Source organism: Pleurodeles waltl, chromosome 6 (genome assembly GCF_031143425.1).
Source record: "Pleurodeles waltl isolate 20211129_DDA chromosome 6, aPleWal1.hap1.20221129, whole genome shotgun sequence".
Classification (NCBI taxonomy): domain Eukaryota; kingdom Metazoa; phylum Chordata; class Amphibia; order Caudata; family Salamandridae; genus Pleurodeles; species Pleurodeles waltl.
Window position 1 is genome coordinate 853,840,911 of NC_090445.1, and position 566,891 is coordinate 854,407,801.

At 44.5% G+C, this 566,891-nt stretch overlaps 1 protein-coding gene across 5 annotated transcripts; it reads right to left on the reverse strand.

The window, feature by feature from the left end:
• Positions 1-211: 211 nt before the first annotated feature.
• On the reverse strand, positions 212-475,317 carry LOC138300336 (prominin-1-A-like). 5 transcript variants are annotated; one of them, XM_069239581.1, is made up of 25 exons: positions 474,980-475,317; positions 403,050-403,400; positions 292,820-292,872; positions 255,222-255,427; positions 201,479-201,599; positions 187,294-187,357; positions 185,741-185,830; positions 180,446-180,639; positions 169,309-169,383; positions 154,284-154,347; positions 142,783-142,942; positions 124,399-124,551; positions 99,468-99,591; positions 88,717-88,808; positions 81,412-81,496; positions 76,287-76,433; positions 58,510-58,575; positions 54,393-54,491; positions 49,647-49,700; positions 42,082-42,162; positions 33,322-33,390; positions 30,677-30,766; positions 11,088-11,200; positions 7,454-7,471; positions 212-2,112 (listed from the first exon to the last, which is right to left on the reverse strand). In XM_069239581.1, exons 2-25 carry the CDS (start codon positions 403,177-403,179, stop codon positions 2,061-2,063), a joined length of 2,400 nt encoding a protein of 799 aa, XP_069095682.1. In that variant the 5' UTR covers positions 403,180-403,400; positions 474,980-475,317; the 3' UTR covers positions 212-2,060. The 5 variants fall into 5 exon arrangements, with proteins under 5 accessions (XP_069095682.1, XP_069095683.1, XP_069095684.1 ...); XM_069239582.1 differs by lacking the exons at positions 403,050-403,400; positions 474,980-475,317 and adding an exon at positions 367,635-367,784; XM_069239583.1 differs by lacking the exons at positions 403,050-403,400; positions 474,980-475,317 and adding an exon at positions 367,665-367,776.
• Between the last annotated feature and the right edge of the window lie 91,574 nt (positions 475,318-566,891).

Below are 566,891 nucleotides of genomic sequence, written 5' to 3' on the forward strand. Positions count from 1 at the left end.
ACCTGTGGTCCATCATCAAATGTGAGATTTACAAGGAGGGAAAACAGTACACCTCTCTGAACAGTGTCTGGGAGGCTGTGGTTGCTGCTGCACGCAATGTTGATGGTGAACAGATCAAAACACTGACAGAATCCATGGAATGCAGGCTTTTGAGTGTCCTTGCAAAGAAAGGTGGCTATATTGGTCACTGATTTGTTTTTGTTTTGTTTTTGAATGTCAGAAATGTATATTTGTGAATGTTGAGATGTTATATTGGTTTCACTGGTAATAATAAATAATTGAAATGGATATATATATATATTTTTGTTAAGTTGCCTAATAATTATGCACAGTAATAGTCACCTGCACACACAGATATCCCCCTAACATAGCTAAAACTAAAAACAAACTAAAAACTACTTCCAAAAATATTCAGCTTTGATATTAATGAGTTTTTTGGGTTCATTGAGAACATGGTTGTTGTTCAATAATAAAATTAATCCTCAAAAATACAACTTGCCTAATAATTCTGCACTCCCTGTATGTAACTTTTTTAATGTTTGTACTGTATTGTTATGATTGCTGGGCTTATGTGTGGATTCATGTTGTATTTTAAATGGTGTTTGTGTATTTTTCTATAACCATTGTTTCATGATGATTGCTGCAGGGAATGAGCTACCAGCAGGCACATATGGGGATTATCAGAGTTTCCCAAAAGACAACGATATTTAAAATGTCACCAATTTTTTACATATTAAGGCATAGAATAAAAGTTTTCAAAATAAATTAAGCAACGTTTCTCTTTGGGTCACTATTCCTTCCCGCTACCTACTGCCAATACAATTCCCTTTTTATACCATAAATGTATGATGGATGGACCCGCCGACCCTCTATAATGAGAGATTCACTCTGCCTGGTGAGGATCTTTATGCGGACACATGAACATTTGGCAGCGCTGAAGGTGGAGTCAGTGCCATGCTTTTTTTCCTGCTTAACATTTATTCATTTTTTTTCTTTTTTTTCTTTCAAAAGCAGGAGTTTGCAGAAAAAAAAAATATTGACTCAGTCATGCAAAGAGATTTCTCCCTCCACTTGGCACTCCTTGTTTCTTTTCACTGCCTGTGACTGCTTTGTCTCACCCTGGCCGACCCACAAAGGAAAAATATGCACCAGGAAGACAGTCCTAAATGTGATGGTCCTCTAGATACTTGAAATGTCGGGACCATGTGGGGGCCTTAAATTCACTGACAGGGGCTCAGCTGGTGGCCAGTCAGAGGTTTACTTACTACAAATGGGACTGGGTGAACTCAATTTGGTGTGATGAATGCACCTCTGACTTACAATAGTTCAGTTCTCCCATACCACCAAATATGTCCCCGCAGAGTAAATTACATTCTAAAATAAACACCTATTGATTTAAAAAGATGCAGATGCAGTGAAGTACCTCACCTGCTTTGCCAAAAGGAAAACTGGGATTGTTTCTTAGCGGCGACAGGAATCTTTAAGAACTGAGCTTACAGGGTTCGTCCATCACATAAAGAGGAAAATACGTCTGACAAAGTATACAAAGCATGACAAGGTATACAAGGCACATTTCTTTACAGTAAAATCATCTGGTTGCATGCTTGGATCTCAGTGAATGCTACCTTATTTACCCAATAGGCAGTTCACAATTTGGAATCCTGATAAGAAGCAGACACATTTGTAGAATAATTGCAAGAACATATTATTTAAGGATAATTAAATGACTTGTCCTGCAGCACAGCTTCTTAAAAATAAGAACAAATCTATAGAATAAAACTCTCATATAAAAATATTTTTTTCTAAATTCCGACATGTCCAACATATCTAAGAGGCTGACAGTTTGTTGAGTCTTTCGGTAAGGCACCGGAACTTGACGGTTCTTAGAGAAATCGCAAGGCAGGTTTTAAAGCAAAGAAGAGTGTTTGTGATGGACTGTACAGCCACTGAAGCACCGGAAATGTATTTGAGGAATTTAAAAGATTAGATGTATTTTATTTGATTTAAATAGATGTATGACTCTTTCTATTGATGCCTGAGTGCAACTGCTTTTCCCATTTTCATGTTTTTGCCGCAGCACGAGGAATGAGAAACTGCTGTGAGTTTGTTGTCCTACAAAAGAAAAATAAATTAAGATATTTAATAATCCGTGGCAAATCAGGCACTGAACATATCGAAAAAGGAAAACATTTTCCGTGCCCCATATTTGATTTCTACCTAAGTATCATGTACAAGCAAACTTGAAAATTTGGCCAAGAGGCAGTTAATTCTGTCACTCAACACCGAAATGACCACACGCACTTATATCCTACTTACGTACTGTGTAGAACATTGAGCATAACCTTGACATGGGACGTCTAAGTCAATATGGGAAAAGTAAATATTGTATACCACAGTAACTTTTAAACTCTAAATATTAATTTATGGCACATGAGAAGATGCTCCATGCTCTGGTTGATTCGGCCACTGAGTTTCACAGATGGAGAATCTTCCACCAGCACATAAGCTGCAAGGTTTTGAGGTAACGTTTAGCTTCTCCCCAGTAGAATAAATGCCTTTGGTCTGATTATAGCATTTTTGCCCAGTCTTTAGTTTATGAGTTGGATTCCTCATCCAAGTAGAGCGGAAAGGATCCCCAGCAAAGAAAGTCATTTTCATTCATTTTATGATCGAGCATATTTTGTTATAGTTATGACAGACCACAATAACATTAGCTGCTGGCGAATGAGCAGACAGGGACTAATTGCCACTGAAAGCCAATGAGCTACTGCTATGTTATCAATTTCTTTTAAATCTTAGCAAAGATATTCATTTGTGCTGGACTCTGTAGAATGGTAGAACATCTTGAATTACTCCTATGAAGACATTTCTGTTGCCTCCTTGCTGTGATTACAGATTTGTTTTACCTCTATATCGCTGGATTGTTGCGTTTGAGGCACAATGAGTTTTCTCTCTCTGCATATATTTTGAGGCAACCAGAATCGTGAATTTGGTGTATTGGACTGCATCACAATCAGCTCAGGGCCTCTTTAAATAGATAGACCAGAGAGTGCCTGCATCCATGCTGATTGCTAACCTCATCTACTGTGATTAGGGTTTCCTATGGAATGACTTCTCATTAGCTAGCTCTGGGGTTGTGAGTTATTCGTCCAATCTAACATTTATGTAATGACAATTTTGTGTTCAACTTTGTGCAGCAGCACCCAGAAAAGAGAATCATTCTATATGTTTGCAGCTTTTAAAATCAAATGGCTGAAACCCAGCCCTATATGTTGCCCATTGAATAGTGGTTTTATTGCCTAGTACATCACTGAACCAAAGGATAAATATCATAAACCGTACATTAATGCAATGAAGAATAAAATCCCCCTCAACAAGCAATTTGAAGCCTTGAAGCATTAGTAGCAAGAACAAGTCTAGCAAGTTTAACTGAAAAGAAATGGGACCATTTGGAGGATGAATCCTCATATCGCTCTTGACAGCAAGGACCAGAAAGATGCCCTTGTGAGCTAGTGCATGGGAATCAAATATGTTTAGGACAAATGAGTTTTCAATTTACATGATGCCTTTGAATTTCACAGGGATCAATGGCCTTAAAAGGTTAAGTGCCTTGCACTGCAAAGACTTCAAAGGGAATGTGATTGGCGTGCTATCCAGAGTTCCTCACATGTTTTTCTCAGGCACATACGCAAGTCTCAGGTGAGTACTGGAATTTGAGGATTCTGGTTGAGCCCCAGGCTCTACCAAAGAACCATGAACTTCTAAACTAGGAGATGAGGCATGGATAACCACAGATCTGTTCTATCCCTGATGAAGCAGCACCCAAGGGGGATCAGTGAGTTCTGAAGTGGAGGCTGATCAACTGCATGTACCAAACTGGAAGTCAAGTACAACAATGTCCTTTTCAGAACAGAGACTTTCTCTGCAGGTGATGCACAGAGATAGAATTTGAAAGTAACAGAGGCATACAACACAGGGATTTACTTACAGAAAAGATTCATAGACTGAATCCCAGCAACAATTGAAGATTGGGAGCACAGTTGTCTTAAAAATTATTCGGATGACCAACAAATGTGCATGTTACAAGTTTAAAGGAGTGACTATTTTTATGTACAGATCCGATGTGAAAAGGTTTTTTGCGTCCCAAGACAAATGCCGGGGAACACATTATTTTTGGCAAGAGAACTATATGGCTTGAAATATGTATGGTTGTGATGCTCCTTTGCTTTTGTCTCACATTAGTAGATGTCTGCAGTGCATCAAACTGGAGTGGGATAGTTATTTTTTGTGTTTGAGTTTATGGATATCTTTGAGATCACAATTTATTTTCCATACCTTTTTATGTACACAGAATAGCCAAAAACCGTATTTTGTACCTGAATAATTCAGATTTTAAATCATGGAGATTACAATGGTGAAACTTTGTATGACTCTGACTGGTGAACATTTTAGGAATGCCATTTAAGGAGACGATATTGCTATTTATCTCTCCAGCACCTGAATCAATGTATTCTACTGGGAACACTCATAAAAAAGTGAAACATCCAAATAGGGGGTTCTGATGACTGTCATCTAGATGTGACCTGTGACCACGGAGGAAATACACACATCAGGTTGTGAAATAATGTTATTGGGTTTTAATGGGCTAAAGCACTGCTCAAAATCATTGGTATCTGATTTACATCTCAGCAAGGAAGACTGGATCAAACCTTCTGACATCACTTTATTCTACCTCAAAGACAAGATATAAAGAGCCAACTCATAAAATCGAACAGGCGATATTGAATTTATAACTGTCACTGATATTTAGAGTTATTGAAAGAATGGATAATAGTTGTGCTCTGTGCCAAGATGGCTCCCCAAGGCATCATGTTGGCTAATTTCATTTGGTAGCCATCGCGAAGCCCAGCAAACTGGAGAAATATCTATTCTAGGCTATTAAGCACTGCCTTAGCCACAATGCTAGGATGGACATGACATTTATGAATCTGATTCTCTGTGACCCCCAAGAATAGCATAATGCAATTGTTTATTTTAGACACAATAATATCAGATTATGGAGGCTCAATGACCTTAATGTATTTATTAACCACAGCTTACACCAGAACAGTGGGGGCAGAAAAGCTCCACAGAAACACACCAGACACTAGAAGAGTCACAGAGAGGGAGAACACTCAGCATATCTAAAATGTTCTGAGTCAAAGCAAAATACATTTCCTCCTGAGAGGAAAACCTGAAGGTAAACTAAGGAAAAAGTTGAACTTGGGACCTGGATGATAGTTGGAAGAAGAAAGTACTGCACTGGTATAGCAGTTCCTATTTATCATTACTCATGTGAAATTGGCTTCAATTCTATACAGAAGTTCTGTTATTACGTCGCTCCGGCTGAGACAATTAAAGCTTGTTGTTAACTGAATGTCCAAAACTATAATGTGGATATATATTTGATCTACGTCTGTTACTGGAAATTTGACCCCAACCTCGGTATCGTTGGCATAGTCATAAACCTGGAAGCCAGGTCTGAGAAGGAATTGCTGGAGTGCTTGAATGAAAATATCGAAAGCACATGGAAAAGACAGGACTTCAGATGCCTCAACTTTCAATCTGTTGCTCGGAATGAACTTGAACCAGTTCAGAGCTGTGGCCGACACATTTACCCCTATGCAGTTAACTCTGGTCACCTTTATGCTGCAGGGTTGTTACACCTTACACACCAAACAAATGTGACACTCAATAGGAGTGTGGCGACGAGGGTAGCACACTTGCTTTAAGTGTGCTACCTGCCTTTCCATCAACGGTAGCATGTATACAAGTCCAGTTTACCACACAATCATTGAACCATATTACTACATAAAAACAAAAGGTGTGTTACTTAGAGCTGTAAAAATAATCTGTATTATTTTTAATGTTATCATAATTCTTACTACTAATAATATAAGAAAACTAGCCATAATAAGATCATGAAGAACATTTATTATTGTTACTCTTACAATTCACAATAACAAAAATAAAACCAAATGCAGTACTCCTCTATACAAATATCACACTTGTAGCAAGTGAACTAAGCTTCAACAAAAACACACACGTCAAGAACAAGAGTCACACTTGCTGCCAGTATTGTACCCTGTTCTGCAAACACATTTTACAATGATTGTAGTTATACTATCTCTTTTCATCCAGAAGATTACACTTCGGGCTCTACACAACCTCTCTTTAAAAAGAAAATGACACCTTTATCAAAAGTGAAATCTCTTTCAAACTTTTTCAGCAGATAAAGCCACGCCTCTTGGCTCTGTCAATTCCTGCTCATAATACAGTTGGGGTATTGTGAGGGATCTAAGTACTGACGTAGTCCCCTCTGATGGAATGGGACCGTGAAATTATTTGGAGTGTAAAGACATCATGCTCATTTCCCCTCACTAGACCAGGTGGTGAAACCGAGCAGCATAATGAACACCCTTCTTAGAAGTCCAAATACCTACATTTAGTCACTTGCATATATAGTCATTTTCTTATTTTGGTCATTAAACAATAATAATGTTGTAATCTGGCATTTTAAACACACTTCTAGTGGTTAGTGCTCAAACTAAGATTTCGAGGTATTACTAACAAACTGAGCTCAGCCCCGGAGTCATCTACAGTCTAGAGAAACTACCCCTAGTGACCAGCGGAGTCAACCCCAAGCAGGTAGGACAGGGTGCAAACACTGCCTGCCCAGATGACTCGGCTACGAGTTTCAAATGTTTAGTCTGTGGGTCTGCATGAATGGCTACAGTCAGCCAGCTGAGAGCAACCTACACCCAGAGGGCACGGGGACCGTGTTTCGTTCTGAAAGGCAATAACCTGCTGCCATTGGAACTAACCTTTATAGTCTTAACTAATGTTATGTGCCCCTAGGCAGTTCGTTACTTTCACCTAGAGTGCTCTTCCAGTGCAGGTGAAGTTTGCAGGGCAGGCAGGCAGTCCACAGGAGCAGCAATGAGTACAGCAAGGGTAGCATTTGCAAGCCCCAGCTGCCTCAAACTGACTGCCATGCAATTGTATGTGAGCAACAGTGGATTCCAGTAAAACAATGTGGGTGATTGGATCCCACTCCACTACACTGAAGCCACTCGTTCACAGTTGAGTAAGTGCATTCGCTCTGCGTGACTTGTGGCCAGGGGTTCAAGAAAAAAGCCTTGTGAGAACAGCATTAAACTCACTGAGCTCAGATCAGCAGGAGACCAGTCTCTGATCCCTCGAGGACCTTCAGAGGTTAGACCAAAGTGAGGTAGATCGTGTTAAGAGCTGGTGGCTAAACAAAGCACCTTTAGGACCACAATGGGAAAAAGACAATTACAACACACAGTGCCAGAGCCATTGCTTGCCTAGAACTGGAGATGATTTAAACCCTGTTTGAATGCCAAGTAGTTGAGTGGTCACAGATCACGAACTGAACGCAGAGAATACTTACATTTCTAAGCCATTGCCCCTGGTAAAAAAGAAAAAGGGTAGAAATTATTACTTTGTGCATTTAAATAAGCTTCACAATTAAACGTATTTAATCCAGATCTAGTAGTCCAGATCCCATGAAAAACGCCCATTGCTATATATGTTTTTTGCTGCAGCGAGCAATAGTAATAGGACAAACAATGAAAGGGGTGAAGCTGTTAATGAGGGAATGTATCTGTAAGTGCAACATAAGCTGGAGCAGTTCTTTCTGCTATAATAAAAAAAAAAGAAGCTAAGTGTAAAAACTGTGAAAGGAATAGATTTGATTTCAAAGCCTTCCAAAATATTTACTGACTGATCAATTAACAAAGGTCTAAGTGGAGTCAGTTCCAGAGCTGGGGGACAAAGCCAGAGGAATCCTCAGCCCTATGGTGGCAACATCTCAAACGGTACACGGAAACCAAAAACAGAGAGCCAGAATGAAGTGCAGTCAGACTAGTGAAGTCCAAACACAGGTCTGACCACCATATTCTGACCTATCGGTAGCTGCTTCATAGGACTGAATGGAAACCTCGAGCAGCAAGCATTAGCACATTCTAGCTTGGTGAGGAGTCCTGGCATGACAAGGAGTATCTTTTTAGGTTGCTTCTATCATGAAAAGTTGACAAGACCATTACATTGACTTGAACTCTGTCAGAACTTCTTTCAGCGGGCCACAGGGAACACAGGGGTCCCTGGGCTCAACCATGAAGGTTGTGTCCTTTTACTCCTGATGTCCCGGGGCCTGACCTACTATGGATTCTGAGTAACTGGGCCAAGTGCCACTTCTGAACTTGACTCTCAGGATAGCGTGGTCCAAACAGTCCCAGGCTCCCTCTGCAGTTAGGGGGGTGAATTTAGAGAAATAGACACAGGCACACAACTCACAATGGCTGCAGCAGAAGCAATAAATCAATGTCCTGTCAAATACTCATTTTTATAGAAAAGGAGAAGTATTTTATTTTACTGCTATCAATACAAAGGAAAGGAATGACATGCACACACAACTACACAGTCTCCTGAGGTAGGTCGAGGCTCTAGTGTTTCTTTAGGCAATTCCCCCAGGTTCCACTCCCTCCTCACTCCTAGTGATAGTGGCTATTCCTCATTCACTACAGTTAACTTCCAAGGTAGGCCTCACTGGTAGTCCAAGTCTCTCGAGTCCACTTTGATTCTAACGTAAAAGTAGCAGTGTTCCAGCACTGCGGCAGTAACTAGCAGAAAGTTTGACAGGGCTAACTGGCCTGAGATCAGTTTTAACTGCACCTGCAGGCATGAAGCATCCGGAGTTCCTGAACATGCCCCATCTGTGGGTGCTTGGAATAGTTCCTGAACGTGCCCTATCTGTGGCTGTTTGGAGTAGAAGCAGCTGAATTCAGGTGAGTTTGCCACAAGTGGCCCACGCAGGCTGTACCCAGAGGGTGCAGAGTTCCTCACACGCTGCTCCCTAAGCAACTGGACGTTCTTTGTGGCTCGTCATGTGGGGTAAGTATCCAATCCATCTCCAGGTAGAGGGTTGCTGCGATGATTCTGACGTGGGTGTCTCACCTTGGTGAAGGTGCGCATGTGCTCCCATGACGATTTTCCTCCTCCGGCGGGGGTTGCAGATCAGGTCGCACTTCTAAATGCTCCAGGTGACCACCTCTGGCATACAGGGTTACCATATCCACATGGTAGAAGTGCGCCAGCACAGTGAAGTCCTTAGCGACTGCCCCTCCTGACATACACTAGTCAGGCCACAACCGCACAAGGCTGCGGCACTTACCGCATGGCAGATTTCTCATGGCAGCCTCTCCTGCTATACGGGGCTGCCAGCTCAGCACTAGGCAGGGCTGCTGCCCTGATGGGAAAGCCCTGCAGATGGCTTAATTCAAAGTGGCCCTCCTCTGGCATACGGGGGCCTCCAACTTAGTCCTGCACGTGGGCAACAACCCAATCGATGCAACAGCCGATTCAATGTGGCACTCCTCTGACTTATGGAGGTCCCCGACTTTGCCCTGCACATGGGCAACAACCCAATTGGTGCAGCCGTCTTGACACACCTCGAAAAAGAAGTCAACTTGACAGGGCTTCCCACTCGACCTCCTTCCTTCTTCTACACAGGGCGTACTGGTTTTGGCAAGCAGGTCGGCGCTGGTGCTCTAGGCTCCCGAACAGGTGGTCTTGGGTTCCCTGGGTGATGTCTCGTCATTCTGCAGGGAGACGAGCAGGCCCTGGACACATGTCCCGGGCATAGGCAGAAGTCTTGTAGAGCTTCTCCTCCTCACACAGCCTGTCCTTCTGCTTGGCAGGTGACAATTTTGGGGGTCTTAAGCGCCCCTTCTTAGAGTCCATTTCCAAACACCAAAGGTGATCTACTATCTGAGTCTGTCAAGTTTATGTTTGGGATCTGCTTCTTTTGAAGTACCCTCTACTCCTCCTCTTGAAAGCAGTCTGTCACAGCAGGAGCGACTCCAAAGCTGATAGCCCTAAATCACAGGCCATGAGAGTGAATAGAGTTCACACCTGGATGTCAATATATACATATTGCAACCCTCTGCAGCAATCCTCCATCGTATTATTATATATACAGATATATATAATATAAATATTTACAGAATAATGTGTATATATATATATATATATATATCATAAGATGGAGGATTATAGCAGAGGGTGGCGACGTGAGACTGGCCTCTGATTGGAACACGAAAAGGGGGAAGAGGCGGGCACTACCTCCTCCCAGACAGGAAGAAGAACTAGGAAAACTTTGCCCTTAGCTGTCCCACCTCTCGTAAGCAGGGAGTCTGAATGGAATGGTCCAACATATCAAAGTCAGTGGAGAGTTCTAACAGGATGAAACTAGTGTGGGCGAGGGGACAGGGGCTGTATAAACGCTCAGTCTTATGTCCTCCAACATAGATACCAAGGCACTTTCCTTTTCCACTCTTTTTGCAATGGTTCCAAGACCTGCATGATCTTTGGGTGGTTCAAGAGTCATCCTGCTAGATATTTTTTCGGCCACCTTGCCAATATATGGTAGCAGAGAAAAGGGCGGTGTTAGGGTTCAACTTATGAATTCAGGGCTGAAAAAAGGTTTAATGATGCGCTCCTTCCAACTTTGCGGTACTACCCTACAGAGAAGGCTGCAGCCATTTTGAGACATCAGATTGGTATTTTGGGATCTCTTTGATTGAAGGAATCCTGTGTGAGTCAAGAAGCTGTGGGAGTGAAGGAAGAAGAGGTAGGGTCAGTGTGTAAGCATCCCTATACACTCTATGTGAAGCATGGAAATATACTATGTAATAAGATTCTGTCTTGACCCATTGCTAACTAATAGATATGTATGGGGTCTTTTACATGCAATTTATTTGTACCTTAGAAAGTTTTGTTTGAATAATCAATGTGTTTCAGGTCAAATGCTATTGGCCCTCTATCCACACTCAAGGTGTCCAAGGCTTGGGTGGGCACGTCTTGGTGATCTGACCTAAGTGAAAGTTTGCAGAGCCACACATGGTTCAATTATATTTTAGTTGGGCCAAAACAACCATTATAAGTAACAACGATAGAGGGAGAACCTAGTGATAAATGATGTCACCCATCAATTCGCCCTTTTCTAAACGAATAAAAATACTTACTCATAAACATCGGCACTCTTCATTCTCCTGTAGTATTTGGCTAACTTTACAGTAAGTATGATGCTAGGAAGTAGGAAAATGGTGCACCAGCCCAGGCTGAACCAAAAGGCATTCTGAAGAGATAAGAAGAACAGAAGAGCATTATATGAAAAGTAGTAAATAGCAGCATTATTTTAGATATCGTATGACAGCAATGATCTTGTGTAACATTGGCACTCACTAAAACTGACTTCGTATTTAAACCTCTCTTTCAGTCTGCTGTTTACATTCAGTAGTATAGTGACAGAACCTGGAATTTTTGGCAATGAAGAAGGAAATCCTGTGTGGATGGAAAACATGTTTAGCTATCCATGGAAGAAGACAACAAAAGTTTTCACCTCATAGACAATATGAGGTCTAACTTACAAGAAAGTTAAGAGGCATAATTGCGAGGTTGTTGTGCTATTCCCAGGCAAAAGGCTTTGTGCTGTCAGTGAAAGGGCTTACTTTCTGGCCATTAGCCCTGAAGAGATGGATAGTCATCTGGGCCCAAAATCAGAATTGAAGTTTTAACCCCCTGTACTTAAGAGAGCATTCAGGCAGGAATTAATTTGTACCGAGATGAAATATTCTCCACACCAGAGTGTTTCAAAAAGCCTTTAAGGAAGATTCAATGCAGTGAATACGATTTCATCTGAGAATATCCTTAGGGTCTCTGACCGATAGGTGTTTTACACCAGAATATTGTTTACAAAAATATCACCTAATGGAAATATTGTGTCCTAAGTATGGTTTACAAAACTAATGCTCTACTGGGTGGAGATTTTCTAATAGTAAATCCAATGGGAGATGTTTTTGTTATTTGATTTTTAGTACACAATATTTCTGTCAGACGATCACTCTGTTATGATATTCTGCCACAATATGCCGCCGAGCTGCAAAGACATGTAGAACGACCATCATTACCAGCAGTGCCAGTCCATGGTGTGCCTGAGAGCACAGGAATGTTTTCTGCACTTCGAGAGGGCATAGGGGATGCTGGTTTCGGTCCTCCCAGAATAACAGAAACACTCCTTTCCCTCAAACCTTTGCCTCAAATAAATCTTCGTGCGCCTTTTAAGCTATCGCATGCAGTTTACTTGGCATATATTACAGTAGAAAGACACTTATTTCTACTTCACATGTTTTCCTGTAGATATGAATTGCCCGTATGTGGGGGTGGGGAGGGATAGGTTAATTGTTTCAGAGAATTAATGAAGTAGCAGAGAAAAGTGATTTCTGGGAGTATGATCCAGTAATGATGTTTTTAAATTAGCAGTCTCAAAGAGACAGGATCCAGAATATATAAAATAAGTTACCCAAGTAAGTGGCTTTACAAGATGACTCCAGAAAAAAACACATTACGTCTTTGGTTCTTCAGCCCCCAAAGGTATAAGACAGTAGCCATTAAGTCACAGAGTACTGAGGAAGGTGGAACACACCCACAGTCAGCCCTCAAAAGACGTCTGTGACCATGCTGCACTAGACCTTCCATCAACTTTGTATCTGATAGTAGGAAGGTAGCTGCCACTACTGAGTGCAGGTGATGCTGCTGTCCCATTTCCTTAAGACTATGGTAGAAGAGAGGAGCATCACTCTCGTAGGGCTCAACTACATACACCAACCATAGCAAAGAGTAGGACAGGGGTGCCAGCAGGCATCATTTCATAAAACCCGTAGAGTTGAACTGAGAAGGTCCTAAGCCAGGCTGTATTCTCCCATGACTGCCAATTTTGACATCTGGGTCTCAGTGTGACTGGATTATGAATTTCCAACTGCTTTCTCAATTTGAAATTCACAATATTAAGGAAATAGGGTTATGGAATGGGGAACAGGGGTGGCTTCTGGGGAGAAGGGCATTCAGTTAGAAGACGATGGTTAGCAAAGGACACAAGGGAGTCAATATACAATACCATGTACTCAAGTTGGCTGACACCATTGGTTTCTGTGGGTAAGGCCAGGAGATGTGAATTTGTAGGGTTACAGGGAACAGTTATCAAATCCCCTCAGCAGTGCAAAATCCACTTATAGGCTGCTCAGTGCTGTGATGCGACTCTCATCCACCAACAAACTTTAGTGCTGATTATGACATCGGCGGTAATTACCGCCTACCACTGCGGTGATGGCCTCCAGGATACCACCACAGCGGCGACCATCAGGCTACCAGATTATGAGCACTGCTTGACTTCTGCCACAAAAAGGGTGGAAATCCGGCAGTGTTCATACTGGCGGACGGTGGTGACCTGGTGCTGCTACCACCAGCACCACTCTGCCAGTAGAATGCCACCAGCCATATTTTGAGCTTAAATACAGCCTGGCGGAGTGCTGCTGGTGTAGCAGTGCCCCTTTCCCTTCCCTGACAGAAGACCTCCTCGCCTAAGGTACGTCGGGTGTCCGACAGCGGAGGGGGGTGGGAGGGTGGGGGCTGTAGTGTGTGTCTGAGTGTGTGAATGGGTGTGTGTGTGTTAATGCGTCTGTGTGTGTAGTGTTGTATACATATGAGTGAATGCGTGTAAGAATGGTGAAGTGAGTGCGTGTCTGCATGTCAGTGTGCCTGTGTGTAAGAATGTGTGAGTGTGTCTGGATGAATGCATGTTTGCCAGAGAATGAATGAATGCATGTATGTGTAGTACGTGTGGGTGTCTGTGTGCCTGTATGTGGGTGGGGGGGTGAGGGGCGGTGTGACTGTAGTGGGGGTGTGATGTGTGTGTGTATGTTGTGAGAGGGTGGGGGCAGCTGTGTGGTGGGTGGGTGGCTGCATGTGTGTGCGTTTAGGGGGGTTAATGGGGGTGTTTGAATGGGGGTTGGGGATGGGTGTTTGGCTGGAGGGGTGTGGTGTGTCAGGTGTGTGTTGGGGGTGGGGGAGCCTGCTACCACCATGGTTTTTGTGGTGTTGCTAACGCCACGGAAACCATGGCGGTAGGCCGGCTCACAATGCTGCCTGCGATACTCTGTGGGCCACAGAGTCGGAGATTGATATCTCTGGCCCTGCGGCTCATACCACCATGGCGATGTGAGTGCAGAAGTGGCACACTCATAATGTGGCAGTATGTACAGCCAGCCTCTTGGCAGTTCTACCGCCACATTAACCCTGGTGGTCAAAAGACAGCGAGGGTCATGATGATCCCCTCTGTGCCCAGATAAGCAACCCAAAAGAGAAAGTGGATGGAAACCTATATGAAATTGGGTTTTTGGTTGAGGTGGGTTATCCCTTCTCAAGCAGCAACCATTCTTTTCTGGGTGAACTACAACAGTTTCTAAATTAAAATGTGCTTAGTCCTCTGGCAGCTTAGCACAAAAGCAGTCAGGCTTAACTTACAGCCACCTTGTTAAATATTTATGCAGCACACTAACAATAATCAAGTGAAAACACAACACAAGAGAAATCCCACACCAAATTTATAAAAATAGAGAACATTTTACTTAATAAAATGGCACAAAAATGAATGAAATCCACTCAATAGAACCTCGAGTTATGAATTATTGATGTTTTTAGTGCAAAATAGCATCTAAAAGATCCAAATACCAACCACAGGCATATAGTAGTGAGAGACTCGGACAAAGACGAAAGTTACATCCGACTGTGATGGAGTGCAGTTCGGATACATGCAGTGTATTGGGCCTGGTCACAGCTTACTTTAAGACTTCAAAGAAATTTGAAGAAAAAAAAATAAAGTTTAGTGACGCAAGGCAGCTGCTGGTGTCCGAGGAGGCATCGCCATCGGGGACCCTCTGAACAAAGTCACAATGAAGATTTCTACATTTCTACATTCCGACTTTCTCATTTTTTTGGAAGTTGAAAATCTCCAGAGAACTAAGCTGCAGGCTGTACCCAACGAGGGCTCCACGAAGCTGGAAACCACTTCCCAAAGGCTGAACAGGATTTTCTTCAGTAGAGAAGAACATAGCGTGAGCTACTGCCAAGTCCGGCTAATGAGCAATGCACTTTGGACGCATCGGCAGGTCCCGGTCTCCTATCGGTTCTCAGGCCACTTTTTGGTGGACATTTTTCTAAATCCCAAGCTCCAGGAATTGGTTGTTTGGGCAGCTTTCACCCCACTTCCAAGGGTCCAGAACTGGGTGAGCACCACTTGAAGGGCAGGACTCACTTCAGGGAGGGTCTAGGTTCAACCTTAAGGTTGTTGGAGCTTGTTATGTCCCTGCAGCTCAGAACAGGAGGCCAATCAACTAGCCCTTGAAGTAATTCTGGTAGTCCTGGATTCAAGCACCAAGGCAGGCCTGAAGCAGCAAGACAGCTCACTGAGGCTGCAAGGTAGGATTCAAACAGCAGGAGGTCCTCTGGTAGTAGCAGAGCAGTCCTCAAGGGTCCAAAACAGGTCTCAAGTAGCAGGGCAGTCCTCGGAAATACAAGGCAGACCTTCTAAGTGTCCTCCACGTGTCCAGGCATGAACTGAGGAGTTGGTCTGAGGGTACAATATTTATACCTGGTGCCAGCCTTTGAAGTGGGAGAAACTTCTAGACTTCCCCCCCACATCTTGTCCTGGAAATTCCCTTCCTGTCCTTGCACAGGCACCAATAGATCTAGGGTGACAAAAGGCTGGTGTTTAGTTCTTTGCGAGTCTTCTGGAGGCAGTCCCTTTGAAAAGTAAGTGGGGTAGGGAATGGCTCTGCCCCTCTCATCTTGGCAAGGATGGCCCATCCTGCCAACATCTAGTCCCCCTTTGTTTCACTGTCTGGGAAGAATACATAAAGGCCAACTGCCACTCTATTCATAGTCATGTGAACCAAGACTCAGATGGCAGGCACCAAATGGTTAGGACACAAACATTTCAAATGGTTTTTTCAGGACTGTGATTTAAAATTCAACTTTACAATTGAAGGTGATTTTAAATTACAATTCTTATGGGACCAAATGTGATATTTCTACCTGTCCCCAATCAAACATTAGCACCTATTCAATTTAATAGGGTAACCCAAAGTTATCCTATGTGAGAGGTAGGCCTCACAGTAGTAAAAATCACATTTTGGAATTTTCCACTTCCAAGACATATAAAACTTAAAAGTACATGTCCAACTTTTTAAATACAATGCACCCTGCCCTATCGGTTGTTTAGGGCCTACTTTAGGCGTCATGTATGTGTTTTAAAAAGGAATGTTTAGGCCTGGTAAGAGGTTTGTCTTGCTAGTATGAATTGGCAGTTTAAAACTGTACACAGACCGCAATGCCAATCCCGAGACATGTTTTAAAGGGTAACATGTGTGGGTGGCACAATAAGTGCTGCAGGCCTACTAATAGCATTTAGTTCAGGCCCTAAGTACATGTTGTACCACTTTACTAAAGACTTACAATGACACTTTTTTTTTATTTATTTTTTTAAATATTTTTTTATTAACATTTTATCATTCAATAAACAGTATTATGTTTACAGCACCATCTTGTTTGCTTCGTGTTAGTGCATAACAGTGTTAATATCACTACTGTCTACATTGTTTGAATGTTCTACTTCATTAATTATTCAATAACCTTTATACTTTAAACGTATGCAAGAATAGAACATCAGTGGCGCTTCTTCTCGTATGGGTTGCCCAATTGGCCTAGTGTAGCAGAGTCATGTTTTTCTAGCTATTATACAACACCTTTAACTCGTTTCAAACATTAATTAACTTAAACTTAAACACAATGGCAAAGTAGGGGGTAGAGGCTGCTAATGCAGGGGGATGCCATTTCTTGGCTTTTCCAGTATGTATGGTGTCATTACTCATAGACTTGTCTGGTTTCAGGTGGGTGGGGCGTCTACCGGGTCCAGCCTGTCTGTTAATCAATGTCATGTGCTCTGTCCCCTGTTGTCCGCCTTTTGTTTAATCTCGGCCTTATCGTGTCTTCCCTTATCATGTCCTAGAGGGCAAGGCAACATTTCCTCCCTTCCTATGTTTATCCAGTCTCCACTCCTGTTGGAGTGTCTGCGTCCGCTGTTCTCAATATATTGTCCCAGCTTGTCATTGCTACTTCCCATTTCTGTGCTATAGGGTGGCGACGCAGTCCCCTCCCCTCCTCGCTCTTCAGGACCTGGAGTTCGGCTCTAGCCCATGTTGTAACGTCTTGTCTCCACCCAACCCGGGGGGGCCGAAACTGTGCCTTCCAGTTCTTTGTGATCTGTCTCCTATATAATACCAGTGCCAGATTCAGAAATCAGGTCTCCACTCTTCCCCGCGGCAACCCATTCCCAAAGCCCATCAAACATCTGTCAGGGGTCGGAGTCAGGTTCATATTAAGGAGTCTCGATAGGTCGGACATCACCTCTTCCCACCCCAGTTGGATCTCTGGACAGGTCCATACCATGTGGTCAAAATTTGCGTCTACATTTTTACATCTGGGGCACACCCTAGGAACTCCCCGATAGATTACTGTTAGCCGATGTGGGGTGAGGTACGTTCTGTGGAGGTAATTATATTGTATATATCTCAGGCGCGTGCTGCGAGCGACGGACCGGGGGTAAGCCAAAGCTCTGTTCCATTCCGCATCTGACGGTTCCCTACCGACTGTCCTCCCCCATCTCTCTCTCAGTGGCCGCAGGGAATCTAGTGCATCCTCAACTTGAACTCGGTATAATTTAGATATCAGATGGGACTCATCTCCTGATGTCAATAGGAGATGCAGCACCCTGTGGGTGGCTGGTTCCGCGTTGACCGTGATCCAGTGCGTTTTCAGCACATGTATCAGTTTATGATACATAAGGAACTGACCCGGGGAGACTCCACTGTCAACAAGATTAGTGAAGGACCTCAACACTCCCTCCTGAAACAGGTCTCCCACCGTTTCTATTCCTGCTCTCCTCCAGGTTCCGAGGCTCATGCCTCCCAGGTTCCTCTCACCAGCCTCGATCGTAAGTACCGCCAGGGGTAGGGCCGGAGAGTACGGGGGGGACAGTGCCATCCCTTTTCACGCACCTCTTCCAACATGCTGACGCCACTTTTGTCATCGGGCTGTGCATGTGGGGATTAAGCTTCCTATTTGTCATTCGAGCAATGAACTGATTTATGTCCTCCACTACTTGGTCGGCGTACCTCTCCAGGTGACCCTTACCTGTGAACCACCCGGCAACCCATTGCAGCTGGGATGCCAGGTAGTAGGCTTCAAAATCTGGTGCTCCTAGACCCCCCTTGTTAGTTGGCCTGCATAGTATCTGGAGCGAGGTGCGTCTACGGCCATCATCCCATATAAGTTCCCTGAGTAGGGTGTTTAGTTCACGAAACCACGCTGTTGGAATCAGAAGGGGCAGGTTAGCGAAGTAGTATAGAAGCCGGGGCAGCATTACCATTTTGGACAATGCTACTCTGGCCATTATCGTCAATTTCAGCGATCGCCAGAACCCCACCGTGGACTTCAGAGATCGTAGAGCTCTGCCCAGGTTACCCTCGCGCAAGTCTGCCCTGTCGTGAAACACCTGTATGCCCAAGTACTTAAAGGTTTGAGGGGCCCAAATCATATCCCCAGGGCATGTTGTCGGGCGTTCGCCGCCCGGAGCCATAGGGAACACGCATGTCTTGCTACGGTTGAGGCAAAGTCCAGATATGTTCCCATAGTTCTCCAGCACTCCCAGCGCCCATGGGAGATCCTTCTCTCCGTCCCTAAGGTAGACAAGTATATCGTCAGCATATAGCGAGATGATATGTTCTTGGTGTCCCCATTCCACTCCTCTACCCACGCCCTCCCGCCGCATCTGGGACGCCAGCGGCTCGATGGCCAGGGCGAATAACAGTGGGGACAATGGGCAACCTTGTCTGGTTCCCCTGTGAATTGGGTAAGTTCCGGATACCGTTTTACCTGTTCTCACTCTTGCCAGCGGTGACGTGTACAACAAGTCCACCCATTTGACCCAATCTTCACCCATTCCCATACGGAGCATCACTGCTCTCAAGTAGTCCCATCTGATCGAGTCAAATGCCTTCTCAAAATCCACCGCGAGCAACACCCCTGCTGCAGGTTTCATGTCGCTAGGCATATTCAGGACCGCAAAGAGACGTCTCAGGTTTAAGGAGGTGCTGCGATTCGGGACGAAACCATTCTGGTCTACATGTACCAGAGTTGGTACAAGAGGGAGTAAACGGTTGGCCAAGATCTTGCTTAGTATTTTAAAATCACTGTTTAGCATTGACAGGGGGCGGAAGTCAGTCACTGAGGGTTGCCTAGATTTTGTCTTAGGGAGTGGGACTACCATTGCCTCTCTCATGGTGCACAGCATTATCCCATTCTGTAGCGATTCTGTATACATCTCTACCAACTGGGGGGTCAGTTGCTTCTCGAATTTTTTATAAAAGTCCATGGGGAGGCCGTCTGTTCCCGGGGTCTTCCCTGAGGCTAATTGAGCTATAGCTTCACTGACCTCCGCCACCGTCACTGGGCCCCCCAGCCTATCCCTGTCTCCGGCCATCAGGCTCGTTATAGGTATATGTTGTAGGTAATTATCAAAGACCTCCGTATTGATTTCAGCCGGTTTTCCATATAAAAAGGTGTAATATTCCTTGAAGAACGAGTTACTTACCTTCGGTAACGACTTTTCTGGTGGATACATTAGCTACCTGTGGATTCCTCACCTGATGAATACTCCCATGGCGCCAGCATTTGACGGAAATCTTCTTACTAGTCTCTGCACGTCGACGAGGACGTCACTCTAGCCCACGCGACGCCGTCTGACGTCATACAGGCAATAAGAAGTCCTCGCCGACGTGCCGATGACAGTACCAACATTTTTTACGTGCATGAGAATAATAATAATAACCCAATGCAATGAAAGAGCAAAGCAACATCTCTTAATATTGTAAATCACACAACATTGCAATAAAATAGCTGTAGATTTAATATAACCTTTTTTTTTTTTTTTTTTTTTTTTTAAACAAATAAATATATTTATACATACGAATCATGTATATACCCAATATATATATAGATTTATATATAAATATACACATATATACAAATATCATACATGCAAAATGTATTGCAACTTTGAAGACCAAAAGGAGCACACTCAAGGATTGCTTGGAGAGACCAAAAAGGCAACGGGGAGGCGGGTGGGACCGTGAGGAATCCACAGGTAGCTAATGTATCCACCAGAAAAGTCGTTACCGAAGGTAAGTAACTCGTTCTTCTGATGGATACAACTACCTGTGGATTCCTCACCTGATGAATAGAGTCCCAAAGCAGTACCACGCCCGGCGGTGGGTGCCTAAATGGTCAAACCAAGAAATCCTGCAGCACTGACCGTGCAAAATGACCGTCCCTTCTGACCTCAGAGTCCAAACAGTAATGTTTCACAAAAGTGTGAAGGGACGACCAAGTTGCGGCCTTGCAGATGTCAACCACAGGAACACCCCTGGCCAAGGCCGAAGAGGCCGACTTAGCTCTGGTGGAGTGAGCTCTAATGCCCTCAGGCGGATCCTTCTTTGCCAAAGAGTAACAGATTTTAATGCAAAGAACAACCCACCTGGAGAGTGTTCTCTTGTGGACTGCCTTTCCTCTCCTCTTGCCCACGTATCCGACAAACAGCTGATCCTCCAGCCTGATATCCTTCATTCTGTCGATATAGAAGCTCAACGCCCTTTTTGGGTCCAGGCGATGTAGTCTTTCTTCCTCCTTTGAAGGATGAGGCGGAGGATAAAACGTGGACAAAGTGATTGTCTGAGCCAAATGGAAGGGTGAAACAACCTTCGGAAGGAAAGCAGCCTTGGTCCTCAACACCACCTTATCCCCATAAAACGTTATATAAGGGGGTTTAACCGATAAGGCCTGCAACTCACTCACTCTCCTTGCAGATGTTATAGCTACCAGGAATACTGTTTTAATAACCAAATACCTTAAGGGGCAAGAATGCATAGGCTCAAAAGGGGACCCCATAAGGAAAGTCAGGACCAAGGACAAATCCCATTGAGGCATAACGAATGGTTTTGGAGGATATTGATTCAGAAGACCTTTCAAGAATCTGAGAACAATAGGGGATTTAAATAACGATGGTTGGTCTGGAAGACAAATGAAGGCTGACAAGGCCGACAAATAACCCTTAATGGTAGCTACTGCACAACCTTTCTGCGCTAGAGACAGTGCAAAAGACAAAACATGTGACAGATGAGCATGTAAGGGATCAATCTGTCTCTCTCCACACCACATAACAAAATTAGACCACCTATTAGCGTAGATAGATTTAGTGGAGTGTCGCCTGGCCGCTAAGATAACATCCACTACATCAGGTGGGAGAGAGAAGGAACTCAGGTTGCCCCGTTCAATCTCCAAGCATGTAGGTGCAGACTCTGGAGGTTGGGGTGTAAAACCTGCCCCTGCGACTGCGAGAGGAGGTCTGCCCTGAGAGGGAGACGGAGCGGAGGGCACAGTGAGAGTTGGAGAAGGTCGGAGTACCATACCCTCCTTGGCCAATCCGGAGCTATTAAGATGACTTGGGCCCGGTCTTGGCGAATTTTCCTCAACACTCGAGGAATCAAGGGTATGGGGGGAAACGCGTAAAGCAACTGGTCGCACCAGGTTATCTGAAACGCGTCCCCCAACGCTCCCTGCATCGGATACTGGAGGCTGCAGAATAACGGGCAATGCGCGTTCTCCCGAGTGGCAAACAGATCTATCCGAGGAAACCCCCACATCTGGAAGATTAAACAGACTTGATCTGGATGGAGACGCCACTCGTGGTCTGCTGAGAATTGGCGACTGAGACTGTCCGCACGTACATTCAAGACCCCGGCCAGATGATTTGCCACCAAGCAAATCTGATGGTCCTTTGCCCAGGACCATAGCCGAAGAGCTTCTCTGCAGAGAAGGTACGACCCTACTCCTCCCTGTTTGTTTATGTACCACATCGTGGTAGTATTGTCCGTCAGGACCTGTACCGACTGACCACGAAGGGATGGGAGGAAGGCCTTGAGAGCCAAACGTACAGCCCGTAACTCCAACAGATTGATATGAAACACCTGTTCCTCTGGAGACCAAAGCCCTTTGATCTCCAGATCCCCCAGATGAGCTCCCCATCCTAGGGTGGAGGCATCCGTTATTACCGTGGCCACTGGTGGCGACTGCGCGAACGGCTTCCCCTGTGAAAGATTGTTGCCCGCAATCCACCACTTCAATTCCACAGCAGCATCTCTGGAGATCTTGACAGTACCTTCTAAATCTCCCTTGTGTTGAGACCACTGCCTTCGGAGGCACCACTGAAGAGCCCTCATGTGCCAGCGAGCATGCGTGACCAACAGAATGCAGGAGGCGAACAGACCGAGCAGACGAAGGACCTTGAGGACTGGAACTACCGCTCCATTTCGAAACATTGGAACCAATTCCTGAATATCTTGAATCCGCTGAGGCGGAGGAAAGGCTCGACTCAATGTTGTATCCAGTACTGCCCCTATGAACAGGAGGCGCTGAGAGGGCTCCAGGTGAGATTTGGGCACGTTCACCGAAAAGCCCAGGTCGAACAACAACTGGGTTGTTGACTGCAGATGATGCGACACAAGCTCCGGGGACTTGGCTTTGATCAACCAGTCGTCCAAGTAAGGGAATACTGCTATCCCCTTCCTTCTGAGCTCCGCCGCAACCACTGACATCACCTTTGTGAAGACTCGAGGTGCTGAAGTAAGACCAAACGGGAGGACCGCAAACTGATAGTGCTGCGACCCTACCACAAACCGGAGATACTTCCTGTGCGACTTGAGTATCGGGATATGAAAGTAAGCATCCTGCAAGTCGACAGACACCATCCAATCTTCCTTGTTCAACGCCAAAAGCACCTGTGCTAGGGTCAGCATCTTGAACTTTTCCTGTTTGAGGAACCAATTCAAGATCCTCAGATCCAGGATTGGTCTCAACTGACCATCCTTTTTGGGAATCAGGAAGTATCTTGAGTAACAACCTCGACCCTTTTCCTGCTCTGGGACCAACTCTACCGCGCCCTTTGAAAGGAGGACTTGAACCTCCTGTTCTAGCAACAGGAGGTGTTCTTCTGAACAATAAGATGGGCGGGGCGGGATGAGGTGCGGGAACTCCCGAAAGGGAAGGGCGTAGCCTTTTCCCACAATGCCGAGAACCCAAGTGTCCGTTGTGATAGACTTCCACTTGTGGAGAAAACGCTGTAATCTGCCCCCTACAGGAGAGGAGTGAGTGGGAAACGGTGGAAGCCTAAGGCTGCTTCCCCTGCTGCACCCCTCCAGAGGACGAGGAAGAGGCAGAGTGCTGTTGAGAGGCTCCTCTGGTACGGACCCCACCCCTCCCCCTCCCTCTAAATGACCTATAGGGGAGGGAAGAGGCGGGTTGCTGGAACCTCCCCCGAAAGGAAGAGGAATAAGAGCCACGCCCAAATCCCCGAAACCTCCTGAAAATTCTAGAAGAGGCAGAGGAAGAAGGAGCTTGCAGTCCTAACGATTTGGCTGTGGCTCTGCTCTCCTTAAATCGTTCCAAGGCTGAATCTGCCTTGGCTCCAAACAGTCTGTCCCCATCAAACGGGAGGTCCAGCAGGGTCGACTGCACATCCGCAGAGAACCCTGAGTTTCGGAGCCAGGCCTGTCTTCTTGCCACCACAGCCGTGCCCATCGCCCTGGCCACCGAGTCGGTCGTGTCCAGCCCAGACTGGATAATCTGGGTCGCGGCAGCCTGGGCGTCCGAGACCACATCCAAAAGACCCTGGGGAAGCTCCGTGAATGAAGACGAAATATCATCCATCAGCGCATGGATGTACCTCCCCAGAATGCACGTGGCGTTGGTGGCCTTCAACGCCAAACTGCATGACGAAAATATTTTCTTGGACTGCGCATCCAGTTTCTTGGAGTCTCTGTCTCCAGGCACCGTCGGGAAGGAACCAGGCGCTGACTTTGAGGAACAGGAGGCTTGCACCACCAAGCTCTCCGGCGTAGGGTGTCTAGAGAGAAAGCCAGGGTCAGATGGTGCAGCTCGATACCTCCTGGCCACAGCCCTATGAACGGCCGAGGAAGACACCGGCTTCTTCCACACCTCCAACACCGGATCCAGCAAAGCCTCATTAAATGGCAAGAGAGGCTCAGCTGCAGCAGAGGCCGGATGCAATACCTCTGTCAGCAAATTCTGCTTTGCCTCTGCCACCGGCAAAGGCAGGTCCAAAAAGCTCGCTGCCTTCCTCACCACAGCATGAAAGGAAGCAGCCTCCTCCGTATATTCCCCTGGAGATGAAAGGTCCCACTCAGGGGAAGTGTCCAGCCCACTGGCTGTATCCAGACCATGCAGTCCGTCTCCAGAGTCCTCAATCTCTCCCTCCTCTAGGACTCGCTGGTACTCTTGCTCTTCTAAAAGACGGAGAGCACGCCTCCTCGAATGAAGTCTCTCCTCGATACGCGGAGTCGACATGGCCTCCGCCGATGTCGAAGAACGGCGCCGATCTCCAGAAGCATCTGACGCCGCGTCCGGCGCCACAGGCAGCTTCGGCGCCGAGGCAGGAGCCGGAGGACGAGGTCTTGGAGCCGATGGACCAACCGGAGTCACAGGCCAAAATCCTGACTTCGACGGAGGGGCAACCTCCGGGGCCGAAACATCCGAAGCCACCGGAGCGGCCACCGACGCCGGCACCGGCGCCGAGCCCACATTCCCAAAAGGGAGAAAGGGCATAAAGGGTGCCGGCCGAAGAGGCGCAGGATCACCCAACGAAAAGGCCAAGGGCCCCGAAGGACCAGCCGGAGCAGCTCCTGGAGCCATCTGCTGAAAGATGGTATACATCGCATTAAGAAACGCGGTACTATCGGCTCCAGGAGTGGGAAAAGCCGGATACTGGGGTGCCTGGATCGAGGGCGACCCCGACGCCGGCCTCGACGTCTGCGACGCCGGAGAAAACACAAGAGGCTGCACCACCTCAATCACTGACGCCTGACCAGGTGAAGTCGGTGACGCCGGAGAGGGCAACGGCGTCGATGGATGCGGCGTGACCGTGGGGCTGACCTCCCAAGTCCTCCGACGCCGAGCCGAAGGTGACCTCGAACGAGACTCCTTGCTGGAGTGACGTCGTGAGTCTCTACGGCGCCGGGAGTCTCGATGACGCCGGTGAGACCTTGGCGAAGAAGACTTCTTATGATGTTTCTCCTTCTTCTTTGACTTTGCCATAAATAACTTGGCCTCGCGCTCTTTGAGGGCCTTCGGATTCATGTGTTGACATGAATCGCAAGTCGAGACGTCGTGGTCGGAGCTCAAACACCATAGACAGTCGGAGTGAGGATCTGTAACTGACATCTTGCCCCCACACTCTCGACAGGGCTTGAAACCCGACTTCCTCTGAGACATTGTTACCGCAGAGAAGACTACGCAGCAAACAATACACTGTAACCACGAAGGTAACAGTAACTCCCTCGAAGATAACCGTTTCGAATGCACGGAAAAAAGGGAACTGTCATCGGCACGTCGGCGAGGACTTCTTATTGCCTGTATGACGTCAGACGGCGTCGCGTGGGCTAGAGTGACGTCCTCGTCGACGTGCAGAGACTAGTAAGAAGATTTCCGTCAAATGCTGGCGCCATGGGAGTATTCATCAGGTGAGGAATCCACAGGTAGTTGTATCCATCAGAATGCATCATTTACAGGGCCTGGTCTACTTCTGCATGACCCTTCCTTATCCAGCACATTTGTGATGGGCTCAGCATCTCCACCCGGCCTCACCAACCAGGCTAACATTTTCCCAGACCTACCCTCTTCAGATTGTAGGGAGGCAAAGTATTTTTGTGTGCTGTGGCATCTAAGTTGTTCTTCGATCTGGGAATGGTCTCTCTTTGCCTGAGTATATTTCTCATTTACTAGTGTGCCAGTCCCCTGAGTAAGTTCTCCCTCATGTATTATCTTCTCTAGCGTAGTCAGCTCCCTTTCAAGTGTGCGTCTCACTCCGGCCGACTGTCCAAGACAAAAACCCCTTGTCACCACCTTGAGGGCCTCCCATTCCGTAGATCTAGAGGTGGTGGATCCACTGTTAAATTGAATATGGTCAGTCAGATGCTGTCTCAGGGCGTCTCTATATGCTGGGTCCTCAAGTGCTGTAGGGGACAATCTCCAGGCCGTAATGGGGGGCCTAATCTCTGCTGCCCTCCATGTTACCAATAGGGGGCTGTGGTCGGACAGTGTACGGCCCAGATATTTTGAGTGAACCATCCCACGTGCAAGGTCTGCCGTACACGCCACCCTGTCGATTCTGGTGTGGAGTCGGTGAAGGCCCGAATAATATGAGTAATCCCTGTCGTGTAAGTGTTGTTCCCGCCATATATCCCCTAGCCCCCAGTAGCTCATCCATTCACTAAGTTTCCCAGCTATCTTACTTGACATTGCACCCTGTAGTGGGGGGGAGGATCTATCCAAGTCTACATCTAATATACTATTGAAGTCCCCTCCAACCAAAAGCTCTCCTCTCCTCTGGCGGGTGAGGTGGCTCGATAATTTCGTCAAAAAGGGGATCTGGTCCTGATTTGGGGCATACATGCAGCACAGGACAATCGGTGTGCCGCATAGCTGTCCCTCCAGGATCACGAACCTCCCCTCATGATCTATGTTGGAAGCTTCTATCTCTAGGGGAACCCCTGCACGGATCCAGATCATTACTCCCCTTGCGTACGCTGAGTACTCTGTTGCGAACACCCGCCCCCTCCACCTACGTCTCAATCTCTCAGGTTCACCACCCGCCAGGTGGGTCTCCTGTAGCATTGCTACCTGTATATTCCTCCTTTTTAAATAAGCCAGTATTTTGTGTCGCTTGGCCGGTGACCCCATCCCTCTAACGTTCCACGTTAAGAAATTGTATTCTGCCATGTAGGTGATTTTTAAATTTACATTGGCTACTCTTTGCTACTTTTACCGTCTGCTGTCCCCTGATCCTTAGTGAAGCACTGTTGTTACGCAACCATTCACCACCCCTTGCCATCCTAACTAGTAACTGCTTATCCCAACTCCCCCTCCCCAGGGCACCTCTCAAACAGTAGGCTGCCCAAAAACAGAAAAAACACCCGTGCAACAGTGCAGCATGTTTCATCTTTTAGTTGCAGTTCTCGCCAGTCCACCTGTACAGGCGAGATTCCAGTAGGGGGGTGGCCCTGCACGGAGGGGCCATTAGTGCACCATTTGCGCCCGCCCCGGGGTATCCGGTAAGCCTCTGGGCCTCAGAGGTCATCTGCAGTTTGTGGGGTCACTACCGGGGCCTGCACCGAGCTGCTCGAGCCCCCCGCCGATGACATCACAGTCTCGTCAGATTCACCGCCAGAGTCCTCCCGGGGGGTCCCCTCTCCGTTCACACGGGCCGCTGCCTCCAGTGCTGCTCTTCTGCCACTTTCTTTTTGGTTCCGGGATGGTGCCAAGCGTGGGCGACTTCGGGTCCGTCTTTCCCTGGGGGGCCGGCGCGGTCCACCCCCGGTCGGGCCCCCCATCCCGAGCCGCTCTGTCTGGGTCCCATGAGTTTCCAGCCATTCCCATGCCTCCTCCGGGGATTGAAGAAATGTTGTTTTACTGTCAAGCATTACTTTCAGCTTAGCCGGGTACAGCAACGAATATTGTATACCTTCGTCCCTTAGGGCCCTTTTGACTGCCATGTATGAGGCACGCTTACTCTGTACCTCTACTGTAAAGTCCGGGAACAGCGTGACTTCGCCATTTGCTACCTTAAATGGGCCCTCTTCTCGCGCCCTTTGTAGCAAGATGTCCCTGTCTCTATAGTGTAGTAATCTTGCGATCACCACTCGGGGGGCCTGCCCGGCGCCAGGGGCCTCGCAGGCACGCGGTGTGCTCTTTCCAGAGTGTAGAATGAAGTCAGCCGGCCCGGTGCCACCACTGTGCTCAACCATTTTTCCAGGAATTCTACCATATTTGATCCTTCTGCCCCCTCCGGGAGGCCCACCACTCGCACGTTATTCCGTCGGCTTCTCCCCTCTGCGTCCTCAGCTCTTCGCTCTAGTCGCATCACTCTATCTCTGAGATGCGACATTTCGGCCTGCAGGTCTTTTTGTTTTGGTGCGATGTCGGCCACTGTGGTTTCTGTCTCTTTGACTCTGTCCGATAATTTGTGATGGTCAGCCCTCAAGAGGCCCAGTTCAACCGCGACCTGATTGATGTCGTGTTGCAGTGTTAACTTAGTGTCTTCTATCGCACCCAATATTTTGTCCAGGGTGTCCTGTACATCGACCTGCAATGGACCCCGCACGTCCCCCCCCCGCGCCCGGGGGTCGCTGTGCCGTCCATGACTTTAGCCCTGTGGCGGTTCTTAGGGGTCATCGATTACGTAGGAGATCGTCCCCCCCCCAGTGGCGAATCCGACCACGGTGCGTTAGCTCAGGGGATCCCCCATCTAGGACTTCCGTCTCAAGCGCAGTTCAAGGCCCGCAGGGGCCGCCAGGTAGAATCCCATCAGCACCAGAGACCCGTGCTTTCTCGCACAGGATCTCCGTGGATTCGGGGCGCGTTGCACCAGGACACGAGGCACCACACCAGTTCGATCACAGTAGTCGCCACTTCAGGGGCCGGACCGGTCCGGTCAGGCAAGGCGCCCACTATCGACCATCCCCCGCGGTGGGCCACCGCGCGGAGTACCTCGTACCGCTCCCATCCCGTTTCGGCAGGCGAGCCCTGCTAGGCAGTTCATCCACTCTTAAGGAGGCGCTGCAAAGCGCCGCTTCGCTGTGCCTTACCCCCGGGCCACCGGCCGTCCGCCGTTACTCAGTTCCTCGATTGGCATGCCCCAGTCGGGGTCACCCCGGGATTCTCATCTCCCCAGATGCAGCCGGGCGATCCTTCATGCTCTGTGGCCCGGGGCCCACCATGCTAGTCCCAAGCTTAGGGGCCAGCGCTCCGTCCGCACAGTAGGCCACCACGGGCACGACCATCCAACAGGGGGCCCCTCTATCCGCCGATCATCTCGCTCGGCCGAGGGTCCGGTACTTTCCTCCCCAAGGGCGGCCCTCCCGGGGCCCGGCCCGTTTCGCAGGAGTGTGCCGGTGCTCATAGTGGGTGTCCGCTACACCAGAGGCCCCCTCCACCAGACACAGCGTGCCGCATGCAAGGTCGGCGCCACAGCAAGGCTCCCGGCAGCCGGGCCCCCCGCCAGGCCCAGGGGCTCCGGTCGTTTCTCCTTACTTGCGAGGGTGGGGCCGGAGGGCCCGCACGCACCCCCGGTCGCCGTCACACCATCCTCCGCGGTCTCGGGAACACAAGGCTTTCCACGAGCAGCCCTGCAGCAACCCCCAGGCAGGAGGGGGGCCGCCCCGTCTCCCCAGCCGCGGTCGGCTGGCTCCCCCTCAAAAGGCGCGCGGTCCCACGCCCAGCCGCGTATCCGCTCACTCGCTCAGTCCGGCTCCCGACATTAACGCGGCGACAGGCCCAAGGCCGAGGGGCTCGCCGGCCGCCTCCGACGGGCTCCGCCAGGCTCGCTCTGGGCTCCACCGGTGCTCGGGTCGCCCACACGGGTCCCCGCACTCGCCCCCATCAATTTGCCCCGGGGGGAGGCCCAGGATAACAGAAGAAGTTTAGGCCCCTCCGGAGCAGACGGATCAAGCGTGCGCCATCTTTGGCTTCGTGGCCACGCCCCCGACTTACAATGACACTTAACGTGCAAACTGATGTAGGCCAGTTCTACCATGTTTTAAGGAGGGAGCACACACACTTTTGCACTGGTTAGCAGTGGTAAAGCGCACAGTGTCCTAAAGCGAACAAAAACGAATTTCAGCAAACAAGTGGGGAGGAGGCAAGAAGTTTGGGCGGAAAGACCACACAAGACTAACTCTTGCCATTATGCTAACCTGAAGCATCAAGTCTTGCTCCACAAACTCCTCCCAAGAGAAGGGGAGCCAGGTCAGGAAATACTGAGAGGCAGTAGCAGACTCCACTCAAAGCAGAAATGAGCCAGTGTGAGCGGACAAGCAGACCAAGTCATCAAGAGTTATACTGTCTGAAAATAATATATGTTTTGAATAGTGCTTCACACTGCCCTTCTGCCTTTTCAATGTGCTGTAAATAACAGTTGCTACTAATAGGTAATTTAATGGCACTCTACCTGCCAATTTAGGGAATAATGGAAAACTGAATAAGACTTGCCAGGATTCGTATGAAATAAAGAGTAATTAAAGAAAGGAAATCCCACAAGTAAAAATAATTCAGACTGCATAATTGCCAGATGGATGGCTTGAAGGCCCAACTCATGGTAACAAGATAGTTTTACTGGCACAACTCAATGCATGCAGTCAGCAGTGATCATTACCACATGCCTTAGGTGAAAAGTTACAAAACCAATCCCCCTGATGGAACATCACCACAGGGAAAAATACACAAATTCCAGGCATTATCTCGCCATGAACCATTAAGGAGCTCGCTTCAATGTGAAAACCCACATGCTGCAGACTGTACTCTGCACTACAAGATCCCCAACAGCACCAAGAGGCCAGATGTTGCATTACAGACATAACACATTACAACATGACACACTATAACTCAACCTAACACAACTTAAAACCATGTTTAGTTAAAGACCAGAACTTTAAAATAAGATTAATAAAAAATATCTATTTTTGGTGCTTTGTTATAGGATTTGCCTTCCCACAATTTACAAATTTTGCAAAACAGCACTCGCACATCTACTCACCAATGTATCCACGATGTAATCGCAAGCCATAACGTATGTTGAATTTGCAGCTTCCCCAACAGGTCCACATCGTGCAGCATTATATCGTAGCTGAGGAGAGATGAGAGTAAAATGTCATACTTGTTAATGAAACAACCTTACATGTGCAAGATAAGAAAGAGGGCTAGGATTACCAAGACCTCGGACAAATAATCTACAGGGTTTCAAGATGCATCACACAGAGCTGTACAAACTCATTCGAGAACGTAAACATACTAATGTGTGTTAAGAGTAACATGATGTGTATTATTTCATATTCTGTAAATCACTACACTAGATCCAGCCTGTCAAAGTCTATCTTTACCTGTGATATGACTGGTGCACAGCTGGAAAGATTTAAAATGTCTTTGTGACTAAGTTGGTATTGTTCTTTCTTAGAACTCTTCCGTTTAGCTCTTGGTCTTGTCTCCTACTGGCTTGCGCAGATTTGCTTCTCTAGTTGAAAAATACATCAACACTCATAACCTTAAATAAATTCTGTCTAAATCTAAACAGTGCTGTCAGATATTCACTCCGAGGTTATAATGTTATGGGAGGGGTGTTAATTGTAAACTTCTCGCTCAAACATGTAGGTCACGCCCACGGATACATGTGTTGGTCAAGCACCCAGTATCCTGTGTTATTCTCCGGTCTTTGAGAGACACTGAAATAACTTACGAACCCAAGACACAGACAATTTCCTGTAATCCCGCTATGAGCTGCTGCACAATCTTATAACTCGACAGAAGGCATTGAGGACTCCTTTTTTGGAGGCCTTCATACAAACTACTGAAGTAATCCAACATAGAATTACAACCATTCACAATTCCTATTTTCCGGCTATCAGCTGGGATACATGGTAGAATTTTCCTTGGATGATGGATACAAAATCTTAATTATATGGGACACTGACATGAATCATCATGGACAGATCAATATCTATTTAAACCTCGAGATTTTCTTTCAGTTCTCTTAAATTGGAAGGTTTTTCTCAAGAATAAAGATGAGATAGAAAAGTGGATGCTGCAATGGGCATATAGCTGGCCCAAGAAGAGAAACTTCTATTTTAAAGGGATTCAGTTGGAATACACTATGTAGCGTGCAGGTTTCCACTGCTCCCCAATAGTCCACTGGCAGTTTATTTTGTGCAAGATCCCCTCACTCTTTAGCAGACCTTGAAAACCATCTGCATAGGATTGTCAGAGCAAATGGTAAAATCAGATGGCGCAAAGAGTGGTATGAGGTGTTAAAAATACCAAAAATGGACAGTCATATGGGGCCCCTCAATTCAGATTCACAGGTGTGGATAAAAGAATCTCCTACTGAGCATCACGAGGAAGAATGTCCGGAAAATAACTTAATTGTTTCACCTCCGACACACTAGAGATCAGTGGCAAGCTAGTGACCATGCTATCTATCGCTCATAATGCCAAAAAGGTGCCAACACTTTAATGCTTTCACAGAACATCGTAGCTTTTATGCTCCTGTTAGTAAAATTATTTATGAGTCGGTAGTAATGCAGAGTCAGTAGTAATGCAGACTTTATTTACAACTGTTTATCGTAACATGAGCTAGTTTTACAGGGGTGTAGCTTGGTCAGTAAGATTGGGGTGGTGGGGATATGTGTGAGCATCAGAGTTCCCGACAATCAGGCTGGCATATAATGTTTAAATACATTATAAGGCAAGCAGGGTGCATGAGATGGGCCTAAGGGCCTTTAGAAAGGGAACAGAATGCGGATTGGTAGGGATACTAAGAGAAAAAACACAATATTTTGTAAAATAAGCAATATGTTTGAGAACTTTCAAAACAGAGAGGGAGAAAATGTGTGTGCGGTTTCGTCTGTATGTAAAAATTCCTGTGGAAATCAGACAGACTTCTCAACATACCTGACTGAAAGCACCTATACCCAATTTATCAGAAAATACACTTATTAATGGGGTTGTAACATCCCAAACATCCCTCACCCCCGCTGAAGCTACGCAGTTCTAGTTTGGTAAAGTTCCAGAAGTGTTTTAAAATATTTTAGAAACACATAACATTATTCATTACTCCATTAGAGATGAACTTCTCTTAATGAACTTTATTTGAACAATGGAACACAAATATGCACATTTTTCTGCACATTATTTTAAATTGTTTAAGCAAAGATTCTGATTACCACAGTGTTTCTAACATCCCTCTAAAGTTCCAAGGCGACCAAGTCCCAGAGACCTTACCTTTACCTTCATGGGCGTCACTGAATAAGCCTAAGTAGACCAATTTTAGTAGTTCATAAAGAAACCATGACTATGCCACTTACTGGAAACAATTATGGAGGAAGCCAGAAAACAATCTCTCCTATTTAGAGCATGTGTGAACAGTGCACTGTGCCAGAAAAATGCTTTTCAAACCTGAAAAACATTATCACTCACTGCTTTTTTTCTTTACCCTTTGTGTTGAACAGCCAAAGAATCTACAACGTTGATGATGAAGCCACTGTGCACTAAAGCAAGATGTTTCCCAAAGAGATGTTTTGGCAGATGAGTTGCTTGAAAAGTATAAGAATAATGAGTACATTGTATGCTCAAATGAAGGTCTGAAATTGCTTCCTAAATTACATGACTTTGGATGATATTATTACTTACTGTAGTGTTGGCCCAATGAATATAAGATTTAAAGTAACCCATGATGGTATCCATGAATTTACGACTCTCCTAAGGGAGAAAAGAAGAAATAGTGTTAGTGGTCGAGCAGGACTGATCTTAACATACATGTTGGCTTATGGTGTGCTTCTATGGCGGGATCCTGAAAAAGCCTATGGAGTGCTTATATGGTGGGATCCTGGAGAAGCACATGGTGTGCTTATATGGTGGGATCCTGGAGAAGCCTACGGTGTGCTTATATGGAGGGATCCTGTAGAAGCCTATGGTGTGTTTACATCGTGGGATCCTAGAGAAGCCTATGGTGTGCTTATATGGGGGACCTGACAAAGCCTATCAATCATTCAATCATTTGTAAAGTGCAATTTATCACTCATGGCATTTCAAGGGTCTGTTGCTGGCGTGCTTCTCACTGGAAAAACCAGGTCGTGAGATCCTTCCTGAACTGCTTCTGCAAGGTTGCCTGTCTGAGGTTGAGAGGAAGCGTGTTCAGTGTCTGAGCTGTGAGATAAGAGAAGGCTCTGCCTCCGGCTGTGCTCTTCCTGATTCTGGCCATGGCGGCAAGGGCATGTTAGGAGGATCGGAGCTGCTTGGTGGGGGTGTAGAAGGTCAGGCAGTGGTTGAGATGGGCTAGTCCTATGTTGTGCCGTGCCTCGTAGGTGTGCGTCAGTAGCTTGTAGGTGATGCGTTTGTCGACTGGGAACCAATGCAGGTCTCTGGGTGGGGGGATATGTGGCTGTGGTGGGGGATGTCCAGGATGAGTCTGGCTGCTGAGTTCTGGATTCTCTGTAGTCTTGTATGGAGCTTGTTTGTGATGCCAGCGTAGAGTGTGTTGCTGTACCCTAGTTTGCTGCCAACAAGCACATGGGTGACGGTCATTCTTGTCTTGGTAGGGAACCAAGACGATAAGACGGTGTTTACTTGGTGGGTCATGGAGAGCATGGAGTCCAGAATAATGCCCAGGTTGCGTGCGTGGTTGGTAGGTTGGGGGAGTTTCCTAGGGCAATTTGCCACTAGAAGTCATCCCAGGTGGAGGGGGTGAGCTGATTACGAGGATCTCTGTCTTGTTCAACAGCCTATGGTGTGCTTACATGGTGGGATCCTGGAGGAGAACTCTGTATCCAAATTCCCTTCATGTGCTAGGTAGGAGAGCTCTCTCCATATCACTCTTCATTCTCCCCTTTTAGCTAACATATTTTTACTAATAAAAGAATTCCCAGTGATTAAGTTATATTAATTGGGCTTAATTTCTGTGAGAAGATTTAACATTAGAAGTTAGAAAATTTAGTATTCATTTTTAATGATAGACCTTTCTTAAAAACACATACATTCACTGGCCGTCCTCGTGGGGCGGCATCTGCAACATGTCTTGCACTTGTTCAAGGCACCTAAATTGTACAAACCAGATCGGCTAAGAAAGAGCGGTGCCCGCATGTAGTTTTTCATTTGTTTTCTTTCACTTCAGATACTTTAGCTGTGCTGCTTATGTTGTTCTAGTAAATATATTTTTAGCATGTCCATTTGTTTATTCATGGAGACTTAGGGCCTGATTTACATCTTGGTGGAATTGGTCGTGCTTTGCTTTTCTGACAGATAATCCGTCCACCAACTAGGCGGTCCACACACTGTATTTAGATTCTGGCAGGCCCTTAGACGAAAGGCCACCTGAGTCCTGCCGACTCCGGCAGAACTTTATACCTGCGTTGACGGTACCATAGGCAAAAGCAGCGGGAACCCAGCCAGTTTTACTGCAGAGAAATGACGACATGCATTCCCGCCAACTGTAGCAGGGAAACCTCCACATCTGAGTTGGCGGACTGGAAGGGTTATGAGGTAGAAACCTACCTTTTTTCCCTTTCACACTTCCATTTTTGCTGTGAACCAAATCGTACAAATCCTGCCTTTCCTGCTGCTACTTGATCACGAAGGAAAACGACCCCGTTATCACCAGGATCGAAGGTGAGCATTCCATATTACTTGTTAATTTTGAATTGTCACTTAATATTTGCTTTGGACCTGTGCATTTATATACATGTCCTATAAAACACAAATTTAAATTACCTATGAAATGCATATGTGTGTAAACTATCAGTGTCCGAAATTAGATGAAACACACCTGCATTAACACCCACTTATAAATACAAACAAATGTTTTTATTTTGGTGTAAGTATTAATTTCCAAAAATAATCTTGCACCAAATAATCAAAGTCCATCACAATTGGAACTAATGACAATGTCTGAACTTTGCAATGGGACATGTCAGTGAAATGTATTTCCAGTTATGAATGTGAGTCAGAACATGTACCTCACTTTTACATCAATTCTATACCATTAACACAATAAACTGTACGGGAATAATCAATGTGGGACAAACTTTGTGAAAGTTAAACTCTAGTAATCATTCATGAAATACTTCTCTCCTGTATATTATTTTTGCAATGTAACATACGTGACAGTGAACAATGTTTGGAATATACTTTTTTTTCTGGCTTTGTTGCCCTTAACTTGTCTCCTGGAGATAGTCCAGGGGCAACCTCCTCAAGAAGGGGCATATATTGAGCACATATCAGGCTCCTCCAGGCTTTTACCTGGAAGGGGTGAGAGTAGGAGTGGTAGGGGTCAAGGTAAATGAAGAATTGGAAAGGAGGAGTAAGGGTAGGAGGGGTGGGAGTGGATTGGCTGGTTGAGGTAGAGTGAGCTGGAGTGGGTGATGAGGTTGTGTATGTATGTTTGGCAATTGCATGTGGGTCTGGTGTTTGCTGTGTATGGTTGTGTGATGTTTTGCTGGTATGAGATATTCAGGTGAGTGTGGTTGTTTTGTTCTGGTTGGTGTTGTCATGTGTAGGTGTGCTTTTGCACGAGTATGTTAGTTTAGATGTTTGTGTTCTTGTGGCGAGTGGTGTGGTTGTGGTGCATGTGGGTGAATTGTCAAAAGTGTGTGTATACAGCAGCAGTTTCTCCCTTAAGGCTGAGGGGCGTCGCCCTGCCTGCTGCAAGCCCAGTTGCAGAAAACTTGATTTTAATAAAATGGTCTGTGGACTGTTTAAATGTCACTGTCTTTCTCGCAACTTTGGGGGGACGTGGCCATTCCTGCTGCTGATTGGCAGCAGGAAGGACTTGCTTTAAGCCTAAAGTGTGCACGATGGATGGGCTGGCTGCTGTCTTTGGATGGCCAGCCCGACATGTGCACTTCAGGCACCACCTATATCAGCTGTGTAAGAGCCGGGCGGACTGCAGGCACAGGTTCCTAGTCTAAAAAGGAGCGCTGTGCTCAGACCAATGATGGTGCTGCTCTTGAGCTGAAAACAACATGAGAGCAGCTCCACTATTGGTTTGTTCGTTTGCACTTCACTTCCTAGACATGCTTGTGGTCAGTGGAGTGCCTTCCTTCTCTGAAGATACACCATCTCCAGGGTCTTCCTTGACGTCGGTAAGTACCTGCAGGAACTAACCTGAATTATTATGCTTTCGTTTGCATATTACTGAATAAACAGGCCCCTACTATTGTCTAGCGTTCCGCTCATTTTACTTACACTGCTTTCAAAAAAGGGTCAAAAGACATCTGGTCTTGTGGCGCCCTCATGTTCTAAGCCATAAAGTAACCAACAAATCATCAAATTGGCATCAGCTATATTAAGAACAGGGGGTCTCCAGTATGCAAACCTGTGAACATTCTTTTAATGCACCAAATAATTTTTCGATTTTCCACACTTACACACCAAAGTATTTTTTTCAGTCCGGAAATACATTTTCTATTTTTACAAAATGAATACTTTTCTCCCCGGCTTTCCAATCTTTAATCTGACATTCAGAAGCAAAATGGCACGTAAAGACCAAGCCTGTTGACAGCCTGTTCAACAGAGTCACTGCTCTCACTGGAAATATAACTATGCTCTCCCTCTGTCAGCACATGTATACAGTAAGGTTGTGTTTAGATGATTAAAAAACATGGCGTTTCTCTTGCCAGTTGCAGACCTCGGCTTGCCATGCAACCTCTTTTCTCTTGTAGAGTGCATACTTGAACTCAGTTATCTTCAGACATTTTAAATGGCCACCTTTGAGAACTCTGGAGCAAAGGCTGAAGGCAGTGCAAATTTCTCACAGTGCCTGCCAGTGGGTCAAAAAGGTGTTCAGAATACCTGGTCATTCAATCCTTGGCCTCTCTGCTGAACAAACACAGCAATGGTGACTTATTCCAGTTATAACTGTGATTCGGTGAAACTGTGTGTTAAAGAACTACACAGTTGCCAAAATACTGATAAGGCAAAAGTAAATTAAAATACAGAGCTTACAGGTGAGTGAGTGGGTTGTGTGTTGGGGGTTGTGAAGTAAAGCAGAAGAGAGGAAGTGCAGTCAGGAGTCACTGAAATAAGGCTGCTGAGGGTAAAATATGCAGATGGACGAGATGTGGAGAGAAAAGGGTGCCCATGTCTTATGTAAAACGAGCATAACATGCATGATAGAGACGCTGAAGACCGCTACCCCTTTATTAAGACTCACTGCATTGTTATCTCAAAGTCTGTTCTGAAGTTCTCAGCTACCTACATCATCATATGAAATCTCTTTATTGATGTCATACTACACTTTCACAATTCCTTTTTAACCTTCTGGCTTTCACAATTTTCCTAGGGGAGATGCCCTGAACCCCACTTATGATGCTCGCATGCCAAGGGCACTGATCCCGAACGTTTACGCCCTACCACTTTCAACTGTCACCAACCACCATTGTGTGTATGTTGTGTGCTTGAATGTATTACTTTGTGTGTTTTCTGCATGAAATTGTTGTGTTTTGGTGGAATGGCAAAGGATCATGGTGTGAATGGAGTGTGTTATGCAGTGTGGTATACAGGTGGACAAATATAGCCAAAGGACATCAGGTGAGGGCTGCTAGAATCCATTCCATAGCCACATGCACAGCACTATGTTAAAAGCCTCTCACAACCAATTCCCTCCATCAGGAAACTGCTACCAGAACAACACCGGTAAAACTGTGATATCTAAATATGGTTGGCGTAACCCGCCAGTCTGACGGCAATTGAGTGATGTTAGCCAACATTACTACGCCGCGTCGTAGTGTTTTCTGCTGCAGAGGTTGGAGGCTCAACTGCAATATATCTAATACAGTGGGTGGTAATCCATCAGCTTGACGGAGTACTTGAAACCGCCGCCACAGAGGGTGATGGAAGTCCCACCAAGAATATTAGCCTGTTAGCAATGAGATTCTGGCATCTGCTTTTGAAAGGCTGTTTCGTTGCTCTCTCACACTGGGCCGTTTAACCCTTGATCGTCTACAAGATAACAGGCAGAAAGTCAAGAACTACATTTTATTTTACTTTTAAGAAGTCTGACAATTGACTCTTTGACATATAATCAGGAACTAGAATTATGCATTTTGGTGTATTTTTGAGGATTTCACCAAAATAGAAATTGTATTCGCAGCTTCAAACCGATCAAAAGTACAGATCAAAAGTTATTAAACTACAATTGCTACACATAATTCTGAGCAGTGGCAGATCCTATGCAATTTTTAACTGGTCACCTAACAGGTGCTGTTTGCTGAATTCACATGGCAATAATGCCTGAACAAAGATTTCACCTCATTAGTGCCAATTTAACAACCAAATACAGACATCAGCAAATTAACGATGACCAGTTAACCTTTCCAAAGGGCCTTCCTCTGCAAACAAACACATCACAATGTTGTTAGCAACTTTTGATCCGTTTAAGCTTGAAACTATTTTTTTGTGGTGAATGCGGCAAATAATAAGAAGGCCAAAAAAGCAGCAGAGGCAGAATTGAATTATTCTGGTGGCCCTGGTTAGAATGTCAGAACTGGCCTAAGATGCTATGCATGACATCTAGCCACTTGTCAGCTGTTTTTGATTTTTATAAGATAATTTTGTCAGTTTCAATATACTGCGTGTTTTACATATTCTAACAAAGGTATACTCTGCTCACATATTTTATAAGGGTTCACTCTTTCGGTCACATCATGCTTTAAAACAAGCATTGGACTCAATGCAAATTGTTTTGTTTCTTTTTGTGAAGTGATACATTTAATAATGAGTTTGACATCACAAAAAAAAGTACAACATACCTATATTAAAATTGTGCCTGGGTAAGCAAAAATATTTGTACATGTTTCTTCTTATTACAAGATTCAAAACAGGAGGGTCAAGCAACTGACTCTACTTTTAAAATTTCATCACCATGTTTACATGCTCAAATCTTTCCTCAGGACTACAGTTCTTGGTATCTCACATGAAATTTTGGGAAACAGTCACTGAATCAAGGGGCATGTTCCGGTAGTACATCAATATATCTTTTTTTAAATAAGATGGGGCAACAGCAGTGGAAACTTCTTCATAGAACAGACACATCTTAGGCAGATACAGTTGAAGCTTCCCTCCACTAGATGACAGGTACAGCTGGAGCAGCATCAGTGCAAGATTCCCCCATCACAGGACACGTACAGGTAGGAGCAGTGCAAGCCCGGTTTCTTCACAGAACAAGTAGAGCATGACCATAGCAAAAAAGTTTCCCTCTATTGCAGAAGGCAGTTAGTGCAATCTTCTATTCCTTGAGAACAGATTCAGGAGGGTACACTGGTAAAATCTGTCATCACTCGCAGAATATGCATAGTTAAAGTACAAGTGACATGTGGATTACAGACAGATCTTTGGTGGGGTGCTTTACTCGTAGAGAGGAATGAGTAGGTGGATGAGTGAGTGAATATGCATGTCCTGACACCATTCACACTTAGGTGATATTCCACACCAGCATCCTGAAGGTCCTTCTGTGATCTATAAGAGACCTGCTGTCACTGCTGTAACTCCTGGCGCCATAATCTGCAGGCTTGCCGTTGATGTTTCCTTTATATACAAATGCTGCAAATGGCATGCACATCTGTCAAAGCCTCGGCCCTAGCTTTGCCCCTTATCAGGAAGTGAAAGAGGGTGTAGGAAGCAACATATACCCAAAATGCCTCTTTTAAAGAAAAAATTACAAACATCACACATCTGTTCTGCTCTTTTGTTCTTCTCCCACCATTGCTCCTTATGCATTTCTCTATTATTCATTTATCTCTCTCTATCCAGCTCATACCTCTATCCATTATTTAATTTCCTACCTTTTTCATCTCTCTGATTCTCTTTCCCTACCTATGTAGAACCTATGTAGCTTACATTTATGTCTCTTCTCATTCGCTTGTTTCACATTCATTTCTCTTTTCTCCAGTTCCTCTTAACTGCAACTCTTTCATTCTCTTTATTCACACCTGCCCCACCTAGGCACAGCTGATGAGGTGTGAAGATGAAGTCCTGTGCAGGATTGTGGACTTAAATCAACATAATGATTATTTCAAAATGACAAATTTATATTTATTTGGGAGATTGGAGAAAAATGAAAGCGTGGGTGCCATTTACAAATTACTGGAGTTTGTTTTGATTCTTTGGCTTTTACTTGTGTGAATTTCTCTGAAAAGGTTTTGATTACGTGCATACCCGGCGCCGTACAATCACACACTCGGTGATGCACCCGTTCAAAATGTTGAGGGCCGTCAGTGCAGAGGTTTCTGTAAAAACGATTACTATTAGGTGGCCTTTAGTAGCCTGAAAAAGACTTACATTACCAATCCAGATTTCACATTTATGTTTTAAGACACAATAAACCCCTTTATCTGATTCCTTTGTCTTGCTTCACTGGCTCAAGAATTGGGTCATAGCACTGAATTTCCAAAAAGTCTTGGGATGTGAACCCCTGATAAATAAATGACCGTCAGTGGAAAGCAGAAGAAAACAAAAACACTTGCTAATAACATAGTTTCTAAGAAGAACTTTGTAGTCTCTGAAATAAAATACTTTCCAAAAATGTTTTTAAAAAACTAACTGGAATAAAAACGACATTAGTCACCCAGGCTCCATTGCAGCCACTGGGTCTGCTAAATGGTATATGTGCTCATTTAAGGATGCACAAGGCATAATCACCAAACTCAACAATATGGGGAATTTTAAAAGATCCAAACCTTTCTACCCAAAGGACTCACACGTCACTACTACGGTCTATAAGAACAAAGGTCCTGGAACTGAACATTGCAGCCCGCTTTTGTGGGAACACAGACTTTGACCATGACAACAACAGGCATAGTGTAGTGTTTGCAACATGAGGGCAGTTCCTGTGAAAACAGGAGTAAACCCGAGTGTTATTCCTTTAAAGACTGCATGAATAACAATCATAAAACTGTGTACAGGGGAGGAATGCGAATTGAATCAGATAATGGTCTTCCTTGCTTCCTCAACAGATGATCTAAGCAGGGGAATCTTTCATATTAATTAGAGGTCAGGGTTAAGACTTGAATACCGTAGAGTGTTTGGGCTCCAAAACTCGCTTTTTGAGTAATGTAAAATGTAATTACAAAACTGTGAACTGGATAATCTGTTCCAGCTAAAAATGGACCTCCTTTGACCAAACGTCATGGCCTGCGAGTGAAGCAGAATAGAGACAGGGGTGTGTGATTGTGAACAGTGTACAATAAAGCCAGAATAGCAGTTTCATATTATTGGTTGTAATGTATCTTCTTGTTGCTCGTGGTTTTACCTGGAATGGTTACATTGCAAAGTAAATATCCCATAGTGAGTTGTCACAAAAACCTCATATGGCGAAAATGTAGCAGTTCGTTTTATCACTAACAATATGCACCAATAAAAAAGTACAGGAACGCGTGGCCTTGCAAGCTCTCTACTTACACGCGAGATGACCTGGGCAGCCTGGGTGTCGAAGAAGATCTGGGCACTATTAACTGTACTGAGGGTACTGGACACAGATCCCTTTGGACAAAGGAGGAAATACAAAGAGGCAATTAATAAAGTTGTAACCTTTACCTTAAAGAGCTTATGGATACTTTACAGGAAACAACACTCATTTGATGAAAGATGTCAAAATGGATACAAAGTTGTGTTTCTCATCATGCCCTATGCTGACTCACGCAGCCAACTGTTTTGTGTTTAGTTCTCTATTTGATGGTATTAGCATGGTACCATGGATGTCAAACTATAAATGTAAGCTTTTGTATATGCATTTCTTACTGTAAATTATATAAGTATGGGTGCTACAAACTTTAAAAGTCATGTTATTTCGCCTCTATGTGACTATGTTGTGGCCTCTTTGAAACTATGGTGCCCTCGGCCCCTATGTTTCATATACTCTTCTTTACCTTTGTACATTTTGTTCTGGCTTAAAATTAGCAAGCAACATGCCTATCTGCCAAAGAAAACGTGAAAAAGGTCAGCTATGGCTGTCTGCTCAGATCAAAAATAACGCGAGTTATGAACAAGGAAATTTGTCTAAAACATTTCAGTTGATAGAGTGTCAGAGTTAGAACCCGCAACAGTGAGGGTATTCCCTCTCTATTAACACCCAGAATACACTTTCACTATTACTGCACACGACGGGAATAAATCTGTGAGTGTATAGAGTCTAGGCAACAGGGGTCTGGGAAGTGATGAGGTATGACCATAAAGTCTGGTGAATTTGGGGAAGTCCACACTTCGCTAAGACCTAAGGAGTGCGAGCTTCCCTGAATTTACATGAGGCTGGTAGCTTCACTTTAACTGCCTGGTTCCTTTCAGCAGGATATTCCTCTTAATGGACAGGGCATCTAGCTGCAGGGAACTGTGTTTTCTGGATGTCACCTGAGTGGCAGTCGTAAAACACAATAACCACCACTTGGTTGTATCATCTGGGCCTTTCCCTGCTACTCGAGTTCCTTCTTTGGGACGTCTGGCAGCAGGAACAGTAGATAGATTGTGGCATCTCTTAAACAAAAGACAGGCGGCCATTTCCACTACCGCACAAAGTCCTCTTCTTTTGGCACCAAATTTGTTTTTGCTTTTTAAAACTTTCCCAACTTTATGAATTTGTGAAGTTGCAAAGTCAGGGATTTAGTGAAGTTGTCCACAACTGATGGTGAATCACGTGCAAAAGTGTGATAGTTACTGATCACCTTTGATATGCACCAGCATGTACAGGCTAACACATTCACAACCCCAACAGCATCTTTGTTCACAAGGAAATTCCAGTACAGAGGTATGAATTCTTTGTGGGTAAATATGTGAGAGAAAAGTTACTCCATTTGTGCATTAATTAACCAGGAATGGGATTTTGCCCTTGTAAATATTTATGTTTTAGTTAGGTGGCACCAGGAGAGTTTATAATTCCAGTCGTACCTCAAGAGTATTTGGATCTGCTATAGTAGGTATATTAAGAAGTATATGCAAGAAAACCAGTAGTAAAAGAAGAGTTTTCGTCCGTAACATCATGCTGTCTACCAGAGTCCACGTGTATTTCAACCCTCTTCACACTCAGCAGCTCCAAACAAAAACTTACCAATTATGGAGCTTCCTTATTCAACCAACAGCTTTAACACCCAATTACCTTAACTGCTATGCCCCTCTTAAGAACACATGCACAGAATCCAGTGTTTTATGTGAGCCGGTGGTTCCAGGTGGGGTACACTGGCACTCATTTTTGAGGACTGATACTGATTTTTCCTCAAACGAGAAAAAGAGAGAAAAACAGAAATGGGGGAAAGAAGGAGGAAGAGAAAGACGGAAAAATAGTGACAAATGGAAAAAAATCAATCAATAACTGTCCTCACTGAGCCAGTCCTTTCATGTGGTGGGAAGAAGAGTTGGTTTGCTTTGGTAGTTAGTATCCACATGTACAGGAGGTAACTACAAATAGTTGAACATTTGGATTCTGCTTCTGTTATCTAGATTTTGCCCACCATAGGACGAATACTTGTAGAAAGCTTTGTATTGTGTGTCGTTGGCAGGTAGGCAAGGCTTTCTACTGACACTTTGATTTTTGCCATTTCAAATCACTCCCTTACAATATGCAACGTTATCAGTGAGAAGAGTGACAGACTCCACACTGCTGAGTGATAGGTTAATGCCAGCATTGAGCTCTAAGGCAGCAGTGATCCTATTAGTACACTCTGCATATCTCCAGCCTATGCTCCCTGTGCCAGCCATTCAATGGCAAACATGAGGCCAATGTGTTAGGAGAATATAAGCTTAGCAAAACAACTTAGCAAAAGAAAGCTCCCCAGCAACACACTCTAGCATGTACAGATGTCAGACACTGAATCGCAAGCATGGACTCGCAAAGTTGTCAGTATGGCAAGTGGCTTCATGTCACTGGGACACATATTTCCAGGTGTTGGTATGTTGGGAGGGAAAAGTCTCTCGCTTGGTGATGGACGTGTACCCCTGTCCCCAGTACCCCAACTGCAACAATGCTTGGATTGCTGGTGTTGTTTTTCTTGTCATGGGCAAACACAGATCATGTGTGTGTGCCAAGACATAGGGCTGTCTCAGCAAGCTCCACACCAGCTCCCACTCGCTGCACCCCAGTCCTGTGCTCAGCTTCCCTGGTGAGCCAGCCCTCTTCTCTGGACTGCCTTTTCCTCTGTGTCCATCTTGGATTCTGCCGTTCTGCACCGATATGCCGACTGTCAGTGACAGTGTGCTGCTTAAGACTCTTCCTGTCTTGTAATTTTTTCTCTCTCAGCTGTTTGGTGCCAGTCTGCTTCAGTTGTGCCAGTGTCTGGTTATGGTCAGTTTTGCCCTCTATTTTTGATTATTTTAGTCTGTGTGTGCCCTCTTCAGCAGGATGCTGCTCACTTGCCATTCCCGCTGTCTGCTTTCCTGCCTTTACTGTGCCCCGCCACCCTTCTTGGACCTACTTAACGGAGGCCACAGAGTGGCCACTCAGTGGACGCGAGCAGCAGGCGAGCTCCTGGCACACCAAAGGCAAGCCTGTCTGTGCCCGTCCATGCCTGGAACGTGCCCAGTGCAAGGATCCCTGGATCTTCCACTTTTCTGGATAGCATGAACATCGGCCTCATTCAGATTGTAACTGACCCCAAGCACATCGCTGGCCACACACTAGACGCCATCTTCACCACCAGCAACAGAGTCAAATACAACCACACCACTGAGCTCACCTGGACAGACCACGCAATAGTCCACTTCACCTAGGCCACAGCCTCCAGCCACACCACCAGACTGATCAACATTCGGGAGCTAGTGGTCCAACGCCCTCAACTCCTCCCCACCACTGACACCCCCTTGAACATCGAACAAGCCATCAAAAACCTTATAACCTGGATCTCCAACAGCACTGACAGAGTTACCCGCAGAAAATACTACAGACCAAACAGACCCTCAGGACAAACCAGTTGGTACACCCCAGAACTGAGAACCACCAAACGCAACTGCAAACAGCTGGAAAGAAGATGGTGCACAACCAAGAAGCCCAATGAACAGTCTACATTCGACTGCACTCACTCAGTACCACAAAAAACTCCTGAAAGACACCAAGAGGGACACCTTAGCCAATCACATCAAAGGCAGTGCTAACCACAGCAGAGAACTTTTCAGCATCATCAGGGAGCTCTCCAACCCTTCAGTGGCTGAAAACATCACCACCCCCTCCCAGGAACTCTGTGACACTCTAGCTGACTCCTCCTATGACAAAATCTCCACCATCTACAGGAATTTCAGACCCCGACCCACCGCTGATGACAATCAGCCTCCTAGACCCTGTGGATGCTGCAGTTGCCAACAGGATCACCAGCTGGAAACAGCTCACCACACAGGACACAGCCAACATCATGCACTATGTCCACTCTGGATCCCCCATGGACCCCAGCCCACACCACATGTTCAACCTCAGCATTAGCACCATCAGCAGCAAGCTCACAGACATCTTCAACTCATTCAACACCTCAGCCACTTTCACTACTGACTCCTTCTGGAAACATGTCGAGATCAAACCCCGCCTCAAGAAACCATCTGCAAACTCCAAAACTATCAACCGATCTCCCTGCTCCCATTCCCTGCCAATGTCCTCGAAAAGGCCATAAACTAGCAACTCACTGAATACCTGGAGAACAATAACCTTCTGGACGCATCTCAATCTGGTGTCTTCTCCAACCACAGCACAGAAACCGCCCTAATCACCACCACGGATGACATCAGAGCTCCCCTGGACAAAGGAGACTCAGCTGTCCTAATCCTCCTTGACCTCTCGGCGGACTTCCACACCGTCTCCCACCATGCCCTTATCAAGAGGCTCTAGCGGATAGGCACCCAAGACAATGTTTTCAAATGGATCGCATCCTTCCTTTCCAGTAGGACTCAGAGTGTTCACCTCCCTCTCTTTACCTCAAAGCCTCAGAACTTCATCTGCTGCGTCCCTCAAGGTTCATCCCTTATCCCCACCCTTTTCAAAACCTATATGACCCACCTGGCCAACAACATAAAAAAACACAGGCTGAACATCATCTCCTATGTGGACGACACCCAGCTCATCTTGTCACTCTCCAAAGACCCCTCCACGCGAAGATAAACTTCCACCTCTGCATGACCAGCGTTGCCAACTGGATGCAGGAGAACTGCGTCAAACTTAACTCAGACAAGAGGGAAATACTACTCTTTGGGAAAACCACCTTGCTGTGGAATGACACTTGTTGGCCCGGTGACCTGGGACCCCCTTCCACCGCTACAGACCAATCCCGGAACCTCAGAATCGTTCCGGACAGCAAACTCACCATGACGACCCAAATCAAGATTTGAAGTCTCCGTTACCTGCTTCAAATCCCTCTGAATGCCCTGCAAGCTCTTCAAGTGGCTCCCTGTATACACCAGACACACCGTCACCTAGGCTCTCATCACCAGCCGCCTGAACTATGACAACGTTCTCTATGCTGGAATCTCCTCACGCCTCCTGAAGAGACTTCAGACCATTCAGATCTCAGCAGCCAGCCTCATCCTCAACCTTGCCAGACAGTCACACATCACCCCCCACCGAATGGAACTCCACTGGCTCCCCAAACACAAGAGATACCAATTCAAGATCCTTACACACGCCAATAAGGCCCTGCACAACCAAGGACCAGCATACACCAACCACCGCCTGAACTTCAACCAACCCTCCAGACACATGCAATCCTACTCACTCTCCCTAGTCCATACTCCCCGCAGTCGCTGCAGCAATGTTAGTGGTCAATTCTTCTTCTACCTCACCACAAAATCCTGGAACAGCCTTCTCATCCACCTGAGGACATCCCCTCCCTTCAGGAATTCAGAAAGAGGCTCAAGAACCGGCTCTTCGATTGAGACCCCGAGTAGACAGAACCCAGCGACTGGATATCCCTCCATGTGATTAGTGCGCTCTACAAATCTGTATGATTCATTGCAGTCTTTTTGGCCCAATTGTGGGAGTGGGGGGTGGGGCAAAGCACTACCCCGATAGTGGTGAAAAGCTACTGCCTTTTCAGAAGTTAAGCAGCATGAGCATGGTAGTGGCAGCAAACCGTGTAGTGATCAGAGAAGTGAGCAGGCCTTTTTACCTGTGCCACTGGAGGGAGGCCTACAGGCTCACACAAGTAAAGTTCTGTGGCTGTGTTCTTAACTCACCCTTGGTCTACATCAATTTAGTATGTAGTAGTCAGTAGTGTGTGCATGCTATATGCATGTGCTGGGTATATGTGAGCCTGCGAATGGTACAATACAGGGAAGATTCTTGGTCCCAGTTTGGTAGACCAAGGGCTGACTGGAGGAAGAAGAGGAATCCCTACAGACACATTTGTAGATTGCTGCATTTCTGTGAGCTGAGTGGGACACTTACTGAAGGATGAAGAGTCAGGCTCTCCAGTACACTTTAAAGAGTACTCTATGATTCAGAGAGGGTTCACTGGAAAGAGGTCTGGGCACATCTCAGAAAGAAGGTGGTGCTGATAAGACAATCATAAAGAGTAGGATCCAGGCCCTGGGGTAACCTTTTGATACACATATGACTGTGAGTGATATCCAGGTGTGAACCTCTAGTCATTCCTATGGCCTGTGTTTGGAGTTGCTCCTGCTGTGACAGACTGTTTAATGGGGGAAAGGCAGTACAGAGGACAGGTCACTTCAAAAGGAAGCAGACTCCAAAGCAAACTTCAAAGACTCATAACATAAGTCACATTTGGTGTCTGGAAATGGACTATAAAAAGGGGAAACTGAGGACCCCAAAATGATCAACTGTCGATCAGCCAAACAGAATGTGTGAGGAGGGGAAGCTCTGCAAGCCTTCTGCCTGGGACCAGGACTGGAGACTATGGCCTGCACTTGTCCCAGCTGGATGAAGGGCATTACTCAGAGACATTCAAGGCCACCTGTCGTTGGAGCCTGAAGCACAGTGTTTGCTGTCATGGCAAGTCCAATAAGCCTGTGAAGAAGAGGAGAGCTGGAGGGACTGATGTTCAGGGATGTCACGGTGAGCAAATCCGAGTAGCAATGTGTGAGGAGACAACTGCTGGACCGATTGGGTGTCTGCATGTGTCCAGGTCGATGGAGGGCCACCATGAAGTGAGCCATGAACATTGAGCTCCAGTACCAGCGAAAGAGACAGTCTCAGAGGCTTTGGTCTGACAATCCCTATTGGTGGCAAGACTGAGCTATGAGCTGGAAGGCCATGGAGTAATTTGTCTGCCAGATAGGTTTAATGGGAACACTTTTGACTTTTCTAACAAGTTGTAGTTAGAAAAGTCAAACAAGTTGTAGTACGACTGTTGATACTCAGCTTCTAAGGAGGGCTAATCAGAATGTCACCTACAGTGAATGGGGAATAATCACTACCACTTGGGACTCAAGGGACTGCCATTTAACACTAGAGCCTGACCCCAGGGGGCCGTGTCTATTGTGTATGCCCTATTTCACATTGGTTTGCAAATAAGTACTACTTTTGTCATATAGGTAAGTATTTGACTGGATAGACATTTATTGCAGATATTGAATATAGTTTGAGCTGTGTGCCTGTGTTTACCCTGTTTCACCCTCTTTGCCCCCCCACCCCCCATGAGAAGCCATGGACTGCTCACCCGCCATACCACTGAGAGTCAAGCGCTGAAGGGGTACTTGGCTCAGTTCCCCAGGATCCATAGTAGGTCGAGCCCCAGGACATAAGGAGTAAAAGGCATCAAACCCCTCAGTTGAGCCCAGCAGCTTGCCCCATGGCCCTCTGAAAGGTGTTCTGGTAGAGCTTTCCTTCAGCAAATCATTATTAACACTCAAGGATCTCAATTTTTTTCAAGGGACCTCATCTAAGGGTACAAGTTTTGTAATATACTGGTTTGTTAAATGAAACCTCAAGACTGAAAATGTGGTGCTCTACTAACACGAAGTTACTGCCCACCTTACAAGTACCTCATTTTGCATACATTGCTGTCAGGTTTTCAAAATAAAATGAGGACATATGTGCTTACTGGTATTTGCTTTGTTGTTGCTTGAAGGTTTGTGATAGCTTTCTTCATGACTGGCTGCAAAATAAGAATGAAAAATAAGAATGAATGTCATGTTGAAAAGCCCATGCAGGTGATTTTTTCTGAAATCAATCAAAGCCTTGTCACTCTTGCATACACTTTCACATAGCCAATCTGCAGCACCGTCATGTTCCATCAAGTTCTCCATTCTTTTGCTTCTTCAGCCTGAGCCTCACTTTCGACTGCCCTCTCCCACACATAGTCTCTGCTTCACACTCTCATCTCTTCCTCTAGATGCAGCTTGCAGCTACTGGGGAGAGGGTGGCTGAGAAGATAAAAAACTTTTAGGGTGACCTGAACTGACTCCTTTTGTCATGCTTCGCCCCAAAGTCCATAAACAAAACAGCTGGGCCTGGTTATATCAGACACAAGTCAATGATAGGAGGTGAATGTTGTATGCCTGGTGCCCAGATTTACACTATTCCTGTTCTAAAGTATATAATAGAATTAATGAGGGATCTCAAAAAAATAATTTCTGGATGCGTCCTTTGGATCTATTTTCTGCTCTTGATCCATACCTTTGTTTTTCCATTGGTCGGACTATAGCTTAACAAGTTGCAAAACAAGTTTCTTCCTGTGTAGTTACTTTTAAGAGTTAACATCTTCTGAACTGCAATCCTATTAGTAAAATCCTGAAACCCTTCAAAAATATAGGAGAAATCAGCGTTGGCCACACTCTCCCTAGCATGTGCTTCTAAGTGACACTGTTAGACCCAGCCTCTCTTCTCTATCAAACAATTACACTAACAGGGATACAAACGATCAGATTTCCCTCCCAAGGAAGAATGTTGATGGCAAGTAATCAATTGAAAGAGCAATTACAGAAGGGGAAGTAGCTTCAGATCTTCTGAATGGAAGTCAGGTGGAGCTCATTGAAAGATGGTGTTGGTCTAAAAGGATCTGTGGGATAGCCATATTAAATTATCTAGGGCACCATTACCCATGAACGCTCATGCTTTGAAATAGTCAGAATGGTTTGATATCTCTTAATTTGACAACTTCTGACCAACATCAGGCCCAGATGTGTCCTAATTTTAGGGATTCACGTGGATTAGGGGGCCCAAGTGTGTTCAGCACCATTGAATGTGTGAGACTCAGGTGCAGGTGATTGTTCAGTCAGTTCATATTGTACAATTATATGGGGATTTTAGGAGGCTATGACTTGTCCTGTCATATCCTGAAGTCCACAGGAGTCTGTGACTAACATGCCCATCGTTGCATCATATGCCGAGGGGACATATAGCAGAGCAAGCGGAGTTTAACTGCATCCAGCATAGCAGCTCAAACTGCAAAACCCCAAAGGAGAGCATGCTCTATTAGAAGAGTGCTCATTTCCAGAAGGGAGTTTGGGACCGGAAGTCAAAGAGACCTGTGTCATTTGAGGTTGGCATGAAGGTGTTAATTCAAGGCCACAATAATGACTCGGACGCAAGTTTTGTTTCAAAGCAATTTGGCCTTTGAAGTCAAGACCTTAAACATGAGTTTTAAGGCACTGCATATGACAGTGGCAGAAAACACACAACACTGTTTGCAAATGTATCATTAACACACTGTGTAGAATTATACAAATACAATGGCACGGACTAAGGCACAGAACTCCTTTGTTAACGAGAATAGTACATTTTCAAATGTATACAGAAATCAGGTGTCTCTAAAGCTGCCAGGGCACATCAATTATTACAGCAGTAATAATTTTTCCATCAGAAGGTGTGCATCATCTGCAACACGATCAGGGTAGTAACATTTCCACAGCTTTGCAGTAGGCACTAGTTTCTTCCCAAGATAAGTGACTTGCCTGTTTGTGAAGGCGCCCCCCTCGGACTAGCTTGCTATCAGTTATGGAAGTCGTCAATCATTCTCACAAGATGTGCATGAGACCAGCTGAAATCTGCTCTCGATGCACCTTAACTTAAAAAGCTTTCTGGTTCAGAAAACTCCATACTGTTAGATTAAGTCATATTCTAAAAATTGGGAAAGCATATTAATTGGTTGAGATCTTCTAATTCCCAAGACTGCCACAAGAGAGGATTCCAAACACATTGACCTACCCAGTTATTACTGTTAGCACCTTGAATAACCCTAGATCCCCTGTTCAGAAGGGGTGTCTAGTGATCAAATGTTTCTGCACAACACACAGGAACACACAATAAATCGATCCCACTGTGGAAGCGATTGCATTCTAGGGAGATAGATTTCTAGGGATTAGACATTCCTGAGCAATTTTCTACTGTGCATATAGGAGAAAAGTAAAGCCCATAGGATTCGACTGGCCCTTCCAGCCCATGTTGATGTAGACAGATTGCTGCTTTGAAGGAATGGTGATGTAAACAGATTGCTGCTTTGAAAGAATAATTCCATTGAGCCACTAACGAACGGGAATGTTGCATGAATATCTCTGCAGAACAGCATATACACCCTATGGCTTACAGCAATTGTAATCAGAAAATTATGCTATAAAATTGATTCTTTGGTTCCATTTTTGAAGAAAAAAACACTTCCAGAAGTAACGATCTGCTTCACTACTCTTCGAAAAGGCTGCTTCTGACACAATCTCCAGCCTTGTCCTGACTCTAGTGACATATTTCTATACCCGGCACAGATACTGAGGAAAGGCAGCACAATTTGGAGTGTATCAAATTCCCTATTACAGCTCATTAGCCACCAGCAGAAACAAATTGCCTGAAAAAAGGTTTGAATGATTCCAAACTGATGTACTATCCAGTGTGACCAGGAGACCGAGGCCCCACTGCTGCAAGCCCAGGACTGGAGCACCCGCCTAATTGGAAAACATTGCCAACTTGGCAAGACCTTTTTGCCAAAATTGCTCCTGCTGCCGCAGTGAGAGCACGTTTGGCAAAATTATAATGTGTGTTGTCTGCTATGGCATGGTGGCTGATCAGCATATTTTTTATATCTGAAACAAACCTAAAGTTGGGATTCCTTTTGGAAAGACAAATATCAAACAATAAATGACCCAGTTTTGCTGGGAGTTTTCTCCATTCCTGTGAATGCGACTGAAGATTTTTCCTGCCTGGATTTAACATCCTTCTCATTGAGGGCCTGAGCAGGGCAAATCTGTGTCAGATGGCCAACTCTTCACAGGGTAGGCCATTTGACATACTGCTGATGGTCTCCACATGGCAGATAGGTCACAAGTCAAAAAATATCCAACGGCAGAGCCAACTGAAGCTCTGCTGTCAGAAACCTGCCAATCCCCAACTTCTAAATGAGGCTAGTAAACTGCAAATATTTGTGGTAGGTAAAACAGATATTTACAGTAGCTCTTCCATTCCACCAAACTCTGAATAATGCACTCAGACTTATGAGGTTAACTAGCATTGAGCACTGAGTCCAAGTATTTCACCAAACCCTCAACCTTTATAGGAATACCAAATACATAGTGGTGGAATACTTCTACAGAGACAATTTGTGGTTGGTAGTGCAGGGCTGTATTGTGGAATCTCACTTTGCATAAAGTTCCAAGAAAACCCAGAGAATGCATCTCTCTGTTTCATTCAGAAATTCTGACATGTTATCATGAGTGTCAGAGTATGAATGAGATACAAAGCCTCACAGATAAGAGCATTGACATTCCAGGAGCCTGTCATCACTGGGGAAGCTGCATCCACACAAATGAGCTGCCAGAGTGAAGTTTGTTGCATGAAATATTTGTGAAGAAAACAGGAAAATGCACAGATATTTACAGGTTCCTCAAACAAGATTGGCAAATCCATCCTGTCATGCACCATAATTCCCCTAACAGTAACAAATGTATCTGGTAGGACTCCTTTAAGGCTTTCCTCAAACTTTAAAAACTAAACTATTGTTCCACCAGTACTAAAGGTTATTCCAATCAAATTGCCCCCTTGTGCAAGTACTGACAGAAATAATTCATAACCACCGTTCCATAGTAAAGGAGAATTGGACCATGGGAAGTCCATGTTTCCTTTACCGTGCTTTTATCAAACTACTGGTTGTATGTCTATGTTGTATATACTTTCATTCTTAGATTATCATCAAAGGACCAGGTTCAATGTTTGAAAGGAATAGCCTCACTTCTGATTCTCAGAGCAGAACCTCATCAACAGGACAACTTATGTCAGTCAAGCATGTATTAAAAAACCATGATGTCAAGCGACTGCTTGGAACTGGTCATTGAACTGGATACGAACCTCTGCACAATGAAAAGAGCCATCCAGTGCATTTTTCGTCATTCATTGAGTTTGTTGGAAGGGAGGAGCTTTAATTATGGTTTGATAGCAGAAGGTAAACATCACACAGTGTAAGCTGCTGCGCTCTGAGCGGACACTATCGTACCCAGTGCCATAAAATAGGGGGTCATGTGTGCACAACCTTCCCTTCCACCACTTCTTGGTACAAAGACATGAGCTGTCAGCTTGATATCTGGTTCAGGGAACCCATATGGAGTGTTTAACTTGTAGGTGCATTTGCCCATTTGCCTAGTGCTCATTCTTTGACGCAGTGAAACACAAAGCTCATTTATCCTGAAGAATTCCAGTCTTAGCATAAACACTGAGGCATATTAAATGGAGGCCCGAAAACGTGCAGATAAAGGGATTAACTTGCTATAGTGAGGCACACTGTTCAAAAGTTAAACCGTGAAAAGAATTAAATAAGAATGGCTGCTTAATTCAATGCACAAACAATAGTAAGAATAAAAAAACTTACAATTTGTGGCTGAAGACTTGATTTGGTTTTATTATCAATCCTGAGAAGCTCATCGGCCTGATTGTTGAGATTTTGTTTCACAGTAAGATCAGAGTTACTCTGTAAAAGAACAACATGGTGACAAGTACAGTGTACGTGATTAGAAGTCTGACCATGATATTAAAAAAAGTTAACTAAAGCGTATTCTCTTTATTTAGACAAGTTACTGACTCACTCAGTTAGATTCAAATGAGTTTGATTTGAAGGTATGGAATACAGAAATCCATTGTCGAGGGGGAATACTGCATCCACGGGGACACAGCCATGCTTGTAATGGGAAACCTTACATTATGGTACAATAATATAATCTAACAGTTCTGATTACTCAATGATAAACCAGGAGGCAATGTGTCTATAAAGAAAAACAGACCACAATTGTACCATAGGCATTAACAAATGAATGAGTTCTGTACATTTTTCATCCATTTTGTAGTAATAACCCCAGAGCCAATCACATTTGTGGTCACTTCACAAGATTTGTGCTGCTATCACTACTCATTGACCCACGAAAGCATGTCCTCAGCCTTGCAAACTGTTCTACACTATTTTACAGCATGAATGTGACATAAACAGTGCTTTACTATATTAAATACATTTTCTTTATCGAAAACGTACCGAAAATTGTGAGCAACAAATAAAACGTGTGCGAACATTAACAACTTTAAAAACCTTTGTGTGGATTAGAGGTTATTCTGATTAGCTGTAGGCAATATTATAATCCCTCCCAACCACAGTTTTGTGAAAGTGACAAACATTGCAACTTCATGAAGTTCAGAAGTTTGACACCCCCGCAAATGTGTCTGAGGGCTAAATTGCCTGCAGACAAAAGTTTTTAAAGGTGATTTCGCAGGGAAATACTCAATTGCATTAAGTTTTTTTTGTAAAAAGTAGGCTTTGTGGGGTTTTGTTTTGCAAATTTTACTTCGGTAAGCTGGTGAACCTATAAAATCACACTCCACAAAACTAGTGAAGTAAAATTAAAAATCTTCACATATCCCCAGTTCTGACCAAAAATCATTAGTTTGACTGCAGTTCTTGTGTTTTTCCTTAAATACGTCGTAATTGTATTTTTCAAGCATTGTTCAACTGTCAATTCTGAATTATGTAGGCCGACTTTAGCTATTGTTATATGCCATTTTTTTGTTTTTCCTGTATGTTTCTAGAATATAGGTATGAGCTTAGATGATCGGCTTGTGAAGCGAATTCAGTGCATAATAGTGTGTCAATTATGGCTATTCAGCTTAGAGCTGAAGTGGCATTCCCTATAGAATCAACCAGAAAGTTTTTTTTCTTCCCTTCTTGAATTTTTCTGTGCTTAACTGTAGGAACCAATTTAGATATTCGAAAATTATTTTAATGCCTAATCTTTCAAAACAATGAAAAGCATATTTTCAAAATGATGGATTATTTGTGCTTTTTCAGTTTAAAATGTTTGAGAAAAAAAGGGGTGAGATTATATTATAAACAGGGCCACTGGAACTATGTGGTACTTGAGGACCAAATTATGTGCCGTGGTAAACTAAATTATGTAGCAACAAAGGGAAAATTATACAGCATGGGAAGGCACAATAAGTGGTAAATTATACAACATGTTCTGTGTCATTGTGTTATTGTGTTCCAACTAATAAAATACATTTGAATAAAAGGGATCTATTGTAATCCGTAATCTCTAGTCTTATGTGCTGCATTTCATCTCTATGAAATGTTACACAGATACATGTTATCAGGTCAACGATCAGTAGAGGACTGCGCACATTACCTGGAGAGTCGACTAAAAGTGTGAACAGACAAGGACTTGTATGAGTACTGTACCCTCAATGCTGCAACAGATAATATGTGCTATAACCTTCTAGCCGTGACTGGATTGCACAAATGCCTCTATGGTGAGTATTCTCCTCAGTGAAGGCACAGCATCCCTTTGCAGGCTGGGGGTTCTCATTGCTGCAGGGGCAGCCTTCTGGCTAACTCTAGTCTATAATAAGCAGGTCAAGGTGAGACTTGGGTGTGCACTATGCTGTGCCTGTTCACTTCCCTGGAGCTGCAGCACAACTATTATCAGACTCTGCCACCCTAACATTCCTTGCTGCAAGCATCATCTTCCCTTCAGTTGCTCCTAGCATTGTCCCCCATGATCATCGCTCCACATCAAGACCCCAATACCCTAATCTCTCAGTGTTCTTCAGGACCTAGACAGGACAGATGGTCGCTGGTCCAGTCAACAGCAAATGCAGGGCTAAGCAGGTCTTGTTGGTAACCAGCCAAAACCCATTGGCCACTTTTGCTGTTTTGCGCCTGGACACCGTAGGCAGTTGCTATTCATCAGGGAATCTTTAGTCTGCCCCCTTCCCTACCACCCACCCACCCACCTCACCCAGTTAAGGCTCTACTATTTGATTGATTGACTGACTGATAGATTTATATATTTGTTTTATAAGGCTGCACATCACCTTTTGATTTCTTGAGAGCAGCGAGGCTTCAGATAAAAACAAAAGATTAATTTAAGGAAATATGAATCTAAAGTCTTGTTGGGTAAACTGGGACCAGAGACTGATGTTCTTAAAATGAAATCCATGTATTGTGCAGGGTTGCCATGAAAGTAAGAGTAAGTAACTGTTTTTTGGTGTTTCCTGAACTGCTTTTACTTAGGATCAGCTGTGTTGGTGTTTGGCCAATCCACAATCAGTGGGGTTGTGCTACTGTGTTTCTTTCTCTTTGTTTTCTGCCTCTATGTTTCATCCTCTTGGAAATGCATTGGTTTATCAAATGAATAGTCAGTGACTGAAACTTCCATGATTTGCCATACTGTGGTGCCAATTGATGCAAGTATTCTGAGTGTGCGTCCTAATAGTCTTTGCAAATATCACAATGGAACTTGATCTTGCTATGTGTGTCAATGGGAAGTCAGTAGAGTGTTTTATGGACGTGTTTGATATGGTTGCCACTGATAAGGTTTAAACACATTATGGCTGCCTACTTCTGCAGCATTTGGAATCTTGCAATGAGTTTCTTGGGGGAGACTAGCTCACATGTTGTTGCCATTCAAAGACTTTTGCCAACTCCACGCTGTATTCAGCTTGGAGAAGTGAAAGAGTAGAAAGAGCTGCAGATTGACACCCTTAACTTGAGGACTGAGCAAGAGTTGGGGGCTGAAGATGATCCCCATCTCTTTTATTGTTGATGAGGTCCACAGAGGAGCCCTGAAGCCTCTGGCCTGTTAGTTAGCAATGAATTGGGCTATATGACTCAATTTATCAGGATCTTGGATCTGGTTCCATTCTTGCTTTGAAAACTCTTCTTTATGGAGTTGTCCATGTAAGAGACAAAGTTCACCGAGATCCTAATAGATTTTCCAGCCAAACTGACTATTACCCTTTGTGGCATGACCCAAGAATATCCTTGAATTTTCTATGGATAATGTCAAAAGTAAGGAAGCTGCAAGTGGTGGCAGATCACAATCAACTTAAGGCAAACAAATCTCACCACTGTGACCTAACAGATCTGATATATTGGTCCTTGGGATTGCCGCATGACTTTTAGGAGGAGGGCAAGGGCTTCTACAGCAGATTTCCTTTAACCTGTTAGAGTAAAAAGTAAGAGTCCTAAAATATGCTCAAGAAAGTGCAGACAGGGCTTATTCATGGTTTCAAGGAAGTTGGTGGAGCAAAAACCTGTACATCTCCAAGTGGACATTTGTAGATAGTTTATCGTCTGCTGGGGATTGCCGATTTAAAAGTGTAAATAAGCCCATTTCATCTCAGGTTTGTGTTAAATGTAAAACCTTCACTGTAAATTTCCCACATCATGAAATAAATGCTCTGATAATATTTATTAAATGTAATTGGTCTGTTTTTACCTAGCTTACAAACTCAAACCTGCACTGTTTCTAAATTCTTTTATCTGTAAGGAAATCTGAGGAGGCCCATGAAGAAATAATTATAAAACTTTATATTTTAATACTACTTTTATCCTAAGCACCTAACATACAATACTTCATAATATATTTAACATATTCCTCATTACATTTCACTGATAACTATTGGCAAACTGAGTGAACCCTTTCCAACAGCCAATTACTCACATCTGCCAGGGCCTTCAATGCTGATGCAAATGCTGCAAAGTTCGTCTTGGTCACATTTTTCTGCATCTGTAAAAGTTACAAGATTTTTTTCAAACACTAAGTAACTAAAGCCACAAAGGAAGTATCGGTGTTAACTCTGCGTATTCTCTTTCAGCAGTCTTGCATCTCGAAATCAATGACAATGAAAAATATTGTGAAAATGTTGTGTAAAATATTGTGGTGCTGCATATTGCAAAATGATTAAATATTTTGGACTCCTATCACAACTATTGTTGCGCCTCCTCCTTCTTGACAGAGCTTGTACTTCCTTCTGATATTAAGTGTTGCAAAATGTAATTTGTCCCGCAAACCCCACCCTGTTTTCTACCTGGGTGACTACAACTTGTTATTTCTGGTGCCTTGAAACTGGAGCAGTGATTGGATTTATTTATTTCATACCTTATTGGTATTTCATTTTGTCAGTTCATTTGCTCACATGGTATCAGCATTACATCAAGGTCCTTCTGCCCACTGAACAAGAAGCTGATGAAGGGATTGATTTTGAGAATTGTACAACACTTCCTACGGATGTGTTGAAGTATACGCACGTTAAATAGACTGATATCGCAAACACTGACTAAGAGTGAAAAGGATACTGGGTCTGGGATCAAGGGGGAATCATGGATTGTGAATTGGAAACATTGAAAAGGAAAGCTTGATTATTTGTTATGATGAGGGTGCTACCTGTATAAATATGACTTTGTCCTGATGATGACTCTTTATTGATTGATTTGTTTTGGGGGGGTCGAAACGTCAACATTAAGGCCCTCATTACAACCCTGGCGGATGGCGGTATTTTGGAGAAAGGTATTGCCAACAGGCTGGCGGTACCTTTCCCCAAATGATGACACTGGCGGTTTGGCTGAAGCCAAACCGCCAATGAACCACTCTGTTTGCCAGGGCGGTAACAGCCGCCGGGCTGGATACTAGAGTTTCCAGCCAGGTGGCTGTCACTGTCTCACCCGCTGGATTATGACCCCGCCTACCGCCATGGTTTTCGTGGCTTTCTGACTGCCACGAAAACTATGGCGGTAGGCACTATCAGTGCCAGGGAATTCCTTCCCTGACACTGATAGGGGTCTCCCCCGCCACCTTCCCCAGAGTCCGACCACCCACGACATACATGCACATTCACGCACCAACATACACACGCATACACACACTCATACCCACATTCACCCATGCACGCATACATACATTCACACACACATCCACACACACATCCACACACACATACAAGCACACACGCATTCACACAACACAACATGCACACACACACACTCACACCCATTCATGCACACAAGCATTCCTCACGCCACACACCCGCATGCACGCACACAGACACATACACCCACACACACAACACCCCTACCCCCTCCCCTGTCGGACCACCCGACTTACCTGTAGTCAGGGGGTCCTCCAGCAGGAGATAGGTTGGGTGCTGCTGCCAGCAGCAGCGTCCGCCAACAGAACAGCGCCAGGCCGTATCATGGGTCATGATACGGTCTGCGGCGGTCTACTGGTGTGATGCTGCTGCTGGCAGCAGTGCCACCTTATGTCGTCCGCCGCCACAACCGCAGCCAGAATTCCGCCATCCTTCTGGGGGAATTCCGGCTACGGTCATAATATGGCAGACGTTAGGTAGCCCCAGCGACGGTGTTTTGGCGGCCGTCACCGCGGCGGTAGGCAGTCATTACCCCCATTGACATAATGAGGGCCTAAATCTTGTGGATTATCTCTGAATAAAACAAGTGACTTCTGGACACCTGGACTGAAGGGGTCCCTTTGAAGTTCACCCCTTCTCTTATATATCTTTAACCATAAATTGTATATATTGTAGATAACACATGGCACTTTATATTTTCACACTAATCACGTTTCACTGCGCTGTTATCTTGGGAGCACCTTAGTATGCTAAATCGTGTCAATAGTTGAATAAAATGATATTTTTATAAGTTCCTTCAACCTTGTGTGTTCATAAGGTTCCTTTGAAAAGAAATTGTTGCCGGGGAATCAAAGGCTACACTACCCCCTTGGGGCCAAAAATGTCTTATTAGATTCATAGATCCGGGACCTAGGATTACCGAGTTTGCCTCATTTTCTTTTTATAGACTTTTATTAATGGCCAAATCTCTAGTAAATTTTAACCTTTATAGGGGCACCAGAAAAGGATGTGCCTTATCCCCATTCCTTTTTCTCCCGGCTATTGAACTTCTACTCTCTGCTATCAGAAACACTATTGAAATTGAAGGGCTTTGTATCAAAGATCTTGCTATTAAAACTTCAGCATATGCTGATGATGTGTTGCTCTATATTAGTAAATCTGAATCTTCCATTCCTCCTCTGTTAAATCTAATTCAACATTACTCTCAGGTTTCAGGCTACACTTGAAACACTAATAAAACAGATTTTTTTCCTCTAAGTGTTTAATGTACCTCAGATATGCTTCCTAAGAAAGATATTATATAGCAAAAAACACAACTTAAATATCTTGGTATTCTATTTTCTCATTCTATTAAACAATTAATTACACTGAATAGTGATGACATTATTTAACATATTAAAGTTACAATTCTTTTGTGGTTCTCTTTACATTTATGTTGGTGGGGGCAAATTGATTCTATAAAAACAGTTGTTGCTCCTAAAGGTCTGGTTATGGACCTCTACTGTTGTAGAAAATGAATTAACCTCCCTCCCAAAGGTAATGCATGCTCCCAGATGGCAGAACTAGGGCTGCTTTCTTAAGAAACTGGCCAGGGAGGAACAGGAAGAGGAGGAGGAAGGCTGATGGGCTGCTCGACGCTGCCTTCCACATCTCTACCCTCTATAGCTTCTATAGAGGGCATTTGATTGCTGACGTTGCTGATATTTTTGTCTTCCTCGAAAGGAAAAGGTCTTTCAGAATCCTTGAAACATCGGAAACAGTCTATAATCCTTGGGATGCGTTTCAGGCCCAAAGATCTTACTGTTCCTTTACTTTGTTTGAACCTCTCCAAAGCTGAGTCAGCTTTAGTGCCAAGCAATTTTGACCAATCAAATAGAAGGTCTAACAAGGTTGTTTGTACATCAGGACAAAAAACAAACTCCCCCTTAACCAAGTGTACCTCCTGGAAGCAACTGAGGTCCCCATTGCTCTTGCCATAGAGTAAGCAGTGTCCAGATCTGACTGAATGATCTGGCATGCAGCAGCTTGACCATTGTTCAGGAGTTCAGCAAAACAGCCTGGGTCATCTTCCGGCAATTTTGGTATTACTGCTTTAGCCGCGTCCATCAGAGCATGTAGGTGATGACCTAACAAACATGTTGCATTGGTTGATTTTAAGGCCGTACTACACGAAGAGAACATCTTCATTGCTGAATGCTCCATTGTTTTTGACTCTCTATTAGCAGGGAAAGTAGGAAATGACCCAGGAGTCAACCTAGAACACAAGGCCTGCAAACCAAACTTTCAGGTGAGGGATGTGAAGACAAAAATAAGGGGTTTCATGGAACTGGCTTGCACTTCCTTGCAATTGGCCGACACAAAGCAGTGGATGTCATGGGCTTCTGCCAATTCTCCAGGATTGGCTCCGCCAATGCATAATTAAAAGGTAACAATGGTTCAGAAGAAGAAGAGGAAGAATGTGATACCTCTGTCAACAAATTTGACTTAAATTCAGTCGAGGGTGAAGGCAGATCGAACATCTCAGATGCCTTATGTATAACGGAGTGATACAACATGACCTCAGGTGGAGGGATACCCTTTGGAGATAACTGTTCCCATTCAGGGGAATTGCCCAGTCTACTTGCTGTGTCCAACCTTCAAAATCAGGGTCAAGCTGAATTATCTCTCCTTCTTCAAGATTGCCTCTTTCCTGTTCCTCTTCTAGAAGTCTAGGAGCCTCTTCTCTGGATTTATGCCTTGACTTCATGATTTGCACTGGTGAAGGCAGTAACAGCACTGGTAAGTTAGATCCTTGGGCTGAAGGAACAGAGGGTGCTAGAGTCGAAAGACGCAACATTGCCATGACTCCAACCAATTCTGGTGCCGACTAAACATGTTTGCCCGGTGAAGTCAACTGCTGCAGCGCTGGATGAGGCCAGGATACCAGAGGCTTAGGAACAAAAGACACAAAGGGACCTTGCTGTTATGGCACCGGGAATCCTCCCAACGAATAGGACAGCAGACCAATGCTATGTGTGACAAAGATGCCACACATAGAATTTAGAAAACTTGAGGGATCAGTCGCTGGAACTGCAGGATAACTCTGTCAGAGGAGTAGGTATCGCAGGAGGCACAGGCTCTGCTTCAGACTCTAGATCAGGATGTCCAGGTGAAGTCGAAGCCAGAGTCGGGATAATATGTGACGTCAAAGTAGGCATCAGAAATGGAGAAGCAGACACCTCACAAATATCTTCTCTCCTTCCCTTGAACAATGGTGTAGAGAGGAGTGATGCCACTTCTTCTTGTGTTTTCTCTTTGATGACTTTGAGGACTGGGGCAATGGTGACTTTGACCGAGGCCCAGACTTCCAGCAACCTCTTTTTTCTTGTTTGGCTTTGACCATGAATAACTTAGTCTCCCGTTCCCTTAATGCCTTTAGGCTCATTTTTTGACACAACGAATAGGTCTCTACACCATGGTCAGAACTCAAAACACCAAAGGCAATCATCACAAGGGTCAGTTATAGACATCTAACCTATGCATTAAAAACAAGCCATAAATCCCGACTTTCTTGGAGGAAACATTCTTTCTTCCAGCAACAAAGTTGCAACTCTGGAGATAAACTATCAAAGGAAATTTAAAGTGGATCTGAGAGCTACCAGAAAACTATTAAGTGTTGAAAGCGTGTAAAAAAGGACCTGATGTCAGCACGCCAATGAAGGTTTCTTATAACTACGATGACATCAGATGGAGTGACATGTGAAGCTGCGGCATTATGACGTTGACGTGGAGAGCTATGGAAAAAAGTTTCAGGCAAAGCAAATGCTGGTGAATTGAGGATATCCACAGATAGTTGTATCCATCAGAAATTTAAAATTTCAGGTAATCTTTCTTATGATATGTCGATCTCACTTTCAACGGAAATGTCTGATCTCAATAACAAACTACTAGACTTTCCTATATCTGCTGCTTTAAAATTAATTACTACTAACTGGAAAAATGCTTCAGCACTATCAATCCATCCATGGTAGTCATGGCTATTTTTTTCTAGACATGGAGCAAATTTAACTCTTTTTGGTGTTATCACTAATTATCATTAATTTTGGAAACCGATTGATAATTGTATAGCATTGTATTTATAAATAGCCTTCATAATCTGTTTTATAACTAGCTCGATTTAAGAGATTCGAAATGGTAACTTCGTAGTGAGGTTTTCTTTTCTATTTATTTATTTATTTATTTATTGTATCCCATAGCAATGGTTATATGTATAGGAACGTCTATCATATTATTAATGGTTTGCAATTTCATTGTGTACCTTATCAGGGCTCTTTTTTTGTATTGTCTCTCAATATCTCACAAACTTCAACAAAATCATCTGAAGTACATGCATAATTCTGCAACAAAAAAAAGAAAAAAAGAAACCTGAGCAGTGAATCAACTGAATTGTAGAGCTCACTTCTTAGGTTATTTTAGCCAGCGTATTGTTGATATTTACGCTGCGCATCATCCGTATCAACCGTCCCTATATAAAGCTCCTGCCAATTTCAAATTGCCTTTTCCCTGTGAAACTACACAGCCAAATAGTTGTGACAGGAGGAGCAGGCAGGGTTGGGAGAAGATGGTGAGAAGACCAATAAGATTTGAATGGGATATTCTAACTCCTCCTACACATCAACACATCACTTAATTAGCTGTGCGTTATTTTCCCATTCCATATTTTCTATCCATCACATGGAAACTAATAACATATTCTCTCTGTATGAAGCAATCCCAAAAACCTCAAAGCCAGGCAATGTCATCCCTAAGCTCAACACACAACCAACTGCTGCCTACTGATGAAGCGAGCATAGCTACCTACCCTAAAGAAAGACACACTCATGCGCACACAGGTGCTACATGTCTTAGTGCTATGTTCCAGTCCTAGAATAATTTCCCTTTCTGCCCACTGGCAAATCCTCTGAATACCTGCATTATTTATTTATCAAAAAAAGCCAGACACTTCAAAAATGGTAATGTCACCAAACATGCTTCAAAGTCACCTCATGCCACAATGACAACTCTCCACATCTCTAGAGATAGTAGTTCTACTGTATATCATAGGACAGACTGAGAAAGTCTGCACTCCAAGAGCCACCCCACTCCCCATGCAATGAAGCCCTAGCAGCATGTATCTGAGTGCTAGCAAGTCCCAATGAACATCTCTTCAACACCACACTTACTACCATCCTTACTAGGACAATGGTCCTCTGGAAACTGTGCCAGCTACCTATGTACATTTCTGGACAGGCTGTGGGTTTTAAGCCTAGAGAATGTGATGATATCCCAATATATCACATCTGAACTCTGATGTCAAGCAGGCACTCAAAGTGCACCTCTTTTTGAAAGAGTAGTTACTGACCTCTCTATCCAGGCTCTGTGGAAACTGATAGTGGTGGTGGCATATTTTAGTTGGGACTTTTTATCCATACTTCTGCCAGGGGACTACCTACCAGTTGGCCCCATGTAAAGTTCTGTTAAGTTCTAAATACATGGGGCCCTTTACCTTCACTGTGTCTGGGCCGTGTATAAAGAGGGGCTGTATTAAATGTGTATATGAGTTACTGTGTACAAATAGATTGGTTGGTTCTATAGTACATTGCACTCTACGTATGTGTGCTGTGCAAGATATTGAAATACATTAATTTATATAAATGGTTACAGGTGGTGAGCACCAACACACTATTTTGGAGGCACGGGGGCTTAATTTTCACATCACATTTTGATTCACAGCAACATAGAGAAAGGCTGAAATGGAGACAGGAGGAAAAGAGACATAGGAAACCTGAACAAAGTGACTTATTTTTTAGCTTCTCACTGGCTCCAGTTTCGGAGGTATCACCTGTTATATTTCAGATCAAAACCCTATGCCAGTGTCCAGTAGACAGCTGGGGCATGTCTCTGTCTAGGTGTCTCTATTTGCAGGTATTTGTCACTAGAAAATCTTGACCACAAGTAGTGGTTTCTGATATACAAGCACCTACCCTTAAATGCATCACCTAAAGGACACTTAAGAGGACAGGCACATTAACCATTTACTGGCCCCAAATGACAGCCCAGTGGCTACTGGATTCTGGACTCTGGTATCTTGATTCTTTCCCACAAGTGTGCACCAATGGCAGGACATTGGGCACTTATGCCCTTGAAGCCCATAAACGATCACTTGCCCCTGTGGGTGGGATTCTGTTTGCTTGGGTGGTCGTGTCTCTTTACCTCAAAAAAGAAGTTTCATTGCTCGCATGTTTGGAAAGAACAGTTATTTGCAAATAACTGCCTTGGACTCAGGTACTCTATAGGATACAAAAGACTGTAAAATTGTATTCTTCTGTCTGGTATTCTTCTGTCTTCTGGTCCAACGACTATCATTGCAGGCCCCACTGCTTCCAGTTGCACTTGGGCCTTTATAAAGATTCCCAAAAAGGTTCAAGAATCTCCTACTACAGCAATTGTGTCATTGACCCATCAGTTCAAATATTTCTCTTATCATCTGGCCACCATTGAGACTACCTGCTTGGCAATGTGCACCCCTTAAACTTGCTACAACTTTTGATAGGATTTCTGAACACCTCTTCAGCAAAACATCTCAAGGTGCCACTGCCAGGACTTGCAGCCCTTTAGAATTCTTGTTAGTCATTCCTTAATCAATGAGGACAGAGTGAAAAGGGGAGTGCTCATCCCTGATTCTCCTCAGGCATGGGGGTCTGGCATCCCTTTATTCTTCAACATAATATGGTCCATTGACTGCACCATGTTCCAAACCTAGGCCTAACATTTTACTTATTTGATGATCTCCAACCAAATCAGCCTGAGTCACTAGCACAAGAAAATTTCACCCACACTCGTATCAGCCTAAATCTTGCGGAAGACATGAAAGGAAGAAGGATGATCAAACTGAATGGTGCTAATACTGAGATCTTTCTAGGTTTGTATCCCATGCATCATTAAAACTGTCTTTTAAATGTAATGAGTCAGGGGGGCGTGGCCGGGCCACGAAAGAAGATGACCGCCTAAGTCCCGAGCTCTGTGCTGTAGCAGTCCCGAGGAGGCGGCGGGGACTCCGCGGAAGCCGAAACAACCATCTTAACCCGCGCCGGAGCTTCTCTATCATCGCCGAGCCTCCGATTGGAGAAGAAACGGCCTGCCGCCGAGACCCTGTCGACTGGCAGCGCGTCTCAGAAGTAATGGCCTGCATGGAGGGCGAAGTTGGGTCACCCCAGCTCCGTGACCGGCCCTCCTGAGACGAGGGGAACCCAGTTTGAGAGACCCCGAGGAACCTCTCGGTGCCCCGGACCTCCGGTCTTGTGGAGAGACCTGCCGCAGAGCACCGGAGGACCTGCGGTGCGCCTCAACGACGGAGGCCCAGCTGAGGGGGAGGAGCCGCATCCTTGAGTTGGGAGTGGAGCGGCCTCCCCACCACTACAGCGGCCGGCGCGGCAGGTACGGCTCCCCGCGCCTCAGCAACAGCGGGGGATACCGTGCCACTCCTCCACCCAGCCCTCCATCTGTTTGACGCGCTCCCCCCCTCCTAAGAGAGAAACAGGGGGGGGGTGACGGGAGGAGGGGGAGAAGGAGAGAACAGGGAAAAGAGAGGAAGGAAAGGGAGAAGAGAAAAGGGAAAGGATTCACTTGACCAAGAGGAGGAAAAAAAAAAAAGGGGCAGCTACTATTTTATGAAGCGCTCCACCATAAGCGGTCAACTTCCATGGCAACAGGGCCTCACGCATCACCACCCCAAATCCAATCCACTGCGATGTCTGACAAGGAACAATCCACAACCATGGAAAGGATACTACATGAGATCACCGCCGTCAGTTGCCGAATAGAGGGAGTGGACGCTTCTATATCCTCACTGACCCTGGAAACCAAATCTATGCGATCAGACATTGCAGGCTTTCAATCTAGAGTGACAGGTTTAGAACATCGCATGGAATCACAAGAAACGCAGATAGCCACCTCCCGAGACAGGGATCAGGACCTCCTCTATCTCAGGAGCAAACTTACAGACCTGGAGGACAGGAGTCGAAGAGACAACATCCGCCTACTTGGGATCCCGGAAAACGAAGAAGGTACAGATATAGAGACCTTTCTGAGCTCCATCCTCCCCAAACTGACTTCCCTAGACTTTGCCCCACCGCTGGAATTCCAACGAGCACACAGAGTAGGCCCGAAACGCTCCGACACATCTTTAAGGCCTAGACCGATTATTGCTTGTCTACTGCGTCACAATCAGACCCGACAAATACTACAAGTAGCGCGCAACCACGGCCCTTTCCGGATAGGCCAATATGACATCCGAATAATGGCTAATTATTCCAAAGAACCAACAAACACAGAAAGGCCTTTCTAGCTCTAAGACCCCGACTTCGTCAACTAGAGATGAAATACGGCCTTTTCAATCCCGCCGGAATGTGGGTCACCAAAAACGGAATATCCAAGGACTTCTATAACCCAGAAGAACTGAGCCTTTTCCTTGACTCTTTTCAACATCAGCCTATGGACTCTGTCAACACAAGCCGTCCACAAGACGTCACAGGGGAAGATAAGTGGGGTGGAATCTTACCCCCAGGCCCGGAGAAAGAAAGCTCGACCCATTATGACACCGACACCTGTCAAAGGGGCAGGGATCCAGAGAGACTAGCCAGATCGCACGACGACAGGGGCCAGGTTCTATATGCTGTGGCAGTCTATACCCAGCTATCGGAAAGAGACAAATCTAGATCACCTCTGAAACCAACGATTGTATCCCCTTGAGACGACGATCCACCACAGTGTACATGTGGGACAATCACGAAACATTGAAGCATGACTGGCGATAACTCCATGGATGGATGAGTACAAATTTGGATTTTGTATATATGTTTATCTAACAACTGCTAATACCATTTTCAACACTAGACGATTATTATGTTTATATCCTCTATTAGACAATATGGGGCTTTACTCTGTAACACTATCACGTGGACTGACCATTGCATGATACAAGGTGTACAGATCAGACCTTACCGATTCCATAGGTTACACATACACCAGGACCCTGCTTTGTAGGGACACAACCAAACATCTAAAGAGAAGATGGCACCCCCCTTACAGTATTACTGTACTACAGAACATCTCACAACACAACATTACACAACAGCAACAAGGCCACACAACTACACCTGACCTTGCATGCAATTCATATCATTGACCTTACCCACCAGACCCTATCATCCCCCATTTCTCCCCCCAGAGGCCAAAATGGAAAATGGAAACAACCTAACTTATACACAATGACACAAATCCTGATGCTTGCCAGAGTGATAGCACGGCATGAACACCTGCCACGGGGGATACCATATAACATATCATAGAGACATACTACTATCCTCTACGGGGATACTACATTACAACGGAAGCACAATAAATAGGATGACATACACACGCACACCTTAAAGCCCCCCCTAAGTGTAATGCAACCCCGTTACACGCACACGACTGCACCTGATCCCACAGATAAGCAGCAGATCAATTACCTGGACATACAACCCACGTCCCCCTCTTTATAACGGCTGACACCCCGTCAGGCGACTAATATACCTCTGCCCTTTATAACGTAATGCAGCAAACTGTAGTATTATAAAATAAATTATCCATAGCTTATACCGAACACACACAACCGTACTCAGATTAGCACCCGCTGTCACACGTTGCCCCTACGCAAAATAGGACCTCGACCGAACAGGATCGTAACATACGATTAATCAGCAAACTAGCAACTCCTTCAGGTACTTTGCAGTATCATGACACAATAATACAATCCAAGGCACATATGGGGTAGCAAGACACCCATGCTATTCACACATAGACCAGAACTCATTAACTTCCATCATCTATCCTGGGATAGGCCCTATGACATGTAATCTAATAGACGACAACACGACCATATGGCAGGGAATTACGTTATGCCATGTTATATTATGTTATACGAATTAACAGGTTGCAGTGATATGTTATATGTTGCAGTGATATTATAGAAGTGTGGAAGTATTTCAATTGTTATGCGCAGATATATCCCAAAATCTTTGCCTGGCCCGGCATTGTGTCGCCTTATACCCTCTCCCTCCTGGCCTCGCCTTCCACCTTTCCTTCCACTTCCTCAGCACTTCCCCCGCCTCTACAAAACACCCCCCCCTTACAAACCCTACAAACCCTGATACCTACTCACTCCCCCTTTACCACTGCGCCACCACAACGCAGAACCCAACACGACGATATACACCAAGTGTGGAGGCCGCTTGCCACCTTCTACTTGGAAGCACGACAACTATCCAAATCATTATATTAGATATCGCTCGCTACCAGATGGATTTCCCCCCACATACCAGCGCAAGCCTCTTCCCCACTACTACTACTACTACGATCATTATCATATTAAACTCGATGTTAAGTCTTCAATAAAATAAGGATATCTTATACATCAAACTCTCTCCACCGCCTACACACCACCCTCCCCCCACTAACATAGCCACTGCCCCTCCTCAGGCCCCCTTCACAACGCACTCGTGGCTCCCCCTCCCACTCCCCCCCCCTGTGGAACTCGGGACCCACATAATCGTCTGTCATAAACCAATATCGGCTGCCCTCTGCCCTACCGCTGCCTCCTCGGCAGAGAGATCGCACCGACAGCACTGGGAGTTCGGATAGGATTCAGACTCGCCGTCTACAGATCGATCCCTAGGGAGCACAGGGTTCATTGCCCCTCCCTATCCCTCCCTCCTTCTCCACTTCCTGATCCTCTCGGTTATTTTACTTCATCCCACCCTACATATCAACGCTAACACCCGCCTCTTTTCTTCTCATATTACATTTCTCCCCTTTCTCACCTAACTTTCCTTGTTTCAACTTTCCTCTCCCTTCTGTTGGGACGTTCAACCCCCACCAGCTGCCCTCATCTCCCCTCCAAATCTCCAAACTACCACATTACAACGAGCACAGCCCCCACCCCACCGGCCGAAGCGTCCCCCCCCCCTTTTTTCACAGCTGCCACCCCCAGGATTGCTGAAATTTTACTCTCCCATTCAGCATGTCAGGGACCGCCCCCTGCACAACGCACCCATTACGAATCCTCTCCTGGAATGTTCATGGCATGATGAACTACATTAAGCGGAAAAATATTTTGTCCTATTTCCAATCTAAAAGAGCAGACATAGCCCTGATCCAAGAGACGCACCTTGACAATACAGAGTCCAGTAAACTTAGACGTGACTGGGTGGGAAGGGTCGCCTTTAGCTGCTTCCCAAGGGACCAGGGAACCAGGGGTGGCACATCTCGCAAATGCGGTGTAGCGATATTAATACGCAAATCTCTCCCGATTACGATTATTAAAACATGGAACGACGCGGAAGGGAGATATATATTCGCTAAATTGGAAATAGGAAATACTTTTCTATGTGTGGGCTCTGTCTATGCACCAACCGGCACAAAGTGCTCCTTCTTTCTACAACTCAATCGCATACTGACTGAAATAGGGACCACTCACTACATTATAGGGGGAGATTGGAATCTTGCTTGAGATGCCATACTGGACAGGACAGGCCCCATTGATGCGGGTAATAATCATGACAGAGCATTACTGACGGATATCACCACGGATGCAGGCCTAGTCGACTGCTGGAGACTAGCACATCCAAAGGACAAGGAATTAACTTTCATATCATCCGTCCATGGCACCCAATCACGCATGGATTATTTTTTTGTATCACACACCATAATCCCCCAAATACAAGACACTAGTATCCTAGACAGCGGACTCTCAGATCATTCCCCGATCCTACTCTCGATCCAAGTGGGCCTAGCCTCTCCTGGTCGTAAACCATGGCGCTTCGCCATACACAGATACCGCTCTCCCCAAGGGAAAGAGCAACTTAAGGCCCATATATCTACTTATATGGCCGAAAACACGGGCACTGTGACTTCCAAGCGGGTCCTGTGGGCAGCGGCAAAAGCTACTTTAAGAGGGAATATGATGCGGGATGCAGCACTAGCTAATAGAGACAGAGAGGCTCGCCAACGTACCTTAGAAAACACGATTCAGCGCCTCACCAAACAATATACTGCCCAGCCACCCCCTGCGTTACGCCGCTCCCTCGAACAAGCCCGAATGGCACACAATAATCTTTATACAACACAGGCAGAATATCCATTGCAAAGATTACGTGGCCTTCACTACGAGCAGGGAGAGAAGGCTGGACGCCTCTTAGCGGCACAGCGCCAGCAGAGAGAAGCTGCCTCAGCTATCTCGGCCATAACGTCCTCTTCAGGAGCAGTATTGACCAGCCCGCAAGACATTGTGAACGAATTTGCTGCATACTACCAGCATCTTTACACTTCTGAAACAATGACTGACCACGCACGGACTGAGGTATTTCTCGCTGCGGCCAAATTACCCTGTCTATCAGAAGCTGGCCAAGCTCTCCTTGAGGGCGATATAAGCAGGGAAGAAATAACGCAAGTTATTACAAAGCTTCCATATCATAAATTCCCGGGAGAGGACGGATTTCCTGCGGAATTTTATAGATGGGCAGGGGAAGAGGCAATCACGGCATTACATGAGGCACTTACGGAGGCATGCCAGGAGGGCTCTCTGGGCGGCCTGTCCAACAGGTCCACGATTGTCATCCTGCCTAAGCCAGGAAGGGATCCTCTACTTTGTGGCAGCTATTGCCCATCTCCCTCTTGAACGGAGATGTCAAACTACTAGCCAGTGTCCTTGCAACACACCTACGTAAAGTGATACCGTCCTTAATCCATAACACCCAGGTGGGATTTGTACCAGGTTGCACCTCTAGAAACCATATGCGTACACTATGTCATACCCTACTTGAATCGTTACACCTACCAGAGGAAGCCCTGGCCCTATCTCTCGACGCGGAGAAAGCATTCAATCGTATTGAATGGCCCTACCTATTTACCACCATGAAACACTTTGGCCTCGGAGACCAATTTATCTCCAAAGTACGACTACTGTACGACCACCCCACGGCACAAGTTAACTGCAGGGGCTTCCTGTCGGACCCATTCGCCATCAGAAGAGGCACCCGACAGGGCTGCCCCCTTTCACTGCTCTTATTTCTGCTAGCAATGGAACCGCTGGCGGCAACTATATGGAACTGCCAACAGATAAAAGTTATCCTCTACTAGGGGGCTCCTCCAAAATGTATCTATATGCAGACGATATCCTGTTAACCTTATCCGACCTAGAAAGATCCTTGCCATCACTGCTCTCTCTCATAGAGGGCTTTGCACCCCTATCCAGATACAGGGTAAACTGGGACAAGAGTGAATTGTTACCCCTATCTCGCGTAACAACGAGAGCCGCAATCCACGGCCTCCCATTCAAATGGACTTCGACCCACCTTAAATATCTAGGAACATATATCAATCGCGGCCTAGAACACATGGTCAGGGACAACCTCAACCCTCTTATATCCCGGATGAAACAGGACTTCCCCAAGTGGTCACTACTTGGCTTATCCATGTGGGGCAGGACACAGGCGGTCAGGATGGTTACCCTTCCACGCTTCACATATGTTTTAGGCATGCTCCCTTTACAGATACCCCTCTCCCTTCTCCGAATGATCGATACCTCAATAAGGTCCTTTGTCTGGGGCCCTACACGTCCAAGACTAAAATCGGTGACAATGTTAGCACGAAGACCCTATGGAGGCCTAGGTCTACCCTCAGTGGAACAATATGCTCTAGCCCTACAATTATCGCAACTAGCCTATACATTACCAGATACCCCGGACCCCCCACAATGGACAGTTACGGAGAAACTTCTACGGGGACAGCATGCAGAGCTAGGAGGGATATACACTGACTAACCCCACCCGTCGAACCCTATACTCGCGGCAACCAACGCAGCGTGGCGCAGAGCCCACCCCCTATTGGGCATATACCCTTCCTTACATGCTCAGGCCCCTATAGCAGGAAATAAATGCATAAAAATAAGAGGAAGTACCCTAAGGTGGCCCCAGTGGAGTAATGCTGGCATCTACAATATATCCCAAATAACGGATGGTGACCGCCTTCGAACCTTTAAAGAGTTCGGCATCCACAAAAATCCTCAAAAATCAAGAATGGAAATATATACAGCTTATGCACTGCATGCGCAAAGCCCTGGGAGTACCCCCGTGGACGATCAAAATCTCACCCGTTGTCAACTACCTGCAGAAATGGGGTCGACATAGAGGTGTTATGGCCGGCTTATACGTAGAGATAATGAACCACCTCTACTCGCAACCTCTTCTAGAGCGACTGCACCTCAAGTGGCAAGAACGTCTAGCGATAGCCTACACTGAAGAAGAATAGCCAGACATAATTGAGGCCCTGGATAGGGGGGTCCGCGTGGCCCGCCTGAAATTTTGTCTATTCAAAATTCTCCAAGATTGGTATTGGACCTCCATAAAACTCTTCAAGGCAGGCCTGATGCCACACGCTAAGTGCTGGCGGTGCGCAGATCTTCACTGCGACCTACTTCATATTCTATGCCACTGCCCGACGATACAACCCTTATGGGAAACTGTGCACTATACACTTGCGGGCTCTATACGGATACCAAACCAGACGCCGCCATCACTCATTATCTTACATGACATGCGCTCGTACTCCTCCCTGTAGCGACCCCACAAACGGCTGCTACATCCGGCAATTGCCACAGCTAAAATCTGCATACTCCTACATTGGAGGTCTACCATTGCCCCAACACCACCAGAATGGATGACAGCCATGTTCCAGACAGCTACCCATGAGCGCGTAATCGACAACCTACAGGACCGAGCAGCTCTATTTACGGAAATCTGGAGCCCCTTCCTGGCAGGATCATGAGGCAGATGGTGGATGGTCAATGGTCAGTGGACAGCAGCTGACACCCAAACACTTTCCCCTTCCCCTCCCTCCCTCTCCCCTCTTTGTCCTTCTATCCCCTTCCTCTATTCCCTAGACTGTTTGTCCTGGGAAACACCCCCCATACCGACCCGTCTAAACATGTACTAGAAGACTCATCCCCTCCCAATTCGTTCGATCAGTGGCTAATTATCCAACGCAAATAGACAAGTTCCGACCCCTTACACACTTAAACCCATGTCCACACAGATACCCCCGATCACTCTCCTCCAGCATTATTCCTCCCACGCACAGGATCTCTTATTCCACCCTAAACGTATCTTGACACATACACTACATGGCACAACCCTGCAAGATAATTCGTATCGGACGGGGAATAACCGGAACACTTATTCAATAGCCCGGAAACACTGTGCCAAAGGATCCCCTCCCTTTCCCGCGCCCTACCTAATCTTCCCGCCCCCCCCTCTTTCCACCTCTCCTCCCTCTCCCCTGCTCCCCTTTCCTATGGTCTATTTTCTCTCCAGCCTCTCGCCCCCTTCCCCGATCCATCCCCAACCTTTCACCCATAACCCTTACTTACTACCCAGAATATCTATCAGACTGCACACATCCAGATATTGATTGTAAAATTATTGGTTGTAATATGGAGCACTGAAGATATGTTCATGTATACTATGTACTGCCCTATATTCTTCTTTAATAAAAAAAAAATAAAAAAAATGTAATGAGTCTGTTGTCTGCTCCATTTCAGTCAAAAATCTAGATTAGTTCCTAGAAATCACTTTCAGCATAAACACAGACAAAAGCACATTGACTATGTTTCTTCCTAAAGTGATAAGTAATAAAATGCACCCCCCCCCCATCCCTCTGATCACCATACAGCTGTGCTGGGCTCACTATACAACAAGAACAGTGACTATGTGAAAACCTTCTTTGCTTGCCTCTGTGACTAACCAGACTCCAAATAAATAAATGCACATGATCTTACTTTGTTGTTACTGAAGCAAAATAGATTCCACTACCACATTATGTTTTGGGTCCCAATCAGAAGCAGAAACAAAACAAAATACTGTGCTTAAACTACAAAAGTGGGAATGGCACTGCCCCTCCCTAACTGGATGAAATTAAAGACTCTGACCTTGGGGCAGTAAGAAATAACTAGGGAACATACCATTCACCGAACACCAAGAGACCCTTTCAACTCTCACACCAAGAACTCACCATTCTATGGTTTCATAATCCCCTTCTCCACCACTGTACAACTATTGCCTGAAATGCCCCAAACAGAAGACTTTCTGCCAGAACTATGTGCTCGGTACTATTACCTTTGTAGTGTTTACTACAAATAAAACATAACTAAATTAAAAGCTTGTGGTGGAAAATTGTATGGTGGCAAATCATGGCATCTGTTTTTGCCTTGAAGGATTGTAATAAATTTTTTCTGACTCTATAGAAACTCGAATATCCAAAGCATTCAATGTGATGGCCAAGAACAAGTGGCAGCACCTCTTAGACTGAGCATCTTCTTCTCTGCTCCTAAGCAGCTTTGGAATACATACTTATGCACCAGCAGTTGCGCTAGCAGGGTTAGCTTTCTCAAAGCCTCATTAAAGGATTCTTCCTCAGATTATTAGTCTGATTATTCAACCAAGGTATTATGGATGCCCACCTGATTTTGGATGTCTGTGAAGTTGAGGGTATCGATGCCAGAGTTGGAAATGTTCTTCAGGACAACCTTCTGCTGGTCCGTGAGGAATGTTATTGGATCCAGGCTGATGTTCAATTTATTGAAGCTCGAGTTTATGTTGTTTTCATACTGTGGTTAAAGGATATTAAATTTAGAAACAAAGATGATTGCAGGTCATGTCATGCTCATTTCATTTGCTTCTATTGTACTTTCACCAGAGATACTTAAAGAAAACAACACAAAGCATGGGAATACCTTTGGGGTACAAGTAACACACAACAAAGTTATCTCATAAACCATTTAATATACAAATTGCTGGAGAAACTAATAGGAATAAGATAGGGCTCCAGCAGAACACTGGCTGGCCATGATTGGGTCTGAATGGCTCATCTAGTGGAGAGAACTCCAGAAATTAGAAGAGGAAGTGGCCTGAGTGAGGATGGAACGATTAACCAGCATCATTCCACTGGCTGATCAAAGAGACTGGAAGAGGATTACAAACTGATCAAATTATAAACGTAGGGAGGTACAGGGTAGATGAACAGAAATTTGGACAGTGGAAGGAAGCCTGAGGAAAACAATAATGATGATATTAATACAAATAACATTATCAGTAGTAGTATTGTACTGGTAGCAGGGTAGAGTCTGTGTAAGATAATGAGAAGAGGGGTGATAAGAAGTGTCTATGGGGACGCAACCCTAAATAAGTTTGGGGTGAGTGTGAGTGTGCCTCACCTCACGCCCCAGAATTTCCATGTAGGCAAAAAGGTGGTCTTTTGACCTGCTATGGCACCTGAAACAAGGTTAGCCAGATGCAATTTTGTAAACATACTATAAAAAGTTTAACTAACAAACTATCTACAATGAACATGCACTTTTTTATGCGCCCCAGTGAAAGAGCAAGTGTGTTTTCATATGTGTAAAGACCAACTAGGAACATATTCATTGTGAGGCCCAATGTTTATTGGGGTACGCACCTACCCAAGTATTTTATAACTGTTGGCACACGCATGAGACTATTTGTGAATGAGATAGCATGCTGAGAGATGAACAGTGTAGGGTTTGAGTTTTCAGCAACAGAATGTCAGGGGGTGGGAATTCTACTCAGAAGTTGCTGGTGATTGTGGTGCAGCCTGGATCCTTGCTCAGTGACAGGTGGTGGCTTGACCACTATGAGGGGGCGATAGAAAGAATGGACAAGCTCACAACCAATTATGTATGAGGAGCGGCTGCAGGCAAGATTCCAGGACCAAGTAACTAAGAGTGGGAGAAGGAAATGAAGCACCCCAGTCTGGAAATATTGCGACCATCCTGATAATGCTTTCATTGAAAGCAGTTGTACAGCTGTCTTTTGGGTCTCTGGATCTCTTCCTGGGAGGACTGAATATTTCCTTGGGAGGGAGATGGGTATGTGAATCCCTGTGGGCTCTCCCTACAAGCAGACAAAAAATAGAAAGTTCATACCATCTTTGAGGAGGTAGAGAATGAGGTCATTCCATGAGGAGGAAGGAGCTAGCATCAGGAATGCGAGGAGCGCGAGCAGTGGAGCGGACTCTGGAAAGAAGCGAGTTCAAGCGGATTGAGTAGGCCGCCTGCTGCTGCTGCGCCGTCCCACTATACTGCCTCTCTTCCTGTGCCTGCGCCCTGTCCCGGGCCTTGCACTTCATGGGGTGCAGCGAGGTGTCAGGGACTCATGGCAACTTACTTGGCCTCAGTGGCCATAGTTGTAGAGTCCGGCTGGAATCATACTAGTGTTTGACTATGACGCGTTTCCACCAGCCACTCCTCAAAGACTGGTTTCACACTCACCCCACACCCATCCATCACAGGCGTCACTGGTCAGGTGACGCTGCAAATAAAAATGTCCAGGTGCACGTGCCCAAGGCCAGTTCCTGTAATGATAATGCAGTGTCGGTGTCATTCACTTAAGTAGAATGAGGGCCTAGGGCAACCCCAACACTACAATAGTATCCTGCATTGTTGCTGATAGCTCTCAAATGGAGGGATGGCATGGCACCAACTTCTCTATCAGCAGACTAGCCTCCTCCCTCACCCTCGCCCTGCCTCAAGCCAAAGACAGTGAGAAACACTGCACCACACCTGATGTGGGCCTCGTGTTATGGAGCAGCTGGAGCAATGGTAGCAGTGGTAAGGGTAAAAGAGGGGCTGGCAGCAGGAGTAGGGGTCACAGGCCTAGGCCCTGTACCAGGTTGAGCCCTAGACATGGAGGAGTGGCCCAACCAGGATCGGTTGAGGCTTGTGGGCTGCGTGAGCTCCATCCCTGCATGTCCCTAGCTTGAGCTACCTGCTCACCATCATTTGCATCGTCTTGTGTTTCCAGTGCCATCTGCGATCTGCTCCCCCGCAGCACTTCCTGGCCTTCCAGCCCCCTCAGGCCCAATAAGGCCCAATAAGCTGAAATTCTCCCTGACGTTAACTAATAAGGTTATTTAAATAGACCTCAACCAGATATCAATCCCCTTCCATCTACCTCTACTTCCAAAATAGTTCTTCATCATCATTATATGCTCATGCCCCCCTCCGGGTGCAAGTCACATGGCACAAGCTGCGAGCCATATATCCCCACAGAAGTGTCACAAGCAACCTGTGTTCTTTGGTGGAATTGCACGCTCATTTGTTTGTAAGCGTGAGGATCTACATCGGAAGCAAGCTAGGCTGCCAGGCACATACATTGCAGCACATATTAGACGCGGGAAACTGTTGAAAGAGGTGCAGTAGTGATCATCTCATTACTATTCTAATAAGGTCACATCCTCCTCAATCATTCTTATTCTTCTGGTCTGGAAACATGAAGCAGGCTGATAGGGGGTGACTGACCACCACCACATGAAAGATGGGCCTCCTCATCCAATGCACACTGTTATGTTAACTAGCAAGATGATATTATCATTGTGTTTAGAGAGCACCTAATGTTGCAAAGGAGTGTTCTAGGCTCCAAACCCAACATGCTAGTGTACAGATGACATGCAAGGCTCTTTACAATATTGATCTGGTTAGATACAGTCTTTGATTTGTGTTCTATAGCATGAATCTTTTACCTACTACACAACTTTATATCACAATATCAAACAGATAATATAGAACTATGTATGTCATTATTAAGTGACACGCAAAATCCATTTACTGACCAGATCATGGGAATTTGCAACCGTTCCTACCCATAACAATTTTTTCATACTTCTGAGCTCCGTGCAATGTTCCGCTAGGAGGTAAGATAGAATTCTGGAGTTTGTACCTAGCGACATCTTATACTGGAGTGAAGAATTAGAGACAAGGAGTATGCTATCCTGTCAGGAATTATGCAAATTAGGCAGCGGATAGCTTGAAAGTGATGATACAAAGTACAGCACAGCAGGATTGATGGTGGGATTTGTTACATATGTGCATAGTTCCTCTAGGTTTAAATCTCTAGTGCTCTAAATATATGACAGAGCATGACATTTGTAGTTAGGTGACAACATGCATTAATTTATGTATAAGAGGCAAGAATTTGGGGTTCAAAACAATTTCATGGATGCACTAAGGGGCTGATTTGGAAAAGGATGATAATATAGAATCTTCCAGAAAGTAGCGGTACAGTATTTCTACAGTCCCTCTAATTTCAACCAGAGTTTTCTCTGCCTGAAATTTATCTGGTGGAAATTACATTTATGGAGACAATTGCATTACTGATTTCTTTCAGAGCATTGCTGCTGGAGAATCCTCTGACAAAAAATTGCCTTTTGGAAATACGTTTTACTAAGTAAATTATGCTAACGCTGCTTTTGAAAGATTACACATCTCCATACCTGTTTAAATTAAGCTCCAGTTCCTTGAGCACTTTTCTCACCTAGCATTTTACCTCTGTTTTATTTTTTTCACTCTTCTGTTTGTGTGTATCCACTCTTCGAACCTCCTAAGATGTTTTGTTTTTATTCCGTATTTGACTATTCATATACCTAAAGTACTCTATTTTCTATTTCTTGAAGAAAATATTAGCATAATTAAAAATGTACTAGTATTTCAGTATTATTACTATTAATATTATTAATATTACATATGTATTTTGATGGAAAATAAGAATAAAGGCAATTGTAATGGCACAACACATAAGCATAGAACCGTAGTAATATAATTTCAGTATATATTAGTAATACGAGGAGGAAGCCTGGGGGTGATGAAGGGATGGAAACAGAAAACAGATATGCAAAGGTAATATGAAACAATCATATAAGGTGACATATACATTGCTCAGGCAGGCAAGCAGGCATAAATTCCACCATTGTCTAGGGCCAGAACACTGCACACAACACATAACCTATTGTGTTATTGCCATTATTATTATTATGATAATTTGTTATTAGTACCTGCGTTAGTCAGTATTATTACTACTATAATCACCAGCACTTCAAGCTCTAGTAATGCTCCGTCTGGATGGAGGAGCTGCAGACCCTTTGGGTCTTCTTAGTCTCCACGCTCTCCCCTGAGGGCTATCCTTCATGCTGTGGCCCATTAAGTCACCGGAGGGACGGAAGCAGACCATATCACCCCATCTTGAGGCCTACACTGGCTCCATCTGAATGTCAGAATTAAAGTTAAAATAGCTTGGATAACCCACAAAGCCCATCGACCCAAATGAGAAACTACACATCACAGGAGGGATGAGGTCAATGAGCATTAATACCTGCTGAAACAACCTTAGCTATGAAGTCGCAAAACGTGAATGACACTTGTTCATGCCTGGCCCCCTTAAGGGTGCAAGATGACACCGGAACATTCAAGGCTGAACCCAGACCTCCCAGCACACTGAAGGGACCAAAGACCTATTTTTCAGACTGTCTCAGACTAAGTATTCATGCTCCTTCCCCTTGTCTACTCTTGATGCATGCATTGCTCCTCAGACCGCACTTGCTGTTAACTATGCCTACATGGTTATAGTCTTATTGAAAAGTGCGCTGCTGTCTGGTGTCCCTGTGACTAGCTCCACACTTTATAAGCTCTGCAAATAGATTCAATAAATACATGGAATGTTAACGTGGGAATGTTAACAGTTCTGAGGAACGAGGCATTCATTGAAGAGGTAGAAGATACCTTTGATAGCTCTCACCTCGCTTATGTTTAGATACTTCTCCAGTGGCACTGTGCCGTCCAGTTGCAGAACACTCCATAGAGGCTGGTTTTTCTGGCATTCACTGAAAGGAAAAAAAGGGAGTGGGCAAGCACAAATAGGGCAATTGGACTGTTAGTGTAGACTCATAAATGGAACATCGGAAAGGTTCATTTGTTGGTCTATAATGTAGTAAAGTAAAGTACAACAATATTTGGACTCATTGGAAGCCAGGAGTCTGGTGCTATAAGGATGAGCCACACAATGTGAAACAATGCACAGTTATCTGATATGTCTGCTTTTAGTCAAAGAAGGTTACAGTCATCGCAGAAGCCTCTTCATTTCAGCAGAAACCTATTAGAAAGTATCTTTACTTAAATTCTTTTGATACGTTGCACATCTAGCCCCTCTGTTAACATGATTGTCAGAAACAGTAATTTTTGTTCTATTCATAAAGTGGCAACGGATCTGCAGTAGGAGAGAACACGTTTGTTGGTATAATTAACAGATGTATGCAATATGAGCACATTCACTGAAAAGTCGGGAGCCGTTGGATTCCCCAAAATGCAGTCACATCTACTTGCAACAGCTGCCTTAGAATTTTAGAGAATATCAGTCATTGGGAGCACTTGGAAAGAGCAGAAGAGGCAATGAGGGATGGATACTGATGAGGGCGAGCTCAACGACAGTCGGTGCTACTTCCTATCTCATTTATGATTCATTGACCTTTAAGTGAGTCAATCACCACTGCCATTGTCCCTTTCTCTAATTAGGCAACAATCACCTGAGGCACAGACCCATAATTCAGACCAGGGTTGTAACTAAACTTTGTAGTGGACCTAGTAATGCTTCAGGTGGTCTTACACAGTCAGGAACCTTACAGAATACAGCCTCCAGGTCATGCCTTCCTCCATGCCATCTCAATTTTTTACTAGTTTTCTTGTTTACTTGGTTTTTCTCTCAGGTTATAGGAGAAATCTCTGTGTCCGGGTGTTTTACACATCAGACAATATCATTTTGCCCTCCTCAGACCTAAATTAACCAATCTTTACTTCTCATTTTCATAGAGTCGTTCAATAGGGCTAAATACTCCTGAATGATCATCCTGACAGTTGTTTAATCTTTTGGTGGAGGATGGCCAAAGACATGCTACCTGCCCACCAGCTGTGAGGAGGTGGGGATTCCACAAGTCAAATGATTTATTTCCCTGCCAAACATACATGTTATAAGATTAGGGAGATGGTATTTTCACCGATTTCAAAATTGGCAGACGTTGGGTCTGACTAAGGTGGCTGAGCCCACCAGCTTTGAGCTGAGCTGGCTATTTCTGCCTCCCAGTCTACAGGTTTGTCCCTTGCCCTTACATGCAACAGGATGAGAGGAAATTATTAGGACTTATTTCATCACAGGGCATTACCTTGTGCACCAGACTAAGCTTGAGATGTTGGCATCTAACGTTAAGTGAGTGAGCGAGCACCATGCCTTTAGCATTGGGGATGTGTTTCATGCTGCATGAAATCCCATTTTGTACTGCTTAAACAGGGAGGCTGGACATCAATTAAGGCTAGCCTAATATTCTGCTTTTCCATACCCCTGGCACTGCCACATATGTCCCAGGGCACAGAGGTCATCAAATCAGCAGCAGGAAAGGTTAATCTGAAAACACTGTAAAACTATGTGCTGCCAAAACAGACAAACAAAATGTCCTGCAAAATTAGAACCTTACATCAATATATGCCTATGGAAACCTTGACCTGTATTTAATTCCTAAATGCAGATCAAAACAGAATTACAGGTCAGCTTCTTTCCTTCAAATGTTGAAGAAACAAAAGTGCCTCAAGTTCTACTCTGGCCCTCTGCAGAGCCTTCCCTCATGCTGTAATAGGATGGGCCTTAGTTGTTCAGGTTTATTTAAAAACCTGGAAGGAAACTTGCCAATTAATAATGAATGAGAAGCTAGCTGCAATCATTGTAGGAATAGAAAGGACCCTTAACTTCAAAATCACAGCTTCTTGACGAATGCCAGGCTCCTGGGGGAGACTAAGATGCATGGAAAATGAATAGCCATCTTTGGCAGTAATGCGTCTCATTTCTCTGGCTGGTGCCAAAGCATTTTATTGAAGAAGATAATCTTGGAGATAAACAATAATGGAACATGGTATAGGTCCAGCCTTGTGAGGAATGGATGATATCCCATGTGCTGGGCCAATGAATACATTGGCAACCTTATTAACATAGTCCGTAGCTGCCCAGAGACCCCCCATAACATCTTACTATATGATGGCATCAGAGTAGCTTAATGTTACCCTTTTTCATCCTCAGGAATTCTAATGATCCATAGATTGGAGCATCAAAACCCGCTCTCCAGGTCCTGGCACTTCCAGCTCAATACTTTTAACTTGTTTTCATTCTTCCTTTGTTTCTCATGAGTGGCAGATTCTAGAGCCACTGTGTGAAACTTAGGGCCTGAATTAAAGTTTACCAATGGGATACTCCATCATGTGACGGATATCTTGGACGCTGTATTACAAGCACATTATGTACTATGGCACTTGTAATACCGCAGGCAGAATATACGTCATTCTTGTGACAGAGTATCCCATCTGCCAAACTCTAACACAGGCCTTTCCAGGAGTCAGCCTGGCTGGGCAAGCAGTCTTCTACCACTTCAGTCTTTCAGGCCAGTGTATCAATTATAGGAGCTTGAGGTTTTTTGATTGCTTTAATCTCCTTTAGGATAATTATTTGGAAGAGGTTGATGATGCTTCTGAAGAGCTGGAGTTGACAATCTCCTTTGATGCCTCCTGCTCATCTATGGCCAAATTAGATAGGTATTTCTGTTTCTTCTATTACAAATATATGTTCTTTCTGGCATTAAGCTCACAGTCACTCAGTACTGTGGACTCAGAGCATAATCCTAGTGCTAAATAGGGATTAACTGTCCCAGTTTCACCTCTAGGTATGCCTTTCTCCTGGCTCAGAGAATAAATTGCATACTATTTCTGTGTCTCTACCACGACCAATGGCTGACTTAGTTGGCTTATGGAAGCACTAGATTGTATACCTTATACTTTGGCCTTAAATAATAACCACTTAGCTCTTGTCAGTCTTGACAAGACGTCCAACATATTATGAATTCCAAAGGATATAATTGGAATCGTAATATGGTGGACAGGATATCCGTCATGTTTGTGACGGAGTAATACCATCTGTCAAACTCTCTCATAACGGCAGCAAAGGAAGACCCCCACCAGGTATCTTGGTCATAGGCCATTCATTGATAGAAGCATGTGAGAGAGCCTGAATTGAAATGATGCCTGGTCCAGTGCAGGTAGTTGATACTTTATCACAAGGAGGTGTCACAATCAATATCAGCTCAGACACCAGTTCTGCACTATAGTCTATATGAGCAGTAGGTGTGCCTCTAATGAAGAGTTCTTAGGATGGCTCTTCTGGAGTTCTAATGATGACTGTTCATCTTGAGCTAGCTCTCTGGCGGCATGGATCTCTGACAAGTACTCGAAATAAAGGAGCAGAGGGACGTATTCATAATAGCTACAAGGATATTTTTTTCTAGACAGCCATGGATATTTAGAGCTTTAGAAACATGCCCCTCCCTTTTCTTCCAGAGTGCTTTTCTGGATGTGTGGCAGCAGACAGGTTTAGGCTTCTAGCTCCTCTGTGGAGCTTTAAGCATGCCCTCCTACTCTGGATGGAATTATCACAGTTGTTACGCCCCTTTAAAAATAAGCAGCAGCACTGCAAGTATATCATTAAATAGCATTACAGGTTAAGCCCCTGGACATTCCACTAGCATTTCAGCTAAATGGATTGTCTAGACCAAGTCTTGCTTGCTGGTTTGTACTGCGATTTTACTTGTAAGAGGGAAGGAAAACCTGCAGTGCCGCATTTTGCACCTGTTCACTGAGAATCAGGTTAGTTCATTTTGTAGTAGAGTCTTTCCAAGAGAGTATTACCAGGCTGCAGTTTTTTTATTCTTCATCCCCCACCCCAGCTTGTAAGTAGTAAAGCAAATTATTACATAATAAAATAAGCAAACATTTAGGAAACATCAAAAGGCATAGGACAACACAATATGTACTTACATATTTTAGATTCCCTCCATACCACGGTGGAGAATTGGAGGTACATTTAGGTAAACCAAAACCGCCAGAATCCCAGGTAAACAGTGCTTAATATGTAAAAACATAAGTGCCAGGGCCCTTGTCAGCAGGCCACTGCAGCTTGCACCACCCATTGCCACTGCCACCACTGCCAATGACAATACCAACACAACTAACTGTAAAACTCCTACTAATGTGACAATTCAGACTTTAAAAATGAATAATACTTGCCGCCCAAGCTATTCTTATAGCTTTGAGTGGCAGGTATTAGTCATTTTAATGTATATTGAATTATTGAACAACTGGAGTTGTGCTCCTCAGTGTTGTGTAGCCATTTTAGTTATAGCTCCATGCACATTAGTTTAATACACTAGGCCGCTGTGCACCTTGACCTAGATATATTTTATTCAGCTTTGCATTGTTATTTTTACAATAACCAGTTTTACGGTCTTGTTTTAATTTCTTCTATCCAACTGTTTTGCTTAGCCCAGCACTATGTTCTCAAACAACACATTCTTGATCACTTTGTGCTTCAGTCATGGCTACAGTTTGGTACAATGCCGGTGAACGTGGTAGAAGTTTAGCCTCCAACATTCGTAGAAAATACACATCCTTACGTAGGGACATTTTCTTAGAATATTAGCTGTGTTATTATAAAAACACTTCCTAGTCCCATTGCACGTTAAGAGGGAGATTCCAGCCAGGGAACCACAACTGAATGCTTCGCTGCAGATGCCAACGCAGATTACAGGCCTTTGCTCAGGTATAAGGGTTTATGTCCTCCCGGGTGAACCTGAAAGGCAGGATTAGAGCTTAACATGCCGTGCTCAAATTATGATTCAGATAGAAAATAGTCCATCGACTTTAGTGGCAATATGATAGCATTATTCTTATGCTTCACTCTCATCGTCACCATTTTAATATTGTTATGTTGTGTCGTTCTGGTTATTGCAGCTCACGCTTTGCTATCTAAAATGCAGTCGTTTTATTAAACAAGTCTTTAAAACTTATACTGCTTTTATTGTAATTTATATATGAGACCGAATTGTGAATGAGAGAACCGGATGCGACCTGAGTGTCCACGACTTCCCTGAGAATATGATATGTCATGCGCTCGGCTGCCCAATCATCTCTACCTTTCGGGAGAGATGAGGCACTGCTAGCTAGCCGGAGCAAAACCCGGATTTGGAGCGACAGGTGTCACCCACCGTGGGTCAGACTCAGTCTCCCACACTGTAGACGATCTTGCTGCTCAAAATCCAGTAGTGTCATTAGAATAATGAGAGCCTACGCACCATCAGAAAATTAGAGAAGTAGCGCCACCATGTGATAGGCTATCATAAGTATTGGTGTTGACAATAAAGTACCAGTGCCTGACATCAGAAACTACTGGCTCAAATCAAACACTGCAGGTAACTCATCTCATTATTGAGAAGGCAATAAGACTGCACTGACTTGGCTCCTCTGAAAATGCAGCAGTGGAAGAGGAGAGAGCCACATCCACCACATGCAGAGTGGTGAAGGGACTGAGAGAGGAGTTCACTGATCAGCTTCAATGCCTAAAAGGCACAGTGAAGGCAGCCATGCCGATCTGGGTGTGCAGTCTGCTGCAAAAATAAGGTCTTAAGGGCAGAATGCTGAGAGCTACAGGTAGAGGGCAAAAGAGCCGAAAGTTGCCCCATACATGTCTGCCTGTCATGCTGCCAGCCGCCATCTTGAAGAATTATTCTTTTGACCTGTGCAGGATCTGTTAGATGTCAGGGAGGTTGACTAAAGAACGATAAAGGTGAAGGGTGAATGTCAGGTATGTGCCATCACATGTGCGACTGACAGTCATATGATTGTAAGCTTCCCAGCACTAGTAACTTTTGTCTGGCATTTAAGTTCCACTTTCCCCAATATCTGTTTGAATCAGTAGACAGAGGTAAACAATATCTTGTGACTTCTGGTTTTAAGTTCTTATTTTAATCTATCAGCTGATGTAAATAGGTAAGGGTGATTCAAAGCCAAATGTTCCTCGGTATGGAAGTTTTTGATTTGAGTAGAGCTATACCGAAAATCGGAGTGACCATTAATTACCAAACACATGCCCAGCATTTAAATGAAGTTCTATTTACAAAACTAATGTACTAATTAACCCATGGACAATTGTGGGCCATAGGTAGAGGTTGTGGCTAGTATGATGAAAGCCAGAGTTCAGTATCAGTCAGCAACAACTCACGTCGTTCATACCTAGCACACATTGTGCACTTAGTGAGGTCACTTAGAGTTGGGCAGTGACAGGACCATAATGGAATGTACAACTTGACTCACCTTTAACTATACCTTTGAGTAAATGGACCAAGAGTGAGCAGAGCCGGTGCTGATGCAACTGATTCTATGAAGGAGTTATTTCACCAACCTACGAAACTTGCAGTTTTATAACTGAATATACCATGTTTAATACAGTTAACAGGCAACAGCATCTAGGTGGTTTGTAAAGCTGAAACAACAAATCGAAGCTGAAAAATAGAAGAAATACAGGCATTGCCAGCAAATGTGCGAAATGCTGATAACTGCCCTCTGAGAATGGAGCTATAATCCTGGGATACAGGGCTAAAGAGTACCAAGATGTCCAATTCTCCAATGAGACTATGTAAAGAAGGTTGGTTTCACCTCTTGAATGGGTTGAACCGAGGATGGTTGTGGAAGACAAGATCATGATGATTTACTTTACGAGCTCAGGTGACAGATAATGTTGCTGGTTGTTTAATGGTTCAAATTTGGTTCGACTAGTTTAGTAGTGACTGAACGTTATCACCATTTGCCAGCCTTCTGATGCCCTATGCAAAAGAAGTACACATGCATTCAGAGCAACATACCCCTGTCAAAATTGGCACTCATTTTACCACTGACAGCCTCACTGACGAGGCCAAGAACATGATGGGTAATGGTATGAACTTTATTTTTCTGTTTTTGGGGCTTTAATCTAGGGCACTAATCTATATTGGTACAAATACCTATTCCCTCTGCAGTGCTCTTATTACCATACATACCATACTATTAATAGGCAATTGCTTCATATGCAAAAATAGTATAGAAAAATATCATATCTTGCTTTTTTTTTGCACATGATTGAGTATCATGCGGCAATCACATGTCCATGCATTGTAATGCAGATCAATTTAAATATAGTACATACTTGTAAAGAGTAGTTACATTGAGAGACGTGTTCTTCAAGCCCAGCATTTCTGATAGATTGAATCCTGGAATCAAGCCTGGAGTGTCAATAACCTAAAAGACAGAAAGCAAGAAAAATGATGGATGGCCCATTAGAAAGTATTTAATGTTAATACTAAGGTATATTGGGATCGTGGTGTCAGAGTATCTCATAGTGATTCCACAGTACACAAACTAATGTTACCGTACACTTTTCCTAGGACGTGTCATGAGCCAAAAGTATTTCCATCACAACACCTGGAAGATGTATGGGTCATATGTGTTTGTGGGGTAAAGAGAATTATGGAAAACGTCATCCCTTACTTACTTGGTATGTTGTTACTTGTTTTCTACCTAATGTATGCGTCTCACTCGTCTCCCCTTTATACTTACTTACAGAAAAGGGACTGCATACATTACCAGGAATTTTAAATTGGCTATAGCTCCACAACCGTGCATTTTCCTGTGAGGCGTGGTGACTAAAACACTGGCCAATAAATATAAGCAGGGACACTTGGATTAGATAATTGTGTGGCTGCAGCATTTTGCACCATTATAGAATTGCCTCATTTGCCAAATAAACCATAATTTGCTGCATAATCTGAAAATTTTGACAAAAAAAGGTTTTAATTCAAACGGTTCAAAAGTTACTTAAAATGCAGCTACTCGTGTTGCAGCGTAGTGGAAGGCCCTATGCAAAGGTTGACTGGTCAACTTGCTGTTGCTTATTGCTCTATTTCTCTGTTAAACTGGTGGGATAAAGAGGTGGCACCAATGCCACAGTGTTAACAAGTATAAAAATGAAAAATAATGAAGTAATACTATCACAAAATGTGGAGCATTACCCTGCATAAGTTGCCTTTTCTTGCCGCATAATTTACTCAACCCTGCTGCATACCCAAAACAGAGTACAGCACTGCATTACTTTTAGCAAACTACATACCTGCAGGTTTTCAGTGTACTGAATGTAAATTACCAAATAAAACGTCGAAATTCATCTACAGCCTAATTGCATAAAATTGCTAGATTACTCTGAGCTAAGTGGTCACTGCTGACATCCGTGTGATCAGTAGGCCATCATTTCGAATGTTTACAGTTCAACTTAGCATTCCATACTCCTAAGGTAAATAACATTGAGCAGCATTTAATTTCGATAGTAATACCTGTTTAATCACACTTAAAAACAGCAACGATTGTTAAATTAAATTAAAATACTAATAATACATATTTTATGCTTATGACGACAAAAAAGATTATTATTAATATGTTCAAAGTTGCTGAAAGTTACTCATTATTAATTGGTAATTATTGTCGTTATTATCTTTGTTATTATCATCATGATTATAGTTATGAAGGCCAGGAATCGTCCTTCAGTTAACACTATACAACAATACATTTTAGGAGTCTTGCTCCCTCTAACAAATATGTCACTACTACTGACATTTGGTATAATGATGTGTGGCTCAAGTAAATTACATTGGTACGTGGGCCATTTTCTACACCTGGAACACTTCATTGACCTAAAAGGTAACCTGCCTGCACCATTATGCTTCCTAAAATGTGACGAAGAAGCAGTGGTTATCTCTCCTTTTGTAATGTGTAAAGCAAATTGCTAAAATGTGGTGAACTGAAATATCTTAGTAAAAGTGCACAATAAATGTTTATATAAGCTATGTTCTAATTTGTTTGCAAGAATATCAATGTTATAGTATTTTAGTTATTCTTTATGATCAATTCATATTCAACAAGTTAGACATTTAATTATATTTGAACTAAAAGTACATTTGTGTTCATTTTAGTTGGTCAGAGTGAAGGTCACATTCTTTTTGTATGTTCAAATCTTCAACGTGAAACCTTGTTTTTCCAAAGCTGCAGGTGCTGAAGTTAACAAGGAGCTTGTTGTGCATGAGAGAGAAGAGGGTCTGAGACAAAGCTACCAGACAAAAGGAGTATCCTGGCACTGGCAGCTACAGCTTTGAGATTCCTGAATGGGAGGGTGTATCAAGGACGGGAGGCTTCGGAAGACTGAATTGCTAATTATAACTTCCTTACAGTTTTGTTTCACAAATAAGAGTTTCTTTCAAGAAGTTATCACACCTGGAGAAACCAAGATTTAACAGTAGTTTAGCTGGTAAGAGATTCAGACTCTCTCTGCCCTTTGCTCAGAGCAAACCTTTCTGAGGTACAGACCTCATACTTTGTATGTTATTTTATGTCACTGCACCTCTCCGCTACTGAAATTCTGTTGGCTAGCCGTTCTCAGATATGCCTATAGAAATAGAATAGTTTAGGAGCTAGATTATAGGATTAGGCAAGAGAACTTAATTTTAGAATCCAGACACTAAGTACTTTTCCTGACTTTTTGCATTGTTGCTATTGAAGTCTTGGTCTTTTATATGTTGCTTCAGTTTAATATTGTGTAACGCCTTTACTCTCCATTGGTGATTTTGTATTTCTATACAATGGTTTTGAGACTCACCTATGTAACTTTGGCTTCGGGTCTGTAATATAGCCTGCCAAAACTTTTAATATGGGCTTTGAGGGTTATTGTGTGACTATTGAGTTGCACTGTAATTGATTTGAATGATTAGGTAAAATTATCTCTTCACCCTTCAGAACAGAGAAGAAAAGATTTCTTGGACTCCAGAAGGGACAATAGGGTCCCAGGCTCCATCACTGTCACTACCTTTAGTACACCCATTCACTTCTTTTTAAATTGGGTTTCGAAACTATAGATTTTATAACCCCTTTCAAACAAGTTATTAAATAAATTTGTACATGCGCTGGGCCTTGGCCAGGACGGAGACCTTCAAGGATGCATTTCTGCTGAGTTACACACTCTGGGCCCCTGTGGAGCCTGCAGTGAGGTCGTTTTCCACCTAGAAAATGAGTCACTAGTTTCAGGAAGCAACCAGGATGGCAGAATAGTAACAACTGGAGCTGAAGCTGCTATCGGGATAGCCGACTGCACAGGATGACAGAATCCAAGGTGGCCGACAGTTGCTGTGGACCCTGGAGGAGTTGAATCCTAAGACCTGGGCCTGGTGGGTGAGGGGAGCCCCTGGAGCAGGGAGATTCGAGAAGGCCGCTGGAGTCATATACAGAACAAACCAAGCTAACAGGGAGCATTGAACCTCAGCACACCTCACAGCATATCATAGCCTGAGTGATGAACTGCTCTTCCCCAACATGCCCGTGCCTACATTAATAAAATACCCTTGATTGTCATACAGGGGTGAAGCGCACAAGTCCAATAAGCCAAGCACACTTTTCAGTCGAAGGTAAGTGCTTTGATATGAAAAATAAGCGAGCACCATGTGAAATGCTGGGCAGTATGGAACCATGGCGCCCAGATACAACGGCTGACTACCTCATTTGGGTAGAGATGGAACGAATGGCACCAACCAAAATTCTCTGCAGCATCACCATCACCTCCATTGATATTGAAACAAAATGGCTACTCTCAATCCTCCAATGAACACTGACATTTTCCAATGAGCTTCTGCCACATGAACCATAGTTACTCTGAGATGTAAGAGGAAAATATGGCCCATAGACCAAATAAGCTCTACTGGTTCTTATGTTGGGCAGAGGCCATCACTTTAACGTGGAGCTAGCCCCATCCCTAACTTATCGACCTGAACATTCCACAATAGCTGATATGATGTTGGCCTGCAGTGACCCGCCAATATTGAGTTTAGTTTTAGTTCTTTTGTTCAACAGTTATAATGCAAGTATCGGGTCATTTTCCATATATAGGACAGGCACCATAGAGTAAGAGAAGTTGGTTGGGGGTTGCATATAGAAATGATAATCAGCTTAACAGGGAATGCCTACAAGATCTCCTCTCGCCAACCCCGGAGAGGCTACTGTTGAGATGCTGGTATGGCAGTTCTCCAGAAGAGACATGACGACTCCTCTGACCATGGTCCCTGGATGTTCAGGGACTCAACTCCCCAGTGAAAAGACAAGCGATCTTTCAGTGGGTCAGATGGAAAGTCATTGTGCAGGAAAGTCATTTAGCTAGTGTGGACATCCAAAGGTTACTATCTTACTGGTTTCTTGTCCAGTTCAATTCCACATACAAAAACAAATCCCGGGGGCAAGCTTCTTTGTAGAGGTGTAGACTTTACCTTTGACAGCAGACGCATAGATAAACAGGGCAGAGTGATAGGAATCAAGTGAATACCAGACCATAACCCCATCTATGGCCCTAACAAGAAGTCATTATTTTCCAACTTCTTCCCAAAAGTCTCTCATTTTACAGTGGGGAGATTAATAATAGGGGGACATTTCAATACAGTCTTACAACCATAGTTAGATAGATTCCAAGATGGACTCTCTCCCTCCCCTTCCGTCTCACAGCACTTATTGGAGCCCTTACAGTCCTGAATCTGGCTGCAATATGGAGGCATCAACACATTAAAAACAAAGACTTCATGTTCTGCTACAACCTCCACAACACAGACTTCCAAATTGATATCTATTGTAGAGCTGGTCCTCTACAGAAATGCACACAAAGGGATGGTGCACTTGATGGGATAAGAAATCAAAAAAGGTTACACACGGTTCCACCTAGTGCTAAAGGGTTTCTTTCAAGGAAATAGTTCAGCGAGTCATTGAAAGGCGAACTTTATCGAAGCAAAAGCCCTCACTCACCATCCGGTGACATGCTTCATCATAGGGCCAGCTCCTCGTCAGGCCGGCACTGCAATGCCTGACGGGCCCCACAGGGGGGCTCTTTGCCGGAGATCTTTTTTAGAAAACTCATTTCTGGCCGGTTGAGAAAAGGAATAAAGTGAAGGATTGGTAAATAGGAAAAAAAAAAATTAAAAATATCTAGAGGTAGAATCTAATAATTTTAATGCTCATGACTCAACCTCTGACAAGATTAAAATCAAATAAAGTTGGGAATTGGTGGAGTAATGACCACAATTACCATGAAAGCCAGGTAGGTATAAACCTCAAAAGACAGAGTACACAGGATCCCCTGTGTCACTCTATATGATTGGTCAACATGTTTCTCGCTTGTTATCAAGGAATTACCTTATGCGATTCGTCAGGACACAATAATATACCTAATCCTTTGAATTGCGAAGTTTATCACATATAAAAGTCAAAAACCTAAGGAAATATAAAAAGCAGAGAACCTCAATTAGCATTAAACACAAAACAATATATATACTGTGCAACCCCAAGATTGAAGTGCAAATTCACTCTAGTGCCAAGTGGTATATGAGTGACTAGGAAAAAATAATAATAAATAAGAGTGCACAAGCCAATTTAGGAATGTAAATATTCACAATAGCTTACCCTCCAAAAATTAATGGTAGGACCACATCGGGGAAGTCCAGGCTAGAAAGGTCAATTCTGATCTATACATATATAAATAGATAAGGGGACATAAGATATCATTAGCGTGACTCTCATAACACTAATTAGAATAATTCAATTGAGAGCCCATGATGTCATAATAGATCATAGAGCCTGCAAAGGAAAAAAACTAATTATGATATGGCCATGAGTTAATAGGTGAATGCGCAGTCAAAGGTATGTCAAGATTCTTGCGAAGAAATGCAACCACGGGACCCAGCACGTGTGTTAAAATTATTGAAAAAGAAGATACGTGTCTAGAGATTACACGTGTATCCCTGTACTGCCGAAATGGCAGGGGCATCCATTTCTTACGTGTCGCTCTAGGAATAGCTATACACTCGGGGTAGAGAGACTAATACGGGTCAGGACAGCAAGGTGCATCAAATCGAAGGCGCGCGTTATTATTGGCAAAGATATGCCGAAATACAGGGAACGCGCATGAACATCAAGTCGTTCTTAAATGTGTAAGCATGCGAGGGCTGAGGAATAGGAATTAATCCCAGAGCCCAGCGTCACGCGTGACTCCGTAGGTAGCTGAATAGATAAAGCGGGCAATAGCAACGCTGAGGCCGCAGTAATGCGTCGAATCAAAAACATACATAGTGGACCTGTTAGTTGCTTACTTTAAAATATGTATGGGCATCGTATAAATGAAAGCGCAAATCACATACGGCAATGATGTGCCGAAATCAATAAAGCGCGCACGGACACCGAGTCAATCCTAAAAGTGTCAGCGTGCGAGAGCCGAGGAAAAGGATTAGCCTCAGAGCTCAGCGTCACGAATAACTACATAAATATGTAAGTTGCTGGGTAAACAAAAAAAGGGCAGTAGCGAAGTTGAGGTCGCGGTGATGCCGTCAAATCAAACACATACCCAGTGAACCTGTAAGACGACACTTACTTTCAGTATGTATGGGCATTGCCAGTAAACCTGCGTCTGGATCTGCAACCCGGGATCACAAAGTTTCTGTAACCATGGAGTTTATAAGCAGACACTGGGAGTAGTGGAAAGTGAAAAGGGACTGGTCTGGAGCTATGGGAAGGAACAATGGCAGCCATTATGGCATCTAAATACATGTAAATCGAGAGCTAAAAGTGTCGGCCATTTTGGAGTATGTCAAGCACCAGGAAAACTGATCTAGGCTCTCCAGTAAGAGTTCAAGAAAATTTGTTTGAAATAAAAAGAAGAAAAGGAAACATGTCAATATATATATATTTTGGAATATGTATATATATAATCGCGGGCAATATCACAGGTAAGCATGGGAAAGAGAAATTCAGTATGATCAAGAAGGGTCTCCCACGTAATTGAGCATATCCTATTCAATTCAAGGTAAGGTTAGGATATAGAAAAGAAGGGTTTTAGTGAATGAAGTTAACCCATTGAATATCATCGTTTAGGCCAACTATGTGTGTCTTAAGTCTGAAGACACTTGATGGGAGCCTGTAAGCTGTCTTGGCTTATGGATGTGTGCATTTTTTTGATTAATTTGTGTTTATTGTATTTGTGGTTCATTTCATTAAACATGACTCCTATTCTAAAAAGAAAAAGCTTTCAATATATTAGGCCAGGCAGAAGAAACATTTCCCTTACTGGTTGTAAGGAAATGGCTCCCTTTTGCAGTTACCCCCCACTTTTTGCCTGATACTGATGCTGACTTGACTGAGAAGTGTGCTGGGACCCTGCTAACCAGGCCCCAGCACCAGTGTTCTTTCACCTAAAATGTACCATTGTCTCCACAATTGGCACAACCCTGGCACCCAGGTAAGTCCCTTGTAACTGGTACCCCTGGTACCAAGGGCCCTGATGCCAGGGAAGGTCTCTAAGGGCTGCAGCATGTCTTATGACACCCTAGGGACCCCTCACTCAGCACAGACACACTGCTTGCCAGCTTGTGTGTGCTGGTGGGGAGAAAAAGACTAAGTCGACATGGCACTCCCCTCAGGGTACCATGCCAACCTCACACTGCCTGTGGCATAGGTAAGTCACCCCTCTAGCAGGCCTTACAGCCCTAAGGCAGGGTGCACTATACCACAGGTGAGGGCATAGGTGCATGAGCACTATGCCCCTACAGTGTCTAAGCAAAACCTTAGACATTGTAAGTGCAGGGTAGCCATAAGAGTATTTGGTCTGGGAGTCTGTCAAAAACGAACTCCACAGCTCCATAATGGCTACACTGAATACTGGGAAGTTTGGTATCAAACTTATCAGAATAATAAACCCACACTGATGCCAGTGTTGGATTTATTACAAAACGCACACAGAGGTCATCTTAGAGATGCCTCCTGTATTTTACCCAATTGTTCAGTGCAGGACTGACTGGTCTGTGCCAGCCTTCTGCTGAGAGAAGAGTTTCTGACCCCATGTGGTGAGAGCCTTTGTGCTCTCTGAGGACAGAAACAAAGCCTGCTCTGGGTGGAGGTGCTTAACACCTCCCCCCTGCAGGAACTGTAACACTTAGCAGTGAGCCTCAAAGGCTCAGGCTTCGTGTTACAATGCCCCAGGGCACTCCAGCTAGTGGAGATGCCCGCCCCCTGGACACAGCCTCCACTTTTGGCAGCAAGTCCAGGAGAGATAATGAGAAAAACAAGGAGTCGTCACTGCCCAGTCAGGGCAGCCCCTAAGGTGCCCTGAGCTGAGGTGACTCTGACTTTTAGAAATCCTCTTGCAGATGGAGGATTCCCCCAATAAGGATAGGAATGTGCCCCCTCCCCTCAGGGAGGAGGCACAAAGAGGGTGTAGCCACCCTCAGGGCTAGTAGCCATTGGCTACTAACCCCCCAGACCTAAACACACCCCTAAATTCAGTATTTAGGGGCTCCCCAGAACACAGCAAGATAGATTCCTGCAACCTAAGAAGAAGAGGACTGCTAAGCTGAAAAACCCTGCAGAGAAGACAGAGACACCAACTGCTTTGGCCCCAGCTCTACCGGCCTGTCTCCCCCCTTCTAAAGACACTGCTCCAGCGACGCTTTCCCCAGGGACCAGCGACCTCTGAATCCTCAGAGGACTGCCCTGCTCTAGAAGGACCAAGAACTCCCGAGGACAGCGGCTCTGTTCACCCAAGACTGCAACTTTGTAACAAAGGAGCAACTTTAAACCAACTTGCGTTTCCCGCCGGAAGCGTGAGACTTGCTACTCTGCACCTGACGCCCCCGGCTAGACTTGTGGAGAACAAACACTTCAGGGAGGCCTCCCCGGCGACTGCGAGACCGTGAGTAGCCAGAGTTGCCCCCCCGAGCCCCCACAGCGATGCCTGCAGAGGGAATCCCGAGGCTCCCCCTGACCGCGACTGCCTGCTCCTCAGATCCCGACGCCTGGTAAAGACTCTGCACCCACAGCCCCCAGGACCTGAAGGATCCGAACTCCAGTGCAGGAGTGACCCCCAGGAGGCCCTCTCCCTTGCCCAGGTGGTGGCTACCCCGAGGAGCCCCCCCTTGCCTGCCTGCATCGCCGAAGAGACCCCTTGGTCTCCCATTGATTTCAATTACAAACTTGACGCGTGTTTGCACACTGCACCCGGCCGCCCCCGTGCTGCTGAGGGTGTACTTTCTGTGCTGACTTGTGCCCCCCCCCGGTGTCCTACAAAACCCCCCTGGTCTGCCCTCCGAAGACGCGGGTACTTACCTGCTGGCAGACTGGAACCGGGGCACCCCCTTCTCCATTGAAGCCTATGCGTTTTGGGCACCACTTTGACCTCTGCACCTGACTGGCCCTGAGCTGCTGGTGTGGTAACTTTGGGGTTGCTCTGAACCCCCAACGGTGGGCTACCTTGGACCCAAACTTGAACCCCGTAGGTGGTTTACTTACCTGCAAAAACTAACAAACTCTTACTCCCCCCAGGAACTGTTGAAAATTGCAGTGTGTCTAGTTTTAAAATTGCTATATGTGATTTATGTGAAAACTGTATATGCTATTTTGCTAATTCAAAGTTCCTAAAGTACCTACCTGCAATACCTTTCATTTGAAGTATTACATGTAAAATTTGAACCTGTGGTTCTTAAAATAAACTAAGAAAATATATTTTTCTATACAAAAACCTATTGGTCTGGAATTGTCTCTGAGTGTGTGTTCCTCATTTATTGCCTGTGTGTGTACAACAAATGCTTAACACTACTCCTTTGATAAGCCTACTGCTCGACCACACTACCACAAAATAGAGCATTAGTATTATCTCTTTTTGCCACTATCTTACCTCTAAGGGGAACCCTTGGACTCTGTTCATACTATTCCTTACTTTTAAAAAGTGCATACAGAGCCAACTTCCTACACTGGTGTTCTGACCAAAGCTTACTAGTTAAAGAAACTCAGAATCCGAACCTCCCGAGGTCATTGAGCTGCTCAAAGCTTAATATGTATGTATTAAATTAAGTCTAAGTATTTTAAGGTTCGCTACTTTTACACTCAGGTGGAATGTTGTGCCTGCTTCGGCAAAATGTCACGCTAGATGTTCAACTTTTGAGGAATCCAGTGACCATTACTACCTTCAAGAACGTTTGGTATGGATATGGTAACTAAACCAAAACCGCTTGGTAAGATAACATTGGTCAGTTTGCATTTCATTGTGGAGGTGTTTTATATAAGGGGATAGGAATTTGATTTGTAATGATAATGAGCTATTTGTAGGTCTGGTATTCAATTGTGTGATGTGGGGGGTTTACTTGCATGATGTTTTGCTTGCAAATTTTGAAGTGATTTCAGGTGTTTATCTTAGTAAGTAAAAAGCTTACATTGCGCACTAATGCCAGGAGGTATCTTGGTGCTGAGGTCTAAAACTGAAAACATCAGAACAGAGCCTATTTCGTGACAGCCAGGGTTTGAGCTGCTTCCTAAATAGAGGCAAATTAGACTGCGCTGTAAATTGAAACGGCAGGGAATTCCAAAATGTACACGCAGAGTAGGAGAAAACTCATATCCCCCAACGAGCCTTTTTGATTCTCAGGTAGTTACCGTAATGGCTGAACTGGACCGAATGGTGCAGTTAGGAAGATACCAGTAAAAAATCTTCTGGAGATAATCAGGGCTACCATTATACAGTGCTTTGTGTCAACGCAAAACAGGTCAAACAACACTTCTTGAATTACATAACTCTACTGGTACAGAGGAATTTCGTTATATGCATAACACTAATAATTCTGTTAGTATATGACGAGTTTAATAAATCTTACGACCTGAAATAATTTTTTTAATTGTTTGAACAGGTTCATTGCTATCCATCATACCATTAAACAAGTGCATAACTATACACATCGAAATTACTTTTTGGCACACATGACCGGCTAAAACAGATTCAGACAAGACAAGTGCTTCCATAAAACAAAGGCATGCAGCAGCATTGTGTGTAGGTAAAGGATTTACCTTAAACAGCTGTTGATTGTTCCATGGTTTGCATATTATCGTGTACGAGTTCCCACCGATTAAGAACAGTAGGAGCGCCACAATCATTAGCAGCCATGAGAAAATAAAGCTGAATCCAGCACCCCTGTGATAAATAAAAAAGCACAGTCAATGTTCAGACCTCCAGGTTAACGGCGGTATGGTAGCCTAATTTATTAAATGCAGATATTCTATGCATTTTGACTAGACACAAATAGGAATGGTCCAATGGACGTTTGCTCTACATTTGATTTTTAGAACTACTTCAAAACTAAAGTGATGAACTTTGGCAAGATACGTGTGTGTGTCTTGTACAGGCAGCGGTCGGCTGTCTTTGAGTTCGGCACACATTTTCCTGCAGAGGCAGCAGCCGGGGGCTGTTTCTTGATGCACCCCTGATGCTGGTGAGTTTCATTGGACCCTACCCACAGGTGCTGGGGTAGGCTTTGGGGGACGGGATGAGGGGGGAGGTGGCAGGGGGTCGGTGGGTGGTGGCTGGACACGGGGTAAGTTGACGCTCCTGGTGCTGGTCCTGAGTCAGAGCTTGGGCCCCCATGTGTCACCGTGGCAACGGCTTATGCTAACCAGCGGTCTCGCTCTTTGCCCTTTTCTGGTGGCTCCATCTGGCATAAGGGGTCACAGTCCTCGCTCTGCGCTGGGGCTACAGCCAGATTGGAAAAGCAGCAATTTTCATGGCAGTGTCAACTGGCATACAGTGTCTCCGACCTTATTCCATACATGGGCTATTGTCTTTTCAGCATGGCACTAATCTTCACGGCAGCCCCACCAGGCATATGAGTCATTACTTTCACTCGACACATGGGCTATGACCTGATTGGTACGACAGCAATCTTTGTGGCACCCCCTCCTGGCATACAGAGTCGCCGACTTCCTTCTGCACATGGACCACTACCCAATTGGTGCAAAAGCCTCTCTTCTCACCCCTTGCACAACCTGACTGGCTGCTTGACAGTTGACCGTTTTGGGGGCCTCGAGCACCCCTTCTTTATAGTCCATTTGGAGAGACCAAGTGTGATTTTGAGTCTGAGTAATTCGAGTTTATGCTGGGGTCTTCTTCCTTTTGAAGTGCCCTCTCCTCTGCTCTGCCCTTCCTCCAGAGATTAGTCTGTCATAGCAAGAGCAACTCCAGTATGATAGCTCCATAACACAGGCCAAGGGAGTGACTAGACGTAAACTCCTGGATATCAGCCACACTGATATATCAAATCAAATCAAAAACATTTATAAAGCGCGCTACTCACCCGTGAGGGTCTCAAGGCGATGGGGGATGGGGGTTACTGCTGCTCGAAGAGCCAGGTTTTGAGCTGCCTCCGGAATGCAGGGTGGTCCTGAGGTTGGCGGGGAGGGAGTTCCATGTCTTGGCCACCAGGTAGGAGAAGGAATTCCCACCTGCCGTAGTGCGGCGGATGCAAGGGACGGCGGCGAGTGCGAGGTTGGCGGAGCGAAGTTGACGGGTGGGCGTGTAGAAACTGAGGCGACGGTTGAGGTATTCGGGTCCCTTGTTGTGGAGGGCTTTGTGTGCGTGGGTGAGGAGCCGGAAGGTGATCCTTTTGTTGACGGGAAGCCAGTGCAGGTGTCTCAGGTGGGCGGAGATGTAGCTGTTGCGGGGTATGTCGAGGACGAGGCAGGCGGAGGCGTTTTGTATTCGCTGAAGACGTTTCTGGAGTTTAGCGGTGGTTCCTGCGTATAGGGTGTTTCCGTAGTCCAGGCGGCTTGTGACAAGGGCGTGGGTCACAGTTTTTCTGGTGTCGGCGGGGATCCAGCGGAAGATCTTTCGGAGCATGCAGAGAGTGAGGAAGCAGGAGGATGATACGGCGTTGACTTGTTTGGTCATGGTGAGAAGTGGGTCCAGGATGAATCCGAGGTTGCATGCGTGGTCTGAAGGGGTTGGTGCGATGCCTAGGGCCGTGGGCCACCAAGAGTCGTCCCAGGCGGACGGGGTGTTTCCAAGGATGAGGACTTCCGTTTTGTCTGAGTTCAGTTTCAGACGGCTGAGTTTCATCCATTCTGCGACGTCTTTCATTCCATCTTGCAGGTTGGTCTTAGCGCTGGTGGGGTCCTTGGTGAAGGAAAGTATCAGCTGAGTGTCGTCGATGTAGGAGGTGATGTTGATGTTGTGTTTGCGTATGATGTCGGCGAGGGGGCTCATGTAGACATTGAAGAGAGTCTGGCTGAGCGAGGCGCCTTGTGGGACGCCGCAGATGATCTCGGTGGGGTCTGAGCGGAACGGAGGGAGGTAGACTCTTTGGGAGCGGTTAGAGAGGAAAGAAGTGATCCAGTCCAGGGCCTGTCCTTGGATACCGGTGGAGCGGAGGCGGGATATTAGGGTTCGGTGGCAGACGGTGTCGAAAGCAGCCGAGAGGTCGAGGAGAATGAGGGCAACAGTTTCTCCGTTGTCCATCAGAGTTCTGATGTCGTCTGTGACTGAGATGAGGGCGGTTTCAGTGCTGTGGTTGGCTCGGAATCCAGACTGGGAGGGTTCGAGTAGGTTGTTGTCTTCAAGGAAATTGGTCAGTTGCTTGTTGACGGTCTTCTCGATGACTTTGGCAGGGAGGGGGAGGAGCAAAATGGGGCGGAAGTTCCTCAGGTCGCTGGGGTCCACCGTAGGTTTCTTCAGGAGGGCGTTGACTTCCGCGTGTTTCCAGCTCTCGGGGAAGGTGGCAGAAGCAAACAAGCTGTTGATGATGGTCTGGAGATGAGGGGCGATGATGTTGTCGGCTTTGTTGAAGATGAAATGTGGGCAGGGGTCCGAGGGGGCACCGGAGTGGATGGTGTTCATGGTAACTTTGGTCTCCTCCGCGCTGATGTGAGTCCAGACGTTGAGGGTGATGGCTGTGGTTGTAGGTTCTGTGGTGGTTGGCTGGGTCTGGTGTCCGAAGCTGTCGTGTAGGTCGGTGATCTTACGATGGAAGAAGATAGCGAGGGAGTTGCAGAGGTCTTGTGAGGGCGTGATGGAGTTGGAGTTGGCGTTAGGATTGGAGAGCTCTTTGACGATGTTGAAGAGTTCTTTGCTGTTGTGAGTGTTCTTGTCCAGTCTGTCTGTGAAGGAAGTTCTTTTGGTGGCGCGGATCAGCTGATGGTGTTCGCGGGTGGTGTTTTTGAGGGCAGACATGTTTTCTACGGTGTCGTCTTTGCGCCAGGCTTTCTCGAGGGTACGGCAGTTTTTTTTTTATTCCTTGAGGGTGTCTGTGAACCATTGAGGTTTCCTGGTGCTGGTCTGTCTTGGGAGGCGTCTGAGGGGTGCAAGGTTGTCCGCGCAGTTGGTGATCCAATGAGTGAGGCTGAGGGCTGCGTTGTTGGGGTCGGTGGAGAAGGAGGGTTGGTTGTCGCTGAGCGTGGAGAGTAGCTGTTCCGTGGGGATTTTGTTCCAATGTCTGCGTGGGATGGGTTGTGTGCGGAGGTGGAGAGTCTTGCGTCTGAAGGTGAAGTGGACACATCTGTGGTCGGTCCAGTGTATTACGGAGGAGTGGCTGAAGGATACATGGTTGCTGGCGGAGAAGATGGGGTCGAGCGTGTGTCCGGCGATGTGGGTGGGGGTGTTCACCAGTTGCTTGAGACCGAGGTTGGCGAGGTTGTCGAGCAGGGTGGTGGTGTTGGGGTCGTTGTTCTGCTCCAGGTGGAAGTTGAGGTCTCCGAGGAGGATGTAGTCCGGCGAGGCTAGGGCGTGCGGGTAGATCAAGTCAGCGATGGATTCGCTGAAGAGGGCGCGTGATCCAGGGGTCCTGTAGATGAGAGTTCCTCTGAGGGTGGTCCTGGGGTCGGTATGTATCAAAAGCTTTATGATTAGCGTAACAGTCCCATCACCTTCCTAAAATCTGTCCAGGCCTCTTCCTGATGACCTTTGTCCCTTCCTCCACTGTGTCCCACCCAGCTCACAGAAATGTGGCAATCCACCAATCTGTCTGGGTGCATTCCTCTACCTCCTCATGCTCCTCCAATGAGCTCTCCCAAAATGGAACCCAAAAGCTTCCATGTATTGTACCATTCACAGACACACCTACACCCAACACATGTATATAACACACATGCACTGCACACCAATCCGGTGTAGGCCAAGGATGAGTTAAGCACACAGCAGCAGAACTTTAAATGAGTGACCCTGTTGGCCTTACTCCAGTGACACAGGTAAATCGGCCTGTCCACTCCTACTGATCACTACATGGTATCCTGCATCCAATGTGCTCATACAGGGAGTGCAGAATTATTAGGCAAATGAGTATTTTGACCACATCATCCTCTTTATGCATGTTGTCTTACTCCAAGCTGTATAGGCTCGAAAGCCTACTACCAATTAAGCATATTAGGTGATGTGCATCTCTGTAATGAGAAGGGGTGTGGTCTACTGACATCAACACCCTATATCAGGTGTGCATAATTATTAGGCAACTTCCTTTCCTTTGGCAAAATGGGTCAAAAGAAGGACTTGACAGGCTCAGAAAAGTCAAAAATAGTGAGATATCTTGCAGAGGGATGCAGCACTCTTAAAATTGCAAAGCTTCTGAAGCGTGATCATCGAACAATCAAGCGTTTCATTCAAAATAGTCAACAGGGTCGCAAGAAGCGTGTGGAAAAACCAAGGCGCAAAATAACTGCCCATGAACTGAGAAAAGTCAAGCGTGCAGCTGCCACGATGCCACTTGCCACCAGTTTGGCCATATTTCAGAGCTGCAACATCACTGGAGTGCCCAAAAGCACAAGGTGTGCAATACTCAGAGACATGGCCAAGGTAAGAAAGGCTGAAAGACGACCACCACTGAACAAGACACACAAGCTGAAACGTCAAGACTGGGCCAAGAAATATCTCAAGACTGATTTTTCTAAGGTTTTATGGACTGATGAAATGAGAGTGAGTCTTGATGGGCCAGATGGATGGGCCCGTGGCTGGATTGGTAAAGGGCAGAGAGCTCCAGTCCGACTCAGACGCCAGCAAGGTGGAGGTGGAGTACTGGTTTGGGCTGGTATCATCAAAGATGAGCTTGTGGGGCCTTTTCGGGTTGAGGATGGAGTCAAGCTCAACTCCCAGTCCTACTGCCAGTTCCTGGAAGACACCTTCTTCAAGCAGTGGTACAGGAAGAAGTCTGCATCCTTCAAGAAAAACATGATTTTCATGCAGGACAATGCTCCATCACACGCGTCCAAGTACTCCACAGCGTGGCTGGCAAAAAAGGGTATAAAAGAAGGAAATCTAATGACATGGCCTCCTTGTTCACCTGATCTGAACCCCATTGAGAACCTGTGGTCCATCATCAAATGTGAGATTTACAAGGAGGGAAAACAGTACACCTCTCTGAACAGTGTCTGGGAGGCTGTGGTTGCTGCTGCACGCAATGTTGATGGTGAACAGATCAAAACACTGACAGAATCCATGGATGGCAGGCTTTTGAGTGTCCTTGCAAAGAAAGGTGGCTATATTGGTCACTGATTTGTTTTTGTTTTGTTTTTGAATGTCAGAAATGTATATTTGTGAATGTTGAGATGTTATATTGGTTTCACTGGTAATAATAAATAATTGAAATGGGTATATATTTTTTTTTGTTAAGTTGCCTAATAATTATGCACAGTAATAGTCACCTGCACACACAGATATCCCCCTAACATAGCTAAAACTAAAAACAAACTAAAAACTACTTCCAAAAATATTCAGCTTTGATATTAATGAGTTTTTTGGGTTCATTGAGAACATGGTTGTTGTTCAATAATAAAATTAATCCTCAAAAATACAACTTGCCTAATAATTCTGCACTCCCTGTAGTGATTACCTCCTGACAAAGACAGTAGGTTTTCACTTCTATGAGGGTAGTGATTCGCATTCTGTGAGACAGACTATGTCACGATGCACATGCATGATCCATGTTCACCCATGACAACAAAAAGCAGCATCAGGGATTTTGATTTATTTATTTATTTAGAGAGTTTACTATAGCGCTGCAAGACCCGAGGGTATCAGAGCGCTTTAAAACAGTACAGGCAATCAAAAGAACATATTCATAATTATACAGGAATGGTTTCACATGGGCATAGAAGATGGAGTGTAGGCAGAGATGGGGGGATGGGGATTAGAGTGAACGGTGGCTCTTTTCTGAGATGTTGGTTGGTTGAGGAGGAATTCTTTTAGTTGCTTCTTGAAGATCTGGAGGGAGGGGTTAGATCTTATGTGAACTGGTACGGAGTTCAAGATTTTGGGGCGTTGCTTGTAAAGGAGCATGCCCGGGTTTTTTCTTTCTGAGTTTTGGGTGGGATGAGGAGAAAGGTGTTTGAGCTTCTTAGTGTTCTTGTCTGTCCTGATTTTATGAGTTTAATGGCGAGGTATTCTGGTTTCCCAGTGTGTAGGGTTTTGTGAGTTAGACAGGCAGTTCTGAAGTTGCAGCAGGCTTCGATTTTAGGGGGTCATTCCGACCCTGGCAGTCATGGACCGCCAGGGCCAACGACCGCGGGAGCACCGCCAACAGGCTGGCGGTGCTCCCATGGGCATTCTGACCGCGGCAGTACAGCCGCGGTCAGAAACGGGAAACCGGCGGTGTCCCGCCGGTTTCCCGCTGCCCAAGGGAATCCTCGATGGCGGCGCTGCAAGCAGCGCCGCCATGGGGATTCCGACCCCCTTACCGCCAGCCTGGCTCTGGCGGTTTTGACCGCCAGAACCTGGCTGGCGGTAACGGGGGTGTCGTGGGGCACCTGGGGGCCCCTGCAGTGCCCATGCCACTGGCATGGGCATTGCAGGGGCCCCCTAACAGGGCCCCACCAAGATTTTCAGTGTCTGCCAAGCAGACACTGAAAATCGCGACGGGTGCAACTGCACCCGTCGCACCCCTTCCACTCCGCCGGCTCCATTCGGAGCCGGCATCCTCATTGAAGGGGGTTCCCCGCTGGGCTGGCGGGCGGCCTTCTGGCGGTCGCCCGCCAGCCCAGCGGGAAACTCAGAATAACCGCGGCGGTCTTTTGACCGCGCAGCGGTATTCTGGCGGTTCCCGCTTGACGGGTGGCTCCCGCCGCCCGCCAAGCTCAGAATGACCCCCTTAGTCTTTTCAGGGCAGGGGAGATGTGGTCATAATTTTTAATTCCTGTCACCATTCTGGCCACTGCATGGAGAGTGGATCTCATGGGAGCCAGCTGGGATTTAGCCGTGCCGGTGAGGATGGAGATCCCGTAGTATAGTTTGGAGAGCACCAGTGCTTGCGTGGCATGTTTTAGGTCATCTGGAGGTATGAACGGTTTGATTTTCTTCAGTAGTTTCAGGCTGTGGAAAGCATTTTTCACGTTATTCCTTATGTGGTCCTGCATAGTCAAGTTGGTGTCCAGAGTGATTCCTACCGACTTGACCGAGTTTGTTGGGGTAAGATTGCATTTGAGAGCGTCTATGGATTGTAGCCATTCTTGCATCTCGGGGAGCTGATTCATTTTTGATATGAGAAGTATTTCAGTCTTATCCTGGTTGAGTTTCAGGTGGTTGTAGGATATCCAAAGTTGTGCTTCTTTTAGGGTGGCATTTAGTCAGTGTACGTCCTCTATAGAGGATATTTCCATGTAAAGTTGGGTGTCGTCAGCGTATATGTAGAAGGGGATGTTAGCTCGGTTGAAAATGGCGGTGAGGGGGTCCATGTAGATGTTGAAGAGTATGGGTGAGAGGACAGATCCTTGGGGAACCCCTCTGGTGATTATAGTTGTGGCAGAGGTCCGGTTATTTATTTTTACTTGGTGCACGCGGTTCAGTAGAAAGGATAAGAACCAGCGTAGGACTGCTCCTTCCATGCCAATTCTTTTTTGGAGGGAGTCCAGTAGCAGTTTGTGGTCAACTGTGTCGAAGGCCGCCGATAGGTCTAGGAGAATCAGCAGGCAGCATCGGTCAGAGTCAAGAGAATTGCAAAGGTTGTCTACTATGTTTAGAATAGCTGTTTCTGTGCTACATCCTTTTCTGAACACAGATTGGAGAGGGTTAAGAAGGTTGTTGTTTATGTGTTGGATTTGCTGAGAGAGAACACATTTCTCTAGAGTTGTGGCAAGGAAGGGTAGATTGGAGACTGTCCTGTAGTTGTTGAAGTCGTTCGGGTCTGCTCCCAATTTCTTTGGCATTGATATGACTTGACCCAGCTTGAGGCAGTCGGGTAGCACACCGGTTTGCAGGGGGCTGTTGATGATCTTGGTCCAGATGGGGATAAGAGTCTGGTTGAGGTTTTTTTGCCAGGGAGGCAGGGAGAGGGTCTGCCAGGTGAGAGGATGTTTTGGAAGTGGCCAGTAGTTTGGAAATATCTGTTTCGAGGAGTGGGTTGAAGGTCTACCAGCTTCGGGGAGTTGTTGTATGTTTTTGGGTAGGATGATACCCATCATTTATTATTGGAGGGATAGGAGCCGGGGAGTTCGTGGAGAGTGAGCGGTGTTTATTGTGGTCTTTACTGGGAGATATAATCTCCGTAGTTGGCAGAGTATCCATTTCTAGGGAGAGCTCAATCTGAGTGATTTTGTCCTTGAAGAAGTCAGCAAAGTTGTTGCAGCGTTCTTTGGTTGTTAGCGGGAGGTTTTGGGGTGGTTTGGAAGTTTGTTGTTTGATGATGTTGAAAAGCTCCTCTAGGCGGTTTTTGGCTCTATCTAGTGCATTGCGGAATAGTGTATTTTTTTCATTTGTTATGTGTTTTTTGTAGTTTCTGAGTTTTCTTCTGAGTTGTTCGAGGTGCGCTGTGGATGGGTCAGATATCCAAAGTCTTTCAGCTGCTCTCAGTTGTCTTCTTTCAGTGTTAAGATCTTTATTAAACCAGGCTCTTGTGTTTCTCACTCTTTTCAGTTTCATAGGGGCTAATTTGTTTAGTATGGAGGAAACTGTTGTGTTGTACTGGGTGGTGAGCTCAGTTGTTGAGAGGCTGTCAGATGGGGACGGTAGAAGTGAGCTGATTCTTTCTTTTAGGGTTGCTACTGGAATTTGATTAATGTCTCTTTTGCATTGGAGAGACTTTTGTCTGTGGTTTGGGTGCTGGGGTGTTTTATTAAGATGGAATAGAATAATGTGATGATCTGACCAGTCGACAGGGAGGATGTCATCAATCATGAGTGTTTCTTTCTGAGCTATTATGGCATCTAGTGTAGCGCCTTTGTTGTGGGTTCGTCCCTTGCAGAGTTGGGGGAGGTCTTTGCTGTGTAGGAGGTCATTTAGGGATTGGATTAGAGTATTGCTTTCATCATTCTATTGGAGGTTGAGGTCTCCTAGGATGATAAAATTGGTGCATGAGAGTGAGCAGTGTGTTATTAGATTGGCTGGGTGTTCCCCAAAAGGGAGGGTGTTGCCAGGAGGATGGTAGAGTAGGTGGCAAGTCACATTGGTGTTGTCATTCATTCTTATAGAAGCGTTAAGATTTTCAAATCTTTTATCTTTACGTTGATGTTGTTCTTGTGAATGATGGCAATGCCTCCGCCGTGGCAGTCTTTCCTATCTTTGTTGGTTATTGAGAACCCTGGCGGTACTAGGGTGTCCATGATCGGTTGGGAGTATTCATTCGGCCAAGTTTCTGTTATGAAGGCAATGTCAATGTTGTGGTTCAGGATTGTATCTGCTAGTTCCATGGCATGTTTGGCTGTGGATCTGCAGTTAATGAGCATGCAGTGAGTCTGACATCTATTCTTGGGGTCTTGAGTGATTGGAGTCAGGGGGACATTGATGAGGTGAGCTGGAGGCCTGGTTGTGGTCAGTGGTGTGTGGTTTCGACCTAGACTCGTGATGTCCTGGATTTTGGATGCAGGGTTAGGTATGGATGGGTTCAGGTTGTACAATTGGGCGAGTTTCACTGCTTCACTATGTGACAATGGAGCACTCGTTCTTTTCGGTCTTTGGGCATTGAGGTTTCGGGGCATGGAGGGCCAGCTAAATAGTTGGGGATTGGCTCTGTCAAAGCATGGTGTGTAGGAGTGATTCAGTGAGGGGTTCAGAAGTGGATTTAGGCTTCTCGCTATCATGTTGATGCCCTGTATTATTGTTTCTTGTTGGGTTCTAGGTTGGTGAGTCGCTCATTTACTTTTAATGTGGGTGTGTGATTATGGGGGGGGAGTGTGGGTGTTGTGCTACATATTGTACGGGGCCTGATGAGCTTGGGTCGGATGGTTTTCAATAGCAATGGGAGGTAGATTTGAGGAAACAGCAGTAGAGCGTTTTGATTTGTTATTGGGGTCTTTGTGATTAACAACACAACATGTGGGGGGATCTTGGGGGTCTCTTAGGTTTGTGGACCTTAATCTATTTGTGGGAAGTGGGAGGGGGGTTGAGAGTGTGAGCCACTCTAGGGGTCTCCTGGTTAATTTTTGGGAGAGGGGCGGTATTGTGCAAGAGAGTTGTAGTGGTGTAGGTTTGAGTGCATCCTGGGTTGTTGGATTTGTCGTTTGCAGGGTTTAGGGTGCTGAGGGTTGTGTCTGGGGTAGAGGTTTGTGGTGGGACTCAAGGGTATTTCCTTGTGGTTGAGGATCTGAGAGGAGGGCTTATGGGGGGGGTTGAGGTTGTGATATGGCTGTTTTTAGCATAGGGAATATGGATTTGAAGGAGCGTAGGTTGGCATCATAAGCTTGTATCATGATGGTTCAATTTCTGAAGATGGTAATGTTGGCATTGCCCTGGAATGAGGGCGAACTGGAGATCGTGAGTTTGCAGCCATCCGGGATGTTGGTGGATTTGGAGGTGTGGAGGTAGTTGGTTAGGAATGTGTTCCACCTAACCGGGCGTTCGGTGAAGAAAATGAGGTCTGTTCTTTCTAGGCCTTTTGAGGTGTTGAAGTAGGTGTCGGCAATTTGCAGCTCGGGGTGTTTCCTGATCAGTTTGTGTTTGAGGTTTTTAGATGCTGTGAGGAAGAGGTTAGTGGGGAGGGATAGGGAGAAGGAGCAGGTTCTGTGGGGGGTCATCATCCTAGGTCCTGCAATTGGGAGTAGAATTGTAAGTTGAGTGCAGGCTGGACGAGTTTTCTGTGTCTTCAGGTGTGGTCTGTTGAGGGTAGGGTTGGGGATCTGTGAAGCATGTGAAGGGATTCAGACATCATTACAATTGGGGCATTCTGGGCAGGGGTACATGTCTATCACCATGCAAGGAACTTTTCCATCCCAACAATTTATTTGGCAGTTGGATGTTGAAACGTAATCTGTCTCTCGGAAATAGGGCAACTGTTGGTATACACAAGTGAAGCCTTATCCACTTCTGACATAAAATAGCATTATCCCCTGCCTCTTCAGGGTGCTACAGGAAATCTTATGATATTTTAGATATTTCAAGTTTATCAGAGGAGTCTACTAAAGGTACTTAATTTGAAACTGATAATATTGCTTTATGAAGGCATGGACTGGGCAGACAGTCCATAGGTAACCTTAGATCATTAAATTAAGTGAACATAAATAAAAACAGATGATCGATCCCAGATCATGGGAGCGGTATTGGGAAAGTGATCATGTTGCTACCTGGAGCTAAGCCCTTCTTTACAGTGTACAGTGAGGACTTTGTTCATGGGCAGACCCAGGATTATTTCTTATGCCCACAGCCTTGTCACACTTTTTTCAATTTGGTCAGATAGCAAATTTAGATGTAGATGGAACATGGAGTTGTGTAAAATATGCTGACTACTGGGCCTAAAGTGAATCTATGGCCCCAATTCACAAACTCCATTTTGTAGTAGTAAAGTAGTACTAAAGTAATACAAATTGCTTCTACAAAAGCCAGCTCAAAAACCTACAAGTGGAAATCTCCACCTACACCTCTATCTTTTATATGGAGAGACGGTCTTCACCATCCAGCCTAGCGGAACATCATAATACAGCAGTCAGGAGGCAGCTTGCTTGACCTCGTTCTCCCGACTGCCGCATTGGTGGTCAGACCACCAAAATCGTAATAGGCCCCTTAGTGTTTCTCTCAGGTTTGGGCAACATAAAATATAGATACCCCATAGACACCAACCATCTTTACCAGCCCAGATTGTTAATAAAATATAGAAATCTCGTTGGGCCAACTGCGAGCTAACATCCCCTATCCTTGTTCTCTTTGGACATTAAAAGATGGTTTAGGAACCAGGGGCAGCTCCTTTGCAATGGTGAAGGAGCGTCGCTACCCTGGCTAAGCCAGGAGCTGAAAAATAAAATTATATATTATTAATGTTTTATTTTTCAGACCTGGCTCAGCCAGCAGCATGTGAAAGGAGGGGAGGGGCTGAGCCATGGGATGGGGAAGAGGGGAGGAGGAGTAGAGTCTGTGCACTTCTAAGTGCACATGTGTGTTTGGCTGGCCCTCTCAGGCTGGCCAAACACACATGCGCACTTAGGTTTCTCCAACCTGGCTGTGCTACACAGTTGGGTTCAAGAAACTGCACAGGCTCCAGACCACTGCTAGGACCAATATAATTTGTTGAGAGGCAATTGATTACCTGAATGGTCAATGGTAGCTCAAGATTCAAACTACGAAGAGAGGCCCCAGAACTGCTGCACCATCAGTGACTTGCTACTTGTTCTTGTTTCCAGTTGACAAACAGTAACCTCCTTTAGTGATTCTGTGATCCCCAGAATGATCTAGGTTGAAGGAAATTTGTTTGGATTTTGAGTTTTGGCCAGGCCAAAATGGGCTTACTTCCTTAAACCCAGACAGAGGCCATCTTCTATTCACCAAGACAGAGGAATGCAGCCAATAATAAAATGAAACAATCCTTCCCTATAGGATAATATTGTCTAATTTTAAGGGGACTGTAGAACCTTCTTATCTTGTGACCACTCCGTTACCCAACTCCTCATCAACAGAATCTAACCTACTCTTCCACTCACATTCCTCTCAGTTACTACTCTTTTCTTCTTTCCCCTCTACCTCTAAATCCAGTAGTTTAAACCAGGGGTCTCCAACCTTTTCTGTAGTGAGAGCTACTTCTGTTCAATGAAAACCATTGTGATCTACTAAAGGCTAGGCAACTCATGCATTTTTCTGAGAGCCGCCCCCCCACACCCAGCTTCATTGACTTTAAGTCTAATTTCTTTGGAACCCATACCGTGGTTTGAACAAAATATTTAAGAGTTCCCTTAAATAAGGCAGAGTTTCTCTTAAAAGTGTTTCATGTGCCCTGGACATGGACCCTCAGGAGGTTACCAAAGGCCAGTAGACCAGATAAAATATACTGAAAACCTGCTTCTGGGACCTATATAGGGCACTCTGCACTGGAATATTAAATATGAAACCTAGTTTATCTTGAGATATCCGTTTGTGCGATCGTCTGCTTGGTGTGTTTGTGTGTGTGTGTGTGTGTGTGCCAGCCATACTTCTTACTTGTGTATTCAAGTTCCTGTCACTGTGGACACTGATGTGTTACTCACACACCACACACCAAGTCACTACTATTACTTTAAAACTGGACAAATTTGCTTACTTTCACTGAACCACCTCACCTATAAAGCTATTAGGCTAGGGCAGGGTCTCAGAACTATGAAGCAAATAATTATCAGGCCAGGCCAGGGCTTACCGATTGATGTGCTGCTCCATGTGCAGGTCAAACATGTGGTGTCAGGGTGGAAAAGGCAGGTGGCGCAGGTCCCGCTAGCAGTTCAATGCTGCTAGCTCTACCTGCAAGATACTAGGCCTTCGGCCACCTGCTGCTCCGCTCTGGCACACCTGCTGCTCTGCACCAGAACACGTTGCGCAGGATCAAGAGAGCGGTGCCAGGCTTCAAAAGGCAATTGGAACAGAGATTAAACATGACTCAGGTATTCAAGCTATAAGATATATGCTCAATAAAAGATCAGTCAGTCTTTTTGATCACACGGCTATGTTGATAGAAATGATGGAACGTATTCTCAATCACAACTATTTTTTATTTAATGGAGAATGGTTTAGACAAAAACAAGGGGTGGCTATGGGGTCAAAGTTATCTCCCTCATACACCAATTTGTTCATGGGCTGGTTCGAGGAAACTTGGCTATGGGGTCATGGAGCAGCAGAATGGCACTCGTATATCCTCTACTAGGGCAGATATATAGATGACTGTTTCATGATCTGGACTGGAACTTTGGAGAAACTTCACATGTTTTGTGATTATTTGAATAATGATCAGGTCAATATGAAATTTACTTACAAATATAGTACTACGAGCATAGAATTTTTGGATGTAGAATTGTATGTAGCTAATAACAGGATTGAAAGTAAACTTTATAGAAAACCTACATCATGTAATTCTATACTGTATGCTACTAGTGCGCAACTGGCCCGCGAAATAGAAGCTATACCTTATGGGGAAATGATCCGTGCAATAAGAAATTGTAGTACGGATAAAGATTTTTTTAGACTGTCTACATGACATGGAAACGTTTTTGGGCAAGAGGTTTTAAAGATGAGATTGTGAAGAAATCTATGAAGAAAGCAATATGTCTACCTCTGGAACACACTTTGAATTATACAACACACAATAAACAAAAAAAGAATGACACATATACAAATTTTACTGGATTATACAGAACATTCTGCTCTATTATTGAAGAGTATGAGGAAATATAGGTATATTCTTGCACAAGATCATATATTAAGTAAATACATAGATTAAAAAAAACATAGCGACTTACCGTAAGGGGCAAACTCAAAGTAATTTTCTGTGTCCCAGTTACCCTAAACAAGTAGACACTAATTGGTTGAATTTACATAATAGAGGTTTCTTTAAACGTGGTAGCTGTGGGATGTGCAAGTGGGCTTGTCAAGCTCAAAAGGATTTCGTACGAATTGATAATAAGAGATACCTGATACAAACATATATTAATTGTAATACCACATATGTGGTTTATATGTTGATTTGTAAGTGTAAAAAGATATATGTTGGTAGTACTATTCGTGCGCTTAGTGTAAGAATCGCTGAACATTGGAGAGCTATCAAACAAAATGATGAAAGATATCCCATTGCAATGCATATGAAAGAATGTAATGCTCAATATTTGTATAAGGAATTTAAATTTTTTGGTTTTGATCAAGTTAGATCTAATGCAAGAGGAGGCAATAGAGAACTTGCCCTAAGAAGGAAAGAGTCCATGTGGATTATGAAATTACAGGCAGTAGAATTTGGTTTTAACTCAGATTATGAATTAGAATACTTTTTGGGAGACCAATGAAGTATTTTCACATATTTAATGTGAATGTGTAACAAACAATGGACACACTTAAGGATTCCTAGGCTTGTATTATTGGACATTTTATGATATTATTATCATTTCCTTATCACTACGGTATACACTGACACTATTCTTTATATTCAACATAATTTTCTAGATAATTCTGGTTAATAAGATATTTATTTATGTGTAAGCTTAACTATGTGTCAATTTTTCCCATTTTTAGAGTAGACCTATAATAGTATCATATTTGTCGTTTCTTGTATTCATATATAGATAGAGAGCCTTACTTTGGCATGTATTTATGGGCTATGTTACTCAAGAATGGATTACAAGCAATTAGAGTTAGTCCATTTTCTTTTTTTTTTTTTTTCTGTACTAGGAGGTGGGAGTTGTTGTCAACCCAGAAGAGACACGTTGCCTTCGTTACGCGTATTTGTGTTCATTACAGTTGTTAGCTACTGCAGGGAGTCCGTCGTTGACTTCTATTATCTAAAAGCAGGGTTTTATTAGCCCGATAGAGACGCTTTGCTTGCTTTACATAGTCACGCGTACTCACGTTACACAAACTAACACACAAGCAAAACGTTGCTCTGACTCTCTGAGGTGAGTGGGCTCAAAAAATGTGAGATAAGTATGTATATTTACAGCAAGCTAGTAATTGGGGCAGCATTCTAATCGAACTTACATCTGTGTTGCAGATATATACAGTTTTTATATAATTGTGCACCAAATTTACTCGTTTTCGGAGAGGTATGCTTTCCTGGCAGTAGGATAAAATTCCTGGAGAGTTAAACACAAAGCATTATACGTATTAATTAGATAATTATTAATTTATTCAGGTACTTCTACTATTCACTTAGTGGGTTTCAAGTGATATAACTTTGGAAGAGAGCACTGTGGATAGCTCACAACAGGTATTTCTCTAAAAATATTTCCAACATTACATCTATAATAAGATATACGCATGGGTAAAAACATTGAACTCCACTTGTGTGTGCATGTTTGTAACACATAAATTATAAAGGATGTCACTGAGGTGTTTGGTATAAGTGGACTATTTATATAATTTTTAGAATATAATTTCCTATTGCTATTGACTATATATAGGGATTTCTATTGAGCCAATAATGGATATTATATATAAGCACGATTGGTGAATTATATGTGTTGAACTTTTTGGTTATTATTGAAGATGTAGATAAAATAAATGGTCACTATTATTCATATTTATGTCATTGGCAGCCATTTAAAGCCCTGATGAAGTCAATGGGGGAGACTCAACCCAGATGAAACACACGTGTTGGCTTGGCTGAATTTTTCTGTGAAGAAATAGGACTTGACTAGATTTGTTTTTGAAGAGATATTAAAGAAGAAATTTACAGGATACCTATTTTGGGACTGTTGATTTGATATTTTGATTCTCGTATACTTATAAATGAACTACAGTGCTATTAGTTTTTGTTCATAAATGAAAAGATACTCACGGGGCTGTGCCTGCAGAGTAGAAGCACACTTGATATGCGGGAGTCCCTGAGGGGGAACAAAGCAGTCAGTGAAACAGTGCGTGCACTTGTTTCATGTGCAACCTGGAAGCCAGGTCCAACAGCAAACTCGTCAAATAGAGAATCGCTAGCAGGAGTCCGAAAAGGCCGTCAGTGTCTTTGTGCGACAGGCAGGGCAACGCTCCTTGTGATCTTTCTTCAGATATTTTAATTTGTGCTACTGATAATGCACTATAAACTGTTGTGGGCTGTTTTTAATAAACATATTTGTTGTCTTTTTCACAATGTTGAAGACATAAGCAAAGAACAACAATAGATAAAGAGGACTGAAGTCAACATAGAGAGCTATATGTATGAACACACGTTCTTCTACATCAAACATGTTCTAAACATGTGTGCTTCTATTAATTGACAAAATCCTCAAATTAAATGTATTTGTTGTTGATCATTGGTGATGTGATTCAGTAAACTTTATAGACGCATAGTGAAGATAAAAGCACTGTATGTAGTCCCTTGCACCAATCAGGTTTTAAAGGAAAATACTTGTTTTTGTTCGTAGAATGCATTAAAGAGCCGCCCAGGTGAGCAGAGCTCTATGCACCCACTTCCGAGATCACTAAGCTGGAGTCTGACTCATGCAAGAAGCTCCTTCTTACTCAACTACGGCTGGGCAGACACTGATGCACCCTACAGACAACAATCATCCATTTCAAGCTGCCCAGATAGCAGTTTGTACATTAGGAAGTACCTTATAAGGTTCTATGACACTATATCAAGGTTGTTAAGTTCGATCTGCAATAATCTTACACCCACCACAGTACTGAACACTATATTGCACCGTAAGAAGATATTTATTGTTCTGAACACCCAAATATACTTACACTGGGAGCTAATTATAAGTGAATTAAAGAACATGGAAGATATTGAAAATGTCACTTACCCAGTGTACATCTGTTCGTGGCATTAGTCGCTGCAGATTCACATGTTTGGCACAGTCCGCTGCCTGGTGTTGGGCTCGGAGTATTACAAGTTGTTTTTCTTCGAAGAAGTCTTTTTGGTCACGGGACCGAAGGACTCCTCCCTCTTTGGCTCCATTGCGCATGGGCGTCGACTCCATCTTAGATTGTTTTCCCCGCAGAGGGTGAGGATGGAGTTGTTTGGTATAAATAGTGCCCATGCAATGGAGTGAATATGTATGTATGATAAGAGTTTCTAAAAATTATTTACAAATGTTCAGATGTTTAAGGTTTATGATCTACTTCTAAACGGCTACAGGCTTCCCGGGGAGGTGGGAGGGTACATGTGAATCTGCAGCGACTAATGCCACGAACAGATGTACACTGGGTAAGTGACATTTTCAGTTCGATGGCATATGTTGCTGCAGATACACATGTTTGGCATAGACTGTAAAGCAGTTACCTCCCCTAAAAGCGGTGGTTTAGCCTGTAGGAGTTGAAGTAGTTTGGAATAATGTTCTTAGTACAGCTTGGCCCACTGTAGCTTGTTGTGCATTTAGTACGTCTACACAGTAGTGTTTAGTAAACGTATGAGGCGTAGACCAGGTTGCAGCCTTACATATTTCGCTCATAGGAATGTTTCCTAGAAAGGCCATTGTAGCACCTTTCTTTCTGGTTGAGTGTGCCTTTGGTGTAATAGGCAATTCTCTTTTGGCTTTAAGATAGCATGTTTGAATGCACCTGACTATCCATCTAGCAATGCCTTGTTTAGAGATTGGATTTCCTATGTGTGGTTTTTGAAAAGCTATGAACAGTTGTTTTGTTTTCCTGATTAGCTTTGTTCTGTCAATGTAATACATTAGTGCTCTTTTGATGTCCAATGTATGTAGTGCCCTTTCAGCCACAGAATTTGGTTGTGGGAAGAACACTGGCAATTCTACTGTTTGATTTAAATGGAATGGTGAGATTACTTTTGGCAGAAATTTAGGATTTGTTCTTAGAACTATTTTATTGTTGTGTATTTGAATAAATGGTTCTTGTATGGTAAATGCCTGTATTTCACTTACTCTTCTGAGGGATGTGATTGCAATGAGAAATGCGACCTTCCAGGTTAGATATTGCATTTCACAGGAATGCATGGGTTCGAAAGGGGGACCCATGAGTCTTGTTAAGACGATGTTAAGGTTCCATGAAGGAACTGGTGGTGTTCTTGGTGGTATAATTCTTTTTAGCCCTTCCATGAATGCTTTAATAACTGGTATTCTAAATAGAGACGATGAATGAGTAGTTTGTAGGTAAGCAGATATAGCTGCGAGGTGTATTTTTATAGATGAAAAAGCGAGATTCGCTTTTTGCAAATGTAGTAAGTATCCTACTATGTCTTTAGTAGAGGCATGTACTGGTTGTATTTGATTGGCATGGCAGTAGTAAACAAATCTTTTCCACTTAGATGCATAGCAGTGTCTAGTGGAAGGTTTTCTAGCTTGTTTTATGACCTCCATGCATTCTTGTGTGAGGTCCAAGTGTCCAAATTCTAGGATTTCAGGAGCCAAATTGCCAGATTCAATGATGCTGGGTTTGGATGTCTGATCTGTTGTTTGTGTTGTGTTAACAGATCTGGCCTGTTGGGTAGTTTGACATGCGGTACTAGTGAAAGGTCTAGTAGAGTTGTATACCAAGGTTGTCTTGCCCATGTGGGTGCTATCAGTATGAGTTTGAGTTGGTTTTGACTCAACTTGTTTACTAGATATGGAAGGAGAGGGAGAGGGGGAAAAGCGTACGCAAATATCCCTGACCAATTCATCCATAGAGCATTGCCTTGTGATTCGCGGTGTGGGTACCTGGATGCGAAGTTTTGGCATTTTGAGTTTTCTCTTGTTGCGAACAAATCTATCTGGGGTGTTCCCCAAATTTGAAAGTACTTGTTCAGAACTTGGGGGTGAATTTCCCATTCGTGGACTTGTTGGTGGTCTCGCGAAAGGTTGTCTGCTAGTTGGTTTTGTATTCCTGGAATAAATTGTGCTATTAGGCGAATGTTGTTGTGAATCGCCCACTGCCAAATTTTTTGTGTTAGGAGGCACAATTGTGTTGAGTGTGTTCCTCCTTGTTTGTTTAGATAATACATTGTTGTCATGTTGTCTGTTTTGACAAGAATGTATTTGTGTGTTATTATGGGTTGGAAGGCTTTTAACGCTAGAAATACTGCCAACAGTTCTAGGTAATTGATATGAAGTTTTGTTTCGTGTATATCCCATTGTCCTTGAATGCTGTGGTGATTGAGGTGTGCTCCCCACCCTGTCATGGAAGCATCTGTTGTTATAACGTATTGAGGCACTGGGTCCTGAAATGTCCGCCCTTTGTTTAAATTTTTGCTGTTCCACCATAGAAGCGAGAGGTATGTTTGGCGGTCTACCAACACCAGATTTTGAAGTTGACCCTGTGCCTGTGACCATTGTGATGCTAGACACTGTTGTAAGGGTCGCATGTGTAGTCTTGCGTTTGGGACAATGGCTATGCATGATGACATCATGCCTAGAAGTTTTAGCACAAGTTTTGCTTGTATCTTTTGGTTTGGAAACATAGCACTTATTAGCTTGTGGAATGCTTGCACTCTTTGTGGACTTGGAGTGGCAATTCCTTTTGATGTGTTGATGGTTGCTCCTAGATATTGTTGTGTTTGACACGGTTCTAGGTGTGATTTTGTGTAGTTGATGGAAAACCCCAGTTTGTGAAGGGTTTGTATGACAAAGGTGGTGTCGTTTGCGCATTTTTTTACTGTGTTGGTTTTGATTAGCCAGTCGTCTAGGTAAGGGAACACATGTATCTGTTGTCTCCTGATGTGTGCTGCTACTACTGCTAGACATTTTGTGAACACTCTTGGTGCAGTTGTTATTCCGAATGGCAACACCTTGAATTGGTAATGTATTCCTTTGAATACGAACCGTAGGTACTTTCTGTGAGAAGGGTGTATTGGTATATGAAAGTACGCATCCTTTAGGTCTAATGTGGTCATGTAATCTTGCTGTTTGAGCAGTGGAATGATGTCTTGTAGTGTGACCATGTGAAAATGGTCCGATATGATGTAGGTATTTAGTGTCCTGAGATCTAATATTGGTCTTAATGTTTCGTCTCTTTTTGGAATTAGAAAGTACAGGGAGTAAACTCCTGTGTTTTTTTGTTGTACTGGTACTAATTCTATTGCATCCTTTTGCAGTAGTGCTTGAACTTCTAGTCCTAAAAGTTCTAAATGATGTTGTGACATTTTGCGTGTTTTGGGGGGGATGTTTGGTGGGAAGTTGTGGAATTCTATGCAATAGCCATGTTGGATTATTGCTAATACCCAATTGTCTGTTGTAATCTGTTGCCAAGCTTGGTAGAATTGGCTTAGTCTTCCCCCCACTGGTGTTGAGTGAAGGGGTTGCGTGACTTGAAAGTCACTGTTTAGGTGGAGGTGTTTTTGGAGTCTGGAATCTTCCCCTACTCCTTGGGAATTGACCCCCCCGATATCCCCTGAAACCACCCCTTTGGAAGGAACCCTGATATGGTGTGGTTCTTGATTGTTGGCTGGTGGTGTCTGTGGGTTGGCCACGAAACCCCCCTCTAAATGGAGTTTTTCTGAAAGAGCCTCTGCTCTGCGGGGAGTAGAGTGCGCCCATGGCTTTGGCCGTGTCTGTGTCCTTTTTAAGTTTTTCAATGGCTGTATCCACTTCCGAGCCAAACAGTTGTTTCTCGTTGAAGGGCATATTAAGGACAGCCTGCTGGATTTCAGGTTTGAAGCCTGAAGTGCGTAGCCAAGCGTGTCTCCTTATGGTGACAGCAGTGTTGACTGTTCTTGCTGCAGTATCGGCTGCGTCTAGTGAAGAGCGGATTTGATTGTTTGAGATCGTTTGTCCCTCTTCCACTATTTGCTGCGCCCTTTTTTGGTATTCCTGGGGAAGATGGTCTACGAGAAGTTGCATCTCGTCCCAGTGTGCGCGGTCATATCTGGCCAGCAGCGCTTGTGAATTTGCGATGCGCCACTGGTTGGCTGCCTGTGACGCCACTCTTTTCCCTGCCGCGTCAAATTTTCTGCTTTCTTTGTCCGGAGGTGGGGCGTCGCCAGATGTATGTGAATTTGCTCTTTTGCGAGCTGCCCCTACTACCACAGAGTCGGGTGGTAACTGTGAAGTAATAAACACTGGGTCTGTGGGTGGTGGTTTGTATTTCTTATCCACCCTTGGGGTGATGGCTCTTGATTTTACGGGCTCCTCAAAAATTTGTTTTGCGTGCCGTAACATCCCTGGTAGCATTGGGAGACATTGATATTGGCTATGTGTAGCCGAGAGGGTGTTAAATAAGAAATCATCCTCTATAGGATCGGAATGCAGTTGGACATTGTGGAAGTCTGCAGCCCTAGCCACCAGTTGCGAGTATGAGGTACTGTCCTCTGGCGGTGACGGCTTTGTGGGGTATGACTCGGGATCATTGTCCGGCACTGGGGTGTCATACAGGTCCCAAGCGTCTTGATCCTGATCGTCATGACTTATGGTAGTTTGCGCTGGTGAGTGCATTTGTGGCGGTGTTTGTGCCGGCGATGCCTGTGGAGGAGAGGGCGGAGGCGTGACTTTTTGAACCACTTTGGCTTGTGGTTGTGTGTCATCCTTTGGAAGTCCGATCTTTCTTTTCCTCATGATTGGGGGAAGGGTTGATATCTTCCCTGTATCTTGCTGGATGCACAGTCTCTTTTGTGTGTAGTCCGATTCTACACTTTGGAGCTCTTGTCCAAATTTGTGCATTTGGCCACTTAGTCCTTGTTCCTCTGAGTAGGATGAAGGTGTGGTATTTTTCGGCGCCGAGAGAGAATGTTTTTTCGGTTTCGGCACCGACAGAATTTTTGTTCCTTTCGGCACGGATTCTCGGTGCCGATGTCTTTCGGTGCCGGTATCTTGTTTTTGTCTCTCGGAGCCGCTTTCTCGGCTCCGAGGTTGCTCCATGGCGGTCCCTCGACCGGAGTCGGGTGTCTTCGCTATGGGCGTGCCCTTTTTCGGCCCCTTCGACGGGTCGCCTGATTTATGGGTCGAGCCATGGCCTGTTGGCAGTGGCGTCCCCTGGGCTTTTGGTTTGTCGATGGGTTTACTTTTCGACGTCTTACTCACAGTTTGTTGCTGTTGTTCGACGTCGGAGTCTCCGGATTCTGATTCCGGAACCGAGAATGTTTCCTCTTCGTCGTCGAAACGTTGTTTTGTCGACGTGGACGCCATTTGGTGACGTTTGGCTCTTCGGTCCCGGAGTGTTTTTCTGGACCGGAAGGCTCGACAGGCTTCACAGGTATCCTCCTTGTGCTCGGGGGACAAGCACAAGTTACAGACCAAGTGCTGATCTGTATAAGGATACTTACTGTGACATTTTGGGCAGAAACGAAACGGGGTCCGTTCCATCGGCTTCGATGTCGCACGCGGTCGGGCCGACCAGGCCCCGATGGGGGATCGAAACTGCCCCAAAGTCTTCCGATGATCGGTGTCGATGTACCTAACTATCCCGATACCGAACGGAACAATACCGACGCTTTCTTCCGAGATTCTGACTAACTTTCCGAACCGAAACACGGAGCGAAAAGGAATACGTCCGAACCCGACAGCGGAAAAAAACAATCTAAGATGGAGTCGACGCCCATGCGCAATGGAGCCAAAGAGGGAGGAGTCCTTCGGTCCCGTGACCAAAAAGACTTCTTCGAAGAAAAACAACTTGTAATACTCCGAGCCCAACACCAGGCAGCGGACTGTGCCAAACATGTGTATCTGCAGCAACATATGCCATCGAACACTTAACTATCAATATAGTAGTAGGCCGATGTAGTGGATACTATATCATTGCATGCCATATATAGCATGTGCTATAGTGATCACCCTAGCCAATGAAGACTGAATCATGTTGTTCCTGATGCCTACATTATGGAAAACGGACCCCTGTCTGCCTGCTAAATTAATGCCTGCTTACCTTTGGACTGTAGAGTGGGTGTGATTACAAATCATCTATTTGCATTATTACATACATGCCATATCCCAAAATGCAATTAACTCCTCTTGGAGTGCCTCAGAGCAATGTTTACATGTAGTGAAACTCATTTGAAAATGTATACAACGGATTTCAATGTGTGCAAGTGGTTAGTGAGCAGGCCTACAGAATTAGAGCTTCGTTCATAAATGATTGACCCCCACCTGTCTCTTTGGTGTGAAAACAGTTAGATTTATGATTGAATCCCAGAATGAGTACATGGAGATTTTTCCAATGATAAGTTTGTGTCAGGGAGAGAAAAAGGGAAAGATGGAAGTCTCATTGACACATAGAAGAAGGTAATGAATGTGCATACAAACTGTTAGAAATGGGGTTACTGATTGACTAGGGTGAGATCCTTGAGCAAACAGCAACCACAATCCTAGTCGGGGTAAAGCACAAGCAAACCCCAAATTAACCTGTGCTCCTTCCCCTAGTAGCTTGGGATGGAGCAGGCAGACTTAACTTAGAGGCAATGGGTAAAGCATTTGTGTGTCACTCGAAAACAGTAAAACAGGGAAAACACCACACAGAAAGATCCCAGAACAGGTTAGAAAACAGAGAAAAATTTATGGCCTGATTTAGAACTTGGCAGACAGGTTACTGCAAGTTAGCACCTAAAAGCATAAAGTGCCAACTGCAGCTATCTGATTGCTTTAAGGAGACAGCACAAGAACTCTAGCACTGGTTAGCAGTGGTCCTCAGGTCAACAAAAATAAATTCAGCAAAAATTGTGGGAGGAAGACAAAAGGTTTGGGGATAACTCTGCAGAAAGGGCCAGGTCCAACACGTACACATTTGGGCATTCACAAAGGTTTTCAATATTATGCTGTCCACAGAGAAAGTGCCAAGCACCACTAGCCATTCATAGGCTGTTAAGTATTCTCCCAGGGTGAGAAATGGGAGAGAGCATCCATATATTTGATTAGGTTGAGGGGATATTTTCTCCACTAGAAAATATATTTTCCACCATGAGGAATGTAGGCAAAATAATAACATGTGCAACTGTACACTTGCACTATGCCAACACATGCTCAATGTCTGCAATACCCGATAGTATGTACTTAGCAGCAGGAGCACTCATGAAAAATCTGTGACTTTCACACATTTCCATAAGTGTTTCATGAACATTTTGCAGATCGCAGGAAAGTTGAAATCTACTCCAAATGTGTGAGCTATGAGAAATAAATGTACAACTAATACGTAACTGTTAGACAATGAGATGTCCCAACTTTATTGAGAATGGAATTCTCCTTCAAGTGTAGGTGGCCAAAGGTAACCCCTCAGTTTTCGAGAACGAAATGTAGAAGGTCTACTTACGCCATGAAGAAATCTCCTCCTGAATTGGATGCACAGCTTCGTTTTGTAGGATCCACATTTGATTTAAGCCCAATTGGTCCAAGGAGAAGACCAAAAACATTGCAAAGGACAATCAGCAACACAATACAGGATAAGGCAACGCCCACACTCCACCTGTACAGAAAAGACAATAGGAGGTTCTGTCATTATTACTTGAACCAGATCCTGTCAGTAGAATCATTAACATATCACCATATAAGTCTTTCCAACCCCTAAATTCCAAAATATCTCTAACACACATGACAAAATGTAAATGTGTCAAGGGATAGCTAAATTATCTTCTGAAACATAAATGGTTCCTTGTAGGGCAGAATATATAGTACTAATGAGCATTATATCATTGATGCATTTGAATAAATATTTGTTACCTATATGTTGTGTAAGATAGCTGCAATGTATAAGAACTGCTGTAAAGATTAACTTTGAGGTGCCTTTAGAATAACATTTTTAGTAATTCTTGACATTGTGAAATAAAATCCTTGAATCAAAATAGCCATAGTGGAATTTTAATGCAAATCATGATGAAGCCTCACAAAGGTTCTTTTCTTTTGGATTCACAAGAGCGGTGATATACACCTTTAAAATAACTCTAGATAGTCATCTGGGCAGTACTGTATATTTAGGTTGGTAGGTATGTAACACACTGTAGAGCAGTGTTCTGGAAGGTGTGCAAGGTCTGCTGATGACAGTATTCTGCTTCATCATTACTATAAATTCCTCCAAAACACAAAGCTGTGCAGGGGGTTATACATAGGCATAAAATATTCTGGATAGCTTAAGCCATCTTGAATATTCCAGGATGAAGTTCAGGCACAGTTGGATAGAACTGACTGAAAACTAAGATCTCTAAGCTACAGCCATGGATGGACGTACATTAGTGAGACGAGTATAGTTAAACTACAGCACCTCATTTCTTATAAGCTCAACCAGCCATTTCTCTCCTTTTTGTTTTTCCAATAAGGCCATTTTTTTTCTTTCCCGTGTTTCTTGGTTCTTGTTCTGGCAGAGCTGATCGTCTGATTTCTGGATTCAATACCAGGAGTTTATCCACATTTCTTTTCTAAGTTGCATCTTGTTGCTTTTTCCTTTATGTCCGGTAAAGGGGTTTAGGTACTTTTGCATTTTAATACTCGGGCCATGTTAATCTCTGTTTCCATTGTCATGATAGTTTTTGGTGTTGAATTTACACATCTATCACTATACGGATACAAATGGAAAGAATGGATTGACGATATTCAAAAGCGACTACTGTAAATTGAAATAGGAAGACTTTGCTCACAACTTGGAATCTGGTTATATTTTGTTAGGAGATGCTATGCAATAATTAAGCAAAGGGTTTCATGGTGATGTACAGTATTGCACAGCCAAAATTAAAACAAAGAGAATAATAATATACCACACAATTCAAATATTCAGTACAGCACAACAGGTTGCAAAGTCATGCTGTTTAAAAAGCCAGAATGTAAGTGTTTTCTGATCATTAATAGATTGGACTCCGCCTGTTAGGATTTTTTATTTTTGTTTTAATCTTTTACTGGTCCAACATTGACTTAGAGATTGGCTGACGAGTCAGTCTACCACAATGGTGACGGATATCCCGTTCGCTGAAATATAAATCGTGTTATATCCTATGGAATTTATATTTAGGAGGACGGGAGATCCGTCATCCGTTGTGACAGAGTAACTCATCCACCAGGATCTAAATCAGACCTTTAGTCACTGGCATTTAGAATGCCCTTTTTCCAAAGGCCATATTGCTTGTTTTGGGTGCCACAAGAACAGGCAGGGCTCTACACATAGTAAATGCTTCTTACATTTAGCTGCACAGAGTTCTGGGGTGCCAACTTAAAGTGCCTTGTGAACCATGGTGTTGGCTACTGCAGATGGGAACCAAGGTAAACTTCTCAACCCATTGGTGATGTCATCCCATGTGCAGAGTCCAAGCACTAAACTTGCTATGGCAATCTGGACCAACTACAAAGGTGAGGTTTTTCATGAAAACAAAAAGGTAAATAGTATTGCTGTAGTCCAAATCATGACTAAACAAGAGCTTTGGAATGTGCTACATGTAGATATGAATCAACGTAGGGGAGCAAGTTTTTCAGGATTTTCAGTTTTAAAAAACTAGTGTTGGAAACTTTGGAAACCTGGTTCTCCAAATAAAGATCACATATCCAAATATGAACGTGAAGTGCCTTAACTGGTAGGGACTGGGGTGTGGCCTGTGGCCAAACCAGTCTCTCCCCGTAGGTATCATTCACAGTAGTGAGGAAAATGTGTTTTTTTGTAGGCTTGAGCAACAAAAAGAGACATTTACCACCATGTCATGTAAAATCACACATACAGAATTAGTGCCTTGACCTCTTCTGACTCAAATGGATGTTTCGACAGGCTGATGATCAGCTCAGTTTCATCGACATACATGTAAAATGCAGGCTTTTTATGATGGCACCTCATGCGCATATTGAAATGAAAAAGGAATAATAAGGACCACTGGGGACATCAACACCCCAGTTGATCTCATTGTTCTGAGAGGAGAATGACAGCATGACAGCAGTCTGAAATCTACCATATAGCTATGATTTCAAATAGTCTAGGACAAAACCTTCAAAACTTGTCTGGGTTAATCTGTCTAAAAGAATGTTGTAGTCAATTGGGTCAAAGGTCCCTAATAAGTCTAACTAAACAAGGGCCACAACATCACCACCATTACCCAGCCAGAGTAGGTCGTCCAGTACAGATAGTGCCATCAGCTCAGTACTTTAGCAGACCTAAATCCCACCTGGAATAAATCCAGTAAATTGTTATCGGCAAAGACAGGCTAAGAACCGTCTAGTGCAGCAATATGCCTTGATATTGCATCAATGATATCAAGTTGCAGTTACTCAGATCATCAGATCTTAGAGTTGACTTCTTTAGTAGAATGTACCATGGCAATTTTCAGGTGTTGAGGACAGTCCTTGTGATCTGAGAACAATCCTATAGCATGAGTAGCTTCAGGGAGATAAAGGGGTGGAAGACTGAGGCCCATATTTATACTTTTTTTAGTGCCGCATGTACGTCATTTTTTTATGCAAAAGCGGTGCAAACTTGCAAAATACAATTATGGCCCATAGTTATACTTTTTTAGCGCCGCATGTGCGTAATTTTTTGATGCAAAAGCGGTGCAAACTTGCAAAATACAATTGTGGCCCATATTTATACTTTTTTAGTGCCACATTTGCGTCGTTTTTTGATGCAAAATCAGCGTAAACTTACAATTGTATTTTGTAAGTTTGTGTCGATTTTGCGTCAAACAATTACACAAATGCGGTGCTAAAAAAGTATCAATATGGGCCTGTATTTTGTAAGTTTGTGTCGTTTTTGCATCAAAAAGCGGCACAAATGCGGCGCTAAAAAAGTATACATCAGGCCCTGAATATTTAGAATTACTAATTTTGATCTCAGTGGTTCAAAGCAGGACAGTGCGCATCTAGGTAATACTGGGATTCATAGAAATTGTTTGACAAAGGAGGGTCAATAATATCCTGCATGATACAAGACAAATTGTTTTTGCAACATAGTAGCAAGAAATGCTTTGTTGTGCCAATGAAACCTATGGGTTGCAGTAGCAGGTGAAGGCTACAGCTACATGCTGAAAAGTACTGGAGGAAAGAAAGACTAGGCATTTCATAATAAACTTAAATATTTTTTCTTTATGTTCTGCTTGGCATTGCAGATTTTATTTCCCATTTTCAAGCACTATTAATACGTTGTTTTAAAATTATCCAGCCTAAATATACTCAGTTTATCAACCTTTGAGGGACAAACGAATGAGTCTGCCCTTCTGCAATGAAATCCCTGACCTCAAAGTTACACACATCTCAAAGCGGTGACCTCTTAACTCACTGAGCAGTGTCACTGATCCAATGATGTTTGTAAAACAAGGTGAGTTCTGAAGAGATGATGTGGTGAAGTTAAGTAGTGAAAACACTTGCATAGTAGAGTACAAGCAAACCTCTAAAAGGGTACAGTATATCCTTGTGCACAGCTAATTAGTTCAATATCTGTGCTCTTTTCTGATCTCTTACATGAAATTAATACGTCTGAATAAACCAGCACTATACATTAATGTTGTTTTTTGTTCACTTAATAAATGGTACAGAGTTTGTTAGGGTTGCACAAGACCAACTCCATCTTTGTACTTGTATGTCCCATCTGAATGATCAACATCGATTCATTACAAATTTCTTTTGACCCCTATGCATTTTGGACTTTACATAGGTCCTTCGTCAGCGGAGGATATTCATCATATTTCACTGTTTGACTCTAGTAACAGATTTGTGTGTGAAGAACGGTCGTGGATGTCAGTATTTAACACACTAAGACTGCTCTCTTTGTGGCGATGTTGAGCGTGGATGGCTTAAAGGAACAACCCTACATTTATGTTCCATAGAGAGCTAGTTTATTTTGACTGCATCATTTCACGAAAGAGACAATGAAATTATGCAGATGCTGCAACTAACAGCTGTGCATAAGGAGACTATACTCTTTATAGGATTAGCTTGTACTCTCCTTACGAGTACATCCTTACGAGATATACGTATGAGTATATCCCTTGACAGTGGAGCTGCATGCGTTTATTGGACAAAAGTTATAAAAAATTCAGGAATATTACACATTCAGGTATACTACAAATTATAGTGTGCAATACAGGTATCATAAACGTCACCACCACAAAATTACTTACATACAGTGTTCATATCATCACTCCTGACAAGGACTCCTTACCAGCTCGGTCTAATGAGGAGCGAGGGAGACCAAGGGAACGTCCACAACCCGCAGAGCACTGACAACCACATCACTGCTGCAGATCTCCCAGAGAGATACTACTCACTCAGTGTGTTTGTGAACTCGTGGCAAAACGTACCTTGACTTATGGCCCGAATTATCTCAGCACTCACAGCTGCCATTTCTTTCTCACGGATCAACTCTCTAAAACGCCTTTCAAACGACTGTCATGGCCATGCTGTACAACTAAGCCTTTATATTTTCCATCAGGATAATGAGGGTAAGAGCACTACTAATAGTTTTGAGGGTTCTTATGTGGCTCAGACATAGGTCTGAAGGGAAAACAAGCCCTTTACATAGAGCGGGGTGAGAGGTTTTGTTTCATGCAACATACCGTAGCTTGGGAGGCCATTTACAAGAACAAAGGGTCTTCAGGTTAGATTATTGTCACAGGTGTGAAGGGTTAAAGGGATCGATCTCACAATTACGACTGTAATGTTTCCTTAGATCACAACACAGTACAGCATTAACACAGTTTATACAATTGACATAAAGTACATACTTTACATTGAGCGTTTCATGGGAAGAAGGTGCTTAAATTGGGAGAGGTAATTTTGGGACCTTTTGTAAAGATGTTAACATTGTGCAATGATGTAATAGTAACATTCTGCAGGAGTAGAAGTTAAGGAAGAGAGGCACTGCCACTTTTTACTACCCCAGGGCAGTAAATGCAAAAACAGGGTGAGGAATGGAATGCTTGAATTAATCTCAGCCACTGCCAATCGCTCAGGGCTGCATCTCAATCCATCGTGTTTTTTGTCCACCACGCCACCACAGTTTGGACCAGACCTCAAATGATTTGCATCTGGCTAGGTCCAGACTGGAGTGACATGGTGGGCAAAAAAACAACAGAGTGGGGTGCATCCTCAAGCGATTGCTAGTGGGTGAGATTAATTAAAGCATTCCATCCATCACTTTGTGGTTTTTGCATTTGCTGCTCTAATTGTGCCAGGTATGCCCAGAAGTTAGTCCTGGGCTCACTGTGCCACTGGATTCAAGCTACCCAGGCTGATGAGGGGTGATATCCCAAAACTGGTCCCAGGATGCTTGTTTCTGGTCCAGGGAGAACCTGGCCTGGCAGTTCAGGCTGGACTACTCCCTTGGGGAGCAGGGTCAAGACTGATTTGCATATGGCTGAGTCCAAACTGGAATGGCATGGCAAGCATAAAAATAATGGATTTAGGCCCAGATTTGTGATTGGGGTGAACGTTTGATTTGTTTAACATTCAGTCCATCATATGTTCTTTTTAATTTTACTACCCCAGCACTGGAAGATGGTCCTTCTGCCACAGGTCTGTTCACACTATCAATGAGATCCAGGGCATAAAACATCTGCCTTTTATATATCAAATGTTTGCTACCTAACTGGAGGCTGGATCTCAGCATGTGCTATCTGGCTGCATGGTCATGCCTGCGCCAAGAATTATGCCTCATAACCCTCGTCCCAGTAGTGGTGCCTCCTAAAGACTCCTCAACATCCAACAGTTGAACTCTCTGTGAGAAGTTAGAACATTCTGTCAATGGCAAGGAATTCTAAAACCCTTTATCCCATGAACATGGACCCTGCATGGCAACCCTTGTAAGGCTGTGAAGCGTGTGTGTGGCAAACCATCTACCATTGACAAAGTGCCTATATGTGACCACTCTGGCTTATGGGTTCTTACCCTGCATTAAAAGTCTTGGGCTTTTGGAAAGGTTAAAAAGAATGTACAGTACCACAGATCCTAACCATGCACAGCAAAACTTTTTATCCAGTGGCAGCTTCCACTGAAGGGGAGGCAGGCGGGGTTAAAAAACACTTACCTGCTCCTTTGGGAGATGTGTTTGTCTCTCCTCCGTCCTCATCCACTTCCCGGCAGCACACAAGCTCCCACACTCCTCTCTGCCAATCACGCTGCTGCCACTAGCATGACAGCAGCGTTGTGATTGGTTTGAGCAGCCTGCTTTGGAGCTCACACAGGGAGTGGGACCCTGGGCACTTTGTCCTCCTGGCTGAGCAATACAGCGGGGTGGAGAAATACAAAGTGTGCATGTCTGTTTGGCAGGCCCAGACATGCACACTACTAGATGCACATACCACTCCTCCTCCAGCCCTCATCCAGCCAGCCCCACCCTAACCTGGCTCCAAATGAAAAATAAAATGGTAATTGTAGGAAGTTGGCTCTGTATGTGCTATTTCAAAGTAAGGAATAGCATGCACAGAGTCCAAGGGTTCCCCTTAGAGGTAAGATAGTGGCAAAAAGAGATAATACTAATGCTCTATTTTGTGGTAGTGTGGTCGAGCAGTAGGCTTATCCAAGGAGTAGTGTTAAGCATTTGTTGTACATACACATAGACAATAAATGAGGTACACACACTCAGAGACAAATCCAGCCAATAGGTTTTTGTATAGAAAAATATCTTTTCTTAGTTTATTTTAAGAACCACAGGTTCAAATTCTACATGTAATAGCTCATTCGAAAGGTATTGCAGGTAAGTACTTTAGGAACTTCAAATCATCAAAATTGCATGTATACTTTTCAAGTTATTCACAAATAGCTGTTTTAAAAGTGGACACTTAGTGCAATTTTCATAGTTCCTAGGGGAGGTAAGTATTTGTTAGTTTTACCAGGTAAGTAAGACACTTACAGGGTTCAGTTCTTGGTCCAAGGTAGCCCACCGTTGGGGGTTCAGAGCAACCCCAAAGTCACCACACCAGCAGCTCAGGGCCGGTCAGGTGCAGAGTTCAAAGTGGTGCCCAAAACACATAGGCTAGAATGGAGAGAAGGGGGTGCCCCGGTTCCGGTCTGCTTGCAGGTAAGTACCCGCGTCTTCGGAGGGCAGACCAGGGGGGTTTTGTAGGGCACCGGGGGGGACACAAGTCCACACAGAAATTTCACCCTCAGCAGCGCGGGGGCGGCCGGGTGCAGTGTAGAAACAAGCGTCGGGTTTGTAATGGAAGTCAATGGGAGATCTAGGGATCTCTTCAGCGCTGCAGGCAGGCAAGGGGGGGGTTCCTCGGGGAAACCTCCACTTGGGCAAGGGAGAGGGACTCCTGGGGGTCACTCCTCCAGTGAAAGTCCGGTCCTTCAGGTCCTGGGGGCTGCGGGTGCAGGGTCTCTCCCAGGTGTCGGGACTTAGGATTCAAAGAGTCGCGGTCAGGGGAAGCCTCGGGATTCCCTCTGCAGGCGGCGCTGTGGGGGCTCAGGGGGGACAGGTTTTTGTACTCACAGTCTTAGAGTAGTCCTGGGGTCCCTCCTGAGGTGTTGGATCGCCACCAGCCGAGTCGGGGTCGCCGGGTGCAGTGTTGCAAGTCTCACGCCTTTTGCGGGGAGCTTGCAGGGTTCTTTAAAGCTGCTGGAAACAAAGTTGCAGCCTTTCTTGGAGCAGGTCCGCTGTCCTCGGGAGTTTCTTGTCTTTTCGAAGCAGGGGCAGTCCTCAGAGGATGTCGAGGTCGCTGGTCCCTTTGGAAGGCGTCGCTGGAGCAGGATCTTTGGAAGGCAGGAGACAGGCCGGTGAGTTTCTGGAGCCAAGGCAGTTGTCGTCTTCTGGTCTTCCTCTGCAGGGGTTTTTCAGCTAGGCAGTCCTTCTTCTTGTAGTTGCAGGAATCTAATTTTCTAGGGTTCAGGGTAGCCCTTAAATACTAAATTTAAGGGCGTGTTTAGGTCTGGGGGGTTAGTAGCCAATGGCTACTAGCCCTGAGGGTGGGTACACCCTCTTTGTGCCTCCTCCCAAGGGGAGGGGGTCACAATCCGAACCCTATTGGGGGAATCCTCCATCTGCAAGATGGAGGATTTCTAAAAGTCAGAGTCACCTCAGCTCAGGACACCTTAGGGGCTGTCCTGACTGGCCAGTGACTCCTCCTTGTTGCTTTCTTTGTTCCCTCCAGCCTTGCCGCCAAAAGTGGGGGCCGTGGCCGGAGGGGGCGGGCAACTCCACTAAGCTGGAGTGCCCTGCTGGGCTGTGACAAAGGGGTGAGCCTTTGAGGCTCACCGCCAGGTGTCACAGCTCCTGCCTGGGGGAGGTGTTAGCATCTCCACCCAGTGCAGGCTTTGTTACTGGCCTCAGAGTGACAAAGGCACTCTCCCCATGGGGCCAGCAACATGTCTCTGGTGTGGCAGGCTGCTGGAACTAGTCAGCCTACACAGACAGTCGGTTAAGTTTCAGGGGGCACCTCTAAGGTGCCCTCTGTGGTGTATTTTACAATAAAATGTACACTGGCATCAGTGTGCATTTATTGTGCTGAGAAGTTTGATACCAAACTTCCCAGTTTTCAGTGTAGCCATTATGGTGCTGTGGAGTTCGTGTTTGACAGACTCCCAGACCATATACTCTTATGGCTACCCTGCACTTACAATGTCTAAGGTTTTGTTTAGACACTGTAGGGGTACCATGCTCATGCACTGGTACCCTCACCTATGGTATAGTGCACCCTGCCTTAGGGCTGTAAGGCCTGCTAGAGGGGTGTCTTACCTATACTGCATAGGCAGTGAGAGGCTGGCATGGCACCCTGAGGGGAGTGCCATGTCGACTTACTCGTTTGGTCCTCACTAGCACACACAAGCTGGCAAGCAGTGTGTCTGTGCTGAGTGAGAGGTCTCCAGGGTGGCATAAGACATGCTGCATCCCTTAGAGACCTTCCTTGGCATCAGGGCCCTTGGTACTAGAAGTACCAGTTACAAGGGACTTATCTGGATGCCAGGGTCTGCCAATTGTGGATACAAAAGTACAGGTTAGGGAAAGAACACTGGTGCTGGGGCCTGGTTAGCAGGCCTCAGCACACTTTCAATTGTAAACATAGCATCAGCAAAGGCAAAAAGTCAGGGGGCAACCATGCCAAGGAGGCATTTCCTTACACAACCCCCCCCCAAACGAAAGAGGATGAGACTAACCTTTCCCAAGAGAGTCTTCATTTTCTAAGTGGAAGAACCTGGAAAGGCCATCTGCATTGGCATGGGCAGTCCCAGGTCTGTGTTCCACTATAAAGTCCATTCCCTGTAGGGAGATGGACCACCTCAACAGTTTAGGATTTTCACCTTTCATTTGCATCAGCCATTTGAGAGGTCTGTGGTCAGTTTGAACTAGGAAGTGAGTCCCAAAGAGGTATGGTCTCAGCTTCTTCAGGGACCAAACCACAGCAAAGGCCTCCCTCTCAATGGCACTCCAACGCTGCTCCCTGGGGAGTAACCTCCTGCTAATGAAAGCAACAGGCTGGTCAAGGCCATCATCATTTGTTTGGGACAAAACTGCCCCTATCCCATGTTCAGAGGCATCAGTCTGCACAATGAACTGCTTAGAATAATCTGGAGCTTTGAGAACTGGTGCTGAGCACATTGCTTGTTTCAGGGTGTCAAAGGCCTGTTGGCAGTCCACAGTCCAGTTCACTTTCTTGGGCATTTTCTTGGAGGTGAGCTCAGTGAGGGCTGTCACAATGGATCCATATCCCTTCACAAACCTCCTGTAGTACCCAGTCAAGCCAAGGAATGCCCTGACTTGAGTCTGGGTTTTTGGAGCTACCCAGTCCAGAATGGTCTGGATCTTGGGTTGGAGTGGCTGAACTTGGCCTCCACCTACAAGGTGGCCCAAGTAAACCACAGTTCCCTGCCCTATCTGGCATTTGGATGCCTTGATAGAGAGGCCTGCAGATTGCAGAGCCTTCAAAACCTTCTTCAGGTGGACCAGGTGATCCTGCCAGGTGGAGCTAAAGACAGCAATATCATCAAGATAAGCTGTGCTAAAGGACTCCAAGCCAGCAAGGACTTGATTCACCAACCTTTGGAAGGTGGCAGGGGCATTCTTTAAACCAAAGGGCATAACAGTAAACTGATAATGCCCATCAGGTGTGGAGAATGCTGTCTTTTCTTTTGCTCCAGGCGCCATTTTTATTTGCCAGTACCCTGCTGTCAAGTCAAAGGTACTTAGAAATTTGGCAGCACCTAACTTATCAATGAGCTCATCAGCTCTTGGAATTGGATGGGCATCTGTCTTGGTGACAGAGTTGAGCCCTCTGTAGTCCACACAAAACCTCATCTCTTTCTTTCCATCTTTGGTGTGAGGTTTGGGGACTAAGACCACTGGGCTAGCCCAGGGGCTGTCAGAGCGCTCAATCACTCCCAATTCCAGCATCTTGTGGACTTCCATCTTGATGCTTTCCTTAACATGGTCAGACTGTCTGAAGATTTTGTTCTTGACAGGCATGCTGTCCCCTGTGTCCACATCATGGGTACACAGGTGTGTCTGACCAGGGGTTAGGGAGAAAAGCTCAGGAAACTGTTGTAGGACTCTCCTACAATCAGCCTGCTGTTGGCCAGAGAGGGTGTCTGAGTAGATCACTCCATCTACTGTGCCATCTTTTGGGTCTGATGACAGAAGATCAGGGAGAGGTTCACTCTCTGCCTCCTGATCCTCATCTGTTACCATTAACAGATTCACATCAGCCCTGTCATGGAAGAGCTTAAGGCGGTTCACATGGATCACCCTCTTGGGGCTCCTGCTTGTGCCCAGGTCCACCAGGTAGGTGACCTGACTCTTCCTCTCTAGCACTGGGTAAGGGCCACTCCATTTGTCCTGGAGTGCCCTGGGAGCCACAGGCTCCAGAACCCAGACTTTCTGCCCTGGTTGGAACTCAACCAGTGCAGCCTTTTGGTCATACCAAAACTTCTGGAGTTGTTGGCTGGCCTCAAGGTTTTTGGTTGCCTTTTCCATGTACTCTGCCATTCTAGAGCGAAGGCCAAGTACATAGTCCACTATGTCCTGTTTAGGCTCATGGAGAGGTCTCTCCCAGCCTTCTTTAACAAGGGCAAGTGGTCCCCTTACAGGATGACCAAACAGAAGTTCAAAGGGTGAGAACCCTACTCCCTTCTGTGGTACCTCCCTGTAAGCGAAAAGCAGACATGGCAGGAGGACATCCCATCTCCTTTTGAGTTTTTCTGGGAGCCCCATGATCATGCCCTTTAATGTCTTGTTGAATCTCTCAACTAAGCCATTAGTTTGTGGATGGTAAGGTGTAGTGAATTTATAAGTCACTCCACACTCATTCCACATGTGCTTTAGGTATGCTGACATGAAGTTGGTACCTCTGTCAGACACCACCTCCTTAGGGAAACCCACTCTGGTAAAGATACCAATGAGGGCCTTGGCTACTGCAGGGGCAGTAGTCGACCTAAGGGGAATAGCTTCAGGATACCTGGTAGCATGATCCACTACTACCAGGATATACATATTTCCTGAGGCTGTGGGAGGTTCCAGTGGACCAACTATGTCCACACCCACTCTTTCAAAGGGCACCCCCACCACAGGAAGTGGAATGAGGGGGGCCTTTGGATGCCCACCTGTCTTACCACTGGCTTGACAGGTGGGGCAGGAGAGGCAAAACTCCTTAACCATGTTGGACATATTGGGCCAGTAGAAGTGGTTGACTAACCTCTCCCACGTCTTGGTTTGTCCCAAATGTCCAGCAAGGGGAATGTCATGGGCCAATGTTAGGATGAACTCTCTGAACAGCTGAGGCACTACCACTCTCCTAGTGGCACCAGGTTTGGGGTCTCTGGCCTCAGTGTACAGGAGCCCATCTTCCCAATAGACCCTATGTGTTCCATTTTTCTTGCCTTTGGACTCTTCAGCAGCTTGCTGCCTAAGGCCTTCAAGAGAGGGACAGGTTTCTTGTCCCTTACACAGCTCCTCCCTTGAGGGTCCCCCTGGGCCTAAGAGCTCAACCTGATAAGGTTCAAGCTCCAAAGGCTCAGTTCCCTCAGAGGGCAGAACTTCTTCCTGAGAAGAGAGGTTCCCTTTCTTTTGCTGTGTTGCAGTTGGTTTCCCAACTGACTTTCCTGTTCTCTTGGTAGGCTGGGCCATTTTTCCAGACTCCAGCTCTACTTTTTCACCCTGTGCCTTGCATTGTGCTCTTGTTTTCACACACACCAGTTCAGGGATACCCAGCATTGCTGCATGGGTTTTTAGCTCTACCTCAGCCCATGCTGAGGACTCCAGGTCATTTCCAAGCAGACAGTCCACTGGGATATTTGAGGAGACCACCACCTGCTTCAGGCCATTGACCCCTCCCCATTCTAAAGTAACCATTGCCATGGGATGTACTTTTCTCTGATTGTCAGCGTTGGTGACTGTGTAAGTTTTTCCAGTCAGGTATTGGCCAGGGGAAACCAGTTTCTCTGTCACCATGGTGACACTGGCACCTGTATCCCTCAGGCCCTCTATTCTAGTCCCATTAATTAAGAGTTGCTGTCTGTATTTTTGCATGTTAGGCGGCCAGACAGCTAGTGTGGCTAAATCCACCCCACCCTCAGAAACTAGAATAGCTTCAGTGTGGACCCTGATTTGCTCTGGGCACACTGTTGATCCCACTTGGAGACTAGCCATACCAGTGTTACCTGGATCGGAGTTTGGAGTGGAACCTTTCTTGGGACAGGCCTTGTCTCCAGTTTGGTGTCCATGCTGTTTACAGCTATGACACCAGGCCTTTTTGGGATCAAAGTTTTTACCCTTGTACCCATTGTTTTGTGAAGAGGCTCTGGGCCCACCCTCCTGTGCAGGTGTTTGGGGGCCTGTAGAAGACTCTTTACTATTTTTAGTTTTGGTTGTCTCATCACTCTTCCCCTGGGGAGTCTTTGTGACCCCTTTCTTTTGGTCACCCCCTGTTGAAGTCTTGGACACCCTTGTCTTGACCCAATGGTCCGCCTTCTTTCCCAATTCTTGGGGAGAAATTGGTCCTAGGTCTACCAGATGCTGATGCAGTTTATCATTGAAACAATTACTTAACAGGTGTTCTTTCACAAATAAATTGTACAGCCCATCATAATTACTTACACCACTGCCTTGAATCCAACCATCTAGTGTTTTCACTGAGTAGTCAACAAAGTCAACCCAGGTCTGGCTCGAGGATTTTTGAGCCCCCCTGAACCTAATCCTGTACTCCTCAGTGGAGAATCCAAAGCCCTCAATCAGGGTACCCTTCATGAGGTCATAAGATTCTGCATCTTTTCCAGAGAGTGTGAGGAGTCTATCCCTACACTTTCCTGTGAACATTTCCCAAAGGAGAGCACCCCAGTGAGATCTGTTCACTTTTCTGGTTACACAAGCCCTCTCAAAAGCTGTGAACCATTTGGTGATGTCATCACCATCTTCATATTTAGTTACAATCCCTTTGGGGATTTTCAACATGTCAGGAGAATCTCTGACCCTATTTATGTTGCTGCCACCATTGATGGGTCCTAGGCCCATCTCTTGTCTTTCCCTCTCTATGGCTAGGATCTGTCTTTCCAAAGCCAATCTTTTGGCCATCCTGGCTAACTGGATGTCCTCTTCACTGGAGTTATCCTCAGTGATTTCAGAGTTGTTGGTCCCTCCTGTGAGGGAACCAGCATCTCTGACTATTATTTGTGGAGTCAGGGCTTGAGAAGCCCTGCTCTCCCTAAGTAGGACTGGGGGGGGGGAATTTCCCTCCAAGTCACTATCTTCATCCTCTGAGTTGCCATCCTCAGAGGGGTTGGCCTTTTCAAACTCTGCCAAAAGCTCCTGGAGCTGTACTTTGGTAGGTTTGGGGCCCATTGCTATTTTCTTTAGTTTACAGAGTGACCTTAGCTCTCTCATCTGTAGATGGAGGTAAGGTGTGGTGTCGAGTTCCACCACATTCACATCTGTGCTAGACATTATGCTTCTAAAAGTTGGAATACTTTTTAAGAAACTAAAACTGGTTCTAGAATCTAATTCAAACTTTTACAAACTTTTAAACTCTAAAAGAAATGCTAAACAGGATCTAACACAAGGCCCTAGCAGGTCTTTTAAGAATTTAGAAAACTTTTCAAATTGCAAAAATCAATTTCTAATGACAATTTTGGAATTTGTCGTGTGATCAGGTATTGGCTGAGTAGTCCAGCAAATGCAAAGTCTTGTACCCCACCGCTGATCCACCAATGTAGGAAGTTGGCTCTGTATGTGCTATTTCAAAGTAAGGAATAGCATGCACAGAGTCCAAGGGTTCCCCTTAGAGGTAAGATAGTGGCAAAAAGAGATAATACTAATGCTCTATTTTGTGGTAGTGTGGTCGAGCAGTAGGCTTATCCAAGGAGTAGTGTTAAGCATTTGTTGTACATACACATAGACAATAAATGAGGTACACACACTCAGAGACAAATCCAGCCAATAGGTTTTTGTATAGAAAAATATCTTTTCTTAGTTTATTTTAAGAACCACAGGTTCAAATTCTACATGTAATAGCTCATTCGAAAGGTATTGCAGGTAAGTACTTTAGGAACTTCAAATCATCAAAATTGCATGTATACTTTTCAAGTTATTCACAAATAGCTGTTTTAAAAGTGGACACTTAGTGCAATTTTCATAGTTCCTAGGGGAGGTAAGTATTTGTTAGTTTTACCAGGTAAGTAAGACACTTACAGGGTTCAGTTCTTGGTCCAAGGTAGCCCACCGTTGGGGGTTCAGAGCAACCCCAAAGTCACCACACCAGCAGCTCAGGGCCGGTCAGGTGCAGAGTTCAAAGTGGTGCCCAAAACACATAGGCTAGAATGGAGAGAAGGGGGTGCCCCGGTTCCGGTCTGCTTGCAGGTAAGTACCCGCGTCTTCGGAGGGCAGACCAGGGGGGTTTTGTAGGGCACCGGGGGGGACACAAGTCCACACAGAAATTTCACCCTCAGCAGCGCGGGGGCGGCCGGGTGCAGTGTAGAAACAAGCGTCGGGTTTGTAATGGAAGTCAATGGGAGATCTAGGGATCTCTTCAGCGCTGCAGGCAGGCAAGGGGGGGGTTCCTCGGGGAAACCTCCACTTGGGCAAGGGAGAGGGACTCCTGGGGGTCACTCCTCCAGTGAAAGTCCGGTCCTTCAGGTCCTGGGGGCTGCGGGTGCAGGGTCTCTCCCAGGTGTCGGGACTTAGGATTCAAAGAGTCGCGGTCAGGGGAAGCCTCGGGATTCCCTCTGCAGGCGGCGCTGTGGGGGCTCAGGGGGGACAGGTTTTTGTACTCACAGTCTTAGAGTAGTCCTGGGGTCCCTCCTGAGGTGTTGGATCGCCACCAGCCGAGTCGGGGTCGCCGGGTGCAGTGTTGCAAGTCTCACGCCTTTTGCGGGGAGCTTGCAGGGTTCTTTAAAGCTGCTGGAAACAAAGTTGCAGCCTTTCTTGGAGCAGGTCCGCTGTCCTCGGGAGTTTCTTGTCTTTTCGAAGCAGGGGCAGTCCTCAGAGGATGTCGAGGTCGCTGGTCCCTTTGGAAGGCGTCGCTGGAGCAGGATCTTTGGAAGGCAGGAGACAGGCCGGTGAGTTTCTGGAGCCAAGGCAGTTGTCGTCTTCTGGTCTTCCTCTGCAGGGGTTTTTCAGCTAGGCAGTCCTTCTTCTTGTAGTTGCAGGAATCTAATTTTCTAGGGTTCAGGGTAGCCCTTAAATACTAAATTTAAGGGCGTGTTTAGGTCTGGGGGGTTAGTAGCCAATGGCTACTAGCCCTGAGGGTGGGTACACCCTCTTTGTGCCTCCTCCCAAGGGGAGGGGGTCACAATCCTAACCCTATTGGGGGAATCCTCCATCTGCAAGATGGAGGATTTCTAAAAGTCAGAGTCACCTCAGCTCAGGACACCTTAGGGGCTGTCCTGACTGGCCAGTGACTCCTCCTTGTTGCTTTCTTTGTTCCCTCCAGCCTTGCCGCCAAAAGTGGGGGCCGTGGCCGGAGGGGGCGGGCAACTCCACTAAGCTGGAGTGCCCTGCTGGGCTGTGACAAAGGGGTGAGCCTTTGAGGCTCACCGCCAGGTGTCACAGCTCCTGCCTGGGGGAGGTGTTAGCATCTCCACCCAGTGCAGGCTTTGTTACTGGCCTCAGAGTGACAAAGGCACTCTCCCCATGGGGCCAGCAACATGTCTCTGGTGTGGCAGGCTGCTGGAACTAGTCAGCCTACACAGACAGTCGGTTAAGTTTCAGGGGGCACCTCTAAGGTGCCCTCTGTGGTGTATTTTACAATAAAATGTACACTGGCATCAGTGTGCATTTATTGTGCTGAGAAGTTTGATACCAAACTTCCCAGTTTTCAGTGTAGCCATTATGGTGCTGTGGAGTTCGTGTTTGACAGACTCCCAGACCATATACTCTTATGGCTACCCTGCACTTACAATGTCTAAGGTTTTGTTTAGACACTGTAGGGGTACCATGCTCATGCACTGGTACCCTCACCTATGGTATAGTGCACCCTGCCTTAGGGCTGTAAGGCCTGCTAGAGGGGTGTCTTACCTATACTGCATAGGCAGTGAGAGGCTGGCATGGCACCCTGAGGGGAGTGCCATGTCGACTTACTCGTTTGGTCCTCACTAGCACACACAAGCTGGCAAGCAGTGTGTCTGTGCTGAGTGAGAGGTCTCCAGGGTGGCATAAGACATGCTGCATCCCTTAGAGACCTTCCTTGGCATCAGGGCCCTTGGTACTAGAAGTACCAGTTACAAGGGACTTATCTGGATGCCAGGGTCTGCCAATTGTGGATACAAAAGTACAGGTTAGGGAAAGAACACTGGTGCTGGGGCCTGGTTAGCAGGCCTCAGCACACTTTCAATTGTAAACATAGCATCAGCAAAGGCAAAAAGTCAGGGGGCAACCATGCCAAGGAGGCATTTCCTTACAGTAATCATGTTGCGTTATTATAATTTCATTTTTCCTTTTACTGAATGCTGTGGTGCAATGCTCCTCTGCCTTGGCACAGGAGCCACCGCTGTATGTTTCTATGGCAAAGACCCCTGAAGGAAACTCTGAGTGATGGCCAGGGCCGGCTTTAGGGCCAGGGTACTGACCTCAGAGGCAGTTGTGCAATAAAATGTGATGGGGCCCCCTGCAAGATATGCTAAAGGACCCCCCACACTCACATCAGTAGGAGCTGAGGGTGCGCCCTCCAGTATGGGTAAACTTGGTGTTACGATTAATTATTAAAAAGCACCTGCCACAGAGTCCCTTGTGTCCAGCTTTCAGGCAGCAATAAAATGTAAGTATAACTCTTGTGATTTCTGTTCCTGCTAGAAAGAGAGAGAGATCGGAGTTTTGTCTAGTGGCAGATATGACTCACCATAGAGTAGTGCAGAGGGATTAGTATGCCTGCTGAACACAACAGATCTGTATTTTATGTGGATAGCTGAGTGTATGAGTAAAGGCAGCCTTTAACAGTGCTTTAAAACAAATGAAATGTATGTGACAGAGGGGCACTTTTGAAGGGTGGTGGCAAGGGAATCCGGGGAGGTGGCCATGGACGGTGGGGCCGGGGTGCAAAAAAAAAAAAAAAAGACTGCCACACCTGGCGCCACCAGCACTAAAGTCGGCCCTGGTGATGATCATTGATCCTGATTGGAAAGGATGTCTTGCTATCAATGCAGATAAAAGAACGACTGTCATATGTCATGATCTGTAGGGAGCTTTTACAGAAGGTGCCCATTTTTTATGACTATATAAAGAAGCTCAATATATATGTAGGGTATGTCCCACTCTGTGTATCTACACAAATGCATACATGCCAGACACATTTCTGGAAAAGGGACAAGGATTTCCCCTTACCTTATGTAGTCATATTCTTCTACTTTTGATTTATTCTCAAAGAGAATTGTAGCCACTTTCGTCAACGTGCTGGTGAAGTTTGTAATAGAGTCAGTGAAGGACAAGTCTTTATCTATGTTCTGTAGTTCTTTCTTTATATCTTGCAGCTGCCTATGCACATCTGAGAAGGAGAAAAACATACAGGTGATAACTGTGTGAACATTCTTTTAAGCCTGAGTGCAAAAAGTTGACAATTTTATTTGTAGTCACTTATAATTGTGAGACACAAGTAAGACCTCTGCAATAGAATTGTCCCAGACGGTGAGAAATCGCAGACCAGGGTAGTAGGACACTGTCAACTACTATCAAGGCCAGTTATCAAGGTACCAGTGAACATAAACTGAAGGGAACAGAGTGGCCGGTTAGAGGTTAACAATTCAAGGTTAACTGTCCAGGAGAGCTGAAATGTGGACTGCTGGAATGGAACGGCTTTACAAAAAAGTGCCACTGCTTGCTTGGCAATTCTTATGAGGCGACTATTGGGATTCTGTTTTTGGAAAGCCAGGCAGCATGCACTGAAGTACTATTGCCCTTAAGAGTATATAGTAGAAATATGACATATGACTTCAGTAATGTTTAGACCTAGGGAAAGCAGAGTAGGTATTTACTGTCAAAGAGACATTTTCAGTCTGGAGTGGTTCCGAATATTTTTTTATTTTTTCTTCAAACTATAATAGGTATATATCCTGATAAAAGTACTTCAAAGAGGAGCCTGTATGTTACAGTGCAGTGTACCACACAGCTGGAAGTCAGTCATAATTGTTACTAAACGGTGGTAGTTGTGGGGACAATATTTTGAGATCAAACCTCAGTAATTATCTGAACCCCAATATTTTTAACATCCCAAAATCTACCGACAAAATTCTCGTTTTCTAATATATTAGCACTAACCAATTTCTTAAGGTAAGAAAAATCTTCCTTTTTCCCTCTCAGCAGTTGATGAGGAGATGATCAAAACAAAATGAAATGTATCTCTTATATTTGCTCATAGAGTTTACACATCCACACTGAAACTTCTAATGAAAGTCCTTGAAAAGGATACTTTTGGTACCCAGTGGAAGCTTTGTTAACAGTACAGGCTTTCTAACAACGTTGTACATAGTTATCAAATGTATGTCATTCAGTTGGTGTTCTGCAGAGACAGGGGAGAGATGACTTGCAGCTTGGTTCAGGAGGGGGCTCAATAAGACGGATCAGTATCTCAACTTCTCCCTTCTGCAGGGCAAAAACACCATTGCCAAAAAGGGCTACCTATTCCTGGGTTTTTTGACCATAGCAAACTGTGGCAGATTATGGAAGAACACGGCGTGGACAGAGCCACCAATAATTCCATAGGAAAAATGTACTGTGATTCCAGTGCTTCAGGTAGGTTCAGCTGGGTTGAGGTGGGGATTCTCTGCGTCCTTTGCTGTTTGCAGGGTAGTTAGACAAGGTTGTTTCCTTGCTCCCTTCCTCTTCACCCTTTACTTCAATCAGTTGGAGAAGGAATTGTTAGCATGTAGGGACATGCATCAGATTGATCAGCATCTCATACCAGCTTTGCTGTATACGGACAACACTGTCCTTATGGGTCAAACCCCAGGGCATTAAAGCTCCTATTAGATCGGTTTTCAATCTTTATGGAAGGGTTAGACCTGAAAATTAACATAAGCAAACCTTTGTCATGTCCTGAAGCCCCTAACGCATTGATAAACCTAACTTATATTTGTATTCCCATCTCAATGAACCAATTAATTTTAGTTATCTTGGTGTGACTTTTAATAACAAAGGATTTTGGTTCCCACAGCAGGTGATCAAAAATAGTCAGTTCTCTAGGAGGATTAACTCCTTCTTCTGTTTTGTCAGAAAACTGGGCAAAAGATCTGTTCACCACATGTTAACAATTTATCAGGCCATATGTCAAAGTGGTGTGACCTATGTGGCTGGGATTTGGTGAATCAGCAATGCAACTGTGCTACAGGTCAACAAAAATAGGTTTGGCCATATTTTACTTTCACTCCCTCAATGACCTGCTACTTTTATCTGTCTCAACAAGCTAGGGATATTACTGCCGGAGGATAAAATTCAGACTCCACCGTTTATGCTGTGACATCAAGTTTGGACTAATGATGCACCGGCCCCAAATAAAGTGATTTGATGATTGCCTGTCCCAGGACAGCAGCCTAGTTTTCCTTTGCCTGAAGGCAGTCAGAGACATGGCATTGGCCCAGTCCAGACCTGCGTTGTGGGAAAATCCCAAAACTGTATTCTTCATGAGCAAAAAGTCATTGAAGGACAGGTGTTACTCACTGAATGGAGCTGAAAGGTGGGACTAAGCCAAACCTTTGCCATCCGTTATTTGTTATATCTCACTGGCCCCAGCCAATGGTCCTAAATCATTTCTGTTCCTAAAACCTCAACCCTATCAGAATTTCGTCTTATTAAGGTTCAGACTAAACCTTTTTATAGGCTAGTTGCCTTTCCCCATTGGGAGCGTATCTTGGCCCCATGCACCTTTGACCGGTTGTCTGCACAAAGCATATTGCACACACTGTTCTTATGTTGATTTATTACAAACATCTTTTGAACAAACATTTTGTCAGACATTGCACATAGGCCCTTTATTTTCTCCAACGCTTAGCAATTGAAGAAATAATACCGATAGTTTACACTTATCTTAAACTTGCATTGAAGACCAGGAGGACCCTTGAGTATAATCATAACTGATTATGTTTGGGCATCTCAAAGACCAATAATGAACGGGAACACTTAGCAGACCCTTTTACAGGAGGCTTGGAGGTCACACATTTCAAATTAGCTGGTAGGCTAATGTGCTCCTGGCTAAGAAGTGACCAGACCCCGAATCTGAACTTGCACTTTTGAAGATTATTGCTTCCTGTCCTACCTGCCCTTTCTGTCCTACCAAATTTGAATCCTTGAACCAATAAAGTTTTTATTAATTCCACAAATTTTGACTATATTCCCGCAATTCCTTCTGCTATCTACTGCACAGTACAATCAGCACTTTAGCCACCTGCTCCCGAACCATTCTACCTCAAAGGCTATTTGCCCTCTATTAAGTGGCAGCATTTAGGTTTGTGCTTGGGCTCCAACCAAAGATGCTGATATAGGTTCTTGCCCAGATGGAATCCTGGTCATGTACTATCAATAAGCCCTGTGATACTTTATTGCACAGAATTCTACATATACATTGTTCTCCCCACCGTTTAAGCCCAATGGCGTAATGCTTGTTATTGTCAATCCCTGTTCCTGATTTGCAACTATGTTGAGGAAGAGTCATGCTTACGACCTTTGCTCTTATGCCAGGTACTGTGTGGACTGAAGATGTAACGATGAGGTGCTCTTTCCGGCACCTTTTTCTTTTTAGAAAGATGTTTGTCCCCCTTCTTTTTCCTCTGGTCGTTAGTCTATCATGTCTTACTATGCAGGTGGGCTTTTAATTTGAATTCGTACTTTTTTAATCTTGCAAATTTGAAATTGTATTTTCTGATTATATAGAATGGTGATTTTTGTGAGTGGTTAAAATTATATTGTTTTTATTTACACTATTTTAACTGTTTGCATTGTTTTACAAGTTTATGATTCGTTGGTATTGTAATGTATACATGTATGGTTCATTATTTGGACAGAATAAATTTTCTTTGATTGATTGTCTTGCAGGGGGCAATGATTGGGAGGGGGAGTAAGCAGGAACAAGTTGAACAGAACATCAGGAACTACATTCACATAAGAAAATAATTACGATAATGGCGTCTTGCATGTAAATGTGGCATAACTGTTTATCTCATTCTCTACTCTGCTAAATGACCTAGTCAATTCGTTTCAAGCTCTACATCATTAATTCATTGTTTAAGCATCATTTATACACTAATTCTAAGAAATAATTTCACATTTTGCATATTTTCTAAACTGCTTTGACAAAATAAATACCTACAAGTTCCAAAAAGAGCCATTGAGATATTCAAGTTCCTTCTTGTAAATTCTGGGCCTGACTTAGACTTTGGCGGATGGCTTACTCCACCACAAACATGACTGTGATTTCCATAGGATATCATTGAATTGTAATACAGCAGACGGGAAATACGTCACGTTTGTGACAGAGTAACACCATCCGCCAAACTCTAATTCAGGCCCTTAGTCATTCTGGAGATATGGCTAGTCTTTTCTTTCAAATATTCCCTAGGTGAGCGTGGGTCTTGCATTGCTCCAAATGACGGTTCGAGTTGCCACTGTGGGTTTCTCATGTAAACTGAAATATGCCCTACGCATGAAAATAAACTGTGTGCAAGAGACCTTCCATTTTGTGTTACCATGAAGAAGAGGCCACAGGGCTGAGGCTGTGATTATAATACAAAAGGGGTTGTGCTGTTTAGGTAAATAAATAGTCCCTTTCAGTAGCAGCGCAGATGGCTTAGGGGTGCATACATGGAAGAGACTGGTTTGGGCTAGTGTTTAGCAGTGAACGAGTGGACACCTTGGACACAGCTCAACAAACTGGACTTTGCAGACGACCTGACCCTACTCTCACATATCAATCAATCAATAAATCAATTAGGATTTATAAAGCGTAGCAAATCACCCATGAGGGTCTCAAGGCACAAGAGTTGCTAGCTGCTTCTCAGTGCTTTCTTCATTCAAACAGCCATGTCTTGAGTCTTTTTCTGAATTCCCAGAAAAATGTGGTGTTTCTGAGGTGCAGGGGAAGGTTGTCACAGGCTTTAGACATCGGGTGAGAGCGACCTCCGCTGTTGGATTGGAAGATCCGGGGAGGGGGGGGTGACTGTGAGGAAAAGGGAGGTAGATCGCAGGTGTCTGGTCTGTTGGTGAAAGGTCATTCATTTGTTGATGTATGCTAGCCATTCATTGTGCAGGGCTTTGTATGCCTAGGTCAGCATCTTGAACTGGCAATTTTTCTGGATCAGGAGCCAGTGTAGCTTCTTGAGGTGTGGGGTGATGTGAGTCCATCTGGGGATGTCAAGGATGAGTCTTGCTGCTGAGTTTTGTACTGTCTGTAGTCTCTTCAGGTGGCATGCAGTGATTCCTCTGTAAAAAGTGTTAACATAGTCTAGCCTGCTTGCGACGAGAGCTTGAGCAATGGTCCTTCTGGTGGGAGCCACCTGAAGATCTTCTGGAGCATGCGAAGGGTGTGGAAGCAGGCGGATGAGACTACGTTGACCTTTTTCTGCATAGATAACTTGCTGTCGCACATCATTGAAAAGGTTGCGAGCGTGGGCTGTCGGGTGGAGGAAGGTCTGAGTTCAGCAGGCCACAAAGTGCTGTTCCATGGCGAGGTTTTGTTCCTAAAGATGAGGACTTCCATTTTGTCCATATTGAGCCTGAGACAGTTGTCCTTCACCCAGTCGGCGATGTTCACCATACATTTGTGGAAGTTGGTTCTGGTGGTGGAGGGGTCTTCTGACAGCGAGAGGTGTCATCAGCATAGCAGATAATAGTGAGTCTATGCGATCTGAATTTGTTAGCCTGGGGGTCATGTAAGTGTTGAAGAGGGTGGGGCTGAGGGACGATCCTTGTGGGAAGCCGCTGTTGATCGCCTTGGGTTCCAAGGTAAATGGCGGGATACAGATTTTCTGGATTCTTCCAGTGAGTTACAAAGTGATCCATTTGAGTGCGTCTTCCTGGATTCCGATTTGGTGGAGCCTGTTAATCAAGAAGTGGTGGGAGATTGGGTCAAAGGCAGCTGGCAGGTCAAGGAGGATGAGGGCTTCGGTTTGCTGTGGTCTAGGAGGGCCCTGATGTCGTCAGTGGTTGTGATCAGGGCTGTCTCCGTGCTGTCGTTGGCTCGGAATCCGGATTGAGAGGGGTCTAGGATGTTGTAGTGTTCCAAGTGTTTGGGGAGTTGCTCCTTGATTGCCATTTTGAGAACCTTTGCCGGAAAGGGGAGAAGGAAGATTGTCAGTAGTTCTTTGGATCTGCTGGATCAGCAGATGATTTCTTCAGGCGGGGTCTCAGTTCAGCATGTTTCCAGTCTTCAGGGAAGGAGGCCATGGTGATGGAGGATTCAGGACTTTCTTGAACTCGTCGCCAATCACCTTGCTATTGAGGTTGAAGGCGTGGTGGGAACAGGGGTCCGAGGGTGCTCCTGAGTGTACGGAGTTCATGATTGGGATTGTGGTTTGGGATATGAGAGGGTCCCATTGGGTGAGCAGGTGTTTAAGGTTTGTCTTTGTGTATGTGAGTAGGCTGATGCTGTCGGCGTGGGAAGTTGGGGTTTGAAGTTCTTGTAAGTGGCTGAGATTTTGTCATGGAAGAAGTCCGGCAGGGTGTCAGAGAGTTCGTGGGAGGAGGGGATGTAATTCTCAGTAGCTGCAGGGTTGCAGAACTCCTTCACAATAGTGAACAGTTCTTTGCTTGGTTTGTGTTTCCTTCTATGTGGTCTGCTAGAGCATTCCTTGTTTCTCTCAGGAGGGGGTGGTACTGGTTGAGTGCTATTTTGTAGGTGGTATGGGCTTCTCTCTTTTCACTAGTATGCCACGACCTTTTTAGTTGGCGGCAGTTGCGTTTGGAGGATTTCAGCACCATGGTGAACAAGCTGGCTCTCCTGGCCGGTGCTTTGGATTTGACTGGCTTGATTGTGTCAGTGCATTCCATGATCCACTGGGAGAAATTATTTTCAGTCTGTTCTGGGTTGGGTGATGTGTCTGGGAAGTGGGAGTTCAGAGCATTGTTCCACTGGTCTTCTTACACCTTTTTCCAGTTTCTGAATGCGTAGCTTTGGGGCCCGGTGCCCGTGTTGGTACATCCGAGATGCTGAAGGGGACGCTGTAGTGGCTGATCCAGGTAAGCTGTGAGATGTGCTTGTACTTGACTCTGTTGCTGGATATAAAAATGGGGTCAAGTGTGTGTCTTGTTATGTGGGTGGGGGACGGTGAGAAATTGTTGGAGGCCAAAGTTGCTCATGCTTTCCAGGAAGTGGTGATGCTGGGATCATCAAGGTGGAAGTTGAGGTCTCCTCAATGGCAATTGGGGCAATGAGGTCAGGGAAGCCAGGGCTTGGTCCCAGCGGTCTGTATTCAAGAATGCCTCTGATGGTGCTTTTCCATCTGTGTTAAATTAAGATGCTTGCATTATTGGGGTTGGTTCGTCTGAGGAGGTTGTGCAGCAGATGGTGTCCTTGTAGATGATGGCAATTTTGCCTCTGTGTTTGTTGATTTAGTTCTGGTGTTTAATCTTATAGCCTTTGTGTATGGTGATTGTAATGTCTTGTGTGGCGGCGGGGTTCAGCCAGGTCTCTGTGACGAAGATCATGTCTTGGGTGATGGATGTGATTGTGTTGCAGATGTCCACATCGTGAGTGCCAAGCTATTGTGCATTGAGTAGAATGCACTGGAGTTGTGCCGGGGCAGTCTTGGTCGATGTGGTGGGCACAGTCATGTTTGTGGTGTCTCCGGCATTGTTGGTTGCTTCAGTGCTGCAGGTAAAGTGGTAGTGCTGGCAGGAAAAAGGTCCTCTGGTGGTGCATAGAGATGTGTGTCAACAGTTGTTGTTGTTGATGCGCCATGGATAAGGGGCTTGAAGAACCGGGGTTCCTGGCTCTGAGCGTGGTCCAGATGTGGACGGGCAAAGACAGGCTTGCCATTGGCACACCAATGGCATGCCTGCTGTGTGTGGCACTGTGCACCCGTGTGGGGCCTTCATTAAGTATGTATTGGGAGGAGGGAGGAGTGCTGGGAGGTGGTGCGTGGAGCTGAGTGAGAGAAGGGAAAATGGGCAACAGGCGGGAGCAGCAAATGAGGAAAAAACAAGCAGAAGCAGTGAAAAACAAGGGAAAAGCAGGAGAAAGCACTCAGAAAACAGGGGGAAAAGGAAGGAGAGATCATTAAAAAAAAAGAGGAGAAAGCACTCGGAGCGGTGGAAACGATGGAGACAGCAGTGAAGAAACAAGGGTAAAGCTGGCAAAAGCTCACCCTAATTACCGCTAGGTGTCTAGTTTTCAGAAATGTACAAGTTAGCTGGGTGCCAGCTGGAACTTGAAAACTTTGCTGTAGATAATGCACCAGAACATGAACTACTTAAAAAAAAAACTCAAAAGGGTAAACAGTGTAGCATAGAAAAAAAGTTTTTACTTCACTTTTGCTGAAAGGCAGTCAGACCCTCCTGGAGAGGCTAGACTGTGGTGGTGGGTGTGGGTGTGATAAATAAAGAGAATTGCAGCCTGGCAGAAAGACTGAGAAGAGCCAGCTGCAAGGAAGAGGGAAGCAAGTCGCATCAAAGTCCAGGGAAAACATTGTAGGCTACTTCAAAAGTAAAAACGCAGAGTATCTGCTAAGCAGGGAAGGAATATATTAAAATTAAAGGAAGACATAACAAAGAGAATAAGGGTTTTGGGGGACTCAGGCTGGTTATTGGTTGTCTTGCTTCAAACAGCTCCTAAAGGGAGCAATGAAAACTAAACAAAAAATGAAGATGCAAAACATAATTAACCTTAATAAAATAAATGCAATACAAAGGGAGAACAAGAACTACATTATTTAATGTAAGACTAAAACAACAAAAAAATTTACAGAACTGTTTAACTGTGAGAAAATATCAAAACCGTTTTACAGTGGAAGTCTCTTACACATACCTTCCAGCTGTGACACCGCAAGAGACTGCCTGATGTACTTTACTACAGTTGAATGGTGAAATCAACTCCTGGACACTTTGTTAAATATGCCCTGGTTACTGCACCATCCTGCTCAGCTGCTTCAGCCTGTGGTGTCATCAATCATCCCCGTTGAACAATTTGAGAAGTGAGGTAAACTTGCATGCACTAACATTATTAACTACCGCGCCTGGCCCACTCTAGCAACCCATAACATACTGACATTACAAATACATGAGCTGTAGGTTATGAACGGGATTGTAGGCCATAGTTTATTTAGCATGTATGATTAGCACTTGCCCTTCGACATGGGACATTGATCATTTACAGGGTTCGGAAGAAATCAATCACTAGTTAATCATAAATCATTACTCTCAACATTATTGACAGGCCACAAATCATGCATGTCACGTCGAGCGATGAATAGAGTTCTCTGTACTTGGTTTTTCCTCTGTCTGTGTAGGGGATAACTTTTCAACTTCTGTTAGGCTCAACTCACTACCTTGTATGGCCATGTGTGTCCAGCCGTCCTGCTAGGTTTGGGCTGTGAGAGCCATGCTCCGTACGCTCCCCCTGTCAGCCGACCTATCCTGCTGTATGACATCCCCAAGTAAGTAGCCTCCATCCGCCACCCCGCTCTGACGTATTGTGACCTTTTACCAGCACTTGCTCCTCATCTTACTGCCTTTCCCAGCTGCATCCTTATGCTCTATGGTGACATTGGGACTGATTTAGATCTTGGCGGTAATGGTCCCACTGCTGGTTTTGTGTTGGGAAACCAGTCCGCCGCTTGGCAGTCTGCCCTACCGATTTAGATCTGTCTGAGTCCCGCCGACTCCATCAGGAACTTCCTGCCGCTGCAACAGCGGTCTTGAGATTTGGGGCAGATGGCAGGACTCTAGCCACCTTTACCACTAGTGGATTTGGATGTGCCTTACCATCAAGCCAACTGTGGCGGTCCGACCTCCAGACCTGAATTGGCAGATTGGGAGGGCAATGAGGTCACAATTATCTTTTTTCCCCATTCCACTTTTGTTTTTGACTGGGCACTTCTGGACAATACCATCCGTCACTACTGCCACTGGACCACACAGAAAACACAACCCCCTCTCCCCCGGAATGACAGGTAGGGAACCCGCACTGACTGTGTACATTGTGTGGGCACCACATATGGGCATGGGCAGTCATGTACATGTCACAGTACTTTTTTTATTACTGTGACATGCATATGTCTGTGGCACATTTGTGTTGGACATGGATGGGAACACACTGGTACATGACATATCGTAAACATACACATCTGTCATTGTGGTGTCAGTATTCATTGCCAAATTAATGCTGGCATCACAGTGACAGTACATTCACACCCATTGACTATGCTGATGTGTGCACATTGCGAGAGGACCAGCGCCTGTGAAGCTGTGCTACGAGTTATGTATATGAGTTAGTATATGTGTGTGTGTGTGTGTGTGTGTAATGCGATTAGCTGGTTGAGGTGGAGGCAGCTGGAGTGGGTGATGTGTTTGTGTCTGTATGTGTGCTGCTTGCAAGTGGGTTTGATGTTGTTCTGTATGTTTGGTTGTGTGCTGTGTTGCTGTGTGTCACATTCAGGTGAGTGTTGTTGTGTGGTTGCTGTCCTGATTTGTGTAGTTGTGCTTGTATGTGTGTGTAGTTGTGTTGGTTGTTGTGGTTCTGTCGTGTGCATGTGCAGTGTCAATAATGTGTGTGTGTTGTGTCATGGATGTAACGCAATGTATGTTTCCAGCATGTTTGTGTTGTGTTGTGGTGAAAAGGCAATGGATAATAATGTGTATGTGTTGTGTATAGTGCAGGGGACACATGATTAGGATACAGTGTGTGTGTGTGTGTGTGTGAGAGAGAGAGAGACTTACCTGTATTCCATAGCAAGTGTCATTGTCCGACATCCATTGGGTGCAGCGGTGGACTCTCTCCATCAGCAATCCACGGCCACTACACTGCCTGCAGAACTGTATAACCTAAAAGGGCTGTGTGGGAACACGCTGGCCTAACTGCTAGGTGGGTAGGTTGGTGCCTTTATTTGCAGAGTGCTGCCCCACTCTTTGACAATGGGCACTCCTTGGACAGCACTGTTTATAATGCCCCTTTCTCACTTTTGTCACCCACTTATAGGGCCATCTGAAGGAGATCCCTAGCCCCTGATTGGGCCATTGGGTTTTGTGCCTTTTTCACCTAATTTGGCGCTCTACTTGGCAATGCCAATTTCCTGTGTGGGGAGGGGTCCTCCCTTCGCTGTAGCCGTTTTTCGCCGCAAAGACAGTTTTTCCAGGGGCCCAGATGTCCATTAAGGCCAGCCCTTCATGCCCTCTTTGAGGGCAGCCTCTGCCATTGCTAACCTAGTCCCTATGTGCGAATGGTTCTGGGTGATGAGTAACAGCCAGGCACCCACACAACCATTGACAGAGACAGCATGCTGAAGATAGGACTTGCTCTTCAACTGAACAAAGATAATAACCAGGCAAGTTTGAGATAATGAAACTTTAAGGCAATTCGACTTTAGGTAGAGTCAGAGCAATGCAATTAAAATTCTAGCTATTTTTTTATCAGCTGGGAAGACAACTTATTTTATTGGTAAATAATTGTGATTACTTTCATCCTAAACAACTCTAGATCCTAAAATAAACTTTTATCCTAAACAATTGCTATCACTTTCATCCTAAACAAACCATTAGTGTGACCCTTAATTACCCAAGTGGCCGCTCACACATCTATGATCAAGGACCAGCCATCAACAAGAGCAATTCTATGTTGAAATCATACACAATATTACGAAACATAAATGTTATGAAAAGCTTGGAAAATGGTAAAATACAAAGTGTACCTGAAACTGTAGTACTGGTCTGGTTTTTGACTTGCTCAGGGATACTTGCAAGGGAGTTTTTTGCCTTAACACCAAAAGAAAAAGTAAACAAAACTGAATACGATTTCAAAGCCTTTGCATGAGACACAATATCAACATGAATTCAAATTTTAAGGCATGCAGGCCATAATGCATCAACGGGTTTCTCCACGGAGACAAAATAGGGCAGATCCAGTTTTAAAACAGAAGCTGCCAGTTGAAGAAGCCTACATTTTCTAATCAATTAAGGATGAGTGCATCCATTGTTGATGGTGTGCTATTGGTAACATAACCTTTCAATTACAATCTGCCTGGTATGGATTAGGTATGAATTTCATCTACCTTCCATTCACGTCTGTCTGGCTATATTTCATTTTCTTTGATCTGTATATATGTGTTATGTGAGTGTATTTAGTTTTTCGTGGGCACCATTTCCTTTACATTACAGGTTTAGTATTGGTACAGTTTCTTTTACCTTGGCAAGTTGGCTACACGTCTTGCTCCCCGCCATTGAATTGTGTGTTGAAATTCCCTTTTCTTACAAACCCACCATTTTGCACACTTTAAGTCCATACAGGTGCCCAAATTGCGGAGTATTTCTCTAATGTGACTTCTGGTGGGTCTGCAGTTTCTTGGTTTTCGTGGATGTCTTTTGTTTATAGGTCTGGTATAGTGACCTTTTAGTAACATGAGTAGAATATTCTTCATTGATTTTACTTGAGTAGGCAAATGACAGGACGTTACAGGATGTTCCACATTTTCTGCTTCTGCAATCAGTGCATCCATTGCTGTGGATCATGATGTAGCTCACATTGCTGTATGCATTACTCACTTGTCCTATTTTATGCAAACCACTGCTTTGCATTTTTGTTAACTCTACAAATATTTCAGAAAAATTACAAAGCATATCGCAATTATTTTCCTCAGCTACACAACAAACTAAATTCCAGTTCCCTCTAAAATATCCAGTTCCCTATTACAACCGAGCATTACCCTTGCACACTGGGGCAATAATAATTGAAAATGGTATAGCAATATCAACTTCACCTGTTCTCTGGTCCTATGGATAAAGAAAATCAGATTATTAGCAGATCCTTGTACTGAGGACATTGAGCCATTCACAGACACATGCAAGCAATCATGTGAAGTGCATACTGATCTGTTTGTAATTCCACACATACACACAAACATGCACACCACACCCCTCAACACCTGGTCATACTAGCTTACACCAAAATGACCAAATATCAGGCGGAAGAAAGCTCCTCAATCTGCACCCAGCGTCACACTCTCTGGATGCTGCCGAAACATTAGATTGAACATCTCCTATACATGATAAAAGCTCCATAAAAGTGCACTGCAAAGACTGACAAGAGAACAAAACACCCAACCACTGGAGTCCAGTACTCCCACTAGTAACATAAATCCACATCAGCACACCAGATCAACGTCCCAAGGAACCACGATATGGAAGTGCCCACATTCTACGGCTATGCCCTCGGAATGCAAAATAACACAACCATTGTATCTTTCCACCTGTACGCAACTGTGCATTACTGCAGTACACAAAATGAGAAACAAACACACACATGCAATACAAGACAAATACCAAAGTACTTTGCCTCCAGTACCATGCACCTGTCAAATTCTCTGGTTTGTACACAAAGATGACAGGCACCAGAGCACATATATGTGAAACAAAACACACCACTGACCAACAATGAACAAGTTAACTTAAAACTGGAATATCACACTTCTTTAATTACCACATACAACCATGAACCAGCTAACAGAAACCAGGTCACTACACTTTCCCAAACCTTCTACCGTGACACAGTACTGCTCCTCCCCACATTTACAACATCGGATACACACAATAATACAAGGTACAGCTGTTCACCACATTTACATCACCATGAGCAACAACAATGAACAAGTGACAACAGACACTTAAAACTAAAATACTACACTTCCTTTAGAAATCAGGGTACTACACTTTCCCAAACTTCGTATTGTGCAAGGTACCGCTCTTCCTTATTCACAAAAGCAGATACACAAAATGTGGCAAAATGCTGCTCTTCTCCACTTTCACATCATCACAAGCACACGTCGCAAAAGGGAACTCAACACACTTTCCACGGATTAGCCCCAAATTCCACACAAACGTATACCACAGGTGAGTCAAAATATATACATACATCCTATACTGCAACACCACAACTTGCAGGAGGGTATTTCAAGGCTTCCCTAATCTCCACAACAACAGAAAACAAGAAAGTAACAAACTTCATAGAAACCGAAAGTTTTCCGAATATTCTCGGACTGATGATTTACACACATCAGATACTGCAACGACTGCCTCACACAGGCACACACAATCACTTACAAAAGGGAAACGTTCTTCCTTCTCCAACCTGACTCTAAAAAATTAACCATGCGTACCTAAATGCATCATACAAGCACCAAAATATGTAAAATCACATGCATAAGCACAGAAAACGTCCCTATGCATGAGAGTTCAGTCGACGCCCGGTGCTAGAGTTCTTTGAATGCAGGAGTATAAAAATTGTGTACAGTCCCCAAGGCAAACAACAGCTACTATGCCTTTTAAAAATAAATAAATAAATACTATACATTTTCAAAAGACCATCATGCTTCACAAAAGGTCAAAAGGCAAACATCTGCTATATCACACTTGCTGCATTCACCTTATTTTTTCCACATCCGCTCTCAGGACTAAATAGAAGAAACAAAACAACCAAACATATTCTTTCCGTAGTATCTATAGTACTTGATGTTTCACAAGAGCATGCAGTCTCAACATGGCAGGAATCACCAGAACTAAAAAAACGATATTTCTTCCGTTCTATAACTGGTCTCTCCCAGTGTCATGTCAAGGTCTTGACCAATTGAGGTAAAGCGGACATCCACAAATATTCTCTTACTGAAAAGACCCAGTCGAAAAGTAAGCGCAAGCCACAGCAGCCGACACTAGGTCCATAGAAGTACCAGCTCACAGGTAGTATGTGCAATAAATGCAGCCTTTTTTTCGGTCCTTCTTCAATATGAGGCCGCATTCACTGCTAAACACCGCTCAGGTTCCTTGTACCTAACTGTGGTTCTCCCATGGGCACACACTCCACGACTTTTTCAATGCAGACCGCCCATTGAACACTAGCCTCTCTTGCTTCTCCTCTCAGGATCTGTATGCTAGAATTTTTCAAACAGCTTGCCAGTGTCCTCTGCCTAACATCCTGCAGACTTCTGCCTTACGCCCAATTACATCACCAGGCTACTCTAGCCCAGCAACCAGTTCTGAAGCAATTTGCTGGCGTATTTGGGGTGGCAGCACCAGACTACTCCTGCCTTGCGTAGGCGTTCTCTCCAGCTCCAGAGATTTCTCCTCCTGTGTCAGGAACAGTTCCTCACTGCTACCTGGGTCCTGCTGCACCTCCGTTCAGGCCATTTTCAAACCTCATCACCAATTTACTGTTGATGCAGAGTATGGTCTTCACACTACAGCTGGAGCAATTTAGAGCAATAAAGGGTGGGTCTTTTATTTCATGTTGGTCTTTAATCAACATTACCACCTCATCAGCTCCTATCAGGGCCCCATCCTCCTCCAACTACAATTACACACAACGGCATACCACGAATCATTACCATCTCTTAGCATCCACACACAACAGTCACAGCTCGCTCCCTCAGTCTATGCATGCATAGACATGAAAATACTCGACAAAGGTCCATAGCACAATGAGGAGCCCTGTCCTATTTAGGTATCAGTTATCACTTCTCAAAGCCGGACACATTCAGTACAGCGCTGGAATATTTGAAACCACCCTTTGGCAGTTGTAGTAAGCACCTTAGTATTAATAGCACCCTTAAATATCTTATCCGAACCATAAACTATTATTGTTAGCACAAAGGATAAATTGAGCAAACCGTTCCACTTCCATGGCTTCCTGTTTATGTCCCTATGAGCATTCTTTCGGAGCAAGCTTCCTATCCCCCATATCTTCTGCTTATCCTTACCCACGAACGCAGCTGGGCCACCATGCCGTTTTTGCCCCATGCTCATATCAGTGTTCTTTCATGCTGCCACTGCCTTTTAGGCTCCCTCGTTTGTCTTGTGTCCTGCGCCAGGTACCTTCCTACCTGTGAATTGTGCATGTACATCAAGACGATACCTGTCCCTTTGCCTTTGTATACCTCCATGACTCTTACCTTTGCACCCTCTGTCTCCTTGCCTGTGTCACAATCCCTCTTTCCATGAGTTGTTCTACATGTTTTTGTATGTGTGTGCCATATGATTCCTTATGCATGTTGTTATATATTATAATAATTTGGATGATTGGTTTTAAGTAGTGACACATATAATCAAGTTAGCAAGCATCCTACAAATGTCCAAAAGAACAAATAATAATACATTTATTTTATGGGCTTTGCAACCTGAAATCAACATGAATTCTAAGTCACCATGCTCACAGCTAGATTTGTATAGAGCACATATAACACATGTATGCAAAGTAGCAATTGTTTTTTATAATTAAGAAAATAATCATAGCAATAGAGAATTGAAATAATTACCAGCATTGCATTATTTGTATGAAACAAACTTGGTAGGTGGGCTCTGGAAAATCACAGTGTTTTTTAAATCTTACTGAAGCAAGCAGACACTTGGCTGTTACAAAAAGCGTGAATACCAAAGTGAAACTTATAAGACAGTAATGGCGAATGTCAATTGATGCTTCTCATAACATACGATGAACATATTTTGTGTGTTGCACATCTGAGTCTATGATCTAAATGTGAGTTGAAACATTAACTCTAGCACAGATCTCCGTTGTTTGTGAAACTGTTAATTGTAAATGAGTCTATATAGTGCTTACGACCATTAACGAGGCACTGAAGCGCATTTCCGTGAGTAGCACAAATTCCATAAAATTGTGTTCGAATTCTGAATAAATATCATGTTCCGGTCTGGTATGGGGCCCACAATTGTTGCCGAGGCATTTTGCACTTCAGATGTCTGAGATTCAAGGTTCCTGTTCCAGTAATTTCTTTCACATTTTTGTGGCAAGTTGTTTTAAATGTTTCCTCTTGGGGGACTGTCTACGGGGATTAATAGTAGTCACAATTGTTCAGAACCATTCATGGGGCAAAACTGCTCTTATTGGTCAACAAGGTCCCCAGTTCAATATTTTAATTGGCCAAAAAGGGACGTTTCACAACTCTTTATCTAGACACATGAGACCACTCTCTGGAGCCTCTGGCCGTAGTCATTGGTCTGGGGGATTTGTCTCTGGTGGCTCTGCTCTTTTGACCTGTGGCTTGTGCTTTATACCTGGGGGCTCAATCTAGGGGCTGGTGGATCTGGCTCCTTACCCAAGCTGGAAAAAAAGCCCAAAACAGGGAACTCTTTTCATCCTTTAGGAAAATATGAACAACAAAAAAAGCGAAATGAAATTTCTGTTGCAATTGCTGTTACATTTGGGAAAGGATTTCCATTTATGCTATAAAGCAACAATGTCTTGTCCTAAAGTGTTAGTAGCAGAAAGAACAAGCAGAAACCCATAGCTGTGTTCATTTGTTTTGTAAAATGTATATACATTAATAGAATACATGTAAATAACTGGAGTGTCTTGGTTGAAAAAACATGTTCATTGTGATCTCAGTTGCCAAATGAACTCAGTGAATGGATACTTTGTTAAAACAAACATCATGCATTTCATTCATGCACGCTTTCCATATACATTTAGACTAGACTTTATATACCCAGTGATCTTGTCTGGACCGTTTTATTGACAAGAGTAGAACTCATGTTTTAGATGTGCAAATCTTAAAGGAATTTATGAGCTACAAGTGGTTTGAATTTTGACTTGGCTTTTTAAATACAGAGTCCTTTTCCGACTTAGAAATGAAAAAAATAACGTATGCAATGCCCTTTTGAATGATTTTTTTTCTAAAACTGTTCACATATCAAGAAACTGCATACATGTGGTTTATTAAAATATGTACACATGTAAAAGCTCAAAGCTGAAATCAGTTAAATCTATTGCAATAGTTTTATTTTGACTTGAAAACCATGATTGGGTTTAATTACGGGCAGAATTTGAGGAGTTGTGCTATGTCAGCTTCTCGATTCATTTCAAAATACATGCTTTTTTTCTCTGTGTTATTTTCTGCGACAAGAAATAAATTAAATAGGAAAACGTATTTGGTATACCTTTTTTAAGTCGAATTTCTTCCCCAGCTAAAGCGTGTGTTTTATGTGCTTTATGTTAGAGAAGTAGAATTTACTGTGGTGTTATTGCCTGAATTAAATATCAGGCGATTTTTAAATAGATGATTGGATGTTGAGCCTTTAAAAATGCCAGGGTAGACAGATCGCTCAATTCCCTAGGGGTGCAGCTGGTTTCCAGCGAAATAATGCAGGAAAAAAACAAAAGACAAGAAGCAGGATATTTTATGTGCCAATATATTTTTGAACCAAAACCACCTTCCTGGTAGGGCAAGCACCCCAAATTCGGGAACAGGCCGTGTGCCTGAACAGAGAAGACCTTGGAATGTGGAGAAAGCCAACAAAGGTTACCCTAAACCCCATCACAATGTGTATTATTAACTCGTGCCCCATGCAACTCCGTGACTGTGTGACTAGTGCACTTTCTTGGCCAGATGCCCCAAGTGAAAGTGAAGCTTGCGCTGCTGCTATCGGTGTGCTATCTCTTTTGGGTGTCTTGTGAAACCCTTTTCACTACGCCAACACTAACGTGAATGACTTCGTCAATGCTCATATGCTCTTGCAGATGTCCCCAGTGCACCTATATTTTCATGCATGTATGGTCATTGTAAAACGAATGTTATGTAACAAGCATTGGTAAGGCCAATAGGTCTTGTCTATGCAAGAGCTATTGGTTTTGCCAATGTGTTTTAGCCATGTTGTTCACCAGCGTGACTGCTGTTCAGCATGGCTAAAATAGTGGCATAAAGGAGAGTGGCATGGAGTGTCGTAGAGTGGAATGGTGAAGAGTGGAGTAGAGTGTTGTAGAGTGGAGTGTCAGAGAGTGTCATATATTGGAGTGTCACAAGGTGGAGGCGCATAGAGTGGCATACAATGGAGTGGCATACAGTAGAGTGGAGCAGTGTAGAGTGCATTGCCTTAGAGTGTTGCAGAGTATAGTGGTGTGGAGTGCAGTGGCATTGAATTCCATGCCTACAATGCAGCGTCGTAGAATGCAGTGGACTAGATTACAGTGGTGCATAGTAGAGTGCAGTGGTTCAAAGTGGAGTGGCGCAGAGTGCAGTGGTGTAGAGTAGAGTGGTGAGGAGTGGACTGGCATAGAGTTGACTGATGCAGAGGGCAGTGGCACAGAGTAGAGCTGAGTGCCATAGGGTGCAGTGGCACAGAGTGATGCAGTGTACAGTGGCATAGAGTGCAGTGGTGTACAGTGGAATAGTGAAGAGTAGAGTGGTGTAGAGTTCAGTGAAAGAGAGTGCAGTGTTGCAGAGTAGAGTATCAGAGCACAGTGGTATAGAGTGGAATAGAGTGGTGTAGGGAGCAGTAGCGTAGACTACAGTGATACAGAGTATAGTTCAGTGGCATAGAGTGCAGTGGCGTAGAGTGTTGCAGAGTATAGTTGTGTAGAGAGCAGTGGCATGGAGTGCAGTGGCATTGAATTCAATGCCTACAATGCAGCGTTGTAGAATGCAGTGGCCTAGAATACAGTGGTGCATAGTAGAGTGCAGTGGTTCAGAGTGGAGTGGTGCAGAGAGCAGGGACATAGAGTGCAGCGGCGTAGAGTAGAGTGGTGAGGAGTGGAGTGGCGTAGAGTTGACTGATGCACAAGGAAGTGGCATAGAGCTGAGTGCCATAGAGTGCAGTGGCACAGAGTGATGTAGAGTACAGTACAGTGACAGAGTGCAGTGGCGTACAGTGGAATAGTGAAGAGTAGAGTGGTGTAGAGTTCAGTGGCAGAGAGTGCAGTGTTGCAGAGTAGAGTGTCAGAGCACAGTGGTATAGAGTGGATAGAGTGGAGTAGAGAGAAATAGCATAGACTACAGTGATGCAGAGTATAGTACAGTGGCATAGAGTGGTGTAGAGTGCAGTGGCATTCATACATTGTTTCAAAGTACACTGAAGTGCTTACAGTGGAATGGTGCAGGGTAGAGTGGCATTAAGTGTAATGGCATAGAGTAAAGTGGTTCAGAGTGCAGTGGCATAGAGTGCAGTGATACAGAGTAGAATAGAGTGGCATATAGGGGATTGCATGGGCCTAGAGTTAGGTGTTATAAAGTAGAGTGTATTGACAGAGTGCAGTCGCGTAGAGTGCAGTGCTGCAGAGAGGCATTCAGTACAGTGGCATACAGTGGAGTAGTGCAGGGTAGGCTGGTGTGGCCTAGCCTGGAGTGGTGTAGAGTGCAGTGACGAAGAGTGCAGTGGTGTAGAGTAGAGCAGCGAATAGTGCATTGGCATAGAGTGGGGAGGTGCAGAGTGCAGTTGCATGGAGCAGTGTAAAGTGGAGTTGTGCAAAGTAGAGTGGAGTGATGTAGAGTGAAGTATTCATGGTGTGGTAAACTGCCAATACGGACAACACATTTTCAATTGAAATGACCATTAAATTTGCACAGATATACAGTTTTACTAATAAAACTATACAGTGCACAGGAAAAAAAGGTGTGGAAATTGCATCACCAAGTTTTATGATTTGTTTTGTTCATATTAAAGTATTTGTTTTCGACACACTTCAGAAAAAACTAAAAATGTGCTTTATCTGCGTGCTCATAATTCTGATATTTTCAGAAATACTTACACAGTTCATTCAAATGTTCTAGTGTGCTAGAAAAAAACTAATTCTTACCCTCAGTATCCAGCAAGATTAATCACATAAGTCCTACCACTTTGAAGTCAGAGAAAGAAAAGTAAACGAGTGCCCTTAGAAGATAGCGCCTGAAATGTGACCTTGGTCTTTGAATGCACAGCAAATGATATGAGATAAGCGAGTTTATGGAAGAATACAGAAAACATGATTAACGCAAGGGGAATGGTAAACTGAACCTGGAGAGCCTAAAGCAAATAAAGCCAGCTGTGATGTTTTCTGCATGGGAGATCTAACCCAGAATCACGTGCATATAAGCAGAATTAAGAATTATACTGTTAGCCCTGGAATATTCCTTGTCAGTTGCCTTTGCCTGGCTATGGATGAGGTGCAGGCCAACAAACTACAGGTTTATACATTGCTGAGTTGGAGTGTAATTTGGATTTCACACTGGTGACTACGAGCCCAGCAAACGTAAAACACCTCAACATGGAGTTCGAGGAATAAGGAAAGAAAATGTTAGAAATTGCTGTTTAGTAGAAACAGATGGCAAAATTCAGTTTCTCAAACCTGGGACAAGCGGTGAGCCAGCGTGTCTGGTGTGTGCAGCGGAACGACTGGCGAACGGCAGTGTAAGGCTTGTTCGCAGGGCTCAGCGAGGTCGTAACTCAATGGCTGAAGCAAGGCCTGAATGTGTCAGAGTTTGCCTGTACAGGTCGGCTGAAACACATTTGCGTTACAGTCATTTCGGAAAAACAAGCTCTGCCTGTTTCTGAAACACGCAATGTCGGTTTGCCACTAAAAGAACAAGACAACCAACTTTAGAAATTGTAGAGCGGGTTTGAAGAGCAAGTGCCACCGCCCGTAAATGACCAGCGCAGTAAAACAAGGGGAACCTCCATGGAAATTGATGCATACAACGAGCGGCCATCTTGGGAGTGTGTGTTTTAAGTTATAAGCACATCGGCTGATCTGAAGGGCATTAAAGAGTTAATGTGACAAAGAGTTTGCCTATTATTGATATTTTGGTGACAGACACATCAGATTAAACAACGTTTTTTCCCGTTGATGTTTCGGTGACAAGCACACCAGATTATTATGTTTTACATTACAATTTTACAATGTCAGCCTGTTTTCAGCAACAGGCACACTAAATTGCGCTGAGTGGATGTTGTTGGTCTTTTTGATCTGGGATAGCCACAAATTTTGGGCAAATAACAATGCATATATTATACTTAGACTATCTTCTGTGATAGGTATACTTCTTTGCAGACACAAGATACGTAGCCTATTTTTCAGTGACACACATACTTCATGGCTTTTCAGTGGAGGAGCTTTGACTTTAACATTAGCCTGTTATCAGTGACAGGCATAATCATTTCCTGTGGAAATCCCTTTACATTTTATATATTACTATTTGCATGTGGTTTTACAGTGTGGGACTACTTATATTAGTTTAAAAATACAGAATGTAACACCACCACCAATTTTTAAGCAGCCCAGGGGAACCACTGGTACGGTGGAGAACATGGAACTAGATGCTCAACTATTATGCAATGGTGTGTGGCCCAATATTACGAGCTGAAAGAAACCATGCATTGTTGATGCATTTTTTTGGGGAGAGGGAAAAGAGATTTTGTAAAATCTACCAGAGTTAAGTATAGAAGAACAAAGAAACTTCAATGAATATAAAAAGTGTTAATTAAAAAATGGATAGGCTCTTATTTCCAACGGTGAGCACGATAATGGAGAGATATTATTTTCGTGAAAGAGAACACGTTAAAGATGAGACATAGAGGAGTACATCACAAGGTGCTGAAAATGGACAGCAACGTGTAAGTTTGGGGCAACATAGGAAAAGAGAATTCATGAACAGTTTGTTGTAAGATGTGGGAGTGACAAAATCAGGGAAGAGTTGTGGTTGAAGGATGAGCCACCATTGGAGGAGGTGATATTAGTGGCTAAAAGAGTAGAACACATGCTTAAGTGTGTCTCAGAACTAAGTTTGACAAAAGATAAAAATGGTACAGTTTCTGGTAAGGTAGAGGCAGTAGTGTGTGAAGTAAAAAAGAAGGATGCAGATAAACAGAAAGATAATTGCACAAAGTTCATGGGTGAATGTTTCAGGTGTGGTAGACGTGGTCACAATGCCAATGCCAATGCCAATGAATGTCCAGTTTTAGGAGTATATTGAAATGGTTGTGGCAAGAAAGGTCATTTCTTTACATGCTGCTGAAATAAAACCAGGAGGAATGTGAAAAAATAATTGAAAGAAGTTTCACAAGAGATTGTATTCCAAGTAGATAAACTAAGTGACAATGAAGAATATCATAGAAAAAAAGTGGTGATAGATGGATTACAAAAATTTTGATGAGATTTGATTCTTGATCACATTTGACAATTATACCTAGAATTACTTATGAAGAATTATTTGAGGAAGGGAACCAATTACATGCTATGGATATGATTCCAAGAGGGTATGGGAGCCAGCCTATTAAAACATTCGGCTATTTTGAGGCATGTTTAGAGTTTGGAGGAAAATATGTGTTGGGGAACCTATATGTATCAAATAAAGGTGACACTGTATTGAGCTGGCCTGATCAAAGACTTTTAGGAGTGGAATTGAATTCCAATGCAAATCCTCAGCTTCAAACACAGGAATTTGAACCAAAGAGCATTGATTTTGTCTCTGAATTCCTAGAAGTGTTTTCTGATACAACAGAGTGTTTGAAAAGATACAAACATTATACTACACTTAAGAAAGGTGTTGTTCCAATTGCTGCAAAGGTGAGGCGCATCCCTTTGGGATTGCAAGATCAGGCCAACACTGAGTTGCAAAATGTTGGAGGCTACAGGTGTCATAGAAGTGGTTGAGGTCACAGAGTGGTTGGTTCCTATTGTCACAGCTAAAAAATCTAATGGTGAGAGAAGGTTATGTGTTGATCTTAGAGCACTTAAATCTGAGGTGATGGGTTGACAGATTTACTCTTACTAATATAGAGGAAATAACTTCAACATTAGGAAGAGTAAAATGTTTCACCACACTAGATTTAGCTTCAGCCTACCATAAGAGCTGGATGATTTGTCACAAGAACTAAAAGCATTTATTATACCTATGGGTGCTTTTAAATTTAGAAGAATGTCGTTTGGGCTTGTGTCAGTCTTGCCTGTTTTCCAACGGATAATGAGCAAAGTGTTGAGGGATATAAAAGGGTTGAAGTGCTAACAAGACAATGTTCTGATATTTGGTAGCACAGCCAAAGGAACATAACACCTGGGTGCAAAAAGTTCTTGGAAGGCTTTAGGATGCAGGTCTGATGCGGAAGAAAAACAAGTGTCAATTTGGTATGCTTGAAGTTGGGTATTTAGGACATTTGATATCAGGTGAATGTGTAAAACCAAAACAAGACCTTGTAGATACCATTAGAAAGTTGAAAGCACCAAAGTCTTAGGTGCAAATAAGTTCCTTTTTAGGGATGGTTGAATATTATGGAAGATATAGTAGAAATTTAGCAGATTAATCTGTCAATCTAACAAGTCTATTAAAGAAAGGGAAAAATGTTGAACAGAATGATTCATGCCAAATGGAATTTGATGCTATAAAAGATTAATTAAAAGAGGTTTCCTGCTTACAGGGGCAGGAAAGACTGATTGTGTGTGCCTCTAAGTCACTGAACGTTTCTGAGAAAAATTACTCAATATTAGAAAGAGAGACTATCTATTTTCTGGGCACTTAGGAAATTTGAGAGTTTCATTTGAGGGTACATAATTGGGGATTTATTTAGACCATAAACCCTTAATAGAAGTTTTCAAAAAGAAAGGGTTGGATTTTATTTCAGCAAGGATAAGAAGATGGACAAGAATGATACAAGGGTTTAATTTTAGAGTAGGGTACTTAGGAGTAAAGAATAATACAGTTGATTGTCTCTCTAGGTAAGTTGATGGAGATAATCAAGTCATTAAACGGAGTGATGTGTGATAAGAGGAGGATGACGTGGGTGCAATTGCGCTTGGTGCAATAACTGAGGAAGAGTGGAGTCTTGACTTGTTGGTGGAAGTGATAAATGCTGTACAAGATGGCAGGTTCAATAATATAGAAAAGAGATGGCCTGTAATAAAATATGAATTATCAGTAAATCGTGATTTTTTGCTTAGAGGGACAAGGTTAATTCCTCCTACAAGTTGGACGAACAAATAAATAAGACAAGTACATGTGGAACATCAGGGAATTGTGAAAACTAAGAAGCGTTTGAGAGGGAATTTTTGGTGGCCGGGTAGCTGCCAGACCATGTGTGGAAAGCTCTTGCAGTGATAACATTTTGAAAACTCATCAGATGTCCGTGGTATGCAGAGATCTACCAAGTCAACCTTAGGAAGAACTGCTGATGGACAATGTGGGTCCGTTGCACGTTGAACACCCGAAACCCTATTTGATAGTTCTGATGGACCTTTATTCTAGGTAGGTTGAGTTCACAATTGTGAGAGATATATCATCCTCTGCCATTATAAAGTTCTTGGAGAGTGTGATTAAAAGGGGGGGGGGTTCCAAAATATATATTGGCAGATAATGGTCCACAATTTTGTTCAAAAGAGAGAAGTAATTATTTTGATTCTTGTGGTATTCATCACAAGAAATGTGCCACTATCACCCTGAAACCAATGGTGCCATTGAATGCTTTAACAAATATGTAAAGGGAAATATCCAGATGGCAAAGGTTAATTTTATAGATTGGAATTTAGAACTTCAAAAAAGAATAACAGCATATTGTATGTCTCCACATACCCCAAGTAGGAAAATCCCATTTAAATTATGTAAAGGAAGAGCTCTAACACCTAATTGTGTCCAGGTTGGATGGATTGGGACAAGGGTATAAAATTTAATAAAATTGGTGAATGGTGGAATCACGTAGAGAGGCTATTACTTCAATGGAAGGAAGAGTTTGATGTGAGAAAGAAAGTCAAAGATTTGAAATCAAAGTAGGTGATTTTGTCAAGATTAGAGCACCTGGGAGGTGTGCTATGTGGTCTAAAGTCACCAATACTCAAAACATCATCAAGTTATTCAGCAATGCAATACAAATGGCCAATGGGAGGATTAGGAGTAAGAAGAGGGTAGTACTCATGAATTCGAAGGAGAAGGAAAGAAGGAATGTGGATGACAAAGTCTGTTTGAAAGATGCAGAAAGTTAAAGAACTGACCAGAGAAAGTTGAAGAAAGAAGTGAATCATCATAGTGAGTCTTGTCAAGACGATCCTAAAAATGGGACTAGAATGAGTTATAGACAAAGAGTGCACTCAAATTATCTGAAATACTTTGTTACTAAATTGTAGTGGGGTTCTTGTGCATTAGTCATGTTATGTAGTAATCATATTTGTTTGGGGTGTGCACACAAGGGTTACGGGTTTATGATGTGTTATTTATAATAGTCTATATGTATATGTAGTTATTAAGGGAGGGACAAGTGTGATGTTCTCTGCATGTGAGTTCTAACCCAGAATAACATGCATATAAGTAGTCTGTAGAATTATAAGAGGTAAAATGTTCTATTCTTGTTAGCCCTGGAAGATTCCTTGTCAGTTTTCTTTAGCTGGCTATGGATGAAGTGTATGCCAATAAACTTCAGGTCTATACACCGCTGTGTTGGAGTGTAATTGGAATTTCACACCAGCAAATGGAAAGCCAGAAAGTGTAAGTTACAAACCGTAAAGTCAATGGCAATCAAAGACCGGAATGCATTTATAGATGAACCTTCTGGAAGCCCCTAAAATGTCTCTAGCAAACCAGACAGCTGTGCTGTCTGGTAGGCTCCGACCTAAAAACAGCAGAAGTGAGCATCTGGCCATGCATGCTGGAAAATGATATAACATTTCTGCTTTAAATAGAACTTTTTACTCCCATACATTGGTTTGATAACCTGTGAACTAGAAACAGATGGTAAAGAAAGAAATATATTGCACTGCTTCACTCCCCAAATAAAGCTGTGTGGTTCTTAAACACTGAATACTTAAATCTAGAAAGGTGCGTCATAAAGCAATGTGCTTTCCTCAGAAGACAAAATGCTATAACTGCTCGATACCCACCCAGCTCGCACAGCAGTGGAGAAAAATACGGACTGCCGGAGGGCAAAGTAATTCAATGTCGCACACATAGCATCCCCTCTAGGAAGGGCGCCATGCACAGTGTTTACCTTTTGGAGGATTGAGGGGATGTCTGTATCATTCAAATCAGCCAGAAGTTTGTACTGACTACTGAAGTCTGGTATCTGTTGAAAGAGCACAAACTACAAGTGAGCAAAATTGCTAAAATTATTCATCATCATCATAATAATGTTAATGTTCGTATACAAGTTCCATAAAACCCAAGTCATAATAAAAGCAGATATACAATTACTACAAAACATAGGCAATAAAAACTCTAGATATGTAAGATCCAATGCCATAGGTCACCCATCTATAAAACAATTACTTACCCATACTTAGGGCCTGATTTAGATTTTGGCAGACGATTTACTCCATCGTAAATATGATGGATATCCCGTCCACCTTATTACAAGTGCATTATGTCCAATGCTACTTGCAATAAGGCAGAAGGGATATCCATCATGTTTGTGATGGAGTAACCCATCCGCCAAAAACTAAATCAGGCCCTTAGGCCTTCATTATGACCCTGGCAGTCGGCGGTAATATGGTGGAAAGTACTGCCAACAGGCTGGCGGTACTTAACACCATATTATGACATTGGCCAAACCTCCAATGTACCACACCGACCTCCACGGCGGTATCAGCCGATCGGCAGGAGATATCAATCTCCAGCCCGGTGGCCGTCACTGTACCGCCTGCGGGATAATGACCCGCCTACCGCCATGGTTTCCGTGGCTTCCTTACCGCCATGAAAACGATGGCAGTAGGCACTATCAGTGATAGGGAACCCCTTCCCTGTCACTGATAGAGGTCTTCCCCACCCCCTTCCTCTCCAAACCTTCCCTACATTCATGCCCCCTTCACACACACACACATGCATACATACACCCATTCCCACATGCATCCACGCATGCATACATACATTTACACACTCATCCGCACACACTTTCATACATACACACAGATACGCATACACTGAACACAACATACACGCACTCACACCTCCATACATGCACACACATTCAATACGAAACACACACCCGCATGCACCAACATCACACACACCCCCCACACATACACAACACCCCCACCACCCTCCCCTGTCACAGCACCCACTTACCTGTGTTCAGGGGGTCCTCCAGCAGGAGACGGGACGGGGCGCTGCTGCCACCAGCTGCGCCCACCAGCAGAACACAGCCAGGCCATAATATGGTTCATAATAAGGCGGCGGCGGTCTACAGGTGTGGCGCTGCTGGTGGCAGCAACACCACCTTATCGCCATCCACTGGAATGGCCACAACTGGATTTCCGCTGGCAGAAATCCGGCTGTGGTCATAATACGGTGGATGCTGGTAGCCATGAGGATGGTCTTTTGGAGGCTGTGGCTGCGGCGGTAGACATTTTTTACCGCCAATATCATAATGAGGGCCTTAGTCTTTTAATCAGAGCTCCCTTTAAAAATCCTGCAATGTACAAACAGATACATTCATAACATCTGAAAATAGATAAGGGCTGACCTTAACTGAATAAAATCCAGACCTTTAAGAAGGGGTATCATACATTTCCGCCGCAATCTGAATACAGCTTACAGAAAATAATATAATAAAAAGTGTCTTGATCAGAAAACATGTCACATCTGCAAGGTTCAAGATCTTTAATCTGAGACCACCCTTGCGGAACTGGCAACATGTGTTGTGCCAAACTAAGCCTGAACCTGGTCAAAAGGTAACAATGCTAATTACTACTGGCAAAAGTCAAGATTGGCTCAGTATACAAAGTAATTTTATGTTTGGCATGAGTACGGACAGTCAAATTTTCTAATTCATTGGACTCCGTGATAGATCTTTTCAAGGCATAATTTTATTTTTTTGTCCTTGACAAATCTGATTTTTTAATAAAGTGCTGTGAACAAATGTTGGCGTCCTAGAGCTGAAGAGCCAGCTCTCACATAATTTAACCAGGTGATCCTACCAACATTTTCAAGAGGTAGGCAATCCTTAAAAAATCACCTAGCTCCAAGTCAGGGTTCATCCATAAGGATAAGCATTTCAGTAGTGGGTCTAAAGTGACCATACCACTAATGTATCTAGGATCTAATTATTCATGGGCAAAATATGATGACGTGCAACCGGGAGAGCAAGTAAGCATCTTAAAACGTGATTCTCAACATTTTTGGAGAGCCACGGAATCCATGTCTTCTCGCAGCTCACTACCATGTATAGCCCTGTAGGATTTGGCCGCATAGATCTTTTACAGAGTTTAAATCGGTTTGCTACCTAGTCTGGCAGCAAAATCAAACTGCCCCCACCAACTTCCTAAATGAATGCTTTTTAGATAACAACAAAGGGTACTAAGAGCATTTATGGTCCAACAGAACCCCCAGAGAATAGAAGGATGATACCCTTGAGATTTCACACCCTTGAATAAGATGTCTTCTGGACATAGTGCTCCTGGGGAACAATAATCACAACATAGAATTTCCCCAGGTTGGTTGATAAATCTAATGAACCCATGAATATCATAGAGCTGAGTAGGCACTAGAGGTCCAGTGCAGTCATTGCTAACAAAACTGCATTGTCCTCATACAGAAGGACTGGGATTAATCCCTTCCCCATTTGTGGTTCATCAGGACCTGCATGTAACAAATGGGCTTCCAGGTGGTTAATATACAAAGTGAATAAGAAAAGGTCCAAAATGCACTCCTGCCTTAAGCTCCGCTTAATCTTGAACTCTTCCCTACAGTCCCCATATGCACTATACCTTAGAGAAGTAGTCCTGTTAGTGTGTAAATCAGCAAAAATACATACTATCTCAGTATCAATCCCCATTGAGATCATCAAGGGCCACAGCTTGTTCCTGTTCACGCTATCAAATGTGGATGAAAGATCCATAAATGAAAAATGGATACTACCAAATCCAGCAACTGTGAATTTATTCACAACTGCATATAAATTCAAACATTGATCTGCAGTGCCCTTACCAAGCCTAAAACCATATTGGAGACCAGACAATGAAAATGTCACTTACCCAGTGTACATCTGTTCGTGGCATTAGTCGCTGCAGATTCACATGTTTGGCACAGTCCGCTGCCTGGTGTTGGGCTCGGAGTATTACAAGTTGTTTTTCTTCGAAGAAGTCTTTTTGGTCACGGGACCGAAGGACTCCTCCCTCTTTGGCTCCATTGCGCATGGGCGTCGACTCCATCTTAGATTGTTTTCCCCGCAGAGGGTGAGGATGGAGTTGTTTGGTATAAATAGTGCCCATGCAATGGAGTGAATATGTATGTATGATAAGAGTTTCTAAAAATTATTTACAAATGTTCAGATGTTTAAGGTTTATGATCTACTTCTAAACGGCTACAGGCTTCCCGGGGAGGTGGGAGGGTACATGTGAATCTGCAGCGACTAATGCCACGAACAGATGTACACTGGGTAAGTGACATTTTCAGTTCGATGGCATATGTTGCTGCAGATACACATGTTTGGCATAGACTGTAAAGCAGTTACCTCCCCTAAAAGCGGTGGTTTAGCCTGTAGGAGTTGAAGTAGTTTGGAATAATGTTCTTAGTACAGCTTGGCCCACTGTAGCTTGTTGTGCATTTAGTACGTCTACACAGTAGTGTTTAGTAAACGTATGAGGCGTAGACCAGGTTGCAGCCTTACATATTTCGCTCATAGGAATGTTTCCTAGAAAGGCCATTGTAGCACCTTTCTTTCTGGTTGAGTGTGCCTTTGGTGTAATAGGCAATTCTCTTTTGGCTTTAAGATAGCATGTTTGAATGCACCTGACTATCCATCTAGCAATGCCTTGTTTAGAGATTGGATTTCCTATGTGTGGTTTTTGAAAAGCTATGAACAGTTGTTTTGTTTTCCTGATTAGCTTTGTTCTGTCAATGTAATACATTAGTGCTCTTTTGATGTCCAATGTATGTAGTGCCCTTTCAGCCACAGAATTTGGTTGTGGGAAGAACACTGGCAATTCTACTGTTTGATTTAAATGGAATGGTGAGATTACTTTTGGCAGAAATTTAGGATTTGTTCTTAGAACTATTTTATTGTTGTGTATTTGAATAAATGGTTCTTGTATGGTAAATGCCTGTATTTCACTTACTCTTCTGAGGGATGTGATTGCAATGAGAAATGCGACCTTCCAGGTTAGATATTGCATTTCACAGGAATGCATGGGTTCGAAAGGGGGACCCATGAGTCTTGTTAAGACGATGTTAAGGTTCCATGAAGGAACTGGTGGTGTTCTTGGTGGTATAATTCTTTTTAGCCCTTCCATGAATGCTTTAATAACTGGTATTCTAAATAGAGACGATGAATGAGTAGTTTGTAGGTAAGCAGATATAGCTGCGAGGTGTATTTTTATAGATGAAAAAGCGAGATTCGCTTTTTGCAAATGTAGTAAGTATCCTACTATGTCTTTAGTAGAGGCATGTACTGGTTGTATTTGATTGGCATGGCAGTAGTAAACAAATCTTTTCCACTTAGATGCATAGCAGTGTCTAGTGGAAGGTTTTCTAGCTTGTTTTATGACCTCCATGCATTCTTGTGTGAGGTCCAAGTGTCCAAATTCTAGGATTTCAGGAGCCAAATTGCCAGATTCAATGATGCTGGGTTTGGATGTCTGATCTGTTGTTTGTGTTGTGTTAACAGATCTGGCCTGTTGGGTAGTTTGACATGCGGTACTAGTGAAAGGTCTAGTAGAGTTGTATACCAAGGTTGTCTTGCCCATGTGGGTGCTATCAGTATGAGTTTGAGTTGGTTTTGACTCAACTTGTTTACTAGATATGGAAGGAGAGGGAGAGGGGGGAAAAGCGTACGCAAATATCCCTGACCAATTCATCCATAGAGCATTGCCTTGTGATTCGCGGTGTGGGTACCTGGATGCGAAGTTTTGGCATTTTGAGTTTTCTCTTGTTGCGAACAAATCTATCTGGGGTGTTCCCCAAATTTGAAAGTACTTGTTCAGAACTTGGGGGTGAATTTCCCATTCGTGGACTTGTTGGTGGTCTCGCGAAAGGTTGTCTGCTAGTTGGTTTTGTATTCCTGGAATAAATTGTGCTATTAGGCGAATGTTGTTGTGAATCGCCCACTGCCAAATTTTTTGTGTTAGGAGGCACAATTGTGTTGAGTGTGTTCCTCCTTGTTTGTTTAGATAATACATTGTTGTCATGTTGTCTGTTTTGACAAGAATGTATTTGTGTGTTATTATGGGTTGGAAGGCTTTTAACGCTAGAAATACTGCCAACAGTTCTAGGTAATTGATATGAAGTTTTGTTTCGTGTATATCCCATTGTCCTTGAATGCTGTGGTGATTGAGGTGTGCTCCCCACCCTGTCATGGAAGCATCTGTTGTTATAACGTATTGAGGCACTGGGTCCTGAAATGTCCGCCCTTTGTTTAAATTTTTGCTGTTCCACCATAGAAGCGAGAGGTATGTTTGGCGGTCTACCAACACCAGATTTTGAAGTTGACCCTGTGCCTGTGACCATTGTGATGCTAGACACTGTTGTAAGGGTCGCATGTGTAGTCTTGCGTTTGGGACAATGGCTATGCATGATGACATCATGCCTAGAAGTTTTAGCACAAGTTTTGCTTGTATCTTTTGGTTTGGAAACATAGCACTTATTAGCTTGTGGAATGCTTGCACTCTTTGTGGACTTGGAGTGGCAATTCCTTTTGATGTGTTGATGGTTGCTCCTAGATATTGTTGTGTTTGACACGGTTCTAGGTGTGATTTTGTGTAGTTGATGGAAAACCCCAGTTTGTGAAGGGTTTGTATGACAAAGGTGGTGTCGTTTGCGCATTTTTTTACTGTGTTGGTTTTGATTAGCCAGTCGTCTAGGTAAGGGAACACATGTATCTGTTGTCTCCTGATGTGTGCTGCTACTACTGCTAGACATTTTGTGAACACTCTTGGTGCAGTTGTTATTCCGAATGGCAACACCTTGAATTGGTAATGTATTCCTTTGAATACGAACCGTAGGTACTTTCTGTGAGAAGGGTGTATTGGTATATGAAAGTACGCATCCTTTAGGTCTAATGTGGTCATGTAATCTTGCTGTTTGAGCAGTGGAATGATGTCTTGTAGTGTGACCATGTGAAAATGGTCCGATATGATGTAGGTATTTAGTGTCCTGAGATCTAATATTGGTCTTAATGTTTCGTCTCTTTTTGGAATTAGAAAGTACAGGGAGTAAACTCCTGTGTTTTTTTGTTGTACTGGTACTAATTCTATTGCATCCTTTTGCAGTAGTGCTTGAACTTCTAGTCCTAAAAGTTCTAAATGATGTTGTGACATTTTGCGTGTTTTGGGGGGGATGTTTGGTGGGAAGTTGTGGAATTCTATGCAATAGCCATGTTGGATTATTGCTAATACCCAATTGTCTGTTGTAATCTGTTGCCAAGCTTGGTAGAATTGGCTTAGTCTTCCCCCCACTGGTGTTGAGTGAAGGGGTTGCGTGACTTGAAAGTCACTGTTTAGGTGGAGGTGTTTTTGGAGTCTGGAATCTTCCCCTACTCCTTGGGAATTGACCCCCCCGATATCCCCTGAAACCACCCCTTTGGAAGGAACCCTGATATGGTGTGGTTCTTGATTGTTGGCTGGTGGTGTCTGTGGGTTGGCCACGAAACCCCCCTCTAAATGGAGTTTTTCTGAAAGAGCCTCTGCTCTGCGGGGAGTAGAGTGCGCCCATGGCTTTGGCCGTGTCTGTGTCCTTTTTAAGTTTTTCAATGGCTGTATCCACTTCCGAGCCAAACAGTTGTTTCTCGTTGAAGGGCATATTAAGGACAGCCTGCTGGATTTCAGGTTTGAAGCCTGAAGTGCGTAGCCAAGCGTGTCTCCTTATGGTGACAGCAGTGTTGACTGTTCTTGCTGCAGTATCGGCTGCGTCTAGTGAAGAGCGGATTTGATTGTTTGAGATCGTTTGTCCCTCTTCCACTATTTGCTGCGCCCTTTTTTGGTATTCCTGGGGAAGATGGTCTACGAGAAGTTGCATCTCGTCCCAGTGTGCGCGGTCATATCTGGCCAGCAGCGCTTGTGAATTTGCGATGCGCCACTGGTTGGCTGCCTGTGACGCCACTCTTTTCCCTGCCGCGTCAAATTTTCTGCTTTCTTTGTCCGGAGGTGGGGCGTCGCCAGATGTATGTGAATTTGCTCTTTTGCGAGCTGCCCCTACTACCACAGAGTCGGGTGGTAACTGTGAAGTAATAAACACTGGGTCTGTGGGTGGTGGTTTGTATTTCTTATCCACCCTTGGGGTGATGGCTCTTGATTTTACGGGCTCCTCAAAAATTTGTTTTGCGTGCCGTAACATCCCTGGTAGCATTGGGAGACATTGATATTGGCTATGTGTAGCCGAGAGGGTGTTAAATAAGAAATCATCCTCTATAGGATCGGAATGCAGTTGGACATTGTGGAAGTCTGCAGCCCTAGCCACCAGTTGCGAGTATGAGGTACTGTCCTCTGGCGGTGACGGCTTTGTGGGGTATGACTCGGGATCATTGTCCGGCACTGGGGTGTCATACAGGTCCCAAGCGTCTTGATCCTGATCGTCATGACTTATGGTAGTTTGCGCTGGTGAGTGCATTTGTGGCGGTGTTTGTGCCGGCGATGCCTGTGGAGGAGAGGGCGGAGGCGTGACTTTTTTAACCACTTTGGCTTGTGGTTGTGTGTCATCCTTTGGAAGTCCGATCTTTCTTTTCCTCATGATTGGGGGAAGGGTTGATATCTTCCCTGTATCTTGCTGGATGCACAGTCTCTTTTGTGTGTAGTCCGATTCTACACTTTGGAGCTCTTGTCCAAATTTGTGCATTTGGCCACTTAGTCCTTGTTCCTCTGAGTAGGATGAAGGTGTGGTATTTTTCGGCGCCGAGAGAGAATGTTTTTTCGGTTTCGGCACCGACAGAATTTTTGTTCCTTTCGGCACGGATTCTCGGTGCCGATGTCTTTCGGTGCCGGTATCTTGTTTTTGTCTCTCGGAGCCGCTTTCTCGGCTCCGAGGTTGCTCCATGGCGGTCCCTCGACCGGAGTCGGGTGTCTTCGCTATGGGCGTGCCCTTTTTCGGCCCCTTCGACGGGTCGCCTGATTTATGGGTCGAGCCATGGCCTGTTGGCAGTGGCGTCCCCTGGGCTTTTGGTTTGTCGATGGGTTTACTTTTCGACGTCTTACTCACAGTTTGTTGCTGTTGTTCGACGTCGGAGTCTCCGGATTCTGATTCCGGAACCGAGAATGTTTCCTCTTCGTCGTCGAAACGTTGTTTTGTCGACGTGGACGCCATTTGGTGACGCCTGGCTCTTCGGTCCCGGAGTGTTTTTCTGGACCGGAAGGCTCGACAGGCTTCACAGGTATCCTCCTTGTGCTCGGGGGACAAGCACAAGTTACAGACCAAGTGCTGATCTGTATAAGGATACTTACTGTGACATTTTGGGCAGAAACGAAACGGGGTCCGTTCCATCGGCTTCGATGTCGCACGCGGTCGGGCCGACCAGGCCCCGATGGGGGATCGAAACTGCCCCAAAGTCTTCCGATGATCGGTGTCGATGTACCTAACTATCCCGATACCGAACGGAACAATACCGACGCTTTCTTCCGAGATTCTGACTAACTTTCCGAACCGAAACACGGAGCGAAAAGGAATACGTCCGAACCCGACAGCGGAAAAAAAACAATCTAAGATGGAGTCGACGCCCATGCGCAATGGAGCCAAAGAGGGAGGAGTCCTTCGGTCCCGTGACCAAAAAGACTTCTTCGAAGAAAAACAACTTGTAATACTCCGAGCCCAACACCAGGCAGCGGACTGTGCCAAACATGTGTATCTGCAGCAACATATGCCATCGAACTATCTGGTTTTGCTCTGCCCAATCTGACAGTCTTGGGAAAATCACTCTCCCTTAAACCTTCACTGTTGTATCTAGTAAAGAAATTGGCCTATAACACCATGGATCTTTCTTATCACCCTTCTAAAAAAATAGGGATAATAATAGAGTGAGATCAAAACGAAGGGATCCCCGATCTAACTGCAGCATTTAAGACCACAGTAAGTAGGGGAGCCCACAAGCTAATATCCAGTTTGAAAAGGTCATTCATATTTTGCATTTAGCCCCAAGACTAACTTCTAAGCAGTCACGGCTCGCACCTAACGGGCGGGGCGTGGTGGCACATGCGCGGGTGGGAGGGCAAGGGGAGGAGAGAAGACAAATTAAATAAAAAAATATATATATATATATTTTTTTAAAACACCTCCTCTGCTGCGTGCCGCTCCATCCGCTCTGCTACACCTCCTCATGGTTGCAGGAACAGGCTCCCAGCCTGCCCTGCAGCCAATCCTGACACTGCTCTGAGCAGTGTCAGGATTGGCTGGGAGTGCCCAGGCAGGGCACTCCCAGGAAGACTGGGAGCCAGTGCATGCCCTCTCCCCCTCAGGGCACGTCAACCGTGTTGTCCGCACCTTTTACCAAAACACGATCATAAACCCAGTTTATGATTGTGTTTTGGGAAAAGGTTTGCAGCTGCCGCTGCTGGCTGGGGGGAGAGGGGGTGACGCTCCTCAGCACCTATGGAGGAGCCGCCCCTGCTTCCAAGTCCTGCTTTAACTCATAAAACTGTGCAAAGGAATCAGTAGGCGACATTGTAATTTAAGTATGTGATTAATGTGTGTACTAGGAGCCTCTGCAAATCAAAAGGACAATTAATTATCGGCTTGAATAAACAATAACCAGACAGCAATGCCTAAATAAAGGTGGGAATTAGGCAGATAAAGGCAATTGTGTTTGACCTTGGGTTGTCCCCACAGGTACAGGACCAGACTGGTAGCCAGATATAGGTACATATGTTCTGGCTACGATAACAGCCAAGTGGTCTGTCTGCTGGACGCTAAAGGTTCAGAATCAGAACGATTGGCTCATGTTGCCTTCATTTAAAAAAGCACAGGAGGGCTGTGTGCCCAGGAGCCCAGGGCTGTGGAGTATCGTAAAGTGATGGAACCCTTTGCAGAATATTAGGAGGGGCCATTAGGTATCCCATATCTCACAATTATTCATTGACCTTGGTCTGGGATGGGGACCCCTTAAGCTTTGAGGGGGGGGCCCATGTGGCACATCAGTGGTTGCACGGACTTGTGTTACGCCACTGACCCATGGTGCATGCGTTATGATGAGGTAAACTTCCATGGAAAGGTCTTGTCAAGCGGTACAAACACAGTATGATGGGGGGGGGGGCATGGAGGTAGGGTCTGAATCCTTTTAAGGGACACAAGAGCAGATGAATCCACTCAGACAAGATGATTTTTTTTATTTTTATCTGGGAGCTTTGAAGGCCACAAGTGCAAAGCACGCTTTGGCCCTCACAAGGGGTAAGAAAGTGCTGTCTTGTATAATAAATAACAATACAGTATCAGATGACGAATGGCTCATGGGGACTGCACACGTAGTTATTTGGGGCTGCTCAATAGTGGAGGCTGACATGACTGCATAATACTGGTTGAAAAGTGCACAATATTACCTGACCAAGTGTAGCCAGGTCTGTGGCCCCAGAGGCTCTTTTTGGGAATCTAATATGATGGGTTTTGATTTCCAGATAGGAAAGCGATGAAAGGTACGTGATTGTCAGCTGCTAAGAAATGTCCATGGCACTTTATGGATAGCTTTCGTGTTGTCCGACTTATTTAAAGAAAAAGGCAGCGAGAGAGAAGGATGTGTTTGGCAGGAGTGACCTTGGTGAGTTTCTCTCACCTATATTTCAATTATTAGGAATGGGACGAGGGATTGATGAGGAGGCAATGGAAACTACTGCAAGGAGCAGAGTGCTCACTGAAGAAAATTAGAAAATATACATTTAAAAAAGCTCAAACAGTGCTAAGGGCTCAATATACTTCAACTTGCAGAAATAGCAGACAACTAGCACATAGGCGCCAGGCAGAAAAAGAGGAGCCTATGCTTACCAGGGAGGAGTCCGCGCTGGAATGGAGGGGAAAGTGTGATACTAAAGGAATCGCTTTAAATTCAAAGCGAAGTCGACTTTTCAAGAGCTGTTGCTCTTGGTCTACTCTGCTGACCATCAGAGGACTCTGCAAGAAGGTTAGGTAGGTCGGCAGGCCATGTCAGCACTACTGTGTACATTTCATTCAAGTGAGGCCTTTGCATGTGTCTTGCATTTACACACTCATATTCCGGCACTTACCGTATTAAAGTTGGCATCGAATGCCAGATCTCCAGCATTTAGAGAGCCACAGCCCGTACAGGAGGGCGAGCTTAGTGTGGCCTGAACCCGAGTTCGCAAGTTGCTCAGATCTGTGCTCAGGCTCTGCTGCGTACCATGTAGATCGTTGAAAGAATTATTCACGGACACTAGTAACACTGCGGAGGCGTACATCACTGCAACGAGAAGCGGGGCAGGGAGAGGCATCAGTTCACGGCTGTGGGTTACTGTTCACTTAACTCACTCTCACAAACCTGCACAGACCAGCACCCCTTCACTTAGCTTTTCACCAATCTGCCATCATAAGCAAACTAAAAACCATCCAAGAACATTTTAATCATCTTTAGTCACCCCAGCGCTAAATACTTAAATCATTTCAGGAATAAAAATAGAAACACAGTCATTACATGGCATTTATTAGTTTTACCTCTCATCTGTAGCCAACGCCCAGCTAAAGCAATAAAAACATACTGCAAACCTGTGCCTGTTGCAACTAAACGTCCAACTGGCAGGTCTGCATAGAGATCTACATCTACCCAGCAAAAAGCTACCCCTTCTGACCTCTCAACTTCCTAAAACACGCCCAGAAGCCATTTGTGGCCTCCTGTTTTGGTCACCCACTGGATGCTAACTGGCAATTGCAGAGACCCCATGAAGGAATCTACACACTCTACCATCATCTACACATTGCAGTGGAGCCTGCAACACTTACTGTATGGTGAAGGAGCAAGAAGATGTGGTCAGATGATTCTGGTGAACGACTCAACCCACTGACTGCTCCCATTTCTGTGGGTACCTAACTATTCAAACTTCAACTTCACAAGCCTTTCAAGCTATAAAGGCCCCTAAAGTTTTGTATCTCAGAATTTGTGTTGTAAGTTCCCGGTCAAATTACAGTGGCCAGTCTGCCAATGAGTAAAGCATATTTTTGACTTTGAAACATGTGCCCCTTCAAAGACTCCTAGGTTGACCGCCTAATTTACATCTTCTTGCACCAGGGGATCTGAGAAACTAGGACAAGGACAAAAGTGACAATCAACTTATAGCATTTCTTCTGCCACAATTTTCATCGAAAACCCCTGAAATAGTAAAAGAACTGAGACCTAACCTTTTCTAGTCTTCTCCCACAGGACAACACTGTTCATGGACACCCATGCTATTTTAGAACTTTGTTCTAGAAAACTGCCTTCAATTCCTTATCTGTACTTTGAGAGCTATATGTTTTAAAATAGATACATCTCTATGGGCCCCATGTCTGTTTTTTATTAAAGTGGAACCTCCACCCATGTCCCAGAGCAAGCTTTGACTGCTTGACCTAGCTGCACTTGGAGAGTAAAGATTACAAAGGGAGTAACTTCACATCCCAACTGAAGTATAATAGTACTGACACTGGGATACAAGAGTTTTGAAATAGAATAAGCCCCCTCTGTTGTTTTGTGAGTGAGCTCTCCTGACCCGAAGTGCTAAATCTCAAGTAGCCACTGTATTTTTGATTTTTAGTACTCAGTGAAAACCAGGCATGTTTGCAGAGGTCTTCTATGTTTAAGGGTACACAGAGCTGAGCTATGTTGTCTGGAGGCCTGCCCCAAGTGACCCATATTTGATTATCTAATACAGTGGTTCCCAACCTTTTGACTTCTGTGGACCCCCATTTTATCAATACTGGAGCCCGGGGACCCCCACTGAATCATTATTGGAATCCGGGGACCCCACTGAGTCATTACTGATAGTTGGAACCTAATATTATTAAATTTTCTAAGCAGTCGCGGACCCCCTGAGGAGGCTTTGCGGACCCCCAGGGGTCCCCGGCCCACAGGTTGGGAACCACTGATCTAATACAAAGCAGGACTTTTTCCTGTCCCTTGGTGGAAGCCAGAAGCCTACAGGCATCACTCTCCAAAGTTCTGCTCAAGTGTCATGGCCGGGTGCTTTGCTAAAATCCAGAGTGTATGGTATGTGTGCAAGGAGTATCATCTGATTGATGTTATGAATCTGTATGAGATGCAAGTGTATGATTATAAGACAAGTGGGATGCATTTTGAAATTCCTAACGTAAAGCACAGTGGGAGATAGAGGCTGGGTAAATGCCTCATAGATGAGAAAAGTGCACTGCTTCCAATACTGAAACTTTTGTGAAGCACCAGACATTATGGTGTGAAAGAATGGATACAGGGATACCCACAGAACTGTAGAGGGCCTTTCATTACTGACCTGTCTGATAGGTTCACTCTTGAGCACTCCCATTAGGGTTGAGGGGGGTGTGAGGAGGTAGGAACCATGGCCTCCTTTGTAAGGAGAGGTAGAATCATTCTCTCAGGACCTGCCTTTTGTCTTGCTTGGAGGTGTTACACCAAAAGGTTGATGGCAGTCGTGCACAAGGACTTCTGTCCTAGTTATGCTCTTATTTTGGGAGCTTTCCATGGTGACACCCTTTGCAGTGCTTAATTTGTAAATTAAAACATTACGGTGCTCAAAGTCCTCCTCCTAAACATGCGGCTGCTGCAATTAAAGGTGCGAGCACGGAATACTGAGGCAGCGTAATCCTGAAGCCATCTTGGGCCTCTTCAATCCATTTACCGCCACTCCCTGCCCCTTCAGGTCACTCTTGCAGTTTTCTGTTTTCTCCCTTTGTGATGCTTTTTTGTTTTTCTCTTCCTCCATCTTTCCCATATGTTTCCTTTGCTCACAGGAAATGCTTGAGGCAGAAAAATAAGCGCTGGCCCTCAAAAACAAGTGCCGGTACTTAGCACCGGAAACAACCAGCACAAATGATGCACTGACCCTTTGCCATAAACCCTTTTCCTGAAGACAAACACTGTCTGCTGTGAAGAGGCGGGATACACAAACTGAGGGAACCACCTAAAACCAGTTACAGGAAACATTCACAGGTGGTTCCAGGATTTCTCACTAACCAAAAAGATGACAATCCACAGAGTGTCAGCGAAAGTGTTGGGATCTAGGGCAAATCTCCAAGAGTGAGTGGATACTGCCTAAAAGTCTGCAATTACTTGCTGTGTGAGAACTGCGAGTCTGCCTTGGAAAGAAGTTGACCTGGCCTGATGAGAGACGATTGGAGGGCACCCTGGTAGGATGAAGTTTGCCAAGAGGAGAAGCTCTGCTGGGATGACCTGGAAGTAGGAACTGCACTGAAGAGATGACTGATCCACACAGTTTCAGCCTGGCCTTCTAGACTAAAGCGTGACTACTGCTTATGGTCATGCCTGAACTTTGTGTTTTGCAGGAGATGACTCATGAGCAGGAGTGGATCTCGTTCCATCATCCTTTGGTCATGCCACACAGCACTGACAAAGATAAGCATGACCACCTCCACTGTCATCGGCACACTGTCTAATCAAGAACTGTGACGTATGCTAACACCACCCATAACTCTTGACTCATCCAGGCTCTGATGGACTCATCAGTGGCCTATGAGTGAGCTTTCATCACAGTTTGGCTAAGGGGTTTGCATTTGGGTGTGAATTGTTTCACCGGAGAGTGCAGCCATACCTACTGAATGCCTGTGGCATCTGCAGCTCCATCTGTAGTATGGAGAGAGGAGGTGGTGGCACATGGCTTAGTGTATCCAGTGAGAACCTCAAACCAGGGGTCTCACATCACTGTAGAAGGTAAACACTAATTGATCACTGTCCCAGAGACAAGATGGACTTTGACCTAAGACTGTGGGCCTACCTTCCAACCGCTACGAAACAGGGCACTGTTTAGAGACTGACTTGAAGGTTATAGGCACTCTAATTTCTTCACGCTTTCCACAATGAGCCTTGACCTGACATTTGCCTCAATAGATAGCTATTTCCTTACTCGTCACACCTTGTTACAATAGGTTTTTCCTTACATAATCTATTTGTGTTTTATTGCACAGCTTGTATAATAATAAAGTACTTTCCGGTTTCCAAAATTCCTGGGCTGGACTGTCATTATCGAGTTCTATTGTGCGATTGATGAGTTCTGAGTCTCTATCCCCTGGGAAGCACAGGACTGCACACCTTGCTACCCTGAGATTTAGGAGCTGAAACACTGTAGTTGGTGCTAGTTTTCAACAACTGAAGGAAGTCAGGTCTCAACTACCTCGGTTGTGGCCCAGTAAACTGTGTGTGCCCTGTGGCTCTCAAATCTGTTGTGAGATAGTAAGAAAAAGTAAAATGTACTACAAATAATGCCCAGTAATCATTCACAGCTGAATGGCAGTGGTAAAGCGCCCAGAGCCCTAAATAAAAAAAAACAAAAACATTTCAGCAAGCAGGAGTGGAGAAGGCAAAAGGTTTGACCCTGCAGAGACAGGCCAAGTCCAACAACTGGCCTTATGGCCTTATAGCAATACGTAGCAAAGTGCATGTTCCTAAACAAGGTGTGACATGAATTTCTGTGCTTGCTGAAAATATGGTTTATACAGTGATGGTCGGAGCCTTGTGAGGCCTTTTGAGGTGGTGTTTAGTGCTGTCTATACACAGATCTTCTATCTACTGCTTTACTTTATTCAAGGTTGGCCAATAACAGATCTGGTTATAGGTACATTGTCTGGATAGTGAACACAATTTGATTTACTTTAGAGAATAACTCCCTTAGGCCCGTATTTATACTTTTTTAGCGCTGCATTTGCGTCGTTTTTTGACGCAAAAACGGCGCAAACGTGCAAAATACCATTGTATTTTGTAGGTTTGCGCCGTTTTGCGTCAAAAAGCGGCGCAAATGCGGCGCTAACAAAAGTATAAATACGGGCCTAGTGTTTGCAAGATATCTGAGGAAATGTTTTCACTCTCAAGGGCACAATCATACACAGCTGTTCGATTTTCATACATAAATATGAAAGAAGATTATGAGAGGCAAGTACACTCATAACTTTATCGCATAATTGCACTAGTCCAAAACTTTCTAAGTAAATATTGCCTGTTTTCTAGGTATTCTTGTTTCAAAGCACCGATGTTTTCGTGAGGAGTTACTCAATATTCACTGACATTGAAGATGCTCACAACATCCAAATCTTTACAACAAATCAGTATTCCTGTGTCTTGTCCGCCTGTAGGCCAGGGTGCCCCACTGTGGGGTTGAAAGGGCCTCCAATTGTCCAGGCCCTGATGGAGGACAAGACTCTTCACAATGTCATCACAATCAATCTTGCAGAATCGATTTCAGCAATGTTCTTCAACCCTACAACTTGGGAACACTTCCTTACCATTGACCATCGAGGTAGCATTGTCTAGGGAACACTTCCTTACCATTGGCCATCGAGGTAACATTGTCTAGGGAACACTTCCTTACCATTGGCCATCGAGGTAACATTGTCTATCGTTGGGTACGCCTTCTTCCCAATTTCAGCAAGTATCTGCCCTCCCAGTAATGGCCCAATGTCTGTGGGGAACATTTCAATACCATCAGAACAAAGACTGTAATGCAAAGAAAATAATATCATATAAAGCATTTTAGAGAACTGCTGTTATTTCCAGTCAGCAAAGCTGAAGAAGGGTGAGTTCAAAGACAAAAAACATACTTACCTGAAAATGAAGTATCATGACTGCAAATAGAACAAGTGCAAGGAGGCACAATGAGGCTCGGGGGAACTCCCCTCACAAAAAAGTTTTAAAAAGAAAACATAGAACAACATGGAAGTGGGTTGTGTCTTCCCAACAGAATTTATCTTCCAAGTCACCCTGCTCCCATTCCATCCTCCCTTCTCGAACCCCTGAAAAGTGTACTAATGAAGTGTGCATCAACAAAAGACAGGAATGTGGGTGGAATGGCAGCAGAAAACAACCTCCTAGATGAGATGAGATGAGGACTGAAGGACAAGGAGTGAGGGATGATTAGTGAGGGAAGAAGAGTGTGGTGTGAGCAGTCAAAGATAAGGTGAAAGGATTGATGACTAAGGAATAAGGGATGTGGAGTGAATGACAAGGAGTCAGAAATGAAGAATGAAGAATAGGGATCTAGGGCTGAGGGGAGGAGTGAAGGGTGAATGAAGAATAAGGGATGAGAAGGGGAAGACTGTGGAATGAGGAGGATGACCGGGGAATAAGGGAGACGACGGAGGGATGCAGCATGCCTGACAAGGAGTGAGGATTAAGGGATGAGGACTGATGAATGAGGAGTGAAAGCTGAGACGTGAGGGGCATGGCATGAGAGAAAGAATTGGTCTCTAATATCTACTGATTTTAGAAATGTATAGAATGTGTATAACATGTATAAACATGTGTATTTCATTGTGCAGTCTGACACCAAATTTCAAATATACTTGTGGGAGTACATCACCAAAGTCCGTTTGACAGGGTGTCTATGGATTGCTAGACTGATTCAGGACCCGAACAATAAAGCTTTTGCTGTGAGTCATGTTTCTCGTGGTGTAAGTCATGCTTACTAAGCTGGTGTTAGCCATGCTCATCCATAAAGCTTTTTTGGAAAATCATAGAAAAATCACACGTACGTCTGTATTGAGATCCAAATACTCACATAAAATACTTTGTCAATCATACCTAGAAATTCAGATGCAATTCACATTCAAGAGAGAAAAATACTCTACTCAAAGAAACATCTTATCTGAGTTGGACTCTGGATGACTATAGCACTTTATGCAACCGCTTAGATTTTGATGAAATGACACTAATTTAGTCACCGTCTGACTTTTGTCTTCCAGATTATTGTAGCATTTAACCTTCTAATGTTTCCAGTTAACATTTTCCTATAAGCTATTCAATAGGCAAGCATTACTGCTTGTCATGGTATAAATGAATTTATATTGATAGGAAAAATTCAGAGCCAGACTTTTAATGAAAAGGGGCTGAACAAAGAAATTAAGTTTAATATTCTGCACCACTTACTGTTGACGCTGTCATTGGCTTTTGTCACTGGGAGGTTGCTAGCATTGATGATGTAGTCAATTTCCTGTCAGTGAAGAAAGAAAGAGAGTGGTTTCATAACAATAGTCCACATATCTACTACTGCCTTGTTTTGAGTGCTTAAAGGTGAGTTCATTGTTGCCGTGAAAAGATGGGTTATCTAGGACTCACATTTTGTTCGAAGGCTAGGCACGCATTCTACAGTAAGCCCACATTACTTTAAATTCAATGGGCCACATTAACCTTCACAAGCAGTGTGTACTCCAACTTACCGTTCCTTATGTGCCAAGAAAACCAATGGTACATTCCTGTGGCTGGATCTTTCAACACTGTTTTCTAACATCTGGTTATTCATTTTATCAAACATATCTATGCAATTGGCATTACTTTTCACCATTAACCATTTATCTGGTTAAGTCCTGATACATTTTAAACCCACTTTTCTCAATGTCTTGTGCAAATGTTAGCCATATGCCTGAAAGCAACCAAATGTGAATGCTGGCAAAATTCAGTATGTTATCTTGGGGTTTCCCTACCGCCATTACAGCAGGTCAAAAATCTTGACATTCAACGTAACTAGGTTTTAATAGCAGGGCCACAGAGTTCAACCATATTCTCCTATATAGTTTGCCCATATTTGTCTGTACTGACTAATCAAATATGATCTATTTAGGTCTTTCAATCGTTTTGTGTAGTATATTCAGTGTATGCAGTCCTGGGATGCAAAGTTCCCCTTCTTGGGCATCTCTGCATTGGAATCTTGGTACTGGCTTAATTCAAGAAAAAAAACACCACCCTTTACAGAATTGCACCACAGTTGCTGATCAAAAAACTCCTTAGTTACCAATCTGCCCCACTGCTGCTCACCTTCACACTTCAAAGCAAACTAAAGGGGACCATGCCACTTTTTTCCAAAGCGGACCATCTGTGGAAAGATCTGACTCCACTGGTCAGGGCAGTTGCAGAGCATCTCATCTTCTATATAGATAACACAATTCTTATTTGCCTTCTAATCATTTTCCAGCTGTTTTCTAAGCCCCAGCTCAATGGCTGGTGGTTAGTAATGATTATTATCATATACGGTATCCCAGCACCAAGAAGCCTGGCAAATAATTATGCTAGTAAGCAAACTCAGCAGAAAAAAATTGACGTGTGATGGGAGTCATTTAATAGCTATTCACTGTACTGGAGATAAAACATTCCATTTTCAGATTTTTGTCCCGTGGGTTAGGTTTTAGCAGTCGTATACATTGACACAGGAAACTATAAACAACAGACCCTTGAAACCAACCCTTGCTTTCCTCAAGCAGTGCTACATTCTGCCGCCTTACTGGTGTCAGTGGTCAGACATTATGATCATATCATCTCTAGTGGCATTTACTAGAGCGTGTTCATGTCCCCTTGTCAGAACCTCAGTATCTGTGTCAATATCCCCATGATAGTCTGTTCTAGGTTGTGCCGCTGCAAATTATCTCTGTCCCCCACATCAGTGCTATCCAAAGCCTGTCATTCCCTCACTGGGTCTACATTCCAGTGCCTATTTCACATTGTAACTATTCCACGGTCAAATTCCTAGTGTCTATGTTCTTACGTCCTTGACTCTGTATTAGGGTCAGGGCCTCTGTTACAGTGCCTGTGCCACCCGGTTAATAAACATGTTCCTGTGTCTTTTCCGGTTTTGGAGTGCTGGTATCTGTGCCTCAGTGTCTGTGTAGTAGTATCACTTTTGCTATCTGTGCCTCTGTCCCTGTATTACTTTTTGTTCCAGTGTCAGAGTATAAGGAGCTCATTTAGACCTCAGGCTATTGGAGGACTTCCCATCAAATTAAGGATGCTCACATGTACACAGAGATAGTTTTTTATAAAACAGCTCTCGTCAAGATGGCAGAAACCCCTTTATCAAAACTTGAATATCAGCTGGCTGCCACCTGAAGCTGGTCAGTCAACATTATTTTATGTTTTGCACAAATAAACCCTCAAGTGACGTGTGATTATTTCTACACAGGTAAAAGATCAACAGCATTGAGATGCAAGTTGTTTTCTTCCTGTGTCTGGGGACCATTGATTATTGGTCATGCCTTTGAAATGCTTGCATCGCATCGCTTAACATTCTCTGCAGGAACAAAAGGAGTTAAAATGCCTTTCCTAAAAAGGGAAGGCCTTGTAACACATAAACTTGGCAGCCTTGTGGCAGATGGGTCTCTAGGCTTAAGGTTTACAGCGGCAGAGAGAGCAGAGGCTCCCCAGTCAGAAACATTTTTGTTCCCCCCTAATTCCAAGTAAGGTCGGAGAGCTGTGGGTTTGGCAGTCAAGGAGGCCTGCAGAGTTATGGTGGCCTCCTTCCCTACAAATCCGTAAATAAGCCCCTATATATCTTAGCCCTAGTGATCCTCTTTCAATGTTCATGTCAGAATCTCCATGTTCAAGTGTCTTCAAATCTATGCCCCTGGCTTAGTTCCTGTGTCAAGTGTCAGTGTCTCAAGACATATGCACCAGCATCTGTGTGCAACTTTTAGTGTCAGTGTCAATAACAGTGTTATTTTTCTACAGTTAAGACCTTATTACGAGTACTGTAGACAATCCTGGCCTCTACTCTCCTGGTGGAGAATTTCTCACTATATTTAGAGATCACCACGAGCTAGGAAGGGATCTCCGGGCCAGTCACTCAAGGTGAATATCTCAGGCCCAATCTCTCTTTGTTGATCTTGATCCAGCAGACCCAGCCACTCTACTAACTGATTTCCAATGTCCTTTACTTAGGAAAACCTCCTGAAAGAAAACAAATTAGTTTCAGACCCTGATACACGGTCTACCACAGGAGACAGCCACATGAGCCCTGCTCATCATATAAGGATGATCTGACAACATCGGTGGACAACAATTGAGTTGCTGCAATACTTCTACTGGGCCTTTCCTCTGCCTTTGATATATGTGACTGACACTCCTTTCTACAGAGGCAAGAGAAACCTACTGTCCAAGGTGCTATCAGATATTTATTCTCTTCAACAGATCTAGAATCATCTCAGTCCCCCCCTTCAAATTACCTGCTTTCAGCACCATCACCAACACACCACAGGGCTCAATCATCACATCACTCCTCTTTAACGGACACCTCAGCATCTTGTTGGACATCAAGTCATTCAACCTGCTATAACTAGGATGAAAACAAACAAACCACCCTAAAACTGAAAAACCTTACCAATCTTGACACCTCAGGACCAGACAACTGCCTAAAAGTGGTTGACCAAGTGGGTGCTGCAAAAAAAGCCTGAATTTTAAGACTTGCAGAGATCATCAACTGCGGCGAGTGGAATGATTAACTACAGACAGCCATCTGGCTCTGGGATCGCAGTCCCTGCTGGTGGCATTGACTAAAATAGAAAATCTGGGAGTGATCATAAACTCCAGCCTACTACTGGTCCCGCAAAACTATCCTGCTGCTTCTTTTATATAGGCTTCCAAAATAATGTAAAGATAACCATCACACGTGTCTTGTCATATCTTGACTACACACACAGACTCTGCCTAGAGGCCCTACTCTTCCTGGTCTAAAGACTGCAAATAATCAAAATTGCAGTTGCAAGACAAATCCTACACCATTGCCGATATGACCGGTCTCACTAGTCGTCCAAGAGCACCATGGGCTACCCATGGCTAAGACTCCCCCCATTTCCCACAGAGCCATCTATGCTATGCACCTACTTTTCATTCAAATAAAACTATGTGATACATTTTTCTAGATTGTGTAGAACATGGTAAATACAATAGACATTTTCAGGCCCCCTGGCACAAAGGACTTAATCAATGAGCCAACCATAGAGACAAAGCCCGTTGGACTGCAACTAACCAGCACCCCACTGTGCCGTATTTGAGTGAGTTATGTTTCAGGGCATGCTCAAACTTGTGAAGGATTACAGGGTTCAATGGAACACAAATCCTTTTTCAGTATAGAAGGGCATACTAAAGCGCACTAGGAAACAAAGGATATATTTTACCGATTTATATTAAAATTAAATTCCCATCTTAGTGTACACAATGAGTTGTAACAATAACAAAAATTAAACAGAATAGTAGCTTTAATGTTTACGAATAACCTGAACAGTAGAAAATATTCAAGCATATTGGCTGTTTAACTTAATATCAATACCACACTCATATATTTGTCATACTAAGCTAAACTCAGCACCAAAATAAATGACTAATCAGAGTTTTAAAGATGGTTCACACTCTCATACCTGCTTTGAGTATTGTTAGAAATGGGGTCTTTGGTTGGCAGTCAAGTTACCCCCTGTCCAAGCAAGGACCCCCACTCTGGTCAGGGTAAAGGAGAATCACACTCAGTTAACCCCCACTCACCCCCTTGGAAGCCTGGCACGAGCACTTAGGCTTAACATTAGAGACCAGGTGTAAAGTATTTGTACCAACACACACAGTAAACCAGTAAAAACACCAAACAATGACTCAACACAGGTTTAGAACAATAGCCAATATTTATCCAAACAAAACAAGACCAAAACAACAAAAATCTGACATACACAAGTCAAATCATGAATTTTTAAAGATTAAACTCTAGCATAGCTCTTAGAAACACAAAATGTTTCGATGAGGTGATAACACGGCATTGTGACGGAGTCGTTCCCAACAATCCTACGCCAATGGCGCCGGGTATGGAGTCACGCAGACCCCCAGGTACAGTACCTTAGCAAAGTGTGAAAACAAGGTGGTTCACGAAGTGGGGGATCGCCGTGTCGCTGAATCCGAGGCGGCGTCGGTTCCGGTGCTGCAGGAAGAAGGAGCAGAGGCTTCACGAGTAGGCGTTTGGTCCTTGCTGGGGAGCAGTGGAGGTGAGGCAGCGTTGGTGCAAAGCATTAAATCCACGCACTTTGGGCAGAGTCGATATACGGCGGTCACAACGTGGTGCAGCGACTTGCATGGAGTTGCGGACTTCGGCGGGGCTGCAGCGGTCGGGCCTGTGAGGGTCATCGCACTCCAGCGAGGACCACGGATTCGGTTGCAGGCGGTGTCACGGAATTCAGCAGCGGCGTCGGTCCGGAGTCGTCCGATGTCGGTTTTCTTGGAATTTTAACCAACTTCTCCTTTCAAGGGCCCAGGGACTGGATAGGGCACCACTTGTCAGGGCAGGAGTCTCAGCAGAGAGTCCAGGTGCTGGTAGGGGACGTCTGTGATGGCCCTGAGACTTCAGAACAGGGGGCTAGCTCAGTCCAAGCCCTTGGAAAGTCTTCTCAAGCAGGACTATACCACAAAGTCCGGTCTTTGTCTCCTTTCCGAGGTAGAAGCAGCAACTGCAGGATAGCTCCACAAAGCACAGACACAGGCAGGGCAGCACTTCTCCTCAGCTCTTCTCCTTGGCAGAGGCTCCTCTTGATTCCAGAAGTGATCTGATTTTCAAGGGTTTTGGGTGCTCTTCTTATACCCCTTTCTGCCATTGAAATAGACCTACTTCAAAGGAAAGTCTCTCTTGTTTGTGAGATCCTGCCTTGGCCAGGCTAGGCCCCAGACACACACCATGAGGTTGGAGACAGCATTGTGTGAGGGCAGGCACAGTCCTTTCAGGTGTGAGTGACCACTCCTTCCCTCCCTCCCTCCCAGCACAGATGGCTCATCAGGATATGCAGGCTACACCCCAGCTCCAGTTTGTCACTGTCTAGAGAGAGGTGCAAACAGCTCAACTGTCAAACTGACCCAGACAGGGAATCCACAAACAGGCAGAGTCACAGAATGATTTAAGAAAGAAAATGCCTACTTTCTAAAAGTGGCATTTTCAAACACACAATCTGAAAACCAACTTTATTAAGAGATGTATTTTTAAATTGTGACCTCAGAGACCCTAAACCTTATATTCCTATCTGCTCCCAAAGGGAACCTGCACTTTAATAGTATTTAATGGCAGCCCCCATGTTAACCTATGAGAGAGTAGGTCTAGCAACAGTGAAAACCGAATTTGGCAGTATGTCACTGTTGGGACATGTAAAACATATAAATACATGTCCCACCTTTTACATACACTGCACCCTGCCTATGGGACTACCTAGGGCCTACCATAGGGGTGCCTTACATGTAAGAAAAGGGAAAGTTTAGGCCTGGCAAGTGGGTACACTTGCTAAGTCGAATTGGCAGTTTAAAACTGCACATACAGACACTGTAGTGGCAGGTCTGAGCCATGTTTACAGGGCTAGTAATGTGGGTGGGACAATCAGTGCTCCAGGCCCACCAGTAGCATTTGATTTATAGGCCCTGGGCACCTCCTGTGCACTTTACTAGGGGCTTACCAGTGAATTAAATATGCCAATCATGGATAAACCAATCAACAATACAATTTACACCGAGAGCATATGCATTTTAGCACTAGTTAGCAGTGGTAAAGTGCCCAGAGTCGTAACGCCAACACAACAGGTCAGAACAAATAGGAGAAAGGAGGCAAAAAGATTGGAGAGGACCTTGCAAATGGGAAAAAGTCCAACAAATATGTATTTATTGTTCAGAATAATGGTAAAGTATGCTGTTCTCATATGCACTGGAAGGTAGGCAGCTAAGCCCTCAGCAAGTGAAAGCTAAATACACCTCCAATTGTCCTTTAGCGAACATTGGTGAATAATTTTGTATAACTTGTCCTGTCTCTGTCTTCTGGCATGAAAGCCCTCTATAGCTCTTTATACTCTGTTCCTACCTTACATGACGTTATCTCACTATTGTTGAATCCTTTAGAATTAACAATTCGCAGAAGCAGCCTGACAACCTTTTACCTAATTTCATTCCATGAATCTGTGCTCCTTGAATTGTAATAATAGACAAGAAATACAATTATCAGTTTTTTTAAACCTTGTTCACAACTCAGCAATAATTATTTTATATCAGAGAAGACAACGAAGGTTAAATATTATTAACTGCGATCAAGAGACATGATTATATTGTTGCAAAGAAAAATGACATTAAACAAACATGCATTTTATATTTGTCATTTATATGTAAACATTTACCAGGTGTAACCTAAGAAAAGGGATACGTAGAAGAGAAAACATATGATAATTATAACAGATCCAGACAGAAGAGAATTCCTCATACCAGAATGATATCTTGGCAGACCGTCCATCCATTCAGGCCGAAAAGACCTGGTGAATTCCCAAAAGATTATTTAGATCATAGCAACCAAGAGTCATAATCATTCAGCATCACACTGAGGGTATAAACAGCACAGCATCCAGGAGCGTACCCAGCTTAGAACTGGAGCCAAATCTCCCATAAGGATGGTTTGCATAACCACAAGACATTTATAAACATAGCGCTCTCACATTCCATTCACAACTGCTGATACAATTTTTTTGCCACATGATAATATCCACTAGTGCCATTCGTGCACAACACACATCCTATTCCTACGAAGGTCATCCAATCAACAAGACACATTGCCTTGTAAGGATAAACGTTATGTCCCAGTTCTTTTAGCTCAACCACATGCTCACACAACAACAAGTAACACAAGGCGAGCACAATCTTGGTCATCGTGCAGAACACCAAAACACGTCTTCATGTACTCCAAACTACCAGATCATAATCTTCTAAAGAAGTACAATTGACTGGAATCCAGAGCCATCCAGAACCTAAACAGGGGTGTGATGTGTCACATAAATTGAACTAAAATGCAATATAATTCATGGCCAGGGTCTGCCCAGTGTCTGTATTCCAGAGCCAATGTCCATGTCTCAATGGCCTTATCAGTTATTCAATGCAAGTGCCCCTAGTGCAAGTGCCACAGTGTGGCTGTCACACTGCCAGCATTCAAGTGTCAGAAACCTAGTGTCTGAGTCCTACTGTCAGATTCCCAAAGTTTGTGCTCTTTTGTGTTTATATTCATATGCCTGAGTCAATATTCCACTGCTTATGTGTGTGAGTGTCTCAATCTGTTTAATCACATCCCTGTGTCTGTGACCAAGTTGTATCTGGATGGACTCCACGTCAGTGAGCCGGTTTCAGTGCTCATGTTCCTGCCCAGCTGTTAATACCCTAGTGCAGGGATTGGGCCAAATATCAGTCTAAATGCTGGGTGTTCAACTGTGCAGAAGCCAACAGTCTTGAAGACAGACCAGATTTTTTCAGGGGAACGGCAAACTTTGTTTATTTTTTCTGTGGATGTGTGGTATTCTGGGCAGTTATGTTCCTGGTAACCATATTATGCATGACTAAGGAAGTCTAATTAGTTTGTTTGGGTGTCATTATAGTCTTGTTCTCTAGACCTCTGTGCACCTAATGATTAAGTAATGTAAAAGTCTTCTAGGAGATTCTTCATAGGCATCCAGTGAAAGGAGCACCGGCTTAGAGATACATGTTTGCTTGGAGGGAGCCAATATACCCTTTATGCAGCTGCAAAGTCCCCAGATGGCCTCTATGTTTTCGACCATGCTGCCACAGTAGGGTACAGATCTTTCAAATAGTCTCCAAAATCCTTGATATTACACCCAGTAGCAATCCTTTATACCACTAAACGGAGGATCCTCTCTGTTTGCAGTATCCTACTTCATCATCATGCATCATGCCAATATAGCTTACACCTAGATGGTGTTCCCTGGATTGGGGTGGACCTGATGAATATAGGGATGTCAGAACAGATTATGGCTGCATAAAGGAGAAAAGCTGAGGGCTCATTTTTAATTTTTGCACCATATCTTCAGTCTGATTGTGTGCGGTGTGCCAAAACTCACCAGTAATGATAGCTTACTAGATAATACTGCTGATTTGAATATTATCTGGCAGGGGGAGCCAGTGGGGTTTTATAAGGGTGGGTGTGATGTGGTCATATTCCTTCAGGCTCTTGATGAGATATGTTGTGGCCTGTATGGCGCCCTTTAGGGGGTCAATGTGCAGCCTCAGAGGCTGTGGAGCAGGTGCTGCCATCATCCAGTTTAAGAATTTGAGGGCTTGGACTGCAGTTCTGAAATCACATTTTAAGAGGAATATTTTCACTTTCTTCAGTGGAAAAAGCTAGTTCCAAGCTGATTTATTTTTTTGCCAATCTGTTCATTGAGTGGGAAGTTGGTGTCCAGACTAATTTTTAGTGACGTTGCATCAGGTAAAAGTTGGGGTCCAAGTCTTGCCATTTTCCTGTTGAGCCAGCTTTGAACTACTTATTGCTGCAGTTCTAGTTGATTAGTAAGAATTCTGAACTGGTTGGGTAGGGCTTCAGATAGGTGCAGGACATCCAGGCTTGGAAGCGATGCAAGCAACGTTTGAGACACTTGGACCCTCATTATGAGTCTGGCGGTCTTGAGACCGCCAGACTCATGGTGGCGGTCAGACAGCTGTGGTAGTGGCGGTCCGACCGCCATACTACAACCTTGGCGGAGCCACCACAGTCAGACCACTGAGACCACACGGTTACTGCCGGCCAGCAGCCTGGCGGTCCCGGTGGTTGTAATCCGCCAGGCTCCGGATTACGAGGTCCCCATACTGCCAGCCTTTTCATGGCAGTTCTACTTCCATGGAAAGGCTGGCAGTATGGGGGTGACAGAGGCCCCCATGCACAGCCCCGTCGTGACCTCCACTGCCTGAATTACAGGCAGTGGAATGCATGACGTGAGCTGCTGCACCCGCCACATCGCCACATTGCCTCCGGCTCGATTACAAGCTGGCTGCAATGTTAAGGCTTTGTTTCCGCAGGGCTGGTAGGCAGAAAAGTTGTTTCCGCCAGCTGGCCCTGCGGTGAACTCCAAATGGGGCCGGCAGTGTTTGGACCGCACAGGCAGTCTTATGTCTAAAGTCGAGAAGACTTTAATGTCAATCTGTATATCTTCAACATATTGGTGAATTTTGATACTGTTATCAGTGAGTACTAAGGGGCTCTATGTACAGATTGAAGATAACAGGGGACAAGAAGGAACCCTGTGGTACTATGTAGGTGATATAGATCTTAAGGGAGCTGGAGGGTGCCCCTGTGAACAAATCCATGACAGATGGATGCCCAAAAGAGCAAGAAAAGGACATTGCCAGTGAATCCCATAAGAGAATGGAGTGTATTGATGAGGGTAGAATACTGATAATCAATGGTGCCGAAGACAGCTGAGTGGTTCAGCAAAATCAGACAGCTGGGGCCATTTTTAAGTGTGTTCAGGGTGGAGTAGTCTATATTTTGTAATGTAGTTGTCTCTGCATGTTCCAGCAATTTTCAACGAAGTAGAATGGCCACCAGGAGGCTGTATTAACTCAAAGAGATTTTAAGTATGTGTAATCAGACAAAATATGCAATTGAGATTCAACTTTTATTGTTTTCCAGAACCATCAAATCCTATCTTCATAAAACAGGCCTATCTGCCCGCCAGTTGCTTACAATGTTTTAGCGTAGTCTAACAGAATTTGGGGGTAAGGCAGATGCAATGTTGGTGAATGTCCTCATGTCTACGAGATGATCATTCTTACTCAGAGAAGTGAGTAAAGTTTTGAGGCAATAGCTAGATCGTTCATTTCTCTGGCAAAGGCAAATATGTATTTTACATCTCAACACTAAGAGGTCTTACATAGGCCACTAAAAATGGTTGTGCGAATGGTTTCAATGCTGAGTTATAATCAGTACTGAAAAGAACATATTTATAGATTTTAGGTTGGTCACTTGTCGAATTCAGTACATGAGTCCAAAAGCATGTTTTCATTTGGCCTGGATGCTTTATAGAGAACATAGGAACTTGAACAAGCCATGAGCACCAAGAGGAACAGTAACTGAGCTCAGATCTAATGACCTCTGCAGGTGTAGATTTTGTGAAAGGAAAGGAATATGCATCTAGTGCATCTGTTGAATGTTTACTATAAGGGATCCATACAGCAGACCCATAAGTAACATTTGAAAGAAATGTAATCTTAAGTGCTTTCATGATGGGCCCAGAGGTACAGCACCTCACTTGTGGCTCACAGGGATTACAGGGGGCGGGGTGATGCATGGGGGAGAAGATTAATGAAACAAAATAAACTTTAAAAACAAAAATTACCACTGTGCTGCCGATCCTTGCAATCTCAGTAGCAGGCAGGCACAGGCTCCCAGCCTGTCTTGTGGCCAATCCGGACACTGCTCAAAGCAGCGTTAGGATTGGCTGGGAGTGCCCGGCCAGGATGCTGCCAGGCAGACTGGGAGCCTGTGCCTGCTCTCCCCAGCTCAGTAACACAGTGCCAGGCTGGAGAGAGCACAGTGTGCATGTGTGTGTGGCCAGCCCGAGATGGCCAGCCAAAAATACATGTGCACTAAGGGGAGTGCACAGTGCACTTTCCTCAGTGCTCGTCATCCCCAGTGTCCCACCCCTTTAACAATGTTAAAGGATTTGCAGTGCTTGCTGCTGGCGGGAGGGCAACGCTGCTCCACCACAGCGGAGGAGCCACCACTGCTTGCTATTGAAGCAACAAACTGCATTTGATATATATTCATAGAATTAGACGTTTTCCCCTAGCTGTCAAAGTGCCAGTTTTTATCTCTACTCCTAGTAACGCAAAGTTGTTGACTGTGAAATTAACCTGGGTTTTACTGAAATTAATAAGCAAAGAGTTATGCTCTGCATGTGCCAGTGCTATGTTAAGGGCATGCTGAAGGCCCATGGGGTTGGGTTATCTATAAGGAGGATCTCATCAGTGTAAGAGATGCACTGCAGGAGTGTCTGCCAAATTCAGTAAAAACGCAGAGCAGAGGAGGCTGGAGCTCAACTCAGGTTTAGGTTGAGAAACAGTTGTGCAACAACACAACCTTGTTTGATATCGCTGTCGCACCTCACTTCGGCAACCAGTGCATTACTGGACAGCCTAATTTCGCCCAAAGTGTCTGAATGTAACTTGCTGAGTATTAGCAGCAATTTCCTGCGGGCTGATAACTTCAACAGTTTTCTCATAGCTGGCCTTGAGTCACAGGACTGAAAGCCATGGAACAGTCCATGAATGACAGTATACAGAAATTGCAATGCAGGGGAGACACCTCGTTGCTAGTGGTCTCAGCTCCACCACACCGTGGAACGTGAACGTACTTCCGCAAAATTTAATTTTATTAAAAGACAAAATTTTAGCATTAGTGGCCCACTCCACTGAACTTTTGAGGAGAATCCCGGCAAGAATCTTGACTAGTAGCTTCAGCACAGCTATTATCCAGCTAATACTCTGAAGCAGCCTATGGCTTTTTTCATAAACAGGGAATAATAATGCCCCCACTTCCTGTCACCGGTATTTGCTGGTCTCCAATATACACTGAAATAGACAGTAGAAGATTTGTGCCCAACTTTGAGGATCAAGTTTCAGCACATTGTTGGTCCAACCATCAGGGCACTTTGAAGATGAATTTTTCCTGGAGTGGTCTCACAGTGATCTGATCCTTTGCTACTCTAACAAAAGAGGGACCTGCTTGAATTCTGGGAAGAATGACTCAGCCTTTCATCTTCCTAAGCTATAAATTGTTACTATAAATTGAGTAATAGTAACATCAATAATTTACTGCTCTTACAAATGGCAGAAGTATGGTATGACGTGCTATATGAAACATTATTATTGTTATTATTATTGTTATTGCTATTATTATTTCCATCAACTATCTCAGCAACAGTTAGTGTGAAAGGAATGATACCTGAGCATAGATTACTTGGGGAAACTACTAAATGGATGGAATACAACAAATCAACAATAGATGCCTACCCCAGTTCACCAATAAGTGGTGGGGGGCCAGAACCTACCATTACCTGCTGCAGTACATTTTAGGTCTTGTCTTCAGAAGATGTAGAACCCGCACATTGCTTAGCCTTTGATTAGCTTTGTCACCCTAATTTGCTTATTTTTTATTTTATGATTTGCCTTCCTCTTATTGTGTTTGTACCTGTCTTGGAGCATAGCCTCTTAATCCTCCTTTTGATTGGCGGACTTGTATCTTTGCTCTGCTCGGATTCAGGGAACTACTTTTTTCTTTTTCATTAAGCACTTTATGAAAGTGCATATGTTATCTTGCTCTCTCATTTGTGCTGCTCCATCTCCCCTCGAACCCATCATCCCAACTTCTTCCCATTCACCCCTCTCCCACCAGCTCTTCTGCTACTCTCCTATCATTCGCAGCATTTAAAGAAATATTTTATTTTCAGTTTTTGAGGGTCCGGCAGCTGCTATTTGCTGCTCGGCCACTTAGCAGTACAAAAAGCTTTTTTTCTGCACCTTCATTTCTCCCTCACCACGGTCTACTCCCCATTCCTTCACCCTACCCACTCTTCCACCACCCACACAGACCATTAAAAATTTAGTTATTTATTATTTTATTTTTTTGGATGGGTCTGCAATTCTCATTTGCTGTTGGACCGCTCCACGGTGCTAAAATCACTTTAGTTCTACGAAAACGTCTTTAAAAAAAAAAAAAATACCAATCAAGAATCGTCTGCCATCCTAGATTGGTAAATAAAACAAATATGGTGCTCGTGTCATTCTGTAGGCGCGCGCTTACAGCGTGGTGCATGCATATGTCGTTACGGATATGCCTGCATATGTTATGCAAGCGTACGCATACATTATCGTGCAAGGGTATACATACACAATGACGCAGTTACCAGAATCAACTGCATCATCGCAGCTTTTCAGTTTTTTATATTTTTTTTGCTGATGCTTTATCTTATCCGCAAAAAATACTAACAAAGCTAATAAGTAAACAAAGACAGACATAATGGCTTAGCCAATGCCTACTTAAGGATTGTCAGAAACGTTTCTCTTTCCTTTTCTCGTTAAAGGCAAGGATCTAATTCCTGTAATGTTCTAAGTATTTACATTTCTTTTCTAATTACATTTTCAAAGTTTAATGTTCTCAAAACCGTGTCCTTTATTGTTTCTTGCTCTCTAGCCACCAAGTTTCAGGGTGCTGAAGTGCAGGCAATATATTGAGAAAATTGACGGCAGATTTATCAAAACAGAAAATTATTTTCAAATGTTTTTAGCCGTTATGCTTAGTTTCATGACCTTAGAGATATATCATAGAACCAGGAAAGAGACTGTTTATTAAATCAACACGTGCAGTAAACAAACTAAATGAATCACCTCCACAATCGATTAATGAGTCAGACTGACGTCATTCATTCTAATTCCAAGGCAGCGACCTGCTTGCAATCTGGTAAACACACGCGTATTGTAAATCCGTTTAGTCCCATAGATACGAGGAACTTACCTTTTGGACTGACGTGAGAAATATGTTCACGTTGTTCACGGTGTCATTGAAAGAATAGTAGGTTTTATTCACAGCATTCCCCATGTTGCCGTTGCTGATAAACATGCAAATATTTCCAGCCCTGTGAAACGAAAGGCAAAGAAAACACACTCAAATACGGGGAACTCATAATAATTTCAACCTTTAAAATATATATATTTTTTTAAACAAAAAACATAACACAATACGTGATATACTGGCATTCTCATTTACAGTGTAGCCGTTTTTAGTATTATATAGACTGATGAAGAATAACCAGAATTGGTGTGGTGATTAATTATTAGGCATACCGTTCTTCCCTGAGCTGCCTATTGTAAATTATATGGCAACCAGACAGTTCTTTAAGTGTGGTAAAAGTATTCGCTCGCTGATCCTGCACGTGATAATTGTGCATAAGAGCAACTTGCATTATGCATATACAAACCAAGATGTGAGGTCTGAAATAGCATACTGGACTGGAAAACAACTGCAGAAAGACGCCCTCACATCGGCGTACACACCACAATAGAACAACATGACTCTGAGGCGCTAGTACAGCCAGGTGCTGCAAAGAAGGGGGTGTACATGTCACCATATGTTGGGAAGGAGTGCTCCTCACACTCAGTCAGTTTACTGGAGGCAAGCAGAGTGCTCAATGTACAGCCTTCGGCTGAGCTGCACTGTCCAAGACTCCTAACATCTAATATATAGCAAAATCTTCTAACCCCAAAAATGAGGCTCTCCTGCTACACCCTGAGCACTTGTGCCGGAAGTGGCATGGAGACATGTAGCAGTCCCCCCAACTCCTCCCCCCCCACCCACCCCCTTGTTTTACTTCTAACGGGCTTCATTTGTGTTTGCTTTTCCATCAGGGACATCTTAAGGATTTTGGGGACCCTTGTTCAGAACGGGGTTGTATTTATGGCTCCATTTCAGCTGTTTCATGGCCACTTTGGTCAGGTCACCGACAGTGCACAGGTCCATATTCTAAATGTGTTTACATCTAATATTCAGGTATAGTGAGGTGTGTTTTCAATATTGTAAAACAGCAGCATCTCACCTCCCATTTCTCATTTGTGAGGCCCTAGAGTGATCTACAAGAAACATTGTTTATAAATGTTACATGAAAAAAATCACAATATTTCTCTGCAGAATGTAATAGACCCTCTCACATGTTCTGATGAGGGGTGTTGAACAGGACAGGGCAATATATAATCGCTGTGGGCTGTGGGAATGGGCCTGGGCAGCATCATATACTGAACCCACAGTTCAACTATCCTTCCCCACGATTTTGCTGGCTTCAGTCCCCTCCTGGCTCTTAACTCTACCCAAATCGAAACCAGGCCATGCCTCCAAAACTGATATGGAGGACCTTATCAGGTCCATGTACTTGAAGAATGATACACTGCATTCTGGGAATTACTACCTCATTATGGTGGCGTAGATTGTAAAAGCTGCTATGCACACATCAGTACTGGTTGGTCCCCAGCCCCCCTTGCCAATTCCCTTCCTCTGTCTTAGAACACTCTTTGCTGTAGGTTTCTTGTGCAACAACTTAAATATATTAAAATTATTACCTTCCTTCTGGGCAACAGGTGGCTGTCCCAGAGCTTTGCTTGTGTAAGGCATTTTCATTGAAGCACTCACCCTCCTAATTTTCCTTTCTGTCCACTCGTCTGCTGCCCAGCTGACCTGCCGCCTTTGCTGTCCCCTTGCCCATAGCCTTGTCACTTCCTTGCATTACAGCACCATCACTCACACAACAATGGGAACAACCGATCCTATACCTTCCAATGTTCTCCACTCTGATCCAACTTATTGTCTGCCTTTATCCGTTGACCCACCTTTCTTCCCTAGAAATTCCTCCCAGCTTGTTACAATTTCTTGTGGACATTTTCCATTTCTGCCTCATGACCTGTGCCTCTACATTCACCCCTCATGCTACAACTACCCCCGCTTCCCCCGCTTCCCTCATCACCCTCCAAAGCTGACCACAAGCCTCCTCCATACTCACTTGCAGAGTCTTGCACCTCTTCCCTAAGGGATACTGTGCACCTTCCCCTTTGCCCGCCAGCGTCCCTTTGGTCATCTCTCAGTCCCATGCACAAGTGCTGTTTTGTAGCTTAGGGTCATTTATGGCAATGCCTGGGGCTGCGGCCCCCTCTTTGCCTTTCCATAAAGCACTTCCAGCATTGACCCTAAACCTGACCAGGCTCTCCACTCCTGGTGTGCACGCTACCAATGCATTGTTTTTCACAATCACGGCTGGCCCTTCTATGCCTTCAATCTTGCTGCCTTTGTCCGATAATGAACCATCAGCTTCTCTTTGCCTTCTTCCTCGCTCACTACACTTTCTGTTCCCATTTACCTCGCTGCCCAGCCCACTATGGCTTCCTACCACTATATCTTATGGGTTTAAGGCACCTGCTGCATAGATCTTTGTGTGCAAACCGAAGCTCAGGAAATAAAAATGATGGTAACATAACTGGAAGTAGACATAATTGCTGAGGGGGGGTGGTGTTTTGTCTAGTTCCAGTTTTAAATCAAAGTGGCAGAGGGTTTATACGTCTGCTGAAAAGCACATCATGTAACAATCAGATGACACGTGTATTTTATGTAAATGGGTAAGTGGGTTAATACTTTTAACACAGACATTCTTTTGTTACTTGCAGTTCATAAATAGTAATCCTTCTACTGTAGCACAATGAGCTATGAAGGGCATTTGGCTCCCACACCTTGTAATCCTCACTGCATAATGTAACATCCTGATTTACACCCATGTGATTTATTGTCAAAGTATAATTGAATTCATCTAGCTCTTACTAACCCTGGTGAGGCGCTGATAAAAGGTGTATGTGTGATGTAAGGTGCTCTGACACCAAACATTGGTATGACTAGTGCTATAGCGCTATAAACGGAATAAAACAAAATAGTGGTATTTAAATTCTTATTTTTTTAGATACTAGGACAGATCAACATATCTGACATTCACAGCACATGAATATGTCTTATATCCAGAAACGGAGAAAAACCAAAAGCATGTCTCTCTTAACTACCTGTGAAAAGATAAGCTGTGCGTATTTGTTTCCCTTCCATTACATTTAGGTGTGAGGCGCACAATAGCTCCTAGCCAGGATACTCCAAGAGGAGGCCTGGTGGCCTCCTAATCTCAGCCTGTTTTATGAGCCCAGCCGGAATCTGATAAGCACCCTCCTCGCATGAGCGTTGGTGCTCCAAACCAGGCGTTACTGAATGTGCCTAGGTGTCTGAAAAGTTTAGTGTATATCCATGGGGCCCAACCTCTTGAGAGGGAACACAGCGTCCACCCTGTGAAAATAGTGAAAATATCCTTGACTTGTGCCATGATCTCTCCCCTCCTGAACCCTTGCCTCCCACATAGTTTGCCGACGTCCTGTCTACTGACAACCTTTCCTTTCATGTAGGTACTCGGGATACTTTTGTGGTGCACTCTCTCCCGGAGGTGCTCACCCGTATTCTACCCTGCTGTCCATCTGCCCCATACCAACGTCACGAATGCTTATGGGGTGCCCCACTCCTTCGCCTGACACGTCACAATTCAGCTCTTTCAGGCTTCCTCTGACCATCAAACACTGTCGCCCTCCTGACTCTTCAAGACCAGATTTCCTCTTCCTGTGGCTTCCTCCTCTCGGAGGTCATGATCCACAAGCGCAGGAGCCCAACCAATACTCATAATTGTCTTGGGCCCCGGACGGTCCCCCTCCTTCTGACACTCCAAGGGGTTGTTATGAAGGCTGATACTGCAGCAGGCACCCCCACTGATGCTGCTCGTTTGGGCCTGTCACCCTGGCCATCTCCGCACATTCAAGGCAGAGAAGAACCTGCACCAACTCAGGAGCACTAATCGCGGCGGTCCAGTCTGCCATTCTTGCATGCAAAGGGAACCTACCTCAGTGACGCTGCAGCCCTATGGCAGGACATGTTATTCTGCACCACGCCTGTCTCCATGACTTTCCCAAACTCCTTAACCCGTACCGGTGGCCGACACCAGGGAGGGGGTAAGATCTTTGGGTGTGTCGCACCCGAGGACGCACCCGAGGATTTTTTTTTCCCCACTACCAAGGAGACACGGAAGCTTTTCCGTGTCTGCCCCCACCTGCCCCTTTGTGACACGCTGACGTCACATTGTTGTTTTCCCCATCGGAGCAGGAAGCGACCGTAAGCTTCCCAAGCGGCCTTCCCCACGTTCGGGAAGGCCACGTATGAAAGGGGAGACTCTCCCCTTTCATACGAGGCCTTTCTGAACGCGCTTCTTGGCCCTCGATCGCAGCACAGCTGCGATCAAGGGCCAGGAAACACCACTAGACACCAGGGATTTCACTTGGGGGGGGGTCAGCAGGTGGCCCCTGGGGGGGCGCGATCAAGCGCATTCGCACTCGATCACGCCCCCCCCCCGGGATTAATTTAAAAAAAAAAAGAAACAAATTAATTTGGCAGGGAGTCGCCGATGGGCAGGGCGACCCTCTGTGGGGGCAATACTTTTTTTTTTTTTTTTTTTTAGAAGTTGTAGGGTTTCTACATGGATTTATCTATAGATAGATCTATATATCTATATATATATATAGATCACTTTTGTCAATGCATGTGTGGTTTACCTGGGGGCTGCGATCGGCCCCAGGAAAACCAGACCCACATATCAAAGTGTTATATATATATATAATAATTTGCCACCAGTTGTCTTGTAGTTGCAGCTTGCGTCTTCAAAGCAATGCACATACTTCATCTGATGCATTTCAACTGTAGCTTTTAGGCAGCAATAAAAAAAGTCAAGTAAGGCTTGTGATTATGTATTTGCTACAAAAGGATCAGACTTTTCTCTAGTGGCAGTTTTAGTGCCATAGAGCAGCGCCGAAGGTTTATATGCCTACTGCAAAGAGCAAATCTGTATTTTATGTAAATAGCTGTGTACATTAGTAAAGTGTGGCATTTCCTACGCTATAATACAAATGAAATCTATGCGCGGGATGGGTGGCGGCTATGGAGAGATGAAAGGTACTTTTGCTGGAGGGTAATGAGTGAATCCGAGGAGGACATGAGAGTGGGAGCCCTAATAATGATTATTGGACTGGGCGCAGGAGGTGCTAAAGACTGTGACGAATGGTATGTGACAAGGTGTTTTTTGAGTGTTTTGAAAGATTGTGCTTATTGAGGGACGAAGCGCAGGTAATGTGGCCCCTACTGTTGGAGGTATCACACACACACCAGCAATTTTGTGACTGTCTACGTAGGCTAGTGTTTTAGAGCAACAGTTTAGCTAATAGCAGAGATGGCATCTTGATGGATGACTGCTGCTGACGCTGTCACTCGGGTTATAGAGGACAGCTCTGACATAGGATCAGAGACTGAGACAGCAGATACTGAGACAGCATCTGAGGGATAGGACAATGGCGCAGACTCTGGGAGTGATTCTTCAGTCGGAGAAGTCCCATTGGATAACTCCTCTTCCATTAAATTATGAGGGAGGTGATGGGGACAGTCCTGCTGTCCCTTCGCAAGCACAGTCTGTGCAACTGGGCAATAGTGGTTTAGCCCAACCCAGCGAGCCGGTAAATGCGGTGGCAAGCTCAGAGAGAGAGTGCTCTCTTGGGAGCTCCCCAATTTAGTTCGGCACCAAATTCCACCGTCCAAATCTTATTATGGAGACATCAGAATTATCTATCACAAAACAAACTGGTTTTGTAAGGCATGCACCTGTGTTTTTAGTCCTGGGTTCGGTGGCCATGTAGGGAAACATACTAAACCCAAACATTTCTGGAAACTAGACATCTGAGGGAGTCCACAGAGGTGTGACTTGTGTGGATTCCCCAAAGTTTTCTTACCCAGAATACCCTGCAAAGCTGAAATGATGAATAAAAACACTATTTTTCTTGCATTTCTGTCACACAAACTACAGGAATATGCTTGGATCCACAAAATTCCTACCACCCAGTGATTCCTCACCTGTCCTGATAAATACACTACCCCACTTGAGTGCCTATACCTAGTGCCTGCGTCAGGAATGGATCACTCCAGGGTCAACAGTTGCATCATGTAAGGACCAACATTGACCGTTGTGTGATCTATTCCTATTGCGGGCACTAGGCCTACCCACGCAAGTGAGGTACCATTTTTATCAGGAGACTTGGGGGAACGCTGGGTGGAAGGAATTTTGTGGCTCCTCTCAGATTCCAGAACTTTCTGTCACCGTAATGCGAAGAAAAAGTGTTTTTTGCCCATATTTTGAGGTTTGCAAAGGATTCTGGGTAACAGAACATGGTGAGAGCCCCACAAGTCAGCCCATCCTGGATTCCCCTGGGTGTCTAGTTTTAAAAAATGCGCAGATTTGGTAGGTTTCCCTAGGTGCCGGCTGAGCTAGAGGCCAAAATCCACAGCTAGGCATTTTGCAAAAAACGGCTCTGGTTTCTTTAAGAAAATGTGATGTGTCCACATTGTGTTTTGTGGCATTTCCTGTCACAGGCGCTAGGCCTACCCACACAAGTGATAAAGCAATGTTATGTTTGTGATCTGAATCTTTACAAAATTCTGATCTTTGCCATTTGACGAGAGATATTAAAACAATTAAATCACTGGTGAAATCACGCATATTATGTTAAAACATTGCAGTGCCTCTAATGTCAAATCCCACAATGAAAGGAATTTGGGTACATAGTGCGCTCCTGGAGAAAGGCATATTTGGCCACATCCTTCATCCGCTTCTCCAGGCCCGGGACCCGGACATTCAAACATGCCCAGTGGCCTCTGGTTACAGAGTGAGGGCTTTGGGCATGTCTTACACCATCCCTAGTTGATACTGATGCAGGGGGTACTGTTAATATGGTATGGACAAAAGCTATACCCTCTATCTATCTCCTGCATGGCTGTAGGTTCCATGGGTACTGAGGTCAAATACTGATAAACAGGGAATCCTGGAAAGCTACATACTGTGCCAAACAATTACTGTCAGGACATGTCTAATTTGTATTGGGGCAAGGTGCCCAGGTGTAGGCATGGCTAAAGGCTATTTGCTGTCCTTAGTTCCTGCTGGTCACTGCTGAATTATATGCCACAAAAGCATTGGGAACTAGAGGCCCGGAGCAGGAAAACTAAACACAGTGACAGCAGTTGCATCCTCACTTCCAAGGAATTCCATATGGGAATGTCGATGGAAAATGTAATTTTTGGAAGATTCAGATTTTTCTAGTCGCTTTACTAAAGTAGACTGCACTTTCTCACATGAAAATATATGTCAACAACCTTGATTTGTCAGAGCTTTGCTCAGGTTTGTTTTACAAAGCCAAAGTTATAAGCAATAAAAAAAATCCCTGAGGCTATGCTCACTGCTTGGATGCAGCTCTACTATTCGAAATAAGTAGACTAAATGCACGTCTGCCTAGTGCAAGCTAGAGCCAGTGCAGAGTACAAGTTAGGGTCAAGGACAGGGGAAGGAGCAGTGACATCGTTAGGGCTACAAACTAGAGCTACATTAACTCCTTTTCCCTGTTTGCTTTAACAACGAAGCTGCACATTGACAAGGAACGATTAGGACCATATAATTAAATACGGCATATTGCCCATAGAAAGGTTATGTTAACGGCGGAGGTAATCCAACCCTCTTTGGTGACAGGGTGTTCACACCCAAGCCCCTCAACATCCCAGTATATATTTTTTATTATTTCACTGACTAAGTGAGGCAGATCAAACATTTCTACTCCATCTCTGACACAAACAGGCTGGTTCATAAATTACAAGAAGGTACATAGGAAAATAAGTGTCTTAGCTGACGCATTAGACTTTAAATTGGAATTCCATATTTTATGAGTTTATTATAACGTGTGACTTTCTATACCAATTTCCACAAAGTTGTGAAGGATGAAAACAAGATGTTTGTGCCAAATGTCTTCATAACAATGCACATTTGCCCCTAAAAAACACACACATTATTGAGCAGTCAAAAAAAATTTAATGTGGACTGATCACCAGTATAAATGATACAAAGCATAACACACACATCGTACATGTATATTGGGCAAGATACAACATAATTTGTATAAAATAATAATACCTATACTTGATGTTGTTACCAAACAAAATTACTTGTTTAATTGAAACACTTCTCTGAAAGTTGTGAAAAAAAAACTAACATTTGTCACAGGGAGAACATTTCTTTATAGTTTTAACAAACAGAGTAAAAGTGCACAAGCGTTTAAATATCACTTATGCCATTGCTTTTCATAGTATACACACCATTCAGTCTGGAAGCCACAGAAGATGCACTTGTTTTGTTACGATGGAAGCGTAACTGCAATACACCACTTGATGTACATAGCCTTATGGCGCTCCTCAACAACCATACCCCCAATGTGGCTGCAGAAAGCGTATAGATCGTGCACCTTGCTATAAAAGGTGCTCTTGCAAAATCAAGGAAGTTTGTACAGCCAATATGGCCGCAGTATAGTTTCATGTTGGGCATACTGATGCGCTGCAGTATTGAATATAAATAATTTAGCAATGGTGTGGGCACAACAAAGGATGCCATTGGTAGGAGACACAGGCCCACATTATATCAATGGCGGTAAAAAACACCTACCGCCGCGGTGACGGCCGCCAAAATACCATCACCACGGCTACCACCCGGCCGCCATATTATGATCACTGCCAGACTTCCACCACAAGAAGGGGTGAAATCGGGCAGTGATCGTACTGGCAGACAGTGGTAAGCTGGCACTGCTACCACCAGCAATGCCATGCCAGTTGAACGCTGCCAGCCATATCATAACCTGTGATACGGCCTGGCGGTGTTCTGCTGGCGGGGTGCTGCCGGTAGTAGCAGCACCCCTTCCCATTGGCTGCCAAAAGACCTCCACGACCAAGGTAAGTCAGGCTTCTGACAGGGGAGTGGGGTGGCAGGGTGGGGGGTGTTGTGTGTGCATGTCTAAGTGTGTGCATGAATGTGTGAGTGTGTGTTTGAATGCATCTGTGTGTGCTGCGTTGTTTGCGTGGTTGTATGTGTGTGAGTGAATGCATGTAGGAATGGTGAAGTGAGTGCGTGTCTGCATGTCAGTGTGATCGTTGTAAGAATGTGTGCAAGCATGTCTGGAAGTATGCGTGTATGAATGCAGGTATGCCAGTGCGAGTCATTGGGTGTATGCGTGGTGCGTGTCTGCGGGTGTGTGCATGTATGGGGGTGTGAGGGGTGAGTGTGAGGATCGGAGGGGGTGAGCACAAGAATCAGAAGGGGTGGGGGTGGGGGTGTGTGTGTGAGGATTGGAGGGGTGGGGGTGAGTATGAGGATCGGAGGGTGTGGGGGTAGTTTGGATGGAGGGAAGGTGGGGGTGTCAGGTGTGTGTTCGGGGGTGGGGGAGCCACCTACCGGAAGGAATTCCCTGTCACCGGTAGGGCCTACCGCCATGGTTTTCGTGGCATTGCTAACGCCACAAAAACCATGGTGGTAGGCAGGCTCATAATGCTGCCAGCGGTACTATGCCGGCCGCCGGACTGGAGATTGACATCTCCGGCCCAGCGGCTGATACCGTCATGACAGTATGAGTGGAGAAGTGGCGGGTTGGGTACAGCCAACCCGCCATTCTCATAATGTGGCTGTATGTACGGCCAGCCTGTTGGCCGTACTACCGCCACATTTCCACTCACCGCCTTGGTCATAATGACCCCCACAATGCGATTGCTTGATTAGGAGATAAGATAAATAAATCCAAAAGGCTTAGACTCATTAAGTTGGCGTTCTGATCCATAATCAATGTTTGTAATAATAAACATATTTTATTTTCCACCCCAGTGTCCACCTTAGATTAAACTAAGCAAGGGGAATCCATAGTGTTCTGCTAGTGAAGTATCTACCCAATGATTTAGTGATTAAAAACAGCTGGTAGGGGTGTGTGGAGCCAATTATATGACAGCCATTATGACTCTGCAGTCTCCATCCTATCGTAGCGATTTGTAATGAATTTGTTTTGTCATAGAAATTAGAGTAGGCAATGTGATTAAGATGATGATGATGCCACTGTCAACCTTATAAAGCAATTATTAGAATGTAAATGCTTTATTCGCTTTTAAGCCGATTATTATGACTACAAAGCAGATTTCTCCCCACCATAAATGTAATTAGGTTTTTTCACAACCTGAGGAGAAATGTCTCAAATTATCAAAGGAGTATGGTTAGCATTGGTTATAGGTATTGTGTACAAACGATGGTGAAAATAAACATATGTGGTCTGTATATTATGTGTTGTAACTACTATAATGGTGAACCAGGGTTCAGCACAAAAGATTATAGAAATGTTATTCCAGTTCTTTTTATCCTCGATAAGAGGACATTTATGCAAAACAGCTGAATGAAACAGCATTATGGATGTTTGTCTATTTATTTATATATATGTATATATTGATGCCATGAGTTTATATCAAATATCATAGTATACATAACCAAACAACAATGAGATTTCAAGTGGACATCAACATCTAAATAAATGGGATCATAGTTCTCAGACAGTGCACAAGCATAAAACTGTGTCAATGGTGACATGTCACTTTTCATGTCTTACGTCCTTAAGAATCTGTCCCTAGAAGGCCACTAAATAAATGATGGGCACAAAGAAGTCAACAAATACTGGCAATATCTGAAGCAAAAAAATAATGCGAGTGCCCTGTCATACAGGATTTGCAGTTAGTGTTTGTGGTTGCAAGACACCAGGCATGAGCTCTTTTGGTTGGCGTGCAATGGTGCTATACTAGTCATGGTACACGGGTAATACGGTGCCAAGGAAGTTAGGCCCTCATTCTGACCCTGGCGGTCTTTGACCGCCAGGGCGGAGGACCGCGGGAGCACCGCCGACAAGCCGGCGGTGCTTCAATGGGGATTCCGACCGCGGCGGTAAAGCCGCGGTCGGACCGGCACCACTGGCGGGGTCCCGCCAGTGTACCGCGGCCCCATTGAATCCTCCGCGGCGGCGCAGCTTGCTGCACCGCCGCGGGGATTCTGACCCCCCCTACCGCCATCCAGATCCCGGCGGTCGGACCGCCGAGATCCGGATGGCGGTAGGGGGGGTCGCGGGGCCCCTGGGGGCCCCTGCAGTGCCCATGCCACTGGCATGGGCATTGCAGGGGCCCCCGTAAGAGGGCCCCTACATGTATTTCACTGTCTGCTGCGCAGACAGTGAAATACGCGACGGGTGCAACTGCACCCGTCGCACAGCTTCCACTCCGCCGGCTCGATTCCGAGCCGGCTTCATCGTGGAAGCGTCTTTCCCGCTGGGCTGGCTGGCGGTCTGAACGAGACCGCCCGCCAGCCCAGCGGGAAAGTCAGAATTACCGCCGCGGTCTTTCGACCGCGGAACGGTAACCTGACGGCGGGACTTTGGCGGGCGGCCTCCGCCGCCCGCCAAGGTCAGAATGAGGGCCTTAGTGTGAACAAACTGAAATGTGTCAAGCATGTTGCGAAAAGTCCGGCTATGCCAGCAAAGTTCCTTTTAAGGCTGCAGAAATTCTGTTTTTTATCTCATCGGATCTGTTGAACTATGCACTAAATTTACTGAGTTCAACTTCCTTTCAATTAGCAGAACATAGGGGGTTATTCCAACTTTGGAGGAGGTGTTAATCCGTCCTAAAAGTGACGGAAAAGTGACGGATTTACCACCAGCCGTATTACGAGTCCATTATATCCTATGGAACTCGTAATACGGCTGGTGGTATATCCGTCACTTTACCGTCACTTTTGGGACGGATTAACACTCCTCCAAAGTTGGAATAACCCCCATAATGTTGGGAAATATGTAACGCTGAATCAGAGGGAGACAAAACACATAACCTTTACTACATTTCCCATTCATTTTGCAAGATCTAACAAGGTTTGTTCTGTCAAAATAAATTATTCAGTAAATTAAAAACGGGTGCATGCAAATCATATTTATCAAAAAAAAAATGTTAAGTAATAAGTCCACAGTAAAAGCTTCCATAAATTTCCTGGAAACAGCACGGTACGCCGACTGGACAATCCGGCATCTCAATCCAGTCTACCCCAGAGTTCCAAACAGAATCCACACAATCAACTGGCAGCGCATGCCCCAGTTAAAAGATAATCCATAGAAATAAAAGGCACAGTACTAGAATGCAACACAAATCCAAATACGAATCATGTTTTTTGGAAGAGAGATCCTATTTCAAAATCTGGTGAGCGCTGCTCTGCAGCACATCACATAACCCGTAGCAACTGGATTCTCAAGTCCATGAATAAAGTACAGATTTATATAATTCTTGGAATGAGTGAACGCTTCCCTGTTCCCTGCTCCACCTGGACCCTGGTAGATAACCCGGATGCACAAAGAGGCTTTATATATCTATTCTGGGGTGCTCTCTTTGAGGTTCTGTCCCATTATGCACCAAGGGCCTTCCGTTACATTGCAGCTCATCGCTAGGGAAGTATGAGCCGCTTTTGTGTTAGTTGCCAGCCGCAATGCCTCGTCTTCCATGCAGATTCTGCTACTGATAGTTTACTAGAGGTGGACAAGCCAAGACAGGCTTCATTATGTCTCTGGCCAAATCATGTGTGGCCCTGGCTCGGCTCGGGAGCCAAATAAAAGATGAGTGAAAGACGAGCCATAGCACTATAATCTCTCCCCTTCCATTACGCAGCTGGCAAAAGAAAACACAAGCACCTCCCTGCAGAAATGAGAGCTACTGTAACGTATAACCATTAATAAACTATGAAATTTGTGTTTTTAGTACACAAAATTTGCAAATTAAATGCAGAAAAGGAAAGTGAAAATATGTCTGGCAGACACAGTGGGTCTTTCAATAGCTCAGCTTGTGTGTGGCTCTTAGGCCAAGCGACACCCATGACTCAGCTCTCCCTGAGACTCTGGGGGCTTGCCAGCCTCTGTAGTCACTTCTTCACATGCAGGATTACTGCTGCACAAAGCAGATGTGTTCTTTCACTGAAACCAGAACAGAAACATAGTGGGCCCAAAGTACAGACTTCGCGCACACAGAACTAGCACTGTACTAGCAGCAGCATGGGCATCGATCAATGGTAGCCTATGTTAGCAGCATTTTAGGGCTGCATGGTACACAATATCTCTGTCCTGGTGTTAAGAGGAACTGATGACCATGGGCATTACTGCAAACATCCATCACACAAAGAGCAAAAGAGTACAGTGGAGGCAGTGCTCATTTTGTAGGTTGAAGCCTATCAGACAACGCGACTGTCTGGTTGTGGAAAGACTATTTGTGGGCATTCTGAAATCTTTCCTCGAAATGCATTCCACCCATTGCTTACCATTGGCTTTGCGGTTTGTAACTCACATTTTCTGGCTTTCTATTTGCTGGCTTTATTTGTTTTAGGGTCTCCAGCATGTTGTTGTTCCTCTCGTGGCGCAAACCTTGTTCACCATCAGTCCTTGTATTCTTCTACAAGCCTGCACCTTCTGTAAAGAGTCCTTTACCTTTTTGACTTTATCTTGTCACATTTGCTGTGCATTCAAAGACAGAGATCAAATTTCAGGCTCTCACTTCCGAGGGAGCTTAGAGTTTACTTTTCCCAACTCAGACTTCGAAGTGAGATGACTTAAAAGACTATCTCATGGGGACTGGGAGAGAAAGGTTATTTGTTTCTAACACACAGCACAATTTAAATGTTTGTAAATGAGCTGTGTAAATATTTCAGAATACATCACAATTTCAAAAGCACAAAGAAGCACTTTTTTTGTAACTCAAAAGTGTGGCTGGAAAAACATATTTTAATATGATCAAAACAAATCAGTACACTAGGTGATGCCATTTCCACACATTGTTTGTGCTCTTTATGGTTTTATCAGTAACACTTTATTTGCAAATGGAATTGTCATTTAAATTAAAAAATGTATTGCCTGTAATGGCAGTGTGCTACCACACCATGCGTACTCCTCACTATGCCACTCCACTCTACCACACTTTACTCAACTCTATGCCCCTCCACTCTAAGCCACTCTAAGCCACTCTACGATACGCTACTCTACAACATGACACTCCACCAAACTCCACTCCATTACACTCTGTGTCACTCTATGCCACTTCACACTAGGCCACTCTACTCCACTCTATGACACTCCACTCCACACCACTCTATGACACTCCATACCACTTTACTCCCCTCTATGCCACTCAACTCTAAGACACTTTGGGGGTGATTCTAACCCTGGCGGGCGGCGGAGGCCGCCCGCCAGAGTTCCCCCCTTCAGAATACCGCACCGCGGTCAGAAGACCGCTGCGGTTATTCTGGGTTTCCCACTGGGCTGGCGGGCGACCGCCAAAAGGCCGCCCGCCAGCCCAGTGGGAAACACCCTTCCCACGAGGAAGCCGGCTCCAAATGGAGCCGGCGGAGTGGGAAGGTGCGATGGGTGCAGTTGCACCCGTCGCGAATTTCAGTGTCTGCAAAGCAGACACTGAAATTCTTTGTGGGGCCCTCTTACGGGGGCCCCTGCAGTGCCCATGCCATTGGCATGGGCACTGCAGGGGCCCCCAGGGGCCCCACGACACCCCATACCGCCATCCTGTTCCTGGCGGGCGAACCGCCAGGAACAGGATGGCGGTATGGGGTGTCTGAATCCCCATGGCGGCGCAGCAAGCTGCGCCGCCATGGAGGATTCATGTGGGCAGCGGAAAACCGGCGGGAGACCGCCGGTTTTCCTCTTCTGACCGCGGCCAAACCGCCGCGGTCAGAATGCCCTGCGGGGCACCGCCAGCTTGTCGGCGGTGCTCCCGCCGACCCTGGCCCGCCGGGGTCAGAATGACCCCCTTTATGCCACTCTATGCTACTCTACTTTAATCCACTCTACTCCACATCCCTCTACTCCATCTGTGCTACTGTACAACACTTTGTTCTAGTCCACACCACTCCATTCTATGCCACTCCACCCTACACCACTCCACTCTACTCTACTCTACTCTACTCCACACCACTCTAGTTCACTCAACACAAAATAGATAGTACTAAATTGAGGTGGAGAAAGGGGTAATACAGGGGCACCAACAGTGATAGAACTAGAAGGGATCATAACAACAATGGATCTTTCAGGTGCCGTGGGCCCCGACGAGATCCCAATGACACTAATTAAAAGGGAGCCTTTGCCCTGGGCAAAACTACTTCAACCAGGCATTGCCCTCCGCTATGCCCATGGCACTATCCTGGAATCATGGACAGGTAGTATAATAATTCCGCTACATAAAAAGGGAGATAGATCAATCCCGTCAAATTACAGACAAATTGCCTTATTAGACGCTACAGGAAAGATATTTGCGAAAAGTATCCTCCTACAATTGACTGACTGGGTGGAGGAAAATGGTATCTTACCAGTGGAACAGGCAGGCTTTAGAAAAGCCCATAATCATAATACCTTAGACAATATCTTGATTATGCAAACCATAATTGATAAGTATAACCAGACTAGGGGAGGTATATTGTATGCAGCATTTATCGATTACTCCGCAGCATTTAACAGAGTGGATAGGGGAATACTGTGGAAAAAACTCCAAGATCTAGGGGTACCATCTGGCCTCCTGCAAGTGGTGATTGCCCTATACTCATCAACCAGGTGTAAAATCTTAATGGGCGGAGAACAGGGACTATCTTCAAAGGTATTTACAAAAAATGGCTTAAAACAAGGTTGCTTACTGGCCCCATTGTTTTTCTCCCTCTATATCGATGACCTACCTATAAGTCTATAGTACAATCTGAGGGAAAAAGCTGTTTTTTTGTTTTTTTTTAGAAATTACATCAAAGCTATTCAACTCAGAGCTAGACTTGGAGCTTTGTCCTTCAATTCCCTATGTATCATTAAAATAAATTCTGAAAGAAGCATCATGGTCCAAAGGCTTTTCAATGGACATGGAGGTGTGTCGCAAAAGAAGAGGTTTAGAGAAGTTAACTACCTCAGTAACTATGAAAATGGTGCAACCCTACTTGACCTGGAATTTAAACCATGGGGTGAGGCGATTGTGTATCCTGCTTAGACTAAATAGATTTCCATTGAAAGATCTCACCTCACGGTGGGCTGGCTCTACTAGTGTTTGTGATCTGTGTCAAGGGGTGGTACAATCTCTTATACATGTCCTATTTGTCTGTCCGGCTCTTGCCGTTCCAAGGAAATTTTGGTTGAAACCCTTTCTTTTGCAGCTCAATATTAGATCCCACAGAGAGGTGTTGGATTTATGTTACACCCCCCATAATGAAAGATTTTGTTATAAGATTTTTTAAGTTTTTTAAATCATTCTTGCAGATATTCTGAAATTTGCGTTTAAATAATGAATAATGAACTATCTTATTATGCATTTATATATTTTTTGCTCTTTTAAGAAATATCTATCATATTACGTGGAACTTTTATGATTTTGTACCTGTATTCATGTGGATCTCTCAGGAGTTCCATAACATGATAAAATAAAATTGAATTGAAAGGATGCGTGAAAAGATGCGTCGGTGGGTGACAAGGTGGGTGACAGGGTGGGTGAAAGGGAGGATGAGTGCAAGGATGCGTAGGTGAAAGGGTAAAAGGAATGGGTGAAAGGTTGGATGGGTAAACGGATGGTTGTGTGAAAGCATGTGTGATTGCATGGATGAAAGACTGAATGATGGATGAAAGAATAAATGGATGACAGAACGGAAGGTGAAATGGTGGATATCAGCAGGTGGATGGAAGGCTGAAAGAATGAATGGATACTTGGAAGGTAGAGACGAGGGAGTGCCTGTGGGGAGGGTCGGGCTGACTTGCTTTGTGCCATCAGAGCTTTGGCTCAAAGTTAGGGGGTTATTTTTATTTTCGGGTTACTTCCTGACCTGCACGAACTCATTGCTTTAACTAGCTCAGCCCTAACAGCTCTTTACTGAGCAAATTCTAGTCACACCGTTTTTAGAAGGAGAACAGTGACAAACAGAATCGGAGGGCATTCTGTGCATTATTTTCAGTGAGCTTAACCTGTGGGGGTTACAGGCAGTGAAAATCCTTTCAATTTTTTTATTATTGGGAGAGGTAGATGAGGATGGATTGTGAAATGTGTACTACGTTCAATGTATAATTAATAAAGAATTAATTATAAAGCCTGTCAAAAACGTGCATAACTTCAAGATTCATCTGAAACTAACCAAGCATTTACGCAGCAAAAACCTTGAAAAGTGGAAATCTGTGGTGCAGACAGAAATGCCGCAGACACTGAACTGTGATGTCAGGAACTCCTGAGTAAGCCAGCCAGCTCCAGGAACACTCTATTTTAGCACGGAAAAATGTAGACCTCCGTTCAAGCAGCATTCATGTCGAGAAGAGTCGTCAAGCCAGTGTTACGGCTGGGTCAAGTTAAGGGATTTAAACGATAGACCCTTTCAAGAAAGTGGTCATCCTCCAAGCCTAGCCCCACTTACCCTTCTAAACAGATGGCTAGTGGTATCTCCCACGCTCCTGTGATGTCACTATGACTTGTGTTAAGGACTTTATTGTGACGTGTCTCTCGTATATAATGCCCCGGTTACCACGGCCTGCAGCACTGCAGAAGAAGCTACCAGACGACGAGGGCCGCTGATGGAAGCCAGAGCTGTGGACACGGGGGGCTGGAGAATGCAGGGGGCAGGCTTAGCCTCTGGAAGAATGAGCACGATGTGGGGGACACGAAGGCCAAAGGTGAGTGAATAAATCAACTGAAAAACGATCTGAAAACCAAACCGAAAACTGATTTGAAACTGACTTGACCCTCCTTCCTTTTCGCCCTCATCCTTCAGTCAGCCAGGCCCATCTCTCAGAATCCTCTGCCCCAATGAAACCATATCAGTCAAATACCTCTTCATTCCATGATCTTCTACCGCTTCGCTCTCTTCCCCGTTACTATCCACATCCCAATTACCACCCTGTTCTCTACCCCACCGACCGCATCATCACAACCTTCACCTCATCCCCTCTTGTTCTCGTCTAATTTCCACTAACTCTCCCTTCAATTTTCACTTATTTACCTTCAGTTCTATTGCTCCAATTATTTCCTTCGTGCTTCCTCGATCACCCCCTTTCCTCTTCCTGTCTTCCTCTAACCTCCCTTCGTCCACTAATTCCTTCCTCCCCTATCTTCCTTGATCCTTGTACTTCCAGAACCTCCACTTCCTTTCCATCCTTTTCAAGTCCTGGCTCTTCTTTTCTGGTGTCTACTTCCTTTTCCTTCTTTCCCTACTGTAACTGCACTCCCTTTCACTTTCTTCCTAACCTCTTTTGCTCCCTTTACCCCATTCTCTCCTAGCTTTCTTCTGCACTCCTTCCTCCCTTCCCACTTCCTACCAACTTCCAGCTCATCTGCTTCTCCTTTTCCCCTTCCTACCCTCCTCGCCACCTGCCCTACCTACCCTCTAATCGCCTGCTATTCCCAATTGCTTTTCAGCCCTTCCATTCTCCTCTGCCACCTCCTCTCTCTCATTCCCTTCATCCCTTCCCCTTTTCTACCCTTTCTTAGCTTGTCGTAATTTTCTTTTAATTTGTAAAATAATAAGAGCCACGGCCCAAAACTGAAGGGCCTCTCTGCCAAACAGTGCACAAGTCCTAAAAATAAAAATGTGGGGGGACTAACCAGGTTTGCCAGTATGCAATGACATCACGCCTTGTGACATCACAGCATGTGACAGCGCACATCACAGGAAGTGGCATCACAGTTTATGACATCATAGAAAGTGACATCACATGAAGTGACATCAGGTCCTAAAACCTTGCACGTGTAATAGGTCTGTCATAAATACATTTAGGCACACTACAATATTTAACAAATTAGATTTTGCATCTGGATCTGCCAAAAAGTGACGTAGCCCAGACGCAAAATCTGGGTCTCAATTATACACTCATTTGTTAAAACCCTGCCACAAAGAAATTAGCAACAAGGAGACATGTGGCAGTAAATCTGTTCTGCTTAATTGACTACAAAGTCTGCATTTGAAAATATTTTAAGGGTTAAGACATCTGCTGATGATATTTGTGTGCCCTGTAAATTTCAGGGATTAATGATAATGGTAACATAACTCTGGAGGTTTACATATTTGCGGAGAGATCAGTGTTTTGTCTAGTCCCAGTTTTGAACCAAAGTAGCATAGAGGGTTAATGTGTCTCCTGCAAAGCACATTATCTAACACGCAGATTACAGATTTGTAATTATGTTAATGGGTAAGTGGCTTACTGTTTTTAACACAGATTATTTTGTTACGTGCAGTTCATAAATTGTAATCCTTCTACTATAGCACAATGAGCTATTAAGAACAAGTGACTCCAACCTTATAACCCTCACTGCCATATGTAACGCATCCTGTACATTGATTTACACGCATATAATTTATTTTCCATGTATAATGTTCTTATGTTTGATGTAAATTGCTCTGGCACCCTGTATTTGGATGAGTAGCGCTATAAAACAAATAAAACAAAATAGTGGTATTTAAATTATTTGTGTAAATACTGGGACAGACCAACACATCCGACATTCTTACAGTGCATGCATATGTCTTATATACAGGGACTGAACAAAGTCAAAAGGGTACCTCTCTTCAGTACCTGTGAAGTGATAAGCTGTGTGCCTGTTTTTCCCCCTCCCTTGCATTTAGGTGAGGCTCCTGATAGCTCCCAGCCATGATACTCCAATAAAAGGAGGCCTGATGGCCCCTTATCTTCACTTTTGTTATGGGCCCAGCTGGAAACTGATAAGCCTCCTCCTCCCTTGAGCATTGCTGCTCATAAAGAAAGCAGCCAATGTGTAGGCAGTGTTGAATGTGTCTGGTGTCAAAGTATCACACTGGGACAAGTATATTAGATTTCTGTGGAGCCCAACCTCTTGGCAGAGAAGATGGTGTCACCTAGTGAAACAGTGGGTAGATGCTGTCTACCCCTGACTTGTACTCTCCTGCCAAATGTTAGGGTTGCTGAATACCAAGACAATCTAATCTTTATTACACCTCATGCCTATTTCATCCACCGTTATACTCCTTGCCCCAGTTTCACACTCTTGAAGGTTCTTTTTCCTTTCTGCTTTCTCACTTTTCCACAGTTTTTTCGTCTTTAGCTTCCTCCTCCTTTCCCTCTTTCATGCTTTTCTCTTTCTTGTTCTGAGTGAAAGTGTGATGATGAAAAAAATGTCCTGGTCCCAAAAAACGAGTGACTGTGCACATGCCATCTACCAAAGGAGATTTGCCTTATCGGGAGATGAACGTATACCACAGAGAAGGTAATCCTGGCATTACCAGTGAGCCTTGTCACTCCCGGGTCTTGGAAAATGTCCAGGGATTCTCTTACCAATGCAGTGCGAGCTTTGATGGCTCTTAGACCTGCAACAATTCACCTGTCATTTCACACTTGCAATCGACTCTGAATATGGAGGCTTGCTCTTACACTGGCTCAGTTCTTTCATATACCATTGCAGGGTCAGACTGGGACAGAAAATAGGTTTGGGCACCAAAATAAAATTGCCCCCAACAAGTGAATTAGCTAACCTAAAAAAAAGTGTCTCTTGTTTGCAAACTGGGGAGGTTTTGAACTTGTAGAGAGTAGACACGATGTATGTGTTTTGTGAAGAATGGAAGACTGGATGGATTTGAGCTTGCTGCAGGCAATTTTTGTTTTAGTATCAGTGAAATTGGCAGTAAAAACAGACCAGCATATCATAAAATAGTCCTACAAACAAACAAAAACAAGCATTTGCAATGCAGTGGGTCTCGTGTTTGCTCGAGTTAGGGCTATTAGTGTTGTAAATTCCTAACTGGACTTTTCTTGCCACATAAATTGAAAAGTAAAAGTAAAACATTTGCCAAAATCAAGCCAATTCAAAGCGCCATGGCCACCATGAGCGTGACTGCAAAAAAGAGACACAAAAGGAAAAAGAAGTTCGCTCGCAGTGCATTTATCCATGTAACAGGGTCGATGGCCAAGACGTAACAAAACTGCCCCATGGAGGGACTAACCTAAAGCATTTACTAATAATAACAAAGGATTTTTGAAACGCAAGCCCATGAACAAGTGATAGAAATGGGCGTGCGGTGGCTTGGTTAAACGCCCACAGATAGATTACAACAAGCCAGATAGCTTGGGCGCTCAACCTAAAAACAGCCCACATACTGACCTGTCAGGCCAGCCCACCGGCTGCTGCCTGATTGCCCCTTGGGCCAGTCCAACCCTGTTTAAGTGTCACGCCAGGAGAGCTGAAGTCAAATGCCCACGAGTGTTTTCAAATTAACACTTACTCGTTATTTACAAAGATTCATTCTAAGATTTCTTTTAAAACCTGGATCATGGGATGTCTGAACGTGCACCATTTCCATAGCACTTCGTTTTCCGAGCCTTGCCTGCATCTCGTGGCCTGCATGTACGAGAAACGTTACACGTCTTTTGGTTAGAAGTATCAGGAAACCTTTCCTTCTGAAATTATCGACGGGAAAATGGCGTCCTTCCAGGGCCTGTCACCGAGTCCTATGCGTCGCTTCTGTTGTCTAGGATACAGGAGTCACAGCGTTTAGCAATAATCTGTTAGCTTCCCAGCAACGAAGGAGGTCACAGAACAGGTGAAGTAAGCAGATGAGGGGAATGAAAGCGGTGCGGTTAGATGACGGTCGTTCAATTCAATCCAAGGATGAGACCATCAGGCGATGGGGACTTCCTCCATGACGTTGCTGTGGCTTTTGTGATCGTATGAATTAGCACCTTACATTAGAAGTGAGTTAATCCTTGACAACACAGCCATGCCACGTCCCACACGGTGGCCTGGAGGGTTAGAGCTACCTCAGTAGGACATATTCTCTAGAGTCATATTACAAGGGGCTGCTTTTACTGTCAGCTGTACATTTGAAGGAGAGACTATCCCCGTCTTTTGTGGAACTGGGATTGAGCATGATACTAACCCTGTAGGCTCGTAGCCCTATGTCAGTGGCGTGCCAGTGCCCAGAACTGCAGATAATCAGGGCACCCCCTTGAGTTGTACCTAGCACTAAATATGCTACCGACACGGTCTTTGGAATTATGCGACCGAGGAGTGCCAAATTACCTGCCACAGTTGACTAAATTATATGACAAGAAAAGGCAAATTATGCGGCATAATGCAGCACATTTTGCCATAGTATTAAAATGCACGATTATATTTTTGCATGCTAACACTGTCTGGGCAAATATTTCACCTTCTTAATACCAGTTTAAGACCTAACTACAGCGATAAGCAGTAGAAGGATGATCAGTCATCGTTTTGAGAAGGACTTTTCACTACACAGAGACACGTGCTGCTTCTTTTATTAACTTTTGATCCTTTTGAGCTAGAAACATTTTTTTAAATTAAAATCTGCAGATTATGCAGCCGATGATGGATTATGTGACGTCTGTGGCAAATCGATAAATTTTGTGAAAACGCCGCAGCAGCAGAATTGCATAATTCCAGTGGCTCTGGCCACAGTGCAGCAAAGTACCATACCTGTACAAGTCGTTAAAGTCAAGGCTGCCAGGGGGCTGTAAACTGCAATTCATTTGCTGCAGCTGTCCTAGTGGTGTGCTGCCGATGGAGTTTGCAGATGAATCGCTTCATCCACATCATCCTGAACTTCCCCAATTGGTACTAAGGATTAAAGTTTCCTGCAGCTACAAAACGTCAGTGGCAAATGAAGCCTGTTTAATAACTGACTCAGAGAATCTAATGTTCTGGATGGTGAAAGTTAATGAATCTACGCATGGCACAAGTCCTAAAAAAAGAAGTGGGGGGACTAACCAAGTTAGACAGTATACAAGTGGCATCATGCCGCGTGACATTCCAAGTGGCATCACAGGAAATGACATCAAAGGAAGAGGCATTACAACCTAAAACCTCACAGGAAGTGACATCACAAGAAGTGATCTTAAGACCTCACATGTATGTTTTTCAGGTCTATAAGGAGTACATTTAACCCCTTCTGTGCCGCGGACGTAGTGGTTACGTCCCGCGGCACAGTGCTGCTGTGCCGAGGACGTAACCACTACGTCCTCGGCACACAGCCCAGAGGGAGCGCTCTCGCTCCCTCTGTGTGCTTCCCCCCACCCCCCCAAAGTCAGGGATGGAAGGGGAAGCCCTTCCCCTTCCACCCCCGACCCCCCCACCCCCCCATAATGACGTCAGCGCGCGATCGCGCGCTGACTTCATTATGGGGATTTCGCCGCACAGGAAGCCATTTGCTTCCTGTGCGGCGAACGGAGAAGAGGTGAGTTCCTCTTCCCGGTGGGTGGGGGGTTTGGGCTAAAGAGGCACCGGGGGAAAGGAAAGGCTTTTCCTTTCCCCCGGTGTCTCTTTGAGCATTCCTGCTGCCCGATCGCATTGCGATCGGGCAGCAGGAATGCCCACTAGACACCAGGGATTTTTTTTTTTTGTTGTACTTTCTGTTTCTTGTTGGCGGGGAGCGGCCCCTTGGGCAAGGGTCGCTCCCCTTGTGGGGGCAATTTGTTACGGCCATTTCTGCCCCCCTTGAGGGCAGATTGGCTACTTTTTAGCCAGATCTGCCCCCAAGGGGGGCAGAAAACACTAGATCACCAGGGTTTTTTATTTTTATGTGTATTTATGTGGGGGGGGTGCCCCCTTGGGCAAGGGGCGCCCCCCCCAAGGGGGCAGAGAACTGTTGGCCTTTTCTACCCCCCTTGGGGGCAAATCGGCCTATTTTTTTTAGGTCCATCTGCCCCCAAGGGGGGCAGAAGCCACTTAGGCACCAGGGATTGTGTGTGTAGTGGATGGGGGGGCGCCCCCTTGGGCAAGGGTCGCTCCCCTTTGGGGGGCATGTCTTTTAGGGCCATTTCTGCCCCCCTTGAGGGCAGATCAGCCTATTATTTTTAGGCTGATCTGCCCCCAAGGGGGGCAGAAACCACTAGAACGCCAGGGATGTTTTTTTATGTGTTTATTTTTGTGGGGGGGCGTCCCCTTGGGCACGGGGCGCCCCCCCAAGGGGGGCATTGACCTGTTGGCCATTTCTGCCCCCCCTGGGGGCAGATGGGCCTATTTTTCTAGACCCACCTGCCCCCAAGGGGGGCAGAAGCCACGTAGACACCAGGGATAGTGTGTGTGTGTGTGTGTGTGTTAGTGGATGGGGGGGGGGCTTGGGCAAGGGTCGCCCCCCACTTTGGGGGTACATGTACCCAGGCCATTTCTGCACCCCTTGGAGACAGATCAGCCTATTATTTTTAGGCTGATCTGCCCCCAAGGGGGGCAGAAACCACTAGAACGCCAGGGATGTTTTTTTATGTGTTTATTTTTGTGGGGGGCGTCCCCTTGTGCACGGGCGCCCCCCCAAGGGGGGCATTGACCTGTTGGCCATTTCTGCCCCCCCCTGGGGGCAGATGGGCCTATTTTTCTAGACCCACCTGCCCCCAAGGGGGGCAGAAGCCACGTAGACACCAGGGATAGTGTGTGTGTGTGTGTGTGTTAGTGGATGGGGGGGGGGCTTGGGCAAGGGTCGCCCCCCACTTTGGGGGCACATGTACCCAGGCCATTTCTGCACCCCTTGGAGACAGATCAGCCTATTATTTTTAGGTTGATCTGCCCCCAAGGGGGGCAGAAACCACTAGAACGCCAGGGATTTTTTTTTATGTGTTTATTTTTGTGTGGGGGCGTCCCCTTGGGCACGGGCGCCCCCCCAAGGGGGGCATTGACCTGTTGGCCATTTCTGCCCCCCCTGGGGGCAGATGGGCCTATTTTTCTAGAACCACCTGCCCCCAAGGGGGCAGAAGCCACTTAGGCACCAGGGATAGTGTTGTGTGTGTTTTTTTTGTTTGAGGGCTGTCCCCTTTGGCAAGGGTCGCTCTCCATGGGGACACAGTACTAAAGGTATTTTTTGGCTTCCTTGGGGCAGACAGGCCTATTTTTTTAGTAGGCCCATCTGCCCCTATGGCAGAATCCACTTAGGCACCAATTTCTAAAATGTTTGATGGTGGGGTGTTTGTCAACTGAAGAAGTCTTTGCATTTGTGATAAAAAATGTTTTCCTCCTTTTTGTTCTAGTTCAAAGCTTTTGCTTTATTTGCTGTGGCTCCTTGCGGTTTTGGCGGTGGTTGACCTGCAGTTTGCACAGTTGCATGTTTTAGGTAAGTAAAAACAATTTACTCCAAAGGAGTATTGTTGCCATGCATGAATGACATGTTTGTAGGGGGTGTACTAAATGCAGGATTGTGTGTGAAATTGTCCTTAGGTTTGTGCACAATGATATTTGTTTTGTCTTATTTCTAATTTGCCTTTCTTTCTTTCTTTTTAGTGGGATATCATTGGTGATTGCTGTGTAGTTGCTGGTGAATCAAGCTTTTTCAGGCAAGTGAGCGGTATAGTTTTTGAGTTTGTAACTCTTACTAACAAAGCTACACTTTGTTACTTGTCTTACACAGTGCTGGTTGTTGGTGGTGAATTTGTCCAGTTAATTTTAGCAGGAGAGATCATGGCTAGCCGCAGGATGACCGCTCAGCAGGTGGTTGGTATGCTTTTTGAGTCACAGTCTGATCATGACTATGAGACGGACTCTGCATCTGAGGCAGAGGAGGAAGTCAGAGATTCTGGCAGTGATGTTTCTGTTGGAGGGGAATCTTCTGATGATGAAGCCACACTCAGTGCAGATGAAGGTTCTGTTTTAGAGGAGGACATTGATGTGCCAATAGTGCAGCAACCTGGGGCTGAAAGGTTTCCCGTTAGAAGACCTGATGTCTGGGTTGCGCCAAACATGGAGCAGCCAGAGTTGCCTGCCTTTACTGGTCTCCCGGGGTGTAACGCCAATACAGAGAACTTTATGCCTATCAATTTCTTTGAGTTATTCATGGATGATGTGTTTTTGGAAGAGATTGTTGAGCAGACTAATTTGTATGCGGAGCAGCATTTGAGGGACAACGCTGCTAGACTTAGGCCACACTCTAGAGCTGCCCAGTGGATTCCCACAAATTTGGAGGAGCTAAAAAAGTTTTTGGGTTTGACTTTTTTGATGGGGTTGATAAGGAAGCCGTCACTGGCTTCTTATTGGTCTACTAGTCCCTTGATGGCAACAGCTATATTTCCAGCTACCATGAGTCGTAATCGGTATTTGCTTCTTCTTAGGATGCTGCATTTTGTTGACAATGCATTAGCCTTGCCACGAGATCACCCAGATTCTGACCGTCTTTTTAAGATTAGGCCTGTCCTTGATCATTTTGTAGATCGGTTTTTGGAGGTCTATGTTCCAGGCAAAGAGATAAGTGTGGACGAGTCTTTGGTCCTCTTCAAGGGTCGTTTGGTTTTTAGGCAGTACATTCCTAGCAAAAGGGCACGATATGGAATTAAATTGTATATGCTGTCTGAAAGTAGGACAGGATATGTGTATAGTTTCCGTGTGTACACTGGTAGGGATTCCAATATTGACCCCCCTGGTTGTCCTCCCACTTTTGGAGTTACTGAGAAAATAGTGTGGGATCTTGGTAGACGACTGTTCAACAAAGGTCACCATTTGTATGTAGATAACTTCTACACTGGTGTGCAGTTGTTCAAGGAATTGTTTAGAGTGGACACAGTTGCTTGTGGCACAATCCGTTCTAACCGGAAAGGCTATCCAAGGGAGCTTGTCTGTAAAAAACTTGAGAGGGGACAGTGCTGTGCCTTGCGGAACGAGGAGCTGCTAGCTTTGAAATTTTCAGACAAGAGGGATGTCTACATGCTAAGTACCATCCATGATGAGAGTACTTCCCCTGTGACTGTTTGGGGCCAGGTTGCTGAAGTGCGCAAACCTGTGTGCATTTTAGATTATAATAAGCACATGGGAGGTGTAGATAGAGTTGACCAGAGGTTGGAACCTTATACTGCTATTCGTAAGTCTTATGTTTGGTATAAGAAGTTAGCACTTCACCTCTTCCACTTAGCAACCTTCAATGCTTTTATTGTGTTTAGGGATAGGTCTCCAGACTCAAAGATGACATTTGTGAAATTTCAGGAGTCAGTGATAGAGAGCCTTATTGTGGTGGAACAGGCCAGAGTTCCTAGAGAAGCAGTGGTGGAGGATGTGGCTAGATTGAAAGATCGCCACTTTGCTGAGCACATTCCTCCCACACCCAAAAAAGACTTTCCAGCTAAGAAATGTAGAGTGTGTTTTCGAAGAGGTATCCGGAGGGAGTCTCGAATGTACTGCCCAGATTGTCCTTCAAAGCCTGGGCTGTGTGTCGGTGCTTGTTTTAAGAATTACCACACCCAGAAGAATTTCTGGGAACAACCATGAGTGTAAACTCATGTCTGTTTTGTATTTTCATGTGTTTAGTTTCATGGTTAGCATTTCTGTCATGTTGTTAGTTAGAGCTTTTGTGTTTGTTGTTTTGTAATTCTTTCTACTTAGTTAGGGGTTCCTCTGTTTAAAAAAAAAAAAAAAAATATGATGCCATTGTGTGTGGAGTGGGGCTTGGCTGAGACTGTACATATTGACTTGATGTTGGCTACTGCAACACACTGCCAGCCAAACACCAGTCCACACACTCCCATCAGCTGGTGTGATTGTTGTATCAGGCATGTGGGCGTATGTAAGTGATGGGCCCTTGAGTGGCGCTGTCTGTCGATGTGAGTGTTGTAATGTGCTGGGCCCGTGGCTGGCGGTGTGAATGGCCTTGTGTGTGTCATGTATGAAAGTTGTGTGAATGGACTGTAAAGCGGTTGGTGCCTTGTCGCGGCTTTACAGCTCACGAGCTGTGAGTCATTGGTTCAGTTTTTTGCCTTTCAGTTACTAACAGTGCTTTTCATTTTTGTGAAAGCTCTTGTTAGTAAAATTTGATCCACTGAACCATCACTCACCCTCGTGCCAAATCCAACCAGTATGTGTGGTAAAAATGACCAAACCTGCTCCGCTGTAATCAGGCGTCGCAGCACACCTATGACACGCTAGGTGCCTCAGGTGGGACCCCGATGATGAAGCATGCCACCAACTTGGTTGGTGGGTGAGGGGTCTTTTTCACATAACCTAAGTGTGTTTCTTTTCAAAATTTTAGTGTTTGGCACATCACGGACGTATGTGGGCACATCAAAACGATATGTTACAAAACTACCTGTGTTTGGGGGGGGAGAGGGCACCTATGTTTTTGGTCCTGTGTGCGGCCTTCATCTAGGGAAACCTACCAAACCCAGACATTTTTTAAAACTAGACACCCCAAGGAGTCTAGGGAGGAGTGGCTTGCGTGGATCCCCCAACATTTTCTTACCCAGACTCCTCTGTAAACCTCAAAATGTGCTTAAAAAAAGCATATTTTCCTGACTTTTCTTCGTACGATCACCACTCCAGCACAAAATTCCTACTCCCCAGTGTTCCCCTCAGTCTCCCAAATAAAATGACACCTCACGTATGTGGGTCCCCAAAGCAGAGTCAGTCTAAAGATGTATAAAAGAATATGTCCTTATAAACTCGCAGTACTATCCCCTGTATCTCTACAAGTTTTGGGCCTTATTCTGTTGGAGGCACCTGGCCCACCCACACAACTGAGGTATCATTTTTATCGGGAGACTTGGGGGAACGCTGGGTGGAAGGAAATTTGTGGCTCCACTCAGATTCCAGAACTTTCTGTCACCGAAATGTGTGAAAAATGCGTTTTTTTAGCCAATATTTGAGGTTTGGAAAGGATTCTGGGTAACAGAACCTGGTCAGAGCCCCTCAAGTCACCCCATCTTGGATTCCCCTAGGTCTCTAGTTTTCAGAAATGCACAGGTTTGGTAGGTTTCCCTAGGTGCTGGCTGAGCTACAGGCCAAAAACTACAGGTAGGCACTGTTTTCAATGAAAAAATGTGATGTGTCCACGCTGCGCTTTGGGGCGTTTCCTGTCGCGGGCGCTAGGCCTACCCACACAAGTGAGGTATCATTTTTATCGGGAGACGTGGTGGAACGCTGGGTGGCAGGAAATTTGTGGCCCCTCTCAGATTCCAGAACTTTCTGCCACAGAAATGTGAGGAACATGTGTTTTTTTAGCCAAATTTTGAGGTTTGCAAAGGATTCTGGGTAACAGAACCTGGTCCGAGCCACACAAATCACCCCATCTTGGATTCCCCTAGGTCTCTAGTTTTCAGAAATGCACAGGTTTGGTAGGTTTCCCTAGGTGGCGGCTGAGCTAGAGGCCAAAATCTACAGGTAGGCACTTTGCTAAAAACAGGTCTGTTTTCTGTGATGTGTCCACGTTGCGCTTTGGGGCGTTTCCTGTCGCGGGCGCTAGGCCTACCCACACAAGTGAGGTATCATTTTTATCGGGAGACGTGGGGGAACGCTGGGTGGAAGGAAATTTGTGGCTCCTCTCAGATTCCAGAACTTTCTGCCACAGAAATGTGAGGAACATGTGTTTTTTTAGCCAATTTTTGAGCTTTGCAAAGGATTCTGGGTAACAGAACCTGGTCCGAGCCCCGCCAGTCACCCCTCCTTGGATTCCCCTAGGTCTCTAGTTTTCAGAAATGTACAGGTTTGGTAGGTTTCCCTAGGTGCCGGCTGAGCTAGAGGCCAAAATCTACAGGTAGTCACTTCGCAAAAAACACCTCTGTTTTCTTCCAAAATTTTGGTGGTGTTCACGTTGCGCTTTGGGGCGTTTCCTGTCGCGGGCGCTAGGCCTACCCACGCAAGTGAGGTATCATTTTTATCGGGAGACTTGGGGGAACGCTGGGTGGAAGGAAATTTGTGGCTCCTCCCAGATTCCAGAACTTTCTGCCACAGAAATGTGAGGAACATGTGTTTTTTTAGCCAATTTTTGAGCTTTGCAAAGGATTCTGGGTAACAGAACCTGGTCCGAGCCCCGCCAGTCACCCCTCCTTGGATTCCCCTAGGTCTCTAGTTTTCAGAAATGCACAGGTTTGGTAGGTTTCCCTAGGTGGCGGCTGAGCTAGAGGCCAAAATCTACAGGTAGGCACTTTGCTAAAAACAGGTCTTTTTTCTGTGATGTGTCCATGTTGCGCTTTGGGGCGTTTCCTGTCGCGGGCGCTAGGCCTACTCACACAAGTGAGGTATCATTTTTATCGGGAGACGTGGGGGAACGCTGGGTGGAAGGAAATTTGTGGCTCCTCTCGGATTCCAGAACTTTCTGCCACAGAAATGTGAGGAACATGTGTTTTTTTTGCCAATTTTTGAGCTTTGCAAAGGATTCTGGGTAACAGAACCTGGTCCGAGCCCCGCCAGTCACCCCTCCTTGGATTCCCCTAGGTCTCTAGTTTTCAGAAATGTACAGGTTTGGTAGGTTTCCCTAGGTGCCGGCTGAGCTAGAGGCCAAAATCTACAGGTAGTCACTTCGCAAAAAACACCTCTGTTTTCTTCCAAAATTTTGGTGGTGTCCACGTTGCGCTTTGGGGCGTTTCCTGTCGCGGGCGCTAGGCCTACCCACGCAAGTGAGGTATCATTTTTATCGGGAGACTTGGGGGAACGCTGGGTGGAAGGAAATTTGTGGCTCCTCCCAGATTCCAGAACTTTCTGCCACAGAAATGTGAGGAACATGTGTTTTTTTAGCCAATTTTTGAGCTTTGCAAAGGATTCTGGGTAACAGAACCTGGTCCGAGCCCCGCCAGTCACCCCTCCTTGGATTCCCCTAGGTCTCTAGTTTTCAGAAATGCACAGGTTTGGTAGGTTTCCCTAGGTGGCGGCTGAGCTAGAGGCCAAAATCTACAGGTAGGCACTTTGCTAAAAACAGGTCTGTTTTCTGTGATGTGTCCACGTTGCGCTTTGGGGCATTTCCTGTTGCGGGCGCTAGGCCTACCCACACAAGTGAGGTATCATTTTTATCGGGAGACGTGGGGGAACACTGGGTGGAAGGAAATTTGTGGCTCCTCTCGGATTCCAGAACTTTCTGCCACAGAAATGTGAGGGACATGTGTTTTTTTAGCCAATTTTTGAGCTTTGCAAAGGATTCTGGGTAACAGAACCTGGTCCGAGCCCCGCCAGTCACCCCTCCTTGGATTCCCCTAGGTCTCTAGTTTTCAGAAATGTACAGGTTTGGTAGGTTTCCCTAGGTGCCGGCTGAGCTAGAGGCCAAAATCTACAGGTAGTCACTTCGCAAAAAACACCTCTGTTTTCTTCCAAAATTTTGGTGGTGTCCACGTTGCGCTTTGGGGCGTTTCCTGTCGCGGGCGCTAGGCCTACCCACGCAAGTGAGGTATCATTTTTATCGGGAGACTTGGGGGAACGCTGGGTGGAAGGAAATTTGTGGCTCCTCCCAGATTCCAGAACTTTCTGCCACAGAAATGTGAGGAACATGTGTTTTTTTAGCCAATTTTTGAGCTTTGCAAAGGATTCTGGGTAACAGAACCTGGTCCGAGCCCCGCCAGTCACCCCTCCTTGGATTCCCCTAGGTCTCTAGTTTTCAGAAATGCACAGGTTTGGTAGGTTTCCCTAGGTGGCGGCTGAGCTAGAGGCCAAAATCTACAGGTAGGCACTTTGCTAAAAACAGGTCTGTTTTCTGTGATGTGTCCACGTTGCGCTTTGGGGCATTTCCTGTTGCGGGCGCTAGGCCTACCCACACAAGTGAGGTATCATTTTTATCGGGAGACGTGGGGGAACACTGGGTGGAAGGAAATTTGTGGCTCCTCTCGGATTCCAGAACTTTCTGCCACAGAAATGTGAGGGACATGTGTTTTTTTAGCCAATTTTTGAGCTTTGCAAAGGATTCTGGGTAACAGAACCTGGTCCGAGCCCCGCCAGTCACCCCTCCTTGGATTCCCCTAGGTCTCTAGTTTTCAGAAATGTACAGGTTTGGTAGGTTTCCCTAGGTGCCGGCTGAGCTAGAGGCCAAAATCTACAGGTAGTCACTTCGCAAAAAACACCTCTGTTTTCTTCCAAAATTTTGGTGGTGTCCACGTTGCGCTTTGGGGCGTTTCCTGTCGCGGGCGCTAGGCCTACCCACGCAAGTGAGGTATCATTTTTATCGGGAGACTTGGGGGAACGCTGGGTGGAAGGAAATTTGTGGCTCCTCCCAGATTCCAGAACTTTCTGCCACAGAAATGTGAGGAACATGTGTTTTTTTAGCCAATTTTTGAGCTTTGCAAAGGATTCTGGGTAACAGAACCTGGTCCGAGCCCCACCAGTCACCCCTCCTTGGATTCCCCTAGGTCTCTAGTTTTCAGAAATGCACAGGTATGGTAGGTTTCCCTAGGTGGCGGCTGAGCTAGAGGCCAAAATCTACAGGTAGGCACTTTGCTAAAAACAGGTCTGTTTTCTGTGATGTGTCCACGTTGCGCTTTGGGGCGTTTCCTGTCGCGGGCGCTGGGCCTACCCACACAAGTGAGGTATCATTTTTATCGGGAGACGTGGGGGAACGCTGGGTGGAAGGACATTTGTGGCTCCTCTCAGATTCCAGCACTTTCTGCCACAGAAATGTGAGGAACATGTGTTTTTTTAGCCAATTTTTGAGCTTTGCAAAGGATTCTGGGTAACAGAACCTGGTCCGAGCCCCGCCAGTCACCCCTCCTTGGATTCCCCTAGGTCTCTAGTTTTCAGAAATGCACAGGTTTGGTAGGTTTCCCTAGGTGGCGGCTGAGCTAAAGGCCAAAATCTACAGGTAGGCACTTTGCTAAAAACAGGTCTGTTTTCTGTGATGTGTCCACATTGCGCTTTGGGGCGTTTCCTGTCGCGGGCGCTAGGCCTACCCACACAAGTGAGGTATCATTTTTATCGGGAGACGTGGGGGAACGCTGGGTGGAAGGAAATTTGTGGCTCCTCTCGGATTCCAGAACTTTCTGCCACAGAAATGTGAGGAACATGTGTTTTTTTAGCCAATTTTTGAGCTTTGCAAAGGATTCTGGGTAACAGAACCTGGTCCGAGCCCCGCCAGTCACCCCTCCTTGGATTCCCCTAGGTCTCTAGTTTTCAGAAATGCACAGGTTTGGTAGGTTTCCCTAGGTGGCGGCTGAGCTAGAGGCCAAAATCTACAGGTAGGCACTTTGCTAAAAACAGGTCTGTTTTCTGTGATGTGTCCACGTTGCGCTTTGGGGCGTTTCCTGTCGCGGGCGCTAGGCCTACCCACACAAGTGAGGTATCATTTTTATCGGGAGACGTGGGGGAACGCTGGGTGGAAGGACATTTGTGGCTCCTCTCAGATTCCAGCACTTTCTGCCACAGAAATGTGAGGAACATGTGTTTTTTTAGCCAATTTTTGAGCTTTGCAAAGGATTCTGGGTAACAGAACCTGGTCCGAGCCCCGCCAGTCACCCCTCCTTGGATTCCCCTAGGTCTCTAGTTTTCAGAAATGTACAGGTTTGGTAGGTTTCCCTAGGTGCCGGCTGAGCTAGAGGCCAAAATCTACAGGTAGTCACTTCGCAAAAAACACCTCTGTTTTCTTCCAAAATTTTGGTGGTGTCCACGTTGCGCTTTGGGGCGTTTCCTGTCGCGGGCGCTAGGCCTACCCACACAAGTGAGGTATCATTTTTATCGGGAGACGTGGGGGAACGCTGGGTGGAAGGAAATTTGTGGCTCCTCTCAGATTCCAGAACTTTCTGCCACAGAAATGTGAGGAACATGTGTTTTTTTAGCCAATTTTTGAGCTTTGCAAAGGATTCTGGGTAACAGAACCTGGTCCGAGCCACACAAATCACCCCATCTTGGATTCCCCTAGGTCTCTAGTTTTCAGAAATGCACAGGTTTGGTAGGTTTCCCTAGGTGGCGGCTGAGCTAGAGGCCAAAATCTACAGGTAGGCACTTTGCTAAAAACAGGTCTGTTTTCTGTGATGTGTCCACGTTGCGCTTTGGGGCGTTTCCTGTCGCGGGCGCTAGGCCTACCCACACAAGTGAGGTATCATTTTTATCGGGAGACGTGGGGGAACGCTGGGTGGAAGGACATTTGTGGCTCCTCTCAGATTCCAGCACTTTCTGCCACAGAAATGTGAGGAACATGTGTTTTTTTAGCCAATTTTTGAGCTTTGCAAAGGATTCTGGGTAACAGAACCTGGTCCGAGCCACACAAATCACCCCATCTTGGATTCCCCTAGGTCTCTAGTTTTCAGAAATGCACAGGTTTGGTAGGTTTCCCTAGGTGGCGGCTGAGCTAGAGGCCAAAATCTACAGGTAGGCACTTTGCTAAAAACAGGTCTGTTTTCTGTGATGTGTCCACATTGCGCTTTGGGGTGTTTCCTGTCGCGGGCGCTAGGCCTACCCACACAAGTGAGGTATCATTTTTATCGGGAGACGTGGGGGAACGCTGGGTGGAAGGAAATTTGTGGCTCCTCTCAGATTCCAGAACTTTCTGCCACAGAAATGTGAGGAACATGTGTTTTTTTAGCCAAATTTTGAGGTGTGCAAAGGATTCTGGGTAACAGAACCTGGTCCGAGCCACACAAATCACCCCATCTTGGATTCCCCTAGGTCTCTAGTTTTCAGAAATGCACAGGTTTGGTAGGTTTCCCTAGGTGGCGGCTGAGCTAGAGGCCAAAATCTACAGGTAGGCACTTTGCTAAAAACAGGTCTGTTTTCTGTGATGTGTCCACGTTGCGCTTTGGGGCGTTTCCTGTCGCGGGCGCTAGGCCTACCCACACAAGTGAGGTATCATTTTTATCGGGAGACTTGGGGGAACATAGAATAGCAAAACAAGTGTTATTGCCCCTTGTCTTTCTCTACATTTTTCCCTTCCAAATGTAAGACAGTGTGTAAAAAAGACGTCTATTTGAGAAATGCCCTGTAATTCACATGCTAGTATGGGCACCCCGGAATTCAGAGATGTGCAAATAACCACTGCTTCTCAACACCTTATCTTGTGCCCATTTTGGAAATACAAAGGTTTTCTTGATAGCTATTTTTTACTCTTTATATTTCAGCAAATGAATTGCTGTATACCCGGCATAAATTGAAAACCCACTGCAGGGTGCAGGTCATTTATTGGCTCTGGGTACCTAGAGTTCTTGATGAACCTACAAGCCCTATATATCCCCGCAACCAGAAGAGTCCAGCAGACGTAACGGTATATTGCTTTCGAAAATCTGACATTGCAGGAAAAAGTTACAGAGTAAAACTTAGAGAAAAATTGATGTTTTTTTCACCTCAATTTCAATATTTTTCTTTTTCAGTTGCTATTTTCTGTAGGAAACCCTTGTAGGATCTACACAAATTACCCCTTGCTGAATTCAGAATTTTGTCTACTTTTCAGAAATGTTGCGGTTTATGGGATCCAGCGTTGGTTTCATGCCCATTTCTGTCACTGACTGGAAGGAGGCTGAAAGCACAAAAAATCGTAAAAATGGGGTATGTCCCAGTAAAATGCCAAAATTGGGTTGAAAAATTGGGTTTTCTGATTCAAGTCTGCCTGTTCCTGAAAGCTGGGAAGCTGGTGATTTTATCACCGCAAACCCTTTGTTGATGCCCTTTTCAGGGAAAAAACCACAAGCCTTCTTCTGCAGCCCATTTTTCCAATTTTTAAAAAAAAAATGAAATTTTCACTGTTTTTTGGCTAATTTCTTGGCCTCCTTCTGGGGAACCCACAAAGTCTGGGTACCTCTAGAATCCCTAGGATGTTGGAAAAAAAGGACGCAAATTTGGCATGGGTAGCTTATGTGAACAAAAAGTTATGAGGGCCTAAGCGCGAACTGCTCCAAATAGCCAAAAAAAGGCTCGGCACAGGAGGGGGAAAAGGCCTGGCAGCGAAGGGGTTAAGTAAATTACCACATTTAACAAATGAGATTTTGCGTTGGGGTTGTGCCACAAAATGTGACACAACCCGATGCAAAATCTGGGCCTCAATTTCAACATTTATTTTTCAAAATCTCAAGGAGGAACTTGGCACTAAATTTGTTCTGCTTAATTGGTTGCAAACGCTAGTTTAAAAAAAAATCTTATGGGGTTAAAGGCCCCTGCTGCAGAGAGCTTTGTATGTCCTGTAAATCTCAGGGAATAATAATAACACATTTGCTGGGGAGATGTTTGTTGTGACTAGTCCCAGTTTTGATTCAAAATAGCAGAGGATTAACATGTCTCCTGCAAAGCACATCATGACAGATTTTTCTTTTATATAGGTAGGTAAATGGGCTACTGCTTGTAACATGGAGATCATTTTGGTACTTGCAATTCATAAATTGTAATCCTTTTAATATAGCACAGTGCGCTATGAAGGCCATGTAATTACACACCTTGTAACCCTCACTATCCCATGTAACACATCCTGTGCATAGATTTACACATATGATTTATTGTCAATGTATAATGTGTACATGTGATGTAAAGCGCTTCAGCACCCTGCATTGGAATAAGTAGTGCTGTAAAAGAAATAAAACTAAATAGTGATATTTAAATTGCTATTTGTGTAAACACAGGAACAGATCAACATATCTGACATTCTTACTGTCCATGCACATCTCTTAAATCCAGGGACCGACCAAAGTCAAAATAATGGCTCTCTTAAGTACCTGTGAAGTGACCACAAGCCCTGTGCCTTTGTTTCCCTTCCATGAATTTGCAGGTAGGTGTGAGGCTCCAAATAGCTCCCGCGAGAACAAAAGAAGGTCTGGTGGCCACTTGACATCCGATCTTTGTTTAGGCCCTTGCTTGAAGTTCAAAGTAAAAAAAGCCTCCTCACTACCTCCTGCACATTGGTGCTCATTAGGAAAGCAGACAAAATGTAAGACAACTTTGCAGGAGCTGCTGAATGAGTCGAGGTGTTTAAACATTATATCAGGATGAGTTAAGCATATTACAGTGTGGCACAATTACTTGACAGGGTGGTGAAAATAGTGGGTGGATGCCTTGTACTCGCGTGTACCCCCAACTTGTGCCCTGAATCTATGACAGTCAGCTGAAATGTTAATGAGCTGATGGCCAGATGGACGCAATGGCTTTGAAGAGCTTTGTACTGCTTATAAGAATACTGCCACATACCGCTGACTGGTCTGTAGAGTGAATTCCAGCACTGCCTGTGTGTTCCCTAGTGACCTGAGGTCTGAAGAGGAGAGGATGCTGGTAGAGTGATAACTGAAGAGAAAGCCTCACTGAGGCCCCTGCTAAGATAGGGGTGGCAGTGCCACTCTTGTCACGAGGAGGGGAGGGCACGGGTGAGGCTTCCTGGAAGTGCATGTTCGAGGGGCCACCACCTACTCACTCTCCGCCCACAGCACTTAGCTGTGCTTTGCCATGTCTGGCCACCCTGCGATAGTAAGCAGCACCTGTGCATGGACTGCATGCAGGGTACTAGTTTCTCACATTGTTGCACTGAAGGTGTGGCAGGATGGACTCTCCTGAAGGGGGAAGTGTCACCAGTGAACCGCTTTCTTGGAAGAGGGGGATGTATATTTCAAAACTGCACTCCGGATCATGCTTCCTGGCCCAGATAAGTTTGCTTCTTGTCCGCAGTAGTTGCCTTAGAGGCATATCAACTTTATGATAGTTCGGAGGAGGCAGAGAAGGCAAAGGGCGTAGCAGATCCTGTCTAAGTGCTGTAAATAAAAGGAGTTACTACTACCCAATATACTCACTCGATCTACCTAACTTGCAAGGATGAAAGTTTACTTGTCCTTGCCACGATTCGAATGTGTGACCTGTAATCTATGTCAGAACAGCTGTAAGCCCTCAACCAGCTGAGCTCATGAGTGATTGTTAATGATAACTTAATTCCTTGCACTTCACTCCTCAGCGGATGACAGCTTGTTGGCCCTAAACATACACATATTAACTCTGACATTCATGAACAGGAACCCTATATTCAGTAAACTATAGATAAAGTACATGATGTTTTTAAATATGATCATAGGGAATGCACCTGCAAGGGTATAACAATATATAAGTATATAGTTAAAAAAATAGTCTATCTGTAATTATGTACAATGTTCAAATATGTACACATTTGAACATGTAAACATTATTACTTATGGATATGTACATTTGGGTGTAGATGCACAGTAATCATTTCAATGTACAGAAATATTGCTAAGTGTAATGCATATATGTGTGTATTTCTCTCTCTCCAAATATATATATATGTATAGGTATATTTTTACTGAAAAAAATAAAGGTTGAAGTAATGTTATAGTTAGGTGGGATAAAAAAAAAGTTCTGTTTTTGTTTAAAACAAAAAAAAACTTAAAAATTCACTTTAAAAAACAAAGGTTAAAGGAACATTCTAGTTTGGTGAAGCTGAAGAGATGCCCTCAAAACCTCCAACCACGCTACTGCCACCAATCTCGAACAGGGAGTGAAAAACTTAAACGCCTGGACCACCAACTGCACTAACAGCATCGTCACCATCAAGAGCAACATCCATAGAAAATCATCCAAAAAGGCAGCTGATTCATCCACAAACTCAGAACAGTGAAGCGGGACAGCAAACAGCTGGAGAGAAGATGGTGCACCAGCAAGGACACCTCAGACAGGGCAACCTTCAAGACCTCCCTCAACCTCTGCCTCTGCTTGCTGAGGGCAACAAAGACAGCCCTAGTAGCCTCACACACTGAAACCAGCGCAAACACCACCAAGGAGCTTTTTAACATCGTTAAGGAATTCTCCACCCCGACTGCCAGAAAAACAACATCACACCCTCATAGGAGTTGAGCAACAACCTCGCAGACTTACAGTATTTCACGACAAGAGCACAACCATATACGGAAACTTTGAACCCCAACCCACATATGTGGACTTCCTTGACAGATGTGCCTACAGTGCAAACAACATGAACCACAGACTGACCACCTGTAACCTCCTCTCCACCTAGGGTACCACCTCCACCATGAAATCCATTCACTTGGGAGCTCCCACAGACCAATGTCCGCACCACATCCTCAACCTCAGATACCAAGGTATCGGCCAGGAACTCACCACCCTGCTCAATACCTCTATCACTACCACAACTGTAGTCAGACCACTACTCAAAACATTCTCTGCAGACCCCAGCGATCTCAAAAACTACCGGTCGATCTCCCTCCTTCCATTTCCAGTGAAGGTACTGAAAAAACATCATCCTCATCACGACACAGCTGGAGCAGAACCAGCTACCTGACCCCTTCCAATCCGGCTTCTGCAGCAATCTGAGAACAGAAACTGCCATGATTGCAGCCACTGACAATATCCAAACCTTCCTCAATCGAGGAGAAACAGCAACTCTGATCCTCCTCGACCTCTTGGCAGCTTTCAACACCATCTCACCACACTCTGTTCAAAAGACTCCATCACATCGGCATCAGATAGATCACCACCTTCCTCACCAGAAGAACCCAGAGGATCTACCTCCCACCTTTCATCTGACCCCAAGGAAATTGCCTGCGGTGTCCCCGAGGGCTCATCCCTGAGCCCCCGCTGATACCGTTGGCCAACATCATTGGATCCTATGGTCTTAACATACTTTTCTATGCAGACAACACACAGCTCATTCTCTCACTCCCTGACGACACCACCACCCGCAGAACCAACTTCCACAGATGCATGAAAAGTGATGCCAACTAGATGAAAAACAACTTCCTGCTACCGAACACAGACAAGATGAAAGTAATGATCTTCAGCAACAGCAGCAACACTTGGAATGACTCCTGGTTGCCATCAGACCTAGGACCCGCACCCACGGCCTCCGACCATGCCAGGAACATTGGAATCTTCATTGAGAATAAGCTCAATATGAAATCAAAGATCAACGCCGCCTCCTCCGCCTGCTTCCTCACTCTTTGCCTCCTATGTAAGATCTTTAAGAGGCTGAAAGAGGTTACCCCTGCACACAAGGCACGCTGTGACACAGGCCCTCATCACTAGCCAACTGGATTATGGCAATGCTCTACGTAGAAATCACCACACACCTCCTATAGAGACTTCAGACCATAGAGAATGGGTCAGCCAGACACATCCTTGAACTTCTTCAACAAACCCACCTCAGGCAACTCCACCAGCTCCCCCTTACAAAAAAAGATGGCAATTCAAGCTGCTGACCCAGGCACACAAGGCTCTCAATGACCAAGAACCAGTATACCTGAACTTCCACCAACCATCGAGAAGACCACACTTCGCCTCCCTTTCACGAGCCTATATCTCCCACGTCTACTGAAGCAGAAGTGGAGAACTCTCCTTCTCCCACATTGCAGCAAAGACTTGGAACAGCCTCCCCACACAACTATGGACCATCATCTCACTTTTGGAATTCCGAATGGCCCTGGCTGTTCGAATTAGCCTCTGTGACCTGCAAGCACCAAGATACCCTTTTGGGTGATTAGCCACGCTTTATAAATCCTGATTGATTGATGTCAGTGACAACATTAATGTCTTGAACAAAAAAAAAAACACAGAAGTTCACCAGTTATAGTTAGCATAACTTGTGCCCACACCATGCACTCCCTATGACCTCACATAGTTCATCACTGATGACATGTTCTAAGGCATCACATATGGCATGACTGGTGACATCTCAAATTACATCATTGATGATATCATCCCGGCTCCTTTTGTACACAATACTCTACAGAATAGTACAGAGAGACCTTATCCCCTGAGCTTTATTATGCTCCAGGAACAGCATCCCCTGGGGCCAAATATAATAACGAACAGGAGAGGGAATGCGGCCCCCCTTGCCAAGCCTTCTCAGGCCCCGGGGGACACCATCCCCCAAGGCGGTGAGTTTCTTTTTATAAGGGACGGGGGTCTGTATGCCCCTCCTCCCCTGGCCTTCTCAGGTCCTAGGGACTCCATCCTCCAGGGCCATATTTATTTTGGAAGGGGAGGGAGCCATGTGACTCCCTTCTCAGCCCCCAGAGAACCCACCCCAAGGGCCAAACCCAATGAAAAAGGGGTGGGGCAGTGTGGCCCTCCTCCCTAGCCTTATAATGCCTCAGGGACCCTATCCCCAGGCCCATATATAATCAAAAAACTTCTCAGGCCCCAAGGACTCCACCCCTAGGGCCATGGATTTTTTTTTTTTATATAAAGAAGGGGGTGGCACGTGGCCTCCCATTCCCTGGCTTTCTGAGGACCCCATCCCCCACTGACATATTTCTAGTAAAAGGAGAGAGGGCCATACGGCCCTCTTCCGAGCCTTCTACGGCCATAGGGAACCCATCCTTGGTGCTTAACACAATAAAAAAAGGGGAGTGGGGCACATGGCCCCCCTCTCTCTGAGCCGTATTATGACCAAGGGTCCCCCTCCCCCGGGGTCAATTATAATAAAGAAGAGGAGGCTGCACAGCTCCCCTCTATGAGCCCACCCAGGCACCCCAGCCCCAGGGCCCAATGTACTTAAAGAGGAGCGGCACAACATGACCCCCCTCCCAAGACTTATTAGGCCCTAGGGACCCCAACCCACAGGGCAGTTTATATTTTAAAAGGTGAGGGGGGGCCTACACAAGCCTCTTCAGGCTAAAGGACCCCACCTCCCTTTAAAAAAAAAAAAAAAAGGGGTGGGGCCTGCAGCCCCCCTTCCTGAGCTTATTTTGGGCACGGGGACCCCAAACCCTGGGGCCTCCATTTTAAATATCCCAGCCACTTAGCACATGTTGGAGGATGCAGGTGGAGACCCAGGACCCCGCAGCTCTAACTAGCTGGCCGAATGGTATGGGAGCCAGTACTGCTCTCACGCAGTGGGAGCAGCTATTTATGATGCCTTGTTTTGTTTCCCTTCCTCCATCAGGGAGGGCAGGGAGACAGAACGCAAGTCTGCTCCCAGCCAGCGGGAGCATTGTTAAAGCTCCTGCCTGCTGGGAACTGACTTTGTATTTGCTCCTGTTTGGTGGGAGATTTGAAAATGTTTCTGCCAGACGGGAGCAAACAGATTTCCCTGCGTCCTGTGGGTGGGCTTCCTGGGACACAGAAAGTGAGCCGGCCCCAGGAGATAGGGTTCCTAGGGACATTAAAGGCTTAATAATCTAGCCTTTTTAAGGTTCTGGGAGGGGAGTCGTACGGCCTTTGTCCCCTTTTTAAATGCATGGCAGCTCAGGAAGGGGGACTGTGCAACCCTATCCCCTAAATCATTACACTGGGCCCGGGCGACGGGGGCCCTTGGGCAGAATACAGCTCAGGGTGGGAAGCAATGTGCACACCCTTCCCTAAATAATTACATTGGGCACTGGGGATGGGGTCTCCATGGCGGAATACGACTTGAAGGGGGAAACCATGACCCATTCCCTTAAGAAATGCTTTGGGTCCTGAGGATGGGGTCCCACTAGCCAAAAAACGCTCAGGGAGGGTGATTTTTTTAACATTTTGGCTCCAGGTGGAGGTCCCTTTGGCTCCCCCCAGTGGACTTAGGGGGGGCAGAGTATCTCTACTGTGTCCCTTTATATCTTTTTTTGAAAAAAACTTCAAGACAGGGGACTAAGTCCTTGAGTCCTCTAATGGCTGCCAGCAAACAGTTTTCTCATGTTGCTGGCAGTCAATCAGGACACTCACTCCCGTCGGAGCCTGACTCCCGTGGGAGCAGGCTGGCCCGAGGGAAAAAAACTCCCTGAGCCAAACAAGACACTCTAATTTTAAATTGGTGCTCCAGCGAGACTCTGATGGGAGTTCCTCGAACCCATCGGTCCAGATATACAAATATTTTTGAACCTTTATTTCTCAAAAACCAATGAACTGATTTACACCAAATAAGAAAAAGAACAATCTGTGGATCAAATTCTAGCATTCTGCCAAATCGGGTGTAATTCCATTCAGCAGTTTTTGTAGTAGTACTTCTTAAGAATGTCTTTTGAAAATGCATGGGAATTTTACGTTTTGGGACTCCCCTTGTTTCATGGCCCCCACTTGACGGATCATCCCGAAACATTCCATACACAAACTAGGCTAGAAGAGCACTTTTTGGAAAGTCTCATGAAGATTTGTCGAACAGTGCAAAAGTTATTAGCAATACAAAAAATGCATTTCCTATGGAAACGCTGACCTACCTATAACTACCCAGTGGGGACTGCCACGAGGTAATACTTATTATATATTTAGATATATAATATATATATAGATATGTGGGTGTGTCTATATGCTTGTATATATCTATGTATTAGATATCGTAGTTTAACAGCTTTCACTGGCTGCGAGCGGAGTGTTTTGCTCTGACTTTCAAGTAGCTGTCAAAGTTCCCGCCAAGTCAGAGCAAACAGTTATGTCCCAGGGGTGGGTACCCCACACAGCAGGAGCCGGTCCTGTGGGGTGGGTGGCAGTCCCCAGGGCCATCAATGGCTCCTCGAGGGGGCCTGTGCATCCCCCTCCAATGTTAAGTAGCCCCAGTGAGGTGGTGGTCCCCTCTGCCGGGGCTCAGTGACAGGCCCCCTTCATTATTCAAAATCAGCCCTGGGGAGGTGTTGGTCCCTTGGGCTGCAGGGGGGGCACCCAGAGGGCTCATTAAAACAAGCACAGGAGCCCATGCTTTTTGAAAAGAACATTTTGCAGTGGATTTGTGATCCCGTTGCAAATTTGCAGCAATAATTTGCAGCAAACATTTTAAAAAAATGCTTATTTGCCGTGGAGTAGGTGTCCCTCTGGGACCCCAGCACCAGAACTAAGGGATCAGGGTGTCCCTACCCTGGCCCATTTTCCTATTTTTTACCTTTTTGTCTGGGACTCTGCTGATATTGAAAGCAAGAGCAATGTGGAGATGGGGTGCGGAACATCAGGTGAGAAAGCACTTGCGGGTTAATGTATCAGAGTTTGGTGGGGGAGAAGCACACGGGTGAGAGAGCGCACCATGGTGCATGGTGAGGGGAAATGAGACATACAAGAAGAAGACAGTTGGAAAACAAAACTAACAAAGGAGTGCTGCAAAGGGAGCAGTGGAAGGACAGAAGTGATGCATTTATGCTCCTGGGAAGGGACAAATAGAGGACACGGAAGGAAAGCCCATGCAAGCTAATAAATAAACATGCAAACAACAGTGAGAATAAAACTAACCAATGGTAAGCAACGGGCAGGCCATAAGCCCACTGTAAGCTGACAATACTATCTTTCTCAAACAGACAGTTTAAGCTGTTTGATAGGTGAGACCTGAAAGTGAAAGGTAGTTGAATGCATAGGTTATGATAAGTGCTACAAACATTTTGGAAATGCTTGTCTGAAAATTCCATTCAGAGAGTTTTTGAACCATCTGTCAAACCTATATCACAATAACTAACTAAAAGGAAAATTGTGCTGACAAATACATTATTTTACCTTAATTTTCAAATATTGTGTTGGGGATGCTGACTCTCACAAAATCCCCGGAGAACATAATTCTTGCCTGGCACATAAGGGGAGTACTTAAATATTTTATGAGTGATCCTGCATATCCTCTAGCTATGTCGAAATTGTGCTGTAGCATGCACCAGTATGTCACAATTTTTCAAGTTCTTCTTGGGTAGAAAGTCATCCAATCCCTGATTAAGGTAGTCAGGCGTACTTGCTTATACAGATTCGAGGCAGGTATTCATATGCAACCACCTTCAGCAATAGTCTGCTGCCAAAAGTCACAATTACCTTTGAAGTACAAGTTACTTACCTCTGGTAACGAAATATCTGGTAGAGACATATTGTAGTTGCAGATTCCTTACCTTTGAATTTCCCCAGGCGTCAGACTGGATCCGGAGATTTTTTCTCGAGCAGTACCTCTGCGCGCCGTCAGGTGGCGTTGGTCGACTCCGCGGGTGTCGTTGGCGCTGTGATGATGTCGCTGTCATATGTAGGTGCCACCCCAGCGCAGTGACACCAGTTTTATTTCACGACTTTCCACGCCAGTAGCGTGGAGCCATGAAGAACACAGTATGGTGCGCCAAAACTAGGTCCCTTAAGGGGAAGTTCTTGTCCCTAGAAATCAGTTCGCGGAGCAGGGAGGATGGGCGGGTCGGTAAGGAATCAGCAACTAGAATATGTCTCTACCAGATATTTTGTTACCGAAGGTAAGTAACTTGTACATCTGATAGAGGCTTCTAGTTGCAGATTCCTTATCTTTGAATAGATACCCGAGCAATACCATCCCCAGTGGTGGGCTTGTGAACCAAGATCACACCAAAAAGCCCTGCAGGATTAAACGGCCAAAGTAGCCGTCCCTTCGGACCTGATTGCCCAGGCAGTAGTGTGCCCACGTTGCTGCCTGACAAATATCCAGGACTAGTGTTGTGGTAGCAGCAGTTGCTCGGGTAGAGTGAGCTCGCAAACCTTCAGGAGGTTGATTTTTAGCCAGAGCGTAGCACATTTTGATGTATAAGAGTGACCATATTGAAATGGTCCTCTTCTGCCCCACCTTCCCCTTCTTTGCACCCACATATCCCACAAAGAGTTGATCGTCCACCCGGAAGTCTTTGGTACCATCAAGATAGAACGCCAAAGCTCTTTTTGGGTCCAGACGGTGGAGTTTCTCCTCTTCATGAGGGGGATATGAGGATGCATAAAAGGCGGGCAAGGTGATAGACTGTCCAACATGGAAGGGTGTCACTAACTTAGGTAGAAAAGAAGCCTCGTGCGAAGCACCACTTTGTCAGGATGTATGGCAAGAAAGGGTGGCTTAGATGACAGAACCTGGAGTTCACTAACTCTGCGGGCAGAAGTAATGGCAACTAAAAAGACAGTCTTTATAGTTAAGAGCCTTTGAGGACAGTTGTGAAGCGGTTCAAACGGGGTACACATAAGGTAAGTTAAGACCAGGTTGATATCCCATTTGGGCATGATGAATGGGATAGGGGGAAAGAGATGTGTGAGGCCTTTAAGAAACCTCCCACTATGGGAGATTTAAATAAGGAAGGCTGATCAGGTAACCTTAAGAAAGCAGAGATAGGAGAGAGATATCCCTTAAGAGTGCCTAAGGTGGAACCCTGCCAGGCAAGGGAAAGAATAAAGAGAAGAACTTGAGAGAGAGGAGTAGATAGAGGATCAACAGAATTGTTGATGCACTATGCCACAAATTTCTTCCAATGCCAAGATAACGTCACAGACTTCGGGTGGCAAGTCAAAAGACGTCAACTGTTGCCGCACAATCTCCACGCAAGAAGTTGCAGAGTTGGCAGTTTGGGTGGAGGACCTTACCCTGCTGCTGCGACAGAAGATCCTCCCGAAGAGGCAGTCTGATTGGAAGAGCTATGGCCATGTTCAAAAGCTCAGGATACCAGACTCTTCGTGCCCAATCCAGGGCCACTAGTATTACTTGGGCCCAGTCTTGCCTGATCTTCTTCAGACCTCTGGGCAGAAGTGGTATTGGTGGGAAGGCGAACAGGAGACCTGAATTCCACTCGTGACAAAAAGCGTCGCCGAGCGAGTGCCGCCTTGGAAACTCCATCACACAAAACAGCTGACATTGCGCGTTCTCTATGGAGGTGCACAAGTCTAACCAAGGTTCTCCCCACTGCAGAAAGAGACCTTGGGCCACCTCCGGATGGAGACACCATTCGTGGTCGACCATGATCATCGGCTGAGTTCGTCTGCTCTGGCATTCAAGGAGCCTGCCTTGTTTGTTGCAATACCACATGGCGGTGATGTGGTCTGTGAACACCTGGACTGCTTTCCCCTTGAGGGAGGGAAGAAATGTTTTCAATGCTAGTCGAATTGCTTGGAGCTCCGGATGATTGATATGGAATCCGGTTTCCGCCGGAGACCAGATGCCTCTGCCTCTCCCACGTAGCCACCCCATCCTAGGAGTGACGCATCTGTCACAACCGTAAGATCTGGTTGGGGAAAGGAGAGGGATCTGCCATTTTTAACTTCTCCTTTTTTAGGAAGAGATGGAGGGACCGAAGATCTAATATAGGTTGAAGACATTTGTCCTTTTTCGGAACCAGAAAGTATCAGGAAGAGCAACCACGACCTACTTCTGGCAACGGAACACTCTCTACAGCTCCTTTGGCCAAAAGGGCTTGAACTTCCTCGCAGAGAAGCGCCATATGATCCTCCGATATCTGACTGTATGAAGGTGGCATGGCTGAAGGAGATGTCTCAAAGGGGAGAGAGTAGCCCCTTCGGACAATTTTGAGTACCCACCTGTCTGACGTAATAGCTTGCCATTGGGGCAGGTGATGCCACCTACTGGCTCCTGATGTACCTGCGGACTAGGAAGGCTTGGAGGCTGAGGAAGGGGTGGGGGTGGACTGGGTGACCCGCTGGCTCCCTGATCCCCGGGAACGTGGGATGCCCCGTCTGCGAAGGGGTTGTACAGCATGCGCAGGTTTGTGGCCAGGGGGAAAAGGACACGGTTGGGTGCCCCTTCCGTAGCCACAAAAGGGGCCGAAGGTGGACTGCTGGGGTCTAGGTGCGGGCGCAAGGCCAAGGGACCGGGCTGTGGCTCAGGAATGCTTAAAGCGCTCGAGCACCGAGTCCGCCTTGTCTCCAAAGAGACGTGTGCCACCAAAAGGGCATGTCCATCAAGGATTGCTGGACATCCCCGAAAAACCAGACGTTCTCAGCCAGGCGTGGCGCCTCAATGCCACCTTCGATGCAACCGATCTGCATAGAGTCGGTCGTATTCAGTCCGCAACGAATCATTAACTTAGCTGCATCCCTCTCATCCGTTACGGCTTCGGACAGGACAGTCCGTGCCTCCTCCGGAACTGCAGGCAGCACTTGTGCGACCATATCCCAGAGAGTATGGGAATAGCAGCCCAAAAGGCATGCGGTGTTCACGGACCGCAGCGCACGACTGTTGGAAGAAAACAACTCCTTCCCCAAATTATCCAGTCTTTTTGATTCCCTATCCGGGGGTGTGGCAGGGAATGTGCCAGATGCAGAAGAAGCCTGGATGACAAGGCTCTCGGGCATGGGGTGTTGGGTCAGGAATTTCAGGTATGACGGCGCAGGCCGATGGCGGCGGGTAATCGTCCTATTCACAGGAGCCCCTGTGCTAGGTCTGGACCAAGTACCCAAAAGGGTGTCTGTCAGTGCTTCATTAAAGTGTAAAAGGGGCTCAGAAAAGGAAGACCCCGGCTGAAGCACGTCTGTTAGGATGTTAGACCTATTTCCACAGAAGGAAGCTTGAGGTCTAGGACCTCAGCCGCCCTTCTCATCACCATAGAGTAAGAAGCACCCTCCTACGTAGCCACGCGGAGGAGAGAGCATACCAGTGTCAGGGGAGGTGTCTAGACCACTGGCATCACCCAAATCCTGCACCCAGTCCATTTGGGGGTCAAGCTGTTATTTGAAAGGGTCCAGCGACCCCTCCATACTCTCCCCGTATCCATACCCAGAAGAATAAGGGTCTGGATCAACCTGGGCCCAGGAGAGCCCATAGAGAACGGAATCAGCGGCGATCGATGTTGTTCCGGCTCCGGGTCATCAGGTATGAGGATGGGATCGACGTTGATTGTGGGCCCAACCGACGTCGGGGGCATCGACGTCTGACCCGGCGCTGGGGAAGGTCGCCGTGGCACGACCGGCGTAGGGACGGATCTGCAATTGGATTCGGAGGGGCCCTCCAGAGCAGAGCCCGAAGCCGACGGCTTTGAAACCGAGGGGACCCCAACCAACTCACCTGTACCCGAAGGCTCCGAAGTTGGGTCGGACCGCCCAAAATTGAGGCACTAGGCTTTGTGAAAGTCTTTAAGTTGGGTGGGGGAAGCGCGGAGTTGACCCAGCTGAAGGCTCCGTTGACAGAGGCCTAAAGCATCGACGCTCTTCCCGTGTTGTATCATCCAATCGACTGGGTGAAGTCGAAGAATGCTTGTCCTTCTTCATCGACTTCTTTTTTGTGACCCGAATGTCCTGATGACTTGGAGGACGAAGAGTGGTGGTGACTCCGCGGCCGGTCTCGAGACCTTCCTCTCGAACGGGACCTTGAGTGCCACAGAGTCGAGTGTCGGGCTGCCATGAGCTTTAGGGACTGCTCCCTCAAAGCCTTCAGGTTCATGGCTTGACACTCCGAGCACGAATTCCGGTCGTGATCCCGCTCCAAACACCATAAGCACACGAGGTGCGGATCCGTCCCCGACATAGTTCGTGACAGGAGTCGCAGGGCTTGAATCCGGTCTTGCAGGACATCCCTTGACGCATTCACAAACTCGTCAAAAATACAACAAAGATGTCGACATAGTCAAAAAATTACTGAGGTAGCTCTTCTCCAGATCTGCCACCAAGGTAGTATGTATGGCATTGGAAGAGGGGCATTCTCCTGCAAGTCTGCTCCTGAGGCTACTGCAGGCAAAACTAGGATGGTTGGGGCATTTGATCAGTTTTAATTCTTGAAAGTAAATTAGGGTGTGTAATGTCAGCACAGTTATTGCCAACAGTTGCCTATGGTTTGGACATTATGCGTGGCCGAGAAATATCTACTCTCAATAAGATCCAAACAAGGGTGTACAAATCCATGTTTTTTATACCAAAAAGAGTCTCACCAGTGCAGGGTCAACTAGAGTTCGGCCTAATAAAGTATTCAATTTAGTCTAAGTGTGATTTGCCAAATTGTGCTGGAGTCTGCCTAGCTCTGAAAGTGGCTCCGTTAACAACCTATGCAGGCTTGAAATTGAGCGCACCAGCTTAAAAGGTTCCTGGCGAGAGTATCTAAGCCAGGCTATTACGGAGTAGGCATGCAGGAATTGTGGTCCACCAATATAGGAAAAGAAGCCTTCAAAAGAGCAATCAATGCCTCATCACAATTCCTGTCTTTGCAAATAGACGAAAACGCCCCCACAAGAAGAAGGCACGCCTGGGTCAGTGAGTAATTTTTATAAAAGTCCGAGACCTCAGGAATATTTATCTGCACACTTCTCTAAGTTCACGAAACAGTAATTTGTGTTATACCGATTTGGCATCATAGACACCAAAGACCTCATTACAACATTGAAAAAACAGTTGCAAAATCAAAGTTTCAGTTTATGTGGAAACTACTAAGATTCATTAACGCATATATTTTGCTTTTGTCCAGTCTCTTAGCCGAACGAAAAAGGATGTTGAAACCAACTTTTAACAAACTGCAAATCCGTTTTTGTCGCCAAGCCGTGATAACTTGTTTAGGTGGACGTTCAATTCCCTGCTCCTAACAGTCCTGGACCAGTGAACGATCAAGTGCATACCAGCAATAAAATGGCTTACTCTGGAATGTACCCGTTCATTCTAAGCCCTGGTTCCAGTGGCTGACCTGTGAAAATGCCCAATAACGTACTGAGGAGCGCAGCCAGGCGCTTGTTCCAGAACCTCTTTGCACATGCCCAATGAGCTCAATAATTCCGGTTTGCAAGGGGTAGTTCTTCGCATTTCCCATACAATCTGTGTTTGTGGGATTATGATAGGGTGGGGTGAGGTGAGGTAAGGTAAAAGTTCCTCTTTTGCACATGATAGCTGCACTTCACAAACTGATTTAAGAGGTATTCATCTAAATCAGCGACTGGCATTTTTCCTTTTTAAAAGGTCCTGCATAAAATCAAATCTGTCCCCAGAATAAATTAGGGGAATTGCCTAAAAACAATCGGGGGTAGAGAATCTTACTTACCCAGAACTATTACAGCAAAACAGCGGGACCCCATAGGGCCACAGTTCTCTTGCTGAAAAGAAGAGGGTTTTAAAGTGTTCGGTCTTAAATATCGGGGATTGTGATGAGTATGTCTATTTACTGTTGCGTAAGTGTGTTTTTTAACTCAGTTGCTAGCGTTTGAACCTATTTATATTATTTGCACAATTGTTTGCACTAACCAGGGATAGATAGGCTGAATACATTTTAATTATTTTTCTTGTATTTCATGGAAATGAAATGGCTTTTATTAACTATGCAAAATAAAGTTGATTGATTGATTGAATTTCGAGGCAATGTGTAAAGTATTTATGAAGTTCCAAAAACTGCAATAAAGACAGAACACAAACAAATTCCAAACCAATTTAGAGTAAATTGTAACAAACTAAATTACATTGAAACAACAAAAATCCAATAAGGGGAATCAGAAGTATGATTTTTTGTTAGAGTTTTAAATAAAAAATAGTGTCGAAAAAGTTAGGGGGCAGCCACCGTCAACTGGTCACAGTACAACAGGACCTACACATGATTTGAGGCCTACTACGATGGAATGTGGGTCCAATACAGAAACCACGTTTATCTCAGTCAAAGGTTTTACATTGATACAAAGTCTCAAAAATGGAGGTCCAAAATCATCAGCAGGGCAAGGTAAGAGGCTGTACCGTAAGGGGGGTTCCCTGAGGTTGGAAAGCTGTCAGATGAGGTCCAGGTGAAGCCGTAGGTTTTCGGCAATCAACCTCAGAACAGAGGAAATTAGAATTTTCACCTATAGAAGGTCCCTTGCTGGCCAGATAATTTTGGCACCTGCGCCTGGTGAAGATTTCTACGTTCACACTTTCTACAGATTTTTACAGTGGGGCAAGACTGCAAGCTGTAGCCAAAAAGAGCCCCACAAGGCCAGATATGTTCTCTGCATGGTTCAGCTGATCAGTTTTACTGCTGCTGAGAAACTCTGAGTGCCAGAAATCTGACTCCTTAGTCCAGTGGCAATGCACCCAGTCAGATCAGCTTGGCAGGTCTGGCTTGGTCCTCCAGAGGTCTTTTATGCCAAAACATTTTGAAGTCCCAGTTTTTCAGGGATAGTAGGTGAATTCTAGCTATAGGTTCTCAGACCTCTGGAATAGCACTTGCGGTCAGGATTGGCTCCATCGGAGGCCAACACCAGTGTCCAGGGCAGTTCAATAGGAACTGGTGGCAAGGCGGTTGCAGGAAGGGCCTCTTGCAGCTTGTTGTGTCCTTGTGGTTTGAATAAGAGGTCAGCCTTATGACACTTGGAGTGTATTCCATTGTCCTGGTTACAAGAGAGAGCAGGTCCAGTCCTCTCAGGTCTCATACAGCAGGTTGAGACATCTTCTGATGTTCTTTAGGTGCAGTAGTGTTTTGAGGAGGGTACTGCAGATGCCACTTATAAGTCTGGCATGAGCTAGTAGTTGGAGTGATTCCTTGTGCCTCCCTAACCAATGGGGTAAATGTGTCCAGCTGTTACCCCACCCACTTTGGCAGCCTTTCCTGTGTACCATTCAGCAATCATATAGTGCCCCGCTCTGCCTAAATCCAAGATGGTAAAGGCCTTCTCCCATTGCGCATAGCCTGTGTGCCTACTCGGAGAAATGGCCAGTGAAATGAGCGACCGCTCCTCTGTGGTCACTTCAGTCCATTTCTCGAGGCAGCTCACTCCCCACTGGAATTGGTGCCTATCTGATTCAGGAAACAAAGAAAGGGGCTTGCCCAAGTGTTGTCTGACATTGGCTTGTGACAGGGGAGGGCCCTTTGGAGTTAATTAGGTTCCTTGGCACTGCACAAATGGGAGTTCTGCCAGGTGAACATAAACATCTCTCCAGGCCCAGGCCTTTGCCTCTTCCCGTGGAGCAGTTTCCACACCTCATTTCAGGCTTGAGCGATCAGAGGGTTGCAATTGGAGGCTAATGTAAATTAGCCTCCATAGGCTTTAGGTAGGGAAAAGGTAACTTTCCAAAGGTGCATTTTCCTTAAAATTCATTGAAAATTTGACTTCAATTGTAAACTAGACTTTTAATATTACCAAGAGTCCACAAATGAAATTTCCAGCTGTTTTCTAGCCGAAGCTAGCATTATGAAATGTAATAGTGCATACCAGTGAAAATAGCTTTTGGGAATTAGTAACTCTGTGGGCATGCTTAACACTAAGGGCCTCATTTAAGAGGCCCTAGCGCCACCTTAGCGCCACCATAGCACCATTGTTTTGATGCCATGGCTGCGCTAATGTGGCTTTTTACAAATGTCATACTTACAGAGTGGTGCACTGCATGCGTTGTGTCACTTTGTAAACCCTTGCGCCAGATTATGCCTGCACCAGGCATAATGTGTGCAAGGGGGGTGTACCCCGTTAGGAGGACCGAAAAAACGGGCATAAGGAAATCTAGCAGATTTCCTTGCACCATTGTTTCGGCACATTTAAAGCCTGCTCAGAGCAGGCGTTAAAAGGGGCCAGGCTATTGAATACAATGGGACCCTATGTACTCTGAAGAATTTTGCCGCTATCAATAGCGTAAGGACAGTGACTCAGCACCGGGTGCAGCGCCACGTTTCTAAAGCCAGCCCCTAAATTTCAACATGTCCTACTTTTAAATATCATGCTCCCTGTCTTATTGGCTATAAGCTGTACTTAGGAGTGGCATTAATATTTAAAAGGAATTTTCAGCAGACCTGTCGGAAGGGTTTATTTTGACCGGTCCTATTGCAGTTTTGCTCAGGTCAGGCTACAATGGTAGCCTGTAGTGGATGGAACATTAGGTGCTGTAGTCCACTAGTGACATTTAATGTACAGCCCAGGTACACTTTGGGCATATACTAGGGACTTATAGGTATGTTACATATACCAAATACAGTTATTCCCAATTCAACCATGTTAACATCTACAGCTACAGCCAGCAAAGACAGACAGAGCCAAATTCTGTCGGCATACAACGCAAAAGGTGGTCATTTTAAACAAAATTCTTTAAATTCTAACACCTCCTTATTCGTTTTAAATTCTGCTCAGTTTCCTATGTTAAATGTATGCGAGAAACAAACTATGCCATTCATAAAGATTGAAATATTGAATTCAGTGTGCAGTTTTAAGGCACCTCAAGATATGTCCTTGCTTTCCTTCCAATATTTTGAATTTTGATTTAGGTTTTTAAATAATGTTTTACAAACAGCATTGACAAAGCCAATAGGTTGACCTATGAATTATAAAAGGAGGGAAATATCAGCTTTGCCAATGCATCTTAAAGTGAACTGACAGAGTATAATTTTTCCAGATCATATTGAATTATTTTTTGCCTTAAAAATATGTTCTCTGTGGCATACTTGGCAATGAGTTGTTATCCTGTTTAACTGTACCATTGGTTCATGAATTTTTTTGTGCACCCCAGAGCCACACAAACGCGAAAGATGTGACACTACTGCTAGAAAATAGTTTCTACTTCTACTTACAAAATGATGGTAGTAACCAGGAAAACTGCACAATAATGATAGTTCCTCTTGCACTTCATGTTTTTGGTTTGCTTTTGGTACATTTTACCCCCGCATTTTCCACAGCAGCGGCAACAGCAGAAAAACAAACCCACAAGGGGCAGAAGGATGATGAAGAGGATTCCAATGATGACACATGCCAAGTATCCTGCCTCGTACCAGAGGATCTGAAACATAATCCAAAACAAAGTAAGACGTCAAAGCTGTTCACGAGGGGCAAAAGCTTTTTCACACGCACATGCAGTGTCAAGAAAGAATGTTTGTTAGGCTTCAAAAACCTGCTAAGCATCCAGCCTGCTATATTTTCTTGATAATTGACTTGCTGCATTTGCCACATATTCCATAACCTGGTGCATAATTTACAGATTTCACTAAAAAAATTAGTTTATAGCTCAAACTATGGCTAAACAACAGCAGACCCTTTTCCAAGGTTAACTGATCACTAGTTGTTGATTACAGTTTTCAGGCGTATAAACGACTCAAGTGAAGTTGTTATATTGCTGAAATAACAATATATAACTAACATTCTCATTGTGCTGCATAACTGGCCATTCCTTGATGCCTAATCGTGTCAAACACTGATGCTAAATTTCAGTGGTCCTGCATATACCTGCTTACTGCAAGACAGTAGGGGCCAGATGTAGCAAATTTAAAATTTGCGAGGTGCAAAGTGCGAGTCCATGCGACTCGCACTTTGCACCTCGCAAATTGGTATGCAGTACGGTGTCTCAGACACCGACTGCAACTCGCTATGGGGTCGCAATGACCCACCTCATGAATATTCATGAGGTGGGTCGCAAATTGCGGCCCCATAGGCGAGTATAGGCACTCGCAAACATGGAGGCCTGCTGTCGTCAGCAGACCTCCATGTTCGTGACTGCTTTTAAATAAAGCAGTTTTTTTTTTTTTTTTAAGTGTAGCCCGTTTTCCTTACAGGAAAACGAGCTGCACTTAAAAAAAAAACGAAACCTTTAGTTTCGGTATTTTTTCAGGGCAGGGAGTGGTCCCTTGGACCACTCCCTGCCCTGAAAAAATATTTGTGGGTCCAGTCACAAACTGGAAGGGGTCCCATGGGGACCCCTTCCAATTTGCGAGTGGGTTACCATCCACTTGAAGTGGATGGTAACTGCGATGCCATTTGCGACCGCGTACGCGGTCGCAAATGGTATTGCATACCACTCAGGCTCGCAAATAGGAAGGGAACACCCCTTCCTATTTGCGAGTCGGAAATGCATATTGCGAGTCGGTACCGACTCGCAATATCTGGCCCTAGGTCCTGATAAACCTTCACCTCCGTGTTTACGCTCACCTTGAACTATGCAAAATCAAATAATTTGTCTGATGAATTAAAAAATTATGCTTTTATAGTGAAATGTGAGTGCTGCTTTCTTGTGTGTGTTTAAGATAAATGCACCTACTGCATAATAGACTCATGCAGGATACCAATAGAAGTATGAAATGTGTCACAAGACATTCTCATACTAATATATTGCAAAACTTTACCTTGGGGGTGTGTGCTCACTTAAAAAACAATGGCAATGCCAATCAGTCTTGCTTACCTTTAAATACAAGTGAGATCCGTTTTGCATTGCTAATGCTTGGTAATATTATTCATCAGTGTCTGTGAAGATTGCGGTTGTATCTTCCTTTTTTCTGCTGCACTTTTTTCTTGTGGCCACTAGGTGGCACTAAAATCCAGCAAACTTGAGTTGTTTAAACGAGGCTCTTATTTACGAGATGCAATCAGGACAAATGACGAATCTGCCAGCTACCAATGGCAAAACCAACAAGCATTGGCAAAGCCAGTAGGTTTTGCCTTTGGGAACACTGGCTTTGCCACTGGGATTTGGTGATGCTGTTCACCATGGGTACTCACAAACATTTTCCCTGGGGTTAAAGGTATAGTTTGTGATGTGGCTGAGGGCTGCATTGATGCCAGCAGGGATAGGGGAATGGAGGGGGTCAAGTGGATGTAAAGTGTGTGTAGGTGGAGTGAAAGATGTACATGATGTGGACTGTGAGTCAAGGAGTTATTTTGAGGGTTTCATTCCATATGTCCCTCTAATTTATCCCTTTAGTCTATAGAAGAGATACAGATATGACTGTGCTATGCTATATCTGATTCGCTGTTCCGCTACCACACCCTGGGGTAAGCGTTCTCAGCTTGGTATTGCTACCTTTAGCTAGTCAAGCATTCGAAGGAAGTAACTTGGTTATTGAACTTGAATGAAATAGAATTTTGGGCCCCACAATCTCCTTATTACTTTCGTCTCTCATCTGTAAACATTAGGAATGCGTAGAAACATGCTCCGCTAAGGTAGCAGGTGCTATAAATATTATTTTACAAAGACTCCCCCGCTTTGTCGAACTTGCACTGTGTGTGTTGCTGGCAAAAAGAGCATGTTCTGTGGTTCTTCTACAAGCCATAAGTTGTGTCTGTGCACATATTTCCTTTATTGCTCTTAATTATATTACTGTGTATTTTTAGATACTTATAAAAAGTCCTCTGAATGTGTCCCTGCTCTGTTTCAGCTGATCCCATTAAAATCTGTAATAAGGTTTTGTTAAGATGTGAATTACAAATAACACAGCATAAATGCTTCATTAATGAAGACGTCTTTTTCAGCAGGTGTGTGTCAACACTCAGAACTTAAGTAAAAGCGGAGAGGTGCTCTTCAGATATTTGAGCAAATACTATTTAAATTACAGTACCCTGCTTCCTTCAGGACCTGCGTAGAAACAAGATACTTTAGTAGTTGTGTACCAGCAAGGGCTCATGCATGAAGTGACATTTTGCAATTGGCATGCACCAGTGGTGCTGGAATCACTTTCAGTGTGGGGTTCCGAAATTAATGTAGCATCAGTGAAGTTATAGGGTTTGAGAAAAAAACAAGTCACCCAAAAAACAAGCACAGCAAATGTATTCAGCCGCAGGGACATCTTCCATTGACATGACCATTACACAGACATACAGTTTTACTGATAAAACTACACAACCCACAAATGATAATGCGTGGAATCTGCATCACCTAGAGTATTGGTTTGTTCTGATCAAAAATCTTTGTTTCCACCACACTTCAGAATTATTTAAAAAGTGCTTCATTTGTGCTGTCCCAATTCTGATATATTCTAAAATATTCTATTCAAAAATATCTGCTAGACTACTACAACATGTAAAGCCACAAGCTCACATCTCCCCTGCCTTGAAGGCACTACATTGGTTACCGTTTTCCAGAAGAAACCCCTCCAAGCTGCTTTGTATCACCAACAAAGCAATACATGGACAGGACCGCTCGTCACCAGGAATAAAATCACCAAATATATTCATCAAAGTAACCTCCGCTCAAGATTGGCACCTCGCCCTGAAACACCACCATATAAGAAAAAGACAATAGGTGGTTCATCCTTCTATGTTCAAGCAGCCAAACTATGGAATTAATTATCCCCAAATATAAGATCCACAGATAACTATCTTGTCTTCAGAGTATACTCAAGAGTTGGATCTTTCCTTCATAAGCACCATATCCAAACAGCAGTGTATTGCATATGTCTGTGTTGTTAAACATTTATAATCTGATTATGTGTATACATCCAGGGATGTGTATTTCTTTAAGAAATATATATATAATTACTATTTCATAATAATACAATATGTACATATTCTTTAAGCCTGTTTAACAAATGTATATTTACTCACGGTTAAATCTATGTGTGTATGTATATATGTGCATATATGTCTAAACAAGTATGTATACATTGTATGTGTATGTATACCTATATATGTGAATATTATTCTCTGCTTAACATGTTCATAGGTCACTTCATAGTTCCTAGATAAGTTGTTAGATTAGATACTTATGAATCCCTGCTTTCATTCTAGCTATCACAATGAGCAAATGTTATCTTAACTGTTTTATCAGCAAGCATTTTGCTTTTGAAAATTGAGGAAAGATACAATAATGTTAGAAAAGTACACAAATAAATTAACCTCAAATATTGCTAATCTTGAAAGTCTGTGTTTATAAAACACAACTTTAAATCTCAAAATATTATATCCATTATTATATGCCTTATATATATATTCCCATACTATGTACTTATGTATCTATTTATTTATTATTTTAGTCCTACTGTATGAGGGAAAAAAAATACAAAAAAAAACTCTCTTTCATAAGCTTCACTCTGTCTCCCCATCACTCTATACATCTATCAATCTATCCTCCATCCCCACTCTCTGACTCATCCCAAAGCCATTCTACTACTATGGCCTCCAAAATAACCTTGCCTAAGCTCTTCCATCCTCTACCGCTCCTGACTCACCCCAAACCTCAGTTTACTACCATGATCTTCCAAACAACTCTACTAAATTCTCCCTCATTTATCTCACCTTTGACTCATCGAAAACCCCTCCTGCTACTATGATCTCCCTAACCCCTTTCTATAGACACTTCCCTCCTCCATCTCTCCTTTACTCATCCCAAGCATCATCCTATTACTATAAACTCCCAATTAACGCTTCTGGATTCTTCCCTCCTCTGTCCCTCCAATATTCTATTCAAACCTACTAACAAACTCACATATCCTCTGCTCAAATCAACTCGTACTAATACAGTACTCGTATTTCCCTATACTAAACCACCACTAATCATTGTGGGTTCTGGAGTAGCATGCTACTCGCTGAAAAGCGCTTTGATGCCTCATCAGGAGTAGTAAGCGCTACATAAATACAATTACATTTCATTTGCAGGCATTTCAGTTTTGTTGTGTCCTTGGAAAAAATCCTACAGCCATTCCAACTGCCAGTGTGGAAACTCCAAGCTCCCTTTTAAAAGAATAAACAGCAATTTGTCAGAAGACAGAGCCTGACTTTTCAAGACGTCTTTTACCCAAACGAAACCGCCCCCCTCAATATCCGTTTCTTGATGTGAAAAGACATGCAATTCCTGTTTGCTCTTATCTTAAGTTTCCTATGTGACGAAGTGTCGAGCCCCCTGCTCAGGGCCAAACATGCGGCCCTTTGAAGTCCCGCGCGCTTCAGCAAGAGCTCAGTAGCTCACAACGTACTGTATGCTTGTTATAGTTGTGAACTCCCTGTACAGTTCAAACTTCAGAAATGTCATTGTAAACTATGGAAATTCGTCTTTCTTAGTTCCTTGTTTGCACTAACAGAATTATGAATGTCCTTTTAGAGTCTGCAGGGCAGGTGGCAACTCCAGGTGTATAAAGCAAAGGCGCATACCAATATTTGTCTTCGTGCGTCAGCTAAGTGGTTTTGGAAAATCAAGTTCTACAGTGGAGACGCCCATATTTTGTGTTTCTTTTGTGGTACTCTTTGGCGTGTGATGCTCCTTGCCCACGTAGTCCTGCAGGCTTCGTTTGGAAATATTGCTTCTTTTTCACCAGTCATACAAAGGAACAATGTTTGCCTTTTTTTAACCTTTGAACTGTAAGCATTCAAATGAGTACTTTCACATTGATGGTGCACAACCGAAATCGTAAGAAATGAAATGTAAAGTAGACAAAAAGTATTTGCTTCACAACGTCCAATCTTTCCCTGCTAGAGGGAACTCCATAAAATTAAACTAACTTTCCAGGGGCTTATGTGCTGTCATTCACATCATAGTTGCCTGGGCTTCAGCTTGCTATGTGTGATATTTTCACAATTTCAGAGTAATTATGAGTGACATTTCAGCGACTGTGATTGACACTTTCAGGATTGTCTCCCGATTCCACAAATGAAGTACTGCCTATGGTTACAGAAAAAAGTTACTTCAATGTAATCCTTGTTCTCAATCATTAAAATAGCTGCTGAATTCACGAAGAACTCTTCCTCCTCTCGGGTGTCAGCAAACCTAATAAATCTGAACAGTTTGGATTAAAACAGTGTGTCTTTGGCTGGCAGGTGGCAGAGGTGCAAAATATTCAAATACTTTAGCCCCTATTTATACTTTTTTTGCGCCGCATTTGCGCCACTTTTTGACGAAAAAGCGGCGCAAACTTACAAAATTGTGGCCCATATTTATACTTTTTGACGCTAAACTGCGCTAACGCAGTTTAGCGTAAAAAAATTTTGCGCCGTCTAACGCCATTCTGAAGCGCCATGCGTGCGCCGTATTTATGGAATGGCGTTAGCCGGCGCAAGCAGACCGGCGCTGCCTGGTGTGCGTGGAAAAAAACCACGTAGACCAGGCAGCGCCGGCGTTGGGCAAAAATGACGTTAGGGCGTCTTAAAATGGGGCAAGTCAGGTTGAGGCAAAAAAATCGTCTTAACCCGACTTGCGCCATTTTTTAACGACGCCCATCCCCCATCAACATGACTCCTATCATTGTAAAGATAGGAGTCATGCCCCCTTGCCCAATGGCCATGCCCAGGGGACTTCTGTCCCCTGGGCATGGTCATTGGGCATAGTGGCATGTAGGGGGGCACAAATCAGGCCCCCCTATGCCAAAAAAAATTATAAAAAAAAAAAAAAAAAATACTTACCTGAACTTACCTGAATGTCCCTGGGGTGGGTCCCTCCAGCCTTGGGTGTCCTCCTGGGGTGGGCAAGGGTGGCAGGGGGGGTCCCTGGGGGCAGGGGAGGGCACTCTGGGCTCATTTTGAGCCCACTTGTCCCTTAACGCCATGCCTGACCCAGGCGTTAAAAAGCGGCGCAAATGCGCCATTTTTAGCCACGCCCACTCCCGGGCGTCTCTTTTGCCCGGGAGTATAAATACCACGTAAAGGCCTGGGAGTCATTTTTTAAGACGGGAACGCCTCCCTTGCATATCATTAACGCAAGGAAGGGGTTCACGCTAAAAAATTACGCACATTCCGGGAACTTTGGCGCTAGACGCCTCTAACGCCATAGTATAAATATGGCGTTAGTTTAGCGTCGAATTTGCGTCGAAAAAAACGACGCAAATTCGGCGCAAACGGAGTATAAATACGGGCCTGTATTTTGTAAGTTTGCGCCGTTTTTGCGGCAAAAAGCGGCGCAAAAAGGAGCTAAAAAAGTATAAAAATTTGCCTTTGTGTGAATAACACACATCGCGTTACTATTCGCTCACTCAGGGGCCGCCCTCACCAGCCAGAGCCTACAGGAAGCACACCCCTTTTAAACCAACTCACAACTAGCCCGTACTGAAAGATCCAGCAGCCACACGTGTTTCAGAGAGGCCGGGCGGGCTGGGAGGGGAGCGCAATTTGTTTTTGCGCACGGGAAAGATAGAATATATCCCTGTGTGCCATCTCACCATAAAAATAAGACTTTCCGGCCCACCAGAAGGGTAAATTTCTTCACAGGCACAGCAACAGTGATTTAAATGCTGCACATCACGCTGTTTGTTTGGAGAGGCTCCCCCAAAGCATATCAGGGAGTTATATATGCGTGACCAATGCATTTCAATGAGATGATGCGGACACCAGCATTAAAATGCGTTAGTCGAACCCCTGGTGCGTGGTACTTGACAAGGCTGTCTCATGTGAGCAGAAAGGCATTGAAAGAATTCACTTAGGCCTGAAAGGAATGAGCCACTGGGCCTTCGAAACACTGCGATCCGCAAGTTAACCAAACCATTCGTTGCGGTTTGGCCCCCAGCGGCTATGCGGCCGTTTAAGGGACCTACCGCTACCTCGACTTGGACCTCGGGAGATTGTTGGATAGGACCCAGTGGGCCGTCAGATCCACAGAATATCTTAAGATATTTGGGGGTAGCTGGAAACTGTTTTTTAGAATTTTTTTCAGACGCAGAGAGCGCACTAAAGCGAAAGGGCAATCCATAAAAGTAAGGCAGTCCCATTTTAGCGCTAAGTGTTCTGACAGCCCTCCAGTCAGTGGTCTGAGGCTGTCCAACACGTCCAACATGTCTATTATGACTATTACAGAAGTTGGAGTGGAAACTAAGGAAACCAAGGGATCCGAGGAAACTAAGGAAGACACTGGACGGTCACAAGTCGATAGTCATCTGTTAGATGCAAGGAAGGCTTTGGGTGGAGCTACAGAACTCCATAGTGGTAATGGAAAATTAATAGAACCAGAGGCTGACCAGCTGCTGATATATGGGCCTAAGATTCAGAAGGAATACAAGAGTAAGGGAGTTACGAACACCAGGAAAACCTTTATACATAACTATTTTACAAGAGCATGGGGTGGGACAGGAGGGGCAGGGGAGAATAGTAAACTCTTGGATGGTCAGGATCCACAGGCCACTCCACAAATTGCTCAATTGACTGCTCCCTTGATTCTGTTTTCAGACTTTGGCCAACCAACTTTGCTAACACGAACTGAGCAAGCGCCCAGCACTGGGCCAGGAACTTTTAGTTGCACTACAGGCTCCAGCCTGGATGCTACAACAACTGGGGAACTGATAGAGCTGGCAGATACAGCCTTATAAAAAAGCAGAAGTCATCATAACAGGCCTTGCTTAGATATTAACCTGATGGGAATAGACAGTGACCCAGAAGTAGCTGGGATCGCACCTTTAATGACGATGCCCCAGCCTCGCTGATTGATGGTCATGCTAATCCCCCAAGTAAGAAACAATTGCTAATAGAAGCAGAGATCCATCAAATGGCATAGTTTCGATTGGAGGAATTTTATGAACAAGAACCTTTTGGTTAATAGTCAGTCCTGCTCCACCCCTCTACAAGGCATACTGGAAGGCCCCCGGGGCATATTCACTGCAACCGCACAGGGAAGCAGGTCACTACGAAAGATAAGTACGGAAGATCATGGTGGGGATGCAGAGAAGAGGGGGACCTCTAGTGTAGAAATGGCAAAAAAATATTCACCTTGTAAGGAGATGGGGGAAGAAGATAGAACAGACTGTAATATAAATACCATAAATGCCTCTCTTTTAGTGGCAGTTAAAGCCCTCACCTGGCAGATCCATTTGGAGTCAACAAATATGTTGGCCCAATGTGTTCTCACACTGGATAGGAAATTGGACTGATTAACTGGAAAGTTAGATAGCTGAGGCAACAGATGGAATGAAGGCAATATGGCAGGGGAAGCTCTAATGAAGAAATAATAGATAAGCTAGCAACCCTGCCTGAAATGCTAACAGCACTCATTAGTCACTGTAAATCTGTCCATGAAGTAGGCAGGAAACAGAGTTGTCGGACACCCGATAAAAAGCAGCGGGTCTCGTTGCCTATAGAGTCAATAGAAAATGAGGGAATACTTATTCCAACAGATGACGATAAAGGAGGAAGGGATACTGTACCAAGTAATACGCCACCTATAAATGTACAACTGATGCGGTCAACTCCCCTTGACGTTGCCATTGTGCAGGATGGTACACATGGGCAAGTATTAGAAGCTGTTACCACTCTGTTTTGTGGGCTAGTGACAGGTAAAAAAAAAACAACAGGTACAATTAATGAGAGAACTAAGAAAAAGTTGAAGAAATCAATCAAAAATACCAAAAAAGATAAAAGATTGAGCCTTAATGGGAAAGTTACAAATGTCCCCAGAGATAACCCTGTGCTGCTTGAGACCTATCCAATCTCACATCAAAAAATCCCTTATATTCACGGCACCTATACCTTGTCTACAATTATATGCTGCTGCCACATTTGTAGAGGAATTGGCCAATATGGGGGATCACAAAATTCCTATTGTTAGTTATGGGGAAAGTGGTAATAATGCCCAGTCTTCAGCACCTGCAGAAAACGCTGATCATGCAATTTTGTATGCTCTGATGGCACGACCCAAGACTAAAAGATGCAAAAGACAAATTCATGGTTTAACCTCAAAGAGAAAGATTGGAGAGATGGAGATGGCACTTGATCAGGGACCGTACCCCACGCCCAAAGGCGGTGAATGGCAATTGGGGGGTGGGCCCTCCAAGGAGAAACCCTTGATAACGCAGTTAGGAAATGTGGAGATGATGAGCCCTCTAGTGGGCAGCACGGTGGGGAACCTCGATGATAACATCCTTATAAATAGAGGAGGGCTACATATACAGAGAAGGCAGAGTGGGGACAAGACATTAAATTCTCTCTCCACTCTACCAGGTGTGGGGTGCATGATGCTGGCTTCCCCTAATTGGCGAGATACACTGGAAGTGACGTCAGCCACATGTGATTTTAATCCATTGATGGCGTGGGGTCAATGTACACAGGAGAAGACTGTTGCAAAGCCCCCTACATTGGTTCAATCTGAACAAGTATGGCATCATCAAGAACAGGGAATCCTACAAGAAACAGCTCTACCCAGGGAGGAAATACCGGCAGATCAGGCGCATGCCCGGAGCATAGGGCTAAACCACTGGCAACTTGATTATATAAGTACTGGGAAATTCCCTGTTTCACGTGGGTCTATCTATGAGCATGAACACCACGGGAAACCAAGCATAAACAGTACAAAGTGGCAAAAGAACGCCGAACAGTGTGTTGTAATATTTAGCCCATTATATGAATCACAGGGGCCCTGGGACATCCTTAAGAGGTCAAACATATTGTGTTTGTTGCACAATATTCCTTCACTATTGAATCTTACACCAGGGGAACTGTTTTTGGTAAACTTTAATACCTATGCCTTGATTAGCTAGAGAGAATCTACGCTGACAAAATGGATTGATCAGAGCATCGTAGAAAGAATTCTTGAAAATGAGGGTTTGCTGATCAACTGGGGTATAAAAATCAGCAAACCAGAAATAGAATGATATCCCTGTGTTTTGTCGAGACAAGAAACACAGGGATATCAAGACAAGATACTCCCAGAGAAGAAACTCCCTAGTACTCTGAGAGGAACACCCAAGGTAAATCCTCTGACGGTGGACCAAAGATTTACTATACAAGTGACAAGGGAAACAGAAAGCATGAACCTGGGACTGGCTCTCTGCAGCCTTGAAAACAAAAGGGAAAATGCATCTTTGGCCGTAAAAAATGACCCCCCAAAATATTAACAAGCATTTACAATGCATCGGGTCTCGCGTTTGCTCATGTTAGAGCTGATCGCGTTGTAAACTCCTAACCCGACTTTTCACCTATCGGGCAAAAGTGCATTTATGTACATAACCCGAAAAAGTGAAATCAAGTACGTAAAGCGCTCGACTTCTGCCAAGCGAGATCGGGCTCGTAAATTAGAGAAAAAAAAGTCCACGAGCCCGATGGAAAACAGCGAGCCTCGCATGTTTTCTGTACTTGGTTGCTGCGCTGGAGGAGGGCTAGCCACCATGCCATATTCGTGCCTTCGACTAATGAAAGCAAGCAGATTTTACTAGGGAAGCCCACCAACCAATAAAAAAACACTGATGTGAAGTTGACAGGGCTCCGAGCCCTTTTATAAATACAAAAGAGTCTCCCTGCAAAACGCATGCGCGAGCACATGCAACGCAGGCTCGACCCTAAAAAGTGTGATTAAACTAGTAAGTTGGAATGTAGATGGACTGACTTTCCTCATTGCTAGTCCCAGTATTGGGGACTTTGTGAACAACACTGACATTCTGTGCTTCCAGGAAAACTGGACGATGGAGCCTTTATCGATTCCTGGCTTTATAACAACCCAGACTCCTGCACAAAAGAAAAATCTGTTTGGCAGACATATGGGAGGCCTAGCAACTTATGTCAAATTAGATCTAGTTTTGAAGGTGGAAGTCTGGGAGAAATCAATGAGGGATGTCCATGTGGTAAGCATATATGGTCTGGCCTTTACAAATAAGACAACGCCTGTTACAATAATAAATTTGTATATAAATCCCAGCCAGGACAAAAAAACTGGCAAATGTTAAATCCATCAAATCTCTGTTGAAAGAATTCTTGTATGAACATCCAAATCATGAATACATAATAGCAGGAGATTTCATTGTTCGTAACTTGGGCAAGGAGGCTTGGTTTCCAGGAGACTGCAAGAATGGCCTTAGAAACTTTATTAAAGACTTTGAACTGAGAACGACCAAACATAGTGAAATAGTTGTTAGTATACCTCTGCCAACATTCAGAAATATTTCTACATTAGATTACATCTTCCTAAGTGCAACATTGTTGGCTAGCTGCCTAAGTCATCAGGTCATTAACAGAACTGAAAGCGACCATAATCCTGTGACAATAGAAATTCATCTTGGAGTGGCAAGGCATCTGCTCTATAAAGCTACTGGGAAGCAAATATCATCTAACTTGTGTCCCTTGGTAAAAATGGATTAAATGGGGAACATCTTGCACTGCCAGGTACGCATTGTGGAAACAGGACAGGCTAATGGTTCCCCAATGTATGAAATTGGGACAAGGCGGGTGATTGATCAGTGAGGAATCATGATTAATAAGCTCCATGGTGCACTTAATGGCCCCAAGCAGCATGGGCAACCAGGGGCTAAAAGAAGAGAAGCAGGTACATTTTGACTATCCCGGGAGTACCAATATAGCAAAAAGGCATGTAGGCAGGCAGAATTACAATACAGGAAAAATAAAACCTACACTATGGAAGCCCTTAGAGGGCTGGCAAGGAAAGAGCATAAGAAAGTAATTTGGAAATTAAAGATAAAGGACAGAGAGGAATGTTGGAAACTAATACGTGTATTGATGATACCAAGGAAAAGCAGAGAATTTTGGGACTATGTTAACACCCTGCTACATACATCTGCCTGCAAAGAGAGTGTGGTTTTGGCTTGTGAATGGGAAAGCCATGTGCAAAACTTTATGTGGATCTAGATTATGTAGACGCTGATGGCGCCATAGGGTTGCAACACATATAAGACGGCCTTGACAACAGGTCGCTGAACGTCACTGCCAAATCAGTGCAAGGCATACATACTAGTATTCGGCGTGATAGGGCTCCAGGACCAAATGGCCTTCCAGGGAGCAATTTTAGAGATGACTATAATGTTTGGGTTGAGCGTATGATTATTCTATTTGATGACTGTTTACATTTTTCAGTGATCCTGGAAGCCTGGAAAGGGTCAATATTGTATCCAATTCACAAAAAAGGAAAAAGGGGACATCACCCGTCAAGAAAACTATAGGGTGACAGCACTACTAGATGTGGACGGGTAAGGCCTTCACAAATGTCCTCTTACAAGAGCTTGAAAACGGGATCACGGAAAATAATATTATACCTATATATCAGACTGGGTTTAGATCTTGTTCTTCTACAATAAACAATGTTCTTGCCCTCTCATATTTGGGTACAAAGACACAGAAGTCCTTATCCCAGCCACTCTTCGCTTGCTTTACAGACTACAGTGTGGCTTTTGATGGCGTCATGCACCACATTCTCCGGAAGAAACTAGCCGCGTTGGGGATACACAAAAAGTTGCTGGTATCTATAGTTGCGTTATACTCTGACATATGGGTGTGAATTAAGATATCCCAAACACATGTAACAAAGAACATGTATACTCTTTTTAACCTTCATACGGCCGACCTGGGTGCAGAATTGCTTAAAGGAAATACATTTTTGTCGAAATTGTGTAAGACTCTGCTCCCTATAATCCAATATGCAGATGACTTGGTTCTGCTTGCCCAGATGAGGATAGGGCTTAAAAGGGGCCTGAACATACTGCATGGCTACAATGTAAAAAATGCACTATGAGCAAATGCGACTAAAACTAAAGTTTTGATTTTTGGTCATCAAACTAAAAAGTATCAAATGGATTGGGTCCTTGGTCCGTTAAAAATAGAGAAGGAAACTAAACACAATTATCTTGGAGTTTGGATATCAAACTCAGGAAAAACTTAATATCAGGCAGCAGCATTGGCAGCAAAAGCATAATTAATTACTTATGCCCTATCCAAACTTTACCATCAGCTTAAATCTCCGACTGCAGAGGCAATTAGGAGAGTTATTAAGGCAAAGTTATTACCAACAATCTCCTACGGGCACCTTGCATATCCTGGTAGGCTTACCGCATTGCTTGAAAAGTGTCAGGTAAAACCCTACAAGAAAATATTCCCAATTGCTAGATCCACTAGGCATGCAGGGATTCGCCTGGCATTTGACTCAATAAGGATGGACATTGAATTTAAAATGGAGGTAATCACGTTTTATCATCGAGTCTGCAGGACAAACACTAATAGCCTGAGAGGGTCCTTGAAAGCAATTTTTTACAGATAATTCCAGTAACTGGGCTACTTATCTAAGGAGCGCTGAGAAACCTTTGAACATGGCTCCTTCCTATGCCCTAGACCCTCCTATAATGATGGCCCTCCTAAAAATGACTCTGAAGGGGAAAAGGGGGGCGAGCCTCAAGGTAAAGTGACATTGCTAGTATCAGCAATATCAGAGGCACTAATGGCCTATTAGAGTCATATGTGGCCATAAGCAGCCAACCATACTTAAAAGCTGCATTGGGTGTTTGTGCACTTCAGAGTATTCTGCGGATGGGGCTCTTAACTCTTCCTGTCAGGGAGTAAAATAGCCATTGGAAGCTACCACACGGCTATCATCAACAATGCACTCTGTGTAAATATTATTCTGAAACAATAACCCATCTTGTATGCTGCTGCCCGGGCGTGGTCATAGAAAAAGGTGTATAAGTAAAGCCTCTATTTTTGAAACATGGTCTAAGAACATGCAAAGAAGCACTAAAGTTCATGTTTATAGGGAAGGCCCCTATTTAGCTGGCCTGCTTTGGGAATTTTTTCCCAAAAAACCTGACCCTACAAGATGCACGTGATCAGCAAATATTAGCAATTGGCAGGGGTAGCTCTGCCTGACAAGGAACTTCATTACTAAAAGGGCTGCTCCCTCCACGCTAAATGCTTATTCAGTTTTGGATGGTATTGTCTATTGCATTTTAACGTTAGCATATAAGCAACATTTATGAGTACTGGTCAAGTAGATGACCTGTAAAGAGTATATGCTTCAAACACTCCCAATAATTCCCATCTCTGTTTGCAAGTATTTTTCAAGTTCCTTTTGTGTTACACCTTTATTCTCTCTTACAGGAACATTTGGGAAAATGCCATGTATGAACTATGCACTCTGTTTATATATCTCAGGAGGATTATCCCAAATGATGGCATATATTATCTAGGCTTTTTTATATTCACATCTATCTTAGACTCATGTAGCGAGGACATGTGTGGGGGCTTGAGTTCTAAATTTTATTATTTATCCTCTTCTGCCTTTAGGAGTATACTAGGACTCATTTGCATCTCCCCCTCCTCCCATTTTAAGAGGATGAATTGAAAGGTAGTATGTAATACTCATGTGTTGTACTTGTTTGTTCTGGGCTGATTATTTTTAATGACGGCATGCATTACCTATGCACTTTTACTATCTTATCTCATTTGGACTTTTATGCCAAGGTCGCACTAAGATGGTGCTTGATAGAGTCAATGGTAATTTCTTATATTAGGAAAAGATCAGAAAGATAGTATGTATTACTTATGGACTTTATTTGTTCATCCCTGGTGGATAATTTGAACGAGGGAATGTACTGTTTATGCACTGGCACTTTCACCCCTTCACTGATTTTGCTATATATCCCAAAGAAGTCAGTTGATTCTATTGCAATGGAAGGGGGCATTTTTATATTCAGGAAAATGGTGATTTATGATGAGAAAATGTATTTAGTTTGTTCACTCTCTCCATGTGCTTTGTCAATTTTATTTTCACAGTGTTTTATATATAGCCAGATATGATGATTTTGATGTGGGAATGTACTTTTGGTCATTTATAATATTTACATTCTTTTAAAAATGTTTGTTTGTGCAATGATTTTAAATAATCACACAATAAAATGTATTCATTTGTTACTGCCTGCATACTGGTGACACCAAGCCCATCCCAATGGACAATTTTTTTTACGTGTTCCCAGGGTCCAAAAGGCAAGAAGAGGTGGTCGCTCCTTTTCCTTCTTGACCGCCAAACACTGGAAGTCATTGTCTTCGACTCTTCATGCCTACCAAACCATTTTTTTGTAATCTTCTGAAGACTCATCTCTTTAATGCATAGACCTCCTGTTCTTTAGTTTGATTAGTTGCCTGTTCCACTTGCAAGCCTCTAGAGTCTCTTTGGATGCAGCTGTGTGCTTTTTTAATTTTGCTGGAATAATTGTATCGATATCCTGAAGCCGCTGTCTGGCTCAACGTAGCAGTCACTGGGAGGCATGGCACTTTTGGTTGGCACAGGTGAGTCCAACAGGGCACGGGTTCCAGCCTATGTGCAATGGAGTTGTTGTTAGTGTATTAGCTAAAAAGGGACAAAATATTCTGTAACTATTTTGTTGGTCTTTCACCTTCAGGTTAAAGCAAATGAAATAACTCCCACCTTAAATGAAAGATAAATTGAATGTAAAGTGACCCTAGAACTTAATTTGAGCCAGTGGATTCCGGTGCTCAGCCCCCACACTTATTTTACACGGCCGGGTCTACAGGTTTTTTTCTCCAGTTGGTGGTGGTCCCGAACTGAAAATAAAATTAAAAATATCTCGCTGGATGAATCATTTGGAATATATTCAGGCAGGACCACGCTGCTTCAGGAACTAAGCAAAGGGTATGGTGATGTAATCATGGCTGACACAGTGACCCGAAGAAGCTCTGATCTCATCTCACTCTAGTTTCCCCATTTGTCACTGTGCCTGGTGCACTCTATCACTGCCTTGGATGTAGCCTCCAATTTGTTAATTGTAGTTTGGGGCTGGCTCATGCCTGTGTTGGCGGGGGAGAGTAGGTTGAAAGTTTGTGAGAGAGCAGGACGCATTTGGCAGTCAGGACATGTGCAGGAAACAAGCGGAAATTAAGACTTTGTGCTTGCTGCATAGCCAGTGTAGCTGTACCCTACCAGACTGAGTAAGTGACCCCCCCCTCTGTTTCAACTGCTTGATTCAATCACTGCAGATTTGTGAGCGACCAAAGAGAAACAGAATTGAATCCTAATTAAGCAGTGGTGAATAGCCTCTTGGGAGGTAATATTGTTATGAAATCCCATTTTGCAACTTAGAAGGCACTGGGACTTTTCAAGTCATTATTTTAAAATTGTAAAAACAACAGTAACAAGCTATGCTGTCCCAAACGGTGCAAAGACATTCAGGGTCTCATTACGAGGCTGACGGGCCGACCGTCGGCGCTCCAGCCCCGTGGTGAGAAGACCGCTGTGGACATGGAGGTCTGCTCACTGGGCCTATTATGACTTTCCACTGGGCTGACGGGCGGAGACCAAGGTTCCCACCCATCAGCCAAGTGGGAAAGGTGCAGCAGAATTGTTCCCAGCTCATAATAGAGCCGGCGCCAATGCTGCTGCACGCCCTTGTTGTCCATGAAACAAGACTCCAATGTTGGACTCTTACATCACTGACGAGAGCATTCCTTCGCTGCACTGGCTGTTCGTAGAAGTACACGTTGGTCTAAGGCTCTGGCATCATTAACTAGAGGATTAATTCCTAGTACGGTTAGTGATTCTTACCGTCACTGACCATATGGTCCGTTCCTGACAATGCCTGTCCGTAAAACACTCAGGTGCAAGACTCTTGTAAAAGCTGTCCATGGGAGCAAAACTCCTACTGTCAACGACTAAGTATTGGGTCTTTTCACTGGTGGTCCATGGAACCAGAGTCTTGTGGAAGGCTCTTATCATCATTTATCATTAAGACAGTCCAGGAAATGAATATACCTGGCTCGTGATGCAGTGCAAAGCCTTGTATTCTTCTGAGGTCAATATATGAATATGAATGAGTTGGATTATTGGAACATGTCATCAAGGCTTTGTGTGTTTGTTCAGAAGACACTATTGAGAAAATCTCATAATTATTATTCATAAGTGGATTAAGGTTTTCTGCTGAGAACCTCTTATCTCGAAGTTGAACCTACTTACAATCATCCACAATGAGGCTGAGGCTTTGGGATAGCTGGCCGTGGTCAAATAAAAGGGTTTACTATCTCCCTTAAGGTTCATATCAGATTGCCTTAGCCACTATTGGCCTCAAAAATCTAGTTTTTGATACTTTTAATTCACATATAGTTCGCAAATGTTATTGCACTACACATTACAATCTAAGTGTGCAAAAAATAGATTTTATAACCATAAAATTCAAACATCTAGATAATCACTCAAAGTTTGCTTTCTTAAATGGTGTTTATGAATGTTACAATCTCACCAGGATGGGAAAAGTGTCACATTTGCAACTGTAGTATGAGATCCAGGAATGTGGTCTTTCCTGACAGAGAAGCCCTGCAAAAAATAGAGCAGAAAAATAGCTAGCCACGTGCCGGCTATAGACTAGCATGGGATGGCTGCTACCTATTTGCTCGTATTTTCCTATATGTTTGCTAAAAGCAATGACTTGGTTCTGATTAGTCACCTGTATGTTATAAAGAGACTTGAAAGTGACCACCGTGCTCAACGTATGGCAATTGTATACAATATTAAAAAGGAGGCTACAGTGGACTAGAAATATGGCTCTTTAATTAGATTATGGACTGCATCCATAATGTGAAACTAGAATTAGTACAATGCACAAAATAAAACTGGACTGAACAGATCACTTATGGTTGAAATTGTACAACTTAAAAACTCAGTCTGGCCTGTGTTTTCTGTAGAACCACCCTTAGAATGTGACATACAGATAATGGAGCACATTCACAAAGCAAGCAAGAACAGTGCACCGGGCTATTGAAAGTTTCATCTTTATTTGTATGCTGGGTTTGGTGTAATTATAACCCACCCCAGCCGGACCAGATTTAGCTGTTCCACATCCCTTCCACCTTTTTCATCAAATGATACAAACAGACCTTCTTTGGTGTGTAAACGACTGCAGTTTATTAACAATTCTTTAACCGTGCGGGGTCATAAATCATCACAAAGTCATCAATCATGAATATACACTAAAGCAAGCAGATATCTTGAACATCAAATGATTAGCATATCATAAGTCAAGTCATTCAACAGCCATAAATCATCTTACAGTCGTAAATCACTATTTGATGGATCATAAGTTACTTTTGTGCAACACCATGATTCATCATATGATGGTGTCTAGTGTTACAGCTTCTAGGCTTCCGTTACTACGGATGACTGGTGTTCATGGCCCTCTAGCCATGCCTGGCTGAAAGAGCTGTGTCTGCCCTGGGGTGAACCTCTCTTGACTCTTTGTTTGCACTCTAGTTGCTTGCTGTAATGCATCTTAAGGACTCTGTTCGGGCTGTTCCTCTTTGAGACCTACTGTGTTATTAGTGGCATTTACTGGTACGGTCTCCGCCGTCCCTACCGATCCCTGAGTGGCTGCGACACTGTGGCTGTCCAATGCAGGTGGGTGGGATGACAACTGCAGCAACACTGGATCTCTGCTGCTGCCTTCTACTTGTGGCCACATGTCAGCTATGCCCCCATATCACAAATTAGCCAATTTGAATCACACTGGAATTCCTTATGTGCATTTTTGCGAGCCTCTTGCTGCCCGTCCCCTGCATTTGCAGCCCTCAGGGTACATTAGCTGCGGTCTTTTCTAGGGTTTGACTTTGCCTCCCCAGGCCTATGCTTCAACCCACTTGAGGTATGCAAGTTTCTTCCCTTCTCTTTCACCTTTGATAACTAAGGACACAAACAGACCTTCTTTGGTGTGTAAACGGCTGCAGTTTATTAACAATTCTTTAACCATGCTGGGTCATAAATCATCACAAAGTCATCATTCATTAATATGCACAAAAGCATGCAGATATCTTGAACATCATATAATTAGAACACCATGAAACAAGTCATACAGCAGTTAAAAATCATATTACTGTCATAAATCACTCCTTGGTAGATCATAACTTCATTTTGTCCCTCGCCATGACACATCATATGACAGCACTTTTGCACTAAAGTCCTCCTTAGTTTTGAGCACCACAGCTTCTAGGCTTTCCTTGCTACCGATGTATGGTGTTCACAGCCCTCTGTCCGTGCTTGGGCAGCAAGTCCCATGTCCGCCCTCTCTTAGCCCTTTGTTTGCCCTTCATTGTCCCTGCCATAAGGCATCCCAAGGACCCTGTTAGGACACTTCCTCTTACTTAGCTACTGTGCTATAATTGGCATTTATTGGTGCTGTCTTCCACAACCATCTGATGATCCCCATCACCATGTGTAACTGGTCCTAAACCTAACAGCTCAAGCGTAACTAGAATGTTCAGAAGGAACATGTCCATCCTAACCCCAGATAATTGAGCCTTGTCGTCTACATAGTAACCCAGAATTACAAGGTTAATGAGGCTATTCCTGTCAAACACCTGGCCATGCTCCTTAAAAATCTAGTCATTGAAATGTTGAGCTTTCTCCTGAAACTCTCAACTATACTATGGCTTTCAGCTTCCCTCGAATCTTGCTCTGACCTCGGACCACAGGATGTCAGCGAGAAGGACCAGTCTGACAACGGTTCTCAAGTCTGCCTTCATCACTTCCAAAAGCTTCTGTCTCCCTAGCTCTGTAAGATATTTGCTGCACAAGAGTACCACAAGAGTGTAAGGTTCATCTAGTGCCTGCAGAGCTTCCTGCACTTTTAGTAGCAGTTGCACCCACTTCAAACCTGGGCTTCCCATACACGCCAATTTGGTGTTGCACAACCATATCCCTTCATTGTGCTTCCGCAAGCCTGCTCAGCACTGGGCCCTCCCGATGTAAGAGTGGCCATGTATTCAGACCATCCACCTTCCATCTGTGTCTCCTGAGATGACAAAAATGGTCTGACTTAATTGCATTCAAGTCTGATGTAAGCACTGGAGGCTTGAGATTTCCTCTTGTGAGCCACTTGATACCTTTCTCCCAAATGTTGTGCGCTACAGAAATCATTGCTACCCCAATGCAGAAGGACTGTGACACAACACTGAGGTGGGAATCCCCTTCATTCTAAAGCTAACCTCGTTACTGTCATGAACTCGATCTTGCTGAGGCATGTTCCATCATGGTGCATGTACAGCAGAAGACCCCCTTGTCGTGTTTTACGTATGTAGCCCCGTGTTTAGCAAACCAACCCTAAGGTAACTATATTTTGCGCTCCCGCCATGCACAATTTTCTCATCAATTAATTTACTGCAAATTTTGGAGAGATATTATTAATTATTTCATATAAGATGTTACCAGTGATGTAATATGTAGGATAATTAGCATGGCATGGTGAAGGCGCAAGTTATAGTTAACTTAGGGCACAAGTTATTGTTTCTTGTGATACCTCTAACTACAACTGCTGAACTTCTATGATTTTGTATGTGCAAATTCTGAATCTAACTACAATGTCCCTGTAAAAGAGGCCTTGCCTTATTGTAAATAGGGTGGGTGGGGACACAATCCAGCTCCCCAGGCCCATTTCTGGCACTGAGGTCTCATCGCCCAGGGTCTTGCCATATATTAGAAGGGGAGAGGGCACGCAGCCCCTCTCTGCGGGCCGATTTCAGCTCTGTAAACCAATCTTCCAGGGCCTAGCCATTGTCTGAAGGAAAGGTGGAGTATACAGCTCCCCAACCCAGGCCAATATTGGCCCCGGGGTCCCTGGCCCTGGGGCCGACCCAGTAAATAGTGGGTGCCCTGCAGCCCATCCAGGACACCCATTCCATATTCAAAAGGTGGACAGAGGCACCCCCTCCCCGGGCCAATATTGGCCCAGTGGACCCAATCCCTCAGGCCCTATGGAATTAAACACTGAGAAGCGGGCTACATGCCCCCCTCCCCTTTTCCCAGGCCTTCTCCCAGGGCCTGGCAACATTATCAATGGGAAGAAGAGCATGCAGCTCCCTCTGTGAGCCAATATTTGCCCTGGGACTTCATCCCCCGTACCTCGCCGGTGAAGTGTGGGTGACATGGAGCCCACCCAGGGGACTCACTTCCTCATTGTTGGAGGCTATGGGGGAGACCCATTGGGAGCCAGCATTGCTCCCACCTGCAGAGAGCAGCAAAACATGTTGCTCTCCATGGGCGGGAGCACATTTATCATCTGCTTGATGAAAAGTCAGCTCCCGGTGGGAGGGAGCATTGTTCCTAGTCCTGCCAACTGGGAGAGGACTTAGAGTTTGCTCTCGCTTGGAGGGAGTTTTGAAATTGCTCCCACCAAGCGAGAGCAAACACAGGATTCCCTGCCTGCACCTGTGTAGGCAGGTAAATCACTATATTCCAGTGGTGGGCATTCTAGGACATAGCTGGAGCTGGCCCTGTCGAATGGGGTTCCCAGTGCCATAAATGGCTGCAGGAGGGGGCTGCCATCTTATTTGATTTCACAGCAGAGCCCCAGGGGTTGGGGTTTCTGGGGCTGAAATCAACCCGGGGAGGGGGCTGCGCGGTCACCCTCCCTTTTTTGTGAATGGCTAGGCCTCAGGACTGGTGGTGCCGAAGGCCAAAATCGCCCCCTAAGGGGGTTTTTGCCCTTCCCTTCATTGTCTTGGCCGGACCCTTGGGTTGGTGGTCCCTCGGCCGTAATCAGCCTAGAAGGGAAGATGTGTGCCCCCTTCCCTTCATTGTCTTGGCCAGGCCCGAGGGACAGAGTCCCTGGGGCCCAAATCAGCCTGAGAAGGGAACTGCATTCACACCCTCCCCCCAACTTTAGTAAAAATGTTCTCCTGGGACCTAGCCCACCCAGGGAGCCAATTAAAAAAAACAAGAGATGGAGAGCACAATTGCTTTTTTAAAACAAAATTTGCATAGATTTGAGAATTCTCCTCAAATTTGCGGCAAAAATGATAAAACAAAAAAAAATTCTGACCTCTGGTGGGTTTTTTTTGGGACCACAACACATCTTAGGGGCTCAGGGTATTCCTACCCTGCACTTTTTTTTATTTTTTTTAGGACTTGTACTGAATCCTGAGTCCCAAGATAGCTGCCAACAGTTCAGTTTCAAATATTGGTCCAAAAGAATCGAGAAACCACTTTAGGGAAATCAAAATTATTGTAATGTTTCAAATAACATTTAAACAATAATACACCGAATCCGCGTGTTCAGGTTGAGTGCATTTATTGGTCCCATACTCAGAGATTTTTTCAAGGAATACAAGGAGAGACAGCCAACACGTGTTTCGTCCCCTTGTGGTGTATTCACCTGGGGCTTTTTCAAGGCTGCAAATAATAAAAGGTAATCAGATCGGAGTAGTGATGCTATCGAGATTGATAGGTTAGAGTATTAGTAAAAGTCCTACAGAAGTACCGTCCGCTGGTGCAAGATGAAAAGTGGACGAAAGGAGGGAAAAGAATATTAAGTAGTGATCATATCCAGGTAATAGTCCCGTAGTCTAGCCCAAAGTTATGAAGGGATGGATGAATAAGAATTTGTGACAGTTGATATCGGAGATATATGCACATAGACTTGTGACATTGGTGAAAAAATAAAGAATATAAGTAAAAATTGAATTAAAATTTCAGTTTAAAATTCAAGATTCAGAGTGAGATTAGTGCTGGCCAGGTGAGACTTAAAATAGCTAACACATTAATATTTTTTATATTAAGAGATGACTAAAGAAATATGCTAATAATTATAGTCAAAAGACATCATACCTTTTGCGTTGTTCATCAAAGATAATCCATTTCTAAATGCAGATAGTCTATTTGGAAGCAATGGATAAGATAAACACACTATACACATTTGGCGGATTGTTAGTGGAATACACTTTATAAAGAATATATGAAGCAGGACCTAGTAGTATAGAAGTTGTAGATACATGTCCTTAGGCATTTCGATAAAAATTAACAAATTTTGTCCGAACTAACAAGATGAAAACATACATGAGTATACAACAAATTAGCAAGTTCCCCAATGGGAATTCAGAAAGTTGTTGATATTGTCCAACAAAGTAGAACCACTAAATAAAGTGTTCAATATCCTATATTAATATGACAATCAAAGGCAAAAAAAGGCAAAATATGTTGTTCAACAAAGACAGAGAAGTGCATAATGCGAGAAATCTAGAGGGTTACTCCCTATGACTCATATATGGCTTGCCAGATGGCATGTAAAAGAAAATATAGTCTGTGTAAGTTATCCTTTGTTTAATGTGATTAGTGGGATATAAACATGATAGGTCCTTATTCTCAATTTCTGACCCCAAACGGAGGGGCATCTGAGATATTAGCAAAGTCCTACTTCTATATCGATGAATCCATTATCAAAAAGTATTGTTACATGTATATATAAGTATGGAAACGGAAAATAATAATTAAACAAAGATCTATCATTATATATGTGGAAACATTATAGGTTATAAACTCCAGTCTAAGCGAAATGATACCAAGACCATAGGGACATAAGTCAGGGCAAGGAAGCAAGCGGAGGTGGACGGGCAAAATGCATATCTGCTTCAAATTTGTGTAATTAGTGAAAAGTGTTTGGCCATAAGGTTTTCATTGTATATCCTGGCAGATCACATATGGTGCTTACAGTCTAAAGTACCAAAGAAATGTTGGCAGCCCTTCAGATCTCACCATGACATCTGTCCGATCAGCGTAGGATTCACGTCCCTAGATATACGTAAATCATTTTCTTTAATAACTCCGCAATTACAGAACGGATTTGCATAAAAAAAAACAAAGAGACCTTGACCAAGATCCATCTTTCTGCCAAATTTGGTGTATTTCCATTCAGCGGTTTGGGCTACAGTCATGCCTAAACTCCTTTTGAGAAATTGCATGGGGAAAACACATTTTGGGAACCCTTCCCTTTTTCTTGGCCCCCGTTTGACGAATCACCTTGAAACTTTTAAGACAGCAGCTGAAGTGAGTGGCAAACTAGGTTTGAAAATTTTGTAATGTTTTGGCGCCAAAGACAATCAGCAAGACAAAAAATGATTTGTCTATCGGTCCTAGATAAAACTACCTACTGGTGACATTCAGCAGGTAATATTTATGTATATATATATATACACACACGTAGATATATATATATGCTTTTCAAACTAATACATTTAAAAAAAAGAAAAAATAGTTTTCATATAATGTAAAATATATGTTTTTAATAATTGGGTTACATGTGTCACATCTATAAACTCAGATACACATATGTGGCTATGTGTGTTTATATAAGTATATCTTTATGTATAGTCTTAAGTATTAGTGGAATTTATGTAATTTACATTATATTAATGCTATATACTAAACTTTTTAAGATTTACTAAGTTAAACTACATACATATTAAGAAAATTATGTTTGTGTATGTTTGTGGACAATATTAGCGTTAAACAATATTTTTTTCCGATATTTATATTTTCATACTAACCATTCTACGTAAACAATATCCTTGACACTATATTTGTGTCAAACAATATTGTTTACCTCGAAATTGTGTCAGTGATCCGCGTCACATCTTTGTGCTTTGCCTGGAGTCAGTCCCTGCTTCACATTGCTTTATGGCAACAGAAAGAGTTGATAGGGGCCTTACCCACTTATAACATTGAAAAGTAAACCAATGTGCTCAGGTGGATCTGTTCTCACAATGTAGTTTTTTTTCCGTAAATGCCCAGTGTATAAATCTTTTGAGCTCCCCGCTCACCGTACCCCCGTGGTGTTAACTCCGCCTGTCACCCTCTGGAAGTGTGCCCAGCACTTATGGTACATGGCAGCGGTCTTAGGTGTGAGCGGCTTCTAAACCAGGATTGCTAAGGTCTACTAGGTCCCATAACATTTTGGAGAATGGTGTCATCTCGTTCTACGCTTGCGGTGCCGACTGCCGGACCCTTGCCTTTGAAAACAAGAGAGAGCATCTGCGACTGAGTTATCACATCCTGACACTTCTAGATTTTATGGCTATGTTCCCACTCAGCTGACAACCAACCACCTAGAATGGCCTTGAAACCATCATCCCCTGCAGCAGCAGTGTAAAGCTGAAGCTGTTCTGCTGTTACCCAAGGTTCCTCCCACACCAGGGTCCCATTGAAGATGGTGAGGAAGGCTACCCATTGCTGAAGATCTTGTTTGACCTGCCTGTCAGCCTGAACTTTAAGTGCTTTTTGCTGAGGCCCTTTTTTTGCCATGCCAGGCGGTTGGTGATTTTTTTCCCTGTCGTGTAACTCTTCCTGCAAAACTGACTTTGCCCAGTAGCTACTGAATCTTCCATGGTGTCCCTTTCTTTTTGCCTATCAGTCCTTCAATTGATAGTTTCAGATAGGCAATCTTTGGAGCTGGTAATCTACGCACCCCTTGAAAGACACCAGTTCCATGCCTAAGCATGTCAATTGCGTTGACGGGTCCTCCGTTTTATCATGTGCTAATCGCATCCCAAGTTGTTTTGCAAGGGTGATGAATTGGCCCAGTAGGACGCTGCTTTGTGGTGCACCTAGGTTCCTCACGAAAGGAAATCATTGAGTTACTGTAAGCCACTTCCTTACGGCTCTGTCTCTCCTAAGTGGCCACTCCAAAAAAGTGCTGAACGCCTCAAAGTGTGCCCTGGGTATTCCGCAGCTCATTGGGAGGCATCTATCCTACTAAAAGACGCCGTCCAATTGAAAGCTTAACAAGCAAATGGGAGCTTTGAATCACACCGGTCAATGCAATGCATCCATTTTGCGAGCCTTTTGGCTGCCCGCCCCTTCTGGTCGCCACCCTTTGTGTGCGTTAGCCACGGCCCCCTCTAGGGTCCGGCTTCTCCCCCCACCAACCGGCGCTTCTTGTACTAAAAAATATGCTGTCAGGCCATAAATATCTAGACACTTATCACGTTTTGCTTGATTTCCTATATTCGTGAAGGAATAGTAAGCAATAATTTATATGGAAAGGGCTTTGGCAGACCCACCAGTTCATACGTGTCTAAAGTCCAAAGGTATCCTTTCCTAAAACTAGGCAACAACCTCACACAAAGAACACAAACTGGGATATTCTCCCTTTGTTGTCTGCTGCATCGCAACACCTGGTCATTACAGTGAAACCTATATAGCGCTTCATGTCACACTTCTACATTTTCTAAATACTAGAAATAATCGACGTTTCCATTACCAAATGTAATGGTACCCAGTTTCGCAATCTAGGAGGCTTTGAATAATGAGTCCGTTTTGCCAGGCTTCACACTGCTGATGTCAGTGGTGGACATTACCCAGCTGAGCCATCATTCCAAAACCCAGGTATAAACCCATCAGTAAAAACTTGCTTTTCACATTAGACTTCACACCATGGCACTTTATAGACCATCGAGCTAATCTGCAGAATGCGTGTGAGCTCCCCACTGCTCCATTAACCTGACGCTAATCTTCCCACAACCAGCAAAATCAATACCCATAAAGATTAATTATTAATAATTAAAATATTGTAAGTTAGTATGGAAAGAAGTTTGGATAACAGCTGATTGATTTAGCGGTGCTTTGTTGATTTTGTGTGGATCCAATATTGTGGCCTGTTCTGTGTGCCAAAGGGCAGGTGATTGGGTTCACGGGTCTATGAATTTTCCTTTACAAGACTCTCACTTTACCTTAGGGAAGACAGGCTGACAAACAAAAAAGTGTATATTTGTGAGAAAGTATGCTGCTTTTCGAAAACAAATCGTAGCTTTACTGCCCTACAAACAAATGATCTTAATAAGTAAAATTACTGCAGAAATCCTCATTCAAGACCTTGATATTTACAACTTCTACTAGTAAGCTAACGCCCCGCCCAATGACTTTCTTTATAGGTCACGCGAGACGCGAGTAGGTGAACCGCCATTTAATCAGCACAGTGCAGATAACGGTTGAGGGTGACCTGTGTGCACGCCTGCAAATACAGGCACAGTGTGAGCAAAGAAAGCATATACAGACTACAATCAAAACAAGCATTTGCAATGCAACGGTCTCGCGTTTGCTCATGTTAGAGCTGATCGCGTTGTAAACTCCTAACACGACTTTTCATCTTTCGCCAAAAGTGCTTTTATGTACGTAACCCGAAAAAGTGAAATTAACTGTGTAAAGCGCTCGACTTCTGCCAAGCGAAATCGCGCTAGGAAAATAGAGAAAAAGTAGTCCACGATCTGACAGAAAACAGCGAGCCTCGCATGTTTTCTGTACTTGGTTGCTGTGCTCGAGGAGGGCTAACCACTGGAAAAGGCATGACGTGTGCATGCCTTCCACTAATGAAAGCAAGCAGATTTTACTAGGCAAGCCCACAAACCAATGAAACACACTGACGTGACGACGACAGGGCTCCAAGCCCTTTTCTAATAACGAAAGCATCTCGCTGCGATACGCATGCGCGAGCGCATCCAACGCAGGCTCGACCCTAAAAATAAGCCCAACAAACAGCCTATTTACAACACTCCCCCCCCCAATAGAAAACAAGGACAATCTAAGGGAAACAAAGAACGGGATGAAGGAAAGGAAATCTAAAATAATCGTACATATGATGAACTACCTTGCAATAACAGTAGATAATGATGAAGCGGGAGCTGAACTTAAGTTGGTGCACAAAAATAACAGAAAGCCACACCTAGTCTAGAAGCTCATAGAAGGAGTTCTATGTGGGCTATCAATTTTACCTCAAAGCAATCCAGTCCCCACAGAGATGGACGCTAACCTTTCATTTGAATAGGATGCATCAATACCAGACACACCAACAGCTGCATCAATACTGCATACATGGCACCCAGACACTTGTGGAAGCATAGGTAGGAGGCCCTCTCATCCACAGTTTTATGCAGGAACCCATCAGAGGACTCTTGGAACTCTTCACACTTGGGCACACATTTTACTACTCTGCAGATGTTCCACTCTCTTCCATCATGAGTCACAAAACTAACTTTTTTTGTTTACTGTATTTGGAACGTCCTTCCACAGTCACGTCTAACTTGAAGCCTCACACCCATTCTCCCGCAAGAAAATCAGGATTACAAACGTCATGTTAGCTGTCAAGCTAGGTTATCATTATTTCCTCACTAATCTCATCGCAACCATCTCACACTTTAATCTGGACTCATGTAAAGCAGACTTCTTTTTGAACCATCACAGACACAGTTTAACAGCTTGCAAAGGCTCACCTCTGTGGTGCTATTATAAGTGATTCAATGCATTTATAGCTTAACCTTCACAAACTCCCTCCAGACCAAATATATAGTTTGGCCCAGGTTACACTTTACCGGAGAACCCAAGTAAATCTTTATACCTGGTTATAGTTGTGGGAATCATACAAAGCCATGGTAATGTATTTGATATAGTAAGTAGCCGGTGAAGGAGGTTGGCTCTCTATGTAGTGTGCAAAACCAGACACACTGTGCAGAGAATCATGGCAACCATACGTTGGTTTACAGAGGTAAAAACTAGACCATCTAATGCTCTAATTTTTATGGTAGCTTGGTCAATCAGGTAGGCCAATCTTTGAGGAGTGCAAAGAATTTGTTGTGCTCACAGTTTGAATAAATATGGACACACACTCAAAGGAATAATTCGAGACCAATTTACAAAACTACTTCCATTTGTATTACATTTTTAAGACCAAGATCATCAAAATCAGATAAGTAATTTTTTAAGATATGATTTTTCAAACTTGAGAAAATGTCTTGTTTCTGTGCGTAATTAAGCACCATACGAATCAATGGGAGACAACTTCAAAAGTACATAAAAATCAGGCAATGCGTTTACCAAAGTCTCCTTTTGCTTTTATGTCGAGGCTGTCACGAAGTCCTGTGGAACAGCTGGAGAAGTTTGGGCGGTTCCTGGTTTTGGCGGAAAGAGCTGCTGAAAAGTCCTTGGAGCTGGTGCAGGATCACTGCGGGGGACCACTTGGAAAAGCAATGGACAGACGGACACTTCAAGGTGAGTCCAGTGGGTCGCCTTGGGGTGTAGAGGTCGCAAAAGGTGGAGGACCTTTAGAGCACAGCTCTTTCTCTGGTGCAGGGGCCGGGGAGGCCAGGTGTGGAGCAGATAGGTAAGCCAAGAGCTATGCACCAAGGTGCCCTTGGAAGCAGGAGGCAGGTCACTTTGATGGTTGTTTGAAAGTCAGCAGGGCTACCCCAGAGGGGTGGTTCTTACTTGTTCTGAAGACCCTCAACTGGGGCTTGCTTCTGGTCCTTTTGGAGTCTGGACTGGACTTTTCTTCTGGGTGTCTGACGTTGGGAGTCCAGTACCCTGGGCTATTGTACAGTTCAGGCATTGGAGATCGCAGTGCCACCAAACCTGGCACACTTGCAGGATTTGGCCTCTGGGTCTGTTGGGAGAAGTGTGGTCTGGCCACTGTTTCCAGTTCTTTGGTCAGCGGCCGGCATGTGAACTTGACTTCAGTGGTCTTTGGCTTCTTTGTTGTAGGGGGTGATGCCTTCACTCTGGAGGAAGATCTGTGGCGATTTCAGAAGGGTGGAGGTCCTCTGGGGTTTTGTAGAGACCCTTCTGATGTCAGTGCAACCCCTCAGCAGCGATTGTTGAGTCCTCAGTGCAGCAGGCAGGGTTTGGCACCTTTTTCTTTGTGTCTCAGGAATGCAGTTCTCGAGCCTTTGGTCTTCTTTGCTGAAAGCCTTCTTGTGTCCTTGCATCTGATCTGCAGGTCTAGGGGTGCCCACTAAATACTGGTTCTAGATGGCGTTTAGGGGAGTTCCTAGCAGTGACCAATGGGTCATCTACCTTAGGGTGGCTACACCCATTATGTGACCACTTCCTGTGTGTAAAGGTCACTTCCCTATCCCTGATAGGCTATTTTCCTACCATGGAAGATGAAGGAAAATGAAAGGGAGAGGTCACCTCGCATAGAACACCTTAGTGGTTGTGCAAGCTGGGTGTGGCCACTCCTCTTGTCCTTTGTGTGCATTTTCCCACCATTGCGCCTCCCGAAGGTGGGGGTTTGCAATGGGGGCGGCCATCTGCTGCTAGCAGCAGGGCTGGTGGTCGAGTTTCAAGGGCGGCACAGCCCTTTGAAACTCATAGGCAAGGCCGTGAACATTACTGGGAAAGGAGGTGTCACATTTCTGCCCAGGAAGGGCTTTGTTCTCTGGACCCAGAGAGAACAGGCTCTCACCCCAGGGCTCTAGAATCTTGTCTGGTGGTGGCAGGCTGGTTGTGCCCGGCCAGCAACTATGCCAGGGTAGTTAGCTTTTGCAGAGGGCACCTCTAAGGTGGCCCCTGGGTACATTTTGCAATAAATCCACTTTGGATTTGAGTTGTTTGATACCAAACAACCTAGGGTGCAGAGTGGCCATCATGTAGTTCTGAAACTGATATTGATCATTGTTCAACAGTGTCCAATGTAAAATGGCTGCTCTGTTCTCTAACTATGCCCCAGGTTTCGCAGGGACACAGTAGGGGCATATTGCTCATGCATCTATGCCCACACATGCAGTATAGTGCACCCTGCCTTAGGGCTGGAAGGCCTGCTAGAGGGGTGACTTACCTATATTGCATGCAGTGTGGAATGGACAGGGCACATGGGCTACGTGTCATGTCAGTTTCGCATTTTGGGATTGCACCAGGACACTCAGGCTGCAATGGCAGTGCTGGGAGCACTTGGATGCATGGTCCCAGAGGGTGTCAAAATCTGTGCTGCTGCCCTCCGGGGCCTAGCCTTAGTACCCCCATGCCCTGGGTACCTAAGTACCATTTACTAGGGACTTATAGCGGCAGCTAAAGATGTTGCCAAATGTGGCAATGCATCACAACAGTTTTGGTAATGAGATCTGGCCCAGGGGACCTGGTTAGAAGGGGCTCTGGGCACTAACAACTTTGAAACCACATCAAACACCAGGCAAAAAGTGGAGGCTAACCATGTCAAAAGAGGCACTTTGCTACAACTGGGAAATCATTCATTACCCAGAGTCCCTCTCTTGCTTAAATTCATTACAAGTAATGCTCCTTTGCCTTGTATGGCCAGCAGTAAAAAGAAAAGAAAACACCGCCAATAAAAGCCCCTCTCAACCCCCCACGCCTCTTGTTTTTTTTGTTGTCTCAGGCAGGATACTATTGGGCTGGTGGGCGGGAGAGCCTCGTCAATAACATACTACTTTTAATTAAAGAAGAAAATGAATTGATATTATTTACCTGGAGGGACGTGGGATGATTTGCTCACTCAGGTTGGGAGCAACGCTGCACATAGTGGGTGGGTCACAGTGTCATTGGTAGCGGGTCAGAAGGAAGACTGCACAGGGCGTGGTTCACTCCCAGGCAGCTGTAGACATGCTTCCGGGTTGAAAAGCCAGAGAACACAGTTGTATGTTTAGCTCTCTATGGAAGAGTGGGACTATTTTCACAAAACTGGAATGGTGAGTTGCCCTTTTTGGCACACTATTTCCTAGTGTATTTATATTATTTAGAAGCCTTACATTTAGTGCAGAGGGTTGGTCCAGAGATTCTGATTCTGTGATCTTATTGGTTAACTAGGTTTATTGAATTACTTTTGATTGGGAAAATTATGATCTTCCTATATGGTTAAGAGGGCACAAGGGCAGCTGTCCCAGTGAGTGTTGGCTATGGAAGGGAAAACAGCTTCTAAGAGAAGGCATATTCTCTCTTCCTGTTCTAACAATGAAGGTCCCATTCCTACGAGACACTCCAGGTCAGATGAATAAGATTCACTTGCTAATAATTTTCCACCTCTTATGACTCCTAATGAAGTTAAGCAAATGAATGATATGGCTGTTAAGAAAGCTCTGGCAAAGAAGCCAGAATATACAGAAAATAATATGCTGCTCTGAAGAGTAAGCGCAACCCGAATTTAGAGTTGCATCTAATTATGGGTCAGGCCACAAGGAAAAACATCCTTTTTAGGGTACACAAGCCCTTACCCACCAAGGTGGCATACTTCATCATCAGACTTGCTCCTTATTGGGCCAGCGCTGCAATGCCCAGTGGGTCCCTACAAGAGGGCTTTTTGCCTGAGATCGTTTGTTATCCTAAAGTAGTTGACTGGGTAATGTCCTTGCCCTAATTGAAGGAAGGATGGTACACTGAGACAAGAAAGTGGTTATAAGTCAATGAAAAAGAAAGACTAGTTTTTTTTATTTTTATGATCTATACAAATATTTAAAAAATCAAACAAGAACCTAAGAGGACCATAATGAATTTAGGGTTCTCCAAAAGAACAACATGTTTCTTTCCTTAAACTGCTTCATATGGTGTTATTGGCAATTCATCAGGACCAGGGAATAAATCCTCATCTACCTAATTAACTCAATTTAGTTAAAAGGACAACAATGGTGCTGGTGGTTTGTAGCAAAATGAAAGAATAACATTTGCCAATAGAAAGAGTAAACCTCACACTGTGGATTCATTCTAGGTGATCCATTAATTAGAATTTATGGGCCTCGTTGTATACCTTTGAGAAATGCTTCTGTAGGTCCCAGCTGGGGGAAATCTACCCACTCGCCAGCAGTCCAGAATGATGGCAATTGGATAGGTTTCGACCACACAGCTGTACCACCACAAATGAGAACTCCGGGAGCATTTCTCACTGGTAGGTAACACAACATGAAAGGAGTACATCAACAAACTGGTCCCCACTCTGACCAAGTTTGCACTCAGGATATTTCTTTGTGCTCAATAACCACTGATTTCTCTGACAGAAGTTCACATCCAGGGAGTAAAGAACTTGATTGCAGACAAAGTGAGCAGGGAAATTCCATCATCTCTAAATTTATTTTTGCATACAGAGATATTCAATAGGTTAGTCCATCGATGGGCCACTAATACTCATTCATCTCAGAGACACATGCCAGGGTGCCAACATTCTGTTTAAGAATAAGAGGCAAACATGTCTGGGCCATAGAAGCTATGGCATGCAAATGGCCTCCCAACCTTGTGTATGCTTTATCCCCCTTTCCCGTCACTGAAGCCTTTTTAGAGAGGATGAGAACAGAGCAGCCAGAGGAGGTGGTGATTGCTCCTTCTTGGCTGCAAGACAGTTGACTTCCTCTTTGGAAAGCCACAACAGTTTTGAGGGTGTGGCTAATCTTCTTTTTTCAGTAGTAAGACAGGAGTCTTTAGCCTATTTCAAGTGAATGCCTTGAATGCTAAGAGAATGGGGCCAGGGTCTTTCAGACAACTTAGCAGTAACTCTGCAGACCTCCAGGAAGTCCTCCCTCTGAGGCTGTGTGGGACACATTGACTATCTTTTTCTTGGAGTGTGAAATGAATTTGGATCACCTTCCTCTACGAAGGAAAAGAGAGATGAATGAATGATTCTGTTTCAATAAAAGCATTTTCTGGTTTGAGCATTTAACTCTAATTGCCTAAAGGTTTATTTGTTGATAGTTCTCAGTTATAATGAATTTAAGTGAGGGAGGTACGTAGGGGTTATGCCCTAAATACTTACTGGTAACTGCATTACTCCCAAATCCTATTTCCTCGCTTTATTCATAGAGCCTCCCACACACATTCACACCCCCAGATCAAAGCAACTGAATTGATTTTGAGTCAGAGCTTTTGACTAACAGGATGAGTAGCGGGGCAGGAGGGGCTTTTGTTGGGTGCGTTTTTTATTGGTGTCTGTACAAGGCAAGGAAGATTAATTTGTAACTAATTAAAACCAGGGAGTAGGACGTAGAGTAATGCAATTATCAGTAAGTAATTAGGGCATTCCTAACAAAGTCAGCTGAACTCCATTGTCAGTGACCAGGGTGTATGAATGCTCTTCCCTGGAAGCAACTTCTTTAAATAAATTAATAATAGCATCAGCTGTACGTCTGCTAACAACTCTGACCTCTGACTAGTTTGGAGTGATAGCTTACCAAGAGTCACAAAGCATACAAAGAAAAGGGCCACATATATCAAAAGCTTCACTTTCCCATGAGTATTCAGGCCAAGCCACTGGTGTGAGCATGGCCAATTTAATCATCATCCTCTTTTTATTGCTGCTGCAATTAACACACACTCTAACCCACAGACTGCCAATTTATCAAGAATGGGTCACCAAAAATGCTGCGGTCACAAGACATCACAGGGTGTCCCAACATGCACACACTTTATTTAGGGGAACACATTTACCCTCTTTGTCGGCTAGAGTCCTTATCTGAGTAAATGGTTACTGTTAGACCTGACAGCCTTAGGGTGGTCTCCCTCAACTTTTTGCCTGCCTCCCTTCACTTTTTGACACTATTTTTGCTGGTTTTAGGACTCTGTGCACTTTACCACTGCTAACCAGCGCTAAAGTGCATATGCTCTCTCCCTTAAAACATGGTGAAACTGGCTCATACCCAATTGACATTCCATCAACAAAGTTTGATAGTCACTACCTTCTCATTTCAGTTTTCGAAACAGACTTCACTATCCACCTTCTGGCCCAAAAGACCATATATAGAAGAGGAAATGAGCCATGCCTTATGGGTTGCTGCTTCTCCTCTCTAGGCACCTGATCACCAAAGAATGTGCAAAAACCTGTAATCTGAGGCAGGCTACAGCATACTACTGACATACGAACCCCAGGTAGTATAAGGATGACCCTGCATACACTGTTGGCACTTTTATTTTTTATAGAGAGGCTTTCTTTTAAAGGGTAATCTGTAATCAGTGCCGAATTTTCATAGAGCACCCACAAACATGAACAGAGAGCCACTTAAGGGCAGTGCCTTACACCAACTGCCACTTAAGGAATGACCGCTGGCATGAGCAAAGATTGCTCAAGCATATATTATCAATTTGCTTCAGGTGTCGTTGTTTGACCGCCCCAGCCCTCCATCCACTTTATGTCTAAAAAGGCTCAAAGATGGAGCCCTTGAATTTCCCAACAGTTTGACCTGCTCACGAGTTATTTTTGATTACTGTACTCTAAACCTAAAGAAATAGGAACCATTCCCATATCAGGAACGGATAAGGGGGCACCTTTATTATTGTACCTAATAAGTGCATTTTGGTTTCTAGTCCGTTACGGGCAACGTTATATATGTTTTACAGATAGGAAGATAGACCAACTCTTTGCTCACTTTGACTTCCACATAGCAACCACATCTGGTTTCAGCCAACTTTAAAGAACTCTGCTTTGCTGATCTTAAGTTAAGTCCAAAGACAAAGGCGGACAGGTAAGACTCCCATTACAAGTTCCCTATTATCTTCGTGGGGGAGATATTGGTCAGAAATTAAAAATTCTGGCTGACATCCATCTGTGATATAATATGGATTAGTAGTTCGTTCTACCAAAAAGGAGAATAAAACACAGACCCACAAACATATACCTCTTGCTTGAAGCAGGTGTTAAAGGTAAGGGAGGCTATATTTTCTGGGTAGTGGGTGAGTTGTAGAAAGGAAGGGGTAGTGCAGGGGGCAGTTGTCTTTTGACTTCAACTGCAGGGAGCTTCATCTGTTCACCAAGCTAAAATACATGGGTGGGTGGGGACCAGAGTGCACGGGAAAATAAGTGATTCAGCCGATCATACAGTGTTGATTGTGAAAGTTTTTGCGATGCTTGCTTCTAAGGAAGCTGATAAAGGGATTGGACCAATTTTTCAATTTTAAATCAGGCTTGTATAGGAATTATTGCTGAAGCGCACCACAAAAAAGCTGAATGGATGTACCCCATACCAAGATCAAAAGGCAGCACCTGGTCCTACTAAACGTCTAGAAATTGATTCACTGAAAATATGGTTGAATTATAGAAAGTTATAAGGTCATTGTGCCTATTAACTAGTGATATACTTAGAGTAGGGCTTTGTAAACAGACTCCCAAACTAAAACTTAAATGAAACATCTAATGTGGTTGGCTGAGACACACTCTTTATGCAAATACTCTTTAAACCTTGTACCAGCTTTAGATGAAAAAACAATGCGCGTGGATGCTTTAATGTATATTAAAACACTGGAATGTTGAGAGCTCCATTAAAAACAATAGAGTGGTTTCAGGATTATAAAGGCTGCTAAAAGCTTTCTTAAACATTCCAATGTTTGTCTTTCTGGTTCTCCCTTTTTAATGAGGAACATTCTACCCTTAGTGGGTGGAATGTTCTAATAGCGTTGGGCTATACATGTTGTTAAAGGCTCTCACTCTCATTATAGGACCTTGCCTGTGGCTCGGGCTTATAACTTGAATTCAAGGCCTTTAACAACAGGTATAGCCCCCTTTAGTGGGCTATAAGGCTGGTAGGTGATTGCAAGTGCCATCTTTGTATTGGGCAGCATATATTAGGTAACCCATAGTCTGCCAGCAGAAATTTTCTGCATGCTGAGTTTACAGCGAGAGAGGGGCACTCTTTGTCCCCTGATGTTAGTGGCACTGTTGCATTTGGTATTACTCTGGAACTATTTACTAGTTAGTAAAGACCTTTCATCTTAGCCCTGAGAAGATGGTCCCAGGAGGGGTCTTGGACGGTTGTCAATGCAGAAGAGAAGCTCTTTCACTTACTAGCTGATCCTTGAAGATGTAGACGATAAGGCTAACATAACCTATCTTTATACAACACCGCTCCTTAATAAGACTATTAAATATGCAATGGAAGTACAGAGATCATTTTCATGTATTGACATGGCATGTAGCCATTTGACCGAAATGTTCTAGTATTCTATCAACTATAATGTAACCCAGAGTTAATTTACTAATACTAGCTCTGGGGTCAAAATGTATAATCCCAGATGTTCTTGATATGCTAATGTATGATGCTAAAATTGTCAACAAATAACCTTTCCGAGTTGAAATCTTTTCTAAACAGCACCAGCACGTGGTTCTATCTAGCCATTTGTAAATCTCTAGATGGCAAGTTAACCTATTTTAAAATGATTGCTTTACTCTTTGCTTCTCGATTTCAGCTAAACACCAATACACCCATAAATCGAGCAGTTCTAGTTTAAAAAATAAATAATGTAGTAGCTATCTAGGATTCTCAGGCTTACCTCTTTAATTTCATACTTCTTAAAGTTGCTCTGAATAAAAGGTATGAGGAAATCTAAAATAGAGAAAAAAACATTATGTGAATCACAAAATAATACTATTTTGTATAATTAAAAACGTTGTTGACGTGGACAAATTAGCAATTCTGCGGACAATCACAGACTGTGATATAGGCAGGTTTCACTGTAGTAGGCAATGAGGTATCCAGAACCATGTGGTCAAGGAAAGGAAAACAATGAGGGAGGAAAAATTAGGACATTGCAGTGATTGTGTTCAGTCTTGTGAGCTTTTTGTTCATAAATATGAATTAGTACTTGAGTTCCAATCGCACACTGCAAAAGTATACTTGCTTCTTTTTCAAATATATGAGCCATTTTGTTGAATAAAATGTGAATTTGGTGACAATTGCTGTCTTACAGAGACAGGTTGTATGTATGCAAGACTATCAAGAATAGGACTATCCCATGACATTTGTTGTTCTATTGATATTGCTTCAATTAATCTAAGCCACCGGTCATTACTTAGGCACGTCATCCAAACGACCCAGACCACTGACTGGGGCCAACACACTGAAAATGAGTCTTGACTCTCTTCCAGAAAATCAGCCTCGCCCGAACAGTGAGGCTGCCTCCCTTCTTTGTGGTGACCAAAGTAGACCCAGCCATGCTCCACCCTCCCTTAGCCTCATCAGTAAGGTACAGTCTGAGCCCCATGAAACAAATTCTACAACGTACTTGATCAAAAGGAAAACCCACTATTTGCTGATATTTCTGTAACCCTTTTTGATCACTGCCCGTGGCCTATCACAGCGCAGACCCTGTGAACCAGTTCACCTGTGACAATGTGTCACAGGTCAACAAGAAAACAAAACTGCAACTTAAAATAACTCAAAGTGCAGTAATGAAGCTCCAGCCTCAGTATTCAGATCGAGTCTGACAACCATAGAAGAACAGACCCGATGGAAGAGGGAGCAGTGGCATAAACCTTCTCTTTCCTCTATCACACTTGGTTCTCGTATCCTACCCGATTGTAATTGCACAAAACGTAATTAAGAGCAGTCAACAACTGCTAGGTAAGAGCAAACTCATAACACTAGTTAGTCAAACCGTGAACCAATATGCATTTCAGGTAAGTTAGTGTGTAGCTAGTATCTGAGAGTTGAAGACGGTTCATGAAAGACGTTTTCACTTTGTCAGAGTGGCTACCTAGGATCCTTGTTGACAGATTTCAAGATGCTATTTTATATTTTTAATACGTGTAACATACTTCGTTTCTGATTGTTGTTTATCATTCACTTCTAAAATATGCAGTTTATAGCCGCTTTCCAAAATCCTAAATTAGCTTGCATATTTTTTTAAATAACATCTCGAAGTCATCAAAGAATTGTACATATTTCCATTATATCGATTATTATTATTATTATGTCGTATTATGGAAATATTTTAAATATTTACAATTACGGTGGAGTTTCGTCCTTTTAGTGTTGCAAATTTATCAAAACATATTTTGCCTTTACTACAGGGCGATTTCAGCCAATGCTTAGCATGCTTATTGCTCTTCTACTTCTGACTGGCCTTATTTTACATTACCCGGTTACTAGACTGGCGGTCAGAAGGTCAGAGGCAGGGGGCTGCATCTTTCAGATTGAAGTTGGCCAGACTGGTGACACTTTTTATAGTGAAAGCATCTGCTAGACGATGCTAGACAGATGCAAACTGTGCTTTTACATGCATCTAGCATTCCTGACTTGGAAGACCGCCTCAAGTTCGGGATGAGGATACAAGACAATACTAGGCAGTTGCCTGGGGTTTTACCATCCTAGAAGGAAAGGATCAGTAGGCCCTCAAGCTTAGGCAGGAGCAAAATAATATATTTGTTATGCTCCCAAAGAATTAATGTACTGGCTCCTGATAATGGGAAGAATTATTAGAGAAGCACGAGTCACTCCTGCCTGTGCATTTTGTAAGCTCAACTCAGTCATGCATAGGTGACAAGTCGCAAGAGTGCAACAGCACTGCACACAGCCTGCAAGTTACCCTAAGAAAAGGGCAATGGTAGTTGTCCGATGTGCCCTCCTGCAGGGCCACTGGAATTATGCGTCAAGGGAGGGCCAAATTATGCACAGGGTTGAGTAAATTATGTGGCAAGAAAAGGCAAATTATGCAGCATAATGCGGCACATTATGTGATACTATTACTTCATTATTTTGTCATTTTCAAACATGTTAACATTGTTGGACCTCATTAGTACCAGTTTAACTCCCAAATATAGCAATATAGCAACACAAATCCAAATCTGCAGATTGTGTGCAGATGATGGATTATGTGGAAAAAGCAGCAAATCTGTAATCGTGAGAAAATCACAGTGGATGCGCAATCACGTAATTCCAGAGGCCCTGCCCTTCTGTAACTACTGCTCACACATACCTGTAAGGAGACAAGGGGAAGTTGACAATAAATGAGAATAAGGAGGGTAACAGAGGGAGTTAAAGGATCAACATGGGGAGGAAAGTGCCAAGTAAAGAGAATAAAAAGGAGTCAAGGTTCTGTCAAGAAGCAACAGAGTGAACAAAACAGGGAAGGAGAATAAAATGTGAAACAGGTGAATGAAATGAAGATTGCGTAATGAAGGGGTAAAGAGACAATAAAAGTTGGGTAATGTAAAACAAAACTAGAAGAAACAAATGAAATGGGTTATTATAAAGTGAAAGGAGTGATAGATTTGTCAGTAAAAGTAATGAAAAGTGTTGATAGAGACAATATATAATATAATAATAGAGCAAGAGTGAACAATAGAAATATGACACGTAAAATGAAAGTGGTAGCACAAGGGATAATAGGTGAAAAGAGTGGCTGGTATGAAACTGAAAGATTCAGGGAAACAGAAAAGAGACAACAGCAATGTGGTTAATGAAAAATAGAGAAACAAGCCATATAAGAAGATAGGTAATGACAATAGTAGCAGATTATGTCTTGGGAAGGGAAAACAAGCACTGCAAAGACAATAGGTCTGTCACTTAGCATAGCTGCAGTACCCAAAGTCATTACTAGATGGCCCTCTGTAGGCAGACGCACTACCTTGGAGTCTTTAACAAGGCTGCAGTCCTCCAACACTTTAATCGATGTCCCTCTAAAGTTATAAGCAATTGTTTAAAAAGTCTTTCACAAAGCTGCAGTATCTCAAGTCGTTACTAGAGGTTGTGGCGTCAATATAACGTTTTACATATACACTTTTTTTGCTCTAAGGATTTGTGCTTGTTTCCTATAGGATAAATAAATATGCCAATACTGGTTTATAATGGTTAGTCAATATTGAAGCGTTGAATAAACGTCTTTGTTACTATGGAACACTTGTGATGAGTACCTAGTGTATATAGGGACAAGCAGTCACTGGTAAACTCAAGTTTCTTCAGCTTTATTTTTACCATTTTATTATTTAGTGGCACTCCCCCTGGAGCCCATACCCCACGGATGCCCAATCCACATTTTGTTTTTCATTATTTTCATGTAGGGCATTACTGTTTCAGTATCCATTGCTCAAGCTTCGCTCTCATGATACCAAAGCACTGTGCAAGATTCCTTGGAGGTACCCTGCAGAAGCACCATTTTGTTTTTTTTACACCTTGTGTTCTCCCCACAAGTGACCAGGGGCCTGGTGCCACCCATGCCCCCTTAGACATTATATTTTTTAAAACATTATCAGGACACTGGGAAGTTGTCCTGTAATCGTGGCCGCAGCATTTTGTTTTGATTGGTGTCAGCCAATCAGGCTGCTCTGCACCCCAATAATGGTACTGGTACCGAAATAGACGATTAGAGAATAAAGTCTACCTTGGCCAATGAGGGTGAGATACAAACACATACATATTATATATACACACATATATATATATATATATATATATATATATATATATATATATATATCTCACACACATGAAAAATGGTCAAAGCCCAACTCAATGGCATTTATTGTAATCAATAGCGCAGTTTTCTTGGCAGTCTTTCCTTTCCTGACGCATTTCGGCTTAGCAGCCTTGTTCACAGGTGAGCAAAATCAAGTGCAAATTGTTGTGTGCCTTAAATCATCATAAGCACGTGACCAGATGGAAACATCCTTCTATTCACATAATGCACCAGTAATGTCAATACAATATAAAACTCTAATGTCTTTTCAAATGTTGCTTAATAGTGTCTTGTCATCACAGTATAAATATTTCAACCGAGTGCGTGTTTCTTCCAGTAAAACAGTCACGAATATTATTTCAAAATGAAGGCTACATAAATATACTGCCAGTCCTGCTCGAATTCACTACTGCCAAGAATAACTCCCTATGGGCCAGATGTAGGTAGGTTTCCTTTTGTGAGGTGCAAATTGCGAGTCCCAGCGACTCGCAATTTGCACCTCGCAAAAGGGAATGCAGAAAGGTGTCTCAGACACCTTCTGCGACTCGCTATGGGGTCGCAAAGACCCACCTCATAAATATTTATGAGGTGGTTCGCAGTTGCCTGCTGGAGACAGCAGACCACCATGTCTGTGACTGCTTTTCAATAAAGCAGTTTTTTTTTTTTCCTCTTTGCAGCCCGTTTTCCTTAAAGTAAAACGAGCTGCAAATAGAAAAAATACCGAAACCTTTTAGTTTCGGTTTTTTTCAGAGCAGGCAGTGGTCCATAAGACCACTGCCTGCTCTGAAAAAACATTATTGTGAGCATTCACAAAGGGGAAGGGGTCCCATGGGGATCCCTTCCCGTTTGCGAATGAGTTACCATCCACTTCAAGTGGATGGTAACTGCGGGTTGATTTGCGACCGCTTTCGCAGTCACAAATCAACCCTACATCGCGGTGCGACTCGCAAATAGGTAGGGAACGCCCCTTCCTATTTGCGAGTCTGAAACACATTTTGCGAGTTGGTACCGACTCGCAATATGTGTTTCAGCATCGCGTGAGGGCATTAGCACCTCACAAACGGCGTTTTTCGCTGTTTGCGAGGCGCTAATGCCTTCCTACATCTGGCCCTATGTCTTTAGAAAATACACGCAAGTCAGAGATGGCAGAGGGAGTAAATCTTCCCCAGTCTCCCTTTCTCACCTCCGTGCTGAAATAACAGGATAATCCCTTTGTGTAACAAGTAGGAAAGCAGGACATGCTCCCCAAACAAAATCCAAACAGCAATCTCCAAATGACGGGAGCCCCCATCCCTGCAGGGCGGCTTTGAAATGGGTTTTGGAGTGTCCCATAATTCAAATCACACACAAGAAAAACTGCCAATATATATATAATTTGCTGTACTGAAGGCCTTTAGTGGAACCAGCTATTGAGATATACCTAATTTTTTAAACTCCCTGAAGCCCAACTAACACTAAAAATCAACGTTTTGAAATCCTATTATTCATAGGCATTAGTAGTCACTGGTAAACTCAACCTTATTAGCAAACTGTTTTTCACTGACATTATCCATGTGTGCCAGTAAATTGCAGTTGCTTATAAAAGCACCCTGCTATATGTTGTGGATGCTGGTAGGAAGAAGCAAAACTGCAATGTCTGTTGAGCAAAGCAATAGAAAATCAAAGATACCTGATGAAATCTTTCATACACACATACACCAAATCAATATGCCAAAGCTAGTTTATGATAAGTTAATATTGCAGATTTCAATGCATTTCTTGATTGTTACCATACATAGGTACTAACAGTGTCTCTAAATATCTAATCTTGGTGGGCAATTTCTGTGGATGTATGGATGTACATAATCAAAATGTAGTCAAAGTGAAGACATTTAATGGTTGAAGTGGGCAAGCCAATTGCTCATTCGTACACACCTGTGGATGTTGGGCGCATGGCCTGACCGTAGTCTGAGATTGGGCCAAACCCCACGTCGCAGGCAAGGCACACACAGAGGGGTTGGGAGCAGGACCTGGCCTGTGGCACACCCTAACCACATGCGACCTAACCACATGCAACCAAAAGTCATTTGCAGTGCAGGTTGGGCACCAGCAGGTGTTTGGGTGCAAACACCCAACTCCATGCCACGTACGGCATTGGACATTTTACTGTACTTTAAAAAAACCTAGAACTTCATTGGAACGAAACCAAAGGGTAGAGTGACATCATAGTTAAGAATTGTAAAAATAGGTTATTTTACATTTAAAAAGTTTAGGAATTCACTGAAAAAACAAAAGTTAAAGGGACGCTATAGTTAGGTAAAAATGTCAATTAAAACATATTGTGCCATTGTCATGCACTGATAAACACCTCTTAAATCACATCACTCATGGCATGTTCTAAGACATCATTCATAACATCACTGCAACATTTGAAAATTACATCATTGATAACAACATTGTGCATTGCAGAGGCATGAGTTATAGCTACTTTAGAGCACTAATAATAGTTACTTGAAATAACTATAACTGGTGAATTTCAGTGGTTTTGTTAATTCAGAATGGTAGGTTGTCCCTGGCATTTTCACCCAACGATCACGTCCCTATAACCATTGTTTTTTTTCATTGAATGTCTATAATAACTTTGCCACTGTTTGACAAATGACCACAAAACCTTGTAAACCTATTCCTTTTTCTACATTGGTTAATGATGCATAGTTTTGTGGTGATTAGGTAAGAGGGAGCAAAGAAAAAATGAGGGGGTGGGGGGTGGTGATCTACAAACACATTTTTCCACCAATGCATTTTTCATAGACTTTTTAGACAGACAGTGTGTAAAAATGGGTGAACAGATTTTGATGAAATTTGGCAAATATTTTATGTGGAAAGGTCCCTAATGTTAGTTGATGTAAATTGGTTATGTAGTTTTACAGTTTTAAGGGACAAAAACGTAGTGATATTTTGGGCAGTCTTATACTGCTGTACTTTTGCGGTATACCATGGTATGTGGTGATGACAAACTAGAATACTATTGGTTCATGACATCCCCAACAAAATTAAAAGGCAGCCATACTGTATAGAACACATTTAGGCCGTATTATGACCCAGGCAGTCTACAGACCGCTGGGGCCGCAGTGGTGGTCTGACTGCCGCCAGAGCGGAGGTTTTTCCGATTTGACAGCGGTCAGACTGCCACAGTATGACCATGGTGGTTCAGCCATGGTTGAACCGCCAGCACCACTCCTTTCCCTCCACTGGAGGGACTGGCAGTGCTGGCGGTCCTAATCCACCAGGGCAGTGTTGCAAGCAGCACCATCCTGGGGATTACTGGCCCCTCTATGACAGCTTTTACATGGTGGTTGCACCGAAATGTAAAAGCTGGTGGAGACGGGGTGCAGGGGGCCGCATGTGGGCCCCTGCACTGCCCATGGACTTTGCATGCGCAGTGCAGGGGCCCCCATGGACAACCATGTAACCAGGCTATGCAGTGAAAAGAGCGACGGGTGCTGTTGCACCCTACGCATTGCAACATTTCCACCGGCTCCATTATTAATCGGCGTCAATGTTGTGGGCTGTTCCCCGCTGGGCCAGCGGGTGGAAACACGGTTTCCACCCACTGACCCAGCGGGGGACTTGTAATGGTGCCCATGGGAAGGCAGCTGCACTGGCAGCAACCTGACCACGGGAGTTTGGCAGGCAGGCTTTTTCACCCCCCAAACTCAAAATTACCCCCTTAGTGGGTGTTCTGAGTTTTATAGTAAAATCTAGATTGCTACCATTTTTGGCACGTCTAGGAAGACATGAGTCACTTTAACAAATTGTGTAAAGGTAGGCAAAAGTAGATTAGTGTTTATATATTTTTAAAATAAGTTTAAGATGTAAAGCAGTACTATCTCAAAATTATTGAGAAAGTACAGAGGTATTATTAAACTGTTTTAAAAAAATGACAGCACTATACTCTACTCTGCATCACTGAACACTACTGCACTCTATGCCACTGTACTCTGCACCACTGCACTGTACTCTGCTCTCTTCCACTGCACTCTACACTGATGAACTCTACTCCACTGCACTCTAGTCTGCACCACTCTACACCATTGCACTCTACTCTGCTCGGTACCACATTATGCCACTACACTCTATGCCACTCTACTCTACTTTGTGCCACTGCACTGTACACCACGGTATTCTACACCACTTCACTCTAAGACACAACACTATGGGGGTCATTCCGACCCTGGCGGTCCATGACCGCCAGGGCCGGGGACCGCGGAAGCACCGCCAACAGGCTGGCGGTGCTTCCTGGGCCATTCTGACCGCGGCGGTAAAGCCGCGGTCAGAAAAGGGCAACCGGCGGTTTTCCGCCGGTTTACCCCTGGCCCAAGGAATCCGCCATGGCGGCACTGCTTGCAGCACCGCCATGGGGATTCCGACCCCCTTCCCGCCATCCTGGTCCTAGCGGTAAATACCGCCAGGAACAGGATGGCGGGAACGGGTGTCGTGGGGCCCCTGGGGGCCCCTGCACTGCCCATGCCACTGGCATGGGCAGTGCAGGGGCCCTCTCACAGGGCCCCATAATGATTTTCAGTGTCTGCAATGCAGACACTGAAAATTGCGATGGGTGCCACTGCACCCGTCGCACACCAGCAACTCCGCCGGCTCCATTCGGAGCCGGCTTCATCGTTGCTGGGCCTTTCCCGCTGGGCCGGCGGGCGGCCTTTTGGCGGTGGCCCGCCGGCCCAGCGGGAAAGCCAGAATGGCCGCCGCGGTCTTTTGACCGCGGTGCGGTCATTTGGCGGTAACCGCATGGCGGGCGGCGGTTGGAATGACCGCCTATGTCACTCCACTCCACTCTACTCTACTCTTTTGCATGACACTGTACTCACCTCTATACCCCTCTACTGTACAACACTCTACTCTATGCACTCTGCAACACTCAACTGCACTCTATGCCACTCTATGACCCTCTACTCTAAGGAACTCTGGGTCATTGTACTTCATTCTATGCAACTCCCTCTACAGCACTCCACAACACTTTACTCCACTATATGATGCACTACTCCACTCAATACCACTCCACTCTAAGCCACTCTATGCGTACCCACTCTATGCAATACCACAGCCTACAAGACTCTTCTACACTCTATGACACTCCACAACACGCTACTCAATTCCATGCCATTGTGCTCTACTCCAGTCTACGACACTCTACTCTACAACACACCACCTTACAACACTCTATTCTACTACACCCTGCAACACTCTCCCTCACTGTATGACACTCAACTCGATAACACTCCACTCTGCAACACTTTACTCTATGCCACTTCATGTCACACTACTCCACAACAATCCAGTTTATGACACACCACTCAACATGCCACTTGACTTGACACATTTTGATTAAAAAATCTGAAATTCAGTGACTTGTGCCACACCGTACAGAGTGTTGTCAACTCGCTAGCCAGACTACATTAACTGTAACTTGCGCCTTCCACATGCACTGCTTATACCTAATCAAATTACATCACGTGTAGCTTATTTAATCATAGCATTCATAAAAACAATCATTACATCTGAAATGACATAATTTGTGTAAACACTGTGCATGCTAGAGGGGCAAATTAATATGAATGTAGTCTAACTAACGAGTGAAGAACAGAGGGACGCAAGTTATAGTAATTTTATAGCGGGCATAAATTCTAACTTTTAATTATAGCTGTATTTTCCCTTGCCATAGGAAACTTTTCTCCCTGTCAAAGAAAGGATGGCAACAGGGAATTACGCCAAGTTTTTAGGGATAGGTGAAAAATTAATCTGTGCCAGTGGAGTTCTGGCCACTCTGCATTACACATTTAACACAAATTTTCAGCTAAATTCCACACTCCAAAGTGTGAGGGAGTATTTTTCCTGTGTGAGGCCTCCCAACGGTATGTTGGCAAGCGCAAATGAGAATGGGCATCCCCTAGCGTGATTTTTGGGTGCTTGGGAGGGCACCCGGCAAGATTTTCCCAATGTCGGAGGTTGCAAGCTTATGCATTTGAAAAGCTGACACTTGAAGAGAAAATCTACTCAAGCAGCAGCAAAAGCAACTTGAGCAGCAGCATCTTCTTGCATGTCATGTGGTGCCATTGGCGCTGATTTCTCTGGGCGAAACCAGCACCTGGCACTAAAAAAAATCAGCTTGATGTACCGATTTCCATCTTGCAGAAAACTCAGCGGAGTCTCACAGAGTGAAACTCTGTGAGTTCCGCCACCCTTAAAAATCTGGCAAAAAAGTTAGAATATTACTCACAAAGGGCCTGATTACAACTTTGGCGGAGGGGGTTAGTCTGTCCCAAATGTGACAGATATCCCGCCCACTGTATTACAAGTTCTATAGGATATAATGGACTCGTATAACGGCGGGCGGGATATCCGTCCCACTTGGGACGGATTAACCCCTCTGCCAAAGTTGTAATCAGGCCCTATGTGTGCTTTTTGTGATTTGGTGTATATCCATTCAGACGTTTCCAAGACATTAGCATGTAAAGAGGGACTGTTATTGGGCATGGAGTGGTTAAAAAATAAGGTATATCGGGACTGTCAGTGTCCACATATGCTCTGATTGGCCAGTTTAACGGGAATTAAGCAATCCTGAATATCTGGCCATAGTATGAACAATATGTTGTGACAGCCATTATAGATCACAGGGACATAGTTTCTGCAGCCTGAGAATTAATTTAAAAATAATATAAGGATTAAGGGTGAGCACACCTGAAATCCCGGGACAGGTGGGGGGGGATCTCAAGGTGACCCATCCTTGATTGGTTGGCCCCAACATAGACAACATGTTATGGCAGCCATTACAGGACACAGGGTCATGGTCCCTTCTGAATTACACTATAGTGAAAGCCTGTGTATGAGGGTCACAAAAATCAATCCTGAGTGGTGAAATGCTAATTTTAGGACATTTTGTGAGTTCTCAGTTGACTTTATCCTACAAAAGATTCAGGTCATCTGCTGGGATTTGGTGAACCACATTTTAAAGAATACTATTTTCTCTCATGATTTTTTTATAAATATTATGGAAGGTATTCCAGAAGCTAAAATGAGAGCATATTTTCTACAAGTTCACACTATCTTCTGCAGCCATGTGAGAATAAAGATAGATATTCAGAGTAAAACCTAATTCCAACAGCAGTAGCAACGTGTCAGTTGATTTTGCAGTGTTCATTCTACTGCATTTTCCCACAGTGTTCTAATGAACAACTAGAGTGCTAACATTCTGTATTTATGAGAAAAGCATGGCATGTTTGAGCAATATCTTGATGGAATCTAAGTTATAAAACTTAAAGCATTTCCTTTAGAAATAAATATGTTTGATTTGTCATTGAAATTATGTTTCGTGCTCTAGAACCTCTTATGAAACTTCCTCTGGGAAGAAGTGTAATTTACTGTCTGATCGTATACTCTAGTTCACTGCTACAGTATTGCTGAAACAGGATCTGTTTATATATTTGTTGTGTGGCGTTTACAATTTGCCAAAACAAATCCTATTATTTGAATTTTTCTGTCCATGTTTTCGTTCATGATGCTACCACAAAATGCGTGAGCAAGTTGCATACTTGATACTTTGCGTTAGCGATGGATGCACAAATTAGTGGGTGTGCAATATGGACTGGATTCATAGTGTCCCACCTTGTTGTGGGGTATAATGTACTAATAGCGCATGTTATTCCCAATTCAATGGACACAGCACATGTGTGCTATTTGCTCTTGGGATTTGTGCCATGCAAAACCTGTCAGATGTCAGAAGATCAAACACCAGTGATTTTCCTCAACATTGTAATCCTGTTTAGGGCACACACTGAAGTTTGCACCCAAAATTGGATTACAAAACCTCATCATTAAGGCCCTCATTACAACCCTGGCAGTAAATCCCCCCTTACCGCCATGGCAACGGCCGGCAACATACCGTGACCGTGGAGGAATTCCGCTACGGGTATTATAACCCACACAGAGAAATCCGCCACTATACAGACACCCACACAAGTCCGCCACACCAAAGATCAGTGATAAACTGGCAATAGCAAAACCCACACCGTCACGCCAACAGGAATACGCCCACAGTATCACGACCCACGAATTACTGCGGCGGTCTTACAACCGCGGTAACCCAATGGCGGTACACACTGCCGCGCTCAAAATACACACACATTTACAAAACACCACCACATTGGACAATTCAAACTACACACACCTGACACTCATACACACACCACACCCACACACCCATACCACTATAAAACACCCACCCACAACACTTTCAATGAACAAATTAGAACAAGAAGAGAGAGAGAAAAGCAAAGACCACACCATCACCGACAGGCACAGAACACCATCACACATACACCATCCATGCACATCACATTAAACATCACAACACAGCACCCCACACATCACCTCACACATCACTCACACCACATCACAGCACCTCAAAGACACCCCAGGTTTTCTGAGGAGAAGCTAAGGGTCATGTTGGCGGAAGTCATCCGGGTAGAGCCACAGCTATTCGGATCACAGGTGCAGCAGACCTCCATTGCAAGGAAGATGAGCTAGGGGGGAGGATCGTGGACAGGGTAAACGCTGTGGGACAGCATCCAAGAACCAGGGATGACATCAGGAAGAGGTGGAACGACCTACCGGGAAGGTACGTTCCATGGTTTCAAGACACCAGATTGCTGTACAGAGGACTGGCGGTGGACCCCCACCTCCTCTCCCACAACTAACAACATGGGAGGAGCAAGTCTTGGCGATCATGCATCCTGAGGGCCTCGCAGGAGTAGCAGGAGGACTGGACTCTGGTAAGGCAAATCTGTACTACTTTATCCCCCCCCACCCTACCTGCATGCCATCACAAACTTCCACTCCTACCCTCACCCCACCGCTCCAACATCTCACATATATCCCACTATCACAACCCACCCCTCCCAATACCAAGCCCTGCATGCAACAACAATGCAAGGACACCCATCATAGACCTGCATGGACACCCATCACCACAGCATGTACACTCAATAGACTCACCCAGCCCACATAATCACCAATCACACAAGGCCAAAGTGACAGTGCAAGCACATTTATACAGGGAAACACACCCATTGCACAAGATGGCACACACAGATACAATAACAATGCATTTGCATCCCAACAGGACACCTACCCAACGTCACCGGACAGGAGGTGCCAGCCATATCCAATCCCCCCACAGAAGAGGCCCACAGTGATGACAGCAGCTCTGCACGCCTGGATCAGGATGACCAGCCTGGCCCATCTGGGACATCTGAACAGTAGGTTTCCCTGCCACAGTCCCAAACCACCACAGAACCTCCCTCCTCAGGAAACACCACCACAGCACCCACCCAGCGGGCCCATGCCACTGTCCCCAGGACACGTCAATCAGCAGTGTGTCCACCACTACAGGGACCCCAGGCAACCCCACTAACCCAGGACGATCAGGGACCTGGGGTCAGTGGCACTGGGTTCAGGGAACAGAGGCACAGGACAACAGGGAAGCTGGGAGGACTGCTGGGCGACAGGAGGAGGACAGGCCCAGGGAACCAACTCTCCAGGAGGCACTCTCCAACATCATGGGAGCATACCACCATTCCCAGGAGACCATGGGCACAGTACTGCCCAAGTTTAAGGAGACGCAGAGGCTGCAGGAGGGACACTACATGGGGATCAGGGATGACCTCACCAAAATCTACACCATCCTGGTCACCATAGCAGGGGTGCTGGCTGATATGGGCAAGACCATGAGGGAGGCAGTGGCTCAACAAAGGGCCCCTGACACTAGCCAAACCGAGGAACAGCCTTACACCTCCGCCAGTGCTAGTGGACAGGAGGCCTGCCACAGGAACAACAGGCCACCAGCACCCCAACCCCTGCAGAAGGAGAACCACCCCACGGTCCCTGCGATCCAGGCTGAAGACAGAGAACATTGCCAAGACCCCCGCCAGGAAATAAGACTCTCCTGATTGTCACCCTTCTGTCCCACTATGTCACCCTGTCCAACTTGAACTGCCATTACTCCCCTTCCTATGCCCCATTGGACAAGGCACCTGTGATACAAATAGACTGGACCCTACCATGGACCTTCCTCCACCATCACCCCAGCCCCTTGCACATCCCTCCATACCCATTAGCACCTAAATAAACACCCTTAAATCAAAAACCAATCTGAAGTCAGTCTGATCTTTCACAAATGTATTATTACAACATTAGCAACAAATAGCAACGTAAATGTTCATTTACTCATACCAATGTATGACAGTTGTTGGGCAGCAGCACATATAGCAGAAGGCAGAATGGGGTACCCAGATCTGCAAAAAGGAAATCCAAAGGGAACAGTCAGTGTCCATAGACAGAGGTTAAGATGCTGACATGTACAATGTCTCAAAGTATACTGAAATGTGAGGAGGAGTTACAGTTTCTTACATGTGTGTCACTGGAAGTACTGCATGATGATGTTCGTTCTGTTGTCAGTATCTTCTTCCTCTGCCTCCTCTTCCTCACTGTCCACAGGCTTCACTACTGCCACAAGACCATCACCAGGCTCATCCTCCAGCAGAAAAGGTACCTGGCATCTCAATGCCAGGTTGTGCAACATACAGCATGCCACGATTATCTGGCACACCTTCTTCGGTGAGTAGTATAGGGAGCCACCTGCTAGATGGAGGCACCAGAATCTGGCCTTCAGGAGGCCGAACGTCCTCTCAATAATACGCCTAGTTCGGCCATGTGCCTCATTGTAGCGGTCCTCTGCCCTTGTCCTGGCATTCCTCACTGGGGTCAGTAGCCATGAGAAGTTGGGGTAACCAGAGTCCCCTTCAAATTTCGAGGGATACCGGTTAGACACACGCTAACCCTTAGGGACTATCCCATGCCCAGACACCTACTCATACTGTGTGGGGACCTTGGGCTCACCTATTAGCCACAGCCAGTGCCTCCGAAGTTGGCCCTCCACATAAGGGATACTGCTATTCCGCAAGATATAGGCGTCATGCACAGAGCCAGGATACTTGGCATTCACATGGGAGATGTACTGGTCCGCCAAACACACCATTTGCACATTCATCGAATGGTAACTTTTTCTATTTCTGTACACTTGTTCATTTCTGCGGGGCGTGGGGACAAATGCTACATGTGTACCATCAATGGCACCAATGATGTTGGGGATATGTCCCAGGGCATAAAAGTCAGCTTTCACTGTGGCCAAATCCTCCACCTGGGGGAACACGATGTAGCTGCGCATGTGTTTCAGCAGGGCAGACAAAACTCTGGTCAACACTTTAGAAAACATTGGCTGAGACATCCCAGATGCATGACTACTGTAGTTTGAAAGGAGCCACTTGCCAGGAAATGGGGCACTGACAGGACCTGCACTAGATGGGGTATACCTGTGGGCTGGCGGATAGCTGACATCAGGTCTGGCTCTAATTGGGCACACAGTTCTTGGATTATGGCACGATCAAGTCTGTATGTGATTATGATGTGTCTGTCTTCCATTGTCGACAGGTCCATCAGGGGTCTGTACACCGGAAGATGGCGCCATCTCATCATCTGCCCCAGCGGTTGTAGCCTATGGAGGAGAACGGAGAGCAGAGGGTAAATTACCACGTAGGTAGCACAACTGTGTCTGCAGTAATGTTAGTGAATCCGTGTGTGAAATAGTTAGTCCGTATATGTGCCAATATGTGCTGTGACGCAGTTAGGTGCCATTCCATGTGCACCCCTGAAATGGCGGCTGCCTGACTTGTGAGGAGGGAAAAGAGGTAACTGCGCTGGCGTTGTGGAGTGTCGCGGTATTCGGTGGAAGACCGCCGCGCAACTCAGCATTGGGCCCTATGGGTTCCAGGAGCCCATGGCCATGTACGCCGGTGGTGACTGTACGCACCGTTGCAGACGTGACCGCCATTTTCTACATTTTCACTCTCTTGATACCTGACCATCAATAGGAGAGGACCTACACTGCAAGTGCTGCTGTGACCTGAGTCTGGAAGCGACAGTGGCTACAGTCTCTGGAGAAAGGGTCCCTGCCTTCACAGCGGAGGAGTTGGACAAACTACTCTACGGTCTTCCAGACAAACAGGTGAGTACAATGTGAGCATGATGCGTGGGCAATGCCTGTTTGGAGTGGTGTGGATGTAAGCCACATGTTGGGGGGGGCTTAGTGCTGCATGTGAGGATGGTCAGTGTATGTGCATCAGGGCATGGGTGGGACCTGGTGGGCAATGAGTATGACGGCCCGGACTGTGAGTAATTTTGTTTCCTCCTGTACTTTCCCTCTAGGTCAGCGCCCACCAGAAGAAGGGTATTTGGTGTGCCCTTGCCAAGGAAGTGTGGACCCTGGGGGTCTATCACAGACGGAGCACCCACTGCCGCAAGAGATGGGAGGACCTGTGCCGCTGGAGCAAGAAGACGGTGGAGGCCCGGCTGGGGCTGGCCTCCCAACGTGGAAGGGGTGCCCCGCGCACCATGACCACTATGATGTTCCGCATCCTGGCGGTGGCCTATCCGGAGTTGGATGGGCGCTTGAGGGCATCACAGCAGCCACAAGGGGGTCAATACAGTGTCATAAAGCTGACTCTGCGCAGTTTAGGAGGGATCTGGGTGGGGGGGGTGTGCTGTGGGTGCCCCTAGGCCAGGGCGGTCATGCCAGGGTAGGTCCCTTGTTTGCAAGGTCAGAAGAACACCCTACACCAATGGTACAAATGGGCAGCTACTAGTGTACAGGGTCCTGTGGGTGTCAAGTGTGCATGTGTTGGTGTTAGGCATTGTACCCCATGGGGTGGTGACTACCATAGTGACTGGTTGGGCAAGGCCTAGTGTACAGGGCAGCTCAGTGTGTGTTGTGTCTGCCAACGGTAGTGGTGTTGCTAGCATTGACCAAGTGTGTCCTCTGTCTCCCCCCCTTCTTGTTTTGTCACCCTGTCCTTGTGTGCATTAGCATCATCTGGCGGAGGATCAGAGGCACCGGCGATGGAGGGAGCTGCATCCCACATGGCCCATGAGGGTGAATCCACGGAGGGTGAAGGCACCAGTGGAACGCAGGGAGAGGGGAGCTCCACGATGGGGACGGGAGGGGATACCAGCAACAGCTACTCCTCCTCTGATGGAAGCTCCCTGGCGGTGGCGGACATCTCTGTGCCCACTCCATCTACAGGCACAGCCACTACCCCTCCTACCAGCACCGCCCTCCCAGCAGCCCCTCAGCATGTTTCCCGTGCCCGTTCACCCAGGAGGGTGGGCAACTCCTTCGCCCTAGGCACCTCAGGCTCTGCCCCAGTCAGCCCTGCTGCCCTCAGTGAGGAAGCTCCTGAGATCCCTCACTGTTGGGCAGTCAACCATTCTGAATGCCATCCAGGGTGTCGAGAGGCATTTGCAGCAAACAAATGCATACCTGGAGGGCATTCATTCTAGCATGGCGGCCCAACAGAGAGAATTTCAGGCTCTGGCCTCAGTACTGATGGCAGCCATTGTCCCTGTGTCCAGCCTCCCCCCTCCAACTTCCACTACCCAGACCCAATCCCCTCTACCTCAGCCTATCCCAAGCACACCTTCAGACCAGCATGCACACACATCAACACACATAAGTGGCTCTGGAAAACATAAGCACCACACATCACAAAGGCACTCACACAAGCACCATACCCATGCACACATACCAACATCCACTTCCTCCACTGTGTCCCCCTCCTCCACATCTTCCACCTCCCACCCAGTCTCGTCTCCACTCACACCTGCATGCACTACATCATCAGCCACTGCCTCCATCACCAGCACGCCCATAACAACACACCACTCACGTGCAATCACAACCCCCACTACCATTCACATGTCCTGTGTCCTCTCCCAGTGTGTCTGTGAGCCGTCCTCCCAAGGTACACAAACGCAGACACACACCCACTCAACAGCCATCCACCTCCCAACAGCCTCCAGCCCATGCACCTTCACCCAAACTTAGCAGACGTACACCTCCTACAACCACTACCTCTTCCTCCACTCCCACACCCTCTCCATCTTCCTGTCCAAGTGTGTCTAAAAAACTTTTCCTAGCTAACTTGAACCTCTTCCCTACACCTCCCCCCCGTCTGTCCCCTAGGGCCAGGATGTCTAGATCCCAGCCCAGCACCTCAGCCACCACATCTGCGTCTGCTGTGATCCGTGCAAGTCAGGGTGGATCGAAGGGGGCACCTGTCAGAGCTGCCAGTGTGCCACCTACAGATGTGAAAGACCACCCGATTCCGCCACCTGCCAAGGTAAAAAAGGGGCCAGCTTCCAGCAGGGAAAGGTCGCACCACCCACCCAGCAAGGCCTCACCCAAACACAGAGAGGATAGTGCCAAGGTCCCAGCAGCGACAGCCAAGGTGGGGAAGGGACACAAGACAAAGGGCAAGTCACCTCAGGGCACGATGCCTCATGGTGATGGGCTGGTGACCACCATTTCCTCAGGGATGCCAGCGACCTGTACCACAGTCACCACCGCCGCAACGACCGCCACCTGCACCGCCGCTGCCACAGCGTCAGTCTGCAGCATCCTCCCCAAGGATAAGCCATCTGAGGCTGCGGGAGATAGTATGGTGTCTCCCTCCACCACAACAGATACCTGCACCACAGCCAGCACCGGCAGAATCTCCGCCGCAGCAACTGCCACCTGCACCACCATCTGCGCCGCCACGTGCCCAGTCAGTACCACTATATCGGGCGTCAGCAGCATCACCAGTGGGCAGCCGTCCGAGGCTGCAGGTGACTTCCTGGACATGCCACTTGAGGCACCAGCACTGGCACGACCAGCAGTTGGCAGCCTAAGTCGCCGCAGAATGGTGTGTGGCTCTGCCTCCATGGAGTATCATGCTATCTTTTCCATGTGCATCTTGTGGCTCAGACACCCAGGTGAGAGGATGTTAACTTCCACACCCCAGGTGCAGCATCACTGGGCACAAAGCCCCCTCCAGAACCAGTGGGGAAAGGCATCCACTCACCCAATCCTTGGGAGGATGAAGCACTCTGGGCACAAAGCCCCCTCCAGAACCAGTGGAGAAAGGCATCCACTCACCCAATCCTTGGCAGGATGAAGCACTCTGGGCACAAAGCCCCCTCCAGAACCAGTGGAGAAAGTCACCCAATAGAGAGACTGTGGCTTTGCACTCCCCAGGAGCAAGCAGTGGGCAACCCACCCACTTGAGAGACTGGCTTTGCACTCCCCAGGACCAAGCAGTGGGCAACCCACCCAATTGAGAGACATGAGAGACTGGCTTTGCACTCCCCAGGACCAAGCAGTGGGCAACCCACCCACTTGAGAGACTGTGGCTTTGCACTCCCCAGGACCAAGCAGTGGACAAACCACCCACTGGAGAGACTGTGGCTTTGCACTCCCCAGGACCAAGCAGTGGGCATGGAGGCCCCTCGAGGGGCAGTGGCGTCGTACCATCATCTGGCTGAGGTGCCCCCCTGCCCCCCGAGGTGCCTGTGTATTTTTTTTACCTGATGCCCTTGCAGTGTTCTCTCCGTTTTGAGGCAGGTGTCATGTGTGGGCTTCGCCCAAGCTTTTTGGGACCACTGGTCCACGGACATTTACAAGGGACAGTGTACGGCCTTGAGTATATAATGTGAACTTTTGTATATACTGATTATTTGATTTTCTCTTGCTGTCTCTGAATGTTACAATATAACACTGGTTATACTCATTTCCTTTTGTCCTTGCGTTCTTCCAGGGGGTGACTGGGTGTATCTGTATTGTTGTTGTATGTGTTTGTGTGTATGTAGTTCTGGATGAGGGTGGGGGTGGGGGTGTTGCGTGCCGCGTGTGTGTGTGTCACTCTCTCTCCCCTGTGTGCTAGGTGCAGTGCTAGTTGCCGCCACCGCCTTATTTCTACTTCGTGGTGTATTAGTAGATACACCAACATGGGGAGGATCTGCAATTCGGGCTCCATGGCGTCCTGGTTTGTCGCGGAGTGTTTGAAGGTGAGTGGTTCCCCTTCATTGTACTGTTTCCACTGTGCTTTTGATGTCGTTGGCACCGCCCCGGAAAAGCTGGTGGATTGGCCTCTCATTGTGGGCGGTACATTGTCTTCCGCCTGTCTGTTGGCGGTGACCGCCGTGGTGTTTGTTAGTACCGCCGTGGCGGGCAGAGTGTTAAAGTGGCTGTCTATGTTGGCGGTTTACGCCGTGGTAGTGATCTCCTTTTTTTAACCGCCGGCCTGTTGACGGTGTTAACGCTGCTTTAACACCGACCGTCAGGGTTGTAATGAGGGCCTAAATGTCTAAATGGATTACATCTGGCACCTCATCTAACTACATTTTAAAGAACTGATACTAAAGGAGTGGTATATTCCAACAAATGGATTACACGGCTAGAAGCAGCTGCATTCATTGTAAAATCTTTCTCTACAAAAGAGTACTTCCATTGATCTGCATAGACAAAATACACACATTGTGGGTAACTGTGACATAGTGATCTTATTTAAACTTTGCTGCTATTTTGGAATGGCAGAAGTACTGTCCACTGCCTGTGTCCTATTTACCAACTCCACCTCTTCAATAGTTTAGGTCCTCCTTTGCCTCTTTTTCACCCTTTGTTGCTCAACTCCACTCTGTCTCCCTACTGCTGCTGCTTTGCCTGTACAAGTCACAAACAGATGTTGCAGATACAAGGCCCTGTGGTACCCTGCATGACATAGGCAAGCGAGTACCTAAATTGTCCCAAGATGATCATTTGTCCCCTACCTTAAAGGAATGACATCCTATGAAAGCATATTCCATACCATGTGTGGGACGAGTCGCCAACTAGTTTGCATCTACTGTGCTGCTTCCAATCAGGGTATCCTGAAGTTGGCGAATAACCACTTTTATCAGAGCTTTGCTAATTACAGAGATCCGCAATGGGATAGTGGCTGCAATGTTTCCTGAGGCAGGTAAAGCAGGTCTAGGCCTTCTTAGTAAGGGAGTTTCAATGACTGACTTCAACCCCTTGGCATCAACACCACCAATAGGGATGCACCAATGCTGGTGCAAATAGCTGGTGCAAATATAATGGAATAGTCAATCAACAGCAAACCTGCAGTAAGATGATACACAAATGATGTAGGTTTAGCTTTTTCTGTATCCTCCACCAAGAAAGGAAGAAGACAACAACAACTTGGTTAATATGTGACAGTCGATTTCAGATATCAAACAATTTCGCAACAGGCCTCTCAGTTACCCTGATGCATATTTTAACTTAACTATCTAGGGGATGAAGAAATCAGAGATTTTATTTGGGAGGACTTAAGACAGCAGGACAATATGGCAGAAGCCTTCTTGTGGCAGCACAGCAGGAATACAATGGACCCTAATGCAAGCAAAGAAAATGTGCCCCGCTGCAATGGCTGGGAAGTAAAAGCTATCCATAATTGTGATGCTGTGGTTCCCTGAAACTTCTGATCCCCATTGCCATTACCTCATCTGTACAATGGCAGCTATGACACTGCTTTCTTGGAACAGACCTTGCTAGAGCAGAGCGTCTGGAAAAAGCTTTAAAGTGTGTTGGTGTTTTTTTTTGCTTTGTACAATACTGCCTGTAGCAGTGGACATAGATATGTTGCTTTATAGCTAGGCTAACCCAATATAAATTACATGCACACAACATATTTGTGAAAAACTAAAAAAAAAAAAAAAAAAAAAAAAAAACAGAAGTGTGGGACAGGAAATGTAAATTAACAGGAATTGACAACGCCAATCAGCCTGGGTTTAATGTGCTACCACATGCACAAATAGCACAATGAAGCGAGACATGGAGAAGACAGCCAGCAGCAGTGGATAGAGAGAGGGCTGTAGTAGAATAATAGTCCTTTATGGAGTTCAATGGAAGCACTCAAGATTAGGTGGGAGAATGCAGCCAACAGCTTTCGATATTCTATATTGTATTGTAATTGTATTTACATAGCGCTTACTACCCCTGAAGAGACGCTGAAGCGCTTTTCAGCAAGTAGCATGCTATTCCGGAACCCAAGAGGAATTAGGGGTAGATTAGTATAGGGAAATATGAGTACAATATTAGTATGAGTGAAACTGAGCGGAGAATATGTGAGTTTGTTAGTTGGATTGACTAGAGTAATGGAGGGATAGAGGAGGGAAGAATCCAGAAATGTTAATTGGGAGTTTATAATAATAGAATGAGGCTTGAGATGAGATATGGAGGAGGGAAGAGTCTGTAGAAAGGGGCTAGGGAGATCATAGTAGTAGAAGGGGTTTTGGATGAGTCCAGGGTTAGATAAATGAGGGAGAATTTAGTAGGGTTGTTTGGGAGATCATAGTAGTAAACCGAGGTTTAGGGTGAGCTAGATGCGGTAGAGGAGGGAAGAGCTTAGGCAGTGTTATTTTGGAGGCCAAAGTAGTAGAATGGGTTGGGATCAGTCAGAGTGGGGATAGTGGCTAGAATGATAGAGACAAAGGGTGATGGGGAGACAGAGTAAAGCTTACAAGAGATCAATTGTTTTTCTTTTTTTTTCTTTCTCTTGCTTTCTGTTTTCTTTCTTTTTTAATTATATTTATTTTTCTCTCCAGTGCAGTAGGACTCAGTAATACATAAGTAGATACGTAAAGACACAGTAAGGGAATATATATGTAAGGAATATAATAATGGGTATAATAATATTAGATGCAAGGTTGTATTGTATAAACACAGACTTTCAAGATGTTGATTTATAAGGGTACTTTTCTAACATCCATTTATCTTTCCTCAATTTTTCAACAGTGAAATGCTTGCTGATAAAATAGTTAAGATAACATTGGCTCATTGTGATAGAAAAAAAACAAAGCAGGAATTCATAAGTATCTAATGTAACAACTTATCTAGGAGCTATGCAATGACCTATGAACATGTTAAGCATAAAATAATTTACACATACATATGTATATACACACATGCACACACACGCATACACACAAATATACATTTAACCATGAGTAAATAGACATTTGTTAAACGGGCTTAAAGAGTATGTGTATATTTTCTTACCATGAAATAGTAACTGTACATGTTTCATAAGGAACTATACATATCTAGAATATACACATAATCAGATTATAATTATTTATCAACACTGGCATACGCAGTCCATTGCTGTTTGGATAATGTGTTTATGAAAGAAAGAGCCAACTCTTGAGTAGACTTCTGAAGACAAGATAGTTATCTGCGGGTCTTATATTTGGGGGTAATGAATTCCATAGTTTGGCTTCTTGAACATAGAAGGATGTACCGCCTATGGTCTTTTTCTTGTATGGAGGTGTTTTAAGGCAGGTTGTAGATCTTGAGCGAAGGTTTCTTTGTTGAACGTATTTGGTTATTTTGTTTCTGATGAAAATCGGTCCTGTTCCATGTATTGCTTTGTGGGTGATGCAAAGCAGCTTGAAGGTAGATCTTCTGGCAACAGGTAACCAATGTAGTACTCTCACGACAGTGGAGATGTGGGCTTGTGGCTTTACATGTAATAGTAACCTGGCAGCTCAGTTCTGACTATGTTGTAGTTTTCTTACAGTAGATAGAGATGATCAATGTTAGAGGCCATTGGCGTAATACAGTTTTCAAGGTGATGAAGCTTGATCGTGCTAATTTGTCCACTTGGGCATTCATTGTTAACTTGGAGTCCATGGTAATCCAAGGTTTTTAGCTTCCTTAGATACTTGAGGAGGTGGTCCCAAATCGTCAGGCCAGTCGCACAGTGGGTCATAATTTTTCCAGTCACCACATGTGAGTATTTCCATTTTCCAAGCATTCAGTTTGAGATGGCTCCAAGTCATCCACTGATCAACGGCTCTGAGGCACCTGAAGATTTGTGAGTTTTCAATGTTGTTGGGGCATTCCAATTTAAGTATTATTTGTGTGTCATCTGCATAGATGTAGCATGTGAGTTGAAAGTCATTGATCAATCCTGGTAACGACATCATGTAGATGTTGAAAACCATAGGTGAGATGATTGATCCTTGAGGGACCCCTGCTTTTGTGAGGTAGGGTTTGGACGAGAATGGGGTAGAATAGATATTTGTTCTGTATTCAAGGTAGGATGTAATCCAGTCGAGAGCAGTCCCTTCTATGCCGGCTTTGTGGAGTCTTTGAATTAGGGTGTCATGGTCAACAGTATCAAAGGCAGCTGAGAGGTCTAAAAGAAGTTGTGCAGCAACTCCATTGCGGTTGTGAGTTTTAAAAATCATACCAGATTGCTATGAGTGCAGATTCATTGCCTCTTCCTGGGCAGAATCCAGTTTGGTAGTCTGAAAGAATGGAATTGTCTTCAATGAATTATGACATCTGGGCAAATGCTGCTCTTTCTATCAGTTTGCCCAGGAAAGGTCCATTTGTAATTGGTCTGTAGTTGTTGGGGTTATGTGGGTCTAGGTTTGTTTGCCTTTTTCAGGTCTTCAGGAAAAGTTCCTGTAGTTAAAGAGTTATTGATGATTCTTCTTACTAGTGTGGCAGCAGAAGTAGATAAAAGAATGTTCTTGAAGATGTGTGGTGGACAAGGGCCAGAAGGGCAGACCAGATCCATAAATTCACTTTGTGATATTTGTTTGAAAAAGTGCAGAGGCTGGGTTGTTTTACTCTTGGGTGGCGGGGAGATTTTAAGAAACAGGTTGGTGCTGAGGGTTTTCTTTTGTTTTAAGTAGGAGTCCAATGTGTCTGTCTTGGTTGTGTAATGAATTGCCAGTTTGTTTGTGAAATCTTGAGTGACGGAATAACTTTCTTTCATGCATTTAGGTTTTCAAAATTAATTGAGAATTTTATAAAATTATTTAGTTGCAGATTTAGAATTTAGAATTCTGTCTGAGTAGTATTTTTTTTTAGCTTTTTTGATTGATGATTTGTAGATTCTGTTAACTTTGTGTAGCTGAAGTTTGTCTTGAACGTTGTTTGTTTTGTGATAGGTTTGTTGCAGCCTTCTGATTTGTTGCTTTATCTTATTTAGCTCTGTGTTTCTCCAATGTGTTGGTTTTCTTTTGTCCTGTTTAGTTTTTTTGAGTGGTATTAGATGAGAAACAAGAATTCTACTGACTCAAGATATGAATGAAAGCCTCACGCTAATAGATGAAAGAGGCTAGTCGAATAAAATCAATGGCTGAAAGGTGGTGGAATAAAATTCCACTCTATGTATATTTTTAGCAATAGGTCTGCTTTACAGTTGCCCTGTCATGCCCAGATCTAAAAAAATAAATAGGAAAGAATGCATCAATATTTATTAGTTTATTATATTTATTGCTACAGCATTTATTTATTTATAGTTTTCTTTACTAAAGGAGATTGGGTAGGAGAAAAAGCGAGTGAAAGGGGATGTGTTCAGTGGTTGAAACACTGCCATTCGGCACGCATTTGAAATCTTGCTAATCACTTGCCTATCTCCAGTGACTCTGTGGGGAAATATTTAAACTAAGCTAAACTTCCTTTTAGCACTCCCTACTCAATGTAAACAACCCAGACTGCTCCCTATCAACGCTAGGCCTTTTCGTAATCGTTTATAAATGGGTTTCAGCCCAACCACAGGTGTTCACATTGATCTACGTTTTTGCTTCCTTTGATTAGCTTGCTGTAAATCTGGTATGACCATAATCACTTCCGCGCAACAGCCTTCTTGTGAAGGAAAGCAAATGTAATCTAAGGGCTATCAATAAACTAACACTGCCAGTGTGGCATAGAACGCTGACTCACTGAAGTACGTTAGAAAAACACCAGACATAACTGCTGAAAGACGTGATCTTTAAGAGGAAAATGACAGACACACGTTTTCCATGCCATGGTCTTTTCCTGTCCACAACATTACCATACATGACAACATTTTAGAAAAGCAAATTGGGAAATTTAAAAAAAATAGTTGGGAGAATGTGTTTCTTCTGTTGAGTTCTATTGAGGCCTGATTCTGGTCTTTTGTCATATATGGGACGTACAAGTGTGCTGCTGCTGGATCAGATATCAGACATGCAAATATACGGTTTTCTTTCCTTATCTGCCAGAAGCACGGAGAAAGAGCTATGGCAGGCAGAGACAGCATGATAAAAATGTTGTGCACTGGCCTGCAGGAGCAGGGTAGTGGCAATGCAATTCTCCTAGTCACACAGGACCAGTTCCTGTCGGCACAAGCCCGCTCAGTAATCTGGTTTTTGCATGCAGGAACCGGGAGGCGGGATACTATCCTTGAAATCAGTAGTCTCAGGATGGTTGGCATGTATGACCATTATCTTTCCTGTATGTTGTTCTACATTCACTCAAACTGCATTAATGGACCATATAGCAATTGGGCAGCATTATCCAGAACTGGTGTTCCAACCATCAACATTATTAGGTGCGACATGGCCTTCTCCAGCTCAACCTCCTCTTCCAAAGGGTGCATTAGGTGGCGACTGGTAAGAATACTTAAGTCCTATCTTTAAGTAAGGGGATGGTGGTAAAAATTAATAATTCATATGTAGACATTGGGCATGAGACCAAACACTCAACATGAGCAAATGTTTCTAAAGCATAAGACTCCTAATCTCTAAACAGGAATAATCTAGAAAGATGGATTTCCTGCTTGGAGTTGGGAAAATTGAGGTATCACCAGACAGACAGGTTCGTGAAACTTGCAAAGTGTTTGTGGGAGGACTTGAACACATTACTGGAGATAATGGTTCCAACTGACTTATGGGTCGAGTGTAAGAGAACTGTAGACTGGCCAACAAGTGAACCAGAGCGAGATAAGAATACAGGTGCACCCTCTCCTGAGGTAATGAAATATTACTATAAGGTGGTTGAGTTTCTGAAAACAAGGATTTCGTCCAAGAATATTGATTGGCAGAGGATTGACAGGACATTGTAAGAAGCAAAGGAGTCAATACATGCGTACTATGAGAGATTGTTGAAGGCATTCAAGGAGTATAGTGGTAGAGAAGAAATTGAGGTGAAAGACATGCTGCATTTTGTGTTCAGATTTGTGGAAGGATTGAGACCTGAAATTGGTCAGATGATTAAGAGTCATTTGATTTGCTGGCAAGCAAAGCCGATTGATGAGGTGTTGCTTGCAGTATGAGAAATACTGTAGTGATGAGATTGAGTTGAAGCAGAAGAAGTTGAAAGAGAAAGCAATGGTGATGCAGATTGAAGCAGCTCAAACAGGAGTGCAAGGAAATTTTGTGCAGCAAATGACGCAGCAGAAGGGAAATGTCATGTTTCAGCCCCAGGTGAGAGGTAGAGGTCGTGGAGGCAATATTAATTGTGGTCCAGACTTGAATACTGTAGTGGTTCAGAATGATGTGCAGGAGATGAAGAAGCTATTGCCATGTCACATTTGCGGAGCCATGGGACATTGGAAGCGGGAGTGTCTGATGATGGTGCAGGAAGGTGTTGTTCAGCAAAATAATGACATCAATTTATTTCAGAATTTTAGAGGACCGCGACTAAGGGGTCCCAATCCAAATTTTCAGAATAATGTGAACCAAGTTCAGAATTTTTAGCCCATGCACCAGGTGCAAATGCCCCGTGCACAAGTGTCACAGTTGCAGCCAATGCAGCAGCAGATTCCCATGGTACCTAGAGAGCAAATGCAGATACCTCAAGCCCTGATGGGCAGCAACAGATGATGCTTTCTCAACAGGTCAGAGACAAGACAGAAGTAGTAACACAGTGCACCAATTCCCGTTACACAGCGAGAATGAAATAAATGGTGAATGTACAAGTGACAGTTCAGATAAGGAGCCATGTGTGCTTGTGACTTCTTTAGAAGTATATCAGAGGACCCTATGTGAGGGGAAAGGTTATGGGTCACAGAAGCGCGGAAGGTCCAAATTTGCCCCTTTCACGTAGAACAGTTCAGGTTGTGGGGGTAGCGAACCTGTATCTGACAAACCAGATCACAGATCAAGTGCAAGTTGAGAATGGCAATTCCAGAGATTGCATAAGTTTGTAGTCTGCGATTTCAGTCCAGTATCCCTACTGGGAAGGGACATGATGTGTAAGACAAGGTGTTTGATTACTTGCTCAAATGATGGAATTGAGATTCAGACAAATAGCAATGATGAGGAAGACCAAGCCCTAGAAACATAGTGTGAAACTGCAAATGAGGAGTACCCCTTGGTAGAGTTGTTCCCGATTTTCACAGTGAAAGAGCTCCTTTCTGATTTGCAGGGAACGGTACAAGAGAACGTGTGGGATTTGACAGGAAAGGAAGTAGGTCTGATCAACAGAGTGGAGCCAGTCAAGGTTACCTTAAAGCCGAATGCAGTTTTTTCTCAACTTCCACAGTACAATATGCCACAAGATGTCCTGATGAAAGTGGCGCAGATAATTCCAGATTTCGTGAAGCAGGGGGTCCCGAAAGAAGTGATGAGCAGTCCATTTAGTTCACCAATAATGGGTTTAAAGAAGCCCTGTGGGAAGGTTCGGATTGTTCAGGATTTGAGAAAACTAAATGAGAATGTGGTCAAATGTTGTCCCGTAGTGCCTAACCTAGCTGTGATACTATTCCAGATTCCATGTGATACAGAGTGGTTTACGGTCATTGATTTGTCACAAGCGTTCTTTTCTGTGCCTCTTCATGAGGATAGCCAATTTCTCTTTTGTTTCAAATCCCTGGATCGAGTCTATTGCTGGTGTAGACTTTCTCGAGGGTATACAGAGTCACCTTCCTTGTTTAACCAGATCTTGAAAAAGAATTTGGAGTCATTAGAATTGCCTTTCCAATCGACTTTGGTGCAATACATTGATGACTTATTGATTGCGTCCAAGACAAGGGACGAGTGTATGTATGACTCGTTTGCTCTGTTGAACCATTTGGGAAAATATGGTCATAAAGTGTCACCAACGAAATTGCAATACTGTCAGAAGGTAGTGAAGTATTTGGGTCACCAAATTTGAGAAAGGGTTGAGGAAAATATCCAGAGAAACAATTACAATGATACTGCAGACAAGTCCCTCGACTACACAGAGAGATGTCAGGATGTTCCTGGGAATGGTAGGCTATTGTCGCCAATGGATCCCAAATTTTTCAGTCATTTCAAGACCATTGCAGAAACTGACTCCTAAGGGAGTCACCGATCCCATAGTGCTAGACCAGGATGAAATAAGAGCGTTCACTGAGTTGAGAGAGAGTTTGTGCAGAGCTCCAGTGTTGGGTATGCCTGACTACACGAAGACTTTCACCTTGTTTTGTCATGAGTGTGTTGCATGTTCATTGTCTGTCTTGACTCAGGTCCATGGAGGTGCTCATCACCCAGTAACATATTTTTCAGATACTTTGGACCCAGTTGCAGCAGCCTTACCAGATTGTTTGCATGCAGTGGCCGCAGTTGGCCAGAGTCTTTCACAGTGTGAAGACGTGGTGATGGGATATCCCCTGACTGTAATGGTCCCTCACTCAATTGAGATTTTACTGACAAGAATGAAAACCCAATACTTGACTGGTGCTAGGTTTACTAGGTATGAGACGAGCATTTTGGGATCATCAAACGTGGCACCGAAAAGATGTACAGTGCTGAACCCGGCAACCTTACTTCCGAGTGAAAATGTTGAAATTGAGAAAGAGGAAGATGTCGAACATGATTGTCTTGAAGTAACTGAGTTGTGCACAAAACCGAGACCTGACATTAGAGATACCCAATTGGAAGAAAATGACCAAATTATTTTAGTTGATGGTTCTTGTCTGAGAGAAAATACAGGGGCACTGAGAGCAGGATATGCCTTGTGCACGATTACAGGTACCTTGGAAGCCTCCTGGCTTCGAGGGGTGTATTTTGCCCAGGCAGAGGAACTGGTAGCACATACTAGAGCATATCATGTTTCTGCTCAGTTGAGAGTTACTATCTATACAGATAGCCATTACAAATTTGGAATAGTTCATGATTTTGGTCAATTGTGGTCACAGAGAGGTTGCCTGACCTCTTCTAGTTCACCAGTGAGAAATGGTGAGAGAATAAAGGGGCTGTTATATGCAATTCAATTGCCTGAAAAGATTGCCGTGGTGAAATGCAGTGCACATCTAAAGTTGCTGGACTACTTGTCATTGGGAAATGGATATGCGGATCAAGTAAGATTTTGCGCATTGAACTGTATATCATTCAAGGACAAGTGGGAACTGTTACTTGAAGAAGACGCAACATGTACGAGTTATGCATTGAGAGTAATTGACACTTTGGAAGAATTAAAATCTTTGTAGAGTAATGTTGACAAAGAGGAGAAACGTTCATGGAGTAAAATGAAATGTGTTCAAAGACAAGATGAATTGTGGGTTTCTGAAGAGGGTCAATTGGTTTTGCCAAATAGCCTGTTGTCTCAAATGGCAAGGTACTATAATGGTCAGGCACACATTGGGAAGAATGCCATGGTTTGTCTGTTCAAAATTGATTGGTTCTACCCCAAGTTTAGACAAGTTGCTGAATAAGTTTGCCATTCTTGTGTCATTTGCCAACAATTAAATGCGGGGAAAGGGACAGTGGTTAACTTGAGCCACATTGGAAGAGCAGGAGGTCCATTTAGCAGAACGCAATTGGATTTTATGAAGATGCCTGTGTGTGGAGGGTTGAGATATGTGTTGGTGATTGTTTGTATTTTTAGTCACTGGATTGAAGCGTACTCTACACGAAGAAAAGATAGTCTCACAGTATCGAAACTGCTGCTTAGGGAACTGATACCGCGCTTCAGGTTTCCGATCTCTTTAGAATCAGATATGGGAAGTCACTTCAATAACAAATTAATGAAATTATTGTGTGCAGCATTGAACATTGAGCAGAAGTTGCATTGTAGTTACCGCCCTGAAGCATCTGTACTAGTGGAGCAGATGAATGGTACCTTGAAATCAAGAATTGCAAAGATGTGTGCAGCTACGAATTTGAAATGGCATGATGCATTGCTTTTAGTGTTGATGTCAATGAGAAACACACCTGACAGGAAGACAGGATTGTCGCCCCATGAGATCCTTATGGGCAGAGCAATAAGGTTACCAGCGGTGCCAGCAAGTGCACTTGTCAATATTACAGATGATATAGTGTTGGATTACTGCAAGGGTCTGGCTAATGTAGTCCGCTCTTTTTCTCAGCAGGTGGAGGCCACCACACTGCCACTGATCCATGACCCAGGGCACAACCTGAGAGCTGGGGACTGGGTTGTCATCCGAAAGCTCATGAGAAAGACGTGTTTGGAGCCTCGTTGGAAGGGACCATACCAAGTGGTCCTGACAACTACTACAGCTGTGAAGTGTACTGGGATTCTGAACTGGATTCACGCAAGTCACAGGAAGAAAGTGGCAAGTCCACTGGATCATGAAGAAGCATTGTTGAGAGTACTAACAACAGTGAGACAAGTCTCAGAGCCGGAAGGAGAACGAAGAGGAACTGAGACCGGATCTGAGCTTGTTGAGGACAGTTCAGTCACTTCTGTGAGGGACGAGGGTGGAGATCTCCAGGAGAGTATCGGAGAACATATCTCAACTGAAGGAGCAGGAGAGCCTAGTCAGAGGAAGGCCTTCCCAGAAGCAGATGGTTCTGAGAAACAAGCATAGCAATTGCCAGACCCAGAAGGGGAAGGAGTTGAGGTGGATCAAAGTCAAAGTGACATGACTCCTCCTGAACCGGTTGCAGGTCTGTCAAGAGAAAACACCACAGAGAAGGAAAAGGGTTCAAGTTCAATCTTGCAGAGAATACTGACAGAAGGTTCACTGAAAGGAGATAAGTGGCCGAAATCACAAGTGGAGAAAAAGAAAGAGGTGGTTGTCGAACCAACAATAGAGGAAGAAGTAGATACTATGAGAAAAGAGGAATTAAGTGAAGGAGAGCTGAATGGTGATCGAAAGTTGAAAAGAAAGAATAGCAAGTCGAAGATACGCAGGTCCTGAATGGGCGTATGCAACTACCAACGAATGGCAGCAAGAATTTATGTATTTTTGTTCTGATAGAGAAGTTCCAAGTCAATATTTTGAGGCGACGTGAAAAAGACTGCTGAACTGAACTGTTGAAACAAATCTGAAAAAAATATTTTTGAGAATGAGACTGTTGAAAGTAACCGGAAAAGACATTGACAACCTGATTTGATTTTTTTTTAAACCTGATTTTGACAAAGCTGCTAACTGACAAGGAAGAAGGGTTCCTGGAAGTGAGACTGAACTGCTGAAAGGGAGTTGTCTATTTTTGACTTTGCTGCAAGTTTTCTAAATTCCTTCTGCTTTCTGATTCTTTACAGATCATGGCTGACTTTGCTAAACAGAGTAGAGATGCTAGGCGCTGTAAATAGATGATCATTGGTTTAGCGATTATGTGTGGGATATTGTTTGTGGTATTGATTGTGGGTATGTCTGTTCTTGATGCGAAAGAAGCCAACCATACTTCTGCTTGTGAGACGACTACTGCACTTACGGCATTAGAGAAGTTTAAGTTAGATGAGAAATATTTGCATGATTATACTAATGCGCAGGGAGAACTTTCTTCTAATGTTTTCTATCGCTTGAGTGAGTATGTGGAGACAATGGATGCGAATAATTTTTTGGTGTGTACGTAGATTCCTTCATCAGTCGAGGAAGTAGTCACCTATCATAGTTTGCCCTTAACATATGGAATAAGTTGTAGTCTGTTACTAACAAGATTCTTTAACCAGGAGTATATTCAATACTTCTCCTCTAATCATGATGTTGTGTTTTCATTTGTTCCTATAATTAGATATTTGAGTAAATTAGCTAAAGATAATGACATAGTATTAGTTAGAGGATTCTTTGAACCTACATTGACATTTGGCACAGGCTATGCGCATAAGAATAATTTGACATGCTTGCTTTCATCTTTAGAGAAGAGCTTCTTAGATCATACTGATGGCAGAAGAAAGGCGCTGAAGGAAAAATTAGAAAGAGGCTTAGAGAAAAAGACTTACAAGAATGATTATGCTTATACTGCAATTAAAACACAAGGGAAATTAGCTTTAGATGCACTTCACGTAGGGAAGCTTTGTGTATATATATATATAGTCCTAAATCGTGCACTGACACTATTTGTGGGTACGAGCGAATGCAGGCATGTGTTTTCATTTCATAGTAAATGGACATTTATGTTGAATGGGCAGGACCCTGCGATTTCAGGCATATACTATATTTGTGAACTTAATGCTTATTACCGTCTTCCAAGAGGATGATATGGGACATGTTATTTGGGAATAGTTTTCCCAAAGATTTATCAGATGGAGGATTTGAAAAAGTTTCCGAAAGTGGCTGAATTACATCATAAGAGACAGGAGGGAGTCCTCTTCTGCTATAGTAGGAGATATATTTGCTGCGGTGATTCCTTCAGTGTGAGTCATCCTGAATTCGATTAAAATTCGAAAGTTGTCAACTATTGTGGCTAACATGCTGATAAATTTTTCAGGGGCTATACTCCTGATAGATACTGAATTATCTGCGGATAGAGCTATGACTCTTCAGAATCGTCTTTCTTTAGACATTCTTTTAGCAAAGGATGGCGGAGTGTGTAGGATGATTAACTCTAGGCATTGTTGTTCATATATACCTGATACTAGTAAAGAGATAAGAGATTTACTTACTAATCTGACTAATGCAAGGTTACCTTAAAGCCGAATGCAGTTTTTTCTCAACTTCCACAGTACAATATGCCACAAGATGTCCTGATGAAAGTGGCGCAGATAATTCCAGATTTCGTGAAGCAGGGGGTTCCGAAAGAAGTGTTGAGCAGTCCATTCAGTTCACCAATAATGGGTTTAAAGAAGCCCTGTGGGAAGGTTCGGATTGTTCAGGATTTGAGAAAACTAAATGAGAATGTGGTCAAATGCTGTCCCGTAGTGCCTAACCTAGCTGTGATACTATTCCACATTCCATATGATGCAGAGTGGTTTACGGTCATTGATTTGTCACAAGCGTTCTTTTCTGTGCCTCTTCATGAGGATAGCCAATTTCTCTTTTGTTTCAAATCCCTGGATCAAGTCTATTGCTGGTGTAGACTTTCTCAAGGGTATACAGAGTCACCTTCCTTGTTTAACCAGATCTTGAAAAAGAATTTGGAGTCATTAGAATTGCCTTTCCAATCGACTTTGGTGCAATACATTGATGACTTATTGATTGCGTCCAAGACAAGGGACAAGTGTAAGTATGACTCGTTTGCTCTGTTGAACCATTTGGGAAAATATGGTCATAAAGTGTCACCGATGAAATTGCAATACTGTCAGAAGGTAGTGAAGTATTTGGGTCACCAAATTTGAAAAAGGGTTGAGGAAAATATCCAGAGAAGAATTGAAAGAAATCGAATTGTAAAAGTTTGTGGGTGGCAATTTGTGTGATGACACATTTAGCCATCAGAGGAGGGATTGCTAGTGCAGTTGTTCTAATTAGGAAATTATTAATGAGTGTTTATGTAATTTGAATAATGAATTATGTAGAAAATGAATAACGTAGAAAAATAATGCACACATTTGAAAATATGACCTTGAAGAATGGCCATCAGTATTCACGAAATGTACTAATTAATTATTAATATTTTTGAAACATTGAAATGTATTACACTAATGTAGTAATATGTTATATTAAGGGTTACGAAGTGTGTTCTGGCCTAGTCTTACCAGGCCTCCTGAAGAAGCTGTATTTCTTAGCGAGTAATAAAAAATGCTGACCGAGTGATTTAAACTGTGAAATTTCCATTGTCTTGTTAAAAGTGCTTAACAGAAGCTTTTTGTGAGAACCGACTAACAGGAGATGATGTTCCCGCTAGTGTAACAACTTGTGTAATGTGTTTGAGATGTACTTTCCCAGGACGAGAACAATGAAGACACTGACTGGAGCTGAAGATGCAACAATATTGTTACCTGCTGAGCTGGATCATGAGAACATTGTAAGATGAACCAATCAACAGTATGGGAATGGAGAAATATTAGAATTCATAGATTTGGTATAGTAGAGTTATTGGACAGAGTGTGAGTATACGATTAACTGACCAATGAGGAATTAGGGGATAGTTTAGGTGACTTCGATATAAAAACGCCGCAGAGGGGAAAAGAGTTCAGAACTTTGGGAGAGATTTGAAATCTTAGGAGAGAGACATTCATACCAACATTGGGCTCATATTCCCTGACTGAGAGCCTGATGCCTTGCTGATCGACTGATATCCTGAGGACAAAGGACGATTCTGCTTTGCTGACTCATACCGAGGATAGGTATAAATTGAAATGTGATCATTATTCATGTTTGTTTTTTCTTTCTAGGTACCAACTGCGCTGTTTTTATCTATGACTCTATTGTAGTTGGATGTTTTCAAAATTTGTGCTACTAAATTGTTTTGCATGAAGCCCAACATGCTAATCTGATGTTAGTTGAGGATTCTGATTTATGACAGAAAAGAATAATGCTTGATGGATTTATCTGCTTAACTACATGTATTACTCTGCTATTGATTTGCACTATAACTCTAGAATGTGTTGTAGTTCAAGCTTTGAGTAGATTGTGTTTCTTCCCCTGCTTTGGACAACCAGTGTTGTTTTTGTATGTGTTTCATCTGATTTTGAAATTAATCTACATGACCTTAGCATTGTTAATATAGGGAAACAAACATTCTAAACTTTACTAAAGGTGTGGTGATTCATGACTGAAAGGTCACGGTGCATGATAATTACTTACTGCATTGATTATTGATTTTATTGATTATTAATGACTGTTGATTATTGTGTATTGATTATTGATTCATGTACTGGAGCTATGGTAAGAACTTCTTAAATGTGAGTCAAAAGGTTCCTCAACCTATTTGCATCCCCTTGTAAGTATTCTTATTAAGGTCTGAAGCGCTAACAGTTATTAACCTATCCCCATGATGACAAGGTGTGAACTGGACAAAGATGGGTCGAGACTGTTGTCTAACACAAACCTCCGTCATAAACTCAATACGGAAAGTAATTAGGGGCAAGATTAGGGGATGTCAGGACCAAATATTGAATATGTTGGTGGAACTGGTAAACCTTCCATCAGCTAATGGGTAAAAACAAACAATAAAATTATACGAAAACAAAAAAATAAGAACATCCAGACACGCCTCAACCAGTCAAGGTTTTGCGATCTTATGTAACTAATCAACTTCTTATAGTTGAGACACAAATGAGAGACGACTGCAGCTGAAAAAATATTTTCAGTTTAATATGCTGAAAGGGCTGGCTAAAAGCCCTTGTTAAATAAAAAAAAAGTGTGTACCTGACAAAGTTTCAACTTGTTAAATTGGAAGTGACCAAACTTAGCGGTCTCAAAATCACAAATTGAAGGTTTGCAAAAAGCCAACATCATCATCTGTAATTTAATTTACTTGTAAGCCCCTAGTAAAGTAGCACTACTTATACTCAGGGCCTGTAAATTAAATGTGACTAGTGGCCCTGCAGGGCTGATTGTGTCACCAACATAAGTAGCCCTTTACATGTCTCAGACCAGCCTGTGTGTGCAGTTATGAACTGCTATTCCAACCTGGTAAAATAAACCTTTTGCCACGCCCAGACCTTCTGTTTCAATATATACACCCCTAGTGTAGGCCTTGCATAGCCCAGAGGGCAGGGTGCAATGTGTTTAAAAAGTAACTCTGAGGAGTGCAAAGAATCCAAAATGCTGTATGCAAGAGTTGGAGCGAAGAGGATTTCCACTGTGAAGATCATTCATGCACACTCAAGTACAAGCAGCATTTGAATGGGGTGACCTTTATTCCAGGGTTGAGGCTTAACATCAATAAATCAATGATGAAGGATCACACTAAAGTATATTAGGTCCCAAGGTGATGACAGAGGGTAGTAGATTTTCAAACCTTAGAGGTTTATTACCAGATTAGCAAGGTTACAAACTCAAATCATTCAAATTAGTCATAAATCAATGATCATCAAATAAATGCAGAGGTCAGTATAATCCAAAGCGATTCAAAGTCACTAATACAAAATCAAACTATTTAAAGTTGTCATGAGAAATCCGGTATCCCCTAAGGGGAAATTTCCTAGGCCTGACATCCTTGGTGTTGTTTTCCCCTAACCTTTTACCTTCACACCTATTGTTTTGCTGGCTTTGTTTTTGCTGGCTTCAGAATTCTACACACTTTACCACTGCTAACTGGGGCTATAGTTATTGTGCCTTGCCTTAAAACATGGTAGAATTGGCTTATATCCAATTGGAAGACTTAATTTACGTGTAAGCCCCTAGTAAAGTAGCACTACTTATACCCAGGGCCTGTAAATTAAATATGACTAGTGGCCCTGCAGCGCTGATTGTGACACCAACATAAGTAGCACTTTACATGTCTCAGACCAGCCTGTGTGTGCAGTTATGAACTGCCATTCCAACCTGGTAAAATAAACCTTTTGCCAAGGCCCAGACCTTCTGTTTCTATATATACACCCCTAATGTAGGCCCTGCACAGCGCAGAGGGCGGGGTGTAATGTGTTTAAAAAGTAAAACATGCACGTTTAGTGAAAAACGCTTAAATTTATTTTTCAGTACAACAAGGCCTATATCTCCCATAGGATAACATTGAAGTTACCCTATTACACATAATATTTTGTCATTTCCGAACGGAAGCAGGTTACCAGTTTGTGTTTGGTGTCTTTGGAATTATAATGAAAAATCCTAACTTATGTTGAAGTCTGATTTTAAATTACAATTTTGAAAATGCCACTTTTAGAAAGTTGGCCTTTTCCTGCCTTATCCATTTAGTGAGTGCAGACTGTATTTGGGTTACATGACTGAATGTAGTTGGCAGTTGGTCTTTGTGTTTTCCCCCTGGACAGGCACACTCAGTAGGGAGATAAGGTGGGCCTGGATGGGCCATCACTGGCAAGATGGGAGGCAGAGTTTGGCACAGCCCTACTTACACTTGAATAGGATGTGTTCTGCCTCCACCACAAAAAAGCCTGCATACCCCTGCAGTCAGGAGCCAGAACAATGAAGTGTGGCCGGGGGTATAGCGGTAGGGAGTAAAATGGAGTTGGTGGATGTATACAGGTGCTTTTATTGTGATATAATTATGATTTTATAATAATCAGTATCTAAAGTCTTTCTGGCTGTTGATCTCCTCTGTGTTCTTCTCCCTCAGGGTCCCTGGTGACTGACGATGGTTCCCCAGCGATGGTGTTGGCAGAAAGACCGGAAAAAGAGGAACCAAAAGACTGGTAAGTAGTGTCTTTGTGTTGCAATTGGTATTCTGTAGCGTGTGGGAAGGGAGAGAGAGAGAGAAAGAGAGAAAGAGAGAAAGAGAGAAAGAGAGAGAGAGAGAGAGAGAGAGAGAGAGAGAGAGAGAGAGAGAGAGAGAGAGAGAGAGAGAGAGAGAGAGAGAGAGAAAGAGAGAGAGAGCTCGGGTGAATGGGGGTGTGTCCTTTCCCAAGAGAAGGAAGTAAAGAAAGTAGAAATGAATGTATAGGGTCACAAGATTCCCGTGTTTACACCTCTGTGTGCTTAATCTACTTTAAGTGCCATAAAACCACTCTGTCACATGCTCTGTGAAATTTTCTTTCCAACTCCCACCTTCCTCCCCCCCCTACTCCTCTATCCCTCTCCTCCACCCTCCTCCCTTTCCACCATATAACGTAGTTTGGCCCTCAGGCAGGACCGTACCTGCTATAGCCACGTCCCTCCAGGGACGTGGCGGAGTTCGGGTTTATTGGGACTGTCCTGTCTCCTTGAGATGTCTTCCCGACCGTCAAACGGCCACCTTTCCCCAATGTCTGGGTCGTTTTCCTCCTTGTTTCCTCCATTGTCTATATGCTCTGCATTCTCGGCTTCTCGCTCCCTGGCGTCCTCCTCTCCTTCCGCGTCGCCCGCGCGTAGTCCTTTTTTTTTTTAACCTCTCAGGAACCCGGCTTCCCGGTGCCTGCAGTTTGTTCCTCCTCTGTATGCTCCGCTATTCGTCCTTCAACAGGTACGTTTACGGATGTCCGGATTCCCGGTTTCAACAGACGCGGTCTCGCAAAGAGCTTCGGAGCGCGGGTCTGCTCCGGCTTCGACGTGTAAGGTAGCCTGGAAGTTCTTCACCCGCCTACAGGAAGGTAGGATGCCTTCAAAATGAAACCTTCTAACCACTTCAAAGGCACAACTGGATATAAAAACTGGACCTCAGACACCAACAATTCAGTATACTTCTGGACCTGTGCATATTCTGCCAGGAAGAAGGACTGCCACTCTGCTGGACTGATGCTCTGAAGGACTATTGCCTAGCTGTGTGGCCCTGCTGCCTGGGTGAAGATCTGGACTGGCATCTGGTGAACAAAGGACCCTAAAGTGACTCCAAGGGCTAGCTGGCTGGCCTCCAGACAAGAGCCTCAGGGACAGAAGGCTCCAACAAACTTGATCCCAGAACTTGAACCCTGTCATCTGTGAGACTACCCTGCCAAGTGGTGCCACCCCAGTCCTGGATCCTTGGAAGTGAGTTTAAGATGCTCTGCCATCCCCTGTGGATTTAGTAGAACCGACACATCTTATTTGCTGCGTGGCGCAACCCCCCCCAGCAGAACTGACCTATCGCTGCTGCTGCATGGATTGGTTCTGTTGCAAAGACTCGCATTGCACCACGGCCCATCGCCTCATTGGAACTGCTGCTTTGTGATGCATCCTCAGTGCAGGCCCTCACATCCCTCATTGACAGCAGTCTCAACAACTATGCTGGACACTCAGCATCGCAGCCTCACAGCTCTTTGGAACCAATGCATCACCCCAACTGAGGGACGCATCCTTGATGCTGGACTTCGCATTGCAAGCCCTCGTTGACAGGATCCTTGATGATGATGATGATGATGCAGGACCTCGCACCACAGCATCGCTGCATCTATGAAGTGATGAATCACTTCACCTGCGCAATGCATCTTTGACGCAGGCCCTTGCAATGCTCCACAAACCAGGATTTAAGGTACTTTGTTCAGCGGACCTAACTGGGTCCCTGTAACTGACCCAGCTCGATCGTGGCCCACCTTAACTTGTGACTTTGTCCCGGTCTGGCACAACCAGAGATCCACAGATCATGCTCGGTGCTTTTTAGAGCAAAGGATTGTGGTTGCTTCCTGACCACGGCTCACACCACAGTCAACCAACAACCTAATGTTTTACGCTAAGCTAAGAAGTTGAATTAAATTGGAAGAAGCCCAGCAAAAGTTGTCAGCTATTAACGTCTCTTAGAGGCAGAATCAAATATTCAGTCAAGAAAACAAGAATGGCTTTGCTCAGGAGTGTAACTCCTTGAGCAGCAGCAAAGGACTGTCTAATCTCAAGTGAATGGAAAGGGGCATGTGAATCTAACTAGCTCACCAATTCACAATTAAAAGACATTTCCCGACAGTATGCAACACTTCTCACAGTTCTCAGGGAGAGGAGAACAATCAGAATTGAACATTTTCACGATAACACATTTTTTGTCTCATTCCCAGAATTCACACAATGAAAGTTTGTTGTTGTGCGGCCTTCAAGAAATGTCTCATAGCAGGATGATACATGGCAGTCAGCCTGTCCCCATCATGGGTGCAGTGACTCATTATTCAGCTGTCCATAAAACACACAGATAAACAATTCTCACAGAAACCAAAACATTTTGTAACATTCTAATTAACGTGAACTACTGCAGCTTGGCTCCTCAAATGATAGAAAGGAAAAATACACTGCAACCACTGAACATTTTGGTTTAATATGAGGTACTCGAATTGAGGTCAACATTAAGTATGGCTAACTTAACCTGAAAATCACGATTTATATGTACGCATATGTAGTGCAGATTAGTGTAAATATTATGTAAAGCAGAAAATAGTGACAAAGTGTCACCACAAGACAATTCCTATACTTTTACCTATGTGACCACACCAGCGATCCAAGTGCTTCACTGTCTCTAAGGGCATCGATGCTCCACAGTCAATGCACTCTACATTCCACAAGCTCCATCTATGGCATGGGCTCATCCTTCATTCAAGTAAGACTATAGAGATGTTCACAGAACACGACACTCTACTCTAGACTGGCACCTCAGCTGATCATCCCTCCCGAAAAGAAGGCACACATCTTTGGAACCCACTTTTCTAAGCAAGCAGCAAAAATATGGAACTTCCTTCTGGCCAAGACAAGAAAAATCCAAGACCACCAGGAAGTCAGCAGACACTCAAGACCTAACAAGATGTATTTCCCGACTGATGATGAATAATTTGGGAGATCACAAATATCAAATGAAAGAGCCATTCACCATAACAAGAAGGCTGTAGGCAACACAGGATAGTGAGTGATATTAATCCTGCAACAGGAACCAAATCTCCCTCAAGTAAGGTAAGCACAACTGCATCTATTAATCAATATCATTTCCTTTTCTCCACTCAACACAGACACAGCGACAGTATATGAGCAGTCATAGCCAGTTACTCACAGCACTAAAACGTGTATTCTAGGTTGCATGAAATAAGTCAAGTAAAGATTTTTTTTAATATTTAGACACCTGTCATTAAAACAATAATACACTTAATTAAAATTCCTTAATTGAAACAAGATACAACATTGTCCTTTAAGTTTAATCATCCTGCCTCTCATTTCTTTTACCTTCACTCCATCACCAGTTGCAACAACATAATTAATAATAACAGCACAGGTCTGATCATCACTCATAGCACCAAAAGACTTCCACATGTACCACGCTCAAACCCACACCTTTCCAACCGAGCACAACCTACCAAGTATTAAGGTACCCAACTGCAAATGTTCTTCTACACTCGATCGGGGGTATGAAGCATGACGTAAATGCAACTACAATGCAAGACAATGCTGCTAAAATCAACTATATGACCCGCACTTTGCCTTGGTACCTGAATTTCGAGGGTTAACAAAGCCTCAGTTAGGGAACTAGGAATCAAACTGTTCTGTGCTCATTTAGTAGGTAATTTTCTAGATGTAAATGAGAATATTGCAGGGTCATGAAGTCATGCCAACAGTGTCTGTAGTGCCAATGAAGACAATGCTGCTGAGCATGTTAACAGCACTTCATCACTCCTGCTCCCAGCTCAGACTCATGTCTCAGTAAAAGCATTTCAAGTTCAGACAGTGAAGTTATCAGAGTAGGACACCCATCACAAAGTACCCATTTACAACCTATTACAGTGTGTATCTTGAGACTGCATTAATCCGTGGCCAGTGACTATAAAGTATAAATGTGTTTTGCTGCTCCTTTACTTGGCCCCTGAGCAGACTACGCACACTGGGAGAGTCACCTACCGTGGGTGGAGCAAGGGCTGAGCGGTGTTGTCCACCATGAGACATGAGGGAAAGATGAGAGGAGGGTTGGTTATCACGAACATGCAAGAAAAAGTTTGGTGAGTAGTGTAATGCTATCTGTATTTAACTACTGCTCCATCTTGACCACTGCCCCAATTTTGTGCTTAGTTTAGCTTCAAACACTGTCTTATTGGTGGTGCAGGTATTTTTTGGCACACAACTTATGCAACGTCTTTTTTGCTCCTGTTGCTCTCTTTCTCACCAGGGCAGGGACATAATATGGAGAAGTGAGGGAGAGATAAGGATGCACCAGAAAATGTTTATGGTACGGCAGGGAACAACAGTCGGTCTTGGAAGCGCACCCTGGGATGTGGCCAATCTCTGACCGTGCTCTTTCAACAGTGTCCTGGTAAAGCCAGCGTTTGAACAAAAACTTACTGTATGGGAGGGGGAGTTTCTGGAATTCTCCTCTCAATCAATCAATCAAGGAATTGCGCACTGCTCACCCGGAAGGGTCTCAAGGCGCTTGGGGGAGGGGGTCTGCTACTGCTCGAACAGCCAGGTCTTGAGCTGTTTCCTGAAGGCGAGGTCGTCCTGGGTCAGCCGTAGGTGGGCGGGCAGGGAGTTCCATGTCTTAGCCGCCAGGTAGGAGAAGGATCTTCCTCCGGCGGTGGCTCTTTTGATGCGAGGGACGACGGCGAGGGCGAGGTTCGCGGAACGTAGCTGGCGTGTGGGCGAGTAGAAGGTCAGGCGGTCGTTGAGGTACCTTGGGCCCAGGTCGTGGAGGGATTTGTGTGCGTAGGTGAGGAGTCTGAACGTGATCCTCTTGTTGACAGGGAGCCAGTGCAGGTCTCTCAGGTGGCTTGAAATGTGGCTGCGTCGGGGGACGTCCAGGACGAGTCGGGCGGAGGCGTTCTGGATACGCTGAAGTCTTTTCTGAAGCTTGGCTGTTGTACCGGCGTAGAGGGTGTTTCCGTAGTCTAGTCTGCTGGTGACGAGGGCCTGGGTGACCGTCTTCCTGGTCTCGGTCGGGATCCATCGGAAGATCTTACGGAGCATGCGGAGGTTGTGGAAGCAAGCTGAGGAGACGGCGTTGACTTGTCTGGTCATCGAGAGGGTGGAGTCCAGGATGACGCCCAAGTTGCGTGCGTGGTCCGTTGGCTTGGGAGCGGTGCCTAGGGCCGGGGGCCACCAAGAGTCGTCCCATGCGGAGGGCGACGGTCCCAGGATGAGAACTTCTGTCTTGTCCGTGTTCAATTTCAGGCGGCTGATGTCCATCCATTTGGCGACGTCTTTCATCCCTTCGTGTAGGCTGGTTTTGGCGGTGTCGGGGTCTCTGGTGAGGGAGAGGATCAGCTGGGTGTCATCGGCGTAGGAGATGATGTTGAGGTTGTGTTGGCGTGCGATGGCAGCGAGGGGTTTCATGTAGATGTTGAAGAGAGTGGGGCTGAGCAATGATCCTTGCGGGACGCCGCAGATGACTTCGGTGGCCTCCGAGAGGAATGGAGGGAGGCGTACTCTCTGTGTTCTGCCGGAGAGGTATGAGATGATCCATTCCAGGGCCTTCCCTTGGATGCCGGTGTCGTTGAGGCGTTGGACTAGGGTGCGGTGGCAGACAGTGTCAAATGCTGCGGAGAGGTCTAGGAGGATGAGTGCCGCTGTTTCACCGTTGTCGAGCAGGGCTCGGATGTCGTCGGTGGCTGCGATGAGGGCGGTCTCGGTGCTGTGGTTGGCTCTGAATCCGGACTGCGATGGGTCGAGGGATCCGTTCGTCTCGAGGATGGCGGCCAGTTGCTTGTTGACAACCTTCTCGATGACTTTGGCAGGGAAGGGAAGGAGCGAGATGGGGCGGAAGTTCTTGAGGTCGGTCGGGTCCGCTGTTGGTTTCTTCAGCAGTGCGCTGAGCTCGGCGTGCTTCCAGCTCTTCGGGAAGGTGGCTGTGTCGAAGGAGGTGTTGATGATGTCTCGGAGGTGGGGTGCGATGGTAGAGGCGGCCTTGTTGAAGACATGGTGGGGGTACGGGTCTGTCGGCGATCCGGAGTGGATGGTGTTCATCATGCGTGTTGTGTCTTCGGGGGTCACCTCGGTCCATGTCTGGAGGATGGCGGCGAGGTGCGTGGGTTCGACCGATGGGTGCGGGGGTGGAACGCCGAAGCTGTTGTGGATGTTGGCGATCTTGCAGTGGAAGTACGAGGCGAGGGAGTCGCAGAGGTCCTGTGAGGGAGTGATGTCGTTGTTGCCGGTGCTGGGGTTGGAGAACTCCTGGACGATGTTGAAGAGCTCCTTGCTGTCATGGGCGTTCTTGTCCAGTCGTTCCTTCAGAGATTTCTTCTTGGTTGTGCGGATGAGCTGATGATGTCTGAGGGTGGCGAGTTTGAGGGCGGTCATGTTGTCGGCGGTCTTGTCAAGGAGCCAGGCCTTCTCGAGGGTGCGGCAGGCCTTCTTGGAGTTTTTGAGTTCGTCGGTGAACCAGGGGGCCTTCTTGCTTCTGGGCCTGGTGAGTGGGTTCTTCAGTGGGGCGAAGTCGTCGGCACAGGAGGTCAGCCACTGCGTGAGGTCGAGGGCTGCTGTGTTAGGGTCCGTTGTCCTGACAGGTGGGTTCTGGCTGAGGGAGGTGGCGAGCTGGTCGACGGTGATCTTGCTCCAGTTTCTGTGGGGAACCTGCTTCGGGTGGTGGTGGACCGTGTTCTTTTTGAAGCTGAAGTGGACGCAGCTGTGGTCAGTCCAGTGAAGTCCGGTGGAGTGGCTGAAGGTGACGTGCTTGCTGGATGAGAAGAGGGGTGTTGACCAGTTGCTTTAGTCCGAGGTTGGCGAGGTTGTCCAGCAGGGCGGTGGTGTGCGGTCGTTGTTGTTCTCCAGGTGGAAGTTGAGGTCCCCGAGGAGGATGTAGTCGGCGGAGGGGAGGGCGTGGGGGCTGAGGAAGTCCGTGATGTCTTCGCAGAACTGTGCCCGTGGTCCCGGGGGTCTGTAGATGAGGGTGCCTCTGAGGGTGGTCTTGGGGTCGGTGTGGATCTGGAAGTGCAGGTATTCGGCGGCGTTGAAAGCATCGATGGAGTCAGTCGAGATGCGAATGGTGCTTTTGTGAACGATGGCGATGCCCCCTCCGGTCTGGTTGACGCGATCTTTCCTGATGATCTTGTAGCCGTCCGGGATGGCTATGGCGATGTCGGGGGCTGAGGAGGCGTTCATCCAGGTTTCCGTGAGGAAGGCGACGTCTGGAGATGTGGTGTCGAGGAAGTTCCAGAGTTCCACGGCGTGTCTGTGGACGGAGCGGGTGTTGATCAGGATGCACTTGAGGTGGTTGCTGTTGCCCGTCTTGATGGGTGCGGTGCCGGTTCGGAGGCAGGAGAAGTTGCAGGATCGGCAGGCGAAGGGTCCATGGGTGCGTCGCCGGGATGCTCGGTAGCACCTGGGGGCTCGGGCGGTGTTGAGTGCCATGAGTGTGGCGGCATCGTAGGTCCTGCGGGGGGGTTGGCGGACGCGGGGGCCAGGGGTTCTGGCGCTGGGCGCGGTCCAGGCGTGGACGGGCGCAGACGGGCTTACCTTTGGCGCACCTTCGGCGCTCAATCGGTGCTCCCGCTGCGCGTGTCCGCTGCGCGGTCGCTGGGTGGGCGTCATAAGTAAGGAGCCGGGAGGGAGGGTCAGCTGGGAGGCGGGAGGCTGGGTGGCCAATGGGCAGGGGGGAGAGGCGGGACTGCGGGGTCAGCGGTGGGAAACCAGGAAGGAGAGTGACCGGGGCAGCGGCGGCGGAGAGAAGGCGAGGAGAGTGGACAGCAGCAGCAGGTAGAGAGCAGCGAGCGGAGGGCGGTACCTCCGAGATGTAGAGGTCAGCGCTGGTGAGGAAGAAGCGGCGTCAGCGGGATCAGCAGTGGCAGGCAGGCGTCAGGCAGCAGCAGTGAGAGAGGAGCGACCGCCTGTGGGGGCACAGGGGGTCACACTGACCAGCCCGCCGCGGTTCCCTTAAGTAAGGAGCCGGGAGGGAGGGTCAGCTGGGAGGCGGGAGGCTGGGTGGCCAATGGGCAGGGGGGAGAGGCGGGACTGCGGGGTCAGCGGCGGGAAACCAGGAAGGAGAGTGACCGGGGCAGCGGCGGCGGAGAGAAGGCGAGGAGAGTGGACAGCAGCAGCAGGTAGAGAGCAGCGAGCGGAGGGCGATACCTCCGAGATGTAGAGGTCAGCGCTGGTGAGGAGGAAGCGGCGTCAGCGGGATCAGCAGTGGCAGGCAGGCGTCAGGCAGCAGCAGTGAGAGGCGAGCGACCGCCTGTGGCTCTCCAGCTTGTCTAAAGTATATAAGAGGGAAGCTTGACAACTGGGGTTAGACAGAACTCATTCCTGGAGGGGACCCCTTGCTCGGATCATATTGTGGGTAGGTCTCTCTTTTCGCGTCGTTTAGGTTCACAACTTGAAGTTGGCAAAGAGATGATGACTATGTCAAGCCCCATGGTAATACATTTTTAATTCTTATTTTTAGCTTTGCATTGTGCATGAATATATAATCACTATATACAGGTATATTATCCATGGTTGAAGTAGTGTATTTTCTTTGTTTTTTTCTATGATCATTATTATTCTACTGCTGCAATTATTTGAGAAGTGCACTTGTGTTGCTGCATTTGACATAAATGTTCACATTATTCTTTCCCTGTACGAACCTTCTTTTGGAAGTGCCTTAATAAATCTATTACTCAGACTAAGAATGCTGAATTCTTGCCATTCCTTCCATTTTGTCTTCTCTCAGTCTGAAGCAGGCAAAACAGGTACCTACAGCCTTTGTGATCCTGTCACACACATGGAGTAGCATGGTGGTCCTGTGGCTGCTGCTGGTAGCTGGAATGTTTGCTCTCCCTCCTCTTTTGCCCCTGTGAAGCGAAAGTTGCAGGTTGTGAGTGGCTGTTCCTTGAGAAACATGTCAACACTGAACTAACCAACTATCTCGAAAGCAATGAACTTCTTCATCCCACCCAAATGGGCTTTAGAGCCCTGCACAGTACTGAGTCAGTTCTCCTTTCAGTAACTGAGACGGCCCGCCAGCTCTTAGACCTAGGGTCTCACGTAGCCATCATCCTGCTTGACCTAAGTGCAGCTTTCGACACTGTCGACCATGATCTTCTCTGTCGGAGACTATCGGATGTAGGAGTCGGAGGTTCCGCCCTCTCTTGGTTTTCCTCCTTCCTTAGAGACAGATCTTTCCAAGTCTTGGACCGGACCTTCTTTTCTGGCCTTTTCCCCTTGGCATGTGGAGTCCCCCAGGGCTCGTCCCTTAGCCCCACTCTTTTTAACGTTTACTTGTCAGCTTTAGCTAGAGTAGTTGCCCCTCATAATCTGTCCTTGGTCACCTATGCAGATGACACCCAGTTAGTGGTATCCCTCTCCAGCTCTGGAGACTCGACGGTGACCAATCTCTCCTGCTGTATGAGTGACATCGCCAAATGGATGACCAAGTCCAAACTCAAATTTAACGATGGAAAATCGGAAGTCATGGTTTTGGGCAATGGTCCCCCCCCTCTTCCCCTTCCCTCGCTCTCAGATGCCTTCAGTACTCTTCCTCCCCCCAAATCTCAGGTTAAAACTCTAGGTGTGATGCTTGACCCCAGGCTTACTATGGACTCTCAAGCCAGTAAAGTTTCTTCTACCTGCTTTGGTCTTATGCGCATGTTCAGAAAGATTCTTTCTCTTCTTCCTCCTACAGCCAGAAGAATTCTCATCCAAGCCTTAATTCTTTCCCGTCTGGATTACGGAAACTCTCTGTTCCTTAGCTCCCCTTTTTATGTTATAAAGAAGCTGCAAAGAGTGCAAAATGCAGCTGCCAGGCTTCTTACTCACTCCTCAAAATATTCATCCGCCAAATTGGCTATCTCCACCCTCCACTGGCTCCCCATCAAAGAACGGATCCATTTTAAATCTCTCTGCATTGTCCATAGGGCCCTACATGGTAAAGGTCCCATCTCTCTAAGGAAACGGATCTCCCTGCATACTCCTTCTAGGAACTTACGTTCCTCCTCTCTTAGGTATGCACACATTTCTCGATCTAAGAGAGCCTGGGGAAACAATTATTTTTCCAGTAAGGCCTCCCACCTTTGGAATACCCTTCCTTTGGAGCTCCGTTATGAATCCTCCGAGCACCTCTTTAGGAAAAAGCTCAAAACTTTTTTATTCTGTAATTAGCATTGATCCCCCCTCCTATTTGTGTGTTGCTGCTTTTAGCGCTGGGATGCCTTCGGGTCACCATGCGCTTTACAAATCTTATAAACTAAACTAAACTGTTGCAGCACTTATCTGTATCTGTTCAAGCCCAGTCACAGAACAAACAATCTCAGCACTGGAGGCACTCTAGGTAAGCATGTTCCTTTTCAAAAGGTCTATTTGTGATCACTAGCTTGTCTCCCTCATTGCATGATCTTAGCTGTGTATTGTTCTTCTGAAAGTCTAAATCCGCCTCTCTACCATGGGGATACATACTTTCAGCTCAAGCCTCTACTTGTCTCCATCTCCCTGGGCAGCCACCGTCCCCAGGGCCACTGATGCTCACATTTAAAACAGCTGGCATGGGTTCATCAGAAATGAAGCAACAGAGCAGTAGGGAGCTTTTCCTAACACTAAGAAAATAATCACAATGGAACCTTTTCTTAGTTTACCCCCTTCATCCACAAGACCCTTGAAGCCCAGTGGGTCTGCGAGGGTGCAAGGCCACGATTTACACGGATGGCACATACTGCAATAGCCCTAGTGAGAGGCCCCTATCACCAGGCGGGTGAAAAGTGGTGAGTATTTCTCTTCCCACAGAGTAACCAATACCGGGGTATCAGTAGCTCCAAGGGGAAGGATGGCACTCCAGATTACAGAATGCTGGTGAATAAGATGTGTCAAGCATTGTTTTCAATCGATTCCCAAATTCTTTATAAAAAATTTGCGACCTGCAGCATTACAGTGTCCTGGAACCCAATGGAGCTGGCAATTCCTCTTACCGGTCTCATCTGGATTATGGGGCACTTATAAAGAGTCCCCTGGAGTCACTCAATCATAGGGTGACCACTTTGCTCCATTATTCATATTTTGAAATATGCTGCTGTTGGCAAGCTACAGAAACATACACGTCACACTGAGGCATACATGGTGGTCTCTTAAACCCACTTTAATGGACAGCTGACTGTGATTCAGGACCACCCCTTAAGGAACCCTTATGGAGCAGAATTATCATTTTCATCACCATGATCTATTTACGTATTGTTAGCAGAGAGGCCATGACAAGACAAACAGGAGGCCTCTCAGGGAGCCAAGGTAAACTTTCGGGATCACACAGAGGCCCTATTTCAACAAAAGGTGGAACCGGTAGCATATGGGGAAAGGCAGAAAGGTCTGACTTACACATATAATTACCATAACAGGCAACCCTAAGGTATAAGGGTAGCCCAGTTCCTGCAATGGCAAAATCATCCTGAATCAGGAGTGTAGCACATGTACCGTGAACAGACTTCATGTCGAGGCACTGCACTTAGATAACCCTCAGACCAAATTGTAGTCTTGTCAGAATGTGACGCTAGTTCCAGGCGTCTCTGGTTTACTACAGAATACCATGCATTCGGGATAAATCACAAAACATCTTCTAAATGTATTGATAAAGTAGGGGTTATTGTTCAATTGTGACAACATGCACATTGCTCAGATCATTTTCTACGCATTTTACACGTGCTGCCGTATATTTCTAACTATTTGTTTAGATATGCCCTAAAAAAAGGAAACTGAATATAAAAGCCCGATTACAATTTCAACATATAGAAATGTACTGGCTCTAGACAAAGTCACGCTCAAAAGGGCAGATATGACAAGGCACGGTGGTGTCAACCAGTGGACCTCTGCCAGGTCAGACTGGAAGCCAAAATCAGCTCCACACTGTCAAATTGAATCAGTGGGGTAACAAAACCTTAGCTCCTGCCCCCAATCCCTTGCATTGTACTCCCGGAGGGTGGGTGGGCTCTTATTTGGTCATTCTACCATCCGCCATTTTAGAACACCTCACCCTTGCATCCTAGCCCAAATCTAGCAGCGAGTTTTTCAGTGACACAAATAGCTTCAAGGAGATCAACAAGTTTGACACGAAAAATGTTTTTGGGTGTTACTGATTTATAAATTTGAGCTATTGGCTCTCAAAAAGGGAGAAATGCTTGCTGACAGGAAGGAATCCCAGGGCACAGTCGTAGGGCTACACGCATATCAAAGACAGTTGTGAGCTAACGTGGTGCCTTTGTGCTCCTAAGAATTGCATTTGGAATGCCCCAGTTGACCTTGTTACTCGTTATTTTTTCTCTCACATTTCTCGATCCGTCTTTCCAAGTCAGACTCTCATTTTAGCTCTTAAGATGTCAGTGCCTTTTCTGCTTTGAACACACCATCCGATCTCTCATTCTTCAAGGTCGGCAACCCTTCTCTACCATATTGAAGACCCACCTTACTAGCACTGCTGTCCTGTACCTGTGTCATTCCTATTTGTACTGTTTCCCATTTCCTTGCTCCCTCATCCTTTTCTTATCTCTCTCCTAGTTCTCTTAACTCTACTTCTTCCCTCGGGTACCTATTTATTTACGTTTCCGCTTCAAACACAAATGTATGTCCCTCGTTCTCATGCCACTGCCAGGTTCCCTCACATCTGACCTGCTTGTACAGACAACTGTTCCCTTTCCTCTATTTCTCCTGGGCTTCTTTGCACCTCCGTCTCTCATTACTGCACTCTATCTCTTCCACCTCTCTGCTTACCTCCAGCTCTGAAACTCTCATTCACTAAACTACAGCTCTACATAATTCATGTTCACTTCGATCTCTTCCAGTTTTACTGCCACCCTACTGTTCATTCTCCTCTCCCTCCTCCTATTTATCTTCACCTCTCCCTCTCACATTTGATCTTACCCTTCACCTCTACATTTTTCTCTTACATTTGACCACTAAATCTCTCTTTCAGTTCATTTGTTACTTCGCACTTTCTCTCATTCCCTCACTATCATCACTGAATGCTAACTTATTCACCATCTCTAATCGTCTTGCTTCTGCACCCCCAGTTTCACAACTGCCTCCACCTTTACCTTTCTCTCTCATTTTCAAACGTCTTTCACACTTGTTTTTTGTCACTGCTACCTCACATTCCCATGAACCCTTCTTACTTCTCGTTTCCGTCTTTTACCAGTCGTACTTTTCAGTTCACTCAGCTTCCTGTTGCTTCTCTTACTTCTAAGCCCATATGTTACACTTGTGCCATCTCTTTCGCCCTCCATAATATATTTTGCTCTCCTTTCCTTGTTTACCTCCCACTAATCCACAGTTTCTCATTCCTGGCTCTTGCTGATGGCTCACCCTTTGGCCTTATTTCCTCTATTTGTTCTGACCCTTACTTCTGTTGTTCCAGCTCCTTTGTTCTTTTCCAGTCAGTTCCTTTCTAGATGTCTATTTTTCCTTTCCTCATTTCATTTTTACCCTTCTTCCTCATTTTGCATTTCTTGGTTATTAACCTTTCTTAGATCTCTTTTTCTTTTCCTTTATCTTTCGACCGTTTTCTTTCTTATGTATTATCCACATTTCTTTCATTCACTCCTTTAGAGGTGTTTTCCAATCTGTTTCTTATCACTACCTCTCATGTTTTCTTTCCCCATTCATTGTGTCTCTCTTTGCCTCCACTTTATTGCTACTTCTCCTTCAGTTTACCTTTACTTCTCTCTCCCTTCTGTTTAACCCTTATTTTCTTAGTCTTTCTCTGTCATTTTGCTGACTCCTACACTCTCAGTTCTGTTACATCCTTCTCCTGACAGTTAAATATGACCCTCTGCCTAGGTGCATACGATTCTCTTCAAAACTTGCAATGGGATGCAACAGCCAAAGCAACAACAGAGCGGAAGTCTCACTTTCACAGGATCAGCACTGGCAGGAGCAGTTCGCGTTTCTCACCCCCACAAGAAGCTGTTCATAGGTAGCAGCAGCACATCCTTCACTCACACCCACAGCAGGTACTACAGAGGTGTCAGCATTGCAAAGGAGAATAACATTTCCTCTTGCAGGTTATGCACAGGCATCATTGGTGTAAGCTTTCTTCATGATGAAGAGAAATAGCACACAGAGCTACATTGCAAGCTTCTCTAATGCAAAACAGGCAACAGGGGCAGCTGTCATGCAAGCTTCCTTCAGACAAAGAACAGGCACACCACAAGCAACAGCACAGTAAACCTTCCTCGCACAGAAAAGGTGCAGGATGGACATTAATATTCAAATCACCCTCACATCAGTGTGTTACAGTGAGCAGCAGTGCAAACCTCTGTAGCAAAACAGGCCCCTCAGGAGTGGCAGCTGTGTAAGCTTATCTTGCACTAAACGAGAAAAATATGAGCAGAAACTATAGATGTCTCCCTCATGAAAAAGATACAACACGGGCAACAGGAGTACTACAAGCACCTCTCACAAGAGCGATACACCATGGGAAACAAGGAGCATCGGCAACCTTCTTCACAAGAAAGGTACAGTAGAGGCATAAGCTCTGCAAGCACCTCTCACCCAAACAGGAAGAATGTGTGATGAGAGAGGTGATGCCGCATGGAAGGATAGGGGTGCAGAGCTGCCAACTGGCAACATGTCACATGTGACACCTTCAGGCATTCTTGGCATTTTATTCCAAACGTATTGTGCAAACAAGGATTTCTGATCCCATGTTTAAAAGCTAAACACAAAACGACAATTTCTAGAATGCCCAGTAGGCTGGATAAAAGGCTAGAAGCAGCTCGAGGTTTCTCATATGATGGTGAAAGGGTGTGGGTGGGTGTGAAAACGTCCACACCACTCTTTCAAATTCACCAGGCAAGAATTGTAAAATGTGAGGAGTTATACAACCTATGTGTGCCATCAGGTGCATTTGAGTTATGCATTTAACAAGCATTTTTTCATCTTGTATCTTTGAGAATTATAATCTTAAGACTTTTGAGATACATGAAGGATCAAATATGCTTTTAAAGATAATTATTTATTATTTTACTAATGGTTCCAGTTCACGTTATGGTGAGTGACTGGGTTCCCTTTCACTAACATTTCACTTTTTCACCTGTTCAGGCTATTTAAATGAACAATAACAAACAAAGGGGCAGATTTATATGTTGTCAGTAAGGCAAGAGTGACGGAATATCCTTACCGCCAACTTAACGACCCGCCCATCCGAAGATGCGGGCAGACCATAGGTTTGGCTACAGCAGTGAATACTCCGTCATCGCCATGGCCAGACCTGTCAGATGGCCCAATGGAGTAAGGCGTCTATGATGGCCCCACTATTGGGAGTATTGATAACATTCAGTACACCCAATATGGCCACCATTAGTGTGCACGTAATCGTGCAGTAAGACAGTCTAGTTTCACATTCTGTGACACGCAATCACCTGACTGCATGAAGGGGAACAAAAAGATGGAGCCGGTAACGGCTCATTTACCTTCACTGAGTCACGTGTAGCAGAGGGGGGGCACCGGTCCCTTGATGAAGTGAGCAGGGTAGGGGCCGGTTGCGAGACACGAGGAAAGAGAGATAGATGTTAGGAGAACAGAGGATGTGGGGGAGCTGAGTTTTCAGTGCCTCTTCACATTGTGCTTTATTCACATTTAGTGTGTGACTACAGGGAGGTACTCCCACCGAACTCCAGTTTGGGAGGTATACAATGATAACTCGGTAAGTGAAAATATTCACGCAAATCGTAAAACTTGCTGCCTGGGTCACTACTTGGGGTGGTGAGTGCTCTAAAAGGATGTCTTTGTATTGAGCTTGTACTAATTCACGATTTGGGAATAGACTTTGTATGTAGTTCACTATACTACTATGGGGCGAAGGGTACATGGGTGTAAGCAAAGGGAACAGAAATATGAGGGAGCAAGAGGCAATATATGGATGAAGTAGCCTTCACTAATTTTTACATGTCTGTCTTTGTATTCCCTTGTAGGTAATCCTGAGTGTGTGTACTAAAAGGGGACAATTGAACCCAAGCTCATCTGTTGATCAAAAATTGGTTGACAACAGGTAGGGAATTTTATGTTGAGGGGATTGATGGTCCTGATGAAGGCTGGACGACCCATAAGGGCGATGGAAATGGTTAAAACATGTTGACCGTAGAAGAGATATTTGGGGTGAAGGGGTGATTATATCCCTATAGCACCACCATTTTTCTAATCCTTTTAATCCTATTCGGTGAATCCTGGAATAGAGATTAACTATGGATACACTTGAGATAGTTTTTTGTGTTCTGTATATCTGATCCCGTTTGTCTTTTTATGTTTTGTGTTCCTCCTTCCTTTTGCTCCATTCCTTACGTTGGTCAGCTTGGGAATGTGTCAGCATAGCCCTATGATGAAGCATGCCACGATTAGTGGGTGAGGGCAGTTTTTCTAACATATGCTAAGTCTCTAGTTGGTGGGGTACACCCTTTTGGGTCTCCACTTTGATTTCTTGTCCTTTGTTATTGGTCTTATGATTGGGAGGTTGGACAAGAAACTTTTCCTCTCACCCCTTTGTTAGTGTGTTGAATGAGCAATGGAGTAAGGGCCGTTGGTGAGATGGCTATATGTCCGCCTACTCAAACAGGATGGGTGGACAGATAGCCATTTGTTTACTGGCAGTAAGGACAGTAAAATGCTAGTAATGGCTCTCTCACCATGGGAGATTACTTTCATGATGAGCACAGCATTCCATGTTTTATTTTGAGAAAGAAAATCCTGTTTCAGTTTTCTTCTTTGTGAAAATAAAAAAGAAAACTGTTTGTTGCAGGACTGTATTGTGCTGACGCAGCCCTGCACCAAACAGGCAAAATGCATTGTCAGAAACTGCTGTGACAGCAGTTCTTGACAGTGCATTAGCAATTACTGTCTCCTTGGTGGTAATTTATAAATGTGGCAGGTGATCCCTCCACCTAGGACACAGAGTAATCTACTTTGTCCCCCTGGTGGAACAGGGCTTCCTCCAACTTGTAACTGAGGCCATATGTTTGGAGAATTCATAGTGATCTGGGTAAAGAGGTACATCTGGGGACTCTGCACCATGGAAATTGATTTGTGAATGGTTCATTGGTGCTGTCTCTCTGAGTCTGGGGCTGGCTTTTGCATCAGTGGCGTCTGGTACGACAATCTTTGTTTGCACCCTGCACATGAGGTGTCCCAAGTACACCACAAGACCCAGCCCTAACTAGCACTTGCATGCCTCCATAGTCAGGCCTGCCTGTTGAAGAGCCCGAAGTGCCTCCTGGAGCTGGAACAGGTGGTCCACCCAGCTGCCACTGTAGACAGCTATGTTGGCCATGTAATTAGCACTAAACAACTCTATTCCAGCCAAGATCCTGTTTACAAACTTTAGGAAGGTGGAAGGAACATTAATGAGTCAAAAGGGCATCACCCTAAATTGGAAGTGACATGATCACCTCCTGCACGGATTCCATCACTACTGTCCTCTATCAGTGCCCTCATCTCTCTATAGCCCCAAGGTGTGGCTATAGAGCATGCTGTATGTCACTCGCACATAGTACACAGGGTCAGAGAATCATACAAATGTGTAAATCAATGTTTACAAAATGTTACATAGGAAAATGTGAGCCGTAAGTTGTAGCAATCATGGCATCCATTTTGTTAGGCCATACATGTTAAGAGTGCTTAGTTTGGAGAAACACAAACTCAGAATTTAAAATGTATACAAATGTAAAACATTATTATCGAAAGGAACCCTTTTTAGCCATCTTAAAATAGCAAAAGATTGAGAAAAAACAATGTTCTAAGCCTATGGCTTGCAGTTTGCATGCAGCTCTTTGATGATGGTTCATATCTCATTGTGCTTACGAACTGCAACAAAATAATCTGTGTCAAATGTACTAACCTTCTGAGATATCAGCATAAAATATAAATCTGGCATCTGCTTGTTACACATTGTGCCTCGCAGCTGGCTCATTAACCTTCTGTGCTACTTTATCATAGTCAAAACCAAGACTAGACAAAGAAATCTCTCTCCAGCAAGTACATTATTCTCTAAAGCGATCTTACTGTTAATATCCCCTGAAAAATTCAGAGCACACAAAGATTTCTGCAGGTGGCCTTTGCCTTCCCATTACGTCAGACTGGTCTTAAAGAGACCACTGAGGCCCTCCCTGTTAGTGTGAGTTGAAAGAGCAGCAGGAAGAAAATGAACCATTTTTTTAAATGAAGCATAGTGCACCTCCTGTGCAGGTAAGCTATTTGACCTATGTCCACCCCCTTCGAAGAGGCACTGGTTGTCAAATGAGAGGCACTCTCTGGGAATTATATATTTTTTCAGTCACCTCTACCACGGATGGCAGGCTTCTTCCAGCCTCTGTCTATGCAACATTTTTTAAGTTGCGGTTTTAAATCATTTATTTACATGATGTAGGAAAATGCCCCTCTAGGATGGTCACCCCCACACTTTTAGCTGTAGATCATGAGACTGAAAGTGCAATGGAGGCTAACCAGGCCCCAGTGCCAGTGCTCTCTCCCTAAATTGGCAACTGTGAATCAGTATCCCCAATTGGCAAGTACTTTAACCCAATTATAAGTCCCTAGTATATGGTCCCAGTGGTATCCAGGGCATGGGTGTTAAAGAGGGGGAGCAGGGCATGAAACAAAGTTTGTGCTACCATGAGTGGCCTGCCATTGCAGACTGCAGGAGCAGTGCAAACAGCTCGAACTCGACTGTGCAGAAAACATGTGTGCCCAGCTCAAGCACTATCTTTAATATATGTCACTCACCCTAAGGAAGGCCTCTTGAGCCGCCCAGGAGGCAGGGTCATTATATTAAAAGTGTGGACACATAGATGCAAGCTTATATGTCCCTATCGTGGCCTTTTCCATTAAAGGTCCCTATAAGGGAGCAATAGACCATAGGGTAATATGGGCTGGCGACCGTGCAAACCAGAGGTCACCAGCTCCATTATGATACAGCTGAAATTGGGTCCTATTCGCTATCAAACAATGTGCCTTCTCACCCTCAACACAAAGTTCGTATCGAGGGCGTGGTGATGTGGCATGGATCCAGAATCTTAGAAGTTGCCCATCGAGATAAACTAGACTTCCTGTGCTTTGGCTGCTAGCCCACAGCTGCTGCCACCAAGAAAGTTTTTAGATATCTTGGGTGCTAGTGCGAACACTCTCAGGAGTCATGACAATGGCCTGGATGGGAAGGCGGTCACACCTCCCTCCCCCCATAGTGAAGTGCCATATCAAGGCAGTGAGCTACAAAGGGTACACCTTCTCTGATATGCAAACAGGCAATCCCCCTGCAGAGGACAAAGCCATCCCGCCTGCCCCCAGGCACATTTGCACCTGGGCAGATGAGAAAATTAGTTAGTCAGGAGGCATACACCCCCAGAAGGCTAGCCATACCTCTAGGGTGGACAGCCGGGCCTGTACAACCGAGAACGACTGCTGCTATCTCGAAAAGTGGCAAAATAGGGGGCTCTGGGTAGAAAAGATGCCACAACACACTGGATGTGGTCGTCTCAGGGTTGGATTAGCCGCTGGGGCTAGTAGTCCATTGGCTACTTGCACCCATACCCCTAACGCCCCTAAATTTAGGATTTTAGGGGCTTCGCTGGCACCAGAACCTCAGATCTGCAACAACTTGTGAAGAAAGGACAGGAAAAGGCATGCATGAATGACAACAGAAAGCTTCAATAACAAAAGGCATGATACCTTGAACCTGTGACAATCTCCCTGGAAGGTCAGAGAGGGGGAGGGAGATAATGCTCATTGAAATGTCGTAATTTTAACTTGAAATCTGCTAAATTTTACAGTGGAGAATATTTTTGGGGGGTTTTCTATTCGGTTTTACTGTTTGCTATGAGGCTCCTAGCGGAGGGTGGTGTGTCTTGTGGGCATGGCAGGAGCCTGTGCTTCACTTTTTTGGTGATGATTTTGTGTACACCAGCTCAGGGATCAGTTAGCGCTCCTATCATGTTCATCAGCATAGCATATAAGTGCGCCAATGCAGGCCTGGCAGGTCAGAGAGCAGGTAATGGTCAATGAAGTGCCACAATTTTAAGTTCTGCTTAATTTTAAAGTGTGGAATATTTTTGAGGGTATTTCTATTTTGTGCTTCTGTTTGCTATGAGGCTCCAAGAACAGCATGGTGTGTTTGTAGGTCCTGTTAGAGTCCGTGTCTCACTTATTTGGCTGCCATTTTGGGCGTGCCACTTTGAGGATCAGTTAGTACTCTAGCAACTCCTCTCATTGCATTAGTACTTCATATAAGCGTGCCAATGCCCTGATGCATCACTGGAGCACCTAAGGTGCACAAAAAGGCAACTCCGTTTATACCTGGACAGTGCTAGGGGCGCTGCCTGTGGGGACTCAGACAGAGAGAAATTGGTGTACTTGAGGTTCGCCTTGCTTGATCTGGATCAAAGTAACAGTGCAGCGAGATGTGATTGGAAAGACCCTGTTTGTGGCTAGAGAGGGTGTTGCTCAAGTTGTAACTGGCCTATTAGGAGTCTGGCTATTACCAGCAAGTGTACTGCGGTGGGCATAGACAAGATAGATGGGGAGGATAGTGTAGAGAAGGACATCTTAAGTTGTGCCTTGATTAAGGTTTGTTCTCTGACTAAGCACTACACTGAAATTAGTGAGCTGATTGGTACAACACAGATTTATTGCCTATTTATCACAGAGACTTGGGCAACAGAAGATTCGGGCCCTGATTTAGTGACTGCTAACTCTGGGTTATGCCATTGTGAAGGTGGATAGGATGGCCAGAGAGAGGGGGGGGGGCTGGCCATAGTCTTTAGTGATTGGCCAACATGTACTCCTGAATCGTTCTCTCCTTCTGTTATTGAGGGCTGTGAGGTGGGGTATTTTAAGATACATTCTGACCGTTCTCAGATACTGGCAGGACTTGTGGTGTATCGTCTGCCAGGCCCTAAAACTCAGTTATTAATGAACAGGAATCAGGTTTTCTCCAGCAGAAATTGTACCATTTTAGGGGATTTTAATTTTCGTTTAGAAAACCATGGTGATAATGATGCCTGCGCCTTTTTTTTATCTAAAGCATATCTGTGGCCTCTCCCGAAGGGTTAATTCTTCAACCAATATAGGCAGCTATACCCTTGATGGAATTTTTTACCAACCTTGAAGACTTGATAGTTGTAGAGTGTCGCCCTTTAATTTGTTTGGACCGTTATGCTGTGTTGTTTGAAGTGCATAGGGATAGGGAAAGCAAGAAGACCCAGGATAGAGCCATCAGCTTTAGAAGGTGGAGCAAAATCACAGGAAGGATGCTTTGATTGAATCACATGCTAGAGACCTATGTGGGTCAGGATCATTGGCCAAGAACTTTAATAAGTGGATTTTGTCTGCTGTTAATGAGCTCACCACGCTCACTGTTAAGAAAGATGGTAGGAGGAAAACCTCTGCTCTGTGGTTTTCAGAGGACCTAAAGAACCTCAGAAGAAAATGCTGCAGACAGAAACAAAGGTGGAAACTGTGTTTTAACTGTGACAATAAGTATAAGTTCCACGAGTTAGTGAGAGAATATAAAGGTGCGATTATTGAGGCTAAATCTTAGCTAAGATCTGCCATTAACACACCAAAAGAACTATTTAAAGCGGTTGTCCGTCTTTCATCCTCTCTCCCTAACTCAACAAGCTTTGAAAACTCCCAAGATTTTTGTAATAGAGTAGCGTGGTTCTTCAGGGAAAAGATTATGAAGGTTTAAGCAGAATTTCACAAACAAGAGAAGAAACCTCTAGCTTCTTTTGCTGAAGTAGTCTCTTACAGTCAGTCCTCTGATGGGTATTTAGATAGACCCTCACCTCTTCTTGAAACGAAAATTAAAACCCTTTTGGCTCAAACCACCTTGGAATCACTGAATGATTCTTGCCTGCCTAAGGTGCTTCAACTGGTCCTGGATGTTACTGCAGATTCACTAGAAAAATCTACTCCCAGGTTCTAGAGTCCTCAGTGTACCCTAAGTGGTGATAATTATTCCCTCAAAGAAAAAGCCCAGTAGCAATTTGGGAGATCTTAAAAAATCTATAACTGATTGCCTTGCTGCCTGCTCCAGCTAAAGTCCTGGAGAAAAATATTAACCAGGAGCTAGCGGAGTTTCTTAATGAGCAGGAACTCTTGGTCCCATCACAAAATAGGTTCAGAAGCAATCATATCACATGCTAGAGACCTATGTGGGTCAGGATCATTGGCCAAGAACTTTAATAAGTGGATTTTGTCTGCTGTTAATGAGCTCACCACGCTCACTGTTAAGAAAGATGGTAGGAGGAAAACCTCTGCTCTGTGGTTTTCAGAGGACCTAAAGAACCTCAGAAGAAAATGCTGCAGACAGAAACAAAGGTGGAAACTGTGTTTTAACTGTGACAATAAGTATAAGTTCCACGAGTTAGTGAGAGAATATAAAGGTGCGATTATTGAGGCTAAATCTTAGCTAAGATCTGCCATTAACACACCAAAAGAACTATTTAAAGCGGTTGTCCGTCTTTCATCCTCTCTCCCTAACTCAACAAGCTTTGAAAACTCCCAAGATTTTTGTAATAGAGTAGCGTGGTTCTTCAGGGAAAAGATTATGAAGGTTTAAGCAGAATTTCACAAACAAGAGAAGAAACCTCTAGCTTCTTTTGCTGAAGTAGTCTCTTACAGTCAGTCCTCTGATGGGTATTTAGATAGACCCTCACCTCTTCTTGAAACGAAAATTAAAACCCTTTTGGCTCAAACCACCTTGGAATCACTGAATGATTCTTGCCTGCCTAAGGTGCTTCAACTGGTCCTGGATGTTACTGCAGATTCACTAGAAAAATCTACTCCCAGGTTCTAGAGTCCTCAGTGTACCCTAAGTGGTGATAATTATTCCCTCAAAGAAAAAGCCCAGTAGCAATTTGGGAGATCTTAAAAAATCTATAACTGATTGCCTTGCTGCCTGCTCCAGCTAAAGTCCTGGAGAAAAATATTAACCAGGAGCTAGCGGAGTTTCTTAATGAGCAGGAACTCTTGGTCCCATCACAAAATAGGTTCAGAAGCAATCATATTACGGAATCCACTTTGCTTATGGCAGTGGATTATATCTGCTGACAAGCTGACCAAGGGTGAGTGGCTATTCTGGTAAAGCTTGACCTGTCGGCAGCCTTTGATACCATTTCGCCATCCATTTTGGTGCAAGTGCTGCAACAGGTGGGACTGTGGTCCTGCCTCTACCACAATCCTGTTCTGCAAGGGAGGTTTTGAGATCTCTCCATTGGTTACCAATCAGAAAGCATGTGACCTTTAAAGCTGTGTGTCTGGTGCATAAGGCCATCTATCAGCGGGGTGTAGGATATCTTAGGACCGCTTTCGACTGGTATGCTCCCAGCAGATTGCTAAGATCTACAGGACAAAGAAAGGTGGTGATCCCCCAGGTTTTGTAAAGCTAGATGGGTGGAGTGAGATTGTTCGGTGGCAACCACCAGGTTGTGGACTACTCTTCCAGAGTCAATTATGGGTGTGGACTAGTCTTTGATTTTTCACAGGCAGGTAAAAACCTTGTTATTTTCATCTGCATAACTCTTGGTGGTTGGGTTTCGCTGAAGCTGAGGCTTCGCTTTGACACTCCCCTCTAGCTGGCTCATCGTACATTAATGCTTTGATGTGTTTTTGGTTTTATGCGCTATATAAATTCATAAATTCAATTTCAAATTCCCGGAACTGCTCAACTGCAGTTCGTCCTGGACCAAAGACTGCTTCCCCCAGTCAGAAGGAACCCTTTGTGAGCCAATGGCAATACCAGACTCCCTTGGACTAGTGCCACTAGTCCCCTACCCATTACAGGTAAAAAGTACTCACCCAATCCAAAGAGGTGGCCATCAGGACCTCCGAGCGATTGCCCAAAGACAGGTGGCCCAGTGCACTGGGGCAAGTGTAGTCCAGGTCCATGCAAAGTCACACCCAGCTACTGTTTCTCACTGGACCTCCGGAAGGAGAGAAAGGTTCTCCTCCACCTTACCACTGTCAAGGCTTGTTGGTGGTCAGTCCGGTCATAACCACCTTTACTCAACGCAGCAACCTGAAGGCGCACCACAACACCTTCAGCAGACGTCACCTATGGCTCCGTTGTCAAGCTTTTGTATCCATTTCCTCGCACTGTCCCAGTGGTAAAACTGGCAACCACAGCTCCCGTTCAGCACCAAGGATAGCTAAGCACACCTCTGTACCTAAGATGCCCAAGCTAGGTGGAGTTGTACTGCCTGGTGTAACCTGATCCAGATGTCCACACAAGCTTAACCCCCAGTGGACTCTTATGAACTAGTACCATTTTTCAGCAGTCGCAGCTCCCGCGTTGAGCATCAGGACAGCCAGGACATCTCTGTGCCCAGGCCCCACAAGTCACATAAAATTGGTTGGACTGTTGCATCATAGTCTCCCCCCGCATGTGACCGAGTGTCACTAGTGACTTTCCCCATTGACTACAATGGTAAATTTTGACAGCTTCCAAATGTACAGAATTTCAATTTACTCTAAAATCCATAACTCTGGTTATATATATATCTGACTTACTATATTTTGGTGTCTAAAATAAGATAAACCTAAGCTTTATTTTTATAAATTGATTTTGGATTACTTTTGAGCCGTGTCAATTACTTATCGTCCGTGTTGGTACTCTGAAGTGCTTAACGCAAGTTCCTCTAGTAAAGCCTGACTGCTCTTTGCCACAATATGAGGACTGAGCTAAGGATTTATTAGTGTGAATCCAAAGGACCATCTCAGGGGTATTGTGAGAGTATTACATAGTGAAGTCTAACCAGCCTCACTGCATACTACTCCACTTTTCTACACATGGCAGCTGGGCTACTGCAGCTGCGGGGGTTCCAATCAGACCTCCCAGGGTTGACCTCCAGGCACTGCATGGGCACCCAGCCTCCATTATGCCCCTCAATAGAATGATTGGAGTTGGGTGATGGGAGCGGAGGCCCATCTTGCTCTCAAAGAAGCCCAGAGCCTGCAGCCTACTAGGTAAATGCCAGATCGACTGAAAGGCCAGTCTGGCAATGGCCTCTGCTACAGAATGGTAATCTCTTACTGGTCACATCAAAACTGTTTGCTGATGTAAAGGAGTGAATGAGCCATGGAAGGCCGTCCATACAGGATACTGGGAGCAACTATGCCAGTGAGCTGGGGGCAGAGGGCTACGGTCACATAGGTTGGGATGAGTGGTCCGCTGCATGGCCATATCTCCTAGCAGCCCTGATGGAACAACACACCACATTCTTTAAATCAGAACCTAAAGCAATTAAATATCTAGACAGATTTGCTTTAAACTGCCCATGAAAAGTATGGCCCTGATTTTGGCGGAGTGGTTACTCTGTCACAAACCTGATGGATATCCTCTCCGCTGTAATACAATTTCCATAGGCTAATATGGAATTGTAATATCGGTCACATTGGTGATGGAGTAACCCCCTCTCCAAACTCTAAATCAGGTCCTATGTCTTCGGTGCTATGGTAGAAGAAAGTACTAAAAACTTAATGGTTTGACTCAGCTTTTTTAACAATATTTTTGAGTTCTAGGTCTTAAAAAACTTGTTTGCCATGTTTGTTCGGTGTACTATGAGGCTTGTATACAAACTTTTTCCAGAGCTGTGAATAGCTCACTCTTCAGCCCTTGGATGTGGCGTATATGGGGCTATGAACTTCACACACAAAAAACTCAGCAGACAGAACTGTTTCTCCTTTGGAAGATTAACCTTCACATTCTCAGGGCCCAAAAAGTGATTAAAGCAGTTTCTATTCCTGTCTTTTAGCCTGTTTCACTTCTTGGGTTTTGTGATGTCTACCACCAGCTGGGCACCTGGCAGCAAAATCCAGAATACAGCCCCAGACACACCTTAGCTTAAAGAGTGTATGACATTTACTATCAACAATTAGCTATTTACAGATGCATTAAGTCACTCTGCAAAGGTGCTGTCGCATGCAACTTCCTTGTAGGTATCTTTCCTGTCACGGTTTGTCAGGGTCTGCTGCAGCTACCCATCAGAGGAGTATGTATTTTATGTTTTTATAACACCTTATCTACGTTTTTACAGAGGTCAGTAAAAGTTACATGAGTGAAGTAATTAAAACGAGCACTGGCAAAACCAGTATGTCTGGTGTTGGCTGCAAACTTTTTGGCTGTGATAATCCTTGTTTTGTCTTGGTTTTTGTCAAACTGTATAGATGGGGAAGTTTCCAGGCACTTGTCAATGTGAAGGAAACACATGCTAAAAGCAAAAAAACTTTATTTGAGTCTCAAAACACACACATTGACATAGGGTACAACATTGTGAGTGGATGTGCTTTTTGGTAAAGGGCTGAATGCTATTGCTCACAGTGACATTAGCGAATGGCTGAAGTGGGCTGACCCACTGTACTTTGCTGTATGTTGTAGCTGGTATAATTAAAATGTGAATGGCAGTAAGAGACCCATGGATAGACATAGTAGGAGAAATTCTGAATAAGTAAGAGTATTATTTATATAATTTTGGTAACATGAAAAAATCTCGGCTTATCGCAGACCTAAAAATACGCAGGCAAGGTGGAAAGCCATGCTGTAGATAAATTATCAGTCAAGGGTACAGAGCGAATGTGTTTTTGAGAGATATGTGGAGTAGCAGTTCCCAACATGTGGGCCAGCAGGAAGGCAATTCTCCAACGGTTGCCTCTCAACAGAAATACAAACATGTGATTGTTTTTATATTTGTTACTTCATTAGTGCAGCAGTTTTAAAAGCCCTGCAAAGTTCCTTGTATGTCCAGCAGTTTTTAGGCAAAAATAAGTGTCAAGATAACTATCGTAATTAATGTAAAACACAGTAAGGGGGTGCACCACTCCAATTTATCAAATGAGATACAATAAGTACAAAAAGTCCAATATTATCGAGCAAGTGATGATACAAGGTATCTTGTTAGTTTCTTCCACAAGACTTTAATTGATATGAGAAGCTTGTTACAACAATAAGTTCATGAGGACAAGAGGCTGCTTGTCCTCATGAACTTATTGTTGTAACAAGCTTCTCATATCAATTAAAGTCTTGTGGAAGAAACTAACTAGATACCTTGTATCATCACTTGCTCGATAATATTGGACTTTTTGTACTTATTGTATCTCATTTGATAAATTGGAGTGGTGCACCCCCTTACTGTGTTTTACTATTGGGGTGTCTCTTCACCCCTCAGGCTCTTTTGTGCAGCAGGGGCCTCGGCGGAGTTGCACACCATATCAGCCTAAACAAGTTATTATTGTGTATATTGTGACCTTTTGGACACTAATAGGGATTGATGCGTTCTCTTTGGGCTTGCTGCATTCTGTTTGTTTGACATATCGTAATTAATGTACCTGCTGAGGGGAGATTGGAGTTTTGTTTAGTGTCAGTTTTGACTCATATAAGGTAGCACAGATGGTTAATATTCCTGCTGCAAAGAACGTATATCATGTATTTCAAGAAACAGTATTTTATGTGCATAGAACAGTGGGATACTGCTTTTGTCACCTAGATTCTTTTGTAACTGTGCATACCATAGGCTGCAATCGTAATCAAGCTCAGTGAGCTATGAGCTCAAAGAGCTGTATGCAAACTGCATGGTACAAGTTAGAAAGCTACATTTTTTTTCAGTCTTTCATTACCCTGATGCTGCTAAAAAAAGGTTTGTTTGCGTAGAAATAAATTCTTATCATTAAAGTCAAAGCTAACCACTGTCTTATGTTCTAAATCCTGAGTTTGTGCTTCTCCAGGTCAAGCACTCTAAGCAAATGCCTACTAGTATGGATGACAAGTGAATCCTACACCGTGTAGTCCCCTTTGTGTTACGTAAAATTTTCTACACACTAATTTACACAAGTATGAGTCATTGTCTCTGTATGTGTGTGATGTGTACCTTACACTGGTACAAGAGGTATTAAAACCAAATGAAATACATGTAACAGAGGGGCCATGGAGAGATGAGAGGCATTTAAGGTTTTACTTCCTTTCCCCACCCAATATTTATGTGGAAAAGCTTTCTCCAATCTTATGTACCTAAAAAATAAATACAGAAATCGTTTGGGAAATAAAGAAAATGACCGGAGGATTCAACTTTCCAAAATTAAAACAAATATTGAAAAGATAGTTGCCGAGAAGCAGCAACAACCTTCCCATTAATATGTTTTGATTTTTTGCATATTTTTTCAATATAAAATAATTATATCTTTGGTAGTTTGAGTATTTGTTTGATGTGTCCTTGTTTTTGTATTTTTTGCAAATTAGTGTTTTAAAGTTTGAAATTTAAACTTGACAAACTGCTTGGGGTCCCCGACTTCCAGTAGTGGTCCAGTGGGGGTCCTCAGGAGTCAAAAGGTTGGGAACCACTGATGTAGAGTACCAAAAAGGTTGGGTAGAATGAAGAGGAAGTGGACCAAAGTCTTCTATAGATTATAAGCAATTAGGATAAATGATTTGAAGCAGGAAGGCGCAGACGTAAGGTAGAAGAATAAGTAGGCCACAGAGAACAGGAGTGGGTGTAGATTTGAATAAGAAAAACTGATTAGAAAGGAAAGTGATAAATTTTAAAAAGAATGCACAAAAATGGTGACAAAAAAGGAAAGAAAGCTACGAAGGGAGATCAGTTTGAAAGAGAACTCAACTCACTCAACTCGGATTTATAAAATGTGACTAATCACCCAGGAGGTTATCCAGGCACTGCCTTCTTGTTGGGCTCAGCCGAAAAGCCATGTCTGAGTCCCTTTTTGAATTCCTGTAGGGAGGATGCTGTTTGGAGGTGGAGAGAGAAGTAGTTCAGGACTTGGCGGTGAGGTAGGAGAAGGATCGTCCTCCACTGTAGCTGCGGCGCATGAGGGGAGTTGTGTGCGAGGGAAGTGGTGCACAGGTGTTTGGAGGGTTGGTGGAATTTCAGGAGGTGATTGATGTATGCTGGTCCTAGGTCGTGTTGGGGCTCTTCTAGGCATGTGCAAGCATCTTGAAGTGGCATATTTTGTTGATGGGGAGCCAGTGGAGGTTCCTGAGGTGGGGGTGGTGTGGGTCAGTTTGGGGAGGTCAAAGATGAGTCTAGTGGCGGAGTTCTGCATTGTCTGGAGTCTGTTTAGGAGTTGGGTGGTGATTCCTGCATAGAACATGTTGCCGTAGTCCAGGCATCCTTTAACTAGGGCTTGAGTGATGGTTTTCCTTGTGTTGATGGGGACCATTCTGAAGATCTTTCGGAGCAAGTGGAGGGAGTGGAAGCAGGCTAAGGAGACTGCGTTGATCTGGCATTTCATGTTGAGTTTGTTGTCCAGGATGATGCCGAGGTTTTTTGTGGGTCCGAGTTCAGAAGGCCACCAGGTGTCGTTCCATGGAGAGGTGTTTTTCCCAAAGAACAGCACTTTGGTCTTGTCCATGTTGAGCTTCAGCCAATTGGTCTTCATCCAGTCGGCGACACTCAGGTAGTGGGGTCTTCTGAGAGTGAGAGGAGGAGCTAAATATTGTCTTTGTAGGAAATTATGTTGCATGGCTTCTGACTATGTTAGCTAGGGCTGAGTGACAACACAGAGGGATGCCGCAGATGGTGTTCTTGGGTTCTGAGGTCAAGAGTGGTAGGCAGATTCTCTGGGTTCATCCTGTGAGGAATCATGAGATCTATCTGAGGGTGTCTCCTCAGATCCTGATGTGGTGGAGTCTCTTGATGAGTGTGTGGTGGGATACAGTTTCAAATTTAGCCGAGAGGTCGAGGAGGATCAGAGCCATTGCCTCCTCCCAGTCAAGGAGAGTTTGGATTTAATTGGTGGGGCAGTCTTGGTCCTGTAGTTAGCACGGATTGCAGATTGGGAGGTGTCCAGCAGATGGTTTCTCTCCTAGTGTTTGATCAGTTGGCAGTTGATGGACTTCTCAAGAACTTTGGGAGGGAAGTGAGCAGAGAGATGTGGTTGTAGTTTTTAAGATCTGTGGGGTCAGTGGATGGTTTCTTGAGGAGGGGTGTGACCTCTGGGTGCTTCCATCTGTTGGGGAAGGTGGCCGGGTGATGGATGCGTTGAAAATGGAGTTCACTGCTGATTTCCATGCTCCTGAGGTTGAAGAAGTGGTGGGACAGGCATCCATAGGGGCTCCAGAGTGAATGGAATTCATAGTGGTTGTGGTGTCCTGGGTAGTGAGCTGCTCCCAAGTGATGAGTGGTTGGTTCTGGGTGCCGTCTGTCGCTTTGAGGAGGTCGTAGAGGTCGGTGGGTTTGAAGTTAATGTATATGGTGGATATCTTGCTGATAAGCCTAAAAAATGAAAGTCTGATCAAAATGTGAATGTCAAAGATGGACAGAATGGAAAAGGAAAATGCAGGCCAAAGAATAATTTGGGATAACCAGCAAGTAAGGTGCAAGAAGATGACTCAGTCTTAGTTGCTTCATTAAATGACGTATCAAAGCAGATGCAGTCTGATACAGTAAATAAGGGGCAGATTGCAGCATCTTTTTCTCTAGTTATTTTGCCAAGTTTGTATTAAAAGGAGGAGAGATGAAGATGATTATTTGGCAAACAGAAGTTGGAGGTGAGGAGCAATGATGAGAGGAAGAAACTAAGATCACAGTTTCACTTTTTCTTCGGGTTGAAGTCGAAGGAGTAGGAGGTCATCGAAAAGTTGACTACAGTTGGAATTGTATTGGTTAGGAGCAGGAAAAGAAAATGCTTAAGAATCTTGCAGCATTTGGACAGGACACAAATAAAGTCAAAAATGAAGATTTTTTTTTAAATGGAGAAAAAAAGATGTTTCAGAGCTGACTGCGCCTCTGGTAACCCAACAGAGGAGTGGGTTTAGGCGAAAGCAGGGTTAGTCCAGGTTACAAAAAAGAAATGCTTTTAAAGATATGGAGGAGTGAAGAAAATATGGACCAATTACATTGATGTGACAATGTCAATTAGAATAGGCTAATCCATCATGTTGCGTACAGAGAGGTCCACGATGCTCAAGGTAGTGAAGTACTCAAAAAGAATAAGAAAGGAGAAATGTAAAAGCCATCACAGCACTTCAAGTACCTAATTAATTCAATTTCTATCCTTTTAGATACTGTTCAGAACTTTCAAAGTTTTGCTGAGCAGGTATCACACCAAACGGTATCAATACATAAATAAAAAATAGATTAATGTTTATCTATCCAGGATATATTTGGAAATTCAGGTTTATTTTAGTGAGACCGTGTGTTTTTTAATTTGCCATTTTCTGTGAAGATGGCTACTTTCAGTATTCATACAAAGGTCTCTTATCTAGCTTTGTTTTTCCTCATCTGAAGATTTGCTCTGTATGGAAGTGTGCCACTTATTGATATGTCTCAGGAGAAACCACTGACCCATTGCTAGACAGTAGTTACTCCATGATTTTCCAACTCTCATTCAGTAACTTGTGGCAAAGAACTGATTTTATGATTTGGGTAACATGGGCGGGCAGGGTGGTGGATGCAGAGAATAGGAAGGGTTTGTTCAGAAAAGTGTTTGTTGTGTTCTTGTACAAGTTCCTGGGGCATACATTCAGAAAGATGCATTGTCTTTGCTGTGCAATGTAAATTTAGCCTGTTGTGCATTAATGGTTAGACATTTCATCCGTGTTAAACTTCCTTGAAATCTTTGACGTTTAGATTTCATACAGAAGCAAATGTAACCTATCCATGAACTGCATAACATGAAAGAACCCTTTGTGTGCTAACACAATCTGGATTTGCGTATTTCTGCTCGTAATCTGTCAGGGTCAGGGCAAACAGAATGAGACCTTTGTCTCTAGTACAAAATGAGACATGTGGGTGTGACCACGTTTAACGGGAAATCAAACCAATCGTACTCTATTTACCCCACAGTACGTTAAAATAAAATAAGCAGGTGTTTGATTCCTGCAACAATGACCACAACAGTGACTATAAAAAGCATGCTACTAATTCAAAGCTCTTCTCAGAGCTCTGCTAAGTGAACTGTTTTGGCTAGTGAATGTAATTGCTCTTTGTCTGGGGCTACAAGACTCCATAAGAATATCCTGCTTCCAGTAGCTCTCATTAGGGCAATTTTAAGACCTTTGTTATTTGGCCCTTGCGCCACACAAACCGAAAACAACAGGCAGTGCATATTTTTTACGGAGACACAAGGGTTCCCCTGGATCCATGATTCTCATGGATATGGGGTTTGACACATTACATCAAGCTGAACTACCTATGTGCCAGAGGCAACTTCCCAATTCTTTACAAGTACGGAAAAGCTTAGCTTTCTTAAGGACCACGGGGGCAAACAACCAAACCACCCCTACCCAGAGCCTTATGACTGCCACCCCTGTGCCAATGCCGTCTGAGCTGGAGGCTATCTTTAAGGACTAGTAATCTGCTACATCCTTCTGACCCAGTAGGGAATGTCTAGTGGAGCATTTGTTTTTTTATAGATATAATGAATAATTTGAAACTTTACTATATGAAAACAAAAGGTTTTAACAGCACATATTTTGAGTGCAGGCAGTACGTGAAGAACGCACTTTCCATGCTTATAGAAGAGATGATGTCAAAAAAAAATCCAGATCCACTATCAGCCTTTTAGTTTAAAAAGAGTGCGACGCTCAGAAGGCTCCATGACTTCTAAGTACGTGATCAATGTCACTACGGCCTTTGCTGAAATGGCTGTCATTTCACCAGAGACAACACTCAACTGGTTCTCTGTCGCACTCATGTAATTAGTTGATGCATAAAACACATCACAATGATTATCGCATTGGGTGAATGTCCTATGTGCACAAGGTCTTTTTCCCGCTCTCAAGTACTGTATGTATCCTTTTGGCAAGATGTTTCACAAATCCCTATAACACTTATTTTGATCACAATGCCCAAGAGAGCTCACACTTGGCACTCTCAATTAAATCATCCTCATCAATGCAAAAAAAAGTTCTCATGTATAACTGTGAACAGATTGGCTTGGATAATACGCTTCTATTAGATGGATGGACAGAACAACGGGGAAACACGACAAGCAATGTGACAAGTTTCACAGAAGCAACAGGCTTCTGTTTAGACTCCATTATTTTTTGTCGCTAGTGCCTGCCTTCTCAGGAATGTTAATATTTTGTAATTTTAAGGGGTGCATGCACTATTAACCGGTATGTCTCCAAGCATATCTTTCACTGTGAGGTTACATGCTATCCAGTATGTACTGCCTTCAGAAGTTATTGGATGAGAGAAAGATTTCAGAACTTATGTGAAGATAATGAAAGGTTAGCCAAGAACATGGGTATTGTCTACTTGACTAACAAGCCTAATTGAGAATTTTTTGAAATTGTGAGTATTGGGACAGTAAGATCAGCAAATGAAGATATCTTCGCCTAAGCATGGGGCAGATACAGAGTGAGGATGGGCAAGATGTGCCCTGGAGCTCTGACGAAACAAGTACCACCCCATCCTGGTGCCTCAGGATCCACGTGAATGCCTGCTCTGCAGCCTATTTCAAAGCCCCCCAGGGCAATTGGAAAATATGCACAATACATAATTTGTCTTAAGACAAGGAATACCAACAAAGTTATTTCGCTCATCAAGAACATGTGTGTCCTTTTGTTGTTGGTTCCCCTAATAGGATGCAGGGCTATCCATTACCAAGATGTGAATCCTGAAAAAACGTGAGTGTCCCAAAAAGAGCACAACGAGGTGCAGAAACAGGCAAACTTGTGTTTGGAGGTTCAAAACTTATTTTTGGCTTAGCTACTCTCTTTATGTGTCGAGGATGAATTGAACAGTTAACTCATATTTGTGATTTGTACTACTGAGTGCACCATTTGGCACAAAATAGCTGTACTACCTGAGGAATGTATTCAGGTTGTATTTTCAGTTGAGAGTTGTAGGAGGTATTCTGGCATTTGAAAATGTTCCTTTCGTTCATCCAGGTGTGACTGGCATCAGTAGAACCTACAGAGAAGCAGCAAGGAATCACGGTGTCCGAGTAGAGCGAGACCTGCAGAGCCTTTAACCCCCTCCTGGTACAAGAATGATAAGAATGTGTGGATGGGTACACAGATGGAAAGAGGCCCTACCAGCCAGAAGAAGATTGCAATGTCAGGAGGAGCCGCTGATGAAGTACACAGGTATCCGACAAAGCTTTTAACAACTTTCTACTGGGCAAATCTACAGCTTGTCTTTGAGAGGCCTAGATGGCTGGTCCATTGGCAAAAGATGGAAGCCTAGGTGGGTACCTCAAGTGATACATCAGAGAGTCATTGCATCTGATTGGAGCACGTCCAAAGGATATATTGCCACCCTTGTGGGTCACACATTAGCACCAGGAGTCACTCCCAGAAGAAAACAATTGTATTTGCTGTAGGACAGTATAAATTGTTTAAATCCATAGTTCTAATAAAAAGGTATCCAAAACTTGAAATGTTCCTGTATGTAGTGCTGCCTCCATAGAAGTCTTTAGAAATGTATCTACTTTTTTAATTCAAAGGTTACAAGACACAAACCCTGTAATCATCAATGAGCTACATGTACTGACAGAGTCCAGCACAAAGGCAGGGACACTGGAGCAAAGGGAATTACACCTTCTATTCATGCAAGTTAGAAGTAAAACATTGCTTGGCGGGAGCTCTACCCGGACATACACAGAACACTCTTTTGTGCTCTTTTTGCAGAAATTGTGCCCCTGTGTACAGTCTAGCAGATCTGGACCTTTGTTATACAGAGCGTGGACTGTTGCCATTTGTAGCATGCCCCCACTTCAAAAGATGTGCCTGTTCAAGGCAAGGATACTACCTCTATTAGGATTTGGGTGCTGCCCCTAGGGCAGCCACAAACTTGTGCTGCCCCAGTGAAATATGGAACGGCTGCTTACAAGCCGCAGTGTGTATTTCAGTGCAGGCAGCAACCCACCTGCACTTTAAAGGGTGTAGAGAAATCTGCCTGCAGGTGGGTGTAGTGAGTGACTGCACCGGTCAGCAGGATGATGTCGGGGGGCATGGGACCTTTTTACACCCACCAGAGGGCTGCCCTCAGTGGGTGCAATAAGAGTGCTCCATCTTTTTGTGGCGCAATCAGTGCACCTCCTAAGGGCAGGCTTAACTCTGCATCAATAACACAAAGGTGTATGGGGGATGTTCGGAACAGGATATGTTAACCTGTTCCACTGGTTGGTAGTCCACCAACTTAGGGGTCTACTCACTGAAATGCAATGTGGTAGTGATCACCGGGTGTTCAATGAAAAGGCAGGGGATTCCCCTTACGGACTAGGTGGTCTCACACACATAATTGTGTCATGCTTTATCATATGACCACCTACCCCCACCTAGGTAGGATGATACCACCTGGGCCAGGGTTTTGCAAAGTCGGTTCTGGAGAGCCGGGTCCATGCCAGATTTTTAGCATATCCACATTTAGAAAAGTGTAGATTTCTGAAACATCTTGGCCCATGTTTATACATTTTTAGTGCTGCATTTGCGTCATTTTTTGACGCAAAATCGGCGCAAAATTACAAAATACAACTGTATTTTGTAAGTTTGCGCTGCTTTTGCGTAAAAAAATTACGCAAATGCAGCACTAATAAACTATAAATATGGGTCCTTGTTTCTAAATGTGGATATGCTAAAAATCTGGCATGGACCTGGCTTTCCAGGACCGACTTTGCAGAACCCTGACCTGGGCGGACTCAAAACTCAAAGTTAAAAGAACTCCGAGGGAGTGCTGAGATTAATCTTTCTGGATAGAGCAGGGATCCAGTTGAAAGGGAATAAAAACTAAATTTTCTTCACAAATCACCTGTCTAGTCTAAACCTTTAATTACGGTGTTTGTTTGTAAGATTAAAAACTAATTGTGACAATCTTGAATATAATGACTCAAGGTGTCATCAGATCTTAAGAGGCTAATATGTTTTTTCCCTCATCTATAGCCAAACTGGTCTGGGGCATTCATCAGGGCCTAAGATCCATTTTATATATGGGGGTGGCCGACTAAGCTAAAGAGTGAGCACATACTTTGGCATGCACACTGAGCCTACCTGTTCATGGAAAGCCTAAAGAGAAGAAATATAAGTCAGAGAACACAGGGTGTACAAGGTGTATGTGAAAAAGCACTGCAAAACACTGCACGCAAGTGTGAAAAACCATGCTGTGGGACACACAAACAGCCATGCAGAAACTATCGAATGTGCTGTAAATGGCTCTTATTATAGTCCTAAATGAGAATACTAGGGGCAGAAACTCTTACCCTAGGAGACAGGCAAATTGCCTCAGGTCTGGGATGGGGGGGGGTTGAAGTTGCCCCGTGTAGTCACACTCTGTTATAGGGATACAAGTCCATATTATGGAGGAAGGCAGGGGGAAAAAGTCAAGCAAGAACATTGCTCAATAAAGTGCTCATAGCCTATTTATAATCTGGAGTCAGTTAGTAAATGCCAATGTCTAATAAATCGACAAGACCACATACAAATCAATAATTAAAATAAAGTAACACGAGTCACCCGTTTGGGCTGATATCAGTGCAAAACGGAACAGAACAACCTGAACAAAAACTAACATGACCATTTTTAGGCCGATATCTGTATTGATCAACAAAGCTTACACATGTATGAACAATATAGAGGCCCTCGTTTTTTATCTAGGGTCGATTTACAACACAACAGCAAACAAAACAAAACATAAAACCCCACAGAAATCTTATCTGTGAAAATCCAGTGCGCGTATCTTGAAATGGGGAGATGCCAGATCGAAATCTCAGAGGTAGTCCCCACGGAGGAAGAAACAAGAAGCTCTACTCACTACTCCAAAGGGAGCTACTTGCTGAGTCACCTAAGGGTATCCCTGTCCCAGATTCTTGCTCGTACAGGCCGGGACAGGAGAAGGCTAAATACTGCATTATCAGCTGCAGCGGTCAGGGGATGTCCTATCAGCTGACAGCATGTCTAGCGCGTCAGACGGGAGCGCCCAAATTACATCATCGCAGAGCCTGAGCTCATGGGAGTTGTAGTCCCATGGGCTCGAGAGTCCCAGAGATCGGCCAGGAACTCACAATGATATAAAAAGGGGAGAGGGGAGAAAGGTAAGGAATGGGGGATGGGGTGGAAAAGGGGGGAAAAGAGGGGAAAAGAAAGAAGAAAAAAGGAGGAAAAGAGAAAGGAACGGAAAGAGAACAAAGAAGAAGAGGAAAGTGGAGAAAAGGAAAAAGAAAAAGACAGGGAGCCGAGGGTGGGGGTAGGGGGTGAAGAAGAGAAAAAAGGAGGAGGAGGGGAAAACAGGGGAATGAGGTGGGAGGAGGAAGGAAGGGAGAAAATGGAGGGAGGAAGGGAAGGGATAAGGGGGGATTTGGAAGGAAGAACAGGAAAGAAAAGAAGAAACAGACAAGGAAGAGAGGCTATTCACATCTCTTAATTGTATATTGATAGCCACTGAATATCATCGTGGAGTCCATTTGTGTCAGTGCGTAATCTCCATATCCATCTCTGTTCGTAATGTAAAACCCTTTGTTTCATGTTTGTGGTAGATTCATTCACCTTATCTATAACAACCCATTCCATCTCATCAGGGGAGTGGTTGCTCCTGATGTAGTGGTCAGTGAGTCTGGTTGCGTCCCGCTGACATCGGATTGTACTTCTGTGTTCACAGATACGTGTGCCAACCCTTCTTGTTGTCATGCCAATGTACCTAAGCTGGCATGGGCATTTAATCATATAAACAACATTCTTAATGTTGCAAATTAGAAAGTGATCTTAATTCCCACTGTGTTTGTAAACCTAGGTCCAATTGAGTTGTTTTTTTTGTAAGCTTGCATACGCTGCAATTCCCGCAGGGATAATGCCCTGCCGGTGGTCGCAAAGTCATTTGTTTTTTCATGGGTGTCCTGGTTCAGGGAAGTGTGTGGATGATCATATCTCAAATGCTCCTGGCTTTTTTGTATGCGTTGAGAGGTGGATCAAAGGGTAACCCTCCTGAGGTCACAATTTTCCAATCTTCCCTTATTATCTTTTCCACTTTGTTAGAGAGAGGGTTAAAGGTAGTCACGCAGATTAATTTATCATCAGTGATCCTGCTTTGTTAAGGTTGTAGCAACTGATCCCTATGATTATAGCGTGCTCTTTTGGCGGCTCTCCTGATGAGATATGCTGGGTAATCTTTTGCAAGAAGTATATTAGTAAGTCTCTTTGCATGTTTGGTATAAACTGCAATGTCGGAACAATTCCGTCTCGGATGGAGGAGTTGGCCTACAGGTAGGCTCTCTCTCAGGGAACGTGGATGGAAGCTCTGGAACTTGAGGAGATTGTTCCGATCCATGGGTTTGCAATATACTTTGCATTCCAGGAAATCATTATTTTCATAAATGAGGAGGATCCAAATAGGGTAACTTTGTGCCACCTATGGTTATAGTAAATCTCAAATAAGGACTCAGGGCATTTAGCTATTCATTGAACGTTAAGGCTTTTTTTCTTGTCCCTGTCCATATCAGGAGGACATTGTCAATATAGCGCTTCCGCAGTCTGATGTGCTCTTGAAAGGGATTGTCTCCTTGGAAGATGTATTGTCTTTCTAAAGAGTCCACATATAAACAGGCAAGGCTTGGGGCAAATGTATTGCCCATTGATGTCCCGTGTAGGGTGGATTCCTGTGGTATGTTAGTTTACAGGGATTCAACATCCAGGGATATCAGAAGTTCAGTATCTTTATCAATCTGCATCCCCTTGAGAAGGTTGAGGACATCTTTGGTGTTTTTTAAATACGTGGGTATTCGTTAGACAAGGGTTTGCAAGAATAGGTCACAGAATTATGACAGATGCTCTAAAACAGACCCAATTCCAGAGACAATATCTACCAGGTGGTGGATGCTTGTTCTTACGTATTTTTGGAAGAATGTAAAAATAAGGTATTTTAGGATCTTTTTGTGTCAGAAAAGCTGCCTCGTGTTTAGTGACCCACTCATTCTCCAATACTTTAGTTACCAGGAATGCTTTTTCTTCTTGGATTTCAGAGGTCGGGTCCTTTGACAGTTTTTTATAATGATGAGTGTTTCCTAACAGGCGAAGACATTCCTCTCTGTACATAGTTGATGGCATTATCACAATAGCGCCTCCTTTGTCTGCTGGTTTGATTGTTATTGTAGTTTCTGTATTAAGACCTTGTAATGCAGTCAGTTCCTGGGTACTGATGTTATGAAAATTCTCAGTGGGTGTGATTGTCAATTTTACGGCTGATTGATTTTTCAAAAGCTATAACTTCAGGGGGCATTTGCCTTCTTGCAGGGAGGAACTTGGATTTTGGACGTAGGCCAGTGTTCCTATTTACTCCTCCCTGGGACATAGGGTGTTCCCTGAAGAAGATAGTAAGCCAGAGTTTCTGCAAAAACTTAGCAAGTTCAGTTCTTAATTTAAAAATGTCAAGTTTCGGAGTTGGAACAAAACCTAGTCACTTATCAAGGGCTCTTTTCTCTAGTTCGCCTAAACATCTATTGCTCAGGTTAATGACGGTATGCCCTTTATTAGTCATACCTTGCTCGTGCTGGGAGTGCTCTCCTTCTGTATCTCGGATTCTGACGTTTCTTCTCTTAGTCTCCAGTTTACTCCCTTCTTTCTTCCTCTCCCCCTTCCCTGACTTCTTTCTAAAAAAGGGGGAGCATTGGTGTATGCCCATGAGGCCGGGTGGGGAGGGTACATAGGTGTCTGAAACTGGATCGGGGGCCCAAAGTGCTGATTGTTCATTACGTGAAAGGGGGCACAATTTGTGGTTGGTTCCATCTACTCCTTTGGTAGCCGCGTCGTCCCAATCTCTGTTGTGTACCCTGGACTGAGTCATTCTTGGAATCGGAACTCGTGTTTCCTCCGAGGATATGTCAGAGAGGTTGTTAGCTTTAGGGTTATAATCTTCCATAGTATACGGGTACACTTTCTCACGTCAGAATCTTTGCAGATCCTTCTGAAATTTCGAGATTTTTTTGTTGTGTCAAGTATTCTTTAAATTCATTAATCGTTTTGTTTGTTTCTTCTCACTTTTTCTTGGAGTAATTAGTCCACTTTTGAGATTATTTTCACTGGTCTTTATTTGGATCAACAGGGCCTCTGATAACTCTGCATCCCCATCCATAATACGGTTCAAGTGCAGAGACAAAGTGACTCTCGCATTTACACAGGGCCACTACCCCCATGCAAATGATGGAAGACCCTTTCACAATAACACAGGTTCTACAAGTGCGGCAGTTTGATCAATATTGCAGAAGGGGTTAGACAAGCATCTGTGCACCTTCTGTAATACCAAAGTGCCCCAGGGTGCATACATTTGCACAAATGTCCATTGCATCCCCGGGCCACTTTGCATAATATGCTCCTGACTGGCTGGCGCCATAATCATATTACTAGAGTGGTTTCTACATGGTTGAACAGCAAGTTCATATATGGATGAGTGCTGAGTTAAAAAAAAAAAAAAAAAAAAACATGCCTTCATCCTCAGTAGCGGTCGAGGTGTAGATATAACAGGCGCTTTGCGATTCACATTAGATCTTTAAACATTTGTAAACATTGACAAAAGTTTCTTTGAGGATTATTACGGATGTTGTAACCTTGGTTAAAAAAAAAAGTCCTTATTTTGGAAATTTTACAGATTATTGTGTTAATATTTTAGGACCTACTCTGGGCAATTCTAGAATGGCTGAAATTGACAAACATGTTTCCCCTGTCTGTTTCACATGCATCTGGCAATTTAGCACTGGATCGGAGTGACGAGGTCATAATCAACATGTTTTTATTTTCCCAAAAATTACAGCTGCTCGCCCTTGAGTAGTAGTTGGATAATTACTTTAATGGCGTTCCTAGCTACCATATTCAAGCTGCAAATGCGAAACACACAAAGCGTGTCATCAAACTGCTCTTTCTGTTTAAGTCTTTTAATACTTTGTGCTTTGTCTTTGCAGCAAAGTTCAATTCTCAACATAACAAAGAAAAGTTGGTTGCTGTGTCAATAAGGAGGCGTTGACAGCGTAGCTATAAGGAAAGTGCTCATCCAAAAAGGAGTAAAAATAGTTTGTTGACAGAGATTAAGACTAACTAACTGCTGACCGAACTGTTTGAATTCGGAGAAGGAAACCAGCTCATACGTGGTAAAAGTCTGAGCCCTTAAAGGAGGACAGAGCCAAAGCATATTGGTATAAGATAAGGGTGGTGCCAAGAATGAAATTGTATAAGTTCCTCTGTCAGTATCCAATGACGGATGTGAAGAGCAGGAGACCAATGTTGCCAGCGTACAAGCTAGCATAAAACCCTTGCTGTGACTTTCATTTCGCACCGAATCTTGTGAAGGACAAGATATTTGCTTTATTTGTTCAACTTAGAACCAGACACATAACTCCCTCAGAATTTGTTTAGGGAAAAGATGTGGTTCAGCCATACTCAAAATCTGCGGGACATCTTAAGTTATGAATCCATTGTTGCCCACAGACTTTTTACCTTGGAGATTGACAAACGCACAAGTCTGGGCCAGCTAGAAAATGCCCATGGGAGTTTCAGGGGATGCATTCTTAAGGGATTTTGCACCAACCACTTTCGGGTTATAAGTGTGGAGAATGCAAGTAGTCTCTTCAGAAAATTCTCTCTGAGGAAGCAAAACAACCTTTAAGGGATCTTGTGTCATCAGTTTTATTAAAATCTTACATTCAAAGTGGTGAATCAACTTAGCAAGAGGGAGCATATAGAAAGCGAAGAGTGAGGAGAATGTCTATATCTGTGGAATCCCGCGATCAAGTAGGTAAAAATAAAAATGGTAGGGGGCATGGCTATTTCTTGGTATTTTGACATAAAGACCATACCGAATCATGAGCAGTACCTCTGAGCCTGACGTGAAACAGACTAGTTAAAAGCAGAGCTTGATTCACAGTGTTGGACCCAGGTAACGTTCTATAAGATCTGTGTGAAATTCTCCATTCTAATATTGCCCAAAACTGCAGTAACCACGTTTCCAATGCACTTTGAGTGGGATGGTACAAAGCCCAAAATTAGGGTGACAGTGCAGCTCTATGAACTGGTCCTACTTTGGGACAGACAGTGGTATTTTTCTAAATGGACAGACTGAAATGAGGTCACTTGAAGAACCAGTTGCTTTGCTAGACAATCAAATCAAAGCATTGTTCAAATGCTTTGACCTGAAAGGAGGTCTTCCACTATATTCTGGTCGAAATATTGACACAATAATATAGCATCTACAGCATTAAACCTACCACTATAACAGAGTGAATGGCAAGTAAGAACTGTGAATATACACTTATCTTGTAGTTGCAGTGGATGCATATTTTAGGAGGTCGATAACTAGACTGCACTATAGAATCAATAACTTTTCTGAAAATGCATCTCAGGTCGTACGTAAGAGTTGTGATGTGAGCGTTGCTATAATGAATGGTTCTGTATGAGGTGGAGGAATATCAGGAAATGCAAGTTTAAAACTCTGAGCGGAATTATGGCTATTTTAATGATAAGTATGATAATGATTTACAGGGTTTCATAAGGATACATGCTTTCTAGTAGTAAAAACTAACTCTTGGAGTTCGTTGATTGTTCAACATAATGCTTTTTCTTGAGAAGACGTGTTTGCAATGCAGTTTATAGAGTAGTTACTTGTCTTCAAATGTTTTAATAGTTTGAGCACATGGTATCCTCCTCTAGCCTTTGGACCATATTGGTGATGCCTCAGCAACTCAACAGTACTTAATTTGTGAAAGAATAAGTGCCAGGGTCCATGGCACTTTCAAAGGTTGAGGTGTGGAACACTAAGGCTGTGTAGTATAGATTTCACCTCATGCCTCTTCAAATTACCACCAGACACTCACTATCCCTTTATCTCACTTGTGTGTTTTTTTTTCCAATCTCGCTTTCTGCTATTGTTTCTATTTTTTTACCTTTCTCATTCTTCCTCTCTTTTGTGTTTTCCTACTTCTTGCATTGGATCTAAGTGTGTTGAGGAAATATATGTGGTGGTCCCCAAAAATGATTGCCAGTGGGCCCCACCTGAAATTACTGGCTCAGAGTAAGCACTGCATCCTATTAGACTCTCCTTTAGCCAGTTCAAAAGGAAGCATATTCTATATTCAGTACCCCCAATCCGTGTCCAGTGGAGTCAGACTAAATTATTTCAGTGAGATTGCTGGTCATGTCTACCCGGTATGTTATGCTCTTACTAAAATCCACAGGGAAAATGCATGAAGTAAAGTGTGCAATGAATTGTGACTATAGTAACTGGGTGGTTTAATTTCCTCGATGTTTCACATTTCTAGTAGAAAACCAAAATAACGAATTGAAAGTTGAAACACACTTCAAACAATAGTGATTCAACTCAAAATAATGGTGATTCGATTTGATATTCAATGTTTAAATAAAATTATCTTAATATATTAAGTATATTTATTTTCCCTGATCATCATATACGCCTAACAATTCATTTTCGCTCAAAGAAGTAGCCTTATGATCAGTGCAGTTTCCTTGAATTCGATGTTCTAAGTACCCAAACTGCCAGTAAGATCATCAGTGACTGAATTTCATAAACCCAGTGGTTTTGCCTGTTATAGTGCTCTGTGAAGGCTGCGGGTCCAGGGTTTGGGCTGTTAAGGGTCTTGCGTGTGCCATTATGATTTCTTCATCTCTTCTCATAAAGAACACTGCTCTTCAACCCCTCACCAACACAGCATACTATACACAACTTCAGTAGAGACTGTACAGTGTAAAGAGGACCGTGAACTGTACCCTTTGGTCATTTTCATAGCTAATTTCACAATAACAATCAATTCTTTTTGATTTTCAACAGATACTAGTTATTTGACTAAGTGAAGGAGTATAAGTGTACAAAGTGGTCAGTGAAGAAGGGTGTAGGTCAGTGGTTCCCATCCTTTTGACTCCTGAGGACCCCCCACTGAATCACTGCTGGAAACCAGGGACCCCAAAGCAATTTGTAAGATTTAAATTTCAAACATTAACACAGTAACTTGCAAAAATACACAAATAAGTACACATCAAACAAATGCTTGACTTACTAAAGATATAATTATTCCATATTGAAAGAATATGCAAAAATTGAAAAAATGTAAAAGGAAGGTTGGCGCTGCATCTCGGTGACTAACTTTTCAATGTTTGGTTTTATTTAGGAAAGCTGAACCCCAGATCAGATTCTACATTTCCCAAGCGATTTCTGTTTTTATTATTTAGGTACATAAGATTTGAGAAAGCTTTTTCACATAAATATGTGGTGGGGAAAGGAAGTAAAACCATAAAAGCCTCTTATCTCTCCATAGCCTCTCTGCCACATGTAATACATTTGTTTGTTTTAGCACGTCTCATACCAGTTTAGGGTTTCGGAGCACTTTACAGGGAGATAAAGGTATAGGATTCACATGTCATTCACACTGGTAGAGTGTTTGGTCTGAAGAAGCACAAACTCAGGATTCAGAACATAACACAGTGGTTAGGGTTTACTCAAAATAAGAATGTATTCCAACGCAAGCAAACCTTTTTTTAGCAGCATAAGGATAATGAAAGAATAGGAATAAAAACATAACTTTGTCATTTGTGCCATGCAGTTTGCATGTAGCTCTTTAATGAAAGTTCACAGCTCACTGTGCTAGATTACTATTGTAATTTATGAACTGCACAATAACAAAATGAATCTCTGTGACAAAAGCAGTAACCTACTGTGCTGTGCACATAAAATACTGTTCTTTGCATGGTACACGCTCTTTGCAGCAGTCATAATATTCATCTGAGCTACCTTAAATGATTCAAAACTGTGACTCGAGAAAACCCTGATCCCTCTACAAGAGGTACTCCCATCTCTCTCCAGCAGGTAAATTAATCACCAGAGTTATCTCAACACTTTTATTTTTGCCTGTAAACTGCTGTATATACAGGGAACTTTGCAGTGTGTTTACAACTGCTGCATAAAGTAAGTAATAAATATAAAAAACACTCGTCAGGGGTAGAAAGCACTATATAAATACGATTACAATACAATACATGTGTTTCTATCAGAGGCCCCTGCTGGAGAAGTATCTTCTTGCCAGCCAAAGCTTGCGGATACCCTGGTAATGTGTCACGGACCTCTGGGGGGCCACGGACCACAAATTGGGAACCGCTGGTGTAGGACATGTAATACAAATATATCATGAAAAGGATAGCTCATCAGATACCGTCAAATGGAGTTTCAGTATCTTCCGTCTGTATGTTTTGCATTTGAGCTTTCAATGCTACTTTGCACTACATGCTTGTAACATATGTAACAATAATTCTCTAAAAACAGCTTTGTGCACAATACCGAAACACATTTGGATTCACCTAATAATGTCTTGGCATTCCAGACATGTTATGTTGGGGGCAGTATTGATATGACACGAAATGTGCTACATTTCCAAAAATATAAATATTTAACCACGTTATGTTAATGAGCCGTCACCACTGCATTGAGGCAAGCGAATTAGGGGATCTGTGAATCTTGTTAGTCTTCTCCCAAAAAATTGTTTCACTTTTTTTTTTAACCAAATTACGGATTACTATCTGTGCTTCTGTTTGGATGTTGGAATGATGACACCTGACGAGTTGGGTAGATGGAGATGAAAGGTTGTAAGATGGATGGGCTTTAAGCACATTTTTGTATTTATTTACCCAATAATACCTGAATTTTACTAAACGTAGTGTTTTAAACTCAAAATATAAAGTGATATGTATGGAAAATTATATACTGGTTAGGCCTACATTTCATTTGGTGCCAAGAAGGCACCTATGGACATAGTCAGTCAAAAAGTGTGACAGGTCTCCTCAGTGTACTGTGGATTCACCCCACACTGGTGATAAAACAGTGTTTGCTGAAGATGCCTCATGTGATGCTGGCCTCTCAGCTTTGCATTAAGGCAATGGCACCTGCATAAGTTATGAGTTGATATGAATATTTCTCGAGGGAAAAACTAAATCGCACACTTTTCCCGAGCTATAAAATCCTTGTTGACAGTTGCTTGGTGGCCTCTTTTTCATGTCCGATTCATTTTGCAAATCACTGGACTACAGAGCAGAGGTTAACTAGTGTTAAGGAAAGTACTTTTAGGACCAAATATTTTTTTCAGGATGACAGTTAACCTCTTGATTGGGCGTTTACCAACATGACTAATGTGTGGAGTGGCAAAGATGCTATCCCATCACATTCAATACTTCATTATTTTCTGGTGCTATAAAATTAAGGCCTAGTCCTTTTTAAATGCAGGTGTAGGATATAATATTTTTGTGGATATTTGAGCGTCTCCTCAAGCCTTGAGTGCAGTTACTTCTCAAAAGTCAGGGATGAGAAGAGGCATGTTTCCTCCAGAGGTAACTTGTGAATTGTTTGCGAAAGGAAAACTATTGGGCCACGAAAAGTATCAACATGCCGAAAAGCAGAAATGGTTTAACATGGTAGGTTGGTGTAGACCAGATGATCACCAAGTAAGGGCTAACATGTTAGATAAGCCACAGGGCCAGTGATTTCAAGAACATGAGGTACATCTACTCAGCATATACATCTCTCTTTCTCTACCAGGGACCAAATTTTGGTGATCGTGGGCAATCTGGAGTTGCACCCCTAGGGCCAGACTTACCAGTATTCAACACAGTGCAGCAAGGTAACTTCTTGCGTAAGAGAGAGACATAAAAAATGTGCTTGATTTACAAACATATGGAATATTTCTGCTGCCTCCTTTTGCTGGCACACTGTGTGCTACCTAGCGCCAACTCAGGCACCCTTGTGCCATGGTGCAGGGGTGCCTGCTTTACAGGCAGGATTGTACCCTTTCCTGAGTTAAAACAATCCTTTAAAACATTTTCCCTTTTCTGTGTGTGTTGCGGATTTCATCACATAGAAAAAGGAAGTGCCAAGGAGAAATAAAGCTATTTCTCCTCATTATGCCAGAGTCTGGGAGGTGTACCATTTTCATGCACTCCCAGGTGCAAAGCGCTTTGCAAATCTGGGAATGCGCCAAAATCCAAGGGAGGATGTGTGGGAACGCTCATAGTCTATCCTTGGAATGCCTCCCTGTTGCAAGGTAACTCAATGCAGTGATATGCACTGGCTTGAGTTAATTTGGATTTACTAAACCACGCAGTCATGCAATGTGGCTTTGCGTGACTTAGTAAATCCCACTAAAGGACATATACGTTGCCTTATGATGACGTGTGTCACCCATCGGCAACTTAAGCCCCCAGTAAATCTGGCTCTTAGTGTCTGTATACCTGTAAAGCATTGAGTAATGCTCAGTGCATATCTAAATATGGCTACCTTATGAAAGCATTTCTTTGGTCGGGTAGTTTAAATTAGCCTGAGATTTCTGGAGTGATTCCAGTCACTGTGGGCGTCAAGCACATTCTCCCAAACCTCTCATAATTCAGTAAGGAGCCATAAGGATCCCAGTAAAACATTAGAACTGTCCTGCATCAGTATTGGGCAATTACCCACATTCTAGCTTGCAAGGACATCAGGGCAGCAGCTGCTACCCCTGGTTTGCTTTGTGACACCTGGCACTGCTCTTGTGACCCCTCTCACTGCTCTTGCGACCCTGTCCTTAAAGGTGGCAGAAGCAGAACCATGAACCGAAGGTAAACCGTGTCCTGACAACAGCTGGTTTAATTCTGTTGCAACCACTGGGACCAGGGACCTTGCCTTTCAATTCTATAAAATAAGTGAATTTAACAATACAATGTATTATTTTCTGAACAAATAAAGTGAAATGAAGAAATACACATGTTAAAGCAACAGAGACAGGTGCAGAATAACACTATCACGCAGTAAACCACCCCGCACCAGGTCACGCATAGGATCACCAGACAGGGGCCCTGGAGTATACCTGAGTGCTCTCCAAAATGTCAGGAGGAACCTTTGCCTGCTGCCCTATTGGAGGAGATTCAGCGGTCCAGGATGGCCTTGGAGGGTAAAATTTCAGGAATGTCTGTGGAGGTGAATCTGCTCTGTGCGAACCACCATAAAGTTGCAGATAAGGTGGACAGTGCAGAATCAGACATAACATCCCTCCAGACAGAAGTGCGACAACTCAGACAGCAGGTGGCGTGCCTGACCGCTGTCACTGGAACCCTGGAGGTTCAAGTTGAGGATGCAGAGGGGCGGTAGATGACGAATACCATACACCTGCTGGGTTTCCTGGAACGGGCAGTGGGGCAATCAGCACAGCAGTTCTTGGAACGGTGGGTGAAAACTGAGCTGTGCCCAACAGGACTCTCAGACACTTTTGTTATTGAAGGTGCCTCCAGAGCACTGGTTCCTCCCCTAGGGCACTCCTCCAAGGGCACTGATTGCCAGGGATGTGAGCGGCTAGGGAGGCATCAACACCACAGTTTGAGGGCAAGAACATTGCAATTTACTCAGACTATAACCAGAAAGTACAAGAGTACCCTAAAACATTCCTGGAGGTCAAGAAATGTCTCCACACCACGGGGCTGCTGTATATGGTACTTTATCCTGCTAAGCTACGAGTCAGAGAGGTAGGAAATTTGTACTTCGAGCGTCCAGAGGATGTCTGGTCATGGTTGGACATGGTGGGTGCCCCTCAGGGGTGTCCCTTGGAGAGGTTGAACCATTCCATTCAGGTGGAAAGAGTCTTGAATGCAGGCAACACCATGCCGGGTCTGTCCCGCGCCCCTTGGAGGGCGGCTCACGCCGTGTGGTAATACATAACGATGGCACCATGGAATCAGAGGCACCGGAGCTGCAGGGAGAGGTGGAGTCTCATGAGGAAACACCCTTTAAGGACAAGGAGGGCAGATACTGGGGAAATTTGTGCTTATGCTAGGACCTGAAGGAAGGGGTTCTCCTTATTGGAGGTGGGCGGGGAGGGTCGCTTTAAAAATTAACTTTCATTGATTCATTGAAGTGAATGCAATGATGCTTGGGAGAGTGCAGAGGGGTAAATGCAATATTAAGTGTACGGAGGACTGACACTTTTGTGATGTTGAACAGGTGGATCAAAATATGTTTAGTGCCGGGGGTTGAGAATGGTTGTCTGTTTTCTGATGGGCCTTGTACCGCTTTCTTATGGGGGCGCCTTACTGTCAGGGATGGGGAGAGGAAAGTAGTGGAGTGTGTTTGCAGGTCCTGGGTATGTGCTTCACCGTCTGTGTGAGTATACATATGGTCACGTCCCAGGGCTCTGACAGTAAACTCTTTATCCTCTTGTGTGAGCAGTGTGGGGTTGCCTTTTTTCAGTGTGGGAAGCAGGGCATTACAGTTGGTGTAAGGAAGGGGAGCATTGGGGCGGGTACTGGCACATCGATTTCTTTGGACATGTGCATGGTTCTTGTTTAATGTTACTTGTCCGGGGGGACCATTTCTGGGTTGTTAGTTGAATGGTTTTTAGGGCTCCTTGTCATCTTGACATGTGAAGGGGTACATGGTCTGAACACGCAGTAATCGGTCTAGATGGCTGTCCCGAACAAGTATAAGCTCCTGTCTTGGAAAGTGTGGAATTTGGGGTCCTACAAAAAAATGATAGAATGTTGTCTCTCCTCAAGTGGCATGGTATTAGCATAGTGTGCCTCCAGGAAACCCACCTTATTAACACTGAGGCTCTGAAATTGGTGAGGAAATGAGGGGCAGGTCTATTGCTCTAACAGCAGAAGGTCCCAAGCTCACTATGCCACTGGATTTAAGCTAGCCCAGCTGATGAAGCGTTATAGCCTGAAAGCGGTCCCAGGATGCTTGTATCTGGATCAGGGAGGACCTGGCCTGGCATTTCAGGCTGGAATGTTCCCATGAGGAACAGGGTCAAGACTGATTTGCATATGGTTGGGTTAAAACTGTGGGGGCATGGCAAGCAAAAGAACAATGGATTAAAGCAAGATCTTTGACTGGGGTGAGTGTTTGAAAAGTGTCAGCACTCCATCCATCATCCTTTTATCCTGCTATTACACTAGCTATTCATCTCATTTTTTTGCAGGAGTGCTGGTCTGGTTTGCCTCTGGAGTACCATTTGCGTTGACTTATATGGAGGCAGATTTTGAGGGGAGGTACCTACTATTGCAGAGCAGGCTAGATGGTGTGGGAGTGGCCTTTGGTGAGTCCTACAGGCCAAATACAGATGTGGAGGCTTTTTATTCCATGGCGAGGGATGTCGTGCCTCTGCCTGTTGACCCTAGATTGTTATGGTTGGGTGACATCAACTGTATTCTAGATGGTGCACTTGATCGTCACCCCCGCCAAAGCACACACTATGTCAAAGATGACGTCCACGCTACAGGAAGTTATGGAACAGTTGGGGCTGTGCGATGTTTGAAGGGAGTCATATAGGACGAAGTAGGAGTACACTTGCTTCTCTCTGACATTTGGTACCTTTATTAGTCTTAATTGTGTCTTATTTTCTGGTTACCTGGCCCCCAGAGCTCTTGAGGTGTCTCACCTGTCCCGTTATCTTTCGGATCATGCCCCGGTGACACGTCTGCTGAAATGGGGTGGTGGCTCTAAGTCACCATGCATGTGGAGGTTCCTCCTGTAGATATTGTAAGATCCTGTGTGCAGGGACACACTGGCAGGCACCCTGACAGATTACTTTGCTATCAATTGGGCCTCCACTCCAAGTCTGGCCATGGAATGGGAGGAGATGAAAGCTCTCTTGCGGGGACGATGTGTGGGAATTTCCTGTGAGGTGCACCAGGTATTACAGCTGGAACTTCTTACAAAGGAGGAGCTACAGCGGATCCCCTAGGACGACGTGGATGGTCGACGGGATGAGGTGTGGAGATTGAGCGGCAGGTGGCCTCGGTGACAGATTGGCTTGGGAGCTATACCTTGAAGTCCTATCAACAGTTGCTCTGTAGGGAAGGGAACACTTCCGGGCAGCTTTTTGTCTGGGTGCACTATAGGGAGATAACGCTTGCCACCATTTTACACCTCAGGACCCCCCAAGGGCTTGAAGCATACATGCAAAGTGATATAGTGGTGACCTTTGGGGAACATTTGGGACAGGTGGATACCTGCCCAATACAACCGTACCTTTGGTGAATTGCTGACTTTCTGACAAGTTTAGAGATTCCTCAGTTGGGGGAGGTGGTTGCTCAGGAACTGGATGCAGATCTCACAGTGGAGGAGATCAGGATAGCCCTTGTGTATCTCCCGAAGATGAAAACACTGGGGAGCGACGGCTTCCCAGCAGAGTTCTATCATGCCTTTGCTCCAGACCTTTTGCAGTGACTGCTTGAGGTACATCATGAGACTCACAAGCATGGCATTCCATGCAGGAGGGTTGTATATCTGTGATATTGAAGCCAGTGGCAGACCTTCCCGATCCATATGTCTAGCATCCACTTACAATGACTAACACAAACACAAAAGGTGCTCTGTAAGGTTCATGTCCTTAGGCTGCAGTCAGTAATAGCGCAACTGATCCATGAGGACCAGTGCGTTTTTATCCTGGGGTGTAATATCACCGTGAACCATGGATGGTTAATGCATGTGATGCATGAAGTGGAGGGTAAGGTAGAGGAGTTGGCAGTGGTTTCCATCATTATTACTAAGGCTTTTGACATGGTGGATTGGCATTACCTGATGTCTGTGCTTGAAACAATGGTATTTGGAGTGCAGAATCGGTCGTGGGTGTGTCTATTGTATACTGCAATGATGCCAAGTGTGAAGGTCGGTTGGTCGTCTGTGCTCGGACTTCAGGCCGGTGCAGGGCTGCCCTCTCTCTCCTCTACTTTAGGCCACAGCGCTTGAGCCACTAATGATCCTGATTCAACAGAGGATGTCCGACTAGGGTATCCGAGTGGGCGATGTGAACCAACTACTGCCTCTTTATGTAGATGACACCCTCTTTTACCTTAACGCCTTGCTAGAGTAATTAACTCTGCTTCTACGATACTTTGATCCTAAGACTTGTGAGCTCTCCAAAAGTATCTATCAGGGCAAGTCACTGCTATTCCCCCCCTGGGCAGCTTGGCTAATGGGGACTCTAACACCTTGCCAATCCTTCCTCTGAGGGGGCAAACGGAACTATTTTGTTAGCTGGGGATCATGATGGAATGCATTGCCCTGCGGGACGGTGCTGCAATATCAACAGAGACATAGAATATCTGGATGCCTTGATCGGCAGGAGCAGGGTGGCACATGAATACTTGTACTTGCCCTCGATGGTGGGTGGATTGGCGGTCCCCAATCTGGAGATATATTACCTTCACTCTCCACTGCAACATGCTGCTCATTGGTTGATGAAGGAGGAAAATTGGGAGAAGGCACTCTTGGCAGATGAGGCATGTGGCGCTGCTCTTCCCCAGTTGTTGTTCTTGGATGGTTGAGCAAAGACGCCAGTATCTTACCTTATCTGACACATGGCATTCCTTTGGGAGCGAGCAATCAAGGTACTTCTGGGGACAGCTCCCTTTGCTTGGGAGTTACATTTCTGGGATCTACCAGCATTTTGTATGCTTGCGAATTCGGTAGATGTCATTGTCTGGTTATGGGTTGGATGTGAGACCTTAGGAGACTTGAACCCCAATGACAACTTTATCACTTTTGAAGCAGTTCTGGTGCCCTTCGGGTTGGGGACTGGACAATTTTTAACATATGCTAACATGGCTGCCATAACTAGAGAAATATGGCCTATGTTCCCGGTGGCCCTGTCCATTTCATTATTGATCCGAGGGTTGTTGGAATTGGGAGGCGCTCATCATCTAGTCTTGCTCCTGTATAAGGCCTCGATCGTTGATAAACCCCGAAACCCGTTCCTGGCCAGGGCTGCTTGGGTGGGAGAATAAGGCAGCCCTGGAGGATGCTCAGTGCAGCAGGTTCTGTGCTGTAGCCAAGACTGTATCCTGAAATGCAAAATGTAAACTGATCCACTTTAATTTCTTGCACCGTACATATGTTATCCTGGTGATCAAGGCTGGACAAGCCATACCGGGCACTGGGCATTTCTCCGAGAAGCTGGAAGGGTGAGGGACGCTTTTGTCACTTGGGGGCTGGTTTTACATTAGTGCAGCAGTTTTTAAAGCACTGCAGAGTTCCTTATATATTCAACAGTTTTCAGGCAACAATAAAAGTGCCAAAATAACTCTGGTGATTAATGTACCTGTTGTAGAGGGATCGGAGTTTTATCTATTGGCAGTTTTGAATCATCAAAAGGTAGCGGAGAGGATTGATATGCTGGCTGCAAAGAACTTGTACTGTGGAGATAACAGAACTGTATTTTATATGCAGTGTTCAGTAGGATACTGCTTTTGCCACAAAGATCCTTTTGTTTCTGTGCAGCTCATAAATTACAATCTTAATCTAGCACAGTGAGCTATAAACTGCCACTAAAGAGCTGCATGCAAATTGCATGGTACAGGTTAGAAAGTTATACTTTTTTCCCCAGTCTTTGATTATCTTAATTCTGCTAAAAAAAGGTTTGTTTGGGTAGAAATATTTTTTTTTTAGTAAATTCAACCCTACCCCACTGTGGTACGTTCTGAATCCTGGGTTTATGCTTCAGCAGACCAAGAACTCTTAAACAAATGTCTACCAGTATGGATGACATGTGAATCCTACACCTTGTAATCCATTTTGTCTTATGTAACATTTTCTATACACTTATTTATGCATGTATGATACATTGTCTGTGTGTGTGATGTAAAGTGCTCCAACATCCTGCGCTGGTAAGAGAGGTGCTATAAAACAAGTGAAATATATGTGAGAGAGGTGCTTTGGAGAAATACGAGGCACTGATAGAGGGTGATGGTGAGGAAATCTTCGAAGAGCCTTGTATCCCAGTAGGTCATCACTTACTATGCTTTAAAAATAAATACAGTCGAACATATAATGGAAAATGTGTTCTAGAATACAGTCTTTGCCATTTTTCCACAAATTTTCTTGGGGGAGGAGGGGCTGATCCCCCATCCCTAACTGTAGTAGTCAGGCTCACTCGTTGTGCTGCCAATAGGGACTGGTCTGACAAAATTTGCCATGGTTGCTATGGCTTTCCAGCCCTGCTGTTGCAGCTACATAGGATAGACCCCAGTAGGACTAGCGGTTGCCATCAGTGTCAGGCACCAGTGGCATCATTCCTGCATCTCACTTTGGGCTGTCCCATGGTTAACTCCTTTTTGGAGACTGTTGTGAGGTGAGTGGCCATGGCTCTCGGGTCTTCAGTTGACCTGAGCCGGGTTGTTTGCCTGTTGAGAAATATTAGGAAGCCTAAAGGCAAAAAAAAAGGAATTTAAATTATTGCATCTGCGACTACTCTTGGTGAGGAGCGTTGCATTCACATGGATGGGGCAGGCAAGACCTAGCATGGATGTTTGGGAAAGGGATGTGAGCAAGTTGGCTTTTGCAGAAGTACACCTTAGAAAATGTAGACATAATGACAAAGTCGGGGATGATCTGCAGGCCTGGGATGAGCTGCTGACCATATATAATATATAGCTCCTGGATCTGGAGAGGAGATCGCAGGAGATTTCCTCTGAGGTTGAGGAGCAAGCATACACTGTCACTGATGCTGTTGCGCCTGTCGTGCCATGAGAGGAGAGTACTGGGGCATGATAACTAAGTTTTCTCTTTTTCCTCCTGTGGGCTTTGATCCGCAATCACTTTTTACTGCATGTCAAATGTTGGAGGATGTCTGTAGTTATCTTTTCCTTTGTGTTGTATTGCAGTTACCCGGCTGTAAACAATAAAAGACGTCTTAAAAAACTGTCTACTGGGGCTCCCAACAGCAGTTTTTGCCATCACCAACTTACCACACAAATACATTTGCTGGGTAACAATCACTCATACTAACCATGAGAATCCTTAAACAACTACCTACAGCCATATGGCCTCGCCCACTAAACACATCGTAACTGACTAAAACTGGAATACTGACTCACTGACCACACTTGTCCACGAAGCCTTGTCACACTCAATGGACTAAATGGTACAATAGGACCGCATTTTTACTAGCCAGTTGCTTGATATAATGTGTAGTTAAGTAACTAACCTACAAACACCATACTGAAGCTGAATGAACACTACAACTTCTATGTCAAAGTCATAAAAAAACAATGCAAGGCTACCCGAGATGAGTGGCTTCTCCAAACAGCTTAGCTCTAAAGTACATTCTAAACTGTCTATGTTTGCAACCAGGATATACAAAAGAATCTAGGATCCTCACCATAGTGAATGAAACGTATATTATAAAACAAAACACTCTCTTGTTCAGCTCAAAAGAAAAAAACAATTTAAACAAAAACGACATCAAAAGTCATATCAAATATTGCGAAACACTATATATACCCAGTGCTTATTTGGAGCCGGTGGTAACAGGTAGTGCCCACTGCTAGCCCTATTTGGGGACCAACACTGGTTTTTCCTAATTAGACTTTGCCGCAGATCAAGATAAGCACAAAAGTGGTAAAGACAGAGAAAGGGAAAGAGAAAAACGATGACAAAGAAAGAGAACATGGAGGAAAAAGAAAGCTGAAAGAGTGATATATAGGGCCCCGAAGTATATGGTGGAGATAAAACAGGCATTTAGTGGAATCAATATTATGCAGTCATGGTGGTCTGCCCTCCAATACTCGTAACCCGTGGCTTCTGACTTTTGTTAAAAAAGTTGGGACCTGGCACTCATTCTTTTACAAATTAAGCACTGATTCATCAGAAATCCATAAGGCATGGCTCCACCACAACAAACACTTTAGTGGCATGCTGGTCCTGCACTGTGTTCTGCCTACTAACACATCCTAGAGGGGTGAAGGATATAGCCTGCTAACAAAAGCAGCCATAACTTCTCAGTCGCAGGCCCCTAATTCTGGGACACAGAACCCTCGCCAAACCTGCTTCAGTTAAGAATAAAGCTTACAAAGCTATTGTTCTAAGCCCCTCGATGACTTCCTTAGAAGCTTATCACAAGTAGACTTCCATATGCAACTATTAATAATAAATAAATGCACAGAAGGAAAGTAGTACGTAGTGCAGACTTTACAAAACGAGTAAAATAAAATGAAAAACAAATTTAAAATATTATGTTTCAGATGTGTCCTTTTTAAGTACGTAATAAAAATCCAACTTTTTAAAAATGCTAACTGCGTGACAACGCATTCACACTTTAACTCAGTACTTTACATGGGGTTCCCTAGCATTTGAGAGTCCTTCTTGAGGTGGTGACACTCAAGTTAAATAGATCTTCCAGTTAAGGACTCAAACTCCGTGCTCGTTGAGGGTCTCATCCATGTGACTGTTTAGTCTCATCAGGTTTACCTCCACATCCACCACTGAACCTGGTCCAATTCCGACTCTCTGAATGCAGCCTGTAATCCTCATACAATGACCGAAATGCATTTAAAATGTGTAAAACAAAATCAATATTATTCAAAAGGGAAAATGTTCAGCGAAAGATGATATCTACCAGAGGGCAGGAGAAAAGGTTTCTGTTAAACTTTTTTCCTTTGTTACACATTTGCGTCACCCATTGCAAAAGGGCTTTGTTCAGATACAAATAATTTCCAAGCACTGCATGTTCTCATTCCTTGTGAGTCGTGGTTTGTTGGGAGGTAAAAGAGACCATCGTCGGATAGAAAGGTGTTTAAATGATAGGGTGATGGGGTAGGTTTTCATTAAATTACAGGGTAGCGTGATCCGTTGTGATGCGCCTTAAGCTCTGCAGGAGAACAGCGGAGGGCTCAATGTGCTTTATAACTCTAGGGTAGGGGTTGGCCAGGTAACAAACAGAGCCCGGGCGAGCAGTGCCAAAGCTGCACAAGCCGAGCCATCCAGTGCACTCCTATTTTCTGTATTCGTCTTTACATCAGTGGTCTAGTGATGTGGTTGTTTACCTGGCTGTACCCCCGTGGCCTGGATTCTAATCCCAGTTTGGGCACTTAACCAAAATGGGCACTCTGCAAATCTCTTTATCTGCCTATGTCATCATCTATAAAAAATATGCAATGTAAGTGCGTACATACATAAATGGGATGTAAACGATCGCTGTGCTTTCTAGTACTTCTTCCCTGTTCCTGTAATATGATTTTATCTGGGCCCCGTTTACAAAAAGTTATTTTTTCTGTTTGTATATAGCGCCTCGTGCTCGAGCTACTCCTGCTGCAGTAAACAATATTGCAAGCTACTATCTTGCTTGTACTATCCAAACTGGATTATGCCAATGGTCTCTATCATAGATCATCTCTATCTATTATGAAAAAAACTACAAAGTATTCAGAACTCCGCTGCCAGGCTACTATTACATGTAAAGCCACAAGCCCACATCTCCCTTGCCCTGAGAGCACTACACTGGTTAACCGTTGCCAGAAGATGCACCTTCAAGCTGCTTTGTATCTCCCACAAAGCTATACATGGAACAGTAACAGAAACAAAATAACCAAATACATTCAACAAACAAACCTCCGCTCAAGATTGGCATCCCGCCTTAGAACACCACCATACAAGAAAAAGACTATAGGGGGTACCTCCTTCTCAGTTCAAGCAGACAAACTATGGAATTCATTACCCCAAAATATAAGATCCAAATATAACTATCTTGTTGTCAGAAGACTACTCAAGAGTTGGCTCTTTCCTTCATAACCACCATATTCAAACAGCTATAGACTGCATGTGCCTGTGTTGATAAATATTTTTTCTCTGATTATGTGTATATTCTAGATATGTAGTTCTTTAGGAAATATGTATCGCTACTATGTCATAACAATAAATTTGACACATACTCTTTAAACCTGTTTAACTAATGTATATTTACTCACGGTTTAAATATGTATACGTATGTACATATATATATGTGTGTATTCATGTGGGTGTGTGTGTGTGTGGTGATATATATATATATATGCACTTGATGCAGCGTGCTGTCAGTTACGCAAATCTCTACATGGGATAAAGAATCTGCAGTGCTCAAGTAAACTTTGAGAAAGTACAAAGTGAAATAAGTGTAAGATTACAAATGAGAGGGTACAATGACACAACCCTTAAGGGGTCAAAAAGGAAAGTTAAATTATGCACTAGAGATTTGCTTCTGTTTAATTCAAAAGACAATATGAATAAAAAAAACGGTACTGTATTAGGTACTATAAAATTCATCACAACATACAATACTTCACACATGCAAATTAGGAACATACTGCGTAAACAATGGCATGTATTAAAGAGTGATCCTGTCATAGGAATGGCAATACCCAATAAAAACCTAATAACGTATAAGAGAGGCAAATCCATGCGAGAAACATTGGTAAAAAGTGATATAAGGATTTGTGATACGAAAGAGGGATGGTTGAAACAGCAGGATGGGTTTTACAAGTGTTCTAAGTGTAAAACATGCAAAAATGTTGAAAATATCAAATCCCTAATGGCAGGACAAAGAGTATTACACAGAATTAAAGGTCATTACACTTGTAAAAGTGATTATGTTGTATATGTTTTAAGATGCAGTTGTCCTAAGATGTATGTTGGAAGTACTAAACTGCAAGCTTATAAACGAATTTTGCAATATCTAAGAGCCATGCAGAATAATGATGATACATACCCTGTTGCACATCATATGCAGCAGAAACACAAAGGAAATATTGAAGAAATAAAATATTGTATTATAGATGCTATTTCTAAGGATATTAGAGGTGGCAACAGGGAACTGAAATTATGAATTTTAGAGTCAAGATATATAATCAAGTTGGATACCAATGAACCAAATGGATTAAACATGTATGAAGAATTATCAATACATGTATAATAGGAATATTGGCTGGTAATTTTATCATTTATTGGTGTTTAAGGAATAAACTGGTTGAATATATTAAACGTAGGTATTTGTACAAAATTGATGGAGTATTTAGGATAAAGAAAGAGAATCGCTACTCATACTGAATATTCTTGATTATTTATAGCCTATGTTTGTTCAATTAGATTTAGAATGATAACTTATAGGAGAATCAATCAATTCATCCAGTTGCTCAGGCTTATTATATAACTATTAATTTCATTTGGATGTTCATGTTTTGGTCTATTATAGTTTAATTTTATATATTTTTTCAGATATCATGGGTATCCATGCATAATGTTTAATTGTATGGAAGTAATTGTATAACAATTGAATAATCTGCTTTGAAGTAAATGGCTGCAACTTTCTAGTCATCATAGTTTGAAATATAGTAAAGGAACTTGCACAAGTACAAACAGTACGAATCACATAGGTAACTATGCATTGTAGAAACTGAAAGTGCAATATGGCGATCGTACCATTTGATTGTTTAACCTTTTGATATCGTTATGGCCATTTAGTCTAGATTGATAAAAACAACTGTATGAATTATTACAAACGTATAAAAGGTTGACAATTATTTGATGTGCAGTGAATAATTAAGTAACATAATCATCATGATAAATACTATTTGTTAGTGGCAAGTGATCCACATTACGTGTATGAATACGAGGTATAAATAGACGTTCCAAAATGGCAACAGCAAGGTTGACAAAGGCGGAAAACACCAAAAAACGTACTGTTGCGTGTTAATAAATTGATTCACAGTATTCTTGGAGTGCTGTTTCCTTTTTGAGGACCCTGGAGCCAAGTGGTATATATATATATATATAGCTATTCAACATCATCAAGGAACTCACCAAGCCCAAGTTCACCGACCCCTCCCCACTAACAAGACCTCTGTGACTCCCTCTCCATCTTCTTCCACTGCAAGATCACAGACATTCATGGAAGCTTCGCAACGCCGTGCTTCCCCACCACCACCACTGACATGGTCGACCCCTCGTACCCGGCTGCACCAACGTACTGAGCACCTGGACCCCCACCAACGATGAGGAAACCACCAAAACCATGAGCACCGTCCTTTCCGGCTCCCCGCAGACCCCTGCCCTCATCACGTCTTCAATAAGGCCAGCCAAATCATCGCTCCCCAGCTCTGGACCATCATCAACTGCTCCTTCGAGACCGCCATTTTCCCGGAAAGCTGGAAACACACCGAAGTCAACGCCTTACTCAAAAAGGCCAAAAGCTGACCCCGAAGACTTAAAAAATGACTGACCATTCTCCTTACTCCCCTTCCCCACGAAGGTCATAGAGAAGATAGTCAACAACCAGCTTTCCTGCTTCCTGGAGGACAACAGCCTACTCGACGTCTCCCAGTCAGGATTCCACAAAAACCACAGCACCGAGACCGCCCTCATCGCCTGCACCGACGACATCAGGACCAGGCTAGACAAAGGTAAAACTGTTGCCCTCATCCTCCTCGATCTCTCTGCAGCCTTCAACACCGTATGTCACCAAACCCTCTGCACACGCCTCTTCGATGCCGGGATTCGCCACAGAGTCCTGGACTGGCTCACCTCCTTCCTCTCCGAAAGAACACAGAGTTCGCCTCCCCCGTTCCGGTCAAAGGCCACTAAAACCATCTGCAGAGTCCCCCAGGGATCCTCACTTAGCCCCACCGTCTTCAATATCTACGTGGCTCCGCTAGCCAAATCGTCCGATCCCACGCCTTCAACATCATCGCCTATGCTGACGACACCCAGCTCATCCTCTCCCTCACAAGGAACCCCGCAACCGCCAAGAACAACCTCCACACCGGACTCCTCGCTATTGCCAATTGGATGACAGCAAGCCACCTCAAGCTGAACTCAGTAAAAAACGAGATCATCATCTTTGGCCCCAACAAGTCAGCATGGGATGACTCCTGGTGGCCAGCTAGCCTGGGGTCACCCCCAACACCAACCACCCATGCACGCAACCTCGGTTTCATACTAGACTCTTCACTCTCCATGACCCAGCAAGTCAACGCCATCTCGTCCTCATGCTTCAACACCCTTCGAATGCTCCGCAAGACCTTCAGGTGGATTCCCGTAGAAACCAGAAGAACGGTCACCCACGCCCTCGTTAGCCACAGACTGGACTACTGCAACGCCCTCTACGCAGGAACAACGGCCAAGCTCCAGAAAAAACTCCAGCGCATCCACAACGCCTCAGCACGTCTCATCCTCAATCTCCCTCACCATGAAAACATCTCTGCCCACCTCAAGGACCTCCACTGGCTACCCATCGACAAAAGGATCGTCTTCAAAATCCTAATCCACACTTACAAAGCTCTCCACGACACAGGACCAGGCTACCTCAAGGATCGACTCAACTTCCACATCCCGACACTCCAGCTCCGCTCCACCAACCTCGCCCTCGCAAAAGACCCACGCATCTACCGTACCACAACCGGTGGCAGATCCTTCTCCCACCTCGCAGCCAAAATCTGGAACTCACTCCCCACCTACCTACGTAAGACCCAAGACCTCCTGATCTTCAGGAAGTGCCTTAAGAACTGGCAGAAGCACACCCCCCCACGCACCCCCCCCTCCGAGCATCTTGAGACCCTTCCGGGTGAGTAGCGCGCTCAACAAATAATTTTATATATATATATATATATATATATATATATATATATATATATATATTAATATAGGCTTAACATGTTCATAGGTCATTGCATAGCTCCTAGATAGGTTGTTATATTGGATACTTATGAATCCCTGCTCTCATTTATAGCACACTGATCAAATGTTTATTAACTATCATAAGCATCTGGCTATTCGAAAATTGAGTAAAGATAAATAAATCTTAGAAAAGTTATTTAGACATGACTGTTTATTATATTCCTTGGACATATATTCCCTTACTATGTATTTACATATCTATGTATTTATTACTCTAGTCCTACTGTACTGGAGAAAACGTTTTATAAAAATAAAATAAAATCTATAAATAAAATTCAAATTATAAATAAATCTAAAATATATATATTAATAATAATAATGAATAAATTAAATAAAAATAATGAACAAAAATGTGTGTGTATATATATATATATATATATATATATATATATATATATATATATATAAAATTATAAATAAAATATATTATATTTTTACTCTTTTAAGCTTTACTTTGTCTACCCATCACCATATGTCATGTCTCTATCAATCTATCCTCCATTCCCACTCTGACTCATCCAAAATCCATTCTACTACTTTCATCTCCTAAAAAACCCTGTGTAGGAGGCTGGCCTGGCTTGTAGTGGGTACCAAGGGGTACTTACACTCTGTACCAGGTCCAGTTATCCCTTATTAGTGTTGAAGAGGTGTTTCTAGCAGCTTGGGCTGATAGAAGGTAGCTATAGCAGAGCAGCTTAGGCTGAACTAGGAGACATGCAAAGCTCCTACTATACCACTGGTGTCATATGCACAATATCATAAGAAAACACAATACACAGATATACTAAAAATAAAGGTACTTTATTTTTATGACAATATGCCAAAAATATCTCAGTGAGTACCCTCAGTATGAGGATGCCAAATATACACAAGATATATGTACACAATACCAAAAATATGCAGTAATAGCAAAAGGAAGTAATGCAAGCAGTGTAAAGTTACAATAGATTGCATTAGGAGCACATAGGTATAGGGGCAACACAAACCATATACTCCAAAAGTGGAATGCGAACCACGAATGGACCCCAAACCTATGTGAGCTTGTAGAGGGCCGCTGGGACTGTAAGAAAACAGTGAGGGTTAGAAAAATAGCCCACCCCAAGACCCTGAAAAGTAGGTGTAAAGTGCACCTATATTCCCCAGAGAGCACAGAAGTCGTGATAGGGGAATTCTGCAAGGAAGACCAACACCAGCAATGCAACCAAATTGGATTTCCGGACGAGAGTTCCTGTGGAACAAGGGACCAAGTCCAAGAGTCGCAACAAAGTCGAGATTGGGCAGATGCCCAGGAAATGCCAGCGGAGGGTGCAAAGAAGCTGCCACCGGATGGTAGAAGCTGTGGATTCTGCAAGAACGAAGAGGGCTAGAAACTTCCCCTTTGGAGGATGGATGTCCCACGTCGTGAAGAAGCTTGCAGAGGTCTTCTCACGCAGAAAGATTGCAAACAAGCCTTGCTATCTGCAAGGATCGCGGTTAGGGTTTTTGGATGCTGCTGTGGCCCAGGAGGGACCAGGATGTCGCCACTTGGAGGAGGAGACAGAAGGGGCGCCCAGCAAGTCAGGGAGCCCTCACAGAAGCAGGCAGCACCCACAGAAGTGTCGGAACAGGCACTACGAACAGGAGTGAACCGGAGCTCACCCGAAGACACAAAAGGGAGTCCCACGACTCCGGGGGACAACTCAGGAGGTTGTGCACTGCAGGTTAGAGTGTCGAGGACCCAGGCTTGACTGTGCATGAAGGAAATCCTGGAAGAGTGCACAGGAGCCGGAGCAGCTGCAAATCATGCGGTACCCAGCAATGCAGTCTATCGTGGGGAGGCAAGGACTTACCTCCACCAAACTTGGACTGAAGAGTCACTGGACTGTGGGAGTCACTTGGACAGAGTTGCTGAGTTCCAGGGACCACGCTCGTCGTGCTGAGAGGGGACCCAGAGGACCAGTGATGCAGTCTTTTGTTGCCTGCGGTTGCAGGGGGAAGATTCCGTCGACCCCCTGGAGATTTCTTCAGAGCTCCTAGTGCAGAGAGGAGGCAGGCTACCCCCAGAGCATGCACCACCAGGAAAACAGTCGAGAAGGTGGCAGGATCAGCGATACAAGGTTGCAGTAGTTGTCTTTGCTACTTTGTTGCGGTTTTGCAGGCGTCCTGAGCAGTCAGCGGTCGATCCTTTGGCAGAAGGTGAAGAGAGAGATGCAGAGGAACTCTGATGAGCTCTTGCATTCGTTATCTGAAGAATTCCCCAAAGCAGAGATCCTAAATAGCCAGAAAAGGAGGTTTGGCTACCTAGGAAGGAGGATAGGCTAGCAACACAGGTAAGAGCCTATCAGAAGGAGTCTCTGACATCACCTGCTGGCACTGGCCACTCAGAGCAGTTCAGTGTGCCAGCAGCACCTCTGTTTCCAAGATGGCAGAGGTCTGGAGCACACTGGAGGAGCTCTGGGCTCCTCCCCTGGGAGGTGCAGCTCAGGGGAGTGGTCACTCCCCTTTCCTTTGTCCAGTTTCACGCCAGAGCAGGGCTGGGGATCCCTGAACTGGTGTAGACTGGCTTGTGCAGAGATGGGCACCATCGGTGCCCATTAAAGCATTTCCAGAGGCTGGGGGAGGTTACTCCTCCCCAGCCCTGACACCTGGCTGGACCCCAGGAGGGCAGAAACCTGTCTGAGGGGTTGGCAGCAGCAGCAGCTGCAGTGAAACCTCGGGAAAGGTAGTTTGGCAGTACCCGGGTCGGTGCTAGAGACTCGGGGATCATTGAATTGTCTCCCCAATGCCAGAATGGCATTGGGGTGACAATTCCATGATCTTAGACATGTTACATGGCCATGTTCGGAGTTACCATTGTGACGCTATACATAGGTAGTGACCTATGTATAGTGCACGTGTGTAATGGTGTCCCCGCACTCACAAAGTCCGGGGAATTTGCCCTGAACGATGTGGGGGCACCTTGGATAGTGCCAGGGTGCCCACACACTAAGTAACTTAGCACCCAACCTTTACCAGGTAAAGGTTAGACATATAGGTGACTTATAAGTTACTTAAGTGCAGTGGTAAATGGCTGTGAAATAACGTGGACGTTATTTCACTCAGGCTGCAGTGGCAGGCCTGTGTAAGAATTGTCAGAGCTCCCTATGGGTGGCAAAAGAAATGCTGCAGCCTATAGGGATCTCCTGGAACCCCAATACCCTGGGTACCTCAGTACCATATACTAGGGAATTATAAGGGTGTTCCAGTATGCCAATGTGAATTGGTGAAATTTGTCACTAGCCTGTTAGTGACAATTTTGAAAGCAGAGAGAGCAAAACCACTGAGGTTCTGGTTAGCAGAGCCTTAGTGAGACAGTTAGTCATCACAGAGGGAACACATACAGGGCACACTTATGAGCACTGGGGCCCTGGCTGGCAGGGTCCCAGTGACACATACACTAAAACAACATATATACAGTGAAATATGGGGGTAACATGCCAGGCAAGATGGTACTTTCCTACACACTGCCTAAGCTCTTCCCTCCTCTTCCACATCTAACTCACCCAAACCTCAGTTTACTACCATGATCTCCCAAACAACCCTACTAAATTCTCCCTCATTTATCTCACCTTTAACTCATCCAAAACCCCTCCTGCTACTATAATCTCCCTAACACTTTACACAGACTCTTCCCTCCTCCATCTCCCCTTTACTCATCCCAAGCCTAAATCCTATTACTATAAACTCCCAAATAACACTTCTGGATTCTTCCCTTATCCACCCCTCAATTACTCCAGTCAATTGAACTAACAAACTCACATATCCGTGGCTCAAATTAACTCATAATAATACTAAAACTGTGCTCATATTGCCCTATACCAATCCACCACTAATTCCTTTTGGGTTCCGGAGTAGCGTGCTACTCACCGAAAAGCGCTTTGACGACTTGTCAGGGGTAGTAAGCGCTATATGAATACTATTAGGAACCCAATACATTTCAAAAACATAAACCACACGTCTTTCTGCTCACCACCAGTACCTGCTCTGGCAGAGCACGGAAAGAGACCCAGGCATTTTCTGTGATACTAAAATCGAAGCACCCTTAATTAAAGCAACTGTTCTTTTCCTAACCTTCAGGCCTCCATATGTCGATGTCTCAATGGCTTAGTTTTGAAAACGACAGCATCCCTTCTCGGCTAAGACCGATGTGGACGGGACGCTGGATAAGTTCGGAGTTACCATTAAAAGGCCGATTAGATTGTAGTTTTTTTATTTCGCCATTTTTTGCAATATTTCGGACAGCTTTGGCAGCTGGTTCCTGGAAAGCAGGGGCTATTACACTTCCAAAATGGAGTCCTCCATCCGATGCACTGATTTGATACCTGCAGTTTGTGAGAGGGGACCTTCTTATGGCCTATACTGCCTGCCACCTGCACAATTAGGTCCGCTCACTGCCCAACCACACTGAGTTCCTCTGTAAAGGAGAGTAGGTATGGTGCACCCGGCGCGCAAAAGCTAGGGTGACGTCACAAGGTACAATGAACGAGTTACTTACCTTCGGTAACGACTTTTCTGGTGGATACATTAGCTACCTGTGGATTCCTCACCTCATGAATACTCCCATGGCGCCAGCATTCTACGGAAATCTTCTTACTAGTCTCTGCACGTCGACGAGGACGTCACTGTCTCGCACGCGACGCCGTCTGACGTCATACAGGCAATAAGAGGTCCTCGACGACGTGCGGACGTCAGTACCAATCATTTTTTACGTGCATGAGAACAACCAGGCAATGCAATGAAAGAACAAAGCAACATCCATTATAATGTAAAAATACACCACATTGTATGAATAACTGTAAATCTTTTTATGTACATATATATATATATATATATATAAAACTCTCTCTTTTAAAATATATACACACACCAAGTATATACATAAAGATATATAGACATATACCTACATATATATAAATATATTATATATATACATCTATTGCACCCTCAAAGACCAAGAGGAGCACACTCAAGGATTACTTGGCAAGACCATAAAGGCAACGGGGAGGCGGGTGGGACCGTGAGGAATCCACAGGTAGCTAATGTATCCACCAGAAAAGTCGTTACCGAAGGTAAGTAACTCGTTCTTCTGATGGATACAACTACCTGTGGATTCCTCACCTCATGAATAGAGTCCCAAAGCAGTACCACGCCCGGCGGTGGGTGCCTAAATGGTCAAACCAAGAAATCCTGCAGCACTGACCGTGCAAAATGGCCGTCCCTTCTAACCTCAGAATCTAAACAGTAATGTTTTGCAAAAGTGTGAAGGGACGACCAAGTTGCGGCCTTGCAGATGTCGACCACAGGAACACCTCTGGCTAAGGCCGAAGTGGCCGACTTAGCTCTGGTGGAATGAGCTCTAATGCCCTCAGGAGGATCCTTCTTTGCCAAAGAGTAACATATTTTAATGCAAAGAACAACCCACCTGGATAGTGTTCTCTTGTGGACTGCCTTTCCTCTCCTCTTGCCCACGTATCCAATAAACAGCTGATCCTCCAGCCTGAAATCCTTTGTTCTATCGATAAAGAAGCTCAACGCTCTCTTTGGGTCCAGACGGTGCAGTCTTTCTTCCTCTTTGGAAGGATGAGGCGGAGGATAGAACGTGGACAAAGTAATTGCCTGAGCCAAATGGAAGGGTGAAACAACCTTCGGGAGGAAAGCAGCCTTGGTCCTCAACACCACCTTATCCCCATAAAAAGTTGTATAAGGGGGTTTTACTGATAAGGCCTGCAACTCACTCACTCTCCTTGCTGATGTTATAGCTATCAGGAAGACTGTTTTTAAAACCAAATACCTCAAGGGGCAAGAATGCATAGGTTCAAAAGGGGACCCCATAAGGAAAGTCAGGACTAAGGACAAATCCCATTGCGGCATAACGAATGGCTTTGGAGGATATTGATTTAGAAGACCTTTCAAGAATCTGATAACAATAGGGGATTTAAATAAAGATGGTTGGTCTGGAAGACATATGAAGGCTGACAAGGCCGATAAATAACCTTTAATGGTAGCCACTGCACAGCCTTTCTGCGCCAGAGATAGAGCAAAAGACAAAACGTCCGATAGATGAGCATGTAAAGGATCAATCTGCCTCTCTCCACACCACGCAACAAATTTAGACCACCTATTAGCGTAGATAGATTTAGTGGAGTGTCGCCTGGCCGCTAATATAACATCCACTACCTCAGGCGGGAGAGAGAAGGAACTCAGGTTGCCCCGTTCAATCTCCAGGCATGTAGGTGCAGACTCTGGAGGTTGGGGTGTAGAACCTGCCCCTGCGACTGTGAGAGGAGGTCTGCCCTGAAAGGGAGACGGAGCGGCGGGCACGTTGAGAGTTGGAGAAGGTCGGAGTACCACACCCTCCTTGGCCAATCCGGAGCTATTAAGATTACTAGAGCCCGGTCTTGGCGAATCTTCCTCAATACTCGAGGAATCAAGGGTATGGGAGGAAACGCGTAAAGCAACTGGCCGCACCAGGTCATTTGAAACGCGTCCCCCAACGCTTCCTGCATCGGATACTGAAGGCTGCAGAACAACGGACAATGCGCGTTCTCTCGAGTGGCGAACAGATCTACCCGAGGAAACCCCCACTTGTGGAAGATTAAACGGACTTGATCTGGATGGAGACGCCACTCGTGGTCTGCCGAGAAGTGGCGACTGAGACTGTCCGCACGCACGTTCAAGACTCCGGCCAGATGGTTTGCTATCAAGCAAATCCGATGGTCCTTTGCCCAGGACCATAGTCGAAGAGCTTCTCTGCAGAGAAGGTACGACCCCACTCCTCCCTGCTTGTTTATGTACCACATCGTGGTAGTATTGTCCGTTAGGACCTGTACCGACTGACCACGAAGGGAAGGGAGGAAGGCCTTGAGAGCCAGACGTACAGCCCGTAACTCTAACAGATTGATGTGAAAAATCTGTTCCTCTGGAGACCAAAGACCTTTGATCTCCAGATCCCCCAGATGAGCTCCCCACCCTAGAGTGGAAGCATCCGTTATGACTGTGGCCACTGGTGGCGACTGCTGGAACGGCTTTCCTTGTGAAAGATTGTTGCTTGCAATCCACCACTTCAAATCCACAGCAGCATCTCTGGAGATCTTGACAGTACCCTCTAGATCCCCTCTGTGTTGAGACCACTGCCTTCGGAGGCACCACTGAAGAGCCCTCATGTGCCAGCGAGCATGCATGACCAACAGAATGCAGGAGGCAAAAAGACCGAGCAGACGAAGGACCTTGAGGACTGGAACTACCGCTCCATTTCGAAACATTGGAACCAAATCCTGAATATCTTGAATCCGCTGAGGCGGAGGAAAGGCCCGACCCAATGTTGTATCCAGTACTGCCCCTATGAACAGGAGGCGCTGAGAGGGCTCCAGGTGAGATTTGGGCTCGTTCACCGAAAAGCCCAGGTCGAACAACAACTGGGTTGTTGACTGCAGATGACGCAACACAAGCTCCGGGGACTTGGCTTTGATCAACCAATCGTCCAAGTAAGGGAATACTGCTATCCCCTTCCTTCTGAGCTCTGCCGCAACCACCGACATCACCTTCGTGAAGACTCGAGGTGCTGAAGTAAGACCAAACGGAAGGACCGCAAACTGGTAGTGTTGCGATCCCACCACAAACCGGAGATACTTCCTGTGTGACTTGAGTATCGGGATATGAAAGTAAGCATCCTGCAAGTCGACAGACACCATCCAGTCTTCCATGTTCAACGCCAAAAGCACCTGTGCTAGGGTCAGCATCTTGAACTTTTCCTGCTTGAGGAACCAATTCAAGATCCTCAGGTCCAGAATTGGTCTCAAACGACCATCCTTCTTGGGAATCAGGAAATACCTTGAGTAAACTCCTTGACCCCTTTCCTGCTCCGGGACCAACTCCACCGCGCCCTTTAAAAGGAGGACTTCTACCTCCTGTTCTAGCAACAGGAGGTGTTCTTGTGAACAATACGAAGGGCGGGGCGGGATGAGGGGCGGAAACTCCCGAAAGGGAAGGGTGTAGCCTTTTCCCACAACACTGAGAACCCAAGTGTCCGACGTAACAGTCTCCCATTTGGTGAGAAAATGCTGTAATCTTCCCCCTACAGGAGAGGAGTGAGTGGGAAATGGTGGAAGCCTAAGGCTGCTTCCCCTGCTGCACCCCGCCAGAGGATGAGGAAGAGGCAGAGTGCTGCTGAGAGGCTCCCCTGGTGCGGACCCTACCCCTCCCCCTAAAAGATCTATAGGGGTGGGAAGAGGCAGGTTGCTGATATCTTCCCCGAAAGGAAGAGGAGGAAGAGCCACGCCCAAATCCACGAAACCTCCTGAAGAATCTGGAAGAGGCCGTGGAAGAAGGAGCTTGGAGTCCCAACGACTTAGCCGTGGCCCTGCTCTCCTTAAAACGTTCCAAGGCCGAATCAGCCTTAGCCCCAAACAGTTTGTCCCCATCAAACGGGAGATCCAACAATGTGGACTGTACATCTGCCGAAAAGCCCGAGTTACGGAGCCAGGCCTGTCTCCTTTCCACCACAGTTGTGCCCATTGCTCTGGCTACCGAGTCGGTGGTATCCAGTCCCGTCTGGATAATTTGGGTCGCAGCAGCCTGGGCATCAGAGACAAGATCCAAAAGACCCTGGGGAAGCTCTGTAAACGAAGAGGAGATGTCATCCATCAGAGCATGAATATACCTCCCCAGGATACAGGTCGCATTAGTGGCCTTTAACGCCAGACTGCAGGACGAAAAAATCTTCTTCGACTGCGCCTCTAGCTTTTTTGAGTCTCTGTCCCCAGGCACCGTCGGGAAAGAACCAGGCGCTGACTTGGACGAACAGGAGGCCTGCACTACCAAGCTCTCCGGCGTAGGGTGCCTAGATAGGAAACCAGGATCAGTTGGAGCCGTCCGATACCTCCTGGCCACGGCTCTGTGAACTGCTGGGGAAGATGCCGGCCTCTTCCACACCTCTAAAACCGGATCCAGCAGAGCGTCATTAAAAGGTAACAGAGGCTCCGCCGCGGCTGAGGCCGGATGCAACACCTCCGTCAAAAGGTTTTGTTTTGCCTCCACCACCGGCAAAGGCAGGTCCAAAAAACTAGCTGCCTTCCGTACCACTGTATGAAAGGAAGCAGCTTCCTCAGTATATTCCCCCGGGGACGAAAGGTCCCACTCAGGGGAAGTGTCCAGCCCACTGGCCGACTCCAGTCCACGCAGCCCATCACCCGAGTCCTCTAGCTCTCCTTCCTCTAGGGCTCGTTGGTACTCCTGCTCTTCTAGTACCCGGAGAGCACGTCTCCTCGAATGAAGTCGTTGTTCAATACGCGGAGTCGACAATGCCTCCGCCGAAGTCGAAGATCGGCGCCGATCTTCAGAAGCCACCGACGCCGCGTCCGGCGCCACATGTAACTTCGGCGCCGACGAAAGAGCAGCTGAAGCAGATGGACCCACCGGAGTCACAGGCCGAAATCCCGACGTCGACGGGATGGAAATCCCCGGGGCCAATCCTTCTGAAGCCACCGGAGCGGCCACCGGCGCCGACACTGGCGCCGAGCCCACGTTCCCAAACGGGAGAAAGGGCATAAAGGGTGCCGGCCGAAGAGGCGCAGGATCACCCAAAGAAAAGGCCAAAGGCCCAGCCGGAGCACCCCCTGGAGCCATCTGTTGGAAGATGGCATACATCGCATTCAAGAATGCGGAACTATCGGCTCCAGGGGTGGGAAAAGCCGGATACTGGGGTGCCTGTCTCGGAGGCGACCCCGACTCCGGCCTCGGCGTCTGCGCCGGAGAAAACACTTGAGGCTCCAATACCTCAATCACCGACGCCTGTCCAGGCGAAGTTGGTGACGCCGGAGAGGGCAACGGCGTCGAAGGATGCGGCGTCACCGTGGGGCTGACCTCCCATGTCTTTCGGCGCCGATCCGGAGACCTGGAACGAGCCTCCCTTGAATGACGCCGAGATTCTCTACGGCGCCGGGAGTCTCGATGACGCCGATGTTTTGGAGAAGACTTCTTGTGATGCTTCTCCTTTGACTTGGCCATAAACAGCTTCGCCTCACGTTCTTTAAGGGCCTTCGGATTCATGTGCTGACATGAATCACAAGTCGAGACGTCGTGGTCGGAGCTCAAACACCAAAGGCAATCGGAATGAGGATCCGTCACCGACATCTTGCCTCCACACTCACGACAAGGCTTAAATCCAGACTTTCTCTGCGACATTATTTCCACGGAGAAAGAGTACGCAGCAAGATATACACTGTAACCGCAAGAGTAACAGTTGCTCCCTCGAAGATAACCGTTTCGAATGCACGGAAAAAAGGGAACTGACGTCCGCACGTCGTCGAGGACCTCTTATTGCCTGTATGACGTCAGACGGCGTCGCGTGCGAGACAGTGACGTCCTCGTCGACGTGCAGAGACTAGTAAGAAGATTTCCGTAGAATGCTGGCGCCATGGGAGTATTCATGAGGTGAGGAATCCACAGGTAGTTGTATCCATCAGAAAATGTTATTACTTGCAGACATTAACCACGTGAGCGCCTTTCATCCCTGCAGTCTGGCTAAGCACCACAGGTAATGGAATATACCCAAACATAAATAGTAAGGAAACGTTACAGTCCTTGTAAAGCTGACAAAATACCACCTGGAGCAGATGCTAATTAACATTTCCAAAGCTGTCAGTGGTTCTACAGTAAGTTATCGCTAATGACGCCGAAGCAATTGCAAGACAGGTTATTACCATCAGCATAAATCTGAAGAGGTTGTCTTACCTGGAGGGAAGGCATTGGGCTGTACCATTCCGAGAAACACGTGCACCATTTGGGAGAAAACCAGAGTGCTCCCAGACGGTGGCTCTGCATACGGTCCATAGGACGGGTAGGTATAGTTCTGGAATTCCATGGCTTTTAACTGGAACTGGAAAGCCCTATATTATTTTATATACAACGAAAGTTGATTGCCACAGCTGTGCTTATGTGTCCACTCTGGAAGCAGATGTTTAAGCGGCTTTTTTTTTTGCACACCCACTTTTCTCTAGTCTCGGCAGGAACACTCCTCGTGCGCAGTGTTGTTGTCCAACAGTCCCCACGTTCTCTTCTCACAGCCAGGCTTCTACAGTAAACCTGCAACGCAGAAAAACAGGAAGGGAGGGAAATAGTTCAAATGAGGAAATCAAACAGGAAGGACTCAAGCTGCTATGGAAAGGCACAGAGTTTTAATTGCTTGGTGCCACAGCGCGTGGACATGTATGAGCGCCACATTTACGAGTCAATAATGAGTGATGCTTCCTGCGTGCTCTATTGCACGAACATGCACTGTATTGTATCGTAGCAGTATTTATGCAACCCTTTTTGCAATGCGTCTGGGGTTACGTCGTCATGCTGTTTCATGCAGCTGTGATGCGGTTTGTGAGCAGTGTCGTAGGTGCCGTCTCCAACCCGTTCTATAAAGTTACCACAAGCTGCCTTGCAATCTGTCATGCAATATGCACTGAAGTGGGTACGCTGTCAGTCATGCAGGTGGGCATGCAGGTGGTGGCACTGTAGCCGTCAAGCAGGTGTCCCGGGGGCGGTCAGGCCTGCGGCCATGCAGCACTTAGGTCTAAGAGATCATGCCTGCATGGGTATGTTTATATAAGTGCATGGTCATACATGAAACTGGAACTTTATGTTTGAGAAGCCTCATGGCAATAACAGTAGCAGAAGTAATGATTCATAGCTTACTCGGTTCACGGAAAACAATATCTATTGCATTTCAGCATTAATTTACATTTGTCTGCCATGAAAGGGGAACTATTTCACACATGCTCTACTTTCACAATACAATTTGAAAGCTTTTGTCACTGGGATATTAACAGTGCGCTACCTATGGGAAACTGAATTTTAAAGTGTGAACTACCACTGGATGTAACTTTTGTCACATGCTATATAGAATACTTAAGCAGCACTTGGGCAAACAGTAACAGTAATGTGCAGGAACCAGCGTATCTGTTTTTTTCCAATTTGATTTTATATTGAGATTAAAGTGAATACCTCTACCTATTTGCGTATATTGTTACCGCTAGCAAATGGCTGAATGAAAAAAAAGACAAAAAGTAAAAAAAAACAACAGTGTTGCTCCTCCTTTTCCTATATATTTACTTATGGCAACACCCTAAATCAAAAGAAATAACCGTAGGTAACAGTTGGTTATTTCCTCGTCATGTTGCTGCAAAGTCGAAATGACTCTAAATCAGTTTCCAGTATCGATGAACTATATAGACTCTTCATGCTTAGTAGGTAACAAAAAAACCTGTGTCCTCTGTGGAATGTTGTGATAAATGTCCTGCGAAGCCCACATTTTAGTAACTGCATACAAGGTTGGACTAGCCTAGACAAGCTGCCAGTGCCGAAGACCTGGTCTGACATGTCACTATGTAGGTCTGTAGGCCGGGTTTTTTGGCTGTTTGTGGGCCTGTTTTATGGTCTGGTGGATTGGTTTTTACTGTTAATTTCTCAAAATTACCACAGATACTGCTCGTTGCTATAGCATGCACAAATGCACACAGTCTGCTACACCAAGTAAAATACCTATACAGCATGTCTATAAAAGTTTTAAATTTCCCCAGTTTGCAAATGTGGGCCACTGTTTTACCTATCTTATTTGATAGTGGAGGCATTCTTTGGTTTCTCCTGAGCCAGGCATTGTGCTGTTTCCTGCAAGACATTTTGTTTACTGACAAGTGGCATAGAGCCCTCCTATTGCTTACTACTGGTGTACTTCATCACTCATTTCCTTGGTTAGTATGTGCTGGCTTCATTTCCTCTATGTGCTTTTTCCCTTCCCTGGAGAATGTCCCCAGTACTCATTCTTTTCGTGCCCAGTGTCCTCACACTGCTTGTGCACATTTGATGGTACTTAAAAAACAAATAGTTGTATCACTGCATAAAAGTGCACGTGTTTGCAGGTTATCTCCCCTTCTCCTGTGTTAATGCTTGCTTCCTTCCATTCTCCTGTCTCTGTTTCATATGAAAATGGTGAGGGGGAAATAAAAATCACAGCGTTGACCCTATGGAGTCTAATCTAATTTTTGCACAAAACAAGCACATTATGTGAGGTTTGTGGCAACTCAGCTTGCATATAATGCAATTTTTGTCATAGTTCAGCTCAGACAGAGGAGGAACATTTATCGTGGCCGTGTGCTCCCAAGGCATCCATGTCAGCCCTAAAGCACTAACTCTACAAGTAGCTCGCAGACACCTTCAGAGTAGCTTGCAGCCTTGTGTTAATTTTTAAATAAGTACAGTGTCAATAAATAAGCGTTGCATTCCTTTTAAAGTTAAGGGAAGACTTTTTTATTTTACATTATTATCATCAGACTGCACATAGCAGAGCCTGATAATGAGTAGTGCTTCAGCTTTATGACTCAGGGTCGGTGCACAGGTGAAGAACTGAAAAACTGAGATATTTAACTCTTAAATCAAAGTCCTTGCCAACTCATTATTGAGATGAAAATCGTGTTTCTGGATGCTTTTAATTGGGAAAAATTTAAAATGAAGAGTTACCTTAATGATTAGGTTAACTCTTCATTTTAATTTTTACCCATTTCAAAGTGTCTGCACTTACAAACAGCAGGCACCTTGCAACCAGTGGCCAGTAGACACAGTGGCATATTTAAAACTGAAAAATAAAGTCCTTCTTTTGAAATAGGAGGAATTTAAAGTCAAGAAAAATTGTTTTGTTGAAACATTATGTTTGTAGGGTTTTCTCCACTTTCAATAAAGCCAATTACATCTTAATGTTTTATGAAGCATGTTTATTCACTTTAAATCCCTCCATTTAAACAAATGACTGTATTTTTCTGTTATAAATATGGCACTGTATCTAAAGGCCACTGGAAGCAAGATGTCTGCTGTTTTAAATTCAACACTTTGAAATGGGAGAAAATTAAAACGATGAGTTTTATGGAATCCATATAAACCTACAGTTGACTTCAGGTTAATTTTCTCCCATTTCAAAGTGTTGCATCTATACACAGCAAGCAATTTGCTTGCAGTGTCTGGTAGATATGGTGCCATATTTATAACTGAAAAATACAGCCATTCTTATAAAGAAGGGAAATTAAAAGTGAGATTTTTTTCCATATTATGAACATTTTTGCAGAAACGTTTCTGCACTTTAAACTTCTCCATTTAAAAAAATGGCTGAATGTTATAGATATAACAGTGCTACATATGGCAACAAGTTTGTCCTGTGCCTCAGGTACATATGACACAGGCTTTCAGTCACACATATACATACATCCCATTCATTTAAACACATGTTCATACATCACTACCGACCATACTCACATTGACGCACATGGCAGCCATGTTATAGTGCCCCTAGTCAAAATATGTTGTTCAAACCATAGTACCTGGCTTTATGGACATTAGGCTTAAAGTCATTGGGGTGTCTGGTAACAATGCACACATCCCTTGGCCTTCAGATTTTCACTGACAAGAAGCAGCTTTCACTACAGAAAAGGTTGGAGAACCCTGCTTTAACCAGCCTACTACTATGCTACCACCACTACCAAACCACCCTATCTATAGGTATAATTTCACCCTCCAAGACATCCATGTACCCATTCATGTGCCTCTGCCTGTAGCTGTCAAGTGTGACATAACCTGTGTGGACTCTTGAGACAGAACTGCCTTTTTAATAAGCAGCACTTTGCCTCCTCAGATGTGTAGTTGATCATTCAAAAGGTACAGCAAGACTACAAATCTAACAATGAGACATACTGCTGATGCACGGTGCAAGCAGGCTAATGGATGGTGGGGTGGGCTGGTAAGGTAGATGTGGTGTGACATAAATGCTCACTGGCCTCATTGAGGTTGATAAAGAGCAACACCCTCTTTCTGGTGGCACATATTTAGGAAACAGAGCAGTTATACATATCTTTACCCATGCAACTATTTTTTACATTTATTTTTCTATATGGCACACCTGTCATTAAAAAGGCCTTCTGCTGCTTCACGTCTCATCATTCAAATTTTAGAAGGGAATGACATTATCTGCAACTCATCCCATTTCTTAGGCGACCCTATTTCCGTATTTACATTTGCCCATTAAAATTTTTATTTCATGTATGCTTTTGAAAAAGTATTGTTGTGATTTTATTATTTTGAGAAATTGCAGATCATAAACTTCCAAAGAAACTCATACACACCCACTCAGGCACACGTATACCAGAATCAAACACCACCAAAGCCCACCACAACTACTAACACAACTCTACCACCACCACCCTGCCCCAACCTATCACCACCATTTTATCACCACCCTATAACCATATAACCTAACAACATCCTACCACCACCACCATACCCCCTACCACCACACCGCCCTATTACTACCACTCCAACATTAACACCACCACATCACCCTTCCACTGCCACCCCTACACCACCCTTCCACCACACTCCCATCACTCTAACCAAACTACCACCATAACCACAACCACCCTACCTCCACGCCACTACTGTAATGACCACCCTAATCACATCCACTCTCCAAATCACAACACATTAATCACCACCATCTTGATAACCACTGCCACTTTAACCATCAGTACCATAACCACCAGCATCACTACCCTAACCACCACCAGCAGCCGACCCATGATCTCCACCCTAACCACCACCAAACCCTATCCACCGTCATAGCCACAACTACTCTAACCATCACCCTACCACCACCACTGTTCTACCCACCACCCTACCATCACCGCCTTACCATCACTACCCTACCACCACCATACCCATATCACCAACAGCCTAACCACTATCACCCTACCCTAACCACCACCCTTTCCTAATCACCACTCTACCTTAACCACCACCATTATACCCTAAACACCACCACCCTAACCACCACAATCTTCACCACTGCTCATCACCACCACCACCCACATCACCACCCTCACCACTGCCACCCGCACCATCATCACTACCTTACTCACCACCACCCTTTCACTCAACATGGTTCTCAATTCACAAAGAAGCTCCTGATTATTTAGCAATCATTTTCAATTCATTCCTTGATTGTTTTCATGAAAAGTTGTGGCCTGTGGTTGCATTTGTTTACTCTTGAGTAACTTGTTCTCACCTGAAACTATGCATCTTGGTATCTAGTAAAGCTAAGTCATATCAAAGATTAAGACACATTTAGGCATTGCCTCTAGTTCTCTATCAACCTGTTGCCCATTGTATGCAAATCAGTATATGAACATCGAAAAGGAACTCTATGGTAGGATGTTGTTTTGATCCCTAGGGCGAGTATTCACTGGTAGATTTATATAAACTTCATATATGATTGCATTGTACATTTTAACTACTGTGCAGTGGGAAAACATAGTGTTCATTACATTAAGTGGTAAGCTTTTAATGGAGCTGCCTTCAAACACAGTGAATCCTGCTTTGAAGACTGATTGTGTGGTCTTTCTCTCCTCTTCTTGAGTTTGTCCTTCCCCTGGATCATGGTCTTATTACTTGCATCTTTCCACTGCTTACTTTCCAGCCACTCCTTTTTAGGTCAAGTGTAAGTGTACAACCTTGTGGGCTCAAAGGCATTTAATTTTCTTTTTTCAGTGTCATTTAAATATCCTTGTTTGCTAGTGATCAGTCATGCCTCTTAGTCTCTCATTTTTCTCTTTGGGAGCAGGGACCAACTACTGCATAATAATGCTTTGTCGTGTTCATATGTTCTTTGGGGGACTTTTTTTTTCCTTAGGCGAAGGTTCGCTTTTAATTTGTGGAGGATTCTTGATTTCAGCCTAGCTTCGTCACATTTGCTTAGCCATCTGTTGCTTTCTGGCTCACACGCCCTCCCACTCGTCATTGCTGCCATCCTTCCTGCACCGCTGCTTGTTTCCGACCACTATTACCATTGCATTTCTGATAAACACTCCTCCGCCCAAAATATTGGCAGAATCGTTACGAAATATGCTGCCAACCATCAATGTCATCACATATGCACCTGCAGCTGGCTGCAACGTGGCCTCTTCTATATCCAAGCATCCTTTGCACTTGGGTTTCTCTTTCTGAGCCAATGCTTACAGAACAGGAGCAGCCGGAGCTGAAGAGGAGTCGACCGATGTAAGCTCTTGTATTGGGCACCGTGGAGCCATGTTTAACCCTTGGGATTTGAGAATGTACGGGAGGTTAACGGGGCTAAGATTCATTTTTAAAAATCTGCTTTTAAGTTGGTGTATCTACAATGTGTGGCCGTTCAGTTGTGGAGTACAGCAGCAAAGAATCGTTTGAGTACTAATACCGTTTTAATTGGGAGACAGTGTTTGAAAGATACCAGCCATTATGCAAGCACCAATGAGGAGGTACATTAATGACTCTCTTAGTTTGACAGAAATGTGTTGATTGTCTGTGTTTTAGTAATGTCAGGACTAGGTTTTGTTTGTGAAGTTTTGTTGAACTGCTAGGGGACAGATAGATGGCAGGTATTCTATACCAACTTGTGAAGAACAGGTTTATGGCTAAGCTTTCATTTACAATATGTTTGTTTAGGGGTAAACCTGGGAGCAAACCTTTTGGGTATGAGACAGTCCTAAGGACAGACTGGGGTTAGACTTTGTGGGTAAGACAGTTTTGTGACGAGTTTTAAGTATTGGAATGCAGCGGTGTTAATACAAATCCCTTTGTATGGACTATGAAGCTACTATAAGGAAATGTGATAACTTCATAATAGTAGCCAGTGCCCTTTGGTGCTGGTATCTGCACAGTGTGGTATGTAAGCTTCTTAGTGATTTTGTGCGACTAATGACTAGCATTTCATGTACTTTGGTGACCGGATCGATTCATGGCACCTCACTACTGTTTTCAAAGGCTTTCTCTTTTGTTTTGCAAATTGTAATGGGGTTATATCAAGGGAATTAGTTAAGTTACGAGTCAAGCCCACAACCCCGATGCATTAACTTGGTAATTTCTACCCCGCTATTAGAAACACGTAGTCACAGCAATGGCTGACCACCCCGGACTTGTCATAATAGGAGCACGTTCCTACCAAGTTGTTATTCCGTAAATTGGATGTCAGCACCACATTTAAAATGCTTTGAGATTGAAAACTTGAGCACCAGGCATACTTTACTATGTGCCTTAGGTTAATGTATTTTGAGGTGAAGTACAAAAGTGTGAAACAGCCACTACTGTTTAATAGAGTTAGTCCAGTTGTTGCACCCGATACGTTACATCTAAGCTTTGTTCCATTACTAGCACTGCTCATGTAGTATCAACAAGAGAAATTTTAGCTCAACTTTGTCACTAATGTAAAAACGGATGCAACTGTTCTTATAAAATTTTCCAGGTTAAGAAATACTAGTCACTTTTTTATGCTGCCTGTCTGGCACATGAGTTTTCAAGGTATGCTTATGAAAAGAGGTGCCTACCAAAGTATACAGCATCACACTATAAAGTTGGGCTTGTATAAAAGAATTTTGTATGGCACCTGCGGTGGCTTTTTAGGTCAAGCATAGCAGCGTGCAGGTGCTGCTGAAGGTAAATGGAAGTGATTTAGTTATATGCAGGGCCGCTGGAATTATGTGGCAGGTAAAGACCAAATTATGAGACAGGGTTAACCAATTTATGTGGCAAGAAAAGTCCAGTTATCAATTTACAACTCCAATAGCTGTAACTGAAGCAATGCAAGAAACATTGCATTGCAAATGCTTGTTTTCCTTTTTCATTAAATACTCAAGGAGTGTTCGTGTTTTCTTGCATCTCCCTTATGTACTTTGTTCTATGCAATGTTGCTGTCAGTAGTGTATTTTTCCTCCGCCTCCCTCCATGTTGTGATTGCCCATCTGTGCTTCTCCCCGCATTGCTTTCTTGCCCATATTCTTTCTCCCATTCCATGTTGCACCCTCTCTCTCTCTCTCTCTCTCCCATGTGCTTCTGTTCCCCTGCTCTCCACATTGCTTTATTTTGCCTGTGTTATGAACTTCTCCCACCACCCTCCGTGTTGCTTCTGACCCCACCCTCTGTGATGCCTCCTCCCATTTGCACTCTCCGAGTTGCTTCTACCATTGCTCTCCTTGCTGCTTCCCCTACCCACTTTAAAAAAAAAAAAATCTTTTATACTACCTTTTTAAAATATATTTATTTACAATTCCAAATTGAGTCAGAAAATAAAAAGGACAAAAAGCACACGCAGATTTCGTAAGCATGTGCATGCATGGTGCACATGCACATAAAATGACATGGCCACAGCAACCTTGTCATAGCACCTTTGTTTTTGGTTTCCTCTTTAGCCATGCTGCATAGCAGCACTAAAAACCAGTGGCAAAGCCAGAAGTTCCCAAAGTAATCTATTTACTTTGCCAATGTGTGGTATTTTTGTGCCCAAGCCTAATTGCTGCCCCTGTTTGACCCTGGCTGCACATCTGTACATAAGATACCTCAGAGAGTGTTGGATAACTGGTGACTGAAGGAATGAGAATGGAGAACCATGAGATAAAACCCTATTTTCCCACACCTAATTTCTTGCAGGTTGATTTTTATCACCATTCTAAAAGAGATAAAGTACCCTCTTGACGTACATTATAAAGATATTGTAAGTCACCAAGGAGTTCCATAACGATATAGGTAAACAAGGCCGAAGGCTGAGTCCCTTTATAAGGTTACGGAACTTTGAGGTGACTTGCAATATCCTTGTGTGCGGCAGGAATATTTTATCACTTGTTATACATGTTCACACCCTCACCTTTTACACAAAACACCTAAAACCTTGGTGCATAGTTCGTTCATAAGAAAGAGCAAGAATATTTGCAAACATGAAGAATAAAAATGAAACCTCTAATGCAAAATCAAACATTAAAAACCGCTTAGTTATAGGTTGCAAATAGATATTAGAAACAGTTAGACATCAGTTTTTAAAAATAAATAAATAAAGCTGCACTAGCTCAGAATGTGAAGAAACGTGTAGAAAGATTTTAGCTTTTCTCTGTCTAATGGGTTCAGAAACTAAAATAATCTCTCTTCTTGTCATTGTAAGCTAAAAAATAGAGCAGAAGAAAAAAAAGGGTGTTGCTTTAAACAGCTATTTCAATTATGCTCCGTGACCTGATCTGCCTTTCAACTCGGCTGCTGTTCTGGCATCAGGCATTGTGATGTCAGAACTCAACTGTAATAACTTATAATAGTCTAATTCTGGTGTATTTTCTTTATAATTGGTGCCTAGGTGCTCTACAAGACGTTTGCTATAAAGAAATTAGAGACAGGTGAATATACAGGGATTACAGAGTCCCATGTATATCAAGCAATGTTGCTTTCTGCAGGTAGAATGTAGCACTGCTCAGCATAATATCACAAAATGATGCTTTTTACAACAGACACACAAAAGAGCAGTCGCTCTAAATTTCCTAAATGATGGTTATTATGGGGTGAGCATTAGGAGGGCAGTTCCTGCTGCCCTCACATCACTTCTAGGCTGTCCTCGTTCACTTCCATTCAAATGTATGGAGAATCCAAACCATGTCGCAAAGAAGCATTAGCAAAGGCAATAGGTCTGATACTGGTAGTCAGACTTTTGGCTTTGCAAATTTTTCTTTTTTTTTTTCATGGATTTTGCAAAACATTATTATTGGGGAAGCTATCAGAAACAAACATTGCCTAAAAGAAAAACACATTTTCATGGTATTAAAAAGGAAGTATTTTGATGAATATGTGCAGATGTACTCCTTGTGAAAGAGCAGAATGGCTTCATTCACACAAGTTAGCCAAAGGCTGGAGAGGGCTGACCGAGTGTCCCATGCTGTATGATGTTACTGGCAGAAGAGAAATGGAATGCCACAACTACAGATCAACGGATGAAGAGGGTGTGCTGAATGTTCCTATAATTAAATATATCATATCTATAACTTCAGCAAAATCAAAAAGTCTTGGCTAACACCAGACTTAAAAAGAGACTAGTGTAGACCAATTCGCTGACACATTCCATGTAACGGCTATGTGTTGGACACTCACAAGGAAAACAAAACTGTTATCCCTTAATTTATAATATTCCTTTGTTTTGAATAAAGAATAATGGTAAAGCAGATAAAGAAAAAGGGTACATACAACGTTTCCCGGTATTTTCTGTAATGCCCTGCTATGCATACAATCTAAATATGACACCTCCACATTAAGTAAGTCTGCAGATTAGTCACAGTGTAAACTCATGCTGAGCTCCATGGTCAGACTGGAGAAAAAAAAGCCTGGGCACGAAAATAAAAGTGGCCGCAATTCGCAAAATAGATACCTAAAAAGTGGCCCACATTTGCAAATCTGACAGTTTTGAACTTGTAAAGACACACCGTAGAAGGGCCTGATTGCTGAATAGGTGGTATTTATTGCGTACCATAAATAATACCACTGGGTATGTTATTTATCGAGGGCAACAAATACTAGATATTATGAATTGTTAGGGAATAACATGCAGATTTTGGTATTTAACGCACCAAAATCTGCATGAGATGGTAAATGTTGTGTTGTTTTCCCCTGTTAAATTTCGGCAGGGTTGAACCTCCAAAATTTAACGATGGCTGTTAATTAAAGCATCTGATAATTATTGAATGTGTTAAATACCTAACAACTCATAATTCCAACCCGTGTGTAAACAGGGGTTTACGCATATGACAGAATTTAATGAGCAACTCGTAATCAGGCCATAAGTGTTTTGAAAGCTATGGAAGGTTGCATAGATTTGAGTTTGCTGCAGGCAATATTTGTAGTAATATAATGGAAATTAAAAGTAAAGACAGCCGCAACTGGCCATAAAACAGACCCACAAATTGCTGAAAACCACCTAACACACCAGTCAGACCATCGGTCATTGCCTGATCACTCTGTAGGCCATTCGACCCTGCTGAGCTCCATGCAGTGCTGAACCCCCGGGAATCCTTTCTGTTTATCTCAGACTTCAAACCAATTCTCTTACAGTCTAGAGGGATTTGTTTCTGACACCTTATTTGTACATACCCACCAATGATGACAGCAAGACTCACCACTGACCCATACCTCGCCTGACCAGGCACAAAGAGCAGGTACTCTCTGGAACCCCTATTTATCCCACCTGCTCCTTAAAACTAGAACAGCTATCCAATACACGTGTCATGGACACAGTGCTCTCCAATTCATTCCAACTAATCTAGGAGATTAGAGGATGGCATGGGGACAGCCCTTACACAATTCTAATTACCCTGTACATGGATCCCAGGGACATCATGAGGCTAGTGTGCTATAGTCTGTTCATACCATGAGCAATTAGGAGGGCCTTCAATTGCAGTGTTAAGGAATGAGAGTACAGTGCAAGTGCTGGTACCCAGCCTGCTCATGAATCCACTGGCGCCGGACATGATACTACTACTGTGACTCCTCTTCCTGTAGCCTAAATTCTAAGCATCACCTTATAGGACATAGCATCATGATTTAAAGGTAAACTGGAATATTTAGTTTTACCACTTTGAAAAAGGTAAAAAAATAAATAAAAAAAAACTTGTGCAGTAGGCCTTCTGCTTTGTAAGACCCTTGTTGCACAGCAAGGCGGTCCGAGCGGTCTCTTGAGCCCGCGTTGGCTCCTGTGGTAGCAGACTACCCCGGTCGCAGATCCGGAGTATGCCTACTGTATTGTATTGTTCTACTCTCCAGCCAAAATCACTGCTGCTGATGTAGATAAAGTCCTTTTTAGGTTGAGCGTGCAAGCGCTTTGACCTGTTGTAATTATTGTGGGCTTTTAACCACGCCCATCACTTTCACTTGTTCCTGGGCTTGCCTTTTAAAAATCCTTCGTTATCATTGGTAAATGCTTTATGTTTGTCCCTCCTTGGGGCGTTTTTGTAACTGCCTTGCAGACTGCTCCTGTTACATGAATAATTGCACGACTGCCGATACATTTGACTGCAAGCGAACTGTTTTTTCTTTTAGTGTCTTTCCTTTGCGCTCATGCTCATGGCGGCCATGGCACTTTGAATCGGCTCGCTTATGTCAACTGTTTTACTTTTCATTTTCAATTTAAGTGACAAGAAAAGTCCAGTTAGGAATTTATAACGCTAATAGCTCTAACACGAGCAAACACGAGACCCACTGCATTGCAGATGCTTGTGATGTTCTGTATCTTTGTGTGCTGTAAACTTGTAGAGCATTCCTAGTCAAGAGTCTCAAATAGACTGTGTTCCTGAAGTGTGAAATAGCTATTCTAAATGATAAGTTGTATGTAGTCCTCACAGATACAGCCTTACACTTACTATTGCCTTTTTGTAGTCTCAACAAGCAATGTCTTCTTGAGGCTAATGCCAAGCAGGCTTCTGATAGCCCCTGGCCAATACCTTAATTGGATGCACTCATTATATTTAGCCTCTGCTCGCATAACTGAACAAAATGCTGCAGGCTACCCTACGGAGGTTGTGTACATCTCGAGTGGTGTGCCCTTTAGTTATCTTTGAATTAGATGCGTTGCAAGACTGCAGTACACACTGCTCCGTATATGCAGTAAGTCGTTATGTATTAGCAAAGTTTTCAGTTCAGGGTGACTGTCCATTGCCTTGTTACAGACCAGATAAACTGCTGGGTATTCTGATAGACGTAAGTGCCAACTGGTTAGTAGGCAATGGATTGTAACAGTGGTGTAATGAAACTTGAAGCCACACCCCCCTTCCGGACTTACTCAAGTGCTCTCAGGCCCAGGTACCAGGTTGAGGGGGTCCCCTGGAGTTCACCCCCTCGCACCAACTATTAAAATGTTTTAAAATATAACAACGGTATCCATAATGTTTTACTTTCATGGGATCATGTTTTAGTCACAAGTTTGAGATATTGCAAGAAAAACTCATTTTTCCAAGGTAGATAAATAGAGCGACATTAATTTAAGTTGAGTAATAATAACCATGATTACCAAATCAAGGCTTTTTATTAAGCACAACATGTATTAATAGAAGATCCTCATTATGACACAAGCATGGAATGTCAGCAGGTGCAGATGTAGAAAGTATATTTGTAAATGGAGGGGACCCCACAAAAGGCACTTTGGGGGCAGACACCAAAATGGGGGGAAAACATAACAAAGAATTCTGCATTTGTTTTCGCTTTGGTGATGGAAGAAATACTTAGTTGAACCTCCGAGACGGAAGTGCCAAGATGGAAAACGAGGAGGAGGAAGTGAACAGTGATTTGTTGAGCAAACAACTCTGTATATTGTTCACAATGGAAACCACTGATGTCTGTTTACTAGTGACTGACAGTAGGTCCAACAGAAGGGGGCTAAACATGCATGTGTTGAAGGACAGACACAAGTTGGGAACAGCAAAAATAAAGAGGAGAGGGGTGAGACAAAAAGAAGTGATGTTTCCCAAGATGATATACTGAGATCCTAGGGAGGTACTGACAGCACCATAGACAACCTGTTGACTACTCAGTCCGGAGATAAATGTATGCCAAGGACCAGAGAAAAGACCAGCAGATATAGACCTGTGCTGTGCATACTGAAGGAGGGAGAAGGTTGGGTTGAACAGTGAGGCTACATCTTCGGGCTGGAGATCAATAGAAAGGCATGTGAAATAAATTGGTGTATCTTGAAGTCAATAGTGCACACAATCCGTAAGAGCACATAATGCGAAGTTGCTATGAACTACAAATTCTGTGGTAATTGTAGCTGCCAGAGATAGTGTGAAGCTTTTTAGAGTACTCAAATAAACTCCACAAATCCTTGGAGCTGGGGGTGGCAATGAGGTTATTAGGGTGTTTAGCTAGTAAGAATCTTCAAGATAGTAAAAGTGTGGATGCAGGACAAAGAAAGGCGCTCGTTGAAACCATGCTAGCTCTCAACTAATCTGTAAGACAACTGCTTGTCAAATATGAAATATTTCTGGATTGCAGCTTTTTTAAAGTCAAAAGAAATATAAATGAGCATGGAGTATGTATTGCAGAGACTGCACTTGGTCTGCAGCTGCAAACAAAGGCTATATCTGCTCCAAAGCAACCATGTTCACAGGCAATTTGAGAAGATAAAGGACTTGAATGTGCGTGAATCTCTGCTTGCTGTGCGCAATCTGAAACCAACTCACCCACCACCACCACTATTGATTGTACAGTGATATCCTGCTTCCCTGCTAAGTTTATGCTCTACAAATATCAATATATGCATACATATATATCTAAAAACATTTATACCTATAAATTAGAACATTTGTTACCACTCAACCCAGTTTGTATTTCATGCATTCATTGTTAAATGGCAATACCAAATTTTTGCCAGAGATGTTCCTGTTTACTGATTATTAAATCCTTTCTCAGTGTAAACCAACCTGAATTTCCGGGGTGGTTTTCAAATGTAAAGCCAGTTGTTGTCAGGGAAATGTGTTTGAGTGTTTGCCTGGACAATGCTCATCAGTCCAACTGTCGGTCTGTAGTGAACAGCACGAGGGCTGTGTCCTGGCACCCTTCTTATTTAGCATATATTTACAGTGTAATAGATCTAGTTTAAGTTCACCTCAAGACTTTGTACACAAAGGAGGAAATGTCTATTTTACCACTTAGCTACTCGGGTGAGGCAAAATTAATGTCTCAGGCATAAGGGGATTTGCAAACTTAAGCAGCATTGATGTGGCATCAAGAGATGTAAAGCCTCAGTGCTGTAGACTTGTTTCTTATACAAAAGAGAATTTAGTTACTCTGGACAGTCCTAAACCAAAGTAATGACTGGGGGCTCTAGATGTATAAATAATTTAACTGTTTAGACATACTCGACATTTACTAACCTTTATTCTCTCTTTGCAGCAGTTTAATTGATGTCCTCATTTGTCGAACTTCTCCTAACTGGGTCTTGTCTCTATTAACTTTTTACAGACGTTTGACTTTGGATGTTGGGGTTGTTCACTCAACCACTCATAAAAGAGTATTTAGGAATATTTAGTTTCAACAGACCTCGGCTGCTAGCTGAAAGGTGACAAGAGGAGAAAGATTGTACTAACTGGTCAGGGCGATGCCTGGGAGATCGGCCTTGAGCTCCCTCTGAACTCACCCATTTGAACAGTCGGGTGGAGTTGGGTTTAAGTGCAATTGACCTTTCGGTACATAAGTGATTTGTTACATGTCCCAGACCACTTAACGGGAAAGGCAGCTTTACCTTGAGTTTACAATGCTACAATAAATAGTAAACGATATAGAGGTCTTCATAATGGGTCATATAAATTTACTGTCGTCTTGCACCTTAGAACATTGAATTCTATTAGTTTTTAAATGCCTTTTGTAGACCAACATAGCAGTATTTATATTGCCACTGCTTCACAGGGTGGTCATAGTGTTAAACATAATTCAGAAAGAAAATATAGTTTTTATTTGACCAGAAGTAATTAAGAAACAGGTTGGCTTCAGTTGTCCTTGGGTGTTTCTTGTGAATTTCTGTTAATTCAGAGCAAGAAAAGCAGGTATGTTGATTCCTTAGTGTTACTCATTTATAGTTTCCAAGCTAATTGGAAAATATGTATCCAATGGTGTGTTTGATGTGCCAAATGTTTGAGTCCGGAAGCTTGCTTCTCTTTGGTTATGAAAATCAACCACAACAAACTCCAACCAACTGTAGAGCAAACACAATAACAATCTGCTTTCCATACTGGTTTAGGTAAACATGGTGTCTGACACATACAAGTTCACATATTCCGTGGAAACAGAAAAGCCAGGAGGGTGACCAAGTCAGTTGCCACTGGACATCAAAAATTACCATTTAAGGAGTGTCTGACTTGCAGGTCCTTGTCTGATATTGCCTCGCACTCCGAGAAACCAAGCAAAGATACATCACCAATTTCTGAAAATTAGACGCCCTTAAAAATCCACAGTGGGGCGGCTTGCTTTTGCCTAGTAAGGTGCCGATAATGCATTTGTGAGATCAGCAATCCTCCCAAATCATTACTTAGCTCATCTGAGCAATAGGACATTTCATGGCTGCGGCTATCGTTGATGCAGTAAGGGCAGTGCCATCGGTCCTGAGTGGTGTGAGGGGCCAGCTCCATCCCACTGTGGCTGTCTTTTACTTCCCAATTAGGTTCCATTTTCCTTGTTTACATTAAACCCTATGTCAGCGTGCTACTCCATAGCATTTCATAGTTTACCCTACATTTACGCTATTTAGTGACGATATTTAGCACATCTGAGGGGTTTTGCAAGCTAAAACGCTTTAATTAATTCCTGCGCCGAATGTATCATGCTGCAGCACTGCACTTTAATCTGAAGAAAAAAAGTATGTCGTGTTCATGAACTCACAAAAACGATGGCACATAAAATTATAGGCTTTAACGCTTAAACGGCTGTTTGCATTTACACATTTCGGCAATTAAGTTGCAGAATATCTTTCCCTGACTCTGCACTTCAAAAAAAGAAAAAGAATAAGTAAAATCTCTCTAACTGCGTCAGCAGCCTGACATCAAAGGAGCGGTAAATGTAGGCTTTTAAACAGGAAGTGTGTTTAAGTCTGCAAATGAGGGTTAAGCCGAATGACAAACAAAACATATTCACTGAGGTCCCCAGCACCCATGTATCTGCTTTTCCATCATCCCATGCCTATGAGCTGAATGGGTACTTATCCTTTAACTTCAGAGTCAAACACAGCGCCTGATCATCCTACCCCAGGCGCCATGTTAGGTCCAGAACTCTAGAATAAGAGAGAGACTACACTGATGCTTCCCCTGCTACAGTGGAAAAAAATCCTCAGGGTTATGTCTATTCCAGTGATGATCTCCACTGTTAATGCTCTTCTAGCAACAAGTAACAAGATATCTTCTTTTTTCCAATCTTGAAGTTATGCATGAAGGGTCAGGACAGCAGAGGAGAGGACAAGGTCAGCCTTAAACACAAGCGCAAACCTAAGGTGGTGGGTAAGGCGTCTTTGCGTTTCACATGTACACAATTAATTAGAAAAGCAGAAAGAGGAATGGGGTGAGTATTTTGAGCACACCAGACAAAGTACAATTTTGCCTGCTGGAGAACTCCCTCAGCACAACAATTAGAATACATTTTCGGCCTTTTTCCGCAGTTTGGAGCAACCACCAAATTTTGCTCTAGAGCTGGTGCCTTATGTTGTCCAATGAAAACACCAGCCTGAAGATGAAAACAAAAAACACAAGACATTCCTAATTATATACACTGATTTTAGAGGGTCCATACCTTCTGCACACCATTAACTATAACCAACCAAAGCACCTGTCTACCAGTGGTAGAACTTAGCGGGGGAAGGACAGAAGGAAAACCAGTCCTGTCCCACCACATACGGGCTATTAAACATTGCTCATTCAAATAGAAGGTGCAACAGGTATGTAAAGGAGCGCTTCAGTCCTCTATTATTTGGATAAATCATAGCCCACTAACTAGTGTTTACAAAACATTTATTTTAACGTCTATATAGCATGTCTGACTTTCAGGTTTGAGGGCGCATTAGAATGAAACATTTAAAACAAGAGATTTGGGGACTGAGGCTTTCTTTTACAAAAGACATTGTCAGAGCATGTGAGAGAAAGGCAACCAAGGGAGAATGATAGGAAAAGTGACAAATGGAGAAAGCAGAGTTGAAAAGGAACCTGCAAGAGATGGGACAGAAGTATTATGTGGTAGAAACAAGAGGCATAAGGATGATCCCAAGCTAACAGTATTGGTGTTTTGTAAATCCTGGATTTTGGTAGTTGTAGGAAAGGTTAGTCCCCCGGGAGTTTTCTGCTTTTACCTAACTTTGAGGCTTACATTGTGAGTCTCACTACCTGTGTCTCACTCACAGTAAATTCATGGTAATTGGACTGAGCGTGCTAACGACCAGTGTTCGCATTTTAGAATAAGGCTGATTCTGCACAGCTAGTGGGCAGGCTATATGTGTACACATGTGCACAAACATCTGTGGGCTGCATGTGTGAGATTACCATTTTTTGCGCAGCCCTGTATCTGCGCACTGGCAGCCTGCCGCATAAGGGTGTTTTGAGGGATTTGTACTGACCTGGGGTAGGCCTCAACATGTGAGTAGGAATTGATAGTATAGGTGTGTCATGCTTATGCTGTAGGCTAAACAACAAGAGAGGGACAGGGAGATTGATGGTCCAGTGTACATTCTCCCGAACTAGTAATCACAAATGCCATAAAGTACACTGTTCCAAAATAAAAAGGTAGGGAGACCTAACTCTCTAGGAGCAAGAGCCCTCACACATCGCAATGGATGTCATGCTTCATCATCGGGAATGCTCCTCGTCAGACCGGCACTGCAATGTCTGACTGGCTCCCCAGAAGAGGGCTCTTTGCCGGAGTTCTTGTATAGTGACTGCCGTAATTGACTTAACTTGGGACAATGGCTAACTGCAGACACTAAACAATCAGGAGAGAGAAAAAACTAAAATTGGCTCTAAACCTCAAATCACATCACCAATTTATTCAGCAAATATAAGGCGTAGGCCAAGGTTAAAAACAAATGGAAAGTGAAATATTAGTAGTCATGCTCAGTCACTTTCAGAACAAATTATCTTAGAACCTCGAATCTAGGGTCAACAGGTTTAGCGTCTAGTGGTCCAGCCGGATCCCTCGATGCTTCATCAGGACCAAAATGTAACTTCTCCTAAAACAAAAAAATGTAGAGAATGCTACGTCATCTTAGTCAATAAACTAAGAAACAGTCACTTACATTAAGCCAACTGTGTGTCCGGTCAAAAATCAAAGTGCAGTTCGCCCAACCCAAATTATTAAATGTAGCTCCCAGGGAAAGCACAAGCCTAGGACTGATGCTGTTAGTTCCAGCAACCAGTCCACGCTGTTGGACCTACCCTCCAGCAGTGCTCCCAAAATTAGAGCTCTTGCTCCTAGAGAGTTAGGTCTCCCTACCTTTTTATTTTGGAACAGTGTACTTTACAGCTTTTATGCTTATGCTGTATACACATTATAGACAAAATCTGCACTAAAGTACAGTTTTGCACTACGTAGGTCTACAGGGTTCAATTAAATATCAATCTGGGAGAAACACACACCCAGAGTGTGAATTTACGGACCCTAATGAACAAGTTACTTATCTTTGGTAACGCATTATCTAGTAGAGACAATGGGGGTCATTACGACCCTAGCGGATGCCGGTAATTTGGGGAAAGGTACTGCCAACAGGCTGGCAGTACCTTTCCCCAAAATATGACATTGGCGGTTTGGCTCAAGCCAAACTGCCAATGCACCACTCTGTCTGCCAGGGCGGTAACAGCTGCCGAGCTGGAGACTTCTGTCTCCAGCCAGGCAGCCGTCACAATCCCATCCTCGGCATCATGACCCCTCCTACCGCCATGGTTTTCGTGGCAATCTTAACGCCACGAAAACCATGACGGTAGGCACTATCAGTGCCAGGGAATCCCTTTCCTGGCACTATTAGGGGTCTTCCTTGCCCTCTCCACTCCCCATAGTCCTCCCCCACAACATACACTTACCTACGCGCGCAGACACACACACTCATACACACACGCATACCCACATCCACCCACTCATGCATACATTCATACACACACTAACATACATAAAATCACACACGCATTCACACGACACAACATACACATGCACACACGCATTCACACGACACAACATACACATACACTCACACCCATTCATTCAAACACGCATTCCACACGACTCTCACCCGCATGCACGCATACAAAAACAGACACACACACACACACCCACACACCTACAACATCCCCCACCCCCTCCCCTGTTGGAGGACCTGACTTACCTGCTTGCAGGGGGTTCTCCAGCAGGAGATGTGACGCGGCCAGCTTCCGCCAGCAGAACACCGCCAGGCTGTATCATGTTTCAGCAGCAGCACCACCTTACCTTCATCCGCCGCCATGACCGTAGCCGGAATTCCGCCAGCCTTCTGGCAGTATTCAGGCTACGGTCATATTATCATGGATGGTAGGTGGCCACGGCGACGGTCTTTTGGAGGCCGTCACCTTGGCGGTAGGCGGAATTTTCTGCCAATGTTAAAATGAGGGCCAATATCTACCTACAGATTCCTTTCCTGTACATTACCCAGGCCTCAGACTGGAGCCAAAAACTTTTGTGTGAGCAGTACCCCTGCAGGCCGCTGGGTGGCTTTGGTCGGTTCAGGGCAGCATCGTCGGCACTGGAAGTGACATCACTGTCACCTCAATATAGGTGCAACCCAGGCTTACAGACGTCAGTTACTTTTCACGATTTTTCACGCCAGAAGTGCAGAGCCAGAGAACTGACAGATGTGTGTCAAAACTAGGGCCCTGAAAGGGGAACGACCCTAGCCCTAGAAATTCATCTGCAGAGCGATGAGGCAATGGTGGGTCTGTAAAGAACCTGCACCAGATAATGTGTTACCAAATGTAAGTAACTTATTCATCTGAAAGAGACTTTTAGCTGCAGATTTCTTACCTTTGAATAAAAACCTAAGCCATATCCTCCTGACGGTGGGCTGCAGACAAATTTGCTAAACTAGAAAGTCCTGCTGGACTGAACGGGCGAAAAGCCCGTCCCTGCGGACCTGACTGTCCAGGCAGTAGTGTTTTGCAAATGTGTGCAGGGACGCCCACTTTGCTGCCGGGCAGATGCCCAGGCCTGGGATTCCACAAGCTAACACCGCATTTGCAGCTTTTTCTCTGATTGAATGGTCCCTTAAGCCCTCAAGAGGCTGCTTTTTAGCCAGGGGTAGTAGATCTTGTTACAGAGAATGATCCAGTGCAAAATGGCACGCTTCTGTACTGCCCGAACTTTTTTCACTCCAACATACTCCACAAAGAGTTGGTCGTCCACCCGGAACACTTTTGTGTGGTCAAAGTAGAACACAATGCTCTTTTTGGATCCATACGGTGTAGTCGCTCCTCTTCTTGAGAGGGATGTGGAGGAGCGTAAGAGGTGGGCAGGGTGACAGATTGTCCCAAATGGAATGGGGTCACCAATTTTGGGAGGAAGCACCACTTTGTCAGAGAACACAGTAACATAGGGAGTCTTGGATGATAAAGCCTGCACTCACTCACCTTCCGGGCAGATGTTATTACCACTAAGAAGGCTACTTTGATGGTAAGCAGCCGGAGGAGAAAATTATGGAGTGGTTCGAAAGGAGCACACACGAGATACGTGAGAACCAGGTTCAGGTCCTACTGATGCATGATGAAGGGTGAAGGAAACATTTGTACAAGCCCTTTCAGAAACCTATTTACAATAGTGGACTTAAATAAAGAGGGTTGGTCAGGCAGCTACAGGAAGGTGGACAGACCAGAGGGACAACCCTTATGAGTTCCCAGAGTAGAGCCCTGCTAGGCAAGGGTAGGAATGAAGAGAAGGCTATCAGGAAGAGGGTCAATAGACTTTTCTGTACAATATTTTAAAACTTTTTGCCAACGGCAGGCATACACCGTTTTGGGGGAGGGCCACCTTGCCACCAACTTTACGGACTTCGGGAGCAAGGTCAAAAGCTATCAACTGTTGTCGCTCAGTTTCCATGCTAGGAGGCAGAGAGTTGACAGGTTTGGGTGGAGGACCCTCCCCTCTTGCTGTGACAGAAGATCCTCACGAAGGGGCAGCCTGATCAGATGATCAATGCTCACCTTCAGAAGCTCGGGATACCAGAATCTCTGTGCTCAGTCTAGAGCCACAAGAATAACCTCTATCAGTGACAGGGAAGGGATTTCCTGTCGCTGATAGTGCCTACTGCCATGGTTTTCGTGGTGGTAAGGGAGCCACAGAAACCATGGCGGTAGGCAGGGTCATTATCCCCCAGGCGGTAGAGTGACGGCCGCTGGGCTGGAGATTGATATCTCCAGCCCGGCGGCCGTTACCGGCGTGGCGGTCGGTGTGGTACATTGGCGGTTTGGCCAGAGATTCTGCCAGAGACCAAAGTCCTCTGAACACCACCTCGCCTAGATGGCCTCCCCATCCCAGGACTGATGCATCTGTCACTAATGTGAGATCTGGTTGGGGAAGGGAGCGGATTCTGCCTCTGATCCAATCACGGTTCGTCAGCCACCATTGCAGGTCCCTTGAGGTTCCCTCTGAGATCTGAACTATGTTGAAGAGAGTCCCTTGATGCTGCACCCACTGAATTTCAGGTCCCACTTCACAACCTGTGTTCACCAACTGGCATGATTGGCCAGCATCACCACCTCTGAATAGAGATGCCACTCGTGATACGCCAGGCATCTAAGGCTGAGTTAGTCCGCCAGACTATTCAGGGAACCTGCCAGGTGTTAAAGCACCCGGGTTATGCACTGCTTTTCCAACCATGTCCAGAGATGCAGGGCAATTTCATAAATGTTCCACAACTCTACCCTGCCCTGCTTGTTGCAATACCACATGACTGTGGTGTTGTCCGTGAACTGCACTATCTTCCCCTTGACAGAAAGAAGAAATGCTTTCAATGCTAATCGGATTGCTTGAAGCTCCAGCAGGTTGATGTGAAGTCTGGATTCCGCCGGCGACCAGAGTCCTCTGAACTTCATCTCCCCCAGACGGAAGCCCCATCCCAGGAGTGACACATCTGTCACCACCGTGAAATCTGGTTGGGGAAGGGAGAGGAGTCTGCCTTTGACCCAACTGCAGTTTGATAGCCACCACTGCAGGTGTTTTGCAGTTCCCTCTGAGATCTGGACCACGTCAGAGAGATTCCTCTGAGGCTGTGCCCAGTGGAACTTCAGGTTCCACTGCAGAACCCATGTTCACCATCTGGCATGATTGCCAGCAGGATGCAGAAGGCCATGAGGCCCAGCAGCCACAGAGTCATTCTCATTGAAATCCAGGACAGAGGCTGAAACATTGGTATCATAGCCTGAATATCCTGGAGTCACTGCTCAGGAGGAAAAGCCAGATCTGCACTGAATCCAGAATAGCTTCGATGGAAGGGAGCACCTGAGAAGGAGTCAGGTGTGACTTTAGCACATTTATAGTGAAACCCAGCAAATGCAAAAGGTCTGCCATAGTCTGAAGGTGGGAGACAACAGCATGGGGCAAGCCCGCCTTCAACAGTCAGTTGTAGAGGTAGGGGGAACACTGAAGCCCCTGACCTGCGTATATGAGCTGCGACCACTGCCATCACCTTGGTGAACAACCGAGGGGCTCTGGTAAGGCCAAAGGGGAACACAGTGAACTGAAAGTGGTCGTGGCCTACCTTGAACCACAAGTAACACCTGTGGGCAGGAAGGATGGGGATGTGAAAATATGCATCCTGCAAATCCAACGTTACCAACCAGTCTTCTTGGTCTAGGGCAGAGAAGACCTGAGCCAAAGTGAGCATCTTGAATTGCTCCTTTTTGAGGAAGAGGTTGAAAAATCGCAGGTTTAGAATAGGGCAAAGATCCTTGTTCTTTTGGGGAATAAGAAAGAGGCAAGAATAACAACCACTGTCTATTTCTGATATCGAAACCCTTTCTATAGCTCTCTTGGCCAAGAGAGCTGTAATTTATTCTCAGTGCAGAGACAGATGATCCTCTGCAAGCTGTTCTTGTGTTGCCAGTATTAGGGGAGGAAAAGATTGGAAAGGGGGTTAGTAGCCCCTCTGAATGATTTGCAAGAACCATTTGTCCAATGTAATGGACTGCCAGTAGAGGAGATGATGTTAAATTCTCCCTCCAACTGGGAACCCATGGTCTTCCAGAACCAGACTAGGAAGGCTTAGAGGCTGAAGCTGCCAGGGGGTTGGTGGCATATGACTTCTGGCTACCAGACCCACAGGGTCGGAATACACCGGGCCACGTCCTCACACAGCTTGGAAAACTTGTGCAGGAACGTGGCTGGCATATGGCTGGTGCTGTGGCACACCCCTTCCAAAGCCACAAAAGGGGCAAAAGGCAGACTGGGGGTGAGATGTCACTGTGAGGCCAAAGGACTTGGTCATAGCCTGTGAGTCCTTAAAATGCTCCAATGCCAAGTCTGCCTTCTCTCTGAAGAGATGAGTACCATCAAAAGGCATGTCCATGAGGTTGACCTGGATAACCCCTGAAAAGTGGGATGTTCTCAGCCAAGCGGGGCACCTCAAGGCCACTGTCACTGAAACCACTCTGCCCAGCAAGTCATTCATGTCCAAATCACACCTGATGGTGAACTTTGCTGCATACCTCCCATTTTTACAACTTGGGAGAGGATGGCCCAAGCCTCTTCTGCAACCTGTGGCACCACTTGCACAACCATTTCCCACTAGGTATGGGAAAAACAGCCTAACAAGCATGCAATGCTCACCAAAAGAGTGCTAGGCTGGTGGAAGAAAAGATTTTCTTGCCCAAGTTATCAAGCCGCTTTGATTCTCTGTCCGGGGGAGTGGCAGCAAATGCACCATGAGAAATTGAGGATTGGACTACCAAACTCTCAGGGGTGGGATATTGGGGGAGGAAACTAGAATCGCCCGAGGCAGGGCAAAGGCTACGGGCAATTGTCCTGTTTACTGGAGTCCCTGTGCTGGGCTTGGATCAAGTTCCTGGCAGGACATCAGTCAGTGCCTCATTAAAGGACAAGAGGGGTTTGGATGAAGAAGCCTCAGAAGAAGCACTTCCATCAAGAGGTTAGTCTTGACTGTCACTGAGGGAAGTCTTCACTACCACTGAGTAAGATGCTCCCTCCTCCATAGACGTAGTAGGTTGGGAGAGCAAGGCAGTATCTAGGGAGGTGTCCAGTCCACTGGTATCTCCTAGTTCCTCATAACAGTCCAGACTTTCTCTAGGGGTGTATAACTGGTATTTCAAAGGGACCAGTGACCCCTCCTGCTCTTCCCCCCATGCCTGGCTGCTCCACAAAATGCTTAGGTAACAACATACGGCCACTGGGCCCTGTCAGCATCAGAATTGGAGTCAATCAACACCCTTCTGACTCAGAGTCATCGGGGATGAGAATGGGACTGGTTCCGCCGGTGGGTGCCAGCAGCTTCAGGAGCATCGGTGTCGGGATCTGCGCCAGAGAAGGTCGCATTGGCACAACCGGCACTGATCCAGATCCAAGATCGGATTTGTGAGACCCCATTGGATTTGAGGCCGGAGCCATCAGCGTGGAACCTTATGGGGCCTCCTTTGACTCCGCAGGGCCCGAAGGTGCTCTGGAAGGATCAGCCCGCTCAAACACGAGGCACATGACCTCGTAGAAGTCTTTCAACTGAGCAGTGGTTGCTCCGGCTCCTGGAAATGGTAGAAGGCACAGAGATAGACCAGGCAACTGCTCTACAGAACTGTGCCTGGAAAGCTAACGTTCCTCATTCATCGCATTGGCTGACGGACGAGGCGAAGTCGAAGTCTGCTTAGGCTTCTACTTTTTCTTGTGCCTCTTCCTCAAGTGTCCCAAAGACTGAGTGTGAGGAAAAGGACTTTGGGTTCCTGGAGCAGGCACTCAACCTTTTTCTCAATCGGTTCCGAGATCTCCTAGGAGTCATTCTAGCTGACGGACTGCTGGGCCATGGCCAGCGTGGTCAACGAGCATGACTGAGTTGTGGTCGCGCTCGGGACACCATAAACAGACCAGATGGGGGTCTATAACCGACATGGTGCAGTGACAAGAGCCACATGACTTGGAACCTGCCTTCCTGGAAGACATTCCTTCAACACACTTCCAAAAATAGTTTAGCCAATGGCCTCCTGCACATAAGATCAATTAACAGTGCTTGACTCAGTCCCTTGGAAGCGACTGTGGTGGGAGGAAATTTGCATCTGTTAGTTAACTTGTCATATTGCACCTGGGATAGGAAATCCCAGGCCCGCTGCAATTAAGGAGTAGGGTGAGCCCTCTGGAGCCAACACAGGAGGGGCACACTTTTCAGTTTTTGGTGGGAAGGGATAAAGATGCTGTGCGATCTAGGTGTGGAGCTGGGACTCTCACGGGAGGTCTTTTGATAGACAACTTGAAGTCAACATATTGCTTTGCCCTAGAATGCTGTGCAGGAGGGTTGGCATGTTGGTGGAGGGATGATGTGGCATCCTAATATTATCTAGGGATTTCTGCTTTCTAGAATGTTCCACTCGGACTTTAAGCCATGAACAAGGGCGAGACATATGAGTAGACACTGGCCCTGTGAGTGATCACAGAGAAAGAATGCCCTGCTGGAAGGAAAAGCCACTTGATGCCCTTCAAAGATGGACTTTGGGACTTCGATTTCAGCTGCCCCCAGGACTCGGATGGGCTCTTCAGGGCCACTGGTGCTGACCCATTTAAATCCCCCTGAGGTACAGCTGGGGCAATGAGCCTTCATGGGGGTTCTGGATGGTTCTCCCGGAGACTTTTGATGATTAGTTCTGGACTCGGTTGATCCAAGGGTGTCCTTCAAGAAGCCAGGAGGCTCTGAGATGTGGGGACTGTGCCAGGGAGGATTTTTTAATGGCTGGCTCCAAATGGGCTGCACAAGATGTCACCACCAGTAGAGAAAGAGCAACAGAAACCAAGCAAATAACTGGTCTGACGCAGGAAACCCTTAAAAACAGGCTCCCCATAAAAAATGCTCCTTTGATAGAACGCTGATGGCCAGCGTAGGCCACTAGAAGCACAATGAATCAAAGATGATGAAAATCGACCCAACGGGGCCAGAGGAAAATACCTCAAAAGTCTGGCACCACGAAAGGAAGAAAAACACACTGAGCACATAGTGCTCTGCAGCAATCCTTCCTCAATCCCCCAACCCCTGGATGTGCCAGAACCCGTATTTACAGGCAGGGGACTGCACCATTCCCACCCGCTGGTGGGAGCAGAAGGAAAGGGGTTTCTCCCAAATTTGGGTGTGTATATATATATTTCACTTAAAAAAACAAAGGTTACAGGGACATTATAGTTAGGCTCACATTTTAAACGTAGAAAACAATAAAAATTCTCCTGTTATAGTTAGAGTTATCTCAAGTAACTATAACTTGCACCCCTCCATGCGCAGTTTTTTCGTTAAACATTTGGCTACAAATATTATGTTGATATCAATAACGTTATAAAAGATGTCATGATTGCTGTAACGTTTGGGGTAAATAGCAGTGCATGGCCAGGACGCGAGTTATAGCTACCGTAGGGCACAAGTTATAGTTATTTGAGATACCTCTTAACTATAACAGGTGAATTTCTATGGTTTTGTATGTTTAAAATGAGCCTAACTATAATCTCCCTGTAAACTTTGCTTTCTTAAGTGAATTTCCATGTTTTTTAAAAATTCTATTTCCTAACTAAAACGTCCCTGTAACCTTTGCTTTTTTTTTTTTTGGCCTAGCCAGTCCCTGTGTCCAACCCCTATAACAGCCCATCTCCGCAAGGCACCCCCCCCCACAGGCTGATCTCAGCCACGGGAATCCCATCCCTCGGTGCCTGGACTAAACATTTAATTTTGGGGGACAGAGGGGGGCTGCACAGGCTCCCTACCCAGGCCAATCTCAGCCCCGGTAACCCCATCCCCTAGGGCGTGGCAATTCAATGCAAACAAGGGTTGTTCTCTATGAAAAGCGCACTCCCAACAGGTTATGTATTAGGGCCTGTCCAGCCGGGAAGGCAGCACCACTGCATATAGGACTGACACATTTTGAGCAGCAGGTTGGGACATTTTCAGCAAACCCAGTGATTTTACATTGAATCTGCCTACTTTAGGTAATTAACTTTGTTTTTATTATTTCGCTTGGCTCCAGCAACCCACTTGGGAAAATATAAAATGTGCAGGACTACCTTTACAAGAATGCACTTTTCAACTCACTTTACAGGCCCACTGAGGCAGAACTGGTATTTAACAGAGAAATCAGGAGCCTGCGATTAAAACCAGCTGAGCAGCCATGCACTTGGTCTTTGAACAAGGGAGGAGGTGTCTGGAACTCTTTCAACACTGGCAGCACCTACTGAGGTGAAACACTGCAGACTACATTTAACTGCTGATGAAGGGATGAACCCAGAAACACGTGTCCAGAGATGAATAAAAATATACGGCCAGGAATAATGAAACTGTCAAAAGAATTCACTGTGCGTTGCTGGCTTTGCCATATTCCCTAATACATAACCTGTTGTGAGTGCGCTTTCATAGAGGACAACCCTTGTTTGTATATATATATATATATATTTCTATGCTTTTGTACAAGTAAATTCAGAGCATAACTATAACGTCCCTATAACCTTTGGGTTTTTTCAGTGAATATATCTGTTTTCAGTGAATATATCTGATGGGGGCTGCCCCCCGAAGCCCCCCAACAACCCTAAGCCTGTGGGTGCCCTGGCTGGGACAGGTGCACTCCTCCAAATGGAAAGAAGGAAAAAAGTTGTGTGGTGTGATGCCTCATTCACAAGAAAATGGAGAGCGGGCAAGCCGCTCGTTTGTCATAACATGTAAGCATGAAACACCCTATAATATGATAAAATATGAATATTGGCACATCCATTGCCCCAAGGAGGGGCAGAGGCACCACCACCACCAACGTTGGCCAAATGTGTTTGGAGAGCTGCAGTGAGTGGAGCAGACCCCAGAAATGCTTTTGAAAAAGGCAACGGGAGTCTCACAGGGAACTGAATCCCTGATCCCGGTAGCAGTACTCTATTGATTTCAAGCACTCACATAGGTGTAACCTTTGCTCATGCTTGATCCTTTGTCTGCAGTGGCAGCCAAATATTAGTAAAAGAAAGTCTCTGACACGCTTTTAAATTTTAATATTGACAGCTAAACGTGTATAATTATATTGAATGCTACTGATTATTAATACTGTGCTTATTGATTTCAGGGGAGGTACAATGTTGAATCATAAGATGTGGGAGATTTCAATAATGTGGTGACACCCAGACAAAGCCATTAGGCCTCCCTAAATTATACTGACACCCCCCTTTATTGTGATGATGCATAGGTGGGTGTTATTTAGATTATGGAGTTCAGGAACTACTAGTGTTTTACTATGAGAGTGTCCCCAAAGGTACTTCCATCTACCTGAATGTTTATATTTGTAATTTAATGCATTAGAAATTGTATATGTAGCAAAATGAATTTTACTTTTTAAAAGAAAAAGCTCTGTCTGGCAGTAATCTATTGAGTGTTGTTGTGCAACCGCAAACTGAGGTCACTAACCCACACCAGCTCCTCTATGTAGGCTTTGGAGTGCGCTTCTTCGCTACCCTGAGAAAGTCAGGTGTTACCAAGGAGTACTTCAATATGGACTTAATACTTGTGAAGGACTCCAATCCTTCGCAACTAATAACTTAATTTCCTTTCGTAGTGCCAGCAATAGGCTCCCAAAGAAATCTTCAGCTCCAAAGCTATTTTTTTAATACTTTTTAAAATAAAGTAAGCACTGGGCACAAGTGGCATATCCCAAAGGTCCCTATGGCTCGCCAGGGCAAAGAATATATAATGGAGACCTAGAACAAAGAGGCCCCTAATTTTCATATTTGCTAAAAAAAAAACTTGTCTTCCTCCGATCTGCAGGTACTACACAGTGAAGAGAAGGTACTTTTTACTTTAGCAGGGTTGGGCTGAGACAGAAACTCGACACGTGGACCAAAATAAAAGCCGCCCCATTACTGAATCAGATAGCTAGGAAAACAGTGTTCCTCATTCTGCAAACTGCGGCAGTCTTGAACTAGTAATCACAGGCTGCATTGCATTGAAAGGTATGGCAGACTGCATGCATGTGTGCTTTTGGCAGACAATGTTTCTGCCCATATCAGATAAAACAACAGTAGAAAGCACCAGACCATAACACCGGCCCACGAACATTAAAAGAACCCGCCCGCTGACCTCTCAGCCCAGTCCTTCTGGCACTGCCGATTGCCCTACAGGCCGGTCCGACTGCCTGATGAGGATATTTTTTTTTGTTCGAGGGGACTGATCATGCAACGGAACAATGTAACCCCTCTAAGCATTTCCTCCTCATTGTGTCCGAGACAGTGGGACCCGCTGTCTAAGTCAAGCATGTGGTTCTCTGAGGTTTATGCACATTCACTGATATTAGCTTAAAAATAGTTTTCTCTGCGAAATGCAGGGAGCGTGAAGTGAAAACTATAACCAAATGCTCACTTAATTAATTAATGCTGCTTGAGATTCTGTAACGATTTCCTTAACATAGAGATATTTACACAATATTCCAAAATGTAAAAAACGAATAGCACATTACTAAATGAAAATTAAGAACATTACGAAATTAAAAGTTCTAAAAACCCTCGGCTCGTATACAAAAAAGCTGGGCTAGCACAATGTTCTACAAAGACTTCTGTCTCTAGTGCTTTCAAATGTGTCATTTCGAAGGTTTACAATATTTAATGGGTTTGCTCTCAGTAAGCTTTGACTTGAAGTTGTTCCACAGAATGCCACACAACTAAGAAATTGCAGCAGAACAATTTAGTGCTTTTTATTTCGGCTAATGAATCTAAGGAGAAAATCGTGGCCAACCTCAAAACTCACTTAGGACAAGCGGGGTGGTGTTCACGAAAACATGACCCCCCACCATTTCTCCAAGCTTAGCAATAGGGAAGGTGGCTTAGTTAAAATAGGGACAATGTGGGTGCAAAACATAACAGGTTAGGAACAGGAAAAACAGAAATGGTTTGAGTGCATATATCAATCAATCAATCAGGGTTCTTGTAGAGCGCAGCTGATCGCCTGTTCGGGTCTCAAGGCGCTGGGGGGATCTGCAGCTCAATCGAAGCACTGGATGGCGTTTCAGTTGAAGAGCCAGGTCTTGAGGTCCTTTCTAAATTGAGGCAGAGGGGGAGATTGCCTGAGATGAAGATAGTTCTGGGTCTTATCGGCAAGGTAGGAGAAGGATCTTCCTCCGGCTGTGGTCTTGAGGATCTGTGGGATGGTGAACAGGGTCAGGTGAGCGGAATGGAAGTGTCTGGTGGGTGTGTGGAAGGCAAAGTGGTGGTTTAGGTATGCAGGTCCAGGGTTGTGGAGGGCCTGCACCCATAAAATAAGTTTCATGTTAGATTGCATGAAGGTAGCATCCAACAGGTGTCCTGAACGACCTGCCTATGGGGGGGAGAACGGATGGATTTGGAGTTTACTTCTCGCACAATAATTTCCTACATCCTACTTTTTTCACTTATTAAAAGCTCTTGTTCATAGTCAGAAATTATTTGCATCTAGGGTGAACAGATTTTTTTAAAACAAAAATGGGGACATTTCTCACAAATAGAAGTCAAAAAGTTTACATCAACCTAGAGGCACAGAATGACAGCACTCGTCAATATAGAAACACATAAGAGGCACTAGGAAAATAAATAAAATGCAAATTTTTATTCCAGCCTCCTACCTGTTATTTAAATTTCTTTCTTATAACAGCTGCTAACTAATCCCGCCTTGGAACACATGAACAAGAACTCCCTAAAACCGAGGCATTAACCAAATGTGCTGAAATCTGCTAGGACAGCTAGTGAAAAACTAGGACTGTCCCGTCAAATCTGGGACCCCTGGTCACCCCATTTGCATCCATTCAAAGTACAGAGTGGATGAAATGATTTGTAATGATATATATGCTGCTCCATCTAAGACTTCACATTTGCAAGATGTGATTTGAATGTGATCAGTGTGAGCCGCATGGTCAGTGTTTCAACTTCTGAATAATCTTATTCTAATCACTATTTCGCAAAGTGGGTATATTCACACACATGCTCCTTTCAGGCCAGCTGATCTATGGCTGTATTCTTCAGTGTTCATGGGGGCCTTCCACATGAGGAGACAGACAGCTCATTTGCAAATACTACTGAGAGAAATTAATTTTTATTAGAAAAATAATGCTTATCATGTCTCTGTACGTTCAGTAACATTTTCTGTTCGCTTCCATGGCATCATTGCATTTATTAATGAATTGGCTTCTGATTAAATTAAACCTTTTATTTTTTGTAATGCATAATTTGATATTCCTCAAATAAAGAAGTCCCAAAACTGAGAACTGGAAGAAATGGTTTTGGCTTATTATTTTAGCCCAGGACTCTCCCTTTTCTGCTAATTGACCCTCCTTAATCGTAAGTGAATTGGAGTTTGAACACCTCTGACGTCGGTTCTCTTTTCTTTTCTGTTCTGCTGTGTTTTTAAAAAATTAATTTTATTGAAAAAATACCAAAATACTATAATATTGCACCAGACATAAATATAATGGCATAGAATCTCATGGCTCGTAACCAAGTTCATACATACCAAACTCATTACCATATTTCATAATAAACAGCAGCCAACAGCACATCTCACAACAAGATTTCACAAAGCCCCAAAACAAATGAAGGCGGTGGGTGCCCTACTGCCCAGAATATTACTGCACTAGTCCCTTCATCCAGTTGGTAATCAGGGCTCAAATCCTGAGTCCGCGGCACTTTGTTTCCTGCCTCCTTATATTCATATAACGAAGTCTCCGTGTGATAAATTGCTAACAACCTTGCTCTCCAGGCCATAAACATGGGGGGGATCTGGGTTTAGCCTTTGGGAAGGAATGCCTAGCCGAGCAACTGGCATGGTTACAAATAATAGATCCGCCTCCTTTCTCAACCCCTAATTGTCCTCCGAACAGTCGGTCACTTCAAGGATCATCAGTGCCGGTGTTCTAAGAAAATGCTCCTTTTATTGCTCCTAAAAAGCTCCACATTGCGTGTACAAATCCCTGCAGTTTGGAGCATGAAAACAACATATGCAGGGACTCCGCCACATGGGCCCAACATCTATTGCACTAGTCTATCTATTGCAACCCTCCTCCCCATTTTTCCACCTTTGCAAGGAAATGATAAAGGTTAAAGATTGTCATACAATGTTGACTTTTTAAGCTTGCGGTTGAAAGGACCCTGTTGCCCAGCTCCAAAGACTCCTGCAAATAGGGCCCCTCTATCGCTAAGCGGCTCTCCCATTTAGGATTCTGTGACTCTAGATCATTGGGCAGCTCACATAGCAGTAGATCATAAATTGCGCCGATCTTGGCTTTTTGTCTAATAGCCTCAACCAGGGGAATCTCACTCCTGTTCCTATAAAGGAAATCCCATAGCTGCAGAGATTTAAAAAAAATACCTCCTGGGCAGACCAAACAGCTCTTGTAACTCCGCAAAAGAACAGAGTTGCCCCTCCATGTAACAGTCCCCCAGAGAAATCAGCCTCCTGCGAACCCATTTTCTAGCTACATAGTCACGAAACACGGCTGGGAGTATGGAGTCGGCCATCATGGGTGGGTATATATATATATATATATATATATATATATATATACACATATATACACACACACACACACACACACAGTTACAGAGTATCCCGAAAGTGAGTGAGTGTGTGTGTGTGTATATATATATATATATATATATATATATATTTATATATATATATATATATATATATATATATATTCTTCACGCAAGGTTGAGAATTAACTCAAAATACACACAAAACGAAATGTTAACAACTGTTAACACATACAGAGAGATCCAATTCTCGCATTATTTGATGCTCCTCTGTTTATTCAAAATCGAGTGCCATCAACACACCACCTCCAAACAAGAAACTGAATTGTCTAGAGTGTTTCGGCTGGCGCACATATACTTACTTTCGGGATACCCAGTAACCGTTTGACCTGACACCAAAACTTAAATGTGGCTTTTACAGTCTTGAATCTCATCTTTTTTGTAATAGCTAAATTCTAAATTCATTCCTAAATAGCTTCTAGCCTCATTCCCCCAATCTTAGTTCATAGATAGGGGGAGTTTCCACAAAGGTACCCTTGCTCAGTTTATCAGAGAGCAAAATCCTCATGTGATGTAACATACTGGCCCAATAATACAGAGTAAAGCTAGGGACCGGATATGTTCCCTATCCTTTTTGTGTAACTTTTTTTTAACTAATATGAAAGGTTCGCACATACCAGTGTAATCTCATTTTTGAATAATAGAAATTTATTTAAATAGGGTTTTTGCTTGTTCTGCTGAATGTAGTCCTTCCTCTTCAACACCCTATATAATTCATAGGAACCGAGTATGGGCATTGTACAAATGTTTCCTAATCAGGTCCTGTCCCTTTACCTGCTAAAAACAATTACTTATGAAGGAACAGAGTCTCCCCTGTCGCTAATGTCCCCCATTTTCTCCTAGTCACACAAAGATCTTTTGACAGCACCCATATCCTCTGGGAACAGAGCCCAGGCACGGATGGAGGGAGTTTCATTCAGGAACATGGGCTATCTGAAAACGTTGCTAATTTTAGATCCCTCCCCCCAGCCCCACTTGATACTCAGATTTACCCTGGCTCACCACAAGCCCACTGTTTAAAGAAGTAATCACCCAGTTATCACGGAGTAATTCATATGCATCATGGGAAATGATTTCTCCTTATATGCCTAACAATGCCTAATTATCCCATATTGGAAAATCTTTATTTTCCTTGTGGATGGAGACCCTAAATTGTCACGTGCATTCTCATATCATCCGAATCAGTCCTGGACAAGAAGTGCACCTTACAAAACAATCAGAGTTAGCAAGTGGCATTTTTTTCTTACATATCCTGCACCCTCTGCTCCGATGCGTTGGCATAGTTTGGCCTTGGAATGGAACACATAAATTACCAGAGTAAATATCAACTTCTCAGGGCCTCCTGGAAGTGCTGCTCTATTTTACAAGAAAAAGGAATAAACTATCCATTGAAAGCTAAAGACGGCTCTAGGAAACACTGTGTGCCCTAAAGACTGGGATATTTCAGGACATCAAAATGCTTCTCTAAAAGATGATTTGCCCTGTACCACCACTATGCCTAGTTATTGTGCTTTGTTGGAAATTGCCCTTTCGGCAGGATCATCCCCAAACCTTTTATCTTCTTCCTCCCCTTTTTGCTGAATTCAGTTTTGTTGGCATGAGGACTCTAGCACTGGTTAACGAGGGTAAAGTGCTCAAAGTGCTTGTGCTCTCTCCTTAAAACACGGCAGAATTGGCTGATATCCAATTGGTATATTTAATTTACTTATAAGCCCCTAGTAAAGTGCACTACATGTGTCCAGGGCCTGTAAATTTGTGCCACCCACTTAAGCAGCCTTTAAAAAATGTCTCAGGGCTGCCATCACAGTGCCTGATTTTTTGCCAGATCCAAACCTTTCATTTTATTACATATAGCACACCCTTAAGGTAGGCCCTAGACAGCTCCAAGAGCAGAGTGCAGTGTATTTAAAAAAGGTGTACATGTACTTTTACATTTTACATGCCCTGGTACTCAAAAATTCTTAAATTCGTTATTCACTAATGCAAGGCCTAGCACTCCCATAGGATAACATTAGAGTTGCCTTATAACATTTTATAAGTGTAATTTCCAAATGGGTAGAAATAACCCCTTCAAGTTTGGTGTGTCTGGAATCCTAATTTAAAATCTTTAGTTAAGGTGAAGTCGGATTTTAAGTTACAATTCTGAAAATTCCACTTTTCGAAAGTTTTAAAAAAACGATGATGGACCGAATGGTGAATAATGCAAACATTCACACCCAGTCACAGATCTGGGTTTAGTTCATGGTTTGTTTTCTCACCACACCACCCCAGTTTGGACCCAGCCATTCCCAGTAAATCAGTCTGGACCCTCCTCCCCATGGGAACAGTCTATCACAAACTGTCAGGTCAGGTCCTCCCTAGACCAGAAACAAGCATCCTGGGACCTGTTTTGGGGTATCACCCCTCATTAGTGAGACTAGCTTTAATCCAGTGGCCGGGACCCATGTCTGGCAATACCCTTCCCACTTAGGGCGACAAAAGCAAAAAGAACAGAAGATGGACAGAATGCTGAACAATGCAAATATTCACCCCCGTCACAGATCTCAGTTTAATCCATCATTTATTCCCCTCACCATGCCACACCAGCTTGGACCCAGCCATACGCAAATTAGTCTTGACCCTGCTCCCCATGGGAACAGTCCAGCCCAAACTGCCAGGTCAGGTCCTTTCTGGACCGGAAACAAGAATCCTGGTTCCAGATTCAGGGTAGACGTTTCACAGGTTACAATCACAATCTAGTACGTGAGCTGCGAACTGCTATCAAACAGCTGCATGGTATCTGCTTGGTACAGGTTAGAAATCTATGTTTTTCCCAGCTTTTGATTATCTTAATTTTGCTATAAAAAAGGGTTTATTTGGGTAGAAGTAAATTGTTATTAGTAAAGTCAACCCTAACCTCTGTGTTACGTTCTGAATCCTGAGTTTATGTTTTCCCAGTCCAAGCACTCAAAAAATGCCTACTTCTATGGATGACATGTAAATCCTACATTTTGTAGTCCCCTATGTCAACATTTTCTATAGACTGATTTTCACATGTATGATTCATTGTCTCTGTATGTGTGTGTGATGTAAAGTTTTCCAACACCCTACACTGGTAAGAGGGGCACTATAAAACCAATGAAATACATATGAGATAGGGGCTATGAAGATATGAGAGTCACTGTTAGAAGGTGACGGTGAGGGACTCATTGTAGAACCCCAATAAGGATTGCTGAATCCTGGTGCACTGCAAGGTCATCATTTACTATGCTTTAAAAATGAATACAATTCAATATATACTGAAAAATGTGTTGCAGAATGCTCTGTTTTTGCCGTTTTTTTCCACATTTTTTTGGGGGGGGATCCCCTCCCAAGCCCCATTGTAGTGGTCAGGCTCAATCGGTGCCCACCCTCAGGTGGCTGGTCTGAAAAAATTTGCCAGAGCTGCTTTGGGTTCCTACTCTGGTCCTGACTGCCGGTCTGCTGGGCTGCTACTCTGGATACGGCTGCTGCCTTGCTTGCTGACCTGCTGTCCTGAACCCAGGACCTCGTAGTGACTCAAAACGCTTGTCAGCTGGCCTCCTGATCTGAGCCTCAGGGACATAACAAGCTCCCCATAGCTCTTGAATCTGTCTTCAACGAGTTCCTGGCCCCTAAGGGGCACCTCTCAGGTCCTGAGTCACTGGTGTGGCTCACGAGCTCTTTATGACAAGCTTTTGGGCTCTTCATGACTGGGCTCGTTCACAGTGGAATAGAACCGCCCACAGGAAAAATCAGTGCGAGCCTCCACAAGTCAATCTCTTAGCACAGCAAGCATCATCTGCCCACATGGATTGTCAACGCGAGGCTCCAGCCCACCCGGCCTGCTCCTCGCGCCACACCAACCATTGCAAGGAGCAATGTTCTCCTTGCTCCCGGCAAACTTCTTTCCCACAAGCGGTACTCTTGGCACAAAACCTGACAAGGTAAACTTTCAGCAGGACTAATCTGGCACTGTATCCGATCTGTGCACCAATGCGGGTCTATTTGAACTTTTGGCTTGGACCTAGACTAACTTGACTAGATAGCTGTGGTGGACGACTAATTCTTTTAGGTGCTATATGGTAGTTTAGTCTTGAAACATACATAACTCCAGTTCTACTGAGTTGGTTTTAACCTGGTGTGGGATCTTTTTGTATTGTGTTTTCACTTATTAACTGTTTGGAGTGTTCCACAAATCCTTTACACATTGCCTTTACGTTAAGCTTGACTGCTCTGTGCCAAGCTACCAGGACGTCAAGCACAGGTTAATTTGGGGTTTGCTTATTTTGACAAGGATTGTGGTTACTGCTTGATCAAGGCTTACAACCCAGTCAACCAACAACCCAGTTTCTAACAATCTTCAAGATAATGGTATCTTGATGATATCATCACTGAATAAATAAAAGATTGTCCAAATCTCAAAAATAATCTAAGTTACATTTTCTCTCCAAGAGAACTCACTGCTGCTTGCAGGCAAATGGTACTGCCTATGTGGCATTACCAAGAGCCTGACCTGTGAATTTCCTACAAGCACACTTTTTGAAACTTTTCTTCATATGTACATCTTTCCATTTATCCTGCTTTATTCTAAATTTGTCTTATAACCTATCCAACATGCCTTTTCATTTATATTGGCTGGTATCTTCGTTTTACGTCTGGTTTTTGAAACATCTGAATTTTTCTGTATTTGTTAGTTAATGTGTTCACTTATTAAGGATTTTTGGTCCAAACACTAGATTTTTTCATCTCTTAAATCTTGCCTCAAAAAATCGTGAGTCACAACAGTTTCAGAAAGGAATGGTACATGTTTGTGAGAGACTAGCACAAAAAAACAAAAAACTTTTCACATTTGGAAATGTACCACTGTTATATTTCCAGAGGTGAAAATACTTTAGCAGGCATGTGCTGTCGTGAACCTGCAGCATTTCCAGATTCCCGGGAGCATTTCAGGACTTTTTTGAGAGTTAAAAAGTTGGGCATTTGCTTCAAAGGCAGGAAAACACGGGAGAAACCACTTTGTGAATCAAACCTTATTTTGCACTTGTACACATCATAACTATAATTTTAGTAATTTGTACTATTTTCAGGGAACAATTATTTGTTAGTCAAACTATTAAATAACATCGTACATTTTCTCGAATAAAGCATGCATCGTCAGATGAAGGTCACAAGAAACTAGATTTCATAGGCAATAGGTGTGATGCATTTTGTTTGAGTGTGTTGGTCAGTAGACATGTAGATAAGTGCTCTTTAAGGCGATAGGCTTCTTAAATTATTTTTGCGAGGCTAAGTAAGTACTATTTTGCAGCAGCATAATGAATTATTCTTGTAAACAAAATACGAGAACTGTTTTATTTTCATTTTTTTACAGAAACACTATTCGCTGGTGCAATATGAGTTAAAAGAACACCGTTTATGTCTCTACCTAAATACAGAGAAACATTAAAATGAACAGCACCATCCTGGTGGCAACAGACTGCGTTGGTGAAATTCAAAAAGGAGGAAGAGAAACATGAGGAAAGATGGGCTATCAAAATGGTACGAGCATACCAGCAGTGGGTAGAGGAACTAGGGTATATTCTGGATAGAGGTAGCAGGTATTGGTCTCTACCAGATATGCAGTTACTAGGGTATAGGCAGGGGTAGAAGTAGCAGAATGTAAGTAGTCGAAGAGGTATTAGGGTAGGGGCAAGGGTGCTATGCTGTTAGTAAAGGTAGGGGCTCTGGGATACAGTTAGTAACAGGGGTTCTCAAGTATAATAAAGGATCTCCAGAAACTAGTTATCACAGGTTTATGTGCAACTAGTCATCTGACATTGCATACAGTTACACCCCTGGTAGTCAATCACGTGCACCAGCCAGTCACGCATACACAAGCAGCTCAGGTTATTCCAAATTTCAACTCTTTGCACTGACTGCCAATCTTTCACTTAGGTTAAGGGCCCCACACATTTACAGGGCACAGTAGAACATGATCCCTTCGTACAGTGCCCAGAGGAGACAACCCTCTTTTAATGAATGTCTCCCCCAGAGGGCTCACAGTTGTACAACCAGAACTCATGCCAGGTGGATGAGGCAATGCAATATGACCCTTGCTAGTTTCTTCCTGTACCATCGAACAATACCTTGCTGAGGGGTCGGCTTGTATGTGTAACTGAATCTGAGATTCTCACCTTTACACGTGAAACGGATTCGCCATCAAAAACCTTCAACTATGTTTCCACAGAAACTCTTCGACGCTATCTGATCAGCCACAGGGCAAGGCAACATTTGCATTGTGTTACTGTAGCAGGAAGTAGATTCACTACAAAGGTTATTTCTAGGTGAACGCCCCTCTCAGCGTCAGACACGAATTGCGTTTTGTAGCCTTGTCTGGATTCGGTAGAGGGAAATGCAGGTAATAATGCGCACGTGTCTTTGCAGAATTTTACACCAATATTTATTACTAATCTGTTAAATTCTATCCTTAGGGGCGTGGGGATCATCAGCATCCCATAATATCATGTTTTAAATCCGTTTATAGAGCAATTTTAACAGGCCATTTTTTGTTATTTCTCTATTTGTGAATTGCCAAATGCTGTCTTGGGACCGGTGCTAAATCATGCTCAGAAAATCTTAATTTTTAAAAGAACAGAATGCACCAAGGAAAGATCATTCCAGTAATCTGCACACCAGAAACTTTGGATAACCTTAGAGATCAGAATATGTCTGCATCTCTACACATAAGCCGTTCTTGCTTGCCTTCTTCATAGTACAAATATTCTTACAATTGGTTCGCTTTAGAGTTGATAACCAATGCAGCAAAGGAAGACTTCCATCCCAAAGTTTCCTCGATGTACTCAAACGTTCAAACATCCAGTCACGTTCAGTGTCTGATAAACCAGGTGAGGTTCCAACACAGTATGCAGTCAACTCAATACTACAACTCGTACATCCGAGATCAACACATAAGTGCTACTGCAGAAAAAGGAATCATCGAAACACACTGGCATATACAAAAACAAGCACTTGCAAAGCCAATAAATCTCGCGTCTGGGAGCCACTGACTTAACCGATGATTTTTAGTGATGCTGTGCAGCGTGGCTAAAGAGGGAACAAAAAAAAAGTTTCTATGACAGCCTCAGTGGCCATGTCATTTTGTAGGCATGTACATCACGCATGCTCACACCTACAAAGTGTGAGGGGCTCTTTTATTTTTATTTGCTGATCCAAGCCGGATTGGTAAATGGTAAATAAAAAAGGGTAGTGCAAAGCATGTTTTTTTAAAAAGCGAGAAGAGGGAAGCCACAAGGAGAACAGGTATGGAAGCAACCTGGACGTTATTGGTGGGAGAGAAGGATCACTGAGGAGGAGGTTGGAAACAATACAAAGGATGGCGGGAGAAATAAACAACACAGGCCAGAGAGAGCCATGTGTGGCACACAGGAACAGAAGCACATGGGTGAGAGAGAGCACAGTGATGAACAGGAAGAAGTGCATGGGTGAGACAGCAATGCAGAGGAAGAAGCATGCGATGACTGGCACACTACAGAGGGGTGTCGTGAAGAAGCACACAGGCAAGAGCAACATGGAGTGTGGTGGTGTTGTAAAGAGAAGTACATGAGGAAAACAGTTGGAAAACACATACACTCTAGTAGAGTACGTTACCAAAATGAACAACAAAGAGTGTCTGAAAAGTAAGCAGTGGGTGAACACAAGTAATGAGGCCATGCTGCATTGGAGGGACAAACACAAAAAGAGGAAGGAAAGCCCACACAACCAGTCTTCGAAGAAGGATTGGCTGTGTTTTTAGAATGCTTTATTAAAAGCATGCCACATAATGTAATCAACACTGTGTTTTCCTATTCCCACTATACAGCAATAAAAATGTAAAAGCCAATCAAACACAAAGTTTATACAAATTTGATTCTGCCCAGCGAGCACTCGCTTTGGAGTTCACAGCAACATGTGAACATAAAGTTCCTTCTCAACATTCACATATGATTTTCCATAATTTAGGCAGACAGATCCATAGATAGGTATAAGCATGTAAACGCTTCCTTTGTTATGAATCATCTGTACTGGATACCTAAATGCTTAGGTTCAGATGAGAACAAGTTACTCAAAAGAAAACAAACACAAACGTAGGCCACAACAATCAAGTAAGTCGGTTGAAAAGGGTTGTTACAAAAAATTAAGAACTTCTGCAGGAATTGAGAGCCGTGTTTAGTGAAAGGAAGGTGGTGGGGAGGCTGGTAGTGGTGTGGGTGTTGGTGGTTGTGGTGGGGGGTGGTGTTGGTGAGGGTGTCTTGGTGAGGGTGGTGGCAGGAAGGTGGTGGTGGCTAGGGTGGTAGTGGTGAGGGTTGTGGTGGTAAGGTTGAGGGTGTGGTGGTTAGGATGGTGGTAGGTAGGGTGATGATAGTGTTAGAATGGTGGTGGGGAGGGTGATAGTGGTGAGATTAGTGGGGGTGAGGGCATGGGTGGTGAGGGTAGCTAGGCTGGTGGCAGTAGTTAGGGTATGGTGATTAGGATAGAATGGTAGTATTACTAAGGTGGTGATTAGGGTTAAGGAGCTGGTTATTAGGGTAAGCTGGTAGTGATGGATAGGGTACCGTTTTGGTGGTTAGGACGGTTTTGTTTAGGGTGGTGCAAGTTAGAATGGTGGTGGTATGGTGATCATGGTTAGAGTGTTGGTAGGGGTGTGCAGGTGATAGGGCAGTGGTGTTATGGGCAGGATGGTGGTAGGGCTGTGGTGGTAGTTAAGGTAGTGGTGGTTAGTGTGGTGGTGATTGTTATGGTGGTGGCAGGATGGTGGTGGTTTGGGAGGTGGTTAGGGTGGTGGTTATGGCAGGGTGGTGGGTAGGATGGTGGAGGCAGAGGAGGATAGGGTGTCAGTGGTGGGTTGGTGGTGATTGTGGTTAGGTTAGTGGTGACAAGGGTAGGGTAGTAGTAGGGGGTAGGTGGTGGTGGTAGGCTGTTTAGGTTGGTGGTTATGCTGATAGCAGTTAGGGTGGTGGTGATGGTTAGGTTGGTGGTGATGGTACGGTGGTGGAATCAGTGGTGGTGATGTTGAAGGCAAGGGTAGCAGTTAGGGTGATGTTTAGAGTGGTGGTGTGCATCATCGGTGGTAGTGGTAGTTTAGGTGGTGATGATGGTTAGGTTAAGGTTGTAGTGGTGGTTAGTGTAGGGTTATGGTGGTTGTGGTAGGGTAGTGGTAGATAGGGTCATGGTGGTGGTTATTATGGTTATAGAGGGTAGTATTGTGATATGGTGGCAGCTAGGGTGGTGGTCAGGTAATGGTGCTGATAGGGTGGTAGCTAAGGTGGTGATGGTGGTTAGGGTGTTGGTGGTGGTTAGGGCAGAGTGGCAATGGTTAGGGTGTTCATGGTTATGGTAGGGTGGTGGTGTTATGTATGGAGTGGTGATTAGAGTGGTGGATGTGATTATGGAGATCGTAGTTAGCGTGGTGCTGGTGTGGTGTAGGATGGGCGTGGTGGTATAGGTAATAGTAGATATAGGGTGATTGTGGTAGTATGGTGGTGTGGTGTTGGTAGGGTGGTGGTGTTAAGATGGCAGCACCTATTCTGACGTGGAGAAGGCACGGGTGAAGTAGAAACAACAAGAACAGAAGGGAAGAAGAAAGGAAAAAAAGTACCTCAATCCAAGCACGAGCAGCGGAAGGTCACTAATCAAATAAGAACCAATTAATACATGCGCCATGGAAGGGAGAAATGAACAAAGAAAGTGAAACCAGATGTGCTGACTAACCAGGAGCCAGCAAAAAAGAATGCCAATTAAGTCAACGAATGAGAAGCAATAGATGGGTTCCAAGCCCTTTTTAGTTTACTAAGTGTCTAGCAAGCATTCTGTCTTTGGTTAAACCCACTGACACTTGCAATGCACACAAAACTAGTTACAAAACAAACCACACCAAACAGCAGGTTCACACAATCCCAGGGCCTGATGACAACACATTTTTCCTGACAGCCCAGAAACCTGAAATAAAGCACTTAGAGACATATTGGAAACTTGAGGCAAACCACACCAGGCCAGCCAACAGGACTTAGACGCCACTGACCAGTGGAAGATATGCAAATCAGGTATGCAGCTTTCATCAAAGGAGTTCACCTATAAATATTGAGATTGGCTTTTGCAACTGTCTGTTTGGACCTGTACAGTTCAAATTTGGGGCTATGGGCTAAACGGTGCCAACCCTGTACATGTTTGATTAAACAACAGCTTGCTCAAAAAGCAACCCAAGTCTGGTATGCGGAGCTGTTTTAAGAATCACCCTTAGAGCTGCCTTGTTGTGAAATAATATATTTTTATGTTACAGTGTTTGGAAATGTGGCACCAGCAAATAGAGATCTCTTTTTGGGCTTTCTTTTTGCTGACCCAAACTGCTGCTGCTTTTGCTTCTTGAGTTCAAGTGATTATTTCTCTCTTGCCAGTAAGCTAGTTACGACCACAAACACCTTCGTCTGTTGCTTGAGTAAGGGGGTCCTCAGGGATACACCCGAATGCTAAATCCATCGTAGCAACGAGCAGTGCCTGGAAAGCAATCACTGTCCTCTTGGGAGGCTCAGTGTTCCAAGACTATTCTCGTCTCAGGACTCCCTTGGTATCCGTGCATTATTGATTCTGAGGTACGCCCTGCCCGACAAACAATCAACATACTTGCAGGTAAGATGGGAAATACACTTCTCTAGCGCTTCAGTGAGTTACATCACTTACTAGGCAACCCTGCGGTCTAAAGTTTCTCATGTTCTTTCTTAAGTAGCTTATCCATTTCTAATGGGCTAGACAGGCCTACGAAACCTAGAATGCAAAGGTAAAAACACGGACTGGACAAACTATGCAGTCACCAAACTGAGAAACTTAAGAGCTCCGGAATGCAATGGGAAGAGGAATGGTTTAAAGGACAATGGACAACAAAGGCAAGTGCCTGTCCTGTCAAATATTTAAACTGGGCATCTGAAGTGCAGGAATAGTACAATGTGAGCTAGGTTTACAAAAGTATGGCTGGGGCCTGGGTTACATGGTACAATTTAGAATTTAAATTGAAAAGAATGGCAGGTAGGGTGTGAGTATGGTTGGCTTATCTGCTTGTGAAGTGCAAGTAACATTACTCATTTTAAGACTGAACAATGCAGTTAATTTAAATTGTCAGGTCTCTACCCCCTACCCCCTCTGCATACACACTGCTCCTCTGCTCTCTGTCACGTCCACCAACCATAAATGACTGGAGATCTTTAAAAATGGTGTGTATTATGTGTCCAGAATTACAGAGAATTCGCAAATTGAATGTGTTAATCATCTTCTCTTTTAGTAGTGTCCACGGGTCTCCCCTAAGAAATCGCCCCCAAAGAATTTATTCTGTAAACAAATTCGGAAAAGCATGGCATTGCAAAGCACACTTTTCATATACAATTGTTAAAAAGCTGTAGGTTCTGAAGGGGACTCATGAAATATTCCAGTACTTTCATGTTTTGGGAAGGAACCCTACCCATACCCATTAGCTGGCCCATTTGTCTTTCAAAACTTGCCATTAGTTCACCACTTATGTTAGAAATTGCCTCCAGTCACCTATTATAAATATCTATATATATATATATATATATATATATATATATACACACATACACACACACACAAACACTCTTGTCACTAACACATTCATTTTTCCAATCTGATTGTGCTGTAACAGTCTTGCCTTCTAGGGAAGCTTAGTAAAAAACTTTTGTTTAAACACTGTTCACAATTGAAAATATAAGGCTGCCAGAACTGATTATGTAGTAATTCAGGTCATCCTCCTAAACCACTTGTCTTCTTCTCGAGTGAAGTTTTCCACCACACTCCTCAAATTCTATAGGATGGAAAACACAGGATTCCAACACTTCTCTGCTCGGATTAACTCTTCCTATTCTATAAACATCCGTCCTTGAAGTCACATCATCCAATTGAAGACCGCTTTAACCTTCCCTCCAGATATCCAGGGTGGTTTGATGGCACTAGAGTAAAAATCACTCAAATTAAATGAAAGATATTTGGAAAGCCAAACAAACAAGATAAGGGACCTTATTGACAAAATGTCTTTGCAAAACCAATCCAGAACCATTGACGCCATGGCCAGACAGTCAGAAAAGCTTCCCTATTTTCCACCTCTCTGTGAAGCTACTCAGCCAGATCAGAAAGTTCACATGATAAATGCTCAGTTCCCGAAACTGGAATGTTCAACTTTCAAAAAATCACACATTCACAAGAACTGTGCCAACCACTTTATCTCCAAATCAAAGATCTAGGAAGATACACATGTAATAAACCAAGGAGTAATTGCAAAACAATTCAAACATCTCCTTGTCTGGTCAAATGATTCATTAACAGAGTCTATTCTCCTGCAACCCTCTTCATGATTTCAACAACCTCACAAAGGTCTGTGGCACTTCAGGCACAAATGCGGACCTATGTTCAACACAAACAATAAAGGCCACCAATTAACAGCACAGATGCCACCCTGGACAGAGCTCGCACTAACCAGTCCCCGTAATCTCATCTTTTTTGCCTCGTTACCTCCTGCACAAACTCTCTACGTCAAACTAGTGTGCTTTTATGTAGGTTGGTTCTACTCTTGGCCATTAAATCCCTAAAAAAAAAAAATCATAAAGCAGTGGAAAGTTCTCATTTCAAAGAATTAAGGGAGGGTTAAGATATGGAACTACTTCCTGCTTTAATGAGAATCATTTACAAACATTTTACATTTCGAAGACCATTAAAAACCAGGCTTTCTCACTGCTTATAGTTAACTGATAATACAAGGATAGCTGTCCGCCTGTCTGACCAAATCTATCACCAGGATGTTTCTCCAATACCTCATGCTTATGCACAGCAGCGCTGTCACACCATGTTTACGTCTTCAAATCTCACACACCACACCAAACGTCTCTCATATAAGCCTAACCACAAACAACACTCTTTTCAATCATGCACTTCACAAAGAGCCCAGGAACCTAATGCAAATCAGAGAACGCCTGCAAATAACTAATCATAATGAAACATACCGGGTAGCTCCTTTATTACTACTGGCTCAGCATCCACAATCTCTAGTCACACCTCAGACTCATGGTTCCAAAGTCTTGAAAAGTTTTCCCTGCACGCAATATTCCTGAACGGAAAGAAATTAGTGACTTAGTGGCCTAGTGACCGCCATAAAGCAATGATCATCTTGTTTGAGGTCTTAGAATAGAGCCAGAAGCAGGATAACTACCGATATCACTGATAGGGGGTCAGTATATTTACCAATTGATTTGCTTTCCTTATCGGTGTTGAAGTACAAAGGCTCGTGAAATGCTTTAATGATTGAGTAATCAAAAATGGTCAATGCGGCATGATACAGAGGGACAAGATGACTGGACCAGGCAATGTTAATGAATCAAATTCTAGCTTGTACCAGGAGATTCAACCTGCGGAATTGGTTGGTCGAAGAGTCACAGTTTATTTGGGGCCATAGTTGCTGAATTAGCAAAATGTTGTAAGTTTGAAAATCTTAGAAGTTATATTACAAAACTCGACCAAATTAAATTTACAAAGGGTACCTTACCTGAATCATATTTAAATCTATCACCACTAGAGGAACGTGAGCACTATGTCTTATGCTGTTGTGTGTGTTTAGTTTAGAGTGTGTGGTTTTGTAGTGAAAGTAAGATACATTAATGAACGCTGTTTTAATGCCTTTGGTAAACCTAATGTAGAGGCAGTTGATGCATTAATCATTTTAATAAACATAAGCCTTTTAAATGAAGGTGTTGTCCTCCCAATAAAGACTTTAAGATGACTAAAGCCTTATACAGTGAATTGAAGAGGACAAGATTTGATGCCTGAAATTGCACGTTGCACTTCTTCATCTAAGATTCAGAGGAAAGATCTGGAACAACGCGACGCAGGCCTTTTACTCTGCCTTAACCATGCATATGCTGAACAACGCACATGCGTGGTTAAGGCAGAGAAAAAAAGAAGATCCATCGGGAGCGGATGCGGTCAGGTAAGTGTGGCTGGGGCAGGGTTGGTGGTAGTTTTTAGGAGTGGGGGCTGAGGGGGATGAAGGGGTTGGGGTGGTTAGGTTTTTTTTTTTTTTTTTTTTTAAACGGTGGGGGGTCGGTACTATGGTTTCTAGGATGAGGGGGGTCGGGGTTATTTTGTTTTGAGGGGTGGGGGTTGGGTTTTTAGGTGTGAGGGGTCAGAGTAATTTTGTATTTAGGGCAGGTGGGGCAGTTGGGTTTTTAGGGGTGGGGGCCAGCGTAAGTTTGTACTTAGGGCGGGTGAGGGGCGGGTTATTAGGGACGGGGTGGGGTAATTTTGTATTTAGGGCAGGCGGGATTTTAGGGGTGGGGAGTCAGGGTAATTTTGTATTTAGGGTGGTGGAGGTTTAGGGGCGGGATGGGCGTTGGGGTAATTTTGTATTCAGGGCAGGTGGTGGGTCGGATTTTTAGCAGTGGGGTTTGGGGTAATTTTGTATTCAGAGCAGGTGGGGTAAGGTTTTTACGGGCAGGGGTAATTTTGTATTCAGGGCAGGTGGAGGTGGGTTATTAGGGGTGGGGGTGAGGGGTAATTTGGTATTTAGGGCGAGGTGGGTTTTTACGGGTGGGGCTTGGGGTAATTTTGTATTTAGGGCAGGTGGGGGTAGGGTTTTTAGGGGTGGGGTGGGGGTTGTGTTAATTTTGTATTCAGGGCAAGCCGGGGGGTCGGGTTACTTCTGTTTTTAGGGGCGGTAGGAGGGGGTCAGGGTAATTTTGTTTTTAGTGGTTGGGTTGTTTAATTTTTGGGGGCGGGGTCGGTTTTAGGGCTCAGGTTGGGTGGGTATCGGAGTCGTTTTTAAGGGTGGGTGGGTCAAGGTACTTCTGTTTTTAGGGTGGGGATAGCATGCGACAACCACGCATGGCGTTTCCACACATGCCTTTACAACAAAAAATCGTTGTAAAGGCATGCATGGAAACAACTCACCGTTGTTCAGGCATGTGTGGTTGTCGCATACGTGGTTCCATCATACAACCAAGATTCAAGCTATAAAAAGTATTGCCTTAAAGGCCATGAAGAACAAGGTACTTACCTTCGGTAATGATTTTTCTGGTAGAGACAATATCTAGCTGCAGATGCCTTACATTTTAACTCCTCATGCAACAGACTGGCTCTGGAAACTTTTTACGCAAGCAGTACCCTTGCGCACAGTTAGTTGCCTTCGTCTGGGTCTGTTCAGCGGCGTTGGCACTGGAAATGATATCGTGGTTACCTATATACAAGGTCACTGGTATTATGCGGCAGGAGAGGGCCAAATTACGTGACCGGGGTGAGTAAATTATGAGGGAACAAAGGCAAATTAGGCGGCATATTTTATAATAGTATTGCTCCATTATTTCGTCATTTTTAAACTCTGTGACACTGTCTGGGCATTGGCTGCACCTCAGTAGTCCCCTTTTAACTCCCAAATGTAGCAATTAGCAATGGAAAAGCAATCAATCGCTGCATTTATGGTAACTTTTGAACCATTTGAGCTAGAAGCAAAAATATTTTGGGGGTAAAATCTGCAGATTATGTGGAAGATGATGGATTAAGTGGAAAATGCGGCAAATCTATAATTATGCAAATATCAGATGAGCAATCACATAACTTCAGTGGCCCTGTCTAGATATACGCCACCTCAGCGCACAGACATCAGTTACTTTTCATGACTTTCCACACCAAGAGCGCAGAGCCATAAAGAGCACTGACATTGGTGCGTCCAAACTCAGGCTCTGAAAGGGAGCATCCTTAACCCTAGAAATCTGTCCACAAAGCGGGGAGGACTGGGTGGGTCTGTAAGGAATCTGCAGCTAGATATTGTCTCTACAGATAATTGGTTACAGAAGGTAAGTAACTTGTTTGACTGATAGAGACATCTAGCTGCAGATCCCTTACCTGTGAATAGATACTCAAGCAATACCAACCCAGGTGGTGGGCTGCAGACAAATTAGTTAAACTAGGAAGTCCTGTAGGACCAAATGGGCAAAATGCCCACCCCATGGACCTGACTGCCCAGGTAACAGTGACTGGCAAATGTGTGCAAGGATACCCACTTTGCTGGCTGATATTTAGGACTGGAACTCCATGTGCTAATGAACTGGTTGCAGCCTTTCTCCTGGTGGAATGAGCCCTTAAGCCCTCAGAAGGCTGTTTCTTGGAAAGAGAGTAGTAGATTTGATTATAGAGAACGGAACAGAAAGAAATGGTTAGTTTCTGTACTACCCGACCCTTCTTTGCTCCAACATACCCCACGAAGAGTTGGTCGTCCACCCACAGCTCTTTTGTGTGGTCAAGGTAGAAAGACAACGTTCTTTTTGGGTCCAGACTGTACAGCCACTCCTCTTCTTTAGAGGGATGTGAAGGACCGTAAAAAGTGGGCAGGGTGACTGATTGTCCCAAACAGAATGGGGTCTCCACATTTAGTAGGAAAGAGGCCCTAATGCAAAGCACTAATTTGTCTGGAAACACAGTCAAATAGGGAGCCTTGGATGACAAAGCGTGCAGCTCACTCACCCTCCTGGCAGATGCCATTGCCACTAGAAAGGCTGCCTTGATGGTAAGCAGTCGGAGGGGACAATTGTGCAACAGTTCAAAGAGCTCGCACATAAGTTACGTGAGAACTAGGTTAAGGTGCTATTGAGGCATGATAAAGGGTGAAGGGGGAAAACATATGTACAAATCCTTTAAGAAGTCTATTCACAACTTAGGAGTTAAATAAAGAGGGTTGGTCACACAGCTGCAGAAAGGCAGACAGGTCAGAGAGATAGCCCTTAAGAGTACCCAGAGCAGAGCCCTGCTGGGCCTGGCTAATAATGAGGAGAAGAATATCAGAAAAAGAGGCAGAAAGAGGGTTGACTTTTCTGTACAATAGAATACAAACCTTTGTCATCTGCAGGCATATACCGTCTTGGTGGAGGGATGCCTGGCTGCCAGAATAACTTTGCAGACTTCAGGCGGAAGGTCGAAGGCTTTCAACTATCGCCACTCAATCTCCATGCAACAAGAAGGCAGAGAGTTGACAGGTTCGGATGGAGAATCCTCCCCTGCTGCTGCAACAGAAGCTCCTCCTGAAGGGGCAGCCTGATCAGAGGATCCATGCTCATTCTCAGATGCGCGGGATACCAGACTATTGTCCTGATTCTAATGTTGGCGGGCGGCAGGAGCCGCCCGCCAAGCTACCGCCGCTGAATGACCGCACCGCGGTCAAAAGACCGCGGCGGCCATTTAGACATTTCCTCTGGGCCGGCGGGCGCTCTCCAAAAGAGCGCCTGCCGGCCCAGAGGAAATGCCCCTGCAACGTGCAGTTTGCACCCGTCGCGTATTTCAGTGTCTGCTTAGCAGACACTGAAATACTTTGCGGGCCCTCTTACGGGGGCCCCTGCCGTGCCCATGCCATTGGCATGGGCAAGGCAGGGGCCCCCAGGGGCCCCGCGGCACCCCCTACCGCCATCCTGTTCCTGGCGGGCGAACCGCCAGGAACAGGATGGCGGTAGGGGGTGTCAGAATCCCCCATGGCGGCGCAGCAAGCTGCGCCGCCATGGGGGATTCAAAGGGCAGCGGTAAACCGGCGGGAGACCTCCGGTTTGCCTCTTCTGACCGCGGCCGAAGCGCCGCAGTCAGAATGCCCTGCGGGGCGGCGGTGCTCCCGCCGACCCTGGCCCCGGCGGTCTTAGACCGCCGGGGTCAGAATGACCCCCTATGTGCCCAGTCTGGGGCCACAAGGATAACTTTAGCCCAGTTGTTCATGGTCTTCTTGAGAACTCTGCTCAGAAGTGATATTGACGGAAAGGAGTACAGGAGACCTGAACTCCTCTCATGATAAAAAGTGTCTCACAATGATAGCTGCCTTGGAAAACACCAACATGCAAAATTGCTGACATTGCATGTTCTCTTGAGGGGCAACAGATCTAACCAAGGCTCTCCCCACTGCTGAAAGAGACCTTGTGCCACCTCTGAAAGGAGCTGCCACTCATGATCCGATAAGCATTGATTGCTGAGTTTGTCTGCCCTGGAATTCATGGAACCTGACAGGTGTTAAATCACCAGGGTTATGCCCTACTGTTCCAGCCATGTCTAGAGATGCAGCACCTTTTGACAAAGGTTCCACGACCCCAGCCCACCCTGCCCTGCTTGTTGCAATACCACATGGCTGTGGTGTTGTCTGTGAACATCTGCACTATCTTCCCTTTGACAGAAGGTAGAAATGCTTTCAGTGCTAATCGGATCGCTTGGAGCTCCAGCAAGTTGACGTGGAGTCTGGATTCTGGCAGAGACCAGTCTTCTGATCTTCGCCTCTCCCAGATGGCCACCCCATCCCGGGAGTGACACATCTGTCACCACTGTGAAATCGGGTTGGGGAAGGGAGAGGAGCCTGCCTTTAACCCAATTGTGGTCCTTGAGCCACCACTGCAAGTCCTTTGCAGTTCCCTCCGAGATCTGGACTACGTCAGAGAGATTCCTCTGATGTCACACCCACTGGAACTTCAGATTCCACTGCAGGGCCTACATATGCCATCTGGCATGAATTACGAAGAGGGTGCAGAAGGCCCAGCAGCCTCAGTCATTCTGACCAAAATCCAAGACAGAGGCTAAAATATTAGTATCATAGCATGAATGTCCTAGACTTGCTGCTCTGGAAGATAAGCTTGAAACTGCACTGTGTCCAGAACAGCACCTATGAAGGGAGGGAGGGTCTGAGAGGGAGTCAGGTGTAACTTTGGCATGTTTATAGTGAACCCCAGCGAATGCAGGAGGTCCGCTGTTGTCTGAGGGTGGGAGACAACAGCCTGGGGCGAGCCCACCTTCAACAGCCAATCATTGAGATCAGGGAAGACTGGTAACCCTGATCTCGGCAGATGAGCTGCAACCAACCCATCACCTTGGTGAACACCCGAGGGGCACTGGTAGGCCAAAGGGGAGCACTGTGAATTGAAAGACCTGACGATAATGCCTGTGGGCTGGCAGAATGGGTATTTGGAAATATGCAAGTCCAACGCTACTAACTAGTCTCTCTGGTCTAGGGCATAAAAGACCTGAGCCAAAGTAAGCATCTTGAATTTCTCCTTCTTGAGGAAGAGATTGCAAGGTTGGAGTTCTAGAATAGGCGATGACCCTTATTCTTTTGGGGAATTAAAAAGTAGCAGGAATAACAGTCATTGCCTACTTCTGAAACCTGAACCAACTCTATGGCTCCTTTGGCCAAGAGAGCCGTAACTTCCTCTCAGAGTAAGGACAGATGATCCTCCGAAAGCCTTTCATGTGTTGGTGGTATAGTTGGTGGTATAGGGGGAGGGGAGGATTCTAAGTGGAGGGAGTAGCTCCTCCGTATGATCTGCAGGGCCCACCTGTCCATTGTAATGGACTGCCATTGGGGAAGGTGATGATGTATTCTCCCACCAAGTGGACAACCATGATCCCTTATTAGGAGACTAGGAGGGCCTAGAGGCTGCCAGGGGGTTGGTGGTGGATGACTTCTGCCTACCTGACCCATTGGGTCGGAATGCATGGTGTCTATGTCCATGCAAGGCTTGGGGAGCTTGCACATGACAGTGGCTAACACAGGTTTGGTGTGGTGGCACGCCCCTCCTGTAATCATGAAAGGGGCAAAAGGCAGACTGGGGACGAGGGGTCACTGAGAGGCCTAAGGGCTTGACCATAGCCCATGAGTCCTTAAAGCACGCTAGGACAGACTCTGCCTTCTCTTCGAAGAGACATGTTTTATCGAAGGGCATGTCCATGAGGTTGGCCTGGATATCCCTTGAAAATCCAGATGTTCTCAACCAGGCGTGGCATCTAAGAGCCACTTTTGAGCAATTTAGCATTCTGTGGGCAAAAGCATTCTGTGTTCACCGATTGCAGTGCTAGGCTGGTGAAAGAAAACATTTTCTTTCCCAAGGTGTCCAGCCTTTTGGATTCCCTGTCTGGGGAAGCGGCAGGGAACATGCCATGGGAAGTTGAGGCTTGGAATATCAGGTTTTCAGGGGGTAGGATGTTATGTAAGGGAACTCGGGTTGCCTGGGGCAGAGCAATGGTGGTGGGCAATTTTTCTATTCACAGGAGCCCCTGTGCTGGGCTTGGAACAGGTTCCCAGCAGAACACCAGTCAGTGCTTCATTGAAGGGGAGCAAGGGTTCGGACGAGGAAGCCCCAGGCTGAAGCACTTCTGTCAAGAGATTAGTCTTGACAGCCACTGAGGTAAGTTCAAGGTCGAGGACCTCGGCTGCCCTCTTCACCACCATTGCATATGATGCTCTCTCCTCCATAGCCATGGTAGGGGGAGAGAGCAAGCCAGTATCTGGAGATGTGTCCAGTCCACTGGTATCACCCAGTTCCTCATACTAGCCTATAGATGTTTCTAGCTGGTGTTCTAAAGGGTCCAGTGGCCCTCCCCTATGCCTGGCTGCTCAGAAAAATGCTCAAGCAACAACTTAGGACCAATGGGCCCTGTCGGAGTTGGCCATTTCTACTCAGTCATTGGGGATGAGAATAGGGTTGTGCCACCGGTGGTCAATGGCAGCATCAGGGTCGGGACTTTTGCCAGAGAAGGTCCCGTTGGCATGGCCAGTGCTAATTCAGATCAGAGATTGGATACATGTGAACTCATAAGAGCCACGGCTGGAGCCATTGGTGCAAAACCTGATAGAGCCTCCTCTGACTCCACGGGGTCTGAAAGCGCTCTGGAGGGTTCAGCCCACTCAAATACACAGCACATAGCCTCGTAAAATTCTCTTACCCGAGAAGGGGTTGCTTTGGCTCCCAGAAATGCAGAAAGGCGCGGAGTCAGACCTGCCAATGGCTCTGTGGAACCATGCCTTGAATGCCAATGTTCCAAGGTCGTCGCACCAGCCAACAGATGGGAGAAGTTGAAGCATGCCTCTACTTCTTGCGCTTCTTATGTTTCTTCCCCAAGTGTCCTGATGACTTGGAGTGAACAAAGAGGACTTGGGGCTCCTGGAGAGGTCTCGCGACCTCCTCCTCAATCGCGCCCAAGATCTCTGAGGAGTTACGCTAAGTGGCGTTGACTGCCGGGCCACAAGCATCTTTAGGGGCTGCTCCCTCAAAGCCTTTGGCACCGTGGCCCGCAGTCTGCGCATGACTTGGAGTCAGGGTTGCGCTCGAGGCAACACAAACAGACTAGTTTGTGGTTTGTAACTGACATAGTGTAGTGACAAGTGCCACATGGCTTAAAACCTGCCTTCCGTGAAGACATCCTTAACACACTCAGAAAAAATATTCAACAAAAATGTTGAAAAAACCTGTCAAAAAGTGACAGAGGGTAACTCTTTCTCCGCATCAGCTTTAATTGGCGCGAAAAAAAAAAGAACTGATATCCACGCGCCAAGGTGGCATATGTATAGGTGACCGCGTAGTCAGTTTCAGCGCCAACGACACCGAGCGGAACCAAATGAAGCCACCTGATGGAGCGCCTGGGTACTGTTAACATAAAAATCTTCCTGATCTAGTCTGAAGCCTGGGAAATTCAGAGGTAAGGAATCTGCAGCTAGATGTCTCTATCAGATACATTTATTTGAGTTTAAAGTTTTATGTTACAAAGACGTTGGTCAACACATGATTTGTGACATTGCTACATTTGTTGTCACTTAAACAGGGCCAAACTTAAACAGCTTAAACATATTTACCCGTTAGATTGTTTAGCAATGGCTAAAAGATTCTCAGACCACACCACATTATGTTATTAGCAACCAATGTAGAGATTAGTCAAGGAATATAATAAAAATCAGAAGAAAATATACATCCTTAGTTGTACATATACACATATAGCATTAGACAAAGTCTAATATTTCCTACTCATCGTACCATGTATTTCAAACAAGGTAGAAAGTAAAAAGTGATGAAAAATTACCAGCATGACCTGACAGAAAACAGAGAAAAATATTTTCTGAAACTGAAGAAGAAATCTTGAAGTATTCAATTTCATCTTCCACGAGGAGAGACAAAACTTATCAAAGCAGAAAGTGACCAAAAGTGCACCAGTTACTATGTTGTAAGAGAAAGTAAAGAACCAAGGGCTTGATTTAGATCTTGGTTGTCGCACCGCCAAGCCGTGTTGACGACGGACCTGAAAAGACCATCAAGCCAACTGTTTTCCGCCCGGCGTATTTAGATGTTGCAGTTCTCCAAGCGAATTGAATGGTGACTGCTTACGGAAGGAGACGGTGGTGGATCCCAATGGACTTCGTACAATGGAAGGGGTTATTGAACAGAGATAGATAAGTGACACACACACACTGTCCCTTAGCCACATGTGTAACCCTGCACTACATAACATTCACACAATAACCCATTGCCATTCCAACACAACACAGCCCGTATATGCCGAAAACACAGTGACCTACATCCATGACACAACACACATGCACCATTTACACTGCACCCATTCACAACACAACCACAACAACCAACACAACTACACACTCAGTAAAATAAATACACTCACACAACTACACACAGCACGAAAACGACCACCACACAACACTCACCTGAGTTCATCACACGACAACACAACATCAGCCTCACATGTAAGTGACACATATACAGACAACCACACGACCCACTCCAGCTCCATCCATCTCAACCAGCCAATCCACACACACACAAACATACACATACTTACTCACACACACAACAAATAGCACAAACCTAGACTTACAGGTCCCCTTCCAATGCACACACGTGGACACCATTGCCCAGTATGAGTGTACTGTCATTGTGGTGCTGTTATTCATTTTCCAATGAATGACGACACCACAATAACAGTTGTGTATGTGTGCGACATGGGTGTTGTGCCAGTGTGTCCCCATCCATGTGTGACACCATCGTGTACCCACACATGCATGTCAAAGTGATGAAAAAAATTACTGGGACATGTATATGCCTGCAGTGGTCCCGACCTCACATGCAGTCTCTACCCAATGTACCCTGGCAATGCGGCGTCCCTACCTTCATGTCAAGAGACGGTGGGGGATCGAGTTTTCTCTATGGGTCAGAGGCAGCAGCAATGGCAGGTGTTGTCCAGTTGAAGACGGGAGGAAATTTGGGTTTTCACTTACTTTACTCCATAATCTGCCAACTCAAACATAGAGGTCAGACAGCCACTTTTTTCTTGGTGGCAACGCACAGCAAAATCTGCACGGTGGGAATGGTGCCTGGGGTTCTGCCATCAGCCACTTTTCCCTATTGTGCTGTTGATGTTTCTTAGCGGGGATGGCGAGTCGAATGCGGGTTTTGATCTAAGGGACCGCCAACATCTTAATACGGCGGGCGGATGGGTTTTCAGTTTAGAAGTTGACGGGGACCATTACCGCCAACATCTAAATCAGGCCCTAAGGCTTTCATGCTGAAGGTGGATTCCCTTCAAATAAAATTTGAACACCTTGTGATCATCCAGTTATCATAGAAAATCTAATTTAAAATTACATATGTCTGCACACCTCTATCAATTAGATCATTGATTAATCTCAAATTATTCCAATTCACAAATTAATATCATCTCATTACAGTTATATAAAATTCCAGAAGGCATAAGACACACTTCAGAACTTCTCAAACCTCTAAGAAAGTGAGTCCAGTACTGAAATCCTTAATTCTCGTACCTGTATAATGTGATTTATAAGCATGAAGTTAATTTACAAGGACCTGACGCCTTAGGTAAAGGCCATGAATAACGCATTTGGAACTCATATTAAAGAAAAAATGAGTACTTCCTATTTTTCATAAAAAAACTGTTTTATTTTAGGATTTATTCCAAAATGCGTGACCTCAATATTTGTAAACCAAAGTGTCAATTAATGTTGGCCTATGGACGGTGAAAACTGGGATAGGAAAGTCCAACATTTCCTTGAAAGAAGTAATGCAATACGTCCTAACGACTATCAATTGATAATTATTACTGAGAAAAGAAGTCATAAATACCTGCTTAGACCCCTTTGTCCCACGCAGTGATAGGCTAAAGTTTAACTAGCTCATTGGTCTGTTAAAAGTGTTAGGTTGGTAGATATACAGAAGTGGCTTTTTCTAAACGAACATAAAGCAGTGTAACCACGTCTATTCTGCATCCTCGCCAATATCGAGCCGGTATTCAAACCGGAACTATGCAGAAGGCTGAGAGAGCTAAAGCTATTGTAAGTCCATTTTTAAACCTAATCCTCAATTCATCTTGAGAACTTGCGCGTAAACATACCCATCCATACTTGTTCACTGAATTTAAAGTCGTTTACTGGTAATTGATGCAAAAAAGCTTCAAGTGCCTTTTGGCTCCAAGGACTAATTACTTTTTACAAGATCTTATTTGTATCTCCTGAAACTGATTTAAAGGCAATTTATAAAAGTAAAGTTACACAAACCATTAACTGTGGAGAGCAAATCAGTTAAAAGAGCGAAAGTGTTCAAAAGTGCCACCAAACTCTCATTATCTTATCAGCGTGATACGCGCCACCATTGCTGCGTGTGTTCAAGTGAAAGACGAGTACAAGCGCTAACTTTCATTGTCGTTCACATATTGCATGATTCTAACCGAAGTACGTTTACTCCTCTTATGGAACCGCCGTTCCTCGCTGTCGTACTAAAGCACTAACCCCGGTATGTAAATCCATAACAAATAAAAGAAGTCTCGTTTAAACAATAGAATTGTGCGTAGTCATTCAAAACCGAATGGAAATATGCCCGCCATGTTTGACAATCATTTCGAGTGGGAGGTTGAGTACTCGTATCAGATGAGAGTGCTGTGAACTACTTGTGGAGGACAGCATATTTAACAAACAGCTCAAGAGAGGACTTATCACTAAATACGGCATAAACATGTAGTGAGTGGCCTGCGGAAAATAAAGGAAACCTTAACATTAGCAGTCTGTTAGTAACTACTGTAAACATCCCCCAAAAAAATTAGAGCACAAAAACCTTTGTAGTCACATATGGTAAGTATTACTGTTTGGCTTGCAAGAAAAAAACATTAAAGTTGAGTAATAAAATGCTAAATAATTACCACGAAAAATATTTATTGGGGTTGTAATCCTTCTTTTCTGGGAGTTGGTATGACTTTTAACTAGATACTATACCATTTTTCATTTCGACAAATTATTCATCTCTATTGAAGCCATGTTTAAATATGTCCATTCTGAATATACAAAAGTTCTCTCTCTCTCTCTCTCTCTCTCTCTGAGCTTCTGTTCATAATTTCCTTCATGCGGTGTTTATTGATGCTTTCGATTGCAATAAACTTAATCTCACTAGTTTGGATTGGCATTCAAAGTTCCTGAGATGCAAGGGCATGGGATCATTTTTATGAGGATTTTTAAAGGCTGATATGTGTTCCTTCCATCACTCTTTCATTGGTCGGATAGTTGAACCAACATACATTTCTGATATGTACATGTAATCACATCGCTTACTGTTACGATTACACAATTTAAAAAAAAATGTGATAACTCATTTTTTACAGTCCCAAACGGAGTCTACTTATCAAGTTTGTAAGCACAACGTATTCAGTTTCCATAGTTGAAAAATCTTGGTATATCAATAATATTCCCGCCTGCCTGTTAATTTTGCGCACGATTAGCTGTTTCACTTGGGCAAAGAATGTCTTTTAAAGATTTGCTTCACTTTAAAGTGATTTCAGTCCTTATTTTAATGTATTTAGCTAAATATCCGTCAAGACATAAAAAAGATGCTTGTGTTTTCTACAAAATATTGCACATGAACACTAGGTATGGTTGCTGATAACTCCTACTACCAAAGACAGTATGCAACCTAAGTGGCGTTAAATAACGTCAGAAGAATACCTCGCAAGTACGTTCTTTGTGCTTTGAGCCAATATACAATTATGTTGCTCTCATTCAAGTGTTAGACAGATATTAAGTTGAGAGTCTTAGATGTATTTCTTCAGCCATTTCGACAAATATTTATGCTCAGGCGCAGGGATCAGTGTAAAGATAACTTTGGTTGCTGAGCCTGATGTACAGACTTGCTTGAAATGGGTCCGAGTTTTAACACCTTGCCCTTTAACTTCATTCTTAGCAGCCCAATGATAAAATTCGATTTATTGGAACTATTGGCTTTTAGTTAGCTGGAACTCCTGGCATGAAGAAGTCTCCCTTGGTATGCCACCTACAAAAGAGTGTATCAGTAGGCTGGTTTCTTGCACCTAATTGATAAAGCTGTGAGAGCCAATAGCAAATTAATCAAAAATCTGTATTGTCTAGAATTGGGGTAAGCTGATAGGGGATATTGGTTCCACAATACACTGTAACTGCTGTGCACTAATTTAAGAGTATTTAGTTAGTCGGCTTGAGCAAAACACTTAGCCCATAACCTGCAGAACCACTACCATCATCCACTGACCCCCGCATGGGGCAATCTGCTATTTTTTTTTTTACCAAGAATGCATGCAACACTGTTTTTAAAGCAATACTGTCAGCATTCCTACTGCATTACCACATTGGCCTCTGAAGATGAATTCTGGCATGGGTGCCACGAGGGGGAGGAAGAAGTAAGGAATGCAACTCACTATCCTCTTACTTGGATTTTCTCTTGCTGAATTCTGGTGCTAGCCTGCACCATGCAAGGTGCAGTGCTGTTCTTCGGATCTGCACCCCCTGACCTTCTGCTCCTGGATACATCCTGCTGTGCCATAATATGTGGGCCCCTATCCAAAATTGAAAGCATTAAACTCAACCAATCTGAGCTCAGCACACCTACAAATTGCAATAAGGTTTCCTTACTTCCTGTGGCCCTTAGATGACCTTGGAGGATGAACAATAGTCTAGAACATGATTTAGTCATTTGTGCCCTTTCCATTGCTTCCAAGAATGTTTTGATACTTCTTTGAACATGCTTGCCATCAAATGCTTTTTTGTGCTTGCACGGTTCAGTCTTTTGCGTCGTCTGAATGCTTTCAGAAGGTCAAGAAGGACCCGTGAAACTGTGGAAGGGTGAACTTGAATGGTGGTAAAAAAGGATATTGATAGGTGAAACTTGGCAAAACATGAACTGGACACGTAGTTGAATTAGATGCTGGCCCTGGAGAGGTGCATGTGATTGTGCATCAGTATTCTCCTTCATATGCCCCTCTGCACCTGGCCATTACAATCTCAAATCCAGCCAAGACCCTGCTCACCCACGTCTGGCAAAATTGGCCACCATGCTGGTATAGATAAAAAATTCCAACACTTAAATCATTGTTCACTTTGGAACATTGCTAGGGTCAAGACACATCTGGTGTGACGAACCTAAATAACATCCACAACATGCCATACCGGCTCATAAAGCTGATTGGTAGTCAGCTCGGTTATTATTGCACATTATCTTTTGGAACAGAATATTCCGAGCTTCTATTCATAACTTAGAAAAGCGCACCAGAGCTCTTTTGAAATAGTGTGAGATATCACTAGGAATAGTGGTTTGTAAGCCCATCGTCCCGAGTCACAATCTTCTAAATGCTGAAAAGTTGCTCTTTGGACATTTCCGTTTAAGACTGGAGTAGATGTCGGACTCTCATACAAAATATGAAAACGCTAAGGAGTTTTCACGGAATCCATGACAGTTGCCAGTTTCAATGAGAGCTTAAACTGCAACGTCCACTAGGAAAACAAGCCACATTGTAAGGTGGGATTTGCATACACCTTATGAGTAGGGTAAATGAGTGTCCTGTAAATGAAAATGCGGGCTTGTAATCTTTTGGGAAGAGCCCAGAAGTTCACCAAACACCACTGTGGGAAAAGGCTGGTCACCGCAGCAAAGTTAGCACCTACTGGACTCAGTGGCATAATAAAGGCCCCGGCAGTGCGGGGGGGGGGAGGGGACCCCGGGTGGCCACCTAAGCACACTACACTGTGCACGGGTGGCAGGCCCCTGACTGGACCCAGGGGGGAGAGGGCCTCCTCCAGGGACATTGCAGGACCCCTCCTCAAGTTGCGTTACGCCACGGACTGGACTCCCAAGAGGGAACGAGAGATAGAGCTAGACTTAGAGAAAGAGAGAGAGGAAGAGCTAGAGAGACACAGAGAGCAAGAAAGGTGTGACATTCAACTTCTGATATGTTCTTGAAGAGGTCAAGGGTAAATATGGATGCAACTGTGCCTTTGAAATGGAGGTTGAGGGGGCATCCTCTAATGCAGGAAGAATTCTGCCTATTCCTAGATAGCTACCCTGCCTTCTATATGGGTAGGTGAGCTATAGGTCCTTGACATCCTGCAAGCTTCACCCCCGGGGGGCCCTTCCTAGAAGTCCTATCAGGACTAATGGCAACGGTATACAGTTGGATGGAGTCATTTTGTTTGGAATCTGCCCTCCAAGATTAAGTCGTTTCTTAGAAAGGAAATGTTTTGCAATGTATTATTGTTCTACAGGTAGCTGCCTTCTCCCTTCTACCCACTGTCGCCCTCACTCAGCATACACTCTGACCTCTCACTCTCTCCCTATTATGTCTTACATTTATATATCTCACCCTTTCTAACCTTATCCATTCCCTAATATCCTTACCGGTTGATTCCTCCTGCATATTCTCCTCTCGCTTCCCTCTTCTTCACGTTCTGCCACCTGTCTTCTGTTGCATTCTTGTGGTGTGTCCGTAAACAATGCACGAAAGAAAGACGCAGGCACTTTGTGATAAATCTCCCTGCGCGTGAGCTGCCTGCAGTGGGTTCAATCAATGGATCCAAAACTGTGGGTAAACCATACTGACTCTAAGGGGGACCCACTTCATAATCTCGTTCCTCTCCTACCTTCCCACATCTCCCTGATACGCTTTGCCATCTACCTCTCTGAATCCTCCCAGGTAGATAGAAAAGTCAATCATAATCGAGATCATGTGGAAGCTATGACCGAAGCAGTTGGTAAAGTACGCCCCTCACATACACACCCGCGTCCCAGTGCTACTTTATTTACTCCACCAATGATAATTACGCCCTGTACATCTCTCTTCCTTTCCGTATCCCCACTCTCACTCTTTTCCTCCAACTCTCCCCCCCCAGCACATCAAGCTCTTTTCAAGCATCGCTCATATCTCCTTCCTGCCTATCTCCCTTACTTTCCTTTTTTCACATCCGTTCTAATTCTCATCTTACCTTCCCTCACCCTTCCCACCACCACCTCTGTTCCTTTTTCCCATTTACCTACCTTCCGCCCCTCTATCCCACTTCCTTTTCCACAACCCTCTCACCCCTCTTCAGCCTAATTCTCTCCCTCACATTTTCCCTAGTTGGCTCCACAATGCCCTTTTCTTTCTCCTTGCTGCCCTCTTCCCTCTTTTACCCGCTCTTACCTGTCCCTCATACACAGTATCTCCACCACTAGAACTAGGCCAGCCTCCAAGCAGTACTCTTGTCTCCAACATATTAAACATCTCAACACAACAAAAATCAGTACTCTCACCACGCAGGATCGAAATACCCAGCAAAGTCAACCTATATCTGACACCACCCTGGCTACCAGAGGGGCTTAAACCGGTGTCCTACAACAAGCTATATCTATGTATCTTTTTCTGTGTCCACGCCCTACTCAATACTATAGCCACACTAAGAAAGGGAACAGAGGGAAACCAGAAACAGCCAGACTCCTAGGGTGGACAACAGATTTACAGATAGAGTATAGATCTACATCAAGGTCTGAACTCTCTACTCACCCGGCGAGGTGCCACTCCCACCAGCAGTCTCAATGTGATCCTGGCTTGATAGGGGTACACTACTAGGCCTTCCAAAGGAAGGCATTGCAGCATCTGTATCGGCGATGAGCAGCCTCATACAATTGGATTTCTCTCCATCGAGGTTAAAGAACAGCACTCCTGTCAGCCAATGTCTTGAGAACAGACCTCCATCAGTTTTATTATCCCAGGCATGTGCGAAATGCAGATTTTAGAAAGGAAGCAGAAGATGATGGATGAAAGCAATGCTAACAAAAAAATGGCTTTGGGCTTTTGGGAATAAATACTTATGATTGGTCATGAACGGTTGTACTCTCAGTGTTGGATCATGGCATTGTTCCTCCATAATACTGGATTTGCACATAGGGGCCTAGTACTTAGTTTGTAAAAAAAATCTAAGTGCTGGGCCTCAAATTTTGCTCAGAAGCCCACAGCTGGCGCTACTGAATGCCAGAGTGGGGCAACTTAGGCTGCATAGTCTTGATTTCAACTCATGCCTCTTTCAACCCTCCCATCCCCAACAGATACTTTCTTCCCCTTTATCTCAATGTTTCTGCTTCTTTTCCCACTCTGTTCCTTGTCACTATTTTTGCATATTTCTCATTCTCCATCTTTCCAACTTTGGTCTTTGTTTTGTCTGGTTCTGAGTCTAAGCCAGGTTAGGAAAAATAAGCGCCGGTCCCCAAAAACAGAGTGCCAGTAGGACCCACCTAGAACCACGGGCTCAAATTAAGCACTGTTTGAGCCAGAGGTGGCCTTTACCAAGTTTGGATAGTAAATCTCGTAGCGTCTGCCCAACATTCAATCAAACGCACGAGAGCCTGATTTTGATTTGAGCGGTAATGGAAAACCTAATTTTGGGGGGAAAAGATAAATTTGGACGAGAATCGAGTGGTGAATTCGCTTACACCACACTGTCACTGTGATGGATGAACATTTACAGTTAATCCTGAATGTGGATCTTTCTCACTACCTCACGTTTTTAAATTTGGCCCTTGCCACTTCATGGGTTTATTTATTACGTCCCTTTATAGTTTGTGAATAGAAAAGTTTTTTTTTTATCTACAGTGCCCTGTGTGGTAGCAAGTGATATATTATTAATCTCTAATTGATCTCCCTCGTCGACTAGCCAGTGACTGTAAAGTGTCACTCTGCTGTCACATGAACAGAAACAAGTGTACGAGTAACAATGATATACGGGTGTCTTTTGTAGTCAAATATTTACAGTGCGCTTTGGTATGTATGAAAACACAGGAGGAAACATTCTAATCTATTTCCCTAAACTAAGGTAGGTATGTTCATTGGACACTGTGACTTTCTGAGTTATCAGGGTGGGAAAACATGTATTTTTGGAATACTTCTTTCATGACTATGTAATGTTGTAGGAAACATCTGTAACAAACCTGCATATAATTTCAGCATACGTGTTACAAAATCTTCACTGCTTTATCAATTAAATCCTTTCGATTTATGTACATAAAACGATAGTTTGGACTTTCCATGAAGCCATTCATTTATAATCATTACGGAGTTTAAGGAAAACGTGCTAATAATAGCTGTAACTATGTAGCACAGATCCCCCTCTGAAAAGTGTGAGTAGTTTATAAACTGTTTAGCTGACTTACTATTCGACAACAACTGCGATAATCCTTTTATGAACCTTTTCAGGTGAAATCGGAGTCTATGACAGATCCATGACCTGCAGAGTGTGCAGGACAATTTGTCTGTAGGAGCATGTGAAACAGGCCCTTTACAAGCAGAACGTAACTCTGTGGGAATGAATCTACCGAGGAATACATGCTAACCACCCACAGTAGAGGGCTCAAAGACAACCAGGGAGGGGAAGTCCTGACTGAAAAGAGACAAAACAGCACCCAAGGGGGAAATTAAGCAATCTGTGTAACTATGCTCTTGGGGACTATTTCCTGCAGCCGCAGGGGAACCCACAGTTCAAAACATGAAAAGCTTGTGACTGAACAAAGCTTGTATGGAACGAGGAGGATACAAATTCGAGCTTGGTAGATTTATACTCGGGGTGCAGCTTTATTGAGGGTGGGGCATGTTAGGTGTTACATCTCCTAATAAATGCATTTACTAGCTGCTGGTCGGGTCTGAGATTCCAGGTCAGGTGTGGTGGTATCCGTGTCGGGATTCCTTAACTCCAGAAGGGTTGGAGACATAGACATGTAGTGCTTAATTTGTAGAATAATAAGTGCTGGTGCTCAAAGTGCTGCTCAGAACCCAGTGGCAGCACCGCAGCACCGAGTACCAGCTGCTTGGTCTTAAATCCACCTTAGGACCCTTTAGTACACCGCCGAAGGGGGAGACAGCAAACTGAAAGTGTTCTGAACGCACAATGAAATGCAGACAATGCCTGCGGGCTGCAGAACAGGTATATGAACTGAAGGAGGAGGACAGGACAGGTAGGCACATATATTTTTAATATTTACTAGGCCCATCGCACCGGGAGAAATATTCAATAGCCCTGGCCCTGTTAAATAAGTGCCTGTGCTAAGCACCGGAAACCACCAGCACAAATTAAGCTCTGGTATACCTCCACCACCCCCATGCCCCACCTTCACACAAACATACAAGGGCAGGGAAAATAAATGGAACACTTCATGCAAATTGAGACCTGTTGGCTTAGTAACCTCCCAAAATGATGCTATCCCCTACTTCCAGGCCACATTGTTTATTTAAAGCCTCATTTAAACAGAGTCCTACACTCGCAATACAGATGTACAGCCTGTGAAGTGTAAGGTGCTCTTGCGAGAAGAAATCTCTTTAAAGGGCTATACACACACACACACACACTTGCATGTATTAACCCACCAAGCCATCATAGTGACATTGGAATTGGTTACCAGCACGTTAGACAGATCACTGGCAGGCACGCAACTTCTTGAGCTATCTCATCAGGAACTGGAGCTTGTAAATTGCAAATGACAAAGGCCTACATTTATTCTGGGGTGGTTCTGTGGAGAAACATTTCTGAAGTTCTTTTTGTACAACACACAGATATTTCAGTGATGGGATACATTTAAAGTGCTTTAAGAATTCTATTTACATTCCAAAATATTGCTTTTGTTCCTCAGAAGACCCCCAACTACCTCCTAACCTTTTCTGCCTTCCAATACATCTCAGACTAGTCCACCAATGCTAATTTTAGTGGGTAGGTACAATACTTGTCAGGATCCCATGCTCACGTGCCCACAGTCTGACATAAATATGAACTCTTTATATCTGTGTGTTTAATAGGGGCTGTGTGGTCTTTCTTTGAGATTCTGGGGGAAGGCTGTGGTTATTATAATGATCATGTTTTTCTTATTCTAGGTATCCCCTTTCATGAGCTACATGTGTTGATCATTTAGTTATGAGTGTCAACTACAGAATGCACATGTATTCATGCCATTTTTCAATGCAATGCGATAATCAAGTCTGCTTGAATATATTCGCACTGTTCAAGCTTTACCTCATTCTCTGTTGGAAATAACTAATTTATTATCAAGATATTGCGGAAGCTCATAATTCCATTTCTTGATTGATTTTCTTGTTATAAAAGACATGATTTCACAGAATGGAAATATGTAAAGGCTTACCCCGGGCTTTTTCTGCTATTTTTTTACTCTAAAGGGTTTATCAATGAACTATTCGTATTCTGTGCACTAGGACAGGATTTCAATTTTAAACAAAATCTTTAAAATATCCATTGTTTCTTAGTGCTCATGAGTGTGCCTTTCCATTATACCAGGGGATTCAGGTTCCACTAATCCTCCTCCTGATTTCTCTCAGAATTGATTGTTACCAGAAACACATCTCACTTAGGTATTGCTCAGTGTGTTGGGGGGTGATTGCAGTCCAACTAGCTCTCTGTCTAGGATTGGCACACTGACAAAGTCAGGGGGTCTAGAAAGTCAATACCGAGCCATGTTCGGGAACACTGATCCAGAACACATATCACAGTTACACAGAGTATTCTTGGTATGCACTCTTATTTACATCTGGTGTGTTGGCTCGATACTATTACCCTTCAATGGGATATCCGAGTAGCCGCCCTGCACACCTGAATCTCTATTGGTAGCTCGGGATAGCAGTTCCTGCTCACCCCAGCAGGTGGCAGTAGGTCTGGAACTCAAATGCATTCTCACACAGTAAATTAAGGAGCAGATGTGTCAATATTTCACGCAGTGCAGCAAGCCAACTTGCTGCACTGTGTGAAATTAAAAGTGCAGGAATTAGCCTTATTTAACATTATACAGCGCATTCCTGTCCTTTCCTTGTGCTGGCACACAGTGTGCTGTCTAGCACCAATGCAGGCACCCTTGAGCCAAGGTGCAATAGTGCTTGTGATGCACAGAGGATTGTTTTTGTGCAGGAAGGGGAAGCTTACTGCACATAAACATTCCTCAGAGGCATTTTCCACTTTCTATGTGTGCTGCAGAACGCAGCACATCTACAAAGAGGAAAAAAACGAGAAAAAATAAAGATATTTCTCCTTGTAATGCCTCATCTGGGGAGGCATAGCATTTTGACACATTCCCAAGTCTACCAGTAATGGTAAGTCGGGAATGCGCCAAAATCCATGGATGGATTAGTTGGAAATCCCATGTTCCACCCATGGAATGCCTCCCTGGGGCAGAGTAAAGAAACAAAGAGAACTGCACTGCGTTACTCCAGATTTACCAAACCACTCAGGTTCACACAAGGTGGCCTTACATGGCTTGATAAATCGTACTTTAGTGTTTGTGTTCCCCTTGCGTGACACAATGATAAATATGCCCCTAAGTGTCTAGTCAGAGCTATCACTTATAAATAGAAAGGGCCTTCAATCATGTGTAGGAAAGATTGGACATTTGGAAACACAGAAAGGCAGAATGTGCTTTCCAACAGTCTTTGTCCGTGAGCTACATGCCCTGTAGCTATTACCTGTAGGCATGGCTATCCCAGCCAGTATCCCCACCAGAGGGTCAGATTTTGTGACTTTGCCCTCATTCACAGAGGTCCTACCAGAGCTAAGAGGTAACCCCCTAGAGGTATTCTAGCACTGAGAAATGTTGTACTTATAAAATCAATGCAGTGGCACAGGTCTGCTATGGGCACTGATTTCGTGGTCCAGCTCTCTTTCTTTGGATGACTACTGCCAGCAAGATCACATACAATCTAAAGAATATATTGCAACAATGGGCCCGATTTAGATTGTGACAAACAGGGCACTTCGCCACGAACATAGTGGAGTATCCTGCCAGCCAAGCTGACGATCTACCTGCTCTGTTTTGAGTCGAAAGGACCAGCATGTTTCCGACAGTGGACCCCCGCTGGCTGAAACCTTCCACCGACAGGCTGACGGAGTTAGGGCCATCTGTATAGGTGCACCAGACAGTCACCTCTATTCAGAGCAGACAGCCTGAGGCTACCCTGCCATCCTGTAACTGAGGACAAGGTATCTCTCGAGCCTGCAGTGCCCCAGTCTAAAGCCAGTATCGTGGTTCATGTTATTAATATATATCTACTGCAGATACGAGTATGCACCTTGCGAATCTTTGTTTAATACTTCGACAGGTCTCAGTCGATTTGTCACCCCTCTGAAATCGATTATGTGTTCCCCTAAAGTGGCAAATAGTAACCCTTGATCTCTTTATAAAGTGAAACGTTCTACGGAGCAAGGTGTTCAAGCGGCAAGGAGCAAGTGACTAGTGGTACTTCATGGTGAACCGCGTTGTATTCCCGAGAAGGGACAAGCATTGTGCCAGAGTATCATCAACATCCGTTACTCCAGCGCTCCGTTAGTACAAATAAATAAATAAGCGCGGGGGCAGAAAGCTCTTCTGAGGACCCCGTCTCTGGTGCCTCCAAATCCTGGGGACGCCCAGCAGCAGAGACCTGCGTGCCTGTTTCTACCTTGTGCCCCCTCTTCTCATCTCATTGTCTCACTCTCGCAAATTCGTTGTCATCCGTGATTTTTATCTTTCTCGCTTTTCCGACCTTCCTGCTTGATTCTGCCTTGCTCTGGGTCAAGGGCTGATAATGAGAAATAAGCCCTGGTCCACAAAATGTGATGAGTGCCGCTGCCCGTCACCTGCAACCACTGGCTGCTGTATTAAGCACTCAGTAACTCAGGGTGAAAAGTTACAAGAAGGTATTATGCCACGATATCCTCAGCCATCTCTGCAACCACCTTACCAACCCCTTCAGAAAATGCCTCTCGAGTTAGATACGCGAGAGGTGCTATCTAGGTGCAAAATAAATCTACGCCTTCCAGGCAGTGGGCACCGCCTGCTTAACACTGCGCGTGCTGAAGAGAATGACGTCAAATGCTCGTGGACAGTCGCGTGGGAACCTTCCCTTGGTCGGTGGGGACTTCGCGGACCTATGCAAACACCGCCGGATTTCCGCTTCTGCATCGAGCCCATGGAGGAGATTTATTGGGATGCTTGCCCCTTTCCTACATTTGATTTATTTACCTCATTATGATACGTGCTGGATGCAATTGCTAAATGTGTCTTGTTCTCATTAACATGCTAAATAGTTATTTAAAAAATCACGCAAAGAGACCAACCAGGTCGTTGGCTGGTTGGTCTCTTTGCGTGATTTTTAATAATAGGTCTGAAACTCCAATCCGGCCTCCTCAGTCAGCGGAGCATTCTAGAGTCCTTAGTGGGGTAATTAGGGGGGATTCAGGGCTGGCTACAGAAAGGGGGTATTCCGGTCACTACGGGGCTGTTCTGTAACCTGCTTGTATTGTATTGTAATAGCTTCAGATCTGGGTGCCTACCTACCTTCGTCTATCACTATTTGAGATAGCGCTATGACGTGGCTTCCGTCGCATGCTAGCTAGCACTTTACAAAACAGCAGCATAAATGACATATAGCAATTCGTAAAGTACCGTATTTGTTGTACACGATTGCTGTTGCAGACTTGAAATGTTTGCTCCTTAAGTAACATGTTTGACAATCAAGCAACTCAATCATAACTTTTTTTAAATCAGGGATGAAAAGCTGAATGAGCCTCCTTGAATTCAGAGCTGTGATTAACTCACTGAGCAATCATATTCGTGGCGTCTATTTACATTTACTGAATCTTTGTTTTTCTTGGGAACAGCTTCCTTTTAAATAAAATGTTAAGACCCGTAATTGTTTGAATGTGAAAGACCCCGTGGCGATTTCAGCCGAATCCCCCCTTAGTTGTTTTTTTATTTGGGGTGGGGGGCGTTTAGAGGTAAAGTCTCCTGGTAAAACGAATGTCAGTATAGCCTTTGGGCACATCTTCTGCTCTATCAATTAACCTACTGCTAACCCTAGAGGACGACACACTCGTGGAAATATATATATTTATAGCAAGCGCCGACACCAAAGCACGCTTCGCGAGTTTGCCGTCGGCTGGGCACGGGTCGAGTGAGGAATATAACATCAGATGGCACATGAGCAGAGACGTAACAAAGGCCCTGCAGCCCCAGCGGTCGGGGGGGCTCAGCACAACACCTGGCAAGGGGGGGTGGGGTCCATGTAGTTTGCAGGGACCTCCCTCCAGGTTCGTTACGCCACTGCACTTGATTACCCTTCTTGTAGATACGTATTTATTTCAGGTTCAGTACAATTGGCGCCGCGGCCAGGCCGCGGAAACTGACTTGACCGATGCCCAAACAACCCGAGCACAGCTCGGTACAAATCACAGAATAACAAGTGCGCGCATAGCCGCCAAGCACGAGGTGACTTACAAAAGCAAACAATTCTAATGGGAGCGAGCGGCAGCTCGCGCACCAGCAAATACTGTGATTTAACAATACCGCTCCCCCGCACATGCCTCCCTCGCAGGCAGCCCAGGAGAGAGCAACCACAGAAGCAGCAGCATCAACCAGTCAGTGCCACGCACGGCACTCCACCAGGGGCGTAGCTTGGTCTGTAAAATGGGGGGTGGGGGGAGAACTTTAGATGTTCCAACAATCAGACTGGTTTATAATGTAAAATTCATTAAACGACAAAGAGTGCATGAGAGGGGCCTAAGGGGCAATGAAAAGAGAGAGGAATGTGGATTGGTAGGGGTACCAAGAGTGGGAAAACACAATATTTTGTAAAATTACCAATATCCTTGACGACTTTAAAAAATGACAGGGTGCGCTCGTTTTTGTCTGAATGAATGTACACATTCCTGGTGAAATCCACATACCTGACTGAAAGCATCTGTACCCAACCATTTATCAGAAAAAACATTTATTAGTTGGGGTGGGGGGGAGGGTGTGTACCACCAACACACGCACACTACGCCCCGCAGATTTCCCTTAACATATTTTGTACTACCACGGCAAGGAAGTAAGTAGAATTTTTTTCGATAAGGTTCGCGTCTCGCCAGCGGTTCAACAGTGTGATTCAGGGTTAAATCACCCGTGCCTCCAATAAAACAGTGAATGTGACTGGAGCTCATGTAAAGCGCTTAGAACCTGCGGTCGAGTTAAAACACCCTTGAGTTGGATGTTTCGAATCGCCTTCTAACGAAAGGGCTAACAATCACAGACATGCGCTAGCTAGCAAGCACCACACAAACATCAAGTTATTACTACTACCGGTCAAACACATGGGTAAAACGAAAGACACCGCCGAGCGAGAGCTACGCGAAAGGACTTTTTTTGTTGGAAAAAGTTAATTAATTTACGCTCCAGACTGCTTTAGGTTTTACGTGACTCCGCTAGTCCTACCATGCTCCACAAGGTACCTTATTTCCCTTGGGTTGTCCTTTTTCGATATTGCTCTATAATAGATTGGGTCTTTCCCTGTGTAGCTGGGTGAAGACGTTGTCTGCCTACAAGTCTCTCGGAGTAAATACAATATTAACAACCCAAAAATAGAATAAAGTATCCGTTTCTCACCTGCCGCTGTGGAGAGTTTTATTTTTATTCGAACGGATTCAGGAAGAGGAGACGTGATGTTCCACCTTCACGTGAGGCTGCCCGGGCAGATGTAAACAAGACGTCCGAGCTCTGCAGTCTTCGAGCAACATGAGCTCTCGCCCCTCGGGCGACACCTACCCCGCCGTCCTCCTCATCGTCACCGCGCCTGCGGCGAGATATCAGTAATTACTGTGCGAGGGAGGCTAGAGAGGCTAGCTTTACACAAACAAGCCCGTTGCACCGCATGGTTCCTTACATCCTTTCGGTTTCACAAGCCTCGCTCGCTTCCTTACCCCACACCCTTCCCATTGTCGCTCTCCGCCAGCGCCTTTCAAAACCAGTACCAACTTGGTGACAGAGGCAGCTGTTTCCTGCTCCGTCCCCGTGCTGGGAACTAAAGCAGCCCTAGGGAACGGTCAAAAATGGTGTATCTACGTCGGTGCTTTCCTTTTACAAAGCATTATTAGGTGTTACAGTCTACCTGGGTCCAAGGAAGCACAGAAAAGACTACGAGTCCCAGAATGCACTGATATGAAGAATTCAGGAAGAAATCTGAATATATGATGTAATCCTGTAATTGAGCGATATGCCAGCTATCTGTAGTAGATTGCACCAAGTAAGTATAGGAAGCTTTTCTGACTCTCAATAGGCACATTGTGGGAACTGGGTCTTCGTTTGGGGAGACCGGGTGCGCATTTTGGAGAAACGTGATTTGGTACTACAGAGAAGGCTTTGAAAGCAGGAGTCTCATTACTCTGCAGAAGGAAAAGTGCCACACCTTTGTCTGCACTTTTTACCATTAAAACGGCAGATTAGATAGACCAGAGCCCCCCTAAAGATTGAGAGCCCTAAAAAGAAATAGAACCTTGCACGAAAAACTATAGAACCCACACCGGAAAATCCACACCGGAAAATCCACAAAAGCTAGATTCAATGTAGAATCCATGAAGGTTTATTTAAAATGTAAGAATCATTACAGAAGACAAAATGTACATGTCTAGTCAGTTCAAATCAAAATACCAAAATTGCAAATAAATATGAATATGCATAGGCAGTGGAAGCTGAGCCTAAATCTACTTAATAGAACCAAATATGATTGATCAGAAGTCAAATAGTGAGTCAAGGAGCATTTTGTCATAAGGACTGCTCCGTAATCCCTCATTGTGCCCTAAACAAAAGACAAAACCACATTCAAAATAAAAGCAGCACCTCAGTTCGACTGGACGACATGGCCTTTAATTGATTACACTTAAGTTCTCTCCCTCCTTCTGGAACATCAAGAATTCACAAAGACAAACACTTTAACTAATACAATGCAAGAAGATCCATACAGCTACTTGAATTTGGTAAATGTTATGAAATTATTGAGTCACATTTGCAACTCACCTTGCACAGACAGAGGAAGAGAAAGCATGTCAGCTTTTAACCTTGCAGTTCACACATTTGAAAGTACATTTGAAGCTCGACTGGGCCTTCTCATGTTAACTTAAGAATTTCAATATATTTAATGCCATGGAAACATTTCATTTGGATCTCATTCAAGTTAATTAAACACACAGAATTATAAAATTTTAAATCTGTATACTCACCTTTGTGCAGGAAAAAGTGACTGAAAGGTTGTGTACAGCACCTTACAAAATTATGATATAAACACATTTCATAGTGGGGATGATGCTAAGAGTATCTCTTTATTAAAATAAAAACGCTTGCAAATGAAAATTCTCATTACTGTTCAACATGTGTGTGTGGTAAATAAGTAAAAACATTTCAGCAGGAGAGTCGGGGAAAGAAGAGCTTCTCCTAGGGTACTTTAGATCTGGTTCCTCGTGTTTACCAATATAATTCCCAATAAAACACCTATGTATGTGGCATACGTGTAGTGTGAACCTAGTCAAAAAACAGACTGTTCATGGTCAATAACAGGGACAGAGCCCACATATGATTTGAGAGGCAGCTGGTTTGTGGACGGCTATTACAGTCCACTGATGTAGTATCCTTTGATGAGATGGGCCTTCAGCTCCTTCCTTAACTGAATCAGGTTTGTTGCGATTCTTATGGATAAGGGCATGCTGTTTCAGATTCTGGGTGCATAGATCGAAAAGGCCAGCACTTTGTTTTTTTCTTTTTTACATATCTTTTTTTCCAGCCTGATGGTGTTCTGCCTGCAGTTGTGCAGAGGGCCATCAGATAGTGAGGTTTTCAGCTAGAAATGTGAGCGTGTAGTTTGTAGTTGATGTCGTCGGCTTTGAAGATGGTGCTGATTGGCAGGGGAGCCAGGGAGTGCCATCAGGATGAAGGTGATGTGATCATATATCTGCAGGCCCTCAATGAGACGTGCTGTGGCATGTAGGATGGCTTTAGGGGGGCAAGTTCTGCATCTTGGATGCCTTTGAGCAGGGCCTTTTTCCCATCCAGGTGTTAGACTATGAAGGCTGAAGTCATTTTCTGGGTTGAATGATTTCATTTTCTTCAGTATTGAAAGCTGGTACTAGGCCTTATTTGTTTTTTTTACAATGTGTTTCTAAGAGTAAAGTTGGTTTCCAGGGTGAATCCAAGCGACTTGGCATTTAATTAAATAATTTTTCAATTTCTGAAACAATTTTTACTGTAGTTTTCCTCACCATAAAACATAGTGTAAAGCAACAAAACCATTGGAACAAATTGGCGTACTTTAGGTTAATGGATTTACAAACCGTGAGAGGTTGACAGGACACATTAATTCCTTGTAGTGCTTAAAAAACTGGGACATCAGGATCTCCCACAGTAGGTAGCTGTGTGAGACTCAAGGCTTTTGTGTCCTGCCCAGGCCTCTCATCTCCCCTTTTGACCAGGCAGAGGAGGTGTACTAGTAAGCATTATGTCATCTAACGTCAAAGTCCTGCAATACTCCAGAAAGTTTTTTTTTTTTTTAAATCCAGTCCTCCAATCCAGAAAAAATGTAATGTAAAATTTACACAGAACGTCCTAGTGGTAACCTTCCTCCCCTGCCAACACTGCTGAAGAAGAGGGTTCATGACCTTCCAGCTACCAAAAAAAAAACAGTGTGTGGGTTAAACCACAAGTCCCAGGAATGGGGGGAGGGACGGAGTATTCATTCAATGTATAGTGGAGGCTAAACAGTGGGCAGTGTATCAGTAATTCAAAATGCCAGGGACAGCTGAGAGGTACAATACGGGTAGAATCGATAGTAAGGCTGAAGACCGAATATGGTGTGTAGTGTGACTGAAAAATAGACCTAAAATGTCGTGTGCACTAACAGATTCCAAATACGATTTATCAGTATCTGCTCTTCCCCTTACAAGTGTCATAGCACTGGCAATGCTCTACCTCAAAAATACCTTAATGAATTTCCGACAGAACAACTTAAGTATTGCCTCTTGATAATGTGAAGCAATCCCGCAGGAAAGTTGTGTTTAAGAGTTTTACATAGTGCTAACATGACACCACACGACTGCTTTGGAGCGCTCTGAGACAATGTAGTGAGGTAGTAATGGAAAAACAGTCTGTTTCGGGACATAGAGTAGCATTAATGAGATGCTTGATTGCAGAGACTCCACTACCAGGGCCCTAGATCTTCAGATAGTAATTCCACAACCCCCTGAGTTACCAATTTAGGAATCCCGGTAACACCAGGGATGTGGAATTTCCAGGGTTTACAGAAGGAACACTGAGGTTCTCATGAGAAATGAGGAGAATAAGTAATTCCTTGTGGATTCTTCCAGTAAAGATTCCTTCCTCTGTGGTGTTTTACCAGGGGATTTCAGATGCTTCAGGAGTCCAATCTCGGGATGAAACAGCACAGATCACTTGAGTTCCCACGGATCTCATAATCCGATCCTGGCCAGCTCCGGTTCTTCATGGCCCATTCATAATTAAGTTGCCACGCCAAATGGAGGCCTAAGGCCCATATTTATACTTTGTTAGCGCCGCATTTGGGGCAATTTTTGACGCAAAAGTGGCACAAAGTTGCAAAATTGAATGATATTTTGTACGTTTGCGCCGCTTTTTCGTCAAAAAGGACGCAAATGCGGCGCTAAAAAAGTATAAATCAGGCCCTAAGTGCTTCAGGAAGTAATAGTAATAGTATTTATATAGCGCTTACTACCCCTGACGAGGCATCGAAAGTAGAAGTAGCCTTGCTACTTGTTCCTGCACGGAACTCTCAAACTTTTGTTCACTTACAGGCAGTAAAGAACTGTTATGACAAAAATGAACCAGACCACCAACCTTTGCTTTCAGAGCTGACAGGATGGCTCAGTGACATGAATGCTCGTTGCTGAAACACGCAGTAATCTGCAGGTAGTGAGCTTGAATTCTGGCTCTCATGACTCAGCCTTTCACCCTGTTAAAGGTCTGTAAATTGACTATGATTTACATTGGTTTACCCGTTAGATTGCTTGGAAATGGAAGGAGTGTGCTATAAAGTGTTATATGAAAAAACAAGCTATTATATAAAACAGGTTACAATAAATACTTTTCAAATCCTTTTGATGTTATAAACTTATTTGATTCGAGTGTTAGCACCACCAGGATTTGAACAGCACAGCCACGTGTGGTTGTATACGGGTCTGTGTAATAGATTGCCAGGCTCACGGAATAAAAATATTGACTGAACACGTAGTCTGTACTCAAATTATAATTCAATATAATAGTCCACAAATGTGCCACCGAGGTGGTGATAGTCAATGACTTGCTGGTAGAAGGTAATGAGATCACTGAACTTGTGATCTCACATTTGGAATGTGGGAAAAGAGTGGTGGAGGACCTGGGGAAAAGATGACGTTTGTAGTCCTGCTGATGCCAGAGGTTTTGAGTCAGAAGAATAATTCTATTATCTGAACTATGGTGTGTTTGGTGAAGTAACTTAACATGCTTCACTCTTGATGGCTTGAGAATGGACTCTTTCTGGGGACATCAACCTTTTACAGTACTTTAAAAGGATAGACATTTCCTCTATTAGGTATCTTAAAGTTAAAAGAAAAAGGAAAAGTATCCTTGTTTAAAAATAGTACTTAGTTTGTGAACAAGGACAAAACGATGGAAAGGAATAAGTGTTAACAGTTCATGATGGCGCTGTAAACGTCCTTCAGAGTTGAAGACAACAGACCCTATGCACATCTTACCCCCCCCCCCCCCCCCACCCCCCGCAGGTTAAACAGAATTACCTTTCCAGGGGGATACAAACAACCTTCACGCAGCTACGGCATGGCAGAGGCACTGATGTTTGAATACGTACAATAAAGTGTGCATTTAGAGTCTATAAACGGCAGGCCCAGTGGCATAATATGGCAGGAGAGGATCAAAGTATAATTATGCATTGAGAAAAGGCACATTGTGTGGCATAATGCAGCGCATTTTATCATAGTATTGCTTCATTAGTTTGTATTTTTTTTTCACAGATTAATACTATTTGAGCAAAGGATGAACCTCACTAGTGCTAGTTTAATACCGAAATACAGCAGTAAGCACAGTCAACATTTGCTCTTCCACTGTACGGCAACGTTTGCTCCATTTGTGCTAGAAACAAAACTTTTTTTGTTCAAACTTGAAGATTATGCAGCAGCAGATGCATCGTGGCAAATCCATAACTATGCAGAAAATGCTATGGTCGTAAAATTGCATAATTCCAGCGCCCTGATACAAGACCGTGCTGTTTACACGAAGGGCTGCCTGCTTCTGCAGTGAGTCTGCTAAATAAACAACGAAGGACCAGCCAAAATAACATTGATAAAGCTTTGGAGATTAACCACAGGATAAATGTAAGAACCATCCAAATCTGTCAGTTGGCAGAAGTAAAGAGAGAAGCAGCGGCGCCAAGCTGCCCTCTGAAAAATAAATGCCAGCCAAGAAGACCCGAATATGTGGTGCTTCAAACACTTGGCACATGTCCTTTGGAGATCAGACGCCCAGTGCTCCGAGATTTATAGAAAGTAATGGCTCAGACCAATCAGCTCAGCCGTAGCTGCCTCCCCTCCCAACTGCCGAGCCAAGATGCCCTATTGGGTCTTCAGTTGTATCTCCTTCCTGTATGAGTAGTCATCCTTTTGGAATTCCATTCCCTGTGAGTACAAGTCAAGACTGTAATTGCCTTTGTATAGCGCTCCGTACCTCTGACGGGGCACCGAAGAGCTTTATCAGACGAGTGCCTTGTTACACCATGTGGAGCTTTGGTTTGAAGGGTATTGGATTGCAGTGCGATTTATGTGGAAAGTATTTTAGTGTCGTGTGCTCTTATCCTATCTTGGGTCTCAGCGCTTCCCAGTCTGATAGTGGGAAGATGCTCTTTCAGCACACAATTGTAACCCAGAACATCAGTAGAGCTGGGGTGATACAACTATACAATTCACAAAATGCACTCGTCTGTCTCTACTACCAGTCACCGCTCCCGGCTCTCCTCCCACTCTCACATACAGGGCATTCACGATTGCCATGTGGATTCCTCCTACTGTCCCTTACTCTCAAGGAGAGACGGGGTCAAGCAAAGAGATACGCGCTTTGTACCCTCTCTTTCTGAACATCTCAAATACGGGCCACTGCTATCCCACCCAGGCCCTGCATGCACTGCTAACCCACCCAGGTCCTGCATACACTGCTAACCCACCCAGGGTCTGCCCTGCATGCACTGCTAACCCACCCAGGCCCCCCCTGCATGCAGTGCTATCCCACCCAGGCCCTGCTCTGCATGCACTGCTAACCCACCCAGGTCCTGCATGCACTGCTATCCCACCCAGGTCCTGCATGCACTGCTAACCCACCCAGGTCCTGCATGCACTGCTAACCCACCCAGGTCCTGCATGCACTGCTAACCCACCCAGGGCCTGCCCTGCATGCACTGCTAACCCACCCATGGTCTGCCCTGCATGCACTGCTAACCCACCCAGGGCCTGCCCTGCATGCACTGCTAAACCACCCAGGGCCTGCACTGCATGCACTGCTAACCCACCCAGTGTCTGCCCTGCATGCACTGCTATCCCACCCAGGCCCTTCTCTGCATGCACTGCTAACCCACCCAGGCCCCCCCCCCCTGAATGCAGTGCTTTCCCACCCAGGCCCTGCTCTGCATGCACTGCAAACACACCAAGGCCCTGCTCTGCATGCACTGCTAACCCACCCAGGGCCTGCCCTGCATGCACTGCTAACCCACCCAGGTCCTGCATGCACTGCTAATCCACCCAGGTACTGCCCTGCATGCACTGCTAACCCACCCAGGGCCTGCCCTGCATGCACTGCCATCCCACCCAGGCCCTGCTTTGCATGCACTGCTAACCCACCCAGGGCCCTCCCTGCATGCACTGCTATCCCACCCAGGCCCTGCTCTGCACGCACTGCTAACCCACCCAGGGCCTGCCCTGCATGCACTGCTATCCCACCCAGGGCCTGCCCTGCATACACTAACCCACCCAGGTCCTACCCTGCATGCACTGCTAACCCACCCAGGTCCTGCATGCACCACTAACCCACCCAGGTCCTGCTCTGTATGCTCTGCTAACCCACGCAGGCCCTGCCCTGCATGCACTGCTATCCCACCCAGGGCCTGCCCTGCATACACTAACCCACCCAGGTCCTCCCCTGCATGCACTACTATCCCATCCAAGCCCTGCTCTGCATGCACTGCTAACCCACCCTGGTCCTGCATGCACTGCTAACCCACCCAGGTCCTTCCCTGCATGCACTGCTAACCCTCCCAGGTCCTTCCCTGCATGCACTGCTAACCCTCCCAGGTCCTTCCCTGCATGCACTACTATCCCACCCTGGTCCTGCCCTGAATGCACCTCTATCCCACCCAGGTCCTGCACTGCATGGACTGCTATCCCACCCAAGGCCTGCCCTACATGCACTGCTAACCCACCCGGGTCCTCCCCTGCATGCATGCAAGAGCTGTTTTTTAATTCACGGGGTTCATAGTGTCATACAGGTGCGTAGCTGTGAATAGTGCAGTGGTGCAGTGGCACTCGGTCCCAGGGGCATGAGGGGCCCGTAGCACCCTAATGAAAGCTGTTTATTTTTAATACCAGACCAAGGGTTGGGGGCCCATTTCCCCTGGTTACATTAGGGCACCTAGCAACCTTGCTACAGCACTGGTGTTAACTAGACCTGTCCGCAGATTCCCAGGGAAGTGTTAGACCTTTTGGATTATGGGGAATCTAAAAATGTCAATATTGTGGAGCGGTATCAGGAAAATATAAACCAGACCCTCATATCCCAACCAGTCAGTGTGTACTGTTGATGGTTCTGATATTACCACACACATTGCCTGCAGCAAGCACACATTCATGCAATCTCCTATACTTTGCAAATCACAAATACAGTGTGTATTTACAAGTTGCACACTGCAGTGGATTGCAAATGAGGGCTACATTTGTTTCTAAACAAGGTATATTTAGTCAAATAAAATGAAGAGCACTACTTAATACTAAGAGTAACTAAGTGCTTAGTTTTCACTCCTGGCCGGTTTGACTGGTAAACATGCCAAGCAACAGCAAGCTACTGATGGTTAAAATGAACTTACAACTGACTTACCTTCTGCTCAGGGTGATCTTTAAAGCAGCGCTTCCTTGGAGACCATTGTATGAGAGGGAGCCTGGGTTGCTGGGGGCCTATACACGTCTGTTGTGAGCTGTTTACATACCTTTGTTTCTACACACCATTAAATACTTCCTTGTTGTTTGTTGCAAGAAAGTGAAGGGTCGAAAGGTAGTCATTTCTAACAAAAGACATGTCCTGTGGGCTCCCCGCTACTGAGACACTGAACAGGAGCTGGGCGACTGAAAGAGTATAAGATTTAGGAATAAAATAAAGCCCCTAATTATAGGGGCTGAACACGCCGTTAGAAACAAGGGCCAGATGCCAGAACTGACAAGGTGCTGGTGGGTGTGTGACTGTGGCACAAACAGCCTATCAAGATGTGCCTGTACTCCAGCCCATGGTGTTCCTTGGCTCACAGGCGTACAACAACCGGAGCCTGGCCTAAGCGACAAGCAACCTGCAGGGAATCTGTGTGAGATATTATCTGTCACGGCACAATCAACAACCATACTAGAAACAAATAACCAACTTAAAGGTGGGCCAAGGTTAGTTACAAACCTGTGACTTTACTAAGCTAAGAACGTCAACATGGTAAGAAGAGGCTCAAGGATTGGTCGCTGATAATGAGACTCATACTGGAAATGACGAAAAATTAAGACAAGAAAATAGTTCCTTCATCCTGAAATTCTACTGGGGAGAGCATCGTTTGAGGTTGTTTACTGAAGGTGAAACAGTAGCCCCGCAGGAAGGTTGCATACAGGCTCCAAGGGCTGGGAAACAGTCACCTTAAACCCAGTCTACACTGTTCATCTGATGGGGGCATTATTGAAAAGTTCCAATGACTTCTCAAAGTTGTAGCAAGCGTCAGGTAGTTCAGGGGAATACTTCAGTGGTATGCCCACTGCTCAAAAGTCTGTAGAGCACTCCTATATCACACAGAGGTCTGTTTTGTCCTTCCCAGATTCTTTTAGGCCACCAGGACACCCTTCCAGCACTGCGGGTCTCATCTTAGCATCACAGGGCCCTTCAGATCTTCTGGGCTCGGCAGAAGGCCGTCTATTTGGTTCAAAATTCTGTGGTTAGCATCCCTTGGTCCAGGACAATTGCAGCTCCCTTGCCACAGCTCTGTTAAATAGGCCTCTTCCAACAGTTATCTCAGGAGGGACAGGTGCAAGAGACATATGAACAAAGCAGGAAATACGTTGAGAGAAGTATAGCAAAACACACTGTATTATATTGCAATATGTATATAGTGCTTGCCTACATTATGTGGGGAGCCGAAGCACTTTTCCCCAAATGGGTAGCACACTTCACCATGAAGGGTGTGTGGTTGGAAGGGTGTTGTCCTTGTTTTGATCCTGTGTTGGCAGTGTGTTGATGTCATGGCTGAGAACCACAGAGATGTGGTTATCATGTTATGGAACGCAGAGCTTAGCCATGTGATGGATGAGAAAGTGTGCAAGATAGATGCACAGTTTATGGCAGCTTTAAGCAACTCTGCAAGTCCCTTTTGTGGTATCTGTTATTTTGATAGCCCGCTTAGCTGGTTACTGCACTGGATTGTCCATTCTGTGATATTTTGTTTAACGTTTATGGTCCTGAGCAGGCGTAGGTTGGAGAAAGACATGGATCTGAGATAAGCTGTATTGGTCTTTGCTACTATCATTCTATATCTGATTGTCATCGTGAGATGTCAAAAGGCAATTACATCATGTAATCAATTTGGATCCAAAGCGGTGAACTAAATTAAAGTCATCCATTGGCCAGTATCAAGTGGCAGATCTCTTCAGTTATTCCACGTCTGTTCAGTTTGTTGCTATGGACTGGTATAGTACTGGGTGGACTGGTATAGTACTGGGTGATGAACACTACCCATAGGATTTTGTCTTATGTGAGTGTGAGAGAGTCAAGCAGTATAAGAAAATTATTATGCAGTTTGTATGAGCTACACTCAACTTCCCAACCTCTGAGTATTATGGTATTACTATGTGATATATTGTATTGTATTGAAAATGCACTTATGTAGCACTTACTACACCTGAAGAGAGATTGTTGAGCTGATGCCTGATAGAGCACTGCTTTGGAAAGCAGCATGCTATAACACATAGTGGGGTTTTTGGTTTATTGTTAGTTCTTGGTATTAGTTTTGCACTCTTAGGAAACCTATGCCATGTATTTACTCCAGATTCTCTGTAGTAGAGTAAATAAACAGAAGGTAGGTGTGCGAGTGGAGGCATGAAGAAACTGGAAAGAAAAGAGAGAGTTATCTGAAAGAAAAAGGAGAGTCTAGAATCAGCAGTTTTAAGTCAAAGTCAGTTTTCAGGTAGGGTTTCAGGAATATTGTGGAGGCTTCTTGAGATTACAGGCAAAACTGTTGAAAGAAACAAAATTATTTGCGTATGTTGCATACCGTTGTAGGTCATGAGAACACCAATGTGCACACACACCACCATAACCTGCAGGTAAATAGAGTTAAAATAAATCTGGTTTCATTTTCCCATAAATCAGATGGAAGGAAAGTGCAAAACAGGAATGTTATACTTTAAATGTTTGTGTTTGAGATGCTCATCCACTTTCCTACTGGTGACCTGGGTGGGGTGAAGGAGAGCAGAGTCTGTTTTAGTGAATTTGTGTGAAGTAATGTTTGACAGGGCAGGTAAAAATGTGAAGACTATGGGGGTTATTACAATTTTGGAGGAGGTGTTAATCTGTCCCAAAAGTGACGGTAAAGTGACGGATATACCACCAGCCGTATTACGAGTCCATTATATCCTATGGAACTCGTAATACGGCTGGTGGTATATCCGCCACTTTACTGTCACTTTTGGGACGGATTAACACCTCCTCCAAAGTTGTAATAACCCCCTATATGTTTCCAGTTCATGAAAAAATATTTTTTTTAAAGCATACGTTTGGATTATGGGTGATCCCAGTCACAGAGAGGTTCTTATGTTTGGCATAAAGTCGATGTGATGTAGTGTGTCAAAAAAGAACTGGATGCTCAGTAGTGTAAGGAGAAGAAGGTGTTTTACCAGTACAAAGGTGTTGGAGATCAGTATTGCAAACAGTGGGAAATCCATCTCTCTGAGCAGACTGTAAGGACCAAAGCGTGGGTAAACTGTGCTTTAAATGATGTGGCAGCTCCAACCATCTAACTAACACTAAGGATTGTGTAATTACGATACTAGCTTAGAATTGTACATTTATTCTAAACCTCTATAGTAAAACGTGCACGGGAAGGGTATTGATGGATATTTCTGAGATGCATCATGAGTGTGGCCATGGATTTCAGGACTGATTTAAATGATTTTGATTTAGCCATCTGGCTAATTAAAATAATTTTAAAATGTAGTGTCCTGGTGTCAATAGGCTAGTTGATTTTTGTGGAAAAGGAATAGTTCGACACAGTGTTTGGATATTTTATATTTGACCTCCTATAGTAGGTATTAATACCCTTATGTATGGAGGGATCCAACCGGAAATGTGGGGTTTCAAAAAGGATTTTGAACCCAAGACAGAAGAGTCACAGATTAGAATTTTATCACAAATAAGGTTGTCTCAGTGGTGGAATGGCCAACGCATGGGAGAGCTATGGGTATAGCTCTATTTAACGGAAGTGCGAAGTCTTGAAGAGGGAAGTTTGCTTTATTTATAGACATACGCTAGACCAGGATAGGAAGATTGAAGGACTTCGAATGGGATATGGATAACAAGGAATCTATTACCCTCTGTGCATGAACGTAGAAGTATTTATTTCAATTGATGTGATGAAGTTGTGTCTGAAAAACAGTGTAAGTAGTATGTGTTGTGATTGCATGTAAGTCTTCTGGAAAAAGAATGATGTTTTCATAGATGTAATAGAGGTCAATAAATACATAGTTGTGCATTCTCATGGACTGGCCAATACAGAACAGACTGTTAAGTTAAATAGTGATGCTGAGTTACATTCCGACATTGATCGATTTTTGGCTTACCATTAGATTAAATTAGATAACAATTACAATATTTCTGCTTCTTTTATCAGACCTCTTGGACGTTTCCAGTACACCAGGATGCCGTTTTGTTTATCATTAGTCACAGCTATGTTTGAATGGTTCATGGCTTTTCTGCTTGAATATGTGCAGAATGTGTAGGTGTTTTATGATCATATCCTGATGTTTGGAAAAACAGTGCTATGGTCTCCATAGTGTTTGAGATTCTGAAACAAAATGAGTTAATCATATATATAAAACATATAAGCTGATACTTTACATTTTTTTCAACTGAGAAGGAATTGAGCAATTAAAGAAATAGGAAGAGCTGCAGGTGTTTCTTGGTTTGGCGGAATACTTTGCCATATTTCTTTAAAAGTTTGTAGTAATACAGTTTAGTGGATATTCTGCTCAATAAAAGAGTGATTTTTGTTTGGACCTCCGAATGTGACCAAATGTTTCAGTTACACATTGCCTGGTAATAGAGAATGTCACATATACTTCTGCCTTTTTAATGCAGTAATGTAGATCAGAGGAGAAAGATTTTGCTCACTTCATGTTCTATTTTCTCTGGAGTGTGGAGGAAGTTATTAATCTGTAAGTGAAAAAACACTCTAGCAGGCATTTGGTAAATTGACAGACAAAGAACCTATTTTCTAGGACAAGTTTTTCCGCAGTTAGAATAGATCATAAACTTTAATATCAGTTTTCTTCCTAAGGATCAGGTCACTTTTAACGTCACATACTTACATAGATTACTAACGCGCAGGATATGTGGTTTTAGGTTGAGAATGTTCCAGGAATTTAAACTAAAGCGTTGATTGTTTATCAAGGTTACCAGATACAGAAGCATTGTCTAGCTGGAAACTAAAATCAGCCCTAAATGTTGCACACAAGGTCCACACTGCATCCTGTCACGCAGCATAGCAAGTGAGCTCCAGTCTCTGAGACCTGAGTGTTGGGAGGGGCTACCTCAAAGACATTTTGAGACCACTGGCTTGTGTTGGAGTAGACGTTTCCAAGTAACTTGGGTAAGGGTTTACAGGCAGCCATGAAGGGAACTTACTCCGTTTTCTAGTACTTCATTATTTACCACAGTAGTCAAAAGAAATATCATTTCAAAGCAAAAAGTAACATGTATGTCTATAAATAAGGTGCCATTGCAACCATAGCAGTGCTGATCTTATGCAGATCAAATGCCCTTAAAAATGCCCAGTCAGGAAACATGGCATCTAGTTATACGTTCTCTTCCAAAACATTGTGCCTGTTATTTTTATTGTACCAATAAAGAGTAATAAAAGTCTGTTTTGTTTATAATAGTATGATTCTAAACATGCGACATGAAAACCACTCATTGGCATGGGATTTTCTTTTTTCCCCTCAGTATGGCAAACATGTTTGCCATGTCAGAAACCACATTAACACCTGATCTATAAAACATCATCCTCATGGTAGAATCCACATTGACCGAGTAAGTATTGCACCAGTGACATGCAAGAAACAGCCTCCCATTTGTAAAACCCCACTGGAGCTCAAAAGCGCTCATTGTCTTGGTGTGTACAGCACCATGGACAGTCAAGTGAGCCTCCACATTGCCACTGTATGTACAGTATCGCCATCTTTGAAGCATTACAATGGTAAGCATATGTATCAATATTCCCAAAAAACAAATTGCCCTTGTTTTTGAGGGCCCATTTAAATCTAAGCACTATTGCCAAGGCAATATCCAACCCTATTGCCGTACTCTACTCACTCTAGTACTCACAGGGATCTGACTGCCAATAGCTGGGGGTATTCCAGCAGACAGGCAGAGGCACAGAATGGTTAAAGCAAGAAAATGCCCACTTTCTAAAAGTGGCATTTTCAAACTTACAATCTAAAAACCAACTTCACCAAAAGATGTATTTTTAAACTGTGAGTTCAGAGACCCCAAACTCCTTATCTCTATCTGTTCCTAATGGGAAATTACACTTAAACGATATCTCAAGGCAATCTCCATGTTAACCTATAGGAGAGATAGGCCTTGCAATAGTGAAAATCGAATTTAGCAGTATTTCACTATCAAGAAATAAAAAACACACCAGTACATGCCCTACCTTTTAAATACACTGCACCCTGTTGATGAGACTGCCTTGGGGCTACCTTAGGGGTGATGTACATGTAGTGAAAGGGAAGGTTTGGGCCTGGCTCTTGCCAGGTTGAAATGGCAGTTTAAAACTGCTCACACAGACACTGCAGTGGCAGGTCTGAGACATGTTTCCAGGGCTAATCCTGTGGGTGGCACAGTCAGTGCTGCAGAACCACTAGTAGAATTCGATTTACAAGCCATGGGCATACAGGGGCACTATACTAGGGACTTACTAGCAAATCAAATATGCCAATCGTGGATAAACCAATCACCAATACGATTTAGACAGAGGGCACCTGTACTTTAGCACTGGTCAGCAGTGATAAAGTGCCCAGAGTCCTAAAACCAACAAAAACAGGTGAGAAACAATAGGAGGAAGAAGGCAAAAAGTTTGGGGATAATCCTGTAAAAACAATAATTTCCAACAAAATTGAAACAAATGCACCACAGAAATGTAGTCTTAGAAGCCGCTTTTCACAATTAAAAACTGTAGAATTCATCAGTCTGAAAGATTTTCAGACTCTCAGATTGTATGTTTTGTATTTGTATTATAAACAGGACCACTCCAATTATGCAATGTTTCAGCTGCAGTGTTTTCCCTATAACTGTGAATTTGCCACATATGTCACAAAATCCATTATCTGCTGCATATTCCACAGAGTTTAACAAAAATGTTTTCTAGCTCAATCAGTTCAAAAGTTAGTAAAAATATGGCAAAGCGTATTGCCCCACATGGAAGGCCTTTTGTTAAGTTTGACTGGTCACCTAGCCAATTTGGTCCTCCCTGCTGCATAACTCCAGTGGCCCTGATAATAAATATGCAAATTCTTGCCTTCCAGCTGCTTCAGAACACTTAGGGCCAGATGTACCAAGGGGTTTTACCCATTCTGTGTCTATGGAAAAATGCTTTAGTACATGTGGCCCTTAGGTACATGTAAACTGAGTTTGTATATACTAGAGTTAATCGAAGTAGGAGGCTTAGGTGGTTTAATTTTATAGTGCTTGAAAGATTTGGTTTGGCAAGTGGTATGAGGAGTAAAGACAAACATACAGACAGATGATTGAGGACGTTTGCAAGCAAAGTTTGTTGTCTCTGTTAGCAGAACACTTGTTTGAGCTGTTGTTTTACTTAGAAATCCCTTATAATTGGTACTACATGTACCCAAGGCCTGTAAAGTAAATGCTACAAGAGGGCTGAAGCATGGTAAAATATGTCTCAGGCCTGCCGTATCCATGCCAGGTCTAAACCTTCCTTTTTAAGATTTATTTAAGTCATCTCTAAGGTAGGTCCTAACAGTTCCTAGGGCAGGGTGCATGGAATTTCAAACGTAGGACACATGTACCTACATTTTAGATGTTGTGGCAGAATATGCCCCTCAATGTCATTTTTCACTGCAGTAAGGCTAGCTGTTCCATAGCTGACACCTGGTTACCTTAATATATTTCATAAGTGGTGACATCAGATTGGGAACAACCAGAGAAATACTTCTTCCACTTACTTGAAATGTAATTTAAAATGTTCTGTAATGGTAAAGTCGGTTTTTAAATTACTATTCTGAAAATGTCACTTTAAGTGCCTTTCTGCCACTTTCCCGGGTCACATGACTGCTGATGGCTCTCCTGTGGTTTGACATATATTCCTTCCAGACAGGGGACAGATGGGACCTGGGTTTGGGGAATGTACTAAGTCCTTCCTGAACATTAAAGGGTAGCCCGAATGCTGTACCCACTCCCTTCCTGAGTACTAAAGAGGCATACACTGTCACTGGCAAACGAAGTCCACACCTGGGACTGTCTGCTTTTTGTAATCTTACACAAACTGGAGCCCGACCCAGAGGAAAGGAAAAGTGGAGAACTGACCAGAACCAGTTAGGATTAGACAAAGGTAATATTTAATAACCTACAAAGGTGGTCCATATCTTTTTTTTTTTGTATTTTTTTATTTTTTATTGTAACCTGAGAGAATGGATACATAAAGTAGCTAGCAACATGCAAAAGACAAATATATACATAACTGTCCGAAATCATACACTTATAGTCTCTACCACCACTTCCTTCCGTATTGCCGGCTGTTTAGATCTGATCCATTTACCAAATACTCCCCAGATGGCTTGCCCTTTCCATCTCCCTTCCCTCCCTTTCCGTTTGTACAGTGAGTGTTCGAGCTGATATACTGAGAGGAGCCGATCTAGCCAAGATTGAAATACAGGGAGTTGCTGATCCAGCTACGCGGAAGCGAAGCAGAGTCAATATATACAGCCATAGAGAACAAAATAAACTTAGAGATCCGTGACCCAACTGCATCAGATACCCCTGTAGTGTAGCCATTTTTTACTGTAGCTTTTTGCGCGTTTGCTTAAAGTATTAGGCCTCTGTGCACTTTGTCCTAGATGCTTTTATTTAGCCTTGCACTGTTATTTTACAATAACCAGTTTCACGGTCTTGTTTTATTTTCTTCTATCACACTGTTTAGCTTACTTCAGCACTGAAGTTTTCAAACAATACATTCTTGCTCGCTCTGTGCTTCAGTCAAGGATACAGTCTGGTACATTGCCGATAGACGTGGTAGAAGTTTAGTCTTTAGGGTTCGTAGAAAGTACACATTCTTACGTAGGGATGTTTCTTAGAACACCGGCGTGTTAGTTATAGAAACACTTCCTAGTCCTGGTACACGTAAGAGGGAGATTCCGACCAGGAACCCACAACTAGACGCTGACTGCCCTGTTGCGGATGCTGATCTTGATCACAGGCCTTTGCTCAGGTATGAGGGTCGATGTCCTCCCGGGGGAACCTGAAAGGCAGGCTTAGAGCTTAACATGCTGTGCTCAAAATAGAACTTAGAAGAGAGAACGTAATCTAGTTGCACTATGATAGCGTTATTCTTATGTTTCACTCTCCTCGTTACTATTTCAATCCTACTGTGTTGTATGGTTCTGGTTATTGCGGCTCACGCCTTGTTATCTAAAATGCAGTCATTTTATTAAACCAATCTTTAAAACTCAAATTGCCTTTGTCATTTTTATATGAGACCACATTGTGTATGAGAGAACTGGTTGGGATCTGAGTGACCACGACTTCCCTGGGAAGCACTAAGATGTCATGCGCTCGGCTGACCAATCGTCTCTTCCCTTTGGGAGAGATGAGGCACTGCTAGTTAGCCAGAGCTCAACCCGTATTTGGGGTGACAAGGGTCCTTCGCCGTGGATTAGACTTAGGCCCTCATTCTGACCTTGGCGGGCGGCGGAGGCCGCCCGCCAAAGTCCCGCCGTCAGGTTACCGTTCCACGGTCGAAAGACCGCGGCGGTAATTCTGACTTTCCCGCTGGGCTGGCGGGCGGTCGCCTTCAGGCCGCCCGCCAGCCCAGCGGGAAAGAGGCTTCCACGATGAAGCCGGCTCGGAATCGAGCCGGCGGAGTGGAAGCTGTGCGACGGGTGCAGTTGCACCCGTCGCGTATTTCACTGTCTGCGCAGCAGACAGTGAAATACATTTAGGGGCCCTCTTACGGGGGCCCCTGCAATGCCCATGCCAGTGGCATGGGCACTGCAGGGGCCCCCAGGGGCCCCGCGACCCCCCCTACCGCCATCCGGATCCCGGCGGTCGGACCGCTGGGATCTGGATGGAGGTAGGGGGGGTCGGAATCCCCTCGGCGGCGCAGCAAGCTGCGCCGCCTTGGAGGATTCAATGGGGTGGCGGTACACTGGCGGGAGCACCGCCGGCCTGTCGGCGGTGCTCCCGCGGTCCTCCGCCCTGGCGGTCTTTGACCGCCAGGGTCAGAATGACCGCCTTAGTCCCCCACACTGTGAACGATCTTGCCGCCCAAAAATCCAGTAGTCTCATTAGGATAATGAGAGCCTACGCGACATGGCGCCGCCAACGATTGGTCTGGCTCTAATTTTCGGGTCCACCAGTCTCTCTCGGTCTCATATATGATAATGATCCCTCAGTTCCTTTAACGGAGACATCCGTGGCACTGAGGACTTCCACCACCGCGATATATGTAACCCTAAATATAGCGGATGGTTGTTCAAGCTTGAACCTTAAAAGGAAAACCCCGTTTTGGTGTGCCTTCTCTGAACCATCACTGTTTTTCTAATGGCGAATCCCCAGGTAATACAAATAGCTCTTAATATGAGACAGCCGCTCGCAGCACATTTGATTGCACATGGTCTTACGATCCAGGGTGGTCCGGTCACGTTTGTGGTGGCCGCCCATGCAGCCTATAGAACAGAACTTTTCTACTCCTGGGTCACATTTCCAGCAGTTGATGGGAATACAAATACATTTCACACATATACGGTTGCGAACGCGCCTGGCCAGTACAGGGCGTACGCATACCTAGTGATACCTCTATCTTATCAAGAACATAATAATTGGCTTGATGGCACCCTACCCCATACAATATTGCCAGTAAGGTTAGGTCCAATAAGTAATGATTGTCCGACCTGGCCTTTATTGGCCACATATACACCACATCCTGCGGTTGCAAATATGCCGGTGGCTGACGTTCGTCGTTTATATACAGACTTAACGGCTACATATAGACGCTTAGTACAATTTGTGATGCAGACACTAAATACAAACCCAGCGCGTGCTGCTCCAGCACAACCACATGCAGTAGCTCCAGGTATAAACCCGGCGACTGTACACTTTATCATGGGTAAAGTTCCAGCAAAACGGGAGGAAACTCCATTTTGGCTGTCACAGAAAATTAATACGCTGGAGGCGGTATTTCCCCATACGGGACCTCAGGACAAACATAGAATATTAACCATGTGTTTACCATTTGGCATGGTTCCCACAGTGGAACATTGTAATACATAGGGCACGGTGTTTGCCGCGGTCTATACAACGGCACACGGTACACTGACCTTGGCCAACCTACCGGAAGTGCTTAAACAGAATATTACAACCCCGGGAGTTAATTCCAAATTTTGCTTAACTACTTCTCTTAAAAATTGCCCGATATCCCGTCTCAAAGTTACTAATTTTATACATGTAGCAAACATGTGAATTAGATCAGCACTGAGTAACTGACATCTTGGACAGTGTGACCCCTCTGTCCTACCCCGCTTAGCTATTTTCCCTGGGGTAAAGTGTAAATCGAAAATAGTTTTGTAGTGCTGTGCCTGGAGTGCTGCAGAAATCAGGATGCTGCGCCCCAATCTGAGTGACTCATAAAATTCTACCCCTCTAATACTTAGCTGGGTTTCCCACGTCTTGCAGTGTTTCTCCAGATCCCCTGGCTGCTCATCATTCAGCCTGGCATACACTGACCTTAGGGGGAAAACAAGACAATGTCATATGTTGGTAGGTATTGTGCTTTCCTGCTACCTCCCTCTCAATCAAGGCAGCACAGCAGCTATGGTTGCTGGGCTGCGTTGCATGACAACTTTGTAAATCTGGCCCATTATTTCTGTTTAAACTCTTTTAAAAGGTTTCAGTTGTTGACCAGATGGCCAGTTACATACATATCTGCATCTCAGGAATGTAGATACAAACACGTTCTTCACAAACTCAATGAAACCTTATCTCTTCTTTGTATTTTCATGAATGTAGAAGAGACATACATTGAACACACAGACAGGAAGGAAATGCGTGAAGCAGAGTCACACAGGACCATGACAAATATTTTCAACTGCCAAGACAAACGACCATCTTACTTCAAATGGCAGATAACAAAATCTTCATGCATAACCGCCTCCAAATTGTAAGTACTGAATGATCAGCCAATCAATACTATATATCAATTTTCTAGATGTTGCGCATCTTGTATAGTAAGATTCGCCCATCTTCATTTGTCTGCTACCAAAGGTTGCCTATAAAGACACATGTTCTCATAAACAGATCTGACTGAGGCGTTTTTAAAAAAATGATGATTTCAGTAATTCATTCAGGTGACAAGTGTTGCAACTAAAACAACCAACTAGCTGTTTTCTGAGCAGCCAGTCACCATCTCCATGGTGAATGCAAATTCTGGCTTTAATTATCACCCCCACAGGCATAAGAGTAGAGTTAATGATTATTTCTTGGAAGAAGAACTCATTCATGACTAATACGTGGAACATAATGACAAGTTTACGTCTCTCTGAAGAGTTCATGAAAATAGTTACATGCATAAATCGGTTCTCATGTGATCAAGTTTAGGCATTCAGTGAAATTGCTGAACTCTAGAGAGCATACAGAGTGCAACATGTCATCGGGAGACACCTTAAACACAATGCACCTAGCAGGTTATCCCGTTTGGCAGGTGCACTCCTTCTTCTAGGAAGGTAATTAGAACACTACCAGAACACTGGTGAAAACTATCATGTATGTCCTATACTCCTATGTGTATGGGATAGCCACAACCCTTTGACTTGCCACAACTGGGAGAGCAATGGATGCCTCCCTTACTGACAAGTGCAGTAGCTGGTGAAGTTTGAAAGAGAGGTGGACCACTAGCCCCTCACGTAATGGGTGTAAAAGTGGTGGTCTTGAGCAAGATTTCTTTGGATGCTCATCTGATGCAAACAATTGTGTCAAGGCATCATTTGAAAAACCTGCATATGCAGCATTAAATTGTGTTGCATCACTCAACCACCCAACCAAGCTTAAGCAAATGAGAGCCTTCACGTGGCGAGAATCCCAAGAGCAGTGGATGGCAGCTCTCATCTTCTTTACTCTCTCCTGACTGGGGACGTGAGATGAGGCCCCTAGATTTGGGGAAAAACTAAATGCATTGCACAATATGGCAGACACAAGATGTTCCAGTTTCCCCATTCTACCAGGGTCCTTTCTGTGCATAGGAGAGAATGGCAGGTGGACAATGGACCAAACAAACATAGGTGGTCATTATAACATTGGTGGTCAGCTGACCGCGAATTCGGCGATGTCGGTAGGTCTGTCACCAGGCAGGCGGTGAAGACCGCCAAATTATGACCATGGCGGTGATCCCTCCCATAGACAGCCAATGTACCACCCGAACCGCCAAGTGCGGTCCGTCTATTGACCACGGCGGTAGCCCTCTTCAGGCAGTCGGAAGACAACGACCTGCCCACCATGTTATGAGATACCCGACCACCAGGATTTCTGGGGATGGACCAGTGCCACCAAAAGCCTGGCGGAAACACATCATATTAAAGGAGACACCCACCTCCAGGGACACAGAGGAGTCCACTGTCGCCTTGGAACCCAAACTGGAAGTCCTGCCGGTGCTGTACCAAAGGATGGAGGGGAGAGTGACACACCCACATGCACAACACACAACAAACACATACCACACACCCAGAACACTCTGCAGAGTAAATCAACAGCAACATAACCCAGGAGAAAAGAAAACTAGGACACATACCTCTGGTCTAACCACTGTAATGAATATGAAAACAAGCTCAATTCTAAAAAAATAAATATATACATATGTACATTTGTACAGCAAGGGCCATTGGCCAGTCCACAGTCCACAAATGGCCACAGGGCAACATCCAAGGCCCAACTTGACTCCTGACAGCCCAGTCACTCCACTGGGCAGGGGCATCATGATGGAAATATTCAGGCACTTCAGGGGGCAGGCGGGAGTGAGGGGGTTCTTCTTGGGAGGGGGTTCCTTGGGATTGGGTGTGGGAGGGAGCAGGTCTTTACCCTTCCATTTAGGGGGCAGAGGAGTGGGCTTGGGGTCGGGGGCCGGAGTGCCATTCTTGTGTCTCTTAGTGGCAGATGAACTCTTAGGGGGAGGAACAGGAGTTGAATGGGAGGTGGAGGTACTGGGTTGTGGGGAGGGATCTTTCTCTTATGGGCAGGATGGTGGGGGAGGGAAGAGGTCAAGGCGGGAAAGGAAAAGCTTCTTAGGACCAAGGGGGCAGGTTGTGGGAGGAGGATTGAGAGAGGGAGTGGTTGTAGGAGGAGTAGGTGTGCTGGACTTGGGTGAAGTTGCATGGACAGTGTGCGTATGTGAGGTGGATGGCTGTTGGGTGACTGAGTGGGAGCATTTATGAGAAATTGGAGGGGGGCAGACAGAGTGGCAGAGAACAAACAGAATATGTGTATGTATATTGTGGTGGTGTCTGCAAGTGAGGTGGGGGTGCTGCATGAGGTTATGATGGTGGTGACTGCCCATGTGGTGTGTGGGATGCATGTCTGCGTGTCTGCTGTTGTGGTAACTGTGGGCAAGGCTGTACAGGTGGCAGGATCTGGGACTGATGGTGCAGTGCATGCAGGTGTGAGTGCTGATGTGACTTTGAGGGAGGAGGAGGAGGGGGTAACAGTAGAGGCAGTGGCTGTTGGAGTATCTGCATCTGTGTGTTGGCTGTGTGTGTGCCTGTGGACTGAAGTGTGGTGCCAGTGTTTGTCTGTGCAAGTCCTGTCTGCTGTTTTGGGTGCATGCTTGTCAGATTGTGTGTGTGGGATGGGTTGGGGGAGAGGGCTTTGGGACTGGGAACAGGTAGTTGGGGGGACGGAAGAAGCAGGGACACTGGCTGCCATCAGAGAGGAGGCCAGAGCCTGAAACGATCTCTGTAGGGCAGACAAGCCACTGTGAATGCCCTCCAGGTAGGCATTGCATTGCTGCTTCTGGGATGCCAGCCCCTGAATGGCATTTGCTATGGTTGACTGCCCTACATAGATGAATCTCAGGAGGTCAATAGCCTCCTCACTGAGGGCAGCAGGGCTGATCGGGGCAGGGCCTGAGGTGCCTGGGCCGAAGGAGATGCCCACCCCCCTGGGTGAGCGGGCACAGGCAACTGGGTGGTAGCTACTGGGAGGGCAGTGCTGGTATAGGGTTGGCAGAAGATCTAGTAGCTGGGGTGGTCCCAGAGGGGTCCGCCACCACCAGGGAGCTTCCACCGAAGGAGGAATCTGAGTCTGTAGTCGTGGCTCTTGTCTCCCCAATGGTGCTCCCCTCGCCCTCCAACCCACTGGTCCCCTCGACATCTGTGCTCTCCGCCTCCTGGGTCCCGTGGGCTGCAGCTCCCCCACTTGCCGGTGCTCCTGCTCCTTCGCCAGATGATGCTTATGCACACAAGGACAGAATAAGAAAAGGAGAGAGGGTGGGGGAGAAAGAAAGGGAGCACAGTGTCAATCACAGCAACAACAGCACATATGGCATACACATCACAATCACTCACTGGGACTAACACAGTGCAGTATAGACCAGAATGACAAATCATTACCTGGGTACAACAGCAGCAAAGAACCCAAACACTACCATCTGCACACCTACTGGGACTCGCTAAGCCCTGTCAGCCATGGTATGCTAGCTACTTCCCAAAACCAAATATACATACCACCCTACATAGCTAAGCAGGACCACACTGGAAAAGCTAAAGCGGCATATTGAAGCACCCACTGACTGGAACCTTGCACCCAAACCCCATGCCAGACAACAAAAAATAAATACACACAATCTGTACTCACCCCTTTGTGGCTGCTGTGCTGCCCTCAATCACCCATTCAACTTAGGATTGGCCACCGCCAGTATGTGGGCCATTAGGGGGGTCAGGCTCCGGCGGGCACCCCTCCCTCCTTGGAAGACCATCCCCAGCAGGGCCTCCCCAGTCTTCCGGGCCCAGCATCTCAGGTCCTCCCACCGTTTCCTGCAGTGGGTGCTCTGCCAGCTATGGACCCCCAGGATCCACACGTCCTTGGTGATGGCATGCCACAACCCTTTCTTCTAATGGGCGCAGACCTGCAGAGGAGACACAGACTGAAGGACACCATGAACTCAACACTCCATTCTGTAACAGAAATGGCTTACATACTTCATAGGACCCACATTCAGCACACACCTCACCCGTACCTCTGCATACACACTGTATGCAGCCAAACCCCGCCCATGACACACTGCCAGCACACACAGACATCTTCATGCAGCCATGTCACATCCAACGTACCTATGATGTACTCACCTGTTGGTCTGGAGGCCCATATAACTGCCCATACAGGGGTAGGACCTCATCCGCCAGCTTCTACAGCTCCTCTGATGTGAAGGCTGGGGCCCTTTCCCCTGTAGCATGGGCCATCGCAGGTTCCAGACACAGGTCACAGCAGCACACGTAGTGGAGATGTTGAGTGATAGAGAGTCAGGAATCCAGTGAAGCTGTACAGAGAAAATGGCAGTCACATCAGCGGTGGTGAACACCATCGCCGCCGGCATTGATCTTGATTGGTTCCTGTACTCCATAGAGCTCCATGTTAGCCAATGAGGAGTTGCATGGCGGTGCAGACCACCTTCCGCCATGACGCTAAACACCGGCAGAGTGAGGTTACTTCCACCTGTCCCTGCATACAGGACAGGCGGTTGCCATTTCCTAATGCTAGTACTCATGTTGGACTAATTTATGTGTGTGATTGTATCGATTGTACACACCTATACTATTCCAGTCTTCTACATACATACATGCTCTCTGTACTGTGATATTGTGTGTCCATACTTCCTGTAGTCACACACATTGCATTGTTGGCTCACTTAGATAACAAACACTGCGGAGGAGGAGGAGAAGGAAGCAAGCACCGGTGTACAGAGCCCTTGTGAACTTGGCTACACTGGAGGACCGGCACATCATACTCACATATCGGCTGGACAGGGGCACAATCACTGAGCTGTGTGCACAACTGGAGCATGAGCTAATTCCTGCTATGTGCAGCACTACAGCAATTCCCCTGCTGTACAGGTACTCTCAGTGCTCCACTTCCTGGCAAGTGGTTAATTCCAGGTGACAGTGGGCCTGGCTGCAGGAATGTCACAGCCAATTTTTTCCATTGTGCTTGGAAGGGTTTTGGCTCCCTTGCTCAAACACATGAGTGGCTACATCTCATTCCCCCAGGTTGAAGCTTTGCCTACCGTGAAGGCTGGATTCTACACAATGGGACACATATCACATGTGATTGGGGCCATTGATGGGACCCATATTGCCTTGGTCCCTCCCAGGGCAAATGAGCAGGTCTACAGGAATAGGAAGATTTACCATTCTATAAATGTCCAGATGGTGTGCTTTGCTGATCAATACATCTCCTAGGTGACTGCCAAGTTTCCTGGATCTGTGCATGATGCCTATGTATTGAGGAATAGCAGTGTCCCACAGGTGATGGCTCGACTACAGAGGCACAGAGTGTGGCTCATAGGTGAGCTTGAGTCTTCACACAGTGTATGGTACCTGGAGTTGTACTCCATGCCATTGTACATGGCTAATGTGTGTCCTTCACTACTTCCAGGCGACTTCGGCTACCCAAACCTGTCCTGGCAGTTGACCCCTGTTAGGAATCCCTGGACTGGGGCTGAAAATCAGTACAATGAAGGACATGGCGGTACCAGGAGAGTCGTAGAACGCACATTTGGTCGACTGAAAGCCAGGTTCAGGTGCCTCCATTTAACAGGTGGGTCCCTATGCTAGGCCCCTAAGAAGGTCTGCCAAATAGTGGTGGCTTGCTGTATGCTGCACAATTTGGCCCTCAGATGCCATGTGCCCTACCTGCAGGAGGAGGGGGGAGACAATGCACCTGTGGCAACAGTGGACACTGAAGACAGTGAGGAGGAGGAAGATGAGGAGGATGTGGACAAGAGGACACATATCATACTGCAGTACTTCCAATGACACTCAGGTAAAACTGTTGATCTGTTCAGATCTCTATTTTAGTTAAGTGATGTGTGCCAGCTGTGTTGTGCCAATCACTGCCTTTACATTTCAATTGACTGTCATGCCTCCCCTTTTGCAGTTGTTGGTGTGGACACAACTGTGTACTGATGTGATGCCTATAGACTGCTTAATTACATTTTTTGGATGGATTCACACATTACTGGACATTTGCACAGGATAATACAATTCAATACATTACACATTTCTGTCTGATAAAGCACTATTACTCCTGTTGTGTTCAAGGGTGTTTATCGAAGTGACAATAATGAAGGGATAGTGCAATAGAGTGAAGTGATGGTTGAGTGTAGTGGCCCAGTTGGTTTGTAGCACAGGTCCAGTGTCCATGGGGCCATAGGAAGAGGAGCAATGGCAGTCCAAAGTGAACAAGTTGACTCAGTGGCACACAAGGGGGACATTCTTCAGAGGCTCATTTCCTGATGGTGGTCTTGGTCTTGGCAACAGTCTCTGGTGTCTGTCTGGGTGGCAGGGAACGTTTGTGGAGTGGTTCTTGTGCTGCAGAGGGAGGGGTGCTGGTGGCCTGTGCGTCTTGTGGCAGGTCCTCCTGTCCACTAGCTGCAGCAGATGTTGATGGCTGGTGAGTGACTGGCTAGTGGAAGTGGGCCACTGGTGTGCCCTGTTCTCCCGCATGGTGTTGGCCATGTCACACAGCACCCCTACAATGGAGGCCATGTTGGCATTTAGGCCCTGCAACTGCTGCATGACCTCCTGGTGGTGTACCTCCTGCAGCCACTGGTTCTCCTGCATGATGGTGATCACCTGGCCCATCCTGTCCTGGGATTTTAGGTATGCTCCTAGGATATGTGTGAGTTCCTTCTGGGCAGTCGGTTCCCTGGGTCTGGCCTTCTCCTGGTGCACAGCTGAACTCCCCCTGTCCCTGGCCCAATGTGCCCGAGTCCCCTGAACGGTGTGTCCACTCCCACTGGCACCAGGACCTTCACCGTCTAGCCTGTGTGGTGTTGACTCGGGTCCCTGTACAGGTGGGCACACCATTGATCGATGTTTCCTGGGGACAGAGGTCTGGGGACGTTGAGTGGCTGCTGTGGTGTTGGAGATGGAGGGGGGGCCCTGTGGTGGACTGACTGTGGGATGCGGAAGCCAAATGACCAGTGGTCCCAGATGGGCCAGGGAGTTAATCCAGCTCGGGACATCCAGAGTTGCTGATATTAATGAGGGCATCTTCTGGTGGAGGACTAGGTTGCCGTGGCATCTGCTCACCACTGACATTGGCTGGGGCACCTTGGGGATGTAAGTGATTTGTCACTGTCATTGTCTGTCACATATTCGGCATTTCTACCTTTCCCTATGGGTTTGATGTTGTCCTCCCACCTTCGATAGTGTATTGTGATGGATTGTGGGATTGGGAGTTCTACATGCTGTCCATGCATTGCTGATGATTGTGCATGCAGGGCTGGGGAGGATGTGCTTGCAGTGGGTAGGGCATGCAGGGGTACACATTTTAGTGTGGTCATTGGGGTGGTGCACTGTGTGGGATGGAGTGGGGTGTAGGGAGTTGGGGTGAGGGGATGACATGCCATTCAGGTATCGGTGGAGGTAGGTTAGTAATGGTGACTTACCAATGTCCAGCCCTCCAGCGACTCCAGTGAGGCCCTCAGGATGCAGGATTGTCAAGACTTGTTCCTCCCATGCTGTGAACTGTGGAGGAGGAGGAGGGGGTCCACCACCATTCCTCATGATGGCGACCTGGTGCCTTGATGTGATGGAACGCACCTTCCCCTGTAGGTCATTCCACCTCTTTCGGATGTCGTCCCTTGTGCGTGGCTATTGTCCCACGGAGTTCACCCTGTCCACGATCCTCTGCCATAGCGCCATCTTCCTGGCAATGGATATCTGCTGGACCTGTGCACCAAACAGCTGTGGCTGTACCCGGATGATTTCCTCCAGTGAAACAGTGGTGCTTTTGTGGGGACAATCCTATTGTGTGTTGTGTGTGTTGTGCAGAGGGTGTTCAGTGTTGTTGTAGGGTGTGTGGTGTGTGATACGTGACAAATTTATAGGTAGATGTGGTGTGTGTGAGCAGTTCTCTAAGAGTTTGGCCTGGCAAGGTGTAGCAGTATTTTTGTGTTTGCAAAGGATTGTGGGGTATGTGGGGGTGTTTTATAGTGCTGTTGGTGGGTGTGTAGGGTGTGTATATATGTGTCAGGTGTGAATTTTGTGTTCTGGCCAATGTTGGCTTGAGATGGTGTTTGGTGCCTAATTCTGCCGCGGCGGTGTGCACCGCCAATGGCTGCCCGCCGTTAAATGTCCGCTGTGGTGATTCGTGGGTCATAATTTGGAGAGCGGTGATTGCTGGCGGAGTAGTGAGGGTGGTGGGACCAACAGTTTTTCTTCTTCGTTGTGTCTTGCGAACTTGTGGTTGTAGCTGATTTCTGTCGGTTATCTGTTTGTGTGTCAAAATCTGGCGGGCGGATTACCGCCTCCATGGTGGTCTGTTGACGGCCATCACCATGGCGGTCTTCTAAATAGACCGCCAATGTCATAATGACCACCACATGTTGCTCAAAGTTTCAATGCATTTGAATATTAAATGGAACAGGGAAGATCAGAAACTGATCAAAAGAGCAGCCTTCAGCTAAGCCGTGAGTCCTTTGTACCCATTGAGCTTTCTGAAAAGAGGTACAGATACACAAATGGTACTACATAATTGCCTTTGGAAAGCTTTACTGGGTACAAGGGCAAAGTATTAATCTCAAAACACAGTAGCTGTCTTTTTGAAAGTAGGCTGGTTAATGGAAATGAAGGAAAAGAGTTCAGCAGATACAGATCAGATGGTGGTTTTGACATTGATGGTGTTCACTGTTGCAGAGGTGGTCATCAAAGTGCACTTACTGGACAATGGCATTAGAATTTGAACAATTATTCTTGTACCTTCACTGTGCTAGGCATGAACACTATTTTCATAATTACAGTTAATACCAAAAATTGTAACCTTCGGATTTTTAGTAAGGCCCTTTTCAGACTAGGCAACAGTTATGCCTTCAATCCACATAGGTGATATGGGGCAATGAACGACAGGACTATTCCAATGTCAGATGTGCTCATGAGCGAGCTGAGAGAAATTTGTGAAAAATCATGCCAAATTCGGTGGTGGTGACAGGGGTATGCGGGGATAAGTCTCTTACAAAAAAACGTAGTAAGAAATGTTCCCTGCTTAAGCTTTCGTTTCAGTGGGAAGCAACAAAACCCACAAACACTTTGCAATGCTGCTTCAAATTCACCAGAAGAAAACAAATAGAAACCGACCTGTTGAGAACATTACAGGTCATTGGCATCACTCAGCATCAAGCTGTATCCCCTCAATGCTTCAGAATAATTTGAGGACAATGTAGTGCTTTGAAGAACCTGGAATCGATATTTTCAGCACATTTCTAAAAACGTTTTAAAGTTGTTTCGTAACCAGATACCGCAGAACTGAGTAGGTACTCATATCTATGATATTAGATTGGGGAACAAAATAAAGCAGATAGAGAAACATATCCAGATTTCATTAAAATCTACTTTAAGTTCAATGGTATAACAATTGGAGGCAATTCATCACAAAAGGATCAGGTTCTATATAACCGGGCAAAACCATTGCTTAAATAGGAAGTAATTCTGCATTTGTCGCTGTTTCCTTTCTATGCAGTGTTGTGTGAATCATGTTGTTTTGGTCATAAATGTGAGTGTCTAAGAAAGTTACCATTATGTCATATATTTCATATGTGAATTGGAGTTTGGCATGGTTGTTGTTCAATTTCTATAGTATCTTTCAAATTCTTTCTCTGTGACATCCGAGATAAGGAGCAAGTTTTCAAAAAATCAGAGCCACATAATTATTTTGTACACAAATTCATAATTTTCAGATCAACATGCATTTTTTTGTTCCCACCAACTCATTGTTAGGTTGGCATAACATGATAAAAATAAAAATTCCATGGCAGTCCCTTGTCTGTATGAACAAATCCCTATTAAATAAGAATATACAGACACATTTCCATCATTTCTAACAGCATTTGGTTGTGTTGCTAGAGGGGGATGTTTCTCCTTCTCAGGAAATATTCACATGTTTGGAGGCCTACTCTTTGTTAAATGCTTGAGTATAGAGAGATGACGGCCATGGATAATAGTTTGTCTGAGGACTGCGATTGTACTCATTCAAGATGTTGCAATAAGTCTCCTGTAGCTCTTAGATATGAGCTGAGATCCCTTACTAGGGGTGCCAAGAAATAGTCGATGTAGTTAGATGCTGGTTCCAACAGTGAGCTTCTGCTGAAACAATTGGTCTTTCTGGTGGAGGACTATGTCATTTTACAAGTGAACAAGGTCGAGGGGGGCTGAAATGCAGTTTGTGTTGTTTGTTGCACTCTCTGTTACTAATTAAATAAATGAAGCAGATTTATCTCCGCCCCTGAACACAATTCTTTTCTGTTTCTTTGGTAACAATTGGAAGGATATATATATATATATATATATATTATTTTTACCTAGTGGCGGTCACCACTAGGTAGTTGTAGATAGGACTTAGTTTCTCTATAAAAAGTGTTTTTTTACTTGCCTATATCTTTGGTGTCGCTGGACAAATCTTCACGAAAATTTCAAAAACATTTGCCAGTCACGTCAGCTGCTGTCTGGAATGTTTCAGGGTGATCCGCCCAGGGGAGCTGAAAAAAAGAGGGGGGACCCAAAACACTTTTTCCCCGTTCATTTTTCCATAGGGAAACTTTCACAGCAATAGTGCCGAAACTACTGGACGGAATTACTAAATTTGGTGGAAAGGTAAGTCCTGGTTGCTTTGGTGTAAATAATTCAGTAGTGTTTGAGACATTAAGGTGAAAACAAATTTGTAAATATAGGGACGTAAAAGATTTGCGACCCTTCCCGATCTCATGCCGAAATCTGATTGGCTGTCACCACTTCAACCAGGAGGTGTTGGTAGCCATCTTGGGACTCAGCAGCGGCATCCCAGAAACAAATGTAAAAAAAAAGGGGCTAGAGTACAGACACCCTGATCCCTTGGCTCTGGTGGTGGGGTCCCAGAACGACCAACCCAGGACCACAAAGCATTATTAAAAAAAGTTTTCACCATGGTTTGTGGCGGATCAGCGTATCCAGTGTTTTTTTTTTTTTTAAACGAATCGCGGGCTCCCATGCTTTGTCTTTTTTAAGCTCCCAAGTAGGCCAAGTCCAGGGGCATTGTTTTATTGGAGTGTGGGTGGGGGCACCTGGGACCGGGGACCACCACCTCCCATAGCACTAAATTAACAAGCCACCACCAACCAGAGAGTGGGGTATATACATTTCTAGTAATATACTTTTATAGTGCTTATTAGAAGTGCTAAGTGTGTTTCTAAGCACTCACAATTAGGTACTTTTGTGAAAACTCTGAATACCATTGATCGGGTCCTAGCAAAAATGCCATAACATCAAAAGGTTACTGCACTATTTCTTTTTGAGCTATTGAGCAATTGTTTGCACAGCGTTACATTGTAGACATCTCGCTGAAATGTCACCTGCTCACATAATAGTGGGGAGGAGATAAATGTTCTGAAAGTCATGACCTTTAGCACTGTGGCATGTTATGGAATCTCTGTTTTAGTGAACGGGTGTTTTATAAATATATTTTATAAAGATACTGTCAGTTGAACCTATCATCAGCAGCAAGTGAAAATATTTTTCATGTAGGATGAGTATTTTATTTTTCTATGTCCATGTGTCTGTGCTACTCTGATGTGTACAAAATTGTTTCAAGAAGTGATGCTACGTTGAAAACAGATTGGTTTTGTATGAGTTGCTTTTTTTGCGGCTGAGGAGGATGCAGTATTGTGAAAAGCCGCCAACACACACAATCAGCGGTGGAGGTGCAACTGCCTTGGCTTGAATATACTGGTGGCAGTATGCGCTAAGGGAGAAGACGCAGGAGTTAATCCCATCGTGCAAGTCCTCAACTCACACCCAAAGCAACGCTCTATAGCAGCAGCCCACCAACAGTCCGCTTATCCTTCGTGTTCGTATAGTCCAGGCTCAATGGTCCTGATGTTCGAAACTCCAAGGCAGGCATGTCAGGGTTCTAAATCAGATACAGGAAAAAATGGACCTACGCGGACATACGGCCTGGCGTTGGCAGAAAACAAATAAGAAAATAAACTAGTGTGATGCAAAAAAAAAAGATGTCTGGTGCTGCTCTGAAATGCAAAATGGAAATGTGTTTTACATTTTAATTGTGCATTCCAAAGAAGTGCCAGCCATCTTATATGATGATCTTCTCGATTCGAACAGAGAATGTAGCTTAAGGGCTAGAGCACTGACCTTGATCTGGGGGATAGTGTTCAAGTCTCAGCAGGAAATTCAACATCCTGTAATTCTGGGCAAATCACTTAATTGAACCTGTGTGCTCATGTAAAGGCTCCATACCTTTACACAATATTAAATTGATAAAATAAAAGAACAACCATTGGGAGGGGTTTGGGAAACACGCTTGCTCATGAAATGCATGCAGCCATCAAGTGGTAAATGGGTGGAGGACAAACAAAACAAGCACAGGGCAAGTGCTGTGCAGGCAAAAGCTAAAAAAAAAGTTCCATCAAGCTGATGAAAACAGTACTTTGGCCATGGAACACTGATAAGAGAAACACAGAGGAACAACAGGAAATAGTACATTACAGCCAATGCCACAGCCAAAAGAAATGGAGAAAAAGTAAGTGGCAGGTACACAAACCAATGAAAAGTCAGGGTGGGATGCTAGGCCCCTTTAAGATTTATATTAAATACAATGCGTTTCACAAGCACAGCACAAGCGCTGTGCAGGTGAAACCTAAAAATGTGTCTTTCTTTGACTCATGTTCCTAGCACGGCGAGCTTTAAATTAAATAATAATATAATATTTTTTCATTCTTTTTGGCGTATAAAAATAAATTACAAAATACCATTAAAAGTAGAGTGCAGTTTCAAAGCTCACATTAGTATTCAATTTTTGACTACATTGCTCTGATGAATGCAGTGTGCCCTTCCCTACAATCCATTATGCGTCATTGTCACCAGCAGAGACCATACCTCAAAGTCGACTCTGCTGGCTACGGACCTGCCTGTAAGCATATAGCTTTGGCGAGATGACCCTCACTAAGCCACGCACCGTTCCAGAGAATGCAGGGATGCCCCTGTTATTTATTATTTATCTTATTTTTACAATTTTATATAGCTCGGACATGGCCCAAAGGCATCAGGGTTTACAAAACATAGGATACAGGGTTTTAGCAGGTTACATTTGCTGAACTCGGACATTTACATCAGTGTATGCATATAGGAGTTACCACAAGAGACAGTTACAACAATAGGGCAGAGGACATGAACAGTTAAACAAAGGCAGATCAGGGGGTGGAGGAGAAAGTAAATACGTTTGGTAGAGGGTGAATTAACCAAGATGTCTGTCAAATAGAAGGAGGTTGAGGTCATGTTCGAAGGTTGCAAGGCAGGTGGTTAAACAGAGTGAAGAAGGCAGAGAGTTCCTGATTCTAGTGGTGCTACCAGATAAAGAATGCTTCATGTATCCTTCTCGCCTGAAGGTGGGCGCTTCCAGGAGCAGGGATTGGGCATTTCTGGAACCCATATTTGCTCTGGAGATTTGCAGTTTAGATAGTAGGGTGAGGAGGAGTGGAGCTCTCTGTGTGTAATGCAAGCAATTTTGAATTGAACACGCGCTTCAATGGGGAGCCATTGGAGGGTTAGCAGGGCAGGGCAGGGGAAACATGGTCAAATTTCTTCAGACCTATTGGAAATGGCCCCTAAGACGAACTGTGCTGCAGCATGTAGTGTTGCTCTCAGTGGGCGTAGGTGAACTTTGTGAATTCCTGAGACAAGGGCTATTCCATAGTCTAGTCTAGAGAGAACTAGAGTTTTGAGGTCTTGTTCCAGAATCAGTTGTCTGAAGCCCCAAAGCATCCTTAGTTGGTGTGGTGCGCTGTTGACCACGGCTGCCCTGTGGCTGTGAAGATTGAGACAATTGTCAAGGGTGATGCCTAGTAATCTGGCACTCGTGACAATGGTGGGGCAGCCTTCAGTGGCGGGAAAGTTGACCATCTGTTCTTTTACAGACGTTTTTGCTTTCGGAGGTGAGATCAAAATAAATTCTTTTTTAGTTTGGTTGAGTTTTAAACGGTGGTTGGACATCCAGTTTTGGATCTTTAAGAGTGTATTTGAAAGCAGGGCAACGTTCTCCGGGAAGAAGATTTTCAAGAACATTTGAGTATTTTGGGTATGGTCGGCATAGAGGTGGAAGAGAATCTCAGAGTTTCCAAGAATCACACATAGTGATTTTAGGTAGAGGATGAAGAGGATTGGGAAGAGGATCGAAACATGTGGAACACCTTGGTGAATGCCGACTGGTCTTGAGAATGAGTTGCCCATTTTCACAATTTAGAAACAGTTGGACAGGTAAGAGGAAAACCAGTTCAGTACTGTGTCTCCACATCCCATGCGTAGTTAAAGAATGCGAAGGAGGTCATAATGGTTGACAGTGTGAAATGCGGTGGATAAGTTCAGAAGGACCAGGAGGCAGGAGTTGCCGGAGTCGAGGATTCTAAGGGAGTCATTGACTATTTGAAGAATCACAGTTTCTGTACTGTGACCCTGGCAGAAACCTAATTGGAGATTGTCTACAAGGATGTTTGGATGCATGCGGCTAGCTGAGAGGCTATTCAACTTTTAATGACTGCCTAATAATGGGTGTGTGGAGACTGGGCAGTAGTTGTTCAGGTTCTCTGGAAGAGGCCCTGATGGAGAGAGGAATTGACCAAGGTGGTCCATATGGGAAGTAGGTGTGTGGCTAGAGATTTGCTAATAGAGTCTGGAATAGTACCCTGATGATGGTTTGAGGATTTTACCTTGGAGATAGTTTACTGTAGGTCTGCTCAGGGACTGGAGAGAAAGGTGACCATGGTTTTAGTGCTTTGCATGGTAGGGACTCAACCATTTCATGGAAGTGGGAAGCGAAATATGGATGTCTCTAACTTTTTTATCAAGGAAATCCACAAATTCATTGCAACAGGCCACGGATGGCGTTGGAGCTGAAGTGATAGAAGGGTTAGTAGACTGTGCAATAACCTCAAACTGGCGCTTCAGTCTATTCTTTTTGCGGAATTCACAAGGGCTGTGATGTGTGAGGATATGGCTCTGAGGAATTGGTCTTTGTGTTGTTTTCTCGCTTAGTGAAGCTTAGCCATTCTCAGGAAGGACGGTGCTTTTTTCCATTCTTTGATGTAATTTCTGATAAGCTTTTATTATTAATAAAGTTCATTAGAGAAGCAGGGCCTAGAGGTTTTTGATCTGGATAATTTGCACTTTAGTGGTGCACATTTGTCAATGAGGGATTCCATGCAGGAGTTGAACTTGTCACTGGCTTGTTGATGTCAAGATGAGGTGTGATCACAATTAGGGTGGAAATGGCTTCTGTGTCAAGGTTGGATGTGTCTCTAAACCATATTTTCTCTTTCCTGGTTTGTTCATATGTTATGGTGTAAGAGCTGGTTAGAGTGAACAGAATTTGCATGTGATCAGACCAGTCGACTTGAATGGGTTCATATGTATGTAGGGAGGGGGAATTGGAGATTATCAGATCCAGAATGGTGCCTTTGTGGTGTGTAGGTTTATGACAGTGTTGTTGGAGATTGTTGGTGTTGAGCAACTATACTATACTATACTACAGTGTACTATACTATACTACACTTCCTCACTCCAAGTTGCGCTAAGATGGCATGTTTTACCGGGGCCACTTTCAGGTCATGCAGAAAATCGAATCCACTACTGTCAGCAGCACAATCAACATATCAACAATTGGTTCCCCAACAATTACTGTAAACCAGGTGCATGTTTAGAAAATAAGGCAGGATAAAGGCTCCCTCAAGTGTGCAAAGAAAGTAATTAATTTTAGCACTGCAAGGAATTTTAGAATAAAAGCACAGTTTTAAGAGAAAACTGTAACACATTCAGAATTCCTACTATAGCTTCCAAACTGTTGCTGATGTTCCTGCGCTGCCATGTATTTATGACGCGCTCCTGCACTGGCAAACATTTGAAATTAGCTTTCAAATATGAAGAGTTACCATCGACTCGTTTGAAACTGGGGTGGGGAAACACAATAAGTCCAGCCTTTCTATGCGCCAAGCTTTTGAGGTTTGCTAATCTGTGTTTGTAAAGCATAATTAAAAAAAAAGAAAAAAACATTTTAATATACTAAATAAACAGCCGGCACCTATGTTAGCTTTTTAAAAACGTCATTGAATTCATTTTTCTGAATATATTTTAATACTTCTCAAGTGGAAAACTGCACACAATTTAAAAAGCCCATTCAGTGATCCAGCTTAATAAAAACACAGAAGACTAGTTGCTGGTAGCTAAAAGAACATAAAAACTGTCTGATGATATGATTAAGGAAGGTTTAGAATTTAAAGTCTAGGCCTGTTCATACCTAGTTTACTTTCCACGGGGCATAAACATGTCATGGTCATTTTGTGCTGTTCAGCAGCCTAGGAAGAATGTTTATTGGCCTTCAAGAGAAATGACATCACTCTTGTAGTCACGTCAAGTATTCCTTCTGTCTCAAGTCCAGCTGAGTACAGAAGCACACTCCCCACCCCACCCCCCAGTACCACGAATGTGCCTATTGTGTACCAAAATCTGGGCTTTAATGTAACATGGGGAACTCAAGAGGTTACACAAAACTAACCCAATAAAGTCTGCTCTTTAGTCAAACCTCAGCAAAAATATAGCTATTGCTGTGCTTTAAAAGATGGCCTGAGAGAAGGGTGGAGCAGCAGATAAGCCATGGGGCAGAGATGTGAGGGGGGAAGCAACACACAGGGGAGAAAGCACGAAAACATGTAAACATCTGCACTTCTATTCAGTGCCCGAAGAAAAAGAAAAATTAGCTCCCTGACGTGTGCTGTGGAAGGATACAAATCATTCAGTCAAAAGGATGTAAAGAGGCTATGCTACAGAGAAGGGACACACACAAGAAATGGAAGGAATGCCAACCAATGCTCACCTATAAGTTGACGCATGAATATTTTAAGGATTGGTATTGTCAACAATAGATGTTTGACTGCAGGCAGCTGAATGATATCTGCAGGTGAGACATAAAATAGCAAAGTTTTAGTTTAATTTATAAAACAGTGAAAAGAGAGCTTAAAATAGACCTGTTTATGATTTTATTTTGCTAAATAAACATAAACAAACTGTTCCTCCCTCACAACTTGTGTAACAAATTCATTCTTAACTAATAGACAATATTCAGTTTCCAGATAAATTTGTAATTCTGAAGGAGTGCAGTCCATATTACTAGGCAAACAAAAAAGATGCACCCGAATTAAGTTCAAATCCTTAACTCAACCGTTCTGTACATGGACCAGTCTTACCTCTATTTAACTATTTAAATTACCCCAATGATCCATTGACGATACTAGTCTTTCCAATCTCTATTTATCTGGAAATTTGACACAGCCCTCAATGAAAATAGCAAACAGTAATTTCTAGATTGCACCCTACGGCTGTTCCTCGCCGAACTCAAAAAGTATGAAACTGTATCCCAACAGTCTACTGTTTCCTGAAACAAATTCAGATATAAAGTAAAAGCATTCTGGTGTCTATACTCCTGACACATGCATGCTCAGATGACGACGGATATGTTTCTGTTTTTTCTTGAATCAATTGGAATCTTTCAAAAATAAAATATTGCACAATTCTTATATTTGTCGGCAGAAGGGTCCTTTAAAAAACAAGCAATGGCATAGCCAGTATAGGTCTGGCATTCGCTGCCAGCCTTTTTGGCAATCTTTGGGGAGCTGCTAGGCCCCCATTAAATCTAAAGAAAAACATTGGCTAAAGGCAAAAGTGTTTTTCTGGTTTCAAAAAAGAACACACCAGCACAGAAGGAAACTACCTTGTGTGTGGATGTGCTCCTCATGATGTGCTCCTTATGAGGGGGCAGCATGCCAAAATTCATAGTAAAGTCTTTCAAAAGACCAAATGGGAATAATGCTAAGGTTGGAGATCAGACTGCCATGTATGGAAATCCTGTAGTAGGGCGGAGGAGCCACGCCAAATCAGTAACACGTCATCAATGTATCCGGACCATTTTCTTAAGTGGCATAGAAAAGGGTTTGCCTGATTGAAAATGTATTGGTTTTCGTATTCAGCCATGTAAAGGTTTGCTGGATTGGGCGCAAAAGGTAGCTCCCATGGCCACTCCCTTAGTCTGAAAATAAAACTTGTTATCAAACATAAAGTAGTTCTTGCTCATGGCTATTTCCATCATGGAAACAAGAAACCATGTGGGTACTTGTGTGGGTTGGATCCGGGAGTCCAGTATCTTAGTTAGTATTGTGAGAGCATGACCTTGGGGAATATTAGTGTACAAGGATTGTATATCCATAGTTACTAGGATCTCAGTCTCAGGAGAGAAATCTAATCCTTCATATAGCAGGATGACATGCATGCTATCCCTGGTGTATGCTTCAGTGAGGGGCACGAAAGGTTTAATGAAGTAATCTAAGTACTGGCACAGAGGTTCTAGTAGCGACCCGCACCCAGATACAATAGGTCTGCCTGGTGGATTAGTCAAACTTTTATGTATTTTGGCTAAGGTATATATTACTGGTATGCGTGGATCTTTTTTGTTTAGAAATTGGTGTTCTTTTTTAGTGATAAAACCCAAATCCAATCCTCTGGTTGTTAATTCCATTATTTCAGCTCTCAGTTGTTTAGTAGGGTCAGTAGTGATCTCTTTGAAACAATTTCTGTCACTTAATTGTCTGCGTATTTCTTGCTGATAGTTGTCAATATCCTTTAAAGCTATACTGCCTCCTTTGTCAGCTGCTTTAATCACTATGGGGGTCATTTTGACCTTGGCGGACGGCGGAGGCCGTCCGCCAAGGTACCGCCGCTGAATGACCGCGCCGCGGTCAAAAGACCGCGGCGGCCATTCAGACATTTCCTCTGGGCCGGCGGGCGCTCTCCAAAAGAGCGCCCACCGGCCCAGAGGAAATGCCCCTGCAACGAGGACGCCGGCTCAGAATTGAGCCGGCGTAGTTGCAGGGGTGCGACGGGTGCAGTTGCACCTGTCGCGTATTTCAGTGTCTGCAAAGCAGACACTGAAATACTTTGCGGGGCCCTCTTACAGGGGCCCCTGCAGTGCCCATGCCATGGGCATGGGCACTGCAGGGGCCCCCATGGGCCCCACGGCACCCCCTACCGCCATCCTGTTCCTGGCGGGAGACCCGCCAGGAACAGGATGGCGGTAGGGGGTGTCAGAATCCCCATGGCTGCGGAGCGCGCTCCGCAGCCATGGAGGATTCACAAGGGCAGTGGTAAACCGGCGGGAGACCGCCGGTTTACCCTTTCTGGCCGCGGCTGAACCGCCGCGGTCAGAATGCCCTCGGGAGCACCGCCAGCCTGTTGGCGGTGCTCCCGTGGTCGGTGACCCTGGCGGTCACCGGCCGCCAGGGTCAGAATGACCCCCTATGTCTCGTTGTTCTTTCAGGTGTTTGAGGGCTGCACTTTCTTCATAGCTGAGGTTAAATTTCACATAGCTCTGTTTAGTGCTTAGGGATTCGATATCTTTTAGTACCATTTTCTCAAAGGCGAGTATTTCGACCGGCATGGCGAACAAGGGTGAGGTGAATGTGGAAGGAGGCCTAAAGTCAGTGGGACTCAGGGGGCCCCATGTGGGGTTATCCTTAAAGAAATTGCTTAGGCGAATGCGTCTGAATAATCTCTGAATTTCAATTTTAGTTTCAAAGAAATCGGGCCGGGTCGTGGGTACAAACGATAAACCCGTACTAAGGACTGAGAGTTCTTGGGGTGTCAGCGGGTGGCGTGACAGGATGAAAATAGGAGCTGTATTGGTGGACGCCAAGGTACCCACTGTGTTGATTGCTTCTATACTGCCAGCCTGAGTAACACTGGGAAAGGGCAGCTCGAGTGAGTGATCTGCGGTGGGGTGAGTTACCACGAGTACTGCTGTCGTCTGGTCTGTCGTTCCCCGTGGGGTTCCTGGAAGTGAACTCTCCCTCTGTTCCTCCCTCTTCCTCGCCCTCTTCTCCCTCTCTGTCTGCTCTCTTTTCCACGGCCCCTCCCTAAAAAAGGCTCAGGGGTTTGTTGGAAAGGAGTGGAGCTTGTGCCTTGTTGCTCACTGTCTGAACTATCAGATGCTGACGTCTCAGAGAAGGTGTAATATCTCCTGTAGCCTCCCCTTCCTCTGTTTATAAATTTTCCGGATTGATCTTGTTTATCATGGTCGTCGTCTAGATATGGGTATGTATAGGTTTTGTCATATTTAGCTATATCCTTAGCTAATTTATCTAGTTTTTTCTTTTGTGTAATGTATGTAAATTCCTTGGCCGTTTTCTCTAGGTCCTCTAGTGCCTGTCGTGCATTTGTCAGTGCGGTGTCATCTAGAATTTCTTTAACTAAATCAGCAATTTCTTTTTCTAGACTATTAATGTGTTCCAAAGCAGTATCAATGCCTAGAACCATCCAGTGTCGGGAGCACTAGTTGGCTACAAAGCTGAAATTTGTCTTATATTTAGGGACTTCTATGAATATGACGGGCTCGTTCCTTACTTGTAAACCCACTGGAATTACGTTGGAGCGCAAGTACTCTTTCATAAGATGCCCGTGTAACTGTGTACGTGTCAATTTCTTTTTGATTCTTTCTAGTTTTGTTATTTTTTCTTGGAGGGCATCAACTACAATGGTAGGTGCAGCATCAATGAAGGAGGATCCATTAACTATTCTATTTATGTAATCTTCCGTATAAGAAAGGGTGTCTCTTTCCGTCATTGTAAAATGTAGCAAGGATGTGGCTAGAACCCGAAGGTTTCAATGGGGATCTATTTGTGAACAAACAGGCCTTCACAGTCGCTGACTGCACTTTAATAAGTGAAACAATGAGGCAAATACCCTCTAACCCTTATGACCAGGGTGATGAACGCATTTTGATTGCAAGGTCAAAAACAAGGGGGAAGTAACCTAGAATCCCGCGGTAAATAGATAACTTGAGAAATCTCCGTGCACAGTTAATGTAACATCGAAAGAAATGTATTACATCATATATTTCTTTGAACTTGTTATTCCAGACATTTACATGTAAATTTCTTTTAAACATGTCATTCTATATATGAAAATTGCATACGTCTAGATAGGTGCTCCTACTACAAACAGTGAAGGTGCTGAGGTGCAGGTGAGTGAAGGTGATATATAAAATGAGTGCAAGAAGAGGTCAGAAAAAATTGTGGAATTCACAGTGGCTCCCGCGGTCCAGGAAGCCCTGGAGTCTCACAAATAATTTTTTATTTGTATAATCCACTCTTAGAGATATGTCGACGTTTTGACCCCGTATTGGAGGAGAGTCTAAGAGGGGTCATCATCAGGACAACGAAATTCCGACTGGTAGCACCTATGGAAAGTGTGAATCACTAAATTAGTCAGGGATGGATAAATCATTTTATAACAGGAAAGTCGGTGGTTTAAGGGGGAAAAACTCACCAAAATTCCAGTGTGTGAAAAACCATCTAGGTGGTCAGGGGCATCTACCTGGTGTGATAAAGGTAGAGATTACTCTGTGAATGATCAATAAGTAGATTAATCTATATGGAAACATAGAACTCTGGAAATTTACACAAATTGTAAAAGTCCCAGGGTCTGGGGGTCTAAACTTATCCCGTGGAAAGTGTGTGGTCGTGGAACCATGGAGCACTAATGTTATATAGGGCTCAAATTGTCTGAAAACAAAGGATTTGTTATTAAGTAAAAGGAATTCTCTGAGTATGCCCCCAGGGACACCCCCTGCCACCCTTGCCCACCCCAGGAGGACGCCCAAGGATGGAGGGACCCACCCCTGGGACATTAAGGTAAGTGCTGGTAAGTTTTTTTTGTGGCATAGGGGGGCCTGATTTGTGCCCCCCTACATGCCACTATGCCCAATGACCATGCCCGGGGACATAAGTCCCCTGGGCATGGCCATTGGGCAAGGGGGCATGACTCCTGTCTTTGCTAAAACAGGAGTCATTTCAATGGGGGTTGGGAGTAAAAAAAAATGGCGCAAATCGGGTTGAGGCGAAAATTTTGCCTCAGCCTGACTTGCCCCATTTTTTTGACGCCCAAGCTCCATTTTCCCCTACGCAGGCGCTGCCTGGTGTAAGTAATTTTTTTCACGCACACCAGGCAGCTCCGCCGGCTAACGTCATTGAATAAATACGGCGCCCGCATGGCGCTTCAGAATGGCGTTAGCCGGCGTTAAATTTTTTGACGCACAACTGCGTTGGCGCAGTTGTGCGTCGAAAAGTATAAATATGGCCCTGGGTGTTTATCCATGCAACGCCTTCCTTATAGTTTTCCTGCTCTTTTAGGTTGTGAACCTTGGGTATAAACAGAAATGCTCACAACTCAGTCCACAAAGGGCCGTGATTGGTTTCTTAGCTCCTTCAGATTTCAGCTCGGAGCGTGCCTGAATAATTACAAATATTTGGAAGGGATGATGCACAGAGCAGCATCTTTAGTTGAGCCCTCTTTTATGCTCTGCCGTGTCCCATTCCTGCGTGATAAAAGTTTAAATACACGCGTCTCTCCCACCATTTCATAAGCCCTCGTTGCTCTTAAACAGTGTGCCTTTAGGCTACACAACGGATAATCCCCAGGTCCCTTCTTCAGAGGTGCGTCTGTCACATGAAAAGAAAAACTGGTCTTTTTGCTCTTCCTATGAGGGAGGGACCGAGCAAATAATCAAGAGAAGGTGCTACATTTCATGCAGCAGCAGTCCATCCCATTTGCTCTTGCCATTGCAATACAGCGTTAACCAACATCTACAAGGCCTCGCACTAAGATCATTGCAGACAATCTGCAAACACTACTGCCTGCATGTTGATAAAGGACAATATTGCGCAGGGAAAACAGGGCTAAGGAACATACACTTTGATGATGGCACAACTCTTCACTTGCACCCCACATACTTGCAGTGTTTATTTTTGTAAATAATAACGTGTCGGTGCCCAGAGCTCCCCTTTGAAACATGCGGCCGCTGCAATTAAATGTGCGAGCACAGAATACTGAGGCGGCGTAATCCTGAAACCATCTCGAGCCTCTTTAATCCATGTACAGCCACTCCCGGCCCCTTCAGCTCACTTCAGCAGCTTTCTGCTTTCTTCCTTTGTTACGCTTTTTCCTTTTTCTCTTCCTACATCTTTCCCATATGTGTCTTTTGCTCGTAGTAAATGCTTGAGGCATAAAAATAAGTGCTGGCCCTAAAAAAATAAGTGCCGGTGTCCCGCTCCAGAAACCACCAGCTCAAATTAAGCCCTGCATACTTGGTGCTTTGTATGTTATCCACATAGATAACAAAAGATCCAACACTGGAGAAGATAGAGAATAAGTTACTTGGCTGTAAGAAAGGTTTTCTATCATTAGCATTGTTTGTATGTATGCACATGGTATTTCTATTGTGCAAACCTAACCAACAGGCAGCGGACCGCTGTACATGGTCAAACACAAGCATAAAGTCAACGAGTAACAGGACAGGCAGCTGGGTCGTGGTTGGTTAATATATTCTGATGTAGTGTTCTTTGAACAGTGAGTTTATAACTCTTTACTAAAGTGGAGCAGCGTTAGAGCGGTCCTGATGGATACAAGAATGCTGCTCAAGATCCTAGGTGCATTGGTGAAGAAGGGCTGCTATTTGTTTTCTTCTTTTTTACACAACTTAGTCTGCAGTCTAAAGGCGTCCTGGCTATGGATGGACAGAGAACCACCAGAAATGATGAGTATATCTGAGAGATAAGCGGTGGTTCTGGTCCTCATAGCTTTGTAAATGATGCAGCTGGATTTGAAGATGGTGCGGACTGGCAAGAGGTGTCAATGGAGGGCAAGTAGGCTGGGGGTGATGTGATCCTATTTCTTTCAGCCCCGGATGAGACATAGATTGAAATTCATCCCTCCTAGCTCACTTGTGAGTTCTTTCAATTGCTTCTTTGAAACTGCACATTACACATGATTTGCCCTGAATCTTAATAGAGGAACTGTTGTGGGCAAGTATTATTGCAGGGCAGAAAGGTATTGGCAAATGTGAACTCAAGTAACTTTAAAAAGAAAGGGGTCTTTATTATTTGGTATTTATTTACCAGAGGACTAAAAGGTAGACAAAGAGGACTATTTAAATAGCACGTGAATCTATAAGACACAGCATTGGAGAAGTTGTAAAATCTCATATGTATTAAGGGCCCATACATAACTTTTTCTCAAAAATGCACTTCAGGTTTGCACAGCTCACTTTAGTGTCCGGTTTTCTTACTGAGTTCTCCTCTAGAGTTTCACTAGCTCTTTCACTAGACAACTTTGAAAAATAAATACATCCTTGTTAACAGGGTAGTCACAGTCACCTTATAAGGGCGAATTTGAATCCAGTTAAGTTTCTCTTCTCTATTTTGCCTCAGAACAGCATCAGAGGCATTTGTATATTTGTTTATGCAGGCACCTGTATGTCAAACAGTATAAGTCAGACAGGAGACTCTTGACTCGTGCCTCACCCCCATCAAAACAAAATCAAATGTTATGTAACATCACCGACCAGCACATTTCCCTCATTTGGGAATACTTGGAATGAAGAACCTTATCAATTTCCCCCAAACCCAGATATTTCTAAAGATCACTCCATTTCACCCTATCGAATGCTTTGTCCCACGTTGGAATGTGTTTGCTCTATCTATAGTAGCCACAATCTCTTCTGTCAGTTGGCATAACTATCAGCCCGGTGCAAAGCACTTCTGATCTTCAGTAATCAGCAGTGGTAAATATTGATTCATTCAGCTGCTCAAAACGTATTACTTTCTAATCTTGATTTGCGAGAGACATTGAACAATATGATTTACTCTATGCCAGGCCCTTGCCTCGTTTCAAGGTTACAGAAATTGTGGCTTGTTGTCATGGTGGAGGATTTTAAGGTTTAAGGCCACCAGCTATGCTTACCAGTTTAAAGGGATAAGTATGTACAAAAGTTTGTATAACGCAGACCTCGCTGCAAAGCAACAGTACTGTACATCATTTGTAGTAGCTGGGAGGATGAAAGAGGGGCATGGGGTATGAGTGGAAGGCAGGATAAGAGAGATTATCAGCTTGGTCCATCATCCAGGATAGAGGGTGTTACCTGTGAATCTCTTGTTTAAAAAGAGGATCATTAATTTCTTCCTAACTCACCAGACAGAGAGCTTGGTGGATCTGCGTAGGATGGGAGCTTCAGATCTCAGGCCCATGACAAGAAGTATGGTGTCTTGCTGTTTCAACATTTAGTCTTAAGTGTGATGGGGCTGCTTCTGCTGATACAAGTGTTATGTAGACCATTAGAGATTAAAGTGACACGTGAATAGCGGAACTCCTAATAATACACAAGGCAGTCCTCTAAATTAGCGCACAGCAGCAGGCACGAAAATGGGTAAAAAAAAAAAAACTGGGGCAAATATACGCTGACACTACAAAAATTCAATTGAAACCTGCTAAACGTTGGAATTTCATAATTAACATTCAAATGCTTATTCAAATGTGTATTCCAATTTGCTTTTCTCTAACTGATGCGAACATTACATACAGATCTTTCAATGTGAGAAAATGAATACTTTCCCTCACAGCACCACATGTGGTACTACCACGTTGACAGCACGAGACCCACCCCAATGATCACTCCAATTTAATATAAAATGGTTGTAGAATGCATCTCGGCTCCCAACGATAGCAGCAATGTATATATACAGAGAACTATAGCACTTTTTAAATAGCTCCACCGCCTAGGCCGCACAAGTAACCACCACCTAGGCCGCACCAGTAACTGTCAACCACGATAGCAAACAACATGCACGACAATGGAGTTGCACGGTGAAATCAAACCCAGACACTCATTCCCACATGCTCATTCAGCACTGCTATGCGGTGCCACGGATGTCAGCCACGCTCACTTACATGCACTCACGTCCATGCGCTGCTCTGACAACTAGCAGATGAGGTGTAAATGAGTTCACAGACCCCTCTTGGACCCAAACCTTCCTCCACCCTACAACCAATCCCCTCCCCCCCATTGAGACAGAATGAAGTAACCTTTCCCCAGATACTAGAACGTTCGCAGCCGGTGGTTACACTCAGTCAAGATTGTGGGGCAAAGGTACAGTGGAAGAAGAAGAGAATGGCTGAATAGGCAACAGTTGGCCAATGGGGGTTTGGTCCCCACTCAGTGGTCTCCACACTGGCCTTCCGTCGCAGGCCCCAATCTGCGAAGCACCTGGGACACGTTGTTGATAGTGGCACCCAGCCAAGCCAGACACTCCACTTCACAGATAGTTACTAATTCAGTACCTCCCAGGACGAGAGGCACCATGTCTGGGGTTCGACTGTACCAGGCAAAAAAAAAACACACACACACACACACACACACACACACACACACACTGAGGTAGAATGCGGCACTTCTCCAGGTATGCCCCCACCTCTGAGGGTTGCAACCAGTGACATGGACACCACACATAATGAGCATGCAGTCAGTGGTCACAGGAGAGAAATGCAGCACACTCAACAACAACGGGCCACACTGGGTCCCCAACCAGTTATCCATTCACTACCAACCAAATGCTTATGCGTGACATGGCCCCCTGATGAAAGGCCACGCTCCTTGAATCTCTGCAGTACTTGGCAGCCTCTGCACCAGGCCAATCTAATCTCCAAGTCCAATACTTAGTTCAACGCTTACTCCGCTGCTACCAGGTGCAATCGAGCAGACAATGTAAACAGTAGGAGTCACCTCTCTCTAGATGAAACAGTAGATGGTGTGGGTCCTTCGCAGGAGGTCTTTAATGTCCCTGTGAACTCCACGCAGAACCATGCAGCAAGGAGTGTGCCCAGGCCAGCCACAATACAGGAAAGGTGTGCAATCCCTTCACAGGGCAGTAAATATTCCTGTGTACAACAGATTCCTCTGGCATTGTGCACCACGCAGAACAGGGACTTCATCCTGTGCTTCTGCAAGTGCATCTCACCATTGCTGAAGTGTGGGTTCTCTAGTTTCACTGAAGTGGGCCTTTGAAGTTGGGGGTGGCTCAGAGGGTTTCTCTTTGAACCATAGATGTCTCCCTTAAATTTCAGTCCTATCTGCCATGGGGCCCTAGAATGTAGATCCTTATCTTTAGTGGTACCATGAACTGACTCCGAGAGGCCAAGTGTTAAAACCTCTCCTTCTAATCTATCCTGCCAGGCCCTCAGATGGCAGAGGTCTGTTGTTTCACTCGAAGTTCTACAGCTGGTACTGTGGAATGAACAGATGTGTTTTCCACCAGCCCCCAGTGAAATATAGCTTGAAGAGAAAATGCACATCAAAAGGGATTTTAGAACATGGAAATGCCCACTTTCTAGAAGTGGCATTTCCAAGGTATTACTGACAAAACCACCTTGGCCATTGGAAAGGGTTTGTCATGGGGAATCTAATGATAGTAAACATGATGAGGCTGCTCCATTGCAATCCACCATTGAAGATGGGATTAATTATAAACTTTCCTCCATATCAACCTATGGGCAGGACAGCTCTCAATGGTAGTGAAAACACATGGGCATTATCCACTCCATGGGCACATGTGCCCTGGGGAATGCAAAAGCCTGCAGGGGCTGGCTGGACACAGCTATGAGAACACCACCAGGGTGCAAGTGCCCCATACAGGCCGGCCTGCTGTGTCAGGCACAGTACATATATAAAACCCTAATGTGCAAGTGTGTACATACAGGCAAGTTGTGCCAGGCTCAGTACACATATGAAATCACCAATGTGCAAGTGTTCACATACTGGCAGGCCCTGCTAGGCTCAGTATATACATAGAAACACTAACGTGCAAGTGTGCACATTTTAGGCACGCCATGCCAGACTCAGTAAATACATGAGAACCCCAGTATGCACATATAAGCAAGCCATATCAGGCTCAGTATATACCTGAAAACACCAATGTGCAAGTATGCACATACTGGAAAGCCATGCTAGACTCAGTAGATACATGAAAACCCCAATGTGCAAGTGTGCACATATAGGCAAGCTATACCATGCTCAGAATATACCTGAAAACATCAATATGCAAGTGCGCACAAACTGGTAGGTGCCCCTTCCTAACTTATGTAGAGAGAGCGCATGTGTACTTTCACACTGTACTTACAGTGGGTAAGTGCCCAGGGACCTAAGGCCACTCAGAAAGGATCAGAAAAACTCTCTAGAAAGAGACAATCTCCTTGCTAGGGAAACCCTTGCATCTCTGCCCTCCCTTCTGCCTACCACTTGCTCCACCATCCAGGGCGGGGGTGCTCTAAGGGTAGCAGAAGGCCTACTCAGGGCTGGCCCCAGTGGGGAAGATGCCACCTTGAGCATAGGCACACCTGCACCTCCACAGGCCTCCAGTACCAGGTCTAATTCATATTGGTCTGCCTACTCTGGTGGGTGGCACACTCAGTGCAACATCCCACTAGTGGCCAGGGCCATATCCACCCCAGGTATGTGGTGTACCATTTTACTTGACACTCCTGGGTATGGCACCTCAACCAAACACATGCATGAGTAGGAAGGGCGCACACACTTTCCCTCTGCAGTACAGTGGGAAAGTGCCCAGAGTCCTAAGGCTATGCGCAAAGTCAGCAAACAGCAGGAAGGAAAAAGCAAAAAGTTGGGAGTCGAAGCCAGCATGGGCCCTGAGGTTTGAGGAGATGCTGTCAAACTTCCTGAGACCATGGATCAGCCAGCAAGGGGGACATCAGATGTGATTCTGCGACGCCAGCGTGCAGGGAGTTGCTTTTGTGGAATGAGACAAGACTTAGAAGCGGTCACACCGCCTGCTCCTTGCCCCTAGAGCACCTCTTACTACTACCTTTCAAATGAGTAGTTTTGCATGCATTTCCAGAGTGGGAACTTACATGTTCATTGTTCATAATACCCTCAATCGTGTGTTTGTTGATGCCCTATTTTTCAGACTCACTGTCCTTGCTCCTGTATTTACAATTGTGCAAAGTCCTCCGCACAAGAGAATTTTCTATATTTGTAAGTGCGGTTTATGCAGCAACAGTTTACGATTTCCAATTCACCACGAGTATGTGGAATTCACTCTCTAAAAATGTTTTGTTTTGCGTACCAAAGTGGAAGGTAGGTGCGCAAAAGGGTTTTAGAATATCAACCCACTTTGGAGTTGTATGTCCATGTGAAGATAATGTGCAAGTTTTTTGGTTAGCTGATGTAAAAGTGTCTCTGCCTTTTGTTGTATCAACGTGTACTAAAATATCCATTTAGAGAAAGCATTCCGGCTCTCATTGCAACTGCTGCGGGGAAGCTGCATAAGGCACCCTAAGTTATTGATTTTGAGCACCAATCCCCGCATATGTTCCTTCATTCGGGGCATTTATCTTAGTGCACATTTCATCAGGTTTTTCGTGGTGAAATGTGCACTGAGAAAAGATGTCGGAAGTACTGTGAATCCATAGAACGTGTACTCATAGTTCAGAATACTAATAAGTTGCAAGGAGAGTCTAAGGGTTGTTTTTTGGGAGCTGCCCTTGAAATAGTAGTGCTTCCAGGATTCATGCTCAAAAGCGCGAGGTCACCCCTTGGACAAATAGTACCAGAATAATGGCATAAATGTTGTTAACCATTTAAGTTAGTTATAAGAAACCTTACCCTTCCTTCCTGTCCCCTCCTTTTAGTTTTGATCCCCGAAACCACCTCCCATTACCTCTTTATGTGGGCAGGTTTTCCGCTGCTCGTGTGGGCGCCACCATCTGGATTTCGAACTAAAAGTTCAGTAGCCTGGCGCCTTCAAAGCCTGTGCCCCGAGTTTCCCTGACCTTCACCCTGGAAGCAGCATCTCGGAATTGATTCTCTTCAGTAAGCAAGCTTGCCAGGAATGGTGCCTACACCAAGCTTAGCTCTCAAAAAAGGAATTATTTTCACACTAATTGTACCTCAGACTGTTTTTTACCAACATACATAAAATTTAGTTACGTAAATTTGTCTTTTGTTTTCCTTTAAACAGTTGTGGTGAACTTATTCCTGGGGTGGAATTGTTCATGAGATCAGGGACAGATATAAACAGGAACACCTTTCCATTCTGCACTTGGGTGCATCTTCATCAGGTGTGCTGGCTCTGATGGGAACCATACACCTGCTTGTACAGTTAGCATCTCTTGTTTCCCTGCAAGCCGAGCTTAGCCTGCCCTGCCTTTAGTGGAGGGAAGCCCCCCTCCAGCGGTTGTTATGTGTAACTGCAGCCTCTGTGGAAGTTTCACTAGGAGTCTCCATGCCTCCATGCCCCCTTCCAAAGGGCACCCATGGGGAAGCATCATGTACCACCACCTAGGTTGACCACAGGTGGTGCTCAAACTCAACAACCTCTTAGCCCGTTAAGAAGTTTGGGACCACTTCCTCATGCAAATGAGGGAACTCCCCATTGTTAATGAACAAGCAGACAATGTGTGCTTGCTACAATACACCCCCACATCTCCCCTCTGTAATACAAATAGCGGGAGCAAATGGGAGCTGTGCTGCGAGGAACCTTGTGCAATTCAGAGCCAGAGGCTTTGAAAGGGTTTTAAGTTACGAGAGAGTCTAATGTCTGACACACTTGTGTCTGACTCAGAAAAACGTTTGCGGTGCCTAGGGCCGTGGGCCACCAAGAGTTGTCCCAGGCGGACGGGGTGTTTCCGAGGATGAGGACTTCCGTTTTGTCTGAGTTCAGTTTCAGACGGCTGAGTTTCATCCATTCTGCAACGTCTTTCATTCCATCCTGCAGGTTGGTCTTGGCGCTGGTGGGGTCCTTGGTGAGGGAAAGTATCAGCAGGGTGTCGTCGGCGTAGGAGATGATGTTGATGTTGTGTTTGCGTACGATGTCGGCGAGGGGCCTCATGTAGACATTGAAGAGAGTCGGGCTGAGCGAGGAGCCCTGTGGGACGCCGCAGATGATCTCGGTGGGGTCCGAGCGGAACGGCAGGAGGTAGACTCTTTGGGAGCGGTTAGAGAGGAAAGAGGTGATCCAGTCCAGGGCCTGTCCTTGTATACCGGTGGAGCAGAGGCGGGATATTAGGGTTCGGTGGCAGACGGTGTCGAAGGCAGCCGAGAGGTCGAGGAGGATGAGGGCAGCTGTTTCTCCATTATCCATCAGAGTTCTGATGTCATCTGTGACTGTGATGAGGGCGGTTTCTGTGCTGTGGTTGGCTCGGAATCCGGACTGGGAGAGGTCGAGTAGGTTGTTGTCTTCAAGGAATTTGTTCAGTTGCTTGTTGACTGTCTTCTCGATGACTTTGGCAGGGAAGGGGAGGAGCGAGATGGGGCGGAACTTCTTCAGGTCGCTGGGGTCCGCTGTAGGTTTCTTCAGGAGAGCGTTGACTTCTGCGTCTTTCCAGCTCTCGGGGAAGGTGGCATAAGCAAACGAGCTGTTGATGATGGTCTGGAGATGGGGGGCGATGATGTCGTCGGCTTTGTTGAAGATGAAGTGGGGGCAGGGGTCCGAGGGGGCACCGGAGTGGATGGTGTTCATGGTAGCTTTGGTCTCTTCCGCGCTGATGTGAGTCCAGGCGTTGAGGGTGATGGCTGGGGTTGTGGGTTCTGTGGTGGGTGGCTGGGTCTGATGACCGAAGCTGTCGTGTAGGTCGGTTATCTTTCGATGGAAGAAGGTAGCGAGGGAGTTGCAGAGATCTTGTGAGGGCATGATGGAGTTGGAGTTGGCGTTAGGATTGGAGAGCTCTTTGACGATGTTGAAGAGTTCTTTGCTGTTGTGAGTGTTCTTGTCCAGTCTGTCTTTGAAGGAAGTTCTTTTGGTGACGCGGATCAGCTGATGGTGTTCGCGGGTGGCGTTTTTTAGGGCAGACATGTTTTCTACGGTGTGGTCTTTGCGCCAGGCTTTCTCGAGGGTACGGCAGTTTTTTTTGGATTCCTTGAGGGTGTCTGTGAACCATTCAGGTTTCCTGGTGTTGGTCTGTCTTGGGAGGCGTCTGAGGGGTGCGAGGTTGTCCACGCAGTTGGTGATCCAATGTGTGAGGCTGAGGGCTGCGTTGCTGGGGTCGGTGGAGATGGTGGGTTGGTTGTGGCTGAGAATGGAGAGTAGCTGTTCCGTGGGGATTTTGTTCCAATGTCTACGTGGGATGGGTTGTGTGCGGAGGTGGAGAGTCTTGCGTCTGAAGGTGAAGTGGACACATCTGTGGTCGGTCCAGTGTATTACGGAGTAGTGGCTGAAGGATACGTGGTTGCTGGCGGAGAAGATGGGGTCGAGCGTGTGTCCGGCGATGTGGGTGAGGGTGTTCACTAGTTGCTTGAGACCGAGGTTGGCGAGGTTGTCGAGCAGGGTGGTGGTGTTGGGGTCGTTGTTCTGCTCCAGGTGGAAGTTGAGGTCTCCGAGGAGGATGTAGTCCGGCGAGGCTAGGTCGTGCGGGGAGATGAAGTCAGCGATGGATTCGCTGAAGAGGGCGCCTGGTCCAGGGGGTCTGTAGATGAGAGTTCCTCTGAGGGTGGTCCTAGGGTCGGTGTGGATCTGGAAGTGCATGTGTTCGGCGGCGAGGGGGGTGTCTTCGGTGGAAGTGGTGACGTTGATGGAGTCCTTGAATATGATGGCGATTCTTCCTCCGACTTGGTTGGTGCGGTCTCTCCTGGTAATCTTGTAGCTGTCAGGGATGGCTATGGCGATGTCGGGGGCCGAGGAGGCGTTCATCCAGGTCTCAGTGATGAAGGCGACATCCGGTGCGGTGGAGTCCAGGAGGTCCCATAGTTCAATGGCGTGCTTGTGGACGGAGCATGCGTTGATGAGGATGCATTTGAGATGGTTATTGGCGTTTGGGGTGGCGGGCGGGGTGCAGTCGCAGTGGAAGGTGTGCTTGCAGGTAAGGCATGCGAAGGGTTCATGAGTGCATTTCGGGTTGGCTTGGAAGCAGGTTCTAGAGCGTCCCGGGTTGAGTGCATGGAGGGAGGTGGGGTCGTAGCGGTGCTGCGGGGTTTGGGAGGGCCAGGGGTCGTGGCGATGGGCGCGGTCCAGGCGCGGACGGGCGCAGACGGGCTTGCCAGCGGCGCGCCTGCTGCACGCGGCCGACATAAGAGGGAGGAGGGGGGAGGAGGGGTCAGCTGGGGGCAGGAAGCGGGGCGGGGCGACGAATGGGAGCAGGGGAGGGCGGGGCCGAACGGGTGGTGGCGGCGGGAAAGCAGAGGGCGGGAGGTGGGGGGGCCGATAGAGGGGAAGGGAAAGAAGATAGGGAAGGGAAGAGATGGATTACAGAAGAAGAGAGGAATCAGAAGAAGAGAAGAGAGGAATCAGAAGAAGAGAAGAGAGGAACAGGAGAAGAGAAGAACACAGAAGAAGAGAAGAGAGGAATAGAAGAGAAGAACACAGAAGAAGAGAAGAGAAGAACACAGAAGAAGCAAAGAACACAGAAGAAGAGAAGAGAGGAATAGAAGAAGAGAAGAGAAGAACACAGAAGAAGAGAAGAGAAGAACACAGAAGAATAGAAGACCACAGAAGAAGAGAAGAGAAGAGTACAGAAGAAGAGAAGAACACAGAAGAAGAGAAGAGTACAGAAGAAGAGAAGAACACAGAGAGGAGAGGAACACAGAAGAACACAGAAGAAGAAAAGAACACGAAGGAAGGGGTGAAGAAGAGAAGAAGAACACAGAAAAGGAAGAGAGCACGTAGGATGGGGTGCAGAAGAGGAGAAGAACACCAGAAGAACACAGAAGAAGAAAAGAACACGAAGGATGGGGTGCAGAGGAGGAGAAGAACACAGAGGAAGAGCAGAGCACGAAGAAAAAGCGGTGAGGAAGAAGAGAAAAGAAGAGAAGAACACAGAGGAAGAGCAGAGCACGAAGAAAAAGCGGTGAGGAAGAAGAGAAGAACACAGAGGAAGAGCAGAGCACGAAGAAAAAGCGGTGAGGAAGAAGAGAAAAGAAGAGAAGAACACAGAGGAAGAGCAGAGCACGAACAAAAAGCGGTGAGGAAGAGGAGCGGAACACAGAGGAAGAGCAGAGCACAAAGAAAAAGCGGTGAGGAAGAAGAGAAAAGAAGGGAAGAACACAGAGGAAGAGCAGAGCACGAAGAAAATGCGGTGAGGAAGAAGAGAAGGACACAGGAGAATAGCAGCACACGCAGCAAGTGGGCTGCAGAAGAGGAGCAGAAAACTGAGGAAAATGGCTACCAGAGGGAAGAGCAGAAGGCGAAGGGAAATGGACAGAGAGAGGACAGCAGAGGTACGGAGAAAAGTTGGAGGAGAGAGAGTTCAGGAGACAGAGGTGAGTAACGAGGGGCTGGACATGGGGAGCGCAGGGAGTACTTACGGTTTTGCTGGGAGGTGGCAGGAGCCTGGGCAGGTGGAGCTGCAGCGGCGGGGGAAGAGACCTACCCTAGGGTCAAGGGTCGCTGTCTCTGCCGCCCAGCGGCTGCCATAAGAGGGAGGAGGGGGGAGGAAGGGTCAGCTGGGGGCAGGAGGCGGGAGGGGGGGGCGACGAATGGGAGCGGGGCCGACCGGGTGGTGGCGGTGGGAAAGCAGAGGGCGGGGGGTGAGATAGAGGGGAAGGGAAAGAAGATAGGGAAAGGACGAGATGGATTACAGAAGAAGAGAGGAATCAGAAGAAGAGAAGAGAGGAATCAGAAGAAGAGAAGAGAGGAATAGAAGAGGAGAAGAGAAGAACACAGAAGAAGAGAAGAGAAGAACACAGAAGAAGAGAAGAGAGGAATAGAAGAAGAGAAAAGAACACAGAAGAAGAGAAGAGAAGACCACAGAAGAAGAGAAGAGAAGAACACAGAAGAAGAGAAGAGTACAGAAGAAGAGAAGAACACAGAAGAACACAGAAGAAGAAAAGAACACGAAGGATGGGGTGCAAAGGAGGAGAAGAACACAGAAGAAGAAGAGAGCACGTAGGATGGGGTGCAGAAGAGGAGAATATACCAGAAGAACACAGAAGAAGAAAAGAACACGAAGAATGGGGTGCGGAGGAGGAGAAGAACACAGAGGAAGAGAAGAGCACGAAGAAAAAGCGGTGAGGAAGAAGAGAAAAGAAGAGAAGAACAGAGAGGAAGAGCAGAGCACGAAGAAAAAGTGGTGAGGAAGAAGAGAAAAGAAGAGAAGAACACAGAGGAAGAGCAGAGCACGAAGAAAAAGCAGTGAGGAAGTCGAGAAAAGAAGAGAAGAACACAGAGGAAGAGCAGAGCACGAAGAAAAAGCAGTGAGGAAGAAGAGAAAAGAAGAGAAGAACACAGAGGAAGAGCAGAGCACGAAGAAAAAGCGGTGAGGAAGAAGAGAAAAGAAGAGAAGAACACAGAGGAAGAGCAGAGCACGAAGAAAAAGCAGTGAGGAAGGAGAGAAAAGAAGAGAAGAACACAGAGGAAGAGCAGAGCACGAAGAAAAAGCGGTGAGGAAGAGGAGCGGAACACTCCGCTTCTGTATGAGGCGCATCTGACTTATGGGAGTGACAGAATATTGGTGGTTGTGCTGTCTGACATATTTTTGCCATTTGCTAACATTTCTGCATGTAGGGATGATCCAAGTCTGGAGCTTCCTCACCATAAGGGATACAATCCTCAGCATTTGCCATGTCACAAGGATCAAAGGACCTTTCTCGTGGCCATAGCCTCATCTGTGGGTCTAAGCTTTCAGTCCATCTTGTTAAAGTATTGACATAAGGCACACCACTGTACCAACTATTTTCTCTTTCACCAAGTATCTCACTAGTGGTGAGGTCAGTGTTGCACAAAACTGATTGAACACTCATCTGCTGCATTGGTGTATCATGTAGTGTCAATCCTCCCATAGCTTCACAAGATCCCATGCTGGAGTCTGGCTGGCCATGCATTCCCTGACACTGCAATTGCTCAAGCTCAGTCACTCGGGGTTTCCTAGCTCTAGAGAACATGTTCAGCTCTCTTTCTCTAATATCAGTGTGATTAGGCAATCCCATTGCTCCCTTTGTATGGTCAAGATCAATGAGAGGCCTTTCTTGAGTGCTGTTATCATAAGTAGACCACCTAGTCTCTGAAGGTTGAAGTATTTAACCCATATTATGTACACACCTATGTATTGACTCTATTCTATTTGCCATCCTCCCAAAATTTCCCTTAATCTGACCTGAAAGATTACCATAAAATCCTTTATCCTTGTTTCTCTTGAATACCTTCTACCTTCACTACCATAACCATTCCTGAACACTTTGTGGCAAAGCTATTACATTCCCCTTCTGCCAAGGTGGTATATTATCTTCAGTCCCCCTAGAATCCTCATGTCTTTCTTGGATTACTGGCCATTGCACTTTACTAACAACTCTGTCTGTATAGTCATTCCATCTAGCATCATCTGCATAGCTTCATTGCAGGTAGACATTAATTCCCTATCTATCTTTCCCGTTACGTCTGTCTTCTGAAATAGGTGTGGTGTTGCTGATGAAACATGCAACTGATTGTCACTGTCTCCAGAACCCTGCCCTTCACCGCTACCCTCCTGGGGAGAAGCTGGCTTCCAACTGACCTGAAAATTGAGAATCATCCACCCCCTACTTGTTGTCTGGGAGTCCTCAGATGTATTGGTTTCGACTTCTGTGGGGCAAAATTAGGGAATTCCTTTGGGGATTGTGAAGGGGTCTCAATTTCAGGAATCTCAAATCCCATTGCAGCTTCCTTTAACTGTCAGTCAATAAATACCAGATACCTTAGGGGAAGTACTCATTAAGTCAGTGAGTGGGCGGAGTACTAGGGGTATCAACATTTGAGGAGCCCTTAAGCTTCTCACAAAAAACTTGTGATAAGGCTAAGGTTGCTTTTCACTTCTGTAATTTAACTCCTACATATTTGCTCTTAGAGTTTGTCATAATATTCTCTAATATTTTGCCATCAAATGTCCCTTTCTTTGGCCAGGGATACATATGATTCTGAGTAGCCTTAAGCTGCTCCTGACAATAGTTCTGATCACCTGGAAATGTCTTTTGCACATGTTCTAAAAGAGTCTCCATAATCCCCCCGTATTTCTAAGAAGTTTTGCAATCTAACTTTTATCTATCTACTCAGTATATCTTCTTTTAAAATGTTTACACTAGTCCTGACAAACACAAAATCTGTCAACTTGTCTTCTTAGTCAAATGTTAAACATTATGCATCATAATAACACAATGCAATATTTACAAAATCACTCTGTGGCCACATTTTTATTTACACTCATACATATCCACTCATTAACATTTTCAAAATATGAACACATCAACTACTAAATATGAGTCACCATTGTTATAATTCTAAACAGTAAATACTGTTGGCGGCAACTGGTCACTTCCCTCTGCGCTCCAAGTGAGGTTAACCCTCGAAGCATATGTTTTATAAACCATGGGGTGACGTCTCAACATTAGGTACAGGATGGTTATTTGAATGTTCAGAATGTATTTGGAGGTTTGGAGGAATGTAACAACATGGGCTTTTCAGGTGTTCCTCTATGTCAAAATCTTGCATGCGATACTCATATCCTAATATCTATATTACATCTGTGTTTACCATTGCCAGAGAGACAAGTCATACAATTAATACAAAACACGGAACGAAGTCTGCATCTGTCCTCATGTTCAAAGATGGTAATCACTGGATCCTATCTACCCCGTGAGTAGGCAGAGTTTTAGAGAGAACACACTGTCTGCTTACCTCATCAGAGATGTGCAAATATCTATGCAGCGGGGTAGGCAGTATTCCAGTGATAGCAGTCGGCAGAGGGCAAAAAGGGACTCCTTGCTGAGCTCGCCAAATGTTGTAGGGAAACTTAAGATAAAAAAAGACAGGACTCCTCCTGGCAAGGCAAAACATAGCTACTCTCCTTGTCTGTATGGAGATAGCTTTTTACTATTGCGGCACAGAGAGTAGGTCTCGTTTGTACCGCTACTCCATTTAGAATTCATATTAGTTTTCAGTCCTACAAAATAACATTGTAGAAAAGATACCATATCTCTTTTGTTACTCTCACACAGAGAGGATAGAAGCGAGAACAAGACAAAGTTCAGTATTGTCGAGAAAATGTCCATTACATAGCAATTGCTGTCAGCTTCTGGTCGACGAGTAACTCCTGAAAGAGCAACATCTATGCGTCAAATGTCTGAGCCAGAAACTGTTAAGGGAATGCTTAAGTTTCTTGGTCTCCAACTATGTGAGACAAAGGGTTTGTGATTGCAGCACTTTAATAGCACCTTTGCTGGCTTCTATTAAACAGTTGAAAAACAGAAGTGATAAGATAAAATGGACACCTGAAATGAGGGAGACTTTAAAAAAAATGAAGAACGAGATAACAAATGTCCCAGTTTACACCAAAGAATTTTATCTCTCTTGTCTTTGCAATGGTCAAGTGATGTCCTTACGCAGTAATATCCATTAGGACACAAACCCATTGCACATTTTAGTGGACTGTTAGTTTCAGTGATGAGAGGACATTATACTTGTGAGCAAGCTCTCACCACTGTAGTCTTTGCAGTGCAGAAGAGCACCACATTTTTGTGGTGGCACCTTTGACACTCTATGCAGAACATCAGTGTTTGCCTTCATTCAGAAGGCTAAGACTACACAACCTGCACAGTGTCAGGATATAAGGTGATACTGTCACTGCCTTCTGTGAAGGTTGTGAAGTCTCATTCAGTGAAACCTGCAACATTCTTTGCTCACCCTATATTAGACTCTGAGAAAGATGCACATGACTACGCAACATATATCCCTAATGAATCTAGTCAAGCAGCAGAGGATCCTATTCCAGATAGTATTGTCTATTTTTTTTACGGTTCCCCTACTAATGACCAGGATACATGAGTGAGACACACAGGTGCAGCAGTGCTCATTGCAGAACAGCATGATTCTTCAGACACACTCCACATAGTAGAGCAGTTAATACTATCAGCGCATTATTCTGCAAAAGCAGCGGAGTTCATATATTTGTAGTTGCTAAAGCTACTGTTTAACCTTTTTGTAATAGGTATTGTGCAATTTACAATATAAGTGGCTGCCTGTGAAGCAGCAAACTAAGACCAGCTATTTACCTCTATGGGGATAACTACCCTACCTGCCACAATGGTAAAAAGCTGTATTTTGCCTTGCCTGGAGGAGTCCTGTCTTTTTTAATCTTAGGTTTCCTCGCAACACATTCCACTATAAATGTTGCACATATTTGTAAAAAGACATCTTGAAATGTCAACCAAATTTTGAAGTAATTAAATATGATTCATTAGTCATGTATATAATCTCACAAATTGTTTTTGTTTTTTAGTACACGCTCAAATTTACTCACTATATTCTCAACTCTCTGACACTTGTCACTTTGGGAAATATCATTCGTATATAATTCCATCGTCAAGAAATCTTCTCCTTCTGCCTCACCTTTATTGGATAACCCATCCAACCTTTGGTCAGTCACTTTCACTACTCTGTCAACTCATCTAACATATTCCTTTTCTGCATTGTAGGGTGTTTTATAGTTTGTTGTGGCATCAGAAATTCTTCTCTGTCCACCAGAACCCCTCTTGTGCAAACCATCACTTCCACCACTTTCTGTCAACCAATCAAACTTATACTTATCCTGTCTGAGTGTATGTTTTGAAGATATTTGTTGCAACCTCTCCTCACCTTTACACAAAGGTATAGAAGAGATGTCAAAATCTTCCATCACTTACCTTCACAGTTACAGTTTATCTTCCGTCATTTAACTTCAGTTACAGTATATCTTTACTATAATTAAGGGATGTGAAAAACAGCTTTTACCCTTCTTCAATACACCTTTCCGTTTTACTCTTACCCCGTCTCCTAGCTCAATATGCACACGTCTACTTCCATGTTTAGCATCATATCTTTTGCACACTTCAATTTTTTTTCACTTCAACCGATGACCAGTCATCTTTCTTGGCTGTAAACATGTATCCTACATTATCCTCCGTAATGAGTGTCCTTCTCTCTCATTAGCACAGAAGGACTACATCCTGTTGATTTACATGGAGTTATTCTATAAGCCCAAATGTTGTGAAGTAACTCCTTCCTCCAATCTAGCTATTTGCTATTAGCCATTTTTATCATGCCCTTGATTATGCGTTTAAATCTGTCTACTGCACCATTACCATCAGGATGGTACAGTGAAGGGGCTCTATGTGTAAAACCATTTCACGCTAAGAATTTGTTGAAGGCTTATGATGTAAACTGAGAACCAATGTCACTTATAAGATGTTTGGGCAATCCTTTCAAAAATATTTTTGCTAAAAACTTTATTATAGTCCTAACATCCACTTTGTGGACAATAATCCACCTCTGGCCACTTGGAGAAATGGTCTTCAATAACATTCAGGTATTTATATTCACCATTTTCCCACACTGGATCAGCAACATTGATGCCTATTCTTTGCCACAGCATACTAGGGCTGCTTTTGGGATGTAATGGTGGCTTAAAAGTAGTGTGTCTTATCCGAATGTTCATAACATGCAATTTATTACTTTTCTTTCAATTTCCAAATCTAAGCCTGCCCACCAGTAAGGATAAGCATTCTTTACCCTGCTTTTTGTCTAACCCATGCCCAAATGTCCTTCCTGGAAAATATCCCGAATTTTAGGCCTTAAACTAGCAGGAGAAACTACTCTGCCATTTCTCACAATCAAACCTCAAATGACAACAGATCCCTCAATTCCCAAAATGTTGCTAAACCTTTCAGTACATGTTTTTTCTCAGGCCACCCTACCGTGATTCTTTTGCTTACTTCCATCAGAGTTTCATTCAAACCTTGGGCCTGAAACCATTCATTCTCTGATATGCTTGGTACCTCATCCACAATGTTGGCAACACAATATGTATCCAGCTCTCTCACATACTACTCTTAAGGTTAAAGGCATGCAACTTTCAAATTCTGCTACCACGTTCTTCTCCCCAGGTACATATTGGTCCTCATAGCTGTAGTCTAATAAGTGTACCGACATGCGTGCAAGGAATGGTGTAGCATTTTAAAACCCTTTTGTTTTTCAAATGTTTGTGACCGGTTAATGGTTGCTACATAACGCAAATTTGTTACCCCAAATATACTGCCTGAAATGTTCCAGGCTGTAAATACAAGCTAGTGTTTCTCCTTCAATTACAGAGTATTTCTCTTCTGTGGGAATAATTAAAAGAGAAGCAAAAGCAATAGTTCTTTCGAGACATTTCACATCTATCTGGGTCAAGACCACCTTAATACCTTTGCCACTGGCATTAGTGTTAACTATACAATGTAGAGTGGGTTTGAAACTGTGCAAAGGCAGAGCATCACAAATGTCTGACATAAAAGACATAAATGCCTTTTCACATTGCTCCTACCACTAAAATGTTTTTCAATTTAAGTAGTTGTCTAAATACTTAAGTTTTTGTAGAAACATCTTGCACAAATTTGGCATAGAATTCTACCAAACCTAAAAATGATCATACATTGTCTTTGTTTTGTGGTTCTGTAGCATCTTTGATAGCAGACTCTTTTTCTGCTATCTAGTCTAGAGACTTTTTTTTTTTAGGTCTGATACCCTATCCAGTTATTTTATGCCCAAAATAGTTGACTCTATCCTTTGCAAATTTACACTTACTAAACTCAGCTGTCAAGCCCCTTTTCTCCAAAATGTTCATTACTTGTATGAGTGACTCTGGTTCTACCCATTACTAGGATATCATCCTGAGAAATTAACAGGTCACTAACGTCTTTGAAAATGACATGCATAAGTCTCCTGTACCTGGCCGCAGCAAAAGCTAACCCCTAATAGGTACTCTTTTGAACCAGAAACACCCAAACGGAGTTATAAATGTAGTGAGGCCTCTACTCTCCGGATACAATGAAACCTGATGGTAAGCGACTATGAGTCAATGGTAGTGAACTGTTTTATTCCATTAGTATGCAAGAGCATGTGAGAAGGTAGCCTCTTTCTAGCCTTGTTACCCCCACTTTTGGCCTGTTTGTGAGTGTATGTTAGGGTGTTTGTCACTGTTTTCACTGTCTCACTGGGATCCTGATAGCCAGGCCTCAGTGCTCATAGTGAAAACACTATGTTTTCAGTATGTTTGTTATGTGTCACAGGGATCCTGCTGGTCAGGACCCCAGTGCTCATAGGTTTGTGGCCTATATGTATGTGTCACTGGGACCCTGTCACACAGGGCCCCAGTGCTCATAGGTGTGCATGTATATGTTCCCTGTGTGGTGCCTAACTGTCTCACTGAGGCTCTGCTAACCAGAACCTCAGTGGTTATGCTCTCTCATTTATTTCAAATTGTCACTAACAGGCTAGTGACCAATTTTACCAATTTACATTGGCTTACTGGAACACCCTTATAATTCCCTAGTATATGGTACTGAGGTACCCAGGGTATTGGGGTTCCAGGAGATCCCTATGGGCTGCAGCATTTCTTTTGCCACCCATAGGGAGCTCTGACAATTCTTACACAGGCCTGCCACTGCAGCCTGAGTGAAATAACATCCACGTTATTTCACAGCCATTTTACACTGCACTTAAGTAACTTATAAGTCACCTATATGTCTAACCTTTACCTGGTAAAGGTTAGGTGCAAAGTTACTTAGTGTGAGGGCACCCTGGCACTAGCCAAGGTGCCCCCACATTGTTCAGAGCCAATTCCCTGAACTTTGTGAGTGCGGGGACACCATTACACGCGTGCACTACATATAGGTCACTACCTATATGTAGCTTCACAATGGTAACTCCGAATATGGCCATGTAACATGTCTATGATCATGGAATTGCCCCCTCTATGCCATCCTGGCATAGTTGGCACAATCCCATGATCCCAGTGGTCTGTAGCACAGACCCTGGTACTGCCAAACTGCCCTTCCTGGGGTTTCACTGCAGCTGCTGCTGCTGCTGCTGCCAACCCCTCAGACAGGCATCTGCCCTCCTGGGGTCCAGCCAGGCCTGGCCCAGGATGGCAGAACAAAGAACTTCCTCTGAGAGAGGGTGTGACACCCTCTCCCTTTGGAAAATGGTGTGAAGGCAGGGGAGGAGTAGCCTCCCCCAGCCTCTGGAAATGCTTTGTTGGGCACAGAGGTGCCCAATTCTGCATAAGCCAGTCTACACCGGTTCAGGGACCCCTTAGCCCCTGCTCTGGCGCGAAACTGGACAAAGGAAAGGGGAGTGACCACTCCCCTGACCTGCACCTCCCCTGGGAGGTGTCCAGAGCTCCTCCAGTGTGCTCCAGACCTCTGCCATCTTGGAAACAGAGGTGCTGCTGGCACACTGGACTGCTCTGAGTGGCCAGTGCCACCAGGTGACGTCAGAGACTCCTGCTGATAGGCTCCTTCAGGTGTTAGTAGCCTATCCTCTCTCCTAGGTAGCCAAACCCTCTTTTCTGGCTATTTAGGGTCTCTGTCTCTGGGGAAACTTTAGATAACGAATGCATGAGCTCAGCCGAGTTCCTCTGCATCTCTCTCTTCACCTTCTGATAAGGAATCGACCGCTGACCGCGCTGGAAGCCTGCAAACCTGCAACATAGTAGCAAAGACGACTACTGCAACTCTGTAACGCTGATCCTGCCGCCTTCTCGACTGTTTTCCTGCTTGTGCATGCTGTGGGGGTAGTCTGCCTCCTCTCTGCACCAGAAGCTCCGAAGAAATCTCCCGTGGCTCGACGGAATCTTCCCCCTGCAACCGCAGGCACCAAAAAGCTGCATTACCGGTCCCTTGGGTCTCCTCTCAGCACGACGAGCGAGGTCCCTCGAATCCAGCGACTCTGTCCAAGTGACCCCCACAGTCCAGTGACTCTTCAGCCCAAGTTTGGTGGAGGTAAGTCCTTGCCTCACCTCGCTGGGCTGCATTGCTGGGAACCGCGACTTTGCAGCTACTCCGGCCCCTGTGCACTTCCGGCGGAAATCCTTTGTGCACAGCCAAGCCTGGGTCCACGGCACTCTAACCTGCATTGCACGACTTTCTAAGTTGGTCTCCGGCGACGTGGGACTCCTTTGTGCAACTTCGGCGAGCACCGTTTCACGCATCCTCGTAGTGCCTGTTTCTGGCACTTCTCCGGGTGCTACCTGCTTCAGTGAGGGCTCTTTGTCTTGCTCGACGTCCCCTCTCTCTTCAGGTCCAATTTGCGACCTCCTGGTCCCTCCTGGGCCCCAGCAGCGTCCAAAAACGCCAAACGCACGATTTGCGCCTAGCAAGGCTTGTTGGCGTCCTTCCGGCGGGAAAACACGTCTGCATGACTCTCCAAGGCGAGAGGGATCCGTCCACCAAAGGGAAAGTCTCTAGCCCTTTTCGTTCCTGCAGAAACCTCAGCTTCTTCTGTCCAGTCGAAGCTTCTTTGCACCCGCAGCTGGCATTTCCTGGGCATCTGCCCATCTCCGACTTGCTTGTGACTTTTGGACTTGGTCCCCTTGTTCCACAGGTACCCTAGATTGGAAATCCACAGTTGTTGCATTGCTGGTTTGTGTCTTTCCTGCATTATTCCTCTAACACGACTTCTTTGTCCTTAGGGGAACTTTAGTGCACTTTGCACTCACTTTTCAGGGTCTTGGGGAGGGTTATTTTTCTAACTCTCACTATTTTCTAATAGTCCCAGCGACCCTCTACAAGGTCACATAGGTTTGGGGTCCATTCGTGGTTCGCATTCCACTTTTGGAGTATATGGTTTGTGTTGCCCCTATCCCTATGTTTCCCCATTGCATCCTATTGTAACTATACATTGTTTGCACTGTTTTCTAAGACTATACTGCATATTTTTGCTATTGTGTATATATATCTTGTGTATATTTCCTATCCTCTCACTGAGGGTACACTCTAAGATACTTTGGCATATTGTCATAAAAATAAAGTACCTTTATTTTTAGTATAACTGTGTATTGTGTTTTCTTATGATATTGTGCATATGACACTAATTGGTACTGTAGTAGCTTCACACGTCTCCTAGTTTAGCCTAAGCTGCTCTGCTAAGCTACCATTATCTATCAGCCTAAGCTGCTAGACACCCTATACACTAATAAGGGATAACTGGGCCTGGTGCAAGGTGCAAGTACCCCTTGGTACTCACTACAAGCCAGTCCAGCCTCCTACAGAGCATCTCACCAATTTTAGGTTAAGGAAACTGATCACTTAAAATACTCTTGGTTAAATCACTGAGATTGATACACAATCATTTCCTGTTAGCTTTATTGGCTACTATTAGTGGTGAAACCCATTCTGCCAATTCTACAGGCTCAATAATACCAGCTTCCTGTAACTTATGTAATTCTTTCTCAGTGTCACTTTTTCTGACAAAGGAATATTTCTAACTTTGTGTATACATGGTTCTGCACCATGTTTCAGCTATATTTTGTGTTGAAAACCTTTAAGGTTTCCTATTCTACTCGAGAACACCTTCAGAAATTTCTCTGCAATACTACGGCTAAACTCATCTTCTGGTTTTATCAACAAATTCCGGTTCTGGGCTATTTGGGTCAAGCGTAATGCCTAGGTCACCCTGATCTATTCAACCAAGTACAGATGGTCCAGTGACTGACACATACAACTTGCCTAATGTTTCTCTATTCTTACATTTGAACAATTCCTTGTACCCAACGATATCAATTGGCTCTCCAGTGAATGTCTGGAGTGCAATATCTGTTTTTTCTAAATTGGCACCCAAAACTCATACACATTTTTCCTGACACACACCTTCAGTCACTATTGTATAAGGCAACCCTCAGTCTGCTACTGTAGAGATGTTCACACCTCCAATAGATATGTCACATACTAGTTTCTTCCTTTTACCCTTCACATACAGAATATCTACATTTAATACACATATGTTAAGGTCTGCATCATCCAAAGAACTAGACTGAACCTCAATTTCAGGATCAACAAATTTAATGGCAGTTTTTTTAGATTCCTTTTGGCAAACTTTGTAAAAATGTCCAATACCACCACATTTTGAACATTTCTGCTTGCGTGCCAGACATCTTTATCATTAGCTAAATGATACCTGATCCCACAGCTATAACATTTCTTATTATTTGCAGGATTAGCTTTATTCACATTGTCCATTTTGCTAGAATGATTCTCTTCCATTAACTTACGAGAAGGAATTTTAGCATTTCGAGAAGGAATTTTAGCATTTCTTAACCTGGCAACCATCGAACAATCTTCCTAAGAATTCTTAGATTTCTCCTCTGATAACACTGCTTTTGCACATCTCCCTGTGAGTTACACACCCTTTTTGATGTCAATCATCTCTTGAAAAGAGCATTTCCGTATAGCCCAGAGTTTATCTTGTATGTTGGCGTTTGTTACCTGCATTACAATTTGATCACAAATTACTTCATTGTGAAGAGCACCGAACCAGCATGTAAGAGATACATTTTTTAGAGCTCCCACAAAAACCTCATTAGACTCATCTTTCTCTTGCCTCCTATGGAAGCATTTATAGCAATCAACTACAACACAAACTGTGGGTTTAAAATAGTTAGATCCTCTAAAGCATTTTTAATAAACAGCTTGATTTACAAGTCTTTGTTTTATTTATGTAAACAAATACTCTTAAACCATGTGCTCCTAAGCAATGTAGAAGTATTTTCTTCTTCTTTTCTGCTGTAAGATCTTCATCTTCCTCAAAGGTAGAAATGTAGTTATCAAAATACTCACTCCACTCTTTCATTTTTGTGTTGATTCGCCTGCAGATGGTAGAAATGGTTGGGGACGAGACATTTCTTGATGCCATAGTAGAGCTCTGTAAAGAAGTACAACAAATAACTCCAAATATAAAAAAGTTAATTAACTAGCAATTCAAGAGTGTGCCAATCAATGAGTAATGTATGGTAAATCAGCACACGTGTCCTAATTAGTGATCACTTTTGCTATTATATCTACTGGAGTATAATGTAGAAAATACCAGTAGGTGGCGCTGTGTACCATCCTACCTAGACCAAAAATAGTGACACACAAGTTCCAATAAAAGTGTGCGTGTCACTGAAAATGAAGTTGACAGCAGAAGAAATCTCAACATTTTCTTTATAGTCATTATACTTTGAAGATGAGGGCACCACAGTTTGGAAACACAAAGATGAAAGTGTGCACGCCACTGCTGTACACCGTACCAAACTCAAGAAAATGTGCACATTTAAATATATGTTGTGCACATCACCGTTAAAGTATGTCCCAAATAGGGTGAGGGTGAGAGCAACTCAGCACTCCAACGCACAGTACACTTGTTTCTTTCGCGTAGTGGGAACATGCACAGTAAAATGGCCTCACAATTCTCGTTGCCAACTTTGTAAAAATAATACTGCGAGACTGGAGTCTTGAAGTAGTATTCTTTAATGAGTAGAACCCTGACACAGCACCTGGGCAATGTACAGACTGTCCAAGCAGGCTGCAGTTGTCAAGTGACAAATCTCTTCCCTCAGACCCAAGGCTCTATCTTAGAATCTACCAAGCTCACAATGCATGTGGGCATTACTGTACAGTGCTCATAGGCTACCAACAGCAAAGCACCTTACATGTTACAACATCACAAGACACTCCTGGAATGCCATCACTCTCTGATGGTTGGGGTATGTGTTGCCTATCTCCGCATGGAGGACTGATCCTTAGGGCTGAATTTGTAGGGGCTGGAGATACCATTTTTTTCACATTGATGGTGTAGCCTAGTTACAGTGCAATGGAGATGCTATTGGTTGAGTGTGTAGTAGACATTGTCGTTCGTTCCTGCTATCAGCCAGCCCTCAAAGTACGGAAATACATGAATTGCATTTCTGCAATGATAGGCTACTACGACCGCCTGGCACTCTGTAAATACCCCTGGGGATGCAATAACCCAAGAGGGAAAAACACTGAAGTGTATGGTTGTATAGGGGTCGGAAAATATATGTCTATCAGACCCAGTGCTGCAATGAAGTCTCCTTGGCGTAGCAAGGGATGACATAATGTAATGACTATGTGAAAGTGTTCGTATGAGATGAAACTATTCAATGGTCAGAGGTTGAGGGACAGCTAGAGTGAGCAATCCTTTTGCGGGATAAGAAATAACAGCACACCTCTACCTCACGCTGGTTTCTGGGAACAGGTTTTATGGTACCCTTTGCTAAAAGCGCCTGCACATCCTTCTCCAGGAGATGAAAGTGGTATGAATTCAGTTCAAGACAGAGGGGAGGTATGTTGGGAGTTGATTGTGAAATTAAAGTTTGTACCCTTCCTACACCATGGAGAGGATCCAATGTAGTGCTTTTCCAGGGTGACAGGAAGTGACTTATCCTTTACTCTCAAGGTGTGGTGATGGGGGAGGGAGGCACTAATTTATAGGAGTAGAGGCCCTTGCAGGGCCTCCTCTACCTCTCCCCTGCCCATTTCCTCTGTAGGCCACTCTGTGAAATTGCATACTTTTTGTTGTGGGTCCTGAAAAGGTGGATGATACTACTGGTAAGAAGGTCTCCTTCTAACCCCCTTACCTTTTGTTTCCTATGGTGTGTGGCTTGCAGAAGGAAGGCTTTGGTGTGGGGGAATGGGGACTGTACGAGAGACTTTGCTATGTTTGTATGCTTTTTGATTCTCTTGAGCATTTGATCGACCTGAGGGCTGAAAAGACACTCTCCATCAAAAGGGACACATAGGAGGGGCTTATGGACTTCTGGCCTAAACCTAGACACATTACATCAGGCATGCCTTTGAAGGAGACTACTAATATTGATCCCTCTAGCTGCTGTGCCTGTCGCATCAAGGGCACAAGATACAACGGTCTTGGTTATTCCATCTGCGCTCTCATCTTCTCTTTTGGCGAGCCTAAGGAGGATCCTCTATGATCTCATTCATGGATTTCCAATGGTACTGATCGTGCCTGTAGAGGAGGCTTAACCAGTAGGCAATTCCCAATCACTGGCTGCCCCCAAATGCCACTCTCTTGACTGCTGCATCAATTTTCTTCTACTGTTAATGAGAGGGAGGATTGTACTCTGTGGATTGTGCTGAGACCCTCTTATAGGTAGTGTGCATTAAAACTGAATACACAATATTGTTCCCTCAAATCTTAGGCAGGCTGGAAATTTTATTAATTGTTTTTTAAGATCCCGGCAGAGGTTACCACCCTGCCCTTAACACGATCCCTATATGTATCAGTGGTGGATTTTAACACGCCCTTGAGCATGGGACCGTAACTAAAGGACATTTTTGACAACGTTTCCAGGAGAAATTCATCCTCTACAGTATGGAGCTTAACATGGTGGTGTTGAGCAGCCTGCTGTTTTACTGCATGACATGCAGTAGTATCATCTGGTGGGGACTGTTTAATAGGGTATAGTTTGAGATGTGGGCCATCATACGGCTCAAGCAAATATTCGTCCCAAGGAGCATTCCCCTCCTGCAGCCTAAAGGTCTCATCCTCTGGGGTAGTAAGGATGGCTAACATTAGAGTCTGAGGTGAGGAGGAGGGAGCTGCAGCTGGGAGCAATGGGGCCGGGTCAGAGAGGGACTGCTTCGCTGCTATAGGGGTGCGATCTCCAACACTGAAGATTTACTGGGAGACCGGGAGCGGAGACCCAATAACTAGAGCCACAGAGAAGAAGTGCAGAGGTGATGAGGAGTATAGAAGACAAATAAGGGGCCCTCCCCCACTGCATAGAAAAGGCTGGTGGGGACGGGAGCGGGGCACCCATATTGACCACAGGGTAACCACACTAGACTTGAGGGCCTGGAATTAAGCTAGGGCTTATTGCTCTATGGGCTGCCTGTGTTCCCTGGGCATGACATAGTGGGTGCCTGGTTGTATGGAACTGGCCTGGAGGGCCAGAGAGACTAGATGCTTGCCATATACAGAAAACCAGAAGATTCCCATCTCCCATGCTGACAGGGAGTGGGCCCACTAGCTGAGGGCTGAAACTTGCGGGCCCTCATTAAACCTGCATGCACACCACCAGGCTAGAACCAGATAACTCCGGCCAGGCCCTCTGACCACCATGGGGCTGTGCGTGTGCCCTAAGGAAGAGTCTGGAGGGGGTGATCAAAGCCTGTGTGGTGTGGTGAGGCACTTGGACCCCTACCAAAGCCAGTCCAAATACAGGGAAGTGATGGTTTCTTAGCTGATTATCCACTGCTCTGTTAAGCGCCGCTGGACATTCGCTGTACAACAGTGAAGTTAAATCCCTCCCCTTCACTTCACTTTGTTGCCTTCCCTCCGAGACAATGGTGAAACCTAAGGGACAAGTGCCAATACAGTCCAACAAGATGGGTACATATGCTGTGACTAAACAATCTCTGGAGACCCATCAACTTGGGGCCAAAGTGCCTGGGGCAGTAGAGCCCTCCCTGAGTGCCACTATGGCAGCAATCTGTGACCTCAAGAATACCCTTGAACATGAACTAAATGCTGTGACTGTAGACGTAACTCTTTTGAGGGCCGATTTTAAAAAATGTTGGAGAAAGTCACGGCAGGAACAATCTCTGGAGACCGATGAACTGGGGACCGAAGTGCCGTGGGCAGCAGAGCCCTCCCTGGGTGCCATTATGATAGCTATCTGTGACATCAAGAGTACCCTCAAACCTACACTAGATGCTGTGACTGTACCATAACTCTTTTGAGGGCTGATTAAAAAAAATGTTGAAGAAAGTCATGGCAGCCGAATCGCACAACCACTCATTGCAGTCCACATCTAAAAAGCTGGAGGAACAAGTCCAGTTTCTCACAAAACGACCCATGATAATGGCAGCTAAACTAGAAGACCAAGAAGGCATTGCAAGAAGGAATAACATTAGAGTGGCTGGCGTCCGTGAGGGGGCGGAAGGACCCAGTGTGGACCTCTTACTCGAAGACCTAATTGTCAAAACCCTGCATCCCAAATGTCTCTCTAAATTCTTCTTCATTGAGTGGGCGCACAGGGCACTGATACCACCACCAAAGTTCAGGGTCCCTCTAAGGACAGTCATAGCCAGGATCTTTAATCACCGGGATCGAGATGCTATCCTGCAGGCAGCTTGCCCCCACTGTAATCTGCCCAACGAAAATTCCACAACACTTTTTTTTCCCAGATTTTACATTGCAGGTACAGCGCCAAAGCTGGAGGCAAAGAAGACAAAGACACATCAAGTGATAGGAATTGTATTTAAGGTAGGTCCAAAAAGTTCACGAATACCTAGGGTCGAGTGAGAACAGCCTTTACAGCAGAAATATCCTTGATTGATATTCCATAAGTCTAATTGAAAGCAACGGACATAAAGACACGCTGAGTACCTTCTTGACGTTGTCAAAGCTGCAGCTTTGGCGCTGTAATTCCTCTGTCGTTAAGTCCAAAATATTCCCTTCCTGTTGAATGCCCAATTTAGAGAGACAAATTAAGTGGGTGCTCACAATTTAAGGGGTATGGACCAGAATCCCTTTCATGAAATAATTGAACAGTTAGAGAGGTGAGGACCCACACACATCAATTACAGCAGAAATGTCTTTAATTAATATTCCATAAGTTCAATTGAAGGCAAAGAACACAAAGACACATCGAGTGATAAGAATTGTATTTCAGGTAGGTCCAAAAAGTTCACGAATACCTAGGGTTGAGTGAGAACAGCCTTTACAGCAGAAATGTCTTTGATTGATATTCCATAAGTCCAATTGAAAGCAACGGAAATAAAGACACGTCGAGTGCTAAGAAATGTACTGAGATAGATCCAATAAATTCACAATACATAGGATCGAATGAGAACAGCCGACACGTGTTTTGCCCCCTATGGTTATTTCACCTGGGGCTTTTTCAAGGCTGAAAACGAAAATTAAGAAAAAATACAATAAGGTCACTAGCAGACCTGTGAACTTTCATTTATTTCAAAAAGTGAAAGTCTGAAAATGCAAGATGGTCATGCAAGTCAGTGGTCATAGCAAAAAAATCCACTCGAATCAACCCATGCTAGACATGTTCCATGCAGCTAGAAAGGAAGGCACCCTCCAACATACCAGAGATTAGCTACCATCATAGTAATTTCCAAAAAAGATGAGTCACCCATTGCCTGCACCTCTTACCAGCCTATATCCTTCCTGAATGAAGAGGCCGAGTTATTAGCACAGGCTCAGGGTAACTGACTGAAGGCAGTGATAACCACTGCAGTCCACACGGAGCGGTTCCGGGTTTATGCCGTATATGGGTACTAGATTGAATTTAAGGCACCTTTATGGTGTCTTGCACATGACCAGGGCAATGAAGATGCTGTTCTGCCCGCCTTGGACATGAGGATGGCATTTGATAGTGTTGAATGGCCATACATGTTCGTAGCCCTTGCCAGACTAGGATTTGGCCCAACGTTCTGTAACTGGATTAAACGTCTGTATCAGGACCCTTTGGCAAGAGTGAGAGTAAATGGTGTACTTTCCTGTTCTTTTACCCTTCATAAAGGTACAAGGCAAGGCTGCAATCTGTCCCCAATGATTTTTGCTTTGGCGTTAGAACTACTGGCTGCCTGGATTCGTTAGGACCCTTTCATATGGGGAATCGAAGGGGGTGGGAACTGGGAGGAAAGGATCTCCTTATATTCTGACACAATCCTATTATATGCTACACAGCCTCGCATTATGGTGGACAGAATACTACACATTTATCAGCTCCTTTGAAAGTTATTCTGGATAACAGATTAACTGGGACAAATCCCTCATCTTCCCTCTTGTGGGGGGTAGGTGGGCACTCCGTCAAGGTACATGGGACCAGTCGTGACAGTTTCCAGTATATGGGCATTCGTGTAATGCGAAATGCCAAGGAGTTCCTGGGAAAGAAATTGTTTCCTCAGCCACTGCAATGATGTTACTCACTGGCGGGCACTCCCAGTGTCCCCGATGGGGCAGGCCATTCTCTTCAAGATGATGGCCCTTCCCGTCTATCGAATTTCCTTAAAAATGCCCCCTATAAGGTGCCACCCGAATTCTTTAACAAGATCAACAGTGAGCTGCTCAAACTCTTATGTCACGGGGGTAGTTTACTTATTTTCCTCATTAAGCTCCAACAAGGGGTGTTTGAAGGTGGACTGGCAGTCCCTGACATACGCACCAACTATTGGGCGGCACAAATGATTACAATTACCTGGGTGTTCGCGGATAAGGCGGAACTGGATTATTGAGTCGACAGAGAGGCTACGGGAAGCCACGGCTACGCATTAATCCTGTACATCTGGAAACAGGAAGGTTGGCTATTGATACACGCTAAATCAGTAGTGAGGGAATGGAGAGAGACCACCAAATTTCTGGGATGTGAGGACAAGTTTACAAACATGACACCACTTAGGGATAGCGACCACCTGAGGAAAGTCGGGAACCTGAAGGATTTTCATAATTGGGGGCTGGTTTTGAACATCTTGGAGATATTGGAGGAGGGACTCTACTGACCTTTGAGGACCTGAAGGACTACGAGATGTGTGAATCTGAACGGTTTAAGCATGTGCAGTTAGGACATGCATTGAGACATCATGTGATGAAAGGAGGGCAACTGCCGGAGTCGACCCCGTTGGAGGACCGGCTACTTTTAGACCCCATGCCAGACAAAGCCAACTCCCTGACATACAGAAAATGAATGAACAAATATAGATTATATCTGTTCTGGATCAGTGTGCGTGCATAAAACCCATACTATTGTTTCACGCTAGCCGTGATTGTAAAACTATCGTACCTTTTCTCAGCGATGTATAAACTTATTTGTCCAAGATGGTACCAAATGTGTACACTGAGAAAATGTTGAATAAAAAGACTTTTAAAAAAAATGTGATGGATGGTAGGCATAAGGTGTGGATGTACAAATGTTACTTGGCACTGCCTCTCAAACCTCCACCTCTTTGTGGGAGTGCAAGTCCACGCAGTATTGTTTAGTAAACTTATGCTGCAAGGACCAAGTGGCGATTTTGGATATCCCCCGAATGGGAAGCTAGACATTAAGGTCATTATAGCCCCTTTTTTCCTAGTGGAGCATGCCTTTGGTTTGTGAAGCAAATAGCATAGCTGGACAGTTTGTACAATCCATCTCGCAACAGTATTTTTAGAGACCACCCTCCCTAAGGCTTGGACTAAGTGGTTCATTAATAACTTGTGTCTTTCTGGTGCTGTATGTCATTTGCATGTAGTATATGGTTGCTCTCCTGATATCTAAGTTGTGTAGGGGCCTTTCTGTTGCATTTGACAATTTTTAGAAGGGTACTGCTAAAGTGATAGCCTGATTTATGAGAAAAAGGGAAATAACCTTGGGTAAGAACTTTGGGTGTTTCCTCATAATCACCATTTCATTGTGTATGACTAAGTAGGCTTTCTGCACTGTTGGGCCTGAATCTCACTTATTCTCCTTAGAGACAAGATAATGGTAATTTTGGAAAAGTTGATGTCAATGTGGACCATGATATGTTTACATATAAAAATGAAATTGCATCACTATTATCAAATTCACCAGTCATGAACTCTCTATCAACTCTGATTTAGAACTTTGTGAAAGGTCACAGATGGGGCAGCATGCAGCCCACAGACAAATGAGCTAGCAGGAAACTCAGATCAATCACACAGATAGGCGCAGTGACACTACAAAGGTCACAAGAGATTGGCCCTAATAAAGCAGACATGGCCAGAGGGGTGAGGCATTCCCAAAACTCCATTAAGTCAGATGCCACATGAAGTTAGGAACACTCAGCCAATCAGAACACAGCATGTACAGTAACAGGTCACAATCACACACCACTCATGCTGGACACGTTACCCACTGGCCCTAATTGTATCCACACAAGGTCGAGGCCCACCTGCATTTGTTATCAGGGACCTTATTTCTGACTCCAAGACAACTGCTTACATTCCTTACCTAAAAAGGAATGCTGAAAACGTTTTATGATATCCAGATAAATGTATAAAACCCAGCTCAGACTTTGAGACACCCCTCAGGCACAGTTTCTGTATTATTATGAGTTAATTTGAGCAGAGGATATGTGAGTTTGTTAGTTGGACTGACTAGAGTAATATAGGGATAGAGGAGGGAAGAATCCAGAAGTGTTAATTGGGAGTTTATAGTAATAGGATGAGGCTTGGGATGAGTAAAGAAGAGATAGAGGAGGGAAGAGTCTGTGGAAAGGGGTTAGGGAGATCAAAGTGGCAGGAGGGGGTTTGAATGAGTCAAAGGTGAGATAAATGAGGGAGAATTTAGTAGGGTTGTTTGGGAGATCATAGTAATAAACTGAGGTTTGGGGTGAGCTAGATGCGGTAGAGGAGGGAAGAACTTAGGCAAGGTTATTTTGGAGATGAAAGTAGTAGAATGGGTTTGGGATGAGTCAGAGTGGGGATGGAGGGTAGATTGATAGAGACGTAGGGTGATGGGGAGACAGAGTAAAGCTTACGAGAGAGTAGTTTATATTATTTTTATTTATTTTTTAATGTAATTATTTGTTTTGAATTTTAAAGATTTATTTATTTTCTTCTCTAGTACAGTAGGACTAGAGTAATAAACAGATATGTAAATACATAGTAAGGGAATATATGTACAACAATTATAATAATGGGCATAATATGAGAAGAATTGTATTGTAGACACAGACTTTCAAGATTTGTAATATTTCATGGTAATGTGTACTTTTCTAACGTTCATTTATCTTTCCTCAATTTTTCAATAGCAAAATGCTTACTGTTAAATAGTTGACACAACATTTCCTCATTGTGATATAAACACTAAAGCAGGGATTCATAAGTATCTAATATAACAGCTTAGGCTTAAAGAGTATGTGTATAATGTATTATGATGAAATAGTAACTATACATATTTCTTAAAGAACTATACATATCTAGAATATACACAATCAGATTATAAATATTTATCATCACAGGCATATGCAGTCCATTGCTGTTTGAATGTGGTGGTTATGAAGGGAAGAGCCAACTCTTTAGTAGTCTTCTGAAGACAAGATAGTTATCCATGGATCTTATATTTGGGGGTAATGAATTTCATAGTTTGGCTGCTTGAACAGAGACTGATGTACCACCTAATGTCTTTTTCTTGTATGGTGGCGTTTTAAGACGGGATGCCAATCTTGAGCGGAGGTTTCTTTGTTGAATGTATTTGGTTATTTTGTTTCTGATGAAAAGCTGTCCTGTTCCATGTATAGCTTTGTGGGTGATACAAAGCAGCTTGAAGGTGGATCTTCTGGCAACGGGTAACCAGTGTAGTGCTCTCAAGGCAGGGGAGATGTGGGCTTGTAGCTTTACATGTAATAGTAGCCTGACAGCTGAGTTCTGAATACGTTGTAGTTTTTTCATAGTAAATAGCGTTGATCCATGGTAGAGGCCATTGGCGTAATCCAGTTTAGATAGTACAAGAGATAGTAGCCTGCCCCTTGTGTGGAAATCAGAGGTGGGGGATGATGTGCCACAGAGTCTTCAAGGTGATGAAGCTTGATTGTGCTAATTTGTCTACTTGGGCATTCATTGTTAACTTGGAGTCCATGGTAATTCCAAGGTTTTTAACTTCCTTGGGTACTTGAGGAGGTGGTCCCAAATCGTCATGCCAGGCGCACAGTGGGTGATAATATTTCCAGTTGCCACATTTGAGTATTTCTGTTTTGGAACCATTCAGTTTGAGATGGCTCCAAGTCATCTACTGATCTACGGCTCTGAGATAACTGAATATTTGTAGTTTTCAATGTCTTTGGGGCATTCCAATTTAAGTGGTATTTGGGCGTCATGTGCGTAGTTGTAGCATGTGAGTTGAAAATCATTTATCAATTCTGGTATTGACATCATGTAGATGTTGAAAAGCACATGTGACATGAATGATCCTTGGGGGGACCCCTGCTTTTGTGAGGTAGGGTTTGGACAAGAAGGGAGGAGAATAGATAATATTAGTTCTGTTTTGAAGGTAGGATGTAATCCAGTCGAGAGCAGTCCCTTCTATGCCGGCTTCGTGGAGTCTTTGAATTAGGGTGTCATGGTTAACAGTATCAAAGGAAGCCGAGAGGTCCAAGAGAAGTAGTGAAGCAACTCCATTGCGGTTGACTGTGTTTTTAAGATCCCAGATTGCCACGAGTGCAGAATAAGTGCCTCTTCCTGACAAAATCCAGTTTGGTCGTCTGAAAGTATGGAATTGTCTTTAATGAACTGTGACAGCTGGGCGGATACTGCTTTTTCTATCAGTTTGCCTAGGAAATGTCCATTTGTAATTGGTCTGTAGTTGTTGGGGTCCTAGGGTCTAGGTTTGTTTTCTTTAATAACGGATGTATGTATGCCTTTTTCAGGTCTTCAGGAAACATTCCTGTAGTTAAAGAGTCACTGATGATTCTTCTTACAGGTGTGGCAGCAGAAGTAGATAAAATAATGTTCTTGAAGATGTCTGGTGGACAAGGGTCAGATGGCCAGCCAGAAGGTCTGCTTGTTTTGACCAAATTCATAAATTCACCTTGTGATATTTGTTAGAGGGAGTTCAGAGGCTGGTTTGGTTTACTCTTGGAGGGGATTTTAGGAAACAGGTTGGTGCTGATGGTTTTCTTCTGTTTTAAAAAGGAGTCCAATGTGTCTGCCTTGATTGTGTAATGAGTTGCCAGTTTGTTTCTGAAATCTTGGGTCGTGAGATGACTTCCTTCCATGCAATTAGGGTTCCAAAAATCATTGAGAGTTTTATAAAATTCTTTAGTTGCACATTTAGCATTTAAAATTCTGTCTAAGTAGTACCTTTTTTTTTTAGCTTTTTTAATTGATGCTTTGTATATTCTGTTAAGTTTCTGTAGCTGAAGTTTGTCTTGAATGTTGTTTGTTTTGAGCCAGGTCCATTGCAACCTTCTGATTAGTTGTTTTGTCTTTTTAAGTTCCGTGTTTCTCCACGGTGTTAGTTTTCTTTTGTCCTGTTTAGTTTTTTTGAGTGTATGAGGATACAGAAAGCTTCCTGTAGCCACTCAAAGTTTTGGAACTGAATTAATTGTGTCTAGATCTGTGTTGGCTGTTAGTTGTGTTTCTAAGTCTTCAAAATTGAGTTTGCACCATGGTCGATAGATGCATGTATGTAAGGTGCAATGGAGTGTATTGATTTGTGGTGTTTTATGTCGAAAGTTTCCAAATGGTTGTCTGACCATGTAATTGGCATGATGCTGTGAACTGTAACTAGTTCAGGCTTTGCAAAAATGACATCTACGATGTGTCCAGCGATGTGTGTGGGATTGTATACAATCTGATATAGGTTCAATGGGACTAATTCAGTGGTGATAGCTTTTGGATGGGGCATATTGGGTTTGTCAAACCAAATGTTTAGGTCCCTAAGAATGCATAGGTTTGAGTGTAATGTTATAAGGTTTGAGACTGTATCTAGAAAAGTATCTGGGAATATTGAATTGTTAGGTGGAGGTCTGTAAAGGAGGAGGAAGTTGGTGTAGGGGTACATCTGGTCAGGAGGGCGTCACAACCTTGTAGGGAAATGTCAGTTTTACTGAGATTTATTGCTTGTTTGAATATAATAGCTAGTACACCTCCTCTCTTGCCTGTACGCTTTGGTGTGATGGTTTGATGGAGGAACAGCTTCATGCAACACTGGGGCCATGTCATCTCCCAACCCTGATTCCGTTACGAATAGTAAGTCAGGTTGTGTGTCCGTGAGCAGGTCCTAGATGTGGGGCTTTTTTTTTTTTTTCTTTTTTTAAAGTGATCGAGCATTTATGAGCAGGCAGTTTAGAAAATGTGTGTTTGTGGTGGTGGTGTTTTATTTTGGAGAAGGGCTAGCAGTATATTTTGAGCTTGTAGCAGATGTGTTGTTAGTAGTGATAACTGTGCGAGGGTCACAATAGTCCTGTTTTTCAATATAGTGTTCCTCTTCCAGCAGGCTTAGGAGGCATTTTGTTGGGTCTGCGTGTTTTTGGTGGTTTTGAACTTCTGTAAAATCACTAGAATCAGTGATATCCCTGGAAAAGCATACGCAAAGATACCGTACCAACTTAGATGGGTCATTCCCCAGTGAATCTGGATGATAGTGTCTGGAAGCGAAGCACTGCCACTCTGTTTTCTTCTGTTGCGAAGAAATCAATGTCTGGTGTTCCTCACTTATTGAAAATTGTGTCTACTAGAGACTGTTTTACCTCCTGTTCTTAAGTGCAGTTTGTCTGCTTTGGCCGCCTGCTTGAACGTTTTCTACTCCTGGGACTAGACTCAATAGGAGTGATATCTCTTCTGCTAAGGCCCATTGCAAAACATTCTGGGCTAACTGGTAAAATGGGTTTGAAAATGTCTCCTCCCCATGGCTTGTTGATGCAGAACAAGGCTGTGATATTGTCTGTCAGCATTTTTACATTTTTACCCATGATCTGACTTTGGAAGGCTCACAGAGCTGGGAATATTGCCTTTAGTACCAGGAAATTGATGCGTTTCTTGGGGTCCTGCTCTGCCCATAACCCCCTTTTTCTTAGTGTTTTTATGTGTGCTTCCTAGCCCATCATTGAGGCGACCATGGTAATGATGGCTCTGTACGGGAGAAAGGCCTTCACTTGAGCATGTTCTCTACATTCCACCACCTCAATTCCTTGCTGGCCTTGTTTGATACAACCACTAGATCCATTCAAGTGCCTTTCTCCTGGTCCCATTGACTGTGTAGCCATTCCTGTGCTGGCCCCATGTGAAGCTAGGCTTTGGGAATAAGGTGGATACAGGAAGCCATCATCCATTAACATTTTGTTACCTTCAACACGGTCAGAGATTGACATTTCTAAATGTGGAGAATCGGAGTGAAAATGGTCTGCACTATCCATGTTGTAGGGTTAGTCCTTGCCAGTTTCAGGTTGAGTTCTGCTCTCAGGGATGTTTTCTTAGTTTGTGGATGATTTCTCACAATTTACTGTAAATCCCAGCATGTGCAGAAGGGACCCTATCCTTCTCATGTTCTCCTGGCAAGGTTTTATGGCATTTACCTTGAACCAGCCAATTGCCTAGGTATGGGTAGACATGATTACTGTGTCTTCTGAGGTGCGTGGCTACCACTATCTTGGTTAAGGCTCTTGGGGCAGACTTTATTCTCAGTAACAGGACCTGGAATTAGTAAGTTTCCCCTTCCAGTACAAATCTGAGTTATTTTCTGTGTGCTATGTGAAGGAGTATACAGAAGTCGTCATCTTTGGATCTATAGGTGCTAAGCACTCCTGTACGTCTAGTAAAGGGAGTACTTCTGGCAATATAGGTCATTTGAAATCTTTGTGTCTTTATATACCCATTTACAAAGCGCAGATCTAAGATGGGGTGCATGGTTAGGTCTTGCTTTGGTACAATAAAGTACACTGTGTACACACACCTTGTTTCTTTCCCTTGTGGTATTTGCTAGGAGCTCCTGGACCTCTCTGCGTGGGATTTGCAGCCAGTCCATTTTGTAGTGTTTATATTTTGGTTGCTTTATTGGTGGATTCTGTATTAAGTCTATACAGTACCCTAAACAAACAATATTTACAACCCACTTGTTCATGGAAATGGCTTACAAGTTTTTATTTTGGGGAACTCCTTTATTCTACCCCCTACAGGTGTGCTGTGACTGGGGGGAGTGAAGCTTGAGTCACTTTGAAGAGCCTGAGGTGAATTCTCAAGAGTTTCTGCCCCTTGAATTCCTCTCTGCCCAAAAGAGGAGTTTTGTCTGCTGTTGAGGTCACCGACCATGGCCATGCAACGGGCTAGATCCTGTCTGTTTTTGGCTCTGTGAAGCAAACATTTGTCTTCCTTGTCCTCTCCTATCTTGAAAGGTGGCTCTTTTAAAGGAAGTTCTAAAGATCTGAAGTGCCCTGATTGCTTTGGCAGTCATATCTGCATTTTTCATTTCCTCCAGCACTTGATCTACCCCTGGGCTATAGAGCTGGTTTCCTGTGAGGTATCTGTCGGTTAGTGAGGATTGCACCACATGCTTAAACCCAGAGACGCTCAGCCCAGCAAGTCTCCTCAAAGTTGACCCTGTAGCCTGCTGCCTAGTTGTTTTATCAACAGTATTGAAAGCGGACTTCAGCCATTAACTCGCAATGACCCCCCCCCCATCTTCAATGATGCCTTTTTATGGAATTCCTCAGGTGAGCACGTCTATTTAGCAACACATTAGACTAGGTGATTTGTCACTCCAACTCTCTCCAACTTCCTTCCTACTGCCTCCATTATTTTACATTATTGTGTGGTGGTGGGGCCAAGGATGCTAGGGACATAGCTCTTTTCCTTGCTGTGAAGATAATAAGCAAGTCTGGTGCTACATCTCTGTATTTTTCTCTATCTGTGGTGTAACTGGCTTGGATGTTACTGGTTTAGCAAAAACTTTCTTACATTGCGGTATAATGCTAGGGAATATATTGGTTCCTCTTATAGGTGTGTCAGGGTGTAAATGTCTTGAGGAGAAAGCAGATCTTCTTTTCTACTTCTTTCTCTACTCCAAAGGCCTTAGTTGCCTTTTTTACCACAAGTAAGTATGTAGAGCTATAATCCGGGAAAGGCAGCCTCGAAGGACAAGATTCTACCTCCTCCAAAGGAGAGTGTCTCAACATCCTCCCATAACATTTCCCTCTAGCTCTAAATCTTTGGGGGTCGACTCCCAAGATACCTTTCTCCTACCTCTATGCCTGGACTCTTTTCTGTGATTTCTTCCTGCTGCTCCTCTAGAGTATCCTGTATGTTTCTTTTAAGGCCTGTTGGTCGAGCTTGTTTGAAAGAACTCATTAATTCCTTGAACACCCTCTTTTTCCTTATAAGATTCTCTCATTTGACCTCCATAACCCTTTTTATTTTCTCAAAGTCATCAATACCGGGAGTCTTAGGCTCCCCCTGAGTCTTTTCCTTCGAGGGTGCCTGTCCCTTCTTACCTTTTCACACTTGATCATCCTTGTATGTTGAGGTACTGGCTTCCGATGAATCCTCTGTGGTGGGTTTCTCTTTCCTGGCAGCATGGGATGTTCACTAGCTGCTTCACCGGCTACATTCCTCTGCGTTGACTGCTTCACCATATGTGACTGAGGCAGCACTTGAAGAAGCAGGCTTCAGCATTTTGGGTGTATGCTCGACTGTCTTGCCTTTCGATGGATCAGATTGTTTTCGGGCATCTGTCAATGTTGGCTTACCATCTTCATGCTGAGTCTTTTCAACTTTGAAAACCTCTTGTGTGGTGTTTTGGTATTCCTCCTGTGCCTCAAACCCATAGTGGGAGAAACCCATTTCCTCCATTGAGGGAGCATCCCTTCTTCACCTTTCCATTTTCAACCTGCTCACCATGTTTGTGCTTGCCCAATGTGCCCACAGTATTTTGTCCCTGTGGACTTGTGTTTTGGGCTTAAAATATGAGCATGGGACATAGTCCTCCAACTTATGGTCTTCAGGCTAACAGAACATGCAGACTGGATGTTTGCTGTTTAAGGCAAACTTTCGGTGGCAATTCAGGCACATTTTGAAGAGTGTGCTTATGCTCTAAAATGACGCTGAGGAAAAAATATTTCTTGAATATCGATCCCTCCTGACAAATACCCCTAAAAACACCTTCTCCAAGGGCATTCTCCAGTCTTCAACTGCTTTAGAAGATTGTCTGGGACTTTCCAATAACAGTCAAAGAAGGTTGGAAGACTTCCAATACACCTCTGTACCGAATGGCGGAAAAATAAATAATCTAAAATGGTGTGCACATACATAGGCATTGTGGGATTACGATTCACGTACTATGCCAATGTGGACCCCCAACCACAAACGTAAGAAAAAAAACTTTCAGAACACTAAGAACACTTCTGGAACTAACCACTAGATGACGAGATTGTCAAAGCATGTTAATCTAGAAGATACTTCATGCTGCAAAACTGTTGCAAGAGTGGAATTGATAAAAGCAGCCCCGTGAGAACTGCCTTAAGGTTCCCGACAGGTCCTAGATGTGTTTGAATGTACTGCCGTTTTGAGACCCTCCTTGTCTCTTTTGACAACAGGAAACATAAAAAGAGAGGAGTGTTCTCCATTCTGCACATAAGCAGCTACGGGTGCTAAATGGAGGCATATAAAATGTGTATGCTAGAGCTACCATCTGTGAGATGTAAAATGTAACAAATGGTGTCCTAGACCTTAAGTTTGAATTGGTGTCTAGTTGCTTGGATTTACAACAGTGGACAAATCTTATTCACTGGCTACTTTTCATGCACAAGTTGTAGACCTACGTGCATCTCACATGATCCCATGTACTCCCCTCTTAAAGATGTAGGTATCCAAACTCTAAGGTAACAAAACACCAGGTTTACCTGCTTCTTCTTGATGCCCAGAACACTAGATTTACCCGCTTCCTCTCGATGCCCAATTCTGCTGCATTACTGTAAGAAGGTCTGGCCTGATCGAAAGTTTCACGTATGGACTGATGGACATTTCCAGTAGCCAGTGCTTGAAATTAAAGTATGGAAGTGCAGGTAGGCCTTGTCCCGCTGAACCGGTTTGCTGCTGTGAAGTGCTGGTACTTGCCCATTAAAAGCATTTAAGCAGTGCTGGTACTATCCCTTCCAAACTGAGGAAGTGCAAGTCCTTCTGGAGCAAGAGAATGGAGTGCTCTGACAGGATGTACCAACTGGGGATAACTTATGGTTGTGGTTTTGCCCCTCCAACTAGACTGTTGTCTAAGAAACGTGCCCCTTGGGATGGTAGGCTAAAAGGCACCCATAACTGCCAGTATCTTTTTTTGCATTTTCTCCAACATTTAATCCATTTGAGGACCAAAAAGGATGTTCCCCATTGAATGGGTTGTTGACGGAACTTTGGTTGTAAGCCCGAAATGCGCAGCTATGCATGTCTGCGGAGCAGGACTCAGGTGTGGGAGACAGGATCTGTGGTATCAAGGGCATAGATAATATTTGTTTTGGAGGTAATTTTCCCCTCCTCATACTACTCATCACCCCTTTTCTAGTAGCCATTATGGACACGCTCTACTAGTGCCTCTGTCTCTACCCAATTATACCTATCAAAACTCAACAGTAGATCCACCAAATTGGCAATTTACCATCGGTTGGCTCCTCCAACTGCTACATGTTTGTCATTGTTATTGAGGCATTTGTCTTCTTTATTTGGGAGTGGGGAGTCAGGCTGCCTGTGAAGATGCCCTATTTCTGGTGCCAACTACCTCCAAGGAGTCTGGGAAGACTTTGCCTTAGAGAAGGTAATTGAGAGAAGCAGTGCTTCTCATGGGGTGTGAAAACTTTGACCCTGACTGGATCTTTGAAATGGCCAGGATAAACTTGAGCAAGGACAACAACTGCACACTATGTTCCTTCTTCAAGAGTGTCTCCCTCAGAAAGTCATCTTCATCCGCTTGTACTTGCATGGTATCTTTAATATGGTGAACTTCTCGTTGAGTGTAGGCATGGTATGTTGAAATATGGTCCAGCGGGGATGGGTGGGCCATTCTGATCTTTGTGGGGGACGAGTCGAAACAGTAGAAGTCACATAGCTCATCTAGGTCTCCCACACCAGTGAGCTTCTAGTATGGGTCCGCCTCGACTTACAAGCTTGCCTGGGCCTGAAAGATAATAGAGTGATCTTTCTGGGATTGAGGAGAAGGTGGTGGCGAGAATGAACGTGGTGGTGGTGGTGGTGAGTAAGACTGTGGTGGTGGAGTAGGCGGAAGAGGGCTTGTAGCTGTGTCTCATTTCTATCTGGCACTGGGTGTCCAGATGCCTCGGAAAGCAAGCTCCTCCTCAACGGTTAGTGTAGGAAGTTGGCTCTACATGTACTATTTCAAAGTAAGAAATAGCATGCACAGAGTCCAAGGGTTCCCCTTAGAGGTAAGATAGTGGCAAAAAGAGATTATTCTAATTCTCTATTTTGTGGTAGTGTGGTCGAGCACTAGGCTTATCAGAGGGTAGTGTTAAGCATTTGTTGTACACACACAGGCAATAAATGAGGAACACACACTCAAAGACAATTCCAGGCCAATAGGTTTTTATATAGAAAAATATATTTTCTTAGTTTATTTTAAGAACCACAGGTTCAAGATTTACAAACAATACTTTAAATGAAAGATATTTCACTCAGGTATCTTAGGAACTTTGAATCATCACAATAGCATGTACAGTTTGCCAAAAATGGCAATAAGCTATTTTAAAATTGGACACAGTGCAACATTCAACAGTTCCTGGGGGAGGTAAGCATTTGTTAGTTTCACAGGTAAGTAAAGCACTTTCAGGGTTCAAAGTTGGGTCCACGGTAGCCCACCGTTGGGGGTTCAGGGCAACCCCAAAGTTACCACACCAGCAGCTCAGGGCCGGTCAGGTGCAGAGGTCAAAGTGGTGCCCAAAATGCATAGGCTTCAATGGAAATAGGGGTGCCCCGGTTCCAGTCTGCCAGCAGGTAAGTACCTGCGACTTCGGAGGGCAGACCAGGGGGGTTTTGTAGGGCACCAGGGGGGACACAAGTCAGCACAAAAAGTACACCCTCAGTGGCACAGGGGCGGCCGGGTGCAGAGTGCAAACAGGCGTCGGGTTTGCAATAGGTTTCAATGGGATACCCAGGGGTCTCTTCAGCGTGTAGGCAGGCAAGGGGGGGGGCTCCTCGGGGTAGCCACCACCTGGGCTAAGGAGAGGGCCTCCTGGGGGTCACTCCTGCACTGGAGTTCGGTTCCTTCAGGTCCTGGGCGCTGCGGGTGCAGTGTCTTTACCAGGCGTCGGGTTCCTTGAAGCAGGCAGTCGCGGTCAGGGGGAGCCTCTGGATTCCCTCTGCAGGTGTCACTCTGGGGGCTCAACTCTGGCTACTCACGGGCTCTCAGTCACTGGGGAGTCCTCCCTGTAGAGTTAGTTTTCCGCAGGTCGAGCCGGGGGCATCGGTTGCAGAGTGGAAAGTCTCACGCTTCCGGCGGGAAACGTGTGGTCTTTAAAAGTTGCTTCTTTGTTGCAAAGTTGCAGTTTCTTTAGAACAGGGCCGCTGTCCTCAGGAGTTCTTGGTCCTTTTAGATGCAGGGTAGTCCTCTGAGGCTTCAGAGGTCGCTGGACCCTGGGGGACGCGTCACTGTTGCAGTTTTTCTTGAAGTGGGGAAACAGGCCGGTAGGGCTGGGGCCAAAGCAGTTGGTGTCTCCGTCTTCTCTGTAGGGCTTCAGGTCAGCAGTCCTTCTTTGTCTTCAGGTTGCAGGAATCTATCTTGCTAGGTTCTGGGGGCCCCTAAATACTCAATTTAGGGGTGTGTTCAGGTCTGGGGGGTTAGTAGCCAATGGCTACTAGCCCGGAGGGTGGCTACACCCTCTTTGTGCCTCCTCCCTGAGGGGAGGGGGGCACATCGCTAATCATATTGGGGGAATCCTCCATCTGCAAGATGGAGGATTTCTAAAAGTCAGTCTCACCTCAGCTCAGGACACCTTAGGGGTTGTCCTGACTGGCCAGTGACTCCTTGTTTTTCTCATTATCTCCTCCGGCCTTGCCGCCAAAAGTGGGGCCGTGGCCGGAGGGGGTGGGCATCTCCACTAGCTGGGATGCCCTGTGGCGCCGTAACAAAGGGGGTGAGCCTTTGAGGCTCACCACCAGGTTTTAAAGTTCCTGCAGGGGGAGGTGAGAAGCACCTCAACCCAGTACAGGCTTTGTTACTAGCCACAGAGTGACAAAGGCACTCTCCCCATGTGGCCAGCAACATGTCTGGTGTGTGGCAGACTGGCAAAACTAGTCAGTCCACACTGGAAGTCGGGTATGTTTTCAGGGGGCATCTATAAGATGCCCTCTGGGTGTATTTCACAATAAAATGGACACTGGCATCAGTGTGCATTTATTGTGCTGAGAAGTTTGATACCAAACTTCCCAGTTTTCAGTGTAACCATTATGGTGCTGTGGAGTTCGTGTATGACAGACTCCCAGATCATATACTCTTATGGCTACCCTGCACTTACAATGTCTAAGGTTTTGCTTAGACACTGTAGGGGCATAGTGCTCATGCACCTATGCCCTCACCTGTGGTATAGTGCACCCTGCCTTAGGGCTTGAAGGCCTGCTAGAGGGGTGACTTATCTGTGCCATAGGCAGTGTGAGGTTGGCATGGCACCCTGAGGGGAGTGCCATGTCGACTTAGTAATTTTCTCCCCACCAGCACACACAAGCTGGCAAGCAGCGTGTCTGTGCTGAGTGAGGGGTCCCCAGGGTGGCATAAGACATGCTGCAGCCTTTAGAGACCTTCCCTGGCATCAGGGCCCTTGGTACCAGGGGTACCAGTTACAAGGGACTTACCTGGATGCCAGGTTGTGCCAATTGTGGAGACAAAGGTACAGTTTTAGGGAAAGAACACTGGTGCTGGGGCCTGGTATACACATATATATATATATATATATATATACATATACATATATATACATACATACACATATATATATATACACACACACATATATATATACACACACATATATATATATACACACACATATATATATATACACACACACATATACATATATACATACACATACATATATATATATATATATATATACACATATACATATATACATACACACACATATATATATATACACATATATACACACATATATATATACACATACACATATATATACACATATATATATACACACATATATATATATATACACATATATATATATATACACATATATATATATACACATATATATATACACACATATATATATATATACACACATATATATATATATACACACATATATATATATACACACATATATATATACACACATATATATATACACACATATATATATATACACACATATATATATATACACACATATATATATATACACACATATATACACACACACATATACACACACACATATATACACACACACATATATACACACACACATATACACACACACACATATACACACACACATATATATATACACATATATATATATACACATATACATATATACACATATACACATATATATATACACATATACATACACATATACATATATATACACATATACACATACATATATATACACATATACATATATATATATATATACACATATACATATACATATACATACACATATATATACACATATACATATATATACACATATACATATACACATATACATATATACACATACATATACATATATACACATACATATACATATATACACATATACATATATACACATATACATATATACACATATACATATATATATATATATACACACATATACATATATATACACATATATATATATATATACACACATATACATATATATACACACATATACATATATATACACACATATACATATATATACACACATATACATATATATACACACATATACATATATATATACACATATACATATATATATACACATATATATATATGCAAAGAAAAGAAAAATATAATACTCGCACACTCGGATTTCAGGAACAAAAAAAAGATCAGTTTAATCTACACAACGCGTTTCGACTGACACAGCAGCCTTGGTCACGTGATAAACATCACCACTAAAATACCATTTAAATACCCTGTTAGCATAGACATAGAAATAGGACATCTAAAATGTGCAACCAATAACAACACACACTACTTTGCAGATGTTATCATAATAATACTTTTAGTACTTAGATCAGTTCATGCCCCTATATAATACCAGATATAATTCAGATATAATTATTAAATTACAAATCATTTCCCCCAATATTATTAATAAAATTAATAAATTAGTATTATCAGTTTTTAATGAAAATTCATTGTTGAATTTAAAAGGGGAAATAACCAAGTTAAATAACAGTGTTCTATCTATTAAAATTCATATTTCTTTGTTCTAGACCATAATGTCTGTAAAAATATTTATCATTTAAAAAAAATAGAGAGATGGTAAAATATATACACTGCAAATATATCATCATAAGCTTATTAAAGGCTAAAAGTCATCAACAGTACTAATTTTAACAATCAAATCTGAAAATCTGCAAAGTTAACCACCCATTAATAACGTGAAAAACACTGGAGAATGAATATAAACAAGCGGGTAAAGTTTGATACTTCTTCGTCCGACTATATTATCTAAAAGAGATATCCAAAAATTAGAGTCAAAACTAGAACAGTTACTGAAAATTTAAACATCAAATTCATATTTGAATATAAACTTGACACTCATAATACATATCACATATTTGACCAAAGTACTTGATCTAAAACCCATAAATCAATTTTATATATAATAAAATTAAATCTCTGTACAGTCAACTCATTATATATATTATGGTAAAAAGAATTTTCCAATCGGTAAAAAGTCTCATCAAGATAAATTAATAGTTATCATATAGGTGAGTATTTAATTCCTCCCCCATATTCAAACCAATCGGAGTCTTAGTCTCTAATTCTAAGATATATACTGACTCTTTTTTCCTCAACACTAATTCTCTGTTCCCTCCCCTATGATGTGGAGGAACATGTTCAATACCAAAATGGGATAATTTGGTACAGTCAGAGTTGTGTTTTTCTTTGAAGTGCCTTGCTACCGGATAATGTTCGTCATTAGATGTAATTGCACGCATGTGTTCTAAAATCCGTTTCTTAACACCATGTTTGGTGCTGCCAATATACCATTGTAAGCAAGGACATTCCAATACATAGATTACAAAGGGGGTACTGCATGTTATAAATTGATTAATCTGTCTGACTTTTCCAGGTTTGCATGTGGCATATTGCTTCCGCATAGTGCTGTAGCGACATGCTTTACAATGGCCACATGGGAAAAAGCCTTGCAAATTATGTTGTCTCAGTTGTGGAATAGAAGTGATATCATTAGACCTCAAAATGTCATGTAAACTACGTCCTCTTCTATAGGTAATCTGAGGTCTCTTTTGTATATTACTTCCAATAACGGGATCACTTTTCAAAATATTCCAATTCTTTGAAATGATGTTCTTGATCTGTCTTGTATCCTCATTATATGTCATGATGAGTCTAGTCCCATCATTATCATCTGCCTGTTGTTTGGTTATATTATCAAAAAGGGTATCCGATCTTTTTATCTCCTTAGTCTTATCGATTTTTCTCTTAATTACCCATTCTGGATATCCTCGCTGTTTAAATCTCATAGTTATCTCCCTTTGTTCAACCTGAAAAGCTTCGTCAGTACTACTTATTCTTTTAGCTCTTAGTAATTCGCCAAAGGGGATACTCCATTTTAAACTATCCGGATGACCACTAGAGGCATGTAATAAGCTGTTGCCCGCCGTGTGTTTCCGGAACAGTTCAGTAGTAATATTCTGTTCCCTAATCTTTACCATAGTATCTAAAAATTCAATGGAGGAGCTGCTCACATTACAGGTCAAACCAATATTCAGATCATTCCTGTTCAACTTATCTACAAACTGTATAGCCTCTTTTTTAGTTCCTTTCCAAATAATGAAAAGGTCATCGATATATCTTAACCAGAGAATTGCCTGATTCGCTTCTGGATATAGTTCATCATCTTTGAAAACAGTCTCTTCCCACCAACCAAGAAAAAGACAAGGAAAACTTGGAGCAAAACATGTGCCCATAGCAGTCCCGAGGGTCTGTTGGTAAAGTACCCCATTGAACAAGAAAAAGTTATTGGTTAAACAATACCTTATCATATCAATTACCATCTCAGTATGGGCCAAATACTTCAATGACCTTGTGTGTAGAAAATGTTTACATGCATTAATGCCCTTATCGTGATCTATAATGGTATAGAGGGAGTTAACATCCATAGTCAACAACAAGAAATCCTCTTCCCATATGATACCCTCCAATTTACCTATAAAATCCTTTGTATCACGAACGTATGAGGGAAATTCACAACAAATTCTCTCAGAAAATGATCCACATATTTGGAAACATTTTCAAGTACGCAACCACAAGACGATACAATAGGGCGTCCCGGGGGGTTGATTTCATTTTTGTGGATTTTGGGTAAGATATACAAAACAGGCAATTTGGGAAAATCTCTCTTCAGAAAGCAATACTCCCCCCATACCAATAGACCTTTGTCTTTCCATTCCATCAATAACTGCCAAATTCCGGTAACACTGTTGACATATGCCTCTTTGGTAGTAACCTTATAGAACTGTGTATTGTTGAGTTGACGCATAGCTTCCTCAATATACTTGTGTTTATCCATGAGTACTATATTACCACCTTTATCAGCGGGACAAACAACTGTGTCCTTATCATCAACCAATTTTGTAATAAACAGTCTCTGTGTTGATGTAAGATTCTGATTATATCTAGGTTTAAACCATGTTTTGTGACGAAATTTGATTAGATCCTTCACCACCATATCATAGAATGTATCAATGTTGTCATGATTCATGGTCGGACAGAATGTAGACTTAGGTTTAAAGCCGGTTGGAACCGATAAATCATAGGTAATATTCAGTTCGTCAAGAATTTGATAAACATTACTGATTACATCAGGATCTACATCATTTCTTTCTAGTTCATACAATGTTATTAAGGAATCTACATCACTGATACTCAATATATCCTGATGTTCAGAAGTCTGGGAATTAATATCCCCTCCCTCAAATGGATTCTTAGATTTAAACCATTTTTTCAATTTCAGTTTTCTAATGAATTTGTAAAAATCAATCCTTGTCTCAGCATAGTTGAAGCGTTCAGTAGGGCAAAATGAAAGACCTAAACATAATGTCAGTTTATCACTTTCGGACAAAGCAAAATTAGACAAATTCACAATT

Excerpts from the sequence above, each read along its gene's own strand:
- LOC138300336 (XM_069239581.1), bottom strand. The coding sequence starts at position 403,179 with ATGGAATTCCAGAACTATACCTACCCGTCCTATGGACCGTATGCAGAG. Across the intron at positions 201,600-255,221 it reads CTGGTTACTACCATCATTTT|GGCTGGAAATATTTGCATGT; the intron begins GTAAGTAGAAGT and ends TTCGTTTCACAG. Across the intron at positions 169,384-180,445 it reads TCGATGCCAACTTTAATACG|ATACCAGACTTCAGTAGTCA; the intron begins GTAAGTGCCGGA and ends CTCTTTCAACAG.